This window comes from Tachypleus tridentatus, chromosome 6, assembly GCF_004210375.1.
Source record: "Tachypleus tridentatus isolate NWPU-2018 chromosome 6, ASM421037v1, whole genome shotgun sequence".
Taxonomy (NCBI): domain Eukaryota; kingdom Metazoa; phylum Arthropoda; class Merostomata; order Xiphosura; family Limulidae; genus Tachypleus; species Tachypleus tridentatus.
The window spans coordinates 82,329,082-82,792,733 of NC_134830.1; the positions used below are offsets into that span (position 1 = coordinate 82,329,082).

General features: G+C 32.3%; 2 protein-coding genes across 4 annotated transcripts; both read right to left on the reverse strand.

Annotated features, from left to right (window-relative positions):
- Positions 1 to 18,774: 18,774 nt before the first annotated feature.
- LOC143252922 (uncharacterized) lies at positions 18,775 to 164,565 on the reverse strand. Of its 3 annotated transcripts, XM_076505791.1 has the most exons (9): positions 164,227 to 164,565; positions 147,919 to 148,138; positions 117,523 to 117,596; positions 103,113 to 103,321; positions 97,964 to 98,068; positions 93,444 to 93,591; positions 80,964 to 81,079; positions 38,743 to 38,813; positions 18,775 to 18,820 (listed from the first exon to the last, which is right to left on the reverse strand). In XM_076505791.1, the coding sequence occupies exons 1-9, from the start codon at positions 164,441 to 164,443 to the stop codon at positions 18,790 to 18,792; spliced, it is 1,191 nt and encodes a 396-aa protein (XP_076361906.1). In that variant the 5' UTR covers positions 164,444 to 164,565; the 3' UTR covers positions 18,775 to 18,789. The 3 variants fall into 3 exon arrangements, with proteins under 3 accessions (XP_076361906.1, XP_076361908.1, XP_076361907.1); XM_076505793.1 differs by lacking the exon at positions 38,743 to 38,813 and having other exon boundaries at positions 18,788 to 18,820; XM_076505792.1 differs by lacking the exons at positions 18,775 to 18,820; positions 38,743 to 38,813 and adding an exon at positions 56,084 to 56,152.
- Positions 164,566 to 180,377: 15,812 nt separating this feature from the next.
- Positions 180,378 to 430,274, reverse strand: LOC143251652 (rap guanine nucleotide exchange factor 4-like). The gene is made up of 29 exons (XM_076502913.1): positions 430,195 to 430,274; positions 377,727 to 377,851; positions 374,944 to 374,970; positions 334,554 to 334,680; positions 331,418 to 331,560; positions 323,184 to 323,272; positions 283,662 to 283,808; positions 270,608 to 270,668; positions 270,013 to 270,134; positions 252,930 to 253,170; positions 242,008 to 242,191; positions 239,679 to 239,824; positions 234,855 to 234,931; positions 230,762 to 230,829; positions 228,615 to 228,693; positions 227,172 to 227,281; positions 225,997 to 226,082; positions 225,620 to 225,672; positions 212,723 to 212,872; positions 207,316 to 207,413; positions 206,200 to 206,336; positions 194,660 to 194,806; positions 194,134 to 194,231; positions 192,347 to 192,472; positions 191,492 to 191,670; positions 186,258 to 186,552; positions 184,586 to 184,640; positions 182,949 to 183,003; positions 180,378 to 181,274 (listed from the first exon to the last, which is right to left on the reverse strand). Exons 4-29 carry the CDS (start codon positions 334,586 to 334,588, stop codon positions 181,199 to 181,201), a joined length of 3,057 nt encoding a protein of 1,018 aa, XP_076359028.1. The 5' UTR covers positions 334,589 to 334,680; positions 374,944 to 374,970; positions 377,727 to 377,851; positions 430,195 to 430,274; the 3' UTR covers positions 180,378 to 181,198.
- Between the last annotated feature and the right edge of the window lie 33,378 nt (positions 430,275 to 463,652).

The window sequence follows — 463,652 nt, forward strand, 5'->3', positions numbered from 1 at the left end:
CGTATTTTCTATCTGACGTACCGTTTTAACAAGTCAATACTTCCATAAGTTTCAATTTCGCATATTTATTGTTTTTAATAGGATGTTACAATTTTTTCATATATTTTTACGAATATATTTAAATTGCGTTTTGCCTCTTTACGTCTTCACTTAGCTCTTTTTTTCTTCCTGTTGTGGAAGACATGAATCAAATCTTAAAGATATAGACAAAGTTCTTTATGAACACTTATATATACTATATATATATATATATATGTATATTGTAACTTGTTTTCTTGTTGAATACCATATTCACCTACTTGCATGTTAATACATTTGTTTCCGGAATATCTCAAAATGACATACAATCCGTTATTTACAACTTGGTTATTGCCTGTTATAATTTAATATTTAGACTTTCAGTAGTCTAGGAAAAGCTAATCTTTGAAGATTATTTTCAAAACCTTTTGCGAAGAAAAGTATGATTTAATTTTCTATTAGGGAAAACGTCCCTAAACATTGTGTGCTACTCATTTTTTCTATAACACATATTTCAGGGAACCATATACTCTCAGCAAGACGTGTTAACGTGTTATTAGAATTATCATTCATTTTTCCTATTAGCTACAAAATTACATTTAAACATCTCAAATATTTCGACTTTTCAGCATTAAAGTTTTCTATAATATTTCTCACTCAAACCCTGTAAATGAAAGCATCCTAAATAAAATTTATATTTGTCTCGCGATTTTATTCACAAAACTGACCTGTCTAAATACAGGATTTACAATAGTTTTCACGAATACGTAAATGGCTTGTGTATTTACTTTTTTCGTAGTTAAGCACAAAGCTACACAATGAGCTATCTGTGCTCTGCTCGCCACGGGTAGCAAAACCAAATTTCTACCTTTGTAATTCCGTAAACATATTGCTGTGCCATTGTGGAATTCTTTTGCATAGCACAAGTAAAAGCTTAAACTACTCTTAGTTTACCGTAAAATAAATATTTTTCACATGCACTGTCAACAACTTTATTACATTGACAATTTATTGCGTTGATACATATTACTAGGAAAATCAAACAGATACATATATATGTAACCCTTTTCTGGCACATTCTCTGCTTTTGCCAATAAGCTGTTCTTCTCACATCTTGGATTAGCAATAATCTGAATACTATCACATATATAGCAAACTAACTGTGAAGAGTGTAATCTTTCGATTAGTCTCTGTAGCATCATAACATTATAAATTCCACTTGCAATATGTTAATATTAGCTGTAGAGTAGAACCATCTTGTGGTTAACAATTTGTGCATTTTATTCTGTAATACATTATTTTGCGAACTTATATTATCATACCTAAAAGCTGTCTTGTTGATCTAAAACTAATGAGTTTGTAAGCACCGTTAGCAACACATTGCACATGTGTTAAGCTCAGTTTCACTTGAATTTAACTGACATATACAGATTAATTTCATCGTGGTTATTGTGCCAGTGTTTCAATCAACTGTATGGTACCTATTCATATATTTGATTTAATATGATAATAAGTGTATTCTTTTACTTTTCATTACGGTAAGTAAGAGCAAAGAAACATTTTTTAATAGTTTGATATCGAATTAACGTAAAACTTCTTGAAATAATTTATACAGAATTGTCTACAATTTCCAACAAAAGGATTTCAGTCGAGTTTTCCTGTAGTTATCACAACACTACTGAATGTTAATACAATCTCAGTTATGGTACCTTTCCAAACCTTATATTTTCCAGATATTTTGGTAAGTTATTCCTACCAGGAAACTACTACTACGAATAACGAGGTTTGGTCGCACTACTGTTTTTCTAATATGTGCCGATAGGAACAAATATATTATTCTGTTTCAAACTTTTTTCTTTGATCATACTAAGGCAATTCAACAAAAGAATGGACGGAATTTATCACCTGATTATGGAAGACAAGAAAGTTTTCAAAGGAACTTAAGGAAAACAACAAAACATATAAACATTATTAATTGAAAATTTATCACATTTGCAGTTTTCACTCAACTTGTAGATTTTAACTGCATTTAAAGCTCTTTGTAGTTTTGAATTAATTATGCTTAGGAAATGCAGCAGTATTATATATACACAAAATATTATATTTTTAACTACTATTTTTATACTACATCATACAATGCAATTTTTTTTCAAAATATAGTTATAGATCAAATTAAGCTATATTTCTTTGAGATCCCAATACTTTTCAATAAATTTATTCAGATTATATGATGATGAAAAAATAAAAAAATAACTACAGCCTCAGAGAATATATTTCCATGCACTATGAATGATGTACACCAGAATATTCTCAACTATCAATAACTTGAAAACAAGATTTTTCTTTGAGTATTTTTATGTTATAAGATTTTCAAGAATGTATGTTAAAAGATTTAATACTAAATATGTAACTACTCAGATAACTGTAAATATATCAAAAAATATTAAAATCATTAGTAGAAATTTACCTTTGCCTGAAATTTTCAATGATATGAAATACTACGTAGAAGTTCAACTCAGATTACATGAAATTATTTTACCAATACATTTATATAACGTATAAATCAAAATGAACTCCAATAGAGCATAAAAAATACAGAGTATAGACATTGAAGCTATCAGCTGTGAATTAAAATTATGTATTAGTCAGTTTATAACAGTCGTTTGAATGAAATAAAATGAAATGTTAGTTAGATTGTGAAGATTTCTAAGCGTAAGATCAAATATTTTAAATATATATATATAATAACCATCATTTTAAGCTATATACAAAACACACCACATATTTTTATTATTATTTTTGCAGCAATATAATTACTATAACCAGCTTGTTAGGCTAAATTATATTTTTAGTTTAACATGTCACTAGTTAAGGCTATTCTACACCCTTGTGCAAATTAATTGAAACAAGACGAAAATTACGATTTTTTCAATTTTTTTTTGCGTTTTATTTCTAAGAATCCAAAAATTACTCACAAATTAATACATGATATGACTGCCTATTTTTCAGAAGATCATTAATACGCTTTGGCATCGAGTCCACGAGTTGAGTGCAATCTTTACTAATTTTTGGATCGCGGTACCACACCTCAATTATGGCCTCAATTAGCTTATCTTTCGTAGTACAGTCTTTTTTCCAAAGTCTTTCTTTACAAATCGCCCAAAGATTTTTAATAGGATTTAAGTCCGGAGAGTTTCCAGGCCATTCCAACACCTTTATTCACGTTGTAGTCATAAAATTCTTCACAAGTTTCGATGTGTGGCACGGAGACAGATCTTGCTGAAAAATGCCAGATTTATATGGAAATCTCTTTTTCAATTCTGGAATGACTCTTCTCTGCAAAACTTTGATGTACTGTGGTCCTCGCATCATACCTTCTACGATATGTAAGCCTCCAACACCATAGTAGCTGAAACAACCCCAAAACATCTTCTTCGAGGGATGTTTTACGAACTGATTGATGTGAGATTCTCGAAGTTTCTCATCTGGAGATCTGCAAACACGCAGACTTCTTTGACCCTGTACGAAGAAATAAGTCTCGTCACTGAATAGCACCTTCTTCATTGTTCTTGCGTCAAGTTCTTGTATTTCAGACCCCATTGATACCGTTTTTTTTCATTGAGTTGGTAAGAAGTTGTTTTTTTGAATGGTCTCCTTGCCCTTCTAACGCAATTTTGAATGACGTAATATTCCTCAAAATTTCGTCATATATCCCAAAAATAGATCTACCGTACTGTAAAACACAGCTAATGACGCCATCTGTGTGAAAATATGATTATTAATGAAAATTAGCCGGTCCAGGAAGCCTACACCGGCCGCCATGCTGAAAATATTGTAAAATGATCATTTGTTTCAAGGAATTAATTTGCACAAGGAAATTTAGCGTTGGAAATTACCACGGTCCCTCTGGGGTCAGTGACTTGAAAGGAAAAATAAACTTGCAAACGCAACTCAGATAGTAAATTTGTTATCTTTAAGATTTAGTTAATCAGAAATTTTTTGATCGAACTTGTACAAGTAAGGAAAAAAGTTTCACAAAGAAGTTAAATACAGGGGCGGGTAATACCACTCCTTTAAAAAACAACAAGAAATTAGGGGTGGTATTTGAATCATTCCTACATAATAGCATAGTCACACGGTTTCTTTCTTGTGAGATAATTATTTGTAACTAACGATTAATATGTATTGTTAATGGTTTAACCTGAAAATGTCTTGTATAGGAATGACATGTTATGTAATAATCTTTTTTTGGTGGTTTTTACCATATATTTGTTCGCTTTGATAAAGCTGAGTGACCTGTCATAAAAATAATAATTTCGATTTTCAATGGAAACTGGTGAAATGAAGAGCAAATTATTAAAAATGAGGAAAGAAATTAGTAATTTAATTTATTATAATAGATAAAACAACTAGTAAGAAAGTATAAAATTGTGGTTATGGATTAAGAATAAATCTTGTAAAAAAAGGTCACGTGATATGGAAAAAGTATTAACCAGAAGCATTCTTAATGAATCAAAATAAAACAGTTTGAGAAAGAATGAAATATATATATATATAATAAGTATTAGGCATTCGTATTCAAGTACAAAAGTAATTTTTAACAGAAATCTCAATTACTTCGTATTATGAACATGAAAACGTTACATAAATTCTGATATGAAACAGTTTTGTTATCTTTGAATTTCTCGCAAAGCTACACGAGGGATATCGTCGCTAGCCGTCTCTAATTTAACATTCTAAGACGAAAGGGAAGAGAGCTAGTCATCAACACCCACCGCCAACGCTTGGGCTACTCTTTTACCAACGAATAGTAAGATCGACCATACATTATAACGTCCCCACAGGGATTCGCATCTGCAATCCTCAGATTACGGGTCAAACGCCTTAACCAACCTGGCCATGCCGGGCCGATAAAGTCTTGCTATTATCATTTTATTATAGAAATCCTTTTGGAGTTTATATTTTTTTGTGTTTCAACAACTCTCATAAAGAATGCAACGAATCTTTACGACATTTATTAAAAATGAAGGAGATAATCAAACAACATGTTTTGTAAAGTTTATATTTTGGAAAACAACAGTTTTTATTCTTTTTAAACTTAATTATAAACTAGCAAATCAATCAGAACTCGAAGTAGAATTATGGTATGATGACTAATTTTTATACATGAAACAGCAAAGATACAGTAAAGCTTAATGATCTAATTACACGTTTCTCATTGCGAAAGAATATTTTCAGGATAAAACAGTATCGTCATCAGGTATATAAGAAAATACTAAATAAAGGTTAAAATGTACTTCGCTTTGATTTCAGCTCATGCTAGAGAAAATGAATTACATTATTTAAATATAAATTGAAACTCACTATTAATTTACAAATAAATGATAATTATTTATAAAAATATTAGAATACTGAAGTTAAACTAGATTATCCGTATGTTCAATTTATTTTTAATAATAATATTTTTGAAATTTTTGAAATATGTGTTCAATAATCACACACAAGCACTTATAGAATAACACGTTAAGTTTGCAAGTTTATTAGTACTAACTAATTTTAATATTTTTCCAAATAATATATCTGTGTCTACTGAGGTAATTTACCTGTTATTTTTTGTGCATATATCTGTAAATAACTTTAGCATGTTTGATAAAAAGTAAACGAGGCCAGGTTTAATAGAGTAAACAGGTTATTTGCGTGCTTTATTATTCATTTTTGACTTGGAAATAAAAAAAAGATCATCTCATGATTCTAATACAGTGTGGCAAAAAGTCCAATGGAAATTTTAAGCAGGAGAAAGTGTGCATGGAAAAAAAAATAACTCCAAATCAGAAATAAATAGAGGTTAGAAAGTTTGTAATATCCAATATTGATTTTGCGGTGCAACAACTGACAGATGACATGAACCATGCGTCAAAACCAATCCTTTCAACAAGAACAATACGAATAGTACAACAACAAAAAACGCATATATATATTTGGTAACCAGGGTAAAGATCAAGATGTTGCTACGTGTTTCTTGTTCTCGAATTGATGTCGATACACGCTATTTCGTACAGATGGGAGAGTCAAATATTACAACATTTTCGTAAAATTGTGGAAGCTTCGTGAGCTGTTTCCACTGTTCAAGGAGATGAAATAATAGAGTAGGGTCAAAATTAATGGGATAGTCTGAGATAATTAGTATTTCTGAATGGTCTCATGATATTCTGTTGTTATCTGAGCTTCTTCAGAATTCAACTCTGTTTTTATCCTCCTGGTAATTGGTACTTGCAAGGTGACGATATCCCAATCAATCGTACTAATGTTATTCATTATTGGTTTGAAGAGTTCCACCCTTTACCCTGACCAACACAATTCACAAAAAAGGAACACGTACGATCACAAAAATATATAGTTCTTATAGTGTTCACAAATCTAAACATGGTCAGAATTTTAAAATATATATGAATATTCTTCCGTATTATGATTTACCTGGAACAAGCATTAAATTTATTATATTATGTATTACGATTTCAAATGGAATGAAACTGATTCAAATTTCAATTTGAAATGAAGTTAATTAAATGTCGAAATATATCAAATTTATGACATTTGTCAACAATATTAATACACATAGTTTTCTTTTCTAATACATATATGTTGTAATACACAAAGAGTAATACAATTTATAACAACTGTTATTGGAAATAGTTATTAAAAATAGTGATTTATACACTAAGTTTTACAAACTTGCAAAAAACAACTGAGTCTTCTATCTAATCCTGAACTTCTTTGATATGTTATTGAAAGATCACGATGAGCGAATTAATTTCGATTTGACATAAGTGCAATTCACTTCACAGAATGCTCACTATCTGTTCATTGATCACATATGAGTTTTTCACACCTGAAATTATACAATGACTTTTCAGAAGTACTAACATCTAAACTTAGCCTGCTGGAGTTAAACGATTTGTTGTGTTCAAAATCTATAAATGTTTCTGGTCAAATATCTATAGTTTTCTGATTAATAGTGTTAATCATAGTTATAACTTCCAAAGCTTACAGTATTTCAACTGTAGCAAACCATCAATATAAACTGTCTCTCTGCATTGGTTACCTTTTATGAGCTCGAGGGGAGAATTTCTACTAAGGCTCAACAATATTGAAAATCACTATGTTATGTATTATAACGTATTAGTTTATTATCTTACATATTACGATTTGGATTTAGAAGTTAATTGAATTATCATAAAAATGCCATCTATGTTTTCTAGTATACTACTTGTAGCAAACTAACAATACATATCTGCCTGTCTCTCTACGCGTCAATTTATAAACTTTTAAACAAATTTCTCGAAAGTTCAGTTGGAAACAGTATTTGAAGACATGCTATATTTTTTTGTAAAACACATTGTTGATTCTTAGACTCGAGAATCTTTTACAAATTTAGTGAATTGGTGAACATTTCGCAATACGCATTCAACAGTATAAGTTATGTACATTTTAAATTATATATTAAACTGAAACAAAGATAAATATTTTATAATAAATCCGTTACACCCCTTCCTTAGACAATTGGTGTTAGACAATTTTTAACTGAGATATTATGTACGGGTATACATTTATAACAATATATTAAATACAATACACTGTCAAAGAATTATACAACTTCAACAACCATCACAGTATATAACAATCAATATAAATAATCTTATGATAATAAAGTTATATAAAAACGTAAAAGTATTTAAACACAAATGTTATCTCATTAACTGAATACAGCCAATAATCACACGACTGAGATGTTTTCTTAAAACTGGGATAGAAATGTATCTCAGAGCGGCTGATATTAACAGTTTTACTGATAAGGAGGGACAACGTTTAGACCTTCCTAGGTAATCTTAAAGTTAACAAAGAGAAAGTGTGCAACTAACAACTGTCGGGCATATGTCTTAGGGACGAGAGTATGAACGGGTATGGGATTGTAGGAGGCGTTGTAGTGAGATATTAGGCTATTAACTAGTGTAGTAGTAAAGTTCTTCCCTTATATTGGCTTATTTAACCCACATTTAAATGTTAGGCTGTTAATTAGTATAGATACAAAGGTATTCCTTTATTTTGGTTTAATTAAACTAAAACACCCCATACAATCTGTCTATACTATCGTCTCTAAAACATACACCTGGCCACGGTCAGTTGCAAACTTTCTCTTTGTTAACCTGAAGATGACTTAGGAAGGTCGAAACATTGTTCTCTACTTATCAGTAACAGTGTTAATACCCATACTAGCTGTTCTGAGATATATTTTTATTTCAAGTGGGTTTCTCGTTGTCAAGAAAAATCTGGGATAAGTTTCAAAGGAGCAGCAGGAATTTTCTAGTTAGGTTTTCCAATTAATTGAAAACATTACAAATTTTACAAAACTGAAAAACATCTTGCTTAATTTTTGGCCGAAAGAAATGTCTCGTAATTTTATCACATGTCTTGTTGACAGCTAAATGACCTCCCATGGGGAGTTCATGACGACTTTCAGTATTTCATGATGATATATTTTTGAAACTACAATTTGATAAACTGTATCAAATTGTACAGTTGATATATCAAATATATATATTTGATATTTATATTATTATAAATATAATAATATTATGTACGAGTTCAAGTATATACTTATTCAAGTATAAGTATATACTTGAGAGTATAAGAGTATATACTTATACTCTCCTGTATAAATGTTCTCTGAGGTTGGAACATTTAGTGATCTCCATTTTCTAATAAGCACGCCATTTTGAAAAAAAAATAACAATTTAGAACTTGACTATTTAAATAGTGAAGACATATGTGGCTACTTTTTTGCTCGGCGATCATTTTACTTTTAGCAAACCGAACTTCATCAATCAGACGAGATCCGCCACGCCCATCATTGTCACTTTCCTGAAGAATTGCTGACAGAACAATTATTCACAATATCTCCGTCAGATTAAAATATGTCTCAGACAAATCCATTATATTTTTCTATGAATATTCATATACTCTTTGTTTTTGTCTTAGTTTCTAAACATAAGCTTGAATCACATCACACAAAAGAGCACATTGGGATTCTTCTCAAGGAAAATATCATTCTTAGGTAAAACAGTTTTCGGTTTGCTAATCGTTTTGGGTTCAGAAACAGCTTTTCCACAGCTAAATAGTTTCCCAACAATAATGATACACTCTTAAATACAAATTAGCTTTTACTCCAACCACACTAGTCCCGAGAATGGATCTGATACTAAATAAATATCAAGAAGGGGAACATTAACAAAGTCACCCTGAGCAATAACAGTCTCACCAGTGGCAGAATTCGAATCTAAAGGCAATATACCTTCTAAAAACAATGACTGAGTCGCCCTAGTATCACGTAGACTAAGTATGGGTATGGTATTAGCAGTTATTTGTCAAAGACACGGAATCAACAGGTATAAAAGGTTTCATTTTCTCCCTAACTACATCAGCCATTTTATCAGTGGCCAAATAAACAACATCAGGTGATCTGGTGAAACTTGATGAACTTGCAATCTATTTTTCTTTTTCAATCACAAACAATCAGACATAATATAACAGCCATTGAACTTTAATCGCAGATCTTCCAGTGGCGTAGCGATATGTCTTCGGACATACAATGCTAAAGCCTGGGTTTCGATATTCATGGTGGGCAGAGCACAGATAGTCCATAATGTACCTTTGTGCTTAATTCGAAATAACAACTGTCAGAAGGTTTCAAACTAGAGTAGCTGGATTTTGTATAATAATCCTTAGCTATAGTGAATTGAACAGGGACAGGTTTTTACTAAGATAGAAGAAAGTTCTTTTTATGAAAAGTGGTTTTATGTGTCAAAGTATAATCATTGGAAAGAGCAGCTGCTTTCTGTAGCGTTTAAACTTTCTTTTCATAGATAAACAACGCTTAAATTACTCAATTATACATAGTTGTATTAGTTTGTCAAAACTGTTACCAATATCCGTAGATTTACATCATCAATCAAAATAAACCTCTTTTTCGTGGGTGAATTGAATATATTGTCGGCTATGTTGTTGCAATAACCTCGAAACTATGGACGATACGTTTCTGGTACTATCTTGTATGTCTTGTGAATAGCTGCTTTAACCTTATCATAATTTGTGCAATCTTTTAGAGGGAAAACATCACAAGTTACTTTGCTTTACAAGTAAAAACACTGTAATAATTATGACCACTTTCTCGTGGGTCATTCCATGGTTTCAGCAACTTTCTGAAAATGTTGAAAATATTTATCAGTTTCATCATCATTAAATGATGGTACTTTAATATATCGATTTAGCTCAAAATTGTCATTTTGCCTTGATCGATCGGAGCTGAGACTAATTTCCATTTCTTTCTCGTCTTTAATACGAGCTTGCTCGTGTTTGAGACGTTTAATTACTCCTTTGGCTTTGATACAGGCTTGGTCTTTTGGGGCTTCTATACGGGTTTTTTTTTCTCGGCTTTGATACAAACTTATTGAAGCCCAATTTGTATAAATTTAATTGAGATTCAAATTTGAATTTAGAACAAATTTTGTCTCTAATTACCTCTCAGGCACGAGACCCCAAATTATTATGTTACATATTATAATTTATTTTTGTCAACAAGATCTACACAGTTTTCTTTCTTTAGCTTATATTACTATTACAATTTAGATTACAGAGGGAAGGCAGCTAGTCATCACCACCCACCAACGAATAGTGGGATTGATCGTCACTTTATAACGCTCCCACGGCTGAAAGGGCGAGCATGTTTGGCGCGACAGGGATGCGAACCCGCGACCCTCAGATTACGAGTCGCACGCCTTAACACGCTTGGCCATGCCGGGCCACTTTCTTTCTTAACTCAAACATATTTTAATATACAAACGGCAATACAAAACAATAATAAGGATTATAACAAGTAATGAATTATGTACGAAAGTTTTATAAACAAACAATAATGAGTATTCTATTTGGTCTGGAACTGAATATTTTATCGACGGTTCATGATGAGCGAATTACTTTCGAGTTGATAAGAGTACAGCACACTTATTGGGTAACTATTCTTTCACACGAGTGTTGTTTTTTTCTGTTACGTTAGTCAATGTTTTCGAAGAAACAATGACATTCGGTTTGCAATGTTCAAAATCTAGAAATGTTCCTGGTCAAATTCCGTAAATTTCCGTTGAATAAGCGTTTATCAAAGTTATAGCACCGAGGTTTATAATACATTCACTAGAGCAAATTAAAATATATATACGTGTGTCTCTTGGCACGCCGATTTATATGTTTTACGGTAAAGTTCTTGAGAACTTAGTTGGCAACAACATTTGGAGACTAGTGTTTTCGTAAAGGCCTGGCATGGCCTGGTGGTTAAGGTGTTCGACTCGTAACTGAGGGCCGCACCAAACATGCTTGCCCTTTCAGCAGTAAGATCCTTATAATGTGACATTCATTTCCACTTTTCATTGGAAAAGAGTAGTTGACGGTGGGTGGTGATGACTAGCTGCTAACCCTTTAGTCTTACACTACTAGATTAAGGACAGCTAGCAGAGATATCCATCATGTAGTTGTGCGCCAAAATTCAAAACAAAGTTTTCGTAAAACATATATTGTTTATTCTTACACTCTACCAATTTAGTGAATAAGCGAGAGTTTCATAATAAACATTTAATGATATAACTTCCATACATTTCTAAATACACATTTATCTGAAACAAATATCGTAATTAAATAAATACACAACATATAAGAAAACTTGATTAAAACTGTAACACTCAAACAAAATCTGGCCAAATAGTTAGGGCGTTCGACTCCTAATCTGAGGGTCGCGGGTTCTCATCTCCGTCGCACTAAACATGCTCACCCTTTCAGCCGTAAGGCGTTATAATATGACAGCCAATCCCATCATTTGTTGGTAAAATAGTAGCCTAAGATTTGGTGGTGGGTGGTGATTAATAGTTAGGATTCATAAAGTATTGTTAGAAAACTTAAATTTGATTAAAGATTTGTTAACCGTATAAAATACAATTGGCTGGTATTTTTCAAACTTTATGAGAAAATATTCATGAATGAAATATTAGATTTTACTACAAAAATTTGAATTTGTAATTAAGGTAGAAAATGAAATTTATGTATAATCACTAAATATCAAATTAACAAGATTAAAATATCACTAGTTCATTTACCATATAAAACTAAACTTTCTGTAGCAAAACAAAGAGTTGCCCTGTTCATAGAAAACGATAATATTGCTCAAATGCATTTTAAATTAAATTGAGGCATTATTCAATATGATTTGTTTTTATTGTTTATGATTATAATATCCCTTTCTTAAAAGTTAATAGGTTTTAGGATAGTGTGAAAGTAAATTCTATATAATGAAATGTTTATCTAAGAGAAAAAGAGCATTTAATACAGCAGTTCATGTGCATTTGCCTTTTTTTATAAGTGTATTGATATTTATGTGCGATAAATTAAATTTTTCTCAGAATAAAGATACGGATTTTTTTGCGTGTTTTAAGATCATTGCGTGAATCAAATATAGATTAACTTATATAAACAAACTAGTAATCATCAAAATATTTGCTGTTATTAAGTGTGTTAATGTTCTATAATTTAACATCTTTATAATTTTGTGACGAAAATCTGTTATTTGCGGTAAGTTCTATAATTTAACATCTTTATAATTTTGTGACGAAAATCTGTTAGCGGTAAGTGTAAATACACGATATAAAAGTATAACAGCTAGTACTTAATTAGATAAGGCGAACAATTAATTTAGATCAACAAGGATATGTGTTTAGTTAAAAACAAAATTCAAGGAGTGAAACATTAAATGTGAAAACATAGTACACTTTACAATTCTAGAGTAGACGCTATTAAATAAACAAGTCAGAGGAAGATCTATAAAGTTCAAGACAGGCGTTAAGGTAAAATATTGCGCACCACATCATGAAAGGTGTTCAGAGAGGATGAATCAATGTAATCTTAAAATAAAATTCTAAACCTAAAGAGCAAACCGGAAGTTGATTATCTTAGATTGTAGACACGTTAAAAATATATGTAGTATACTGAGAAAGGTACGTGTAATTATAAAAAAATAAGGAGAAACAAGAACTTTGGCAACAACATTTGAAGAATTAACAATACACCCTAACGTTATGCAAAAATAATTGACCTGGAAGTATGTGTTGCAGAAATAATATTGGTTCTAATTGCAATAACACCATTCCTGACTACGAGAAACTGAACTTTATAAATAGTAGGGTAGAAATCAGCCCAAAGAAGTCAACCAAGTCAGGTCCAGTCAATGCCTTGTAAAAGAATTCCGCACTAGCTGAAATCACGAACTTTCGCTGTTTATGCTTTATGTAAGTCGAATTGACTTCTCTGTCTAGTTTATATTGGAAGAACTGCTGAAAAGTAATTTATAGATATTATACGTGTAAGTGCGAATTTTGTGTTGTGAAAGAACACATGTTTTATGTTCTGTAAACTCCACAGTCGCGAATTTTATTCCTTACGTAAACTTTCTCGACTTAGTGACTTTTCGCTTTAGCTGTGACTGCCTAAGTTATCCTGTAAATTAATAAATTTATTTGTAATAAGTGGAAGTCAAACTCAACGACATCTGTTACATTACAATATATATCTGCCATATAAAAACGATGTTTTCTAACCTATTGACTTCGATTCGTTGCTTAAACATTGGTATCAAACAATTAAAAAGAACGAGTTTATCATTTAGTATGTGAACATTTACCAAATATAATAACTTGTCTGTATTTTGTAGTTTAGATACTCACTCTTGATGTGGAGAACAGCAAGAGGTAGGAGAGCTCCTTTACTAAAGTTACCAATGACTGTATGCCATCCTAACGATTATCCATCATTTGCGTTTTCTAGTTGCACAATATGTAACAGTATCATTCTCTACGATTGTCGATGAAGACCTTTTGTGATTACAGCTTACCAACGAGTTGAACATAGTATAGTTTCAATATACATATACCTGTGGATTATTCAGAATCGCTACAAAAGACTGCAAATAATGTTATTCCAGTAGGTATTCTTTTTTAAAAAAGTAGATAGAAGAAAGAACGAGAAAGAAAGATCATCCAACACGTTGTTGTCAGTAAGAATGGTCTGGCAGATAACTCTTCAGGTTAAAACACTTTTACACGAAATTTGTCATTAACATAACTAGAATTTAAAGTAACTTAACATTTACCATACAGTACCTTATAAAACATTGACATTTCGACAGTAAAGTATTCAGTGAATACACAATGGCCTATCTGCGCTCTGCCCACCACTGGTATAGAAACCCGATGTCTAAAGTTCATGAAAGTGTAACAACAACTATTTCTTTCAAATAGGTTATTAGAAATAGTTTTCATTATAAATAATATATATATATATTGATGATCCTGAATTTCAGACACCTCCTCCCTCATCAAAAACTCCTTGAAGAAGACCACGACTGAAAGAAAAGATCAGAAAGTTACCACCACTACCACCCATACCTACAACATTTCAGTGAAAATCTCAAACGCATAGCCAAAAAATTCAACATAAAAGTCTGGTTGAAATCCTATAGTACTTTAAGGTCCATTCTGGTAAAAAAACAAACAGCGACCTACCAAACAGAATCTCAAAAACGTCATCTATGTAATTTCGTGTTCCTGCAACGAAACATACATTGGAGAAACGGGAAGAAAACTCTCGACAAGAATAGAAGAACATAAAGATAGTACAAGTCTCATGAAAACACAAAATTCAGCCATTGCAGAGCACGCCATGTTAAATGGACATAGAATAAACCGGGACACAAACAAATTCTGGAAGGCAAGAAAAATCAAAGGATTATTTTTTATTATCACTATTAAACCTTCACTAAACAATGATTCCAAATTAAAGGTGAGTAGCCTGTGACTGTTATTGGTTAAATCTACAGAAAATCTTTCTTCCGATAAGAAATACCCTTACTTGTAAGGCAACTGTTAACGAAATCGTTTCAGATTAAGGAATAGGGTTGTTGACACTACGTCCCTTTCCTTTTTTTATTACTTTTAGTTTCTTCTATTCACTAAAAACGTGTTTGAATAAGTATGAAACGTTTCAGGTCATACTTTCTAAACGTAACAATAAAACTTTGCTGAACCATCCTACCCCCTCAAAAAAATTGTTTTTTTCTGGTGTTATTTACTACAGAGCTTTGCTTTCATTAAATTATTTGATATTTTTATGACTGGTAAAAACGAGAATATATAACTTGCAACTGTTAAATATAACAAATAATGAAAACTAAAGAATAAAATTAAAAATTAGAAAGTAACAAACTTTACTACAGTTCGTTTAGTAAAATTATTATTTATTTTTTTTTTTTATTTCGTAAGAGAAAGGACTAATTATCCGAGTATTCGACAGTAAACGTATTGTATTGAGACGAGTGTAAAATTAACGGATAATTTTAGTGTAAGTATATTGCTCTCACGACATCATAGATAAAAAAAGAGAGTGTTTCTCTTATAAGCATTATTTTTTTTCGCATTGTTTTTTGTTTGCATTCGAAATAAATCATTTGTATATTAACAGACAATCATCTTCATAATGATTTTCATCCAAGCGTAAAGTAGCTTAAAACACAATTTCTTTATTACTAGTAAATATTGATATATATATACAGCGAAGACACGTGAAATCAGAGGATCTTTAAGTGTTTTTATCACTTCAGTTTAATCAATATCAAAGATTCATAATACAGCAACACACTTTATTATTCGAGATTTATTGTACCTCAAAATTGTGAATTCTAGCTTTCTTTTCAATGTTTCCAAAATCATTAATTTCATCATTCTTTGCTAAAATTGTAAGGTAGTTATGAGCATATATAACAGTACATATATATGTGTGTGTGTGTTTGCGTGACTATTGTTACTTTTTGTTTTCACTTAGAAATACAAACGGAAATATTACTGAAAAAACTGTTTAGTTATATTTTGTCCACTGAAATTATAATTAATTTTAAGATTGTTTATAATTATAGTTTTTATTTTTGATTGACTGATTATTTAAAATTAATTACAAAGCTACACAATGAGCTATCTGTGCTTTGCCCACCACTGGTATAGAAGCCCGATTTCTAGCAGTGTGAGTCCGTAGATATACTGGTGTACTACTGGGGGAGCAGTTTTCATTACAAAATCTGCTTAAACTTTACAAATAAGCAACAACATTTTGATCTCACTAATAGATTTCATATCAATTTTTATGCTTATTTAGATTATTGTTTTAAGAAATAAATGTATAATACCATAGGAACTATGACAAAAACTAGAAGACATTAACCACGTTCTCGAATTTAACTTTGCTCTTGAAAATGCTTGAAAACAGTTTTTTTTATATGACACAATAAACTGGATGTACAAGTTGAGTAAATTATAGTTGACGACCGTGCATCTTAACAACAGCCTCGTAGTTTAGTTTATATTGCAAAAAGCTCATTCGTAAGGCTATAATGTATGAAGCCCATGCGTCCTCCCTAGAATTTTATGAACATTATTTATGTACCCGGAAAATGTTTTCTAAATCCACGTTCCAACAGTCCAGTAGTACAAAAGTCTAAAAGCGCGGAATCTGAAGATTTGATCAATATTTCTTCTAATCGAATAACATAATGTCGTGCTTCATTCTTCGTCTGCTTTAGATACGTGACAATTGAACAAATATGTGGTCGAAACACCTTGTGTACTTGTGACCTGTTTCATTTTTCTAGGTAAGATCTTTCTTGATCATGTTTCGTACTGTTGCCTGGGGCATGATATGCACTTTGCTAGTACTACTTTGTCAAAATCCATAAAATGCAATTCATATCAAAATTAATTATAATAAAAACAAATAAGATACAAAACTACACAGAAACTAAAACAATTTAACTAAATAACAAACATTTAATAATTAAGAAATCAATAACAATGTGAAGTAAATGTAGTTTGAATTATTAAATCTTTAATTGTTCATTTTTACTTTTATGCACTCTTGGAGAGAAGAATTTTTCATTTTTTATATTATATTTCATGTTAAAACTTCAGTTTGTCATTTGGCAGAGAACTGAAACTGATTAAATAAAAATTTAATAGGGCTAAGATAGAGACGGCTAGTGAAGATAGCCCTCGTGTAACTTTGCGCGAAATTCAAAAACGAACTTTTGCTTTATATTTTAAAAAAACATGTATATGGTGAGTACCGCATATTATACTCACTGTTAATCTGACTTAATGATCTATATATTGACGGATTTTCTTAAAACAAGTTTAACAATTGTTTAATACTTTGCTAAACTCTTTCCACATACCTTAATAATTAACCCGAACAGTTTTCTCTTAACGTTTTGCCAAAGAACATGTTTAGTTCAAGTTAGTTTGTTAGTGAATTCTTACAATTTAACATCAATTTTTGTTTTTGCTTAATTACATAATGTGATTATAGTAACAATAGTTTTTCACATAAGAAATGATATAAATAAACTAATTTTCTCAATTTACATACAAAACTCTCAAAACAAAATTTGAGCATAACGTATGGAATACAATTTTAGCCATGAGCACTGTATGAATCTTTTTTATATACATTTTTATCTTCAAAAGTTATTATATCCTGCCTATTAAAGATGAATCGTCTAATTTGTATTGATAATGAACCATGTTAATCAAAAAGTGTGACTGAGTCTGATTTAAGTAATAATTGTTTCATTCATTAAATTATACAATTTTTTTATAGAATTAATTTCAATGATGGCTTATTGGTGAGGTATAGGACTTACATGAGAGCAAATGTATGTTGCATGAGTTCATAACAGTGTAGTTATACGAGGTCTATTACAGTAAATAGTCTTCTTTCTTTTGGATGAACTTCAGAAAGCCATTTTTGTCTGTTATTTCAATTAAACAACTTGCGATAGGAGTTGAAAAGCGTCCTACATTGTTTATAGAATGGAAGATACCCTTAAATGGGTCGATTGTCCCTTGGGGTTATGTCACACCTCCGGGGAAGAACAGCAGTTGTAAAGACGTGTGATGAATCACAGACAAATTTTGGATTTTGTAAGTTATGTTTGTCTTCAATATGGCTAGCAGTTTCGAATGCAATCCTTCGACCAGCAGTTTATACAGTAACTTTTGGTTTAGTGATGATGAATTGTTGCTGTATAGAGCTACGCTTATTTAGTGTTTCAGGACAGTGATGAAGAGTGAATGGATTTGCGCAAATAATGTTTGTTTTTTAACTTCGCGCAAAGCTACACGAGGGCTATTTATCGCTTATGGATGAATCAAGAGTGCACAGATATCGTTCATCATGACTGTAAAGTATTTGGTTTAGAATAAGTCTTCTTTAGTCCTTTTGATATTTTATATACTTTCTTGTTTCCGTTGCAACATTCTTCTATTCATTTTGAGTTATACGTAATCTCAGAGTGAGTTATTTCCTTGATGATTATTACATACATCCTTTACAATAGCTAGAAACCTGAATAGAAGAAAAGTATGAGTAATTCCTAAATTACTTTTAGATACACTGACTTTGAACAGGTAAGCTAAATAAATTACAAAAACACAGTAAATTTAAGATATGTCAAAAACAGAAAATTATTTTAAACATACACAACGTGCGAAAATAATATAACACAAAATTAAAACATGATATTCTTGTTTTCACAAAAGAAAATGTTTTGGGAGTTCTCTACATCTGGCCAGTTTTCTATGTTTGGTACTTAGAAACTCTCTGAGTACTGAAAATAGAAAAAAAAAAAAAGACAAAATGAGAAAGACATGAATCAGATCAGAACAATGTTATACACAACTTTAACTCAAGAGTAAAGTTCTCAATGTGTTACTTAACACTAAAGGATTATAAACCAGCTTGAAATATGAATGATCTATCCAGAAAGAATTAATAGATCGAGCAAGATAAACCTTTACCAAACCATAATTGTGTCACATAACTTTTATCTAAGCAAGAAGATTAAGAAGTAATTATAAGACAAGTCATCCGATGGTACAGTGGTAAGTTTACAGACATACAACTCTAAAATCCTAGGTTCAACTCGGAGCGTTAATAAATCCATTTTCTAAAAAAAACAAAAAACTATCCAACTACACCCAAAAATGCTTTCAAATCATTTATCTGAATAAAAATATATTATTTAGTACTTACAGAAAGTTACAGTTAGCAATTATTTCACTTATTTGATTACACATTGCTGAAATGACATTTATAATTTGAGAATCGCTTGGGAAATCATGTTATAGTGCTTGTACTTGAACGCTGCACCTTTGGGCTTTACTGTGCCGTTTGTTTCACAAAATATTGAAAAGAATGATTTCTTACATATGATTCCAATCTCGTCTTTTAGAATATAACAATATTATCAAGTCTATTGTTTTATGTTTTGCTGTCAATTCAATAATATATATCTGTGACGGATTTATTCTATCAAAACTTTTACATGTTCTACAGTAATTCATCTACGCTGAATCCGAAAACGATATCGATTTTTCTCCACCATGTACAGATTTTTCACAAAACGAAAAAGTGGCTTTAGATAAGTGAATCATCTTTATTAAAATCGGATCACATATTGTGTTGTTTAAAATGTTGACAACCACTGGCTATAGATTTCTCTAAACCAATCTAGACGTGAGAGTCTTATCCATCGTTCTGGAACCCAAACATAACAAACATATTAATAAAAAATATCCGTTGTGATAAACAAAATAATAATATGAATTAAGCAAGAGTGTTTTTAAAAATATATTAGTTTCGAAATCTGAGCAGCTGAATTATTGAAAATCCGTTATTAAAACCAAAATAAATTTTATAGTTTCCATTCATAGAACTTTGTGACTTGACACTGAAACTTCTGTTATAACAAGATGCTGTGAAATAATACTAAGCAAATATATAACCACACATTTTGACAAAGTTTTCATGGACTCTCTACTGTGCATTTAAGTTGATCAATGACAAAACCCATTGGAAATGCATCAGTGGATTTGGTTTCTTTGTTATCTTATAAAAACAAGCTGATTTTGAGGAGTAGTTTAAAGTTTGTAAACCGTTTAGTTTTCATTAAATTGCAGTCTATTTCGTAATATTGCCAATCGTATCATAAAACATTCCCAGTTTAATCATAATATATTTGTTGGTCACAGATTATTACTTAGCGTATTGTCTAGGATCTGATCATTATAAATAATATAGTTTGAATATTATATTTGATTAACTATGGTCTTTATTAAATATAAGTGTCTTGTTCTAATCAGTGTAAGTAGGTTTCTTGAATCAGAATTTAATAGCAATTACCATGTCAAAATCTGTTAAATGTAATGCAATTACCTTCTTATTAATCATTTAGCACTGTGTACATATACAAAATGTCACTATGCATGTACATTCACTTACATTTTTTGTATAACGCTAATAGTTTAAAATATCTCTTCATATGCCTACAACAAAAGTTTACAGTTGTGGCATTGGGAATCCGTAGTGATCCTAAACATGCATTACCATATACTGAATTCTTTGAAAATCAAGCTACGTATATACAAAAAATATTTATATCCGTTTAACATAACTATTTGTAGAACGATAGCAAGAATTCTAAGATAAATTTATATTAGAGTTGGATGCACAACTAATGATCATTTTCGTGATTGTTGAAACCAAAGGCCTATTGGTTGTTTTACTGGTTCGCATCCCGTTATACCCAAAAATGAAAGTAGTAAACTCGCTTTCCTCATTTTCAGTAGTAGGTGTATTATAATAGTAGAAGTAAATCCACTTTAAATCTAAAAAGATTAGCCTAAGATTAAGTGTAGGCTGTGTTACTGTATAAACAAATAAGATATCATTCAACTAATTTTTCGGAATTCACAAGTAATAGTGATAAAATTGCGAACTTTATAGTATTATATTTTGACAACATCAAAACAGTTTATTATATCGTTTTTAACATTTTCGTAAAAAACCTATAAAGGGGCTATCAGCGCACAATTAAATTTTGAATTGAGAGAAAAAGATGGCATACCAATTGCACCTTACGCCAAATCTCTTAAATAAAACAAAATTTCCATGACAAAATATTAGAGTAATTATTGTAAGAAAGGAAAGTGAATCCGAGAGATCATGCTTTGCGTCTCACTGCCGCAACAACGTACTTTGCAGTTTCTGTTCATGAGTGCAGTAAAGCATCGACAGTCAAATCCCAATGTAGTAACTGTTGACATGAATGCCGTGGGTAGCTGTCTGTAGGTTCAACATTGGGACACATATCTTCAGGTAGGTTTACTGTAGCTTTAAATTAGAACAGCTATCTCCAGAGAGGCTTTGTGTAGCATTGCGTTAAAATTCTAAACAAACAAAGTTATATTTCTTGAGTGTTGAAACTCAATAATGATGTCGTACCCATAATATCACGGCAAGAAACTGCTGTCTTAAATGGGAGCTTTTTATTTAGACGTTCGTATTGTTAACGAAATCTTGTGACGTACCCAGATTTACTTCTATATAATCTGATCAAAAAATTCCACATGTGCAAGTCAAGCTATAACAAAAGGACTAACGACATGAGAGTGTGATATCCAAAAACTTCAACTTTTAGTAAGCAATAAAACTTGTAAATATGTAATATAAAAAGTGGATAAATTAAACATAAAAAACTGTGGCAAATCTGTTTTTTTACAATGATATAATAATATGTTTCAATTACAGCAATAAACAAGGGCAAATTAAAAGTAGATAAGTGGAGTTCCTGTGCCATCTAAGGGTAAATGAATTTCAAATATGCAAAGTGAAAATAACTTTTCCTTTATCTGCCTTTCCATCAGTATATAGGGTTTCTTCGCCTTTAAAACACGACTCAAAGATGCTCAAAATGATTACAAAATGCTTAAGAAGGATATCGTCAAATCTCAAATTCAATTATACGAGTTTTCTAGTCATTTTCACAATTTTTCGTTCCCTTATAAACAATGAAATATCTTTTATATGCTTTAAAAACATATTTCTCAGTTAAATTTTTTAATAAATCTCTCAGGTTAATATATCTCATCCATTAACACAACTATAAGTATTTCGCCAAATTGAGTTCATTTAGAAGGCATATTGTCGAAAATATTTCGAATTTGTAAGTGTACATCACTGTAAATATCATCTGGAGGCTATACAGATAGCACTATCTTGTCATTTTCTCAGCTGTAGCAAACAAATTTTTGTTGGGTTGAAATTAAATTATGAAACTTTCCTCCATTTTTAACTTAAAATAAATACATTACTGTAGTGTTCCAAATCCTACAACAATTTTCAAATACAGATCTTCATTGAGCAACGTGTTTATTTACCTGAAATCAGAATAAGTCATCCATTTAATAAAAACAAAAATATTATAACTTAATGCACATCATAAACTTTCTGGATCACTGATACTAAAATTTAATTTTTGTCAGAATGTATTCTATAAGTGAATTATTTACCAAATTTTTTACCTTGTATGGTCAGTTGGTTAGAGCGCTTGACTAGCAATCTGAAGGTCGCCTGTTTGAATCTCAGTCTCACCAAACATGCTCGCCCTTTCAGGCGAGGGACGTTATTATGTGATTGTCAATCTCACCATTAATTAGTGAAAAAGTATCCCAAGAGATGGTGGTGGGTGTAGATGATAATAACATATTAATAACTGGTGCAATCAACTCCCAAGTGATTTCTGTCTGATTTATCATATACTTTTATTTGATTAATTATGCAAATTATGATTACGATTGTGGTCTGTTGTGGTAATCATCTATTTCATTTTACCAGTCACTTTGTTTCCAATGTATTGATAATCATGTTCTCCAATTTTCACTTTCATAGTTGCGACGTTTCCAAGTAATGAAACTGCTAAATGACTGAAAGACTACTTTAAAGTGCATAAACACTAAAATATACTTGCCTTAAACTATAGTAAAGATTACACAATCACTATTCTCATGGTAAATCGAAAACAACACTTACTACGGCTTTAGTAAAACAATATTTTACAGTTATTCCATCAACTTGATTATAAAGCTCTATTCAATGAACAAAATGTAATTTTGTTATTAAATTACAAAAATTAATACGCTTGGGTGTAATGTGATTGTACGTTTCAAGTTCTATAGTTAATTTGAAAATGACTAAAATATGTATGCTATGTGTATCGAAAGGGACACAAATGTTCACATTTTGTTTTTTGCCTGTGAATTACGGTAGTACTAGAAGCTAAGAATGTTATTAGTTTAAAATTATATTCGAAATTTCAAAAGGAGAAAAGTGCCACACATTCGTTTTTTTAATGAGCTGTTTTACGGTAAATTATATCAGTTTTGTTTCAAAATGTAAATTTACATAGTGCAATAAGATAGTGTTTTAAAGAGATAAAGATACGGAGTTAAACAGATTCAGAATATTATTTATTATTTTATCTTCTACGTCTTTACAGTCCATACTCTGCCATATAATTTGTCAGCATAGTTTTGCTTGTGTGGAAGAAAAAGATTGCAGTTAAAAAAAAAAAATTTAATTGATTAAATTGAACGTCATAGGACTTGCTTTTCCCTTAATATAAAGCCAGCATATAAGTGAGCGACTATTAATAACCTTGCCAGGCCCTGAGAGAATAGGAATTCCCCAGAAGGAGCATCAGCTACTGTCGAAATAAACATGTCAGTACTTACATCTCCCTGGGGGATTATAGCTTCTTCCTATTCAAGCTAACTGGTGAGAGTACACTTGCATATAACCACGTTGTTCATTACGAGCGCACGTTCACAATGGCTTTATAATCTCTTTTCCATCTAGTTGAAATACCTTCGTATTCAACTGTTAAAGGGGTTTCAATAGTCTCAGACTGTTCCCTCTGGGATGGATTCACATGTTTCAGCTAATTGAGATTTATAAAGGAAGCTTCTAGAATGAATCCATTCAATCTACAGCTTTGACACATGTCGCAATACCTCCAGGAATACTTGCAAAAAATTAAAAATAAACTTGAAAAGCTTATCTCTGAACTGTTTCAGTTATTTATCATGCACAAACAGACATGAATTTACAAGAACTGCCTACGTATCCTTTACTAATACATTTATTAAAGCTACAAATGGCGACCTCGAGGGATATGAAGCAAAGGATGAATTTCTTGTTACCTCTTTACTTTGTAAGACTTTTCATGCGTCATATCTGGCGGCTTTAATATGTGCAATACAGATATGTAACTATGAGAGCAGGATTTAGATAGAAACAGTTAAGAAAGAACCTTACAATGAATGTTTTATTCCAAAATTTTATATTTTGTGCTCTAGCTATGAGAAGTTTTAAATTGCGTTGCAGAAATAAAATATATAAATTCAGTGGATGAAGTACTTTGTGAAAGCAAGATTGTTTTTTGTTTTGAAATTTCACGCAAAGGTACACGAAGGCTATCTGCGCTAGCCGTCGTGTAGTTTAGCAGTGTAAAACTAGAGTGAAAGCAGCTAGTCATCATCACTAACATCAACTCTTGGGCTACTCTTTCACCAATGAATGGTGGATTGACCGTAACCTTATATTGTTTCCAGGGCTAAAATGGCGAGCGTGTTTGGTTTATTTCAAGTTTGGGATTCGAGAGAAGTGAAAAACAATTTAGGTATGACAACACAACATACGTTACTTTTACGAAGTTATATTGCTAAAATCTGGGGTTCGATTCCCCACAGTAAATGACCAAGTGTGGTTTTTCTCTCGAAGAGTGTGTGTGTTTTTTATTATAGCAAAGCCACGTTGGGCTATCTGTTGAGGTCACGTAGTGGAATCGAATCCCTGATCTTAGCGTTGTAAATCTAGCGGGAGACTTCTCTCAGAGAATCCATTCACAAGTACTTCGGTTTGAGAGCGGTAAACTTAGAGACTTTCAACGTTAAAATGTGGAGTTAGATCCACTTGGTAAACACAGCAGGTAGTTCAATGTGGCTGTGCTCTGAAACGAACAAAGAAAATTACAAACGAGGCATAACAAAAATTATAAAGTATAAATTTCAAACTAAATAAAAGTTTCAAATTCGAAAAAAACAATATGAAAATGAGTTAAATATTTTAAGTAAGAAAACTTAATAAATTTTAAAAGTCCTTTTAATTTGCCTCTGAAAAGAAATATATACCTTTTGAAAGCACTCTAGTTATTGGGTTTTGATCAATTTATATCAAGAATTCTTGAACCTACGTGTTTTTTTGAGATCACGAATGTTTTAAAACAATGATAATCTATAAAAGAACTATTCATCTTGATTAAATGTCTTTACTACTAGAAAATAATTATATATATGTATTTCTAATTAGACTATAGAGTAACTGATAATGATTTATTAATTAAATAACAAAATTTCATGCTCAAGTTTTATCAAACTTTTTTAAACTCTAAGAATACATCAGAGGTAAGCATTCTCTGGAGGGATAGCGGTAAGATTACGGACTTACAATGTTATAATCCGAGATTCATTTTCCCTCATGAACAGAGTGCAAATAGCGAATTGTAAAGTTCTGCACGAAGAAGACAACAACATCAATCAGAGGTAAAGTGTTTATGATAAAAATGAATATAATGGCTTGAATACTTTATTTTACTATTAACTGTATTTATTGAGTTAAACTTCATAAGTATGCTATTTTTATTTATTTTGTATACATGTGTGTATTTTGTTGTAGCAAAGCAACATCGTGCTATCTGCTGAATCCATCGAGGGGAATCGAACTCCTTATTTTGGCGTTGTAAATCCTTAGACTTAACGCTCTACCAACGGGGGGCTTGCATAAGTGTATCATTTGGTTTTGAATTAGTGTACAACAAAGTAAACACACTAAGAGCAAGTGAAAAAAATGGCTTCAGCTATTTTCAACTTACAAAGACAAGTCTAGTGGCCTTTAAATAGAACTGTAAAAAGACTTTAGCTTTCAAACAAACCGGTACCATCATAATATTTGTCAAAAGAGTTAAAATTAATGTTGTATAGGTGTGGAGTTCATGAATCCACGTGATGCCATGTTGTGGAACTAGTACGATTAGCATACACGTTAATTTATCAAAAGTGTGGATTTCCAAGTATCAAAATTCTATATTTCAAGATTTATAGAATATAGAATTGCGATTTTAGAGTCTAACCATATGTTTTGGAGGTCACTGAACCCAATGCAAATGTTTCCAAAGCAGACAGATGAATGTTACCTCAGTATACAATGTAACAGATCAAGCTTAAACAGCATGAGAAGTTTTGTCAGATACACACGTTATGTCGTAATGTTTGATTTGCATACAGTCATCCAAGTATTAGCACCTCCTCCCTATAAATGTCATCCAACATACATCTCGATAAAGAACTGCTCACTAGATAAACTTGTTAACAAATTTGATTCACAGATCATATCCAGATTCATTTGATATTTTACAAGTATGTATAGGCAATCTTAAAGCAACAAATTGGAATAAGTTGTATTTATGTATCACATTCAATGGAGAGTTTCTATATCTTCAACTTGGAAATAGTATCTGATGAAATCAAAAAACTTTTACATTGAGCACATAGTTGAAAGATAAGCAAGCACTGTATTTTATTGGTGAAGAGGATAACAAGGTTGAGCACGTCACAAAAGATAATAGTTGGAAGTAGAGACCTTGAGAGCAAATCAAAGGTAAATTGACACTAGGATTTTGTTACATGCTAAAGCTGCTGTATAAAAACAAACAAAGCACATTGTTACAGGAATCGCTGAATTTGATACTTTTGTATAACAGATGTACTGTCAGTGTGTATCAAATATGTTTTCTCAAACAAAAGCATATCAGTCTTATTCGGTAAAGTAACATAATATATGAAATGGAAATCTTGAGAAAAACAGTACAAAATCTTATTGTCACTTTACTTTCTAAATGTTTGTTACACTGTTACCACATGTCGAGTGCAAAATTGACAGTTGCTGTCAAACAGTATGCTGTTTGATGGTGTACAAAGTACAAAGGTTTTAGCATCTAATCAGCCTGCAAAAATAACTGAAAAGAAAACCTCGAATAAAATTTGCTTGGGCTCTTTGCGGGAAGGTAGAATGCAAGTATTTGAAAGCATTAGATATGAATGAGCAAAAATAATGTACTTCCCGCTTAGCTACTTCCAACAGAAGATAACTCTGTGTTACCATGACAAGAGTGTGAAAGATTTCTAATTTTAAATTTTGTTCTATTTCCTTTAAAGTTCATTTAACATTTAACTATTAGCTTTTTGTCAAATATTCATATAATGTTTGAAAAAGCGTTTTAATAAACTCACAAATTTTAGAAAGACAATTTTTTGTATAAAATTTACCCTTCGCTAAACATTTTCAAGCTATCTTATTTATATTTTTATATATTTAACCTTTGAATAACTTTTAAAAGCATTTTACTTAATTGTATTACTAGTCAGTCCAAGTATCCTGAAATAATAAACTATGTTTTATGCAAGTTAAAGGCAACCTGCCAGTTCCTACACATTTAATATGACGAGTCCAGTAATTTCAGTATAACTCCTGTTACTGTATGTCATTTGTTACTACTGATCCAAAGAATAACATCGTCAAAATGTAATGAGATATTACTGTTAGTATTACACTATAGTTCACGAAGCAGACAGCCTATAAAGAGGGAATTATTATTAATTCTTGAGCGACATAAATGGAAGGAATAAAATGTTCTGATATTCCATTTTCTAATTTTCCATCTTTCAAATAATCAAAATATATTTAATTAATATTAGGTGATTTAAGATAATACTATACATTGTGAAAGCTTATCTTCACCTAAAAAAGTAACAATTTATCATTATTTTTGAGGTAATTTAACAAAATAATGAACTGTAGACATATTTTTCTTAAAACACACTCAAAATTCAAGAGTTTATCGTTTTCAAAAAGAGAAAAAGAAAGACAATTTTATATTATTAAAATCAAATAAAAAAACTTTTCAAAAATGAGCTAAACGTGGGAATGAATAATATCAGTAACTGAAAAACAGTGCAGCCAGTATAGTAGGAATAGCATTCAAACAATCCCTACATAATAGTACAGACACGTAAATCTTGTAGAATGTCACCAGACAAAAGTAGGATAAAGTAATCTCAATTGCTATATCATAATTCTATTATTACATTTCTATATCTTAATATAATTGCCATCCCAAATGTATTGTTCACATTGTTATTGAAAGATTTACTTCATTTTTCAAATGACTTCATTTTATACTTCTTTGTTTGTTTTTTAATACAGTGTTTCAATATACGCAGTAAAGTTGTATTTACTATTTATAACCAAGTTGTAAATACAACGAGGCTCCAAGTAATATATATATATATATATATGTATTCTATTATTGGCTAGTAATTTCTGTTTCACCCTGTACTTAAGCTTTTTGAAAGAATACAAAATTTCTATAATGATAACATAGTTTACACTAAAATGAAGATTTTATTATTATTACTACTACGTAGAAAAAATACTTATAAAAGCAGGTACTTTGTTTGAAACTATGACACCTCGTTGAATTTGTTCGACAACATTGTTTTGGTTGTTTTTGAGATGTCTTGTATTGAAAAAAAAGCAGAAGAAGGAAGAACATGAAAATTGAACTTTTTGCTACAATATTTTCAAACATTCCCAGAACTTTTGACTCAGTCATTATATAGACTTTATTATAAAAGGGGACACTGTACAGTATTGTAAATTTCTAATGAAATATTGTGGAGATATTTAAAATAACTTTTTTAATGAACAATACAAGTCATCCCTACATAAAAGGTGCTGCTGTCTTACTTATTACCTTCTCAAGCTATGTCAATGAAACTAAAGATAATAATAGGTTTGTAATTAGAACTTGATGAAATTAGATCCAAGTTTGTTGCTCGTTTTTCATTTTTTGAATGAAGAAAAACAAACTTATTGAATAAGGGAATATAAATAATGTACGTTTTTGAATAAGAGAACGTGAACAAGGAATCAATTCGTTTTTAAGCTTCTCAAAAGTGAAAAACTAACTGGTTATTTTTTAAAAAATAAAATTACATGGACAATGTAGATTAATTGTTTATTCTTCAGCTACAAACTAATGAAAATCAAATCAAGAATTATGTTGTTTTCCAGTGCTTTTCGAATAGCAAAAACAAACTGGTTCCTATTCAGTTTTCAGACACACAGTGGGCTCCATGAGGTCTGACTATTGCGCAAAATCAAATTCCGGATTTTAGCTTTGAAGTCTGTAAACTTGCCGCTAACCTACCAGAGAAGAAACCTGAAATATGTTACTTAAAATAGTATTAACGCATCGATTGTTTTGTAATAACTGTTTATTTATACTTAGGATTACTTGTTTTCTCAAACGTAATTCGCTAAACAGTCGCTAAAAGTATCGATTTTTAATTGTTGATCAATAATAGCGATAGCATTTAAGCAGTAACTTTTATATATTTTGTGTGTTGTTACGTGAAACTAACTTCATAATTTTCTCCCAGACTTGTACGATTATCTTTATTTTGACCAAACCTTTGTTAAATACACATAATTTTTCATTCTCCTCAATAAATTTTCCACTTTTAAAGCTTAAATTGTGTTTAGTTTCAATATTTGAATTTATACTTTCACATATTATTGTTTGTGTTTTATTTTTTCCTTAATAACTTTTTTATTTCTCTTTTCTAGAATTCAATTATTTGTTCCGTTACCTCTCAACTTAAGAATAATTTCATTTCCACTGGTTTGGGTGTGGGTGTGTATTTTTCTTACAACAAAGCTACATAAGACTTTCTGCTGTGTTTACCAAAGAGAACCGAACTCTTGATTTTAGCGTTGTAAATCCATAGACTTACCGCTGTCACAGAGGGGAAACAGCGGTTTGGATAGCCAGAATTAATTTATAACATTATCCTTCTTTATTATTTATTGATTATCTAGCTGTGTTTCGAAACGTATTAGTATTATATTTTGAAATGTATTACTATCAGCTATATAAAAATGAAATCTATTTTCGTTGTGATACTTGTCTTCAAATAATAATTCATTTCTATAATGATATAAAGTTTACCAGACTAGATTCTATTTACTTACATAAAACGAAATTACTAAATAATGAACCACTTGCGTTTGATAGGTCAATAATATGAAATTCATTCATACGAATGTGAGTGTAGTTATGATCATTTCTCAGACCAAAGTTTAATAGTTTTTAATAACTTCGAAAATATTTCATTTATGATGTTATATTTTCTACATTAGAAAAAATTGTGCTTGCTATTAAATTATTACTAATTACTACTTCCATGAATAATTACTTCTTTAAAAATATAATTAAATCAAATAGGCTTTAAGTAAGTAAATTGTAGACAAGAAAAGTCTGTATTATACTGTCCATATTATAGACTAGTAAATTTAATACGTTTTACCTGAATCTTTTATTAACACGTATTAACAGCAGATTAAGTTAATATTTAGAGATAAAATGTTAACAGATTATCAGACGTGCTCGAAGATGAAATATCAAACTTCTGACCATTTATTGAAGCTTACAGAAAAGTATATAAACGATTTAAGTCATAAGCGCTACAAAGATGACGTATTATCGCGAATCGAAAACGTTGATCAAGATTCATTCCGTTTACAATTAAAATATTTTATATGAAGTTATATACAATTAAAAATAAAGCTGATTAACTTAGTGTAAAGACAAAGAAGAGACAAAATAATATAATTGGTTCTTAAGCGTTAAGTTTAATAATAACAATGTTAACAACAGGTTACTGGCATTTGGTATTGAGTGTTTATTAGCTGGTTGGACATGTAGGATTGGTTAATTGAAAAAGGTAGTTTTTGGCATGGACGATTTACAGTTAAATCGGGTAGTGGCTGGCTTGTTTGCCAAGGCGATTAGCTCAGCTGTAAAGGAAGTTTTAAACGAGGACCAGAAAGTAGTGAGGGACAGAAAAACTAAATACAAAAAAGAATAAAAGAGATAAAAGATTAGCAAAGGAGATGAATATAGAGTAATTATAAAGATAAGCTTAATTGTTACTGTTGTAATTCTAGAAGTATAAGATATAAAACGAAAATTAAAACGAAAATGATCCTGATGATAAAAGGTCCTTTGGAATACTAGGTTACAAGCTATTTAATAGAGATGGAGTATTAAAGATGGAGAGGAGTAGCTTTATATTGTAAAATAAGTTACATCGTGTTGAAATTGAGGATACCAAAGATAATAGCAAGGAGATTGATTTAATTTGGGTTTCTATTGCATATAAATGGATTGCATAGTGAATATAAAGAGAAAAAACTTCAGTGAGAATTTGTTCCAAACTGCTAAATGATGTTGATGAAAGTAGTGAGAAACTTTACAATGAAGTCAAAAATTTTATTCTCAGACACATGAGGAAAAAGTTATTGGAAACTGCTCAAAACGGCCTTCTTCACCTATTTGTCAGGGAATCTGTTAGAAATAATGGTATTTTATATTAATTTGTTAACTTCAAATATAGAGATTATCGAGAGAGTGGGCACTGGGGAACATTTGGATGCAAGGTAGTTTCGATGTTATGCTATATAAAGATATAAGAAACAATGATATTTTAGTTACAAAATTCAAAAAAGTCAATTTTAAAAAGGTGAGCAATAAGAATTTGTTTTGAATTGCGCAGCTGAGATATTTGGATACACTGATTAGATGTGGACATTTTTTAAAGATTCAAGGTAAACATATTCCTTATAGAAAGAAAAGGATAGTTGCAGGTAAAACAAAGAGTTAGTTCACAAAGAATTTAGCAGATAAAATTAAAAAAAAAGCATCATAAACTAAAAAAATAAATTAACTGGTATGACAGAAGATTTGGAATATTATAGAAGATCAAAAAAGTTGGTGAAGCAGAAAACTGGGTCATCAAAAATGATGTATGAAAAAAGGTGGGCTGAAAATATAAAAATGAACAGTGAGAATTTGTTTGAATATATTAAAACTAAGCAAAATTTTAAAATGGGGTAGGATTCTTGAGGAATCATAAAGGTAAGCAGTATTTGATGATTATGAGATGACTGGGTTTTTAAATTTTGTTTTTCTTTGGTTTTTACTAATAAAGATGTAATCAATATCCCACATCTTGAAAGCTAATAAGTGGAAAAAGGGATACAAAAGATGACTGAATTAGTTCTCAGAGAGTTAAAAACTGAGAAGTTTAAAAAATAATAAGTGTCCTGGGACAGATCATATTTCCCCAAGAGTTTTGAAGGGAGTTAAAGATTGGATACGTGACTCATTTGCTACTGTTTCCGGAATAGTCCTTGAATAATAAGCAGGCATCATACTGTTAAAAGTTAGCTAATGCAACTTCTCTTTCCAAGGGAATTGATAAAAATTGTCCCAATGATCATAGATTCATTAGTATTATATTAGTTGCGAGAAAGACTGTAGAAACAGTATTTCTGAATTGAAAACACAAATTGTGAAATGCGATTCAATAGATCGCAGCAGCTAAGCACTCTTTCCTGTGTGTCTAAGGTGAGTAGTTTTAGAATTAGTTTTTGACTATTTATGACAGCTTTTGTAGTAAACTTTGCATAGGGGAGTTAGAAATAGTCAAACCTATAAAAAAGATCAGTAAGACGCGCTAACATATGTTTCGTTTTACAAGATTTTCGAATCACCTACTCCAATGAAATATTTAACAATTTTTGAAGTTATGGGTGTTCTAAAGATAGAAGTTTGGTACAGCTGTTAAAAAAGTCACACACTTTGGTGCCTTTTTAAAAATATGTGAGATTCCTACAATAATCTTTAATTCTTTCAAATTAAATATGATATGAATACAGCCGTACAGTTATAGAGCTCTAGCGTTAGCTGACTTTCACGTTGAAAACCTGTTTCGTATATACAAATAAAGTAACATGTCACAAATGTATATGGGGTGGAATTCTAATTAATAGCTAATCAGTGTAATTTATCAACATTTTATTAAATGGTTCGATTATACATGTTCTTCGGGAGATAAGCGCATAGCTGTCTAATGTTTTCTGCACAGAGCAAAGAAGTTCCTGTTTTTGTTTTGTTTTTACTCCTGAAACAAGAGTATTATGTTTATATAAGTATTATTGAATAACCTCTGAGAATAAAATCTCAATAAGATAATTTAACTAGTTTTATTTATATTGATCTGTAAAAAATATTTTTACTGATGTATAGTTTATTATAGTAATTTATTTGGAGTTTTTAAATCTAGATATAATCATAGTACAATTAATAAAGCAAATTAACAAGTAAATTAAAATCATATGATGTGCATTAATTCATTTCATCGTTTAGATACCATCGCTCTTAACGTTATTTTATGTCAAAATCCCAATAACTGTTATAAGCATCGACGAGTTTGGAAAATGCTAATGTTAAATATAGAACAGTAACTATAACCACAGAGAAAGTCAAATGGCTACACTTGGTTATAATATTTTAACGTTGTTTCATTTGAAGATGTGTCCTTCAAATGAACTTTACTCCAGTAATTTTATCAAAGACGAGTTAATTAAAATATAAGCTAATGTTATTGATTCAAGTAAGTGATCAATACCAAAGATTAGAAATCTCAACAAATTTATTTTTTATAAATAAATTGATATTTATTATTTCGGTTTGTTTACAGATTGACTCTTTTATCGTAAAATATACAGCATTCAAAACTGGAAGTTATTTTAATATTCTCTTTATGTTATTAAAATTAATATTAGATACAATATCCATCGAAGGATAAAATTCTGTTGATTTTTATCTTATTCTTACAGTTTATGACAATAAAGTAAGAATAAGAAATAAAAGATAGACAGCTTAGCAACATATATGTAATATTTCAAGCCAAAAATGTTTCAAATAGTATCTTTCCGAAAAGATTTTAATCCTTAATGTGATGTAAGGAATTTCTATTTGTCCTTAACGTTCTATTTATATAGAGTTGAGTATTTAGTTCTGTTATACCTTTTGGTCTGGCTATCAGAATAATTTACAAAAGAATTATTGTATTGGAAGGACTTTAATTTATTTATAGATATTACTTCTAAGTAAATAAAGTAAATCAGTTTCAAAACTTTATAGTTTATTGCCGTGTAGGTCGACAAACATTATTTATGTTATGTTGTTAATGAAAGTTTATGTAATTTAGTCGTTCTAAAGTGTTTTAAACTTAAATTGTATTTAATTTGACCATACGTTGTACAAATAACCAATACTTTCTACCAATCTTTCAAAACACTAAATTAATAAAAAATCTCTAAGAGTTTAATTAAGTCAGTGTTTGGTGAGAAAAAGAGCTTTCAGTGCCTGGAGCCGTAAAAAAGATTTATTTTATTCATTAGATAAATTGCAAAATTTCCAATTCTTTAAGGTTTTTATGTGATAATTTTATGCTTTGAAATTAGGATATTCTCATTCTTTGTGCTTGACATTTTCCCTGCACTTTAATTTGCCTTTTTGTGGCATTTTTAAGTTACTTATTCTTCTAACTTCCTAAATCATTTTCTTTTCCTGCTGCACATAATTTTCAGTCCTCCGGTTGAACAGCGGTATGTCTGTCGACATCTAACACTAGAATCCAAGTTTTAATACCCATGGTATGGACAGATAGTCCATTGTATTATTTGAGCGTAACTTCAAAAGAAAACAAATATAATTTTCAAGTCGGAATGATTAGTTTAGTTCGATATAAGTGCAAATTTATTTGTAACTAGATTTAAAATTTAAAGCCATAATGCAAAACATTTTCAAATACTAGATGTAGTGATTCCCTAAGAGCAAAACAATTAGCGTTTAGATATCTGAATGTGATGTTTAACTATTGTAAGGGATCCTTGTTTCATGGCAACTAAGTTAACATGATTGTGATTATTCGCTAAAAATAAGAAATTGAATTATGCAATTTGAATTACTAACAAATTCTGTTTTGATTTTTTGTCCTCATTCGAACACATATCAGTCAAGCACCTATGATTTTTCTCGAATTGTAATTCCTGAACATGTAATTATGTTCACTGGGTTCACTGAAGTAGGACATCACAATTTGAACTTATTTTTAAAGCCTGTTAACAATTATACAAATTTATCTTCTTCTTAATTACATTCTTGATATTTATACCGCAAACACTGGTTTTACAGATATTAACATTATTGAATTATTGTTATTTTAAGAAACCTGGAGCTTACATTGTACTTGTTACCCTATCTTTAATCGGTTTGTGAAAAGTTTTCCCCCAAAAAATCAAACTATTTGTTGAAATAAAATAGTATTACAGTTTATAAAATAAAAAGCCGAAATATATTGTATTATATAACATTAGGAATAATGGAAGTGAATTTACGGAATAACTTATTGATTCAGTACTTGAATGTTAAGTGATCTAACAGCTGAAGAAGTTTGTTAAAATCTTACAACAACCAGAATTTTTTAAGAACCATAATAATGATCCATTAAGCCAGTAAACTCAGATGACCACCTCAGATTACATATTTAATAAAACTATTTCTGGAAAGTTCTAGGAAAAATCACTAAGTTTAAAGAGAACGCTCAAATAGCTTTTGCCTGAGGAAAGAAATGGTAAAGTAAGCAAAAGTTCTTCGAATCTAATTTTCGTAATGATTCTATATATGATATTAATATCTCTTTGGCCCTAATCTTATCTCAAATACTTTACAAAATCAATGTAGAGTTTTAATAATTATAACATAATTATTATGAAATTTTTTTTATCTATTTACCATCATCTTAGACTGTAAAGAACATATTTACTAAGAATTTTAATAAGTATCTGGATTGTACTAAATATTTTTTCCTTAATACAATAATAATTATATGAACTTGAGATACCTTTTACACTTACTCTTTCAAATTGTAAATTATTAAATATATCGGCTTTATTACACGTGATAAAACCATATATATATATATATATAATTTAAATGTGATTTGTTCGAGAACTAATAGCTACATAATAGTGAAAATGAGTGTCTTGTTTTTATATAGGAAACATATACAGGTGTTTCTTCTCATATTTCTACTTAATAGCTTCAAATATTATTTAAATAAACTGCTTGCTAAATATTACATGGATTGTTATATAAACAAATAAGATGATTTGTAATATCAGTCAACACATTAATTAAATCATAACGAATAAGAGCATTACTAGGTAACTATAGCTATGGATTAAAAGCTAAAAGATAAATACATTTTATTATGTAATTTTGTTTCCATCGCTTAAAATTCTATATTAGATAGTTTCCTGCAATTAATTGGTGAAATTTGACTAATTATTTACAATGTTTCTTGTTTATATTCTACGTGAGATAGATATTTTCTTAGGCTAGTACAAACTGTTAGCTTGTGATCGCTTCAGTCCCATTTATATTTATGTATTAATTCAAAAATACAGTAACAAATACTTTCACAGCAAGCAAATTCTGATTTTTAAGAGCTAACGTCCTTATATTTTTGAGCTAATAATACAGCTCAGTAGTTTTCTCACTAAACATTAAAATGCTGTGTTGTTTATACGTAAAACATGTCTTCATACATTCCCCTTTACTTCAAACTTTAATAGCGTTGCCTCTATCGTTTATTATAAAAATTTAATTTAGCTTCTTTGTGTTTTTATATGATTAAGCTCACGAAAAGTGCAAATGAAATATTATTGTACAAGGTTTCTTACTGGAAACCCGCACTGAGTCAGTAAACAGACATATCATAACATACATTTAAAAAAAAAGTAATTTACCTCTAAATAAACCATTACATTGAAAGTACACATTAGAAACCGACGTAGCATTTATAGTTAATTGAATTATAAAATAACAGCATGGAATTTCAATATCAAAAATCAATCACTAAATAAGCATACTTCAGTAGAAACTAGAAAATTTTACACAGGTATTAATTTCCTATGTTTGCTTTGGAATGTTTCTTTTTCGTCACTGATTAAATGTTTAAGTACTTTATGAAAAAAGTTTAACAGACTAACAAGGACATTTTTTTTCAGAATGTTACGTTGGAGATGACAATGGGGATACACACGTTTTAAGGTAAGTTTCAATTTCATTTATGTTTTTATTTATTTATTTATGCTGGTTTATCTCGTCTTATTTTTATTTACTTTGCTGCTTGCGATTTGTAATGGACTGAGGCTTATAAGTAATATTTGCTATCTGCACTGGTTTAGTGATTTGTTTATTTATAATTCACTTACCTTAAGCTTGTGCTTTTTATCATTATAAAAAAGTAAATTTATTATTTTATAACTAACTGCACTTCTTTTAGTAAAGAAGATTTCTATGATCACTGAAGTTATGCACAAATGATAAAAACTTATGTAATTATAAAGAACACTTTTCATAGTATCAGTTCTATTTCATTTTGAAAAAGCGTGAGAATGCTATCATAAAAAGATGTTTTATTATCGTTTGATAAATTGTCTTTATTATGCATTAAAATGAAATTATATATAATGTTTTTGCACGAATATATCAACATTTAATTATTTCCGATATGCAATATTTTGTGATACAGAGACTTCTAAACTACTACTAAAACTGTATTAAACTATAAAGATAGGGAAAAAGTTTTTGTTTACCATGTTTTAAACTATTTTATATGGTTAGGTTAATGCAGTTTGCATGAATTCCAAATTATCATGTTTGTGTGGCGAATTTACATAGATGCATATTATTAAGCTCATATATATATAAGTATTTGTAAAATAAAAATAACAAATTTCCAATATTATATAAATACGGAGATCTGAAATGCACAAGTATTTTATAATCGAATGTGTACCATTATTAGTAGAAATAATTAGACAACAACCACAAGCTCCAAAACAGTCTTAAAGAATTGAAATCTAGAAATCCGCAACTAAAGAAGTAAAATAATGAAATAATGTCCAAATATATTATTACTAATACTTTGTAAGGATTTTGCAGTAATTTAAATGATGTAGAAAAAATATATAAAATGACAAAGCTAACTAATGCATGATATATGCTTTTTTTGCTAAGAAACATGATAATATTCTTACAAGTGTTATTCTCAAAACAACGCAAATGGCGTGGAAGTATGTTAAATAAAATGCTCATAAGAATCCTCATGATGAAATAAAAGGGCAGTGTGTGATAAAAATAAAGGTACTTAGATATGCTGTAGTTTTTAAACGACCAAGATTCATGTAGAACTATGATGTTTTGGGGTTTATAAAAAACTCATTTAGCACAAGTTTTGTGGTTAATTACAACAGTACAAAATCAGCTGATCCTCGAAAAGTGCGGGAAGTTAGGTCCAGCGGTTATTTTGATCTGCTTATATATATATATATATATAAGTTTATTTCTTTGTTTCTGGTGGACATCGTGAACTATTTCAATAAGGTATGATATCGAAAGGCTGAAATGCCTACTGTCTCTTTGCATACGTGCTTCTCGGTATAACTTTCGTTGGTTAATACTGGTATTTCTTAATCCTATACAGGCTATGTGCATTTAATCACCACATAACTCACGCCACTTGTTACTTAAGCTACAAATCAATAATAAACTTAAAACACCAAACAACCAAAGAACTGTATTTCAGTACTTACAAGTTTAATTGTTTCTCAACTTGTTTGAGTGATGGGTGCCAGGGATAGCCACCTTGATTTCTTTTTACTGCCTGACATGTTAAAAGTAAATCATTTTAAAAGACAGAGAAGTAGTCTGAAATGAATTGTGACAAATACTAAAGTGAAGTATAAAATATAATAGTTACGCTGAATATTATACGAACAAAATAACAACTAATAAAATGTTTTATCCTTTGTGTACTTTCTCGTAATGTGGCTAATATCAAATAAATTAAAAAGTTTTAATTAAGTTTCTGGTAAAATATTGTTTGAAACTTTTAACAAATGTTTTAAATATCATTGTTGTCTATTTATTCTAGGTCCTCTTTTACAAGGACATGTTGATTATTATATAATAGGTACTCACCATTTGTTTCTGTGTGTAAGAAGCTCATGTAAGCATCATGTTTAATGCTATTCTAAAATACTCAATATTCGTCATTGGGATATGTTTAATATAAAGTAGTGCAACTTTGGTTATTTACATAAGGTTTCTTAAACTCCTTGCGCAATTAAATTCAGGTATCTGTGGATTACAAAAGTTTATTTTACTTTTATATACCTTACATATATATATATTAATTATAAAATAATACCCAAATGCGCACCCTTAGGGTCCACGTAGTATGGGTACAAAATTTCAGGCTTCTTTGTTCGTATTATTATAGAGCATGTCTGTATGTCGATCTGTGATTTCTTTGAGAAGCAACTAGTAATGTGATATCAAATATAAATGCAAAATATTTAACTCAATAATAAATATATCTTGTAATAAATAATACTTAATTTAATGTACTTTTATTACAGATTATTTTTCTAGAAAATAAAAATGTTTAAAATGTTCTTGACTTTTCTTCCATGCTAAAATAGGCTTTGAATACATACACTGGTATAACATTTCGAGTGAAGCCAGGTACTTTTGCTAGCATCTGAATAATAAATATTTTACCTAATAAATTTGAAAGAGTTAAGAAATTACTCAAATAAAAAACATTATGCTCTTGTGTAGATTTTTTTACATTCAAATGCAACCCAGTGGCTCAATGGTAAGGTTCAGTTTCAAGCATTTAGAATGAAAGTAAGGAAAACTTTCTCTTAAAAAAAGGTTGGAAGATTTGTCCACCTAAAAATACACAATACACAATAAATAATATTTCCGTAAATACAACACTCAGAATAGATAAAAGTTGTAATAACGCCACCTGAATTCAATCTTAAATACTATGTTGGAGTTAGCTAGAAAAAGAGAGATCTTTTTCAGGCTACCACACCAATTCTAAGAGAATTGCGAAGAAGAGTAATAGAATTAAGATACAACAAAGATACATCAGTGAATATAAGTAAGATAATTATTATGAATACGATGAACAAAGTTGACGGTTAGGTGTGTGTCTTACAACAAATGATCACAACACACAACGTATAAGATAAAATTTGGTATAAATATTAGTGTAAAAGTATAGAATGACCTCAACTAAGATATGTGACTTGTAGTGGATACTTTTAAGACATGAAGAAATATATATTTGAATTTGCTCTAACGTAAAACATATACATTGATGAAAATCCAGAACAGAGAAGCTATATAAAAAAAATTAGAATAAATTTTCTTACACCTCCGGTTTTATGTGCAAACTTTCTTAAGTTAGAAACTCGATAATATTTTCTCATTAGAAGATTTTGTACAATGAATGTTGGAAAGGCTCTTTATAACCACAGACTCTTCATGTGTTTCTCATTTATTAGTACTCTAATGTCATGATGTACCATATCAATAATATGAGGCTATTTTGTCCTTCAAAGCTTTACTTGAACAGGAACTTCAAGTGAAGTAAAAAATAAACATTTTAAATCCAGCTTTTATCTTTTAGAAATTCTTCGATTCTCCACTTAAACTCTCATAAAAGATGGCATCCACTACTACTGAATGAAACTAATACTATTATTCATAAACTGTTATAAAAATGAAACTTTTTAAAATGGGACTTAGATTGCCTTTTCCAAATCTTAAATTTATTTCCTCTTATTCTGTTGTTTTAGGATAAAGCTTGAACTCACTGGCATTTATTCAATCAGCCTTCAGCATTATCTTGTGAACTTTAATAACTTCTACTGTTTCAATTCTCAAAAAAATACCTTCGTACCTCTTAATCTATTCCCATAAGACAATTGTTCCATGCTTGAAATCATCCTCATAGCCTTCTTTTCAACTCTTACCATTAGGTCAGTTTTCATTTTTTTTCAATAAGGATACCAAAAGTGTACACAGTATTCCAAATTAAACTTAATTATTGAGTCGTATAAAGAGATAATTACCTTTTTCGACTTTTTTATCAATTCAGCTCAAGGTATACCATCCAGTTATATTAATTTTTCTCCTAACAACAGATCACTGTTTTGAAAGCGTGAGTAATTTATCTATTGCTAAATCATTTTCTTTAGTAACGTTATTGAGTGGGTAACTATTTAAATTAAACATGTGATACCAGCTATGATAACGTAAATGCATTACCTAGTATTTGTTTAACTTAAATTTTATTTACCAAATATATGCCAAACATCCTTAACACATGGATTCTTTTTGCAATATATACCTCGTAATTTTCATTTTGCGCTTTAAACTCCATTTTCTTATTTTCGCGTGAAAAACAATAATATAGAGTAATTGGCAGCTGTCATACAACAGATTTTATTATGTATTTTGCACTTTATGATTAAAATATACGAATATTTCTTGCTGAGTATTAAGTAACCATGATATGACTAATGTGGATAAGTACGTTATAGAGAGAAACGAATTTGAAGACTCACTAAATCCCTATGTCACCATGTCTGGTCAGGCACCATTTGACGATTGTGCATTATGACAACAGCTATACAGTTTCAATTGTAAAGTTTTCCTATATCCAAAGTAGATCCATACTCCATGTTGCTTTCCATAATCTTCCTAATCTAGAAAGTGAGCAACGAGTTTTTAGCGATCATTCTATTAGTCCAATTACTCAGAAAATCACAGATACTGTCTGCGATAGCTTAATCGCTATAACTTTGTATGGAACACCATAAATGGTCGTTTCATTCTATAAATGCCTGAAGAATGCAATGATTGGATAAATGTGTTATGCAAACATCTTTTGTGATTTGTGCAGCTTTTTCTAGTAGAAGGTAATTTTCGATAAAGTTGAGTACTGATGACTGGGGAACATAGATGACTTTTGCCACCGACTTTTGTGTTCCTGAATTCTCATTGTCATGTTATGTTACACTTTGCTTCACACAAATGTACCAACTTGATTCTATTATTCAGTTGCCAATGTCATTAGTCCCTCAGAAGCGCATCAGTAAGATTACGTACTTACAATGCTAGAAACCGGTTTCTGATCCCCTTGGAATGCACAGCACAGATAACCCCTTGTGTAGCTTTGTACTTAATTTCAAACAAACCAATGTCATTAAATGCAAGGAACATCCTTGTCTTGGAAATGTCTAATTTTGGCACACCCTCATGATATTAATGTATAGTTATTTTTCGTTTGAAATGGCTGTTACTTAATCTTTCCAAATTTGATCAATTTTCAGTAGAATCACACTACCTGTCAAACGCCAAACAATATCCAAATGTCATTCTTTTTTATGACGTTCCACCCCGACTTTATATCAGCTGTGATTTGAACATCAAAAATTTGAAATCATATAGGTTCAGCTCTTTGTGAAAACCTACATTTATAAGTTTCAATCAATTACGAACACATATAGCAATCAGCTTGTGTTGGGCGTATAACTAAATGAAATGTCTTATAAATTTACCTAAAGAAGTCCAAAAAACATTCGTGTATCCTATCAGATCTTTAAAACATAACATGTTTTGCACTTACTGACGTAATAATAATTACTAAACGAATTAAATGATGTTACCATTCTTATAGCTCGGAATCATTAAGCCTTTATACAACTGTATCTTATCAGTAGGAAAATATTAGTTATGCTGTGCCAGTTTTAAATGCGTGAGATATTTCGGACAAATAGAATTTAATAATAAAACATCATAACGCGTCACACAGTGACTAATTATATAATTGCAGTATATTATATAGTGATGTCACATTACTTTTATTATAATTTTTTTTTATTATCCATTGAAGATATCATTCTTCGTTAGCTTTGACATTCTACGTCATTAAACTTGAAAACAAAGTAAGAAGATCTGATTATCTTTATCTTACAATATCTTAAAAATAGAGTCCAGAGAATTCATTGTAAAGAAATGAGCATTCTGATGAGTTATCGGACGGTGTTTATGACGGTAATATTTAAACCTGCAACTATAAGAATGCCTGTAATGCATTATAAATTTCATTTGTAAAATGTTTAACTATCTCTGGCTATGTTGATATAAATTGCTATTTATTTATTGTTTGTGGTTTTATACACGACACTCTAGATAAAAGCTATGAAGATAATAAGTATTCAAATATACTACACAAAACTCAGTATAAAACATTTCAAGAAAAGCGACATATTCAAGGGTCTTAAATTTATTTTGATTAACTGACACAAGTTGTTGATTATTCCTTTAAAATCGTTCCACATAATGTATATATACATACAGGAAGGGGGAAGCCGGATCACTAAATATCACCCATTGAAAATTCAATGTCAAGAAAAGGTGAATAAATAATTTTACTTGAGATGTTTAAATAATTCTGGAAGGATGAATTATATAAGGCTCATTCACGGATTTTCAGCTCATAAAATATTTAAATAATGTTTTATTACGTTATCTTTTGATGAATTGAATATTAAAGTTTGATAATTACAATATTATTACAAGGATGTAACGTATGAACAGTGTTATATACTCCATCAAATTAAATAACTTATAATTCATATTTTGCTAAATAGGACTCTGTATCAAGTGCCTTTTATCAATGTTTAAATATTTCAGATAGCAATGCAATAATCTGGGGCGATTAAACTAATTTGCATAGGGCATATTTCAATCATCTTCACTTGACAATAAAAATTTGCAGATCTCAATTTAAATAACACAAATATAATGGTTTCAAAATTGTTACTTAACTAAAAATTATAAAATAGCATTTGTGTTAGGCATTTTATGTCACTTTCAAGCAGTACGTGTAATTTACCTAATTTGGACGTAATTATTTAGGATAAGTTTATTATATGAAAACACTGAATATTTGCACTCAAGGAAGATGCTAACCAGATAGAAACCCTTAGCTACATAGCTTGCGCTTTTATCACAAATATTTTCTATCCTTTGTTTGCATATACCCACCCTTTAGCAACCATGAACATATCTAAGCTTGACAGATAACTAACTATAGCAGTCAAAATACTTCAGGCAGAGATCAAGATAGTAAAAGGAGTATGAATTAGGTCTAAATATATTCGTTCTAAAAATGATTTATTGTTAGCAGACATTTCAGTCGAACTGCAAAAATATGAGATGAAAAAGATAAACAAAAGGCAAAACACTTTAAGTGAACGGATAGTACAAAGCGCGGTGATAAAACTCGACTGAACCATAGTAAACGCTTATTTACAACAGTCTATTGGCCAATTAATACAACAAATATCCAATAAGCAGAAAAAAAATCTTCTACGTTATATACTTAGATGTTTTTAGTAAAAAAGAATAAATTACATGTATTTACATTAGCATGGACACAAAACTTTTTACTGTTCCACTCATCAGTGTTCATTTTCATTTCACATGTTTCCACAGGTTTAATTTAATGAAACATTAACTTCGTTGATATACATCGTATTGTGAAGGGAAGAAGGGTGCAGCTCATTTAAACTACCGAATCATCCCATTCCAGCCAAAAACTGAAAATAACTTTTAATATTTTTTCTAGGGTATTGCGTGATTGGCATATATAAAAACCGACACGCCGAGAGACAGGGAGAATATTATTGGACAGCTAAAACAAGTATGTTATGGGTCTAGGAAGCTATGCCTATGATTAACGTCTATTAATCGAAAAACTGTACAATTTGACAGGAACGTTATAGATTTCGAACATTTCAAATTGTTCAACATCAGATAATTACTTTGGATGTTGTGATTTCTACCAATATATTAAATATTTTATTTAGTAAGACATGGACTTCTAACTGGTGTAGGGCTGGTCAAGAAAAACGTCGTTAGCTCGAGCAAGGTGCAACAATATCAACTCTGAATTAATTTGCTTGGCATTGAGCGAGATCGTCGATAAAATATTTATCGGGTATAAGACTCTGTGCTGTCTGTAAATTTGTAAGCTGTTGTACATAAACCATCATTTGTAATAACTATCAGTAATAACTGTTATTATAAATTGTATTGTATTTTATGTTTGCATATTAAAAGGTATTTGTGCTAAAAAAAGAAAATTGTTTGTATTAACCTTGTTGGCAAATAACTTTAATTCATTAGTTATTAATATTTAATTAACTACTAAGCTCAAATTCAAAATTCCGGTTAACTGAAATACTAACATGTTAACAAAAGCAATATAATGAATCGTAGATCCGTCTGAAATAAAATAACAATACGTAACAAAGGTAAAAACAAAGTCAATTTAGAGCATCTGTACAGTTTTATCGCTTGCACCAATATTAATAAGAAACGATATGTTGTCGATATTCTGCGAGGGATAGAGAAATTACGATCTATTTAATTCCATTTTTCCTGGTTCAGCTAAAGAAATATATTAAAGAAAGAAGAATTTAACACCCAATACAAAGAAAAACAAATGGCTGATAAAGATTTTTTGTGGTAAGTTAAATGAGTAAGAATATTGACCTGACTCAAGATATGAAAAACAACACATCTCATTGAAGTAGAGATTGAGTAATCATCACAATAATAAAAGTTGTCATAAGGAAAACAAAAACTCAAGGTAATTTTCAAAATGATCTGGCATGGTTAGGTGATTTAAGCACTTGACTCGTAATCTGAGGATCATCCCAAACTTACTCGACCTTTTAGCCCTAAAAGCGTTATAATATCACGCTCAATCCCACTATTCGTTGGTAAAAGAACAGTCCAAGAGGTAACGGTGGATGATGATAACTAACTGCCTACTCTAGTCTTACACTGCTAAATTATGGACGGTTAGCGCTAATAGTCCTCGTGTAAATTTGGGCAAAATTAAAAACAAACAAACTTCTGAAAACAAAATACAAATTTAAATGTATATTGGAAAGCAAAACATCAAAAGCAAGATCATTTTGATAGTATATTAAAGATTTCATCTGTAATAGTGGCGGCCAAAAAGTGAAGAAAACTTTTGAAAGCTCTGATGAAGGAATACATTTTACTTCTGATTATAAAATAAATGTCAAGAAACAAATCGTATTTTTATAAGAAATGTGGGTGAAATGCGAGATATTCAATAAAACACCAAATTATATTTTTCATTAAAGAATACAACAATCCTAACTTCTAATACACTTTCAGAGTTGCCGGACAATTACCTGAACTTCCTGTCACGTTATTTAACTGTTTTTAATCCGATGCAGTAATAAATCATAGTCCTGAATTAATTAAATTTTATTTCAGATGTTGTGGTCAACCTGAAAATACTTATTAACATTATTATTGTAGTTTCCGGGGAAAACATATATATATATATCTTTGGAATATTGTGAGTGCTTGTGGTTCTGTACGACAACAAAGAGATATGACTGTGATGATTCTGAAATTCTATTTACAGTTATTTATTAACCACAAACAGCCGATCAACTGGAATTTCAACAATAAAATTGATCGTCTAAATATTGCAAGCATATTGCCGAAACATATATTCATAAACCCAAAACAAATGATATGTTGTTTTGAATTAAGCACAAAGCTACACATTGGGCTATGTGTGCTCTGCCCACCACGGATATCGAAATCCTATTTTTAGCGTTTTAAGTCCGCAGACATACCGCTGAGCCACTGGGGGCAAAACAAATAACTAGCATAAAAAATTGTACAATGAAGTGAATAACTCGATTCCGTACTACAATCTAAAGAAGAAAAATCCTAGAAAAAGGTTTTATGCATGAACTTATTTTAAAAAACTGTCATTGATGTTTTAATTTTCCGGCCCAAGGATAAGATTAAAGAAAAATTAATTAAATATTATGAGCCTCCAACTGAATAAACTTAACAGCAGTACCCAGTCATTTCATTTGTATTACATAAATCATAAAGACTCTTTAGATTTTGATCTACCAACTAAATGGAACTTAACCTAAAATATAAAGAATAAGTTGTTAAAATTAATTTTTGGTTCAGATATACATTAAGCATAATAAAATTACAATATATATTCAGATAGGAATACAAAATTTTACAGTGCATACATGAAGCTCAATACATTGCAATAACGTCACATTCTTTATTGTGATTAGAATAGAAGGCAATGCTTATAATAGAGAGTTTAAATAGATAATAATTGGTTATCATCTAGAAATACAATACATCCGGTCAAACAACAAGATTATTACGAATGAGTCGGTAACTGAATTTCAATACTGGCTGTGCAAAAAAGCAATCGAAAACCAACCTTATGTCCACCTGATTTCTGTTCAAGAAGTAAATTTGTACAATTTATTATTTGAGCTGATTATTTGCTATTTTAAAATAGCAAATGTATGTATGTTTTTCTGCAATTATTATTTATAAAGCATAATTTAATATTGAATAGTTAAATTGTAAACTATTTACAAATCAAATCATAATTCCTAAATACCCCATTGTTGTAAGATACATTTCTAATGTTATAATTTAAATGCCTGTTTGCCTGAGGGAACTTTTCATGACGTAAAAATGACTTAAGGTCTAAAAATGTTTTAAAAGTTAAGACCTCTTTAGAATATAGAAGCTTTTTGTATTAGTTACAAAACAGCTTTATGTATAAACGCCAGATTCAATGAATTATTCATTTCACTTGATGAGATAGTCAGTTCATTATCAATTATTGGTTTAAACAGAGAGAGTTATTGTGTCTATTTGTTTGTCATTGAATTAGTTAGTCAGTCTATTTGTTATCGATCGACTACAGAGATAATTTTGCTAGTAAGTGTATTTGTGAGTTATGTGTATATTAGTTTTAGAATTTTGATTCAAGCGTGGTTTGACAAACTGGGTGTGCCAGTTAGCGTAGCCTGTAGCAAAGGTTATCAAAGAAATACATTAATTTGTTATCATTATACAAGCTTAACTTAGCATTATTTTAAACAAATAATCCTAAAGACTGGATCAACAATAGAACAGTGGTGTCGAGAGTGGGATTATTTTGTTGAAAATAAAATAGAATTTTCATCTAAATTCAATGTCTCAACAACACAGTCACCAAGCAAGATCAAATATTCTATGGAGATGATGAAACTGTGGAAAGTAAATCAAGTGGAAAAAAGTTAAGCATTAAAAATTAAAAAAGGTAAAAGAATAACAAAATAAACAAAAAAGAAAGAAGGTAAAAGTATAAGAATGATGCCAATAATTAAAATATGATAAAAAAGAAAGAAACAGAAAACATTAAGAGATGGTTAGTAAATTTTTAAAAGGCGAATAAAAATTTATAGATACTTGAAAGAATTACTTTAAGAAAAAGACAGAATATTCTAAGAATGAGACATAAAATAAAACGATAAAGAAAAAGAAGGAATAATTCAAGAGAGAAACTGAAAGAAAGGGATACCTTATTCAAAGATTAATTAAGAAAAAATGATTGAATAAAGTATTTATGTTGTACGAAGTAAATTATAGTAACATGACTGAAAAATTACAAAAAGACTGTAATGGCAATTTTTAAAAGTACGAAAATATATCTTCATGGTGAAAAAAAATTATAACAACCAGATCAATGAAATAGAAAAAAGGCGTCAGTCAGTAGTATAATAAACCATCTAGAAAATAAATTATTAGCTTTGAAGATCAAGCAAGTATATCTCTTTCTGTAGCTACCCAAGAACCTAAATAATCATTTAATAAAAAATATGGAATAGGAGACGCTATTTTGGCTATACCTATTACCACTAATATTGTTTTATTTGTAACTACTAGATTTTCCTATACTGCTCTAGCCATTTCAATATCAAATCCAGTCCTAGAATTTCATTGGACAATTCAACAACATCATTCAATCAAGAAAATAAACCAACAGAATGTTATGAATACGTGCTTTGCAAATATATTAAGATCAGTTCAAAATAAATTAAATAGTAAAGAACATGTCATTCATCATGCTGCCCATTTAGAAGGACCATATCAAGGATATTAAGCAAACTTCCAGTTTTAAACTATAAGAAGTGTTAAGCATATGTAACTTTTTATCTAATAGGTCCAGATAGACAGACGAGAAGGAAGTATCCAACCAAAGCTCAAGAACAGAGTAGAAAGGAAAGGAAATAAAGATGTTAGATTTTCTTTCCATTTTTATTCCTTTTTCTTTTCCATATATTTAAGTCAAATATATGGAAAAGCTGAAAAGGCTTTCCCAATTATCTTACCCACATATATACATTCATTTTATAATGTCATTAGAAACTGGAATGTGTACGTTAGGCCGAAGTAAAGTAGGTGAACATCTTTAGAAAAATCTCTGCAGAATTTAAGTATATTAAGGTCGTTTAAACAATTTAAGATACTTTCTATAGACTATAGTATCACCAACTAAAAAAATTATGCAATATCAACACCTCCTAATGATATTCTAAAAGAAATAAAATAATGAGTTCAATAATTAGTTACACAAAATGGAAGAAATAAATCAAAATATAATAGGTGTTTTGAAAGAATATGTTGCCAGAAATTGCAGAAAAAAAAAAGATAGTAGAGAATAAAATCTTCTCCTAATAATGTTATATAAAAAATAGTTTTAAATAAAGGAAACAGTGAGAAGGGTGGGAAATTTCCTTCACAACTGAAAATAGAATATAGACAGAGTTGAACAGCAAATGGTTATAAAATGTCAACAAAGTAATGTTGATAGTTATTCTTACTCTACAAAGCTACTATAAACCTCATAATGTATGAGTAACTGACATCAAGGAGAAGTAACTATTGGGAATTAGCATCATCCTGAGACAAAGATGTAAGGCTAGTTAGACTAGCTTCAAATAGCCTCACAGTTTGTTATTCGAACATTTGAGTTGTTTTGAGAATAAAATGGTTAACTTAGATTACTATGTTTAGTTTGTGCAATTTCAGTTATTTCAGACCCTAAGTTTGATCAGTATGCTCATTCAAGAAAGACCCTTATGACATGCCTTTAAAACTAGTATACGGAAATTTTAAATAATGATAAGTATTTTCACCTTGAGGCCCGGCATGGCCAAGCGCGTAAGGGGTGCGACTCGTAATCCGAGGGTCGCGGGTTCGGGCCCGCGTCGCGCCAAACATGCTCGCCCTCCCAGCCGTGGGGGCGTTATAATGTTACAGTCAATCCCATTATTCGTTGGTAAAAGAGTAGCCCAAGAGTTGGCGGTGGGGGGTGATGACTAGCTGCCTTCCCTCTAGTTTAATACTGCTAAATTAGGGACGCCTCGGTGCAGTGGGCTAACAACTTACTCACTTAAATAACTGTTGAAGAATCCGCAAGCGATTGCGGCCCTATGTTCCTTGATGGAATCTAGTGGTGAATGAATTCTCACCTTAACTATTTCGGTAGTGAACAAAAATCAGTGAAACATTTCCATAGTATTGAAAGTTATATGATGTAAAGGCATGAGAAAAGTAGTCCCATAAAATGAAAAAAAAATCCTCTGGTGCTAAATACATGCAAACAGTACTGTACTAAAATCATAAATATGTAATTGGTTGGGGAATTAAAATGTTCACGATATAATATCTTCTGTAGGTTATTCAATGAAATAAAAAATGTGATTACTTTGAGGCCCAGGACCCTTCAGCAAGAGACATGCAATAATTCATACACCGACAGGTGAGAATCTACAAACACAATAATCAGTATATAAATCTCCCCACATGCGATAAGCAATTCTACCCGACATAAACTAGGAAGTTATTCGTATGGTAACGTGGCCAATAGGGTATGGATTCACCAAGATAAGAACTGTAGTCATACTTCATGTTCACACACCTCAAGTAGCTGGAGAAAGAAACAGATACTCATGCTTCTCTATTAAGTTACTGAACACAGTGACTATATATTTTAGAGTGGTTTGGCTGTTGAAACGGGTATTGAGAAACCATTGGCCTTCTCAAGTAGATGGATTATGGAAGCCTGCAACGAAGAGGGACATACCTTGGACATGAAAGTCTTATAACGGAGCCTTTTCAATGAAAACTAAGTTGCAATGCTATTGTCAAAATGCACGGTTATCAGATATAGCCTTCCGGCTGTGGTGACTTAACCTGTAACAATATGGTACATATCCAATTATTTAATTTTCTTGTGAGAAATGAGGAGTGTTTCTGGCATTGTGATCTAATACCGTTTTCATTTCGTATAAAAAATTCAGTTTAGTTGTTTCATAGCCTATTTTAAAATAATTATTCTAGTTAACAAAGAAACTAATATATGTAAATACAAGAAACCAATAAGGAGATAGGTAACATTTCTGTCTTTTTTTTTATTGGACAATTCCTATTTTACCGTTCCAAACACTAAAGTAGTGAAATTGTTTCTGGCACAGTTTGTACTTGAAAACAAAATTGCAAGAATTTACGTAGAGTATATTACAAACACATAAAGACTATAGACATGGAAAACTCAGAATCTCTATGTTATTTGTTTATATAAAGCTGCTTTGATATAAAACACCCACAAAGATGCGTCTCCATTAGGTATATACATTTTATTATTCAACATAAATAGGCCTGGCATGGCCAAGCGCGTATCGTGTGAAAGTGGGTTTTCTCGGGGCACTCCCGTTTCCCCCCACATCAAATTCTTCAGGCATTGGATTTCTAGATCCCAGCCTAGGCAACTTTTTGCCAGACCCAGAATCGGGCCGTTTGATTTGATCTGAATTTGAATGAATTACATTCATGTTCACATCTGCCCAACTTTTTCATTTCGGGACAGGTCCCGGCCTTTCTTTCCACTGCTGCCTTTGCCTCCACCCAAAAGAACATTTAGTGAGACATTCTCCACCCAAAAAGTCAAGAATAATAACGATAATTAATTTATTAAAATAATAATAAAAAAAACCAAAAAAAAAAACACCACTTAATCTTAATAACAATCCACAAAAGGGGACGAAGAGGAACTACAAAGTTCCTGAACACCCCAGTTGGAGAGAAAACTCTTCTGATTTCTCTCTCTCTAAACTGAACCCCTGCCACGTTAGTTTAGTTTTAGTTTAGTTTAGCGCGTAAGGCGTGCGACTCGTAATCCGAGGGTCGCGGGTTCGCGCATGCGTCGCGCCAAAACATGCTCGCCCTCCCAGCCGTGGGGGCGTTATAATGTTACGGTCAATCCCACTATTCGTTGGTAACAGAGTAGCCCAAGAGTTGGCGGTGGGTGGTGATGACTAGCTGCCTTCCCTCTAGTCTTACACTGCTAAATTATGGACGGCTAGCACAGATAGCCCTCGAGTTGCTTTGTGCGAAATTCCAAAACAAACAAACTCTTTCAACAAAAATATATGTTAATACAAGCATGCAATACTAAATAAATACATATTTTTATTAATGTGAGTTAATTACTTCGTTTTTAGACTAATTATTGTTTGTTTGTTTTACCTCATATCTTCCTAATGAGCCATCTGTGTTCTGTCCTCTACCTGGAATCGAACTCTAGATTTTAGCAATAGTCCGGATGTTTCAAGTCAGCTTAAACTGACCTTTGAATACATTAAAGCTCGACAAACTATGGCCTATGAACTTTTCACAATTATTCTTTATACATAATCTCTGATTTTATGTATTATTTTGATTGATTTCCAGTTGATTTTATGATGAAGATTCCTTATATATAGTATTATTTGTTTAACAGTTTTTTAATTTTAGATCCCTTTTTATGTTCTGCAAGTCTTGTATCTAAATTTTGTTTTTCCCTCTTCACCAAAATAAAATTTTACGCAGACTTGGCAGGGAACAACCATACATATACACACTGCTCGTTGTATTGAAATATACACTTGTTTAAAAATAAGAAGTTTCGGTATATTATCATAACTTAATTTTCAAAATCTTGAATAATTATTGTGGATTGTCCATCATTAATAGTGCTAACATTAAAGTGTTTGTTTAGCGAAAATTTATGTATATCTAATTTTGATGAGGTGTTAATGTGTGTATATTATATATACTGTCTCTGTAGATATGAAATTTTGAAAGCTCAATAAAATAAACAATAGTACAAATAATGTCCTCTTTGTTTAATTGTTGTTTTTTGTGTGTTTTATTTGTAATATTCGAGTGATGTGTATTTATAAAAAAAGTGACGAAATATTTGTGTTTGTTTGTTTCAAAATTTTCTTGCAAACCAACACAAGGGTTCTTGCCCATAGCAGTCCTAATCTTGATCCGATACACAAGAAGGGGAAGAGAGGGGGAACAACCACTACAAACTCTTGAGTCAATTTGATCCGATCGAATAGTGGGATTTAACCGTCATTATTATTTTATACCGATGTGCAGAGCAGCAAAAAACCATGAATCTTTAGATTCACAGTCCAGATATGCCCTATAAATCACGTCTATCCCGGAACACTTATGACTTCGTTACTTCCATATAATTAATATTGACTAATGTAAAAGTTTAATTATGCTCGTTATGAAACTTTATAAATTACCTATGGTAAAAGCTGTTGGGATATTCCCAACGTGTTTTGGGTGCTATTACCACAAGCTTTCATCCGTTATGACTATAAACAATTAACCAGGGAGGAAAATATATTAAATAATTAAAAATTCTTTATTTTTAATAGTGCTGATTTAAATCGCTTATTAGCAATAATAATAACAGATAATTACTGAGTTACTTATTTATTCCTATATTATCCCAAATATACTATTTTTGCCAAACTAATGAAACAAATCTGAAGGATAACTAGAAAATGTTCAAACTAAATGGAATAAAGAAGAGTGACCAAAGCTGAGCAATTTATTTATTTTTTGCTCAGAACCTAAATTTACCTTCCATGTATTCAAATAACTTCGTCGAAACTGAATCTTGAGGCGAGTAATTCGTTTGCATAAATATTAACTAATTCACATCCTTCTTCAATGATCTGCGATTTCTCTACGTCCATTCTTTAATGATGTTCTTGTTATTTGAAAAACAAAATAGTCAATGTACCGCATGAAAATGTTTAACTTAGGAATCTGACGTACGTATCCAGGTGCTTGGTTTACCTCTGTTTTTATTAACTGCGCTACTGCTTCTAAGTATTTTTACGAGTATGCTGGTTCAGATATTTACATGTGAATATATCTCTGAGTACATATATACATATGTTCACTGTATTCCGTACATTCACTGACGTGATAAAAATCAGTTTGTACATTCTGCATTTATCAATGCACTTTAACATCCTTTATACGTTTTACGAGTCTTGTATCTAAAAGCGGTATTATAATTAACGAAATAATAAGGCGTGGATATTGTGCACCAATTTTCCCAAAGTTGTAAGAACAAAAGTGTGTTAATGTTTTTCCGTAGAGTAGACAATTTAATTTTGTTCAGAGAAATACTTTCTGCCTCAACAGCATAAACAAACAATTGAAAAGCAATTCACCCCACCATAATAGCATAAACAAACAACTGAAGGGAACAGTTATTAGAACACTTTTCGCATTAATAAAATTTGATATAAAGAGAAAATGATGCTTAATAATGTATGAGTTATCTTAAACGAAAGTTCTCAGTTTTATAAGTGTGGTTGGAATAAACCAGCAATCATTATCTTTATTTGTTATTAACCATAAAACTACACAGTGGGATATCTGCACCAAACATTTCTAACGAAGACTTAGCGTTGAGTCATTAAGTTATTATTGTTTGTTAAACTTTACCGTACCTACTACTATTAATAAATAAACTTATAATGTTATTCTAAGACATAACGCTTTTAAAAACTTTGGTGAGCTTTTAATATGTTGTACAAAATGGCTGCTGAAGTTTATTTACCTTTGCCTTTTATTTATACCAGTTGAAACAAAGTGCTAGCGAATTTTCAGGACGGATAAATACTAAATACTATTATAACATGTTCGTCTTCTTGTACATCAAGATAAATTATTATGAATTACATCTATTGTTACAGATTTGTATATGTGTTCCACTTAGTCATTTTTGTAACCTCATAACAATATTAAAACATATAATTCATTTCGTTCTGTTTACGCATTAAAACAATTATGTTTCATACGCGTGACGTTATTACATCTTGTAGTTAAACTTAAAGCAATTTTTAAAAAGCAAAATAGTAAATGTTGGCAATAAGGTATATCGATTTCATTACTGTAAAATTAATTTTCAAAATTCACGTTTCACTTTTAGGAAATATAAATGATATACGATGTGTAGTAGTATAAAAAGTACACTATTTAATACTTGTCGCATACGCTACTTTTTTATAACGAGCAACTTTTGTAATAAACAGCTGAGAATAGTACAGAGTTATCGTGTCACTTGTTTTACGAACGAGATTTGTTAAATCGCAGTGATGTTTGTTTACTCTTACGCTATCAAATTGAAATTGCTAACATTCGTGTGCAGCTCACTTGGATAAATCTATATGACGAAGTTCAAAGTAAATTTCGTGAACCTTATTGTGTTATTTTTTTACAAACTACTTTAAGTGATGCTATTCTGTAATGCAAGCACACAAAACTTTTCATTAGAATATGATGCAAGAAACTTTTCCAACGTGAGAGTAACTCAAAGGAATTTTGAAACGGAGTAATGCTCGAAGATCAAATTCAAGCATCTTAAGAAATCCCTACAAATAGTGACTGAAATGTACTGGGTTAGGCTAAGCAAGTAATTAAATAAATAAAAAAAACGTCTCGAATCTTAAATTAATTTACTTATGACAAAACAATTACTATTGAAATAAATACTTTAATAATTTGTTTACAAAGCCGTTTCTTGCCCTATGCTTGTAACTAAAAATCTAATAGTTGAGTAATACATACTTTGACGCCTGACAAAATGCTGTTCAAAGTCACAGTGTAACAAACACTCAACATGCAGTGCAGTATACAGATATCACTTGTCAACTAAGAATAAAAAGTAAAGATAAATATTGTAAGAGGAATACACAGAAATATGTTGTTCTGTATGACTCAATATTTTTATACAGAACATAGTTACATTACAGAGAAAAAATCAAATTCAACCGAATTCGTTCTAAAAATCTATAATATACCTCTATCCAAATACAACAGCGATGAAAATGTCATGGTTTCCAACTAAAGAGGAAAAAACAAAAGAAAGAGAATAATTGTTACGTTTCCTAACTCTTAGTTGTCATCAGTTTTTATTCTGCCTGAGAAGTTAGGAAACATTTTCAATGAACTCTGTAACTTTATCTATTGAAAATAAAAACAAACGAAATTCATTTTAAAGGAAATTTCCACATTTCAAATTCTACACATACAAAAATATACTTGATGTTAATGTATCTTTCACAGTCGTTATATTTCTGGGCTACTTTATATCATACCTCATATTAATGAAGCAAGAGTTCTTATGAAAAGGCAAGCTTGCTTTGAGTATTGAAGGTGCCCTGAACCAGTTTTTCAAATTTTATAAAGAATTCAAATCTTGAATTATTTTGATTTTACAGAATTTTGATAAATAGGTAAAGATGTAGTGTATATATATTATTCACTAAATAACGTACGGTAGTTCTAAAATCAAAATTAAACAATTAACTCGAAGATTTATTTGTTCGTTTGTTTGTCGTTAAGCGCAAATCTGCACAAAGAACTATCTGTTCTATGTCCACCACGAGTATTCTAGTGTTACAAGTCTTCAGAATTGCTGCCGAGCTATTAAGGGACATAATCCTAAGAAGTGGGAAAAACACAAACTGTTAAAACCTATGTTTCGAAAAATATATTATTATCCTACTATTAGGCCTCTGGCAACAAAGTAGACATCTGAAGGTTTGTAATGCTAGAAAACAAAGTTACATCACCCATGGTGAGTAATTTGATTAACTATTTGTGTCAAACACAAATAAATCTACCATCAGAAATATATAAAGCTTTTTTAATTTTTTTATTCCGAAGTTTAATGAACCGATCGAAACTAGAACACAGGGTGAAATATTTCACGACGTAATATATCGCCTATTCTTTGCTTGAAGCTTCTTGAATTTTTGCTGTTACTTAACTTTGGTCAACAGGTCGATAGATGTATTTGAGAAATGCTTGCTTACTAATTTTACGGTTTTAAGCCTTTCTTATAATGTCAGTAGTGCCACTTGACAGTTTAGCACACTTGTCTAAAGCCATGAATTTTAATTAGGGACTTGTAATTAAATACAAACTAAAGAATTTTTGTAATACCAAAAGTATTTGGAAACATATTAACTCAATGACTATAAGTGTATTATTGTTATCGGAATATATGAAAATTAAAATAAAGTTTTGAACTTCAGCAGAAAATATAAAATTTTATTCCGCCAAAGGAATTTACTATTAACAAAAAACAGAACAAATGCTGTGTTTTCAACTGCTCTCGCTGTTAAGATAAATACGTTAGTTTATATTTAATCTTCTGGAAATTCGAATAATTTCTTACATAATCTGTAAGATTAAAATAATTAATTATATGTTTAACTTTTCACCGAAGTGACCGTATTCAAGGTCGTTTAGCTAAACATTTACCACTTAACTATTTTTCTTTCACGGTATTTTTAGAGTTTATCACTCTGTGTTGCATTTATTATTTGTATTTCCTGATTACCTGGTATTTTGTGGAAGAATAGCATATGAAGAACAAAGACTAAAACACATTGTTTTCAATGCTCAAACAAAGTATTTAAGTTACTACATGAAAAATCTCTTTCTGAAAAAGGTTGTACTAAAAGAAAACCATTGTCTCAAAAAACTCTTTGTTCTTTTTAACAATTTCAACAGACAAAAGTTTCTGTCCATGATTAGATATGTAAAATAATTCTCCACACTCTCCAACCTAAAATAATTAATTTCTCAAGGAATCGACATATATGTCTTATCTTTTTTAGCGTTTCCAACACATCTTGTTGTAAATATTACCAATGGTAATACTTTTTTTTTCGAAAAATTGTTCGAAAGTAAATTAGCTTGATGACTTCATTATACTCTGTGGAAGTTCTGTATTTTGTTCAAAGTACATATCTCCTTGAAGAGTCACATTGAAATTTTAATGGCATTGGATGCCAGAACAAATAGTTTAAACCGATACTTTCGAATAATGCTTTAACGAACGTAAGAAACTCTTAGCAGTGTTCAACCCTTTTATTCGTTATTCATTTTAGTATGACCTTAAAAATATTCAATAAACACTTAAAATGAACATAATATATAAACAAAAGTGTACCAGTTCCGTCATATGTTACAAACTCTGGTGAAATATTTAGTAATTTTGACGTCAAAATAATATTTATTTTGTTTTTCATAGTGTCGATCTTTTTAATTTGCCGACTAAATGCCAATAATTGTAAAGTAAAAAAAAAACTATTTTCATCTTTTATCGTTAAAAATATATGTACTGACTATTTTTATGAAAACCGTCAAAAAATTTGCGATAAAAACATTGTTTGAAAACTATACTTTCAGGAGTAATTTTTTAATATCTCATCGTAATGGAGAGCTTACTAACATGAAAACGAGTTTGATTAGTAAGTTCGACATATTATTCCTCAATAACATTGTTTTTTGTGTGTAGGTCTTATTGTAAAAATGCCAAATACTGAGCATTTATAATATAACATTCATTTATAAAATGTACACTAAGATCCCGCCATTTTACATCAGCGTCGTATCCTTGAAGCTGAACTCTAGAAAGAATTTCAGTTTTTTAAATTACTTAAGGGTGTCAATTCTTCTTTCAGAAAGCTTGTCCGTGAATGCTTCCATTTAAATGCAGTGTTAGTGTGTTAAAAATACCAACTATAATGGTCAGTAAAGTTGTAAATTCGCGCTGGATAATAAAATTGCGAATATTTAGAGGAAAAGCTGGAAAAAATGATGTTATATATCAAAATTAATTTTGATGATAAAATTCGACATCCAGTCTTAGTATATCTAACACGAAATACATCTCTGTTAAAATATAGGTTCTTTAACATCCTTATATTCATAAAACATGTGACAGCTCTATAACTATTAACTATAGTCTATGACATTACTTTGTCATAATTAGATATTTACCCTTCTTTGTTCCGTATATAAATGTAAACACAAAAACATCAATCCTGAATTCTTTAAAACGTTATTCAAAAATTAAATGAATAATACAAAAATAGTTATAGCAATATAAGACAAACAATATAAAGAGTATCACAAAAATTTCCATGAACTTCCTTAACCTGGCTTTAATCATAGTTTCCTCAAACATAATTAAAATACTTCAAACATCACGAATGACATATGCATCACAATTTTAATTTTATCTTATGATAAGAAAAACACCAAAAAATTGAAACTAATTACATTTACTTTTTTCTAGTTGCATTGTTATGATACGCGTATTTGGATAAATATTAGTAACAATGAGTTGGATTAGTTCAAATTTTAGGGTAGAATAATCACTCATTCGAATTACGGTACTAAATTAATGTATAAGGATCTTCGCACGATGTTACTTCGACAACCGATTAACATTTTAACTTAATATTTGGAATATATATTTATATACATGTAATATATGAAGAATAAATATTCTCACATGTTCGATATATTTATGAAACATTATGCTCACAACTGGTTACTCATATTCACGGTGAGTAACGTGCTGATACAATGGAAGAGTAAATGATGTTTTAACGTTGAACATAAGACAACCGCTAAAAATTAATATAATTCCCAACAAAATAATAGTTTTAAATCAAACTAAATTTTGATTTTATCAGCCTGGTGAACCAGCTAATTTTCGCACAATCCATTGGAATACAATTTTACTTACATTTTCATTTTTAATTATACTGGAGTTTGGTTAAAGTTAAACTTTGGTCTTAAAGTCTTTATGAATAAAGTATACAATCCGAAGCGACCTATGATAATTATCTGTCTGTTTAGTATCATTTTAGAAATTATTTGATTATAATGAATACCCATCTAAAGATTTTTTTTTTTAATTTTCTGCATTTGAAAAAGAAAACTCTTTGGCCAATCTTTCTCTTTATGTACAAATGAAAAGATATGGCTCGAAGATTGTTCAGAAACATTCAAATGTATTTTGTTTTGAAGATAAGTAGACGGTACCTTTATGATTTTTAATTAAGAAACCCAAGTGAAAAGAAAATTATTGATTACTGAAATAAGCTGTATAAAGGTAGTTAATGCACAGTTGACGAAGAAAGTAGCTCGATTTGTCGTCTGTGATTGCGGAAGATTCGTTGAAGTTCCCTAAGTTTTTTTAAGGAAACGCTTTTGGATCTTTACTCACATGTGAAGAGTTTTGTTTCAAAATAGTTCAAAAACCGTTCAGCCAATATTATATTCTGTATATTTTGAAAATATATAACTAGAGAATGTAATAATATAAGATGTTTTTCTTAAAAAAAAAAAAAAAACGTTTTCAGCTTTACTTTGTTAATAATGTGTTCAATAAATGTTAAAGGAAGTCAACATTCACATTTATCTAGTGTCAAATGTTCCACAGTGTCATGAAACCCTTTAATTACTATATCTAGCAGTTTGTACAAAATCGATTAAAAATAAAATTAAAAGACTTTTCAAAAAATGTATCCGTAAATTAGGGTAATAATTGGGTCATAAAAATAGTTTAAAAGAAATTTTATATTAAAAATACTATCCTGTCTCCTAAAACGTTCCCACATCACATAGAAATGTCAATATCCTTACTGCAAAAGAGGTTGTATGTGTTCAGCTATTAGAACACTTGAAACAAGCATTAAATGAAGATGGGAAAAGAACGGTCGACATAAAGTAATCTTCAAAAGCACGCATGAAATCCTGGTATTCCATCACACAGCAACCAGTTTTTAAATTATCGACTCAGATAACTGTGAGAGGATTAAAGCCACTATATATCTAGACCTTAATATCGAAGCTAAAGTTGAGACTGGAGCTTATGTTAACAAATTTGATTAAAATTGTTTTCAATTAATTTGCGAGAAAATTAATTCATTTATCTAGTTAATAAAACCAAAGCTTTATCTGAATTAATCCACCATTCTCTTATGTCTTTATTATTAAGCATATTATGTCCATGAAAACTTCTGGTACATGTATAGAAAAGAAAATATTCATCTGTTGCTAATTTATTACGAAGTATTTTAATGGCAGTTTTAAACTACACTTCATTTTATCAATTATATTTAAAGAATTAAATGTAGGTTGAATAAACAGTTGAGCTAAAGCCCATAATCCGTTTTTTATAGTCATGAATATAAGACTTCAACCTTCATTTTGTCTTAAGAACTGTAATTACAGTAAAGAAGTTAAAAACAACATAATCTAAAGTATTGAACTCCTTTACTTACTGTTTATTTCATATGAACAAATCTGAGTTTGTTGACGCTTGGCTTTTGAATGATGGATCATTGTGCTGACCAAAAAAAAAGTATTACGGCACGCGATTGTTTTAGCTAGTTCGATTTGTTTAGAATTTCTTTTCCCAACGAATAATGGGATTGACCGTCACATTATAACGCCTCCACGCCTGAAAGGGCGAGCATGTTTGGTGTGAGAGGGATTCAACATCCTCTACCCTCAGATTACGAGTCGAGTGCCTTAACCACCTGGCCACGCCAGGCCAGCTAGTTTGGAATTACCGGTTCATAACAGTTAAGCAAGCCATGAGTACCTTATCTATTATGGCATTCTACATAACTTTACACTGCTTACATTGCTAATATCATAGAGAAAAAGAAGTATTGATTTTAATATCATTATGTTTTATGCACTATCTTACGTCTTGTTCAACAGTAGTTTGAAACAAATAAGATCCCAACTATATTTAAACAACTCAGAGAACCTGACATCAATCCATTCGTTGAAGTTATTGACAAACACCACACCAACATTATTTATAAAATACAATGTGATAACTGCCACGAATTTTACATATATATTTATATTAAAGTGTTTTCAACTTAATATCAGTTGCCCAAGTTTAAACTTCTAGATCTATTTTTGTTTCGATCGGTTTTATTACTTCTGAAGCAATTAACATTATATACCGTACAGTACTGAATTATATAACGATCATCAGTGTTTTCATTAACGACCACAGTCGTAGACGGGGATAGTAAAATATTCATAAAACTGGAAAATATCAAGTCGCTTTCATAAAGTTATAACAATATTTCTCTTCGGATGTTATAATAGCAATTTTTGTTCTCAGTCTTTCTATCGGTTTTCGTCTGTGATGAAGGATATAAAAACGCTTCCAGTTGTAAGTTTTTTTTTATTTTTGAATTTCGCGCAAAGCTACACGGAGGCTATCTGCGCTAGCCGTTCCTAATTTAACACTGTAAGACTAGAGGAAAGCCAGCTAGTAATAACCACCCACCGCCAACTCTTGGGCTACGCTTTTATCAACGAATAGTGGGATTGACCGTCACATTATAACGCCCCCACGGCTGAAAAGGCGAGCATGTTTGGTGCGACGGGGATTCGAATCCGCGACCCACAGATTACGAGATTACGAAAAGTAGCATCCTAAAAGTAACCTGAAACATAATGGATCAGAAGATTTGAGAAATAGATGTTCCGAAAATATATTTTTTATTTATAAAAAAAAGCATATTAATTTTGCTTTATGAAAACGTGTGGCTTTTTTTTACTGCAACGTAACCTGTTAAGTATTGTAACATATCTTTCTGTGAAAATAAAAAGTGCATATAGCATTCTTCTGGTAGCCCTCTTTTGGTTGATATTTGTGTATAATTAAAAAAGTGTTTGATTGTGTATTATTAGAGTCATTACAGAATTATCTTACACCACAAGGACCATAAAACATCGACAGAGCCTTTCCTTATGGATTTTGCTATACATATAGGTTTTGTATAAGATAACGACAGGTTACTTTTATAATCCACTAGAAACTTTTCGAAACTCCCTGCATTTATTTTCGGGGTTCGATTCCACTCGGTGGACTCAGCAGATAGCCCGATGTGGTTTTACTATAAGAAAACATACACATATACACACATGCATTTATTTTCCTTTGGCAGATGTGTCTGAATTTTGTTAAAACTTATGCATGTAATTTGTATCCTGTTATACCTTCGGATACTAAAACAATAAATTATTGTTGAAATGCTTAAGTTGACAAGAAAACTTAAAACTTGGCTCAAACGTAATAATAAGATAAAAGACACCTACTGCGAAATAAAAGATTGTTCTTTATTAGTATGAAGGAAAAAAAGCATTAAAAATGTATTAACAAACTGGGCATGACGTTTATGTCAGAAAATTAGTTCATATCTACAATCTAATCTACACAATATTTAATGTTTCTATCATTTCTGTGATAACTTTCAAGATGCTATACATTTAATTGTAACAAGGGTTATGCACCTCAAATATCTATATATCTATATATTATGTCTTATACTGTAATTTATTATAATGATTTCAACTGCTTATTCCCTGTTGAAATTATGATACATCCAAACATAGCAAAATCTTAAAAATTCTGTGTAATGATTGTTTTCAACTAGAAGCTACATAATATATTACATTGATAGGTAAATTTATATTAATAGTGTATATGATTAAAATGTTTGAGATACAGATATCAAATTTAATAAATCTCTATTTTTAACACAGATATTATTACAATTATCTTTTTTTATCTCGTTCACTGTGTACTATATCGTAATTATTAATAACAATCAAAGATAATAAAATAGTGCATTGTGATTATGATAGATCCAATTTTTGTCTTTGTAAGTTTTGAGTTTTCAATTATTTTCACGGATAAATAACCATTTATACCTTAAATGATAGACAATGAGTTTTAGTAATGAGAGTACACTGCACCAAGAATAAAGAAGTGTGTTTTCAAATAGGAAACACTAAATTCATTGAATTAATCTGAATGCTTTGTTAACACACACATAATAGTGTCATGATAAAGATTAGCGTCAGTGGAGAACTAAGATTAACGTGCAATTAACAAATAAGAGGAAATACAAATATTTTGACAATAAAGGTAGAACAAAACGACCTTTACACTCCAGATGATTATAAGAGAGAATTATGACAACCGAGGTTTCTCCTTCGTGGCTTCTTCTGGACTAATGCATAAAACTGTTTGATATTACACTATTCGTTAACCAATTCATTAACTAAGTTTCATATACAAATTCAGTATTCAAATTTTAAATATATTTATTAGTTTTTGAAAAACTTCGACAATAATAACTGTTAAATAAGATGTTGTGTATTGTTGCAAGGCAATAATGTCACAATCCTAGAGATGGAAAATAAGATAGAACTTAATTGTTTAAAAATAAAACAAAATATAAAATTAATGATATTTAATGAAAAATAATAATTGTTGATAATAAGTAGCAAAAATATAGAAATTTATGAAAATTAATGTTTATGCTAAATTTAAGTAATTTATTGACAATTGTTTCATGTATGTCATTAATGCAAATCAAAAAGATGTTGTTGTTTTGATTAAGTACAAAGCTACACAATGGGCTATCTGTGCTCTGCCCACCACGGGTATCGAAACCCGGTTTTTAGCTTTGTAAGTCCGCAGACATACCGCTGAGCCACTGGGAAGCGAAATCAAAAAGAGCAATGGTCATAAGACCAAGCCATGAATACGAGGGCTTGAACGTACATCATTTTCAACATTAACCCAATTTAAGTGAACTCTATTTATAACAACCTTCTGCTCTCTTCCATCAAGCCACTCTTCTATACAACTAGCTAACTTGTCCGCCACTATAGAGATAAGTTTCTTTATAACTTTTTATGTGGCACTTTATCAAATGCTTTCTGAAAATTCAGATTTATCATTAATTAAACTTCCCAATTTTATCTTAACACTCTCAGAATTTGTATAGATCTTTTATTCAACTTTGTTTTCATTTATCAATCGTTTAAGATGAGGGATAATACTTAAGGCTTCATTAGTAAAAACTGAAGAAAAAGCACAATGTATTATCAGATACGAGCCCTCCTTTGTCATCCCTCAAGGGACCTATCCCTATCCTAACATTTTGTTTACCCTAACGTACTTTTAAAAATCCTTATTGTTAATTTTTGTATCTTCAGCAATTTTAGTTTATTTGTTTGGGGGGAGGGTGTTGATGATCTCAAGCCAATGGATTGTTTAGTTATTTTTTCTTGTTGTATATGTTGACGGACTTCAAAGAGCAAGTATTTTAAAAATGTTGATATTTTGGTCGTGATGGTTAAAATATTTTTCTGAATTATAATTATAGATGTTTCAGGTGTTTTCATGTGTTCGTTCTGAGAAAATTCCACCTTTTTCCTTCAATTTATAGTTGCCCACAAATAAAAACGAGTAATGCAATAAAGTGAGCATTTGGATGTAATGGTAAATCATTTTCTGACTGTATAAATTGTGTTGAATATAAGTATTGAAGTATCGATGTCTATTTAATGAAATGTGTTGTACAGTGAACGCGCACCACTTTGAAGATGAGTAATTTCTCGGGTATAAAGGCTTTTTGTGGGTGTGTCAATACAAAATTATTGGTTTATCATTAAATGTTTCATTATGCGTTTTATGTTTCAAAAGTAGCTCAATTTATTTAATTATATTCGAAACATGGATGTTTTACAGACGATAAATCAAAATCAGCGGAACTCATTTTTGTGACCATTGTTTTGTGTCTTTCATTGTAACGTAATATCATGTTTGATCTCTGTAGCATCTTTGCGAGCTGAATTTATTTTATTTAGTAATCACTTCACTGAATGATTTGAAACGTTGCTTGTGTTCAGAAAATGACGTATAACAGTTCTGAATAAAGTTCATAAAATTAAAGAATTTGTCTGTGTTCGAAACTGACATTAAGATTACGTTGTCAGTGTATTCTTGGTATAAAACAGTCATAGGGCTATTACAAATTTGGAGCGTTTTGTGCTTTATGTAGCCTACAAGCAAGTCGATGAATAGTGATTTAATCTTGAGATTTACGGCTACATCCTTGATCTGTTTGTAAAATGAAATATTGATAAAAAAAATTATTTAATGTGAAAACTAGTTCGTCAAGTCCTATCAGAGTATGAAATATTAAATGAAGTTTCTAATTTTCTTGGGCACTTTTTTCCTGTTTAAGTGCTCTTTTCTTTTGTATCAAATGAGCTGAAGTAAGAGTACATGTATGTATATATATATATTATGTATTCAAACATTTCAACAATGAATTAATTTGCAGTGAATCGTAATTTAATTAAGACGATTAAAAATTTAATGAAACGACATTTTATTTTGGATTAAACATAATCCAGTTTCAGAAATTTTTCTCTGAAAATAATGAACTTATGTTAGCTATAGAATAAGGGCACCTTAAACCAGAACAGAAAGACCACGGCAGTAACTCACAATACATTTAGTATTCAAACGTTTCGGGCTATTCATGTCCCATGATCATCAATTTGTAATTACATCAAAAGTTGTATTACTTTATAATTAACTGTGATAGATTACATTCAGTAGATATTTCGAGAAATGAAAAGCAATTAAAGAAATAGAACAGAGTATAAGCAACAGAAAAACAATTACCTAAAACAGAGATCAACATTTATAATAGTGATAGCTGATGTGATCTCTGGTTATCGTTAAGATTAGGACGTTCACTAAATGACAGCAAACTTCTTGTTGCCATAATTCTGGAATTCATTTATAAAGACATCATTGTTGTACTACTTTATGTAGACTTGTATTGGAGAATGAGATAAATGTATTAGTTTCTGCCCAGTTCTGTAAGATATTCCAATATGCTTAGACACGTATTTTTAATTGACGATGTGTCTTATCTATATAGGTGGCCGTGTAGTCACTACGAGTATACTGATAAACAATCCAAGAATATAGAGGAGCATGGAATATATCTTTCTGATGAACATACAACAAATACAATAGAATGAGTTGTAAACGATGCATAACTCTGTTAATATGTATTCATCCAATTCAGTTCATCATGATTAAAAACACTAATACATTAAAATGAATAAAAGGTTTACTGCAGGGTTAAAAAACTTTGCAGAGGAATTCATAATAATTATTTAAAACCCAGGAGCTTAGCGCTTAGTGTTATGGACTTACAACATTAAAATCTGGGATTCGATTATTTGACATTATTTGGTCACAAATGATGCGATTGATATTTTCAGTTAGTGCTATTAAACGTCAGGGACAATAAAATGCTGTTCTTATCTTCTATCTGTTTTGTGCTACCTAAACTTCTACCATTCCGGTCTCTACAGATATATTACGAGCAACACGTACTTTATTAATCTACAGATGAGAAGCATGTGACTTACTGATAAAAATGTAAATTCATTTTATTACCAGAATGATTACACGAAGCTAATAAGATTTGTTAAAAATGGACATCATCATTAAGTACTCTATTACCTAATAGTAGAAACAATGATGAAATAAAACGGCGGCCAAAAATGTCCGTTCAAAGCTACCTTATAAATTTCTGAATGTTAACAGTGTCTGCTTCACAGTATTGGCTGAACAGGGCTAAAAATTATTGTACTTAAAAGTCGCCTAAATCGTTATATATGTGTTTATAGAGAGAATAAAAATTTCTCTATTTTAGCGAAGTTTCACCTTATATTAGTAAGTGACATTTTTAGATAATCGTACGAAAAAATAGACGAATCTTATCACTCTAAATCTTTCACAGAACTCTTCCATCTGGAGTCACAGTAATTCCTGTGGAAATAGTATACTACATAGTGTTCGGAAAGTCACTGTGCACTTATATATTTATTAACAGACATGTTTCAATATAGAATACAGAAGGTAAGTATGAATGACAATTATAAACAATGTTGAAAGTGACCCCCGTTAACATCAATACAGGCTTGGATCTTTCTTATTTTGTTTCTAAACACCGCTATCGGTTGCTGGCTTGATATAGACTGAATAGACATATGATTACAAACTGCACAGTGACTTTTCGAACACCCTATAGTATATATATATACATAAAATGGAGAATGCACCACTTTGGGCATATAATTAGATTTGAAGGTAGGTTGGTAGAGATCCTGATGAGTATTAAAATGAAGTCGGGTATAATCGCGCCCCACGCTTGGTATTTCTGGTGCACGAAAATATAGGTAATAAAAAGGAAAGTAACAGGTATAATAAAAATATTTGTTTAACAAGAAGTAATATATAAAGGTTTAATGTTAGAAGCAAGTCAAACTATGAAAACTCAGTTACTTGTTAATTTTTTATAGCAAAGCCACATCGAGCTATCTGTTGTGCCTATCAAAGGGAATCGAACCCCTGATTTTAGCGTTTTAAATCTGTAGACTTACCGCTGTCCTAGCGAGAGACTTGAGTTTCTTAAAACATTTTATCCCAACTTTAGCGGCGGCTAACATAATTACAGTGCTTTGTCAAAATACGGATTTTTTTTTTTACATTTTAAGAAAATTAGTTTTATAATTTTAACATTATTGTTTTAATACTTTTCATAACTTTAAAACTTTCTATATTACCATAGCTAACTGGTTACATATATAATAATCCCTACGTGTCTTTATAAAATGTATTTTTTATTATACTTGTTTAATAAATATACAAGACCTATAAAGAAGAATGAACCATAATGGTGTAATTATTTATCTATCACCATACGGGCTAGCATATAATATCGGATTTGTTAATAAATCTGTAACTTTTCTTTTATAACAGCTTCACAAATAATTAACACTGAAAATATACTCAAATACGCATAGAGAAAGTAAAACATATTAAAAGAAATATCTTATATCCATAGTTATATATTTTTTATCTAACTCTGTTATGGATCATTTTAATTTTTTTCTGTGATCCACCCTGTTTTAAGCATACCACTTTCTTAAAGTTCTTGTTGATTCTACAGTTGATACATTGAGATTTACTGGTTAGACGTTAGTTAAAATAGCTAAATTAACTTGAAATAAATTAAGTTGATATAGCAAAAGTTATTTAAGTTTTAACTTGAAATAAAAAGGGACTATTCATTTTTCTCTTAGAAATACAGATCTTTTTAAGCAGCAAGCTCACAGGAGATGATTTTTATATAACCAATACAAGTAAACAACATGACAAGGAAAATAAAACAAAGCCATTATTAAATTATTTGCCAAACAAAACAAAAGATTCAAAAGTGAAGAATTACTTTGCTATATAAAAGAAATTGCATAGATACAAAGCATCGTATAAAACTAATTAATAATTTGTATTTTAATGCTTGGTGCAAACTTAAAACAGCTTCAATGCAAACAAACATAACTGAACTTTGAATGAATTAAATTATAAACAATAACACCACTCTTCATACATCTATAGAAGGTGTTGCTTACGCAACAGTACAATCTTGAACTGATGATTTTATCCACAGATGGAAAAGTATGAAATAGCTCTCACTTAGAGCACAATATATTATTTAAGCTTACTCTTAAAACACACAACATCTACGCTATTAAACGGGTGAAATTTGCAACTAATAAAACTAAGTGTGAACTTTTGTGAGATACCTGAATTATCGTTTTCTCTGTTCTTGTGAATTTATCGATAAATGCTTGTAACAGTTCATGAACAATCACATTGGCATGAGAAAAGGCACATTCAAATAAATTCACAAAAAACAATGAAGCATGTCATTTTAGAATACAGAAATTTAGTCACTTAACTCTTTGTTAACTGTAGTTATGATAAATTATACTCGCACGTGTTGCAGTTAGCGTGGATGAAGCTATTTCGCTGCATAAATACGCACTTATTTTGATAACGCTTTTATAGTTTCCAGGCCTTGTTTGGTGCTTATATCACTCAAAGTAATGGGCATCCTTCTCTGAGAACATTCGAAATCAGTTTCTAGGATGAACAATTGAAGAATACCGCCTATTGCAACAAAACAAATACGAACAAATATACATAATTCCCAGGAGAAATCTAATCAATGTTTGGAAAATTAGAAACAAACACCTACATTACACTTGATTAACAGTGAAGCTCCTTGATAATATCTAAAGTAATAATTTTGTCTCTAAATTAGGTACTTATGAATAAATTAGTTACAATTTATAGAGTTTTAAAAATACATACCTTATTTTCAAAGCTTTCATATACTATTTTTATAGTGTGATGCCAATATCTTACCGAGTAATCATTTCAATTTCAATCATTTTTCTAATTGATCTCAAGTATTATTTGTTTGCTTGTTTTAAAGCAAAGCTAAGTAATTAGTTATCTGTGCTCCATCTACTGTGGGAAATCGATCCAAGATTTTTTTGTTACAAGTCCGGGGAATCATCTCAGGTAGGCACACATACACAAACAGTAAATTATCTGCAAATGGTAGAGTTACTATAGCAAATAATAATAATCTAAAACAGTTGAAAAAGAAAGACCTTTTAAGTGAAATAATAAGTTGGAGCAAATATTTCAAATCTGAAATAAAACAGCAACAAAAAAGCAGTAAATCATAACCAATCGAAGGCTATGACTGATCGGCATGATAACATTTCTCACACAAAAAAATATGTAACATCTAACATATTTCTTATCGCATTATAATGTTTTCTACAGATGCGTTTAACCTATATATTTTTGCTTTTTTCTAACTCATCTACACCTTAAATAGAAGTGGACTTGCAACATTTTTCTATCATAAAATGTATGATAAAGTATTACGATATAGTAAACAGTGAAGAGAGTAAACATGAAGTCGTTCGTTTGTTGTTGAATTAAGTTGAAACATAATAAATAGTACTTCATTTTATCTATCATAACGTCATTCATACATATCCATTTACAAGTAACTTATATTCTTATGTTACAAAATATCTTTAAAAATTACAAGAACATTGTTTTCTCATAAAATTATCTGCACGTGATATTCACATTGGTCAGGATGGCGATGGCGATGGCTTATTATGTAAGGTTACATACTCCTATAAACGGAATATCAAAAAACTTTAATGTAAGTTCTGATATTTATGGTTAGTAGTTTAGCGGAAAATTTAAGGGATTATACCGCTAAGGATTAGGTTTTGATATGTATGATGGGCACAGAACCTATAACCAATTGTGTGGTTTTATACTTAAAAACAAATTCTTTGTTGTTCACATATGACGGGACTGAGTAATACATGAAAAAAAGAGCTAAATAACTTTTAAATTAATCAAATGGTATTTTAAGAGATTTAAAAAAACGTATCGTAATTGGCAGTATTAATTCATAAGATTGAATTGTTTATAACTGTGTGTAACTTTGATTCGAAGTTCATAAAAAATATGTACAATATTTACTTTTATCGAAACTTCTATCGTATAAACTTAATGATAGCACAAATAACTATACCTTTCTACAGTTTTCATCTTTTACGGTTTAACAACATTACAGTAAAACATAGAAATTAATCTCAAAGGTATTCTATATTCATATTATTAACAGGCAGTTTAAAATTCACCAAACTCTTTGCATATTAGTATTCAAGAAATAACAAGGTTAAAATAGAAGGCATTCATCTGATGCTATAAGTTAATTCCTTGTGGGGGTCTTAACTGTCAACTTTTATGAAAATAAAAATAAAATAAAAACGAGAATATAGGGTTGATATATTTTACTATGAACCACATGGGAAACTACTTCTTGCTACCAGATGTTGGATTATGAATAATGTTGTTTTGTTCGAGTGTGAAAGACACGACGAAAATTTTACATTAGAATTATAGTTTTGTTTTTTTCTGCCTGATAACTTTAATCCTCAGCAACGACATATTCTCTCAACCCTGGCTAGAACAATATCAGAAAATCGAAACTTCGACAATCATATGCAGCAGAAGTTTCATATTGATATTTAACATTGTTGACTAATTTTAAAAACAAAAACTGCGTGCCACTTAATAAATTGTTTATGTATTTCATATAAAACGACATACATGCACATTAGTAACACAAAAAAGAACAACACCATTTTATCAAAAACTGAATAGATTTGCAATAGGTTTCAATAAAGAAGCGAGCCTAGCATGGCATGGTGGTGAAGACGCTCGACTCGTATTCTGAGGGTTGCGGATTCGAATCCCCGTCATATCAAACATGCACAGCTGTGGGGACGTTATAATGTAACAGTCAGTGTCATTATTCGTTGGTAAAAGAGTAGCTCAAAAGTTGGCGGTGGGTGGTGATGACTAGCCTTCCCTCTAGTTTTACACTGCTAAATTAGGAACGACTAGCGCAGATAGCCTTCATGTAGTTTTGCGCAAAATTCAAAAACAATAAAAAACATTTTTAACCTGTAAAAGTGAAACAAAAGCCTTTTTGGGAAAAAGATTACTTTTAATGGGAAGTAACAATTACTTTTAAGACGTAGAATGTTTGTTTGTGTTTATGATACTGATACTTACAATATCCTAAATACCTAGTTCTCCGGTGGGACAACGATAAGTTTACAAACATACAACACTAAAATTCGTGGTTTGATTCTCCGTTGGACATAGCATATAACCCAATGAGGCTTTGGTCTAAAATAATCAATCTTTCAGTCATTTGGAAAAGATTCATTTCGCTAGACATCGTTTACTTTATTTTTTCAGCATGAAAAAGGTTCAGTTGTTAAAGGTGTCGGAACAATGCACAACGATCGCACATTCAGATCTATTTAAATCACTATTAATATACACATCATGCTTCACGTTAATGTGTATGTTAGAAACCAAACATAATCTATAAATACAAAAATACAACCATAAAAACTTATTATATTTACACGCACATGTCAAATACGTTAAAATCTGACTATTCAAGAAAATCTAAAGGAAGGCCAAGAGCTGGATGAAGTGGTGGTTAAGGTTGAGAAAATGGATTCTAATGGGGGGTATTTGGATGTGTGCTGTCTCTGAAGATTACTGCCTTCTTACATGAATCAAAAGAAATGTCTCCCATATTATTGATGTTTTTAGTCGTAACGTCCTCAATCATGTTAAAGTCAATAACACAATTTATCTATTACATTTAAATAAAGAATAATGCACCTTATTTTTTTGTCTAAAGACTGTACTTTTTAGAAACAATTTAAAGTAGAGACAATACACGCTTAAGGGACAACAATAGAAGCATGCTAACGATTTGGAGCTCAAAATGAATAGTTTATTGTTTTCCTACAATTGTCTTTCCGAAGTTCCTTTAAGTTGAAACCGTTCACAGTAAACATAAACTAATCGAAGTCTGTCGGATTCATCTTTCAGAGATAAATTATATTTAAAGATAAAAGTATACGCTTTTATTAATGTCAGCAGTATGTTTATACAAAAGGTAGACAACAGAGGGCGTTTTGATGGCTTTCGTGCAAATTTTGATATTTGCCTGAAAAATAAAAACTATACTGTGTGTTAAATGAACTACAATCTTCTTTCTGAAAAGTAAAACATTGTTTTAACTTATTGTGATACATATATTAATGTTCTGTACTAAAACTAAATAGCTTAATAAAATAATACAGTTTCTGTTTACACTTGTATTTCCACTACTAGTTCTAAGGCTTTACGGACATGACAAGTACGTATAGTGTATGTCTTCTCAGAGTTCTCAACATTAGCGTTAATTTTTCACAGGTAATTAAAAAACGTTACACAGTTATTACAAGCTATTTATAGTGTATAACATTTTGGCTCATTTATTGCAGTTATTTTTACGCTGAAGAAATTGTATTTTAATTGTTATAGATAAGTTAAAATAGTACTGAGTTGAAATTTTGTAGAATAGACGGCAACTGCCTGTTGTGGAGACACAAGTATATAGGACGACGTTTCGGAAGTCTTCCGCCTTTAGTCTTCAGGCAGTTGCCACCATTCTACAAAGTTTCATCATGAATACACTACCTAAACAATCTATCAAAGAACAGCACTGAGTTATTTGTAGAAATAACACAAAATAGTCTCCTAAAATATTTTGTGTATCTAGCCGAATTGAAAGTTACAGCAAGTTATTTGGCGTATGCGTAGTTTTATTAAGCAAAACACTATGAATATTTTATACTCGTGTTATAGTATAAGGTATTAAAATAATTTCACCAACAGTTACCCATCTAAAGATAAAATGAAACAAACTAAAATACATAGGCATAAATAGTATATCTGGATATACATATATTATTATTGATATTATAATACTCGTAGAATTATAACATTTGAAGAAAATGACGATATACACTCATAGAAATATTTTTCTTGGTCTAAAATGTTTCGAGTGTTTTTTTACACATGGTATATATATATATAAAGAGGAGACGGCTAGAATCTTTTTGTTTACAAAACTACGTTTTAAATCCCAATAGAATCATTTTAGTTTCTTAGTAAGACATAAGGAGAACAATAGAGCCAGGCTTTTATTTTAATGGTACAGTTGATAGAGGTTTATCTATATATATTGCCACATAAAGTTTCCATGAGTAGTGTGAATAGAAGTCCCGATGATTTTACGTACTTTCAGTTTCACTAGAATTACAAATGAAAAATAGAATAATATTTGCGTTTACTTAAGAGATTCCATAAGCGTGTGGATCGGTCCTTGCAGAGACGTATTATACGTAGTTTTTATGTATAGAAGTATATTTTGAAGTACCTTAACTGAAGAGCCAGTCCTCATTCATTTGTATTTTTAAAAATTGAATATTGGATTAACAACTCTTTAATGTTACAGATTTCTACATGACATTTATTTAATTTTATCTGAAGTAGCTTGATAATATTAAAGTAGCGTATAGAATTCACAGGTAGATTGATAAACACAAATAATATATTATGGATTTGAAAATAACAGTGGCTCTGGATCTAAGAAACAATGTGTATACAAGTTTAACTTCAAAACAAAACATGTTATTTATTGAACAATCCATAATAAACATATCTCAACTTAACTTGTTCGCAAAGAAGAAAGAGAATTAAACTTTTCTGTAATTATTTATGCTAAATAGAAAGTTGACTAGACAAAGAGAGTGAACTATTATATATTTATTTAGATATAGTAATGTTTCCCACAGTCATCATATCAAGCAAAATTTCTGAACATTTGTACAGCTTTAGCTACTAGAGATCATGCTAGCATAGGCCTAAAGAATTCTCCAATGACGAAAGACCAGAAAAAGAAATTTTAAATGTTTATGAATGAAGAAGTTTACCTTTCAAAACTATAAAGAAAAGAAATGCCTGGTATGTTTCACAGGCTATATTTCTCCTTTCTATAAACCTTCGGGTTACGGTGGTGACACCTAATTTAAACTTAGAAATATATCTGATGAAAACAAAATTAAACACAACAAAGCAGCTTTGCTTGTTTGTTTTTGTTTTTTTTGGAATTTCGCACAAAGCTACTCGAGGGCTATCTGTGCTAGCCGTCCCTAATTTAGCAGTGTAAGACTAGAGGGAAGGCAGCTAGTCATCACCACCCACCGCCAACTCTTGGGCTACTCTTTTACCAACGAATAGTGGGATTGACCGTCACATTATACACCCCCACGGCTGGGAGGGCGAGCATGTTTAGCGCGACGCGGGCGCGAACTCGCGACCCTCGGATTACGAGTCGCACGCCTTACGCGCTTGGCCATGCCAGGCCAAGTAGCTTCGCATCGATGGTGTTCAACACTTGCTTTTACGCGATACTAGATGTGTGTGTGTGTGTGTGTGTGTGTGTGTGTGTATGTATATATATATATATGTTAAAGAGAGCTACTACATACCAATTTTGGTGGCATCACATTGTCTATAAAACACCAAACAATGTCAAAATGTAGTTATGACACATTCTCTTCCACCAAGACTATATCAGCTGTGACTATCATTCAACTTGCACATTTGCAAGCTTAAAATTTTTTAACATAAAGTACTCAACTCTCTGTAATAAAAAAAAAACAGTTCTGAATTCACAAGTCTTGATATTTGTATGTTAGGAATGCAAAGTACTCTTTTAACTAGAATATTCAAAGAAGCGAATAAACCATTTAAAACAGATTTAATGCGTTAGAACAAAAATTTCACTCCGATAATATTTCACTAATATATGCACTTAATTATATTGAATAGGTCTCTTTGTATATATTGCTAAGATAATGAAACATTAGTTTTACAATAAAAAAAAAAGCATTACAAAAATACAAATTTTTGGTTATAGAAGGTCAAAAAATAAAACAATTTTACAAAAATGAATAGTGTAAGATTGAAGACAGATAGTGAAAGCAACCTTCGATTTTACAAACATTGATATCTATACATGGTTACTTTTTCAAAAATAACTTTCAGATAAAGCAAAAGATACGTAGAACAATATTTAATTTTCTAAACTTGCCACTTTCATGTGAAAATTATATGTTGAAAAAAGTAATTTGTTTCACTATTAAATAAACTGCCAAAAAGTAAAGGGGCAAGGGTTAATTTGCGCTTGCACTGGGTTTTTATCCCTAGTTAATTTAGTGAAATGTCGTGATATATCATGTTCTGTTTAAAATTTTCATTTTAACAGTTCATTACACATTTATTTTAAGAGAATGGGTAAAACAACTTTAGTTTTACGAAAATAATAACCATAACTTATAGGATCACCAGGATATAATTACACACATACGACAGTAGATTGTTTATGAGGCCCGGCATGGCCAGGTGAGTTAAGGCATTCGACTCGTAATCTGAGGGTCCCGGGTTCGAATCCCAGTCGCACCAAACATGCTTGCATTTTCAGTTGTGGGGGCGTTAAAAGGAACAGCCAATCCCACTATTCGTAGTCCAAGAGTTGGCGGTGAGTGGTGATGACTAGCTGTCTTTCCTCTAGTCTTACACTGCTAAATTAGTGACGGCTAGCACAGATAGCCCTCGAGTAGCTTTGTGCAAAATTCAAAAAATAAACAAAGATTGTTTATGGTCACATGCATGTTTTATTTGATATCTTTGGATTTTATTATTTTCTTGTGAAACTAGTGGGTCTCTTGGGTTATCCTGGATTTCTATTATGGCTCATGCTTTATCTTTTATTGTTTCATGCTTATTCATTGTCTAAATTGGAATTCATTTTGTCACTCTAGTCTGGAAGTTTTGTATAAGCTGTACTATCTGGTGGAATGTGCTAAATGACAAGGGTGATGTCACTCTTGCTGTCAGGGACTCTGAGTGATATGATGTTTTTATCTTCAATGATTAAGATAGTTTTGTTGAAGTAATGAACACCAAAATGAATGTCAATGCTCCAGCATTAGATACAACAGCAGTGGTCATATCTTAAGATCTTGGCTTGGTCTTCGTGAGTGTTTTGCTTTATTTCAGTTTCAAGAAAGTCCTGATATGGTTGAAAGATTTAGTGGTCTCACAAGAGGTGCACTTAGATATCATGGTGGTGGTTCTGGCTTTTTCATAACCTCTGATAGCACACTTAAGGAAATCAATAATTTGGTCTTATAAAAATAGGTTTGAGCATTACTGCTCATCTTGTTTTCTCACAAGTCAGAAGTTCAGTTAGTTGAATATTGTAAGTGGATAGATAAAAATAAACACTACACTGTGAAAATTGGTTTTTAAAACGGTGTTAAAATATATGTTGTCAAGTTTATTTATGTAGCCACAAGGTTTTATTTTGTAAAGTGAGTTTGTTTCTTTAAATTTGTTAACAGCTTCTACAGTTACCGCAGTAGGGTACTAGTTAATGAATGTAAAACATTCAGTTAAGTACGTAACTTCATCGATATTTTCTGTGGCGAGTATATTATATGCTAAATTTAGAAGGCTTATAAAAGAGTGCCTGGCTTTTAGAAAACCAGTTTATGTAATTTCTGCTGTATGCGATTTTTCTACGAGTTTAAGTGGTGAAACCTTGAGAAATTTGTTTGATGTTAACGTTTAAAACCATCATTGTGTAGTTGGTTTCATTTTCCACTGTGAAATGCGTGTATTTATGTAGATGTGTTGGAGACATTTTGTTTGTTCATCTTTAGAAGTAACGCTGTAAAATGCAGGCTTGTATATGGAAGTGGCCATGGCATGCTGTTCTAATAGATGTAAGAAAAAAGTGGCCAAAGTACATGACAATGTATTTTCCATAGCAAGTCTGTGTAAAAGAAAAAAGTGCAAATTTTTGTACTGAAAGCAAATAAATCTGGCTTATTGTAACAGTTCAGTTAGGTGTTTCTGTTGATTCTCTATTATGAAATAATTTCTGCAGTAAGTTGTATTGCTTCACAAGTGGTTTGAGGAAATAAGTTTACGGCATCAAAACTGGACATAATGATGTTACTGTTCAACCTATATAAGTGTTGTAATTGAGTACCTATTTTGGAAACAAGGTTCTAAAATCCAGTTTACATATTTACTAAGGTTTTAGTTTAAAGAGTTATAAGAAAATATAATTGAGCATAAAGTTATTGGCTTTTTATAGACTTTTGGTGTTCTAGGTTGGTTTGTATGTAACAAATTATGAACTTTAAAGATGGTAATCTTTCTTTTAATAGTATTTTCAGTAATTTAAATTTTTTTTTTTATGTTGGGTTAAGGTCAGTATTTGAGCAAACTTAGAAGTATCATTCAACATATTTATCTTTAAAGAATCGTGTTATGAAAATTGTATAAGAGCCCATCTCACCTGAAAAACACAAAATACAGTAACAGATGTCCAGCATTTTACACAGGTGAAACAAGATGCGACTTTAAGATCTGGTCAAAAGAACACCATAAACCCCCTTTCCAAACCCATGAACATGTGTAATAGTTTTTCTGAGCAAAACATCACAGCACTAAAACACAAGACTGATATGAATAAAGCTCCTCTAATTTTTTTCTGTTAATAAAAATCAGACAATCCCACAATTCACAAATACTCAGAAACATCTATCACAATATATGTACTTTTGAGCATTAATTTATCACACATTCATGAGCTTATGCAAATATTTTGCACAAAATATTCAACAGTTTTTGTCGTTTTCATATATAGAAAGATATATATACACACACACACACACACACACACACACATTCATCTTTGTTTTTTTTAACCATAAATAAATAAACTGTAAAATTCATGCAGATTAATACTTACATGAATAAGTAACTACAATCAATTCTAGCATTTACATAGACTGTAGAATTTTGAATGCTAATTTAAACACTAAAATGTTCTTTACTGTAAAAACTTGTGTACTTGGATAATGATAGCACTAGGAAAAGGCCAAACTTGTTCTAAAAACAAATCTTACTTACTCTAAAAGCTGTAAATTGGAATGAAATATACTTTATCAATAAGTGAACTCAAAACAAAACTATTAATAAATATGTTTACCTATAACAAGTGTAATTCAAACCCAAAACTAAAGTTACCTGCTATACTACTAACAGGAAATAAGCAAATGCATTTACAATGCTACAAAGTTTTACAACATAAGTAACAGTTACAAGACTTCCTTTCTGCTCAAGACTAACAACCAAACCAGCACAACTATTAGAAACAAAGGAAAATTTCCCATCAAAGTTAGCATCTGATACAGAATAGCTTTTATGCATAGACACAAACTTTTTTTTTTCTTAATTCTAGACGGCATGAACAAAAAGCCAATAAATGACAAGTATAGCTCATAGAGTGACTATACAGAAAACAAATATTTGAAATTATCTTATGAAGTACTCTTACTATAAAAGCAAAATTTTATCACAAGTACATTAAAATCGTGCATTAATCAATAAAGTTTGCATATGATGTGACGTTTAATACACACTTTACATCCTTCTGAATCAAGCTACTGCAAGCATCATACATCCTGGACAATGTTTCTTTAACCTCTCAATATTTTACACAGTGACATGCCTTTCATTCAGATTATTCATTTTGTACTGTTGAAAATGAAAAGTACAAGAAATTTTAGTTTGCCTAACTAAATTTAGTTTTCTCCCAAATGTAGATTGATTTTAATAATTTTAATACATTATTAAAATGTTTTTCATGAACTGTATCAAACTGTCCTATGGAACTGAAGTATCCTGCATTTCTTAGCCCCTATGCATCTTTGGATATTCAAAAGCTGTAATAACATAGCACTGAATTAAATTAATAGTCAATCCATTAATCTTTCACTACTGAGTGGATTCTACAATGTATTATATCCTAACTTGGTGCAGTGATAAAAAAGTAATGAGGTTTCCTGAACCAAAGTAAAATATCAGACAGAAAACTTTTGATAATGCTCAGCTTTTACAATCACAGTTATTTTGCCCAAATCCAAATGTTGATAAACACTGGGTTTCTTCCACATAAAATAAACTCAGTACACTGAAATCCACAAAGCATCAGCTCCATAAATTTTGGGAACTGTTATTTAGGTGTATACAAGTTTATTTCTTAATTAAAACATGATAGCTGTGGTTTATACATATAGATGATTGTGCAAGAAATATTTTTATTTAGTAATTCAAATCAAATGATCTAGATACGACATCTTTGAAGGATGACTACTTATTTGAGTCTCACAATTTTATGCCCTAGAACTAGCTATTTTTGTCTAACTTTTATCATACACAGGTGGCACGAGTTATTACGAAATATTACATATATACTTGCAACTTCTTTCCATGATTTTATAAAAAATATGTTACTGTTGATTTCCTTTCATACCCATCCATACTGACTTGGATGTAATAAACAATATACAATTGGTTTCTCAATAAAGCTAATGCATAATATTTTCTACAACTTTAAAAAGAAATAGAGAAAAACAACAAAAGATAAACACGTATGATAAAACACTACAGTACTTTCACATAAATAAGACCACAACAATGCAGAACCCAAGTTCACAAACATGGCAGTGATAAAGATAATAATGTAAACAAAACAGTCATTACCATATGATTTTCTAAATGAAATGCAATTGACAAAGTGTAAGTTTTCTTCATGATTTCTTTTGCTGTCAGCATTGAATTGGAGACTGTCAACTTCTCTCTTGGAGGCAAAATTATTCCTATGCAATGAAGATGTATAGTATATTAGTTGAAGATGTCAAGTAAACAGTAGAATAAACAGAAAAATACTTCATTAAAATACAATAATTTATTTTTTTGTGTAAGTAACAGAAAGTTTAAGACACTTAAATCTTTTGGTTTGCCTTTTTTAATTAATTAAATCTTGATGGTTGCAGAAGAATAGAAACTTATTTTTTATAAGACATAAAATATCCAAGAAAATTAACATGATTTCAGCTTATACTGGATGAAAGTGGACAAAATACTTAAGAAACACACAATAATCTATAAAACATCTAAGTTCAATCTATTAAAATATCAAATTTTTTTTACAACAAAAAATTTTAACATGCTTAGACAGAGTTGTTTCAGTATGTTTTGTTTGTTGTTAAGTACAATGCTACATAGTGGGCTATCTGTGCTCTTCTCATTAAGAGTACTTGCATAACAGCCTCTCAGCAACAAAGGTGGTGGTGTTCAGGAAAAGAGCATTTTTTATTTTTCCATGGAACTAGTATGATTTATTTTTTTATAAATGTCGTAAGAAATATAGTCATTGTGCAAGGAATTGTTTATAATAGTTTCATTAATTTAAGTTGTAGGATTATCCAGTTTTGTCAATTTTACAGATTATCAGAATAAATAATACTTCTGAGAGGTGAAACTTAAATCAAACTTTTTGGATTACTGTTGCAAACTGAATGTGATTAATATGATTCATCTAGTTCTTTTATATATAAATATAATATAAAATGTCAAAGAACAACCAAAATAACTTATAATTTATTTCAAAATAGAATGTATTTTTGAAAGTTAAACAGCTTGGAAAAAGTTTCACAAGAAATCCATTTTACTATAACACTATTAGCAGAATTTAAATAATAAAAAAAGATGATGTAAACATCCCTATGTTTCTAAATTAAAAAAAAAAAAAAATTTCTAGCACTATGTTTAAGAGCACATAGAAAATATATTGTACAAGTAAGAAAACCCTACTTTAATATACTAGAAAGTGCTGTTTCAATTTTATAGTAGTTTTATTAAAAGAAAACAATTTCACATAAACTTTGATATGAAGTGGCCTATACAAAAAAGGTTAAAGAGGACAAACTATCAATATTAATTGAAGAAAAATAATTAAGAACTTAATAAAGAGTAACTTACAACAATACTTATACATTGTTACTTATTAAATACAGTAAAATATAGCTGGAGCACTAATCTGTATGTTCTTAATAACACTGTACTAAAAATTCAAATTTCTTAAGAATAGTTCTGAAGCTTCCCAATTCTCAATCGAAAGCAGAAAATTTTATTTTTCTGAAAGCTATCCCTAGTGTTGAGTTACATGTACATGGGATGACAAAGAGAAAAGTATTATGCAAACAAATATCTACATCTTCATCTATTTCCTAGTATAAATATGCATTTGAAAGCTATACAACATCAGTTGTATATGTTTTAAATATATCAAATCAATTTACATCAGTAGTTGCCTTGGTCATTAAATGTTTTTTAATCATAGAATTATACAGAAACATTTAAGCTATCTATAGTTTTTCAAACTTTTAATGGTAACTTCTTTAAATATTTCATTGATATCAAAATTATTTTTCTTTCTGCAACTAGATGAATAAAGCATTATGTTTAAGAAATGAGTATTACAGCTGCAATCTAATGAAAACAAATCTATAAAATGGTTTTAACAAACCCTAAGATCCTATTTATGTTAAATTAATATTACTTCACACCTGCATGTAATACGGTACTGACTGTAAGCTATGAAAATATTATCAAGCAAGTTCATGCAACATTAGCTATCCCTTGTTTAATTCAGTGATGTACACAGAAAGTTACAATGATAAACATCACTAAAAATAACATATACATCAGGTATGGCTTTCTACAACTCAAAAGTTAACTTTTTACAGGTATGTTTATTATATCTGTGGAGTTAAAAAACAGTAAATACTAGCAACAACATCATGAACTATGTCAGCATAGTTGGCAATAGAATGGAGTGTAGTTGGACTGTTTTCATGTAGCATTTGTGGAATTTAACGTAACTCACTGATACACGTAAGCTAACAATAAACAAACAAAAATCTTCTCTTTGGGATACATAAAACGGTCTTATATTAATGTTCTCGAGATATAAAACACTTCCTTTCTTACATGCTGAGAAAAGAGACGTTTATCCTTACTGTACATAAATTGATCTGAATATTATCATCATTCTTATCATCATTTTTGTCTTCAACATTACAAACAGTTCCAATCTACACGGATCTAAAATTTTATTTACAACTATGACTGGTTTCATCATTATTTCTGATTCATGTCACTTTATAGCACATAATCCATGCTTAATGGATTTTGATCAAGCTATTTTCAAAAGTCATTGGCTATCATATGTGACTCAAAATAAATACATTTATTTATTAAACTTTGATATATGTATTTTAGTATTTACTGATGTAAACATATTTCATAACTTTCTATTTATATTATATAAAAAAATCAGGTTTCATTTGAGAGCTTCTCTTTCCTGCTGTATGCTTTTGTTGTGATAACTTTAAATCCATGGAATGCATGTAAAAATGTAAAAGGATTAAAAAATAAACCTCTGATTAGAATATTCATTCTCTACCATATGACACTTAACACATAATATTAAACTCTTCTAAACAAGAAAAAAATTTAAAAGTGCTTTATCTTACCTAGTAAAAAAAAATAAATTAAATCACATTCTCTTTCTCTTTGAAACTGGACATTCTACTCCTGATATGTGCTTGAAGATGGGTATTAACAAGGAAATTACACACACACACACAAAGTCAAATAATCCTTTCATAAAAGTCAAAGCACATGTGTCACAAAATTTTAGTGTTACATTCAAAATATAAATAAACTACTTTATTATCAATGTATACAAATACACTGGGAATCAAAACATAGTTAACAAATTAAAATTTAATACAAGTTTTAAGTTCTTAGTTTTATAAGATATATTTTAGAAAAAAACATTTATTGCATCCTCTATTGTGAGAATTTTACCACTTGTGTTCAAAATCTTCCCTCTTCTATAATTTATTTCCTACACCTCCATGAAGAAAATAATGTAATTACTTATTGTAATACAGATATTATCCAGGCAAAGAATACATTTTTATTGCCTTCAATCTTATTTGTTTATGGAGCCATAAACCACAAAATCAGACCCACTTGCCAAGCTCGTATCTTATATCCTTTTCTCACAAATTAGCAACTGTTCTTTTGACATTTTTTACTATTTTATTTATAACTAACAGAAATACAGTTTTAATGAATCAAATGAACCATTATGTTATGTTGTTTTTTGTAGGAGGAACTATCTATTTCACCCTCAGTTCAAAACTTTATTCTCACTAGAAACCCATCAACAAGTTTAGCTGAATTTTTAAAAGCTTTTATCACATGATTAGAAAGTCAGAAAAAGCTATGATAGTTATATGATACTGGCTTGTTCTTGCATACATAATTTAATAAGATAAAAATTAATTAATGAAGTATTACCATTCATATAAGAAAATAGGCTTAAGTTTTATCAATAGGTGAGAGAAAAAGCTAACTCCCAGTGTCATGACATAAAGGACTGTTTAGTGTATATATCAATAATTAGTTTAGTATTAACAATGAGTATTCCATGATTGTTTAGTTTTTTATTATAAGAGAGTTAAAAGTAGATGATTTAGTTATAAATGTAAATCATATGAGATGAATGGGAAACAGCAAGCAGAGAAAGACAATAGCTGAAGAAAGTAAAGTCACTGTCATGGAAAAGTTTAGAGTGAACTCAACTTTTGTTGAAGTGGTTTTTTGTTTGTTTAGAATTAAGCACAAACCTGTTAAAGTGTTTTTAAAGTAACTAAATCAGCCTATACAATAGCAACTGGAAAATGACAATTGTAAGGACTCCCATACTTCATCATGGAGAAATGATGGGAGAATACATGTTGGAAAGTCTTAAGGAATGATGCTCCAGAAACAGTGTAATAGGTAAACTACATTTTCTATTTTAAAAAGGGAACTAACCCTGATTTATTCAAGCCTGGGGTCAGAAAGGATGAAAAAAAAATTATTTTATGCTTTACTCAGGACAGTATAGGAGTGGAGGTCCAGTACGGTATACTATGTATGGTACTGAATAATGGTGTACCACTTGGAGAAAGCCAGGTTGGTCTTGTGGAACATTCCTCCTCAGAGCTTTTTGTTACTGGGTATTTTATATATTAATTGACTGATAATTAATGCAGATTTGTAAAAAAAACATAACTTTCCAGGCAATACTTGTCACTGAATGAGATCCAAATGAGAGATGTGGAAACCAAGGCTGACCAAGCCAATGTGGTATCACAATAAAAACTAAATAGGACAAGAAGTAAATCAATGCAAGAAAGTTGGAAAACAGATGAATAAGAGGAAACATTTCAAAATGAAGACCCATCAAATCCTGGCTGAAAGCATCTACATCCAAATCCAGAGTGTGAGGTACAGGAAACCAGAAAGATGGGAGCTGAGCATTCCAGTGTGTAGCAAAAGTATCTATCTGAGACATTCTGAGACAAGAGCTCTATTGGGACAGGATAACTGGTCAAGTCACTAAGTTCATTATGGAGCAGAACATGACAAGCAAGGAGAATGATCTGATATTTGCATGTCCACTTATTTTGAAATGTATGAGATTGTGGAATTGTCCAACTGAAACATTACTGCCTTCCCTTGCAACAATTTGAGACCCTAAGTCATAGCTCATTGAAGTGCTACAAGTTCTAATAGATTAATTTGAAGAGAAGTTTCCTCTTCTGTACAAAGGCCTTTGAATTTCATATTCTCTATAAAAGTGTTCCAAATATATCTTTGGATGTGGGAGTGGAAGAGAGATACCAACTGTTGTGTTGTCCCTGTATAACCATCAACCAAGGTCACACAAACTGAAAGATGACAAGATCACTGGACAATCTAGCACATATGTGCAAATGTTCCACTGACCCCATTATGCCACTGAAGGGTTCACATGAAAGCCCAGTCTAAATCGATGAATGATTTCAAGGATATCTACTTTCTCAAAAGAGATACAACTGCACATGATGACGAAGGAAACAACTGTATTTGAAGAAGTATCCAATCCATCACCTGAAGATGTAAAGGCACAAGTTGGGCCCAACTTAGTCTGGAATTAAAAACACTTAATTGGAAAAGTTACTGTATGGAAGTAAAAATAGACATCTCCTTTTTGATAAGAAACCTCGAGTTAACATCTTCTAACAATAGTTTAAGGATATAGTTCAGTCAAGTGGCAGGAAGGAGGGATAAGAAGCTAATCATCCAAGTAATGATGAGTGTGAATGTCCAATGAGTAAAAATGACAAAATGTATCTACACATCTGTCAAAAAATGTATGAAGAAGATACAAGGCCAAATAGTTTTGATATTTTATGGCACAAAGCAACTATGCCATCTGCAATAAGCAACAGATTAAAAAATAAAAAAAAACATTAAAAGTATTATAAAGTGCAAAAGGAAATTAAGATAAAACAGAAACAGCAGTCCAATATCACATAAAAACTTAAACAGAATTAAAAAGACCAATGGCCTTTAAAAAATTAATATTTGTAAGGTGGACAGTGTCACCATTGCTAATGACACTGTTCAACATAAGAGGTAAACCCATGGTAAAAACATGTTTAAAATTACGATGACACTCACAGTCATAAGGAGAGCATGAAAATAAAGTGTGGGCTATTGTGACCTCAGTGTCACGCAAACCATACATTGGTGCATCAGTTCCACGTAAAAGAAAATGATGAGTTAAAAAACTGTGACCAATGCGTAGCCTAGTTTGGACAACTACCTCCTTCTGATCCTTATGGAAACAAGATAGCCAAAATCCAATATGTTTTATCTGGAAAGCTTGTTATCACATTGCTCGCTTCAGGTCGACTGCCAACTGGTGCAGAGACAAGCCTTGAATACAGGACTGTAGTACATGTATGGAACAGGCACAACAGTGATAATGCCAGAGCCGACACATTTAGTCGCAGTGTCAGCAAACCTGTTCCCGCAAATACAAACATGGCCTGATATCCAGAGGAAACTGAATAGAATTAGATGTTAAATAGAAATGGGCCAGTCAATTATAAATATCATTAATAACAGAGTGAGAATTAACATAAAACAATTCCAGAGCCAGTATAAATAGTGCAATTTGAGTACTGCTTAGCTTTTATGTGATCCAGGGAAAGAGATATAGCGTACAATTCAGCAGCAAACGCAAAAGCTCTAGAGAGGATTCTGTTCACAACCACCAAAAAATAAAAAACCATGGCAGAGTCCCCACAGTCACCTGATTTCAAACCATCTGTACAAATAGGAATGGAAGGATGGTTAGAAAGATCTTTAGCAAATTGCAAACAATCGGGAGTGTCTGCTTTTCTAAGATGACTTAAAGATACGTCACATTTGGGGACTAAGAAGTCATGGTTGGATGGCTGACTAGTGGGTGCAGCATTGTTATCCAAGGACAGACCCAATTCATCCAACTGCATTTGGATAAGAAGGCCAAAAGGAGCAATGGCAGGTCATCTGTTTTGAAAAAGTAAGACCTACCAAGAAAGGAAAACAAAACCCAGGTGGGATGCTTTGGTAATGAATGAAGTTTTGAAGCATATAGTAAAGACAATTGCAAATGGCAGAGGTGCAAAAAAGGTTCATGAGACTCTGTGTATAAGCTCTGAACTGGGGAAGTGATGAAAGCCCTTGTGCCAAGCTGAAGTCCCTGATAATGAACGGGGTCTCCAGCATCTTTAAGGCCGAGGTCCTGGCAGAGTCACAGACCAGTGATCCATAGTCTAGTCTCAATCATATAAGAGCACGCTATATCTTTAGCACAGAACATCCATCCACTCCCCAAATGATGGAAGAGAGGACAGGGAGGATGTTCAGTGTTCTTGTACATTTGACCCATAGCTGCTTAATGTGTGGTATAAAAGTCAGGTTACACTCAAATATAAGCCCCAAGAACTATGTCTCAGGAGCCACAGGCAGCACATCTTCACCAATACAGAGTTCAGGATCAGGGTGAACATCCCGTTAGGAGCAAAATTGCATACAAATGGTTTCAGAGAGAGAAGTTACAGCCATTTGCTGTGGTCCACTTCAGTAAATGACTGAGGGCAGTCTGTAGTTGCCATTCAATATACTTCATGTTCAACAACTGACATGAGATGTGAAAGTTGTCAACATAGAGCCCGTTTACAACAGTAAGAGGGAGTTGTTCAATGATGACATTAATATTTATACTGAAAAGTGTGATACTCAAAACATGGCATCTTGTAGTTGCCATTCAATACACATCATGTTTGATGACTGATTGAGATGTGAAAGTTGTCAACATAGAACCCGTTTACAACAGTAAGAGGGAGTTGTTCAATGATGACATTAATATTTATACTGAAAAGTGTGATACTCAAAACATGGCCTTGAGGGACTCCAAGTGCTTGTAAAAAAGAACAGGAAAGTATAGAACCCACACGAACTTGGAATCTCCTATCCAAAAAAATTTTTAATAAAAATGTGAAAATGGCTATGTAACCCACATAAGTGGAGGTCTCGCAAAATGCCATACTTCCATGTTGTATCATAAGCCTTCTCAACGTAAAAAATATTGATACAAGAGTTGTCATTTGAGAAATGCTTCTCTGTTTGACATTTCAAGTCGAATGAGGTGGTCCATGGTGGAGTGTTGTCATTAGAACTCATACTGGGTGGGCGTGAGAAGGTTGTTCGATTCAAGGAACCAAATAAGATGAGCTTTAACCATCCTCTCTATGGTCTTACAGAGACAGCTCATCAAAGCAATTGAACAGTAGTTTGAAGGAATCTTAGTATCCTTCCCAGGCTTAGATAAAGATAGGACAATAGTCTGGTGCCAGGCATCAGGAAAAAAATTCTCCTGCTAGATCCAGTTAAAAACAATTAGAAGAATAGCAATAGAAGCAGGAGATAGATGGCACAGCATTTCAGAGTGTACATCATCAGGTCCAACTGATGTACTGCCAGACCGATGAAGGGCCAGTTTGAGTTCCACAAGCGTAAAGGGATGACTATAGTCATAGAGAAAATAAACTCAAAATGAATCAGGTGATTGTTCTGCTCAAGTATTTATGGCTAAGAAGGTAGAGGAAGAAGCAGAAGTGCTAGATACCTGGCATAAGCTTTCACCTGGAGCATCACCGATGCTTCAGGTATCAGCTTCTTCTTGGCCATTAGACAGCAAGACTAAAAGGGGGACAGAATTATATTGCCCACTGACCTTTCAAATCTTGTTTCATATGTCTTTGGAACTGGTGATAGAAGATATGCTGGTTGCAAACTTAATCAAAGAGTCCTTCTGGCTTTGACGGCTTACCCAATGAGCATGTGCATAGGCCTGCTGGAAATTGATACTGTGCGAAAGTGTGGGATACCTACGAAAAGTATCCCAGGCCCATTTTTGAGCCTTCCATGCCATGTGGCAGGCAGGATTCCACCATGGATGAGAATATTGAAGAAAATGTGTTAAGGTTTTAGGAATACATTGAGCAGCTGCCTGTATAACACAGTCAGTTACTGCTGCCACACAGTCATCTATTGATGGTTTACAGACAATAGCAGAATCAAGTTCTGCGAGAGCAGTGAAAGAGGGCTTGTTTGATTGATCCAGTTTCCACTGGGGCACACGGGTCAGATGGCATCGACCACAGCCAGTCTCTCTCAAAATTATAGGAAAATTATCACTGCCTTGTGGGTTATTGTCAACCCTCCATGAAAAGTGGGAGAATAGTGAAGGGGGAGCAAAGTGAGAGATCAATAGCAGTAAAGGACATACTAGGTGTATGAAAATAAGTGTAAGAATCACTTTTGGAAAGAGAAAGGTTGTGATCAGAGAGCATATGCTCCACAGAGCAACCCCTTACATCAATGTCAGCACTTCCCCAAAGGGGATGATGTCCTTTACAGGATGGTAGGAAGCAATCAGAGCTTTGATATCATCCAACTTAGAACGTAAACCTCAACATTTCCATTGTATCAAGGTGGCCATTTTTATTTGTGTGTAGGGAAATTGGTTGGAGAGCCCTTCTGTTTACACCCACATCTTTTATATTTATTATCTTTATTCAAGAGATGTCTGTTGACCTCCATGGATCCTGTCCTGGGTCAGCTGAGCAGGTCTTTGTTATTGGAAAAGGATTCCAACAACTGAGGATGTGAACAAATGATCGTTTTGCATCTTGGGGTGAGAGAAGATGTACCCTAGGAAATGCCTGTACCCAGAACAAAAGGAAGAGGATATTGGGATTTGCTGGAATGTATGTTAAGGACAGAGATGGGTGTTGAAGTTGATTCATAAACTTTAACAATTGAGGTCAAAAGACTTTTTTCATTTGGTTTGAGAATGATTCTTTTGGAGGCACAGAGAGATCCATTTGCACTCCCACTGTAGTGGTAAAACAAAGTGCAGCACAATACGTCTGAGATAAAGTGGTAGACATCAACTTTTGAGCCTCAGGATGAGTAATGTTTTGAATCATTTTCAAATGCTACACCTCTTTTACTTCCAACCATTTAGGGCAAGAATGAAAGTAGGATGGGTGACAGCCATTGCAAATGATGCAATGAGGATCCATTTTTACACTCACAGGTATCATGGTCCTTGTCACCACCACTAGCATGTCTTTGATTACTCAAAGATGTAATGTCTTTGAGTGATGGAACCGTTGACACTGTAAACATCTGAGAGGGTTTGAAATGTATGGCCATACCTTGCAATTTAGATAACTTGCCTTGATGGTGGCAGGTAAACGCAGTGAAGTAAATATCAGAATGAGGACAGTGGTCTGCATCATAATTCCATCTTTGTGAGTGTAGATATGCCTGCCTTACTGCAGTAACTCCTTGGGCAGAGAAGCCAGCAAGAATCTTTGATTTGGGAATGTTCCTCAAATCCCTCTCAAAAATAATTCCTCTTGACAAATTTAAAGTAGCATGAGGTATAACCTCAACAGGTATATCCCCAATTGCCCTTGAATGCAAGAGGAGTTCAGTGTGTTCAGATGTGGATGTTTCCACCAACATTTCACCAGAGTGAAGCTTCTTTACTGACTCTGAAGAGCCAGCAAGTCCCTCTAGTCTCTTCTGAATGAAAAAAGGGGACATCTGCCCTAAAAGTTTATCAGAATCTTCAAGACATGGTCGTTTACCTATGGACTTTTTTTTCACTATTTTATTTAAGTTTTTATTTGGAGAATCCATAATTAAAAAAGAATACTTTGGCACCCACTGACCTCACCCACAACCGAGCCCCATAAGAAAACGCACTACAATGCCAAACAAGGACACTGGAACAATGCTAACATTTCGTGAGCACTATACCCACACACTAACATCAGATACAATGTCCACAACACCTGTTGAGAACATCGAAAACTGGTACTTGGTTGACCTTAGCCCAAGTGGACCAACAAACTGACCTTATGGGGGCCACCCTAAGATTGTTTGTCTACCGGAATTTAAAACTATAGCAGTGTATTAAAATTGGAACCCTCAATCACCATGATCCTCTCCTCCCCTTTATGGGTTGCCACACACAGCAAACACATGGGTGAATGTTTAGATCCCAGAGAAACAACAGAACTTTCCATGGGAGGTCCCTTCACCACATACAGGAATGAACACCAAGGGGGTTTTAGAGCGAAAAGGTAAAATATTTCATTAAAAAATCTGATTTTTTTGTATACAAAATATTTGCAATATTTTAGTAAAGTCAATCAAATTTTGTGAAGGTACACATACTATATCAGAAATTATATTGCAAATACTTAACTTTTGAAAATGTATAAACAAACTCATGCATATTATACCAAGCCTATAGTGAAAGGGTTAACTTTTTAAAGTACTCTTATATTACATAGCAAAAAATAGAACATACATTAGTTACTGTACTTTTTATTTTCACCTATTTGACTGGCTGAAATCTCCCTGTGAACCAGCAAAAGCATATAGACTGGCAGTTGGGAACCACGTTAAATAATACTTGCTCGAAGATTAATATGCAAACCCCAAATGCACTTTTAAATTTCAAATACAACTGCATAATCTGATATACTGCGATAAATTGTTTTTATATAACTTAACTTTTTTTAAAGCAGTGAACGTGTTGCTCGTGTTCTGTACTACCACATGCTTGAAAAGTGTGAACAGTTCTTTTCTTTATTAGAAGCATCTAAATCAATAATCCTCCTGTTGTGTGCAAACCACTGGTAGTGCATGGAGTTAATGTCAGTGGTACATGAAAATATTACCTTTCAAAATGAGTATCTGCACCACATATTCTTTGACTGTGTCAAAATATAACCATAGCCTTCCCACTAATAGATGAGTGTTAAAATTTTAAAATTTCTGTTATTACATTTTTTAACATGGCCATGGGTTTAAACAGAAAGAAATGTGCAAGCTTTCAAAACTTGAAAACCACTATTCTAAGTTACTGAATCTAAAACCTATACATAGTGACAGAGTATAAAGATATTTTAAGTACTAAAGAATGACTCAGTAACACATGCAGTTTGGGACATGAATTTCAAACATTCACAAATTAATTTGTGCTTAATTCTACTCAAATGTTTCATATATTTCTATAAATTTAAAACACTGGATGCATGCTTTTTATTCATACTCATCAGATACTATCAGAATTTGCTCAGAAATAACTCAAACTGAGCTGATACTCAGTTTTTATCATTTGCCTTATACTCCTTTTAATAAATAATCTAAACAGTCAAGAATTATTGGAACATAGTTTTATATTAACAGAGAAATTTTCAATGAGTCAAACTAAACCTACTGAGAGTTGGTATCAAATGTAATCTATTGTAGATGTACAAGCCATATTATTTCATGAAACATGAATAAAATAAAAAATTCAGCATATATTTGAATTATTACATTTTTCAATTTCTAAAACTATTTTTTAACCAGACTTTTGTTATAAATGTTTTCTTGGATAACATAGCCAGTGATTATGCTGTGAGTGAAATTGTACTTATAAAGTGCTCTAAAGGAAGACCAAAATATAGCACATTCTGGAGGTTTTTCATGGTTCTAAATTAGTGTTTTAACAAAGTGTTTAAAAACTCACATTTAACTCTAAAGAAAGACCAAAATATAGTACATTCTGGAGGTTTTTCATGGTTTTAAATTAGTGTTTTAACAGAGTTAAAAACGCAATGGCTATTTCTCTAGCAATAGCTAAAATTACTTTACATTACTACTGTGAAGACTTACCATTATGATCATCTAGTTCTCCAGTGAAATATACTTGGTATAATGGCTGTTCCAAATCTAAAGCCTCATTTCCCGGCATGCTTATGGGTACTGTAAATTGACACCACAAGTGATCCTTATATAATTCTTGTACTTTTTCTTCCAGAATCTATAACACCAGCATTCAAACTTTAGTTACCACATGACACATAAACACAATAGCTGTTGTGTGTAGGTAAACTTTATTAAAGCTTTACTTCTCAAAGATGATAGCCAATAGTATTGAAAATAAATTATTATATGCACTGTTTTAATTTCAATATAATATGAATATTGATCTCCACAGTGCAGAGTATTAGATTTCACAAACATTATGTACACAAGAATAAAACAATGATAGTTTTGTTTGGATTTTTTTTACTCATTTATACTGACCTCAGGTAACTCATGTTTGTTATAAAAAGATAATTTCCACATCTCTCTTTAATAATATTACACACATTACTTTCAATCAAGGTATACTGAATTTTCACAGAATAACATGGCATTTATCAAGCTATCCTTCACATCCATCATACATTTAACTGGTAATATAACAGTATGAAATTAATGTTATTAAAATAATTTCTATTGGTGATGTATTCAAGTGCAATTTAGGTTTCAATTTTTTAACCCTAGACTCATGAGCAAAGGTGAATGTGTGCATACCATGACATTTTACACTAACATTCAAAATCTGATTTAAAAACTTCATTATAAATCTAAGTCAATAAGCTTGGAACAGAAATATAATCAATATATAAAATTTTATTATTATTATTATTATTATTATAAGCATTTGAATTTCTTAATTTCAAAAGAAAATGTTTGAATAAACATAGAATTTTTTTAGGGAGAATTAATATAGCATTACACAGTTAAAACAATATGGGAAAAATAAACAATCCATATAAATTATATTTCTTTATTCATTTATAAATAATGCTTGATAGTTTTTTGGATTTTCATGTAAGTTTCTGAGATTCAAACATAAGATGCCTATTGATTATTGTTGGTTCTTTTTATGTGACTCTCATTCTGGCATATACACACACACACACACACATTTTTTCTGGTTTTGTAACTTCTCTCTTTTGTTCAAAATCTATTTTATTTTTAAATGTAATGAATGGTTCAACTGCATAAGCTTCAATGTGAAGGAAGTGAGCAAGAGCATACAGGTAAGAGACAATGAATATTGTTTTTCATTTAAACAGGCAGAAAATGAGTATTATAACATAACATAACTGAAAAACATGAATGTTTCACTTCAGAGTAAAATGCAGTATTTGAAAGAAGAAATTGCAGTGAAGTAAAGGACCTTGAAGACCATAATAAAAGTCCTAACTATGAGGACAAAACTAACATTTACTCCTCACACATCTCTGGAAATCCACAGATTTAAGAAATATCCATTTTTTATAAGAAAAAACAAAAACTGGAGAAAACGTATTTTATCATTTAATATGTAAAGAAAATTAGACCAAAAAAAGAAACCAGTACAGACTTTAAACCTATAATACCATAAAAGGTGGCAGTTCAAAAACAATTGGGCAGAACATAATTTTAGAAATCACAAACACTGCCTTATAAAAATATATTGAACTATATCAAAGTTACTTTGTTCGTTTTTTCTTCAATGGTTGAGCTCTGTTGTACTCTTGGTTATAGGATGTGTAGGTTGAGATTTATATCTTCTAAAGATAATGTTACTAATAATAGAATAATCTTTTAAATATCTTAACAGAATTGGATTAGAATTTGGTTGGTAAAATTAGAAAAATGTTTTGATGATTGATGAATGTAGTAACAAAATGTTTAATATGGAATATGACCAAGCACATAATTTTATGGTAGATTATAACCAAAATTTGGATTTTATTCTTAATTTATTTACCAGAATCTTCAGATGAAAAGGGATTGACATCACATACATCATAAATAACTAATTTGACTTACTGATGGCAGTGGCTGCTACTGTTGAGGATGTTGCACATACACTAACTTGAAAGTCCATACATTGGAGTAATCACTGATAAACCCACTGACATTTCAACTTATTGTCTTAGCTAACCCAAAGTTTTAAATTTATCTTAGGAATAGGCTGAAATCACTTATGTCAAAGATACTTATAATAGTAATAGAAAAAATGCCAACTACTTTATGAGAATAGGAATTGAGTTAAGCTTCTTTAGTAATATATTAACCAAAGTATATGCATTAGAAATTGGCAATGATAAGAGAAAACAATGACGTGAAAGTATACTTCAGAAATGCAAAATCTTATCTGGTAAACTGTGGTGGTCACTACTGTGCATTATGCATCTTTCTACAAGTTGGGTCATACAGAGATTTCTTATGCACTGGGTATAGTTCTTAAGATAGTTCTTTTCTTAGCCACAAAAAAACTTCTAGATTGTCAGAAACTTTCTATGGATCCATATTTCCTGTAAATCTAAAGCAATTACACCAAGTGAAATGATTAAGTATGAACATGTTGAAGACTTGCAATGTGCATGGGATTGCATTTGTTTAATCTTCCAATGATTAATCTTATGGTTAATCAGGAGGAAATCCATCACTTGCAGTTAAGTCTTTTTATGCAAGTGGCCACTGTAGTATCTTCTATCAGCTATACCATGTTATACATGATTTGTTGCATTTCAGCTAAGTAAAATACATAAAGCTAGAGGCATTGTTATGTCTTATACACAGCCATCAGTTGACTTAACCATTTAATAACTTTAAACAAATGAAATATGAGCCATAAGATAAATTAATATATGTATTGGCAGCTGTTACTGCCAAAGTGAATACAAAAATGTTTTAATTAGAGATAATGTTACTCAAGCAAAAATGAATTCAATCTGCAAAACCTTAAATGATTCCTTCTTATGAAATACATGTTTTAGCTGCAACAGACAAAACTGTGAATCCAAGAAAGCTGCCAGTTAGAGCAAATGACTTCAGAAGTGATAGATAAAATTGGTTAAACTTAATAATCAATTATTATTACAGATCTAACAAGCAGGGATTTACATCATTTATGTATGCAGGTGCCCCAATAACCGAATGGAAGGACTGTAATGTAACAATGTATAGGAACAAATCAGCTGGTTTCCTGATTTCTGCAAAGTGTGAGAAACAGGCAAAGTGTTAGGGTATTGTGGAACAGCACCCAGATCTAGTGAAACTTACCATGTTTCCATTACTTATTACAGTTACCACTATGGAGTGTCAAAATAGAATTAACATAAAAATTAAAGCAAGAATTAAAAATATAACTTTAGAGAGACACAGATGGTTAGCACATAATAAAAATATCAATTTCTAGTTTGAAAATTATTAACTTTTTCTCTTGTCATACAAGAATGGAAAGACAACAAAAAGAGAATTCTAGATTATTACTGAATACACTAGTTTTGCAAAACTTTGTCATGTTTTGTATTTGTATGAGTGTAATAATAGATGTAATTTTTTTAATCATGATATGTTCTGAAGTTAACTGCTTTTTATCATAAGAAATACTTAATTTTTAAATAATATAGCAATTATTAATCAAGTGTGAAGTCAGTAAATAAGAAATATATTAAAAAAAGTTAATAAGCCTACTAACAACTTCTTCACAACTCAACCAGTAAATTAAATATTTTTTGAAACCATAAACAAAACCTTGCACTTAGAAAAGTATTGGTTTAACTAATCCTTTCATCTGGGTCAGTTCCATAACATGGAGATTTCTTAATCTTTGCAGATTAAGTCAAATTAGTTAATCAACATTGAACCTGTTCAAACATAATGAGTAACTGGTGTTAAAAATATTTCTGACCACAACATTTTTACTGGTTGTTTACCTGATAAAGAAACATTCCAAAGATACAATACACAGACAATTATAAATATGACAACAGTATCAGTTAGCAGCAATAGTTTACTCACTGTGAAAGACAATTATCACCTTAACACAAAGAAAGCATTTTACTATCAACTAAGCCCACATTCTTCTGCAGTTCCATTAATCAATGTAGCCAAACTGGTAAATAGCAAGTTTACTAGTTAAAGCATCTCATCTCAACCACAAGCAGGAAGGTCACATTTATGGTTCCACTTTCAGTGGTATTGCGTTTTTTGTCTGAAGTAAATATGAAGTGTTTTGATAAAATATTAACAGCTATGATGCCATTAAGTTCATAATACTATATTAATAGTAAGAAAAGTACAACTGTAATTTCACAAGCTTTCCAACAGCTTCCATGAAATTACAGTATGTATGCAAATAACACATTCTGTTTAAACTTAAACCAACACACACTATAAACAAATATGTCTGATAATATCAAAATATGCTAACTTTGCATGATCTGTCAACAAATTCACAAATTTTATACCATAAACATTGCATACATTGTTTATATATGCATAATTATTACACAGATTATCATCATTAAATTCTTGAATTACACACATTAAGAATCTGTGAATTTGAATACATTTATACTTACTCCACTTTTCTCAACAGGTTTTTGCTCTAAAGTATTGACCACGAAGAGTGAAGTGTCAGTTAAGTTATTCGACTGGAAACAGGCCAACACTGTCAGCTTACTTAGCTAAGAAGAAATAATAAACAAAAATCAACATTATGCTAAAGGATTATACTGAAATAGTATTACATGAAAGTAGATTATATACACATACAGAATCTTAAAGAAGGTTCTGTTTTTAAAAACCATATTTGTCACATCTAAAAATGTGTTACTAGACAATTAAAAACATCAAAATTATAAAATAAATTTACAAAATATGATCACATACTGAATTTAAAAACAAAAGACAATATATAGTAACTGCTGAAGAATCTCGTGTGTCCTAGAAATCAATGTGACAAACGCAAAAGGAACTATTACACTTTCATTAGCTGAATCTTCACAATAAATTATGCAAGATTCATGGAAATACTTACTGATTTCACAAGTTAGATTTTTGAGACTGTGAAAAAATCCTTTATATGATTTACAACCTCCAAAAATTAAGGTAAGCTAAAATAATCAGAGAATATTTAAGATTTGGAGTAAAAATAACACAGGAAATGCAAAACAGAGATGGCAAAGGATTAAGGTGAACAAAATATAACATACAGTACATTACAAACATATATTAATAAACATGTATGAAGATCACATGTAAGTGACAAGCATTCAAATTTTGAAAATCTAATATCTCAAAAGTCCTAAGTTTCTATACTGTAGTTTTAAATGACAGGAGAGCTATGGTTATGTTTAAGGAAGAATGTTTGAATTCATTTTCAGAACTTGTTGATTATCAAGTTATACAACTTTGAAAACTAGTTTGTGATTGATGTCATTAAAGCAGTAATCTTCTTCAATGACTCGTGATTATAAATGATTAATTTAAAATTCAGCTGGTGCCAGACAATGTGAAAGTCTAATAATTATTTTACATGTTTAAAATATACCTAAATCAAAAATTAAGTCTATGATATAGAAGTTAAAACAGTAATTGCACTTTTTTCAAACTTCAAAAACAACTAATTTTTGTGTGTATGTACCACAATAAGCAATGAATTAAGGTTGCAAAACAAAAATATAAAATGAAGCAAACAACACATATCCCACATATACAATTTTTAAAATATTTCCTCTGAAAAGTATTATTGCTTATATAAAACAAAAAAGTACTGAAACGAGAGAGAGAAATGCATTTTTTTTTTCAGGATAAGATAAAATTAAGCCAAAACACAAAGATCTTTGTAAATTCAGTTTTACTGAGGGATTTTGCTCAGATATTTCAAATTAAATGTCTAAACATGTTATTTGCACTACATTTGATCTTCAGAAGCTAAATTGAGATTCTCACATGTATTAATTTAAGGGTATTTGCTTCCTTTGGTTAAACAAATTTATTTACATTTATAAATAACTAGATTTATGATATCTTGAGAGGAAGTCTATTGAGTATTGTAGATGCTATTAATTCTTTCTACCAAATGTTTTTTTTATTATTAACACTCTAACTTAAACCATCTAAGCTCTGGCACAACTTTATAGTTACATAATTCTTATATCCAGGTAAATTTACTCCTTTCACAAAAAGATCACTGGATCAATTTTTATCAATGATTATGATAATGATACAATAAGAATAATGCAAAACAAAATAAAAATTTGGGAATATTTATTTTATGAGAAAATGCCTAAGCTTATGTAAATATTTTTTTAAATCACTGTATCAAGTAATACCCATGTTTAAACCTACTATGCATGTGCATACATAAAAAACTATGCATTTTTGCATCTGTTTTACAAGGCTTTATAATATGTTAATTTATACATGTGGATAAAGATAACTTAGTATTTATTTTTTAATATAGCATAAAATACTTTTTGCCAAACAAAAGTGGCTAAATACTAGTACACAACAGATAATATCAGTATTACACACAAGTCTTCTCTAATTTTTTCTTCTTCTCCTCTGTTATCACTTTATTTTCATAAGAGAAAATTTTCCAAAAATATATTACAAAATACACCTACAGATACTCTGATCACTGTATTCTTATACATTAACTTTAGAGAGCAGCAAAAAGTTAATACAATCAAGTAATCATATTACATAAGTAGAAAGATGTAAATGTTTCAGGTGGTCTGCTTTCAAATCTCTAATGGAACTCTGAATATTTATGCGAGACAGAATTAAGCAACTACTTAGTATAAGTAGAAATGACATGTTACTGTAAAGGTCAAAGATGAGAATATTTATTGATGAAATGTGGAAAGACACAACCAACCACTTTTTTGTGTACTATTCTTCTGAAAAGTAGTAGCACAGCCACTATTATAACAAAACTGACATGGATATATGAACAATTAATGAGAAAGCCACATCCTTCTTAAAGTAAGCCTGAGCATGTATAAAAAAAATAGACTAAGTTAAAATAGGAGAAGAAAATCAAACTCATACATGTTTGACTTCAATTGTAACCAATAATAGAAATATTTTAAACCAGTCAATCATGATGCTTATTTCACATATGAACATTCAAGTAGTAAATATTGTGTTCTTCAACCTTATCTTGAAGAAACTCTTGACCTTTGAAATTTGAGAACTTAAATCATTATTTTCATTAGAAAAGAATAGAGGCAGATTGTGGTAAAAATCAGCTAATAAATGAACTTATGAAGTATTGTTAACATAAAAGGGTGACAAGTGCATATCCAGAGTCAAAATCTTGTGGATGCTCACTTCAAACTGATAACAATAAAGAGTATTAAATGTTTCAGAAAGAGTTATAAAATAATATTCAAATATTTAAATATCATTGTGCTTTACTTTGGAGAAAGAGTCAATCTTTTGAATTATATAAAATAACCAAGGTTGCTCCACATCAGACACTGAGCTTTGATACATAATATATAAAAAATAAACTTGATACTTAAATAAAATTAATTATGACCTCTTTTTTAAGGAAGCAGATACACGGTTTATATTGTATAAATCTACACAAAAGTTACTTCTGAAAAACTGATATAGCCCATAAACATTGTCTTAAAAGTTACCATATTTATTTGAACCACAAAATCCAGAGACACTCAGTAAAATATTACTAGCTGATCTAAATAAGCCCAAAATGATGTTATGAATTAGACTTAGTAAGACTAAACAGACATACTACAGTGATCAAGAATTTAAGATTTTTCAATGTTCTCCATTTTCCCACTTATCTATATGGCCATTTCTGAACCAAAATACTTCAAACTAAAAGCAACTCAAAACATTTTCAATAATGCGTCAAAGGAATAGTTTGAGAGGTATAATAAAAAAAAAATGTTGAAACTTAAACATTAGTGTCTAGTTCTTTGGAAAAATAATTATTTTATGAGGTATGTACTTGTGGAATGATTTTTATAATAATGTGTGCGTGCGTGCGCGCGCGCACATGCTATCAGTTTAAACAAACTTGTGCTGGGTACGGATGAGAATGGTACATGTAATTTAATTTGGATTACTGATTTAGTGAATAGAAAGGTGACCTCAGTGGGCTGCATGGTTATCTATTTTCTGTTGTTTTGAGTGTCCTGAATATTTTTTTTTCTCTTATGGTTAAATAAATTGTTAAAATACTTTTCTGATATATAAGAGCAGTACTGGAATTGTGGGATAAAGACAAGATTTTGAGGTGATCACTATTTTATATGTAAATCAAGAAAAAAAACATGCCATATTACTTCACATGTAATACACACTTTTTCACCTTTTTTTATAAACTGAAAATTAGAATGAGTTTTAAATTCGAGATATTTTTCACTCCTCAAAAGTCGAGAAAACATCATTTTCCTTGAACAACAAAAATGTTTGAAAAAATCCTGTATTAACGAGCACATTGAATTATTTTGAAATGCCAAATTTGCTGATATAAGTGTCTCTAGCAGCAGTTGGATATCACTGTCCTCAGTCTTTGTCTGACTTTCCTATTGTTCACATGCTATTTTATTGTTTTTTATCTTTACTGCATTTTGTACTCATGGAGAGGTGTTTTACTATGATGTCAAATTTAAAAGAAAAGTTATTTTGTGCACCAAACAGATTGGGAATCATGCAGCTGGTAAAAAATATACAGCAAGTGAGGTAAATGTACGTTGTTGGCATGGTACGAAAACCAAGTTGTCTTCTTGCAAGAAAAGTACAAAGTCATTTTCTGGGCTAAGAAAAGAAAGACATCCTGAAATTGATGCTGCCATTTTAACGTATTTCACTTATATACGCTAGTATTTATGTACACACAAACACTGTTAATTCTCACATTTGAGAATCTTATATAGCCTTAGAGAAAAGGTAGGAGTTTTGCAATACAGATTTAACAATATGTTATATAAATTTGTAAATATAAATTTAACTTCAATAAACACCATTAGCTATAAATATAGTTATGTGATAATTTATATTTAGCTATGTAACTGAAATTCATTGTGTAATATTACTATACAATTTTTTTATATTAAACAGCTGTAATAAAAATAAATAAAAAATGTACTTTAAAAATGGGGCTTTATTTAAACCAAATTCTCTGCACAGCCCTTTTTCCAGTCACACTGTGCTTTTCTTATAAAAAAAAAATTTTACTTTTAATCACCAGAAATGGTTTTCTCTACAAATCAATTTCTTCAGTCTTTGATATCTCAACATAATCCAAATGATGTACCGATATATAAAATAGTTCATTTTGTGTAGAAGATAGCTTTGTGTGTTTATTATAAATAAAATATAATTAGCACTTTGTTTCACCAATATAAATGTTCTTGCATCCACAGGTTACTTTGTAAATCACATTCTCCTAATATCTTGTGGATATCTGCATTTTAACATTCATGAAAAATGAGCAAAATATTCAAGGTGATTTACAAATAGTGTTTATATTATACCTTTCTAATAAGCAATGGAGTTTCTTGAAAGCCATTATTTCCAATTACTAACAATTTTAAATTTATTTCATACTTTCCATTACATACAAATGAGAAAAAATACATTAAAATCAGCATGAAGTGCACATAATATTATATCAAATTGCCATTTATATGCTTCTGAACAAAGTAAATATTTTCATTTCACAGGTACTGCATACATACATACACATACCTCTTCCTTGTCAGCTGTAAAACCTACTGCAAGATAGCCTTTGTCTGTTTTGGGAAGGATGCCTCCCATTGCAATTCCTATACTTTTTTGTTGAGACAGTGCCATGAAAGTTAGAACATAGTCATAAGATTGAGATATGTGAGCCTTTGCTTCTTTTTTACCCATACAAATACAACTCTTCTTTTTTCCACAACCTTGCAGACTCAAAGCTAAATAATAATAAAAATACTTTTCATACAGAAATTTTATATCAGCCAAAACATAATAACCAAAACATGAAAGCATAAAAAGGATCAAACAAAGTTTCTGCTAAATTATAAATACTTGTATTTAAACTAAATGGATAATTTTAATTATAGATACATATAGAGAAAGGTGTGTGGAATAATGAAATATTAATAGTAACAGCAGTATCATAATGATATGAGAATGATACAATATTCTTTACTATAGAGGTGTTACATATATTTCATATCTCAATGCAAAAATGTAAGAAAGCAAAAGAGAATAAAATAAAATTCTCTGTAAAATATTGCAATGTACTATGACACTGTAGTTAAAACATTATGTCACAACATTACAGCACAACTTAAAATGATTGGAAAGATCTTCATCTTCTGCAAGTAAACATTTTCTTACACTGAAAATGCATTTCCAGTAAGTAGTTATCTGATCGTGGTTTGCTATCTAAATATTACTAAAGACAGTGCACCAGTCTTTTATACTCCTTCATTTTATACCCATTTCAGAGCATGTGCTCATTATGTGACAACCCTCCACCAATCATACAGCGTCATCTTTTCTACAATCTTGGCACAATTCTCATTTCTGAGAAATGGCAGGTATAAACTAGAAACACCAACATGCACTGCAAGCCAAAATCTTAAGGCCAATGAACAAAAAGAAAAAAATATGCATTTTGCATTCTTAGACTCAACCACTTATTTGAGTTGAGCTTCAAAAGATGAAAATAAGAAAAGGGAAAATGAAAATAAAAAACTCTTTTAGCATTTAATAGGGAAAATGTGAACACTGTGAAATTAGCCTAAATACTATCTGGTCAAAAGTTTAAGACCATACTGAAATGAAGGATTAATCAGTAAACACGTAACAAAATTTAGTCATTTGTGTTCAAGCATTAACTTGGTCAACATCTCCTACTGACATCTCCTGTGTTACATTGGGTAAAAACATGGCAAAGGCTAAAAAGTTGACAGAGTTTGAACGTGGCAGAATTGTACAGCTGCAAAAGAAAGGTCTCTCTCAACGTGCCATCACTGGTGAGATTGGGCATAGTAAAAGTGCTGTTGCAAATTTCTTAAAAAATCCTGAGGGATGTGGAACGAGAATTTCAAGTGGCCAGCCCAAGAAAATTTCACTGGTGTTGAGCAGGAGGATTCAACGGGTTGTCCAGCAAAACACCAGCCATTCGTCGAACCAGATTAAGGCCATAAGGATGCAGAATGCAGCTCAAGAACAATAAGATGGCATCTATGAGAGAAAGACTTTAAAAACCATAAACGTCTTCAAACGTCTTCTTCCATACCACAAAACAGCTTGGTTAAACTTTGCTGAGAAGCACCAAACATGGGAAGTAGAAAAGTGGAAGGTTTTGTTCTCCGATTAGAAAAAATTTAACCTGGATGGTCCAGATGGCTTCCAATATTACTGGCACGATAAGGATATCCCACCAGAGACATTTTCTATGCGACACAGTGGAGGAGGTTCCATTATGATCTGGGGTGCTTTCTCCTTCCATGGAACAATGGAGCTTCAGGTTATACAGGAGCATCAAAAAGCAGCTGGCTACATTGGCATGTTGGAGAGAGCATTCTTATTGAATGAAGGCCTTCCCTTGTGTGGAAATGATTGGATCTTTCAACAGTACAACATTGCAACCCACAATGCCTGCAGAACAAAGGACTTTTTCATGGCGAATAATGTGATTCTTTTAGACCATCCAGCATGTTCACCCGAACTGAACCCCACTGAAAATGTTTGGCGGTGGATGGCAAGGGAAGTCTATAGAAATGGTTGCCAATTCCAAACAGTGCATGATCTTCATAAAGCCATCTTCACCCCTTGGAATAAAATTCAAACCAGCCTTCTGCAAATGCTTATATCAACCATGCTAAAGTGAATGCTTAAAGTTATTTGCAATGATGGTCGTGGAACTTACTACTGAGGCCAGTTTAGAACTTCTTTTTGGTATGGTCTTAAATTTTTGACCAGATAGTATTTAGGCTAATTTCAGAGTGTTCACATTTTCCCTATGAAATGCTAAAAAAAGTTTATTTTCATTTTCCCTTTTCTTATTTTCATCTTTTGAATAAGATTTTGGCCAGAAGTTTATTAGTAGAGAAAATGTATTGGAAGTGGATGAGCAGAAATATTTTCAGTATAAGAAAATGTTAAATTTCAAAATGGCACTAATTCTATTACCCCAAAGCTAGAATCACAGATTGTAAAGGTAGATGGGACAGTGAAGGTAAGGTGCAACAGCATTAAATCAAGGAGAGAGCAACCACCTTGAAAAAACAGGTTTGCCATTATAAGAAAAGAAGGCACACCTGTGGAGTACAGTACTTCTTCTGGAACAGATATGCTCTTCACCGAGCAACAAACACAGTAATACGTATAAGCAGGAATGTAATGGACAGGCACCATAGCCTAAAGAAAGAGATATACAGTACCATTCTGTGGAGAAATGCTGTATAACTATGACATGGAACAGTACAGCATGGACAAAAAGACAGTCTTGTGTATAACTGACAATGGGCCCACATAAATATGTGCCAAGGATTGTCTTGGGGCACACCAGAGCATGTTGAGTGCTGTCCAACTGAGAAAACATCCAGTGGAAATGCCTTGTCTAGGATATTGTGAGCAACAAGTGTGATCCTTCCCATCAAAAAACTAGGGAAAATACCTTGAGTGAGTAGTTTGACCAAAAATTATCACATTGTTAAGAATCAGCCCAATATCAGCTGATCAATGGACAGTACATATTTCATCCATGTATGTAGTAAGCATCAGCATCAGACATAGCATTGGTTAATCATAGTAAATTTCTGATAAGGTAATATATATGGTTAGGGCTTAAAGAATATAAATTAACTACTAATATGCCAAATGCAGTCTGCATTGGCAAAAACATCTGGGGAATGCACCTTGGGGTATGTTAGATTATGTCAAGTTCAGTTCAACTCTGCAAAGAGATCCAGTGATACTGCCTTGCATAAGTTTGTAAAATCACCAAATGTGGTATACTCAAGCTAAAACATCCAGGGGAAATGCCTTGAAGATATAATATTATGGGCAAGTGTGGTCCACCCTGGCATATACATCCAAGAAATGTGAGGATATGTTGGACTATGCAACATTTGGTACTTCCAGGCAAAAACAACAACAAAATCAGAGTAGAAGAACCTTGCATAAGATACAGAGATCACCAAGTTCCCAGCATGTCTCCTTGCTGTTGTTATTCTGTAAACATCATTGCCTTGAACACGTTTTCTTATACTTCATCATTTTCTGTTTATTATTACAATTACTTATATGAGGCATCCAAATATCTAACCATGTCTTAGATCAAACATCAAGTTTTTGACCAAATTACATGCCTTCATGAAAATATTAATGTCTTATGTGTATCTGCTGAAATTAAATGGCTTTTAATGTTTAAAATCTATAAATATTCCTGTTCAGTACATCTGATGTTCCCAATGAATAAGCATTAATCATAGTTACAGCTTCCAGTATAGCAACTGCAGCAAACCAATAACATATACTCTATCTGGTTGCATTTGTAGGTGTGGAGAGAGTTTTTAGAAATTTCAACCTCCAAAACAATACTGATGTTACACTAGTGTTTATAAATACACACACATGCACATTGTTGATCCTTGCACTCGAAAATCTTCTAAAACTCTAGTATATAGGTGGGAATTTTGCAATACAGATTCAACAGTATAAGTTACAAACATTTCTAAATATAAATTTAAAACAAACATTGATGTTAAAATGGATATAAATAGTATTCTGTCATAGGGAGCAGTAGAGAAGAGCTAAAATCTCTATGTGCTTTACTTGTCAAGTTCATGAGTGACAGTCTTTTATACATAAAACAGTGATGAAATACATGTGGAAATGCCACCAGATAAGCAGCTGGTGGTCTTACAAAACACCATCTCAAGAGTGAGCATTATACAAGTACAGAGATTTAATACAAATATAATAATAAACACTAGTGACCAGGCAACACAGTGGGATCTTGAAATATGATGTATATCAGGAGTTATAAACAGTAACATGTTGACTAACCACAGTCAAAGGCAAACACAGATGTGTAGAGATGCTACAGAAGGAAGACCCAGCCAGGTTGTGTAGACAATGTACAACAAATATACTAGCCTGAAAGAAATCCTCTGAAGGATGGAAGTTTTAAGGATGCAGCTACAAAGATAGTTATATGATGTATTTGGGTGAGAAAAAACACTATGTACATGGCAACTTGCAACGAAAATGTCAGAATATGACAGTCATATGAGTTGACAAACCCAACCACAAAGCACAACTAGCCCTGCAAGTAAAGATGAAACACAAAAGAGTGAACAATTTAATAAAACACATTCAGAGCTAAAGAAAGACCAATTGGCTGCACTTCAAAATGGTAGACAGAACTCTTGTGGACAAACTAAAGAAAACAACATGACAAGGGGCAGTTGGAATTTGAAGGTGGGCATCCATCACATGAAATTTGGTTATCTAAAGTCCCAGCAAAAAATCTTACTAAAGTGACAGGTAGGACTCCATAGTGAAGCAAGGTATTTGATAAATCCTTTGTATAGGAGGTCTTGAACAGACTCTGCAAGATGACTGGATGAGGTATGATTGAGATGAAAGAAAGAGATCTGGGAAGTAGATAGAGAGCAAGCAGAACTGAAGGCAAAACCTTTAGGTAGAATCTATAGAACCAACAAAACTATCAAGAAGTGTAGAACTGAACATATTTGTACTAACAAATCTTAAACATTTAAAACATAGAAATAACATAAAAATAACAAACATGAAAACTATGAGATTTGACCAAAACATAAAACAATAAGCAACATCTAAAGTGAACCACCAAAAAAACTCAAAATAAAAGACCTTTAAATATTGAATAAACAAGTCCACACAAGGAACATACCTACAAGTTAAAAGGACACAAAAGTAAAGCCTACCCTGAAGAAAATGAGAATAAAATGGTACCCAATTAACAATAACAAATCTTGACTCAAATCTAATCCCACTAGCAGCAGAGAAAAAAAGAACTCACAAACTAAATAACAAATACTAAAAAAAAAAAGTAAAAATAATAAATCAACATACCCATAAAATTAGCCATAAGAATGATTACTCAAACAATAACAATAGTGCAAAACCATTAAATAGACCAAAAATTAAACAAAGGAATAGTCAAACTCTTAAAGCAAACTTAAATTAATGTTACTTAGATGGTAGAATAATTATAAAAATCTAACTTATCAAATCCTATACAAACAAGACATGAAAGACTTAAATTACAAAGTGCAGAATTTAGGTCCATTCACACAAGCACACACAAACTTGCTAAACAAAGGTATACATAATAAATGTGAAAAATTATACTGAAAAACTTATCACAGATCTCCTGTGTAAAAAACAAACACCTAATCAAGAAGATTGCATGGAGGCATGGTAATAGGTGTAAAGTGCCCTAAAAAGAAATTTTCACAATGTTGTTATATCTTCCTCATAATATAATCATAATGTGAAAGGAAAAAATTGTCTGCTAAACATAAGACAAAGTCCCTGCAAACTAAATCCTGTGCTTCCTCAACCTTGACATCTGGGAAACTTGTGTCAGAACCATTTCTACTAACATATGAATTACAATATCTGCCATGTTAAATTTCTATTTCATATAAACAAGTTAGAATTCAGAAAACAGAATTACTTCCAAAACAAATGAGTAGAAACAATGGAAATGAAACACAAGAAGTCAAAGTATAAAGTTAAAACTAATACATTTGTAATAAAGAAACATCAAACTTTTGTAGACACATGGACAATGAGTTAAAATACATCTACATACTACAATGCCAGTCAAAAAAGTTAGGATTGTGCTAGAATAGTAGAGAGAGCTAAACTCATCTGAACAGTTCACATAGTAAATTTATCAGAGAGTAGTCATGTTCTAATGAAGGATTATAAAAGACTAGCCTGCTGTTAGTGAGAATTTTTTTAGCAATGGTTCAAGGGCAAACCAGCTTTGGTTGAGTATAGGCAGTACCATTTCAGAGGTTCTTTTATTTGTGTGCATTGTTTGAAGTTGATAAACTGTATCTTGTAAATAAGCTGAGTTATTGAAATATTTTGCCATTGCCTACTGTAAATAATAAAAGCCATCTAAGCCTACTTGCATTTTACATAAGTAAATTTCTGTAATTTTCAAAAAACATACCTTAAACTTCAGGCAATACTTTGGAGTCAATATGATCCCATACAAGTTAATTCTGTATATTAAAATAACTACAGTAGCATTCTAGAGTCAACAAAAGTTCTTTCACAAACAAAAAGAGGCTAAAGAAATTATGACAAAAAAATCAAGTATTTATTTGTGGTTTCTTTTTAAGTTTTCTAAACTTTCCATTAGATTCCTTTTTCTCCCTTAAAGGAGTTCTGACTACACACTCAGCATTTAAAAAAAATAGAAATTACTGAGTAAACCACTTTATTTACTCTATATTGATAGAATTGACTGATTTAGTGTTTTATAACATGAAGCAGCCAGGATATCTGTGCCAAACATCCGGTAAAAAAGTAAAAATAAATTAAATGTAGTAAAATACAGAAAAAGAAATGAAGGTAAAACAAAACAGCATTGAAAAACAGAAAAAGTATAAAACCAATGTTGACACCTAGTCTACAATGTTAAGAGAGAAAGAGTAAGAGAAGTTGTAAAGGACTTTCTCTAGCAAAATGGTAATGATCATAATGATCATAACCCGCCAGAAAGACTAACAGGTAAGTACAAAAACCACCATCAGTCATTTGAAGTTGGCCTTTCCAGTCCTGGTTCCAGGTTATGTGTCATAACAGCCATTATCAAAAGGTAAAATAATAAAAGTTATAAAAGACATATAGCAAAATTGTAATAATGATTAGCCAAATGTCCGGTTAAAAGGTAAAAGTAAAGTAAATGTAGTAAAATTCGTAAAAGGATTGACTGATTGATTGATTTAGTGTTTTATGGCACAAAGCAGCTAGGCTATCTGCGCCAAACGTCCGGTAAAAAGGTAAAAATAAATGTAGTAAAATACAGAAAAGGAAATGAAGGTAAAACAAAACATCACTGAAAAACATAAAAAGCATAAAACCAATGTTGACACCTAGTTTACAATGGTAAGAGAGAAAGCAGAGTAAAAGAAGTTGTAAAGTACTTACTCTAGCAAAATGGTAATGATCATAACCCGCCAGGAAGACTAACAGGTAAGTACAAGAACCACCGTCAATCACCTGAAGTTGGCCTTTCCAGTCCTGGTTCTGGGTTCTGTCATAGCAGCCATTATCAAAATGTAAAATAATAGAAGTTTTAAAAGACATATAGTAAAATCATAATAATGAGTAGCCAAATGTCCAGTAAAAAGGTAAAAGTAAAGTAAATGTAGTAAAATTTGTAAAAGTAAACAAAGATAAAAACAAAACAGCAATTAAAAACAGAAAATTGCATAAAACCGATGTTGACATCCAATCTACAAAGTTGCACAGAACTTCTGTAGCAGAATGGTAACAATCATAACCCGCCAGGAAGACTAACAGGCAAATACCAGAACCACCGTTAGTCACCTGAAGTTGGTCTTTCCAGTCCTGGTTCCGGGTTATGTGTCATTATGGCCAGAACCAAAGGGTAAAGTAATAAAAGTGACTAACAGGTAGTTCAAACAGCAGCGTCAGTCACCTGAAGTTGGCCTTTCCAGTCCTGGTGTCGACTTATTTAATTGTCTGGCCATTTTCCAATTTCAAATTGAAATAGAGAGATTAAGACTCTGAAAAGGAAACCACAATTAAAAAGGTGTAATGAATAAATATCCAACACTTAAATGAGATTAAAAAGATTAATGGCCATTAAAAAACTAAAAACTTTATCAAGGTGGACAGTGTCACCATCACCAAAAACAATGTCAAATGTAACAGACAAACCCTGGGAAAAAACATGTTTAAAACAGTGCCGTCGTTGAGAATCGTAACGATGGCAAGAAAGTAAAATGTGGCTGATAGTGATTTGAGTGTTACACAAACTACACACTGGTGCATCAGTTCCAAATTAAAGAAAATGATGAGTTAAAAAACTGTGACCAATGTGTCGTCTAGTTAGAACAACTTCCTCCTTCCGAACCTTACAGGAGCTAGATGGCCAAAGCCCAATATAGGGTTTTATTTGAAAAAGCTTGTTGTTGCATTGCTCACTCAAAGTGGACTGCCAGCTGGGATGGAGCTGAGCCTTGAATACAAGACCATAGTCCATGTAAGGAACAGGCACAGTGGTGATAGAGCTGTAGCAGATAGATTTAGCTGCCGTGTCTGCAAGCTCATTCCCGCGAATACCAACATGGCCTGGTATCCAGAAAAACTGGATAGAAGTAGCAGTTAATGAGAAATGGGCCAGTCAGTTTTGAATATCTGCGAGAACAGGGTGTGAGCCAACATGTAGAGATTCCAGGGTCAGTATAGAACTAAGCGAATCAGTATAAACAGTGCAGTTGGAGTACTGCTCAGCTTCAATATGATCTAGGGCAAGAGATATGGCATATAGTTTAGCAGTGAACACAAAAGCTGTAGAGGGAATTCTGCACGCAACCACCGAACTGCAGCAAACCGTAGCAGAGCCCACTGAATTACCTGATTTGGAACCATCTGTATAAATGGGAACGGAATGATTGTTTGAAAGATGTTCATTAAATAAATGATGGTACTTCCAATCTGGAGTTTCTGCCTTTTTCAGATGACTGAAAGAAAAGTCACATTTGGGGGCTGTAATAAGCCATGGTGGGACGGGCTGTAGAATCTGCAATGTTATCCAAGGAGAGAGACCCAAGTCATCCAATTGCGCCTGGATGCAAAGGCCAAACGGAGCAATGGCAGATCGTCTGTTCTGAAAAAGCACAGCCCACTGAGGAAGGAAAACACATACCCAGGTGGGATGCTTTGGTAAGGAACGAAGTTTTGAAGAATATAGTAAAGATAGTTGCAAATGGCAAAGGTGCAGAGAAGGTTCATGAGATTCAATGTATAAGCTTTGAACTGGAGAGGTGCGGAAAGCCCCAGTGCAGAGTCAAAGTCCTTGGTGATGAATGGGGTCTAGCATCTTTAAGACCGAGGATCTGGCAGAGCCATAGACCATTGATCCATAGTCGAGTTTTAATCAAATAAGAGCACGATATACCTTTAACATAGAACATCGATCTGCTCCCCAACTGGTAGTAGAGAGTACACAAAGGATGTTCAGTGCTCTTGTGCATTTGACTCGTAGCTGCTTTAAGTGTGGTATAAAGGTCAGCATACGGTCAAAGATAAGTCCCAAGAACTTGGTCTCAGGGACCACTAGCAGCAAAACTTCACCAATACAAAGTTCAATATCAGGGTGAATACCCCGTTGGCGGCAAAAGTTTATGCAAACGGTTTTAGAGAGAGAGAAATTAAAGCCGTTCGCCATAGTCCACTTCAGTACACAATTGAGGGCAGTTTGTAGTTGCCACTCAATATATCTCATGTTCGACGGCTGACATGAGATGTGAAAGTCGTCGACATACAGCCCATTCGCAATAGTGAGAGGGAGTTGTTCAGTGATGGCATTCATCTTCATACTGAAAAGTGTGACACTCAAAACACAGCCCTGAGGGACTCCAGGTTCCTGTACAAAAGAATGGGAAAGTGTCGAACCCACACAAACTTGGATTCTCCTGTCCATTAAAAATTTTTTAATAAACATGGGTAAATGGCCATGTAACCTATATGTATGGAGGTCTCGCAAAACGCCATACCTCAATGTTGTGTCATAAGCCTTCTCAATATCAAAGAATATTGATACAAGATATTGGCATTTGAGAAAGGCTTCTCTGATTGATGTTTCAAGTCAAATTAGGTGGTACGTGGTGGAGTGTTGTCGTCAGAACCCACATTGGGTGGGCGAGAGGAGGTTGTTTGATTCGAGGAACCAAACAAGACGAGCATTAAACATCCTTTCTAAAGTCTTACAGAGACAGCTTGTCAAAGCAATTGGACAGTAGTTTGAAGGAATCTTGAGATCTTTCCCTAGCTTAGAGAAAGGTAAAATAATAGCCTGGCATCAGGAAAAACATTCTCCTGCCAGATCCAGTTAAAGACAATTAGAAGGACATCAAGAGAAGCAGGAGATAGATGATGCAGCATGTCATAGTGTATATCATCAGGTCCAACAGATGTACTGCCACACCGATGAAGGGCCATTTTCAATTCCACCAGTGTAAAGGGACAATTATAGTCAAAGAGACAGCCAGTTCGAAAGGAAAGAGGTGAACACTCTGCCCGAGTCTTGATGGCCAAGAAGGTGGAGGAACAAGCAGAAGTGCTAGATACCTGGCAAAAGCTTTCACCCAGAGTATCAGTGATGCTCAGGACATCAGCTATCTCCTGACCATCAGAGAGTAACATCGAGAGGGGGACAGAATTATAGTGCCCACTGACCTTTCGAATCCTATCCCATATGACCTTGTAACTGGTGGTAGAAGATATGCTAGTTGTGAACTTAATCCAAGATTCCTTCCGGCTTTGATGTCTTACCCACCTACTATGTGCACAGGCCTGTTTGGAAAGCGACGCGGTTCGAAAGTGTGGGATATCTACGAAAAGTATCCCAGACCTGTTTTTTGATCCTTCCGTGCTAAGTGGCAAGCAGGATTCCACCACAGATGAGGATATCATGGAAAACGTGTCAAGGTTTTAGGAATACACTGAGCAGCTGCTTGTATAATACAGCCAGTTACCGCTGCCACACAGTCGTCTATTGATGGCTGATTCATGATAGCAGGATCAAGTTCTGCAAGAGCAGTGAAAGTGGACTAGTCTGCCTGATCCAGCTTCCACTGGGGAACGTGGGTAGGGTGGCATCGACCACAGCCAGTCTCTCTCAAAAGTATAGGAAAATGATCACTGCCTAGTGAATAATTGTCAACCCTCCATGAAAAATGGGAGAATAATGAAGGGGAGCAAACTGAGAGATCAATAGCGGTAAAAGACTGACTAGGTGCATGAAAATAAGTGGAACAACCAGTATTGAAAAGAGAAAGATTGTGATCAGAGAGCATACGCTCTACAGAGCAACCCCTCCCATCAATAACAGCACTTCCCCAGAGGGGATGATGTCCACTAAAGTCCCCCAGGAGTAGAAAGGGGGACTGCAACTGCTCAACGAGAGTATCAAGGTCTGATTGATCATATGTCTCTCCAGGGTATAGGTAGTTAGAACAAACAATGATGGTATGACCCAAGAAAACACGGATGGCTATGGCCTCCAAGGGAGTATTGAGTGACAAAGACAGGGTGGGCACATGCTGATAAACAAATAGTGCCACCCCTCCATGTACTCATCCATCACACAGCCTGTCATTTCTGTGCAGAGAAAACTGCCGAAAGGTGACTGTATCAGCAGGTTTTAGAAGTGTTTCTTGTAAGGAAAGACATACAGGATGGTAGGAAACAATCAGTGTTTTGATATCATCCAGATTAGAACTTAAACCTCGACAGTTCCATTGTATCAAGGTGGCCATTTTTTATAACGGGTAGGCAAAGTGGCTGGAGAATCCCTTTGTTTACGACCACGTCTTTTTTCCTTATTGTCCTTATTCAGAGGAGGTCTATCGATCTTCATGGATCCTGCCCTGGGTTGATTTGGCAGGTCTTTGTTCTTGGAAGAGGATTCTAGTGACTGAGGATGCAAATGAATGATTGTTTTGCATCTCGTGGTTGGAGAAAACAATGTATCAGAATGAATTGCCTGTATTTGAAACCGAAGGATGTGGATCTTGAGGTTTCTTGGAATGTATGGGAGGAACAGAGATGGGTGTGGAGTCGATTCGTCAACCTTTTTCACCATGGAGGTCAAAAGGCTTTTCATTTGTTTTGAAAATGATTCTCTTGGAGGCACAGAGAGATCTGTCTGCACTCCCACTGTAGTTATGGAATGAAGTGCAGCAGCATTTGTCCGAGATAGAGTGGCAGACAGCAATTTCCAAGCGTCAAGATAACTAATGTTATGAGTCGTTTTCAAATGCTGCACCTCTTTCCTCCAACCATCTTGGGCAAGAACAAAAGTTGGAAAGGTGAGAACCATTGCAGTTGACACAATGTGGATCCGTGTCACACTCATAGGCATCATGGCCCTTGCCTCCATAAGGAGCACATGTCAGGGAACCACGACATGACACTTTTGAGTGGCTGAACCTCTGACATTGGAAACATTGGAGAGGGTTTGGAATGTACGGCCGTACCCTGCAAATTAGATAACCTGCCTTGATGGTGGCAGGTGCACGTGGTGATGTAAATGTCGAAACAAGGTTATTTGTCAGCAGTGTAACTCCATCTTTACAAGTGGAGATGCTCCTCACTGCAGAAACTCCGAGTGGAGAAACCAGCGAAAATCTCTGACTTGGAGACGTTCTTCAAATCCCTCTCAACAATAACTCCTCGTGATGAATTCAAGGTAGCATGAGGGGTAACTTCAATAGGTATATCCCCAATTGCCCTTGAATTCAAGAGGAGTTCACTGTGTTGGGTTCTGGATGTTTCAACCAATATGTCTCCAGATCAAAGCTTCTTTACTGACTTTGGAGAGCCAGCAAGACCCTCTTGTCTCTTCTGAATAAAAAAGGGGGACATTTTTGCTGAAGGTTTTTCTAAAAGAGAATGTAATATAAGAAAATGAGGTACGTGTGTTATAGATGTTGAAGATTGCTGCTCAGAGTCTTCAAGACGTGTTCATTTACCTATTGACTGTTTTTTCACTATTTTATTTAAATTTTTTGAAGGAGGATCCATAGGAGAAAAGGAAAATTTCGGTACCCACTGACCCCACCCACCATGGAGCCCTACAAGGGGACTTACTACAATGTCATGCAAGGACATTACAGCAACGCCAGGGTTTCGTGAACACCAGCATCAGACACAATGTCCACAACACCGTTTAGACTTCCAACACTGGTACTTGGTTGACTCTAGCCCAAGTGAACCAGCCGACAGACCCAAGGGGGGACACACAAAGGCCAACCGTCTACAGGAATTCAAGGCCAAAGTGGTGTGTTAGGGTGGGACCCTTCAACCACCGGGATCCTCTCCTCCCCTTCACAGGTTGCCATGCACAGCACACACGTGGGTGGATGTTTAGATCCCAGAGGAGGTAAACTGAAAGAACAGAACCTTTTCTGGAAGGTCCCTTCACCACATACAGGAATCGACATCAAGAGACTATACTGAGAGAAACTGTCTACAGTCAGCTCTGTTCAATGATAGTTGAACATTGACTATATCTATTTTCAAATCTCATTTTCAGTCATTTTTTAGAGTTCAGATCATATGGGGTGGCATAATAAATAGATGGAAATGAAGGATGAAATAATATATTCCCACAACATAGCAAATCACGAGAGAAAGAAGAAATTAATTTTAATAGTTTTAAGGAATATTAATTTCTCAGAAAATACAAACTTGTATTTTGAGATAGGCAGAAAACATTTTTAAAATTGACAAATGAACTGCTTACAGGCAAGACACGTCACGGAGAAACAAACATGGTATTTAAATTTTTTCCGTAGCAAATTACACTAAAATGAATATTATAAAATATTTTAGGGTAAAAGACTATTGAAATACAATTAGAATTATTAGTTATACTTAAAGTTTAAAGTATGATATGCAGGTGGTCATGATAAGATCAAATTATCAAATAAAAAATTGCATAAAACAGTTTTATTAAACAAAGATTCATTTTTTTATTTTTATATAATTTTATCTGATAAATAAATAATGATAAATACTTCAACAAAATTTATGAGATATTTTTTTAAAATGATTACAAAATGGAAAAACATATCAGCATTGGAAATGTCCAGTTGCTTCAAAGTCTGCATTTTTTAAATAAAAACCACAACTTTGCAATAAATTCAGGAACAAAGTCTGATAAACCCAACAAATATAAATTTCAACATGGTAAGTAATCACAGTAAACAAATTTTCTTTCTAAACTAAAAACTTGCAACTTTCATAATAATAAATCTATTAAACCTTGAATTATTTAAATCATTACTGAAATTCATATACAAAAAAAACAACAAAAGCACAGTTTAATACTCACGAAATTGAGAGACTAATCTAAGAGATTTGGTTTTAACTTTTTCCCATATTTCTGTAGAAGAGATGAAAGTAGCTCTGAAAACAAAAGAAAAGAACAATTACAATATCTGCTATGATATGTATACTTTTAAAAATAGATTTAAAGCCAGAATTTATAATATGTTCAAATATACACTAATAACTAATCTTTCTGTTCTTGATAAACACATTTTCAGAAGTCAAATATATTATTGTATCTATAAGTTATCAATGCAGGTTATAAGAAATAATTACTCTATTTGACTCTTCCATTCCGAGATAGGTGAAATCCATCCAGTTCATAATCACAAAAGTATTCATGAGAATAATTATGCCATGATTTTTGATAATGTATACAAATCTTTACAAAATTGTTCAGGTTATTATTAAACACTACAAGACTTTCATACATGAAATAACAGATTTTTATATTAAGCATTAAAATTTCTTAAAAATTCTTGTAACTTTTTTTTCTTTCAGAATATTGGCTATCCAATATACAAAGTAATTCTGATTTTAAAATTAAAATTACTTTTATGCATTAGAACATTTTCAAACTTCATACACAAAATCTTTGTAACCTACAGATAATTAAATTTATTTTTAGAAAAACATTACACTTTATCTGTTATTTTTATTGCTGTATCTCTTTATAGATTAATTTCAATTTGACCAACTTTATAACCTCAATAAAAAAACTACAAAATAAATATAAATTATGCTCTCAATAAAAAAACTATAAAATAAATATAAATTATGCTTTCTTTCACACTAAATTACTAGAGATTATAGCACAAAAATTCAAATGTTTAGTCAAAATAACTTAAATTTAACTGTGATTGAAATTTATTAATCAAGAACTTCAGATATTTGACCAGAAACGTTTATAAATGTCGAAAATTACAAACTATTGAACTTTAGTGGATTCATACTGGACATTAGTATTTTTATAAAGGTATTATATAACTACAGCAGTGAAAATTCTACTATATTGTTAGTTTTGACATTAATTCATTGTATACCAATTTACTCTTCAATAACATAATTGAGCGAAGTGTCAATTTAATTTTTCAAAATGTTAATGTCGTAACAAGTATAACCAAAACCTGTATTTATACAACTATTAGAATTTGTCATCAAAGAGTTAATTTTTTTTAATTGTATGTCATTACAAACAACTTGATGGGGTATCTATGGGTTCAAGTATTGCATCATATTTTACTAATTTATTTTTAAATTATTATCAAGAAAAATAGTTAAGTTACCTGGTAAAAGTTAAACCTTAATACAAAAGAAGATATGTTGACACATTTTTTTAATAGTTTTCAAAAATAAATCTAACACTTTAGAATTTCAAAATTACTTGAATAATCAACATAAAAATATTAGATTTACAGTTGAGGGACAAACACATAACAGTACCTTTTTTAGACACTAAGATTGTGACTTAAGTTGAAGTTTTGACACAAAATGCTACATAAAACCATCTTTCACAGGTCAATATTTTCATTGTGACACTTTTTACCTTTAGAATTTAAAAAGAACCTAAGTAGCAACTTAATTCATCAAGCTTATAACATACTTAGTTCCATTTCTCCTTTTTATAACAATATATAAAACATTAAGTTTATTTAAAAAAACAATATTTTTCCTATAAAATTAATTGATACTATTTTAAAGAATAATTTAAAAGCTTTGTACATTCATAAAACTAGTAAACAAGTTGAAAATAAAGAAATAGTTTGCTGTATTTTAACATTTACTGGCAACCATTCAAAGGAATTACAGAAAAAGATTAAATCAGTTTTGAATAATAACATTTACCCCCACAATAAAGTTTAAAATTGTATTTAAACCACTGTTTCATTTAAGTACTTATTTTAAATAGGATCCCAATCATGCATTGCTCCTATGTCATATATAAATTTACATGTTCAGAGCGTAACTTTGGTTAAGTGAGCTTTACAATATGTCGTTTGAGCTCGTGCATTGTAGAGCATGAGCAGAATACTGTATATAATCAGTTATCCATCTTCGTAACTGCTTACAAATGTTCTTTCTAAGTACTCTGACAGCTTGGGGAGTGCATGTAGCAAAGAGATGCTATGCTCTAAGTAAAGTATGTGTATTTACGTGTCCTGAATGAAACATTAATTAAACAGCTTCCCCTTTTCTCTTTAGTTCTTTCAATATCAACATTAGCCCTTGTGTGATTCATCCATACATTAACTCAAACTGTGTTTGCTTGTGGGACTTCTCAGTAAACAAATGATACTGCCTGCAGTAACTGTACAAGTCATGTGGTTGATAGTGGCACATCTTCAACATGCTCTTTAAATACTCTACTGAATCTCTCACAAATTTCAATAAACCTGAAGTTGTACAGATTGGTAATAAGATGCCTAGTCTAGATAAGTCTGAACACCTCTTGCTCAGTTCTGAGGTAAATAGAGTTCCTCTGTCACTTAGAACTTTTTAGAAAGCATACTCTGTATAACACTTCCAAGACGGCTTCTGCTACTCTCTCTATTTTAAGCAATGCTATGAATTCTGGGTAACGTGTCATATAGTTGACTACTGTCAGCACATAAAGGTTGACTTTGTTAGATACAGGTGCTAGTGGTCTCCTTATGTCCACAGCTACTTTACTAAATAGATATTCTATGAAAGGTATCTCGCCCAGTAGCTCCTTGACCACCTTCCCTCTAGGTATTGTCTTTTGGGAGATGTCACATGATGTGCAAAATTGGTCTCATCTCACATGACCCTCAGCCAATGGAAATTAGTAGTGATTCTGTCTGCTATCTTCTTTATTCATAGGTGTCCTTCCACGATCAACTCATGAGCTAGCTTCATCAATTAAGTTCAGTATTCTGTTAGCACTAGGGTTTGTTCAATTTCCCCAGTAAAACTGCCTTGGTAGAGCCAGTACAGCACTCCACTTTGATTTTTTCTCCTTGGCATCATCCCAAATTTTCTGCAGTAAAGGGTCTTTTTTCTGTGCTTCTTTCAGTTCCTGTACATTTGCATTCATAATATAATTTTTCAAGACTTCAAGAAAGTTAATGTCTTTCTTGCTCTTCTTTTCTTGAGCACTTGTGGTGACTGCAAATGCCTCATCAATCTTCCTGCTGTCTGGTTCCTCCAAATTTCTACTGTCTAATATGTTGCTGATCACCAAGTCATAGATGGGTGCCTTCACACAAATGGCTTCAAGGTCCCCCCCACAGTTTGGAATATTCACCTGTATTACACAAAGATGTACATTGCCTGTTATCTGATTCTCAGATACTATACTGGTTATCACTTATGCACTGTTGCACCTAGTATCTTGTAGGACTTTCACATTCTTGTCCCTGACACAGCCTAAACCTTCTGGCATGTCATGGTTTGACACTTATCAATGTTTGTCACATGGTTCAATCACTACTGGCACTGTTGATCCATTTGCTAATTTGCACTGAAATATATCATTTATGCACTGTTCATTTATGGTTATAGCATTTCCTTCTTGTAGTGATTCTGACAAGATGTCTACATTTTGTTCTCCTGGCAGTGGCATCTATGTTGACAGTCATTCTTTTCTTGTTTCTTGCCATGTTCATCACTGTGGGTAACTCCACTTGTTTTATGTGAAAATTTCTATGGCTGTTTGTTGGAGAAAGACTTGCACCCATTTGCAATGTGCTCCATTTCATAAAAAGCACAGAATCTCATTACCCTTTTGTCTCTTAACCTCTTGTCAACTTTGGTGACAACCTGTTTCTGGTAAGCCAGCCCTAGTTTCAACTTTAATAGTTATTCTTGATCTTCTCACTTCATACTCCCTCCATGTGCTTCCATATACTCTTCTGCCAGTTTGTTCACTTCATCCATGTCTTTTGGTACTACCTCCTTTAGAAACAATGACATGTTAGTTAAGCACATGATCATAAACTATTCACATATGAGATCTGCCAGTCATTCAAAACTATTCTCACACTAGATAATGTCAAAACATCTTTTTAAATATCATCATAGGCATGCCATAAACTTGTACACAGTTTCTCTAGTGTCAGAGTTAACTTCTCTTAATTTCCAATAAAAAAATTATTTCTATGTTAATAGCACTTCATACATAATAATACATTATTATGTATTTTGTTCAACTTTGGAATCTTTTGTTTGATGAAAGTAGTCTCTTTTAGTGAAGGGCAATTCATCTTAAAATTTTACAGATTGAGAGGGTTTGATTACCATCCTCTGTTATTATTATTTTTAAATACGTGGCTAGATGACATTTAATACTATTAGTATAATTCACTCATAGTTAACACAATACATACACATAATGACTGAAGAACCAGTACTTGGTGTTTAATTTTCCTTACCTAAATAACATTTTTTGAAAAATACCTTCCACACAGTAAGATATATTTCCTGTACAGAGAATTGCATGTTGTTAGTCTTTATAGAACTCCCATTTTGGCTCATGACTTTCCTTGTAAATTCATTATTAAATAATTATTTTATTATGCAACAAAAACTCTCCATGGATAGGAAAACAAAACAAATTCCCTCTGCAGCTGCAGGAGGAGGATATGAAAACTATTAGTGCTTGTTCTTCTCAATTCTGTTGTCAACACTTAGACTTACAGCAGCTGGAAGATGACTGAACAAAATTCATACCACAGTGTGCATAATGTTGGTGTTTTCACCTCAACTCTACTGTCTGAATCTCAAGCTAACACTAGCTGCAGGAGGATAGCATGAAAACCATGATATAAAGTATATATTATAAAGAGTGGATGATTTATTAGTAAGTGCTCACTCAAACAAGACAGAAATGACTACAAGAAAATGACCAATTTTACTGAACAGTTGCAGCCTACAGGATGAGAGTAGTCTTGCAATCTGCTAAACTCAACTCTACTGATCAGATACAGAGTGCAGGAAGAGAGCACAATATTGTATGAAGTAATTCTGACATGCTGTTTGTACAATTATGAGGGTTGACCTGTGATAAATTGGCAGTTTTGTCATAGTCCCACTTCCCACTGATTGGCACCCTTAGTTCTAGCCTCAGTGGTTACGTTCCAACCAGTGAGGATTCATCATAGTCCATTGTCCCAATGGCTAGGAGCTGGTAACTGTCTTCCACATACAACACAAAGAAAGAAAAATTAATGCTGTAGAAATCTGGGGTAAATATTTGGATCCTTACCAGTTCTGTTTGAGCTGAAAAGACCTTTTTAATGGAGACAGTCCAATGGATAATCACAAACCTATTTTGAAAAGCCAAAAAATGAAAACCAGAAAAGCATGCAGAGTACACCCTACAGTACAAAGATATCAGAATACACCATAAGGATATCTTAAGTTGTCTTATGGAATACCCCATCTCAACATTTGGCATGTATAAAACTAGTACAAATAGTAAAATAACCTTCTATTATTCTGGCTCAATGCAGGATTTTGGAAAACAAATGTACTCCAGGAGACACACCAGCCACCTAACAAGATTCTGTAAGCAAATTCTATAAATCAAAGGGAAGCATACCTATCCAAAGATAGTAGGTAGACTAAGATAGTGAATGCTGACAATGACCTTCAGGAGACAAAACTGGCCAGACAGCAGAGAAAGTGAGCAACATAGTTATATGTGTGATGAGAGAATGAGAGAAGTGATGAATGTGATTGGATGAAATATAAACCATATGCTAGCAACAATCCCCAGCTTTGTAGAATAGTGTAGTAAAGGGAAGAAACATTCCCAATGGCAGAACAATTAGGCAACAGATGGGCTATCAAGAAAAGCTATCCTTTCCCTCAAACATCAGAAGACTACTCAAATAGAATGATGCATAGAATGGGAAAGAAAAGATTACCAGATAGGAATGCATGGTTAAATGGGCAATAGACTGGACTAATAGAAATATTAAATTGGTAAGACAAATTACCATGATGTAATAAAGATGGGTGATGTTGAAGTGTGTTTAAGTTGGAAAGGAAAAGGTTAGATTGTCAGTTAGCACAGAAGATGAATCCAAAGCAAGGCCAGACAGAAGGGTACCACTAAAGGAAGTGATAAAGAGCCAAAAAATGTGGATGAAAATTATGACAAACATAAAACTAGATATGACAACAACAGCTGAAGCTGATGGATAGATCATAGTTGGTCAGAAGAGAACAAGCATAAATGTGGGAGGGTTGGTTAAGCAATGATGAGTAGAGTTTCAAAGAGAACATTCCCAAAGGAAATGAACAGAGAAGAGACCATCTGTATGCAGAACACAGTTCAGCTAAGAGAGGCCATTTGCAACCTGTTTCATACTACCTGTTACATAGCAGGCAAGGAAATAAAGATAATTGGCTCAAAAGGGAAGGCCCAGGGTTTGAAAGCATGGAGCTTTAGATCAGATTCATCCATAGCGGTTAATTTTGGAGTTAATTTCCAAAAAGTTGATATGTAGAGAATACTCCTCTGGAGACCACATCATAGAGAAAGTGGCATTGAGAAGTGCCCCAATAACAGAAAAAAGATATTTCTGGAAAGATGCAAGTTGAACAGAGGTTGATAGATAAGACAAAGTGATAGAGATAGAAGTAAATAGGAACTCAGAGGCTCAAGAAATGGTCAGAAGATGCAGTACATGTCCCACCAATGCATCAGAGTCCACTGAAGGGAATGCATGTGTACATAACCAAGAAGAATCAGGGCTCCTAACGAAACAAGAGTTCTCAAATGCCTAACAAAATTGTGTTTGATACCAAAATGTTTATGAAGTGAATACACAGGGGAGCTGTTTGATCTCAGCCATCGCAGGAGATAAAATAGTCTTGAAAAGTTATATCAGTCAGCCAAAGCAAGGGACCTCCTGAAGAAGAGTGGGGGTAGCAATCACTAATTCCTGTTGAGACAGGGCCAAGAGAAGCCAGACAACTGCATGATAATGGAAAAAAGGCCCAGGAGATGTAAGCACTGTACAAAAAAATGCCTGAACTAACTATAAACATACAGATTTACAGCTAGGCCAAAGGAAAAAGCACAAAACTGAAAGACATGATCTCTAAGTACAGACATGTGGATTGATGGGACATAGGACAAATGAGAATGTGGGTAAAGGCACTGAAATAAGTAGCTTAGTTAAATACAACCTGCAAGAAAGAGTCCTATGCAAGATATGAAAATCAACCATTAGGAATTAAAGAATAAATCTTTTGGAGACAAGCTGATGACACAGAGGCAAACTCTTGACTTTCTGGAAATGATAAAAAGACGAAAGGTTGGGAGGGTGATAGGTTCTATAGCTCATGCCACCTGCAGAGGACAACAATTCCAATATATGTAGAAGATACTGACAATAGGAAAGAATACAATGACAAAGGTGTGGAATATGAAAGAGAAGAGAGAAACAAATGTGAAAGAACATGCAGAATCCCAGGATCACTGGAGAAGGAGGAACACTAAAAGGCAAATGGGAGAAACAGCCACCTATGAAACCATAGCCCAGGATCAGTTCTGTAGAAGAGTTATCATTCACAACTGCAATGGCTAGCCATACAAAAGGAAAGAGATGATGAACAAAAGTGAAAGAACAATTAAGAAAAGAGTATTGTGTATTCTATGTCCACTGAGAGGAACTAAACCCCTGATTTTAGAATTGTAAATCTGAAGACTTGCCACTGTCTCAGTGGAGAACAGGAAAAGATTAGCTTGACATGACTCCTAAGCATGGGTGGTAGACAGAAATACTTGTGAATCAGTGAATTAAAAAATCCAAAATAAAAAACAATAGAAGAATACAGACAAGTAGCTATGCCCAAAATTCCAAGAAGTCAAAAACATCTTCAAATAATAGATCTGTATGCAAATTGTCAAAACATAGGTCCTGAATAGAGGAGGAAGGAATAAGGATACTCAGCTGATGAAACATAGATAACAAAGAAGCAAGATAATAATAGAGATAGGAGAGGAATAAACAGAAACCAGTGTCAAAAACCAGGTGTTTTCACCAAAACCAAAGCCTTAGTGAGGAGGTGAAAGGATGGGATATAACAAATAAGTAGTGTAAATATAGATAACAAGAACAACTGGTTAAAAGAAATGAAGAGAAAATAAAAAAAGCACCCCAAGCAGAAAAAGAAGTAAGAGAGTGAGGATCAAGAGATATAAAAGAATTATTACCAAAGACCATAGCAAAGGAGTCACAAAGACAAGTAGGACTAAAAATAGATGTGACAGAAGGAAGGCACAGGATATAAAACAACAAAGGAGATATTAAAATATGTAGGTAAAAATATAAGAAAATCTCATGTTCATATACATGGCAAACAGAAAATGAACAAGTACCTATTCCTAAATCAAAGTCAAAACTAAAGGCCAGAGGTGAAAAAGCTGATGAAAATCATCTAAATGCAAGGCAGGTTCCGTGAATGGTTAAAAACAATTGTGTAGGGATCTAAACAGGAGATAAAATAGCTAGAGGGGAAAACAATTACCTGATGCATGAAAACAGGGATTTCATTAGTTAACTTACTAATACAGGGTGTTCGGAAAGTCACTGTGCAGTTTTGTAATCATATTTTATTATATTTCAGATTTTGATCCCAATATGGTTTTAACAACTGAAGAACATGTATGGCTCGTCGAACACGTATTCCAAGAAGGTGGTAGATACACAGATATAGTGCAACAGCGATTTGCTGAAAAATTCCAAGATACACTTGTTCCACATTGCAATGCAGTTCATAACCTTGTTGATAGGTTTTGGGAAACAGGATCAGTGGAAGATGCCAAATGCTGTGGAAGGCAAGCAAAGCTATTGGAGGAGAAACTGTTGGATATTCCTGACAGTGTGATGCAGAATCCATCAAAATCATTACGAAAGTTAGCTCAACAGCATGATATTGGTCTTGGAACTGCTCATAAGGCTGTCAAGAAAGAAATTAAAGCTCATCCCTTACAAAATAATGGCAGTACAAGAACTGGAAGCAACTGATAATGAAAAATGAATATGCTATTGCAGATGGTTTAACAGATTTAACAAAGAGAATACAGCTAATGTGTTGGATGTGACCTTTTTTACTGGCGAAGCATGGTACCATCTCTCGGGTTATGTTAATTCACAAAATTCAAGATTGTGGTCATCCAATAATCCTCACAGTTTGCACAAAATACCCCTACAAGATTTCAAGGTGGGTGTGTGGATTGTGATTTCCAGATGTCGAATTGTTGGTCCTATTTTCCTTATGAACACAATAAACAGCGAGCGCTATTGTTCAGAGATTCTTCACACCTTCATCGGTCAAGTGATAAGTGATGAAATAAATTACTCATGGTTTTAACAGGATGCTGCTACTGCCCACACATCTCCCAAATCTATGCAGTTATTAAAGGAATGTTTTGGAGACAGCATTATTTCCAAAGACGTGTGGTTGCCACGCTCAGCAGATCTTAATCCATCAGACTTTTATCTATGGGGAGCAGCAAAATCTGCAGTGTATGAAGATCATCCACGCATTCTGGATGACTTAAAAGCAGCAATAACAGCATTCATTCAGTTTATTTCAAGCCAGCAACTGATAGCGGTGTTTAGAAACAAAATAAGAAGGATCCAAGCCTGTATTGATGCCAACGGGGGTCACTTTCAACATTGTTTATAATTGTCATTGATATTTACCTCCTGTTTTCTATATTGAAACATGTCTGTTAATAAATATATATAAATGTGACTTTCTGAACACCCTGTATATGGCTTTATTACAGCTAAGTTAATCACAATGTCAAAAGCACCTTACCATAGAATTAAATCCAAAACCTGTAACATAGATATGTGCTTCAGTAAGAGAGCTAAAGAGATAAGAACTTAAGGTCTCTCATGAACATTGAGTCAGTTGTAGAAAATGTCTGAAAATAAATGTTTAGGCCTTGAGACTTTTATATATCTGTGTGCATTTGTATCATGTTGTTGAAAGTAGTTTAGAACTGAAATGTGTTGGTTAGAAAAAATTACAAAGACATGGGACAAAAATGCAACAGGGACAAAAACAATACAACACTAAAGAAACAGATATGTGATTAAAATGACTGGAAACTCATAAAAAAGAAACATAGATTAGATATAAGATTGAGAACTTGTTCAAAAAAATGGAGGTGACATTTTGGCTTCTACACTGAGGCCTTTTTCAGAAATGTAAGAACTCATGTAATGTTTTATAAAGGTAAGTAAGATCATGTGAAAAAATTCTTGCAATGTGGATTGAGCAGGTATGCTGATTGGCAGATGTTGTCAGTGTTTATGTGGTATCATATCTGTAGAACTAGTTGAGGATGGTTATATGCACAGGATACTGATACTGATGTGTAAACTATTATCTATAAATTTTATGTTGGTGTAGTTTCATGTACATAGTTTTTTTACTCTTCTTTCTTTCCAGGCAAGTAATGTGAAACTTCAGATTTGGAAACACAATGTCCATGACACATTTGTAAGTTGGTCTTGGAGTATTACTGCTTGAAAATTTCCTCCATTTAAATTCACCATGCAATTACAAGGTCATTTCTGGCTGAATACTCATTCAATGACATTTTCACCAACAGTGTTTACAGGAAACCCACATACACTAATAGTTACCTACATAGTTTACACCTTTCCAAAGCACTCAGGTTTTTATTATTTCTAGTTAAACTAAACAATATGTTCAAACACAAACACCCAAAAGGTGTTAAATATAGAACTGTATATACATTTGACAAAGCCAGAAAGATGCAAGATGAAGGTCATGTTGAAAAAGAACTAATATTTCTAAAGAAAGTTTTCAGGAACAATGAATATCATTCCAGTTTTATATTTATCACTGCCATGAATAACAATATTCACAAGACCAAATCCAAAACAAATTAGTTATTTTCCTATCTTACAATTCATTTACACAAAAAAATTTAAAAGGATTTTATGGAAAGTTGTTGTTGAAACTAATTTTAAAGCAGCAAAGTGTCTACATTCTTAGTAAGATGAAACAACCAATAAGTCTAAACAAAAAAAGCTTTTATCTTCAAATTACCACGTTTGTGCAGTAACATTTATACTGGAGAAGTAGGTTAGATGATATAACAAAGATTAAAAGAATAGTTACACTAAAACAATCAGATAAACATGAAGATGCACCTTAAGCTGGGATAATCATCAAATTTTAGACAAAGCTCTCCACTGGAAAAAAAAAAAAGTAAAACTAATTTTTACATCAAACTATCAACCTGAGACTGACAGATTGAACAGTTTGCAAATGAGCAATCAGCTGTTCTCAATAAATTCTACACATAATATAAAAATGTAATAATCCTACTGACAACACTTAAAAATCACTGTTCCACTCAGAATGAGCTTTGTCACATACCAATGCTTATCTTTATAAGACAATACACAAGCATTTAGAATGACCTTTAGAAGGCTTAAGTATACAGAAGCTAAAACTTCGTCCCCTCTGAACAAGCAGTTGCAGTCCATTAATGTTCTCAAAGTTAAATTTTTCTTAAATCAAAAATCTATTTTCAATAATACTTCTCCTTTCACAATAGTTATCATTTGCCTGCCAGTGTGTTCTTCCTTTACCATCTAAGCACTGATCTGAATTTTTCACACTTGCAGTCTTTTATTCCTTGTATAATTGTCCTTGGTGATATCTTTCATGTGATGCTCTCCACCTATATCAGAGCACCCTCCATCCTGGTACTGAAAATAAGCACCTCAAACAGATAATATGCTCATTTTTTAGAAGCTAACACATTTCACAGTCTCTAACATTGGCTCTTAGAATGGAAAAAGAGCAGGAAAATATGAATGAAATATTACTGGAAATATATTTTCAATTTAAGAAAAATGATAACTTCCAAAACATACTTAACAACTCTCATACTACAGTTAGAATCTCACATTGATAGGTAATGGGGCCAGTGAAAGCACTTTCTATACAGAAAGTGTCTGCATAGGTATGTGTGTGCCAAAAGAAGATTAGCATTCTAGGTGGAGAATTACTCTATGTCCAAGACAGGAATGTTCTTCATCCAGAACTTAATGTATTGTGTATGGAATTTTACATTATATGTCATCACTATTGGCCAGAGCTTTCAGATAACTGTGGTCCCACTGTTTGAGGTTGAAATTATAGGGCTATGGTCCATATGTCCCATGATAGTGGTGGCTAGAGCAATTGGACCACAATATATTTGTGAATGGATCACAACCTGTAACTATAGCATGATGCATTCTGAGTTGCCAAAATCAGAACAAGAAGGTAAGCAACATAAAAATGGACAAACCTTCTTCTCAACCTGAAAAAGTCCAAAAACCAACACTTCAATCTCAGAATGATGGGATCGTATATGTCGTATTTGATATGAGTAAACAGAACTCATCTGATCTGGAATTATGAACATCCATTTTCACTACCCAACCAAACACACAAGGTAAATTCTTCTTGTTTCTTAAATTACAGGGAGATGTAAAAGAAATTGTGCTCTTCCATGATCAATGCCCTAAACCAATAATGATTGAAACATTAAAAACAGTGATTAAATGAATCAGTGATAAGGGTTTTTTCCTTCCCTAGCTGCCAGTGTCTTATAAAAATAAAAATAAAAAACTGATCTGAAAACAAGATAGAATGATAAAGCATCTTGTGCACAATCAATGCAAGTCACTCTGACTGGTAACATGTGTAGGGAATCAGCAACAAAATATAAAACCTTCAGGGAAAGGCAATACATAGTACATGAGGCTAAATTCTCAAAGGGGTCTTCAGAAGGAATGTGTAATGCCAACTTAATATAGCAGTTAGATAACTGAAGTAGTCATTCAGGACAAAAAATCCAAAATGACATGAAGAAATTGGAGAGTACTTAAGACTCAAAGAATTTTTTATTCTAAGTATCAAAGTGTTGTCAGTAAGGCTGCCTTATATGCAGTAATTATGGAAGATGCAAAATCTTTGTCAAAGATTTGTCTTTTTGTTTTTGAATTTCGCACAAAGCTACTCGAGGGCTATCTGTGTTAGCCGTCCCTAATTTAGCAGTGTAAGACTCGAGGGAAGACAGCTAGTCATCACCACCCACCGCCAACTCGTAGACTACTCTTATACCAATGAATAGTGGGATTGACCGTAACATTATAATGCCCCCACAGCTGAAAGGGCAAGCATGTTTGGCGTGACGGGGATATGAACCCGCAACCCTCAGATTAAGAGTCGCACGCCTTAACACGCTTGGCCATGCCAAGCCTCCTTTGTCAAAGAGCCAGATCTAGAAACAAGTGATGATTGGCACATCTGATCATAGTGAGTTTAACCTCCTTTTAATACACCATTGCTAATATGTGTGCCATTCCATTGATAAATATCCACTGCAGGATTAAACAAAGACTGAGACAAATATATGGCAACCATAGAAATTAAACTTCAATGCTGTTTGATACCAGAAGTTTGAGTTTCTGGATAGGTGAGTGTACAGTATCAATCATGGCTGCCTCTGTAAAGATAGTCAAAGAAGAAGTGGAAAATGTGCACACTCATGAAGATACCATAGAAGCAGAAAATAGGATTTAGCTGTAAATCCAATCCTATCAACAAAATCCAAAAATGAGTTGGAATGAACCATAGCTAGTACATTTTGTAACATACAAATCAGTGGGAAGGGCTAGAGTTATAATCCTATCCCACCTTGATGCATCTATTGCCAAAACCAAAACGTGAGGTACCAGAGACCAAACAATTCTTAATGTTTCAAAATGAGAGACAATCTAAAGGAAAAACTTCATAATGCATCTTCTATTTTTAAGAGAATATGTTTGGATTGAGAATTTGATCTACCACCAAGGTTGTGCAAGGTAGTCCACCAAATGCTGCATTTCTAGGTATTTCAAATGCTTCAAGTTTGAGCAATTGCATGCATTATAGAGAGTGATACATGCTTATAGAGGGATAAAAAAGACTATATGACAATGACTGACCAAGAAGAGAAAATTGTTGAGAAACATTTGTGTTACTATTTCCCAAACAATGCTATTAAGATCATGAGAAAGGTCATGAATGCCCCATTAGAAATGGGAAATTAGATTATCTACAGACTAGCACCACTACAGAAGTAAGGCAGCTACACCAAATACAATTTTAACACAAATATGTTATTTAACTGAACAGCAAGATGAGTCTCTTCAAGCATTTGGGCAGAAGTTGCAAGAACTGAGAAACAGATTGCACAGAGATTACAGGCACCAAAATAAAGTAATGATGCAAGGCATAATAAAATCTGATTATGAGCAAGTTTTATTTATTAGTGCAGTTCAGCCAAGTAAATACCTTAGAAGCAACATTACTAGATTTAATCAAGGTAGCTACTTAGGAAGAGCTAAGAGAAACACAGATATACAAGCTTCAACATTCTGTAGCAAGCATAGTAAGTAAGAGTGAACTGAAGAAGTAAACTGGCCAGGCCAGCAAAATAAACAAGAGAGCTTTCAATGTTTCAAGTGTGGCAAGGTTGGCCACTTCAGTATGAATTATTTCTCTAGATATCACAGACAGATATTTTGAGAAATGGTTCATGTAATAGATGAACAGGCAATTATAATGAATTTGTTAAGTCAGACACTTGAGTTACATGACCAAGAGATCAGGAAATTATCTAGAGTGCTAGTAAATATTACTAATGCCTTGACACATACTAGGTACTTCATAAGATAGGAACCAAAATGTTAGTTTTCAATTCCATGATTCAGAATAATTTACAACAGTTATTGTTCATGTTTGAAAATAGTAGGACTGAATTAACTAAGTTAGTTCAAGCATTGTACATATCTGCTGGTAGGAAGTTGAATTCATACGTTATACCTCCAACTGAGCTAGAAAAAGTATTAGACAAAATTGAGAGAAAATTATCTCCACACTTACAGTTTGTAATCCCTATGCATAGTGAAGAGGCTGATGTAAAGACAGTTGCAGTGAGGGATACACTAAGAATGTTTATAGAGATATCTTTGAAAGCAGGAGATATAATGTTTAAGTTGTATAGTATCATACCCTTAACATTAAACCATTCTATCAGCATATGTATTTAGAAATGGCAGAGGAAGATATACTGAGATGTATAGAAGGTCCTATTAGAGAATGCAATCCTAATTCATTGATCTATTCAGTGCCTATTATGATTTGTAATTATGTAATGTTTGCAAGAATTAAGGATAGGATAGCTGAACTATGTAAGAAGAGAGTAATAATCTCTAAGACATTTTACTCCTATTAAACAAAGACCCCAGGAACTTGGCTGTTTAATGTAAAAGATGAACTCACCTTTTTGGTGGTATATCCTAAGTTAAACATATATCAATTTCATTACCAGACTGAAGTAGTTAGATTCTAGAATAGCAGATACCTCAGATTGGCTAGAAATAGTTCTGTTTGTGTCAAGGGATTGGGTTACCATGTAGTTTTAGAAGTAAAACTAAGTATATAGGAATCCCGCTAAATATAAGAATATCCGATTGGTAAGAACTGTTTAACTATCAAAGAGTCACAGTTAATCAGAGTATAAAATATAGGTTCAGATTTTAAGAGACTGGCAGGCATATTAGAGCAAATTTGAGGCTTGTTCCACATGAGAACAGGGTTAAGTATCAAATAATTTCAACAGCAATGTAGACCATTTAAGAGCTTCAGCAGAATAAACTGGATAAGTGAAAGCTGAATAATTCAGTGGTGATATTATGCTTGGTAGCAGTACTAGTAAGTGTTACACACAGTAAATGAGAAATTGACCTTCATGAAGTTTTGGAAGTTAGATGGCCTGTGTAAATTCAAAGAGAAAACCAGGCAACACCAGAAGGATATCTCAGAGACCACTGAAGTGGTAAAATTATGTGAAGGTGACATCTAATTAGTTAGAAGATTGATTACTTATAGACTGATGACAAAATTCAAACTAGTTTGAGCAAATGGTGAGGCTAGCTGATTATAAAGTGAACATTATAAAACAAAATTATTATGAAAAATTAATAGGACTAGAAAAATAATCCAACAAAAAGTTTGAGAAATCAGAGATGACTAGAGTGAGAATTAGTAAGAAGGTGATGATAAGTTTGAGAACCAAATGCTCGTACAATATGATTAGTTCGGTTATGAAGTGACACCAACAGACAAGACTTAACATCAATAGAGGACAGATAGAAAGAGAGCCAAAACTATGACACTGCAATAATGACGGATACACTATTCAATTTATGGAAAACAACTCGAGAGCAAATGTGTTAGACAACAAACTGAAGTATGTGTGAGATAGTTAAGTGCATGAGATAATAAAGTGCACATTAAAAGTAAAGTGCAAGAGTGATTTACAATGTCTTCAGTTCACAATGAGAAATCCAAATGATTCCAAACCTGGTCATGACATATTAGGTCAATGATAATAAGTTTGGATGCCCTATATATAGATAGTTAATTTAAGATACAGCCATAATATGCAACTACCATATACAACCCTCTGAACACTGGGCCAAACGGAAAGCCTGTGTGTTTTATCATTAAATAATGATGAAGCAGTATTTTTTTTTCCTGTTATGAGTTCTAAAGACAAGAAAACTAAAAGAAGATAGAGTGATTAGAATATCTGAAAAAAATGAAGAGAGAACACATTAACTGATTCTAATATGATCGTCTTCAATTTGATGTAATAACAGTAGTAATGAACTCATAATAATCCAGTTACAAGATATTAATTTTTTATGGTTTTATATGAGGCAGCCATGTAAGTAGATATGATATAATGAGAAAAAGCATGACACTGATCTCTATGACTTATTTTTAGATATTATAGAATATATTAACTGTTGTTAGATCACACGAGTGAAGTATACATGATTGATGTTTTTAGTAGAAATGAACGGAGTATATATATATGTTAAAAATCAATTTAAGTATGAAAATAGTTTAAAAGCAAATGAGTAAATGTAGTAGTTTGTTACTCCACCAAAGGTTTACCAAGAGAGAGCAGTGAAGCATTTGCAGCATTTCTTGGCTTTTTTAAATGCTTCAAGTATTGAGTAATTTATGTAATATGGAGAAGAGTGATATTTGCTCACAAAGGTTACATAACGATACTTGACTGAAAAGAGATGTGCTGGGAAATGTCAGTGTCTGTACTATTTTCCAATGATGCTATTGCGGTTATGAGTAAGGTCATGAATGCTTCATTAGAGAAGGGAAATTAGATTGTTACCTACAGACTAGCACTACTGCAGTAGTGAAAAAGCTATAACAAATGTTTACATTACAATATTCAAAACTTGCCAAGAAAGGAATAAGTATACATGTCAAAAAATGTGTGTAAGGATACATGTGAGAAGGCTGCATACAACCTTATCTTTATCTGCAATCAGTGAACAAATGGTTTTCATTCTGTTTTCAAGAACTATAAAATGATCAAGGCAAAATAACCAATTAAGTTTCAGATCTATTGTGGGGATTTGTGTACACTATTTAAAAGAATGTAGGAATAACAATGGTTTAGTATAAAAGCCTTGTTTGAGGCTCAAAAATACATTCAGAAATCAAATAGTCAAAGAAATCTAAAGCTAAACAATCAAGAAGTCAAAAGTCAAGTCAGAAGACTCACCAGCCATTGTTGCAGTTAATACAGAATGAAGGTTCACCCAGATGAAAGATGACTACCCTAGTGATAGAGCTACCTAGAGTTTCTTGCCTAAGTTCTCTGCAAGTAATACATTGCCACCTTCCATAGCACTAAATATTACAGCTAACAAGTGCTCAACTGAATTTAGTAATGCCACTGGAAATATGATTTAGGAATATCAACAGTTATGTTAGTTTAATTCAAGTTGTTCTACAAACTGATTGTAACAAAGAATGTTATGAAAAGTACATTAAGTGGTTCACTGTTTTAAATCTTGGTCTTAAAGTCCGATCCTTTACTTTAACTGTAAACTTCCTCGAGTTAGTGCTTGTGTGCTCTATCCACTGTAATCCTCACTTAATATAAATAAATTGTAACTGGTAGTAATAGTCAAAACTCCAATGGCTAGCCTCCCAGCCTGCCCATAACAGTCATCGCACATGGAACATGGCAAGCTAGTAGGGTGAGATGATAGTAGTAGTCTCAAGAAAGAAAATCCATGGTTAAAGAACAAAGAGTCCTGAACCAAGTTCCCTCTTGATGAAAAATGCTAGACACCACCATGGAAGTGTCAGAGTGAAGCCTATTTTCCCCTTAGTAAGACCAGACCATAAACACTGCCTTTTGAACACCAAGAAGGTATAAAACATTGTGTAGGGAAGTCTCATCATCTCTGTGTACACCCTAGAGTTCCTGACAGTTGAGATATTAACCCATTCCTGAAGCAAGGTATCTGTGAAGAAACAGATTTATAGATAAGGTACTGGCAGAAGAACCCATATTTTAGTATTGTACCAACCTAACCAACCCTCAAGATAAAATACAGTGATACTGAATATGGAACTAGGGATTATACTGAATTGTTGTTCATGATCCACTAGTTGCATAAAAACCACTGAAGGGACCTCGTGTACTTATCCAAAAGGAATAAAGGATTCAAGTGATGCACACATTCCCAAAAGAGAAAGAACCATCTACACAGTGTTTATGAAGGTACAGGGTGTTCAGAAAGTCACTGTGCACTTATATATTTATTAACAGACATGTTACAATATAGAATACAGGAGGTAAATATGAATGACAGTTATAAACAATGATGAAAGTGACCCCCATTGGCATCCATACAGGCTTGGATCCTTCTTATTTTGTTTCTAAATACCTCTATCAGTTGCTGGCTTGAAATAGACCAGTTTAATGCTGTTATCGCTGCTCTCAAAACTGCAGTGACTTTCCGAACACCCTGTAGAATCAAAGTGTTATATGCCAAATGACAAGATTGGGCCATTCATGTAATAGTATATGCAGAATCCTTTGACACAAAAAATGTAAGGAGAATGCATAAGAAATGTTCATGAGTTTAAAAAGAATTTCAAGTATCCATACATCTCATTGGTCTTCTTTCAATAGCCACATGAATTTACAATTATTTTTTATCATGAAGTTAAAAGATAAAACTGTCATTTTTTAGTTCAAACAATTCTTGTAAAAGAAGAAAAGACCAAAAGATAGAAAAACAATTTAACTGTTATGAATGTACACAGGAGCAGGAAACTAAACTTGTTATTAACTAGGGTTCCAGATGTCATCATTTTGTGGTCACACGAAGCACTTGCTCTTATGGGAATGGCTGAATAAGTTCACATTTTATCTCTTGTAATGACAGTAATGGGTTCTGCCTGATTATTATCTGATGCTAATTTTACATCTCTAAGGTTTCATGTATTAATTTCATCACTACATTAAGAAAGTTGTTTCTATTAAATCTCAAACAACGCCACTGTTTGGAAATAATAAATTTTCCTGATCCATTACATATATTGCTGATAGCAAATAATTCTGCACATGTACTATAAATATTGCAAAATGATGAAAAAATATTTTTAAAGTTCAAGTGGGGTTTTCTATAAAATAATATTATAAATAATATTTTTCTTCTTTGGTTCATGTGACTGGAATTCCCTTTCCTTCAGAGTAAAGTGTCGAATAAACTTTACAACACAACAAAAATTCTCTCTTGTTTAAATGGGCAACAGCAAGGACTCCAAAAGGATGTGTTTCAAACACTGAGAACAAATAATGCACATGTTATTTGCTGTTCAAAGCTTTATCTGCTTTCATAAACACAAGATTATGTACAGGAATTCTTTTAATGTGCTTTGCTAAATTAACATAGGTTTATGTCAAAAATACTGGAAAACTGTTTGAAAATATACACACAAATGCCCAATTTCTCATTAGGAATATCCTCTAATGGAGAGCCTAGTATCAAGATGTTGGTCAATGGGGCTATTATTTCATGATCCAACAGTTGGTGTTTTGTACCCTGTATAAGATATGTTTTCAGATGAAACAAAAGCAATTCTGGTTATTAAGCATTTTGTTACCAAGGGACCAGTTGTCCGAATTATCAATCTAAGTTTGCAACACTGTTGGGCATCTCAAAGATGGGAACACAATAATGTTTACTGCTCTAGTTATTGACTCCTTTGAATTTATTATAATGTTAATTGTAAAGTAAGACTTTATACAGTAGAGAGTTTTGATTCTAAGAATCGAGATGAGTGAATGCAATATATAATTTCAACTTTAAAGTTTGAAACACAAACTTAGGAGTATTAGAAAATTCTACAACCTTTCTATATTCTGTCAAATTAATAGAGAGAGAATGTGTCACATATTTTCTCCTTTCTGTTTTTTAATACAACAGCAGACAGTTTTTATATATTTATTACAAACTAAATTTAATGACAGAATAAATACAGCAGCAGTAAAAGGCTTCAAAAATTACTTAAGTAAAATGAAATTTAAAAACAATTATGATATCAATTTCTCTTAGTGCAACATTATTATAGTATTTCTTCATTCTTTTTTAAATCTCATTACAAAATCTTATAGCTTACCCTTCAAAAACTATTTCTGACCAAGAAAAGGAGAAACATATTATGCAAATCATAACTTTTTTTTGTATCCAATGTATATTTCAGGGAAGGCACAAGTTTGCTAAAAAGGTCTATCTCACAGCTGTATGTCAAAATCACATCAGATAATTCCACTTCATAAAGACGTGTGTGTGATTTTAAATTACTTTGACAATCCAAGCATTATATGTTCCAGAAAAAGAAATGGGTGTACTTACAATAGTTCAAGGTTACTTAAGCAGCAACTTCAATAGATTTTATGACCTAGTTACCATTTATTATGTCCTAACAAAAAAACCAAAAAATATATACAAATTTCTCATGAAACCGAGGTTAGTTGGTTACATAACATGGACATTTATTACACATATCATAAACAAGTAGCTGGAAACAACCAGTATAACAATCTCATTAACAACAAATATGTTTATACACCATTAACTTCATGTTAACAAATCTAACTGAACACTGTGCAAACAGTTTGACTTACACTCCTGAAAATAGGCTTAAAGATGAACAAATTTACAGTTTTAGCTGGATTAGTTTCAATTGTGGTTCAAAAATGAATGACAGAATATGGCACTTCACTACAGTATACGATACAGAAAAAGGCAAATGAGATATTTCTACTATGACCAATATTCCTACAGAGCCCCTATAATGTATAATAACTGAAATGTGACTGGATACTACAAAATACTAGTCCATTAAAACACAAGACAGAAGACTAAAGGTCAGTTTTATATTACTGTAAACCTAACATGAGTGTATGTGCACGGTGACAATGCATAACTGGAGGATTAATATAATAATAATAAAATGTGTGTGTGTGTGTGTGTGTGTGTGTGTGTGTGTGTGTGTGTGTAAACATGTAGCATTATGAGACTCAAGCTACTTAGACTAAACATTTGTATTTTCTTGTTATATGTAGTCATTGTAGATTGAAAAAAGTATAATTTATTTTATGATGGCTACAAGGTTGGTCAAGTGACAGACCCCACAAAGGAAGAGTAAGAAAATAACATACAAAGTCTAACTGAAAACAAATGTATTTAGGTGTTAGAGATTAGGCAAATAATATTTGAAACTTTTGGGATGAAGAAAAGTTTTAGTTGTATCACAAAATCACTTTGTACTCAAATTAGAAATGAAACAGATTTATTTTCATTAACAAATTTTTAGTAAAAATATTCATTAAAAACTCTTATTTTTGTTTACAAAATGCTTGTAATTCCTAACTAAAGGTTTTCCAAATTTTGTGAAAATACACGTGCTGTATAAAAAGTTATAGTGCAAACACTTGATGTGCAAATGTATAGATGAACTAGCGTATGTTATACTGAGCCCATAGCAATAGGCTCTTGATATAGATATATATCAAGCACCATATGTTTCTGATATATGCAAGTTGGATTTCCAGACCAACATAGAAAATCAAGGCAGTGTAAATTTATTTACTTTCATAGCAATAAGTGCATTCTAACAATCATGTGGTATCAACAACCATTACCTGAACTACCTGTCTTTTATCCCATCTGAGTTAGTTTTGTTGAATGGAGAGAAAGAAGATAAGCAAAATGATGCAAATTAGTGACATGTTGTGAAACTGCAGTGTTTCATTCCCAATGAAACAAAGTGCTCACTCTGCCATCAAAATCCTAGAAAGTTTGATTTAGGACTCAAAAAATGAGAAAATATTTCCAGACTTCCAAGAGTTCAGAACCACTCTAGATTCAAGTTTAATTTAGCACAGTCCTATGCATAAATAAAATGGGAAAAAATACTAGGTGTCTTGATGAAATTTTCAGTTACCATGATGACCTGGTGCCCAGGATTTGCCAAGGCCTGATGTATAGTAATACTAAACTTAGAATTTTGGATAGACTGTAAATTTATACCCCTCCTATATGTTGTAACTGTTACAAAACACCATGTACATGCATTTCCAAATTAGAATAATTACTTTCTAACAATCTGTTGTACAAATCAAAAAAGCAAATGTTACAGGTATGTGAACGTTGTGTGTAAATGTAGCTATATACGTATTCACATTTCAGTGGATATTTTACATTGCAATCTAGCACTCAGCAATTGGTTTAATATGCTTATTGATTAAATGTCAGGATCATTAGTCAATCATATTTAGCTAATCACAGATACTAATGAAATGGTTTTTAAAAAGGCAAAAACAAAAAACAATAAAAAGGGATTTGGTAACTGGTGGATAGAGAGCACATTGTGTGGAAAAAAATAAATTTTACATCCACCATTGTTAGAACAAGAGAAACATGTCCAGTTTATAACAACCATTCCAAGTCCCTTCAGGTCTTATAACATCCTATGATATAGTTGATAATGACCTCCTTAAATGTTGAATTTCAGAAATTTGTGAACTAACAAAATTTCTACAATTCCAGTTTCCAAATAATTTCTAGTTTTATTCATCATTTTGGCTGATTTACAAATTGAACCCTTTACTGATATAATATTCTCAGGGAATTTAGAATGGCCATTAAACTGTTTGTGTTTCTTTTGCAAAGAAAAGTTAGAGTGAAGAAAATGTGTGAAGGTGTCAAAACTTGTTTCCATGTAAACTTCAAACTTTCACAATAATGGATGTAAAGCTATTAAATATCACTTCAGATGGTGTTGGGTATTTACTTGATACCTATTTTGTAGCTTTATGCTTAAAAGCAACGAGCTTAATGGCAATATTTTGATTGTATGGTTAACTGGAATAATAGAACACAATACTACCTGGAAACCTTATTAATGATTAACTGATTATTTTCACGAGTTGCAACACAATTCAATTAAATTTAACAAAGTTAATAGAAAATACAAAGTCATAATGGCAACATTTTGTTTACTGAATAGTTGGAATAACTTTAAAATACTCAAAAACACTAAATTTGATTGGACAGTTATTTTTGTGACATTAATAAATTTAATCATAACTTTGATTACTAGATAGTTGGAATAACTGGAAACTATTTCATTATTTTCTTGCCATTCATCAATTTAATTGATTTAACTAATTACTTTAAATGATGCTAATCAATATTATTATGCTCATAGGAAATCAGTTATAACAATCAACCTTGATAATTATCAGGTTTACATTATACTTTAGCATTCTGTTAAATTTGTCTAAATAGCTAGAATCAGGTTGAAACTTTGTAGAATGGACGGCAACTGACTGTTGTAGAGACACAAGTATAGAAGACAAAGTTTCAAAAGTTTTCTGCCTTTTCTCATCAAGGATACTATGCTAAGTTTTTGACATTACAGATCTATTTACCAATGTTACAACCTCAAAAACCCTTCACATCACCAGTAAACAACTGCTGAATGACAACTCTCTACCACACAGAACAGATATGAAAATAGATGCCATAATGGAACTCACAACCACTTGTCTACAATCAACCTATATCCAATACAATGAGGAATTCGACGAACAAACAAATAGTCTAGCTATGGGATCACCACTCTCTTCAATCCTAGAAGACATTTTCATGGAAGATTTTGAACAAAGAGCCCTTTCATCCACACTGATAAAACCAAGTTTCTACAGATGTTACGTCGATGACACCTTCGTTATTTGGTCCCATTGTCATGAAATCTTACGAGCCTTCTTAGAACATCTCAATTCCATAGACAAAATAATCCACTTCACTATGGAAATAGAGGAACAAAACAGTTTATCATTTCTTGACATACTCATCAGCAAACAAGCAAGACAAACCACAACTGTATACAGAAAACCCACCCACACGGACAGATAAAACATGGTAAAATCCAATGTCTAAACAAGAGAACAGAAATCATTTGCAATAAGACATCCATCAAAGCAGAATGCCAAAAGATCACAGAGCGTTTTAAACAGAATGGTTAAACCTCCTCCTCCTCCTCCATCAAAAACTCCTTAAAGAAGACCATGGCAGAAAGAAAAAATCAGAAAGTTATCACCATTACCACTACTTACCTACCATACCTACAACATTTTAGTGAAAAACTTAAATGCATAGCCAAAACATTCAACATAGAAGTCTAGTGGAGATCCTTCAATACCTTAAAGTCCATTCTGGTAAAATCAAACAGCGACCCACCTAAGAGAATCTCAAAAACGTCATCTATGAAACTCCATGTTTCTGCAATGGTACATGCATTGGAGAAACAGGAAGAAAACTCACGACAAGAAGAAAAGAACATAAAGATAGTAGAAGACTCATGACAACACAAAAAATCAGACAAGAAGAAAATAACATAAAGATAGTAGAAGACTCATGACAACACAAAATTCAGCCATTGCAGAGTACGCCACACCAACTGGACACAGAATAAACTGGGAAAAAACTAGAATCATCAACACAGACAAACTCTGGAAGACAAAAAAATATCAAAGAATTATTTTATATTAACACTATTAAACCATAACTTAACAGAGATTCTGGATTATAGGTGAGTAGCCTGTGGCTGCCATTGGTTGAATCTACAGGAAATCTCTCCTCCAATCAGAAACAGTGATAAGCCAACCAATCACAACATGCTCTCCACAATCTGCCAGGACACTATAAAAGACAGTCAGCAACTACACACACATTGGGGGGGTCGGAGTTTCAAGGTCGCCGTCAAGCAGAGCAGACGTGCAAGTCAAGAGCTGCGAGACAAGTACATTGAAGACTAAGTATCCGGTGAAGTGCACAAAGTTTTACTCAAAAAGCCCTTAGTCCTTATCAGGACTAGTAAAACAATATGAAGCGAAGGAAGATAGCAACAAGATCCAACGGAAAAGCCCTTTCGAAAGAAAGAGATTATGGAGATGCTGAACAAAGCAATCGAAGGACCAGCCTTTGAATCACCGAGTAGTTCCACTGAGAGTTCCGAAAGTGAACACTCAGGAGCTGAAGAATCACCAAGACCAGAATTTCAGGAAACAAACGAGACATCAAACAAGAGGAGGCTGAAGAAGAAGAAAAAAAAAGAACATGGTAAGTATAGTTTCTCACTATTCTATTAACCCCAACCTTAACGACGCTACTAATAGTACTAAAAATCAAAGTACTAGTAACATAACCCATGTTAACGACGACAAAGCCACTTGCTCTAACGAAAATAACTTGAATACTAACAACACCACCATTGCCACTAATTCTAAGAACACCATCACTGTCACACAAACACACAATTCTCCTAACTACAGAATCCAAACTCTGTTCATCGAAGGAGTAAACAACACAACACGCATTCCACAGATTGTCAAACAACTGAGGGCCTATTACCCGGGCATTCAGTTTAAAGACATCAAACGTCTTCCTAACGGAAGAGTCATGCTTAAATGTTCCGAACCGCAAGAGTTTGCGCATATTTTGGCCCACTGGCCCAAGGATGCCTTCGGTGTTCAAGCTACTATCACTACTCCAAAAACCAACACACCAAAACTAACAGTCATAATCAGAGGTGTCGATTTCGACATTGAAGATCATGAAATCACTGACGAACTATCAACTCAAAGCTTTGACATTGCATCATCAAACAGAATTATCTCATTCAGAACGAAACAAAAAACGCTACTGATCAAGGTAACCGTTAACAAAAAAGACGATCAGGAAAAATTATTAAAAAACGGTTGCTTTTTATTTTTCAAAAGACACACGACCGAACCGGAAAAAATACACCAAAAAGCAATTATCCAATGTTACAAATGTCAATGGTTCGGACACACAAAAACTAATTGTATGGCCAAGGACAGATGTGTTAGATGTGGCGGATCTCACGAGGTCGCTCAGTGTCCTAACGAGCGTAACCAAGTTAGATGCGCTAACTGTCAGGGCCCTCACGCAGCCAGTTACAAAGGCTGCCCCAAATACACCCAAATATGCAACAGATTCCTTTTCAAAACCACGAACAACAATAATCAAACCCACGGCTACCAAAACAACACCAAACAACCTTTACTACCAACTCCAACCGACTCGCAAATCAAACACGCCAACCTCAACCAACACGCATTTACGCTGGACGTAACACGCCCCAAAACAACACAAGCATTTAACCCAACAGATTTCACCACAAACTTGCTAGCAATGTTGATAGAATTGAGTGATCTCCCCTCATTCGAATCGAGGCACGAATCACTCAAGGCTGTTTGCAGCCTTGCAAGTCATTATTTTAACCTTCCTCACCTCAAACCACACCATCTTTCACTCAAAATTCACGCAAGGTAAATAAAACAACACAATGATACAACACATTAAAATCTTACACATCAACTGCCAAGGAAATCTCAAAGACAAAAGGATAGAAATATACAACATAAACAAACATATAAACGCCAACATAATCATCGTTTCAGAAACACTTTGCACAGAGAAACAAAACACCACAATCCCCGGATTCATCTCACACAGCATACCTCACTCAGAAAACAACAGAGGTATAATAACTTACTTTAGTACAAAAATATCGCATCTAATCTCGATAGAAGATTCATTTAAATCTGACATTAATGAGACCATTTTCTGTAATATACACTTTAACAACCGCTAACTATTCGATTCTAGCCATATATTGCTCACCAACCAAAGATATCGATATTAATTTCCTTCAAAAATGTGTTAATCGTAAACCTAAACCAATTATTATTGGAGATTTTAATTCACCGCACACAGAATTAAGGGGTAACAGAGATACACGCAGAGGATCGTGCATAAAAATTTTTATCTCTAGCAATAAAATGCACTTAATTAATAACTATACACCTACACACTTCTCAGCCGCTAACGGCTCATACAATGTACTCGATTTCATCATCGCACCCAAGGACATGGTTAACAGAATATCTAACTTTAAAGTGCATGATGAAATCACCAGTGACCACTTCTCCATGTCATGTATGATTCACCCGCGCCACCCTGCTGTGGCGTACGTGACTCCTTCCGCATACACCTACACTGAAACAGACTGGCTCACTTTTAATGCCTCTCTGGACTCATACCTACCCCATCCAATCGAACATGTAAATAACAAAACATAACTAGACAACTATGTTGATCAAATTACAGAAGCCATAAAGAAAGCCATAAAAAACACAATTCCTAAATCAAAAAGAAAACAATCACTTATTCAATGGACTCTAACACCAGAAATTCACGCACTAATAATCAAACGCAGACAATTAAGACGAACACACTACATCACACGCGATCCACACATTAAAACAGAAATCAATAGAACAAATACAAAAATTAAACAAGAAATTAAAAAAGTCAGAGAAAACAATTGGCATAACTTCTGCAAAAACTTAGAAAAAACCAAGAACAATCCAAAAGAATTCTGGAAAAAATTCAAGAGTATTGCTTCAGACAAAAACACAAATCGCATGCTACAACACATCACACACAACAATAAAATCGCAAGGACGGACGAAGAGAAAGCTGACTTATTAGCTGACTATTACAAATCCGCTTTTAGCGATTTAAACTCAGTAGATTTCGACACACAACACCAACACCATGTCAACAACTACATAAATACAAACCAAGCTTCATTCTCACCAGGATTTCCCGGAGAGACACTAGAAGCATACTCAAATTCAATCAATAGAAAAATAACCATATCCGAACTAAAGATTAATATCAAAAACTTGAAGAACACTTCCCCCGGACATGACCAAATACCAAATATTATTCTCAAAAAAGTTCCACTCTCCTACTACAACACCTCACAAACATCATGAACATTTCACTAGCGACCGGTATTACCCTGACACGTGGAAAAAAGCCATCATAACAACGATCCCCAAGAAACAAACTAACAGAACAAATCCAGATAATTTCCGCCCCATCAGTCTGTTAAGCTGTCTTGGCAAACTGATGGAGAGAATTATCTCCAACAGTCTCCTCCATTTTTGCGAATCAAACAACATCCTTCCAGAATCTCAAAATGCCTCCAGAAAAAATAGACAAACAACAGATCACCTCACACCACTCACGAATCAATCTACAAAGCTTACAACAACAATCAAGTAACCATCGGGTATTCCTAGATGTCAAAAAAGCATTCGACAGTGTTTGGCACAACGCCATCATATACAAACTAAATCACCTACAAATAAATCCTACGATAGTCAAATGGATTTCAAATTTTTTAACCAATAGAACAGCACAAGTAAAAGTCAATAAAACCATATCCAAATTATTTAATATAACGGCAGGAGTGCCCCAAGGATCAGTCCTCTCTCCACTTCTATACATAATTTTCGTCAGTGACATACCTTTTCCAAATCTAACATACACACACAATTCACAATACGCAGATGAAATCGCAATCTGGAGCACTTTCAGAAACCCAGTAATAGCCATGTCTCGCGTACAAGAATCACTAAACAACGTCTCAACATGGAGCAACAAGTGGAGGGTCGTGTTAAATCCGACAAAAACACAAGCAATCACCTTCTATAGAAAACTAAAGAAGCAAAGAAAAAATCTAGAAAAATAAAACTATCACTTGGAAACACAACCATTAACATGAGCAAAAACATCACATTCCTTGGCGTCACTTTCGACACAAAACTAACATGGAAAAACACATAAACAATATACACTCATCAATCAGAAAAAGGATTTCATATCTAAAGACTATAACTGGTAAACAATAGAAATGCGACCGAACACCATTATACAAATATATAAGGCTTACATCCGTCCACTAATAGAGTAATGGATGTCAAGTAACATACAATATGTCAAACAACACACTCCAAAAAATCCAAGTGCAACAAAACAAAATATTAAAATCTGCATTCAGTTTACCATCTTTTACGCCAACAAATTATCTACACCAAATTAGTAATTTACGAACTATAAGAGACAGAATAACAGAACTTTCTCTCAAATATTATCTAAAAGCAGAAAATAGAAACAAACTAACGGCATCACTACACAAATTATCAAGTGCACCAACGAAATACATATCACCTTACAACATATTTCAAGAATCACAATCCACTCAACAAAGAATCTAAATAAATAAAATCTATGTTATTAACATGAATTCCTTTTTTTCAGGTACAGAGCACACGACAGGCAAAACTTTCGGCGCCTGTCGTGTGAAAGTGAGTTTTCTCGGGGCACTCCTGTTTCCCCCTACATCAAATTCTTCAGGCATTGGATTTCTAGATCCCAGCCTAGGCAACCTTTTTGCCAGATCCAGAATCAGGCCGTTTGATTTGATCTGAATTTGAATGAATTACATTCATGTTCACATCTGCCCAACTTTTTCCTTTCGGGACAGGTCCCGGCCTTTCTTTCCACTGCTGCCTTTGCCTCCACCCAAAAGAACATTTAGTGAGACATTCTCCACCCAAAAAGTCAAGAATAATAACGATAATTAATTTATTAAAATAATAATAATAAAAAAAAACCACCACTTAATCTTGATAACAATCCACGAAAGGGGACGAAGAGGAACTACAAAGTTCCTGAACACCCCAGTTGGAGAGAGAACTCTTCTGATTTCTCTCTCTCTAAACTGAACCCCTGCCACGTTAGTTTAGTTTAGCACACACACTGACTTGAAGACAAAAGGTGAAAAAACTTTCAAACATTGTCTTCTACACTTGTATCTCCACAACAGACAGTTGTGGATCAATACAAAAAGTTACTGCATCTGGTACTACAAATAACAATGAAATATTGCATAAAAGTATCTATTAACTCATAACTTCTTATTCATTAATACTGACAAAAATGTTTAACAATAATAATAAATCATTTCTTAGAGAATAGCTTGTACTTACATAAACTGTACATCTGTCAAATCTGCTTCCCAGGTTTCCCAAACAAATGATAGGTTAGTTTTAGGATTCATGTCCACATGAGTTACAGAAGAATTTCTCTCTTCATCACACATTAAAGGTTGCATACTGCTTGGCCATTTTATGAACTGCCCAACTCGCTTATTACCATTTACTTCTCTACACTGAAGTATCAAGCCTTCTGGTGACTGCTCAATTTTAACTGTAAAAGTAAATAAAACAAACACCTTCATGTCAATGCATACATAAAATACAACTACAAACAACTGACTATCACTTTTCTGAATAGCTCTAATATGAAAGCATGAATTGTTTATTCATTTCATTTACATGTGTAAAATAAAATATTACAGCATATCAAAATTTTCTGTTTATTTATCAAATTGTTTTTAATTTTTTTCACACTTATAGAGATGAGAGTGACCAGATTTCCATACCAAATAATCCCTACGATATAGATTTTGCCTATAAGGTCAAAAAGGTTTGTCAAACTTAAAATAATTTAACTTTTATTTAATTTACTTTTAAGTTTATTTAGCTTTTCTACAATGACACTGCTTATGAGATTATTCCAATTACTTTTTTACTTCATCTAATTTATCGTAAAATAAGCCACTTAGATTTCTTTAGGAATTCAAAATATTTTCAAACATACAACTTTTAGATTTTAGCATTACTTGGAAACCTTTCCAACATAATTTTTATGAAGAATGAATGAAAAGAGTCCTTTTCATTAAATAATCATAATATTTAGAACATGATTACATAAGGCATGTTTTAATAATTAGCACTGCACTAATTGTTTCAACATTCAAACTGGAACATATCTGTTTTTCACACCAAATGTAGCTGAAGAGAGTTTGATTTATTACGATGAGCAAGTCAAATTAGGCCCATTATAACTATGATTTGATGTGACTGACAGTCTGAAGTATTTTCATAAAACCAAGGCATGTGTCCTAAGAACTTTTCTTAGTATCAAAAAATGGTACTATCCTGACAAAATCAAGGTGTTTGTGGTCACCCTAACAGAAATTAAACTCTCAATTCTTTCTACCACTGAGCAAATACTTAAATTTCTGAAAAATAATGTAAAAAAAGACTTTACACTTGATTGACCTATACTTATGCAACATTCATTGTCAAATAAGGACTGAAAATTTAGTGTATTAACCACTTACAGGGATTACTGCATAAAATGCAGTATTCGTGCAGTGATGTAACACTAGGTTTTATGTTATGTGTTAGCAGCATAATACATACAATAAAGCACATTCAAGGTAATATTAACTGCAGTTATAAATAATAAATGGCACTTACTGAAATAGGATTTTAGACTAGTTAATTAACTCATAACACAATTAGAATAACGATTTAAAACATTATTATAACATTGTTATTTTACTTTCTTTGGCTTTTATACAAAAAAAGAAGCAAGACTGGGTGAGAAAATCTTAATTTGCCCTTTGGAAATTCAATAATAACTTTAAACACTGAAAATGCTAATATCTGGAGTGCATCTCATTACAGTGAAGACAACGTAGCTTTGTGCTAAAACAAATAAATTTAAATACACTTAGAGAATTTTAGATGATCATCTTACAGGTGTTACTACTGTGACTGATTAGATTTATTCTATTTACTAAATACATCAAATTGAGAACAACAAAATTAACAAAAAAACAACTATAGATATTTCAACTCTTTCTCCCCAAGTATCCTTTACGATACATGACAAAGTTGGAGTGTATTACGTTCAAAATTTTGTTAAACTAATCTTACCTAACAATCCATATTTTAAGTTAACATAACGTTTAGGAACAACAAGCAGATTTTGCTAGTTTACTTATGAACATAAATGTACATTTCTAGATGTTCCTAATCAAACCAACATTATTGTTCATAATGTTGATATACGTGATGCTTACCCTATGAAGCAACATTCTGTCATGCATCTCCAATAAAGGCTGATAAAACATGTGAAGAAATATATGGTGGAAAATGACATTACAGAATCCAGTAAAAATGACTGGTCTTCACTTTGTGTACTGGTTCCTAAATCTCATGGTTTGGTTAAATTCTGTACAGGTTTTCAGAGTGTATACACTTTGACAAAAAGAGATTCCTATCCAATTCCAAGAATGGGCGATTGTATTCATAAGATTGGAGAAGTCAGATATATCACAAGTTGTGATCTGCTGAGGGAATCCTAAGCTATTACTCTAACTGACAGAGCAAAAGAAATTTCTGCTTTTGTTTATCCTGATGGATTACACCATTACCATGTTATTCTCTCTGGGATGAAAATTCTCAGGCAACTTTTAAGCGAATGGTAAAACAATGTCTTAACCACTTGTCAAATGTTGGAATTTATGTTGATAATATTGTTGATAATTTAAAGTAACACTTGAGAAGAACACTTAAGTGCATTTCACAGTGTTTTTGAGAAGCTTAAAAAAGCCACTCTCTATGTAAATTTGGGAGAATGTGACTTATCTGAAGCCAAAGTTGTTTATTTCAGTCATGTAGTGGGTCATGGACAAATTTCTCCGATTCAAGCCAAAGTTGATTGCATTGTAAATTTTCCAACCCTAACAAACAAGAAAAGTTTGAGATTTTTAGCAATGGCTGGTTATCACAGGAAGTTTTTTAAAAAAATTGTTGATATCACTAATAAAATTAACAAATCTATTAAAGAAAAATCAAAAGTTCAAGTGGTCTGAAACATGCCAATCTGCTTTTGAACAAGTCAAATCTTTATTGTTCACTTACCCTGTATCAATGGCACCAAACTTTGACAAGACTTTTGCATTAGCTTTTGATGCCAGTGATTGTGCTGCTGGTCCCATTTTATTATAATCATATAACAGGTTATTGAACACCCTGTTTTTATTTTTCTAAAAAGTTTAATAGTCATCAAAGAAACTAGTCAACTGTGGAAAAAACAGCATTGGCTTTAGTGTTAGTTTTACAACATTTCAATGTTTGTGTATCTGCATCACAACAACCAATTATTATTTACACTTATCACAATCCATTGACATTTTTTAACGAAAAGAAGGACCAAAGCAGGAGTCTTCTTAATTACAGTTTAACATTACAAGAATATGATTTGAAAATAATCCATATCAAAAGTGGCTGATAACATTCACATACTATATAATTTTATGATCATAAGGTTATTTGCATTGATTTTATTGTATAGTCATGACTGTTGAAACTGTATAATTATTTGACAGTGTATTATATTTAATGTATTGTTTGCAATGTATGTGTGTGTATGTGTTTATATATATATAGACACACACACACAAATATATATACAACTGTTTCACCACCTCTCCTATTTTGTAGCCCTCCATTTCCCACTTATACTCCCCTTCACATCTGGATCATCATCTACGACTGGTGCATTTTGTTATATGTCTAGTACTGACTCCTTTTGTGGTGGTCTTTGTCCATACTGTGGAATCACTTTTGCTTCCCTTGAACTTTCTCCTGTTACTCCTTACTGGCTAATAATGTTTATTTAACTAAATACATAACATAACTGTCTTTATCTGCTTGCCATCCTTTTGCTGAAGATTATCCAAGTCAATATATGGACAACTCCCAATACTTTCATTGAGCATTACTTGCACAACCTAGCTGTGTCTTCCTCAATTGAGGATCACCTTCTGCTTGTGGTGATGCTCCATACATTTGCTATCAATGTAATTTATGCCTATTCTCCCATCATTTCAAAAGTCAATGTTAAAGTTTTCCTGAGTGCACAGTTTTTCAAAGGAGAGACAAACAAATGCTTGGACATAAACCATAATTTTCAATGTATGCAAAATGAATATATGAAAAATCATAGAAGTAAACAGTTGTTCAAAGAAATGAAGTATCCCTAAATGAAATTCACAAATAATGTGCAATAAACATGTCTATCAGTTTATTAATCATATAGATTTCTACTTTTGCTTCTCAAACAACTGTTCTGAATTTTATGTGAACTACTATACACATGAAAAAAAAGTATTTATGTCTCTTAAAGCCTACATTAGTTGTTAAGTTCTTCATTAATGAAGGAGATTCTATGGTTCAGCATCTGGTTGGTTAGTTTGGTATTTTATGGCATGAAGCAACTGGGCTATCTCTTAATGATGAGAAACCCACATGAAATAAAAATATCTTAGAATAGTTAGTAGAGGTATTATCACTTTCATTGATAATCAGAGAACGTTTTTACCTTCCTAGAAGATCTAGGAATGTTGAAATGTTGTTTTCTCATTACCAATAAAAGTGTTAATACCCATACCAGCTGTTCTGAAAGATATTTTTAACTAGGCTAGGTTATCTGCACCAAACATCTGATAAAAAGTTAAAAGTAAAATTATCAAAATTCATAAAAGAAAATTAAGGTAAAACAAGGCAAAGTTTAATTCTTGATTGAAAAACAGAAACAGCATTAAATCCAATTTTTACATTAGTCTACAAAGGTAAGAGAAAATCTACAGTAATACAAGTTGTAGAGGACTTTATGTAGCATAATTATAATTATCACAACTCGCCAGGAAGACCAACAGCTTCAAAACCCAACGTTAGTAACCTGAAGTTGGCCATTCCAGTCTTGGTTTCAAGTTATTTGACATTATGGTTATTTTCAGAAAGTAAAGTAATACAAGTTTTAAAAGACTTGTAGAAAAACTTTTAATTATTATACCTCACTCGGATGACTAAAAGGTAGTTCAAACAGCAGTGTTAGTCATCTAAAGTTGACCTTTCCAGTCCTGGGTTTGAGTTATTTGATGTTTTGGCCATTTTCCAATTTCAATTAGAACTAGATGTATTTTAATTCTTGAAATGGAATCACATTAAAAAAGTTATAATGTGCAAATTAAAAAACTTAAATAGCATTAAAAAATTAATGGCCTTTTAAAAAACTAAAAACATTTCTAAGATGGACAATGTCACCATTGCAAATAACACTATCTAATGCTATGGATAAACATTGGGACAAAACATATTTAAAATGGTGCCATCATTGAGAGTCATTACAAAGGCAAGAGAGTAAAATGTGGCTTATGACCTGAATGTTACACAAACAACACATTGGTACATCAGTCCCAGATAAAAGAAAACAATGAGATAAAAATTGTGACCAATATGTAGTCTAGTTAGAACAATTTCCTCTTACCGATGCTCAAGGAAGCAAGATGGCCAAATTCCAATAGAGGGTTTTATTTGGAAAAGTTGGTTTTCACATTGCTTACTCAAACTCAACTGCCAACTAGCACAGAGCCAAGCCTTCAATTCAGGAACATAGTCCATGTATGGAACAGGCACAGCAGTGAGAGTGCCAGAGCAGACACATTTAGCTGCGGTGTTGACAAGCCCATTCCTGCAAATACCAACATAGCTTAGTATCCAGAAAAGCTGGATAAAAGTAGATGTTAAAGAGAAATGGGCCAGTTGGTTTACAATATTGGCAAGAACAGGGTGAGAACTATTATGAAGAGATTCCAGGGCCAGTAAAGAACTAAGGCAAGCAGTAAAAATAGTGCAATTTGAGTACTGCTTAGCTTTATGTGATCTATGGCCAGAGAAATGGCATACAGTTCACAAACAAACACAAACTGTACAGGAAATTCTGCATGCACCACCAAACCACAACTAACCATGGCAGAGCCCACACAGTCACATGATTTGAAATCATCTGTACAAATACAATTGGAAGAATAGTTCGAAAAATCTTCAGCAAATCACAAACAGTATTTTCCAATTGGGAGTGTATGGTTTACTCAGATGACTTAAAGATATGTCACATTTGGGGACTGTAATAAGCCATGGTGGTATGGGCTGACAAGTGGATACAACAATGTTATCCAAGGACAGACCCATTTCATCCAAATGTGCCTGAATATGAAGGCCAAAAGGAACAATGGCAGATCATATGTTCTAAAAAGCATAGCCCACTGAGAAGAAAAACACTTTGCCAAGGCCTGGCAAAGCCATAGACCAGTGACCCATAACAGTTTTCATTAAATAAGAGCACGATATATCTTTAACATAGAAACATTGATCTATTCCCTAAGTCGTAGCAGAGAGGACATGGATGTTCAGTGCTCTTGTGCATTTGACTCAGCTGCTTGATGTGTGGTATAAAGGTCAAAGATAAGCCCCAAGACCTTTATCTCAGAGACCACAGGTAGCTTAATTTCACCAATACGGAGTTTAGGATCAGGGTGAATACCCTCATTGGTGGAAAACGTGCATGAAAACAGTTTTAGAGAGAGAGAAGCTAAAACTGTTTGCTGTGATCCTCTTCAGTAAATGATTGAGGACAGTCTGTAGCTGCCACTCAATATACCTCATGTTTCATGACTGACACGAGATGTGAAAGTCGTCAACAGAGAATCCATTTACAATAGTAAAAGGGAGTTGTTCAGTGATGGCGTTAATCTTACACTGAAAAGTGTGACATTCAAAACACGTCCCTAAGAAACTCAAAATTCCTGCAGAAAAAAACGGGAAAGTGTTGAACTCACATGAACTTGGAATCACCTGCCATTATAAAATTTTTAATAAAAATGAGCAAAGGGCTATGTAACCCACATAAGTGTAGGTCTTGCAAAATGCCACACCTCTATGAAGTATCATAAGCCTTCTCAATGTCAAAGAATATTGATACAAGATGATGTTGTTTGAGAAAGACTTCTCTGTTTAACATTTCAAGTCAAATCAGTTGGTCCATGGTGGAGTGTTTTTGTCAGAACCTACACTGTGTGGGTGAGAGGAGGTTGTTTGATTTGAGGAACCAAACAAGCCGAGTATTAACAGTCCTCTCTAAGGTCTTACAGAGACAACTCATCAAAGCATTGGAGAGTAATTTGAAGGAATCTTGGGATCCTTCCCAGGCTTAGAGAAAGGAAGGACAAAAACCTGGTGCCAGGCATCAGAAAAAACATTATCTTACTAGATCTGATAAAACAAAAGCAGGAGATAGATGGTGTAGCATCTCCTGGTGTGTATCATCAGGTCCAACTGATGTACTGCCAGACCGATGAAGGGCCAGATTGAGTTCCACCAGTGTAAAGGAGCAATAATAAACAGAGACAATCAGCCTGAATGGAAAGAGATGATTGTTCTGCCTGAGTATTGATGGCTATAAAGGTAGAGGATGAAGCAGAAGTGCTGGATACCCAGCAAAATCTCTCACCAAGAGTATTGATGATGTTCTGGGCATCAGCTACTCCTGGCCATCAGAAAGCAAGATCAAAAGGGAGACAGAACTATACTGCCTTTTGAATCTTGTCCCACATGACTTTGGAACTGGTGGTAGAAAAAATGCTGGTTGTGAATTTAATTCAAGATTCCTTCTGGCTTTGATGTCTTACCCACTGAGCATGTGCACAGGCCTGCTGGAAATAATATGGTGCAAAAGTGTGAGATACCTACAAAAAGTATCCAAGACTTGTTTTTGAGCCTTCCGTGCCATGTGGCAGGGAGGGTTCCACCATGGACAAGGATATTGCAGAAAATAAGGTGCATGAAAATAAGTATAAGAACAGTATTGAAAAGAGAAAGGTTGTGATCTGAGAGCATACACTCCACAAAGCAACCCCCTCCATCAATATGAGAACTTCCTCAAAGAGGATTTTGTCCATTAAAGTCCCCCAGGATTAAAAAGGGAGAAACTGTTCCAGGAAAGCATCAAAATCTGATTGATCATAGGTCTCTTCAGGAGACAGGTAGAGAGAATAAACAGTGATTGTACAACTCACAGTAATACGGACAGGTAAGGCTTATGAGGATGTGTCGAGTGGCAAAAACAGGGTGGGCAGATGCTGATCAACTAACAATGCCACCCTTGATGCATTTGTCCATCACACAACCTGTTATTTCTGTACAAAGAAAACTGTTGAAAGGTGACTGTATTGGCAGGTTTCAGAAATATTTCCTGTAAGGAAAGACATACAGGACAGTAGGAAGCAATCAGTGCTTTGATGCCATCCAGATTACAATTTAAACATTGATAGTTCCAATGTATCAGAGTAGCCTTCATGGATCCTGCCCTAGGTCGATTGTGCAGGTCTCTGTCATTGAAAGAAGCTGCCAGTGACTGAGGGCATAAATGAATGATCATTTTGCATCTTTGGGCAGAAGAAGTTGTATCCAATTAAATGTTTGTACCATGAACACAAGAAAGTTGATCTAGGGGTTTGCTGGAAGGAATGAATGTTAGGGATAGAGAGGGGTGTTAACATTGATTCATCAACTTTCTTAACAATGGAGGTCAAAAGACTTTTCTTATGGTTTAAGAATGATTCTTTTGGAGGCGTGGAGAGATACACCTGCACTTCCACTGTAGTAGTAGAATAAAGTGCAGCAGCATATGTCTAAGCTAAAGTGATGGACAGTAACTTTCAAACCTCAGTATTAGTAATGTTTTAATCATTTTCAAATGCTGCACCTCTTTTTTGTCCAACTACTTAGGGCAAGAATGAAAGTAGGATGGGTGAGAGTCATTACAATTAATGCAATGAAGGACTGTTTCACCCTCACAGGCATCATGGTCCTTGCTACTGCAACAAGTACACATGAAGGAACCACAACATGATGTCTTTGAGTGACCAACTGCTGACATTGGAAACATCTGAGATGGTTTAAAATGTATGGCCTTACCTTTCAATCAAAGTAACCTGCCTTGATAGTGGTCATTGGACACAGTGATGTAAATGTCAAAATAAGAATGTTGGTCAGGATCATAATTTCATCTTTGCAAGTGGAGATGCACCTCACTGCAGAAACTCCTTGGGTGGAAAAACCAGTGAGGATCTCTGACTCTTGGATGTTCTCCAAATCCCTCTCAACAATAACTCCTCATGATGAATTCAATGTAGCATGTGGAGTAACCTCAATGGGTATATCCCCAATCACCTTCAAATGCATGAGGGGTCCATGTGTTGAGATGTGGATGTTTCCACCAACATGTCACCAGAACAAAGCTTATTAACTGACTTTGGAGAGCCACAAGTCCCTCTAGTCCGTTTTTATTCATTATTGGAGGATCTATAATTAAAAAAAGAATATTTCAGTACCCACTGACTCTACCCACCATGAAGCACTTCAAGGAGATGCACTACAATGCCAAACTAGGACACTGCAGTAATGCCAGGGTTTTGTGAGCACTATACCCAAATACCATCATCAGATGCAATGTGCACAACACCTGTTGAGAACATCCAAAACTGGCACTTGGTTGACCCTAGCCCAAGTGGCTAGCCAACTGACCCTAGGAGGGCCACATCAAGGCTACCTGTCTACAAGAATTCAAGGCCAATGTGGTGTCTCAGGGTTGGACCCCTCAGCCACCAAGATCCTCTCTTCCCTTTCATGAGTCACCATGCACAGCAAACATGTGGGTGGATGTTTAGATCCCAGAGGAGATAAACTAAAAGAACAGAACCTTCTCTGGAAGGTCCCCTCACCATGTACAGGCATTCACACCAAGGTGGGTATTAGGTAGAAGTGGAAAAGGATTTGGAAGTCTTGACAAGCAACTCAGGGAGTGTTCCTTAAAAGGATGAGGAATGAAGAGAAAGCTCTTCTCGTGGGAGAGGAGAAGTCAGTCATCAAAATAGGAATAGAATTAAGAATGCAGACTGTGCATATAGCAATTGAAGGCCATCATTGAGAGTTGTAACAACAGCAAGAAAGTAAATGTGGCTTATTGTGACCTCAGTGTTACACAGACACCACATTGGTGCATCAGTCCCAGATAAAAGAAAATGACAAGTTAAAAAACTGTGACCAATCCAGTGTCTAGTGAGAACAACTTCCTCTTTCCGATGCTCAAGGAAGCAAGACAGCTGAAGTCCAATATAGAGTTTTATTTGGAAAAGCTTGTTTTCCTGTTGCTCACTCCAAGTTGACTACCAGATATCATGGAGCCAAGTCTTGAATACAGGACCATAGTCCATGTAGCAAACAGGCACAGCAGTGATAGTGTCAGATCAGAAAGCTTTAGCTGCAAGCTCGTTCCCCCCGAATACCAACGTGGCCCGGTATCCAGAAAAACTGGATAGAAGAAGATGTTAAAGAGAAATATGCCAGCTGTAGAGGGGATTCTGTGCACAACCACTGAACCACAATAAACCTTGGCAGGGCCCACACAGTCACCTGATTTCGAACAATCTGTGTAAATAGGAATGGAAGGAGGTTTTGAAAAATGTTCAGTAAATAACATAGTATTTCCAATCAGGTGTGTCTGCTTTTCTCAGATGACATAAAGATAGGTCACATTTGGAGATTGTAAGAAGCCATAGTAAGATGGGCAGACAAGTGGATACAGCAATGTTATCCAAGGACAGACACGATTCATCCAACTGTGCCTGGATAGAAGGCCAAAAGGAGCAATGGCAGATTGACTGTTCTGAAAAGTATGGCCCACTGAGGAAGGAAAACACAACCCCAGGTAGGATACTTTGGTAAGGAATGAAGTTTCAAAGCATATAGTAAAGACAGTTGCAAACAGCAAAGAAGATTCATGAGACTATGTATAAGCTCTTAACTGGGGAAATGCAGAAAGCCCCAGAGCAGAGCCGAAGTCCTTGATGGGGTCCAGCATCTTTAAAGCCGAGGTTCTGACAGAGCCATAGACCAATGACCCATAGTCGGTTTCAATCGAATAAGAGCACGTTATATCTTTAGAATAGAACATCGATCCACTCCCCAAGTGTTGAAAGAGAGGACCCAGAGGATGTTCAGTGCTCTTGTACATTTGACACATAGCTGCTTGATGTGTGTAATAAAGGTCAGCTTATAGTCAAAGAAAAGCTCCAAGAACTTTGTCTCAGGGACCACAGGCAGCACAACTTTACCAATACAAAGTTCAGGATTAGGATGAATACCCCCTGTTGGCAGCAAAAGTGTATGCAAACAGTTTTAAAGAGAGAAGCTAAAACCATTTGCTGTGGTCCTCTTCAGTAAATGATTGAGGGCAGTCTGTAGCTGCTGCACAATATACCTCATGTCAATGACTGACATGAGATGTGAAAGTTGTCGATATAGGGCCCCTTTGCAATAGTGAGAGTGTTGTTCAGTGATGGCATTAATCTTTATACAGAATTGTGTGACACTCAAAATACAGCCCAAGTGACTCCAAGTTCCTGTAAAAAAGAAGGTGAAAGTGTGAACCCACAAGAATTGGAATCTCTTGTCCATTAAAACATTTTTAATAAAAATGGGTAAATGGCTATGTAACCCATATATATGGAGGTCTCACAAAATCCTATAGCTCCATGTTGTATCATAAGCTTTCTCAATGTCAAAGAATATTGATATAAGATGTTGTCATTTGAGAAAGGCTTCTCTGTGGCACGTTTCAAGTCAAATCATGTGGTCCACTGTGGAGCCCTGTCATCGAAACTGACACTGGGTGGGCGAGGGAAGGTTGTTTGATTTGAGGAACCAAACAAGCCAAGTATTAACAATCCTCTCTAAGGTCTTACAGAGACAACTCATAAAAGCATTGGAGAGTAATTTGAAGGAATCTTGGGATCCTTCCCAGGCTTAAAGAAAGATAGAACATTGCCTAACACCAAGCATCAGGATAAACATTCTCCTTCCATACAAGTCAAAAAACAATCAAAAGAATAGCAAGAGAAGCAGGAGATAGAAGGTGCAGAATTTCATAGTGTACAACATCAGGTCCAACTGATGTACTGCAAGACCAGTGAAGGGTCAGTTTGAGTTCCACCAGTATAAAGGGACAATTATAGTCATAGAGACAATCAGCCCAATAAGAAAGAGGTGATCACTCTGCCCGAGTCTTGATGGCTAAGAAGGTAGAGGAAGAAGCACAAGTGCTAGATACCCTGCAAAAGCTTTCACCTAGAGTATCGGCAATGCTCCTGGTATCATCTACTTCCTGGCCATCAGAGAGCAAGATTGAGAAGGGGACAAAATTATATTGCCCACTGACCTTTTGAATCTTGTCCCATATGACTTTGGAACTGGCGGTAGAAGATATGCTATAGTGAACTTGATCCAAGAATCCTTCTGGCTTTGACATCTTATCCACCAAGCATGTGCATGGGCCTGCTGAAAAGTGATGCAGTTCAAGAGTGTTTGATATCTACAGAAAACATTCCAGGCCCATTTTTGAGCCTTCCATTCCATGTGGCAGGCAGGATTCCACCATGAACAAAGATATCATGGAAAACTGGTTGAGGTTTCAGGAATGCATTGAGCTGCTGCCTGTATAATACAGTCAGTTACTGCTGCCACACAGTCATCTTTGCAAGTGGAAATACACCTCACTGCAAAAACTCTGAATTGCGAAACCAGCGAGAATCTCTGACTCAGGAATGTTCTTCAAATCCCACGAGTTCCTTCTGAATGAAAAAGGAAGACATTTGCCCTAAAATTTGTCTGAAATAGAACATATGATAAGCAAATGAGGTACAACAGGTGTTACAGATGTTGAAGATTGCTGCTCAGAATCTTCAAGGTGCAGTCATTTACCTATGGACTGTTTTTTCATTATTTCATTTAAGTTTTTATTTGGAGAATCCATAATAAAAAAACAAAATTTTGGTGCCCACTGACTCCACCCACCATGAAGCCCTATGAGGGGACGTACTACAATGACAAACAAGGACACTGCAGCAACACCAGGGTTTTGTGAGCACTATACTCAAACACCAGCAGCAGATATAATATCCACAACACTTGCTGAGAACATCCAATACTGGTACTTGGTTTACCCTAGCCCAAGTGGACGAGCAGACTAACCCAAGGAAAACCACCCCAAGGTCGTCTAGAGGGATTCAAGGTCAAAGTGGTTTGTTAGGGTTGGACCCTTCAAACACCAGGATCCTCTTCACAGGTCGGATTGCCACACATTGCAAATGTGGGTGGAAGATTAGATCCCAGAGGAGGTAAACTCAAAAAACAGAACATTCCCTGGGAGGTCCCCTCACAATGTACAGGAATCCACACCGAGGGGAGCATTAATGTTTCAGGTTAATTCCAAAACTATGACAAAATGCTCACAGTAAGCATATTGCTTAAATCCTTTCTACAAGTATGGTAAGTGACTGATAGCACCAGCAGCCAACATTATATTTCTTCTTGAACTACTCACTAGAGGGAAAGAAATAGGATGGCAGTATTTACTGTCAAACATTTTTCACACATTATGGTTTAAAGATCACCAAACTCATTCACTGATTGGACAGTCAACTGATTAGGAAATACGACCAATCCCTCAGTTCTAAATTTGTTATTTTCCATGATATTTATATCCTTAATGAATCAACTAGGTTTAATATTTCCTAATAAGCTTTTCTTTCTATCTTGAATTAAAACAACTTATTTTTACATTTGCACAAATATGTCTGTTTTACCTTTTTAACTCATTATTCATATTCATTAACGATAAATCTTGTCTTTCAGAATTAAGATTGCTGAAAATTTGGCAAAACATGAAACCTAATTACACAACCATCATTCCTTCTCTGATATTTCCCAATACAACTCTTGTAATCATATCCATTCATGTTAAAAATAAATATAAAATACCATCTTTATTGTTAGTTTCTTAACCATTTGGTATAAAACCCCATCCAAAATTATTACCCTTATTACATGAGTCAATACCATCCCTATTAGCGTTTCTAAAATTTGTCACCTATGATCACTGAATAAAGATCCATTTTAGTAAGCAGCTGTTTAATGATGCCATTGAAATAAATAAATTGATAGGATAACTGGGATAATTAGAAATTGAGAAAAAAGAAAAACCCAACAGATTGAAGGAAATATAAGTTAAATATAAATATAAATTATAGTTACTATAAGCAACAAAATAGATAAATTCAAATGCTCTTGTCAAATTAGAAAACTTTGATGTTACCAAATTTAGAAAAACTGCTTATGATACTGTTGATCAGAGAGGTAATGATAAATCATATAACTGGGTTCAGAATTTATGCTAGAAAAATAAACTGTTAATTAGTGTTGCAGTTTTGCTAGCAAGATTTAGAATGTGCTAGGAAAAAGACTGCTATTACACACTATTATTTATAGACGCTTACTACTGAATTCCTATACGAGATAAATGTACATATATTTCAATCACTTATGCTGCAAGACTGAGTGCTGAACATCATTACAATTGTGATTAACAAGACTGTTTCACTAGTCAGTATCTTGCCAGTTTTGTGATCCCTAATTGAGGTGTAAGACATATCAAACTAAGTGTTAGGAAATGGAGAAGTTAAATCACAGCTTCCATATGTTTGATTACCAAGATAATCAGCTAGTCAGACTCCCACCAGTGCAGTTTTATCCAAAGCTTCATTAGAAATACTATCCATAAGTGGTTGCTTATTAGAGGTAATAAAAAAATATATAAATCACAAAACTTGTAGGTATTTTTTTGTATATTCTTCTAAACTGTTTATACCTTACACAAATGTAAGGCCTCTCAGTAAGTATTATCTTCCAACACTTCACCAGCTCTTCACATTTAAATCATAACTTTTTTTTTTTTTTTAGTATAGGGTGGCTTCCAGCAGAAAACTGTCACTCTAGGCTCTTATGGCATAGATACACCAGTTTCAAAACAAAATATGAAAAGTAAAATTCACTTGAATTATGTGTATATTAATTCATTAGTGTAAGCACAAAGATTTAAAATGAACTAGCATATCATTCAGTTTTCTTCAGAAAGATAAAGGTAGTCAAACATGATATAAGGTCTCTTATTTTTACTTCCATAAAGGATGACTAGGCACATGATGATTGGAAAGTTGTTAATGTTATTTTTATAATCTTAAAGAAGATAACAAAAGCCATGGAAATTACAGAGCAGAATTTGAGAGGCTTTGCATAACTATTTCAATAAAATGTGATATGAAAAGAAATTCAACATGTATTCACCAAAGAGAAATGTCTCCTACATGTAGGTAGTCTGTTATCTTTAAACTTGTACATATAATTTAAGGGTGTTACTTGTAACCTACAAATGGAAAGTATATCATTTTCATGCATTTAGATTTACTAAATGTTTTCAGTAAGAAGCTGCAAATGAAACTACCACTGATAATTACCAAAGTGAGGATTTGGAAAAGACTTAAGTTTGCAAGATTGCAGGTTGGTTCCATAGAGAAACCCAGACTTATTCATAGTATCATGTCAAATTGTACCTTTGTTATAAATGGAGTGTCAAATTGATCACTGGACTGTACTTTAAAATTTTTTTATTGTTGTTTTTTAATCAATGCTGTTGACAGACATAATTGTAGTTACACTTGCACTTAAACTCTTGGGCACTTCTACTGAAGCTGGTCAGGTATGCACTACAAAACAAACGTCAAGTAATGAACAAATTTGACAAATCATCTTTAATAGGCTAAGTAGCAAAAAAACATGTTTAGCATTCCTGTCCACTTCCTTTTTCATTGCCACCTCCCCACTTCCCCCCTCCTTTTTAAATTATTATTTGGAATCATACAAAGAAACAAATAACTCCTGAATAAAAAATTAAATAAGCATTGATGATTCATTATGCCCTTTTTCTTTATTTGTCATAAATTCTGTTTTAATTCAATTAATAAAAATGAAACAAAGTAGACTTCTGTTTAACACAGACCCTTTTAAAACAAGCAACAACCATGGAAAAAAAAAATGCAAATTTTGTTTCAAAGAGTGCATTAAAAAAGGACTTGTCTTTTTCAATAATTCTAGATGCTAATATCTTCTTTTTTTATTTAGTCTTACAAATTACTATTGAGAAAGGAAGAATATAAGGTTATTTTATAGAAATTTACGAGATTATCTGGACTAATATTATAAGGTTGAGGAATAATTCATGAGCATTTTTAAATAATTTCATTCAAGCATTACAAGACTATACAATACTTCAATGCATGAACACATTACACCCAAAACATTTATTATGATACTTTATTTCATGTAATACCTAGGTATATAGTATGCATTATTTTAAACGAAATTGCAAGAAATTAAATGCGAAAAGCAGATGGTGTCGAAAATGCTCGATTTTGTCCACTTGACATTCGATTTAATGAGCTGAAAATGAAAGCAAAAATTAAAAACATATGAAAATCAAACACACCATCTATTAGAGCAAAAAATTATCTACCAAATGACATGAAATATTTTGCGAAAGCGTTTCATTTATGAATATATTTTGTTAACTTGAAAAAACGCTCACGAATTATTCCTCAACCCAATATATGATTAGTACTAGTGTTGAATATACTTTATTCTTACCAGTTACTGGCTCTCCTCTTCTGTACTCCAGTCCACTTGCCACAACTATTTTGTAAGGGCTTGCCCAGTTAGCTAGTTTTAGCTCATTAGGCATAGTTGGAATCATATTTTCACATTCTTCTTTCACAAATCCATTACTGAGTTTTAAAGACTCAATGGTTAAATTAAAAAGCATGCAAAATATATATAAACAATAAACCAAGTTAATTGCTCTCATGTTGATACCAAGAACTGAAAAGGCCACTTGCACCACAATACCGTAATTTGTATAATATGACACACATTGACAACACGCTTAACCTTAACAGCAGCAGCACCATCCATGACTTTGACAAGTACACTTAATTAGTGAAAAAAATAGCAAAAAATTTCAAGCATTTAACATAGAAAATCAAAATTGACAAAAAGACTCATAGTCAAATTTTTCAAAATCATTCTGATTTATTTCCAAACTTTTTCAAGCATCTTACAAAAATATCCGTTAATCAATTTCGGTAATTCCTTTTTTATTTCCTGCTATTCCACAGCATTTCTTTACTTTATTCAGCTTAAGCTGAAATGTATTGTGCAAAAGCTAACAAATCAACATAACTTTACTTCACAGAATATAACACAGGGCCGTAGATCCTGGGGGGATGGGGGATACATACCCTTCATTTTAACAAATCAACATAACTTTACTTCACAGAATATAACACAGGGCCGTAGATCCTGGGGGGATAGGGGATACATACCCTTCATTTTAGGTGGGGGGTATGGTGTAAACAATCATCCCCTCTACAAATTGGTCTGTTCAATTATTTTATTGCATCACAGGCCCACAAATTGTGTTTGTTCTTGTGATTCTCGTATTCTTACTAATTGAATTACATAATTAGGCCTAGATGTAGAATTTTTCAGAAGCCGAAATGTACATCTTTAATATAGACGTGCTTCTAAGCTTTTCGATCTAAGCGATAGTTCGTAAGTATCAGTCAGTAGGCCTAAGTATACATGCAAGGCCTGCAAGCACTATCACAGAATCTACCTACGTCTTGTACGTAGTGTAAGATTAAGTAAAATGTTCATCGAAAATATTACCCCCAAGCGTAAACTCCTGTGATCTAGATCTGGCAGGCCATTTCTAGCTTGTAGCTGCATCAATTTTGTGTATATATTGTGCGGTTTTCCAACGCCATTTGCTCTTACGCATGTCTGGCCGGTTTTGTTGTCGAACGCTTTACTCTCCTAAGCTGCCGAAATCGCTGACCATAGTGTACGTTTAGTGTACAGTGAACGACAGGTTCGAGCTGCTCGGAACCAGACGCGCTCCACATCACCCTCCTCCGCTCCCTTTAGTCTGAGCCTCGATTTTACAACAGGGCTCATTAGACCTCTGTTTGTGGCTAGTGGAGTATACCTTCATATCCACCGATTTTTGCAATTGGAAAAAGGCAAAATAAAAATTCAACGAACACCAATCCTCCTCTCAGCACAGATTCGCTATATCTCCAGAAGGTTCACTTGATGTATCTCCAGTGACTGTCCAGCTGCATGATGGAAAACGAAGCAGCAGGAAGAATGCAAAATAAGTCTACCCAAAATGTTCAGAAGTTTATGTTTCTTACTGCGTCAAGGTTTAGCATTATGTGGACATATTGATACGTAGGGGAACTTCCTGCAGTTAATGAAGCTCCTGGAAGAGGAAGATCCTGAGTTGACGGCCTACTTGTCAAAGAAAACCACATTCACATCACCCCAGGCTCAGAATGAAAAAATGGAGATGTTCAGCCATCAAATACTGAGGAACATTGCACACGAAGTGCAGCAAAATAAAATATTTGCGTTAATGGTTGATGGCACTCAAGATGTTACAGGTGCCGAACATGAAGCAATATGTGTACGATACGTAGATGAGAACCTTGACGTCCATGAGACATTTCTTGGTTTGTACAGTGTTTCCAATACAACTGGTGAAACAATATCCTCGACTATGCTTGATGTACTGACTAGACTCAATTTACTACTGTCAGGATTAAGAACACAAACTTATGATGGAGCCGCTAACCTAAGTGGTGCATACAGTGGATGCCAGATTAAAATAAAAGAGAAGCAATCGTCAGTTTTATTTTTTTTCACTGCGGAGCGCATAAGGCTAATTTAATAAAACAACATGCAGTTGAAGCTTGTGAATGTGTTCGAGATTCTCTCCAGTTGGTACATGAACTTGGTGTCTTACTTCAGAGGTCAGGCAAAGACAATTTTTGAAAATATTGTATCGTAAGACAGCCACAATGGTCCAGTTAAATACGTCTGCCCACTGTGTCCAAAACGCTGGTTGTGCCGCCTATCTGCAATTACATGTGCTAATGATCACTACAGTGACATTGTTGATTCTTTGTCTGAATAAAAAATCAGATGTAGCAGTAAAAGCACGAGGTCTGCTGAACAGATTTAACAAAGAAAAAACAGTTTTAGGATTATTGATGGCTCAGCATCCATTAGCTGCATTAGAGAAACTAAACCGTGCATTTCAAGCAAAATCAGCGACAGCATCTGGCATGATTAAAGCATCTGCAATGATAGTTGAGCAATTGCGGGTATTGCAAACAGAGAAAAGTTACAACAAGATTTTTGATGAAGCTGAGAAAAAGGTAACTTCCCTAGATCTGGTACCTATTGAACTACCATGTATTCGCAGACCCCCAAGAAGGATCACAGATGATTGCTCAGCACACCATTCTGCAACAGCTAGAGATTACTACAGAAGCCAATATTTTGAATTTGTGGACACAGTCACAGAACATCTGGCCACGAGATTCAATGCAAACAACAATGACTTGAGGTAATATCTGGCATTTGAGGACATGATCACATCTGGCAAGATTTACAACTCGGTTACAAACTTCTATCCAGAAATCTCTGCACAACGGCTAAAGTTTCAGTTGCCCATGTTCAAAGGAACAACAAAAACAGTATCTCTGAACGGTGCGAAGGATGCTTGCTGTAAAATGCATGAAACAAGCCGGAAAATGTTTAGTGAAATGTGTCTTCTCATGAAAATTTTGCTTGTATGTCCAGTATCTAGCTGCGAATATGAAGGCAGCTTTTCTTCATTAAGACGGTTGAAGACGTGGTTAAGGTCAACTATGTCTTAGTGCCGCCTTAACCATGTAGCAGTTTGTCACACTCACAAAGATGAGGTCAACAAAATAAATATAGAAGAGTTTATGAAAAAATTAATAAACAGATCATCACAAAGGAGGTCTACGTTTGGGAACATGTAGACTAGAGGACTAAATGAATCTTACTTCAATGAAAAGTATGAATAATTATGTGCTACATTGTATTGATGTGTAATTTTCAAGAGTTCGCAAAAACATTTTAATTATTTTTATTAAAGAACATGAACAGTAGATATAAACTTATCAAGGGTAATTACTAATTTTATTAATATTTGAAAATGTAATTCATGCAATAAAAGTTATTAGTAAACTTGGCAAGTATAATGGCCATCTTTTATACTGTGCAGTGTGCAGGAATAAATTCATGTGGCAGTTAATTTGTGACACATTTGTCTTTATTCTATTAGCATTTTGAAAACTGTTCAAAACACCTCACTTATACAAACCTACATGGAAACCTTGAAGTATCGTGGCAACAAGATTACTCTGTAACTGCATGTTTTCAGCTTTCAGGTTTACATAATCAGAGGTTACCAATTTGCTAATTGAAGAGTCCACACAGGTGGTTGCAAAAATCATCCCTCCCATCGGGTGTAAAAAATCTACGCCCCTGATATAACATATTAGAATTTACAGATATATAAAGTTATATACAGTAGTAAAAGAACAACGTTCACTTCAGTTTTTTTTCCTAGCCGAAATGCCGTTCTCAAACTATTTCCAACCCTAGAAGAAGAAATCATTGACCCTTTCACCCAGTTTGTAGGCAAGTTATCAAAGTACAATCAAAGAAAATATTGCAAACATTGTGAGCATTTATCATAAAGCTCAAAAACGTTTGGTCAGAGTTTATAATTCTCACCTTTTACACATAATCTGTTGTCATTATATTGTTAGCAACTACCTTGAAAATCGAGGAAACAAAATCAATAGTATTGTCGGGACTTTTCAGTATGGACCACAAAATTCCAAAGTATATCTATTAAAATTTTTATTTCAAAGCTTTTCGGATCTATTCACTATGTTTATTTTACTGTTAGCGGATAAACTAGAAACCTTTCGAAAAAAAACACAAGAAATCGCAACTCATGACATCAGAATTTTCCTGGTTTCAAAAACACATATATGCAAAAACGGCTTTTTTGGGTTGAGAACATTTTTTACGCAGAGGAGCGAACAATGTTTCGACCTTCTTCGGTCATCGTCAGATTCACAAAGAAAGAAAGAGGTAACTGATCGGAAGCTGGCCACATGTTTGAAACGGGTTGTGTAACTGAGTGTGGGAATGTAGAGGGCGTGCTTAGACGTTTGAATATATAAACAAATAGCCTTAGCATGGGCAACCCAGTATCACCAGTTCTAGCCATTATTTTTATGACACAAGTGAGATACAAGCAATTAACACAGCATTACATCCACCACTATACTGGTACAGATATGTAGATGACACGGTTGCGGGATTCACATCTACAGAACACACATTGAATTTTTTTCAATCACATTAACGCTATACATCCGAACATCAACTTCACATGTGAACAAAAAGAAAGCAATCAAATATCATTTCTTAACCTCAAAATTACAAGAACCGATACACAATTTAAAACAGAAATCCACCGAAAAATCACCCATACTGGACTATACATTCCTTGGGACTCAGCACATGAAACAAAACAAAAACTCAACACACTAAGAAACCAAATAAACACAGCCATAAAACTATGCTCACCAGATAAAATTAACGATGAATTAGACAAAATAAAACAATACTTCATCAACATCAATAAGTTTCTTCCACAAACTGTAGAAAACATTATACGCACACACCTAGACAGAAAGCAAAATCAGCCAACAAAAATAAATATATCTCACGAATCAAAAAAATCACGAAACCATATATTCCCGACATCAACAGAAAAATAACCAACATTTGGCAAAAACTGGTATAAGTATGACATTCCAGTTAATACCAAATTTATTCAAAAACCAGGCACAAAACTTAGGTGTATACTAAGTAAAAACTACACTGACAAACACCACACCAACATGGTGTACCATGCCAGGTCAATATGAATATGGAAACTCGATTCAACGAACAGACAAAGTCACCTTCACACGTTTTCGAACACTAAAAGTGAAATAAACACAACATAACCATAGAAAATACTAAATAAAGAAACAAACATAAACAAACGCAAAATTAAAGCCTTACTTATACAACAACTCAAGCCCAAAATAAACCAATACAAAGGAACACCTTTATACCTATATTAAAATAATATAATAAACAATAATAGTAAAATAAATTATATAAAATTGTATATTCGAACATCTAAGCACACCCTCTACGTTCCGACACTCAGTTACATAACCTCTTTCAAACATGTGGTCATCTTCCGATCAGTTACCTCTTTCTTTTTTTATGAACCTGACGATAACCGAAGAAGATTGAAACGTTGTTCGCTCCTCTGCATAAAAATTTTTCTTAACCCAAACGAGCCGTTTTTACATATATATTTTTCTCTGCAAGTGGGTTTTCTCGACATCACTTCAAAAACACAGTTGTGTGGAGTTTATCGCTTCTTTATAGTACAGTAATTGTAACAGGCATTGCCTAGAGGTATTATATAAAATAGATAAAAAATATTTACGATGCGTCTGTGTACAAAATATGTTCTAATCCAATAAACTCGTTAAGTATTTGAATGTTAGTCACCTAGTGAGCTGTAGTCGGAATTTGGAGATATAGACGGTGTATAAGAGCTTATGAACATCATGTTTTCTATTCAACCATACTTACACAAAAACTAATAAATACTCAGTTTCCAGTATAGAAATTACGCTCATTTTGTTTCAGCTAATATTTCTAACTTAGCCTTCTTATTAATCACATAGAAGCCTTTCGAGAAAGGGGTATTACTATAGTCTAAGCAGACAAGTTAATTCGTTTCAGCATATGGTTTTTCAGAGGCAAGAAAGGAACAAAGGTGAAAAGGCCTTAGAATCATAGAACGTCATTAAGAAAACAAAATTTCGTTAATAATACTGAGAGATAACAACAAGATTGTTTCAGTCATTTGCGGTTAATATTTAACCAGTATCATAAACAATATGGAACAATGGCGATTCACACTACCATCTTTCAATTAACCAAATGGATTACGGCCAGGCACTCACAATTCATTTCAAACACAATTTCTGAGCTCTGTAGCTTCAAAATAAAAGAGGGCCGGGCATGGCCAGGTGGTAAGGCACTCGACTTGTAATCCGAGGGCTGTAGGTTCGAATCCCCGTCACATCAAACATGCTCACCCTTTTAGTCATGAGAGTTTTATAATGTAACGGTCAATCCCACAATTTGTTGGTAAAAGAGTAGCCCAAGAGTTAGCGATAGGTGATGATGACTAGCTGCCTTCCCTATAGTCTTAAACTGCTAAATTAGGGACAGCTAGTGTAGACAGCCCTCGAGTAGCTATGCGCAAAATTCAAAACAAACCAAAGCAATCAAAGTAAAAGAGGGGCCAGAAGAGATAAATCCATGCTTTGGAGAAAAGGAAATATATTACCATTTTCAAAAAGAACCACAGCATATAAAGATTTCTGAATCCTTCAAGTGAGTGCTCAAAAATCATGGCGTACAGTTCTTGTAAATATGAACAAGGCTTTAGAAGTAATGAACCTTATCATTACGGAAACAAGGTTTAGTTTGTTAATAAACCATGTGACAAATCTTATGTTCTTTAACTTTACAGCCCTCTGATTGAAAACTGAAAACCAAACGACTATGTATACTTACGTGTCATCATTCAGCAACTGATACACAAGCAAGAGTAGCCAAGTTCAAGGAACTCACTATGGGCCAAGCACAGAGTTCTTTTAATAAGCTATCCTGAAGTTCAAAAGATCAAAGTTGATAAATACTTCCAACATTTTGAGGTTTCCCAAACCACGGAATGTCCCATCGGAAAATAGTCATTATTATTACAAATTTTTTAACTGGTAAAGAACAAAAAGCTTATGCTGCTCTCTCTCCAGATGATTTTATTGATTACGATAAGGTTAAAATAGCTATTTTCAAACTATACGAGTTAGTACCAGAGACTACAGTTTCGAAGTTATCACATGCAATACAACGAAACTTATATGTAATTTGCTCAAAAAAGAGGTTTATTTTGATCGATGTTGTAATTCTATGCATATTGGCAACAGTTTCAACAATCTAAGACAACTACGTTTAATTGAGGAACTTAAATGCTGTACAAGTGACAACCTAAAAAAAAAGTTACAATACTACAGGAGGCAGCTATTGTTTTGAATGATTACCCTTTATTACATAAAACAACTTTTCATTAAAAAAATTTCTGGCAGCTGAAAAAAAACTTGTACTTGTTTTATCCACTAAAGTTGAAGATTTCTCTAAACAATTCAACAGCTCTTGTTTGAAATCTAATGACAGTCAGGATAAAACTTCATTAAAATCATCAAGGTTTATCTGCCATTTCTGTAAAAATTCTGGTCACGTTATGCCCTATTGTTAGTGTTTAAAAAAGAGAAAAGAAAAGAAGGCAGTACCAAGTGCATTCGTGTCCACACATGGACGTAGTTTCACCATATCACCCGAAGTTGTTGATTCAGCTACTGATAAAAGGGCTGATGTAGTCAGAGATGAATTTATGTCCTTTATATCTATAGGTTCTGTGTCTTTGGCAAATGAGACTGCTAATTCTATTCCCATACATATTTTACGTGATACTGGGGAGACTCAGTCATTGATGTTAGCGAGTATATTGTCTTTAGATTCGATTTCTGCCACAGTTAATGCTCAGGCTGTTGAGGGTAGCTTTGTAAAATACAGAAACACTGGTAATTAAAATAATGAAAATAACTGAAACAAACATTAGCATGACAAAAACCATAGTAAATATATTTATAAATAAATAGTTGTCTAAAGTATTTAAGGTTGGTTCATAACGATTTCATCACCGTAGTTAACTGCATCACTCTGATTTTTAGTGATGAAAAGGAAAATGCATTTATATTTAAAACTGACACAGATTTAACTAATTTTTTTACTGTTCGTTGTAGACTGATATCAAAAATTAAGATATGTTTTTAACTTGTAAAAACGTATGAACTCTAATCAGTTATATCTTGCTCAGCCACCACTCGTGTATGTACAAATAAAATTCGATGCATTCTTTAATAAAATATTAAATATTATACATTTCACACGTTGATGTAGTTTTTGTAAGTCTAAGTAGATATTATAAATATTAAAAGTAACAAGTACGATTCAAACGATCATAGTAAAACTTGTTTGATTGTTTGTTTTTGTGAAATTTGCACAAAGTTACTCGAGGGCTATCTGTGCTAGCCGTCCCTAATTTAGCAGTCAAAGACTAGAGGGAGGCAGCTAGTCATCACCATCCACCGCCAATTCTTGGGCTACTCTTTTACCAACGAATAGTGGTATTGACCGTCACATTATAACGCCCCCACGGCTGAAAGGGCGAGCATGTTTAGCGTGAGGGGGCAGAGTAAAACTAACTATTATTTTGAAAAATACTCAAAGCCAAATTTTCCAGATATTTATAGACTGATCCTGTCTGAACCTTTATTCGTTTTCTGCATGTCATATGTCAACATATTTTAATATTACTAAGCGGTAAACATAGAATGTTTTTGTTGTAATGTATGATGAACTCAGCAAAATACAAGAAATCATCATTAAGTTTTTCATTTAAGAATTATGAAAAGTATTAAATGCTAAAGTAATATACTTCACTTAATATATAAGGCAATGCTAAATTTTATTTAAAAGAGAAAATAAATGTTACCTTAATATTGTTTCAAAATGTACATATGTTTTGAAAAAAAAAAAAATTCTGATTGTGGAAAGTTAATTAAAAATTAGAACATGAGATTAGAAGCTTGTTGATATTTAAAAAAAATAGACTATTTGTTAAAGACTGATATGTTTGTAATTGTAAAAAATAATCAATGTTAATTAGAAACAACAAAATATTTGAATATGTAATTCGTTATATAATCTTATACATTTTACATGCCTGTAAAATGTTGTAGTTTTAAATCTAAATATATATAATAAAGATTAAATGTAGAACTGAATCAATCAAAGTCAAATTATCTTTCATTTTGACAAATATTCTAAATGATATTTGTAGGTTAAACCTCTTTGAACTTTAGGTCAATTACAGTGTGTTGAATCTTACTGAGCAGTGAGTGTAAACTGGTTTTGTTATAAACTGTTGTTGTAACACAAAAAAATTACACTATAGTTTAAAAATAAGGTTATTTCATATTATTGATTTATTTATTAAATTTGTTTGTTATAGTGTACATAAAATTGTTTTCTCTGTTACGTAACATTTGCATAACCCACGTAGCATATTATATATTAATTATGTCACATTCAGGCGGCATCTTTGATCTCTATTCACTTGGAGATTTACTAATAAGACAATATGCTTTTACATACAACAAGCTGGATAACTAGTTGAGAAATACAGTTGGATTTTGGTGTACTCAATTGTGAAATGTGTTTGTTTGTTTTTGAATTTCGCGCAAAGCTACTCTAGGGCTATCTGCGCTAGCCGTCCCTAATTTAGCAGTGTAATACAAGAGGGAAGGCAACTAGTCATCACCACCCACCGCCAACTCTTGGGCTACTCTTTTAACAACGAATAGTGGTATTGACCGTCACGTTATAACGCCACCACGGCCGAAAGGGCGAGCATGTTTGATGCGAATCCGCGACCCTCAAATTACGAGTCTCACGCCTTAACCCACCTGGTCATGCCGGGACTGTGAAGTGTGAAGAATGGTATTTTAAAAACTTAAATTATCTATATTATATCAAATGTAATTTATTTTTTGTTATGAATTGAGGTAATCATTGTTCCCATCTTCTTTGTTACAGAGTGAATAATTAAGTGTGTTAGCTGACTGATATGTGAAATTCATAAGAAATGTTTTTGTTTGTATAACCATCTTTTTTTCATGTATATAAAAAATAATCAAATGTGAGACAAGATACTAACGTCAGCGTCTTTTCTCCAAAATCTTAATAGTACCAAAATGTGCAATCAGTATAATCAAGTTTTAAAAATAAAACTTTATGTATAGCTGATAATTTCATCTTCTTCCAAGCTTTGGTGACAGATAAGCCGACTTGGTTAATTAGCAGTTAATTAGTGTTATTTAACAAACTTATTCTGGGTAACTGAGATACTGACATGGAAGTGGGAGAAATGCTAGGAGTTTTGTATTAAATTTATTTAAAAACCTCTGAGGAAGTAAAATTAAAAGACGGAACCTTTTTAGGGAGGTCTCCTTACCACGTATGAGCATCTTTTTTTGGTTTGTTAGATTGATGTTTGCTAGTAAGAACAAAGCTACACTATGTGCTGTCTGTGTAATGTCCACCATGAATATTAAGATATTTTTTTTTTACTGTTTAGCCACTGGAGACCATTTCGGGGTAAAATATAAAATTATTATAATTCTTTCAAGAGATTTTGTAGCATTATATACCTCAACCTTTGAAAGTTTTGCGGAAATTATTTGAAACCCCAAGATAAAATACAACAGCTTTAAGATAATGCAAAAATCGTAGCTTGCTTTGTTTCTATTTTGCAACTAAGAAAATATATATATTAGATATTATCTTTCAAGGTTACTTGGTAAGTCTAAAAAAGTGAAATATCAGACCATCTACTGTAAAAATATAGGAGGTTTTGGACACAGGTCTTCTTATGTAATAAGCATAAGACTCAAAACTTGTGGTTTATATGACCTTTTTTTTCTCTGTCTTATTCTATTCAATGTATAGATGTTTCCTCTCAAAGGATTTATATTTATTGTGTATGGAATTTGGAAACTAAAAATGATAAATTAGTCAGATTGTCGTTGTCAAGTGTCTATATAATGTGATTCACCATTTCTAAAAAAAAATCATGACAAATAGATAGGCAAAGCAGGACATGAGAAATTATTTTAAAAGTATAAGAAATGCAGTAGGAATAAAAGGCCTAACATGTTATAAGAGCTTTCAAGAAACAATAAAAACGTTTCAGGTCAAGGAGTCAGAGTGTTTACTGAGTCAAGTAAAAGCAAAACTTAGAGTGAAAACAGTTAAACTCTATAATAACGCTATTATGAGCCAATACATCATGATTTATGACTATTATCGTTATAAAGCTTTTACAACTTACAAAAAGAACACTTCTTTTTCTGGATATTGAGACAATTAAACAACATTGTACTTATTAGATACATTAGCAGGAAACATCTAGATGTGAATTACACCACAACAAATTTGACCTCAGACAGTTATAACTTATAGTCAGAACTAGTACAACAAAAAAGTGACTGTGTGTGATCTCATACACTGGTAAAGTATTTAGTTTTATTTACAGTAGTTTTAGCTTGTTGAACTTTTGTTTCCACTTTTTTTGTTTAAGTAATGAAAATAGTTCCCTAATATGACCGACGTGCCATTCTTGAAAATTATGAACGCGAATATATTTCCTCATATTATAGAAACTAAGTTAATTTTGTTATGTTGTTAGTTTGTGTTCATTTATATACAGATATGAATTCCCATTTATATGAAAAAAACTAGTCAATAAGATTTTTTCTCTGTTTTATGGCGAAATAAGCATGTCAGTTTATATCTTTTTGGTCACTTTGATTATACATGCTGTGTACACAAATTCATATAACTTCTGTTTTTGCTGACTTTCTACTTTACTATTATTTTCCCTAGATGATAGTACTACGTCATTGCTTTTTTATTATCAAGATATTATCCCAGCTTGCACAAATAACAAAAACAACAGTAACTAATATGATAAGTAGCTGTACTTTCAGTGTTAAAACAATCTATATAACAATGACTGAATTTGGGTTCTGAGGAAAACCTTTGTTGTTATTGCTAATTTTAGTGGTTATAATTTTTGTTGGTTAGAGTGGGACCTTCGCAAGCAAATAAAAATACTATAATAATTTTAAAAGTTATAATATATTTCAAACATTAGTAACAAACTAAATAAGTTAGTTATATATATTTTCCAAGTAAGAAAAATATAATAGCTTTTTAACTATACATCACTGAGAAATCTGACATGTTTAGTAAAAAAGAATAAAAAAATTATTTAAACTTATTCAAAGTTGTTTTATCTTCACTATTTATAAGCTTAGAGGATGGAAGTTTATCTTTGTGGTTATTCTTCCTTCATAATCGACATAGAATAAGTCACATCACAACTGTCATCAAATTACAGTTTTATTCAGCAACCATAATATTATATTTACTTTTACATACACAACAAAATGCTTGAATTTTCAGTGAGAAAAAAATGCCAGAATTGATAGCAAAATTAGGAGACCGACTTTCTCTTTACCAGTTTTGAATTGGTCATTTTGCAAAGAATTTGATAGTAGCCAAACTATATTGAAACTAATAGTGAGAGGTTTGCTTATACATTTTGCTTATGGCTGACCTTACTCTTAGTGGCACTAAGAGTTATGAAGAAAAGGTTAGCATGACGCAATAACACATATAAAATACGAAAGTCTATGAACAAAAATACCTGTATAACGTGCATGGATGAATAACAAGATGTGAAATTATATTTACAGAATGGAAGACTGGGTCTTGTAGCATTCCGAGGAACTATGTCCAAGGTTTCCAAGGTGCTAAATGTCGGGTACTATGTTTGTATCTTGAGATGGCATACTCTTTACAAACAATTACTTACCACATGAAATTATGTTTATACTTTCAAACACTAGTAACACACATCGCTGCTTAGATTGACGAATTAAGTAATAATATGTACATAGTAATTACCTTTAACTTGTTCCAATAAATTGAAACTAAGATATCAATTGATTGCTAATATTTCCCATACGAAGTATCTCGTAACGATGACTTAAAAGCAATATATATGAAAAACGAAAAGTTTTTTGTGTGAAATATAATAATAAATTACTCAAGAAAATGCATTAAGGCTTCTTTGTAACGATCACACAAGTTTAACATGCATTTCTGAAACCCGAAACTGTTAATTAAACAACCATTATATTAATAGAACTAGATTTCATCATTTAACATATTTTGTTATATGAGTAATTATTTTTCAAAGAAAATATTGGTACTAAATCACACTTCTCAGAATATCAATGGAGTATGCAGTAATGCAAAGATCCCAGTGTTGAATCTATACCGATTAGTTTTTTTTTAGAACACGATAAATGGTTGATTGGAAGTGAATTAAAAAGGTGTTTTAAGAAAGAACTGATTCAAAGACAATTTTTCTGTTAGCAATATTCAGTTTGGATATGTAAAATTAGCATCAGTTTTAGTATGAAACAATAAATGCAACTATGCTGTCAAAAACACAGTTAAACTTACTAAACATTTGCATGCATTCCAGTATTATTTTTTGTCTTATTACGACCGTATGGTAGTATAAACATTCTTTATATAAAAAGACAAAACGAATCAAATATTGACTTTAAAGACTGCTCAGTGCAACAGCAATATTTAAAATATAAAAAAAACATCTGATTAACACTATAATAATAATTATTATTAATGTAATGTTAATGAAAACGTAGTATTATAAAGCTTAAAATTATCCAAACAAAGGCCAGTAATTTCTGTTACTTTCATGACCTTAGTTATATCAGATATAATAACACTGAAAGTTTGCATTTTTCCTAAATGATGCTATATAACGTTCATATAATATTTTGATTCATCCTGTTTTTGTTTTTAAAAATTAGAACATTCAAGGAAAACAGATTACTCTGCCGGCGATATTTTGTAAAAATGTTTGGGTATTTGTCTGGTTATCATAATAATTTGTGTAGACAATAAACGTTTAGCAAAAAAATATATGTTTAAAAAGACACTTTGCCTTTTTCATACACCAAATAATCTTGGAAATCAGTTACATATACCAAATTCGGTTTTCATATGTTTAAAATATCCCATTCTAATTCATCTTCTCCTAAGTAATAGTAAACTACCTTACAAACTCCTCTAGAATATAACGCCATTTAATCTCAAAGTGAAATAGCAACAGTGACTGGTCAGTAATATTTGATACAATTAAGGAAAACTACTTAATGTTATTTCCAATGAGCATAGATGTAGAACAAAATACAGAAATTCACATAAAAAGAGGAATATAAACACACGGACGGACATCATTGGCAATAGTCAAATTAATACATAACTTTAGTATCTGTTAAAATATCTCTTTACTAAACCGATATATTTTGTGAAAGTAAGTTGGTTATATATATATTTCACATATGCTGTACAGTTTCTACTGTACTCATTAGAAACAAAATACTTTAAATAATTTTAAAAAAATATTGTTAAAATAGTTTAATTTATAAAAGTTAAGCAATACGTATTTATGAAACGAAATACAATAACCCACAGAATAATTTCAAGGGCTATACTAAATATGAAACTATTAAAATAACCTAAACATTCCAATAATAATCACGATTTTTCCTTGTTTTTGATAAAGCTATTACATTATTCATAATTGCATTACTTGAAACTGCTGGGCATCACAGTTTAATAAATACATAATTTAAGTGTTGCTTTATAATCTTGAACCATTTTTAAATTTTTGCTACATTATTTTTAACCAACTTACCGGAGCCATCTTTAAAATGAAGAATAAACCTAACTTTTAACAATGATAATAATCAATTACCATCAAAAACGTTATTTGACACTATAAAGCAAAACTGAGGGAAGTCTTTTTCAATAATGAATTATTATTTAAAAAGTAAAGATGCAGTGCAAGGTTGATAGTTTAATAATGGCGTTACCCTATATTTAAAATACTTTCTTAAACCTCAAAATTCTTGGATTACAAGTAGTTTCAATGGCTAAATTACTGGCATTTGATATATTGGTCTTAACATTTTATTGCATGTCTGAATATAAATTAATTACATGGAAGTGATGTAACATTACCCAGTAAGTAAAGAACGTTGACGATTAAAGGACAACAATGGTAGTTAACAAACTTCAGACCTCTGAACGTCTTTGTTTGTTGAAATGCAAAACTCTTAATAGTATTAACATCATGAAAGTGATCCATAACAAAATTATAGTAACTTTTCCTACGTACAAAGAGGAAAATAACACGTAGAAATAAAGCAATAATGCTAACATAATATCTTTTTATTCTCTTCTGAAGTATTTTAGAAAATATGAAGCAACATAAAAACAAATCAGAAACTATGTTTGTTATTTTGTGGCAACGAAAAACATGTTTATAGCAAAAAAATAAAATAATAAAGTGCACAATGCTGGCGAACAGCGTTGACTCTTATACCATAATTTAAAGGGGAGTAATGAACGGTTTAGAAAGCGCTGCGTTTATTACACTAAATAGGGAGTAGCGAACGGCTTACAGTCTGAGTCCAGTGTCATAATTTAAAGGAGAATAGTAAACAGTTTACGGAGTGTTGAGTTTAGTATCATAACTTAACGGACAGTAGCGAACAAACTTATGGAATATTGAGTTTAGTACCATAAACTAAAGTGCACTAAGAATATTTTTCCCAACATTTATTATTATGTTATATAAATTAAAGTGAATAAACATTTTACTTTCTCCAGAAACTGATCTAAATATGGTGTGGTTACTGGCATATAATTTAACCTGTATTTAGCATATTAAGTCTCTTATTAGAACTGAATAGTCGTATATTTCAAGTATATTACCTTTGTCTCTGATTGCATCATTAAGATTTGTTGCATATTTATTATTAACCATTTAACGTATAAGAGCAAATCTTTGAACAGCAACATCTCCCTTTTCATTATTATAGAAAATCACTTAAATTAAATTGAAAGTGTTTATTTTTTAATAAAGTTTATACAGGATGTAAAAAAAACCGTAAAATTGAGACCGATTGACCAAAAATTGTTACAAGTTTAATACAGACTAAATAAAAAGCTAATATAAAATTTAAAATACCAGTATAATGACACGTGAAGGATAATTGTTTAAATTTTTTGAAGATTAATTATTTCAACTATATTTAATCTCCACATTCCAATTGATATCACGTATACAACTGATTTACTTTTGCATATGATGTTAGATTTATAACATAAAATTGAAAAAAAAAATACAAATGAAAAGCTATCTACATTTTTTTATTGTTTTATGGACTAAATTCTGGGAAATGTACATGTTTCTTCAAATTAAGTATTACTATGTAGGAAGTACGACATGTCTCACTTGATTGTCATTTAGAGAAAAAGAAAAATCATAAAAGAGTTGTGAACAGTTGTCTACGATGATTTTTCAGTGCCTAGTCGTACATTTCGTTGAAGAAAAACACGACAATTGTTTTATATATGCATGTATATATGTTTTATATATATTTTGATAGATATTCAGTAAAGGATAGGATTTGATTCATTAGTTACACTATACATTATTTTCACTTATACGTATAACAAGCGATCTGATACAAAACATGTCAAACAAGTACAACACTTATTTTGACATAACTTTATACAAAATTTACCTCGCGATATACACAAACAACGCACAAATATATAGAGAATATATGTATATATCGAAATAGGGTGATGATTTAATCATCATATTTTAATCTCATTATGTTAGATTAACATACAAATAAATACAATTTATCCTTCTCTTTCTTTATCAAAATATTTTCAATGGTGAGCATTATCTATTCCATCTGTCTACTATCTTCAGTATGCTATAACTTTAGCAGGCTCGTCTGGGTTCCAGGGAGTTTGAAAGTTGAGTCAAACGGCGCTGATTGTCAATAACTTTTATATTTCTAAAATATAAAAGATAGAGTATAGTTATACAGTTTATTCAACATAAAATGAAATTCACGTGTTTTTAATAGTTTTTACTCGGTTTAACAGAAGACTAACAATATTAACCGTGTTTCTCAGCTGAAATAATTACACTAAAACTGATGTTTATATACAGAATAAGTATGCTATCATATTTCTCAATATTGCTATCTTTTTGATATATTTAGGTTTCCTAATACCCACTTTCGCTTTCACAGTTTTAACTAATTACCAAATATGTTACAATTTATTATGCGACTACCTGCGTTATGTACTATAAGGATCATTTATTAGGACCCAAGACACGCATGTTATGTAATAGAATTTATGTTTTGCAGAAATATTCGTATCAAAGTCTGTTTACTTGACCGGCTACGTTCGACAAAATCCTTTGCCACAGCCAGTAAACATAACTTGAAAGAAAGGACAAACGGATAAGTTTGTAAAGTACAAAAGGTGTCAGATTTTTTCGTTGTTGGTTGCTTCCTTTCATATTTAGGGCTTAATTGGCCAATATTCATCCGTACTATGTGACAAATGTAATGCAAACTGTTAAATGAGAAACGAAAAATTTTCTCAAAATATCTATTTCAGATGTAAGTAAGATAATATTAACTTCCGATTAGAAGTTTTTTAGTTTTCAAGATTAGAATACATTGTTCTTTTCAGTTGGGTACTTCCATTGTTAATAAAATTTTATGCTGTAAACTCACAGCTATCTCACGCGATTTGGCCAACTTGAGAATTTTTTGTTTCTAGTTTACATATTAAAATAACAATAAAAGCTAATCTCCATAACAAAAATATAGAAATAAAATTAGATATGTTTAACATCCAAAACAATAATGTTAATCACAATAAAGTTAAAGCAAGAACAGAATAAAACGACTTCACTGGCTTATACTGCACACTATGAATGAACGAAACCAGTGAGTCATATTTTCCTGTCTTATGATTGATGGTAGTATTAAGATATAGTGCCATTTAACTTTCCTGTAGTTGTTCTAAGGTATGAGCTACTGAAGAATTGTTAATAGATTGGTAACAATTTTCATAACTAAAATTGAAAGTCTGATTTATTTAGAAGGGTGAACAGCTTTCTATGTATACTTTGAACATTGCTCTTATCGTGTCTATTCAGTTGAGGAAGAGACTTATTCTAAAACAATAATTAAATGATCTACTGCTTTCATACTGTCCAAAATAAACTTGAAGAGTATGATAATGACTTCATTTACTCTCATTGGTCAGTATATTGATCAAAGCTCTAGTTACGTAATAAACTCGAGTGTCACATTTACCACTGTAGACCTCTACCAAATTCTATAAACAACTGTATAGAAAACTTCTTTAAAAATGATTTGAAATAAAAAAATCTGGTATATTGAGCAATTTATGCTACATTCGAGTCCACGTTAATCATTGCGGCAAAGACTGTAACAACCCGATTTTATTTGTTTGTACTATTATTGAACACATTCAACCTCTCTTATTTACCTTAAGCTAAAAGTAACTAAACTTTTATCTGATTCACATTTTTAATGAGGTTTGTGTTATAAGATGCATAAAACATGTTTTCGGATTTACTGAGTGTAAAATATAATTTAAAACATGTCTAAAGTGCATCAAAATTTCTTAAATTTAGTCGTTACCTAATGTATTCTCTTACTTCCTGCTGGACTTTACTCATTGGTGGTGCCTCCAAGACTAGAAAGTAGAGAAATATACATCTCTATTAAATGTTACATTTAGCAGTAAATTTGTAGCGGAGATAATATACGCTTTTAAGTTCTAATAAATATATTTTTTAAACTGAGGTACATATAAATGTATTTTGTTACATCATGTAAAAGAAATCCTACTGATTCAGAGATGCAAGATAAAGACATAAAGCTTACGAAACAATGGCTCGGCCTTTCGACATCAGTTATCAGGTTATTCATTTGTATGTAACAGTTTTGCTGTTGAACTGACAAAGCAGGCATAGAGTCTTAAGCTATGACAACTAAAAGATGGTATTTTATTCTAAGAATTTGTGTTTCAAGTATGTGATTCGTATTGCTGCTTTATCCAGTGATTTTTCTAAAACTTCTAAATAGCTAAATAATCAAATTTTCTTTTTTGAACTTGAGCTAACATTTCAATCTCTTCTTAATCAGATATGTAGTTTAGGGTAAAGTGTAATTTATTTAATGTTTGTGAACATCTTTTGCAACGCTGCATATATAAACGTATTTTTGTTTATTGATTAGAATTTTTAAATCTCTTTGATTCGTCATTATATGCCTTCAGTCTCCCAGCAAGAGGCTCAATATAAAGTTTTCACTTAATCATTAAAAGGGAAGTTTATGCTTCGGTGTAACTAATTTTTAAAGTATAAATTGATCGGTATGCAGTTCTTATATTTTATGAGTTTCTTTTTATTCTTTTTGTGGGAAACATTTTCAGAAACAACAAAGGAGCAGAATAGGTTTTATAAAATCGCTGCATGTTTGAGCGCAGTATTAAGTATGAAATCCTATCACAATTTTTTCTATATATTTAAATGTATAATACCTTTTACTTTCGTGTCAATCAAGAGAACAAACAGCAGAATGTATTATACAATTTACAATTACAACACTGCCATTTTATGCTTAGTTTCGAAGAGTAAATAGGAAATAAAATATCGGTTAACGTTCACGATATTTAGAAAAAAATTAATTATCCTTCAGATTACCGCTCAGATTTTTACACTGTTTACTGCCATTTAGGACTAAATCTTGCATAATTTTAGGTACTTTACATGCTGCTTTTTATAATAGTGAGCGTACAGAACTTATAAAATAATTTGAGTAAAATCACTCAATAAATAAATTGGACATTTAGCAAAAGTAATAGAATTGAATGCACGTTGATGGTATATTATTAAAAAAAACTCGAAGAAACAAATTAATCATCATACAAGCAATTAGTTGCACACACATAAATATTTTACAAAATGTATTTGCCACAAATGATTCCAGAACATTCTGAAAAGTTTCATAAAAGAATTACATATAAAAAGTACAATAAAAAACCATATTTTGATAGTAAAAATTATACACATGCAAATAATTTCAAATTAAATTTTACAAGGTTTAAATCTATACATACGTATTTTAATATTGTAGAAGAATAGAAAATTAGATGTTTTCACTCAAAGCATTGGAGCTAATAAAGTGGATAAAATAAACAAATTTTAAGCTATAGTGCCCGAATACAGGTAATTATTATTACAAACCAGGAAATAAAATACAAACTATCTTACCTAAGGCTTGACTTCTGCAGTACCGCAATGTTCGTAACGTCTGTGCAATCATGTGCTAAACAAATAATAAAGTGTTTTAAAGTGTTCAATAACTTACATATATAATAAAAGGTTATAATACTCCTAATAAAAAAGTTTTAGCAGATAACTTTCACTAGCAATATCTAAGTGCTATCCAAATAGCAACTATGATCTAGATTTAAAAAAAAAAGCATCATTTACATAAATATTGAGTTGATTAGATCCTTATACACTTAAATCCTAAAAATATTAAGCGCATAAACAGCGAGAAGTTCTAAACCTCATATTACCAGCAACAACATGAAAGTTGAACGTAAACGAGTTTACGAAAGTTTTAATCCAAGTATTTACCTTAATCTTTTTAATCTTAATATTAATGTAATTAATATTTTGCTGATCTTTAGCGAGAAGTTATATAGAAGATAGGATTTCAATGAAAAATATGATACTCATTCAAAGGTTTCACGACTGGCAATAAAATAAGTTGCAATGAACTGCAAATTAGATGACTTACTTCAAATGTTCAGATTACTTCTAAAAGTAGACTAAATAGGCTTATCAGAGAGAAAACGTGATCATCACTCCTTCATTTGCTCCCATCCATACTGACTTAAAAAATAGCACTCTATCTCACAACAAGTTACATTTTGCCTTTTTACAAACTTTAATATCAACACCACTTGGTGTGTATTAGGAATAAACAATACAGCAAAAGTAAACAATAATGTACTTCTGAATAACATGGGAAAGTTTTCAGAATGTAATTTTACTGGAGTGGATTTATAGTTCTTGGAAGAAACCTGGTTTGAAAGCAAGCCCCTTTACATAATGCTAATGAACATAAGTAAATGTTTTTAATTGTTTATAACGTAAGAGGACTATCCACCGTATTGATATTTTAAAATGTCTTTTCTCACTTTCAAAGTTAGAATATGAACACAATTTCAACGTAATAACGCTAGGAGCCCCAAGGGAGCAAGAAATGCAAAAGCCTTTGTCAGGTTCAGTTTGAATGACCTTGAACATACTCTTATAACCCTTTACTCCTATTAGACCTTCAGGACACGTTGTAGAATCAACTTGGAAGGAGAGCTTCATCATACAGAAACCACCCCTGAGATGCTGGTGGCTTCAAAACTGTGGGAAGAGTTCCCGGGCAAACAAACACATTGACATATACACAATATGAATTAATATAGGATTGCTACCATCAGAAAAAAACAAACATACGTAAACTTACTTCCCTTCAAACAGCTAAAACTTTACATTAAAAAGAAAAAGTGCATCAAAAATACTACACTTTTAGAATAAATATCTAGTAGCTCACACACTAAATAAAAAGAACAATAATGACGCTAAAATGTTCTAAACAAGAGATATTTGTTTACTTAATAAAGAAATGAAAACTCTCCTGCTCTATTTTACTGGAGAGGAGCTAACAATTTCCATATCGAAGATATAACACCAAATAAACCGCACTTTCATAGACAGGAGTTAAAAAATTACATACCGAAGATATAACACCATATAAGCTATACTCTCCTGGCGAAGAGCTAACAATTTACATATCGAGCGAATAATTTCTGATCGTACCCTATGCAGCGAATCATCAGTCAATGGATTAAAGCGAGCACCTAGAAAGAATATTTACCATTTTTTCGAAATTAACGAGTCCTTCTAAGTATGTTTTGTTTCCTTCGTGTGAAAAGGACATGTCCTTAAGAAGCAAGGGCATGAAAGGTATTATAGGTGGCGCCATCTTAGCAACAAAGATCCTATAGCGTCTATTATTTCGCGACGGATCAATCAGTGCTTCAAAATCTGCGTACATTTTCCTGAGCTTCCCTGGTAGCCTCTCCCAAGTGAGTGACATTCGGTTTACTGCGACGTTACTCAGTCCCATAACGATCGCGTAAAAGGCGTTGAGATTTTGGTAACCTCGACAGCTGTAACACGTAAAATATATATAAATACGTCTATAAACAGTTCATAAATATATATTCAATTTGGTTTCTAACCAATTACATTATCCACCATACCGCTTTATTTGATTTAGATTTTTTTGAGTCTCTGTAGTAAGATTTTTTTTATATAACTGTTTGAGTGTATGTTTCAACTGTGATTATAACTCTAAACAGAAAGAAACTAAAGGTTTCTTATTTATTTTGGAAATTTTGTTTTAAGCTAGAAATAATATACTTCATCATATTAGTGCCTTGTCTAAATATGCGTCTTCTATTTATAAATAATTTTACAATTTTCACAACGTAATTTGTAGCTTATTAGTAGCTTATTAAATATTTGTGTTTTATGTGTTTTAATATAACGCGTTTTTTTGTAATTGTATTTTTTGTTAAAGCTCTGTGTTGAACATTTCTTAGATTTCCTCTCATGAAGTTGAAACCCATCTTTTTAGCCTATGAAGTGTTACTTAACAATCAGAACATTTTATAAGTATTTACTTTAATTTCTTAGACTAATAATGTCATTGATTATGCAGACGATAGTACAATAAACCTGAAAATAATGTAAACAAGTTTCAAAATTAAAATACAGAGTTTTAAAGTAAGGCTAAATGAATACAGTTATGTTTACAGAACATTATTAAGGTAAGGCTGAACGAATATAGTTATGTTTACAGAACATTATTAAGGTAAGGCTGAATGAATACAGTTATGTTTACAGAACATTATTAAAGTAAGGCTGAATGAATACAGTTATATTTACAGAATATTATTAAAGTAAGGCTGAATGAATACAGTTATGTTTACAGAACATTATTAAAGTAAGGCTGAATGAATACAGTTATGTTTACAGAACATTATTAAAGTAAGGCTGAATGAATACAGTTATGTTTACAGAACATTATTAAGGTTAATCAGGTAGATAACTTTGAATATTTCATAGCATTCAGTTTGAGATTTTCTACAAATTGCAGAATACAGTGTCTACATAAGTATTAATGATAAATGAGCATAAGAACTCACAAAGCATTTCATGTTGCGTGAGTGCATCATTTAAACATCGATACAAGATGCCGTCTTAAAAATATTGAAAATAAAAGATAAGTACAGAGTTTGGCAGTTACATTTGATCAGAAAATTAGTGTCTAAGAGAAACAAAAATATATTAGTGAGACTGGTAAAAGGGGAAAGAACACAAAAATATGTATATAAGAAAAATCCGAATCAGCGCTTGGATGTAAATAGCAGCTCAAGAAATTTTCCTAAGTAATTAATATAATTTCTGGTATGTGAAAGAAGAACATTCATTACTTCTTGTTCAGGTTGCGCAACATAAATACATTTATTTTTTCGAAGTACTTAGCTAGTCCTAAAATAAAATTACTTCAATCAGTTATGATCTCGCATGAAGCAACATTTCAATAAATATGTTCTATATTGGGCTCGGAGGCTGAAGCTAGATTCACTACTCGATTATGAAAAGAAAGAGCAATGTTTTTCATGTAGCTTCCCGCACAATGCGATTTTTCTTAAAGTATGCGTTTATTGTAAAGATGTTAAGAAATTTTGATGTAGTAAATGTACAAAGCATATGTAGGTAAACTTCTCTTCCCATTCACATTCCTTGTGTAGTACAACCCATGAACAATTAAGGTAACTGGAGATTTCTTGGTTGAAAGGCCAACTGTAATCAACCACTACATATCAAGATGACTTGGCCCGTGGTCATGAGCATGAGGTAGTATCCAACATCAACACCAACACCATTGGTTGCTGATAATTTCTGCTACTGGTAGTGGTGGGTCACCTTTCTCTTGTAATTTGAGGATGATTGATAAAAACAGCTGTCTCTTTCCATGTTCTAAGATTTCGTTTACAACTGCACTAGTATCATCAAAATATAGAATTACTTTCTTATTAGCAATTACACCTGCAAGTATTATTAGCTGTTCTCAGTCATACAGGTAAACTTCTGGATGCCGAATCTTACTGCACAAGGATCATCATTCAAATCCTCATATATTTCCTTTAACAATGCAAGTTTCTGATATATTGTTCTCGGAGAACAGTTTCTGCATTACATTCTTTGTGGCGGGGCATGGCCAGGTGGGTTAAGGAGTTCGCGGGTTCGAATTCCTGTCGTACCAAACATGCTCACCCTTTCAGCCGTGGGGGCGTTATAATGTTACGGTCAATTCCAATATTCGTTGGTAAAAGAGTAGCCCAAGAGTTGGCGGTGGGTGGTGATGACTAGCTGCCTTCCCTCTAGCCTTACACTGCTAAATTAAGGATGGCTAGCGCAGATAGCTCTTATGTAGCTTTGCATAAAATAAAAAACAAAAAAACAAATTCATTTTTCGCCCAAATCTTAAAATACTGCCAACCTTATATGAAAGTTCAGTAATTTCAGCTGAGAACAGGGAATGTGCATTTGATGGGCCAATCTAAATGATTTCAGCAGTTACTAGTCTACGATCCATCTTTCTTGTCGGTCTGCTTTTAGTGAATCCTACCTCATGCTTGATAACAGTATACGGACTTACAGTTGATAAATTAGCTTTCACTGACTTTCCTGTTCTGGCTATTTCTTTATTTTCAAAACATGTAAACTGTTTTTCCAGTAAAGAAAGAGCAATGTTTTTGTTTCTTTTCATGCAGCCTCCCGCACAATGCGATTTGTCTTGAAGTATAAAGAGTGCAATGGATTCTCTGCAGCAAGTTTATGCACAAAGAAATTAATCCATTTACTTGCAAACCTTATATTTACTATTTTATAAACTTTTATTGGACAAATCTTTCACTTCCTAATATTAATTTTAAATTAAAATTAATGCATTGTTTTGAAAAGAATATGTTGATGGGACATCTCCAGTATTAACATTTTCGCTATATAAGCCTTTTCCATGCATTTATTATTTGTAACATTGTTTCTGATTAATGTATCTGCCTTCTATTCCAAGATAAGAAGGTAAGTTTACTGATATTGTTTAATTATTTAAACACTGGTATCCACGCAGACTGATTATTTGTAAATGGTTGTGCGACAACATTACAGGATGAAATACCAAGACCGAATTTGTCTCCCGCTGTCTAAGCGGTAAGTCTACGAGATTTACAATGCTTAAACCAGGGGGTTCGATTTCCCTTGGTGAACTTAGCGGATATAATCAAACCTAGTGATAAAATAAAGTTGAAAACCCAAAAATTTCCATTCTGTTATCAGCGCAAAGCAAGCACAGACATTTTGTTTAAAAGCATCACGGTCAGTTAAAACTATTCTGGTAAGACTTTTTTTTAATTTCAAGAAAGTAGGTTACAAACATTATCAGCATTTTCCTCCTATTTATAAAAATGATATAAAATAAACTTTATAAAATTACACTTAAACGTACTTTAACAGCGTTGAGTGGACTATCATTAAACATTGCTTATTCTAATCGACCAAATGACGTTCCATATCTTTAATCGAGAAAACTATTTGCTGATTAATGAATTCATCCTGTGGTCATAGTAGTATAACGTTACAAAGAAATATCAAATGAAAAAAGAAACTGATTCGTTGTTCATTTTTCTTTATCCAAAAACTGGTAACAACTAGTTCGTTTTTTGTTTTCCAAAAGCCATAAGAACAACAGAATAGTTCCTTCTTTATGTTATATTTAAAAACTAGAAAATGAAAGAGTAACCACTTCGTTTTTCATTATTCAAACAAAAAACGGACAGCGAAACACATATTGGTTCTTTGTACTTTCTAGTTTATCAACTAAGCATTTCGTTTTTCGTTAAGTAAAAGACAAGAGAAACGAGGAACAGAAACATACAGGTTTGTTGTTCATTTTCCTTTGCTAAAAAATTGAAAAACAAAAAAAAGAAGAACCAGTTACTTTCTCATTTTTGAAGCCGAAAAACAAACTTATTCTTGTTCATGTCCTTTTATTCAAAACCAGAAGAATGGCAAATAAAACACTTTGTTTTTCGTTATATAAAAATCGAAAAAGAACAATGAAAAATAGGTGATTACATGTTCATGCTTCCTTACTCAAAATCTTGAAATCTAACTTCAGATAGTTGCCGTAACTTTTGGCTTAAGTTGATAGTAAACAAGTTGTAATTGTCATTGTCACCCTCCTAAAAATAACAAACTATAAAAATAAAGCCTACTATAAAGAATTGCAAAATTGTAATTAATACAATAGATCTCCATATAAGTTGACGTGGTAATCTGCAAAGTAATGAATGTGATGTTTCACAAAAATGGAATGAATGTTAAAGTTAATGTTATTAAAGGAAATAATATCATGGACACCTAATCTTAAAATCAAACATTATTAACAGATTTCACTTGATGCAAGTTTTCAGCCCAAATATTACATTTATAAATTTATATGTTTCCTTGGTGTGAAATAATATGTGTAGAAACACATACTCATAATGTGTAATGTCTTCATGGCATACAACTCGTACGCAGTAGTTGAAATGCAATGCATAACTTATGATAGGACTTTTTAATAATATTGGTGTATATAGTTTTTTCAATTATTTAAAAGTACAATTATTATGGAATGCAGGCAGGCGTGTGACTAAGTTTATATTAAAAAGAGGAGTATTAGATGAATTTTGTTTATTAATAATAATAAGTATACAATTAACAGATCTAAAGAGATATATTTACGCTTGGAATTGGGTAATTCAATTTATTTTGATTTTGTTTACAGTTAAACACTTACAAAACTTAATACTTTTCAAAGTGACTTTATTATTCTTGAAATTCATGCTAATTCTTTCCAACTGAATTTTCACAATTTTATTGTTTTTACGGGCAGATTGAAATAAAATTTATTCTATCACATTTAACATACTCAATCAAAAACTTAAAATCTAAGGCATTCGTTCTTGTTAAGACTGTTTTACAGAAACTTACTATGCAGCCACTTTTATGAACTTCCGTAAAAGTTGGACTCGTCTGCTCAGAGAAGACGCTAGACAAAGCTCTGTCACTACCCAAAACTGGAGTACGTTGAACCTTCCCAAAAAAACATCCAAGTTTGACATAGATTTCCTGAACTGATGTCGTCCAAAAACCTGATAGATCAGTTCATACTGAAAACAAACAAACAGTGTTTTATCTACCTTCATATGATTTTCAATTGAGTTATAATTATTTTCAACCTCTCCTTCTTTAAAGTAATGAAAATAGAGCTCGAACTTAACGCACATTTCTTGAACTAATGCCTCTTAAAAATATTAGACCATAATAAAAGCTGGTGTGCTTTAATTTACATTAAGATAATTTTAAGATCGGGCTATCATTACTTTTAACGACTTCCCAATCAACATTTCGGGCAAACGACTTCCACGTTTGGTTGAAATGTTAACAATTTAAGTGCTTTTCACACACAATCGTTCTAGCCATTTCTTTGATTTTAACAAATATTATCATTGATTTAATTCCACTTCTTTGTACAAAAATATGGTGTTATCAAAGTAGAATAATTATAAGTATTTTAAGGTAAAGAGTGAAATTTCAGTAATAAAAATTAATTTGTAAGTTTGTACGTCATCACAAAATCTTATTGTTAATTCAGATCAGTACTTACAGTTAAATAAACGTAGTGTTAATGAAGAGTTGAATTTCATTAATAATTAATATTAGTTTTTTTTATGAGCATTTATCATTGTATAAAAACAGAGGAATGACTATATTTGAATATTATAAGTTTTCTGAAAAATTTGTCTTTATGAGGAGATTACTAAAGACAGAAAATGTGCAAATAACCTCGTGAATCGCATTAAATAGCTCCCAGTCATATAGAGACATCTGATGGGCTAGGTCATGACTACTGAACATTTCTAGTACATCACCCGTTCCTTCTTTTGGTCCTTCTTGTTCTGGAAGAGGTCTCTAAAACATTTTGTCACTTTAAAGATTTGTACTTCTCATACATAATATTTTTTATCCTTTGTATGATTTATTTATCTGCAAGATTTATCAATATCTCCAGAATTTTAAATACACCTATACTTTTCAGCAAATAGTTAAATATAATTTAATAATATAATAAAAAAATCATTTACGTGGTAAAATATTGCTGTAAGCTGCAAATAACTATCCTTTTTGAACTCAATAATTTTGTAAAATATATTGTGGTTGTTTATAAACTGTTTGCCTATATGAAGTAAAAGCAATAACATTGTAAAGGATTCATAATTCATCATATAATGAATATTATTACAGAACTGAGAAAAACAAGACCGCTGCATTTTTCAAAATACTAAATTTATTACGTTCACGGTTTCACCAGAAGAGGCATCATTATTTACAGACTGAAATGTTTTATAGCAGAGTTTATATACTATAACATATTTACTGTTATATATTTATTTTAATATCGATGTTTGTTTTAGTTAAACATATATTTAGAAACGCATATAGCTTATACTGTTAAATGTGTATAGCGAAATTCACACCCATTCACTAAATTTGTAGAAGATTCTCGAGGGTAAGAAACAACAAATACCATAATTATACTGAAATACCAGAATTGTTGCCTTAGCTGAAATTTCTAGAAACTCTCCTCTCAAGCTTATAAATGAACGCGACACGTAAAGAGACAGTTTATATAGTTAGTTTGCTACAGTTAGTAGAAGGTAAACATCAGAAGATATAACTGTGATAAACGCTTATTAATCGGGAAACTATATATACTTAACCAGGATTGTTTAAAGATTTTGAATGTTACAAAACAATCAACTTCAGTGAATTCACATCGAACATCAACAATTTTATGAAAACATTACCTAACTTCAATGGTGAAAAATCAGCTTGTAAAGCTTAAGACCAGCCAAAAATAAAGGTTAACGTTTAAAGTACTTAACTTACCTGTTTGGTGAACTGAACTGATATCAAATCGAAACTAATTCACTCATAGTAAACCGTTGATAAAACATTCAGTTCCAGACTAGATAGAAGACTCAGTATCGTTCATAAGTTTGTAAAACTATTGTAAATAAATTATTCGTAAAAACTATTTGTGATAACCGTTATTATAAATTGCATTACCTTTTGTATACTAAAATATATTTGTGGTAAGAAAGAAAATAGTGTGTATCAATCTTGTTGGCAAATACTAATAATTTTGACCTGGTGATGATTAATAGTTGCTAGATGCACAGTTATGAAAATACATAATTCCTGATTATCTTTACTTTTCCAAAAAAACTAAGAATGATATGAATTTCTTTGCCTCTTTTTACCAAGTCCATGTGAAGTGAATAAACAGCTTCCAAATGGCAATAAAATAATAATAATAATACTTGAGCAGTTAAGAGAAATTATTCTAGTTTAATATTAGTGATTCAAAAAGATATTGTGTAAATTTACGCATAAAGTGAATTAAGTAAATATATAATATTAAATCACTTATAAACTGACCATGATAGACTTATATGATTTCTAAAATCTAAAAAGAACTACTTTGCCTCAGAAGCATCTTCTAAATCAGTCTAAAAATTCTAAATGTTGATAAAAATCTGATTATAAATATGATAATATATTACACTTACAAGAGCATTCACTTGGTCCACATTTGAAAGGAAAATTCTTCCATTAATAGTAAGCCCTGTTGGAACACTGACTTCAGAATCTTTAAATGGATATATTTCTGAAATAACAAAGTACATACTAAATATACGCAATATTACGTAACGTTACTGAACGATTTAGCTTAGTCTTAACGTGGTAGTATTTGTATAACAGTGTACATATGTTTTATCTCAAATATTTTTTCTCTCACAATTTTAGAAAAGTGAAATCCAATATGTAGAAATTTCCTTATCCTAAACAATAACCTTATAAATAATTTATAATATTCTTTTATGTTATATTTTTTAAAAAATATTGTTTTCTATATGAGAAGCATATTAGTTCTTACACTTTACATATCCTACTAAGAGAAACCAGTTAACTAGTTTTAAGTTTTCCAATATTTGGTGAACAAAGCTGAGCTTTGACTTTTTTAATAATTGACTTAAAGATCATTTCTACGATTTAGTAACTGAAAGACAAATATGTGTTTTAAACACACATTACCTCCTACCGATCTGATTTCAGCTAATACCAAATTATCCTTCAGCCCAAGCTTCTCGGCAGCGATTCGTTTGATAGTTTCAGCTGTAGTTACGACTGAGGTCTTTAAAGTTGTGTAAGTATGGTCACTACAGTATACTCTAAATATAACTGAAAAATGTACGAAAGTCATTTAAAGTACATGAAATTAAATATATATATATATATCGAAAGCTTAACAATGCAGTGATTGGAAAAAAATAAACGCTGATTCGTCATATACGAGTATAGTGCAGGACACGTACGGCATTTGAATGTCAGAGTACTATATACAGGAAAGATTAACTCGTAAATGTTGATTGCATAAGCATTCAATGCGGGATGAGGGGCTGGCGCGGTAACTCTTTTGGCATGTAATAAATACGGACTTCCAGGCAAAATTAGGAGCACAAAATATGGACATCATTTGGAAAACTCGTTACCCGTTCGGACAAACTTTGTACAAACACCCTCATTTGAAAAATCTCTCGTACACCTATGGTTTCTTACTAGGTTTTATGAGAAACAACTGAAAGACATTTTACTGTTAAACATCTTATTTAGAGAGTGCAATAATATGCTTAATACAAAAGATTTATGACAATATTATGGAATTCATTTTGCACGTTATCATTCTGTAGACAACTTCTGACACCATTTTATTACGATGGAGCTATACTTACATTCCACTTTCCCTTCAACTTTTAAAAGTTGTCCTTATTTCTACGAGGATATTTTCTTTTTCTTTTGTTACTCTTCTGTCTTTTATATTTATTTTTCAAAAACCATGCCAAACACAGTCTCTTTTTTTTCTTGACTTCAACACCTGATCTGATAATAGTGTTTCAAAATCATAAGGGGTTGTGCTGCCTCCATAATGCTAAATAAGAAAGACAGCCGCTTCTTTCAATTATTTTCTAACTTCTTACAGTGCTGTAAGTAGTTATCCGGATTTTTTTATCGCAAGCCACCAGACAGCTAGCTACACACGTACTGACATCAGGCTATACGGGAGAGGAGGGGTGGAAACGAGGTTGACATAGTGCTTCGAATTGAAGCCTGAGGGTGCGTTACGATGCGAAAGTTGTTAAGAGAGCGTGTTTCTAGGGGCATGTTGCTAGAATGATATGACAAGTGAAAGTTCTTCAATCAGTCCGTTGCTGGGAGCATTTTAGGGTGTCATGGCATGAGTGAGTTATGTGCTGTCAGAAGGTAGGTGTTATCAACTTTATATTAGTAATCAAAATTTTAAAATTAACAATTTAATCTAACTTACATAATGTTCCTTTCACAGTTATTAGTATTGATAACTGTCTATTACAACTACAGAATTGCATTAGATTTAATTACATGACATAATATTTGCTGTTCCTAGAGCTGAATATTGTTACTATCAAGTGTTGCTATATTCGGATGCTGTCACAAGTCTGGTGGCGTTTGTCTAGATGTGTGTGGTTTACAAAGGTGAACGGTGTTACTATATTTCTATAGGATCGAATACAGATTTCAACCCGTTTCAACTTATGTTTATAGTTTTCATTTATACATTACTTGCATTTATACAAAATAATAGTGTTATTAGCAGATCTAATGCACTGCTGAAATATTTCCATGACACATAATATTTCGTTTTTATTCTGTTTTATAATTTAGTAAAAAAAATTAGCATACTCTTTATAGTTTTTACTTTTATATTTAATCTTACTCTTTACATTTTCTGATGTTTTGTATGTAAACAACTTATCATTAATTGACTTCCATAATTAACTCGTATTCACAAAAAACCCTTATTTAAATCTCATGTTTAGCTTTATAAGTTTATCATTAAAGTTTATTGTTACTGTTTGTAGATATATTATTCTTACCTTCCTAGAGAAAAATTTTCACTAATCTTGTTACATGATGAGTTAGACATAAAACTTTTAAAACACGTCAGTACAGATATAAACGAGCTCTCTTTTGCAATAGATATTAAGAACACAATACAAGGTCTGATAGTCACACCTTCAGTGTATTACTTATGCATACCAGCTGATGGCAAGTTTAGAAAACTTTCACCTCTTTGTGTCTGCCTTAGGCTAAAACAATTAATGCTTTTTTTCTTATAAAACTGAAAGAAAATTCAAAAATTCTAGTTCCAAATCTTTCAGAACTTTACTTTATGTACACTATAAATCAGTTTCAAATCAGTGTTCTGGGATTTACTTATATAAAATGTCCATTTTGTTATAGATCAGTATGCTATAATTAATATATGTAAAAAAAAACTAATTTGAAAAGTATAATAAATACTTAATTAAAATTCAAGTACATTAATATACTACTTACATAAGCATTATCTCCATATTACTATTTGCTGATTTCAGTGTGTAAGAATTTATATAGTTTATAAGCAATGGTGAACAATTCTTATACTTTAACTGTATTTTGAAATGAAGTTATTTTACTGATTATTTTGCCCCGACATAAAGCAATTGGTAAAAAGTTCAAATAGTGGCAGTCATAAATATAGCATAATATTTTTTTTCAAAATGAAAAATAGTTTGACTATGATTGATTCCGTTTTACTTTTAATATTTATGATATCTTATTAAGAACCAAGTGATTAGTGTTTTTGGTGAAATGAACCACACCATTCGGTGTTTGTTACATATACACTTCACATTAGTTACTATAATAACTAATATTCACTTTTACAAACTGTTAAATATAATTAGTTAGACTGAGATTATAATACACAATACATTTAATAATGAACTACACATTCATACATTATACTTTAAGTACTGAAATTGTCTCCCGCTAGTACAGCGGTATGTCTCCGGATTTACAACGCTAAAATCAGGGGTTCGATTACCCTCGGTGAACTCAGCAGATAACCCGATATGGCTTTGTTATAAGAAAAACAAACAAATTATTGAAATTTCTTTACCAAACGTGTAAATTATTAAAGAATGAAGTTTTTGTGTGCGTTAATTTTTTCATTAGAGTTTATTACAATTACACACATAACATACTAAATTTCTAAAATATCTTAAGGGAAATAAATAACCATGTTAGTTATACGAAAACACACTCTTTTACATCTGTGCCTTTTTGCCTAGTAGTTCATTTTGCGACAATTAAAAATAATAAACGAAAAACTTATTTTGTATCCCTACAATTTCTATTAAAAGTTCACAAAACATTCAAACTAGCTCATAAACGTAATTGCAAATTCAAAAAACATTGAAAGTAGCTCATAAACCCATATGATCTCAAACAAGATTATCACGTTGTCACATATACACATAACAATAATTAAAAGTGATGTTTATTGTAAATATAAAAAGTTTTCATCAATGGACTTATATGCTAAAAAGTTGTCGTGTGTCCGAATTGTTTGCACGTCTATACGAGGAAAACTTCTATTATCTTGGTATTTTTATACAACTGAGATACTCATTCCCTCACTTTGATCAGTAGAAATAATGCTGTAGTGACAAAACGCATACCATCAAAAACATCAATGATGATAAACTATGGCAAAAGTGTTGTGATTTAGTTGTGGTGTATTTTGTACAGTGTCTAAAATATAGAAACTTTGATAATCCTTCCCTCATATTTCATTTATAGTAACATACTTGAGGTGTGTTGTGATGTGAAACTAAGACGTTTTCCTAAATCATGTATAACTTAAAGTTTTGCTCACAAAAAGTTCAGTATGCTTGCTAAATATGTGATTTTACTTACATATCTTAACAATATAACGTAGGGTTATAATAAAACATAAGTTTTTCCATACCAGATAGAGATTTGTTAGAAACTACTATTCATGGTGTGTAATTTAATCATAATAAACCAACCTCGACTTTTATTTATAAACTAAGATGTTTTTGTAATTAATCTATTTTGAAGTTTTGTTAACATATGTGTAATACGTAAGTCCGAGATTAAAGATAGTACATTAGTCTAAGTTGAGAAGTGAATTTCATACGAGAAAATTACTAAACTCTGATTTGTAACTGATTATTTTGATACATTTGGTACGTAACAACTTCAAAATACATGTGAAGTAATATAACTATTTTGAAATAGTCGTAGATTAATTATTTTATTTATAACTAAAGGTTTGCTTCCCAGTAGCACAGCAGTATATCTGCAGACAATGCTAGAGACCAGGTTTCGATACCCGTGGTGAGTACAGCACAGTTAGACCATTGTGTATCTTTGTGTTTAACTTCAAACAAACAAACAAACTAGAGGTTCTTTTGCGGTTGTGATTGTCAATTCTAAATTGTGAATGAGTTTATCAACACTATCTGGAAACAACTAAATCTTCCTGCGCAAATAAATAAGGTATACTTAAATCCCGTATAATTTGCATGTTTATGTGATCTAAGTAAATATTATAAATTAGAAATGAACCGATCTTTAATTTTGAAAATTATTCCAAGCCTAATGACGAGTCTGACCATATGCTGTTACACTATTTAATAATTCTACATTAACTAAACAGTGTTAATCATTATAATTTATTCAGGATGAGTCTCCAATTTATTATGTTACATACGTTATGTATTACGATTTTAAATAATCGTAATTTTTTATTTTCATTGAGAAGTGAATTCAATGTCAATATGTATCAACTTTATAGTATTTGCCAACAAGATTGATTCACACAATTTTCTTTCTTAACACAAATATATTTTAATATATAAACAACAATAAAATGTGTAAAACGGTTATAACAAATAGTTATGATAAATAATGATTTATATACAAAACTTTTACAAAATTACAAACAATACTGAGTCTTCTATGTGTTCTGAAACTGAACATTTTATTAATGGTTCACGATGAGCGAATTAATTCTGTGTTAATACACAGATACACTTTACTTCACGAGAATGCTATTCATCACACGTGAGTGGTCTTTTTTCGATGAAAATATCTAATGTCCTTGTAGAATTAATAACAACAAAAGTTAATTCACTAAAATGTTCGAAATCTATAAACATTCCTAGTCATATATTTGTTGTTCTTTGATTAATAGGCATTTGTCACTATTATAGCTTCCGATACTTATAGTATACTGACTGCAGCGACCCAACAATGTTAAATTGCCTCTTGGTGCATCAATCTATAAACTATCAGAGTGAGGTTCTCTAGAATTAACAGTAAATATTTACAAAAGCACTGACGTATCTTCGAATATTGTTTTTAACCGAACTTTCGGTTTACAAAATGTGAAATAAAAGATATAGATTTTGTTTGTCTTTTAGAAATATGCAAAATAAGGGACAGATTTCTAGTTTGTCTGCCTGTTTTGTAGAAACGAAAGAAATACTCGTTTTTCTTAACCAGCTTATCAGTCAAAATACATTATTATTTATTAACATTACATCATTCATTAAAATATCTAAGATTAGATGTGACATTTCCAATCGTTTTTATAAAGTAGGGTATTGAAATAACAGGTGACTAATGAATAAGGGTCAAAGCACTGGTCACCCTTTAGTCTCCTCTTTGAAAGTTATTTTGTTATGGATATATATGTGTTTGTGTGTGTGTAAATTAATAAACAGAGTTAGACAGTGCTATGGGTTACCAATACATTCATGCGATCAGCATCTCCAAACAAATCATTTTGGGGTGTGTCATATTTGCTTTGTTTATTGAGATATATTTTAGTTACAAATTTATATGGTTAAACATTAAGATGTTCCACACTTACTATATCACGGGGTATTACCCAGAATAGACATAATAAGCTCTAGATGAGGATTTGGACAGAAGATGATGAAAATGAAGAATATTTTTCTTCTAAAGAAAACTGTTTTGTTTAAATGTATGGAAATTTAAAGGTCTTTTTTTAGGACCGTTACTTTATGTGAAAAGGGAAAACTTTTATTGTACATATCGCCTCTACTGATGAAGAGCTTCTCACTATTTATATTCACAATGAACATTGCTGTTAATTATTGTCATGTGTAACCACATGATAATCTTTGATAGAATTTAGAGATCGTTTAGGTCTATAAGTGAGTTTCAATGTTTTGTGAGTTCGAGATTGCGTTCATGAGCTAGTTACAATGTTTTGTGAACTTTAATAGACATTGTAAAAATAAACTAACTGTAGAATTTACGTTACCAAAAATTTTAATCACTTGGTTCTTGGACTAGCTAGCCAGTTATTGTGAAATAGGTTTGGTAATACTAATCTTATGGTTTTTCTAATTTTGTATATTTTCTTAACCAAGATGGTCAGTGCCTTTGAATATCAAATACTTTGAACTGTTATCTAGATAGCTCCAAAGTGCTTACTTTGAACTGTTATCTAGATGGCTCCAAAGTGCTTACTTTGAACTGTTATCTAGATAGCTCCAAAGAGCTTATTTGAACTGTTATTTAGATAGCTCCAAAGTGCTTACAGTCTTAGTACAATTAAATTTAAATGTACATAATATCGCGAAAGATGCAAAATGAAATGTGTAATATTCTTTTTAATGTAACTAATGAGCAGAGGTCATTGACTGAAATATCTCACAGCCCTAAAGACGGCTGATATGGGTAGTAAAACTTTAATTAGAGTAAAGTACAGAACAACATTTTGACCTTCTTAGTCATCTTCGGGTTAACAAAAAAGTTTGCAACTGACTGTTTCTAGGCGCATGTTTTAGGGACGAGAATGTAGAGATGTTGCTGTTAGATTCAGGTTATTAACTGGTATAGGTAAAAACGTATTCCTTTGTATTGGTTCAATTTTGGTTTCAGTTCTGGTATACGTAGGGCTTATTTGATTTTGCGTTTGTTTGTATTTGTTTCCCTACTTAGTATGTCGTTGTATCCTGTTAATAAATGTTAGTTGTGTTGTGCTTATTTGATTTGCAATGTTCAAAAACATACGAAGGCGTTTTCTTGTTCTTTGAATCCGATTTTCATTTTCTGCATGTCTCTCTGATATAAAAGTTGTTGCATTGTATTTTATGTTGGTGAGATGTTTGTCATTGTAGTTTTTATATAGTACGGATTTTAGTTTTTTTGTCTGTTTTTTAAATCAGTTTAGTGTTTACTAGAATGTTATGTTTTGTTGTAAGGTTTTTTTTCCAAATGTTGGTTATTTTGTCGTTAATATCGGGAATAATAGTAATAATAAGTTTCAGAGTTTGCTTTTTCTTTGAAGTTATTATTGTTTGTTGTTGGTCTTGGTGTGTGTGCAAATTTTTCAACGATTTGTGAAGGAAATTTGTTGGTGTTAATAAAGTGCTGTTTCAGTTGATTTCATCATTAATTTTATTTGTTTGTTTTGGAATTTCGCACAAAGCTACTCGAGGGCTATCTGTGCTAGCCGTCCCTAATTTAGCAGTGTAAGACTAGAGGGAAGGCAGCTAGTCATCACCACCCACCGCCAACTCTTGGGCTACTCTTTTACCAACGAAAAGTGGGATTGACCGTCACATTATAACGCCCCCACGGCTGGGAGGGCGAGCATGTGTAGCGCGACGCAGGCGCGAACCCGCGACCCTCGGATTACGAGTCGCGCGCCTTACGCGCTTTGCATGCCGGGCCCATTAATTTTATCCGGTGAGCATTGTTTTGTGGCTGTGGTTATTTGGTTTCTTAAAAAAGTCATCATGAATGACTTGCTATTAGTGTGTTAATGTCTGATACATTGAAAGTTCTGGTATTTTAAATAACAGTTTTCATAATATGTGTGTGTATATGTTGATGACGACAATATCTCCAAGCTTTACATTTGTTTATGTGTTGTCACAAATAACTTTCTATATCGTATTATGAGCTTAGAAATTACATGTTGAAATTTGTGCGTGTTTCATATCGGCACTGTGCTAGTTCTGGTACTTTAAATAATAACAGTCAGTAAATCATTTATTTATTTGTGTGGCGATGGTTTGTTAAATATGATTTATGAAACAGTGTCCTACAGAACATTGAATAAAAAGTTATTTCATACTTTCAAAAGTGTTTTGTGCATATAGAGGTGTTAATGGCTATATAGAAAGTGGACGAAGTAAGTCAGTCATTTATTATTTTTATTATATATAATGAAAGTCAACATAATTAAATCTGAACTTTGATGACTTACACCGTCACAGTTTATTTGTTTAAACCCTACGGTAATATCAGTGATTAAGTATATGTGAAAGTCTGTCTTTGTAACACATGTGTAAAATATTCTGTCACAACTTAGTATAAGTATTACTGTATAATAAAGGCTGTATTGCCGATGTAATTTGTTGTATAAAATATAATTTTACATCATTGTAGGATAATGTCTTTTTAGGGTAATTTAAACATGTTGTCTTGTATTGTATTCGTGAGATGGAATTGGATATAGTTCTTTTAGGACAGGAAATGTAATAAATTAGTACTGAAAATATAATCACTTGATTGAGTAGGTTTTCATTATCGTACTGTATTTGTAGGATTAATTAATTAATGATGAGAACATTTTTTTTGGAAAAGAAAAAAAGAAATGTCCATTTTATGGGATTTTTTCTTTAAAAACGTGAGATAAAACAACACGTGTAAATTATTTTGTTGCATAAAGTCAAATTAGTAAAGGTGTTATTGCATTATAAACGTTTTATTGACAATGTAAGTTGTTGTTTAAAGTTAAATTAGTAAAAGTATAAATTTTGATTATTGTATGACATTGCCCCTTTTAGAGTGAATGTGTGGATTTTGTTAAAGCACAGTCATATCGGGCGAGCTACTGTGTCTACTGAGGTGAAGTGGAACCCCTGATTTTAGTATTGTGAATCCGTAGACTTACCGCTCTATAATCGGGGGACTTTTTGAGTGATTTGAACCTATAGTCAGTACTGTACGAATGGTAAAAATATACATAAATATGATCATATTACGTTAAATAATAAATTATTACATTGAAACACTTCGTTGATGATTAAAATAGTAAGTTTTAATTAATATATCGTCCTCTTAGGAAAGAAAATTTAATTAACTGATGCATTAGGGTCAACTGCTTGTTTTAGGATGAATTCATTATAAATGATTTAATTAATTAATTATAGTTGATTTAATGAACTAGTGTTAAGCGTCAATTTTATGATGATTTCATTCTCGGCATTTGAGACATGCATTCTACGAGTTATGACACGTTTTCTACTTCATGGTAGTTGGTTATTAACTATTAATTAATTAACTAATGAATTAGCATTCACTTTCCTTTTTGGGATTAACTAATTAATTATTTTTAAGGTGATTTAATTAATTAAATTCTTGTTGAAATACGCATTGCATGAGTTATTGTAGCCTGTCATAGTGGACTAGAAAGAAGTTCTTTAATTTGTGACGTAATCATCCTTCATGGTATAGAACTAATTTCGGCCATCCATAAGTTAGTTATAATCTCTGGTGACGCTGTATTGAACTATAACATCATGGCCAGCTGCCATGGAAACCAAGCTAGTCGTCTCTGACGAGTCCTTTGGTGGTCAAATTCGTAACTATGATCTTGTCATCTTTGATTACATCACCCACTCTCCTTTGGTCATGATAGTTCCACTCTTACTACCCAAGTGATTATTTTTCGACTATTTCAAAACAGATATTTCCTCATGTGGACTTTGAAACTGTTTCGCGTAAGCTGAAATATCTTTTTATTTAAAAATTATAATTATATAAACAGTCAGTTACAAATAAGTTTTCTGTGGTTCTTTTACATAAAAATATTTTTTTCATTATAACCGCTTGTAAATAAAGCCTCAAAGTTAAGTATCACACATACTAAAACAAGTGTTAACAAAATTTCAAGATTTATTGATATAATATTTATGAAAACATTTTCGTAAATACATGTCTAGATAAGTCTTTTATGATAAATTACACACTAAATGTTAGTTTCTGACATCTAATACAAGTCTCCATTTATAATTCTAAGCTACAGCCCAACATAGTAATAACTACAATATACGCTTGTTTTAGCATGTCAGTAGTTAAATGAATAAATCAACATAAACAAAACAAAAGATACACTAGAAGAGGTTTTTTATTGTTATTCTAGTTGTTTTACGGGGCTTAGTCTTTCTTAAAATCGTCGAAAGTAATGGTAGAAAGTTTATTGTTTTTCAAGTAATGGTCGTTGACATGGACGTGACAAACGATCAAAAACCAAAGCATTTCTCACAGAATTTAAGCCTTTGGTGCAATTTCTTGAAGTTTTCCTTTGTTCTATTATACATAGAGATATGTGTGTAAAATTTGCGCGAAATTCAAAATAAACCAAATTAAACAATAAACAAAACTAATAGAACATTTTTGTAGACGATCACACGATTGTACACTGTGAAAATATCCACCACAAAGAATACACTCGTGAGCTATCAGCGCTAGCCGTCGCTAATTTAGCAATGTAAGAGTAGAGAGAAGGCAGCTAGTCATCACCACCCACCATCAACTATTGGGCTACTGTTTTACCAACGAACAGTGGAATTGACCGAACATTATAACGCCCCCACGGGTGAAAGGGCTAGCATGTTTGGTGTGACGGGGATTCAAACCTGCGACCCTCAAATTACGAGTCGAGTGCTTTAACCACCTGGCCATGCTGGGCTCCTTTGTTTATAGAGATGTGTTTTACTTACATATTCATTTGACTGAAAATTTAAATATTCCACAATTATTGCTACAATAAGCTCTTGAAGTTACTCAAAATAACCATAAGATGTTTTAAATGAGGATTCGTCCTGAAGACAGTGAAAAAAATGATCTTCTTTAAATGAGTAAAATTTAAAGATCCTTTTCAGGACCATCACATCCTGAGAAGAAGAATGTTATAATTGCACATACCATTTCTAATGATAAAAAAATCTCACTTCCAATATTTATAATAAATATTAGAATTAATTTGTTGTCTCATCTTTCAAGTTTTATATATCTTCCTCGGAAAAACTAATTTTGTAAATACTATTGGTATACTTGAAGTTTCAAGTATGTCTAGATAAGACAATATCTCGTACATGTTTTAGTAATTTTCTTAATGTTCATTTGTTTTTCTTTCAAGTATATCGAAAACGTTAAGCTAGACATATAACTGTCTAACCTTTGACAAAACGAATAATAAAATTTGGTGTTCTTTGTGTAAGTGTAAAATATAAAACAACACACGTTACTGTAACATTATTTTAAAACCTATTTTAAAATGTCTCGTGACAAATTTTAAGTTTATTTACATATAATGTTACACAAATGAACGTATAAACTTTAACTGCCCCCAGTGACATAGTAGTATGTCTGCGGACTTAGAATGCTAAAAACCGGGTTTCGATACCCGTAGAGGGCAGAGCACAGATAGCCCATTGTGAAGCTTTGTGTGTAACTTCAAACAAACGAATAAACTATAACTGAAATAGTAATATGAGCATAATGTATGAAAGTTGTGTGAGAGCTAATACAGTTATTTATAAACTAGAATGTTTAAATTATATTAATTTAAATAAAATTTATTTATTAAAATTAAATTAAATTAATATAAAATTAAATTTATAACGTAAACTCACTTTCGTCTCTAGACTTGATTGGCAGACTTTCCTCCTCGTTCTCTTCAGCAGATCCACTGGATGTTAGACTTTCTATTTGACCGCTGTTTGAAATCTTCCACCGCTGAGGTGCAGTACTTGCTAATTCTTCCTGAAATCTTTCAAAAAAGTTGCGCCCGAGATATTAATATATTAACATGTATATTCTTAGTTACTAAAATAGTTCTTAATGTGATATGAAAAACAACATTTTCTAAATACAATAAAAGTGACAAATCACTAAAGATATTTTCAAGAGAAACGTAGTGACTTTAAAGTAGTAATTAAAAACAAAATTTAAAATAGATATATTTAGTTGTTTGATTATGAATACGATTATTTTTCTAAAAGTTGCAATTCTCTCTCGAAGAATTCAAGAGCCTTTCAGTGGTTCAGCATCCAATCTCAAGGTTCAAGAGGTTAAAACCCAGATGTCGATATTCATCTACTTAACAACAAACAGACAAAAGAGTTCAACAAACAATCTATGCAGAATTTTGTTTAAAAAGGACAGATCGGGAAGTACAAAAACAACTTTTTGTCATACCTCTCAGGCGAATTATTTGTACATTTCATTGTTACGAATTTTCGTATAGAACTACATAATGGTTACCTGCGTTAGCCATCGCTAATTTGAAACTGAATATAGAAAATGTAAAAGTAAATGAAAAGTAACTAGTTAAGAGCACTTACCGCCAACTTTTATGATAGTTTAATCGAATATTTGACCTTCGTTCTTATAATGCATCCAAAGTGCGTAGCGCGATATTGAAGCAAGAGTCTGGTTACACTAATCACTATGCCACTTCCAATTCCCAACGAAGTTAAAAATTCTTAATAAAATAAAACTCTTCACATGTAAAATCGCAATATTTTTTATGTTGATTAGCTTTGTCTTCGACATAAACATTTCTGTTTTCTTAAAACCGAAACTTTTCTAACGAACTATTTTCTTTATTTTAGTGCGTGAATACAGTAATGAGTTTAATTCTAGCAAAATGTATTAGATTCACATCATTTTATAAAGAAATAAGGTAAATCAAAATTAAAGATGATAAAAATATCAGCTGTAAAAAGTTAAAAGTAGTTTTTCCTAACCTTTGTTTGGCATCGATCATTTTAGTCAGTAGTTTAACTTCCATTTTAAGATGTCCGTGGTAAAATTCGCAGTCTTGAAGCAGTAACGCTTGCAAATCCTAGATAAATTGAAAATGTACATATTTAATGAGTATTTTCTGTATTAAAACACGCACAGTGTGGAGCATATGCTGTTTCACACAGTATATAATTTTACAGATTTGCAATTAGTAAAGTAAGATAGTACTAGGAGGATATTGGATAAACTTCCTTTTGACAAAACTAAAGTTATTTACATAATTGCGTGTCTTATTTCAGTTATTAAACAAGATAATGAAAAAATAATGTAGGTTTCAATTTACTAATTTACGACAAAATCTCATTGACAAAATTTTAGCATCTGTTATTTTCGATAAAACTTTTATTTTATGGTTAACATCAACTTCATTTACGCATTATTAGGATTAGACAACTCAGAAATATTTACGACATTTTAGAGAATAATTTGTAAGTTAAACTGTCAGCATCAGATATCTTTATTATTTTACAAACTTTATACAGAATATATCATGTCATCCCATAAGTAATGTCCGAAAATTTGATACAGAATGTGCATCATAATTTCTGTCTTTGTAGAAGGCTTTAATGACTAAAATATGTATTAGGATGTGTATAAAAATGTTCAGACAAATAAAAGAAACTAACTCAACTCCATTTTTTTAATTCATTAATCAAATAAACCCTCATGAATATGGATGTGTCTGAGGAGCACATTAGGCATATAATGCTTTATGAGTTTAAAAAAAGGCAATAGTGCAGCAGAAATTACACAAAACATTGAAGGTGTTTATAGTGCTGAGTTTCTCAATAAAGAGAAACGTCGAAGGTGGTTTCAGAAGTTCAGATCAGGTGACTACAGCTTAAGTGATGTGCCACGTTCAGGTCGTCCTGTTGAGTTTAATGATAACTTGCTGCTGGCTGCACTTGATGAAATTTGTGCTGTAACAGTTGAAGAACTAGCACAGAAGCTTAATTCAACCTAATCAACAGTTCAACGTCATTTGCAAATGTTAATTGAGAAAAAGGTCAATCGTGTTCTTCAGCTAGCTCAGTTGAAGTCAGTATCAGCCATCAGAAGAAAAGTTAGATTTCAATACAACAAGGAGCGCCCTCCAGAAATTAAGTTCAAAACTGGATGAAAAAAATAAGGAGATTGGTTTAATTAATGATAACCCACGAACTGGAAGACCGACTATAAACAGTGATACTGTGTTGTTTGTAGTGCTAGCGTTTACATAACTGGTGTATTTAAAAGACAGAGAAACCAAAATATTTTTGGCAACATGAAAGAAATTCTCCTAAAGTGAATGACTGGTGTGGTCTAGGAAAATCACGCATAGTTCTCTATTCTTTTTTGAATGAACTGTTGTGAATGGTGAGGCTTTTTTGGATATGGTACAGAAGTAACATTCTTACAATTAAATATGCTTAATCTTGAATAAATTCCCTTTTTTTTCCTTATATCTTATATAAAAGCGAGTGTTTCAAAAATTCAAACTGAACAAAGACTTTATGGACTCCTGTATAAATAATATGGTACCATGAAACAACAGTAAATAAAATCCTTAGCACTGTTACCACTGAAACCTTTTTATCAAAGATGAAATTATTTGTTTATTTTTTGAATTTCGCACAAAGCTACTCGAGGGCTATCTGTGTCAACCGTCCCTAATTTAGCAGTGTAAGACTAGAGGGAAGGCAGCTAGTCAACACCACCCATCGCCAACTCTTGAGCTACTCTTTTACCAACGTATAGTGGGATTGATCGTAACATTATAATGCCCCCACGGCTGAAAGGGCGAATATGTTTGATGCGAACGTGATTCGAACCCGCGATCCTCAGATTACGAGTCGAACTCCTTAACCCACTTGACCATGTCGGGCCGGGTGAAAGTGATAAAATACACTTTTTTTTCTTTATTTTCAGCAAGGATGTACTTTAAATTATAAAACATAATCTGCGGAATCATTACAACGTGATTTATGTCTGATGTGTTTTAGAGGTAAAAGAAATTAACAAAACAATTCCTTTAAACATCATGTTGTTTTTATTTTAGTAATTAATTTCTATAACTATTTGCAATACATTAATAGTATAAAGATTTGCTTGCAGTGAAATCTGTAAAATGTATTAGTAAATGGTCAACGAACACGAAAATATCCTCAGAAATGTATGTGTTTATGAACAATCCTATTACACGAAGCTAAGCGTTCTTTAACGTTCGAACTGTGGACTTCGTGGTGTCCACTGTTTTGAATTTTGCAGCAAATTAGCAGTAGTACAAAAAGTCAAACGTGGAGAAGCAAGTCTTCGTTAAAAAGCACTCTGTAACACATTTTATGAACATAAAGTGTAATAAGCTTGAAAATTATGTGATAAAAATTCCTTGAAACATTGGGTTGACCAACATATCTAATGTTTCTATTTACTTTATTTTATTTCGTCTGTGTTTTTTAATTTGCTTCCAGCGTTAAGAAAATAAAATTTTATAGTTTATTCTTAATGTTTCAGACACAAGTTTATATATAGTCACAGCTAATGTCACTAACAGCTTTGGTTTCAAATAGTCTTTATTTTTAACAGTCTATAATTACAGGTATCAAATATTATTTCTGACTGGAACTTACATGTTTTTGAATATGTAAGGTGAGGACTAACAATTGCATAAATAAAGGTGTGATTGTTCTTGGAAATTTCAGTTGTTATTAATTCTTACATGATTAAACACAAGAAAATATGTTTGTACATGAAACGTAACTACTGCCTTAGATAACAATGTCTGAGTGGTCAGGCCATTGCTGCAACTGAACAATATAACGCACGATGCGTGAACAGCAAACTACTCTTTATGCAAAGCGTGGCATTTCTAGGAGGGTATGGAGTCATTTATCCCCAAATATTGTTTGAGTTTATGCCATGAGATTGACCATTGAGCCATTTTAACTATAAATACAGCTTACACACAATGTAATGTATTGAATTAAAAAAATCAAGTATAAATAGATAAGTTGTAGCTATAAATGGCATAAAAAAGTGATCAGACCCTCGAACCCCTAATATTAATCCGACAATGTGATATCGAGTGAAGTTAAACGAACTTGTGTTTGTGTGTGCAAACTCATAATAGCGCCACAGTTTTTCTGAAATTTGTCAAGAGAGATAAATTTGCGGAATTGATAAGATTTGTTAAGATTCATAAAGAAATAAGTGCGTGTGCATTGAAGAAACATTTATAGATTTCAATAATATTCGTGGGGAAACTGCATACTGTATCAGTGAGGAAATTTTGAATAAGTTATAGAATGATGATTTGGATCTCACTATGATGCGCGTTCAATCATATGGTAACAGTAAAAATATGAGCGGACGTAACAAGTGGTCCCAGTCAAGAATGTTAAAAGTGCCAAAATACGCTCATTATGTACAATTTTGTGAACACTATTTAAAATTATCGATTATTTATGCTTTTGAAAGAAAACAGTAAAAACGTTTACTCGTATTTCAACAAAGTCGATTTGTTTATACTTATCAGGATGAACACCTAGGTGGGATGAAATAACTAAAAAAATGGAAATTTCAGTTAAACAGCTTTGCTCGACATGCTGGAGCTCTAAAGCTAATGCTTTGGGAGCTATTAGACACCAACTCAAAGACATTTTAGAAGTCTTGAATGAACTTAGTAAAAATGATGCAGCTGTAGAAAGTCACATCTCTAAAATTAATTTGGAATTCATTTTTACTCAATTGTCTGTGACTTATGATTGCAACAAATTGACAAGACAACAAAGATGCTGCAGTATAAAAACTGTAACCTTCAGAAGACGCTGACACTTTTGTTAGACTTAGAATCTAAGATCGTAAACATTGAGAAAAATATGGACAAACATTTTCAAACAGCTAAAATAATTTGTCAAGATTTAAATATTTCAATAAAGGTAAACAGAAAACATAAATCATGTAAGGAGTCATTGTGTGTGTGAGTTTTTCATATAGCAAAGTCACATCGGGCTATCTGCCGAGTCCACCACGGGGAATCGATCACCTACTTTTAGCGTTGCAAATCGTTTTTTTTTTACTTACAAACCACTTAATGAGGCCTCATAAACACATATATTACATACAAAACAAATACGACAATCAAATACACAATTATATACAATTGAATGCACCGAATACTATTGGTAATTATTCATATCAAAGGACACACAATAATGTAACGTTGTGAAAAGGACGAACAAATTTAGAATAAAATTGACAAAAAGAATTTACATCATTACGAATAATATACCTGGAATAATCAAAACATATTTTCTTTCTTAACTTACCTTTATAAAATGACAACATATTTAAAGGAAAGTTAAAACTTTGTCTACTTTAAATAGTAGATTTACCGCTGTACCAGCGGAGGACTAAGGAATCATTAATGAATGAAAATACAAAATGTTGTACCGACTTCAAATGTGAACTAAAGGACAGATTTATTGTAATCAACGAAATTTACAAAAAAAAAAAATCAGAATTTTATCTGAGAAGTCATTACTGAATTCAAATGATGACGAAATTATGACGTCATGTAAGTTCACATGTGAATCTTATTCCAATTATGTTGATTTCATAGAGCTACATTTTGAGTTAAGGTTATTAGAAAAGTATTTTATAAAATTTGACATCAAAGAAGATATGTACCAAATAATTTGTTAAAAGTAATCAAAGAGTTGTTTTCCAATATTGACATTGTATTGAGAATATTCTTTACGTTTTCTGTTGAAATTGCTTCGTCAGAACGAAGCTTTAGTAAATTAAAAATTATTAATTGTCGACGAGCATTAACAGGATAGCAACGACACAATTCCTTTGTAATTATTTCCACAGAATATGAAACAGCGAAATTATTAAATTATGATAAATTAATTGACATGTTCTTAGAACAGAAAACAAATAAAATTTAGTTGTTTTTATTTCTGTATTTACGTAATCTTTACTCTATAAATAGTAAATTGTTTGTATTTTTTGTTTATATAGAATAGATAAAATTATTTGAGAATATTATTATTATTTTCTTACTTTTTAAAATTTTCGTAAAGGGCGCTAAAGGTGTGGTTTGCCTGAGACGCAAAAAATTCTCACTACGGCCCTGCTAAGAAACAGTCCGATAACAAGTATTTAGAAATATCAACGACTCTGTTTTGTATGTGTGATAAATTATAATCATCAGGTATTCTAGTAATATATGAAAAGAAAGTATCAACCAACATACATGAAACATTATCACCGTTCTTATATATCTATAATGCTATTATAAAAAGTAAATTTCATTTAAATTTAAGTAGCATGTACTCTAGTAAAAATGGGGCAGCCTTTACTTACGTCTAAAAAGCTGCAGATAATTGGATCTTCAAAGAAAGCGTCACGTACAACAATGGCCCAAGTGTGAACGAATTGTACTACTCGTCGTTTGTTGGCAACAATAAACTCTTTCTCATGACGGGAGTTGGACACATCTAATTTATAAGTTGACTAGTTAAGACTATAATATTATGAGTCACGAAAAATTGTATAAAATTCTAAAATAAGGAAAAATCTTAGTTTCTAAAACTCTGTAACTTTATTTTTTATATGATTATATATCACACAAGTAAAAATTATGAATAATTAAACAGCTTAGTCTGTGAGAATACTGAGACATTAATGCTCATATCTTTAACATTTCACTCATCACTTTTTCTACATTTCGTTAGGGAAACAGAACGACTACGATTTTGTGGCAGCTGCGTAAATTAAAGCATAATTTAAATAATTTTACGGCATTTTTCTTGCCTAAGTACATATTGATGTGTTAAGAATTCTAGTGTTACAGTATTTACTAGACTCCAAAGCTACATCAAGTTTCTCGGGAAGCATTCATTATGTAAAAACGCATGGTTTGAATTTCAGAAATAACGGTTCCTAATTTACGAATAAAAGACTAGAGGGAAGGCAGCTAGTTATTACCACTCGCCGCTAACTATCGCTCAACTCTTTTACCGACAAAAACCGTTACAATATAAAATGCAGCCACATGCCTGAGTATGTTTAATGTGACGGAATGTCGAACACGAGACATCGTAACCATCTAGCTATGCTAGCCCTTAAACATTTATGATAGATTTTTATAGTAGTACTTTCAAAGTAATCCTCAAAAGAAAAAAAAAAATGATGCACACACGTATTATTAACGGCGGGTTTTATCAGTTATACTTGTCATTCCAATCTGAACATTAAGTAATTATTATTTGTTTATATATTCTAAAAACGTATTTAAGCAACAAATCAGAGGTACAGTTTCTAGATTCTAAAGTAATTGTACGCTTTTACATCTATACATTAAAAACATAAGAACTAATCATGTAGGAGCATCATTTGGAAAGTCGTTTTGATTGTTATATTGAATTCGAATTGACGTGTACTCTATTTTCCGTAACAATGTAGAGTTTTCAAAGTAGTATACTGTAAACTGATTCATTTTAGACAACAAATAGCCTTATTCCGTCCTACTTTTCATCTCCAATCACTAAATAATTTCAAACGTAAATTTGATTTGTAAGATATCTTGAAAGTATATGACATTGTTACAGATATTTGCTTATTTTCAATATTTTGTGACTTAACTAAAAAGATGTATAGAGCGTGCGTTTTTTATATTACTTCAGCTGTGAATATACAAAAATAAGACAAAAAAATAAACAATAAGAATACCCGCAATTGTTCCTATAATATTATTAGTACTGACAGTTTTAACTAGAAACATATAAGATATACAGCTGTCTGCAATATTTGATAAACGATAAGTATATTACATACAAACATAGCTATACGTAAAGTACTATAAATCTAACGTGTGATCTTGGTTAAAGTTCTAAGGTTAAGATAAATATATCTGAGAGTGTACAACATGTAGTATTTCTCCATAAAGTATAGGAGCAGGATAAGGCAGTTTACTGTCGGTTCGGAATAATAGCCGGTAGAAGTAAAATCTGAAGTTATGAGAATTAAAATTACATATTAAATATTTTCAGGTACCTAATTTATGTTTCTGTTTCAAATCGATTTGAAAAACCAGAAAGCGGCATAGGAGAAGGAAGTCCATCACTTGTTGTTTATTATTAAGCACAAAGATATACAAAGAGCTATCCGTGCTTCGTCCATCACGTTAACGAAACCCGGTTTTTGCAATATAAGTCCATATACATACCACTTTACTACCGGGGGGGGGGAATTCCAGCACTTAACAGCATGAATAAGATACGTCAAATAACAGGTGCCTCCATTTATTGAATAAATCTGAGATACAACTTCCAAAAATATAATATGAATGAATATATTTACATGCCTATTGGCGTGAATCAAAAAAAAAATTATATCTATATATAATTTTATGTATTTAATAGCTTGAAATAACGTATCCAACAGTTAAAATAAAATGTCTTTAAGAATCAACATTTTCGTGAACCAGGTATTACCTTGTACAGAAATATATCACAATCTATTGTACAAATAGGAGCACGTGCTTACTTTAATCCTCATTCTTCCAAAAGGAAAATAAATCTGTTCAACTGTCAAATGAATGAGACAATCAATCAGCTATACAAATGCGTACTCTTGTGATAAGTTAGTCCAACAGCAAGGACTTTCATTGTTAAGGAAACGTATAAAATGCAGATTGGTTATTTGTATCAGTCATTTCAAATTATCCAGGCTTACAGTGCGAAAACTGTTAGAGGTTGATGTTCTGAATGGTTGCAAGTCTGTTTAAGCATATACACAAATCGTCATTTCTCACAAAATACAAGGTAAAAATACTTTAAGTTTATAGGTAAAAGCACCTGATAGGAGTTAGGGGCCACATGACAGACATTTAGGCACACTCTATTTGTTAACCTGAATAAGACTTAAGAAGATCGAAGTGTTGTTTTGTACTTTATTTTAATTAAAATATTAATACCCATACCAGCCATCTGTAGAGTAGAATACTGAACTGTGAAATGTAACACATGCTAAACATACGTGGTGTACTTAAAGCTTGAAGTATCTCCTGTAACAAGTACATAGAGCTACCTACAGGAAGTAATAAATAATGTTAAATCTTCGGTAAAATCTAAAAAGGAAACACAATAAAAATCTGCAGAAAGTAGAATGTTCAGTAAAAATAGTGCTACTTACAAATTAAACTACAACAGCCATTAATATGTCAAAGAAAATAATAACAAAAAATTAATGACGCAATATCATATTGTACATGGAGCTTTTGTATGCATAATATTAACTATCTATATTAATAAATTAAACTAACGAATGATAAAACCATGGTGTTCAATACTAAAGTTAAGACTATTACTATAAACACTATTTCAAGAATTATCATAATAATAACCATACACAAAGGTTCCTCACTATAAATCCACAGAAATAATACAGAGTGTAATATACAAAGTATTTAAAAAAAATAAATAGTCAAAACTTGATAAAAAATTCTTATTTTTATTTTCAACAACTAGTATACAAGAACTTATATATTTTGTTCTCTTTCTATTACCAGTTTCTGCATTTTCTATTCATAGTGCTTACTAAGTAATAGAAACATTCATAACCATTTTTCCTGTGTCGTCTGTTAATGTTACACCCATAATGATATTGTTCTCTTTTAATTTCACTGTATCGTTCAAGAAATCTATAGCTGATATACGGTTATTATATCTTGGTAACGTTGAAAAATGCAATACACTGAATTCAAAAAAAAAAAAAATTAATGTGTAATGTAATGTTTCTCGATCTTTTTAACTAATAATATTTTATACATAACAATGATTTATTTATGTTGAATTTTATTACAAAACTTTCATATCCCTTTACAATGAATCTTTCCCTCTATTTCCTAATGCATCCTCATTTAAGTGATGATATTTAATGCAATAAATTCTGTGAATATTGTATTAGTTTTTAAATCTATTAGTTTCTTAGTAGCGTTACTCAGTTTATGGCATGAATATGTACAGTTGATCGTCTTTTAAACCTTTCTTATGCCACACTTGTCTCTAATAAATTAAAACCATCACAAATATCAGTATTTTTACAGGCACACAGAAATAACAATTTCGTAATTTAATTGTAAGTGTGAAGAAAATTTCAACACATAACTCCTTTTACGCTCTGAAGGACCCTTACTACACTTGGTAAATTCATGTAAATATTGGATTGCTGCATATCTAGCAAGTATTTTAATAAAAATTTTGTTTTGTTAGTTCATGAAGTGTTTTATTTTAGCAGATGCATATAAGATTAATATCATAGCCAAATTTGAAGTTCAGGCCAATTTTCAAAAGATAAATCTTCAATAATATTATAAGAGTGAACTTTGGGAGAATATCAATTATTTATGCAATGATTGATACGAATATCATATAACGTAAGATAAAAATCTTTGTTTTAAAAGTAAATTCTACCATATGATTTAAAAAATTAAAATTAATAGTAAGTTTGAAAGGTATAATCAATCATGTAATTACATACAACATAAAATTTAAAATGACGTAATGCATTAAGGTTCTATGCAGCTGGTTTTATACATTTCACCATAAAGCGGTATTATGAAATTTTGTTTAAGGAACATTGGTGGCAGATGAGAAAGTGGCTGGTCTTTGGTGCATCTCTAAGGGATTAAGTGAGTAGAATATTACAAGTCATTCAAACTGAATATTACTGACGAAAAATCAGCTGATAAATAAATGTAGGAAAGTAGTCATAACACATAGCAGAAACTTAAAAAAAAGAGATATATTAAGGAAAGAGGGACACGAAATTATTCTTCTAATCTTGAACTTAATGAAAATGCAGGAACAGGAAGTGCTTTTCATAAAGGTTAGTACAGTAACGACTCAGAACTTGTCAAGAAACAATTAGAAATGAAATATTTGGAAGCTAAGATAATATTTGAAAAAGAAGCTAAAAATGTTTGAAAACAGAAGCTGGGAAGAAAATGTTAGGGCCAGAGTTAAAAGAATGAGTGAATGCTACTGATTACTACTATACATTTCATTTAATGTATATTTGTTTTAGTTAAATATATATTTAGAAATCTATATAACGTATACTTTTTAATGTTTATTATCTAAATTTGTAGATTATCAAGTGTAAGAATCAATAATGTACTACGTGTTTATGCAAATACTAGTGATCGCCAGTAATGTCGTTTTAACTGAAGTTTATAGAACCTTGCCCAACTCTTATAAACCAATGCGACCCTGGTAAGACAGTGTATATTACTGGTTTGCTACTATTAAAAAATATAAACCTCGGAAGCTACAACTGTGATTAACGCGTATTCATCGGGAAAATATAGATTTCGAACATAACAGACCATTTAGCATTAGCAGATTAACATCAGACGTTTGGATTTTTACGAAGACATTTTTTAACTTCAGCTTTGTTATCACGCAGGTGTTATCACCGAAAATACAGTTAGTTTTCCGTTAAGTGAATTGTAACGATATCAATTCAAAATTAATTTATTCGTCATGAAACCTCGATGGGATATCAAGGAAGTTCTGTATCAAATAGAAAATTCATATTGTTTGTAATACTTTTGTACATAAATCGTTATTGGCCTTTACTATTTGTAATAACCGTTATTCTAAATTGTAGTGTTGTTTGCACATTAAAATATATTTGAGTTAAGAAAGAAAACTGTGAGTATTAGTCTCGTTGGCAAATATAATAAATTTGATACATCTTCACTTTTAATTAACTTTTAAATCAAATTAGAATTTTACTTGGTTTTAGACTATCTGAAATCATAATACATAACTTAATAAATAGGATGGTCATCTGAGATAAATTATAATACGTAACGTAACAATGCAGGATACCATACACGAAAAAAAAGACAAACTACTGCAACAACTTCTTTGGCACTACGTACATAGCTGTCTTTGCTATCATGAAAGGCAACCAGCACTTCATTCACACCTGTTTTTGCCTCTATAGGAGTGGATGAAACATAGGGTATGGTAGAGAAGGACAAACTCCATGATTCACAAATGAAAACAGTGGTACATATATGTTAATTTAATAGATTAATGTATGAGAGTCAGTTTCTTATCAGCAATTTGTTATTTTCTCATGTTAGCTTCACATAGTAATTACTTATCAATTATGATTTGGAAAGAAGTATACACTTCCCATTGTACTAACAAAATAATTTTACTGTACAAATTTATTAAGCTATACGTAAACCAAAGTATCTGATAAGTGTGTAATTAATATAACGATTGTAAATTCTAGACATTTTAGTGCGAAAAAATTATCTCAATCAGTTGAATAAAGTCTACTTATACTTGATATACAGCTTAATCTTTAAATGATAAACAACATCTTCAAAATAAAATATTAGAAACATTAATGACTAACTAAATGTCTTTGAAAGCTAATGAGAAGTATAGCGTTTTAATGATGCGGAAAATACATCTGCCCAAACCAGGCCGGTAAGTACATATATATGTGTGTATATTATTAGTATTTTGTTTAATACTATAGATACACTAAGCATTAATAATTAGTATTTTTATTCCTTTTCAGTATTTGAAATCAGAAGTTTTTATAACATGTAAATAAATGCCCAACTAATTAAATTATTTTCAACAGTGCATAATTTCACTTTTAATTTCATACCATTTCATGTAATTTTCAGTAAATTCTAGAGGATTTCAACATACGTTCAAGTATTTCATAATTATTACACTATTAAATATTCTTGCAGCAATAATTATCTGTTGTACCGTGCAATTTGAAATATATATTTAGAACTCTTTTGAGGTTTAGTTTTTGGGTGACAACAAATCAAATTCTGCTGCAAAACGTTAAATCGAGTATCTTATGAAAACTATTTGTCTTCAGTTTTTCAGGGCAAAATGGTAAGAATGCTTTTGGAAAGTCTCGCATTTTCGATGTTTTATTTGCTTATTTTCAATTTCGCGCCCAGCTAAAAGAGGGCTATCTGCGTTAGCCTTCCATAATTTAGAAGTTTAAGAAAAGATGGAAGACACATAAACATCATCATCTACCGCCACTTCTTGGGCTGTTCTTTTCGCAACAAAACGGAATTGAAAGTCAAGCTGTAATGTCCCAAAGGGCGAATATCTTTGGTGGGACAGGGATTCGGACCTGCGATGCACAAATTACGAGTCGAACGCCATAACAATTTGGCCAGGCCGGGCCTCACAATGGAATTAATGAAATTTATATAATTACGTATGTAGAATGTATAGAATCGGCCAGTTGGTTAAGGCACTCAACTCGTAATAATCTGAGGGTCGCGGGTTTGAATTCCTGTCAAACAAAACATGCTCGCCCTTTCAGCCGTGGAAATGTCATAAAGTGTACGGTCAATCCCACTATTTGTTGGTAAAAGAGTAGTCCAAGAGTTGGCGATGGGTGGGGATGACTAGTTGCCTTCCCTCTCGTCTTACACTGCTAAATTAGGGACGACTAGCACATATAGCTCTCGTGTAGCTTTGCGCGAAATTCAAAACAAACAAACTATATAGAACTATATATATATTGATGTTATAGCATCACATATACAATAATTGTTTTATTTTTCAAACACAAATAATTGAAGAAAAGATAACTAAACCTATAAGTAAGTAATTATTAAATATAATTATTTCGTAATATATGATACAGTGTGAAGAAATTAGTTAAACCAAGGCTTCATTGTGGTCGCAAATGAGTAAGCCTGGCTGAAGCCTGATTGGCACCAAATGCCGAATCTATCAGATTATCCCAAAAGTAATGTCGTTTTTATGGGGTAAAATAAATTAAATATGTATTTTTTGACTAAATGAAGTTATTCTCAAAGTCATATAACTTATATGGAATGACTTGATAGTATTAAGTGTAAGCCAGTTCGTTTCTTTACTAGTTTTTGCGTGGCCCGGCATGGCCAGGTGGGTTAAGGCGTGCTACTCGTAATCTGAGGGGCGTGGGTTCGCATTCCCGTCGCGCCAAACATGGTCGCCCTTTCAGCCGTGGGGGCGTTATAATGTAACGCTCAATACCACTATTCGTTGGTAAAAGAGTAGCCCAAGAGTTAGCGGTGGGTGGTGATGACTAGTGGCCTTCCTTCTAGTCTTACACTACTAAATTAGGGACGGCTAGAGCAGATAGCCCTCGAGTAGCTTTGCGCGAAATTGAAAAACAAACAAACTAGTTTTTGTTTTATTTATTTTAGAAGTCCCAATTATCATGGAGGTGTCAGAGGAGTACATAAGGCATATAATGTTTCATTAGTTTAGAAAAGGAAAATGTGCTACTGAAGGTATGCGAAACATTCAAGTGTGTACGACAATGACATTCTGAATGTGAGGAAATGTCAAAAATGGTTCGATAAGTTTAGAGCTGATGACTGCAGTTTGACAGATGCGGTTTGCAATGGGGGCCCTATTGAGTTCGATAATGACGTGCTTCTAACAACACTTGAGGAGGATTGTGCTGTAACTGTTGAAGAATTAGCTCAGGAATTCAGTTCATCTATTCCGTCCATCAACATTTGCAACAACTTAGTAGAGTTTAAAAGTTGAGAAAATGGGTACCACATGAGTTGTTACCTGATAATTTGAGAGAACGAGTAGACATCTGTACATCCCTTCACTCTTTTAAACTTTAAGCTTCATTTATGAACCACCTAATGACTGGAGATGAGAAATGGGTACTCTATCAAAATTTTAAGTAGCTTCGACAGTGGGTTAGTGCAGGAAAACCAGCTATTCTATAGACAAAAGTGAATCTGCATCCTAGGAAAGTTTTGCTTACTATTTGGTGGGATAAAGGTGGTGTAATATATTTCGAGTTGTTGCAACCAAAGCAGACAATCACTGCTGAGAGATACTGTCAGCAACTAGATCGACTGAACTCTGTACTAAAAAGAAAAATGCCTGCTATGGTGAATTTGACAATGCATGTCGTCACACCGCTGGGATCACTTCCCGAAAAATTGAAAAGCTTGCTCTAAGAAACTTCCCCATCCCACTTATTTTCCTGATCTTGTTCCTTCAGATTACCATTTCTCAGAAGCTTGCAATATTACCTGAATGAGAAAAGTTTATTTCTATAGATGAGTTTAAAATATCCTTTGTACCTTTTCTTGTCTCAAAACCACCTGGTATTTATAAGCGTGATATTGCAAAATCTTTTGAGACGTTGAGAGACTGTTATTGAAAGTGATGGAAAATATATAATTGATTAAAGTTGTTATTTTAATTCTTTTTTTTTTTCTCCTTTTAAATCTTAGTGTAACAAACAACATTACTTACGGGATGGTCTGATACATGGGATCATGTATAGCAGACTACTTGGCCTTATTGGCCATTTGAGAATCCTCGCTTTATTGCAGATCTTACAAGCAGATGTGATATGTTAAGGTATTTAAAGGATTAACTTCTGAGTAACAGCAGGAAGTTTGTATACGAGAATTAGTGAATGTATTTGAGGATAAGTGAGGGAAGATCTTGAAATGCAAATAACCTTAATTTTGCAATAAAGTAACTCAAAAGGAAAGTGCTAAAGCACTATCGCTGATTTTCACCTGTTACCTAAAATGAAGAATATTATAAATGAAGTAAATAACGCACCGTACATTAGTAACATTGATTAATTGAAAACTTACTTCCAAGACGGGTTAGAGTGAGGAAGTTAAACAGAAAACATACTTTTTTTAGACTTTATAAATTGTTTAGTTTAATTTAAATCTTGAGGGAACAATGATTCTTCAAAAACATTTTGAAGGTTAATTTATAACGTCAAAAAAATAATAATTAATTTAATGATCACCTAAGAAGAAAGTACTAAGCAACTTGAATAAAGCAGATTTAACAGTACAAACCAGCTAAACACGAGGGAACACTACATATAGTATTTAGGTACGTGTGTTCGATAGGTAGAAGCTATTAAATATGGGGAGAGCCTTACGACAAAAAAGGAGCTACATCTTTTACTGGTATGGTACGGTGTTATAGGAAGTTTATTTTCAGGTGTGTCTGGAAATAGCAGTCCCACTAATAGCATTAATCCATACTTCATGACCAAAAATGAGAGTGCTTTTAAGAAATTAAGAGAGTTGTTGTGCAAAAAAAAAATTCTACATAGTTATAAAGAGACATTAGCAACCACTGGGAGAACTGAAGTGTTCGATATAGCTGTAGGGGTAGTATCTAATCAAATATGTGATGTGTACGAGACAGCTTTGTAGCTAGTTCTTAGTCACACAGATGACGTATGCAAAACAACTGTAACCTAGTAAAATAGGTAATGTGTCCGATACAGATATCAGACTAGTGTTCAGTTAAATAGTTGAGAGTGGTATGTAGCATCCAGAGGTGCATTTAAACTAAAAAGTACTAGCATACAAAACAGCTGTAGTACCATCCAAAAAGAGTGCCTTAGCAGTCGTTTGGGGCTCGGCGAATTAAGATCCTTTTTCTCAGGTGAAGCATTTGTCCTAGAAATGATCATAAAATCCTTTAGTCTGATTGTGCAGCGACAAGAATGAAAACGAAAAATTTGTTTGATGGAATAACATTAGTTTAATTTAACAGTGCGTTATAGACAAGAGAGTGGTCATCAAAATGCAGATGCTCTGTCCTGGTTAAATTATTAAAGCCTGTGACCACACTCTTATTGAAAGTTATATACATTGTACACACATAGATGACTTAAGATCCATCCAATTAAGGTTAAAAACTAATGTTGTAAGTGAATGTCTGGTTATGAAGATGAATGTAAGAATAAGAATTTGTGAACTTATTAGTTCAAACCGTAAGTAGTATGGTGAAACAGGAAAACTGGGTATTTTCCCATTAATAGTGTATGATTATAAACATACATGTATACGCCCGTGAACTTTCTTTCAATATTATACTGGTAGGTATAGAAGAGAAGGGAAGTTTATAAAGTAAATATAAAATAACATAACTTTTTAGAACAACATAGGTCCATCATGGTTGTCCTATCCTTTAAACTGAACTAAAATATCTGACGATACAGTGACAAAATTGTAATTATTGTGTACTTGAAAGATGGCGAAGATAATTACAGAAGTGCATGAGGTGGTATGAAATCTGCGGATACGTAGACTAACATGTATATTTGTTGTTGTTTTATTATTGAAACGTGTAAGTTATTATGAGATATTTCCAAAGCAAAATTAAGCTGTAAGATGAGACGGGCCAACTAGTGACACAGCGGACTTACAACGCTAAAAACCGAATTTTAGTACTCGTGGTGGGCAGAGAGAGCACAGATAGCCCATTGTATAGCTTTGTGCCTAATTGCAAAGCTAGAACCAAAGAATTTAAAATGGTAACATGCGTCTTGTGTATTAAATAAATATAATGAAATATGTAAGTCAGCTAGCACATTAGTGTACGTTATGGAAAAAAAAATATATATATACGGTATTTATATATAAATTAAAATATACTAAATAACGTAATACATGTATACTTCAGAAGACAGTGAAATATCTAGTTTTTAAATAAGAAACATAAGATGCCATGATAATATACAGTGCATACGTTCAATCAAATAACTGAAATATTAAAAGTGAAAGAAAGGAAAGTTATATAACACGAAATTATATAATACGTGAAATATAAAGGTATAGAAGTGTGAGGATAAGTTATTAATAATAAAAAAGTTTCGAAATGAGTTCAACTCATGCAACCAGAATTTGCAACTTTCTTGCTCATAATATCATAATAAATATTTTAATTTGTTTTATTTTTAACTGTCAAGCCAAGTTTTTACATGCATAGCATTCCATATAAAAATACTTTTCACATTTATATATGTATTTCTTGTTCGCCGTTTAAATTTTGTGTGCTTCTGTCTCGCCTACAGGAAACAATAAACTTGTTCAACATCAAAGAACTGTATAGACGATTTAAATTTTCTTAATAGTTTTCATTATTTCTGCAGAAATAAGCTTGATCACAAAAACCAGTGATATGTGTCTTATATTGTCTGTAAATTTCAGTATATCTGTGCTATTGTATTGTTATGATGGTCTACTCTAATACAGTGTTAAATATAACCGAATAAATTATGACTCATATAAGTCATTTTGTTATTTAAAATTCAGTTATCTTGGTCATGCAATGATATTTTCTTTCTCACACGTTCCCCGATGGACAGTGGTAAGTTCATCACTTTAAAATCCAGGGTTCGGTATTACGTAAGTAATATTTCGTAAACAAACAAGAATTACTAGTTATAGTACATAACTTAAGTACATTGTAATAAGAAATCATTTTTCAATTTTTTTATCTTACCACTTCATAAAGAATCGAGTATAATTTGTTTTCTTTATAACAGTAAAATCATTATGAATAATATGAAATATTATACCTTTGCTTGAAATTAGTGATATAAAGAAATTATACATATCATGCTGCCTAAAACGTATAAAACGTATTTACTTCTAAGTTGTTTACAAGTTATTGGACATGATTCTTCTATTATAATTTAACAGCACTCTTATTTGCAAATTTAGTTATTTATAGGATATTCCTCAATGTTTTTATGCAATTTCCAAATAAGCTTGAAAACCGGTTGTTCATAGAGGTAAGAATTTGTATAATAACAGATTCAACATATATAACTTAAAGAAGCTTAATGTTTACATGATACAATGTGACTAACAATTAAAGCAACATATGCTGTGTAAGCATAGATGTTGCACGAAATGGAAGTTGCACGTTGCTTTCCATGAAAGACTTCGACAGATGTGCCATAGAAAAGCATAGTGATAAAATTATTTTTAACACCTACATAATAATGAAGTGCTCAATGCTTATTTCATAGTTCTCACCTTAAGGGAAAATGTCTTATTTGGTTATTCTGCTTTTCCCAAAATATTCCTTAAAATTGAAGTTTTCACCAACCACTGGCAATAACCACTTAGTGTGAAACATCATATATATTGTTACCTTGTCGACTGGCAATAACCACTTAGTGTGAAACATCATATATATTGTTACCTTGTCCACTGGCAATAACCACTTAGTGTGAAACATCATATATATTGTTACCTTGTCCACTGGCAATAACCACTTAGTGTGAAACATCATATATATTGTTACCTTGTCCATTATCACCGATATCTCCCCATTATCTAATCAAAGGATATTGTTTCATTAGTTCTGGACACAGCTGGTGGCTGGGCATGAATATCACGTGTGTTAAAATGAAATCTTCCAGAAATGTGTCTTTTGAATACGTTAACGGACCTTGAAGAAATGAAAAAATGAAATATATGAAAACGCTTAATAAGTTTAATTAACCGTAGTATCGTCATTATACTTAATAGCTGTCTTAATAGAATAAAATAAATATAAATAATTCCTAGTTTACGTTTTTCTTTTATAGAAAATTTATTTTCTTGTCTCTAGACAATATATGCTTAACATTTTGTTTGTTTTATATAATTAACTCAAGACCAATTTGATATGTATAGATAAATAAGACAGATTTCTTAATGTTTACATTTCAGATACACGAAGAAAATTTCCACTGTGTCTAAATGCTTAAGAAAAATATAACTATGTACTTACCTGTGCCATCTTCAACTCTAACGTCTATTCTTGTTTCAAGTAAGTGTTCAAGCATCTTCTGTGGTGTTCCTGCCATTACAGTGTACCTAAAGTATCAATAACATTATAAATGGAAAGAATGGTGACATATACACATATCTGTCATAGCAAGCAATCATTAAATACTGCTAGTAAAGTAAGTTTACTACAGAAAAACTTCTTATTACTTTATTATTGAAGTAAGTCTACTTTTCTATAAACAGCAAACAAGGTAAACTCAGCATTGCTTTCTAATACTCTAATGTGTCTATAAACACCTTTTAGTTCGTGCACAGCTGTCTACAGAAACGAAGTGCAACTCTTTACAAAATACCTTACTCTCCACATAAAACATAATACATTAACATGTAAAGTAAATATACTTTCTATTTCTAGAGCAAAAATACTGTCAATCATTAACTACGAAACAGCACAAAAGATCTACAAGCATATTTCTTTAAAGTCTTTTAAGTTAAATATGGTAAATTAGACGACAGAAAAAATGTTAACTTTGTTCTAATAAGTTGTAAGTTTCCTTACAATTAATTAGATAAATGTGAGAAACATTAAACTTTTCAGTTTTGTAATGAAAACATTCAACTCACATTAAGTAAGAAAACGTAAAGTATGACCTCTTGAGATTATCCAGTTATACCAGTATCCTTCAACCAAGAGGGTCAAAGGTAAGAAATTCCTCTCAGTTGAAATTTATACAAAATATTATATGTTAATGAAATAAATTAATAAATTACTTTTATTGAAATTTTAGTATATAAGAAAGATATATAAGATCAACTGTAAACTGTAACTTTCACATCACATTTTCAACATTCGCAGTAAATTTCATTATTTTACTTAATTCAAGTACAGTACATTTCTGTTCATTTTTATGTTACTAAGGGCATTCTGCTTACTTTGTATGATTTTAATACGTTGCCTGCCATGTGATAAATTAAGTTCAAATAAAACTAAACATTCAAAAAATGCCAAAGAGCAGTTACAATGTCTCAAACATGTGTCAAAAGAGAAAGTTGACTTTTAAAACATAAATGTATATGACCCTCCGGTGTGCCATGCGGTCCGTAACTAAAAGTCAGTGGAATACATGGCAGATAACATGTTAAACTAATATTTATGTTTCACATCTTTATGCTTACTTGTAGTGAGAGGAACCCCCCTCGGCACCTTTTGGATCAGAGAGTATTTTCTGAAGCTGCAACACATCCTGTCCGTGTTCTTTTAATCTCACTGTGTTTGCTTCAGCGTCCTGAAATCAAATGAGTAAAATAAAATTTTGTTATTATTCAAAATTGAAAACTTATTATTCGGGTCTTCTGTGTCTTAAAATTGAATTAGAGAAAGACTAATTAATTAATCCATATGTTGTATTCTAACTAATATACATTAAATAGCTACGGGGACTTAAAAACATTTTAAAATGTTTATAATGTATTATAAAATGTATATAAAATAAACATATTTAGTACTTTTTTCACCATCAAAGTAACATTATCTGTAAATTTTATTTTCTACTTTATGTTCATTGTTAAGTAAAATGCCTTAAACATATTTGCTTAGAGCAGCACTATAGTTACTACTCTAAATTATAGAAAATGTCAAATATCAAGGATTCTGAAAGGCTTATTCCTTAAATATAAACCATTATGTATTGTTAAATAGTATTTCGCTAGATTATACAGTGAAAAACAAACAAAATAGTAGAAATTACATAACATTAAAGACTGAGGTAACAGTAACCATCAAAAACAGGGTAACGCCACGACAAATTTTTTTTACATTTTATGATATTAATCTTAGTTTCCATTACGTTATACAACGACCTACTTTTTAACATAATCCTAAAACATTAATTTATGTCATAATACAGAACTTTGTTGTTAACTACCAAAAAGTAACAGAAACAAAATGTAATCAGATGCTGTATGCCGCGCTTGCAGTTAACGAGCAAATTGCGTGACGTAACATACAATAAGAACAGGCAAAATGAGAAACTAAAAAGATAAATGCGCATAAGTTTAGCATTTCCTACGATGGTTCTTATCATATAGCGTACTTACTATTACTCTGAACGTTAATTACTGCACTATTGCATGATACTTCTACAGACTTTATGACACTACTTCTTTTAACAAAATTAGCATTTTTCCATATAGTCTTTCAAGAGGTATTACCAACGACTTTGCATAACATTAAGTCACACGATACTTATTTAGCAATGTACTAATATAATGAATGACCAAAAATATGAGGATGTTTTCGACAAATTAACTGTAAAACTAACTCATCTGATATATGTCACTCAGACGAGAGGTGAACTCAACATCAAAGTTAAACACAACACAGAAACCCTCACTTAGAGTCCTATTCATACTAGGTACTTCTACGAAATTATTTAAGGTTTATTATGTTTAAGGTATCACATTCAATGAAAAAGCATATTAAAGCTAAACACAAGAAACAATTTAGTATTTAATTTTTAGCTTGACCCTAGAATAAATTATGTTTTTCAAGCTACAAAGTTATCTATTCAAGCAGTAAGTGAAATGTTGTTAAAGGCTATAAGAATATTTTCCAGTTACCCTGAGAATTCTATTGAAGTCATTCTTGTCTACTCGGAGAAAATGACAGTTGTCTTCCCTCGTCACTATAGTTGCTGCTCTAAATTATAGAAAATGTCAAATATCACAAGGATTCTGATACGCTTATTTCTTAAAAATAATCTATCGTGTGTTGTTGAAAAGCTTTAAAGCCATACAAATAGCGAAAGCTTTAATGTTAGCAATCTTATGTACTTTTTAATTACATTCTTCGGTAATTTATCTAGATTTTTCAACTATTATATATGAGATAATTATATAATACAATCAGATACTCTATTTTCTAAAGAGTTAAGATCTCAGCCATTTGCCTTAACACTATTGTGTTTCTACTCACTATCCTACTGAACTTCTTAATATTTATAAATTTCACAAATTCACTCTTGTGCGTTGGATCTCAACAGATAATCTACAAACAACTTCCAGAAACATCTTTGATTAATACAACCAAGTATTAATTAAATCTTCCATTTATTGGATTTTGTATTAAATAATTTATTTTGTTAGCTACGCTACCTGAGTGTTTTATACAATCTTCCAAACAAACCACATAGTCGATGTATTTGACAAGGGAATCCAAGTATATCTTAGAGTGCCTGATAAACTTCAGATTCTCTAAGGCAACTGAATAAAAAACTTGTATAAAGTCGTTTGCTTTATTAGCGACGCTTTCTCAGTTGTTAAAAGTAAAATTTTGTAATTTACGAAACATGAAGATATCAGGTGAGGAAGAAGGCGTATACAAAAGAAGAAATACCAAACATTATTAAAAATATGTGAGCCTAATATTCTTATATATATATATATATAAATCATGTCATCTTTACTTTCTAACACCAGAATACTAGAAATAAATGATATTTTACCAAATTGTTGATTTTATTTAATCAGACACTCGACGTTCCGCTTTACAGTTTCTTCAGGAGTGTGACATTAAATCACAAACCCTAACTGCTAGCACAAAGCTACATTCAGTACCATCTGTCACACGAACGTGACTTTTGTTTAAACAATTTAAAAGTCAATAATCACATTTTTTAAAAACGGGATAGCAGTAAAAATGAAGTTATAATCTATTAATTGCTCTGTAGGGAAGAATACAATAAATAGAAACGGCTTCCACTATTGCAATAATACATAAACTCAACTGAGATTTCTACTCCAACTGCCAGTGTAAAGTTGATATGATGAGCTGTATCTTGAGTTATTCCTACTTTCTACTTCGACTCGTGACCTTTCAACTTCATCCTGTAAGGCACTTCTGCGGTCAGTGACCGCCAATTAATTAATCACGTGAAACACTGTTGAAGAATATTAAGAAATGGGTGCTGAAATTGAGCAACAGAAAGCAATTCTTCTACCTTTTCTTACAACGTTACACTGGCCAGTCGGAAAGGGTATACCATATTTTAAGTGTATAAATATAGAGTTATTAAAGTTAAAACAAAACCTTCGGTGGGTAGACAATAAATTTTGTAATAATAGATTATGTTATAATAAATTATGTGAAGGTTATTTCTTTTGTTATTTATCACATATGAGCCCGCACATTTTTTTAAAGTTTATAACCCGGACAAAAGATGGGTACATCAGTTTGTAATCAATAAGCTATCACCTGCTCACAAAATTCTTGCACAATGAATCATATCAAAAGTTAACAAGTTTATTATTTTCAAGCATCCTCGATACTCATCTATGTAAAATAAAATGACTAACTTTGGGTTAATAATAACATTAATTAATACTTCAGTAAGCACTCTAATTAACATAAACGGTCCTAATTTCAGGTTTTTGAGTCTGCCTATTTCAACCTTTACTTTAACCATGTTCTAAACACTTGCACCAGAAATACTGTTATCAAAGTAATAACAGTTTAATTGGTTGATACAATACTAACCTTATTACTAAGTATTATCCCATGCATTAGAAAATTAACATGGTTCTACCCTCAAGTTAACAGCTCTTTCATTCATCAGGTATACCTGCTATGACTAATATCTGCTATTTCCAACATTAGCTACAGCTTTCGACATTACCCAACCACAAGTCAGAAGTATTATTCCTGAACAAATAGAGTCAGGTTTTGTTTTGAGAATAAACATAATTATAATACTAGAAAATAACAATACCTTGGAGCGTCATTTACTAAGGCAAGTTTTCCAAAGTCGTCACCTTCGTGCAAAGTACAAACGACTCCCTTGAAACATAAAGATATACATATATATGTGTACGTATGCGTTATGCTCATAATGTTACAGGAAATATTAAATTCCTTGAAATACTTATTAGAATGAGTACTAACAATAGTTGTTAGTAAAGAATAACATAACAAAATTGATTTCATTTTTTCAAGCTTCTCTGAATCTTCTTAAGTGAAATATAATTGAGAATTTAACCGCATTAAATATTTATTGTAAGAAAAACTCATAAAGATTATGAAAAATATATAAAGAAATATTACTTTGTTTATAACGACACAGGAATTACCAATGTATTCCAGTAATTAGTTGGAACATTCATTTAGAATAAATACGATATTACAGTAAATTTAGTTGCTACTATGGAACACACGCATAGTTTTTACCTCAAAAGCAATTGTACAATAAACCTCTTTAATTCATTTGTTAATATTTTTTTCAAATATTCTACCATTTACCTTGCTTAGTGGGTCATATGTTTAATACATTTTTCCTTTACCATGAAGACATGGTACTACTTTCTGTAATCACATCCCTAATAACACTACATAACACTGATAACACTAGATTGTATGTGTTATTTCTTAATTGCTTATATTGTAAAAGTACAGAATATGGCCATAATTCTCTTTAAACTTTGCTTTTATAACCTGAATAATGAAATTTAGAAATTAACCTATTTTCTATGTATAAACGGGCAAATTTGCACATTTTCATTTACATAAGGTCTGAATAAAACAACATATAAATCGAGATTTACATGTATTTATACTAAAGTTATACAAAAATGAACAAACATGTTTAGAAGTGAGTAATTTTTCGAGATTTGCGACTGTAATGTAAATCAGGCCTGGCATGACCAAGCGTGTTAAGGCGTGCGACTCGTAATCCGAGGGTCGCGAGTTCGCATCCCCGTTGCGCCAAACATGCTCGCCCTTTCAGCCGTGGGGGCGTTATAACGTGACGGTCAATCTCACTATTCGTTGGTAAAAGAGTAGCCCAAGAGTTGGCGGTGGGTGGTGATGAATAGCTGCCTTCCCTCTAGTTTTACACTACTAAATTATGGACGGCTCGGTGCAGTGGGCTAACAACCTACTCACTTAAATACCTGTTGAAGAATCCGCAAGCGATTGCGGCCCTATGTTCCTTGATTGAATCTAACGGTGATAACTAACTAAACTAACTGATGTAAATCACTTTCACGTATAAGCCCCCCAAGTATAATCTCCCGTCATGTTTGCATTATACGCTCCTTGGTAGCGGCGTTCGAAGTCCAGTATACCTTAATCCGTGATGACGAGAAAACCCACTTGTAGAGACAAATATATATGTCAAAATGGCTGGTATGGATTCAGAAAATTTTATGTAGAGGAGCAAACAACGTTTCCACCTTCTTCAGTCATCGTTAGGTTCACAAAGAAAGAAAGAGGTAACTGACTGATACCTGACCACATGTTTGAAGGGGTTGTGTAATGAGTGTAGGAATGTAGAGGGCGTGCTTAGATGTTTGATTATATTTTTAATATAGATAAAAAAGTGTTCCTTTGTATTGATTTATTTGGGCTTGAGTTGTTGTATCAGTAAGACTTCTTTAATTTTACGTTTGTTAATGTTTGTTTCTTTATTTAGTATTTGGGTGTTTTTTATAGTTATGTTGTGTTTATTTGATTTGCAGTGTTCGAAAACGTGTGAAAGTGACTTTTTGTGTTCTTTTAATCTGGTTTCCATTTTTCTACTTGTTTCACCAATATAGAAGTCTTGGCAGTCATCACATTGTATTTTATAAATAATGTTGGTGTGGTGTTTGTCAGTGTAGTTTTTACATAGTATAGACCTTAGTTTTGTACCTGGTTTTTGAATAAATTTAGTATTAACTGGAATGTCATATTTTGTTACTAGTTTTTGCCAAATGTTGGTTATTTTTCTGCTGATGTCGGGAATATATGTTATGCAGCAGTATATGGTTTAGTGATTTTTTAATTCGTAGGATATATTTACTTTTGTTAGTTGATTTTGCTTTTTGTCTAGGTGTGTGCGTATAATGTTTTCTACGGTTTGTGGAGGAAACTTATTGATGTTGATGAAGTATTGTTTTATTTTGTCTAATTCGTCGTTAATTTTATCTGGTGAGCAATGTTTTATGGCTGTGTTTATTTGGTTTCTTAATGTGTTGAGTTTTTGTTTTGTTTCATGTACTGAGCCCCAAGGATGTCTAGTCCAGTGTGGTGATTTTTCGGTGGATTTCTATTTTAACTTGTGTATCGGTTCTTGTAATTTTGAGGTTAAGTAATGATATTTGATTGCTTTCTTCCTGTTCACATGTGAAGTTAATGTTGGGATAATGTGATTGAAAAAAATTAAATGTGTGTTCTGTAGATGGTGAGCCCCTGTATACATATTACTATGGAAAGTTCTAGAAAATTCTAAAAGGTTCTTGAAAATTCTCTTAAGTTTTACAAGATTCTAGAACGTTCTTCAAAATTCTTGTAAATTTGAGAAAATTCTTTATCAGCTACTCAGCACTGAATCTACCTGGAATAATTTGGAAAATGGGCATATTTAAAAATTTCGTTACCCAGGTCACAAAAGCAAAATTTGAAGAGAAAAATAGGTCTTTTCCGTTTGTTTAAGGCACAAGCAATTGGAAAATAACACTTTCTGCCCAACAACAAAAAAAGTAAACATTTTGTTACATTGTGTAATCTCTCATATTGGCCCTGTACCCTGCTAAATAATTTACTCCCACATTTAGCCAGAATCAGATTTGAATTTCTGAAGGAGGCTTTATCATTTTTCTAGCAGTTCTTTTGAATTACACTTGAAACAAGTCACTCACCACCAGCTTGTTCCAATATGCCACGATTAAATCAAAATAATCTGGTCTGTTTTGAATTTCACGCAAAGCTACACGAAGGTTATCTGCGCTAGCCGTCCCTAATTTAGTAGTGTAAGACTAGAGAGAAGGCAGCTAGTCTTCATCACTCACTCCCAAATCTTTGGTTACTCGTTTATCAACGAATAGCGGGATTGATCGCACATTATAACGCCAACACTGCTGAAAGGGAGAGCATGTTTGATGTGATGAGGAATCGTACTCACGACCCTCTGATTAAGAGTCAAGCGCTGTAACCAACTGGCCATGCCATGTTCACATCAAAAAGAAAATAACACTTAGAACAATGGAAAGAGATCGCGTTGTTTCAGCTCTATCCAACAGTCATTGCGTTAATTTACTAACTGGGCAATGAGATTCTCCTCCAATTCCAGTTCTGAGTTAGCTATTCGAAACAATTGCGCGAGGTTGGAATTACGCAGTTGAGTCCTTTAAAAGTGGAAAATTAGCCTTACCTAGAACCAGGTCTCTGTTAACCTTAGCTGAATCAGGCTTATACTTTAGAGGCATTCCTTATACTGAAATTCTGTTTCTCAAAAATAGTCCCCTGGAATATGACATTCTGACAGCGGTTAGTCGAGATGATAATTTAGAATTAAACAAATGGCCTGAACTTATAAATTAAAAAGTAAAACTGAAAACAGTAATCCAAATGTGAAATACAAAATTACAACTTAACTTAGTAAGCATAAAGCACTTGCTCAAATTAGAAACTTAATACTGGCTAGAAGTAAAACACAAAATATAAAGCATAAGTTATAAATTTTAATCTGAAATGGGTATGTAAAGTTTATATTCTCTAGATATTCGCGAAAAGCTACATAAGGGATTTCGGTAGCCATCGTGGGCAAAGCACAGATAGCCTTTTGTGTAGTTTTTTGCTTAATTTCAAAAACAACAAACAAAATCAAAATAATTTCAAATGTTAAGAACAAGGAGTGTAGAAAATGAGATCAAAAGGTAAATTTGAGTATCGAATATTATTTAACCTTAGTATATCTGCAAGTTTATTAATACTGAATGATTTAAAACTAGCGTTGTTCTCTAGACAATTCTGTTCTATTGATATATGCACTGATACGTGGGATATAACACAATCAAAAAACAGTTTGAGTTCCAGGGAGTACATACTTTTCCATAAATAACGACGTCCACGCTTCCTCTGAGAATGATATACCATGATGTACCTTCATCACCTTGGTTAAACACTATCAAAATTGAAATATATTTATACATTTTTTACATTTTAAACAAATGATGCAAAATACCAAAGAAAAATAAACTTATCCTCAGTAAACACTGCTGCATTTAATTACTACATTATTTATTTTCTGCAATATCTCAAAGTAGTTCAAAAAGCACAACTTTTAACAATTTATTTTTAATATAGCTGTAAAATCAATATTCATGAGCACCTCTGTTACTTATATAAATGAAATAAACTCGGACTAATTTAAATAAAGTTTATTTTATCAACCAAGCTACTCACAAATATTGGTTTATTATGGAACAGAAATTATTTATGTACTATAAATGTCTTGTGAAGAAATATGTGAAATAAATTTATTGTTATAACAGTTTATTTGAATTTATGATGTACAACGTAAAGTTCATTTTCTCGTGTTGTAAATGATTGCTGAGTTTAGCAAAGAAATTAAACAATAGTAGTGAGATTACTGAAATTATTTGCATTCTTTATACTGTTAATTGTTGTTTTTGTCAGTTATCAAACCATTCAATATTTCAATGCTAGCCATTCAGTTGTCAAAGCACTAGTGCGTTTCCCCGTAGTAAAAATTGATCTTGAAATGTAATTTCTGTAGAGAAAAGTTTATGGACATCTGTAATCAATTATGATGAATTCTATATAAACTGTTAAGTTTTGAATCTGGTCCATAACATTTTGAAACCAGTGAAACATATTGTAAAAGAATAAATTACACATTATTCATTCTAATTAAACAACATATAAATTATTCGCTTTAATTTTAGTCATTACAATTTGTATTAAAGATTCTTCACCTTATGGCCCAACTTTCTCTGAAAATTCACTTCTTGTATGAGCAAGACTGTAATAACACTATTCTCTAATACTGATGTAAACAAAGAAAATCTATTATCTGACATTACTAAATTTGTAAATGAAGTTATGTAGTATCCATTACTATTATACTTATAAGCTGGATAATATAATATTAGAAAGTACTATATTTGTACGTATAGCAACCCTCGGCGGGCTCAGCAGATAGCCCGATGTGGCTTTGCTATATGAAATCACACACACATACTATAGCAAATAACTACTTAATAAACACAGTATTACTATGCTTATAAGCACATGAACATAGTATTCAACGTACTTCACTTTCAAACAAGGTAACATTGTAATCAATGATAATATTATGTTAATAGAAAAGAATTGTTTAGAGATCAAAGTTAGTTTTAAATCATCTACAATAAAAGTAATACAGTATTAGATACTATTTTGCATGTGAGCACTGTAAAAACACTAAACAACAGCTAGGTATAGATGTAAATATTTTAATCATCTGGTTGAAATTCACTGTTTAATCAAATAGTAGGAATCTTTCACCGTAATTACTTCATCTGAAGTTTAGTTGAGGACAAAGTTTGAAGAGTAAAGTGATCTCAAGTTACATTGTTTTTTATATTACACAAATATTTAAATTGTAGTTAAGATAAGTGTAAGAAATAGAACTCGTAAATTAAACAAAATAAGGGTTAGAGCTACAAAAATAGTAGAGGAAAAATGCAGACACTTCTGATGCATTATGTGATGAGAAAATTTTCTGCTGTACGTGTTTTTTCCTATGAGTTTAGCGGTGAAACTTTGAGATGTTCGTGTGATATTAACGTTAAAAGCTTTATCGTGTACTTGGTTTTATTTTCTACTGTAAAATGCGTGTCTTTATGTAGATTATGTGTTAGAGACATTTTGTTTGTTTATCTTTGGAAGTAAAGCTGCAAAAAATGTTATCTACATATCTAAGCCAAAATAGAAGCTTCGATATGGAAGTGGCCATGGTATGCTGTTCTATGAGATATAAGAAGAGAGTGGCGAAAGTACCTGAAAATGGATTCCCATTCGTGTAACTGAAGGAAGTACCAAATTTTGCATTGAAAGCAGATATATGTGGCTAGTTGTGAAATAATTTCTGCAGTGAGCTGTAAGTTTTTTATAACAAGGGTTTTGAAGAAATATGTTTACAACATCAAAGCTGGAGATAATAATATTACTGTCTAAACTATGTAAGTGTTGTGGAAGGTGTTATTTTTTTAATTAAATGTTTATTTTGGAACCTAAAGCTATAAAACCCAGTTAAAGTATTTACCAAGGTTGTATTTTAGAGAGTTATAAGAAGACATACTTGGGTGTAAGTTTATTTGGTTTTATGTATTTTGGGTAAACTGTAAAGTTTTTGTGTTCTAGGTTGGCTTTTATGCAAAAAATATAAAGTTTAAAGGTAATATTTTAAAATAGCATTTTGAGCATTTTTCTCAATTTTTTATTATATGTTGGGTTAAGGTTAGTACTTGACTGAATAAACTTATACGTATAATTCAATATATTTACCATTTAATTCTTAAAATGGCAATCGAGTTTCCTTTATTGATTCTTTGAATGACAATGTTCATCGTTGCTCCTAATACGTTTTAATACTTTTCTTTCTGCTGATATTAAATTTTTTATGGGCTTCATTTTATACAGTATTTTTGAAGTTTTTGTTTTACTAAATTCGTTTAGGAAGCTTTTAAATGGGCATACCTTTGGTTTGCTAGGGAAATTGCTCATTAAATTATTTTTGGTTTTTGGAATGTTGAATGTTTCTGACCTCTATTCTTTGTCTTGAGATGAATTAGACGCAGATCTTTCACGTGTTTTTTGACATGGAACTACTTCCTTCTGAGGTCTTCATGGCTGGTTTTTAAATATAACACTAGGATGTTATTACGTAGTTTACATCTTTAATTAAGGCTGCGGTTTCAGATTCACGAAGTTCATGAGGAGGTGTAGTTCATTCTTGCAAATAATTTTTAGATATCTGTGTTTTACTTTTATTGAATGTTTTAAGTGTTTTATCTGAGTTTTTTCTATGATAATTTTGAATTTTAGATTACGCTGAGGGTTTACTTTTTACTTCAAAAGATTAGTGTTAATTTTCCTGTTATGGAAATAAACCAAGTGAAATTGAAGAATTTGATGTTAAGTTTAACCTTTCTAAAAATTTGAAAAAAAGACAAGTAGAAAAAAGAATTTTCACAAAGCTTATAGAGCAGGCCTTAATTTTAAAAGGATAGAGAGCATCCAAAGTCAATTTTTGAGTCACTTTTATTTGACTAAATATTAAAATTTGAGAATAACTCTTAAAGTTTACTTTTCTACCCCAAAATGCAAAACGTGTTTTGCGGTAACGAGATACAAACCACGAATCCCCGGATTCACAGTTTAACCATTTTAACACTTGAGACGTTTGCTTGCTAAATTAATTAATTTTAAGAGGTCATTTTATTATGTTCAGCAATTCTTTAAGAAGATGTGTTTGCTAAATATCATAGTTTTGGAGGGTATCAGAATAGATATCATAGAGATATCAAATATTTTACGCAATATTAAATTTATATTACTAGGTCTTTTGAAATAGTCAGCCTTTTCTTGCTTATGAAGGAAAGTTACAAGTCTCAAGAGCGTTCATTTCTTTTTCGGAAGAAGCATGTGATTTTATTTCATCATATGAAAAACTTTTAGTCGCTTTTGTATTATGCTGTCTTTACATCAAATATAATTTGATTTAAACAGTTTATAAATTTTTCATTTCAACTTTTCCAATGAAGGCCCAAATTTCGTTTGATTTTGTTAATTTTGAATATAAACTTTGTTTGAATGTTATAAATAATAAGATGTTGTAACTTAGACTTTTAATGACAATAATAAATTATGGTACATTAATACCCATGTTACACTCAAAATCTTTAAATAAATATATTCATTTACGTGTAACTTAAATCCTTTCATAAAGGGAGAAGCGAATCACAGAACCTTAGTATAGAGTGATAAGATGTGAGAATAAGAGCTCGTAAGTCTGGACTTGTCTTATATTCTTGCGTATTTGAATTTGGCACAGACGTTTCACAGACTTGTGGTTTCGCTAATCGCGTGTAGAATTTTTAATATTCTAGTGCTGCTGAAAATATTAATAAGTTAAGACATTACTTACATTGACAATGTCATATGTATATATTAGAAACTTTCTTAAATAATTACGGAAAAATATTTTTTTCTGGAAGTGTAATTTGGATAACATACGAATACAACATTTTTAAGTATAAGAAATGTTGTAAAGTCATTCAATCAATTATAAGTTGGCAAACAATCATATTTGATAAACCGTTTAATAAGGGTTAACGTGGAAACACCATTATGTTACATAGTAAGTTGACAACATCACTTCGTGCTTTCATCAAATCGGCTGTGAAGAATTAAATATGAGATATGTCATTGTATGAAATGTTTTATAGAATGTGTCACATGTGCAAACTAAATTTCTTTTTCTGCCGCAAAATAATACTTACCATTTCGGCATGTCATCAATTAAATAACACTTTGACTACTTGACACATTCAATTAAACTGTTTTATTATTGCCATTAATATAGCTAAGAGGTGTAATTCAAAGGATAAATTGATTCAAAAAGTAATAAAATTTTACTGAAATTCTCCAGGGAACATTGGGTTTCAACAAAGATTTATTGGATATTTTAACTTTTATTTGCAGGTACATGATATAGTTCAGTTAAGATATATCTCTAGATTGCATACTTTTAATTGGAATACCTTATTACATAGGTGAAACGTACAGTTAACAGTAAATCAATAAATATTAAGAAAACTTCACCGTGTTAGACATGCATATATACCTTTAAATAACATACTTACAAACGGTTCCTGCTCTCAGATGTGTTTCAAATAATAATACACCAGCTAATTCTCTCTTTATACTGTTTGACAAGTGTGATAAAGCTTTGATATGGAACAGTTCTTCATAAATTATTTCTATGTCATCTCCTGTTCGGTCTTCTGGACTACATGAGATGGAATTTATATTGAAAATTAACATTAATATGCGTACTACCCCTAATTTATATAAATGCGCTTACGTGTTTTAGCTACCGGAATAGAAATAACGAAATAAAACATAGCTCAGAATGAATATTAGAAAGTAGTCTTTCTGTGGAATTGGTTAAAATGTTTAAGATCTCTTTATCGAGTAGATTTTACAAAACTTACATAATAAAATAGAAATATATCTATTTGCATAAATTGTCTTATATTCTTTTTAACAAAAAAACTTACAAATTTATTTAACTCAGGTATAATCACAGGTATAATTATAGCTTAGACTTTATTTTAAATGTGCCAATGAACTCAATGAGATCATAACTAGATGATGTAAGTTGAATTATAGCTCAATCATCTTTAAAACACTTATACAAAATGTTACATGTTATACTTAAATGCCATATTTACGATAGAATATTATATTTTTAACATCATAAGCTACCCTTGTTATTATATATTGATTATTTATAATGGAATGTTTCACTTTATCTATTATTGTTGTTACTAAAATTACTTTTAGATATCTATTTATCTTCCGTTGCGCAGATTCGGAACAAAATCTGAAATACAGTTTAATTCAGACACCTTAAGAAGTTACAAATATTACAGTTGCAAAAACACGCTAGTTAATAAACTCACAAATAATACATAAAATAATATACTTTACTAAAACAAACGTATATCAATTCTGATGACTAGCACAAAATGCCTGCACTTTCTTGTGGGATTCGGTATTCTCCTCATGGTTCACAGAAGTCTCAAGTTACTGATAAATGTCTTTCTTTACCTCCAGTTATCTTAATAGCTATTCTAAGGATAGAGTCCGTACCCAAAATGACCCTTGTTAGAACACACGCCTGTGAAACCCGAGTCCGTTAAGTGTAGTTATAAACACAATTTTAAAAATTGAGCCCTCAGGAACACAAAGTGTAACAACAGGTTCGAGTTCGTAACCTGAAAACGTATATCATGTCTGGCAAATCTTTCAAATACATTTTACACAATCCTTATGGGGGATTAAGCCATAAGCATAAGGCTATCTCGAGTCCGCCTATCGAGTTTGGTCCCACTTGCTTCAAACAGGGTGGGGTATTCGTGACCAAACAAACTCACAAGCACAGAACTTAGATTAATATAGAATGCTTGATTCTAACTAAAATTAGTTTACATGAATTTAATAACAGTTATTGGCCCCAGAGCTATGAAGTAAAGAAATTACTATAAAGAAGCAAACTGCCGAACAAGTAATGATGAAGTTGCGATAAATGTCGATTTCCACATATTCTAATTGTTATGTAGCTAACACACTACTATGCGCATCAGTAATACAAGTAATAAAGTATACCAAATTTTCGGCTGAAATGGTGTAACGATCGTTTATCTTTCTTCATTGTAGCTGGATGTTTCACGTAAGAATAGAAATACTAAAAAAGGAGAAGACTGAATTTAGTTTACCGCATAGCTCTATCACTGTTACTGCCTGTTCAAAGCGACCTTGTTTATTGGAGCCAAATTACTTTATCATAGTCTATGCCTACTCATTACCGGTCATTATATTTTTAATCCATTAATACTTTTCTTAGTCTATAGCCCTTTGGTGAGATGTTGTTTGCTATAATTTACTTAAAACTTTGTTGTTTGTTGATCGTTCGAGGTTATTTTGCCAGCCATATGCGGAATGATAATAGAAGCTGAAAGATTAAGAGATACTTGATATACGTTTATATATTGCTTTGTTGTTTTAAGTGATAACAGCGTCAGATATCCGAACTTGATAAATATCCAGCTGAATACTTGTTAAGTTTGTTTTTGGATTTATGTAAGTTACCTTAAAATTAATAATAATTTAAAACATGATCTAAAAATACACAATATTTTATAATTAGTCGAATCATGAAGATATTATGAAGAAATCTGTTTTCCGTTCTTTTGAATTTCTAAATTGGAAAACACGTTGCATATTGTTAGATTTTAGTTTGAAGATCAATTTCTCTTACAAGATGAAAACCAATAGATGTCAACGAAAAACTATACTACATAATATATAATACAAAATTTAAACATGATTATGCTCATACAGCAAACTAATCAAAACATTTTAACCTTCTCCGTTTATTATGTATATTGAAAAAACAAACTGACATACGGTTTGCGCACAATACTTCTTAGGATAGCTTCAGGCGACAATTGGAGTAGTACTGTTAGAGATTCCTGGATTTCTTTCTCTGCTAAATGACGATCATCCTGAGAAGGTGTTGTGCCAAATCCATCTTGATCTTCTCGAAACCGATAGAACAGATGTTTATCTTTAAATTGGTATTCCTGTGAAACTAAATAATTCATTTGAGATATTAAACAATAAAGATAATTACAGAGTAGTATTATTTAAATGTACTAAATAGTTCATATTTAAATAGTACTATTTAAGTGACGAAAACTAGCTGTGTATATAAAGCAATATTCCTTAGGAATTATAATCTAATTTAGAAATTTCATTAAATATATACTTACAAATTCGTTTAGTATGACCTCATTTGATTTTCTCTGTGTATATTCATGTTAATTTGTTTTAATTAACACGTTACAAACAACAAATTAAGAGCTGAGTACAAGAAATGTCAAATCCTCTTTTCGTAAAAACTGCACCAGATGTAAGCATATAGTCTGAGAAAGAACAAATCAAAGGTGTTTTGTTTGTTTTGTTCTGAAGCAGATATATACTTTTCAAAATAAGAAACGCAAAAGGGATATTTTTTTATTTTAAAGAGAAATATATGTAATAACGTTACAAGCTCAGAGTATGTGATGTTACACGTGTTAAGGCACTGATTGTCAGACCAAAATGACAATAAAAGTTGTGCACTTTGAAAACGGAGGAAAACATCGGATTTTTCGCCAAAACGCATGCGTGTCCAATACATTTGTTTGAGAGATCTGCATATTCTGCAAGTGCAACATGTGCAAAATCCCTATAAAAGTGATGGGTTCTCGGTTTCCATAGCTCAGTGTTAAGCCACCGACACGCAATACAGTTACGCCAAGACTGACTGAAGCACAACGCAACAACGCCATTGGTCGCATGGAAGCAGGCGAATCTCAATCAGATGTTGCCAGAGCTGTGAATGTCCACCCAAGCACCATCACAAGGCTATGGAATTGTCACCAATAACATGGATCAACTCGTGACCGTCCACGATCTGGCAGACCTCGTGTGACCACGCCCGCACAAGATCGCTACATCCGGTTAGGTCACCTTTGAGATAGGACCACCACTGCGACGTCTACTGCCTCAACCATACCAGGGCTGCGTAGGATTTCCGATCAGACCGTACGAAACCGTCTACGAGATGCAGGAATCCGATCTCGACGTCCAGTCAGAGGCATCATCCTCACCCAGCAACATCGTCAAGCACGGCTGCAGTGGACTCGGGCACATCGGGTATGGCCTCATCGACGATGGAGGCATGTTTGGTTCAGCGATGAGTCACGTTTTATGCTTCGTAGGCAGAATGGAAAGACCCGTGTTTACCGTCGCCCAGGTGAACGTTTTGCAGCAAACTGTGTGCAGGTTGTTGACAGATTTGATGATGGCATCGTCATGATGTGGGCTGCCATCGCCTACATTGTCAGAACAGACCTTTTGCACATGCGAGGGAATCTTACGGCTCAACGATACGTCGACGAGATTCTTAAGCCCCATGTGCAACCCATCATGGTGAACGTCAACGACGTTTTTCAACATGACAACGCCCGTCCTCACACAGCCCAACTCACCACTGTCTTCTTGAGACACCACAACATCAACGTTCTTCCCTGGCCCTCCAGATCACCAGATTTAAATCCCATCGAACATCTTTGGGACGAGTTGGACCGAGGTCTGCGACGGCGACAATCTCAACCACAGACTCTACCTCAGCTTGCAGCAGCTTTGCAGGCTGAATGGACAGCCATTCTACAGGATGTGATTCGTCATCTCATCGCTTCCATGGGCAGATGCCAAGCAGTTATTGATGCTCACAGGGGGCATACTCGTTATTGACGTTGAGTGACGTTAAACTTCACCTAGTGAGCGTGGACTTCGCCTTTGCAGACTTTGGATGTTCAGCAGTGAATGTGCAAAGTTTCTCACATGTCATACAGAACTATCCGGAATAAACTTGTTAACAATTTGTCGCATATTTTGCCTTTTGCGTTTCTTTTTTTTTTGAAGAGTATATAAGTGCTATACCTATATATAAAACCTTATTTTACAAACTTCATCACGTATGCCAACATGTATTTCAAAACATCTACTACACGCGACTTCAGAACGTATTCACAACAACTTGCTATTATTTAAAACACCTGCAATTCATCTATTGTGTCGAAACAGGCATTTGCATCCTACGTCTTTGAAAAACTCGTTTCTCTGTTTGCCACACAATTACTAATGTATATTTTGAAGATATATACACTTAAAGCGTACATATGAGCTATCTCAGTGTAGTATGAGGAAACTGCTACAATGTGTTATACTCTCCAAATACCATTTCATGTGAGTGTATATATTAAGTAAATATGTTCAACAAATTACAGCACTATAATTTTATACAGAAACTTTGGGCTGAATACTTCATTCGCTTTTCAAATAATAGAATAACTATCAAAACATTGTTTAAGCATACCTTTACCTAAATACACTTAGAAACATAACATTCAAATTTAATTTCCAAAGCACATGATAATACTATAATATTTTCGAATATTTAAGAACTTTCTTGATCTCGGACGAATATTTTTCTCACTATATACAATAAAGGGAATCAATGTGTAAAGTTAATATGTAATTATTTTTATCGAATAATTGCTTAAAAGTATTAACCTCGTGTATGTTTCTGCATGCTGTTTCATCAACCTTTTTTTTGGTAATGGATTATTTAATTTCTGAAATGCATATTGGAGGATAAAATGCATCTTAATATTAAAAATAAACAGGCTTATAACACTAAAGTTACTGATTTTTATTAATTTGACACTCAACATTTCGCTTCGTAGCTTCTTCTGAGATAAAAAAATGATCTGAAACTACGCTTATCTCACGATATATCTTGTGACGAGAACCAAGACGGTCTATCTTTGTGTAAAGAGGTTCTTCCCATAACGTACGTATGATGACAAATATTACATGTTAGTAGGTAAACAACACTGGAACTAGGCATCCATCTTTAGGTTTTAAACATTGTTCTTTATTTTAATTAGAGTTTTAATACCCATATCAGCCATCTTGAGAATACGCGATGGCTTTATTACTCTGTAGGGTAGTGTATTAAGATTTCGAAAGCTCTTTTCTGAGAGTTGACATTGATTGTTCTGTAACTCTTATAAATAGTGTAAGTTTCTGGACTTATGGTTTTTATTTTTATTTTTATACATATTTTTGTCATTTAGATATACAAGGAATATTATTTATTTCTTGGTTTTTCTGTTTCTTTTTTTCGTGTTAAAGAATGTGTGATATTAATATATTCTCTCCATATTTATTAAAAATCTATTCTATGCGAAAACATAGCTATTTGTTATTTAAAATATAAGTAATTTAAGGTTTGAACATTATTATTTTCAGTAACAAGCTTTGCTACGTGTAAAATCAAACGCATGTTGCAGAATCATACCCTATAAAATCGTTTTAAATTTCTGATATAAACAACCGAAGCTTTGAAGTTGTAAAGTGAAACATACTATGTCTGTTTAAATAATAATAGAAAACTTCATAGGAGTGTTATAAGATCGTTCACTTATATAGTGTTGTTTTAGTGTTCCGTTGACCTAAAGAGTCAAGTAATAGTAGTTATTCTGTAGCAACAAAAAATTAAAAGAAAGAACAGACTAGCTAGACTCCAAATAGGACAGTTGTTAATGCTCTAACATGGTGGTACAAACTCCTGGAATGAGTTATTTTTGATGGTATTACTTTTCTGTTTCTTAACAAGCATAAAGCTAAAGAATGGGTTTTGTTTAATGTGCCCACCTTAAGTATCAAAACACGATTTTTGGTGTTATAAGTGCTCAGACTTACCTCTAAACTACAAGAATTTCAGCAGTAGAGGAGGCAGGCACTTTGGAAATATTTAAGAGTTAATATCTATGACTTCCTGACCAAATATATGGTGGGTCTAAATTTTTTATTTTCTCAAGGGAAGATACGTAAGGACAGTATTGAAGGACCAAACTAATAAGTCATAAATGAGATAAAAACATATAAAATTCCTTTAAAATCAATAGAGCAAAGCTGGAAGCTCATAATCAGTGCTATACTTTGAAATTAAATTAGTTCTGTATATTATCTGTATGAAGGGAGGATCGGCAGCTTAAGTTGATATTTTTTCAGGAGGGCCTTTTCATTGTACTTCTCAAATCAGAAGCGAGATAAATAAAAGTTTTCTTTTTCTGAACGCCTGTAGCTCTTTAAGTTTAAACATCTACCAAGGATAGAGAGGCAGATAGTAATAAACCAACTCTATGCTCCTGATATTATAGTATTTTAGAAATTTTGTATAAGAAAGAGGAGTGTCTAGCGTTAACGTTTAATTTACCTTTCATATATAATAAATACTTGAATTGACTAGTACTTAACTAAACTTCATAATTACAGAATTAAGCAAACAAACACTATTATACGTTTCAAAAACATTTAATTTGTTGCGACAAATCAAGAGAGTGATAAAAGAAATATTTGTGGAAGGTATAACTGTCTTTGTTTTCCTCGATTCTGTTATTTTTCTTATTTAAAATTAAATTAAATTAAAGAAAGAAAAAACGTTACACTTATTGAAAGGATCATGGGTACAAGTTATAATGTGGGATAAAATATGTACCCCAAGTATTGGAGGTAACTGCGGAAGTAGGATCCACATTGCGGTGGGGATGCATCGTCTATCAGTCTTAATCTCCATTCCCCGGTCTCACGTAAAGTGTGTGTGTGTGTTTTTCGTATAGCAAAGCCACAAAGGGCTATCTGCTCAGCCCACCGAGGGGAATCGAACCCCTGATTTTAGCGTTGTAAATCCGGAGACATACCGCTGTACTAGCGGAGGGCCTCACGTAAAGAAATAAAATATAGTAAAAGTATAGCAATAAAAATAATAGATATAGAAATTGAAATTAAGAGAAAAAGATGTGGATGTTCAAGCTTATATTACCCTTCACTGGTTGCAGACAGTTGTGGGAAGGTGACTGCTCTCCAAAATAAAGAATCAAAATTAATTTAAAAATAAGAATAAGAAAAATAAGGTACTACCATTTAGGGATAACTAAATTAAATAAACTTACCTCTCAAAGATAGCATGCAAATCCTCATTGTAGTAGAAAGATACTAATTGATTGTCCAGTAAATATATTAGACTAGTATGAAAGGGGCCCATCTAGTTATCTAAACTAACTAGCGTATCTCCCAACCACTATCCATTAAGTCTACTGTAACTAGCATGCTCTAAACAAGAATAGATTCTTGGAACTTTCTTCAAAATTACGTCTGTGGTATTTTAAGATGAAAGTTATATCCTTGAAAAGTATACAAGAGATTCGACCGCAACATACTGCAAAGTAATTTCGAATTTCTCTGAAACTAATTTTATGCAAGGAAAGAGACTGGGCAAAAATATAAATACACGGCAAAATCAATCTTTACTCAGTAACACAAGACAATAACGTTACCTATGTGAAATATATTTTATGGCAAATCCACTTTGGGTTATCTGTAACGTCAGTCACAGGATCGAACGCCGGATAGATAGTGGTGTTGCAAGCCCGTACATTTACCATTGTTACATTGAGGAACCCTACGTAACTCGTTATTCCCATCATAAAATCATATTAGCTGTTACCTTGATGTATAATCTGACTTACCACTGAGGGATATTGTTGTCTACTTTCATACAAAAAGTACATCCTTTCGCACATCTTTCTCACTGGCATATGTTATTTCAAGGAAGCGACACACGTAGCTAAAGTGAAATTAATTTAATGTCTTTCTTCACTACATTTTATGTGAAAACTACATGCATTTAAAACAAAAGAAAAAATGGCAAAATTCTTCATCAGTAAAAGGGAGAAGAAAATATGATATACCACAAGGTTGGGTAAACACTTTGCAGAGAAAGCTCTAAAATATTTAAAGAAAAATTACATTAGTTTTAATTTTTTCCTTTTCCAGATAGAAGGACCACTTCTATTTTATGTTATGAGTAAATTTTGTACACACAAGACACTAGCCGAATTCCTCTTATTGCAGTAAGCAACTAATATTTCTATGATATTTTGTCATATGAAAATAAACAGAAGTAAAGCTATTTTACTTTTCATTATAATGAAGCATAAGCAGAAGTAAAGCTATCTTACTTTTCATTATAATGAAGCATAAGCAGAAGTAAAGCTATCTTACTTTTCATTATAATGAAGCATAAGCAGAAGTAAAGCTATCTTACTTTTCATTATAATGAAGCATAAGCAGAAGTAAAACTATCTTACTTTTCATTATAATGAAGCATAAACAAAGCAACAATTTAAAAACAGTATTTTGCTGGACGCAGTAAGCACAACATGATATTCAGTTAGAGGTTCTTATATAGAAAAACAAAGTTTTGCAAAATGATATGTCTTGTGGATAATATTATCCTTATTTTAAGACAAAAATAGTAAATTAGAGAAATTGTTATTTTCCCTAAACTAGGCTTAACAGATTGAATTATTTAAAATTCCAGTTTAATCTTCTTAGGCCTATGTTTGAGACACCAACTTAATTTTCTTAAAAGTATGAAAAATCCAAATGAAGATTCAGCTTCCTTTTACAAATAAAAGGAATCCGCAATATTTTAAACACGTCTCATATTTTAAAAAAATAGCCTCACGTGTGAACAGCTGATTGTTTATTTGTTTTATAATTTCGCGGACAGCTACACGAAAGCTAATGCGTTAGCTGTCCCTACTTTAGCAGCATGACACTAGAGGAAAGGCAGCTAGTCATCACAAACCAACTGCCAGCTCTTGAATTATTATTTTACTAACGAATAATGGATGGCCTAGCGCGTTAAGGCGTGCGCTTCGTAATCTGAGGGTCGCGGGTTCGCGCCCGAGTCGCGCTAAACATGCTCGCCCTCCCAGCCGTGGGGACGTTATAATTTGACGGTCAATCCCACTATTCGTTGGTAAAAGAGTAGCCCAAGAGTTGGCGGTGGGTGGTGATGACTAGCTGCCTTCCCTCTAGTCTTACACTGCTAAATTAGGGACGGCTAGCACAGATAGCCCTCGAGTAGCTTTGTGCGAAATTCCAAAACAAACAAACAAACGAATAATGGAACTGACCGTAACTTTATAACGCTCCCACGGCCGAAAGGGTGAGCATTTTTAGTGCGACGGTGATCTGTACTCACGACCCTCAGTTTACGAGTCGAGCGCCCTAACCACCTGGCCATACCGGGCCACAGCTGATTGTTTCCGTTAAAGTTCGGCCCCCAGTGGCACAGCGGTATGTCTGCGGATTCGCCCCGCTAAAAATCTGGTTTTGATACATGTTGTGGGCAGATAGCTCATTGTTTAGTTTCGTGCTTAATTCCAACAAAACAAATAAAACAAACCGTTAAAGTTCTTTATGATCAAAGTAGAAACAGTCTTGATCTACATTTTCCATTTTCATGTGATTATACTCATAATTTTAGAAGATCTCTCAACTTGAGAGTGGATCTTTTTTACTGGAAACTGAATCTCTAACATTCCTAAGCTTTAACTGATTGTAGTTAATTTTGTACTCTATTCTATTTATTACTTGAGATTCTTACCCGATATTAGATGATGTGTAATGTCAGACATGACATGTGGCTATTGATATAAACACATTCAAATTTGAATATTAACGATACAAACTAAACTGATGCATCTTTCCACCTAAGTCATTCTTTCATAAATTAGTGTTTCAATTGTGAGAACATTTCTTATAATATAAAGGGATGCAAATACAACTTATTATTTTTCTTAGATTATTTAAATACGACTTCGTAGTATGTAATTTATTTTGAGACTTCCGAGGAAGATTCATGAAATCCATTACATCAGCATTGTGTATTGATCGTAAGTTATATCAAAATTATAAATCGATATTAAAACAAAATTGTTAACCGCTTAAAAATAGTTTACTAGAATAATTAAAGTACGAAAGTAGATGGTTAAGAAGTGGCCTATCAAAACCATATTGTAGCTCATTAACTATTTTGTTGGTTAGGCATATAGAAGCCACTTATTGATTTAGTATTGAAAGAAAACTTCTTGGAATACCTAATAATCAAAATCTCTTTTTATTCAACGTTACTTTGAGATTTGTAGTGACAAGAAATAAGTTAGTTGCTCTTCCTATCAGATAGAAACAAATACGTAGAATGATTAAAATAATTTATTATAAAGTAAAAAAGATCTATAGCGATCTTAAAAACAAGAAAAATACCAGAATATCACTGTTGCAAGTAGCTTAGTTCATTCCATCCTCCATAAATTGATGAATGAAATAAGAAACTGCTCCAAAATAATGCATATATATTTTAACTTTCTGTGCAATATTGCTATAAAGTTTCAATAAAATCCAATAAATATTGTTCGTGAAATTTTGTCCAAAAGATCCTTGTCCTATTTTCAGGCCCCTTGAGAAGATGGAGAGACGAGAAATATTTTCACTGAGCCTATTAGAGCAACGAATAATGTCTATGGAATGTTTCAAATCAGTTTAGAAAGCGTAAGCTAACATTTAACCACAACCTTAATCACATATGCATGAAGGTGGCATAATCTAAAAAAAACATTCGTGAAAAGGACATATACCAATTCTTCACTGTGGCCTATGATGTCTCGTGGCAGCTCTGCTTTTTTTTAGGACCGAAGAATGGACGCAACAATGAACAAAGCGAAATCTTAAAGTATCTGGACTATGCTCGCTATGTAAACACAAAAAAGAAAAACATAGACATAAATTTCAGTTGTCCGTTTAGCACTAGTTATTTTATGCCTTTCCTAACAAGGTTTATAAAGCAAGGTTAAAAACAGGCCAATGGAAACTAATGGTCTCCTTTTGCTTCTTTTTACAGCAGATGTAATTTACCTCAGAAGAGATTTTGGTATGTTTCTTGATTTCAGCTTCTTAGATGAAAAAAAGAAATTTTCCTTAGTAAAATTACGAAATTTTTGAGGATAAGATATATCTTGATGATATAAATAAATGAATATTTCAAATATCATTCTTAAATTTTCAAATCTAATAAATATATTGTATTTCAAAACGTTAATTATCTGAATTTTACCTCTGGTAATAAATATTAGTTATCTCAGTAGCTGAATAGTTTATGCACACATACACCTAAAAAACAATTCGTAATTCATTGTAAAATATTCCTAATATATTACAGTGTTTCAGTTGTTTATTTGTTATTACTTTTTATTCCTATCTGTTAAGTAATATTTTTTCCCAGTTCATTGGTCTGCGGTCTGAAAGATATAAGTGGCATATCATTATTTAGGTAAATTGAAATATTTTTGCTTACTATTTGTCAAGATAATAAACAGAATATTCAAGATACTATGGAGAAGCTCTACAGAATCATACTAATAATACTTAAGTTTGACATACATTAAAATTTTTGTCCTTAATCATTACTAAAATATGAACATTCGTAACAACAATTACAACGTTTTACCTAACTACTAGACACCAACTAGATAATAATTAAGATTTTTACGTCCCTGATAACTGTTACCAAACACTGAAAATGATCTGACAACAAATAATTTGTTTTTACATTTAATTTAATCAACTCTGGGACCGTTTTTATAATATATAGGAAAATTTACATTCCTTCTCATACCATGCCTAAATGTCGAATAGTCCTAAAGTCAATTAAGAGATTTTTCTAATCTTATCATTACCAAATTGTGAATAATTTGAGATGGCAACATTATTTTTACTATCCAAACATACATAGTTAAAATGCGTTAAATTATTAATAAATATCATTTAATATAATATAAAGCAGAAATAAATAGGTTACTAAGTCGAAAAATATTTGAGCGTGAAAAAAAAAGATTTTAATATTATGCTCAATAATATTTCTGAACTTCTGGCTATGAAACATTATGTGTTGTATCAACTGTTTGTGTGTTTAAGTATAAATTATTAAAGTTCAATAAATGTCTTCACTATTTCTCTGTAGCATACACATGACTATTTTCATGCAATTTTACAATAAAGTTATTTTTTGAAAAGCTAAATGTTATGTGGCATACCTTTAACGCTGCTACAAGATGACAGCATTCTTAAAGGATAACTACATTAGTGTTTAGTAGCTTATAGAGTTCCCACTACATAAAGTAGAACTAAAATCTATAATAATTAAACAATCAGAATTATATAAGAACATAGATTAAAGACTTAATACTGAGAATTATTATCGTAAAATTCAAAGCACAGTTTCTTACCACACGAAATATGAAATCGAATCTTCGTACATCTTAAATGATACGATTAACAGTAAAAGAAAAGTAAGTTAAATTGAAAGCTATGCAAACAAATGAGTACTGTTGTTTTTATATAATAAATTTTGTATTGAAAATATTATACCGGTTACACATCTACATTTCGTAGTTAACGTATGTTTAATTAGATTAAAAGTTCCGATAATACTGCTCACAAGTTATAATGTTAATATATCTCTTTATTATCTAAAAATAGATATGTAACTGTCTTGATTTTATTGTATTGGTTTCAAAACTTCGAAGTTAAATGCTAAAAATCAAACAGGTCCAGAACTACAGAATTACATAATATATGTTTGCCATGTGCATAAAGTATGTATTGTATAAATCTGAGTTTATGAAATTGAAGAACCTCATCAAAGTGTATAGCAACTGAAAAACATAAATATGTTATTTTGTATATGACATCATATAGCGTCTTTAACAAATAAAACAACACAGTAGCCACGCACACACATACAAAAATGGTTGCAGAACGTTTTGTTGGTAACCTTATAATGTTAATTATGACATTTTCCTTACCGTGTGAAATCACTCCTTCCTCTAACAGCGCCTGCCACATACCAATAGCCTGAGCTCGAGAGTGAATACGCACAGCACCTCCTATCGCTTGCTGCAGGAGCCAGTCCACCATTTCAGTGCCGACAAGACATCTACGTATCGTTTTTGTATGATACTTCCTGTCACGAATAAGATGAGGTGCATGGTTGAGAATCATTGTGCGGAACACCTTTCCCACTCTTCTCAATTGTGCAGAAGGTTCCTAGAGAAATAGTAAAAAAGAATTCAAATACTGTAGACAATATTTATAATTTTCAAAGAGGATTTCGCAAAATATAAAAAAATGTTGTTTAGTCATATTGATGATGAATTTTAAATTATTGGAAAAAATATATTTTATTACAATATACTGTTTTTCACTGCAGATTTCCTCCGGATTTACAATGCATTAGTATACTTACAAAGTTTTTTCGAACTGTCTGCGCCATATGTTCAAACAACATGTACAATATGCTCAACAGTACAACTTCATTGTGTGAGACTGTCTTGGTTTATAGTTTTGTAATATCAACATATTGTTTTACCAGCCAGCAAGGATATATGTATTTGTTAAATGTCCAAATTATTAACACAGTGTAGGAATTAAAGCCAAAGTAGCAAATGAGACAATATACAATGTAAGCTTTGACAATTTTTTTCTCGTGAAAGGACACGATAAATAAGTGATCAAACATAGCTGTATGGTGGAGCATTATTTTTACAGGTAAGTGAATGTAGTATTAAAATATATAACATTTGACAAGCATTCCTACACTTACAAGTACCATTATTATGATCTAGTAAGATATGAAAGCCAATTTGTGATGCAGCTAATGCTTCCCAATACTCTATGGAAGTGGGATACTTTGGAATTTATTTTAATGTACGGACAGAAGAGAGACAAAAAGTAAATAGACGTGTTTTGTCTGACCACAATATTGTAAATATATTAAGCAATTATTTAAATACTGATCTGCTCAAAGAAACATTGAACCAATACTTGAAGAAAACTCTGATCACATTTTTGTAGATACATTGAGGGATAAACTTAACACCACTTTGCTCACAGGAACATTGAGCAACTATTTCAGGAAAGCTCATCAGAAACATATGTTCCTGTTAGAAAAAAACACACACCTAATACAAATGTTCGTCTGTGAAAAAGACAATATGTACATATTGGTTATTACACAGACCCACGATTTTAAACATCATAAAATTTATTTTGGTTTATATAACGAATTTTCTACAATTCAGCTACTCAAATTTAGATAATAATATTTCATTTTTTTCTATCACATAAGGATATTTTTTTATAAATCAGGAAGAAAACTCTTACTTAGATCAAATTACTATTTCGTTTACCACAATGAACAATTATTATTACTATGTTTTTAGCAAAAATATAAATAAACTGAAGAAATTGGAAGAACATTGATATCAAATTAATATGCATCTTCATTCATTCTCAATTTTTATGTGAAATCTACGTCTTTTAGTCTTAAAACAACATATTGTGGTCTTTCTTTAAGGTATTGCGTCTGGAGTACCTTGTTTCAATGACCACCATTAATGAGCTATCTTGCTGTTGTTTTACCTTCCCTGATACCTCCTCTCCATTACTCTGACATCTTGATGGAGCCTTTCTCCTTGTTTCAGGTTGAAAACAATCCCCATCATCATTTCTATTGACATCAGTTTCAGAATCAGATGAGACAGTACCAAGAGTCTCTGGTGGAGTAGGTATAGGTACATCAGGTCTTACAGCAGACTGAAGGTTCGGATAAGAAATTACTTTTTATTTCGAGTGTTGTAGCTTGCACGTTGTATGAGCAAAAATAACAGTCATCTCCATGGTTTCTAGGTTCATTCCAGACTGGTGTAATTTCAAAAGGTAAAAACTTTTCTCATTTATTATTCCAAAATTCGTGAAATACGCTTTTTTTGGCGAATTCTGTAATATTTTTGTCCATTTTTCTTTACATCAAATTTACCACTAATATTGCAAAATATGTTTTGGTAATTTACACAAATTCTAAGTTGACATAGTAATGAATAAATAACATTGAAAAGAGAAAATAATGTTGAAGTCCACACACAAACAAATACTATTCAGAAATGACACCTGTGGCTTATTAACCGTTTACTAGCGGTGTGTGTGGGTTCAAGAACAATCGATAAGACTTTCATGTCACGATTGGAATAGAGAAATCTATATACAATGACTGTCAATATTTTAAACATAACAAAATGAGACTCGATTTCAATGAAAATAATTCACTTGTGTAAAAGTACATATGACGTTTTGTGAAAAAATTGTACATGATAGAGAAAAATGGATATAATTCTCAGATTTAATGCATAAGAATTACTGATTAATGTAGAACGTGTAAAAATTAAGACAATAAAACATTGTAGGCCTGTGAATTATCAATTATTTCACTGAGTGAGCTTAAGCACAGTTCATTGCTGCATTAGCTGAGCAATGAATAACTTAGTTTGGAACACCTGAAGAGGCTCATCTGGTTTAAGGAATCAAATATAAAACCCTGTTGTTGACAAGGGTTTGGTGTGACAAAAAATTTATGCTTCACTATATTATTGTCAGATGATTTAAATAAATGGGTAGTAAAGACTACCAAGTGTATTTTTACTATGCTTGTGGACTCAACGTGACTGATTAGAATGAGCACCTGGCATTACTTTTGTCCTGACGGGCTATTTTATGACTAAGCAACAGACAACTAGTTGTTCTCCAAATCCATTTATATTTAAATGATAAATACATCTCTCACTGGATTTTAGGACGTTCTTTCACCCAGTGCAAATATACTGTAATGCCCACAATTATATATGGAGTGACTTTATTTAACAGTTGTTTAATCAGTTGAATTTGCATACCAACATATGATTCAAAAGACAATATGCCAAGAGATATTTTATGACAAAACTTTAAAGAACAAAACTTTAAACCCGATGACGGAAGTATAGGCCTGAATAAACACTTGTATATGTAAATAATTCGGTTGTAGTAAAACTAGTCTATATCTTATATATTGATAAGTAAATTATGTGAATTATGTCTAATATCAATGTCCCATGATACACATAAACACATTAACGAAACAAAAACCGTCAATAATTAGCTTCAGGAGAAGTGGTTATGTTACTAATAAAATATAAGTGTGTTTATTAATAAGAATAATACAGTTGTGTGATCACGAATTAGGTGATAAGAAGCAAGACTCCCGCAATACATATCTTCTGGAAGTCCATGAAGAATTAGATGAAGAGATACTAATGGATACGCAGTTTGACACTGATGATTGGCTGAGGTGCCGACATCCTCATCCTTATTGTTGTTAGGATGGTCATTAGCCAGCTACCTGACATACTAGTGACTGAAAATAATTAATATACCTTGTTTTCATGGTGGTTCACGGTAACGTGTCTCCAGGGTATTGTGTAATATCCGCTTGGTTAAACCAAAGCTAGGAGATTCATATAATTATTTAAATGAAAGGATATCGTGAACCTTTCTTTCTCAGCTACAAAAGAATATTTAGTAGTAAGTTATTGGTTTTATCGTTTTGATAATCATTTAATTTACCCAACAAGTCGTAGTAGCATTTCAATCATCAGGTCATGCAGTATTTGTTAGGCTAACACTGATGTGATTGTGGTGCAAGTTCCCAGAACATACATTTCTCCTACAACAGACTATATATGTGTGTGTATATTTCCTAACTGACAATACAAAACGTGATATAGATAGACGATCATAGTAAGATCACACACTTCTACTATTTATTTCTATGATTAATTTTATTTTCATAATATCATTGAAAATGTAATTGTCTGAGGAAATGTTTTTACTCAATACCATTTGTGAACGAATTGGTTGCTACTTATACACTTTATGTTGACTATCTTTATTTATATTCATAAAACATAATTCATGTATTAGTCATTAAAAAGACAACTCTGAATTTATTGTAAACAGGTAAGTCACAAAACCTGCTTGGTTAGAAGTTTTGGTCAGAGCTTTTAATGCTGTAAGGTTGATTTTACTTAATAATTTGAGGGCTGGTTTGTAGTTTGGCTTCTATTTCTCCAAAAGAAATAGTACCCCGCCCTTCAAATCTGACATTTGTAGAAAAAATTCATATTTTTGTAAGAATTTTTGTACTCACTGACTGATAAACTTCTTACTTTATTGATAGAGGCTGGTATATCCAAAATAGTTTGGGTAATTCAGCTGTAAACCAATATTTCATGGAAGATATATGGATTAGAAATCCACTAGTAATGATAACTAGAATTCTAAATATAAGATGTGGCAAGGAAATTAAATCCTATAGGTTAACGATTTTTGTTGGTTTTTTTTTGTAAAAATAAAATATCATATTTTAATTGACTCTGAAATTTAAAATTACATTGTTCATTGACATTCTAGCTTATCAGAAGTTACGATGAGAGGTAAATTTCATAACTATTTTTCAAACAAAAGGCCAATAATTGTAATTACGTCACTACGCGATTGATGAATCCGCGTCAGAACAAAATAGATACACTTAATGAAAAAATATTATATCCAACTAAAACAATACATTAAAACAACAACAGTTTCGAAGTTAAAATTTATTCACTAAAAACGTCTTATTCGTTTAATTTCTAAACAAAACATTTTTTTAATCGGCAATTTTGTCAGGGGTTCAATTCACCTTTGGGACACAGCATATATCCTGATGAAGCTTTGCTATAAGAAAAAACCACATACATTATAAGTGTCGTAGTATGTTTGAAAAAGCTTTGACAGTTCAGAAACACCACTGAGTTTATTCAGAGTACACAGAAATCAACCCAAAGTCAAATTGAACCCCTGACTGTAGAGTTGTAGATTCGCTAACTTGGCCTTGTATCTTGATTACACGTGTAGTTTTAAATAGTCGCTGTTTCTCTATCTCTATTGTGTTGTTGTAATGTCACTGCCTCTGTCTCACCTTCGAGAAGTCACAGTCTAGTAGTCTGAGCACCCAGTACTAACTTAACGTTTCCTCTTTTAAATAGCTATATGGAAAACTGAGGTCGAGTTCTCCTGGAGATGGTAAATAAGGCACTCGTCTGGTAATCTGCAGATCACAGATTCGAATTCCTGTCAACGAATATGCTCGACCTGTAGATCTTGGGGCGTTACAATGTGACTGTCAATCCCATTATTTGTTAGTAAAATAACACCCCAAAAGTTGGGGGTGGGTGATGTTGACTAAAGTACTTTCTTCTTAGGCTACTACTGCTAAATTAGGGACGATTAGTATAGATATCTCTTGAGTGGTAGCTAGGCGCAAAATTCAAAGCAAACCACATCAATCTTCTGATGATGTAGATTTAGTCCAATCTGCAATAACAGCGATAAAGTAAGAAAGCTCACTAGAAAAAACAAAATAATCCTGCGCTTAACAGTCCAAGAATAATGTGAGGTTAAGACACTTCTACTTGAAGTGCAAAAAAGACCACCAAAATATTTTCAGTAAAACAGCGCATAATGGACTTGAAGTCTAAACACTATGCAACAAACAATAGATATATACTGTACTTCTTTTTACTGGATGCCTTTAGACGTTTTAATGCAGAATTGTCATAGAAACAGCACTGAACAATCTATATTGATTTTGTAATTCCTTTCTACAGATGCCTACAAACATTTCAATTACTACATCCCTTCGGATACGTCATTGGGCTGTTAAGTTAAATTGTGAGCTACAAAAAACAGACGAAATATTCTTGTAATTGACAAATAGTACACCATACATTGTGGCCTTGCACTAGATTCATTATCTATGCAAAATCAAATGAAGATATTTTGAATGTGTAGGATATGTAGGAATTGCTGCCGAAAAAAAGTTAGTAACAAAATCACTCACATATATGACAGCATTATTAAAAAATAGTTTCAGATGTCCTGCGGCTTAATTTTTAGTGGACAAGGTTTTTTCCAATTTCCAAATCATTTTCTAAGACTTGACTTGAGAAAGCGTGATTATATATATAAGTGAGGGTATAGTATGGAATTTGTGATGGAGCATTTTTATCCTAAAAACTACATACACTGAAATGTTAAAATAACGAACACATGTTTGAAAATAGTTTCAATCACCCTCTGATAAAATGTGTTACGTTGATTTTAGACACTTGCCGTAATATTACATTAGCACAGAATACATTTTTTTGACAATAAAGAGATTGAATATCCAATTCTTCTAATTAAATGGGATTACATTTAAAATTTCATGAAATAAAAGAAAATTAAACTTTAATTTCATTTGGTGTCCAGATTAGGTGAGAGAATAAAAAGAGTTAAAGGTCTAAAGAGGCCTTCAGTTCTAAAATATCAGACATGATTTAATTTTTGTGTAAAATATAGCATTCAGAAATTCAAGAATGTGAAAAACAGTAAAATAAATGAGAATTATTGACAGGTTTTCAATTATGAAACTTTGTAGAATGGACGGAAACTACCTGTTGTGGAGACCCAAGTGCAGAGGACGACGTTTCGAAAGTCATCCGTCTTTCGTCTTCAAGTCAGTTTGTGTGCATAACGCAAACGTACTTGGCAGGGGTTTAGTTTAGAAAGAAAGAACTCTAAGTAATTAATGACGGGGGTTGAGAAAGGGGGTCGAGACATTTGCGGCACAAGGAAAGCAGGCCAGGCCGGAGCCCATAGTCCAAAAAGCCGACGAAACATCAACTCAAACGGCACGATTCAAGACCAGGCAGGAATACTGCCTTGGCTGGGATCTAAAGATCTAATGCATGAGATTTGGATGTGGGGGGAAACGGGAGTATCCCGAGAAAACTCACTTTCACAGGACAGGCGCCAAATGTTTTACCTGTCCTGTGCCTCAGTGCGTGTAGTAGTAATTCTGGATAAATATTTGGGTTAACTTATTATTCCGTTCTCCGAAGGGGGAACGAAAAATAACCAGGGGCAGTCAGAAACTGTTGTTTTTCTTCACCCCACACGAGGCAAGAATAAATTAGTCACCTGATCTCGAAAATCTTAGTTAACTGAATTAGAGTGGCACTTTGATTGTTAATCTAGAGTGATAGTCACAAATGACCTTGTGGAGTGTGTGTGTGTGTGTAGGTGCTGACGGTCTTTTATAGTGTTCTAGTGGATTCTGGAGAGCGTGTTGTGATTGGTTGGATTATCACTGCCTCTGAATGGAGAGATTTTCTGTAGGTTCAACCAATGGCAGCAACAAGTTACTCAACTCTATTCCGGAATCTCTGTTAAGTAAAGGTTTAATAGTGTTAATATAAAATGATTCTTTGATTTTTCTTGTCTTCCAGAATTTCTTTGTGTCGATGATTTTAGTTTTCTCCCAGTTTGTTCTGTGTCCCGTTAACGTGACGTGTTCTGCAATGGCTGAATTTTGTGTTTTCATGAGACTTGTGCTGTCTTTATGTTCTTTTATTCTTGTCGCGAGTTTTCTTTCCAGTTGAGTAACCTTTTGCTGGCATTGGTTGAATCTACAGGAAATCTCTCCAATCAGAAACAGTGCTAATCCAATCAATCACAACACGGTCTCCACAATCCACCAGGACACTATAAAAGACCATCAGCACCTTCATTGACTTGAATAGTGTAATTGATCGTAACATTATAACGCCCCCACGGCTAAAAAAACAACATATTTCAGCAATTACAAATCACACAAAAAAGTATATAAAGAACTAACCTCACGTATATATTATGTATTTCTTTTTCAGGTCTCGGGCACAGGACAGGTAAATCTTTTGGCGCTTGTCCTGTGAAGGTGGGTTTTCTCGTGGCACTTCCGTTTCCCCCCACAGCCAAATCTTAGGCATTGGATATTTAGATCCAAGCGAAGGTAACTTTATTGCCATGCCCTGAACCTGGTCGTTTGGCGTTTATGTTCGTGTTCATATTTACTTTGACATCTGCTTTTCGTGGTCTGGTCTGGCTGGTTTCTCTGGTGCTACCTTTGCCTCGCTCATCAATATTATGACCATCGTTTCTCCTGCACCCAAAAATAGAGTCAAAATAAAAGAAAAACAAAAACCTAATTTCAATAATCCTTCACGAAAGGGGACGAAGAGGAACCACAACGTTCCTGATCACTCCTGTTGGAGAGAGAATTCTTCATGCGTAATAGTCACAATACGTATTCATTCCACATAATGAGTACCGTGTTTTAGTGTTTATTTTTCGTTCTTAGTTTCAGAGAAAAAGTAAGGGAAAATGTCTGGGCGAGGCAAAGATGGCAAAGTGAAGGCCAAGGCTAAATCCCGTTCAAGCAGAGCTGTGCTCCAGTTTCCAGTCAGGCGTATACATCGTCTCCTTCGAAAGATTTTTCTCCCTCTAAACTAAACCCCTGCCACGTTAGTTTGCGTATTTTTTTCTTGCGTAATAGTCAAAAAACAAAAACCAAAATCACAAGAAGAAACAAAGCATCTCAGACCAGCGAAGAACAACTCACCGAAGAAGAACAGCCAGTTGTTTCACCACCAAGGCTACGTTTTTCACTATCTCCAATGAGCTTCACGTGTGAAAACAAGTTCATGAAGAAATGACTACCCGATCTACAAGACCGTAGCTAGCAGTTTTCATGTATACCACCGTCACAGTCCATCAGTTTTTCTTTTTATTCCTACGTTTCTTCCCAGCTACTTTCGGGTACGGTCTGGGTAAATTTCTCGGCGCCTCGGCCGTGAAAGTGGGTTTTCTCGGGGTACTCCCGTTTTTCCCCACAGCAAAATTTTTGGCATTGGATCTGTAGGTCCCAGCCATATTCTTACCTGATCCTGAAAAGAGCCGTTTGTTTATTCAGTTATAGTTTTAGTTTATCGAGTTATAGTTAATTTTAAATCAACTCGTCAGCCGCCATCGTATTCCGACTATGGGTCAAGGTCTGGCTCACTTCCCTTATACCGCCCTCGTCCAGTTCTCCCGTCTTTCGTATTACTCTCAAATACCTCATTCCACCTTTAAAATGTTAAAATAAAAGTAAAGGAAAAAAATCATGAAAATTTTAATAATTCTTCACGTGAGGGGACGAAGAGGAACTACAAAGTTCCTGACCACCCTTGTTAGGGAGAGAATTCATCAGACTTCTCTCTCTCTAAACTAAACCCCTGCCACATTCGTTTGCGTTTGCACTGACTTGAATGCTTGTCCTGTGAAAGTGGGTTTTCTCAGGGCACTCCCACATCCAAATATCAGGCGTTGGATCTTTAGTTCCCAGCCAAGGCAAAATTATGTCTGGCCCTAAATCGGGCCATTTTAAGTTGATATCTCATCGGTTTTTTGGACTACGGGCTCTAGTCTGGCTTACTTCTCTTGTGCCGCCTTTGTCTCGTTCCCCCTTTCTCACCTGTCTTTTTTATAATGCCTCACTGCACTTCATCAACTTAAACAAGTCAAAGCAAAATACAGGTAAATTCCCATGCAAAGTTAAACGATATTTCATGAGAGGGGACGAAGAGGAACCACAACGTTCCTGACCACCCCTATTGGAGAGATAATTCTTCAGACTTCTCTCTCTCTAAAGAACCCCTGCCAAGTTCGTTTGCGGTTTGCACTGACTTGTAGGGGACTCCCAGTTTAGACACCAAACTAGCAAGATGTGTTGTTTACCTCTGCTAATATGATGTTTTCATTGCCTGGACCTACCGCGCCAGTCTCGCCACCGGTCCCGCCGGTAATCGTTGACGGTCTACCGCTACATCTCACGCCGTTACAAATCACCACTTTTATCGACCAGACTAAGCCTGGTGCTACCATATACACTACAAGAACCCGAATACCACGACGAGGCGGAATTATCCTCTAGCCTTCTACACCAGCAGGTTTATCATATCTATGCAAGTCTTGGAATACAGAAATCAAAGTCAGTTGTTCACGCAACAAGAGCCCCGCCAACCTGTTCTCTGTTTTGCTCAAAGAAGTTGATACCTCTATTCATCCCACAGAAATCAAACATGTCCTAGAAACCCAAAGCAAGATCGAGACATACGCCGTGCACAGAATTTTCTCCAAAAATTCCAATCAACCTGCCATATTCATCATGACAGTTACTACTTGGAAGCATAGTGCCGACTACGTTATACGCAACGGATGTTATTACCGTATATTCCATTTCAGTGCCGAGCGTCCTCTCCGTCGCTCATTCAAGCCAAAAATACCCAAACCCCCCAGTCAACCACAAAATACTCCACCAACTAACGGCTCACCAGGACTAGTCATTGATCCACCACTGCTCAAGAAACAATCAACCAGCAAGAGTACCCAAACTGACTCCAACAGTAAAATATCACAGAATAGTCAGACTACAACTCTGGATATCAATACGTGTGACGCCTCAGCTTCCACTGAATATTTCTGCGCGATAAGTGAAGAAACACAAACCAATATCGCCAGTAACCACCAAGCTATCCAGACTGAACAAGACAAAAAGCGACTCACCAGAGCCTCCAGTAGACATCCGCAAGAAACCCAGCCAACTCTACCAGTTCCATCATCCACACATTCTCCCAGATAACTGAGACCATTATCTAACAAAGATTGATGACAGTAACACCAAGCAAGTTTACTAACGATGATCCTCTTGAATCTAATCTCATCGCCTCTCTACACGAGCCAAGCCTCTTCTAACACTAATCTGCGTTGTTAGATATATGTATCTAAGCTATTTTATGTTGACATTTGTTAATCCTTGTTTCTTTTTCCTTATAGATTGCTTCCGGGCAAGGTCAGAGCAATATTATTCGGCGCCATGGCCGTGAAAGTGAGTTTTCTCGGGGTACTGCCGTTTCCCCCCCCCCAACAGCAAAATTTCAGTTTCATTGGATCTATAGTTCCTAGCCCTGAAAAGAGGCCCGTCTTTAAGTATCTACATTTTCAGAAACTATGGTCACGTGTATTTACAGCTTTTTCCGCTGTGACCACAACTACACTAGTAGATATCTTCTAGAGCAGGGGTGTGCAACAGGCGGCCCGCGGGCCACAACCCGGCCCGCCAAGCCATTTAGTGTGGCCCTAGTTGTTGTAATCTAACCATGTGGCCTGATCTGTAATCCAACGCAAATGGAATATTTTTAAAAGCATCGATCCTACGGGATTCCCAGGCTTCGACTCGACAAACTTCTAAAATTATCTTTGCTAGAGAGGAGCAGGCCGAATTCGATTGGTCGGCCTCCTTAGGGCATGAATAGGTGACGTGCACTAGCACTATTGTCTACGGCTCAACGTCATGTCCTGAACCTCGCCTTCGCCCGCTGGCGACAATTTTCCCTAACCTCTGCTGTCCGTCATTCATTATTGGTGAAAATTTTATTACCTTTTACAGTTACTACAAAAGATTGAAGGTAAATTGATTATTATTTAGCATATTGTTGTGACTTTACTGAATTTATTAAAATTTTTGCTTTCAGATGCATCTGATTCTATGTACAGTGTGACCTCGTTATTCGCGGGGTTACGTTCTTTACCCTCCGCGAATAGCGAAAACCGCGAATATTGGACGCAGTTTTAAAACGTATATGTATGCGATTATATACTATATGAAATGCTTCCCAAACACTAATGATACTTATACTCATTGATGCAGTAATAATGTAGCAATATTGCATACTGTTATGTATTTCACTAAATTGTACCGTGCGTTACCGGGCTGTGCTTTGCCGTTTGCGTTGTTGGGGAAGCTGAGGCAGTCAGCCAATAGCAGTCAATCTTGTTTGGTGAAGACGACAATTGATAAAACGGCTTGATTGAGTAAATACAACAGAAATCTCCTCGAAAAGCCCTTTCAGTCTCTGTGACCTACAAAACGCAGTTCGCGCATAACCCGCGAATGGCGAACCGCGAATAGGCGAGGTCACACTGTATTTTGCTATTCTCAATTAATTTAAGTACCGGAAGGCTATGATCGGGATGCCAATTTAGAAACATGTGTTTCTGTCCATAAGAGGTTCCATGTGTAAATAAATTCTATGTTTTTTCTACTTTGCTATTTTCGTGAGAATAATTTTTGTTTTGATTTCAGGGCTAGTAAAATGTCAGCAGTTAAGAAACGAAAAATTGATGATGAGGAAGGTTATTCAACAGTGAATGGTGCACAAAATATCTTGTTGTCCCACATAATCAAGGTGTTGTCTGCCTCGTCTGTCAAACTACAATTGCAGTCATGAAAGAGTACAATATTAAGCGACATTACGCAACTAAGCACTCCTCCCAGTTTGATGAAATTGTTGGTCAGGCACGAAAGGACAAAATTGAACATTTAAAACATCCATTGAAAAGCAACAAGGTGTTTTACCACTTTCAAGAAAAATTCAGAACTGGTGACAAAACTGAGTTTTAAGCTTTGTGAATGTATGGCAGAAAAGGAAAGCCTTTCAGTGATGGAGAATTTATTAAAATTGTTTAACAATATTCACAGAATATGCATATCCAGAGAAAAATATTTGGTGGAGCAAACTAGCCTTTCCCGCTTTACTGTCTCACGCAGGACAAAAGATCTTTCAGAGGACATCAAAGAAACTTTGAAGAGAGATTGAATTCGTGTGAAGCTTTCAGTCTGGCTTTGGATGAAAGCACTGATATCAATGACACATCCCAACTTGTCATTTTCATCAGAGCTGTTACTGCAGGCTTTGATGTTTTCGAAGAGTTTTTAGATATGGCAAGCCTTTCCTCCACAACCACAGGACAGGATATTTGTGAACAAGTGCTTAAGGTTGTAGAAAAGTTTGAACTGAATCCTTATAAATTATGTGGTGTTACAACAGATGGTGCTCCTTCCATGACAGGTAGAACAAATGGATTCACCAAGAAATTTCTAACTGCAATTGGAGCACAAGACGTAGTTGTAAGCCATTGCATTATTCACCAAGAGAGCTTGTGCACCAAAGTTCTGGATTTTGCAGAAGTCATGAAAAATGTCGTCCAATGCGTAAATTATATTCGAACACGAGGATTAAATCATCGACAATTTAAAACTTTTTTAGATGAGCTGGACAGAGTATTCAGATGTTTTGTACTTCTCTGCTGTACGTTGGCTTAGTAGAGCTGCTACTTTGAAGAGATTCTGGAATATGCGAGAGGAGATTAAGTTCTTCATGGAGAGCAAACGTCAGAATGTGGACTTCTTGAGCAATGAGAACTGGCTGAATGACTTAGCATTCCTCACAGACATTACACAGCATCTGTCTGATTTAAACTTAAAACTACAAGGGAAAAGTCAACTTGTGAATAAGTTGTTTGAGCATATTTGTGCTTTTGAGAAGAAATTGGAACTTTTCCAGGTTCAGTTGAGAAGAGCCATATTGACCCATTTTACATGTCTTGCAACCAGGAAACTGGAATTTCCTAATCTGGATTGCACCAAATATGGAACCAGTGTACAAAAGCTGCGTGATGAGTTTGCAAACAGATTTCCAGATTTCAGACAAACTGAAATTAGATTGAAATTGTTCGCTCAACCTTTTGATTTGGCAGTGGAAGACAGTCCTGATGATTGCCAAATGGAACTCATTGAACTGCAGGCTGACATGGACACTAAAGGAAATTCTCTGAAAACAGTTTGCTAGACTTTTACAAACTCTGTGTACGTGAAAAGTTTCCCAATTTGTCCCGTCATGCACAAAGAATTGCCTCCCTTTTGGTAGCACCTACTGCTGTGAGCAATTTTTCTCCAAAATGAAGCTCATCAAAACCAAATGTAGAAGTCAGCTGACTGATGAACATTTGACCAGTCAGTTAAGAGTGGCAACCACTTCTGTCAAAGCTGATATTGACAAGCTCTGCAAGGACTCTAAATTTCAAGTGTCGCACTAAAATGATCACTCATGCAAAATATAAAATATTATTGCTTGCATTTTGAGAATTTTTTTTAATTTATTGTGCATGTACACGAATAAGCTTGTTTTTAAGTGGCCCGCTTGATTGATGAAGTTGGTTATATGGCCCACCGACGAAAAATGTTGCACACCCCTGTTCTAGAGAATGTGTGCTGCAGCTTGTCTGACTCTTCAGTCGCTTTCCGGTTCACCGAGTCCTTTTTGCAGCTTCGACCGACGCACCTCAAAGAGATAATACACCCATCAACGATAACCAAGGTAATTTACTACCACCACTCTAGTTTAGTTAATACGTGTTAGTCCAATTCAGTTATTAAATTTCTAATTATGTGCTAAATTAACTCCAGCAGCGTATGTGGTGAAGAAAAACAAGAGTTTATGACCGTCCTGGGTTATTTTCCGTCTCCCTTCGGGGAACTAAATGATAATTTAACCCAAATACCAACCAAATAATAACTAACTTGAAGACAAAAGGCGGAAGACTTTCGAAACGTCGTCCTCTACACTTGTGTCTCTACAACAAGCAGTTGCTATCCATTCTACAAAGTTTCATCATAAATACTCTGCTTAAACAATCTAACAAAGAATGTTTTCAGTGTGCTGAATTATAAAAACGTTTCGCTGAATGTTTTGAAAATCTAATTAAACTATTATAGAAGAGGTATTGTGATGGGATTTTAAAAGAAAGTACCTCTCACTTCAAAAACTTGATGTGTGCATGTAAGTGGGGGAATTCGATGCTATTTTTTCCCTATGCGAATGCAAGTTATCAGTGTTGTAGAAACTGTTGTGCTTAAGTGTTCTCCCTTCACATTTGAATATATTATACCATATATTTTCCTCACTTTGCATTGAGCTTTTTAAAGCACACAATCCAGGGAAATAGAAAACAACCCCCGTCTCATTAGACTTAAAATGTACTCTACGGAAATTGTTTTGTTCTTATATCAGTGTTGTGCCACTGTTGTTGTAGTTGCTTGATATTTTGTTTTAAAATTTTGTTCACCAGAACTAATCTTTGTCGATGTGACAAAATATTATGAAATACATTTGTTGCTGATTTCTTTTTAATACCAACTAGCATAAAATTAATAGAGTACCAGAAAGAACGTTTTAAATTAACTTTCTGAGAAACCTTTATTTACAAGATACACAAGAACTTAATTTTTGCTGACTAAAGACATGTTACTCACTAATCACTCCTACATTGCATTTAAGAACTTGTTTCAAGTATGCCGAGATGTGATCTTCCTGGCCTTTCTGATTCTGTTTTTATATAGTTTTGGAAGTAAGTTTGAAAAAGAAAAGATGAATATCAAATATATCGGTAAGATAACTGTCCGTTGTTCAGAATTTGTTTTTAGGAGCTAGTATTTAACTTAAATATACGTATCAGTCATGAATTTGTGAAGTTGTGCATGTGTGTCACATATGATGCGAAAAATTGTTTATAGATTTGTAGAACCAAGGCTTCCGATATACTGGAAAGAAAACATTCTGAAAACAGCAAGTAAATTTTTTTTCGAGTAAAACGTTCTATAAGCTAATTATATTTTAAAATGTTTAGCTCGTGAATATTTACAATGCAAAAAGACGCTTTAGGGGTTTACGCTTTGTATAACAAGAATTTTGATGTGATGCTTTCATTTCAGTTTTGTATTTTGTTAATTGTCTGAGACTAGACGAAAGTGTCCCATTGATTTAACATTTGCATTAAATATGGGGCTATAAACGTTTTAAATTCGATTTATCATATTCTTTTAGCATTATAAAATTCTTCATAGCCATGCTACTAATTTAGAATTTTCATAATGAACGATAAAATGTTTGAATTTGAACAAAGCACATGTTCTAAATGTCACTCAAATAGCACTCAAACTTAGCTTCCCGTGTTCTTTAAGCAGTTTTAATAAATTATTTTATAACGTTTACACAGAATTATCATAGTATTACTGAAATGTAGGATCTAAACAGGATAAAACATATTAATAAATTTATGTTCAAACAATCTTACCACAAAAAAGTTTTACATCAATGTTTTCACAAAATATAATAAAATTTTCACAATAAAATGTTTTTCATGAATTGTTTACCATCAGTTGTTCTCAGAAATAAGATTATGTGATAAAACGTTCTTCGCGAACATTGAAATAAAATGACCATTATAAAATTTTAACAAAATTCTTATCATTGTAATAAAACAATCTCACACATCGTTTTGTAAACCATTCTAGAACTAAAGACAAAATTAACAAAAGTGGCCAAAGAATATCCTCTCAAAAAACATTCTTAATAAACGAATAATATACTTAAAATAAAAAGTGCCTTAAATTAAAAACAAATTACTGAAACCAATTCACTTTAAACTAAAAATAACTAAAATGTAGATTTGAATATTATGGAAAAGATATTTTGAAGTGTATATAACACTGGAGTAAATCATGTATAATAAAAAAAAACGTAAATACGCGTCTATATTTTTCGATATTCATACAGTAAAGCTCAGTGCAATGTCTACAATCAAATATAGTGTAAACCCTGTATGGTCAAATAATAGTCATGTCTCTCTATTCTTCCTACATATATTTTTTGCAGTTTGTATAAAATTGAAGGAGAGATCCTGAATAAAATGCAGAAGTAATTAAGTGAAAATATAAAAGGATGAGTAACGTTGATATTAAAGACAAACAAGAAATGACAAACGTCAATTAGTTAGTAATGTTTACATTATTTACAACATTTATTCTATTTTAACAAACTGGTTGATCCAGGATTTCTGTTATTGTTAAAAAACTTACAATGCTGCCTATGAAATTAGAAAAGTTCAGTGTGTCATTCCTTTTCAGACAAAATAGAGTTAAGTAGCTTATGAAGTTCTTTATCGTCTTTAGAATTAACTTAAGATTAAGATCAGTAAAGATCATTGGACAGTCGTAAACTTACAATAGTACATTCTTCCTTGATAAATATTGATAACTGGCAATAGTCATAGACTCTTTTCTTAAGAATGTAAATAACAGACACTTTCAAGAGACATTTTTCATAAAGTTTAAAGCAACTCAAACCTTAGTTTTTTTACCTATTCGCTTGTCTCTTCTTTCTAAATATTACACACGTAAAAATATGATTATTTATTATTCAGTAACGTATTACTGTATCAAGTCGCGTAATATTTACTCACCTGTGTGATAGGTAAAGCAGGATTTTGTGCTTCTGGGGAGGAGGGTTCTGTATTTTTACTAGCTGGTGGGAGGTTAAGGTGTGTTCCGTTTCTAGGTTTCTTATCCGTTTGTTTCGGAGAATCTATAATCCATAAAACAGACAATTGGTTTTATAAAACACTGAAATTAAATATTAATCGTATCTATTATACTTATTAATAAATATCCTTCTACTTATACGCACAAAATCAGTTGTCACCATCGTATTACTAATTAAAATATTTAATCCAATTTTTAACAGGTATGTATCTTTGTGATGAAAGAAAGAACTTATGATGAAAGAACTAGAAAAAACTTTAAAAAACCTCTGAATTTTAACAAACGAATTAATTCAAAATGTACTCTTAAACAAGTTAATGATTTTCGCTTACATGGAGGCATCTGCATTTTAATGCTGGAGTATATCTTCGAGATTTTCCTTTAGCAATATTGTTTGTTGCATTTCAATGTATCAATTCACTAAAGACACTGATATATATGTCTTACCAAGTAAAATAAAACTGCTGTGAAGTAATCAATATAATAAGTAAACTTTGGGTGTAATTTACATCTAACCTGTTAGAGAGCGAATGGTATTCAGTGGTGACACAATATCTTCCATCAGTTGAGGATTTCGCTGTAAAAAGCAAATTAACATTAATACATTTAGTCAAGAACTTAAACCATATATATCTGAGCAGGTAATATTAACAGCTACTGACCCTACAATTTAAAACAAAACATCACTTAAAACATAATTAATCTAGTTCTATGCTTGTTTTTCTATATTTGCAGGAAGCTACTCGTAGCTATCTGAGATAAAATGCCTTAATTTTGAATTGATACACTGATTTGAAGGGAGACAACTAGTTAACTACACAAAACGCCAACTAAATGAATAACAGAACGTTGCTGTTATCTGTATAACACACCGATAATATCAAAGTGTGGAGCATGAATGTTTTTTTTTTATTAATCAGGTGACATCAGCGATAAACCAAAGATCCACAATCCGGCACGCTTACTTCTCGCTTAGTGCAAGTTCATTTCTTCATAACAACTTTATAAGAAGCACATTATTGCTATATACACAAAAAAAGAAACATTTAATCTTTATAATTCATCATCACCCAAGCACTCTCGTTATTAAAAATATTTCCGGCTACTTTCACAGTCATATCTTACAGATTTCGACTCTGCAAAACTAACAGATTTAGATTGGTCTTAACTACACACACACACATATATATATAGAAAAATGGCTTTATCAAAAGGAGCATTAACAAAGATAATCATAATATTTAACAGTATTTTAAACTAAGTAACCAATAATATTAATGGAGCTAACTTTCAAGAAAAATGCAGCAAATAAGGAGCAATACAGATAGATATTTTTCGAAGTAGAAAATGAAGAATGGGATACAAATGAAGAACACTCGTTTCAGCACACACAGTTACTTCAGTTATAGCACCTAATGCCTGCAAGACAACTAAAATAACTATTTTTTTGTTCTTGTTGTAGTATCAGTTGTACATATTATCATATCAAGTAGCCAACAACTAACGAAAACATACATAATATTCTTGAAATTTCTCTATTTGTACTTAAATGTGAATTTTGCACTGTACAAAGCCATGGTAAGAACAATGGTTAATTTTTAAATCGCCAAGAATCGTTAAAGAAGTGAAAATATTAACAATCAATATTTTTTTAAAACTCAACACACTATGAGTGGTATCTCATACTATCAGTAAAAAACTCATATAAAAGAATAAGATATAGACATAATATAATTATCATTTTACAAGGTTCCCCAGTAAATAAATGACAAATTTATGGAATTACAACACTCGAAATCGAAGTTCAATTCTCACATTGGATAGAGAGAATACAGCCCATTGTGTAGCTTTGCTATTGAAACCAACAACGCTGTGTATGTTCTGGTAAAGAACTGTTTTTGTCATTTAAACGAAGTAAGCATTTCTATTAGCATCTGTTGGTAAACGAGTTTTTATTAAATAAGTGTGTAACTTTACCACAAAATTGTAGTTTAAAACATATTGTGATGATTATAAAAATAACTAAAAATAGTAGATATTCAATAAAATTGTCAACATTCAAGTTTATGATTTAAAACATGTTACGTGATCATAGCAGCTATCACTTTCACACATTATTAAAGTTATTCGGTAAAGAACAAAAGATACATAAAACTGAAGAAGCATTATTAAATAAACATATACAAGCAACATAATTATTTGTAAAAGAATATTGTATTTTTTCTCATCACGTTTTACTTCTGTGTAACCAATTCCAATGGCAACATTCATTCTATTATCTTTATCTTTATTGACGAAGATTCGATGAAGAATTAAAAGCTTTGGTGTACGATTTATTTTCAGTTGCTTTGGTGATTAATTTTTTCCTAGACGATTAGAGACATGATCGGGTTACGTCTTTAAATATATCAACTTACATGTTACTTATTGTTATAATTCTTCAACAACTTTATATTTACGGCCTTAATTCATCTCACACCTGCAGTTTAAAGTTTGATAAAGGAACACCTAAAAATAGGAGTGGAAGTTAATACAAATTTCATTTTCCACCACCTGTAAAGTATGCAGGTGGATAAAAATCATAAAAAGGTTTTTCAAAATTTTTATTAAAGCATAACCCTCTGTACACTACTGCTGAAAATCAACACAAACGTCTCTTGAATACCTTAGTTTAGCAAAAATAACATATAAGTTATACTTAAGCTAAAATAAGTTCAGAAAACACACAGTAACATAGTCAATTAAAATACATTAACCTAATAATCAGAGTGAAGATGGATACTTTTGTTAGTATTAAATAAATCAAAGAAACAGGTGTGATTATATTTGACAAACGTATGGATGCTCAGTGGTGGTTTTAAATCAATAAAAACATTGATTTTGGTTGTTGAATTCATATTAGCTTATAGCTACTTTTAAAATAGAATGCTATTAAGAATGTAAAGGTTTTGCTTAAGGTAAGCCATTAATGTTAGGGAATATTGTTTGTAAAATAACGTATACATCTGCCAACCTTTTAAAATAATTATGAAACAATTCTCAATAAAATAAAGAGTATTCTCTTTCAGACACTTGTATTCAAGTTGCCTTTTTTGGTAAATGTGGACTGTTTCAATTAGTGTACACTGGGTCAAGTTATCTTAAGTATAGCAGTTGTTAAATAAATAATCCAGTTCATAATTCAGTATGGAAAAGTATCGAATGAGAATTGAAAGTGAAGAGCTGGACATTTCTACAAAATCTGATATAAGAACATTAATACATGACATTTATCGTCTATCACCTCTGAAAAATGTTTTTTTTTATTTTTATGTACACCTTTATGGAATATTAGAATGTTTTTACTGGACTGTTATGTTAAATACAACATCGGAGTGTAAATATCTGCAGACATTTAACCATGCAATTTTGGTAGGAAGAATACCAATGATTACACATGGTATTTTACTGACCACATGTTTCGTTTCTAAACAGTTGACAAATAACAGTAAAACACTGTAGTATAATACAGTATTCTTATATTAACAGTGCTTTCACATGCCAGGGACCCAAAATTTTGCAAAATCTAATTTTTCAAGTAATTCCGGACTGTTTATTGACTAACACATTTACCAAAATCTGATTGGACAAAAAACAGACGATTGCCGCACTCTTTGAGAAAATTGGATCCACTGTTGGCCACAAAATATACTAACGCACTATCGAAATTCAATGAGTAAGTGTACTGATAATGTATTAGTAAAGCAACTGTAACAGAGAAAATAAGAAAATGGCTAGTAAATGTAAAACGCGTTGAGCAGTACTTGTAAGAAATGCCCTTGATGTCAGCTTGAATGCAACGTTTAGACTCAGAGGTCAAAATGGCAGGTAGGAAACACCCACAGAGCAAATTAAACGCACGAAGAAAGATAAAAAAAGGAAAAATTGATTACGCTACTCCAGTGGAGAGTATTTGTTTGTCTTTGAATTTCGCGCAAAGTTACACGAGGGCTATCTGTGCTAGCTGTCTAAAAAATTTCAGTGTAAGAGGGAAGGCAGCTAGCGATTACCACTCACCGCGAACATGTTTGGTGTGATGGGAATTCGAACCAACGGCTCGCAGATTGCAAGTCTAGCGCCCTAACCATGTGGCCATTTATAGTACTGTGTACTATGGGTGTTAAAAACGTGTGATACCGTCACTAAATTTTCAATTTTGTTTTTCGTAAAACTTTGCGTTGAATTTTTATTTCAACCTGATAATGCCAAAAGTAAAGTTTTAACTTATTCAGGAATGATGTTATATACTAAAGTCTACCACACAGCCCAAATCCTGGCTGCCTGGCCCCTGGAAATACAATTAAAAATGAATTCGCAAATCGTGTCTTATTTAACTACTTTTATTCTGTTATTCATATTCTATCAATAGTTGACAGTTAACAGATTGACTAAAGCTGTTATCATTCTGCCTATCAATATAGTCTCCTTTCAAAATTTTACAAAATCCACATTAATATCAATCAACTTATTTCAAAATGCATAATAACTCGGTATGCACATCATAAATTGCACATCGCTCATTAAGCAAGCTGTACACATCTATAGAAAATTTAAAGATTTAAAGGTAAATTGCTTATACTTCATAAATTTTCTTGCACGTGTTTACATTAATATGCATAAAGTTACAATTTGAAAACTACTTTGATATAACTATATAAAAACATTTCAAAAATCACACGCTCCATTTTAACTAACACCCATAGGCAACTGATATAATTGCCCTAAATGATTCAACATGTTCCAAAGAAACCTTTTATCAGTATTCTCATAAATAATTAGTCCATTCAATACTTTAGTATCAAACACTGACATCGTCATCGCTGCTTTCCATGGTAAAATACATTGCTAAAAGGTATACAAACATAAATAGAGAGATCCTTAATTTAGCAGTCCCATAGCAAAGAAGCTATGTAATTAGGAATGACTAATTCTTGATTCATTAGTTTGGAATTACACACAAAGCTATACAATGGGCTATCTGTACTCTGCCCACCACTGGTATCGAAACTCGGTTTAAAGTAGTTTAATTCCAAATACATACAACTGCGCCACTGAAGGAGGGTGCAATTCTTGATTCACCCAGTATTTTAAACACTAATGAAACATTCCATTTACATCGATTTCTATCATGAGGGGACAAACTGTTTTCCACAAGACTTTTCATCAATTCATTTGTAATTTAATTTTTCTTAAGAAGGAAAAACATATTTCAGCGAAACTAGTTTTTCTGTGCAAACAATTAGATACTCACTTAAGGTATTTTTTGTATATAACAGTACCATTTCAGCATTTATCATACTGCTTTGCATAAATAGCAAATCTCAAGTTTTTTTTTTTTGTTACCATAACGTAAAAAGATTTAATAAAATACACTTACTTCCAAAATATCAATTTTGATCGCTTTCTATTGATTACATACGTTTGTTCAGAGGAACGTTTTTTTATTTCTTAGGCCTAAGAACAGCTAAAATTGTAATTGATGGCTACTTTTTTTACCTTCTCTGTTTTAATTTCAAATTTCCAGATTATGCTTTTCACTCAAGAGAAATCACTGATCGGGAATGTATATAATTTTAGTCCAAATTAAAACCTTTATAAACGATCTTCAAAATGCTGTACTTGTTAATTGCTTAATGTTTTGATGTAGAAAGAAAAACGCTGGATAGAAATAAATAATTTTTGTGGTTTTCACATCACAACAAAGTGCAATTCTGAACTAATTTTGCTGAAATACTCTATCAGTGAAGTTAAGTAGTACATAGATTCACTCTGGAGATTGAACTAATTATTATCAGTATCTTTTACGACACAGCATAAAAAGTATATTCAACTAAAAAACAAAATTTGGTATATATAGTTATGCTTAAAAGGCAAAAGATATGATAAAAGTTATTTTTATATATTTTTTCTTTTGTTATTTTAGTAATATTTTTACTTATGTCGACCAGCACGTTTTTTTTCTTGAACGTTCACTTGTTTTCAGTGTTTCTTTTACCACAACAGTTAACCGAAGTCAAGGATAATAAAAAATTACTGAATTTCTTTTATTTGTGATGTATAGACTACATGTACAATTACTTTAATTATAAATAGAAAAATCAATAATGATGTAGAAACGTGCTTAACTCTGTACCACAACTAAGCTAAATTTTCTGATTACGAGTCGAGTGCCTTAACCACCTGGCTATGGCTAGTCAAGAAAAGTGAAATATAAACATTAGATGAAGTAAAATTTGAAGAATAACAAAGTTCTCCGAATCAGTAATTCTAGAAGTTGAAGAAAAGAGAATTCACAAAATTATAAAATGTCAAATACAACTTTACCACAATTTGAATCTAAATTGGTATCAAAACTATCGAAGGACCAAAAACATGTAGGTTTAATTACAATGAGTATAAGCTGCTTAATTCTTATATCAACAAGAATTTGTAATACTATTTGAATTAATTAATATACCTGATTATTTGGAAAAAAATCGAAAAACAAGAATATTTAATAAATCTGTAGGTTGTAAAAAAGGTAAAGCAAACACTAAAATAATAACGTTATAAGAAAAAATAAACATTTAGAAAGTTGTTTGTTTGTTGTGAAGAACAAAGCCACATAATGGGCTATCTGTGCTATGTCCACTACAAATATTAAAACCCCGTTTTTAACGTTATGCGGTCACTAATTTACCGCCGAGTTATACAGAAAGAAACGAATTGTTCATAAAATTCAAATAGAAATGTACCAGTGATATGAAATTATATATCAAAATAATAAAAGTATTGAGAAGTAATCTAAAGTTACAAAAATAAAATAAGTGATAAAGGGTTAATTAATAAATTAGAAAACTAACTGATAAGTTGATAGCAGGATATATTTGTTTAAAATGATATAACCAATTTGTTGATTTGTTAGGCAAATTACTTAAAGAAGGCTAGATGACTAATAACGAATCTGGAGAATATTAAAACAGATATTAACACATAATGAATGAGATATATGAGAATAGGTGATGACTGAAAAGGAAAATTTGAAAACAGCGTACAAAAACTGTTTCACCTAAAATAGAAAATTATAAATAGCTTAATCATCAAACGTTTTTTTTAAAAAAACTAAATTAAACATATAAATGAAGGAAAGAGTACTACAAAATCAAAACGATAATTAATATAAAATGAAAGCTTTTTAGCATTTTTGCTCCAATATTATTATCAAGTGGTTGATTGGGCGCGAAAAATACAATAGATAAAGTTATTGGATCTGGATCTTCTAAAGTATGTGGTTGTAAAAAAGTGAAAAGGAGTTATCAGAATTGGGAAATACATTATTGAATAATGAAGATATAGAAAAAAATAATGAAAAATGGAAAGGTTTATAGAGGCATTTGCCCTATTGATCTATCAGCTAAAAAGATAAATTCATTTGAAAGTAGATCTGTTAATTTAGACAAAATATAATTTTATGGAATATTCCATTCCTTTCAAAATACATGAAATACATAATGTAAAAGTTTCTAAAGATAAAAAATCAAAATACATTAACCAATATTTGAAATCAAGTGAAGGGAAATTACACACAATTTAAACTTTCTATAAAAACGTGTGTCGGTGAAATGTGAACATTATTTATAAAATATATAAAAGAAAGAAATGTCAGTCGTAGTCCTATTGAAGTGGTATATATATTTACACAAACATCGGCTGATTTCAATGAGCGTTATATTCTAATATGAGAAAAAAACTGATAGTTTCAGATTGTAAAGATATTGAGCATTCAGAGGATTTTACGTTAAAATTTAAAAATCTGATCAGTGCTACTTATGGAAATTAATCTTTAGCATTAAAATTCATGTAACGTGGGTATTATGGAATAAAATTAATATAAATATTAATAACATTACTTTAAACATTACAATAGAAATGATTAGAAAGAGAAAAATTGAAAGTAGTAATTGTGCTTTAAGGAAGATAAATAGACTTTTAGTTAAATTAAATAAAATAGATGATCCTCCTATAGAAACTGCCATTCAGTTTGTGACTTAAAGGTTTATAATTACATTAGTTACAAATTATCAGATTCACTTTCTTGAAAGGAATTTGTAAGAAATGTAAAGATTAGATCACAAAAATTCTATCATCAACTCCAAGGAGGTAAATATATTTTACTAATATTTTAAACAAAATCAAAGATAAAGAAACTAAATAAAAAGCAAAATATATTATTTCAGATAATTTTTAAAAAGTAAATACAGTATCATACTAAGAAAAAAATAATAATATCTAGCATTTTAGATAAAAAATCTAATATGATTTGAACGATTCCCCTTGTTGGACATAGTAGACTGCCCGATATGGATTAACTATAAGTAAAACACCAATATAGGAATGACAGTGATTATTATGCTGAAAATAAATAATAAAAATATCCTAAGGATGCAAATGATGGTAATAATAATGGCTTTTAAAAGATATCTAAAACTCTTGAATTATTTTTTCACTTTTAGGAACTGATTATGTTTGTTGTAGCTTTTCTCTTCAAAAGCTCCAGCATCTCCCTTTGAGATCTGGCCATTAGTCACTCTTGTTTTAGAAAAATCCCATATGCTACAGTACAATGAAACATGTACAAAACATTTTTTTCAGTGTTGTTGCAAGTACGATTTGTTTCAATTAAATGTAAAACAACCACAGGTTCGCTACTTTTCATGTAACCTTTAACGAGAATACAATAATTTTGATTATGCATAACATTCTACATTTCTATCTTACATAATCTTATTCAAACATAATAATTTCGCCTCTTATAAAGTAAAGTGTAAGGAACATCAGTTGAAACTGAGAGATGTGAGAAATCAACTGGCCTATGATCAGTTTCTTAGAAATTAGGGCATTACAATGCTCCGACTCAAAAGTCATTGGAGTGAATAGCTGCCTTTCTACGTTCCGCCGTTTCTGTCATGAGACGTCATAATCCGATATATGAAAACCAGGTGTTCAGCATTGCTTTGGGAACGGAATTTAAAATACACAAGTTTAACATTAACAGCAACAAAAACGTAGCTGTTACCAGGAGAGGGAAGAGAAGAAATGAGCATGCTACCAAAAGAGAACCTTATTTCCAAATCTATTTGTTATTGATTATATATATACACTGCTGGCAAAATCTTAAGGCCAATGAACATAAAGAAAAAATATACACTTTGCGTTGTTAGACTTAACCACGTATTTGAGTAGAGCTTCGAAAGATGAAAATAAGAAAAGAGAAAATAAAAAAAAAAACTTTTAGCATTTAATAGGGAAAATGTAAACACTTTGAAATTAGCCTAAATACTAGTTGGTCAAAAGTTTAAAACTATACCAAAAAAGAAGTCCTAAACAAGGTAGAAAATGCCCGACAAGAGGTCTCAGTAGTGTGTTGCACGACCATCATTGCGAATAACTTCAAACATTCGCTTTGGCATGGTCGATATAAGCGTTTGCAGAAGACTGGCTGGAATGTTATTCCAAGAGGTTAAGATGGCTTCACGAAGATCATGCACTGTTTGGAATTGACGTCCATTTCTATAGACTTCCCTTGCCATCCACTCCCAAATATTTTCAATGGGGTACAGTTCGCGCGAACACGCTGGATGGTCCAAAAGTATCACGTTATTCGTCATGAAAAAAATCCTGTGTCGTGTAGAAAATGTCTCCAGTGGGATATCCTTATCGTGCCAGTAAAGTTTCACTGAGCTGTTTCGTAGTGTGAAAGGAGGCGTGACCTTTGAAGATGTTTACAGTTTTTAAAACCTTTCTCTCGTAGATGCCGTGTTATTGTTTTTGAGCTGCATTCTGCGTCCGTAAGAGCCTTAATCTGATTCAATGATCGGCTAGTGTCTTGCTGGACAACCCGTCGAATCCTCCTGTTCAGCGCCGGCGAAATTTTCTTAGGCCGACCACTTGAAATTCTCGTTCCATATCCCTCAGGATCTTTAAAGAAATTTGCAACAGCAAGTTCACTACGCCCAATCTCATCAGCGATAGCACGTTGAGAGAGACCTTTTTTTCTGCAGCTGGATAATTCTGCTACGTTCAAACTCTGTCAACGTTTTAGCCTTTGCCATGTTTTTACCCAATGTAACATAAGATGTCAGTGGGAGATGTTGACCAAGCTAATGCTTGAACACAAATGACTAAATTTCGTTACGTGTTTACCGATTAACGCTTCGTTTCAGTATGGTCTTAAACTTTTGACTAGCTAGTATTTAGGCTAATTTCATAGTGTTCACATTTTCTCAATTAAATGCTATTATGTTTATTTTCTCTTTTCTTATTTTCATCTCTCGAAGGTATACTCAAATAAGTGGTTGAGGCTAACAACGCAAAATGTATATTTTTTCTTTATGTTCACTGGTCTTAAGATTTTGGCCAGCAGTGTATATGTGAATTTGTTTATAATTAAGCACAAAGATACACCATGAATTATCTGTGCTCTGTTCCACAAGTAGTTGGTATCGAAACCCAGTTTCTAGCAGTGTATGTACCCAAGTATTCTGCTGTGCAACTGGGTGTGGGGGCAGTAATAAACAGCATTTCACGTTTACATTGGTTGATGAACATAAGAGAAAGCGAAATGTGAAAATAGCGCAATCACAGGATCATCTTTCAAAGTTACTATTTTATTCAACTCTAAAATATGTTATACTGAATAAATAATTTATCACTATGTGGTCGTTGATTATGTCTAGATCACATAACTAACATAATAGCCTTTGGACATCCCGTTCTAATGATGGTCTAAGCATTTAGCACATCATATGAGTTAAACACTATATCTGTCAAGTCTACCTTTTTTTTTTTTTCATTTTTCTTCCCTTTAAAAGCTTATTTACCTTTAGCTTGTTCTCTTTATAACGCACTCCTTTCTCTTTCTAATTAATGTCAATTATCCTCTCTTTCAGTTTATTTTTATATTAACAAAAAGTTGATTACCCATCATTCGGTTTGAAATGCAAACGATTGATCATTCAGTACGGTCAACACTAACAGCAAGCGCAGTCTCATATCAATATTTATTCTTAAAATCAGAGTGCTGATAAAAATGACCACTCAACGAAATAACACTTTTAAATAAAAAAAACAGGTGATACGAGGAAAAAGTGGTTAATAGTATGAATATATAAACTGGTCCAATTTTTGTTTCATTATTTAAACCTTTTTCGAACACAGTAATGTCTGTCTAAAGCTATAAAATAAATGTTTAAAAAATAATAAAAGTCCTTATGCGTTTTAAAAAATCGATTTTGCACAAAGTATATTATTGTAATTATGATAATTAAATTCTTATAATAGGAAAATTATTGTATTATAGAGAGGTTAGAAATTATCTAATATTTCATTACTCCATTCTTCCTTGCTTTCTTTTATAACTTTTTTATAATTACCAAAATCTGAGGGTTGCGGGTTCGAATTCCTGTCGCACCAAACATACTCGCTCTTTCAGCCGTGGGGGCGTTTTAATGTTCCGACCAATCTCCTATTCATTGGTAAAAGAGTAGCCCAAGAGTTGGCGGTGAATGGTGATGTCTAGCTGCCTTCTCTCTAGTCTTACACTGCTAAATTAGGGACGGATAGCACAGATAGCCTTCGTGTAGCTTTGCGCGAAATTTAAAAACATACAAACAAACAATTTAATTTGTTATAGGCGATGTTAACCAGTTGCCTTTCCCCATATCTATCAATTTAAAATTAGAAATGACTACCGCAAATGTATTCAATAGCTTTTTCAAAATTCAACAGACAAACTTTTTTGTTTTGTTTCACGTTTATTCTGTTATAAGTGATATCAGTAGATTACCAGTAAATTTCATGTATTAGCATTCGAATTGAAGAATAACAGTTTATTCGCAGTAAACATCAGTATAATATATTGAAAGCTATATATAGATAATGGAAATACACGTTGCACTGTAGTGTAGACTTATATTATTTCAACAATTGAAATTAGCAAGAAAACTGTCTTTAAAGTTAACTTTTCAATAAAAAAATAATATATCAAATTAATCATCAATGATACAATAACGTTAGATTAACAGCCACCATTTGTACAATTTGTTTACGTCTTAGACTACTGCTTTTATACAACCAATGTCTTGGTAGAAATGATGTAGAAAACCATTTATAATTATAAAACACGTTAGCATTCAATTTTCTGCATTTCTCAGTATGTCTTATTATGTTCCAGTTTCTTATTTTTATTTGTTGTAACTTCATCGATCATTTCTACTTAGACTTTTAATGTAATGATTTTCTTGCAAAAGAAAGACGGAAGCATTATTGGAAAACATCGCAAAGCAGTCATAAGATAGTGTTGCACTGTTTATGATTGAACTTTCACAAACTAGCTTACATTTTCACGAAACTTTGTGCACACGAACAACATGTATAACCGCATACTTCTCACGCTATTTTATAATTATTACGTTTAAATAATGAGAAATTCTTTCCTGCAACTGTTTGTGTTATACAGTAATCTTACTAAATTTATACTGTTAATACTATCTTTTAATATAAAATATGTTATGTAATACTATATCAGCATAGATAACTGACTTCATAGATGCAAGTACAACTTATGTATAAAATAAAGTTAAGGACCACAAAATAAAGAGAGAAAACCTTTTACCTCCTTTTAAAAACTCTTATTTGTAGATTACTATTTAAAAGTTGTATTATAGTTTCCATCAGGTAATACTGCTTGTTTTGTAAGTTTTAAAATAACTGTCCTTTTAACCTTCTGCAAAACGCGCGTTCTAGTGTTTGATCCAATATATCTCTGTTTGTACCACGGGTACACAAGCTTATATATCACGACAGATTTTTTGTTTTCGTTTAGCACAGTACTATTAAAATAAGAGAGATAATTCCCTAGAAAGCAATTTTACGAAAGATATGCCCAGATTTAAAAAAAGCGTTCTAACAAGTCTTTGGTATTTGTTCTTCACAAGTGAAATTGTTGATATGAATGAGTCTTGCAAACAGTAATATCCTGTTAAGAGTATCATGGAAATGAATGACAGCAGTATTGCTATTTCTCCTCAGAACGTCTACTATGTCTACAAAAAGAAACCCATTGAACTAAAACATGTAATTTTAAATCATCCAGAAACGTAATTTGCTAATGGCTCTCATACATTAAGTTAACACAAGCTTTTTCTGTTACGTTGAATGTATAAAACGCCACAAACAATAATATAAAACCTACACAAAAAGTGTTACTAAAGACGAAGCTTTTCGTTCAAGGAAAAAAAAAAAAAACATGACTAAAGTTCTATTAGTTTTACTAGATTATACCAGCATCCCATAATTCCTGATTTAGAGAGAAAAACACAACTAAAGTTCTATTAATTTTAATTGATTATACCAAACTCCCATAACTCCTGGTTTAGAGAAAAACACAACTAAAGCTGTATTAGTTTTACTAGATTATGCCAGCCTCCCATAATTCCTGGTTTAGAGAAGAAACACAACTGAAGTTCTTATAGTTTTACTAGTTTATACCAACCTCCCATAATTCCTGGAAGTCTTGTTGCTCGATTCGCAAAAGTTCGCAATGTTCACTAGTTACAACAGTGGCCGTGTGGGGGCTGTTATTTAGCACGCCATCTCCAAAAGCTGTTCCAGCCCCCAAGGTGCACAGTGTCACGGTATCCTGTAGTGAATATTAAAGAAAAATAACATTCAGTTGTAACTAATTTAAATTGACAAATATATAATTTCTAACATTTCATTGAGTTCAGAACTGCTTGTCTCATAACAAGACATATACTTAGACATTATCATAATATAGGTATAAAAGAAAGATTGATAAATATATATATTATTTATGGTTAGGCACTAGAAAAACTCTCAAAACTGGTCAAAGCGCAGCCTTTTCTCCTTTTAATTATGGAGTTCTCTCACAGCATATTTGTTAATGCGTAGTCCAGACGCCCAGAAAACGTATCCGTCCCGATTATCTAACTACCGAACCAAAATGGAAAACAAATTATGTACGTTAACTACTGTATTCTCAGAATAATTTGAAATTACTTAGAATATTGAAATTAAGAGAAATTATTTTAATGACAGTAATCAAAAATAAAAGCTATAAACGCTTAATTAAATAAGCTAAATGTCTCTTACGGTTTTAACTTAATAAAATATTTTTCAATTTAATATATATAACACAACATTTGTAATACTTTTACAGACAGAAAACTAAAATATTATGCGTCACAGTAATCATGCCTGTTGTTTCATACTGTTTTTAGTCCACTTCATATTCAACAGTCGAAGTTAATATTCTCTTACTTTCTTCACATTTTTACAAGTGAAGATGTAGTGATAGTGCATTTATTGATTAAGATATTGTTTTCTTCCCGGGATTAAAAAAAATGCGCGGAAAAACCTAGTAGTAGGCACAACAACACATTCAATTAGACAATTGTTGGTAATACTGCTTGTTTTGTAAGTTTTAAAATAACTGTCCTTTTAGTCTTCTGCAGAACGCGCGTTCTAGTGTTTGATCCAATGTGTCCCTGTTTGCACCAAAGGTACACAAGCTCATATATCATAACAGAGGCATGGAATAAAAATTATCTTTAAAGTGAAGAGCCCTTCTATCCTAAATTATATATGGTTTAGAAACGTTTTACCTGACCGTGTGCATCCAGTTGTTTTATAATTTTCTTCTTTAATGTAAGAAATAATGCCTAAAGTAACAGCTTTCTCCGGAACATGTAACTTAATAATAGATGAGATAATGAATTTTACAGTAATGATATGAATTATTCTACTTTCAGTCAAAAACAACATCTTCTAAGTCTTTGTTTAATGTTCTCAATTCATGATTTCAAACGATTCTACTTTATTGAATATTAAAGATTCTTTGTAATAGGGTTTTAACCAAATGCACTAAAAATTAAATAACGCTCATTGAAGTGGGATTGTGATTTATTGTTGTTTTTTATTATTACGTACATAGCTACACAAAAAACTATTTGTGTTTTTCTCACTACGGGTATAGAAAGCCAGTTTCTAGTACTATAAATCTCCAGACATACCAATGGAACACTGAGGAGCAGTTGATTATCTACTTTAATAGTAAGTATACCCTGGTTATTTAAGATAAACGTCTAAGAAGAAGAGTTTCTCGTTATGTTGGTTATCAACAGTAACCTTCACACGGAGATGGTTACCATTTAAAAGCAGAAAAATTCATTATACCATAAACGTGTCATCTTGGAATATCTTTACCAACTAAAAGTGAGATTGTCGTTATGTTGGTTATCAACAGTAACCTTCATACGGAGATGATTACCATTTAAAAGTAGTAAAATTCATTATACCATAAACGTGTCATCTTGGGATATCTTTACCAACTAAAAATGAGATTGACCTTCACATTATAACACCATAAAGGGTGAAAGATCGAACAGGTTATATCATGGAATTCCATCTCAAGACTCTCAACTTTGAAGTGGAGCACCTTAACCACCAGCCCATGCCAGGACTTTATTTTCGTGGAAGCACAAAAAAAAGATTAGCATGTCAGGAATAAGGCTGAAACCCATAGCTACTCCGAAAATTTTTTGGAAAATCGAAAAGTGTTTTAACGACATCTTCATTTATACCCTATACAATTTAAATCCCAGTAACAATAATTTTAAACAATTATATAAAGTTTTCTCTGATTTAAATATAACAATTTTTACTTTATACATATCTAAGAGTAAAATTTACTTCACCGTCTTTGGCCATTTGGGAGAGTCGTAGCATGATATTACTTTAAGAAACAGTTTTGTTTTTGTATAGTTATTCTAATCTAGATAGTGTTAGCTATGGTGATCAAAGCTTAACAGTAACAGCAATTTGCAATTATAAAAAATGGAAAATTTTATGTTGATTATTTTAATGTAAATTAAAAACATTTACAATACTTAAGTTGTATTATGAATTTTGAATGCGTTTCGTCCATATAGTAACTATTAACTAAATAACATTTATAGAGTTTTAGTAATATATCTTATGGTTCAATTAAATTTCATATTTATGATTAGACGTTCTATAATCAACATTATTTGATCTTAATCACTGGCTTTGTAATCTTGTATTGTTGTTTATTTTATACTTTATACAGATCGAACTGGTATAAGGCTTTCAATACGCAATCTTTCGTCGTTAGAAAAACCTTATTGAAATATATAATTTCCAAATTCATAATGACATCACGAATTTTTATAATACTATTTTTGGCAGATTTATGATGTGAAAAAGCAAAAATTTAGTTTTATTCAAGGTCATTACTTGATTCAAGCTGTTAATACTCCAAAACTTGCCACTACAGATGATTGTTACAGTAGAAATATAACAACTATTACCAATAAGATTGTTTTAAGTATGTTTCTTTGGCTTCTTCAAACATATAAGCGTAATGAATTTCAATGATGTAATGCACGATCTAGAAAAAAGTAGAGACAGAAATAACTGTTCTTAGGGAAAATCACGTACCAAATAATTTCCAAAGCTTATCTTGAAGTATTTGTTGCTCATTATTTGTTAACAAAGGAGTTATATATTACTAATTAAATAGATCTCATATGTTGCCAACAGCAGATCTCTGCCAAAGAATGGTTAAACTGAGAAAACAAAGTGATTTTAAGATATTACGAATTCTCCCAGAAAGGTCCTGAAAATTAATAATTTTTTTTAAAATTAAAAACATGTTTACATTAGTTTCTGCTGTTCTATAAAAGGTGAGTTGTGGAATTGTTGTGTTTAATGAAATATTATTCACACTTTTTTGAAATAACTTTGAAGCAAAAGCAAAAATTATTATTCATTGCATGATAAAGTGTTGCTTTACACATCAGAATATAGAAAGTACCTTATGATACATAGTCTAGACATCAAATTCTCAAGCACATTTCACGAATGTTTTTCAGGTTTTGTTAAAAATTGTAAGAGTTTATTGTTGATCACTAAACCAAAATGAACAATTAAAAAGCCATTAAAATATAATTGTTTCAATTAATAGCGAATGTTATGGCAGCGAAGATATAGAAATGAATACCTTATAACGATTTTAAGTATACAGATCGTCAACCCACGTTATAACTATACCAGTGATAACATTGTAGTGGAACATAAAGAATCAATTTATATCATTTACCGTTCCAAAGAAAAATAGACCAGTTTTCGGGAAAAGTACGTAAGTTCTTTTCGATGCAAAATAGTCATATCCTCATATCAGGAATATTGTTCTAACCGTGGATTAATCAGTTAATGACAGTGGGACTATCGAGACAACAAATCGTACCTCAACTGTGGTAAGTAAAGTGAGCCATTTTGAAACAGGTGAGAACCCACAAACGCAGTGGTCAGATAGATCATGACCAGATTGGTAGCATGGACTCTGATGAAGATATTTCCATACCTCTGTAGTATAATAAAAATAGTATTGTACGAAAGTGTTAGGACAAGAAAATATATTGTAATTCGTTCCATTATATGGGGCTAATTTTTCCATGTCATTACAGAACGTGAATTTCAACAGAAGTGTAATAATTCACTGATCCCCATTGGCAATTGATGAGGCAGGGTGAGAATACAGGGTGGGAATTTAGAATTTATGTGCTCGTACCAAGGGCATGTATAAGGGTTTTGTTTGAATGAGTATACCGATCAAATTCAGTGTCTGAAACAACTGTCATGTTATATAGAAAAGAGCTAGCAAGAAGTCAGCATATAGTACCAATATTAGCTAGAAGAAATTAATTTAACAGTACTTATTACGTATTATAATTTATCTTCGTCGACCCTTCAATTTATTAAGTTATGTGTTACGATTTCAAGTGGCCTGAAAATTAGCTAAATCGCAATTTAGAATTAGAATTTAATTAAATGTCGATATATATTAAATAATGATTTTCGCAAACCAGAAAGAATACTGTGTGTCAACACAAATGTATTTTGATCTATAAATAACAATAGAGTTTATTATTATAGTCTCTCAGTGCGTCCGTTTATAAATGTTAAGTCAAGATTCTGGAAATTTCAGTTGGCCCCACAGTATGCTTGTGATTTCACAAAGCATATATATAGTGATTTTTGCACTTGACAGTATTTTACAAATTTAGGATATAGATGGGAATTTCGCAATACATATTTAACAGTATAAGTTACATGCAATTTAACTCACACAAACATCGATATTAAAATAAGTATGTAATAGTAAATCCATAACAAATCTCTCCTTATAGAATTAAAATTGGAGCTAGATTATAGCTATATCATTTTAAACTAAGTTTATATATATATAAACACACACACAGGTATTGATAACAATACAATGAATATAATACACCGTCGAAAAATTATACAGCTTTAATAATCATGAAAATATATAACACAATCAATACAAATAAACTTATGATCATAAAACTAAACAGCTCGTGAAAGTGCATAAGCACAGATTTTATCAACTCCTTTGACATGGATTATCTTCAAATCACACTCTTGTAATATTAAACTGTAATTTCACAATCTTCTGTTTTTACCTTCATTTGGTTCATAAACGTCAATGAATTATAATCAGTGTAAATGACAATAGGTTGTTTTGATGCAGATATATACACACATTATAAAATTAACAACATCTCTATCGTCTGATGTTATCAAAATATTACCAGCACTACAATCGCTGCCATCAATAGCTAATGTGAGAGGCTTATCAATCATTCTTGTTATCAAGACAGTAAGTACATGTCATATTTTTTCAAGGTAGAATGGAATCTCTGAAGAACACCTGGCAATTAATGGTGATATAGCCTATATTTGATCATTAAAATGAGCTGATAAACAATTTGTTGAAACAATCTCCCATATAATTTTATCTCTGATGAGGCTGAATTTATTTAGTCAAGTCAATAAAAGTAAAGAAGTTAACAAAGCCTTAATTTTTTTGCTAAAATCTTTCTTAAAGAGATAGTTTCAGAGAACTGAGTGAATACACACATGATAGTCAACAAATACTGGTTCCCTGATCGTGAAGGCCCAACACAATCAATAATTACATGACTGAAGGGTTCTCCCAAAATCGGGATAGATTTCAAAGGAAAAACAGGAATTTTCTTGATAGGTGTTACAACTAATTGACAGGTATGACAAGTTTTACAAAACTGAGAAACATCTTGCCTAACTTGTGGCCAAAAGAAATGTTTCATAATTTTGTCACTTGTCTTTTTGATGCCTAAAAGACCTCCCTAGGGAATTCATAGGCAACTTTTTTATATGCTTTTGAAACAACCATCTGATAAACTATAGCCTAGTCTTCTGAAATTGACACATTTGTTTATCTCCATTTTATCATGAGCACACATTTTTGAAAAATAGCTGTTTGAAACGTTCTTCACTACATTATTTTGGAGTGCATATTCAAATGTCAAGAGATCTGCGAATCCTTTTCTTGCTCAAGGATGAGTTTACTTCTAGCAAACGGCACTTCAACAGGTGAATCAGATTCATCAGTCCATTGTTGTAACTCCATGAAGAATCGCCAGTAGAACAGTTATCACAAGAACCCAGTCGGATCAAAAAAAAATTATTTGAGGCAAATCTATAACATAGTCCTCTAAACACGTGTCTATCAGTTGTTTTTCGCTTAATTTCTTAACCTGAGCTCGTGTCTCACTACACGAAGAAAACACATCCGGTTTCGTCTCAAAAATAACATTATTCTTAGATGAAACAGTCATTTGCCTTGCTAATTATTTTGGTTTCGATCACAACCTTTCTCTCAGCAAAATTGTTTCCCAACGATAATGATACAATTTGCTATTTAGGTCTTACTCCAACCACAACTGGTCCCAAAACTACGTCTGATGCTAAAGAAATGTTATGAAAGGGAATATTAGTAAAGCCACTCGCAATACTCGGAGCAATGACAAACTCACTAGTGACAGCATTTTAATCTAAAGACAGACAGTATACTTCAAATTACAATTAATCACTCCAGTATCGCATATAATAGGTATGGGTATAGGATTAGCAATGTTATCGGTCAAAGACAAAAAACCAACAGACACATATCTAAATTCCTCCCTGTCTGCATCAACCTTTCTATTGGTAGCCAACTCAACAGCATCGAATGATCGGGTGAAACTATGTCCATATGTGGACAAGAATGCACTGGGTGTTGCCTTTTCCTCCTTTTCATACACCAAAAATCAGACATAACATGACTAAGTTTTTACACAAATGGCAGACAGATTTTTGATGATTTTTCCTAACTTTCAGGAACTTTCGAACCAGAGAAGCTGGATTTATTAGAATAATCTTCAAATCTAATGGATCGATCAGATACAGATTTGTGCTGAGATAGCAGGAATTTGTTTTTATGAAAAGTAGTTTTATGGATTAAAATGTAATCATCGTAAGGAGCTGCTGCTTCCTGCAGTGTCTCAACTTTCTTTTGATCGAAGTACGTTTTGAGATCGTCACTTGCATTGCGTTTACATATTCCAATTAAACAAAAATGTCCGTTGAAACTATTGGAAATATACATAGAATTACACCATCAATTAAAATATATTTCTTTTTTTTGACAAATTCCATACAAGTTTGTTTGTCTTGTTTGCAATAAACTTCCGGTACTATTTCGTATGCTTTTAGGAAGCCCGCTTTAACTTTATCATCATCTGTACAATCGTATAGAGAGAGGCTGGCATAATTTTCTTGTGTTTTATCAGTTAAAACTATGTAATAATAATAATTCTTTTTCAGTTGATCATTCCATGGTGTGTACAACCTTCTCAAAATGTTGAAATGTTGGAAGTATTTATTAACTTCATTTTCATTAAACAGTGGTATTTTGACATATGTGTTCAGATCTACGGTATTAAAAAGACTCGACGAGAATGAAATATTTGGTCATGTAGCATTTAAAATCCTTTACTTCTATCTCCAAATATTGTTAAGAGACTTAAATTTGCTAAAAAGTATAAAATTTTACTATTTATGGTTGGAAAATGGTATTATGGATGGATGAATCTCAGTTTGAAATAATTAGTTCGAAGCGTAGGTTATACAACCAGTAGAACCATGATTAAACATGTTGCAACAATGCCTTAAAGACTGTTTGCAGCTAAAAAGGAGACAAAACATTACCTCTTTGCTGAACTCAAGCATTTCTACTGGCCCAAGGGTCGCGAGTTTGAATCTCCGTCGCACCAAACATGCTCGCCCTTTCAGTCGTGAGGGCATCACAATGTGATAGTCAATCCCACTATTCATTGGTAGAAGAGTAGGCCAAGAGTTGGCAGTAGGTGGTGATGACTAGTTGCCTTCCCTATAGTCATACGCTGCAAAATTAGGGACGGCTAGCGCAGATAGCCCTAGTGTAGCTTTGCGCTAAATTTAAAACAAACAAACAAACATTTCCACTGAGTGTCTGTTGTACTAAATGTGAAGATTAAGACAATTCTGATATTTCACCTGTGATTTCCAAGGAAAATGGAAAGTAACGCTGATATCTATTTTTTTTTAATTTGTTCTAACACTTTTGCACAGCTGAGTTATACACAATAAGCCATCCTAGGTTAATTCTTCTAGAAGTTAGCAGACGGTCATAAAGTAAAGACAACAAAAATGGCTAAAATGTCTTAACCTGAAAATGGTTCTCATGTGTGAATAATTATGATTTATATTAAAAGAAAGAAAAGAGGTTCATTCTGTTCAACGGGCACAGAACAGATAATCCCTTGTGCAGATTTACACTTAACAAATAAGGAACAATTGGACACTATAATAATTTTAAAGATTTAAACATTTTATATAGATAAATCATAACGCTGAATTACTCTAATTTCTCAAAACTGTACCTCAAAATGGTGTCAAATAAGAACACATCCTAAAAATACTGCAGAGCGGTTGATGGTAATAACTATAATTAGTTGTTGTAATGACAGAGCGAGAACATACAAGTATGACAATTAGCATTTTCATAATTTAGCTGTATAGCATGGACAGACAAAAACTGAAGATGCCAAAGTCAGTTAGGAAATGATTGAAATGTATAGTATACAAAAGAAATAGGTCTTGCACTATTGACGTAGCTATAAAAAATGTATCAATCTTTTTCGGTTATTCCTGTTGCTCTTAAGGTACTTATAAGATTGTTAACTATTATGAAAAACTTAAAACCAAACTTTAAAAACGATCCGCTATAAAAATACGATTTTAATAAACGTACAATGTGAAAAAACAAAACACAAATAGCCTTCGTAGTTTTCTTTCGACGTTAATATTTTCTGTGCTGCATGAATCTTTACGATATATTACTTGATAATTTTCAACGCCCATACAGAAGAAATAACATAATACAAAATATGTTTTATACAACTGTAATTCCAAATGTAGAAGAATATTGAAAAACATAATTAGAAACCTTTAAGTGATCTGAAACTATGAGTTATCCGAGCATCTTTCTTCGATATAAAACAACAAAAACCAAACTGTAAACATACTTAGAACTTAAACAGCTCTTAAATAACAAGACAGATTGCAAAGATGAAAGAAATAAGGGTATATCAAAGAAGAATGAAGTCTGAGATTCGAATTAAAAATACTGATATATATGGGGACACAGATGAATCGGTAGATACAGGCCTGGTAAATAGTGAAAACACCAAATTTCTTCAATTTGTGAATAGCAACTACACGATAAAAAGGTACCAACAACGAGAGCCTCAGACCCAGTTTTGTAACAACCAAATGAGTCTTAAAGTGCCAAAATGTATGCTCCAGTCACTTAAAAAATAACTCTTTGACTATAGAAGATGGAAAAATAAATTTGATAAAGTACCCATACAAGAATCTTTTTTTACATCTGATAATAATATAAATACCTCTCAACAGTATAATTGAAATCATTTCAATTTATTCCTTCCATTTAAGATTTCTTTAGATAAACACTCCAAGAACCTTTGAGAAGTCAACTTTGAGAAGTGACATGCTATTAAAAGTCATATTCTCACTTATCGGTTCACTAGGTATAATCATGCGTTTAAATCAAGCTTTAATAGACGTCAACATTTTGTTCTCCTTTCTAAAACAATCAACAAGATGGTTGACTCAATAATAATAGTCATATCTCCAGCATATAAATAACAAAAGAAATTGAAAATACTGAAAGTAAATCGTTCACATAAGTATTAAACAATAGGGGATCAAGAACTGAGTCATGAGAAATGCACAGTGAAGACTGCTGAGAAGATACTTAGTTCCATTAACTGTGGTATAGCTTTGCCTATTATTTTAAGAATATTATAGAATACTGTATATATTGCCATGTAATTCTTATTAAGCACATTTATACAGTAATACTTAACGATTTAACCTGGCATGGCCAGGTGGGTTAAGGCGTTCGACTCGTAATCTGAGGGTCGCGTATTCGAATCCACGTCCCATCAAACATGCTCGCCCTTACAGCAGTGGGAGCGTTATAATGTGACGGTCTATCCCACTATTTGTTGATAAAAGAGTAGTCTAAGAGTTGGCAGTGGGTGGTGATGACTAGCTGCCTTCCCCCAGTCTTACACTGCTAAATTGGGGATAGCTAGCGCAGATAGCTCTTGTGTAGCTTTGCGCAAAATTTAACAAACAAACAAATAAAAACTTAATGACTTACACTGTCAAATTTAATTTCATTATCTAGCTCACAAACCAGAACAGATCTCTTTGCTTCATAAGCCTTAACAACCTTTGTATTGATTGCCAAGATACTTGTAGGTAGACTGCTGTTTGCTAAAACAAAATTGTGAATTTTTTGGAACCTTGTTGGTTTAAAAAAACTCAATGATACGAAGAAATGCAGACAGGATAGAAAAAGGTCGATAATTGTTTACTTGATCAAGAAAACTATTTTTGTAGATGGTAATAATTTTGCGAGTTTAAAATCATTTGGAAATTTACCAGTAACATATACATTATTTACAATTTTAGTAGTTGAGATAAGGGGATCACTGGTGGGGTTTACAGCTGAAAGAAAAAAAACACCATCGCGTGCGGCAGAAGAGTCACTTTGTAATGCCTTTATGGCTGCACGAATTTCAGTCGTGGTTACAGCGAAAAGACAAAGACACTGAAACTACTGGCTGATGACCATATTTGAGGTTACTAAGAGTGACAACTAATCTTAAGAAATAATCTGTAGAAGTATCAACAATGATAGTGGGATAAAAAAAATAGGACCCTATCCGTTATAAATACGTGTAATCTTTTGTGTATTTTTTACGGGGCTCGGCATGGCCAAGCGTGTTAAGGCGTGCGACTCGTAATCTGAGGGTCGCGGGTTCGCATCCCTATCGCGCCAAACATGCTCGCCCTTTCAGCTGTGAGGGCATTATAATGTGCGGTTAATCCCACTATTTGTTGGTAAAAGAGTAGCCCAAGAGGTGGCGGTGGGTGGTAATGACTAACTGCCTTCCCTCTAGTCTTACACTGTTAAATTAAGGACGGCTCGCACAGAGAGGCCTCGAGTCGCTTTGTGCGAAATTAAAAAAAAAACATTTTTCACGGTCCTACCCATTTATTTATTAAACGCTTCCATGTGCGATGAGTGTCTATAGTTAAAACTTTATGAAAATTCCAAGTCTCATTTTCAGAAACTTGACCTTCAACAGGCGCTTTGAACTCCAAATATTTATTATAAATCAATAGATTACTAATTTGTTTTAAGCGACGATACAGTTGTTATATACGCCTAATGATACGTAATAGCGAAAAGGTCATGCGCGATAGATATCTAGCACTATCGAATTTAATAATTTTAGTAAAAGGAAAACATAATTTATATAGTTTATAATATTGCTCGACAAAAGAGGAAATATATGAATTAACATAACATTCTTCGTGTATTACAGAGTACCAATAAAAATCATGTAAAGTGTGAGTGAAACTCTTAAGAGTGTCAGCATTTATCAATCTTTATTGGAAAATAATAACAGAGACAACGACAAATAAAGATAGTGCATAATGATCTGAAATGTCATAAAATATAACATAAGAAACAACATCACTGAAATTTGTGTAAATATTATAAATTGTGGACACAGCTGTACCAACAACACTAATAGGTTAATAAACAGCTGGTTTAGCATTCACAATAAAAAAATGAGAAACTAAATCAAATTATTTAATTCAAAAACACAGTTTATCTGTATTTATTTTGGTAAATCAGAGAAAAAACATTAAAATCTTCCCCCAAAAGACATCAAATTATCAAAATTTATATTGTACACTAGTATAGTAAATCCAGTGTGTCCAAAAAATTACACCAGTTTCCAGAGGTTGAGCGATAAATACAGTAAAAAGTATAAAATTATTCAATAGTAAAACTACGTAATTCGTTAAGATCAGTTACAGTAACATAATTAAAATTAAACTTATATTTTAAGCAGAACGAGAATAAATAACAATTCCACCTAAAGTGCCCAGAAGGTAAGCTGATAAAATCGATATTACTATTAAACAATGAAAATGGAGGCTTTTTATCACAGCACCATGATTCAAGAAATATTAAGACACTAGGTACTTAACCACAAAAAAAAATAAACTGAGTTAATATATAATCTTATGTCAAAAATTCTGACATTCAAACATACCAAATTAAACATATTTATTCATTGTCAATCTTATTCATAGACTCTTCTTTACTTTATTTTCAAGTTACTCTAGGTTAGAAAAAAGATTTAACGATTAAAAGCAAAAGCCTGAGAGAAAAATATTTAGCTGCAATTGATGATGACCAATCAAGCTTTACTCAAAAGGGTGTTGACGTAGTCGTTCTCTTCTGAATTAACTTTCATGTTTTTTTGAAATTGAAGGTTTTTTAAGTGTTCTCATATCTGGCTCAGTTCTGTTTAGTGCATATCGACCGATATATAATAATTTCATATCAGTATTTTAATAAATATTCATTGCCATCCGTTTAAACACCAAGAGTGGAAATATACCGTTGATGTGCTTGTTTTCTTCTGTTTTGTACCATGACAAATTCTCCTTCAGGGTCCTTTTGAACTACGTTGTAAACAGTAGAGTGTACATGACTGGGTAAGACTGGTATTATCTTCAACAATAGTTTTATAAATGTTTTTAAGTACTTTATCATCTCTGTTAATTTAAATAACCAGCTGATGTATTGATTTAACAGCAGCATTAATTTCTAAACTAAACTGTCGAAGAACTAGCTTCCAAAACACGGTTTTCCATTGATACTGAAACAACTACATTTCAACCAACTATGGCTTGAATTTCTATACTTCATTATAACACAGTTTAATTGCCACCTCTAATTGAGTATTTTCTTTTAAAACAAGTTCCAAGTTAGTTTCCATTTTCTTGGTAAATTCTTCCAGAAAAAATAGACAATTACTATGTTTATCTATTAAGGTATGCACAATATTTAGTAAGTCACTTACTTGACCTCAATCTTGTATATCAGCCTGAAAATTTATTTCATCAATTCCTTCAGAATTCATGTCCATTACAGTCACCATACTGGAGAAAGGTATACGGCGAATAATCTTATACTTTTTACATTTCCATTTCTGATTTAGATCACACATAACAATAAAATCCTCAGAACTGATATTCAGACACATAATATAATATTTTAGCCGGCATACATAACACGATAAAACGACATTTTCTATCATGTAGGACTTGCCTACTTCAACTAGGAGGAGCATATTTCATACATCTTTCAACCTGTCGCCATTTCTATATTTAATTTTCTTGAGAAGCATGAAAACACACTGTTCGAAGAAAGAACTCAGATGGAAAGTAAAGGTATTTCTTTCTTGAGAACGGACTACCTTCTCTTCTTTGCTTGAGAATTTAATATAATGTTATGATTTTGTTCTAAAGTATGGCAAAAATAAAAAAGTGATTTTTAAGATAATTCTACAATGCTGTAATAGGCATTGGTATTAATTGGACGATAATTAGCTAAAGAAGATATTCCATTGTTATTTTATACATGACCTAAAATACAATAAAAAATGTACTTTATTAGCAGAATACAATAAAAGTAGATAATTTACTAGTTACCAATGAAAACCTTTATTTACGTTTGAGTTTCGTCGTATGTATTTTAAGAAGTCAAAGTTATCCCGATAAAAAAACTAGTTTAGGTACTCCAAACGGTTGATACTGTTTAAAAAGGAAATATTTTATTCCTTAGAGCTGTCAAATGCTACCATATTCCATCTATGTAATGACAGAATTAAAAGCTTAAGATATAGTTACATATTGAAGCAAAACTAGCATAAAAATGTATAAAAACTAAAACTTCACACATATGATAAAAAGTTAATAATTAAACAGATCATCCGTTATTCATGTTGATAGATCTAAAATTTATAGGGCCTACGTGCACGTTCATGAAGAAACTATTTCTCCCTTACTGGGCGATGACGAGAAACCCACCTGAATTAAAAATGTATCTAAAGACGGATTGTATGGTTATCAAAACTTTATTAAAATATAGTAGAGAACAACGTTTCGACCTACTTATATCATCTTCATGCTAACATTCTTCAGGTTTTATTGTTCTCTACTGTATTTCAATAAAAGTTTTAATACCAATACCAGCAGTCTTGAGATACATTTTGTCTCTTACTTATTAGACATTGTCAATATGAGGAGTATGACGTTTAAATTTATGCCAAACATGGTCAATCTCATTAATATCTATGGATATTAATCTTAATATTAACTTTAATCTTAATTGTCATTCTGATACTGTAGAACTTATACAGAGATGTGATGGCGCTGTTATTTATAAGCCACGCAAAGGTATACTGACTTAATGTATTTTCTTGCAAGTTTGTTTATGTTACTAAGGTAACTGTCTTTAAAGTAAATGCTATAAACTTTGTTGTTTTGCGCTCGTGAATACAAATATATATGTATGATATATACGAATACGTGTTAAACGTCGTTTACTTTTGCAGTTGTATAAACATAAAAATACCACGGTGCAATTATCCGATAAGATTTGTTTGTTTTTGAATTTCGCACAAAGCTACTCGAGGGCTATCTGTGCTAGCCGTCCCTAATTTAGAAGTGTAAGACTAGAGGGAAGGCAGCTAGTCATCACCACCCATCGCCAACTCTTGGGCTACTCTTTAACCAAAGAATAGTGGGATTGATCGTCACATTATAACGCTCCTACGGCTGAAAGTGTGAGCATGTTTGGCGCGAGGGGGATGCGAACCCGCGACCCTCAGATTACGAGTCGCACACCTTAACACGCTTGGCCACGTCGGGCCAGTCCGATAAGAATATTAAGCTTCCATACTCACATGCGCAAAAGGACTGACTGACATGCATCGTTATTCAGCTTCACAGATTTCATTTTCATAATATCACACTTGTCCTTCAATAACCATACGTATAGACATGATATTTGAAAAACAAAAGAACAAAAATGTTTTTTCCTCTCTTTGACAAAGTTCACTTATAGAAGAAAAAAATGAGAAAATATTGGTACAAATAACTTTTGAATAATCATATTCAAAAACTGCAATTATGATTTGTGTGTTTTATTATAACAAAACCACATCGGGCTATCTATAGAGTCCACTGACGGGAATCGAACTGCTGATTTTAGCATTATAAATCCATAAGCTTACCGCTGTACTAGATGGGAATCAATCATGATTTATTTGATCACATTTGTTAAACAAACGAGGTTTCACTTTTCATCAGATGCCCGGTATGGCCAGGTGCATTTAGGCGTTCGAGTCGTAATCCGAGGGTCGCGAGTTCGAACCCCCGTCGCACCAAACATACTTTCCTTTTCGGGGGCGTTATAATGTGACGGTCAATCCCAGTATTCGTTGGTAAAAGAGTAGCCCAAGAGTTGGCGGTGGATGGTGATGACTAGCTGCCTTCCCTCTAGTCTTACACTGCTAAATTAGGGACGACTAGCGCAGATAGCCCTCGTGTAGCTTTGCGCGAAATTAAAGAACAAACCTTTCATCAGTTTAGGCACGTTAATCATGGTTATAAAAGATTTACTTCGTTATTGCGTTGAACAGAAAACAACCTGGCCTCTTTTGAAGTACAATGGCAAGAAAGAAAACTCTAAAGATTCGCTCTAATTGTAAGACTACAATGAGAATTTGATGAAACACACCGAAATCAAACACATTTCTCTAGCGTGCTTTTTGATATTTTATGATGTTTTAAACTGTTATTTTCAGCGCAATGCAGTGTGTGTATAATTTTTATTGAAATACTAAGTGTATGAGAAAGGTATAAAAGTGAAATTATGAGGAAGTAGAAAAGCACTCATAGAGAGAATCCCCGTCCCTCAAAGCTATTACTTTTGCATTAACCACTTTATAATATACACCAAAGGATTCCTCATCTTCAAACTTGTAGGTATAAGTGCTAAAATCATATTTCTATTTAATTTATTTTCGAGTTTTGAGAGTTTTCAAAATTTTAATTTGCTATCATTACAACAAGTGTTTGAATTTCAATATGACCTTGAACTTTGGCTAACGTTAACAACATTCATTAAAAGTTAATAAACTGGCCAATGGAAGGATTTTCAAATTTCATACGAAATGAAATCAAATTATTAGTTTTTCAAAATATATAATTACGTTTTAGTGCGAACGTGATATATGTACTCCAGTCGCCAAGACTATTCATACACTTAGACAAAAGCGTGAAAACAATTTCTCGCCGTCGTAGGCAATAATTGTTTTAGTTTAAATGCGACTTCAGTAATGTAAAGTATACTTGCCAACTTCATTTCACAATAATAATTTATTTACTAGTTACATGTATAAAAATTTTACAAGTTCATAATCTGAACACATGTTTATAAGCTAAATAACAAATAAATAGCTGTACCATCAGACAAATTCCAAGAACAATCTTTTTTTTAGCGGAAGCTGATTATGAAATCAAGCTTATTCATTATCTCATCGGACCAACACTAGTTTTTCTGTGTAAATTATGAGGAATAACCTCTTATTTATCAAGCAAAATTCAAAAACTTAACGGCTTCCTGCCAACATATTTTATGTTCTATTTTTCTTGTGAATGACATTTAATTTAAGCATATATAATGATAGGTAGAGTCTTTCAATAACTTATGAACGTTTAAAATTTTTATTAAGGTAATGACGTGTTTGTTGAACTACTGCAAAAGATACATCAGAAAGAAGAAACGTATTTCTACAACTTTTCTGAACCTTGTTTCATCGGAATAAATATTTTAATATTTTTCTTGCTTATCATTGAATTCATTAAAAACTCCATGTCGTCATATAAGCAAACTTTTTAGTGTACGAGTGTACCTAACTTATAAAAGTAACTTATTTATTATTCATAAAAAACTAATGTGTAAGCATAGACCGCGAATTCTTAATATGAAAAAAGCAGTTTTTATCAGTGTTATTTTCTTAGTGCAAAGCTACACAATGGGCTATGTGCCCTCTGTCCACCGCTGGGTGAAACGAACCTTAAATTTTTTATGGATTTTTGTTTGTTTAAAATTAATCACAAAGCTACACAATGGGCTATATGTGCTCTGACCACCAGCTGTATCGAAACCCGGTTTCTAGCGTTGGAAGTCCATAAACTTACCACTGTGCCACTGGGGGCTTTTTTTTGGAAGAGGCTATGATTTAGTAAGTAAGAAATATAGCTTAATTTTATTGGTGTAGAAGTACTGAAATATTTACATTTCATTATGAACAATAGTTTCCTGTGTTAAACGTGTATAACCATAGGTCAAGTATTTTCGTTAATCTTCATTAGTTACATTTATAAAACGTCTCCACATAATCTAAGTTCACACTTCTACTATTATGCATAAGAAATCATCTTCTTAATTTGAAATAAATTAAATATGGATTTAAAAAACATAATTAACATGCGAAAATCTTTCACTGATAAAAAGTAGGATGATAATTTAACAATTTAACAATATCCAGTAAATCAGTTTATCCATACTGGTTATTAAGAACATATTTTTCAAGTCAAGACGTATTTGTCTTTTATTCCATAGATCTCATACTCCACACGTACATGGAATAAAAATACCAACAAATATGGATGTTCGATCGAATAAACACTTTGATAATAATAAAACAGAACTATTCCTAACCGGAAACTAAAATTAGCAATACTATGTTTTTCTGTTTTCAAAAACTTGAAGATTTAAAAGTATGTAAACAAACGAGATACACAAGTGCAGATTATTTTCTAGGCTCTAATAATAAAGTAATTTATATGAAACATAAAACTGTATTAATAAAAAACTTAAAATACAAAATTAGATTATGATTTATCATTTGTCATAATATTTTGTATTATATATATTTTATAAAAACAGTGAATTACTGTTAAATTTTTTAGTGTTTGGGATATCTAAAGAATTGGTTACTTCTAGTCATACTGATATTGTCACAATTACCTCGAACACTACAAGTTATAAGTAAATAAAATAAATTTACGTACAACCGTAGATTGGTTTGAGGTACGTGTATAAAATTATGTAGCTAAAAATGAGTTAATAACAAATGATTTAGACCAAAAGACATCACAAGTCCAAAATATTTAGCACATTAATAATTTAGAACTGAGTAATGATTTGATTCTTAAGTATGATTTTTTTGTATTTTTTCTTAAAATTAGTGAAGTAAAATCTGCTTCTAGCAATGTTATTTACATTTCTCAGAATTTCAAAATGACAACAAATGTACGAGTTCGATAGATAGAATTGAATTAAAAATACGATTAAGAAGATACACTGAAATCAATGAATATCTCTAACATATGACAAGTTAATGTTTCTAAAATATCTATAAACAGCATTAATTTCTATATGAACAATTCAGTTTCTAAATACAACGAACATGTTTGATTCATTATCCAGTCAACACTGATTTTGTTTAAATAAATCATTTGAAGGGATATCATTTTCGTATGGTTATCCAAAGGAGTTTTGGATATCAGTTTTATTTATAGGTTTTAATAACACTAAGAAATCCCTTTCCGTGATAAAAATCGTTACTTTACACTAAAACATATGATAATTATTAATCAATTTAGCTTTCTTTTTTGAAGCAATGCTTTGTAATTACAATAAAGTAAAATGTTATTAAACTTATTTCATTATTCGAAACTCTTGCTTTAAATGCTCGTAAAAATATTGTTTTCACGGCGGGATTCAAGGCGGGATTTTGCTTGTTTGTTAATCATAAACAACACAATTGGTTAATCTGCCAACACCAGCTATCGAAACCCCATTTTAAGCTTTCAAGCATAATAGTGAACCCTCATAGAATAAAAGATAGCTGTGAAAGAACTCATAACGGAATGAGATCAAGATGTATACAAAAAATATGAAATTAATGAGAATAATGATGAAAAACAAGCTAATTATGTAGATCGAAACAAAACAAAAACGTATCATAGAAATTAATCAATCCATTTCTCTATAGCAAACTAAATGTAAATACTTAATGTCATAAATCAATATAGCAGAAAACTAAATATATCATAATTAAGGTTTATTGGGTGCCATCCTGTTGATAATATTAATACGACCTACAAATAATTATGAAGTTCGACTCATACACATCGTAATTCAAGTTTTAAAATCAAAGGTTACAACGTTTAGTTGGTTGTTAAGAAGGTACTAACTCGTGACGGTAGCTATCTATCTAAAACTAAATTATTCGCTTTCTTTAGTTATGTGGGTTGGGTGGGGCTTAGTAATCAGCATGCGACCCGTTGTTGCCAAAAAAAAAAAAAAAAGAAACTGAGTAACGGGCAATATTTGGTCAGATAGCATTAGTCGTACAATGTGTTGGGATACTATTGATCAGTTACATAACATATCTTTTCAAGAACATTCTTAAGCTAACAATATTCTTTATTCATATGTTACTGTAAGTCGGTTAGTGAAGATAATAACATAGCTGAAAAGATAGATAAAAGTCTCAGACTTCCTGAATTTAAGAGATAGTACTATAAGTGTTTTACCTAATAATTTAGTAGTTTCAAAATATAAAACTATCTTGTAATCGTTACTCTTTTAAGATAATGATGAATAAATACCTGCGTATTGAATATCAGCATAAATTTATCATTTATGTCATATTTTTGTTTCTGATGAATTTATATATATATACTTATATAAACAAAAACAAGCCGAAACAAAAATAAAAATTCGCTGCACCAGCTGAAGCATCCCCAGAGTACAGGCTATAATGTGGGATATAAAATGTACCCTAGGTATCGGAGGTGACTGGAGAATAGGACCCACATTACGGTGGATATACACTATCTATCATATTAACCTCCATTCTCCATTCTCACATAAGGAAATGAAATAAAGAAATATAAATATAAATTAAAATAAAAGAAGAGAAATTATGCAAGCGAAATATAGATGCTCAAGCTCGCAACGTCCCACATCTATATCGCCCTTCTCTGCCTGCAGCCAGTTGTGGAAAGATGACTGCTCTTCAAAGTAAAGAAGAAGAAAAATTATGGTGGTAAGGCACTAACTAGTAGTCCAGTAGACGAATTATACTAGTATGAAGGGTTTAACTAGTTATTTAAAGTAACTAATATAACTTCCAACCACAACCCATTAAGTCTAATGCAACTATCATGCTCTAAACAAACTTTTATATACGATAAAGCGTTTATTTCATAGTGTTCATATTTTCTCTATTAAATCCTAAAAAAAGTGTTTTTATTTTTATTTTCCCTTTTCTTATTTTCATCTTTCAAAGCTCTACTCAAATAAGTGGTTGAGTCTAACAACGCAAAATGCATATTTTTTCTTTATGTTCATTGGCCTTAAGATTTTGGCCAGCAGTGTATATGTATATCATCCTGTAAAATCAATAAATAAATAAATGCTATTTAGCTATGAAACATTGTTAACATGTGTGAGATTATACACATGCAAAAACAAAGTATTTGTAAATCTATCCTGAGACATACATAATGCAAAAAAGACAATACTATTGCATTAATAATACTATCACTAGTTTAAATTATATAGAAAAAGTAATAGTTAAGGTCAACAGAATTTGTTTCAAACAAGAGAAATACATGTGACGTTTATAATAAAACCATGTGTTATGTTGATAGCCATAAATGATGTTTGATTCTTTGTAAAGTTTTCTTTATTCTGTTGCTGGAAGTCGATATTATTCCTTATAGAAGAACACTTTTTCTTTTACTTTATAATACATTAACATTTAAAGTTTGAGTCAAGAATGCATAATTTCTTAGAAAATGAACCAACGTCGTAAGTAGTTGATTTATAAAACTTGTATTATGATGTGTGTGGTTTCAACTTTTTATTCGTACATTAAAGAAACTATAAAGGCTTTGAGTACTGATGTTGAAAAACGTCTACAGAATTGGTCGGCATCTCCTAAAGTAGTCTCTTCAGTGCAGTGTGACAAATCATTAAAAGTAACATGAAAATTTTCCAAATGTTATTTTGGCAGTGTTGGCAGCTGTTCAAAGTGTGTTATTATTAATTGCAATATCTTCAGTCACTGATTTTCGAACAGTATAAGATAAAATGTTTCTCCATTCATGAACACAGTAAGATAAAATTTCTGGTGAGTTCTCGAGAAAACATTTTTTATTTACTTTTTAATTATCAACACATATTGCTTGCACACGTTCTTTAATAGCATAATTAAGTTCTTAATTTGTTGGACTAGTATTATGAAAAAAGGTTTTTCGTGTTTCAAAACTAGTTATTAAAAAATAAGAATAACACAAGCTATAACTGTATTATTAAAACGTAAGTAATGATAACATTCACCGTTTAATACAAAATTAGTTTGATATATTTTTGTATGTCTCAAATGCCACGCTAATATAAACCTCAATAAATTGCTGAGATAATATACCGTTTAATATATTTCAAATTCATTTTGTAAATATTATTTAGAAAGTTATATTATTTATTAACATTTACAAATCAATAATTAGTCACTAATACATTTCTTTAAATACTAGGTTCTAGTTACTAACTAGTCAAGAAATATTACTAAGGAGCAAACACAGTTCTTCGGTGGATTATTGGTAATATTCTAGGTTTACAACGCTAAAAACCGGGTTCGATTCATTGTGGTGTATAGAGTGCAACAAAGCTACCATACCAATGATTTACATGTATATCTAAATCTTATCTAAAGTACTTTTATAGAACACGTTTTGTGCCCTAATATCCTCAAATTGATTAGGATATCTTACAAGACCGTTATAAACATAGTTTTGCTTAAACGTTTTGCAATAAGAAAAGGATTGAAAAGCTAGTACACGTCAAGAATTTTTAAAACAAACACTCCATGTATAACTCCACTGAAGTGTGATCACATGTACGTGTAAAGTTGGACACTATAAACTACTAAGTTGAAGTTTATTGTAGTAAATATTTCTACAGTACTGAAATATGAGACTTTAAATTGGTTACTGCTTGAAAGTAAAATGAAAGTTTACTCTTGAATCCAAACGTAAACCAAGCTACAACTATATTTTTATAGCCCAGTTATCTTTCTCGTCAAATTTTAGTATAACAATATATATTTCAGGAGAGTATTTTTTTCAAAATAAAATTTCTATCCCTTTAAACAATGGAACAAATAATGTGTGGAAAACGTTAATTAAGATAATTTATATTTATCGTAAAGCTATGAAGGCTATATGTCGTTCTTCTTAATTTTGAACTAGTAACGAAAGGGAAGGTAACCAAACATAAGCACCACTAGCGATAAGAGATTTATTGTTTTTTTTAATACACACGCGTAACTTAAAATGTGTGGAATATTTTATAGCATTACATGAACTTGTACTAATCTTTCTAACTTTGGAAACTAAATCTCTACCTAGGGTTAATACACGTCGATATGTACCCCAAAGATAAATATTTTTTCATTGACAAGTTATATTTTTATTTATTTTTATATAATTATTACATTATCATTCTCTGACATAAAAATGGTAAACTTTTCGATGTTTTGCAATCGAATAATTTTTATGAATAAAAAGTTGCATGAGGTCCGTGCAGACCCAAAGTAATATACAGATTTGAAGCTCTGTGTCTTCATCAGGCATTGTGTGTATGGACTCACAGAGGTTATCCATTGTGATAAACAATGATAATGTATTTACATCTTTCCTGAAGTGAAGTAATGCGCACATCCCACTTCAGAGACGTCTCCAGAATCCCCGTGCAATGGAGAAAGGCATCATATCTGCCTTTGTAGATCTAGGATTGCTTCACACAAGACTACATGCTGGTCAAGGTGTTCCAGCAACAAAAAAAGAAAAAAACGATGTACTTTGCCCAAGAATCGCGGACAGGAATGTCTGTCAAACCTGTACAGCAGGTGGAAACCATGTCTGCGCTGATCACTCCACACCCAGTGTACGGTGTTATGAGTGTTTGTAAAATAAGAAACTCTTTATGTTCGCTCAGAATAAGTTATGCTTACATATTGTCCAAAATTTGGCATTAGTTTAGCTCTGAAACAAAGTTTGATGTAGTTCAACCTCCTTGGGTCCATTTGGGCCCCACGCACATTTTCGTATAATTTGGTGTTTTTTGTTACATATTCGAGAAATCTGTTTTTCATTCAGTATTTTATTAGTTTTTAATTGTGAGATGCCAATTAGAGAAGAAGTGGTCCTATATTATCGAAACATATCAAAGATGACAATTTTTTGTCCAAATATGATAAAATGGATATAAGTAAATTTTATATTTTTAATAATAAATCATTTTTTATATACTTATGGTACTCAGTCTTTCTTGCAGTTTATCTGCACAATGCTATGAGAAGCCAATATGCTAACTTCAAATCTAAATCACAGATTCAACATTATGATCATTAAATATATGCGGGGATCGTATGAATCCCGGATGTATTTAAAGGTGGGTATTTTAACGTGTACTGATTGAGGTTAACCAAGAAAACATTTTTTTTCTTACAGAACAGAAATGGCGTTTTTTTGCAGCTACTGTACATAAATAAAATTAGAAAAAGTTACGTACCCGTTGTCATGGTATTCTTATTTATCTTTTCTTAATTCTATAAATAGTTTTATTGTTGAATAAATTTCATATTCTAAACTAACATTGTTATACTTATATGGTACATATCTTCAAATAGATATATATTACTTCTCAATAGCATAATGCTTTTATAAAGCATCGTTTAAACACCTTTTGCGCATGTATGTAATTTTGACACTAGTGTTTTAATTCTTCAGAAACTGGATTTTATGACATTTTGGTAAGTTTCTTATTGTACAGTCAGTTGCTAGGTTATTAATTCGTAACTGTTAAACACGCATATCAACGTATATTCTTTTGTTGTAATAATTGTACATGGAAGTTCTTTTGGTATATATTAACTTTTCCATCACCACTCAGTATAAAAATTTATATCCAATGGCGATAGATATTTTCATATAACTGGTTCTTGAGAGCTTCCACATTTGTAAAAAATTGTGCAATGGTTACTAAATAAATATTTGTAGTTGTCAGCTAGCCAGTATATGAGCTGAATCTATTTTATCAATAATAGTTTTAGTGTGGTTAAGATATATACATTCTCTAATTGTTATTTTATTTAAAAAATACAGCTTTTGCACTGAAGAAATAAAAGTACACATTTTTGCAACAGGTGGCATTTCTTCAAACCAGTTTATTGATTGGAAGCCTTATAGTATGTTGATTGACACTGATCATGCAACATTTCTATCACTGCTGAAATAATTTTCAAGTACACAGGTCTTTTTTGATAAACAAAATAGTTAATTCTCTAATGATATTGAAAAGCGAATTTATTAATTTATGTATGGCATTTCTTCAAACACGCAAATAACTGTTCAATTTTATTTGTCAATTATTCTTATCTATCGGTGAGCTTGTAAAACTTTTGGTTGTGAAATAAAATGCTTTCCCTACTTTTAATAGTACTGTAATTTGCATCGGTGAGCTTGTAAAACTTTTGGTTGTGAAATAAAATGCTTTTACCATATTTACCATATTTAACCATAAATAACTCGCCCAATGATAAAAATTATTACAACAATACTAATATGCTGGCATATGTATTAAAAATACCAACTGGTTAACACGTTAGCTGCATTCAAAGGGAAAAAATATATAGAAATTATAAACGCCAAAATTCGAGGACAAATGAAACATATATACTCCACACAATGCCAGCATACCCAATTCTGACACCAGAAAAATTTGAGGAAACGTATAAGATTAAAATATGTCTATATTACTGTTTGGTACATGCAAAAAGATATTTTCATGCCAAATCCCATGTACGTTAAGTGACATACACGTAAATAGTTCACGATAATCTTAAATTTTACTTACTCACTGAAAAATTAAGCAAAGGACGGAAATTCAAAAATTGTTTATATCTTTGTTTGGAATTTGCAAAGAGTATCTTTATACTAAACTTCATGTAAATTGGTCTAAAAAATGATAAATAACTGACTAAACTCCCAAAATTATGGGTCTATTTCATTTTTTGACCTCTAAAATGTCTAAAATGGAATATATCCTACATTTTTGCAAGTATATGTATGGGACCAGCTAAAAAAGTACCTTCGTACCAAACTCTATGTTACTTGACCAAAATACTTTGGAGTAATTGCCAAAAAATCCTAAAATTATGCTATCTGTGGCATTTTGACGCCCCTATAATTTCTAAAAAACTTGCAAGGCCACACCCTTTTTGTTTGTCAGTGTGTGAGACCTGTAGAAAAGTATCTTTGTTCCACATCCCATATAAATTAATCAAAATATGGCTGAATAACTGACCAAAGATCTCCATAGTATGCTTTTTATCAGCTCTGACCTCTAAACAAACCCAAAATGGGTATAGCCACTCTTTTTGTACGTCCTTGTACTTAACGCATGAAAATTTATATTTGCACCAACTTTTCTCATAAATAGTGTAAATATGATTGCACAGGAACCACAACATTCATTTTCAAGATGGCTTGGCATTTTACCCTGAAAAAGATCTCTAAAAAACATAAAATAAATTTAAAAGTTTTCTGGGCATATTGGATTAAGGTATAATCCAATCAGGTTTCAAGTTAATCCACATAAAGATGAAGAAATGACGGTCTATAAGTATTTAGAAAAAAGGAAGAAGAAATAATAGAAAAAGATATATGATGATTTTTTAAACATTTTAGTAAAGTTTTAGATTAATATTTACTTCAGTCAAGACAAAAGTTAATCTCTTGAGTTAATTTAGTATTATTCAAATCATGGCCTTGTTCTTGGACAAGATAGATTATCGCAGTTACATCTGTATTATAGTTTTGCATGTCTGCTATACTCTGATTCTACCTTTTGTTTGTAACTTTGTTTCTCCAATGTGTTAGAATTAAGATTTATAAGAGTTGTTGTAAACAGCGCTTTTACTCTGCATTTGACTTGGGGTGGTTTAGTGTTTACTAATGCGATTGTGCTAGTATTGTGTTGTGGCTACTGAATACTGTTCTCCCTTTGTGCTGCTTTCATATCTTCTATATGTTTTCACTAATATTCCCCTATGTCAACGATCTCACAGTGTTACAGAAATATACATTAAAAAATAAGAAATATAAAATAAATCATGTATATTTATAGGGAAAATAAGTACTCTCGCTTACTGAAACCATGAACAAAAACTGTGATAATTATATGATAAAAATCTAGTAAAAAACAAGAAACTGAAGAATTTATGGCATGTAAATGAAAAAACAAGCTATGTGACAGAGCATAAATGTTTATTTAATTTTAGTCGTTTTTATGAAAGTTGCTAAACCAACAAACTTCTAACACTGTAATATAGAGGGTCAGTTAATAGAGATACACACACACATCTATGAATATAATTGAAGATTATTTAGCATAAAATAAAAACACCATAAACCATGATTTTAATTAAATAAGATATTTCTATGCACAGTGAAGGATTGTTATTTACCACAAAAAATGTTTTACATTATCATATAAGGTGTGATTAATGTGTTTCTTACGTATCTACGTGTATCTTACCTTTTATTATAAAGCAAATAGATTCAAGATAGGATGGAGCAGAAAATCAATTTATTTTCTAGTTCACCAACTGCATTTTTAGATTAAGAAATTATTTAAATTCAGTATTCATTTGTTTTTTGCGCAGTATGGTTTAAAAACAATGGTTATTAAAATATAAAACACTAACATATGACATTCAACTTTTCTACACATCTGTAACTGTTACATTAATTTAGATTATGGTAAGCAAGTAATAATTTTCACGCAGAAGTTAAACAAGACTAAAGCTGAATGGAAGTTTCTGTCGGTTTATTTACCTATTTATTGTACTAATTTATCTGAATAGTGAAAAAAGGTGAGCTTATGATAGATATTTATTATAATTCAATCAACGCTCACTTCTAAGTTTTAAAAGTAAATCATCTCATAAGGAATGCATTTCATTTTAACTAAGCTGTTTATCAAGGTGGCATGAAGCCCAGAAGTCCTGAATTTTGTGTTACAGTGCTTGAAAACAAATCTCTTTTCATTACAATCGAAAAGACTGTTTAAACCAATTGCTTGATTCACAGCCTAAACAAGGTGGAAAAAGAATTTATTCAAATGAGTAACTACATAAGAGCAAGAATTAAGAGATTTAGTAAACATGTATTTAGAACTTAAATACGAAAATAATGAGTAAAGATGGAAATATTTGTTATTAAGGCACTCGACTCTTAATCCGAGGGTCGCTGGTTCAAATCCCGGTCGCACCAAACATGCTCGCCCTTTCAACCGTGGGGGCACTATAATGTGACAGTTAATCCCACTTTCGTTGGTAAAAGAGTAGTCCAAGAGTTGGCGGTGGGTAGTGATGACTAGCTGCCTTCCTTCTAGTCTTACACTGCTAAATTAGGGACGGCCAGCGCAGATAGCCCTTGAGTAGCTTTGAGCAAAATTAGAAAATAAACAAACAAACAGGGCCATTTATTAAAACTAATGAGGTCACCATGCTACTTCTTGTTTGCTAACATTGTTATCTAAGTCCGTAAACTAAACTCCCTATCAGCTCAAAACTGGAAACTTATCTCTATAACTGATCTCTTCCAAACCTAACCTCCTTAAATGATCACTCCTCTGAACTAACTCCTCTGCTAAGCCACTTCTAAAATATTATGTAATTATTCAGTCACATCTGGTCATCTTTAAGAATTACCTACGTTATTTGGCAACTTTTCTCTCTTCTTTACGTTATCAGTTCTAAATTTTAACCTCCTTACTTCTCTAATTCATAAAGTCACTACATAGCCATTCCTGGAAGCTAAGTTTCTTAGCTAAAATCCTCAAGTGACTACCTCCTAAAACTGAAACGCGGTATTTGGTTATTTTTTTATCACACGTAAACACGTCTAGGAGAGACTAATACACAACAAACAAAAATTGAAATATACTTCAGTATAGATGTAGTTTTAAATGTGTCATCAAATAGTTCCACCTTTGTTATGCAGATTTAACCTAACAATATATAGTTTGCTAATATTACTATCTTACTTTCGGAATATACATGAAAGTAGAAGTATCAACTGATTTTAAAGTATATATTTTAAAATTAAGAACCAGAAAGATACTCAATAATATTCAAACATTTGTAAAAAAAGAACTATTTAACTGTAAAAACGGCTGGTTTGGGTTGAGAAGTATAATCTCCCGTCTTGTTTTCATTATACGCTCCTTGGTAGCGGCGTTCAAAGTCCAGTATATCTTCATCCGTGATGACGAGAAAACCCATTTGTAGAGACAAATATATATGTAAAAATGGCTGATATGGATTCATAAAATTTTATGTGGAGAAGCAAACACCGTTTCGACCTTCTTCGGTCATTGTCAGCTTCACAAAGAAAGAAATTGTTACTGACCGATAGCTGACCACATGTTTGAAGGGGGTTGTATAACTGAGTGTAGGAATGTAGAAAGCGTGCTTAGATGTTTGATTATATTTAATAATATAGGTATAAAGGTGTTCCTTTGTATTGGTTTATTTTGGGCTTGAGTTGTTGTATTATACCTATATTAATAAATATAATCAAACATCTAAGCATGCCCTCTACATTCCTACACTCAGTTACACAACCCCCTTCAAACATTTGGTCAGCTATCGGTCAGTTACCTCTTTCTTTCTTTGTGAACCTGACGATGACCGAAGAAGGTCGAAACGTTGTTCGCTCCTCTACATAAAAAATCTTCTCAACCCAAACCAGCCGTTTTTACATATATTTTTCTCCACAAGTGTGTTTTCTCGTCATCACTGAAAACTATATCACTCTTTAATAGATTCCACATATCCGACATTTCAACTATGGTAACCAAGCACGTGATCAAATGAAATTGGTCTTCAATTATTTTGCTTTTTTAAAATTACTTTTGGGCTTTTAATTTTCGAATTATTCACACTAACAAACATCAATTTAATACCAAATATTTCAAATACTTGCATTTGTTGACTATACAGAGAAGACACTGACAAAATCAAAGAAATCAGTTCTTTAGATTAGGTTATTAGGTATGTCATTATGAATAACAATGACAAAAAATCATTTGTATTCACGAACGCTTCGAAGCTTTTTATAAATAGAAATGTTTTCTTGTCATCATCCGTCTTTACCTTTGTTGTGTACTTCGTTTTTCCAAGCATTAATCCACCCATACCTCAAAACTGGAATATCAAAGTGACCAAGACAATTTTGTGAAGCAACTTTCTAATGGTAAATAGTAAACCAAGCTTGAAAAGGTACTTTCATGAAGCTTTCTTTCTAAATTATCTATGAGTTAGTCCCAACGCTAGCATCCATTGATATGTTTTTAATACTATTATTTCAAGAGTGGTTTAATAATAAATAAAAATACACTACGTTTTCTTGTAGTTGTTATTTAATTAAGACGAAAACGAATGTGAGGATGCACAAGAATGCTGAATTCTCCAATATGACAATGCAGATGTTGCAATAAGAGTTATGAAACTATATCATTCATTAATACCAACTAAATGAGTTTAACAACAAGATGAAATTAACGGTAAGTTCTGAGTAAGATCGGTAATTAATGTTTACATGTCCATAATACGTAAATACAGTTCTTGCCCTCGTATACTAATATACTTTGCATTTATAAAACAAACCTGAAGTGCGTAATAAAATATTACTGCCGCGCCAACAGCAAATTTACTGAGATTATACGTTTCACCATTTAAACTATAATCATTTATAAGCAAAAGAGCTGTATTAAATACGTCATAACATGAATATTTTTAGTAGAAATAAATGAAGTAAGAAGCCCTTTAATTTGCTATTAAAATGTTAATTTACCAGTTCTATGTGAGAAATCCTAAATATAATCATAATTATTTATAATCGAGAAAAGTTAATGTGGTATGCCACGATACAAATATTTTTTATAGAAATAACTGAATTATTCAACATTTCGGTTTATTATTGGAACTTTAGCTGTAATGTTGTTGTATGAGAAATCTTGAAAATTACTCATCACATCTAAACAAGAAAACTCAGTTCGGCATCTCACAATATAAATATTTTAATACAAATAAATTAAGTAACGATCCCTTTAATCGGTAATTAAAATGTTAACTATTACGTCTTTCTGTGAGTGACCCTAAAATATTTCCAGCTGATCACATAAAGAAAAATAATTATAAAGCTTAATCCTCCTTTTGGTGTTTCTTCGATCTACCTAATCTGCAAAGAAATTCTGTTCATCTTAAGTAGTATATTTTCCATGTCCATTTTATGCCTGGCCATCAGTTTGAAGAATTTGGTAATTGGAAGGTGAGGTGAGAATACAACCAGAATATCGAGATTATATATTTTCCTAAACTTCATGTTAATTTTCAAATGTATGAAAGATAAAGAATTTTCAACCAGCTTATAAAGAGGCACACCCATGTCTACGGGTGTGTCACCATAAGCATCTGTGTATATGCGTTTTTACGCTCTAACTATAATATCAATTATTTCTTATCAAATGTCTCAGAATTAAAGTTTATATCCAGTGTTCAAGGTATTTTTCATAATTCTTTATCGTAATAACAGTCAAGCAACTTAACCTTTAATGAACACCCATCAACAGTAAAAAATATAGGATTCTTTGTATGCTAACAACTTTAAAATTATTTGTTTGATTATTTCTTGTTAAGTACAATGCCACACGCTGTGCTATTTGTGCTATGCATACCAAATAAAAATTACCGAAATCCCTGATAAGGAAAAAGTGTTGAGTTATATAAAAAGCGTTTTTATCGTTAAAGGAAAACAAACATAAAGTTAGTATCGCTGCTTCTTAACTTATGACTTTCTTTATACAGCAATCTTAGGAGCAAAAACAGTTTAAATGAATATCTATATTATTACTTGATTTTTTTCTGTCGATTATATATGTTTCAAACTAAAGTATTATTATTCCGACTCCAATGCACAGATATACATCTACAAGATATAATCTTCATTATATATATATATATAATAAATGAAGAGGAAAAGATTTCGATTAATTTCAGTTTACTTCAAGAGTAACTAATATATTTAATGTTAGTACTTCAACGGTAAGTAAGCAACCTTACTACGCTAAAAACCGGGTTTTAATGTCCGTGATTGGCAAAACAGAGGTAACTTCTTATGTAGCTTTATGCTTAACAACAAAACAATTATTGCTGATTCGTTTTCGCTTTGTAAAAACAAATATATTTTATCTAGAATTGATTATTCACTTAAGGCCGCATTGCTAAGATCATATGGAGCACAAGGCCATGCCAAGTAAACATTAAGAGAAAAAAATCTTTATGACATTCCAAATTTAAACCCTGTGGAAAGTCTTTACAGATTTGTACTTATGACACCAGAATTATCATAACAGATTACTAACTAAACAAGCTATTTCAAGAATTGAAGGAATCCAACAGATATATCATAGTCCTCTGCGAAAAAAACAAAACGAAAAAGAAGAATATAAAGGCAAAGGAAGATATTAAGGAACTAGTTTTCTAATTCATCTAAAAATAAAATACTGTATTAAATAATTTCAAAAATATTCAGAGTCGTCTCTCTTAACTTAAATCTTCAAAGAGAAGAAACCATGACAGTTCTTCAGCTCTATCACCAATACAAGATCACGATGACAACAAAGTAGAGTTAATACACGAAGAAAAACACTAAAAGACTACAAACAATAAAGACAGAATGTCTTAGTAATTAAATACTTCAACACTATAATCTAAATAAAAGAAACAGGAGTGCTATTTACATGCAAGGACCCATTTCACACGGAATAAAAATAAACGAAGGAGGTAATAGAATGCTAAAATTTCCCACAAAATGAAAACAATTAGGCACTGAGGAGTAAACAAATGAATATAAATGAAATAAATGAAGAATTCAATAACAATAATTTGTAAGAGGTACCAACACTAACTGACAATATAAAAAAGCATTTCACACTAACAAAAAACAAAAAATTGACAAGAATATGTTTGTTTTTGAATTTCATGCACCGCTACACGACGGGTATCTGCATTATCCATCCATAATTTAGCAGTGTGAGACTAAAGGGAAAGCAGTTAGTCAGCACTACCTACCGCCGACTTTATGGCTACTCTTATCAACTAATTGTAGAATTTTGCGCAAAATAATAATGCCCCCACAGCTGATGTGAAGGGTATTCGAATCAGCCACCCTCAGATAATGAGTCAAGTGTCTTAACCACCTGGACATGTCGGCCCTTGGAGAAGAGAAAGAAAAAAGAACTCGGAAGGTAAGAAATAATTGGATAAAGTGGAGTACATTGAATTAATTAAGACAGTTCGAAAAAAATGAAATTAAGACAAAGGAAGAAAATAAAATAAAAAAGGGTGTAACAGAGGGAGGCCATAACCCTAAAAAATATATAAACTCGAGATAAAACCAAAAATAAGATAAATGAAGAACAAGAAGGGAGACATAACAAGTGGCAAAATGGAAATTTGGGGTATATGTGCAGAAATTTGTAAAGAACTATATGGTTCAACAAACCAAAAAGAAATACAGGTCTAGATAACACAGATGTACAACCAAATAGCACTGAATGATGGGAAATTCCATGAAGCAGCTGAAAAAAAGCTTGGCATCTGTATTAACAATATTTGTCAATGAGACTGAAAGTAAAGATAATTTCAAAATATAAAAGAAACCCAAGTTCTTTTTCCTTCATATGAAAAAAAAAAGACTCTGGAAATTATATGGCAATTAGACATCTATCACATCAGTATAAAGTTTATACGAGAATGCTACAGAACATAATGGGAACATGTTTGATGGAAAGCAAGCAGAAAATAAAAAGGTTCAAGAAAAGAATGCTCAACGTTAAACCATCAACAACTAGTAACTCAAATAACTGAACAGACAAATGAGCACAACTTCTCTCTTTTGACATCATGAAACATTCAGCGATATTTATGGCTTTACGAAACATCGGACTAAATTATATATACTAGAGGGTTATTGTTGTTTGTAACTAAGAACAAGTTTGTTTGAATTTCGCACAAAGCTACTCGAGGGCTATCTGTGCTAGCCGTCCCTAATTTAGCAGTGTAAGACTAGAGAGAAGTTAGCTAGTCATCACCACCCACCGCCAACTCTTGGGCTACTCTTTTACCAACGAATAGTGGGATTGACCGAAAAATTATAACGCCCCCACGGATGGAAGGGCGAGTATGTTTGGCGCGACGGGGATGCAAACTCGCGACCCTCAGATGACGAGTCGCACGCCTTAACGCGCTTGGCCATGACAGGCCGTAACTAAGAACAAAGCTACACAATGTGCTATTTATGCTTTGTCCACCACCGGTATTGAAATTCGGATGCTGACATTGTAAATCCGCAGACATACAGTTGTACCACTAGGAGCTAATATACTAGAACACATATATACTAATTAAACAGTCTGAAAACACCTTGGAAATGAAATATCATCATAAATCAAGGTAACACGAGGTGTTTGACAGAGAAACCGGATATAACTTCAGCTTTTTGCTGTCACATCAGAAGAAATATTCAAAAATATATAATTGGAAAATGGCGAAACTAACAAACTGAGAGATATTATCCAATCTGAAGTTTTAAGATGATGATGTAAGAAGTCAATGAAAAGTGAACTAAATAAACTCTTCTTTAAAAGTAAGAATAATTAGGATAAAATGCTCAAGTGTAAATAAAATACATGAACAAGCTTTAACTTCAGCTATAATATCACTATAGTGTGTGCGTTTAGCAAAACCGCATCGGGCTATCTGTTGAGTCCAACGAGGGGAATCGAATCGCAGATTTTTGCGTTGTAAATCCGTAGACTTACCGCTGTACTAGCGAGGGACAACCTCACTATAGAGAAACAACTTACTGAAAGAATCAACCAATACAAATGTTTGTGTCAAAACGCAAAAAAATGAAAGATACGATCAAAAAGGAGATGCTTGTAAGATTAAAATCAGATGAAGTTTTTGTGGGAGATAAAGAGAAATATTTCTAGATAGAAACTGTCAATATCATTTAAAAGAAGAGAATTTGATCAGTGCATTATGTCAACGGTGATACGCGACTATCAGTCCTGGTAAACCATGAAACAAGTAAGAAAGAAATTAAGAATCACACAGAGTTATATAAAGAAAAGTACTTAGCATTAGATAAACAGACGAATATATATCAAACAAAACAGTCGAGGAATAAAACAATAAACTTGATGAGAGCAAACGTAAATGGACAGTACTAACAGTACGGCAAACATGAGTGAGTAAAAGATCAAGAGGAAGACAAAGAATACGTTGAAGAGGTGGCATCATAAGACACGTACTCGTACGATCGATATGAAAGAAAAACTAAGGACAAGATGAAACGGAAAGATTTGACAGCGGGCTACATCCTGCAGTGGATAAATGAAGCTCAGATTAAAAGTTAGAGGTGAAAGCAAAAGAAATAAGCATAACTGCTTTCAAATGACATAAAATTGCAAATACTTGTTTAGAAAAAAAATCAGAATTTATTAAATAAACGTGTTTTTTATCATATTCATTGAAATAAATAAAAACCTTATAACCCGAGCTTTTTTCGAAAACTGGACTTTTCTTCATCAGGAGCAAACTGGTAAATGTGGTGTAATCGAATGAGTGATATACATAAAGAAAACTTATTGACATCATGAAGGTCATCCGGTATTTCAGGGAATTTGTATTTCTCTACGTTGTAAGTGTCTCATTTCTGGCACAATTTAACCGGTACCAAGAATGCAAATAAAAAGGTGTTAGGAATATTTCACTTTAGAATGGCTAAATATACGTATATTTTAAACTATACTCGAGTGTTTAAATAAAATAAAGATGGCACTTGGAGACTCATTGAAAATATATATCATACTAATCAACTTATAAAAAGAGGTATCAGAATTATCTTTAATAAATAATTGTTCTAGAATATTCAGCTTTCATAACTTTGAATCCATTTTCAATACCGACGAGAGCAACATCATTAATGGAATCATTTGATTGAACGTACTGTTGAAAAACAGGGAGATCTTTTTCAGTCTTAATAGAAGATTTATGGTTGTTGAAAAGTTCTCTTTGAGTTTGTCCTAATACCTAAACTTTTTAGACCTGCAGCGTTTCACACCAGAAAGAAAAAAACATTAAGGAGCCTTAGTTAAAAAGAAAAATACACTAAAAATAGAAATAATCGGATACCAGCCCCACATAAAGTTTACTTCAAGCTTGTATAATATAAATGTATTAAAAATATCAATATTTAAAGAAAAAAATTACTTATACTTACTTCTTCAACAGTTTCTGCTTTCAAAATTTATATCAGTAAAAGTACAGTTAATTTAATAATTTATTAGTGAATAGGCTGGGGTTGCTTTTTTAAGAAAATAGTTCAATATTAGGAGTTATGGTAGTTACCTGTAAGCGCAAATAATCTTCCGTCTTTAGCCTGTTTCTAAATTTGGTCTTTGTAGCTGTATGCAGTGAAAATGTTTGTTCACAAAGATATGTTGTTGGAAAACGCATCAAAATTTTCAAAGCTCTGTTACTCATTTCAGGTTATTCCATGGCCATTTCAATCCAAAATTGTGTAATTTCTTCCTGCTGAAATTTTGTTTTTAGGGTGTAATCAGTTGAAATTTCTATACGCTGTTCTTTCTCTTTCAAAGGAAAATTGTTGATATTTGCAGAGTCAAAGTGATTTTGAATCCACAGGAATGTTTATAAATGAGGAGGGAACTACTCCCCAATAGTTGTACATAAATCAGGTATGTGCTGCGAGACTGAAATTTTTGCATCTTCACTTAAAGAAATTTCATTCGTAAGTAAAAAACACTGAGATTTTCGAAGCAATCAAGTTCTTCCGTAAGTATACATTCATCTCAAAGCTTTAGCTTACGTTTAAGTGCTTCCATTTTACTCAGAGTAAACTGAGGATCCTCGCACTGAGTGGTCTTGATTTTATAAAATTAATTATTTTCATTACATAACTCAATACCTCTTTTAAGTCTTCTGGCAATAATTTCATTACAAGTACATGACGGTGATGACATCAGTGGATACTCTTGATGTCCGGGTTTTTCTTTTTTATGCGTGCCACTGCACCTGAAAATTCTCCAATGATAGCTGTAGCCTCATCAGTACAACTACTTAAGCAAAGCTGCCATTGGTTCTCATGTTCTTCCATAAATAAATCGATCAGTTTAAATATTTATTCGTCTATTGTTTGAGTAAGCAAAGGTTAACAAATTAGCATGTCTTCTTCGAAACTAGCTTTATGAATATAGCGAACAAACACAAGCATCATCGCATAACCTGCAACATCTGTTTATTCATCCATCTGAAGCGAAAAAAGTTGGACTCGCTTTTACTTGCCTTATTAACTCCGTTAAGCAATTTGCTGACATATCCTTGATTCTTCAAGAAACCAAGTTGTCAGAAAGGGGTACGATGTTAATGTTTCTAAGAAATTTCTCATCAGTCGTGCATTCTACCAAATCTGTTGCATATGGTTTTATCAAATCTTTTGTAATTGTATGAGCTTCATCCGCTTTTGCAATACGGTAATTAACACGATATGCAGCAATAGGAGCACCTTTGTTGTCCTGATAGACAAACAAACGAAATGTAGCTTTCCTTGCATTTAATTACAAACACTTTCTTTTGAAATATTCGAAAGTTGGATTTTTTAATTGGGAGTGTTTGGTTTCTAGATGCCGTTTTAACTTTGCTGTATGCAAACCACTGTTACTCAACACTGTTCAACATTCAACACACAACCCACTTGGTCTATCTTCATTACCTGTCCATGTAAAACCATATTCAATAAAACTTTCATCATACTTTCTTTTCTTTCTTGTTTCGGTACTTCTTGCACCATTCTGCGTTGGAGTGCTTGCACACGACGATAAAGTCGTGTTAGGCCTAGGCCTAGGAAGATTTTTTACTCGTATCAGATTTATTACCGATATTTATCCAATTATCCATTATAAGGACGACAACAAATTATTAATTTGTCTGAAAACATATTCTTATACCTGTGGCACTTCAAAAGTATTTTCACTGACACAAAATTGCTTTTTAATGAAAACTCATTCAAGCACTTGAGTTTTATCATCATACAGTGACATACTGACCTGAGCTCAGTGTTGCCATAACGAAGTCAGAAATAAAGATTTGTGGAAAAAAGGCTTGGCCACTAGAAAATTTTTTTTTCTAAGAGAAAAGGGTATCTTTTATTTTACAATCTTGTTCTGTTTTTAACAGAAATTTTAAAGCCAAATAAGAAAATATTAAGCCAGATCTGACATGCATCTAAATCTCAAAAAAAAAGAAAAAAAAAAAAGAGATAAAACATGACGTCATGCGAGCATATGACGTTATAAAGCTCAAAACTAAAACGAATATAACCTAACCTAACAATTACCAATTATAATTGTCATAAATATAAATATACTTCATCTAAGTATACTTTTAAATTGAAACAATTGATACTGCGTCTAATTGCATCACAATGTTTCAAATTTGGGCAAGTTTTAGCTGTGACGTCATGTTTATTTTATTTCATTTCGTTCGGGATTTAGCCACTAATCTAGTTCTGGCTTTTAAAAGACAGTTGGCATTACTAAGCAGAGATGACCGATGTTTCATACGAAAATTAATAGGCTATCTTGCACCTCCAATGACGCATGCGATCTTGAGATGGTGCAATATCTACTAGCAACCAGTATTGTTAATTGGGATTGTATTAACACTTTCACCGCGAGAACTTTCCTTAAGCTAAATAAAATCGTCTGGCGTTAGGCAGAATAAAATATTAAATGGCTAAATGCGCGATAAACGTGTTATATTAAAGATATATTTTACTTTTTTGATTCTAATTCAATTTTATAGTTTTAGAGGATTTCTTTAAGCTTATCAGTTACGATTTTAATAAATTGAGTTGTAGGATCATGTGGGAGTATTTCTTTTATTAAAATTAGTGTTACCTAGTTGCCGGTTATCTTCCGTGGTACAGTCATCTTTGTTAAGAATAACGATAATTTCACCCTTTTCTGCTGCCTTTATTATAATATTGTTGTTTGATTTAAAATTGTTTAAAGTACTTCTTTCTTTTTGGTTGACGTTGTTACGATATTGCATGGAAGATTTTAAAGTCTGTATTATATCATCTCCTACAGCTTTAATGTAACTCTCTAAATATGGTTGTTTGTTTGGTGAAGGCGACCATAAAGACTTTTCTTTAAAGTTCGGTGTTAGTTAGTTAGTTATCACCATTAGATTCCATCTAGGAACATAGGGCCGCAATCGCTTGCGGATTCTTCAACAAGTATTTAAGTGAGCAGGTTGTTAGCCCACTGCACCGAGCCGTCCATAATTTAGCAGTGTAAGACTAGAGGGGAGGCAGCTAGTCATCACCACCCACCGCCAACTCTTGGGCTACTCTTTTACCAACGAATAGTGGGATTGACCGACACTTATAACGCCCCCACGGCTGGGAGGACGAGCATGTTTGGCGCGACGCGGGCGCGAACCCGCGACCCTCGGATTACAGTTCGCACGCCTTACGCACTAGGCCATGCCAGGCCCCAAAGTTCGGTGTACGTTATAAAAAATTCGCAAAGTCTTAATTTTCTAGAGCATTCATGAAGGTCAGAGAAAAGTTCAGGTTCAATAACATAGTTGTTATTTGGGCAGAAATTAAGAGCTTTACAAAGAAGACTAAGTTTTATTTTTGAGAGAGTTATGTCTCAAAGACAAACAACGTTAGAGATATGTTGGAAGTGTTCATTGTTATCTGTATCTCTTATAAATTCCCTGCTATTTTCAATAGAGTTTTTTAGACTTGAAAACCACCCTCCAGTGGCACAGTAGTATTATCTGTGGACTCACACCACTAAAAACGAAATTTCGATACCCGTGGTAGGTAGAGCACCGATACCTCTTTGTGTAACTTTGTGCTTAATTTTGAATAATCGATCAATCGAGAAGCCGTATGCGTATTAGAGCATGAAGTGTTTTTAAACTTTTTTTTATGCCATTGATTGTGATATAAAGAAATTTTAATTGATAGACTGCTTAATGTTATGATAGTTTCTTTATAACAAAAAAGAGTGCTGTTGGAAGCGCTTTTTTAATATGTATTATTAATAAGAAACTGATTTTTATTATTTCTTTAGAAGAAATGTTAGTTTTCTTTGTAGAATTTTGTAGTCCCTTTCCTATATTATTTTTTATGATGTAATTCGTTCCAACACAAATGAGACGTAGTAATGTATAAACAATTATTATCCTTGGAAAACTATTTTACCTTTCCATAATAAGCAATAATTTCCTATATTAACTAACAATAAATACGAAACACTAACTTGATATCTAATGGATTGCTTTGTTTGAACTTCAAGTGATCCAGCCAATACAAGATACCAGTTAGATCCTTGATCTCCTTCACGAAATACTGAAATGAAAATCAATAAAAAAGTTTCTGATGAAACTACTGTTTTATTATGTTTGAGTTAACATAGTTATATCCAAAGTGCTATCAAACAATACTTTTGAACAATAGAACAGAGAGAGGCGTACAAAAATATTTTGTTATTCAATTAATTATGTGGTCACATAATACACAAATGTCATTAACTCAAAGATTCATGTGCATTACAGAGTCATGAATGATCACCTTCAGGTAACAAATGTAATTAGTTAATTCATTTTCTGTATTTCATAGGGTATGGTGTATAGTGTTTTTTTTATAATATCAGTTAGACCTACCTGACAATAATATCTAGATAATTACGTAATACCAAGGCGATTTAACTACATCGAGGATTAAAGTACCCGAATCTTAGTTATTTATTAAATTATATTGTAAATCTACTGCAGCTTTGCCTGAATTTGGCTGATATTAACTACACAAAATAGCCAGACTTTTCGTGCTGTTATTTTAGTTATCTGCCCTTACAATTATGAATTTTTGTATTTTTCTCCGATTGGTATGACTCTGATAACTAATTCTTTACGTTAAGGATGTATTTGTTTCTCTGTGGATAACGAAAAATACGATATGTTTTACGTGAAGAAATAAGACCTAAAATGATAAAATATATGGGTTTTCAAATCCACAACTTTATATAGTTAAGCAACCACTTACTTTATGCAATCAGTTACCAGAAAACAGTTACACGGTGAAGAGACAATGTTATTCGTTATTAAAGAGGACGCTGAGACGACTATTAAATTTGGTATTCCAGTCATAAAATTGTCCAAACCTTGTATGAATAGCGTAATCACAAAATTGGTAACAGAGTTAGGCCAGAATATATAACTGATTTCGATTTATGTTAGTGCCTACGTTTGTTTCTGCATAGTTTTCTTTTTTACATGCTACATATGTTCTTGACACTGTATTGTGCAAGTCCCGTCTGCTCTCGGAATTAGAAGATTCTTGAAAGTGAGAATGAAGAAAATTTGCTTTAAGAAATTGCCATAAAATATTGTCAAAACATTAAGAAACTCGTGTGATTCTCATATAAAAACCTAAACGCCGAAAGATAAAAAAATCTTTCATTTACGTATATGTTGTTGGGACATTTCTCTGTATTTTATTTTGGTCGACGCTGTTACAATATTACACTGATATAATTTTCATGCTGTTTTAACTTTACAAGTTAGTAACAAATATAAAGATATTTAATATGAATACCTTAGTGTCACCTTTCTTGAGTCATTTGTTACTTATTTTAATATGACGTTAAATACGTCAAACATGTCACATGTATATTACAAAATTTGAAGGCTTCCAAACAGTATCTTATAGATCCTTCATAATTTTGCTTGGAACATTTTTCCTTCTGATTTATCAATAACAATATTCTACAAGGTTTCGTCAATAACACTGAACTTAAACAATTTATCATACGCTGAAACTTTTAATTTACTTTATTCTCAGATTATCAGTTCAGTTTCCTTGTTGCCATTGTGAACAATAGATATCTTTCACGTGTATTTCATATTATGCATCCGAAGTGGATCAGCTTTGAGTCTTAACAACTTCTAACGCTAAATATCAGGTTTTGACACTCGTAGTAGGCACAGAAGTAACAGAACAATGTGTAGATTGATTTTTAAAAACAAAATAAATAAATAAATTAACTTGTACTTATTATTATATCCAATAGCTACAACCAATGATTCAAGTACAAGTACACTTTTATAACCTTGGAAAGTTTTTTCTCAACTACAATATTTTGTGTTTCTTTCTGTTCTTTCAACATTCCTGTCACCTTTACCCAATTATTTTTAATTAATCTTTAGTTAGTTCAATGTTGTCTTTCTGTTTGAAAAATATAGTTCCAAATTACACTATGTAATACAATTTTTAATTTTTCTTGTTCCTGGGCAGAAAATGTTACTTCCCAATTCCTTATGCATAAAGGAAATGGAGAACACCTATTTTTCTCTTCAAACTTTGCTTTTGTGACCTGGGTAATGAATGAAATTTTAAATTTATCCATTTTCCACAACATTACAGGAAGATTTAGTGCTGAGTAGCTGATAGAGAATTTTTCTCGAAATTACAAGAATTTCCAAGAACTTTTTAAAATGTCCTCATTGAAAGTTCATCTAAAAGCCTCAAATCTGTGCTACTTCATAACGGGAATAACTATCCGTCTCTTTCCTGGCTCATTTGGTGCACCTCAAAGAGGAATACAACAGCGTCAAGACCTTGCTACAAGCCTTGAAGCATGATGAGTATGGCTGGGAGATTATTGAAGACTTCAAAATGGTAGCATTGCTGATGGATCTCCAAGGAGGCTTTACCAAGTTTCCCTGTTATCTTTGCTTTTGAAACAGCATGAACACCGCAGCGCACTACAACAGGAAGCACTGGCCACAAGGGACCGAGTTTTCTGTGGGGAGGCACAATGTCAAGTGTGAGCCACTAGCAGACCTCCAGAAGGTGTTGTTTCCACCATTACACATAAAATTTGGTCTTATGCAACAATTTATCACAGTTCTTATTAAAGATTCTGGAGCATTCAAGTACCTTCGAAACTTCTTCCCTAAGCTGTTTGAGGCAAAGGTCAAAGCTGGTGTCTTCGTTGGACCACAAATAAAGAGGATCCTGAAGTGGACAGAATTCTCCAACAAGCTCAGTAGGAAGGGAAACAAGCTTGAGGCAGTTTCGTTGCAGTGGTTCAGGGCTTCTTGAACAATCACAAGGCCGAAAATTATGTGGAACTGGTTGAGGCTCTAGTGAAGAACTACGGCAAAATGGGCTGCAAGATATCCCTGAAAGTCCATATTCTTGACACTCATCTTGATAAATTCAAGGAAAACATGGGAGCGTACTTAGAGGAGCAAGGCGAGCGCTTCCACCAAGATATACTGGACTTTGAACGCCGCTACCAAGGAGCATATAACGAAAACATGGTGGGAGATTATATATGGGGGCTGATACGTGAAAGTGATTTACATTACAGTCACCAATCTCGAAGAACTACTCGCTTCTAAATATTTTTGTATAACTTTATTGTAAATACATGCAAATCTTGATTCATATACTGTTTTATTCAGACCTTATGTAAATGAAAATGTGCAAATTTGTCCGTTTTTACCTAGAAAGTAGGTTAATTTCTAAATTTCATTATCCAGGTTACAAAAGCAAAGTTTAAAGGAATAATGGCCATTTTCTGTACTTTTACAACGTAAGCAATTAAGAAATAACACATACTATCCAGGTACAAAATTTGTATTACATAGTGTTATCTATGCCTACCTTTCTGACAGATGTCCTTGGTATGTCCTAGTTTGTGCATAGTTCAGTGTATTGATATAAAATAACCTATCTTTGAGTTGATTTCGTACTGGAAACAGATAATGCAACAATAAGAAATAATGTTTCAGGAAATGATTATTTTTATCGCACTGTCGTATTCTGAACCTAAATATTATAACTTGTAAGAATTCTTTCCTCCTGACCTGAATAGCAAAGTTAGGAAAGCATGTTTTACTACCTGATGGAATAAGAAATTAACAAATACTGAATGCCATTATCTCAATAAGCATCAGTACCTAAATTGTCTTAATCTGTAAATTTTGATTTTAACTGATAAACATGTCTTTTCACTTTTCTGACTTAAAATTGTATAGGGTTATTTTGGTCCTCTTTAATCACCAGAAGATCACTTGTTTCATTTATCAATAGGCCTTTCAAACTAGCATTCTTAGTTAAATGCCAATTCATCTGTCAAACTTTCGATTAAAGCCTGCCGTGAAACCTAAGACTTCTTGTGTCTTTAGCCAATAATATCTTAATTATAAATTGACCTAAGATCATTTAGATCATTCATGTTTACTAATCTGTGATTTGTGTAAAATTTGAAAGTTTTAGTCATAACATATATTAAAATTATAAGCTGTTTCAAATACGTGTGATGATTAGTATTTTATGCTTCTGGTTAAATATATGCTGAATATTGTTTACACTCTCTTCCTAGAATAAGGGATGGTTTAGTGGTCATTGTGCCACATTATGAATCCGGAAATTTATGGTTTACGTTCCATTGCCGCACAAAATGCACTTTGCATTTTCCTTTCGGGCCGTAAATTTATAATAAAACAGGAAGTTTAGTCCTACTTTTCATTTTGATCGTCTTCCTTTCATCTACTCTGTAAATTCAAAATTAGGGAGGCCCGGCATGGCCAAGCGTGTTAAGGCGTGCGACTCGTAATCCGAGGGTCGCGGGTTCGCGCCAGCGTCGCGTCAAACATGCTCGCCCTTCCAGCCGTGGTGACGTTATAATGTGACGATCAATCCCACTATTCGTTGATAAAAGAGTAGCCCAAGAGTTGGCGGTAGGTGGTGACGACTAGCTGCCTTCCCTCTAGTCTTACACTGCTAAATTAGGGACGGCTAGCACAGATAGCCCTCGAGTAGCTTTGTGCGAAAACAAACAAACAAACAAAAAATTAAATTAGGGACATCTAGCGTAGCTATGCAAAAATATCTGAAACAAATAAAGAAATAAATCCTCTTTACGTTAGAATGACGACTCACGCTGAAGCTTCTCAGCCTACTACTGCTGTAAGAACTTTGATGCAATAATTTGAGATCCATACAGAAGCCGTGCGTTCAGACTAAATAGTTTTGACAGGTTGTAATTGTGTGTTATTATGCCTCGTGATAGAGAGCTGTGGCTCACACGTAATTTCAATCATCAGGCATGCACATAAGAATAAATGAGTTTCAAATACACTTCTGCCATCACCAACTATTTTTCAGCAGTACTGTTATTTTCTATGATATGGTAGGCATCTAATTGCCACAGATCACAAATAACACCTTCCTATATTAAATTTTAATTTAATATAATATATTAAATTATATATTCTGTAATATAAAAATACAGCTTATGTCCATATCACAAACATAGATATTCAAATGAATTATCCGGTCTTTAATAGGAGGACTAAGACTATAGTAGTACATGTAAATTAGTAAATTTTAGCTCTCCGTCCTTTTCTCAATCACTTGTATTATTTTTAGTCAGAACAGTAATGGTGATACAACAGTGATAAAACACCGAACAACAGTCTTTCCAAGTGGTTGGTTAGTTCCATATTCTTAGGGCTCTACCTCCTTAAATAAATAATTATGCAATGTCTCAAAATATGTAACCTTGGAATAACTTTTTCTCAACTATCGTGTATGCATTTTTGCATTTTTTCATTCCAAAACACCTGCATGAGTTTTCAGATGTTTCTGAAATATTCACGACATTATTAATGTATTTCGAAACTTCCCACAACGGGTTCCTCTGAATAATAGCTCCCATATTCTCTGGAAAATAATGTTATGAAAGGTGTTGTACAGAAAATCAGTAACAAGAGGCCTGGTCCATGTCTCGTAAGTTGTGATACAGTACAACATTTAGAGTGAATAATCGTTACTTTACACTCAGAACGTCCAGGAATTCATTCACCATTGAAAGAAGGTAGACAACCAAATTATGTCTTCCAAACGTTTTACAGGCGGTCATTATAGACAATGGATATGCGGTCCCCGACCTAATTCATGGGACATTTTACTGCTAACATGCTTTTCAATCGTTTATTATTGAAATAACTTATAGGATTAACATATTTTTTCTGATTTTTCTTCCAAGTTCGAAAAGTGCATTCCTTTGTTTTTCTACCTGACTACAACTTGAATCTTCCTACCTTCCCAGAATCATTGAAAATTTCTGTAACCCTATGATTGGAAAATCATAATATTCTAATATTGGCTAGCAGTATTAGCACGTAATTATGTACCACGTTCAAGCCAGTTTCATGAATTGAATCGACTAGACTATATTACTGTGTTTCTGATTGATTCTATAAAAACATTTCCAACGTAGCTCTAATCTGCACTCTCTAGATCTATTTTAATACGTCTTCGCTATTTATAGTAAGTATGTCAGAACGTAACTTGAAATAGTTATTGTCGCAGTCAGTAAGATTACTGTCATTCGTTTCATAGTGAGGCCTTGTTCTGCCAGCTAAACGTATTTCAAGATGTTTTTGTTAAATTATATACTTTAAACTTTGTTTGTTCCATAGGATTCCAGATTCTCTTTAATTTGACTTAGTTGCTATTTTGACGGCTCTCCGCAACTAGATTGTTTGTTTGTTTGTTTTTTAATTTCGCGCAAACCTACACGAGGGCTATCTGCGTTAGCTGTCTCTAATTTTCAGTGTAAGATTAGAGGAAAAGCAGCTAGTTATCACCATCAACCGCCAACTCTTGGGTTACTCTTTTAGCAACGAGTAGTGAAACTGACAGTCACATTATAACCCTTACACGGCTGAAGAGGCGAGCTTATTTGATGTGACAGGGATTCAAACTTACGACCCTCTTACTTCGGGTCGAGCTTCCTAACCGCCTGACCAGGCTGGGCCATAACTGGATAGAGTGTGTCCATAATCATTAGAGCGAATTCTTCATGAGTGGATAGCACATCCCACTTTAAGTGGATCTCAGGATTATTAAGTTACTTTTTGGGCTTCTGTTTTTCTTTATTTAATGCTTTAAATTAATTTCAATTTAAATATCTTTATTTCTTCAGAAGGGCGAGCTAACTTAAAAAGGAAATATATGTTATAGAATAACTTATCTTGTATTTTGTTTTCTTACCGAGTAATTAAAAACGTATCTAGCTAGTGAGTTAACTGTTGACATTACATTTTTCATTTTATAAAACAATAAAAACTGGAGATTAATTAAAAATAATATTTATAAATGTCAGAAGTTTTTCAAGTTACAGACCTACGAGTATGAATCCACGATTATTTTGAAATTGTATCAGTTAGTAAACGTATCTTAATATTCCAGTAGGAACGCGGGTAACCTAATTCGAGAGCAAGAATAAAGAAAGTTTAAAAACATCGGGTATTCAGATTTATGAACCAACTATAAAAGGCCATCCTGTGTTTTCTGTATCTATTCAGATGATCACATATGCTAATTCGTTTTGTGTTTTTAAATTTCCATTGAAATAAAATCATGGGTTCAATTCCTCTCCGTGGACACAGCAGATAGCCTGATTTGGCTTTACTATAAGAAAACACGCGCGCGTTTAGTTAGCGGTTATTTGAGCAAAAGAAGAACAGTAAGAATATAATATAATAAGAGCAAAACTTTGGCGAAATGTTATATTTCTGACAAGTATTTGTTTTATATAACTTTAAAATGTAATGTCTTCATCGTGGAGATTTGTAAATCACCATTATTTGTACATGTTAATTATTTCGTGTCATTTTGTTAGTCTTCTGGTGTGTTCCAAAGGTAATGCCTCCAAGTGACACAGTGGTATGTCTGCGGACTCACACTGTAAGAAACCGTCTTTCTATACCCGAAGTAGGCAGAGCACAAAAGGCACAAAACTATACAATGAACTTAATTCGTGATGACGAGAAACTCACTTAAAGTGAAAATGTCTTTCAAGACGGCTGATATGGGTATTACAGTGAAGTAGAGAACAACGTTTCGATCTTTGTTAACCTGAAAATGATCTGAGAAGGTCAAAACTTTGTTTTCTACTTCATTGAAATACCCATACTAGCGGTCTTGAGATACAGTTTTGTGCTTAATTCCAAATAAGTAATCAATCAACCAAAATCAATAATTATGCTATAAAATATTCTAACAACTAATAAAAATTTTAAGTCAATTTGTTTCAACAAGAATTTCGGAATATTCTTTTGTTTGCATCAATAGTAAAAAAAAAAGGCATATGCTAGATAAAACATTGAAAGTTTGAAATGCTGGAAGTTCAGATTATTTGTCCAACTCATGGTATTGGTGATATGTATCTAAATATTCGTAAATAAATGTATCAGTGTAACCTCATGAAAACAATTAAATATCTCGAAGCAAAACAATTCAAGAAACGTGGACATATTTTTCGCATGTAAGCCTTAAAGTATCTACTTATTATTTCAATGTGTTTGAAACTAATACTAGCTAGGTTTTAAAATATATTATTTTATATTATATATAAATTACTACATTTATATTTTATTGCTTGTTTTGCAACATTTCGCAATTCTTAATTCTTACGTGTGATTCCTTTGTCCAGATCCTCATAGTAACCATAGTAACACAGAGACTGTAACAATGAAGGGTGGAGTTGCTGGAAGGCTTGAAAGTTACGCAGTCGGCCATAAATAACATCTACATCTTCTTCTGTTCGGTCTATAGGTCTACAGAAAAAATGATATGACAGTATGTTACTGAAAACTATTTTATATATGTATTAAAATAGGTTATATACTTTAATTATTCATTAATTTATATTTTTGTGCATATATACATCATATCCTCGATTTATGAGCATGACTTATGATCGAACTCAAATTTATTTATATTTTTCTAATCACTTTACTAATACTAAAGTTTAAAGATTAATTTGCTTTTTCATGTAATGCACAATAAAATTGCTTTAATTAACTATCAGCTCTTTAGCTAGAATATTAAACATATTTATATTACAAGTAATATTTAACTCGATCCTGAAAGCAAAAACTTAAATCAACAATAAACAATAGTTTGTTTTAAAGGAGATAGCAGATACGAAATAAATTTTCCACTTGAGAAAGATATACAATCGCCTTTAAAAATATTATTTTCGCACAAAATTAGTTATATTTTTCAGAATGACATTTATCCATTGAAAAGTATTCAATGTCGTGAAATAAAATATAATATACCAAATAAAAATAAGCCACTATAGCTAATCTCACCCTCTCATCAGATAACCTATCTCATTCAGAACAAATTGTTTGAGTTTTTCTCACTTTTATCTCAGGTTTAGATGCTGTATCTAATTAGGATCAGATGTTTCGTTTTTTCTTAAGGAAGCTTATGTCTCACATAGTACATCCATCCCCATATATAACACAAGTTTCATAAAGTCGTCGACAATTCAAACGTCGAATCCAATCAGCCGCTGATTTCACTGTTGAGTATTGATTGTCACATTAAATACAGCAGTTCCTATCTTCTAATCTTACGATACCTTTAGTATTCCCTTCTGAATTTATTGGATGTTCACACCTTTCTGTTGGCAGTAGAAATCTTATTTTTCATTTTGTAGGCATCATCTCTGTTTTGCCGTTTACTATGATTAACTTGTTTTTTATCCCTGAAATTTCAATAATAAAAGCATATACTTCCTCATTGATCAACTTTTCATAAGAAAGAATGACATAGTACAAATCTGGCCTAGCATGACCAGATGGTTAAGACACTTGACTCGTAATCTAAGGATCCCGTGTTTCTAATCCTCGCTCTTTCAGCCTTGGGAGCATTATAAAGTGATGGTCAATCATCTATTCGTTGGTAAAAGAGTACCGCAAGAGTTAGTGGTGGGTGGTGATGACTAGCTGCCTTCCCTCTTGTCTTCACTGCTAAATTTGGGACGGCTAGCTTAGATATCCCTGGTGCAGGTTAGCGCGAAATTCAAAACAAACCAAACCAGTAGAAATCTTGTCTAATATTTCTTTTTTTTTTTGCTTCTTTGATTTGTTCACTTCTGTATGCATGAGGTAAAGTGTGAGTGCGTTCAGCAGTATAGAAAAACATCTTAAACTGTATAACGTTTTGGAATCAGTAAAATGTGATTGGTTGATTTTGTTGTTTGGTGAAGATGAAATGGAGTAAAATATTGTAAATTTGTATGCATTGATTACTTTCTAAACAAAAAACCAATTGTATGAAGCATCTTACTCTCATGCGTACAGAAAGTGGTGAAAAGATGCTTCACTCTGTCATGTGACTGCAAGATTGTCATCGGCAGCGATGGCATAAGTCACCTATTGAAGACAGTCACTACTTTAATATAAATAGCATTCTCGCTGAAGATGTACTATTATCTTCACGATAACTTGAATATTTAAACCATGTTTAGTCTTTGTGAAACTTAATATTTTTAATAAGAAGAATTATTACGGAACCTTATAAAAGTAGAAGTCTCAAATCAGCTTTTTGTCACGTTTCTTGCACTTTACTGGCTGAGTGCTCGTGTTGGCTAGTGGTTTGGATTGGAAGTTAAAGACATTGGGCATCTCATGTGATTTGCTTGAGTTAATTTATTTACTCGTGAAATGTTAAATGTTATCTTTCACAAAAGCTGTTAATTTCGTTTATGTTAATTAAAAAATTTCATAAATGATCAATTTCATTAGCTTAGCAAATTAGTCATATTAATAGAGAACAGAAAACAAAAATTATAACTACGAGGGCTGTCATTAAATAAAGGTTTTCTTTCCCATACGTTGGAGAACAATAAACTGTCTGACATCCAGTCTTGTAATAGATAAATGTGTATCTGGTGAACTATCTTCTGCTTAAACATGAAATAAAAACCATATAACCCAAGCGCTTTCGAAAGGTGGATTTTTCTTCTTCAGGGGTAAACTGCTTAAACATGATATTGTCAGGTTTCATTCTACTTGTCTTATGAGAAGCTCGGGTGAACATTTATCCTCATTCCTCTGCATGATCTAGCTATATTACCTTGTGACTTGCAGCTTTTTCAATGGTCAAAGACTGTTTACATAGGCAATACATTTATGCAGAATTAGTGATCTTAAAACACTTTTTCACAATAGGATGCGTAATGGCATAACAGCAACTTACTAAGCTGACAACATAGAGTTCACGGAATGTATCGTAATGACAATGAAGTCTTTTAAAAATAGTTGTATCAATGCCATTGCTATGCAGATATTTGTTTAACTTGGTATGATTAGCGTAGTTGGAATAAAACTCGAATCTTTCTTAACACCCTTCATAACTCAATATACGTATCCCAAAAATGCCGTGTATTTTGCATAATAATTTATAAACTAAACGAAATTAATAATAGGCATAATTACACAACTGTATTTACTTTCGCCATTTATTTATTTAATATTTTATTGTGCTTCTACTCAAAATATCCCTATATCCTGATTTTTTTATCATCATTAATAATGTTGAGTAATGTAATTTTAAAACGCTTTCCAGATATAAGCTTCATTAATTAACATAAAAATTCACATTACGTAAGGCTACAGGCCATTTTTCGCTGAAATCTCTGGTACTAGATATATTTTGAGTTTTATTGTTTATCGGATTTCAACTATGGTGACTAAACGTTAAATACATGGATATTTCATTGTCTTCTACTAGTAAAAATGTTTACAATTCATACCTTTTGTCCATTGAATTCACCCATTCAGACACCATTTTGTAAACTTTTACTAAACCATCTTTTCACAAGATGTTAGCACAAGCTTTCATATTTTCTTCCATTTTGTCTAAGCAGTCTCTCTAATTTCCTGCATAAAAAAAATTTTTTGTCAAAACAAAAAGAGCAGAATAACTTTTGTTACACTTCCATAATCAGCGCTTAGAATGGTGACCAATACTTTTCCAACTGAAAATATATATTTTATATTTATCTAATTGTGATATATATATATATATATATGGATACATTTTAAATATTTTTCCCTAGTTGATTTAACTTTATATTTATTACATTGTTCTTAGTGTTAAACAGAACGAAATCCCATATCTTTTCTTTTAAACGATGTTAAAACAAGAAGAAATATTATTACAATAATGTTGATACCCTTATGAAAAAGGATCCATCATCGCGAACTGTAAAGTCTGAGGCTTATAACGCTAAAATTTAGGGTTTTATTGCTGCGGTTGGCATTGTGTAATAATCCCCCTAGAAAATGTAGTCGTGGGATTTTAATGCATGAATGATATACGATCTTGTGATCGTAAAGTAATTTTTAATATCAGAAAAAAAGTTAACAAAAAAACAAAACACTAACTTTTTATTATAGCTGTACATTTTTTATACAATTTATTAACTCTTACTCTGTAAAAATTAAGAAAAGGTACAATAATGTGCCTTGTGGCTCAAAATTTCTAAAATAGAACGATCGTCGGTCTATGGAGAGTTATTTACTTTGAAAGTGCTAAATGTATTTTGCAAACAAGCTTTGAAAGTACTTTTGGCATTCTTAAACATAACGTTTGAGGGATTTTTAAACAAAAAACTATTTTAAACTTTTCCAAAGTTTATTAGAATCTTTGTGACACAACCAGTAAAAGTCGTTTATTGAAAATGAAAGTTAGGAACAACAAAACTTTGAAGCTTTCAAATTTAAATATGACACTACATCTTTAACAATGGCTTTTTACTTTAAGGTTTCTAGAATAAAATGTATTATATATTTCCATATTCATATTTATAACTGTATTTGTTACAACATATAAGAAAAGTTGTTTTCTTTTCGCAAATACAAAACCGGGTTAAGTGGAACTGATATGATAACCGAAACACTAAAAAACGATATAGTATTGTATGTAACAATACTTATAATTATGATGGGCTCAGTAAATAGCCCGATGTGGCTTGCTAAAAGGAAAACACACACAAACACAAACACACCCTTATAATTACTTCTTAAATACAATATTATACGCTGTCTTACCTGCTGTTCTTAGGTTTGGTATGTTTTTAATACAACAAGCTATATAAGGCTTGAATGGTTTCTATGTTACAGAAAATATTTCATTCAAATGTATGTTCTTTTTCCAATATTTATGCTAAATGCCTTTTATACCGAAGCTTTCCTTTCCATCATAATGTATAAAGCTTTTATACCGAAGCTTTCCTTTCCATCATAATGTATGTCTCTGTCTTCTAAGTCATTAGCTTAGAATGAATGAAAAGATGTTTCTTCAGTTTCTGACACAATAAAATACATTTAGCTTTAAATGGTGCTTACTCTCATTTTTATAAGACTGGTATCATTTCACCTGTGTACAATTCAGTAGAAGTTATTGCTTTAGCGAAGAGTAATAAAATACACCAGTTTTACCAAATTGCTTTGAACGAGTATTTTCAAAGATTTTGTCGCCGCTTATTATATCTATATCCGAACGACCACGATAACAAAAATAATCGGGTCAGGTATTCCATAATTGTTTCTGTCGATGTGCAAGAGTCTTACATATCAATACACACAACATGGAAGTCCTATAAGTGAAGTTAATGTCGTAATGAAGTTTTTAAAGAAGCACACTTACATTTAAAAAGAGTTGCATGCTAAGGGTTGATAATATGCCCTTCTTTCGTAGTTGTCGAAAATGTTTGATTGAGCGACAATATAATAAAGAACCTAAACACTTTCTATAGCCATGAATATATTTTTAGCTATTAAAACGGTTGTAATCCATTACGTAATGAGTCTACTTAAATATCAATTTAAACCTCCAACAACATAAACAAAGTTCATGTTTGTAAGTTTGTCTGAAATTAAGAACAAAGTTACACAATGGGCTTTCTGTGCTCTGCCCATCATGGGTAACAAAACCCGGTTTCTAATGTTGTAACATCGCAGACACACTACTGTTACACTGGTAGGCACAAACAAAGGTGTCAGAACTATTGAGTTTTAATTATATCAATGAGAATGGACTTAATCTGTGTTTAAAAGGCATGACAGTGTAAAACTTGATATGGTATTATATTGTCGTTAAATGTGTACTGATGTAGCTGAAAATATCAAATAAATTGTAGTATAGTTAAACATCGTACAATAATAATTATGAAAGTTCGAGAAATAGATTGTAAATCGCACTTTACACTCTAGATAAAGGTACCGTTTTAATTTATACTGCTACATACATTAGTAGAGAATGTATACCAGTGTGGAATATAAACTTGTAATATATATTTTCAAAGCTTAGTAAATAACCACCCAGATACTACACAATTGCTGAAAGTTGTACATAGCTGTACGATAGGCGATCTGTGCTCTACTTAGCACGAATATTTTACTTTATAAATCGGCCCACCTACCACTAAATGTGCAAACATTTTTAACTGTTGGTAAATTTTCTCAACGTTCTCTCCTCATTTTGTATTTTAGTTTTGTTACGATAGGTTTGAAATGGATTAGCAACAAAATACAAAATTTCATACATACTCTTATATTTTTATAAATATATAACAGTTACTACCCAGGAAAAAAAAGATTCACTGACATCTAAAAAAGCCATTTTTCAACCTGTCGCAATTGTTTATGATATCTTATTTCATTATTCACTTCACTAGTTGCATTAAGTATTAAAAAACAAACAAGCATGCATCCAGTTCGAGTACATTGTTCCATAACCAATCGTCCACAGTTTCACAAACATTTATCTCACTTTAAAACTGAATAAAAAGGGTTTTCACTTGAAGGCATTTTTTATATTACGTAATAATGCACGTTTGAAAGAATATCCAAAAAAGTACGTTCTACTTAAACTATCAATAGAAAGAAAAGAAAAAAATAACATTTCCTAATATTGTAATAAACATTTTTTTCATTTGTGATCATATTAAGAACAGCGAATATAACTTAATTTATTTTTGAACTATCATCCACTGTACCAGCGGTAAGCAGTCCAGCTTATAACGCTTAAATCCGGAGTCCTATGCCCCGCGGTGAACAGAGTGCAATTTGCTCATTATGTAGCTTTCAGATAAAAAAAAAAACAACAAAACATATTTTAGGTAAAATTTTAAAGTAGCGGAAAATTTAGTTCGTACACCTAATAGTTTTAATTATTCTAAATCTGTTGTTTGTGTTATTTCGAGAACTATATGTATTCCTTTTGAAATATCACATTGCTCTGTATATACACACTCACAATTGAAGCATCACGTAATAAAACAATCTTTTTATTTGTTTTTTATGTTGGTAATTGATGTTAATGTTGTTAACGCGTATATACGTTTCAATCTCGTCATAGTGTAAGAGCTAAACATACCACTTTTCTCGAAATGAAATGACAAATGCAGTTAAAACAACATAATATTAACTAAACATTACAAAAAATATCTCAAAAATGTATCAAAAGTATCCTTAATTTTATGCTAAATTGGTCTTTCATATTATGCTATCATAAGAAGGCTTGATTTTTTAAAGAAAACACAATTAAACGAGAAAGAAATCCAGCTACTATTTGCCAAACAGTATTTGAAGAAATACAACAAGCTATTTCAGAACAATATTCAAACCAATTATTAAAAGAGCTTATATAGAAGAAAATTAGCTGAAATACATAACCAACTTTCTATAAACTTTAAACATTCAAGTAATGGAGATTGATAAAAATATAGACCCTTCTCGTTGATTCTTATGAAACAACTCTCTATTAACAAAATGCGTACATTACTTTCATTTTTCAAACGACAGTCTAAAAACGATTTTATCGAAACACCCCGTGTTATGGAAGTAAATCTGCTAAGCTAATGAAAAAAGTGCTTCAAAGTCTCATATTTTAAAATCAATTCGTTTTGTTTTTTATGTAGAAGTGTAATAGAGAGTTGTGAACGCTTTTTCGACTTTAAATAGTGTAGGACATCTGGATTGACTTTATGTTTTACATGGGCCAGGCGTGACTTAGTGATAACCGTGTCGAAATACAAATCTAAGAGTATATGGATCTCGTCTCTCTCACAAAAATGTATGGGCCCTAGATGGGATATAACGGTAAAATTAAAATGCCACTATTCTGTTATACAAATGACCTTGTGGATAGGGCGCTTGACTCGCAATTTGCAGGTCATGAGTTCAAATTCTATCATCGAACATACTCGTCCTATCAACTGTGAGGGCGTTATAACATGATGATCAATTTCATTTTTCGTTGGTAAATGAGTAGTCCAAGAGTTAGCTGTTGATTGTTTTGACTAATCTATCACTTCCAAGGGAAGACTAACACAGATAGCCTAAGAGCAGTTTTGAGTGAAATTCCAAACACAAGCTGTAAGACAATAGAAATCTAAGAGTTGGCGATTGGTGATGTTTACCAGTTACTTTTCTTCTAATCTATCAGTTAAAAAAACTAAATACGAGTATATATAGCTTTGTACGAAACTTTTGGAACAAATAAGTAAACCAAGTTCTTTTAGCTAGTAAACATTTAATACCTACTTTGTTATACATTGCAGGTAATGACAGATTATTGAAATGCACTGTTTGGAATTTCATCCTTCAGTCAACTGACACAAAAATATTTTTGAATCCAAGAGATTCACTTCTGGGGTCACGTACACGATAAACAGGAATTATACTATCTGCTGTAGTGTCACCTTTTATTCCCGGTTTTTATTTTTTAACTGGTTTAGCCAAAGTTTGAAAGATAGATTTAGCACAAGCAGCCAAACATTTCTTTTTTTTTCATGGCTGCTTATCTATGACGCTTACTGGACAGTGGCCCGGCATGGCCGAGCGTGTTAAGGCGTGCGACTTGTAATCTGAGAGTCGTTCGCATCCCCGTCGCGCCAAACATGCTCGCCCTCCCAGCCGTGGGGGCGTTATAATGTACGGTCAATCCCACTATTCGTTGTTAAAAGAGTAGCCCAAGAGTTGGCGGTGGGTGGTGATGACTAGCTGCCTTCCCTCTAGTCTTACACTGCTAAATTAGGGACGGCTAGCACAGATAGCCCTCGAGTAGCTTTGTGCGAAATTCCAAAACAAACAAACAAACAAACTTACTGGACAGCAAATGTGCTTACCCCTGTTGGCTTCAACTTACAGACTTTGGCAAAGAACATATCAATAAAATATATTTCATAAGGCTTTTTTTCTTAAATTCGATTGACCAATATTAAGTAATATTATACACCTTAATTTTAAGATGTTAAGCCAAGTTACAATGATGGTGTGAATTGTATGCAAAGTATTTAATGATAAATAAATAACGTGTTGCTTATAAACTGATACATTTCTCGTTGTTGCTTTATACTTTGTTTTAAAAGCTTATGAAATAACTTATACTGCTAAGACAGTCCACCCAACCTGAAAAGTGTGATCAGTCTAACCTTAGCAGCAGGTTTGGTAGAAAACAACTGCTCTACTACTGCTTGAACAGGTTAATATATAAAACAAATCAGGTATTTATAAACAAACAATATGATCGCAAAAGATAAGAAAGTTAACTCGCATAAATTTACCCTGTTTTAAATCATGAGCAACACTTTATTTCTTCCCAATATTTGACACATAACCCGAATTTTCTTACCGCGTTGCTTTTCCTTTAGTTCACCAAATCGACGAAAATTGTTTGTCAAGAGATAACATGATCATTCACCTTTACACAGTGAAGTAAAAGTTATCAACAGATACAAGGAATACAAATTTCACAATAATGTTCATTTCTTTTGTACATTCAGGTAATGCTGAAGCATCATTGGTTTATAATGCTCGCAAGAATGTAAAAAACTGTCCAAATGTAGAACGCAAAATATGTTGTTGGTCCAGCTACACTCTACAAAAGGTCGGGTTGCAATATGCCCTAATTCTGATGCTTGTCCTTGTAAACGCAATGTAATATTTTGAAGTTAAAGCATTTGCAAAGTGTAATATACATGGTCATTTTTATTTCAGTAAGTGTAGTTAATCCTGTATATCAAACATTTACCCAAGTCTTAAAAGTATATTTTATGATTGACAAACGTAATGAACTGTATGCCAATTTCATAAAGTTCGCTAATAAATATTCAGTGTAATACAAATTATTTTAATTATACAAGTGACTGAATATAATATCTCTTCTGGTATAATCTTCAACTGTTAGGATATTTCAGGATTTCATATTGTTTCTCACTAGCTTCTTAAAGCACTTGCTATTAACTATAGTCGCTTATTTGGTGCCTATAAAATGAACACGTCTTAAACTACGTGGTTAAACAGACGGCTTTGGTAAACGCTAGCAAACTAGCTGCTAGATGGCAAGGATCAACCTTTATTATGTTTGTAAAGATTGAGGGTGAAATATCTCTGCGATATAGGGTCTTTGAGCTTACTTTTTCAGGGTCCTTGAACCTCGAACTATTTCATCCTGCTACTGGTGACCAATATATTACACCACACACACGATTCTATAAACTATTACAGTTTGTAAATATATACTATTCTTCGAAAATGATGAAATTTTATCACATTTAAATATTACACTAATACAAAAACCGTTGTTTGCATTTCATTTTTTGAAGTTCGGTTTTTGAACTTAATTTACATGTTGTCGTTTAAAGAAAATTCTCCGATTTCTTTCTATTCATTTTGTAATTGTATATTTAAATATATGTTAAATCGCTTAGGAATATCTACACAAAAATCCCTAATTTTATATATATATATTTATTCTCTGTTTCTGAACGTTTTTATGTAAATTTTCACAGGAATATTTATTCAAAACTTTACTTATAGCATAAGCTGTGTCGTATATATTTAATTAATTCTCCCTACATGCGTTTAGCAGTTGCCTTTAATGATTCGTCACCCATCACGTATATTCTTTGTATTCTGGTTGCACCTAGTTTGAATGTGTGTTATTTCATTTTTTGAAATTATTCGGAGTGTTGCCATGTTAACGCTATTGCGTCTATCCTCTTGTGGAAGAAATAAGTATTCATCAGCAGCAAGGTAAGTTATATTTGGTGAAGTATAGACTGTATTCCATAGCTCTCAATCCACCCCCATTTTTCACCAGCGCTAGCAACCGAGATAAGTTTGGCTTTTCTAATAACTTCTTTTTCCTACATGTATTTATTTAATGTCACGAATTGTTTAAATTGATTGTTTTATAATTAATGACTTTGAATCACAATCTGTAGAGAATCAGATAGCAAAATAAATAAGCTTTGCCTAGTATGCCTTTTATTAAATATATGTACATAGTTTCACTACAATGAGTTCAAAGCTTTATATAAATTATATGACCTTAACCATTAAACTACTAAAATTTTAAGTCATAACGTAACAGGCAAGATGAAGTTTAAAACTAACGACTGTTAAAATGGTTGAGCTTAACGAACCTTGTACGACTCATATCGATTTCTTGTACATTATCATGCTACTACAATTTCGGAACAACATTACATTATATGTTTTAAGATAACTTGTTATAATCTGTAAAATAAACGATTAGTTTACTTTTAGTTGTTTACCGCTATACATTAATAAGTAGTGGTTTGATGATATGGACAAAAATTTGGAATTTACTACGTGGAATGTGGCACGTTTTTTTAATAAACGGACAAGTAAAAGTGCAAGTTGCTGTTCATGCGAATAATAAAAATATTTTTGTTCATTGTATAGTATGCATATTGCAAATTCATAGAACTTCTAGAGCCTATCAAATGCATATCTACAGTTTTTTGGTGTTTTTTTAATAACATGCCTGGGTACTGTATCTCATGTTTACTCTCTTCTACCACAAACTATTTACTAAATAACCAATATAGGATAAAATTAATAATTCATAAGCCTGAACAGAAAATACTATATTGAATGGCACTTTGCTAAAGCTCATGCTTGTTCACTTTAGCCTTCTCAACCATAAAATTAAGGTAGGATGACATAAATACTCAGAAGAGCATTTTGAAAAATAATAAACATTAAGAATATGTTCAGAAGAAAAATAACACGTTGTCATAAAATGCTTACAACAAACTAAAAATAACAACGTAGGACAAAATAAGTACTGGTAGAAATGTTGTGAAGTTTTAACAGTCGTTGGGAAGAGTCTTAAAACGAATTTCTCATAGAACAGAAAAAGTGTCTTCATTGTTGTTGTATGTTTTCCTTAAGTTCTCTCTATAAAAAACATAAATAATAAATATTGTGATAGGAAGTTGTTTTTTAAGAAGTATTTATTAAAAGTGAGTGAAACTATTGATGAAATGTAACGTTACCTATTTATTGACATAGAAATCTATAGACACAATTAGCTGGCTAAAATTGCCTATAAAGTGACTAATGAGAATTAAAATTCCTGAAAATATTTTATCCAACAATGGCAAAGGAGATAGAATATCACAATAATATTATTCATAAAGAAATATTAATACATATAATGAATAGTAAATCAATCATTTATATATATCTAATGGTAAAATCACATTATAGTATTATTCTTATGTGTAACGTAAGCAGAGATGTTTAATTGAAAAAGAAGGTAACCAGAAAACGATGAATGAAGAATTAATATTTATGGTGTTGTGATCGTTTGTTAACAAGAAAACCTTTGTACGTTTCAAAAACAATATAGATAATGTGAGCATCGTTTATGTGACAAACTCCAGATCAACACCAAAAACGATCATCAGCTTGCAAAGTAAGAAAAACTAGAAAATGTGTCACATCGCCACAATAAAAATAGTGGTAAGAATAACATGCAGGCCATCAGTCAGTAAAATGAGATTATTCCCTCACATAAACAATGTCTATCTTTTCATCTACGTTAAGGATAACCATGTAGAACTATAAACAGAAAATCTAAGATAACTTCTCAGGCAATACGAACTGGGTTAAAAAGAAACAAGATATACGAAATAATATTTGTATAATAACAAGAAGGTAAATGCTCACATAACGATATATTTTTATATTTTTCCAAAATGAATTCTACTTTTTATGTTATTTCTTCCTTTCTTGGTCTCTATTTTTTTTTTTACTTGAAGCTTCTCTATTGACAGACATAAAAAGAAAAGAAGCAAGTGAAAACAACATTTTTGGCTGGTAATGCGATCTGAATTATTTGAAGACACCAGTCTCAATAGTAAAACCTCTAGTTATGGAAGAGAATTAGTGTAAAATAAGTTTTATAAAAGAGCACACTTAAAATCTTAGCTTAAAAGTAGTTTTCACGTATCATATAAAGGATATAGTGTTACAAGTCTATACTTTGGTGGTTTTTGTATTTATTTGTGTATTTTGTGATTTTACTTTCTTCCATATCATATTACTTAGAGAGATTTTGATGAAGCAGGCATCAAAAACAGACAAATAATATGTATTTAATGCCCTGAAAGAGAGGATTATTTCAAGATACACAAATTCCAAATACATGAACCAGTAACAATCTTTAAATCTAGACAGAATACTCTTTATAAAAGCGGAAGAACTGTGATAAAGTATTCAGCAACATACAAAAGCTACCGATATCATACTGATTAGCAACAATCTCTGATGTATTGACTATTCTACGTATATTCTTTGGGGTTATACAAACATCTTTAACAAGTTCCAAACTGATGTCTTAATAAGGTGGGTTCTAATTGCTGATTGGGTGTAAGTAGCTACCCCAAGACTCTGGAGACTATGATGCTGCCTCACTCTCAGTGGGAGGGAGGAGTGCAGATAATGATGTCATAGATCCACAAAGTGAAACCAGAAGGCTCGTTACTAGTGACAAATTGCTAGGCTGCCATGACACACTTGACAGGCGGAAGTTGTCATGCCATCATAACACTTGACGAGGGAATCTGTCTGCTGCCAGAGATCTTAGTGCTAGGAGATTCATGTGCTATCATAGTTCAAGTGTTACACAGCAAAGAACATGTTGCTAAAATAATAATTCTGCGAAGTGGAGGAAATCTTAGCTTTAAAGTATATAGTGGTTATTATATAATTCAGAATAGTGGCGGATGCTCTTATAAAGGTTCTACAGGTGAACAGTGTTACTGAGGTTGTATAGGTGGATGGTGTTACTAAGGTTCTATAGGCCAATAGTATTACCAAGGTGCTATATGAAAATTCTGTTTCTGTAAGCAAATAGTGTTAATATACTACTATAAGATTGAATACAGATTTTAACGTGTCTCAACTTATGTTTATGATTTTATTTATATATTTAATTTTATTTATTACATACATTTTACTAAGTATTTCAGTTGGTGTACAGTGTTACTATGCTTCCATAGGACTGCATAAAGATTAACATGTCTCAGCGTATATTTGTAGTTTCAATTTATAAATTTAACTGTATTACGTATATTTTATAAAGGTAAATGGTCTTAGTAGGTGGACTGTGTTAGTTAGGTTCTACAGAATGTAGTACCTCTATGACAGATAGTGTTTCTACAAATGGATAGCTGAATTGAATGGTGATCTCATCTTAGGGTGCCTCAATATGTTTCAACATGTGATTATATCATCAATGTTTAGATTTGATTATGTTTATTTGTTTGTTTGTTTGCATAATTGCCTAAGAAACATTCTGGATGTATAAGAAAGTTTTATTTTTGTTTCAAAATCCATGAATTTCATAGCTCCAATACTGGGTAAATATAGTTAAGTCAGGGTAGTGGCCAGTAGGAGATTTGATGTGGTTCGTTTCGAATTTCGCACGAAGCTAAACGAAAGCTATCTGCGCTAACCGTTGCTAATTTAGCAGTTTAAGATTAGTGAGAAAATTAGCTAGTCATAATCTCTTTTACCAATGAATAGTGGAACAGATCATCACATTATAACAGCCCCAAGGCTGAAGGTAAGTCGAAAAAGCTTGACCCTTGTGTTTACTTCAGGCTAAGGCAGTAATGGTTTTGTTTCTATATAACTGACAAACAACCAGAGGTTCTATCTCAGTATCTTTTGAAACTTCACTTTATGTACGCTATAACATCTAAAACTTATTAGTTCACCAAGACGTCATATACGTGTTGTTGCAAGTGAAAATAGTTTATAACTGATAAAAAAAAAAAGAGTTGAAATAATCTTAGAAGACCTTTAACTATAAATTAAGAGATTATTCTTGCATATCATATAAATCCAATACATTTACTCTTGATCAATACAGAATATACTTTACAACAACATTGTAAAACCACAGGCTTGACAAGCATACTGAAACTACGTAAATAAACAAATATGGGACTGAGTGCAAAACATGTAAGATTTTAGTTGTATGCTCAGAAAAAAACATTGTATTGACTTTTTCAAAACTGATATGTCCGTCACATAGATTTTGAAACAATGTTTATGTAACATGTGTCATGCAGTTTTAATATAAAAACTATAGAAGTGATGATTTAGTGAAGTGTTTGTATATAAAGCAGTAGGTAACAGTGAAAGTATGTAAAGTAAATTATACTCTGTAAAAAAATTTTTACTTTTTCTTGTTCCTGGGCAGAAATTGTTATTTCCCAATTGCTTATGCCTAAAGTAAATGGAAAAAATCTATTTCTCTCTTCAAACTTTGCTTTTGTGACCTGGGTAATGAAATTTTCAAATTTATCAATTTTCCAGAACATTTCAGGTAGATTCAGTGCTGAGTAACTGATAGAGAATTTTCTCGAACTTACAAGAATTTCCAAGAGCTTTTTAAAATGTTGTGGAACTTCACTCGTCAAGAAGAGCTCTGCTTCTGCCACAATGTATCCGGTCTGTGCAAGACAATTAGAATTGCCTGTAACCCGAACGAGTGGCGCCTCCTCATTTTCAAACCTCAAATCTGTTCTACTCCATAACGGGAATAAGTATCCGTCTCTTGCCCTGGCTCATTCGGTGCACCTCAAAGAGGAATACAACAGCGTCAATACCTTGCTACAAGCCTTGAAGTGTGATGAGTATTGCTGGGAGGTTATTGGAGACTTCAAAATGGTGGCATTCTTGATGGCAATCAAGAAATAACACATAGTATCCAGGAATTTGTGTTACTTAGTGTTATTTGTTATATTTAATTCAAGGTTTTATTAGTAAATTTTAGGCCATATAATTAGATCTAGGCCCGACATGACCGGGTGGTCAGGTTACTTGACTCGCAATCTGAAGATCGCGGGTGCGAATAAACGGTAGCTCGACCGTTGCTCTGAGCACCTGTCAGGCATGGTTTTCAAGTAATTTCTGAAAGACATGGAGTGACATTAGCCCGTTTATGACTAGAATAACATGATATTTTAATCTTTCAAATTAACTCTTGGAGGCCAAAGGATGTCACCTCCAAGTGGGAGGATATGGGTAGAGATGATTATGTAAGAGATCCCCGAAAAAGCGAAATCAGGGGGTACTCGAGGGCTATCTGTGCCAGCCGTCCCTAATTTAGTAGTGTAAGACTAGATGGAAGGCAGCTAGTCATCATCACCCACCGCCAACTTTTGGGCTACTCTTTTACCAACGAATAGTGGGATTGACCGTCACATTATAATGCCCCGACGGCTTAAAGGGCGAGCATGTTTGGCGCGAGGGGGATGCGAACCCGCGACCCTCAGATTACGAGTCGCACGCCTTAACACGCTTGGCCATGCCGGGCCTGGTGGCATATTGCTAGAAATAATAATTCCACGAAATAATACCACAGGATGCAATGCTAAGAGTGGATACTGTTACCAAGTTTCTACAAGTAGCTAATTTTATTAAGATTTTATAAGCGAATGGTGTTACTAAGATTCTATACGCAGATAGTGTTACTAGCCATATTATGTTACTAGGTTAGCATTATACCAGATAATGTTTCTCTAGACAAAGAGTGTTATTAAACTTCCACAGTAATGCATATAAATTTCAACACTTCTAAACATATGTATAGATATTTTTTTATAAATATATACGTTTAATTTTGTTGTATTATTTTGACAACTTACAAATTAGATCATTTTTCATATATATATTATTAAATCTAATAACTGTTTATATCATGATTTCTTTTATAGAAAGATGGGAAAGTGATATGGGGAAATTCTGGATATGTTCTGTCAGCAATCTCTTTGACTCAAAGATTCAAATGAAGGTGCATCGGTTTATACCTCTCTCTTTCAGCAAACCTCCATCGGTCACAATTAAAATTCATTTTAATACTTCCGCAGAGATAATTTTTAATGACTGTTTTTTCATGTTCTGTCTGCCCTTTAAGGATACTTGATTGTTTTATCTATCATACTATCATGTTCTCCATAGTTTTAAATGTTTTATATATTGTCAATAGGGAGTTTTTATGTTTGGCAACTAACAAACATGCTCGTAATAAATGGAATTTTGTTGATTATTTCATTACAAGAATGGGTAAAATTTTATACTATCGCAAATCCAATTGAACTGTAATCCAACTATTGTAATCTCAAAGTCCTTCCCCCATGAAAATGAAATAAGTGGTGACAAAAGAATCTCGTTTATAAACTCAGTTTATTTTATGACAAACGTTTACAAGTAGATCAAATCATAATCCTTATTATGACCAGTTCATAGCTTCTGGGCCAAAAATTGAAAATAGATCCATATTATTTCTCAGGTTAGAATTAAATAATCGTTTGACTTTAAAGGCAAAATGCATTTTAAATAACGTAGTCACGTGTCTTGTGTTTACAGAATTTTATATCGGACTAGTAATACTAACATTGTCTTTGAACGTCCTCTATTTAGTAAAGATAATGCCACAACCATTACATATCAGTTAAAAGAATATTGAACACTAATCACAGGAAATATTTAAAAGTAATAAACGCAGACAACACCGAAAATTAATTATGCATGTAAATACATTCTGATATATGAAGTTTTAACTATGATAAATGTTGTTTTCTCCATCAATATCTATACAATGTGTTATCTGTACTGTGTCTACCCCTGAGAATCGAACCATGGATCTTAGCATTGCAATTCCGCTGACCCACCATGGGATATGATAAACGATCTTCACAGCATAAATTATTATATTTTTTGTATAAAATTCAAGTTAATTATCTTTGGTTGCTTCTTAATTATATAAGGATTTTGTTTGTTTGTTGTTAAGTGCAAAGATATACCATGAGCTGTATGCGTTTTACTCATCGTGTGTATCAAAACCAGATTTACAATGGTATAAACCCTCACACTTTCCGCTGTGCCACCATAAGACATTTACGTAAGAGTCGCTGTTTGCATTTTTTAAAATTTAGTAAAGGAGAGTTGATACTCAAGTAAATCCTACAAAGGAATGGCATGGCTCTAGAATAACAATTTGATGGATCAGGATTTTCGAACCCCTTCAAGAATATTCTCGACCTCTGAACTATAAGAGTATTTTAATGATTAATTCCACTGTTCAAACTGTAAAGAGAGACCAACTGTTAAAGATGGTATTCATTACCTGTCTTCCCTGTAGTTTATGTCTTCAAAATTAGTGAGACAACTAGCATTAATAGCTCTTCAATATCCTTATTCGAAATTCAAGAAATAAACAAATAATCATACAAAATCTTACCCTATCTCATCTACAGAATACCAGTTAGATATATACAGCTGTAGTACTAACATCTTTCAGTAAAATATCACTTTTTATCGATGAAAGTTACTAAACTGTTTATAGATTTTAAGAACTTTTAAATTTTGTAATTGGAACTTTTAATGTGGACTCGATAAAGAAACAAAAGTTTATCTCCTTAATTATTAGGAATAAATTAATTGAACTTAGGACATTTCATAATTAGCACTGAAATAAATTATGGCATTAAAGTTCCTAACATTAAACAACTTTTCATAACTGTAATTTTAAAATGTTATCTTCATTTGATTAACATTTACTTAACAAGAAAGAATATTTAAAAGTTGCTAACAAAGCTTAACCAAACAGGAAGTTCTACTGGACGATGAATTTTGCCAAAGAAATATAAATTTTGTGATTCGTTTTAGATGTAGAAAAGATTCCAGATCAATACCTACAATACATATATCTAAGTTAGCCTGTCCTTAATCAATTTGTAATTCTCCTAAATACTCCTACATGTTAAGAAAACATACATCCGAGAAAGAATTCAACAATAATTTTTACGAAATATAATTCTTCAATTATCACAAAATCAAAAAAAGTGTTTTTACGAAATATATTTCTTCAATTATCACAAAATCAAAAAAGAAAAACAAAAGAAAAGTAACTAACTGTAATAAGCCATGAATACTTACGATACAGTTGTAATAATATCTTAATGATCACTTGCTTGTGTTTATAAAAAAAAATTTATTTGTTCTAAATCGTTAACTAGCTGTTTTTATACATGTAAAATGTTTTGCTCAGATTCTCATACATAATAATGACAAGAAAATGACAATGTCTTTATATTAGTAATTATGTCACTTTCAATCCATACTTATTTCAAAAATTTAGATAAATTCAGAACTAAAATTTCACATTTTGTCAGTAATTACGATTTATTAGTTTCTTCATTTTCGAATTTCGCACAAAGCTATTCCATGTTGACGGGTGCTAGCCGTCCCTGATTTTGACCTTCACATTATAGCGCCTCCATGGTTGAAATTCCAAGGTTATTTGGCAACGGGAATCGATCCCATGAATCCCAAATTGCAAACGAGGTTGTGTTAAACTCAAAACGTTCAAATAATTATATTTGATCCGCTAACCGTTAATAATTTTCTTTGTTTTTCTTTTGTGACTATTTCTAACTTATATCAGTATATGCTTATGAAGTATTGAGCAGTACAGCTTACCAAAAACCTCAATATATTATGTTGTTATTTTAAAGTTATAATGAACAGATAACTCACTTCAAAACACTTCAAATGATTTATGCTAAGAGAAGCAGTTGAACTCGAAGTACTGCGTTTCCAAGCCATCATTAAACTTCCTTTAGATTTAGATATGCTATTTTGTAACACTGTGGTAAACTAGACTTAATTTGATTACTAAAATAAATGCAGGAAGCTAACCCTACTTGTGTTTTAAACTATTGACTATACTAAAATTACATAAGACATTGATTACAACTAAAATTTACTCACAACTTACTAAACCTCTATTAGAATACAGTATGTACTTGACTAACTTGAGTTTCTAAACTCTCTTCGAACAATATACAATACTTATAAGCATAGTTTGTTACGAAGAGCAGTGTGAATGTGTCTGAGAATTCAAAACAAAAATGTATATCACATCAGAATATTGAAGCAATAATATCAAACCTACGATAAAATAATAAAGCTAAAACTTTAAAAGAAATTAAAGAGGCATCGGAAAAGCATTGGCTAAACGAAGATTTGAAAAACAGTAAAAAAACAACAACAACATTACAATGATTACCATTATAAATTTTGTTGTATAATGTTGAACCGAGTTGAACGCTAAAATTCGGTTTCGGTTCTTTACGATGGACAAAGCCAATTGTTTTAATTTGCACTAAAAATACAAAAACAAAACAATTATAAATAAAGGAAAGTTGAAGTAATTAATATTATACTCACATGTATTTAGTAAACAACATGCGCACGTGTAGCTAATTAAAGAAAACTAAGATCATTTGATTTCAAAAACTTGTCAAACTTCATTCTAATAAGTTTACTGAAAAATTCGGGAGAATAAATAGCATACATATTGAAAACAGTAGAAAAGGTCACACTCATAACTTCCAAGAACTTTAGTAAAATATAATAAAAGAATCTGATATACTTTGTATTTTTCATGAAAACACGATCAAATGTAAAACTTATTTGTGCTGAAGAAGACAGGAAAGATATGTAGCAAACAGCGACATGAAAAAGAAATGGTAGTTTCAAGCTGAAAAAATTATAATCAGTGAAGACCTGATATCTCCTTACTACAATCACAAAAACTAAACACGAAAATCTTATAAAACAATTTACAAAAGTTTTAAATCCCTAACTAAAATAGACACAATAAAACAGTGGAAAACACTTGTAGCGTTCAGTTACGGATAATACTTCAGCTAAACTCTAAGAGCAAAGTTCAAATGGTATAAATAAATAATAAATTTATGCATTTCACTGAGGAAAAAATATTTCTTTAAAGTTTCTGTTTGTAAAAACATACCAGAAAAGTACACCAATGAAGGTAAACGTAAAATAATAAGTGTAAAATTAGACGTTATCAACAGAGACTATTAAATTTATTTCGTAAATAAAGAAAACAACTGGATTAATCCAAAACGCTAGGGATGAAAAAGTTTCAGCCATTGATAATAGATTGCAGAGAACCAGAAGGCTCTAGTGATAGATGCTTTGATGTATTGTGACTAGTTTGAGACTGAATCAAATTCAAAATGTAACATCATCTTGCACAATACACATATAATGTTAGTGGATAGAATACTATAGGATAATGAAAATTCGTGACTAGAGTAAATGAGATGTTATAAAAATAAACGTATGATAAGCCATATAATCAGACATAACAGCGCATTATGACCAATGACTTACGATAATAATTAAACAAAGCGCACAATACAAACTGAAACCTGGAATTCAGCACCGATTAAAGAAGGTATAAGTAGTGAAAAAACAGGAAATGATGGAACGAAAACCCGTCCAAATATTGTGCTTCTAAACGTAGCAAAATGTCTCTGCGAAAATCTCGTGGTGTATCGAAAGGGGACAAAAAGGGTGCTTAAGGCCACTATGAACTATACAAATGATATGTCAGCATTTTTGTAGCTTTATTTCGATCACTTTTGGTTTACTATAAGGGTAGAAAAAGTTGAAATAAAACAATATTTTCAACAAATAAATATTATAAAAATCTCATTGTCATGGTACTTTATTGTGCATACTGATTTCGTCAGTTCGTACTTCAAAGATATAATCCATCGTAAGAAAGATTTTAATAACACTTAACATATATTTTCTTGATAATTTATAAGTTTTTGTATATTTTAATTTTGTCAAATAATATTCTAGCCCTCACCCGTGTAAGAAAAGTCATAAAAGATCTTTTTTAAGAAAATAATATGACCACACTTTTCTAAAGAAAACTTTGAATAACATTCAAATAACAATCAAAGGAGTTTTGTTACTTCAGGAAATCGGTGAGTTCATCTAAAACAACATATTGAACTCTTAATGAGATGTATCTTGATACTGTATAGTCCGTTGATTATTTCTGCTATCTTACGTCTGGTTACCTGCTCATTGTAATAAATAATAAATAAAATTTTTGTAATTGTATCACAATGAAGATAACTGAAGATTCCCAGATAAAACAAAAGTAATATGAAAATTATACGGATTAGACTGAGATCTGGTAAACTCGCATTCCAGAATAATCTATATATTTGGTTATTTTATCAAACTGAAAATATATTATTAGTGAAAATTATAATAATATATGTGTAAATTATGATAAAATATGATATCTTATAATCAGAAAGCGCTTTCAAAGGTGGGCATTTCTTCTTCAGTCCATCAAAGAAGAAAATCTACCTTTCAAATGTACTCAGTTTATAGGTATTGATTTCTAAAACCCAGGTGTTTTCCTTATATTATGAATGTGTAAATTATTAATATACCATGAACTGGTTCTAGTGTTTAACGCACATGTAAAAATAAGCACTTACACTTTCAAGAAAGCTCAAAATAGAAATTAGAGTTACCTTAAAGATTTCTTAAAGAATGTTTTGGGACTAAATTTTCAACGAAATATTTTGCATTACGCCCTTCAAGGTGATTCCTGTACGTGGTGAGGGGATCTTCCAGAGAAGGTGCTGTTCTTAGTTTATTTTCTTTGTGATCTGAACAATTACCCACGTGTTTACCGAGCGGGGTGACCCTTGAAGCAGAGGAGATGATCTTAGTGGTTGAAAGGTCCGACCACAACACACAATCTTGGTCTAGAATTCCTGTACACGTGCAGCTTTGGGGTTGCCCCCCAAGGTCAATCGGCCGACCAGTATTGGACTTTCTCAACGGGTTTGTGGACATTGTGTTCAATGCTAGTGTTTGGGTATAGTACTCATGAATCCCTGACTTTACTGCACTGTCCTTGTGTGGCATTGTAGTACGTCCTCTCATGGGGCTCCATGGTGAGTACGATCAGCATGCACTGAATATTTCTTCTTTTGTTATGGATCTCCCAAATCCAAATAAAATAAAATTATAAAACGAGCTATTTGGGAAAAGATCACGTCTTAAAGACTCTGAAAAGAAGTTTTCACTTACTTCTATGCCTGTACATCATTTTCTCATAGTACATTATTTGTCAGCTAAATAAATCTTTATGGCAAATGTCTCCCTTTTTTATTCAGAAGGGAATAAAGAGAACTGCAGGTTCCCTTAAGTGACTCAAGAAACTAGGTTGTTGAGTCTTCTTGGTGGAAACATCCCCACAAATTATATTGAACTCCTTTTTCACTTGAAAGCCATTAAGGTTACACTCCATGTTACTTTGGATACTTCATGAGGAGTTATTGTTGAGAGAGATTTGAAGAGAACCTCCTGGATTCAGAGATCCTCGCTGACTTCCCCACCAAAGGAGTTTCTGCAGTGAGGCATACTTTCATTTGCAAGGATGAAATTATGCTGCCTACCAATGTTCTAGCTTTGACATACACGTCACCATGGCTACCTACCACTATCAAGAACACTCTACTGTTAGGTATGAGCATATATTTCCAACTCTCTATCACTTTGATAAAGCGGAAGAGTCGATGTTTTCAGCTGAATATAAATTATATTAATGATTCAATTGATTCTTATCGTCATGCGTGTCTCTCTTTATGGGGAACGTTTCTGAAACCTGCCAGTATAGTTATTTTTCATCAGTTTTCTTTGTATAGAAGTGGCAAGTTGTGTGATGGACGAGTGCATGAAGGGATGACACTGCTAGTCAACCAGCATGTGCCCTTCCTGTCTTTGTCACCCAATACACCCTTGGAGGCTGCAGTTATCAGTCTTTTTTTAGGTCGTACCATCACTATTTATTCTCTGTACCTGTCTTCTGGAGAGGCTTATGATCATTCAGACCTTGATACCCTCATTAACTGTCTCCATTTTTATTCCTGTGAAATTCTAATGGACATAATCCCCGCTGGAGTAGTGCTGTTATTCATGAGTCATTTCATAGAGCATATGTTCTTAGATCACAACTTTCTCTCTTTAATACTGGTTTTTATGCTTATTTTTATCCAACTAATCAGTTTATTACTACTATTGATTTCTTTGTGCTCCCCTTCACTTTTCTCTTACTTTTTGACTGTTGACAGTGATCCACGGGACAGTGATAATTTTTTATTACTTTGAGAAAGACTGGCCGTGGTTGATGCCACCTGATCTGCATGTCTCGATGAAAGCTGGACCAAGCCAACTGGTCCTCTTTTACCTGCTCTCTTAGAACTTGATCCTGCTGTGTCTGTAAGCCATTGCTAGACGATTGCGTTGCAGCAGTGTCTGACTGTATTGTTCAGGCATCTGCCCAGTGTGTTTCTAAAACCTCGACACGTTTTCCACGGTATTCTTGTCTATGGTGAAATTCTGCCTGCCACCTGGCACAGAAGCTCAAACATAAGCTTGGAATACCTTTTGTGGGCATTTCAAACTTTTAAACTGCATCAATGTTTCAGCAAGCCAGTGCACATACTTGGTAGGTAAGACGTCAAAGCCAGAAAGAATCTTGGATTAAGTACACAACTAGCATCTCTTCTATCACTCGTTCCAAAGTCATGTGAGAAAACATTCGGAAGGTCAGTAGGCAGTATGCTTACATTCCCTTTTGATCTTGCTCACTGGTAGGCAGGAAATTGCTGATGCCCAAAGCATCACCGATACTCACACCAAAATATTTTTTCATGTATCTAGCACTTTTGCTTCCTTCCCTTACCTTCTTGATCATCAAGATTCGAGCAGAGCAATTGCTTATTTCCTCATCTCTATGACTATAATCGCCCATTTACACTGGTGGAACTCAGTTTGGTAGTACATCAGTCAGACTTGATGATATTCACTAGAAACAACTATACCATCTCTCTCCTGCCTCTCTTGCTATTTGTCTGGTTGTTTGTAACAACATTTAGTATGAGAATGCTTTTTCTAATACTTGGTGCCAGTCAATTGTCTTCCCTTTTTCTAAGCTCGAGAAAGATCAAGATTTCTTCAAAATACCATCCAATTACTTTGACAAGCTGTTTCTGTAAGATCTTAGAAAGGATGGTTAATATTCATCTTGTTTGGTTCCTCGAATCAAACAACCTCACACAGTGTGGGTGCCAATGAAAGCGCTCTATCATGGATCACCTGATTCTACTTAAAGCAATAATCAGGGAAGCCTTTCTCAAGTGAAAATATCTTGTTTGTTTGTAGTTTTTACCTTGAAAATATTATACCACTACGTGAAGGTATGAAATTTTGTGAGACCTGTATTCATACGGGTTACATGGTCATTTGCCACTATTTCTTTTGGCCTTTGTATCCAGAAACAGTTGGCTGAAATTGGTCTATCTTTGGATGCTGCTGCTGTGTACAATGGTAATCCTATTCCACCGTAGCTTATCCACAAGTGTGACCTTTAAATCATGTCAAGAAGACTGATTCTTCGAATTGGAAGTTCCGTCTTGAATTTGCAAAACATCTTTCGAATCATCATTCCATTCGAATTTTATGAATAGTTTGAAATCAGGTGACTGTGGGCTCAGCCATGATTTGTTGTGGTTCGACAGTTGCACGGTTTCTTTGTTTACTACCGAATTGCACGGCATTTTTCTTACCCTGGATCATATAGAAGCATTTACACGAACTGTACAATTTATACCGACTCGCTTAGCTCTCTACTGGCTCTGGAATCGCTTCTCGTTAGTTCTTACCTGTTTTCATCGATATTCAAAGGCGACTGGCCAATTTTTTTATAATATACTTCTATTCATTTTTTCTGGATACGAGGCCACGTCGGTATTTGCGAAACCAAGCTAACTGACACTGCAATTAAATATGTCTGCTTTGGTGCTATCACTGCTGTTCTATACATGGATTACAGCCCTGTATTCAAGGCTTGGTTTCTTGCCAGTTGACAGTTAACTTGAAGTTAACAAGGTGATAACAAGCTTTCACAGATGAAAACATCTGTTATTCTTTGGCTCTCTGTTCTCGTAAAGATCAGAAAGAGAAAGTTTTCCTGGCTAGGCTATGCATTGGTTACACCTTAACTAATTGTTTTCTTTTACTTTTACCTTTTATAACGATTTTACTTTCATGTTGTTTTTTTCTTGTTTGGCATTGTGCCAATAAACGCCAACCAACTTGTTTTGCGTTTCGGGTGAGTTATTGATTTATTAAAAAGCAGAAGTTTCCATCTTAATGTTATTTAAGTTTCCTTAATTGAAACTGGGGATAGCGTGCTTTAATCATAAGTTATTGGTAATACTTTGTGATAAATCGTGGATTTTTTGGGTGAGCCGATAAAATATCTTACTCAACGATAGCCCAATACTTGAATATGATTAAATTTACTTTCAAGAATTTTTCCAGCAAACTTAAAATTGAATGTCAGTCAAAGTGCATGCGCTGTACTTTTTTAAATAAGTTAAGTTATGCGTTTAAATTCTTAAACATAAAAAAATTATTAACCTGAGTTTGATGCTACAATTCCCAAGTTGTACAACAAGAAATTGTATTACTTAAAATCAACTTAATAACGACTGATACAGTGGCATTTAATTTTAATAGAACGATTTATGCATACTTTCAGAAACATAAGTTACAAAATATTTGCTAGTACTGTTAGGATTTCGTGCAAAGCTGTACAAATGTTGTTTGCTGTTAGCTGTCTCTAATTTGGAATTCACAGAAAAAACGAAGACAAACTGTTAACAACACCAACCGCAAATCTGACAGTGAGGTTTGACCGTCTCTCTCATAGTGAATGCACATACTACTCCAAATTGCTAAGAGCATTTACGTTGCAATGAGTTAGAAACTATGAATCTTCAGATGGAAATATTAACCACTCATCACGCAGATCCCTAAAAGACAACAGAACAGTATATATACTATGAACATTGTTCAAATTTTTTTTTCTCTACACTTTGTGTAAACTTTGTTTTAATATATGGTAGTTAGTTTCAGTCTTTTTATCCTTTAAATTAAAATCAGAAATATATTTTCCTTTCCGTGGTTTTGTACTGGATTCTCATCTATTCGTAACTTATATTGTGCTTAGTAATTTTACACAAATTATTTCATTTTTATCCTTCCCATTACTTTGTAGATTGGATCTACCATACATTAAACCAAAGTATGTTTCTATTTTAAATCCTTTGTCATATGAAAGAAGAAATATTATAAGAAGTTCAGAGTTCAACTCTACATACCTGTTTTTATGGTTCTTTTTCTGAGCATAAATTTAAATATTTTGATGAGCTTCCAAACTGAGATATTTTGATGGCTAAATTAATATCATGACTGCAATTTCTTAAGCTGGAACAGCATTAAGGAAACGAAAAAATGTAACATGTTATAGTTTATATTGGTATAATACTGGTTTTGTGTGTAAACCAATAGGCACTGTTTACTATTTGTTGAAATTACTTTCTTTGATTGAAAAATGAAGTAAGGAGTAACTTTCCTTATTCAGAATAACATTTTTTTCATATATGTAAAGTGACCTGAATTGTAATAACTAACATTAAAAGTATGTAGTCTGATACCGAGAAACATAAACAACAGCTGATGAAAATGTTTTTGAAAATAAAATATATATGATTTACTATTAAACAAACACCTGATTTTTTATTCTTTATATTTTACCCATTCATTCCCATTTAACCAATATAAAGAAAGAAAAAATAACATGTTCACAATATATTACCATAACTCAAAAATCATTGGCATACTAATTATTAGCAATATCTTAGGCAGTATAGATTTTCTACATGTGTTGTGAAGAAGGGAAGTCAACTTAAGTTAATTGAATTATTTATGTGTGTCAAGCAGAATATTTTAAATAATTAGTTCCCATATGCTTATACTGTGTTTGTTATATGATTATCTCTATACTACAAAAATAATTTATGGTAAATTGAATAAATCATCATGAACCTGTTTTTCATGTTATTAAATTCTTGAAATCAAGAAGAAAGGCATGTTGTTCACAACTCACACAGTTTCTTAAAAATTGAAACTTATTCTGTATCGTAAGCTTCAGTGTATTGACTTAGACTTACAAAGTATAAACTTTCAAAAATATATATATGTTAGTTTACAATAAACATCCAAAACAGCTCTTACTTTCGAGCTAGATTATAAAAACACAACACACCTAAAACAACTTTCATTCCTCGGCGAGGTTATAGCAAATACACCCACGATGCATGGTCTATAGTTCTACCAGGACCTCGGCTTTGAAGATGCTAGACTCCAATCACTATCTGGGGCTTCAGCTCTACTTGGGGGCTTTACACCACGTTCCACGAATCTTATTTACGGTAATAAATGCTTTATTATTGAGTAAATTTGCGATTAGTAACATAGAAGGTATTGTATGATTGGACAAACATGTATGAGTTGTTATTGTGGTATGTACAACTTGTTTTAAGGATTTTTTAAAAGTGTTTGCTTTGGTATGATAGTTTTTGAAGCAGATCAACGCTTTGCTCAGACAGTTTCTCTGTACTAGATATAGATTTATGCCTCGTCACATAGCAAAAGCTATAGGACGTCAAATGTTGGACCGTATAAACATGGCATGAAGCAAAAGAACGTTGCTAGAACAGTATAGTAACTCAGTATACTGTATTCAGAATACTAAAACGTTGTCGAACTATAGGGAACATTATTTCAACAAATTATAATAGAAAGGTTTAAAAAATGACAATGTTTTTATCATGTTAATACATCAAGGCTTACGACATTAAATTCACTTCAGGATATCCAGATGAACAATGAATAGGAGACTCACCAAACAGTTATTCTCCAAGAAAGGTTATCTGCGAACCAGTAATAACTAGAATTCACCGCTGTGTCACTGTGTTACGAAGGCAAGAAAGCATGCCAGCTTAAAGCTAGTACACTTTTCAGATGAGTCCTGTTTCCATCTTATTAAAGCTAATGGTAGGATTTATGTTCATAGTTAACCTAGATAAAATATAAGGGAAAATTGTCTTTCCCATAGGAAGTGATGTTGTACATGTTTGGACAGATATTCACATCCTCCGAGGAAACGTTAATGTCGTCTCTTATCGGCATCGTATTAGAAACGATATTTCTGCCATATGCTAGGGAAAGGTTTCACAATAACTTTGTGTTCCAACATGACAATGCCTCTGCATGTGTTTTATGTTCTTAAAGATAAATATAATTAAAACACATTTGATTAATTTTGAAATGTTTAAAAATAAAATTATAAATTTTTCAATGTTTTGCTCCATTTGTATTATTTTATGAGGAACAGTTAAATTTTAGTTATTTCATTTACTTACATATGGAATAAGTACATTGATACAATTCGAGTTTTTGATCAAATTTCATCCTTCTTAGCTTGTCCGTACTCTATGATTATGCTCATTACTAAGAAAATTAGCAAAGCGGTAAGTATTTTATTTTGGTATATAATAAAGGAAAAATTTTAGTTTATGTTAGTATTGCAACTTCATAGTTTGAAATTCGTAGAAAACTTATTTAAATTTTAAAAAAGTGAGTCTCTTAAGGTAACCAAATGCCTTGTCATCTAATTAGTGATGCGCATGAATGGATTAACGAGATTCCCACTGTCCCTATCCAATATCTAGCGAAACCACAGCCAAGGGAACGGGTTTGGAGAAATCAGGATTTTGATTTATTAATACTTTTTTTTCTTTTATCATTCAAGAACCGGCATGGCCAAGTGACTAAAGCACTGGACCCATAATATGAGGATCGCAGGTTCAAACATGCTTGCCCTTTCAGATATAAGGGAGTTATGATGTGACTATTCGTTGGTAAAGAGAGTAGTCTACGAGTGGTGATGACTAAGTGCTTTTCCTCTAGTCTTACAAGGTTAAAGTAGGAACGGTTAGAACAAATAGCCCTCGTGTAGCTCTTCGCAAAATTCAAAACAAACCAAACAAATATTAACATTATCTTAGAAACATCTACCTTTAACTGAATTACAGTGCAATCTTTTTTGTTTTCGTTATTTCATTTACAATTTTATTTGTTCTCTTAAACAAGTTTTATGTTCACAGAAAGGAAATATGATATGTGTTTCTAATAAACAAGCAACAAAAAATTCTGTTTTAAAAAACAACTCAAAAAACATGTATTAATCTGTTAATTTTTAATTCTGTCATTTCAATAACGTAGTTACTGATCTCTTATGGAATCTTTTTGACATAGTGCTCTTAACTTGTAATAAAAATTTCACATTATGTCTATTTTTGTTGTTGGTTTTCTGCTTGTTTGGTTTGAATTTTGCGCAAAGCAACTCAAAGGCTATGCACTCCAATAACAGGTATCCCTGACTGAATTTTCAGATTGTATTTAAAGAAGTAAATGTTTCTAGAAAATCGCAAGGGTTTTGTCATTTACTACAGATATTCGAACAAAAATAAGATTATAATGCATACTAAGCACGCAAATCTGAAGACACGTATTGCAGCAGTGATACGCAAAGCAGCCCGGCATGGTAAAGCGCGTAAGGCGTGCGACTCATAATCCGAGGGTCGCGGGTTCGCGCCCGAGTCACGCCAAACATGCTCGCCCTCCCAGCCGTGGGGGCGTTATAATGTGACGGTTAATCCCACTATTCGTTGGTAAAAGAGTAGCCCAAGAGTTGGCGGTGGGTGGTGATGACTAGCTGCCTTCCCTCTACTCTTACACTACTAAATTAGGGACGGCTCGGTGCAGTGGGCTAACAACCTACTCACTTAAATACCTGTTGAAAAATCCGCAAGCGATTGCGGCCCTATGTTCCTTGATGGAATCTAATGGTAAATGAATGATACGCAAAGCAAAGATATTCCAGGCAGAAATCATTACATCACTAAACCCTTTTTAGTTACAAAATAATCAAAATATGACAATAGTATCAACTTTTATAATCAACATTTTTTATGAAGATGTGTTTTATCTCTATAATGGCACTAAATTGAGCGACTTTCTTATGAAAATATATCTGTTTATTTTTATAGGATAAAAATTAAAATACTTTGAAAATTTTTCCTTATAGTTACATTAAATAGCTTATATACAACTCAGTATCATGATTAGAAATTTCACTTTAAATACATCTTTATCTTCAGAGAAATCTCACTTTAACTTTTGACACATTTATCTAGTAACAATACATTCATCTCATCCATTTACAGAATGCATCACTATTCTAGAACAAAATCTCAGTCTTATTTACTTCTTGGTTAATACTTCGGTTGATCTGTCTTCCAAACCAATTGTTGATTTTATAATTTTGATGGAATAATTTAGCATAAGTATAAACAAGGAACATTAGACTGAAATATAACATAAAACTTTGGTTATTCAACTCTTTGTTCATGAAATGTGTTTAAAAATATTTTAAACAATAAATATTCTTAATTGCCAAATGATATAATAATTATTATTACTTATTTATGCATATGAAGGATTCGTAATTCTAAACTATAATAAAATAGCTTTTGTTATTTATTATGAGTCAAAGATAGACTGAAACTTTTAGTGTTTAAGTTTAAAAATGTAATTCAAATTTTGAAATTTATTCAAAAGATGAGCAGTGTGAGCTATTTCTTGTTGATCATTCATTTCAGATATTTTAACAATCACCAAAACGACTCAGTGAACACCAAAGTATAGATCAACAGTTTTATAACATTACGCTCTTATTCGTTCTTTTATAATACTGTTTTATTGAAAACTGATAATTTTGGTCACAGTCTTCTTAATGTCACCCATAATACAATTTCATGTTCCTATTCTTGTTAAACATTGTCAATTTCCGATTAGTGATTTCTATGAAAAAGAGTTTCAAGTACAGTCTACTACAGCTTTTAACGACTAACGAAATCAATTACCACATTCCCCGAATCGTCATTTATCCTCACTGAAACTTTGTTCGTTTGAACTGAATCAATTATTACGGTAGCGCAATTCTTATGCTATGGCGGTACCAGTTATGACTTTCTTTTTTAATATATAGCATAAATTACATTCCAAGATAAAAGCACAGAATGATAACACCAGTAGTTACAAGTGCCGAGTTAAACCATCCGAAGACTTAGGTTAATTGTATCAATATGTTCATTTCAGTAGTAAATACCATTACGAACTAACTTTAATACTTACATTTCTATCATCACTTGTTTTGAAACAGCATGCTTAGAAGAGAAAGGGTGATATACACAACATTACGAAATGTTTATACAAATACTGTTAAAACATAATATCTTATACATTTAACCTGTATTTTGAATATGTAAAACAAAATTAATCACTAAATTAAAATTTGCCGATTAGAGTTTCCCTTATAATATATTAACACATTCACTTATTTGAAAACCTATCCTCTGATAACAAATACTCTCTTTCCAGCAATTCCTTTTAAACAATATTTATCAAAGAATCTAAGTAATCATAGTATATTATTTATTTAACAAAAACTTTGTAATAAAGATAAACGAAAAGAAAAAAGACAAATATGTTTGAAAGTAAGACCACTTCAGGTTTTCAAGTTCTTAATTAACTAATCATAGTCTCCAACATTCATAATTTCTATTCCCAATAAATAATTTATAAACCAAGTTAGTAATTATTTCTATTTTTAGCAGAAAGACCAGTTACACACCATGTTCAGTACGTTTCTTTTTTTAGTACTCGAGTTTTAATTTCGAATTCAAACTTCTCATTTTTGAACGTAGATGACAAATTCTCTATATTCAACAATAACTCATCCACGCTTACGCACGACAACTCTGAAATCTGAAATTCAATTCCTCTCTATAGACGGAGTGCAACTAATCAAATGCGTGACTTTGCTCTAAAACAAACAAAATCCACATTATCAAAAAACAGAAATATCCCAGTGTGTAACTAAAACACAACACATCGCAGTATAAACAATGGGCTGAACTTTCATTTTAAAAATTACTGTTCTAAATTTTATTCTTTGATTTTATTAATTTTGAAAGAGCGTTTGAGACCAAAATAATCAATTAGTTCACAGCAAGTAACATAAGTCATGTACTGACCAGCTAACAACTAAAGCAAATCGTGCAGTATGAACACCCATTCATCAGGGTAATTATTGCAGAAAAGATACATTTTTTAACTCTCGCATTGGCCTCGCAATCTGAGGGTCGCCGATTCGAATCCTCGTTACACCAAACATGCTCGCCCTTTCGGCCGTGGGGGCTCTCTAATATGCCGGTCAATCCCGTTGGTAAAAGACTAACTCAAGAGCTGGCAGTAGGTGGTGATTACTTGCTGCCTTCCCTCTTCTTTCACACTACTAAATTAGAAACGGCTGGCTCAGATTGCCCCCGAGTAGTGGATTAACTTAAGACGTTAGCATTTCTACGAAGATATTGTACAATTATGGCTGTGAAGAACTCACGTGTGATCAATAAAAATCTAACTAGCTACACGTTAAGTGAAATGTTCCGATATTAACTCGTAATTAATAAACTTATTGTGAACCGTCGACAAGATATCTCGTTTCATATCACATAGAAGACTCAATAGTGCTTGTAATTCTGTATGTAAATCATTATTTGTAATATCTATTTGCAATAACAGCTATAAATTTTATTTTGTGTATGTTAAAATATATTTGTGTTAAGGAAGAAAACTGTTTATCCATTTTGTTGGCAAATATCATAAATTTAGTAAACTTCTATATTTAATTAATGTCTAAATCTATAATTACAATTTAACTCAGTTTAAGTTTCTTTCAAATTGTAATATGTAACATAATAAATTGCTGGTTCTTCCAAGTTATATCGAAATACGTGACAATATAGAAGATCGAACTTTCGACTAAATATGAAGTAATGTCATGGTTGTTATAAGTATTGAAATATTATTGTTCGTTTGTTTCTGAACATAGCTAAGTCCTCTTACAGCATTAAGAACAGCTTTATATCTACTTTTGTTTAACAGAAATAAGCAGTAAAAATTTTATTCGATGAAGAGCCAAAACCCAGAGCAAAACTACAAAAAATGAAAAGCACTTGCCTCCCTTTTTATTGCAATTGTAACAAACGACAACATGAACAAAGAGAGGCAAAGTTTTCCCAAATTTTTCATGTTTAACTTATCCATTTTTACACTGGATCTTTAATTTTGCTTCTCAGTGTCACAGCGGTATGTATGCAGACTTGTACTACTAGAAACCAGGTCAAGATACTCGTGGTGGGCAGAGCGCAGATAACACTTTGTGTAGCTTTGTGCTACATAACAAACAATGACAAATATAGCAAAACTACATCTGGCTATCTGCTCAGCCCACCGAGGGGAATAACCCCTGATTTTAGCATTGTAAATCCGGAGACATACCGCTGTACCAGCGGGGGACCTAGATACATGGATGGTGACTGTTATTTGTTCACTCAAGACAAAATTAGTATGTGAAAAGTATCTCAGTATATTTTTTTCTTTTTGGTTTTTGTTACTTTCTGGATTTTTTGGATTTTTTCCTACTTTTAAGGTTTCCTTTGTTACATCAAGCTACTAATGAGGCTAGATTAGCTACTGACACGTGTTGAGTGCCGTACATGAGATCTACTGACAGCATACCTTTACATCCAAACATTAATAAATCTGGAAAATTGCCAGCATACAGTTACTCTGTTACACAGCGCATCATTTTATAACACAGGTGACCATTTCAGTCAGTTCCATTTACATCACAATCTTAGAAAAACTATACTTTACAGTCTGTATAAGCAACTCTGTTAAATCATGTGACTTCAATTTTTTTCACTTGTGGCATAATAACTGCATTAAACAAATGTTAGTGCTCAGCTTGCGAATAATATAGCGTTCCACGCAACATCCTTTAATTGTGACAGCACATGATGAATTGCGCTTCCGCCAATATTCAGAATGGATGAAGCATATCCTCTCAGATAAACTAAGATCATAGTTGCTACTGTTGCAAAAAAAAAAGTCCAAAAACATCTGTTCTATAATGCAAAGATTAAAAGGTTTCAGACTTTTTTCTTGTTCATAGATTCGGGCTGGTCTATCATTGTTTCATTTTAATAGGAAAATATGGACATTTTCTTATATCCAGAAACTTCTACATTTATCTGGCTTCAGTTTTAGACCTGCTTACCAAAAACACTTAAGTAATAGCCTGTGTTTTCAACAGCAGCCTGAAACTTGTGACCAAACATCAATAAATCATTTATATAAATCAAATGAAGCGCATTGTCACTAAAAACCAGGTAGCACAAGTTCTATCAGGTTTTAAAAAACAGCTGATGCAGTATAGGAGTTAAAAGTATGACAAACTCAATGTTTTTCGAGTGCTAAAAACAGTTCTTGCTCAAGCTCAAAAGGCCCTAAGCACTAAAACATTTATCTATGTATGACAACAGAAATGCATCAACATGCATTGTACACTTATCTACCTGAAGTCTGCACACAACTTCACTGTTTTTTCTTCTTATAAATATTTACAATTTCATTGGGAAAGCTCATCAGCAACTAGCTAGGTTTTCTCCGAGATACTAGCAATCAAGTATTTTTGTTGACTTATTACGGCTGAAAATACCATAACAATATTACTACTTTCAGTTGCTTCTTATACATGCACAATTCCAAGAGCTATTCCAGCAATTAATTCCATAACCATGATATATATTGGTCCTGGATAGAAACCTCACTAAATATAGGCAAACATATAGCCAAAGAAGAACCCAGAATACAAATACACATTGTGCAAGAAAACATGTATGTATAGTGGGGCTTTAGAAAGAAAAGTATATTTTTTCGGGGTGCTGTTTGATCCATATCATTAGCTATTGGTACAATTTGAGATTTATTTATAGTACACAGCAAAACACCACTTATGTTTTATGCAACAATATAATCTACATACACTCAGACAGTCAGCTACTATTTGCATATTTTGATTGACATTAAGTTTTCACCACTAGTAACCAAGTTGTACTAGCAGATAGTTTCTGTACGATATTAAAAACACAAAATGCCAATAGAACTGCTATCACAATTCTCACACATTTAGTAATGACTCCAACTCGGATACAGAATGAGGATTCATCTATTACTATAAGTTAATAAATATTTGTTAATAAAAAATATGTACTTAATGACAAAATGGTAATTTACATAACAGATAGTGAAGCACCGCGAAATGAAGTAGAGTTCTAGCAGTACAAGTATTTTCTAAAACCTGCTTTATGTTGGTGTGCCTTCGTAGGCACATACCAATCCATGCTAGGCCCTGTAAAAGTCTCACAAGAACTACACCTGACGAAAAAGCAAATTGCTGGTTTCTCCAAATCAGAAGTCAGATCTGATCTGGTACTCACTAACTGAGGTGCATCTAACATTGTTTACAGCTTGTTGTTTCTGTTGATGATCCTACGAATTACTTAATGTACTAGACAGGCATATATGTTTCTTTGAAGGAATAAAAATGTATGCCACTAATAATCAAATTGTGCTTAGTTATGAAAAAATACTTCTTTTCTGTAAGAAAAGATTATTTTACATTCCCGTCATCAGCCCAGTTAAACTGGCAGGTCCAAAATATTACTGGCACTGAGCTGACAGTCATGTAGGCCGAACCAAATTACCACGCTGCGGCTGAGACAATGGGACCATCTGTTATAGTTTTCAAAAGATGGAGTAATAGTATTCAGGTGGATATCTGCAGTGGAGCGACTACGGTGGCCACTGCAAGTTTCTTATGCCCAAGCAGGTTAAGTTAAAAATAGATATTTGTCTTATTGCCATAATACAACTCTGGTCAGAATTTTACACACCACTATGAAATCTCTACCATACCTTATCGACTAGAAAATCTTCTCATCTTGCGTTGCCACTATAGTTGGATGCTCTTTAAAATGTAAGTGTCATATATTTATTTCCGAACATTGAACTCTTCTTGAAATATTGCTGAATTTTCTACTAGGTCAGCTTACTAATGCAAATCTGTCAAACTGATTCTCATATGCAGAATAAATCGGATTACATTTACTTTATTACATCTAATGTCTGATAAACTATCTGACAACATTTGATTCTGGATTCAGAAATTCCACACAATTACCGATTAGCACCATTTAAATCTTCCTTTACTACATTCCTAAATGATGAAAATGTATCATGACTTATTTTATGTTTTTGCTTCCTTTTCGCTGTAACAAGAATAACTATCCATCTTGCATGTAATTCTCCATGAATGCCTATGAAGTTAATATCAATACAGGCATTGACTATTTTCTAACGATTGGAATTTCTGCATTACGCTGAATATTAAACCGCTCTTGCTCACTCACGCAGTGTGTTGCCATGGCAATGTTTCTTTGCCTGAGGCCACTGAAATACAATGGTACTTATCAACGTCATTTCTCATCTCATCAAAAGCTGGTTGTGTCTTATTTTAGGTATATTACTTACGGTACCTTATAGTAATTACACTACAATTGTCAGCTTTCTTAAGCTCATACCTAACCATTTATAAAAGATGTATCCAGCATTTGGTTTGTAAAGCATTGGATGCCAACATATGTGGGTCAATTTATCAAATGCACCACAAGGTCTTGACATAGCGATAGACAGTGACCTTTCCACCATTATTCCAAGCGGAACTGATCTGCATAAAAATGAGTGACATTAATGTACCCTGATATATTAGGCCCCGATTCATTCATCTGATTGGTAGGTAAAATGTAAAACTCTGGAATGCCTAGCAAAGTGTCAATAAATATTTAGATTTAAGTAACGGATATCAAATATATCCTGATAAGAAAATGATATCAGTTCAGCTATCATTTTTCTTTACGCTACATATTCTACCAGTCATTTCTCAGAGAATTCCTTATTAAAGCAGAGAAAAATAAAAGTATTTCAAAGTAACTGAACACACACACATACATCAGTTACTTCTTTTGCAATAACTAGATCCTGGACATGACATCAAACTTTGGCTTGATTGAAACTGTAGCAGTTTTAGGGATTATCCCGAAATTTGATTTCCACAACAAGAGATTTGAGGACCTAATATTTTAAAGAATAAATGAGTGGTATGTTGGGGCAGGATAAAAGAGATAATACACGTAATTTAAACTGAAATAAAAATAAATCACTTTATGTAGAGACGAAAATAAAAATAAAAATGTCTGAATGTTAAGCGAAAGTCGACTGCATTATGTTATGAAATCAACAAAAATAAGACACTACAGTTAACTACAGCTAGATTAAAGACAGCGTTAATTAAAAAAGGAAAAACAACAGAAAGACAAAACATGCATAAAAAGCAGAATAATTGTAACAAAGGTATTGTAAAGGAAATTATCCACGTTTTCACTGTCCGTGCAACATACTTATTGAGGTGTTACTCTTGACTTGGACCAACGCTTATCATTCTTGTTGGATTTTCTTTCTTTCTTCTTCTTAAATAGTGTTTTTGTACAGCACATTTTTTAAAATTATATTTATGACATGTGCCAAGATAAGCTTTCTTTGATCAAATATTGAAAGCAACCGGGAAACAAAATTATTGAACCCACCCACTGGCGCAGCAGTATGTCTGCAGATATACAACACTGGAAATCACGTTTCTAAACTATTGTAGGCAGAGTACAGATGGTGTTTGTGTTTCATTGCAAACAGTTTTTTTTGTTTTTGAATTTCGCACAAAGCTCCTCGAGGGCTATCTGTGCTAGCCGTCCCTAATTTAGCAGTGTAAGACGAGAGGGAAGGCAGCTAGTCGTCACCACCCACCGCCAACTCTTGGGCTACTCTTTTACCAACGAATAGTGGAATTGACCATCACATTATAACGCTCCACAGCTGAAAGGGTGAGCATGTTTGGCGCGATGGGGATGAGAACCCGCGACCCTCAGATTACGAGTCGCACGCCTTAACGCGCTTGGCCATGCCGGGCCTCATTGCAAACAACTAAACGTTTAAAAATTGTTCTCTTAAGATTAAATTCGTACGTAACATTAGCTTGTTGTTGTAAAATGACAAAATTTGTTTTCATAAATTAATATAGTGGGACTTAAAATTTCACTTAACGTAGAAGAGCTTTCTTCGCGAAATACGTGTTACAGATAGCAATGCCTACAAATTATATCACAGTAAACCGAGTCTGTTTGTTTTTAAGCCAATACGAAAAAGAAGATAAGTGTTGCAATAAGAGATATCTCAAATAAATAACCACGAAATAATAGATATATCAAACCCTCTAGTTTAGTAAATACCTTCTCAGTAATTCAAAACCTTTAAAGTTGCCGTAAGCATCATTTTAATTGCTTGGATATTACCAGTAAATAGAATTATATAAATAAATTATCATAAAATATTATGATGCGATTAAGAAGATGTAACGTTAAGTTTGTGAATACGAAATTTAAATTATCGCTTGTCAATGTTTAACAACTTTTCCTGGAATTAATTTCTCATAAACTTTTTGTTTGTTTGTTTTTTTGGAATTTCGCACAAAGCTACTCGAGGGCTATTTGTGCTAGCCGTCCCTAATTTAGCAGTGTAAGACTAGAGGGAAGGCAGCTAGTCATCACCACCCACCGCCAACTCTTGGGCTACTCTTTTACCAACGAATAGTGGGATTAACCGTCAATTATACGCCCCCACGGCTGGGAGGGCAAGCATGTTTAGCGCGACTCGGGCGCGAACCCGCGAATTACGAGTCGCACGCCTTACGCGCTTGGCCATGCCAGGCCTCTCATAAACTTCTAAACCATATACGTAATCACAAAATATCATTTGTGTAGGGGTGAAAGCATTAAGCCGTTTTTCCAACAAGTTCACTTTAACTCTTCTGTGTAGAAATTGATCATACATAGAGTCTCACAAAATTAATAAGCAATTTGTGTGTTGGTGAAAAACACCCAGGACACAAATATAAGTACAAAAAAAAAAAAAAAAAAGAAGAAACTGTAAAACAAATTATCTTTAAGGTCCGAAGTTATTGAGATTGTATACGTAAACTTTGTTTCCAAGCAAAAAGTTCTTGCGTAATTTTTCTTTTCTTAGCCTAGTTACATAAGAAACCAGATATTAAATAGGAAAAAAAAAGCACAACAACTTTGTAACATACGGAAATAATATTAAAATTGGTAAAAATACCTATAACATACACATGTATGTTCATATACATATTTTATGACACAATTTGTAATGGGATTGCACTTTCTTTCTTGCTCATTTTATTAAGTAAAACTAAATAAAAAACAAATCACTGATGCGCAAACTGTTCTATTTTAAGTAGAAACAATGCAACTTTGTCGATTAAATTTGTAAAGGTAACAGAGTTTCTCTACATAAAAATTTAATTACTTTCAAATTACTCAAACCTTTCGCTCATGCAGTATTAAGGTTATATCAAGAAAATGATTTGGATTGTTTTTTTGGTTTAACTTCTGAGAATGCTGACAGATTTCAATTGCCAATGTTTGAGTTTTCTACATTAAAATAATTTTGAATATACAAATCAGCAAGCCACATAACAAACAAACACGATATGAAGACGTGATATTGGCGTTTAGTATTAATGTGATGCTACTAAAAAATGTATCGCTTTTGGGAAAAGTGTGTAACCGCACTTCCAATGCAAAATATTCACACACTAAGTTTATTATAATTTGTTCCAATGGGAAGTTTAATTTTCTAATAGATGTATGCTTCATATATCTAAAAGCTTTAGAAACAAAGGAATATTGATCCGTTTTGTAGCTCCAGAACCATGCACAAAGAAACCTGCGACTGTTCGTATTCCAGTCCCTGTAAACAAGGCGCGGCATTTCGTTACAGTTGAAAGTCCACGAACATAAAAGTTAGTGATTAAAACTATTCACATGCCTCAGGCAACAGCAACTGAATAATCAAAAAGTATCTTGATTGGAACACAGCACAAATCATGTGTTCCATCGTCTATTGTTCAACCATGGTATGTCTCAAGCAGTTGGAGAATGAACTGACACTTATGATACTCCATTCGAAAATATGTACCAGTCAGCTCGTTGGACACAGCAACAATTGATTTCTGAACAAGTAGACTGATAAAACTGGTAATGGAAAACTCGTCCTTGTAGATTAGAAAGCTTATGGAAAGCACTCATAAAGGAATGGTGTGCTTTGTATATGAATATTAAAAATTAGTCATTTCCAATGGAAACTTCTGCACAAAACTATGGTCTAGGTACATTGTCTTCATATAGAACACGACCGGGCGTAGTATCAATGGCTGATACGTGATGAGACTAGAAGAAATCATTTATAACATACTTAACCTTCATTGACATTAAACATGTGCTGATAATGGATGTTGACTATTTATTAGATGACCATTCATTTAATTGCCATGTATCAATATAATATGAATTATTTTTTTTAAATAACGATTATTCAAAGAACATTTAATTTTAACGTAACTGAATATTAAAACAAAGATTATAAATAAAGATTATTCAAAGAACATTTATTTCAACGTAACTGAATATTAAAACAGTTTTCCCATACTCCATCCTGCCATGAAAAGGTTTTGAAGTTTGAGTTAAGATGTGGTAGAAAATGTACATTTATTTCGCTTAACTCTTTTGATTACGTTTTATTTTTTATTATTCAGGAACCCCCGCAACTTTTGCTTATGTGATTGTATTAAATTGAATAATAAAGTAAGAATTATTTCCTACATTTTATAATTAGGGCTTTCTTTTTAACACTGCTTTAACTGAATAGGCACCCAAAATTTCGCATAACTTAATTTTAAGTCTTTCAGGATCGTGTGTTTATTGGCTGACACTTTAATCAAAAGCTGATTGGACAGAAAGTAGACGATTGCCGAACCTTTTGTGAAAACCGAATCCACAAATATCGGCATTCAATAAGTCGACTGATCTTATATTAACAAAGCAAGGTTGATACAGGAAAAGAAATTGGCTTGTAAGTACAAAGTGAGTATGTGCGATACTTGTGGGAAATGCTCTCAATGTCAGTGTATATAAAACGATCCAAACCCAGAAGTAAAAATGACGCAAAAAGCAGGTGGGAAACAGCCGCAGAGCAAATTAAAGGCACGTAGAAAGGAGAAAAGAAGGATAGATTACGCTATTCTATTAGAGAAGGATGAAGATGAAATGTCTAGCGATACTTCTGAGGGTCCAAGAACTCAAGTGTGAAGCAAGATGTTCAAGGTGTTGTTATAGTATTCCAACAAGGTGTAGGAACAATGTATATTCAATTTAGCAGTTCTTTGGTATCTAATCCACAGTGATAAACCTTCTAAATGAAGAAGCTTAAGGTAAGGCAAAGTTTTAGTGTTCTTAACAAGAAAAATCGATTGTTTACGTTCTTCATAACTGTATTATATGCACCATGTTATTCACAGGCAATCCAGATGATTTCATGAACGTGACTGAAAACGACATTTAAGAAATGGTAAAAATTATTTTCATATACCAACGATGCACAACAGACTCTGCCATAGAAATGTATTTAGAAAAAACTTATGCTTGTACTGCTATATTAATCGATGACATTCAAAAAAGTTGAAGAGTTGAGAACAAGTTTTTCAAACAACTAGATAACACTTTAGTCAACTGAAGTATGGGTTTCATGTAGAAACTACAATACAATCCGAAGGTCAAGGGTTCGAATCTCTGTCACACCAAACATGCTCGTCCTTTCAGCCGTGGAGAAGTTATATTGTGACGATTAATCTCATTATTCTTTGTTCAAAGAATAGTCCAAGAGTTAGCAGTGGGTGGTAATGACTAGCTGCCTTCCCTCTAGTCTTATACTAAATTAGGGATGGCTAGCGCAGATAGCTCTCCTGTAGCTTTGCGCGAAATTCAAAACAAACCAAACCAAACCCACAGTACGAGGCCGGGCATGGCCAAGCGCGTAAGGCGTGCGACTCGCAATCCGAGGGTCGCGGGTTCGTGCCCGCGTCGCACTAAACATGCTCGCCCTCCCAGCCATGGGGGTGTATAATGTGACGGTCAATCCCACTATTCGTTGGTAAAAGAGTAGCCCAAGAGTTGGCGGTGGGTGGTGATGACTAGCTGCCTTCCCTCTAGTCTTACACTGCTAAATTAGGGACGGCTAGCACAGTTTATTATACAGTTTACTACTGTATAATATAGGAGTCAAAAACTTACTAAGGTATATAGTAATAAACTTAGCAGATGTACGTGTAGTGTTAACTTATCCGCTCGGCTTCTTGGCTAAGATCAAGCATAGTTTGTGTTCTTAGCTATTTGAACTAAAACTTTCAACTTGAAAACGAGAAAAATAGAATTTTAGCTCATTCCAAAATAACACTATATATTAAAGTCGGCCATATAGCCCAAATCCTGAACACGGAAGCATTGTTAGAAATATAATTAGAAGTGACCAAATCGATAAAATTGCAACAGTAGTTTCATAGACCACAAAACACTAGATTTTAAGTCAAAATTATTATTTCTTACGTTAGTAATAAATTAAATGAATGATAACACAACTAGAAGAAATCATTTATAAAATAAGCTATAATCCTTTATAATGAATATAATAGAAAGGCGATTACCATATACTTGTGCAATTTATTTTTTAAACTACATTCTACGTATTAATTAATGTTTCGCATGAAATTCACTTAAGAACTGATTAGATGCAGTAACACTAAATTTAAGAAAGAAAACTAAGGTTACAGAAAGTTGTCTTTGCAACCGCAGTCTTTTGTGTTGCGCTAAATAAATGGTTATTTGCTATATATCAGTATAATTACTGATTAAAATGAAAGTTTACCACTAAACCTGGTTTGAACTAACACAGAAAAGGCAAATTCTTGAAGAAATGTATAGAAATTTCACTACTTTCTATTATTAATGTTAGTCAATTTTAAATATTTTCGGAAATCAAAACAGTACTTACTTATGCCCCTTCTGAAATTCTTGATTTCTGAAATAAAAAAAATATTGTTCATACTCAAAATTTAAAAGATTTAAGAAACATTGACATTTAAAATAAGTAAAAAATAAATTTTGATTTAAGAAACATTGACATTTAAAATAAGTAAAAAATAAATTTATTATGACAATAAATATTTATTACTCGAATGACCAATTATGATATACTATGCGGATCGGCAAATCCTCAATCATGTATGTAGAAATTGCAAACACAGCTCTTGCAAATAATGCATATAAATACTTTATGAAGTGCTTCTCAGCAGGGAAGATGGTTTACACAGTGGTAATAAAATCAGAATTAAAGTAAATGGTAGGGTGAATGAATATTATTAATTATACAACAAGTTGAAGAGCAAAAGTCATCAGTTGACATTTATTCTAGTTCTAGTGTCAGTACGGCTGGTATGGGTATTATAACCTTTATTAAATAAAGTAGAAACAACGTTTCGACTTTTTTAGATTCATCTACGCGTTAACTTGTTAAATTAATATGCTCTGTGAAAAACCGACACAAAACTAAGTAAAACAATACTGAAGATCTTTTTTTAATTCTTCAAACAAATTCACGTTGAAGAAATTTTTCAATCTGAATACATTTTTGGTTACAGATAAGCTAGCTGATAGAAAAGTAAATATCCAGCAAGTTGATATCACTGACACATTTTAACAGTAAACGTCACGTTATATAATCTAGATAGCACTATTGTGAATAAAGTAACAGAATGTTGATCCCCCTGCTACTGACATCATAATGCTGCTAAGGATAGTGTCACAAAATAAACTGAAGTATGTTTGGTGAATTCTAGGGTAAGCTGCTCCAGGTTGTACTTCTAAGTGATAAGTGCATGCAGTTGTGAATAAAAAGAAGAAAGGTCAAGAAAACTCTATACATTAAATTAAAGAGAAGAACTAGTCAACCATGTTCAGGTTCAGAAAATTAAATATAAAAAAGTTTTTTCTGGACTAGAGAACATTTTTCTTGTGTGTTTTGAAGTGATGTTTTTGTTTTAGATATACAATGGGCTATCTACAGTCTCTTTAGTCTATCTACAGCGAGAATAGAACCCCGGATTTCAGCGTTTGAAATCAGTAAACTTACCACCGACGCACCATGATTGCAATTAGCTTCTCTATTTTCTATTTCCAGCTCCTGACAATGTAGCTGTAAAGCAAATAAATCATTGCATGAAGAAGAGAACCTTAGCAGTCGAAAAATATCACGAAAGGTTAGATCTCGTTCTTATACAGTATTTCAGACCATTAGAAGAAACGAAGAAACATTATCAGCTGTGGATCACTCCAGATTTGGACACCAAAAAAAAATTTTTTTGTCAAGAAATTAATCTGTCTAGAAACTTCCTATCAAACCTAAGACTAACTTCTCTAACATTGCCTCGTGAGAGGAAAGAGAGTTGTCTTGTGGATCCGACGTTGAAAACAGTGTGATGTAATTTAGGAAAATACAAAACACATTTCCCATGGAAAAGCATCGTTAAACAAGGTTGTTATAAACCAAAGTTCAAGATAATTGAACTTTTGATCAAATTGAGTTAATATCTCTGAAATGATTAATCTAATTTTTGTATTTCACCATAAATGTTTCCGTAAAACTTCGTTAGAAAAAAGATGTCAGTTTGCACGTTAGTAACGTTTAAACATTCCACACATGAGATGCTATTGGGCTTCATTTGGTTCGAAAAGTGATGTCGCTTACATTATGTTACTTGAACCAAGAATGCCTCCACCAATGAGAGAATTGTTTTCAGATAATGAATATTTATTCTAGGATAATCACATTCCATGCCATTAGGCAAAAATCTTTAACAAGAATCATGTATTGAGAACAGACCGATTAGCGTAACTACTTAGTTTAAACACAACAATGAGTTTGTAACTAAGAGAGAAACGTTATGTTAGTAGGTTCCATCTGAAAAATAAGCGTGAATTAATTAATTCAGTAATTGCGAGAAGTCTTGCAAAAGCTGTTGTTAGTGTACAAAAGATGAGACATCTTTACAGTCCCTGTTTATATTAAATTTTCATGAAACTATGTGTTTTGACTCGTAACTGATATCAACTTCACGAATGATTTTTTGCATAAACATTTTTCGGAAAAATTGACTATATTTTTGTAAATAAAATTTTATGAGAAGTCAAAAATAATGGAAATAAGTGACTTATGACAGCCACTGTAGTTTTCGTATTCGTTTAAAAGAAATAGTTACTCGTTGAATTATTTAAATTTAAATAATGAGCGTGAATGACAAACATAACTTTGAGGAAAATATGAACACTTATTGCGTGAGCCACTTTATTGCTTAGATTTCCAAATTCTTTTGTTTTAATACGTGAAATTAAATTAATCCAATTAAGACTTCAAATAATTTTTATGTGTGTCATTGCAAAGCACTAGTTATTTCAACAGAAATATCTCTGGAGACGTTCCTAGAAACGTCAGGTTGTTTGTGAAGAATTTATTGTTAGGATAAGAAAACAGAAAAAAGTCGATTCTTTGAGTCTCATATCCATAAAGCAAAAAAAAAAAAGAGAAGCATACTGCAGTTATGCCCCAAAGAACTATGAGAATATTAAAGTAACTTTTTGTAATAGTGGGTGTGGGTGTTTTTCGTATAGCAAAGCCACAAGGGGCTATCTGCTCAGCCCACCGATTTTGTAATAGAAGTTATAAAATTGTTAATATTATAGTGAATGAATTTTAAAATGATCTCAAAGCAAAACGCTTACCATAAATTAACCTTTACAATTAGTAGCCCTCCACTAGTACAGCGGTAAGTCTATGGATTTACAACATTAATAGCAGCGGTTTGATTCCCCGCGGTGCGCTCAGCAGATAGGCCGATGTGGTTTGGCTGTAAAAAAAAACACTTATTATTAGTGGTAATTTATTTGGAACTAAATGAAAAAAATAACATCCGCACCAACCTTCATTTTAACACAATTGTAGAACTTAATTTCATTCATACAATGGTTTTAGCCTGTCTTGTAAGTTAGCATAATTCACTGCAGAACATTTCTTAGGTTGAAGGGGCTAGAATAAAATTGATTTTGTAGCAGTGCCATGACTTTTTAGATGCGTGTAAGAAATCTCGTAAACATCACGGGCATGTCTATATTTCCTTTGTATGGTTCACCTTTTAGTGAAGGCCTTTTCTTTCGCTATAATTAGAAATATTAAATGATGTCTTTCCATTTCTTTGTGTAAATGGAAAACTGGCAAACTTACGAATAAGGCCCGGCATGGCCAGGTGGTTAAGGCACTCGACTCGTAATCGGAGAGTCTCAGGTTTGGATCCCCGTCACAAACAGGTTTGCATTTTTAGCCGTGGAGGCGTTATAATGTGACGGTCAATCCAAATATTAGCTGGTAAAAGAGTATCCCAAGAGTTGGCGATGGATGGTGATGTACTAGTTGCCTTCCCTCTAATATTGTACTGCTAAATTAGGGACGGCTAGCGCAACTAGCTCTCAAGACGCTTTGCGTGAAATTCAAGACAAACCAAAACGTAGGAATAACGATGTGCTAGTAACCCTAACTAGAGAAATAAATAAAACCAGATTTACAAAACTGAAGAAAAAATAGAATTCGAAACTTAAATCACTTGCAATATTATAGCCTAGAAATATTTTTGTTGAAAAACGGATTATACTTCTATTACCTAGTATCATTATTTTCATTTCATGGTACTTGCTTTGATTTTATTCCCTTTAAAACAAACAAGATGTATTGTGTTGCGAAGTTAAATCATTAAGCTTCACTCTTTCGTAATAAACATAAGTATGTAAGATAATACAAGCACTTGGCAGATTGGACATAAAACTTGCAGCTTGAAAAAATCCCTAATTAAATATATTTTGTGTTATTTATGGAATATGTTAATACATTTACTTTTTAGATCAGAGTATAATTTCATATTAAAAACATACATTATCATAACCTTCTGTATAAGTATAATAATAAAACACGATTAATCTTTTTTAATCATTTAAATCAAATAATTCATTTATCTATAAACACAGAACTTTGTCAGGATAGGTAACACATCCAGGTAACACTCCTGATGAAAAAAGGACTAATGCTCAGTACCTTGGAAGAGACTGGGCCTCACCAAGTATAACCCCATAGATAGTCATGCTCCTTAAACATAGAAATGGTGGTGAAAATAGAGATGAAGTTGGGTCCCCTGTTTCCGTACCTTTCTCTCCATGTAACAGGGAAGAAGAGTCAATTATTACGGTAAAAACAACTAATAAGGTTAGTTACCCAAATACATCAGGAAGGCAGTATAAAATGGAGAACCAGAGGTCAGACCCTAAGAATGTATGAGCTGTACATTTTCATTCATGTGTTTCATTTCTTGTATCATATTGTCAATTTTTCCAACTTGGTGTATAGCTCGCACCTTTTCACCCTGTCCCTATGGTGATCATGTATTAGTTTACTTAAGAGGAGAGAAACACATCAATGACATAGGAATTTTGACGAAGAAGACAAAATTGGCCATACTGGCCAATATCGGAACGAGTTATTATGTCAAAATTAAATTGTTAATATCAATATCATACAGATATAGACCAACAAGTGACCACTTTGTTGAGAAAGTGGAAACATTCTTTGATGAAGTGAATCAAGCTATGGAATATGTAAAGTGCAGAGAAGTTGTGTCAAGTTGGGAATGAAGATCATCTAGACATTGTGAAAAAATACGCTTCGGTAGCAGAAATGACAGAAGACAATCATGGTAGTTTTCTAAAGAGCGTAACATGATGACTAACCACATGGTTCCAACATCCAAAACGTAGAATGTACACTTGGAAAAATTCCCGGAGATATATGCAGGAAACAAACGAATTTCTTTGTGATAAATCAGAAATTTATAAAAAGCATGAAACAAGTTCGTACTTATCAAGAAACTGGTGTGGGCTTTGATCATAATCAGTCATAGTCAAAATGAAGAATAAATTGAAAACGTTAGCGAAGCGAGGTGTAAATGGCGAGCTAGACAAAGTACTGATAATGAAATAACTGCACACAAAAGGTATAGTGTGGTCTTAAAGAAAATTGTTCTAAAGAAGCAAATGTGAAGAGAAAATCATGGATGACAGATTAAATACTGCACATGATGGAAGTCATAAATATACGTAAAACAGAACGGTAGAAATTACTAGATAAAGAAATCACTAACAAGTTTAAAGAGATCAGGGAATATGAAGAGATGAAAGTTCTGAACAAAGAGCTCAAAAAATTGCATGAAAAGATAAAAGTATTGACTAACATGAGAAGATCCAAAAGTGGAAACAACTATGTATGTAATAAAAATGGAAAGATGTTGTTTGTTCCAGAAGAAATTACTAACAGATGAGTCAAGTATGTGAATGAACTCTATTACGAAGAGAGAGGATAGCCACTTAAAACTAAGAACCAAGAATGAAGGGCTATTATGAAGCTAGAAGTAGAAAATGCAATTTAGAATATAAAAAGTGGCAAACCAAGTGGAAATGTTAAAACACTTGATGATGCAGGACTAAAGAAAGTTGCAGAGTTGTGTAACCTTGTTTATGAGTCTGGTTACATTCCATTTAAAATGAATGATTCGATATTTGTTAGGATACCAAATAAAGCAAAAGTCACAACCTGTTCAGATTACAAAACACTAAGTGATGAGTAGCATACTGAAGGTCACATTTAAAATACTACAGATAAATTGATGAACAATTGAAGAAGAAATAGATGAGGTGTAAAGTGTATTTATAACAGGAAAAGGAAAAAGGGAAGGAATCTTTAATTTAGGAACAATAAACAGAAAGGTACTTGGACAGTGGGAAAGATGTATATGTGCACTTCATTGATTATGAAAAAGTATTGACAGGTTCGAGCATGAAAAATCGATAGAATGCTTTAAAAGCCTAGATGTAGGCGGCAAAGATATGCAGTTGATATGAAACCTGGATTGAAACCAGAAAGAAAACAAAGACCAAAGAGATATTATCACCGGATATACGAATTAATAGGAGTAGGCCAGGGATGTATTCTCTCCCAATGTCTATATAATTTATATAAAAAACAACTTTCGCAGCATTGCGAATAGTAAGAGTATTATGATTGGTAGCATGGTGGTAAACAATTTAAAATATGTTGATGTTATTGTACTGATGGGTGAAGCAGAACAAGACTCACAACGTATTTTGAATGATGTAAATAATACAAGGAAGAAATGTAGAATTAAAATTAATTCTCAGAACTCAATGAGTATGCTGATGAGTAGACATGATAATTAACCAGAAATTCATATAAAAATGTAAGAAAAAGACATAAGAATTAGAAAACTTTATATGCTTGGATCACACCATAATAGGTGATGGAAAATGTGAAGTTGAAATAGTGAAGTGAACCGAGGTGGCAATAGGTGCCTATTGTTGTATGAAACACGTTTGAGATCAAAGAGCTTAAGTGTAAAGGCAAGGAAGAGAATCATAAAGTGCTATACGTAGTAAATTCTGTTATGTGATTGTGAAATATGGACCTTGACACAAGCATTGGTTAACAAACTGAAATCATTTGAGATGTGAGTGCACAAAAAGATGAAAATATCCTGGGAAAACAAAGTAACAAATGAAAAAGTTTTCAGATGGTAAATGTAAAAATATGTTGTGCCAACCATCATGAAGAGGAAAACAAGCATATTTTGGCCATATTATGAGACGAAAAAACATCCAGCAAGTACTACTAGAAGGTCAAATAAATGGTAACCGATAATGGAGAAGATCAAGAACAGAGTGTATATGGATAATTAATATTAGAGTGGTCTGAAGTAGCAAAATATGAAGACCTGGTGAAAAAATCACAGAAAAGACAGAAGGATTGTCCCAGTCAACCTCCCTGACGAAGACGACACGTGATGATGAAGGTGAAATAGGGTATTTTTCATTTTTGCTACTACCACGAAAACTTTGAAAAACTTTCCTGTTATGATTTTTTCATATAAAATTATTTCCGTTAAACCAGTTTTGAAAGGTTTTTACGAGCTTATTTCTTATATTTGATATGTATGTATATAAAGAATCAATGTTGCAATTTATCAGGATTATAATAAATGACAGTTATTTATTTAGAACACACTTCATTAAGTTTTTAAGGGACGTAATATAATTTAGAGAAAATGTTTATTTTTTTTTGTGAATTGATTCTATATATAAAAGGCAAATTTTATTTTTACAATTCCTTAATATTATAGATACCATAGATTATGGTGTAAAATGTTATGAAAGCTTAAGGTTAATTTATCTGAACACACAGATGTATTTTAACTCTTTCCTACAGTCCGTGTTCTTCATACTGCTAAAGTCTCCGTCGTAAAGCAGATGTTTTTTCATAAAATGTCCAGGTACGAGGACAACAGATTCTCAGTATCCGTTTCAATAGTCCAATCGCTGTATATATCTTGGTATAAGATAATGTTGATATTGGTTTCGTTCTCTATTTGCATAAAGTAGGTGACTCGTGATGACGAGAAAACCACTTGGAGCAAAAATATATCTCAAGACGGCTGGTATAGGCATTAAAACTTTTATTAAAGTAAGGTAGAGAACAACCTTTCGACCTTTTTAGGTCATATTAAGGTTTCACAAAAAACGTTTGCAACTGACCCTTGCCGGGCACCTGTCTTAGATACGGGAGCGTAAAGGTAAATATGTAAATTATTACGTATCATTTCCTAAATGAAGCAACTTTTTGTAGCATCACACTAACTACATGTATGAACAAAAACGTGTCAAAATGTAGTTATGATATAGTCTGTGTCACCAAGATTTTATACTGACTGTGGCTGTCACATGTCTTTGCCATTTCCGTATTCAAAATCATTTCTATATAACGTATTCAACTTTCCATATATACGAAATTTCAAAATAAAAGCCTACTATAAGTGAGATTTCTTTTGAAAAACTCCCAATAATTAGAAACGTTTTTAATCTACTGAATAACTTGCTGTCGCAATGGATTAAATGCAAGATCGATCGATCTCTATAGAATATCCATTGTTTTATTTTTATTATATTATATAAAGATTTACTATAAGTTTATCTTTAAGAACTTAAATGAAAGGACACTGAACCAAATTTGGTAATTAAACGACAAGTTTTACTCCATAGTATAATTAATAGTATCTAATGCATCGTAGGAATTATTAGTCTTATGCATCTGAATAACGAAGTAAGATACTTCCGTTTCTTATTTATGCATTATTTCGTGTCACTTAAATGTTATACTGTGTTCTTATTCTTATGTATTCTCATGGAATAGTCCTTAAGCCTTGTACTGCAACGTAAATAATGTATTTAGTGAGTGGAACCATGCGATAGAATACGTAGTTAATCTACACGGGCACTTCAATTAACTACTCCCCAATATTCACTTTACTCTTGTCACTTCAAACAACGTCCACATTTCCTGTTTTGGACACTGCTACTATTAAAAGATGGAAAATTCACACATCTCTAAACACAAAAAGTTATAAGAACCAACAATTCTACATAAAAAAAAAAAGAGTTATTATTGCTCAACTACTTATTATACACAGAATTCACTAAGACACAAAAACACTATGTAAAAAAGACTAAGTGTAAACAAATACTTCTATGAAACGATTACCCAAATACATACGTGACAAATATTTAACTATTGTAAGAAAAAGCAAGAAAGATATAGTGAAGAAACATAGTCGACCTACAAGAAAGCCATAGGGTGTTAACAGTCTCCCGCAGCATAAGTAATTTATACATAAAGCAAGTATGACTTTAAAACAGCTTTTTATTCGATCCACTTTCATGTCCATTACACAGTGTAAAAACTTCTCTGACAAGAAAGTATTTAACAAGGAATATCATATTCCAATTAAAATGCATAAAAGTCTCTACGTTGGAGAAATTGGTCTGTCTTTCCATAAACATATTAAAGAAAACACTTGGGACGTAAACAAAGCGGGAGGAAGAAAAATAGCAGTAACTGAACATTATATTTTGTTCAATATTCAACATTATATTTTGTTCAATATTCAACGACAACCGGCGATTTCTTAAACAGAAAAATTAAAGAACCACTTCTTTTGAAAAACGTATAAAGTCACTATAAACCAACAATTACCAGATATAATAAATCCCGTCTCTTAAATCTCACTTCTTTTCTCGCAGATAATTTAAACAGGCCTGACATGACCTGATGCTTAGGAAGTTTGACTCGCAATGTGTAGGTGCAGAATCGAATCTCCATCTTCGAACATGCTCGTCCTTTCAACCATGTGGGCATCATTATGTGGCGTTCAATCCCACTAGTCGTTGATGAAAGAGTAACCTAAGAGTTAATGGGTTTTTACTAATCACCTTCCATCTAGCCCTTTTCTGCTAAATTAGGGACGGATATCTGAAAAGGAGATGGGCGCCACTAAGTGAAACATACCTATAATGTCCCAAAGGTTTTAAGTGGCCTCAGTAATTCACGTGTCATGAGTTTTTTTTTATAATAGGAATAATCACATGGATGATATTCACTTGTGTGTGGTTTAATTCTTAGAATACAACGGTCTTAAATATGAGTGACAAACCTCATTACAAAAACTTAATGCTCCTGATTAAAGCATACAGTCGAATGGATGAACAAATCAGAAAAACAGCTTAAGATTCTCTGGAGTTTACTAACGTTTGATTTATTTATAGTTATATTTATTTATAATTACGCTACTGCTCTTCAATTAATAAGAATTACATAAAAATGTAAATACAAATGTAGCATCATCATCATCACCATATAATCTTTACTAACAGCAAATATTGAATCATTATCATAGTTTGACATTGCTAGGTATACCACATGCAAATAAATTGTATATAAATTAGAGTGAAAGCGCCTCCTTACCTGTCTGATGAACAGTGAAGGTAGTTCATGAAGTCTTAATTGTCTAGTCCTAGGTGTAAATGTATATTTTTCAAGAGTGTAACTATTAATGGTATAAAATAAAGGTAAACTTATCTTTTCGAGATATTTTATTTAAGACAGAAATTCTTATAACTTACTGTTTTTATACATAAACACATTAGGAGTAGAAAGACTGATTATAGTCACATTAAAATATACGTTTCAACTAAATAAGTGTGCAATTGATAATAACCCTGTTTAAATGTTACAGTAGGTTACTCTTCTAGAAGATGACATAACTGGTGTAAAATAACGTTATCGAATTCTTACTCTATATCTGATGTGTTTTGACATAAAGGGTGGCCTGTAATTAATGAAATTTAACGATTTTTTTCTAGTTTTGAATGTTGCAACAGCAGTGAAAATCATTTTGACTGTACCAGTTACTGTGACGAGAAAAGAAAGTACTTTCTCAAAGCTGAAAGTGAAATTTCGTATGACTCAGGAGTAGCTGACTTAAGTATAAAGAGTAAACATGTATCTGATTAGATGTGAAAATCTTTTAAATAGAATTTGCTCAAGAAAAAAGTGAAACATAACTCTAATTTTTGGTAAAATAGGTTTCATTGTGCAATAGGGTGAACTGTTCTCCAGTACAACAGCAGTGAGCAAGCAAAAATTATTCAGTTCTTTAGTGATTAGACAGACGAGGACTATTTCACTGAAAACAATTTCAATCAACAGGTGAGACAATGACTTTATATATTTTTTTTATTTCAGGGGAAAGAAAAGTTTGGTTTCATAGTGAACGAGAATAAATAAATATGAAAAGGAGTTAAAATATTTTGTTCGAGTAACAGTTATTAATTTTGGTTAAAAGTCAAAAACGAGGCAATTAAAATAGGATAAACCTAACTCTGCGTTGAGTAGCAGGTGAGAAGGTTGAAAAACAACAAACGGAAAACATATATAAAAATAAAACTATGTGTCTAAGAGGTTTATTGGTACCTCATTAAATCGTCTGTCACATGAGAAAAACTTCGCCTTCACTAATAAACGTAATTCCCTATCACCAAATTTAGAGGGGTGGGGCCGTCATTTAATGTTATACCATTGTTAATATATTGATAAAATATATAATTAAAGACAAAATTAACATTATTCAGACAATTATTCCGAAATATTTAAACGGTTTAAACTGAATATTTCATTCTATCTTAAAAGTAGTGTAACTAAGTCTGAATTCAGAAACATTCATCATTTAAAACACAAGTAAGCACTGATACTATATCAAATAACAATAACATTTCTTATAAAGTAGCCGCATTTGTGTTGTTTTGTTATACAGGAGCAAAACTCTTTCTTGTCATTATTAAAGACAAAGAATATTAGCAGGTAAAGTAGAGCCCTGATACAAAGTTGAACAAATGAAAGACACAACTGGAGAATGCCTAGTTTATGCATTTTTGGTAATCCATAAAAATCTTGCAGTAACACATTTAAGATTAAGTAGTTTATTTCATTATATTTTAATGCAGTAAGATCTTAAATGTTTTGTTTTAGTCTTCATATTGTTGTATTTAATTGTTTTTTATTTGTTTTGGCAGAATTGCTTTATTAATTCGTTTTGCATTAATTAAGCGGTCTTTGTATAATATAATATTTTTATTACATTAAGAAATTTTTATGGTGAAAAATATTCAAAAAGTAAGCGATAGTTAAATAATCTGAAGATTGGACTGTTGTATGAAAAATGTTACAGTAAAAGAAGTAAATCTTTGGAGTATAATGAAATGGTAAGAAACTTTGATGTATACTGTACTATGATAAAAAGATAAATGGTCAACCTATTTTTGAAAAATTTTACTCAAAGTCAGATAGCTTTTCTTAACAGAGGTCTTGATTTTGTGTAAATCATGTTACAACTGCTGAAATCTGCGTTTTAGTAGAAACCACAGGAAAAACGCAAGAAGTGGAAAGTATTAAAAGAGGTATTGAAGAGGCTAATGAGATGTAAATTTAAATTAAAATCCATTTATTTATTTAGGTGGGTATTTTCTTCAGTCTTAAAATTTGTACAAATAAACAGCACAAAAGCATGTGAACGTTTCTGACTAAAAATAGTTTATTTTTTGTTCACAATTAAGTACAAAGCTACAGAATGAACTATCTGCGCAACTAAAAAAGTAGAAGAAATGAGAAAAAAGAAAGCTGGATATGCAAAATTGAATTAGTTGAAAGAAAACCTTATAACTTATAACATTAAGTATCGTGAGGCAAAAATAAGTGTAATAAAATGTGACGTATTTACTATCCTATTCTATTTTAATATTGATGTTTGTTAAAATATATTAAGAAATGTTCATAAGTTATACTGTTAAATGTGTATTGCGAAATTCCTGCCTATCTATTTAAGTTGTAAAAAATTCTCGAGTGCATAAATGAACAACATATATTTAACTTAAACACTGGTGTGTCACTTATATTGTTGCATAATTTGAAATAAAGAAACGCTTCTCACTCATAATATAATGAACTCGACGTTAACATAACGTTAAATATAACATATATAACTATAATAGCCACAAGCAGTGAAACGAAAATGCTATAAAATCATACAGAATTAATAAATATTTAACAACGTAAGCATTATTTCATTATTGTTAAACACAATGCTACATAAATTGTTGTCTGTGCTGATCCCATCACAAGTATCAAATCTCTATTTTTAGCATTAGAAACCTTGAAAATTGCCATTGAGGGGGAAAAAATACAATCTAAGAATACAATTATACGTATATATTGTCTTACAAATAATTTATTGATTTTATATAGTTTGAAAGAAATACGTTTCTATGCTTATTAAAACATTTTCGTTAAACAATAAAGTGATATTTCACCCTATTTGGTTCTAACATTAGGAGACAATTTTAAAATACTTTGGGAAAAGTGAGATTATGTTCAGAGAAAATATCATATAAGGAGCGCGCGCGCGCGCGTGTGTTTTATTCTAGTTTTGGTCTTCGATTTCAGATGTAATTTTTCTTTTCATATTAACTTCAGTACACCCATTTTTATCCTTGTCTGATAATGGGGATATTGCTTGAGGTCATGTATCTGTGAGCATAACAGTCTTTTAAAAATTTTACCTAGTCATGTTTAATTTAGCACAAAAGTTTAGTGTCTGAGAAAAAAAAAGATGAATGGTTAATGTAGCTTAAAAGTCAAAACTATACTGAAGACGAAACACTTTCCTTATAATGGTAAAATATTTTGCTCCTGAAAAAACTAATACCTAGATATGTGTTTCTCAGGGTGAGAAACCGTTTGAATGTATATTTTAGGTGGGTTTTTGTGAAATTCAAAACCATTGCTGGGCAAGGGTTAAATTTTATGTGTGCCTTTGTAGCTATAATTGGTATGTCTTATTTTTTTTGTTTTGCAGTTACATGTTCTGTCAAAAATAACACCAAAAAGTTTAATAGAATCACTGGATTAATATATTCATCGCCAAAACGAATTCTTGTATTTTTGAAAGAAATTGTTTACAAAAGTAGTTTAGAATTAATTATACCTATAAATTACAGAAAAATTCATTAAAACTAATGAATATATGGCTAGAGATAACTGGGTATAAAATATCTAGTACAATAAGTCGTTAGCATATTTTTTAACTTTAATAGCATAAGTATTTTTGCAGGAACAGGAGATGTGATTATGTATAGCATAAATAAAAGACTAAAAGCAACGCCTTAATTAAAATTTTTTCGACTTCAAATAAAACTATCGTCAATGTAGTCGGACTAAAAGTAAAGTAAAACAAGTTACTCTAAATATCAGTCCTATATACTGTTTCAGAAGTAAAATATATTAGCTCGCTTGTCTAAGAATACCTACAACTAAAGCATATCGGAAAAGACGAAAAGGTATCTCTGCTCTGGTACCAAGCCTTAATGATACCTTTTCGTCGTCACCTATCTGCTTGTATAACCATAACTATCAGTCCTCGGGTGTTAGTATGGTAAGTATTTTTAATTCAGCTTAATTTTACAGTGTGTACAATTTTGTTATTATAAAACAAACCGTTTACAAGCGAGAATGATCTTTCAAGGTTTAAAAATTCACAAAACAGCTAAAAGAGACAGAAAAAATATCAGATAAAAAACGTTTCACCACTTTAAAGTAGCATCATCAGGTGCTTAGCATAACTAAACACGAAAATTAAATACACCCATTGGTAATGTCAAAAACATAATCTTGAACTTGGCAGAAGTATAAACCTACTCTTTGTGTTTTATATAATTTTGCATTCCTTCTATAAAACAGTTTCTTTTATTTTACCTTTATTAATATGAAGCTCTTGAGAACATAATTTGAACAACTTTATTTTCTTTACAATATTCTGTATCCTTAAAATGTTGATAGATATGACAGAGTGTGCTTATGTTCTGCTATTGTAGTACTTTAATTCTTACTAGTCTCCCTTATATAGAGGTTATTACAATCCTTACGTTCTACACTGTAAACTACTTTTTCTCAACTATATACATAGTTGATTTAACTGTATCTTAGGATTTTATTCAACTTGTACACTGGTAAAAAATATTTACCTACAATTGGAAGTTTATAAAACCTTTCTACAGGGTATTCGGAAAGTCACTGTGCAATTTTGTAATCATATTTTATTCAGTCTATTTCGAGCGAGCAACTGATGGCGGTGTTTAGAAACAAAATAAGAAGGATCCAGACCTGTATTGATGCCAACGAGGATCACTTTCAACATTGTTTATAATTGTCATTCATATTTACCTCCTGTATTCTACATTGAAACATATCTGTTAATAAATATATAAGTGCACAGTGACTTTCCGAACACCCTGTATTTCTTTCCACAGTCTTTAAGTCGTATTTAATAATCTAAGGAATTACAAAACAAACAAAATCATCAATGATTTTTCTACCAATCTATCAATTTTTAAGAATTTTCTAACCACACTGGTAGAATAATCATTCCTGTTCACCAGTAAATTTTCACACAAAACATTTCCTTATACAGCTATACTTTTGAACAGCTGCTATTTTTGTTATTGCCAATAACGTTTTGTGATCCGAAATTTTTAAACCTGTGAAGAGCTGACCACCAAGTTAAATAAATATCAGCATGCGTTTCCTTTCAAAATATTTTCGTTGTAAAAGCATTAACGCTACTAACCATGAAAAAAAGACAGATAACTCAAATCATTTCATAGGTAACATTAAAGCTAAGCTGTAATGAATTTAAAAAATACTAGAAACTTATCTCTTTGTCCAGAAATACAGCAAATGTATCAATTGCCTGGCAAAAAAGCGTAACCATAGATTAACTGCACTTTTAAAGCTTTACAATCAAGCATGTTCATAAAGATGTTAGTCTAAACATGTGTCAACGGAATTCCCATACTTATTTTTTCAACTTGATTTTAAAATTCCTCATTAGATTGAAATAAAGTTTGTGTTGTTCTAAAGACTGAAGTTTCAGTTGTTTTCTGAACTTTGTATTCTGAAATTTTGTAGTATGTGGGATACCTTCAGCATCTATATCTATACATGTATTGAGCTTTTAAAGTTCGAAATGGATAGTTTTGTTTTCCGATTTTTACTGCATCCAAAGTTATTGTAATTGCTTAGTCATTACTGTGACATACTAGTTTTTAGTAATTTGAATCAAAACAAATTCAATGATCGTATCATGAACAACCAAGTTACAAATTGTAGTATTCAAAATAATAATCATATGTGGAAGTTAGAAACAAACTAAATAAAAAATGTAGGTTTAAAATATTTAGTTAGGTTTGTTTCTTGTTAAGCACAAAACTACTCAAGGGGTTATATGTGCTCTGTCCATCACGAGTATCGAAACCCAGTTGTCGTAAGCCTGCAGACTTACTGCTGAGCTACTAGGAGCGTAGTAAAACGACTTATCTGAAACATTCTTGTGAAGACTAATAAGAAGGAATGCATTTGTATAAAGTTAGAAAAGAAAATGTGGGAAAATTAACGAGAAAAAAAGGAATTTACCGACTCTTTCCTATATTTCTTTTACCAACGCGAACTCAATAACAAATATTGACCATTTAAACTAGAAGTATGCTTACAAACCAATACACTACTCAAAGTTATTAATGTCGAATCCATTATCATATAGCAGATCACTGCCATTGTTAAATAAAGCTAAAACTAATATTCATAATTAGATATCAATAACTTTAACAAATTTTATAGAAAACATAATTTAAAGAAGTGTAAGAAATGAACTAAATAAATATTGTGAAAGACATAATGTTATTAATAAGATTTCTTCTCTTAATGCATTCGAATCCCGGATTTTAGCATTGTAAGTCTGTAATTTAACACTGATCTATCGCTGTCCAACAAAACTTATCAGATAACCAACCATCCAGTCACAACGGCTGAAATAATAGTTAATGGATTTAATCATAAGAAAGATATAGCTGGTGTTGTTTTTTTTTATATTGGAAAAGCCCATGGTCGGGCTTGACGTAACATATTGACTACCAGTTAACTAGTGTTTGTATCAAAATGTATGGCAATTAAAACCCTAACTCAGAGTATGTTCTACAGTAATTTCATTTTGCTCAAAATACAGAGTTAAGAAAGGACTTATAATGAAGCCCAAAACTTCATCGTCTCATAAAGAAGGATAACAGCTTAATGTTCCCAGAAACCTGAGTTAAACGAGCCATAGTTTTATTCGTGAAACAATTTTGTTGTACAATACGTTTAAAAATAAATAGTATTGAAATGTTCACGTGCACAATAAATAAAAAACTTTCATAATATGGGTGTCGCCAAAAGTATGTGAACACCCGACCATCACACTCAAATGTGCTTGTTAAACATCTCATTCCAAAACTATAAGTGTTAATATGGAGTTAGTCCTTCCTTTTGCTGGTTTAATAACCTCCACTCTTCTGGGAAGGTTTTTCACTACACTTTGGAATATGGCTGCTGGGATTCGTTCCTATTCAGCAACAAAAGTATTAGTATGGTCGGTCACTGATGTCGGGCGAGAAGGCCTGGCTCGCAGTCGGCATTCCACCTCATCCCAAAGGTGTTGGATGTTGAGGTCAGGGCTCTATGCAGGCCAGTCAAGATCTTACACATAAATCTCGGCAAATCAAGTCTTTATGGATCTCTTTGTGCACAGGAGTATTGTCACGCTGAAACAAAACAGGGCTTCCCCAAATTGTTGCCATAAAGTTGGAATCACAAAATTCTCTAGAATGGCATTTTATGCAGTAGCATTAAGATTTTCTTTCATTAAAACTAAAGAGCCTAGCTCAAACAATGAAAAACAGCTTCAGACCATTGTTTCTTTTCCACAAAACGTTACAGATAGCACTAGGCATTCAGAAACATAGCGTACTTCTGGCATCCGCCAAATCCAGATTCGTCCGTCAGACTACCAGATAGTGAAGCGTGAGTCGTCACTCCAGAGAACGCGTTTCCACTGCTCCATGTAAGGTATAGTGATCTTAGGCTTGTGTGTGGCTGTTCGGCCATGGAAACACATTTCGTGAAGCTCCCGAACAGTTCTTGTTCTGACGTTGATTCGAGAGGCAGTTTGGAACTCGGTAGTGAGTGTTGCAACTGTGGACAGATGATGTTCACACGCAATGCGCTTTAATACTTGGTAGTCCCGTTTTGTGAGCTTGTGTGGCCTGCTGCTTCAAGACTAAGCTGTTGTTGATCTTAAACGTTTCCACTTTACAATAACAGCACTTACAGTTGAGCGGTGCAGCTCTAGCAAGGCAGAAATTTGACGAATTGACCTGCTGAAAAGATGGCATCCTGTGACAGTGCTACGTTAAAAGTCACTGAGCTCTCCAATTCGACTCATTCTTCTGCCAGTGCTTGTCTATGGATATTATATGGCTGTGTGCTTGATTTTATGCACCTATGAGCAATGATTTTGGTGAAACAGCCGAACCCATTAATTAGAAAGGGCGTCCACGTACTTTTGGCCATGAAGTTTAAGTGCCCCAATAAACTACACATATGTATCTTGCTCTGTGCTTTGGAGCCATGAGAACATAAATGTTGGTGAAAGCCAAGTATTTGATCTCACAAGAAAACCCAAAATGTTGAATTCCAGGATTCCCTCTAATCTATCCCATCATAATCAGAAACAGCTGCTTTGCACGAAAAGCACCCGAGTGGCTTTGCACGAAATTCAAAGAAACACTGTCAAGTAACGCATACCGTATTTTCCCACAAGAGAAAGTATTTAAGGAGTCGTATTTTGAAAGAAAACATTTTGAAGTTTCCTGTTGTCTTCAGATTAATGTTTTGAAAATGACTTGCGTTTCTCGTTATTGAGGTTATTTTTCCTGTACTAATTCGTATTTATAAACAATTAAGATAATTCACACGATAAAATTGTATTTTATATATATAACTAAGCAGCATAAGTGTGTATTTAACTTGCTATGCTAACTGAATTAAATAGTCTTGGCTAATATTATTGCCAACAGAGCAGTAAACACTTCTGTCAGAAATCTGTAGAAAAAATTGTAATTCACAATTTCATTTCTCATAACAAAAAAAACCTTATCACATCATACACAATTACAACATATAACAAACTATTATTAAAACTAACGTCTGTAACATTATATCAGTTTATCTTAACCGTTTAGTACTTGGTTGATCCACCTCGTATTTTAATAACTTCCACAAGGCGACGTGACATGCTGTGATTGATGTGATCTACAATGATTTTATTCCAAGTTATCACTAGAAGGCGCAACAACTTAGCTATAATAGCTAAGTTACGGCGTTGTCTTCCTGAAACACAAAGTTATTGCCAAACCTTGTCTAGTATATGGAAGAAATGTCGTTTTCTTGCGGTGTCTTTAAAAGGCGACATTATAGTTTCCTCGAAAGATATAAAAAACAGTTTTCCATATTTATAATAGCTGCCCAAATACGTAATTCACCACCACCTGCGGGAAAAGCAGTCTTCTCTTCTTCCCTCATCTGTCTTCCAGGCAAACAACAAGCATGACAAGTACCATCAGCTTTAAAAAGTGGCGGAAACCAAACTCATCCGGAAAGATAACATGTCACAAATATCCTAACTGTCTTGCCTAAATAATACGGTAATGGTGGCGAATTTTGGTAAATATGTTTATAAATAGCCCCTCTTGAAATATAATCTTGTTTGGTCAGCCTACTTTTCACTGTTCTTCTGGGTAGATTGAAATGATTGTTTTCATTTTATTTTTATCGTAAGGTGTTGCAAGTTTAACTTTGACGTGTCAACCTAATTAAAACACGGTCATGTCTGGCAGTAGTTTTCGGAGTTTACTTGAAAGAAGAGTTTCCTATAGTAAGACGATATTAAGATTTTTTATACAGTAAACTTGGGGTACAGTAGTTCTGGCAATGTCCGTTTGTTTCATACTATTTCTGAACAGTAGAACAATTTGATGCTCTATTACTTCTGGTGAGTGATGGGCCGTGACTGTATACCAAATATAGAGAATATTCCTGAACAAAATACTGACCTGTTTTGATAAATACAAAACACATTTGTTTTGACTAACAAATGCTCAAAATAACTTATACAAACCAGAATAACAATATGTACATGTTTCTTCAATCATATGCTACCTTTTTCGTTACTACCCAGTAACTCCATGCGTGTATACAATAACATCAGTATAAAACAGTATACAAACTCTCTAGTTAAGAACGTACTTAAGACAGTATTTTGATGTTTTTCTGGAGTTCAGAATTTTTCTTGTGATGTTTCTAACAATAAAAAAGTTGTAAGGTATGTAAGCAGATATTTCCCTAACATTGTTTTCCAGCCTAGTAATTATGACTAATTAAGCAATACAAAGCTCCTGCACTGAATTTCTACATAAGAATAAAACATCATGTCAAAATCCAAAATTTATAGCACCGTTTCTACGAATCACGAATATAGAAAATGTTGTCCATGTTATCCCCCTTTTCTTACATATCTCTGAAATCACATGACAACGAATTCAAAATTCCGAACATTTAAACTGCTCAAAAGACTTTTAGACGCCAGCATTCATATAAATTAAAAGATCGTAGAAAATCCTATGAGGTCTGAGATTGACCTCGCTATCATTTCCTTAACAATACAATGTTAAGCAGTAGTGAGTAATCCTGGTCATTACACTGATCAGGTTCAACAATAGAAGACGTAGTTTCAAGAGCAACAATGGACATGTAGATCATTCTTAAAGTGTGTGGTTAACCATCTGCGACTCAGAACAATGTGAATAATGAAGAAGCACTATACAGTCGTACCTCAAAGTTTACTCAAGTGCAAGTAAAAAATATATATGCAATAGAATGCGAATCGCATTATGTATGTTACATTCACCAAAAGATGGAAAAAATTCCAAATAAAAATTGTCCAAAATATTAATTCAACGTCTTGATATTATAATATAATATTAAGAAAAAAATATTAGCATAGAGTTTTAAAAACCTGAAAATTTGAATTATTAAATAGCTCTGATCAAGTATTTTTATTCCAGAATTTTGTTATGCTTGTTTTCGTGCAGTCATACAAAGATGAAAGGAAGCGAGTTAGAGTGAAAATCATAAGACATTGTTATAAATCGTCTGCTTTAGCTAAAACAATAAAAATTGAACATTTGTCAAGGACGAATTAGTGTAATTCTTTCCTTCAACCACGAATTTGTAAATTGAAGTCATTGAAAAAGTTACATATACAAGTTCAGAAAGTTTTTTTCAATGAGTTGATGTTTTTGTTTCTAGGAAAATAATGAAATCTGACAAGAGAACCGAGTACTTATTCTGTGTTAAAATATTTATTTCCAAAGAACTGTGGAACGGAGAATATTTTATATGTTTAAGGACTTCATTAATCAACCCAGCATGACCTTAAAACTTTCATGGTCGACTGTACTCCCAAAGAACAGTATTAAAAAGATTGTCTTTTCCTGGTTAGAGAAAACTTGATGTAATGAAACATTATTTCAAGTCTAATCCGATCTTGGTAGATTGGACGTTTGAAGTAAAATGCATTAAAGGGATGCCAAGCAAAACCCTGAAAGAGTACTATCCACACTGTTTGACGGAATAAAGACGACTTTTATTTAATCTTCTGTACACACAAAGTCAAAGCCTTCTGCTTTAGCTATATCAAAGTGAGTCATTCTAATGAAAACGAAAACGAAACGGAAAAATTATAAATCTGTCAGCTAAAAATTACTATTTTAGAGATTATACCTGAACACTTTAATGTAATGTTATAAAACAAAGTTTAAGAAAGTACTTTAATTGAATAACTATACTGCACAATTTGTGTAGTTATTCAATTAAAGTACTTTTCAGTATTTCCAGCAAATTCACGATAGTTATGTCTGCCTCTAAGGTATGTAATTATGGTTACTTGAAACCTAAACATACGTTGAAAAATTTTGAAATAGTATTTTAATGAAGCTAAATAGTAAAATAAGTAAAAGTTACAAGGTAGAAATGCGTTAAAAACATCAAATCCAAACCTCTGACTAATTATATTAGTTTGTTATAACTCAAAAACAAGTCAAAACAAAAACCGCTCCATTAACTGAAAAGATCCCATGGTATAAGCTATAATGTGGAATAAGAAATACAGAGTAGCAATATATATAGAATTACAAATAGAAATTAGGAGAGCGAGATGTGAGTGCTCAAGCCCAATGCGTTCCATTGTAGACAGTGGTGGAAAGGTGACTGCTCTCCCAAGTAAAAAAATATTTGAAATACAATAATAATAATAACCAGGTACTACCATTTGGGGGTAAGTAAGATGAAAACTTACCTTTGGTGTTAGCTTTCCAGCCCCCAATATAGTAGAAAGACACTAATTGACATCATAACAAATGAACTACACACCAGTATGAAGTGTCTCATCAAACAAACTAATACAGCTCCTAACTGGCTCCTAACCGCCACCCATTCAACCAGTCTACTGTGACTATAATGCTCTAAACAAGCCTTTTTATACGACAAGATGTGCATCCGTATAAAATAGTTCCAAGCTATTAAATGACCTTATTCTTAACTAAAAATAGTTATTTGAAATTTTAAGTAAAATTTCTTTAATTTTTATTTCTTTATATTTATTTAATACGTTACTGTATTTGTTACAGAATAATTTTATTTAAAGTTTTTCACTAAATCAATTAATTATTAATTTTTGTATAGTGTTTCAATATTACTAATAAAATGTTGTAATTTATTAGAAATTTTACAATATCCGAATAATTGCAAAGTTATAATGCTTATAACATAATGGTATGGTACATTACTATTAAAACAGGATAAACCATAAATTCGAAAGGCAAATTATTTTCTTTTATCGAAAATGTTGGATAATTAAAGTTGATAGCATTATTTATTTCATGATTATTTATACTGATTAAATAATTTACATATATCTGTTAGAGAAGTAAAAAGTAAGGATTTGTGTAGTTTTCAATACATATATTCTCATAATAGTAAAGATATAACTTTTCTCTACAAGTTGAACAGTTAGCTCCCATTGGAACTCCTATTACTTGTTTAAAAACCTGTTTATTGAAAAATATATAATTATTATAAATTTAGAAATTTAATATATATTTTATGTTTTTGATGCTAATGTTTTTTCCAGTTTTATAAAAGGATAACAGAACGTTTCTATTAACGAATTGAAAACAAAGTTTAAATATATATATGTGGTCAGACTATAGAACTTCAATGTACATAATGTGTGTATTGAAAATATATATATTATTGCAGCATTGTTTTAGATATTTCAGTCGTTTTATTTGAATAATCTTGAGTTACTGCTAGTGCAGTAAGTGTGATGACTTTACACGTCTATTCCATGTATATTACATAAATATATAGACAAATTGTTTTGGTTTGTTTGTTTTGGAATTTCGCACAAACCTACTCGAGGGCTATCTGTGCTAGCCGTCCCTAATTTAGCAGTGTAAGACTAGAGGGAAGGCAGCTAGTCATCACCACCCACCGCCAACTCTTTTACCAAAGAATAGTGGGATTGACCGTCACATTATACGCCCCCACGGCTGGGAGGGCGAGCATGTTTACGCCCCCATGGCTGGGAGGGCGAGCATGTTTAGCGCGACGCGGGCGCGAACCCGCGACCCTCAGATTACGAGTCGCACGCCTTACGCATTTGGCCATCATTAGTATAAAAGAAAAGAAAATTGAAAATTAGAAAAATGCTTAATTTAAATTAAGAGTTAGTTTAAATACGAGAGTAGGTACAGATAACTATACAAAACTGTTTCCTTGTATATAGAAGTTGTTTTTTGCTTCTGAGTATAAACAATCCACTAAGTATTATAACACGTATAGCACCAACTAAACGTATCTTCCAAACTTGCTAAGGGCTACTTCTTTCTTCTTATATACTGAAACCTCAGACGAGCTACTGCAAGCTAATTTTTTGTGGTCTGTGGCTCTTTGGTGTGCTCGGACAACTGCTCTTGCTCTGTTGCTAACTTACACTGTATCATCTATTATGATACGCTGTGCATCTGACGCAGTTATTTTACACTGTCATCAACATTGAATATTTGATGAAGGTGACTCTGGTGTTTCAATGAGGTGATATTCTTATGTTTGCCCCTGGATTGTAGTTAATCTCATAGATAGTCTGACTAATATTCCACATGATCAGGTAGGAGCCATTCCAATCTCATTTATGATAAGTGTCTGTCTGGTCACTATTGGTTACTAAAACCTTACTCAGCCAGCCAGCTGATTCTTTTACTTCATCTTCTGCAGTTGTTGTTTGTATACAATATCCTTGCCAGGCATAGTCGTAATTACGTAAAATTGATTTGTAGAGTCAATTCAGGTGCTTTAAAAGGTAAAGATAATTTTGTACCAATAACTGTATATCTGTAACAGCTACTGTATTTCTTTATCTCGTCTTCTTCTTCTGCACATCACCATGATGAGTCTGATTGATAGTTTACAGCCTACTACGCTGTTTGTGATTTCTCTTATTTATGCATTTCTTTTCCAAGCTACTAAAGCAGTTGTTCCCATAAACATTTTAACGTTCTAAGAATACTTGGTTGAAGTCAGTGGAGTAATTTATCTATATAAGAAGTCAATTTTTTCATATGAACATTTTAACATAACGTATTTAATTAGTAAGTGTATTTTACGACCATGTGAGAATAAGGAGAACTTGCACAAACTTTTCTATTAAATAGTATTTTGAATAACAATGTGCAGTTGTACTGACACAACTCATAACTTAACTGCTGTTAGATATTTATAATGCTTCTGTCATCAATATCTGAATTTATCAAACAGAAAATGGTGAAATAGGTAAGTAAAATGGTTGGTGCATCTTGGAAATCGCTACGTCTCATCGCAGTATTCTATTTAATTCAGCACAAATTGCTGAATAATCGGTGTAAGAGAACAACCATCCAATGGTAATTTGCCCAAATAAACTCAATGACTACATAAACAATAAATTAATCTAAAAATTAGAAAACGTCAGAAGCATCACGTTGTCACGTTGTGACAGCTAATAAAATTTCAAAGTTATGTTGAAATTTATGGCAAATAGTTGTTATTCAATAGCTTTAGCGTATTGTATTTAAACTTTATACGTAGTTTGGAATGTCGACAAACAGCTGTTTTGTTTTTTCTGTTCTTAACCATAAATAAAAACTTTTACATGTTGTTGGTTTTTAATTAAGCACAAAGTAACACAATGGGCTATCTGTGTTCTGCCACCATGGGCATCGAAACCCGCTTTTTAGCGATGTGAGTCCGCAGACTTTCCGCTGTGCCACTCGAAAGCAACTTTTACATAAAAGATGAAGATTTTCAACCAAAAATAAATTGTAATTTTTTAATATCACATAATTATAATTGTATATATACAGACAAGATAATTAAACACAAAGCTATACAGTAGATTGTTAAAATCTAGTTTCTAGTGTTTAACTCCGTAGACATACAGGTGTGTCACTGTAAGGGACTAAAGTTTAGTAAAAACACGTGAGGCTTATTCCGTTTGTGGATATCCTGATCACTGACACTGAGGGAAATCATGTTGAAAAGGTGAATAAAGAATGTTACAAACATCATATCTATATAAGCGTAATAGTGTTGTCTGTTTTATGCCCGTGTAACTATTTCGCAAGATGTCGATGGATATTCACCAAAGTTAGCATGGATGTTCATTTGTACAGTGGAAAAACACATACACATTTTTTGTTTTACAGGTTTTGTGGGACATGTTTTTGCGTTTCTACCACTACTTCGCCCCTGTAAATAGTTTTCATTAAATTTGGTATAAAGGTTCAGTAGATCCATGGAAAAATTCAGGAAAATTTTAAGTTTTGCATTTTGTGGTTTTTGTGGGCGTTTGCATGTTTTTACCCCTATTTCGTACTCTGTGCATGGATCTTTACAAAATTTGGTATAGAGGTTTATAAGGCTCATAAAAAGTACATTTAAAATTTTCAGTTTGGTAAATTTTATGGGTGTTTTTTACAATTACATATAAAGGAAGCAACGTTTGATGTCATTAGATTTCCTTTTCTCGATCATGAATTTACACTTCTGCCCAGAGTGCGAGTACTCTAGCTAGTATCTAAATAACTTAATAATACGAACAATTTTTAAAATATGGAGGGTTTTCTTTATTTAAAATTGCTATATTTTAAAATAAAAATTTCTGAAAACAATGTCTGCAATTAGTAATTACAAGTCAGCGCCTTTCCATTAATTAATGATTTTGATGAAATATAATCAAAATTTAGTCAGTCCTTAGGATTTTGTATTTGATCTGAATATAAAATATTTTAGCATAAAAAGTATTTTATTTTTCTACTACCGTTACACGCTGATTTGGAATCAATTTATGAAACCATTCTTTTAAGAGGGCCCTAAAAAGCGAAAGTCAAATTGAAGTAGAGTTCTCAGAATCTTGTTTTTTATGTAAGTCTCAAAAACTTAAGTTCTTAGAAGTAATATAATTGGAATCGAATTATTTCGAGACTAGGACAATGAAAAAATGCTCCTACAAGACTCCATTGCTGGAATTAGGAAATCCTGAGCTTAGGCCAGCGCGGAAACATATATAGCGTGTAATCATGATTGTAACCGTCTAGTACCATAAATTATATTTATTCTAACAAAATATTTCCTTCTACAAGATTTAATGTTTATTTGAATAAAGCATTGCTTTGTACAGAGGTTTTATTATTCTGATAACGCGTTGACTTGTAGGGCGAGTTCTATAAGCTTTGTAACACAAATATGTATATTATAAAAGTATATTATAAATAAGGTCGAAAATTACACATTAATTATTGAATACCATATCTGTCAAGCAGCTAAAAACTGATTTGTACAAGTGCGATAGCTTCTGTTACAGAAGATGAAAAGTGTATAACAGAGATAAGTATAATTTTTATTTTTGAACTACAAACAAAATCGCTAAATTGTCACCTTCTTGTCAGACTGCTTTGTGATGTTTGTATTAAACAACAAGAAAATATTTTGGATGCGTTTTTTTTAAGTTTATAGTTTTATGTCTGACGCTAAACATAATTAATTTGACCCTGAGGAAAAATAACTAAGACATTGTCGCTACATATACATGTATAACGAATGCTAGAATGAATACAGAATGAGAAATTATTATTTTGCCTTTCGTTCATTACTTTCTCTGAAACCAGTGCTTAGAGTGTTATAAGAATCTCATACATATATGCCGTCCAAAAGACAAAAGCAAACTGATTCTACTTTTACTGTGATATCTTTATAATGATATATAATGTTCGACTGGTATATCATGATATGTAGAACTGAGAACACATTTTTCTATTTACATTTATAAGCGTTACATTCATGATGTTTTTCTTTTTACTTTAAAGATATAAAATGTGAATAAATGATGACTTTATTTATTCAAAATGTTTTGCTTTAAAACACATACTTAAAAAACGACTGTCTATACGCAAATAAATTATGTTGACCAATACACAGTATACATTTTTTTACTACAGAAATTGCTTCAGACGGCTTGGTTTATTTTGAATTTCGCGCAAAGCCACACGAGGGTTATTTGCGCTAGCCGTCCCTAATTTTGTAGTGTAAGACTAGAGGGAAGGCAGCTTGCCCTTTTAACCCTGGGGGCGTTATAAAATAACGATCATTCCATTCGTTGATAAAAGAGTAGCCCAAAAGTTGGCGAAGGGTGGCGATGACTGGCTGACTTCCCTCTAGTCTTAAACTATACTAAATTAGGGACAGTCAACACAAATAGTTCTAGTGTAGCACGAAATTAAAAAAAAACAATTCATTTTTGATAGCAGTTCAAAGTATAAATACCTTATTCCCGAGTACTTAAAATTTACAAAATGACATCAGAAACTAGCTCCAAAATATACTAAACTATCTAAGAAATCTCCAAGCCAAAACTCTATAGAGGTCATGCTATGACTTTTTAGTTTTTCACATGTAAAAATACTTTTCAGGACTATCTAAGCCCTCTGTATAAAGGTTATCAACGACAATTAAAACGGAAATAAATCATCTTTTATAGATGTTTGAACAATAAGTTTAAAACATTATTTTATTGAAAATAACATTATTTTTTCCAGACAAGTGTTTTTATGGTTTTATATCAGACTATTTCATAAGAACTCTCGAGCTAAACATTATCTCGATATTTTAAATTCCAGTTTCTCGAAACTTTCTTCATGTACTTCGATATTTTCGATTCATAATATTTAATGAGAAAAAAAAAAATTTGAAAAGAAAATATGGTCAAAAACTAGCAGTTGTTTCAAAATGTCCATTAAGTTTTCTCATATTTTAGACAGAACTCAATTTCGGAAATAAACAAGAACTTATATTTATATATTCAGCTGAGAATAGTTTCCAGATCTTCCTTCTCATTTAGTAACATACTTAAAATTAAAAACCTTATGCTTACATTTTGTGTGGCCTCTTTCAATAAAATGAAGGCTTATAATGCTAAAAATCAGGTTTCGATACCTGTGGTGGCAAAACGCATATAGCCTGTTGGGTAGATTTGTGTTTGGCAACAAACTATTTTGTGTTATATTTTATCTCGGACGAGTCTCCAATTTATTATGTTTCGTACATACATCTTACTATTTGAAATGGCTGGAAATTTTAGTTTTAATTCAGAAGTAGTTGAATTTCGATATGTATTATGGTATTTGCCATCAAGATTGATACGCACAATTTTCTTTCTTAACACGAATATATTTTAACATACAAACGAAAATACAATTTATAATAATGTTTATTACATATAGTTATTACAAATAATCCTTTATATTAAAAAAATGTTACAAACTCACAAACAATATCCAGTTTTCTATCTTTTCTGAAACTGAATATTTTATCGAGATCCAGGTCCACGAGGCACAAATTATTTTTATGTCCATACACAGATATACTTCACTTGGCAGGAATCCTACTTTGCTCATCTTCACACGTTTTCCTGCTGAAGTTATGCGATGGCATCATAAACATGCTAACGACTGCATTCAATTCTCTGAAGTTGAACGGTTTATAATGTTCAAAATCTATAAACATTCCTGGTCAAACATCTGTAGTTTTCCAATTAATAAGCATTTGTCACAATTATAGCTTCCGAGACTAATAATATATTGATCGTAGCGGCCAAACAATATTCTATTACTGTCAAGGTGCGTCAATTTGTAAACTTTTAGGCGAGGTTCTAGAAAGTTCAACTGGCAACAATACTAGTATTTTACATACATCGTACGTTGTTGATTCTTATGCTCGAGTATCTTCTACAAATTTAGAGAACAGGTAGGACTTGCGCAATACACATTTAACAATATACGTCACATGCATTTAATTGAAACAGACGTCGATGTTAAAATAAAGCTCCTATATGTGTGTATGAAACAATAAGCCAAGGAACATACAGTAGTTGCAAGTAGAATCGTTCAAATCTTCTGAATTATTGTGCTTCTTCCAAAAGCTATTCTTCGACTCAAAAACTACAAGTTTTCTGATCCAAATTTGGACAATATTTTTTTTCTAATATTCATTTGCATTTGTAATATCTATGATATTTTCCACATGTTGCTGAATAAGGACCTTGCACAACTTTCTTATTGTAAATCCACATTTGACAGCCATGATTGATCAATGGTCTCTTGCTGTAAGATAGTGGAGCAAAGCCAAATGAATTAAAATATCTTCCTTTTCAATTCTGGCCAAACTAGATATAGACACAGTAACATTCAGGTTTATGACTTTGATCCAAGTTGACTGTGTACTATTGTTTTTTTGTTTTTTGCATAGTTAGGTAGTGGAGTGCTATCAAACACACCTTTAAGTTCACACACAATATTGTAAGAGTAAATAATGAATTTGTTTCCCATCTATACTGATTGCCATGAAACTTATATAGTAATATTTGAAATTGTAAGCGTTTTTATTCCAAGATTGTTAAATACCACATTATCAACATCTTCATAACACTATGTTTAGGTACTAGATCTAAAAATGTATTATCAATACATTCCATTAAGTTTCCCTAGGGTCACAGTGGCAAAGCAGTATGTTTGTGGACTCACACCGCTATAAACAAGGTTTCGATATCAGTGATGAGCAGAGCACAAATTTCTGATTGGCAACTCTGCGCTTAATTCCAGCAAACGAACAAAATGTTTTCCTAACGAATTGAAAATAGGTCTCACTCTCCATATATACTTCACAGAATATTGAGCAGTTTCTTTCTGAAAGCTTTTTTGCATGTCATAGAATGACCAAAGGATAAGTTATAGTTTTCTAACGTAGATATAAACATACTGTAGAACAACTTTGAAATGTGATTCATCACTGGACATAATACAAAATTCATCTTTACTTTGTACGAATGGTAGTTTTAAAGTAACATAATTCGGCAAGATATTCGAATGTAAATGGACAATCAATTCAACAGTTCGACTGCCTCAGGTATATATATATATCAATCTTTGATTTCATCATCATTTCCATTGCTAAAGTAGAGATAGTCAAAACTACTCATTATGTTCTTTTATCACACAGATATAGTCATACGACTTCTCTTGGCTTCTCTATTATAATTCATGAGGTCTAATTGGCATAGAGATTATGAGACTAAGAAATGAGTTTGTAATTCAAGTGTACTCAGCTTAAGAAAACAGAAAATGAAGAAACAGACTGACAGCACCAGAATTATCTTCATCTTTTTTATACGCATACTATCACTTTTAACATTCTTTGCCTTCGTACGTAGATATGGTTGTTCTAGATCTATGTATTTATCTCCTAATCCTGATATAGAAAATTTGATGGGCCTGCTGTCTCACAGTGATGAGAAAGGATGATATTCTGTCCACTGACCCTCTTCAATTACCTTTTGTGTAGAAAGAAGATAAAATAAATCTAGCTCTGACTAAGTACGCTGACATGACTCTTCCTGAGGTTGAAGGAACGTAATTACTCATCAAAAATGTTAGGGCTCTGTCTCTTAGTTTAATTGATTCTCAATGCCATTCCTTTGTGTCTCTTACTTTTATTATATAGAGCAATCTATGTGATATCTTCAGTCGATACCTAAGCATCTTCTTTTGCACATTGTTTTTTGACATCAGCAAAAGGTTTCCCTTTTATAACAGTAAATGCTATCTTTATACGTAAATTTATTCCCTGAACTTATGCTCCCCTTTTCGAAAAATATATGACTGATTAAAATAAGCCGCTCAAGACATTTCCATTGTCTAACTGTACAATATTGTAATCCATTTCCCACCTGATAATTATATGTGTCGTAAACCACTGGGTTATTATAGTAAGGTACTGTCATGACGATGGAAGGGAAGCATAATGATGTATCTCCCGTGTTCAAACGCCATCCCTTACATATAAATCTCAATAGTTCGAAATTTATTTTTAGATTCAAATCTGGAAACATTTTAGTGATCATATCTCCATCCGAAATTTAGCTTGAACAATTTGTAACAGTAGCACGTGCATGCTATTGATAATATTAGGTTTCACAATATCTTGGTAACCATAGTGTGATTAAAACTTTATTAATATAAGTATAAAGGTGTTCTTTGTATTGGTTTATTTTGGGCTTGAGTTGTTGTATAAGTAAGAGGCCCGGCATGGCCTAGCGCGTAAGGCGTGCGACTCGTAATCCGAGGGTCGCGGGTTCGCGCCCCCGTCGCGCTAAACATGCTCGCCCTCCCAGCCGTGGGGGTGTATAATGTGACGGTCAATCCCACTATTCGTTGGTAAAAGAGTAGCCCAAGAGTTGGCGGTGGGTGGTGATGACTAGCTGCCTTCCCTCTAGTCTTACACTGCTAAATTAGGGACGGCTAGCACAGATAGCCCTCGAGTAGCTTTGTGCGAAATTCAAAAACAAACAATGTGTAAGTAAGGCTTCTTTAATTTTGCATTTCTTTACGTTTGTTTCTTTATTTAGAATTTGGGTGTTTTCTATGGTTATGTTGTGATTATTTGATTTGCAGTGTTCAAAAACGTGTGAAGGTGACATTTTGTATTCTGTGAATTTGGTTTCCATTTTTCTACTTGTTTTTCCAAAATAAAAGTCGTGGCAGCTATCACATTGTATTTTATAAATAATGTTGGTTTTGTGTTTGTCAATGTAGTTTTTACATAGTAGAGACCTTAGTTTTGTGCCTGGTTTTGAATAAATTTGGTATTAACTGGAATGTCATATTTTGTTGCCAGTTTTTGCCAAATGTCGGTTACTTTTCTGCTGATGTCGAGAATATGTGATATGCAGCAGTATATGGTTTCGTTTTTTTTTTAATTCGTGGGATATATTTACTTTTGTTAGTTGATTTTGCATTTTGTCAAAGTGTGTTCGCATAATGTTTTCTACGGTTTGTGGAGGAAACTTATTGATGTTGATGTAGGGCTATAGTGGGTTATGATATTATACAATTATTCCTAAATCCGAGTAGTACAAATAATGGTCCGGCATGGCCAGGTGAGTTAAGACATTCGACTCGCAATCTGAGGGTCGCGGGTTCGAATCCCCGTCGCACCAAACATGCTCGCCCTTTCAGACGTGGGGACGTTATAATGTGACATTCAATCGCATTATTCTTTGGTAAAAGAGTAGCCCAAGAATTGGCGGTGGGTGGTAATGACTAACTGCCTTTCTTCTAGTCTAACACTGCAAAATTAGGGACGGGTAGCGCAGATAAGCCTCGTGTAGCTTTGCAAGAAATTCAAAAAACAAACAAACAAAACAAACAGTACATATAATACAAGATCAAATAATATATAGAATCTCTCTTTTACATTGACTAGTTTTCTGTTGAATGAATAGTAGTCGAATACAGGACAAGTGTTAGATTTAAGAGCTAACTCTTCTAATTAGTTTACTGTTCTAATTAAATATTCAGGCTCTTTATAATGACTCGATCTAATATAAATTATTCTGTTGGTACCATCAGAACTAAGAAAGAAAATGGTCTATCTTGTATCATCAAGTACATTATGCTAACTATGTGGATGCTATTGTTCAATCAAGACCACTTTCCACAAGCTTTTAAGGTTCAGAAAATGTGTAATAAAATTTGTCAGAGTATTGTTGGCAAAATAGTTCATAGAACTATTGCTGGGTAATGTTATGTATAATTGATTCACGTCGAATAATGGATCATTAAATTATTCATAACATGTCACGATGGCAGCTAATTCAGACTGGCTTAAGGGATACAACTATTAAACTTATCAGGTAACCCTTTCCTTTTGAGAAACTACTGTTTTATTACCTCTTCCTCATTTACGTAATATTTCTTGTTAAGCATATTTGAAGAACTTATTAATTCGTTGTAATTTAAATTCCTAAAATGTTTTATCTAATTCTTCACAGAGATGATCTTGAAGGTTATACACTGGGGTCTCTCTCTTATCTTTTGTAAATTGCAAATATTTTGTCTGTACACCTGGGCCCATATATTTTCTTAAATTTGCATTTAAGTTTACTAATTCGAACTTGACTAACCACTTGTAATCGAAATTTTACTTCTGTGTGTGGTTTGTAAAACATTTTCCACCTCACAGTCTGATTAGTGTGATTAACGTCTATAAATCTCATTTAATAGTGTGGTGATACGACTAATTATAAGCACTGACTAAAATTTTGATCATCAAATGTACTTGAATATTCCATAATAAGTAAATGGGCATCAAATTTTAGTTTTAAGAGTATGTTTAAAACATTCAACTATAGGGGTTTTGATTCATTATGGACAGTAAAGAAATGAATGTCTTGTTCCTCGAAACAGCTTTGAAATAGTCTATTAGTAAAATCTGTTCGCGCATTGGTTTGATGGTTGCAGTGTTTGTAACTTTCTTTTAATATCTGTTCGTAAGCCTTTACGAGAGTAACATCATTTTTATTTTTGAATAGAACAGCCATACATTTTTCGAAAACACATCAATACACGTCAGCAAATACTTAAACGGTATATAATGACTTAAGTAAAATAATTAAACCAAATCAGCGTGCTAGTGTTCATCAATACAAGAAAGGATCACTCTGCTTTTTGAAAATCTATATCTTACATATTTAGATAACGTATATATATATATCTTGGTACTGTAACAACCCCATGAGCTGATTTTGACTGAAGATTAACCTATATCGCACTTGTACATTGCTATAATTAGCAAGATGTGAAGTATTGTAATAAATATATTGTAGAGTTGTATCCATATTATTTGCTACGTATCGTGAATTTGAATCAATTATTTCTCTTTGGTTTTCCGTTTGTAACAGTAGTTAGAATTTGACCTTATCAGCAGGCAAAGGTAAACCTTAAATAACTGATTATAGTAACAGGATTCGGTGTCTGACAACAGCCCACGACGTCAATGGAAAAACAAGTGATGATATAATTAAATGTTTGTTCATTAAAATTAAGCACGTTTGGATACAATTTATTTGAGTTTTTATTAATACGATCCTTATGCTCATACAGGATCATCTGCTTACATTTCAAACTATTTCCTGTGGGATATTTTATATGGGAATTTTTTTCAAATTTAATCCACCTAGTAGGTATAAAATTTTCTTTGTGTCCTTAATATGTCACTAATTAGATCGATTATATTACTGTTTGGAACAGATATTTCATCAGTCACTACTTTTTCTCAGTCAATCCATGTTACATATCCACTTAAATGTATTAAATTTAATAGTATGTCAGCTTTATAGTTATGTTTTAGAAGTATTCTGTCAATGATATCTAAACTTTCTTATGTTCACGATTACATTTTAGTTTTTTTTTAGGCTCCATGGCTTGTAATAATTCATCCTTCATATAACATTATCACAATGTACGGACATTTTTCACTCGAGCACGCACACTAGAATCTCATCTCCTGGAAATAAACAAATTCTTAAACATTCATGTAATTGGTGATACTGAGAATTTCTTAGTGAGTGGCAATGGTTACTGTAAGATATCTGGTTCACCTGATGAAATTTCTGTTTCTAGAAGTAAACAGATCGATGAGCAAGAAGAGGATCCACAGACCTCTTCACTATTTAAATACGCACTCCCAGATAATGAAGTAAAAAACGGTACAAATAGTTATTTTTTTCTAAATATGGTGTGCTTATGAGAAATTGGAGACCACCAGATGTGCTAGCTCCAGAAGAGTGGGCTGCAGTTTATCATATCGTTGCTCCGAAAACGATATGAAAAGTTTATCATATCTTCAAATCTTGAAAGCTACCCATGAACTTCCCATGGAAAGTCATTTATATGTCAACAAGACATGTGGGAAAATTATGAGACATTTATTTTGCCAAAAATTAAGAAAAATGTTTTCAGTTTTGTAAAACCTGTTGTACCTGTCAAATGGTCGGAAAACCTAACCGAAAAACTCCTGCTGTTCCTTTTAAACCTATCCTAGCTTTTAAAGCTCAGTCGTGTAGCTGTTGATTGTGTTGAGTCTTTACCAAAAAGATAACTTTTCTATTCATGCACATTCGCGCTCTATCTAATTTTATAATCATAAAGTTATTTGCACTGGTTTTGTTATTTGCTGTCATAATTACTGAATTTGTATAATTCTCTGATAATATATTATATTTAATGTACTCTTTGCAAAGTACATATAATATCTTAGTTTAATATTGTCTAACTCCAATTTTTATTTCTCTAAAGAGACAGATTTATCGTATTTACTCTTATATATATTTATTTTAATATTGATGTTTGTTTTAGTGAAACATATATTAAGAAGTACATGTAGTTTCTACTGTCAAATGTTAATTGCGAAATTCCTGCCTATTCCCTAAACCAGTAAAAGATTCTAGAGTGTAAGAATCAACAACTGTGGCCAGCTCGAGTTCAAGAATCAACTTTTTCCATCATTTATTTTTATCGCAAATTATGTATTCAGCAACTGCACTGCCTCACGTCATCGCTAATGTCGCGAGCTTCATCACTGCCACAGACTCTACCAATTTTGTAACGTCAGTCTGGTTTAGATGTTTGTTGTTTTGCATGCGCTTGTAAATATACTTTTATTGTGCAGCTTTCAAGTGTTTAGATATATTTTGTTTTTAATCCCATAATATGGATAAGAAGAAATTCGAAAACAGAATAATCCAGATGATGATGAACCTCAGAAAATAGACAATTAAATTGATTCTGGCATTACTACCGAAAAGAGAATGGCGCGTGAGTGGGAAAACGTGAAACGAGAATTTAATGAAAGCTGGAATTTGAAATTTGCAGTGGTTAAAGCAAATAATAAGCCAGTGTGTCTTTGTGTAACAATGTTTATAGGAATAATAAAGTATACAATCTTAAGCAAAGCTTTAACAATTTAATATAAATTTTCCAGTTGATAGTAAAAATCGTATGAATGAAATCAGCCGTCTGAAAGCACAACTTCATGAATAAAAGGAAGGCCTAAAAAGATTTTTATCATCAACAGAACTAGTTACGTTAGCTACCTATAAAATATCTTGGATTCTAGTTCAAAAAAAGAAATAATTTTCCGATGTTGAACTGGTAAAATAAATATTAAGTGTGGTCGTTGAAACTCTGTTGGAGTATTATGATTTAAAATTAAAAGATGACATTCTTCAAGAGATAAATAATTTCCAATTAAGTCGAAGAACAATTGTCCTCAGAATTTTAGAGTTAGCAAAAGACATAGAAATTCAGTTGATTGAACAACTAAAAGACTGTTTGTATTTTCTTTAGCACTAGATGAGTCAACAGATGTTAGTGACACTGCACAGTTGATACTTTGGGTTCGGTATGCAACTTCAGATCTTCAAATGAGGAAAAAAATTCTTGACCTTTATTGAAATTTATTGAAATGTCAAAAAAATAAATCTGGATTTTTAAAGAAACTAGTTTCTGTCACAGCAAACGTTGCTCCCACCATGACTTGGGCGAAATTAGAAAATTTAATTGAAAATGATGTGAAGTCCACGCTGCAATTTGTCCGTTGTATTTTGCATCAGGAAACTCTATGTGCTCAGATGTCTAAAACTGATGAATTGAAAAATTTGACGAACATTGTTGTAAAAATTGTGAATTATGTTAGAAGTGGGAGTTCTCTCATCCATCGACAGTTTGTTGAGTCTTTGAAGAAAAGCAATGACTGTACTTTTGATGATCTTACTTATTTTGCAAATGTAAGATGGTTAAGTAGAGGAAATGTCTTGGAACGATTTACTTCCTTATTTCCTCAAATAAAAGAGTATCTTGTTGAACAACGTAAGATTGAAAATTTGTCATGGCAGTGTGATTTGTAATTTCTGTGGTACATGATGGCTCACTTGAATAATTTGAATACGAAGCTTCAAGAAAGAGGTAAAATAATAAGCGAGTAATTATAGTCTATTCGAGAATTTCAATTAAAGTTAAACCTCCTTGCGGAACAATTACAAAAGAATGATTTTACACATTTTGCAAAGTTAAATAGTTTTCTAGAAAATAATAAGGACTATGATGTCTCTGATACTAAAAATGATCTCTGTGTAAGCTGGATAAAAAAATCTATCTCAAAAGTTTGAATCAATTTCTCCGAATTTAAAAATTTGAAATTGATATTTGAATTTTTGAATGAGCCATTTCAATTTGACTTTGGAAATTTCAGTAAGAAAACTGCATATTTTTTGGCTTTGGATAAGTGTGGATTTGAAGACGAAATGCTTGCCCTGCAAAGTGTAGAACACATTAAACAAAAATGTTCTATCAGAGAGATGTGGCTCACTATTCTGATAAATGAGAATCTTCCAACTTCAAAGATAGGAATTTCAAAATTATTTTCCATGTTTGGATCCAAATTGGTGTGTGAGTCAAGATTTTCTAAGCTAGTTTTTCTAGACACAGATCTCAGCTTACTGACATAAGTTTAGAGGCAGAGCTAAAATTCTCATTGAGCATAATATTAAGTCAAGTTTCAAGAAACCTGTTGATGAAAATTCTCGTCAATTTTATTTTGAAGGTTGGTTGAAGTGCAATTATTTTAATTAAACTAACATCTTTCTTTTTTTTTATAATAGTGCGGCCAACGTTGTTTCATTAGCTACAGTTGTGGTCACTATGAAAAATAAGTTGTCCACCCCTGCACTAGAGACTGCCATTATTGTTGCCAACTTAAATTTTGAGAAATCGCTTAATGGTTATAAAAATTAGCCATCGCAACACGAGGAAGGAGAGAATATATTGTTGTTTTGTTACACTTGTTATACTATAAACCTCGGAAGCAATAACAATGAATAACGCATATCGTTCGGGAAACTAAAGATATTTGTCCAGGAACGTTTGTAGATTTCGAACATTATAAACTTTTTAACCTCAGTGAACTAGCTTCACACGTTATTAATTTTACGAAAATATTACATATTGTCGTCGGTTAAAATCTCGCAAACCAAATAGAAGATTAATTTTGTAAAACTTTTATATATAAATCATTATTTATAACAACTTTTTTCTTATTCCTCTTACTATAAAATCTATTATAACTTATATATTAAAACATATGTGTGCTAAGAAAGAAAATTATGTGTATCGATTCTGTAAGCAAATATCATAAATTTGATACAAATAGATATTTAATTAATTCCTAAATCCACATTACACTTTAACTTAGTTCAGGCTGTTTTAAATTGTAATATGTAACATAATAAGTTGGAAGATAGTCCGAGTTAAATTATAATGTATAATAATTGTTAATTAATCTGGTGAAATATTGCTATTCGATAATTTCAGCATTTGCTCAGGAATAAAAGAAATGCACAGAAAAATAGGTGACGTAAAAACCAGTTTCTGTTAGTATTGTATAATAATGACAAATGTAACTAATTTAATGGAAAATAGATTTTAGCTGGAAGTGAAAATAGTGAGCGACAATTTCAGTATGAATGGTCTAGTCTAATAAAGTAAAAAATTCGTTGCTATTGTAAGACATGAATATATACTTGTTGAAAGATATTCTAAGTAACAGTAAACACCTGTACCTAATTACTGTATAAACATATAATACAGTACAAATATTATTCCAAAGACATACTCCAATCAACATTAAGCAACTACTTTATAAAATTCCTTGGGACTTGTGTAATGTTCAATGCTTTAAAAAAATACTCATGAATATTTTATACACAATTCTAAAAATAACACAATTCCCAGTTTCAAAAGTACAATAAAATACCAATAACTTACTACACAAGATTAAATACTAGATAATTTTGCTAATTACCTAAGTATCATTGATGTTATTATGAAATTCAGATGAATGGTTGTTTACATGTTTAGATGTTTTACTGAGTAAAAAGTAAAGATAAATTGAAAACTACCATTCATCGCAAACTTGTTTTTGTAACTATTAGTCACATCAAAAATCTTGTTACACTTAAACTCAAGTACTACTGTTTTTACTCTTGTGTAGATAGGATATTAAAATTATGTTATAAGCAGGATAATCTTAACAATGAGTAATTATTATTATAAAACAAAGCTGTAGAAAGATGTTTTAATCCTGCTGTTATTGACAGAGCTGTTAAGAAACGAGAAAATTGGACAAAAATATTAAATTAAAACAATTTACTAAAAAACAGTAAATAATGAAAAGGTTAAAAAAGGAATAATTTTCCGGTATACAAACTGATAAACAAAAATTAACTAGATTTTTAATATGGTTAAAGATAAGATTGATTTAATGGAAAACTTTGGTATCTATAACGTATAATGTGAATGTAAAACACTTTACATAAAACAAAATAGAAGAAATTTAAAAATCCGAATTATTGAACACAAAAGAAATGTTAAAAACAATAATATTTCTATTTTACCTTTAACAGAACACATCACTGAAGCTAAACATACATTAATACGAAAAAACTGCTCTTTTAGTACAACCAGCAAATTTAATTAGCATGAGTATACTTGAATCTACTGAGATAATTAGATATAAAAATGTAAATTTAAATTATATAATAAAAATGATGGACTTGATGGAAATTTTGTCAGTAGGTGGTATGAAATTCTTTAATATGCAAAATGGTAATTGTATAAATAAGGGTTATATTTTGCGAAACATTACACTCCTGGGGCCTGGCATGGCCAAGCGCGTAAGACGTGCGATTTGTAATCCGCGGGTTCGCGCTCGCGTCACGCTAAACATGCCGTGGGGGGCGTTATAATGTTACGGGCAATCCCACTATTCGTTCGTAAAAGAGTAGCCCAAGAGTTGGCGGTGGGTGGTGATGACTAGCTGCCTTCCCTCTAGTCTTACACTGCTAAATTAGGGACGGCTAGCATAGATAGCCCTCGAGTAGCTTTGTGCGAAATTCCAAAAAAAAAACAAAAAAAACAAACAAACAATTACACTCCTGAGAATGACGCATTGATATACGTCAAAATAGGTAGAGTATATGAGACTGTTTTCAAGCTTCATCGTTTCTTAGAATTGATTTTAATCTTGTATAGTAAGTTACTGGTATTTTATTGTACTTTTAATACTGTTTTAGTTTAGAATTGTATATTAAATAATCGTGAATTTTTAAACATTAAACAACTACACCTAGTTGAGAACAACTTCAGCAATGTATATCTGCTAAACAAAGAGATATGCTTAGTAGCTGTTGAGGCAGCTATAGTAACGGTTAATAGTTAAAGGGCATCTAGCAGCAGTAGAACTAAAACTAGTATATTTTATTCATTAGAAACGTTAAATGTATTCAACAAGCTATGTTCATATCTTGGTTTTAATGTTAAAATTGTTTTCGTGAATGAAACGGCTAATAACGACCTAATGCAACTTTTTAATTGTTCTTTTGTTTTCGACCAATAATATTTTTGTAAATCGTTTTCGTTGATTTTATCAACAACACGTATTTTCATAAAAATTATCAGCGCCTCGTTCAAACTGTGCAATATGAAAATGTTATTCACAATATGAAACAACTATGAGAACGAAAATATAAATATTTGTTTTTAATTACAAGACGAAATTCCTTTAATAAATGTAAAACAAGTTGGTCCTCGAACTAAATTGCACAGGGAAACATCCAGTTGCCAAATAACAAATCAGACAATCAATAAATCTAGAAGAAAGATGAGAGAAATTGCTGAGAAAACATGCTAAACAAGTTGGGTATTCTTACACTTTCATTTTGATTTAAGACAGAAATAATGTCTTCTTTTTTTCGTCAAGGATACATAGTGAAAATATGGGGTTTCTAAATGTGAGAGAAATGAATACTGCAATATATAACTGCACATTTTAAAAGGCATGGTTAACGAAAAACAATATATATAAATATCCTAAAATGATTACAATTATGATTATGAACATTAATTCTCTATCTGCGGTGTGTCTAATTCCCGAAAAACACAGTTTTTGTTTGCTTTTGTTTCAGATTTCTTGCACAAACCTACAACAACTATCTGCACATAGTCGTCCCTATCTTGCATTGATAAACTAAAGGGAAAGCTTTTAGTCAACAGCACCGCTGGCAGGTCTTGGAATATTCTAATATTGAGATTTATAGCATATGCACAGACCTAAAGTGTATTTTTGCAGCAAAACACGTGAACCACAAACCCTTGGATTTAGAGCGCGGTCACGCTAACTACTAGACCACATCGATCTCTAAGAAAAATGAAAATACTAATTGTCTTTAAACCCTACATCAGAAAAACCACCGAAACATGGAAAATTGTCTTGTTTAGATTTTTATACAGGCTTTGTCAACCTACAATGAAAATAAGAATTATTCCCAATATTCAGCCACAAAGTCTGAATCCATTAACGTATTGTTGCTTATTCATTGCCTATCATACTGTTTAAGTATTAAATACCTAGTCTTATAGCAACTAAAAGACAAAACTCTTAACAACGACATAAACGATGAATATGTGTCTGTAATGTAATTGTAACGAAAGTGTAACTTACGCTAGAAGGTCACAGTTTCAACAGTACATCTCTTAATTTTAAGTATTTTTTTAATACTGTAATTCTAAGCGCTTACCTTGATGAAAGATGTAACAAGGAATACTAAAGTTAAGAAAACTGTTGATCTCGAAATGATTTACGTATTTTCATAGGAAAGTATTATATAACTGACCTGCGCCCAGTCAGTGAAACAAAATGTTAAATTTCAAACATGTTATGTTTTGTTCGTTGTTACAGCGCACGCTGCTGTATTTGTGTTTACACAAAACAAGATCTTTGCTTAACTCAATAGTACTGTTTTAACAAAGTCTCTCACCCAGAGTAAGAAAATATTAATACTTTTGTAACTAGTAGGACGTCCTGTGAATCTAAAACAACCTTATAATTAGGTACATGATTGTGTAGGGCGTGATCCAGATATCATTTGCTGTTACGATTTTTTTGTTTTTTAACAGAGTAATCATTAAGAGCTTCTATTCTACCTGAATGGACTGCCTGCACGCTGTGGTTAACTATTTCGTCATTCTTGATGACGAGAAACCCACTTTAAATAAAAATGTATCTCAGAACGCCTGTTATGGATATTAACACTTTTATTGATAAAAAGAGAACAACGTTTCAATCTTCCTTTCTTAATCTGAAGATGACCTAGAAAGGTCGAAACGTTGTTATCTCCTTATCAATAAGTGTTAATACCCATAAGAGCTGTTCTGAGATACATTTACTTTGTCATTATTTTAATAATCCAAATCCTTGTAATATTCTTTCACTTCACTCAGAAAAAAAAAAAGGCTTCGTATTCTCAGTTTCTTGCATGATCTTGAATCATTCTCTTTTACTCTCATTCCTACTTTAGCACAAGTCATCACATATTTACCACTATTGTAAAGTAGAAGTACATGTCTTTCGGCGCCTGAAGGCATCTGGTGATAATATCTATGTTTGCTACATTTTTAATACTTCGGACGTTTCAGTACGTTGTTTTGTCAAATTAGCTTTTATTCTGCCCTCATTTTCATCTTGAAAAGAACAAATACTCAGAAATTGTAATGCGTTGTTTCAGCACTTCCTCGGAGGTTTTAGTAAACGTTCAGAAATGGTGAGTGTTCAATAAACAATGAAATACAACAATGTCTTGGCCACTGTCTGAATTAAAGTAAAAAAAAAATCTAACTCTACAACAAAATTTAAAAAAGCATAACATCTTCAAATGTTATCAAATTGTATATCTGGATTCCGCACGGAATAATGTAAATTTTCAAAGAAGACTAAATGATAAATCTGATTTTTATAAAGTCTTCTACTATTTTTACTACTGTTCATTCCTATATAGTTTGTTGAAAAGATTCGATATGCTATGTAAGCACAAGACAAAAATTTCCGAAACTTAATATAAAGAAATTGATCATTGTGCATTATATAATTACTACAACATCATGCATATCCTCATTTCAAGTACCTGATGTAGAAGTAATTATCACACAACGGTTTAACTTATCAATGCCCTAATACATAACTCAATTAGTATAAATATTTTCACTGTATAAAGGAATTTACTTTCAAACCAGAAAAAATTTAATAAAATGAACTGAAAATGTATTCATCGCTACCAAAAGCAAGTTAAGCAGTCAGTCAAAAAATCGAACAGCGATTACTCGTCTCTGTAAATTAATTTCAATTCTGCCAAAAGTGTAGCAAGTAGCTCGTACATATAATATGATTATAGTTGTTGTAAATGGTAAGAAATATGTATTAAATAAACGTCTATTATTAAACTGCTCAAAAAATTAAAGGAACAAGTACGTTTTCTTATATGATTTATCTCAGTGTTCCATATGTGAAAATATTTTTATATTTTTAGGTAATTTACCTCATTTCAATTCCATCTGTATCCATTTTTAATGTGTGATAAAAGATAAAGCATGGAGAAATATTTTTTTAAAAAAATGACCAATATCACCAAAACTGATATCCCATATAAAACAATACTTTAAAGAGTTTACATGCGTTTATTCAAGAAATGTTTGAAACAGTGACCTCCACAGGCTGTGACACACTTCTGACACCGATTTGGTAGATTTTGAATCAGTCTATCGATGTTTTCTTGGGGTATGGCAGCCCACTCGTCTGCCAGGGCTTGTCAGAGTTCTGTACGTTCTGAGGAGGGTGCTGGCGTTCACTGATACGCCTCGACAACAATAACGTTTAATTGGAGTTAAATCTGGAGATCTGGCGGGCACTCAAAAGTCTCTATTTCTTCCTCATCAAGGAAGTCCATACACAGTCTGACGACGTGGGCTCACGCGTTAACCTGCATGAGAATGAAGCCATCGCAGACAGCAGCGGCAAAAGGCCTCACAATGGATTCCAAAATTTTGTTTCTATATCGTCGTGCGTTCAAAGCACCCCTGTCGAGTATGAGTAAGTCCGTGCGGCCATCCACGCATCACATGCTTGTACAGACCATTACAGAACCTCCTCTATAAGCATCGAGTTGCAGAATGTTAAAGGCGGAAAATCGCTCTCCTCGGCGTCTCCACACTCTCGCATGTCCATCATTACCAGACACAGTGAATCTGCTCTCGTCTGTCCACAGCATGATAGCCCATTAACGAAGTTCCCAGTCCAGGTGCTGACAAGCAAACTCCAACCTGGCTGCACGGTTACGCGCTGTCACAATAACGCCTCTTGCAGTCCGTCTGGCTCTAAGGCGTCCTTCGTGCAGACGACTCCGAATTGTTTGGGTTCACACATGGGTTCCAGTGGAATGCTAAAAGTCATTTCGCAGTGACCGAACCGTAGCTAACCTGTCCTGCAGAGTGGTAGTCACGATGTAATGGTCCTCTCTGGCTGTTGTGCAGCGATGACGGCCTTGACCTGGTCTGCCATAAGAGTTTGTTTCCTGGTAGGGTCATCAAAGTCGAATGATGACGCTTGGTGACATACAGACGCGCTGTGCCACCCTCCTTTGGGTCTGGCCATCCTCCAGCATCTGGACCACCCTGGCCACCTCGTTTTCTGTCAGATGGCGCCTAACTGCTTGGGTACATAAGATGAAGGTACACATTGACAAAACAAGTCGCAGAAGATCCATGTTGGTGTTTGTTTCGAGAATTAATGAGGAATACATAGTTTCACGTAACAGCCTTATATATAGTTTGTATTTTTGTTTTTGAATTTCACGCAAAGCTACTCGAGGGATATCTGCGCTAGCCGTCCCTAACTTAGCATTGTAAGCTAGTAATCACCACCCACCGCCAACTGTTGGGCTACACTTTTACCAACGAATAGTGGGATTAACCGTAAAATTATAACGCCCCCACGGCTGAAAAGGCGAGCATGTTTGGTGCGACGGGGATGCGAACCCGAGATCCTCAGATTACGAGTCGCACGACTTAACCCACCTGGCCATGCCGGGTCTCTTATTTAAGGCACCTTGATTTGTATTCTCCTTGAGTGAGGTAAGTTTCGTTTGAGTTTCTTCAAACTTCACTCCAAATGGATATGTTTTTCATACATAAATTTAGTTATGACAAAAATATACTGAAATATGTACTTGTTCCTTTAATTTTTTAAGCAGTATAACATAACAGAGTCAGCTGACTCTCATTAGAAAATAAATTATTTAAAAAAAGGAGAAATACTGCAATAACCCAATTTTCTCGATAACTTAGTAACATTTTAAGAAAAAATTATGGGAATAATAAATAAATTATATTAGCATAACTTAATCTCTTGGTCCAAAACTGAATAAACTTCACCATTTACTGTTTAAGTCTATAAATTTTCAATATGCAATATGTTTAATGTACTTATTGACGATAATACCTAGTTAACCAGTAATTTAAAATCTTGTTTCATATAGCAACAAAACAACCTATCGAATGTTTCAAGTTATTGAATTAAAAAGTATTAAGTAGTATAAAAAGTTTATCATAAAAAACTAATTTTGGACTGTGATTAAAGGTGTAAAACCTTCTAAAGCATATATACGTTTATTTAGCTATTTGTCGAAACGTAGTACAGCAGCAATTAAGTTTGCACTAACCAGTCAAGCCGACTCAAAAATTTTATATGTATGTTTGTCAAAAACTAAGCTCAAACTGTGATATACAAATCAACATCTAATATTGTCGACTGCAAGCTTTCCCTCTTTTAATACAAATGTAAAAACTCGAAGCACTGAATATCTGAATCACGTTAGAAAAAAGTGATAGTGGTATATTTCAAAAATGACCAGTGCTTTTAACGTTTATTGTTATTATTTTTTTTTATTCTTACTACTAAGTTACGTATAAATGGTTCACTAGCATTTGTTACAACCACAACTGACATGAAATGTTAATTTATGTTGTTTTCCTGCACCATAGTTGAAAATATAGAAGTAATGAAGCACAGTCGTTTACAGCTTTAAGAATAAACAAGTTGAACTATTTTTTCATTCAGCTTGAAATGTACTAAACTTTTTATCTCTGAAATCAGGAAATTCATGGATATTATTTGTATTCGAGTATTTAATAAATTCCACAAATTTGTTTTTCATTGTAAATTTCATGAATTAAGTGGTAATGTCAAATGACTAAGCAAGAAACTGTAAACTGTTAGATTTGTGTTAAATTTAATCAAGGTAACTGATTTTCTTGGAAGAGCTACAAGTAAATAAACTTTTATATGTAAAACAATATTAATTTCTCAGATAATATGCAAAATCAATTACTTTAAAACATGAGGATAAAATTGTTTTTTTAAGCATTAGTTACTTACTGGAAGTTTTGTAATAAAAATATATGATTAAGTTTCAAACCTAATTTTGTTCCTATGTTTTGTTTACCTTCGCAAATTTCAGTACATGCATTTGAAACTTGATTTGAAATTGAAAGGAAAAATATATTTATATTAACTAGTGCAGTAGTTTTGAACTTTATTTTAGGTATTTTTCTTTATTGCCTAATTGTAAGAATAATGATAACGGTTGAATACTCGTTTCAATATTGTAACCTTGAAATTTTTATCTTACATGAAAACAACATTGCAAATTGTGGCTTTAAAGATGGTGATGAAATGAATTGGTAAAAATAGTGTTTCAAATCTAACAGAGTTGGAGCATGAAATCTATTCTAAAAACATTTTATAGTTAAGCAAACAGAAAATAATTCTAGAGTAATGTGAAAACTACAGTTATTACTGAGGTGCTACTTTCAAGAATGGTGTGTTTTATATGTTTATAGTAAAGTCGATTGATACTGGTATTAAAAACTTATTTAAAACGCAAAACAAGTAATAACGTTTCGACATCTTTACGTCATCATGAGATTACGAACGATAATCTTAATAATGATCTTCACCTGATGACGATCTAAGGAAGTCAAATGTTTTAAATAAAAAAATTGAATAACTATATCAACCTTCCCTAATATACATATATATTTACTTCAGTCAAAAATCGTATGTTTTTATCCTTCTGAAATATTTTAAGTAAATGAAGGAATTATGAAACAAAGTAGAAAATATTTTAACATGTGGGATTATTCCACGGGCATTAGCAACATTTGTCCATCTATCTTACACAATAGTAAACAATATAATAGAAAAGGACTTTAGTCAGGAAATGAAACTAACGTAAGACTTCTTTCAAAGCACATCTTTCTTTTAACTGATGCATACCATAAACAGCTATAGAACGAAAGAGACATTAATATTATTTCACACGATGGCATACCAGTCAAGACGCTGAATGCAGCTTCTATGGATTTCAATCAGATTGTTGAAACAGGACCGAGGAAAATGTCTTCATACACAAGATACATGGAACGTATGTTGGGAGGAGAAGTGTGATTGGGACGTAACAACTTTACAAAGGAGTTTTTACTATTAAAATTCCGCTATGAATTAGATGCACAATCGTTAAATAAAGCAAAATCTAACATGGCCACATAAAATTTAATGACGCGGTAATATTCCAAAATGTTTTTAATATAACATACTCAACCTCCTTATTATGCGTTATTGACTTTTTTACACTCCTAACTCGTGGTAGTATCTATTGTTAAAATTAATGCTAAGTTTCTTTCTTAATAAAAACATTTTGAATTTTTCTCATAGCTTTATATAAACATGTTACATTTGTCTAATAATTTCGTAGATACATTTTGGCTCTTTCTCTGTATTTAACACTTAATAATAACTTTTAACAACTACACAATCAAGAAGCGACCTCGACACACATATATTTACTTTTTCTGATTAACCACATTATCCTCTCTTTATTTCTTGACTAATTCGGAGGGTTTACGACTTCAGTTCTTTATTGTTGTCTATTATTCGCTATCTACACCAACTTTCCTAATTGAAGCTTCTCTTCCACCCCTCCCAATCTATTTTCTAAAACCACTCAATTATGTGAGCATCTGCCTGCTTTTAACTATTCTTCCCTTAGTTTTCTTGTCAGGATCTCTGCCATTCTTCCTGTATGTCGAAAGTAGTGCAATTTCTTTGTTTCTACATAGAGTCAGCAGTTGTCTTTTTATCCTTACATATTCAAATACATCCTTATTAACTTTTCTTTCTGAGTAACAGATACTCATTTCTCCATCTATAACCTCCCATTTCAAGTATTTCCAACTGTTATTTTGTTTCACCAAAAAAAGGCTCTACCTTTCGATTCTGTAAAGTAAGCCTGACCACACATCTTAATAGTCTATTCTATAATTCTAGTTTCATATCGTCTCTGAGAAATTATATGAGATTGAATAATGCTGTTTTTAATATTCCTATTATCTCTTTTCCACTCTTGCTATCACTATTCATATTGTGCCTAAACATAAACTTCTCTATTTGTTATACCTCTTTACTTTCTATTTTGATGCTTATTCTGAAAATTTCTTTTAGTTTTACCATTTTCTCAGTTTTGTTAACATTTATCTGATTTCATAGTATTTCTCTTTATCGCTTTCAAGTAACCATAGCATATCTTTCTCAGATTTACCCATAAATCACCAGCATATCTGTTATGCAATCAATTACTCTGCATATAATTATATAATGCTGGGAACAGAACACCCCATTTTCATATGCAACTCTTAACCATAAACCAACTTTTTAGTTCTATAAATTAGAATTATTACTTCTTTGGGATTCATATACCTACTTAATGCACTTTAAGCTGCTGCAGCATTTTCATTAACTTCTCATGGTTACTCTGTTAAAAAAGGCATTTTCAAAGTTGAAGAGGCATACGTAAATATTTCTCTGCATACTTATGGCTCTTGCATATAACTTCCTAAAGTCAAATATGCCCATCTGCATAACACGATATTTTCTAAAACCATAATATTGGCTTCAAGAATAAGTTTCAACTTTATGTTTGATTCTATTTGAATTTAGAGGTGAATTTTCAAGCTGATAATTCTGCATTAGGCACACTTTAAATACCTAGGTTTCTTAAGGACGACAAAAACATTTTAAAGTATGTTGGCATTGTCCGTCTTTCATAAATTATGTTACAAATTGCAGTCATGTATTTAATTCACAATATGTCCAGTTCTTTCAAACTTCGATTGGTATTTCTTCAATGCCATAAGCTTCTTCTTTTTCTTTTAAATTTCAAATAACTTCTTCTACCTACCTTTTTAAAATTGCTGAACCATTGTTGATTGGTTCTACTACTACTATGGGTAGTATCTTTTCCTTATCATTATACAATTTTTAACATACTTTGTAAACCTCTCAGCTATGTTTTTAATTTCTAAAACTATATCTGATCATTATTACTTTTGGTAAAGTTGCTGGAAGAGAATAGCTTTTCTATTAAAGTAGTTTATTTATTCGTGCATTTCCGCATCTTTAATGTTGCTTTACATTCATTAATTTTTACACATTTTTTCTTTTTTATTTTCTTTACTATAATTCTGTCCACTCTTTCGACAACTACCTTCTTTCATCCATCTTTTCAAAAAATGTTTTTACTTTCTTCTTCTCTTGATTTTCTCTCCTACTTCTGTAACTCTCGTCTTTGAACTTAAACCACTGCTCCTCAGCGGTCTTGTTTGAAAGATCTCTTTTATTAATATTTCAAATTAATTTTAGCCTCTGTCGCTAAGTCTTTGAGGGGATTTCTAATATGTCGTTCTAAGTTCAGTTTTGCTTTTTACGAGACCACTTTATTCAGACAAACATGAGGTAATTGGAAAATGTTCATAAAATGGAAACCTGATAAGTCAGTCACAGATACGACTGAAAACTCGGGTATTTGGGCAAGTGATGTTGCATATAACTTTTGCAAGAGTTCTGTTTTCACCATAATGTTAGCAGTTTCATGATTTTAGTAACTGCTGCATGGTATAATATTTCACCACGACTATTGCATATAATCATGAAAGCAGTAAAGCTCTTCATTGAATAAGTATGTTATGTATGTCTTACCCACTACTACTTATTATTATTATATTATAGGGTGTACTCACCAGATAGTCTGATGTGGCTTTGCTATAAGAAAACACACACATACGTTATATTATATTTTTTTATTATTGACGTACACAACTATATGTGTGAATATAGTAAACATAAAAATGTATTTTGCTACACATAGAAAAGGACAGAAAGAGAGAGAAGAGGAATATAAGGAAGTGAAGAGAACAAATTAAAACAAACTAAGCACATTTACTGTTTATACATCCAGTCAGGTTAAACTTATGTCCATTAACATATTTCATTGTATACTTTATTTTGTGAATTTAAATATTCATCTTTTCCTGTTATAAATCATAACATCTGAGCCAAATCCAAAAAACCTAAGACCTCATCTTCGTAAATGATGTCTCCATTATCTTTGTTTCGCTTCGTATTATTATTTTTGCCAACAACATTTTTTCGTTTAAATCAGTTAATTTCTGCTAAGTTTAGTTTGTTTTTTTATAAGAAGTAAATTATTTTATTTATACATGTAGTTTGAATATCATAAACTTAACAATAACATCCAATAAATATCCCCAGTGACACAGTGATATGTTTGCGGACTCCCACTGTGATGGGCAGAGTACAGATAGACCATTGTGTAGCTTTGTGTTTAATTCTAAACAAACATTCAATAAATAAAGATTTAATTCATCAAATTATTTTGTTTTTGCTTAATGTACTTGCTAAATATAATGCCAACGTGCCAGATGCATTGACATAGAATACATTTTTTGCAGCTTTTAAACCGACATAATTTAACAGAAAAACACTTTCAAAAATTAAAGGTACAACTAAAAGAATTATAAAAAAATACCAGTTGTCTACTTTGTTTTTTAGTATTGTAAACTTCCTGTAAAAAACCTTTGTTTAGCCATAAAGGAATATCAGGTAGATTCGGAACCTATTTTTGGTGTAAAGACACAAGTCCTATGATTAGTTCTAAGATTGCTGCAGTTGCCTCATGAATTTATATTTGACTGACAATTATAATACTTTCCTTCAGCGTAAACGGTAACTTCTTTATTGCTCAAATTTTTGTCTTCTAAATTTCAAATTTCCTCTACACAAACAATCGGGAAGGATATTTACTGGAAATTAAACACTAGGTTTAAGTTATTTTCAAAGCTAAACTTAGTTAGTAGTTTCAAATGAATGCTATCAATGAGTTGTCTAAAAAACATTTAACAGAGAAGGAAGCTCACCCGAGAAACAGCTCGTGGTTCGTTTTACTTTCAAGGAATTCTAGATTGTTAGCAAAGATATAGATAATGTAATTTAATTTGGGCAGAAAAAATCAAAATAATCAATAAATGCATTATTTAAAGGCAAGACTCTTGGAATTACCTAAAAATGATAACTGGAACAAGTTTTTATTTGCTTTGCGAATTACACAATGTAAAAATTATATGATGACAAAATATTTCTAAAACATTTCTGAGTTAAAATATTATTAGTAGCACTTAAATTTAAAAATCTAATATTCTGGTGTGCATTTAACACCTGAAAGGAGATGGTCAGTTTGAATAGGTTTAGTGGCTAGTAACTTTCTATCACTCTCTATCTTCCTCTTATTCCTCTTCCTTTTTAATTACCATTGTCCTTCTTTTATACCTAGAAAAGTGCGTACTCCAGTGTAGCAGCATGGCACATGTAGTTGTCTGTGGCGATAATAAGTGTAGAAACACAAGTACTGGAAACAATGTATAATATCCAGGAATGTGCAAAATGTTTTGGACAAGAGGATATTTTGTCACTCATTCCATTTTATGGGGTTAGTTCTTACATGCTATTACAGAATGTTAATTTTAACACTACGGTAATGTTTCACTTATCAGTGTTGACAACTGAATGTAACAGGGTGATAATACTCATCATCCTTTATAATTATAACATATTTGTACCAAAGGCATGTCATAAGGGCTCTGCTTGATTGAATATATTGATCAAATTTAAGGTCTGAAATAACTGTTACAGTACCCCACGCAGTGTCTTGAGTATATAGAAAGAAGCTAGCAAGAAGCAAATATATGGCTCTAGTATAGGCTAGAATAAATCATTTCAACATCACTCCACAAATAAACCTTGATCAAAAGCATTGACAAATGTCAGTAGAGCATAAAAGCTTTACGTGATGTTGGTTGGACAATCTGACAGATTGCTGCAGACTGTCAAGCACCACCTAGTTCGTAATACCGAGACAGGTAAATTAGAAAATAGGAAAGGAAAATTAAAAAAAAAAACTAAGCTCAATGATACTGATGTTAAATGGCTTCGTTTGTGCAGCCTTTTGCACAAAAGAAATACTACCACAAATCTCAAACATGAGATAAACGGCCATATATCAAATGACAGGAAATTGTCCACGTGTACGTATCAAGAAAATTCAACTAGAATGGAACATTTGTTCGTGTTGCAGTCATAAAACTTTACTTCGATTTCCAAATAATGTCAAGAGACTAAAATTTGCTAGAAAATACAAAACTCTACTATTGTTTGTTTCTTTGGAAAAAATTGCAAAGTTATACAATGGATATCAAAACTCGGTTTTTAGCAGTGTGAAACCGCAGACATACCGCTGTGCTAGCGAGAAGAGGGGAAGCTCTTGACTATTGATGATTGGAAAAGGGTTTAATGGACGGAAGAGTCCACGTTTGAAATATTTTATTCAAAGGTGTTGGTTGTACGTCCGGAGGAAGGTAGGTAAAAGATAGTTAGCTCAAAGCATAGCACCTAGCGTTGTAAAGGCAATGCAATGGCTTGGAGGTGTTTTAATGCTGATACTAATTCGTCATGATATATTTACCCAGTGATTTGCGTATTATTGGTTAAGGATTGTAGTACCAAGACGATAAGTAACCAATCACTCATCCAACCTATTCAAAAAATACTTAGCTAAGAAAGAAGCTGCTGGAATCATTCAAATGATTCAGTGACCTCCCCAGTTGAGCAGATATGAGATCTGATAAATCTAAGGTTACTTCCAAAGAAACTTTATGGGAGTATATTACAGACATTTGGAGTAAAATCCCAAAGGACGCTTCGGTTAAACATATTGCAATAATGCCTGAAACACTTTCTGCAATTGTTAGAAAAAGGGGGACACACAAAATATTAACTCTTTGCCGAACTCAAGCATTTTCAATGAAATTATGTTGTATTAAACATGAAAATTAATAAAACTTTGATGCTTCACTTGTTATTTATATTCCCCTATTTTTTGAAAGTAGTCTGAAATCTAACTTTGGACTTTGTCCTAACTCTTTTGCACAGAACTGTATATATTGAAAGAAAAGCTTTATTATTCTTGTCACTAGATTCAACAGTTTTGATGAATAACGATATTATGTCATCATTTCAAAGTCATATTAAAATGATAGTGAAAACAGTAACTTTTGCTAAAATCATATGCTACATTACTGCGTCAGGATCTATGTGTTTACACTGTTTCTCTGACTGATTAATTATTGTTTCATTTTAGAAAATTGTTATAATTACCTGATATTTCTCCTTTTCAGATTTACTTTCACGTAATGCAAGTATAGCCCTCTAGTGGCAGTTACAACGCTAAAAACCGGGTTTCGATACCCGTAGTGGGCAGAGCGCGGATAGCCCCTTGTGTAGTTTTGTGCTCAATTAAAAATAACAACAACTAAAAAAACAATATAATCACGGTATTCTACTCTTGGTATTACCATTCAGTATTATCATGATAATAATTTGACTTTGTTACCTAATTGTTCATAAAGTAAGAATTTCCAAATTCTTTCAAGCATGACAAAAAAATTCCTAACTGTCAAAGTATTCATTACTCATGATGTTCTTTACATATTTCTCAGACAACTACATCATAATGTGTCTCCTGATGGCTCAAAAGGCAGAACTTACAAGCCATCTTCAGTAATGTTTAAGTGACGCATTCTAATTTAGTCCAAAATTCCACTTAATATTTGAAACAAAATGACAAATGGTCATCCTAGTCGCTCTAACCTAATGATTTCTAGGTTGTAAGGGTAAAAAAAATTATCAAATAATTCAGAAAATAAGGATCATCAAGCCATTTCAGTGTTCAACAACGCTCTTCTAACTGATTTACCATTTATTCCTTTTCAATCATAATGTAATGTAATGTTGCCACAAGTCTGTATGTTGAACAGTTCAGCTGTGTTCCTCGTGTAGTTCCACTAAAATACTACACTGCAGCATCTTTCAGATTAACTGATAAGAGATTATCGCATCTCTCTTCTTTATCACAATCTAACGTTTATTTTCCACCTCGATACTTTTTTCAGTAAATTAATAAAAACTGCATATGAGACAGTTTCAATTTATCCATTCCCTCAAACTAAGTCATGTGCAGAGAAAATGGATAAATTGAAACTGTCTCATATGCAATTTTTATGAATTTACTGAATCAAAAGATTTATATCACAGAAATTAGAACTATTATCACAAGTACCAAAAGAAGACCATACATCCTTTAACTTTTTTTGCAGCAATTATAATTTTTATTATAGATATCATAACATGGATCAAGAATTCGTATAATTCATAATTCATATGACCCGTATCGTGGCTTACAGTATCAATTTAAATTGCAAAGTACGACATCATTTTAATGACTCTAGTAACTATATAAGATCCTTAGATTTATATCTGGTATTTTAATTAATTTTAGCTAAACCAAATTATGTGATAGATGATGATAAAAAATTGTCTGTGTGGAATATGGGCCTTATCGATAAATCGTATGTTAAGAAAAGAATAACACATGGTTTTGTCAAACTCCATTACATATTAACACATATGTCAAAAAAATAATGAAAAACAAACATATATGAAAGGAAGTTTAAAACATTATAGTTTTAAGAGGTTGCCAATGCGTTTAACATAACTTGTTTATACACCATTTTCTAGCTTTCTACTTTGACATGCACATAAAGTGAAATCTTAGCAGCGGGCTAAGTTAACACCATTAGATCAGATTGTACACCTCTCCAAATTCCTGTAACCAGGAGTTTACCTATGTTAAATATCAACATAATCGTTGAAAATAAAATGCTGGTTTCTTTTAAGAGATTGTAACTGTGAATTTGAAAAGCAAACAAAGAATTAAAAGTAACTTAATTTCTTATAGTTATAAATCTGATTTTCTATACTGTAAATGTTAACAAGTTTGAATAAGGCTCTAGATTTAAATTGTTGGTTTCAACATTAATAAACAAAAAGTAAGTTAAATTAGTAAATATTTACTTAATACAATTTAGTACGCACCTTTCTTAGATGTCTATCTTTTCAGGTAATACACTCTCAGCCCTAGACTCGAGGCAGGTATAAACATTGAGCACCACACGATCGACTGCTTGCTGGCTGGCGGGCTTGAAACGTTTCATGCTCTTCGAACCACACGTGACGCCAGGACATATGCCATGTCACGTGATCATTACTGGCAGTAATGGCAGCATAGGAGACATGTATCGATTCTTTGTGGCTCAACATCAAGCCTGTCTATCTTCAGAAGGACAGACCATGTTTATCATAACGCTAACGACAATAACTGCTGAGGTTAGAAATCTTTTCCCTAACGATTTGTGTTAAATTGCCCAAATATATTAGTTTTTTTTTTTACTTAAATCTTTTAACGTTGTTTGGAGATATAGCAACTGTGCACTTTGGAATTTAGTAATGTGTTCCTGTAACTTATGCGAACTTGAACTGAACGATTACTTATTACCTCCATTTTATGATGCAAACGATAATAATCCGACTAAAAACAAATATACAAGATGCAACATACGCAATGCAGAATTTACACAACAAACCAATAAATACTCATAGCTTTACCTAACCGATAATAAGTGTCTGATACTGTGACAGCCAAGTAAACCTAAGAACACTGACTGAAAGAGCAGCATTCCAAAACTATTGAGGATACAGCTAGTAAACACTAATCCATAAAATCAAAGTTTTAAAGTAATTTAAGAAGGGATTACTATATTATGCATATGTCAAGCAATAAATGAAATCCTGACAGTGATTGTGTGTAGTCGTGTTTGAAATTTAAAATGTTCTGCTGCTTTTTTACTACAAAAACCTCAAGTTTTCAAATATACTACGTGGTTTATTTGTTTTTCAAGTTCCTGCAATATGAAAACAATATGCATAACTTCTAAATGTTTTGGAAAAAAGAGCAATTTGTATATCCTATCCAAAGCGTGATCCAATATAAGTGAATAGAAACCATGACATTAAATACACAATACCCAATACCAATAGGCAATACCCAATACTTCGTGTAATCTTTTTCAGCACAAAACTACGTAGTTTGCTATTAGAGCTCTATTCATTACGAGAAATTGAGCCTCTATTTTATCTTATAAATTGGTACGCTTATTGCTAAGCCATCAGGAGAATTCAGTATGATCTGAGAAAAAGCGATTTTTAAAAATAAAACACTACAAAATGTACAGCACTTTATTTATTTTGTCTTAGCAAATTTCGAAGTTTCTGTATAATAATACATATAATATTTATTTAATGTAAGAATAATCACTTGATTCATAAAATCATTGTCAGGTGACAAAATTTCCTTCATTGCTTGAAATATGATAGAACGTTGGCACCATTTACGTTATTTTAGAATCTCTTGTTTTTTACTGGTTGCATCTCCGATAGAGAACGACTCAATTACCATTTTTAACCTTGACATATTTATAAAACTATACCTTCTGTTAGTTTATCATGCTTTTTCCTAAACTCCCCAAACAAACCTCTCGCTAGTCCAGCGGTAAGTGTCCGGAGTTGTAATACTAAAATCAGCGGTTCGATTCCCCGTGGTAGGTTCAACAGATCATCTGGTGTGGCTTTACTATAAGAAAAACGTAAAAAAAAAACAAAGTTAATTTTACAACTGTATTCATAACACTAACATTCTCTTCATTATAGTTATTATGAAAAATTAGTAATTCACTATTATCAATAAAACCGCACGGAAAACAAGAAATTATTTTGCACACATTGTTTGGACCAATCACTTACAGTCATGTGAAATAGTTAGGACACCCTATGAAAACCTGTGTATTTGTGTACCATTTTTGGATATATAGATATTTAATCTCAATTTCAACAATGCTGAGAAATTATAGGAATATAACTGAACAGTTAAAACTGAAGAAAAGACTTTTCAAGATCTTCTGTAAATGTAATTCTTCAAAAATGCGTATTCTACCTGAGGAAAAAGTTAGGACACCCCCACATTTCTTCCCATTTAAAATGGATTAACTCACACACAGGTGTATCACACCAGGTGCACATGATTAGAAGGTCGTTACTCAGCATTGTGAATGAGGCTTGCCCTATTTAAAACTCAGACATTTAGTTTGGTGTGCTCCTGACTGTTGTAGAGAGAGTGAGCGCCATGGTGAGAGCAAAAGAGCTGTCTAAGGCCTTCAGAAAGAAAATTGTAGCAGCTTATGGGTTTAGTAAAGGATTTTAAAAGATCCCAAAAGATTTTGAAATCAGCCATTTTACTATCCGGAAAATAGTCAACAAGTGGAGGGCTTTCAAAACCCCTTAGTAACAAATTAATAAAAGCTTCTTGGATATTAATAATTGGACTTATTGATTTGATTGTCTATCAGATGTAAGTCTATCCATTACAAGCTGAAAAAATGTCTAAACTTTCTCTTTAATAGCAATATCAAACTCACTTTTCCCTTGTATTCTTACTTGTGAGTTGTTACACAGATCAGATGATGCATCTCCAATGATGTTTTTTTTATATTAATATTTAGCGAAAGAGCCAATATAGACTTTTGAGAGCAAAGAGGAGGAGTACTTGTAAACAACTGATAACTTTGTTAATTTATAAGTTTTACTTTTATACGAACAAAATGTAATAAGTGCTATAAATACTACTGAAAACAATTTTCAGTGTAATCTTCGAAAACTTTTTTTTTCACAAATTGCAGAAACGATCCTTCACCAAAATAACACGGAACTGAGATGAAAGTGTTTTCATTTGGCAGAAAGAACTACGTAATTTTCTTTATTTAAAAGGTTAGTAAGACTTTTTCATATATTTTTTACCACAATGTCAAAAAAGTAAATTTTGAAGCACGTATCAAATGATGGGAAATTCTTGTTAAAACAAAGGTAAGCTGTTAGTGAAATCTGAATTAAATTTCTTTGGTTGTATTTATGATAAAAGCTTTGAAAACTATTATACAAGTTATTTAAAATCCCTGGAACCAATGTTTGACTTAAAAAGTAATGCTATGGGATAGTGGTTGCCTCTCTTCCAAGGTTTTGAGACTTAGCACATGATCCATTTATCAAATACAAAGGTACACGTATTACGAGCCCCATTAAAAGCTACTTATGTGTAAAGTCGGTTTCACGTATTTCGTCATCGACTTCCTTGAGCGATAATTTGTAGCATTCAGCCAAACTCGAAGTATTCGTCAAAATGCTTATCCTTTTATATCTGATCTTTTGGGAGTTTCTTTGCCAAGTTGCGCTGAAGTTGTTTAAGTCGGTTCTTCCCAAAAACTTGTCACACCAGACAAACAGACAGAAACTATGCTTTGTATAGACTTACGTATACAGAAAAGTACCAAATGTTTATTCCAGATATCACTTGTCAAGCCAATTATAGTTGTACCTATTGATAAATGCAGTGTATTAGTGATTTGTCTACATGTTTTAAAATAACAAATCAGTAATTATTCATCACGTATTCTTAAATAATATTCTTATACGGATATAGCCACGTGATGGCGCTGTTGTAGATATATGATTTAGAAGTGTATTGGAACTCTTTCAAGAAAAAAGTGTGAAAACTCAGCTGCTACTATTTCCACACGGGAAATATAGCAAGCATTCTACAAAGAAATCCATTCAAAATTTAACACAGATGTGCGTTGGATCATTGAAACAATAAAAAGTTGTATAAAATAATGAAAGATAATGAACATTGGATTTATTTATTCTTTCGTTATTTGTGACTGCTACTGTAGATTGTAATTTCCGAAAGTTTTGCACAAAAAAATTTATGACAAAAGTAGTGGAGCCCTGTACACATATAGGGTCAATAATATGGTTTCTTCTACTTGAACGGTAAAAGAGACATACTCACAAGACCGGCTTCCATACAAAAAGTTGTCCGGATGCTGTGACAGTCACTGATTGCACTTCTGACGAATCAAACAATGGTTGAAGATGCAAGGAAAAGCTATATGTACATTGAATGCGAAATACGAATTTTTATGAATGCGTTATGGGCAAGATAAAGAATAACTTTTAAATTTTTACCCCTTATGAGGTAAGGTGAACGCAGAATATATGAATAAAAAATCCAATAAATGGGCAAAATGCATATCTTATACATCCTTCTCCTTTATCAGCTACTTTAAGGTAAACACTTACTATTTTACTTTCGGTTTACTTTCTTTGTGTTTTGTTTGAATTTCGCACAATGCTACTCGCGGGCTATCTGTGCTAGCCGTCCCTAATTAAACAGTGTAAGACTAGAGGGAAGGCATCTAGTCATCACCACCCACCGCCAACTCTTGGGCTACTCTTTTACCAATGAATAATGGGATTGACCGTCATATTATAACGCCCCCACGGCTGAAAGGGCGAGCATGTTTGGTGCGACCGGGACCCTCGGATTACGAGTCGAACGCCTTAACACGCTTGGCCATGCCGGGCCACAGTTTTACTTTATCTTCATAAGAATATGATTCGTCTGTTGTTCTAATGTATTTTAATCATCTTACACGACGGTAGCTATAAAAATACATATTTTTGTTCAATGCATGTATTATGTGTATATTTCGTTGTTGATGATTTTATTACAGTTATTTGCTATAGATTTCATTTGTGTTGCATACTACAAACATATATATAACATTCGCTTAATGTAGAAGTGAAATATAAATCCATAAATTTAGTGCAAAATATTTTTGTGCGTACATAAGTTTTATGTTGTCACGAAACGTATCTCAGTGAAACTGAAAGCTTTAGATCTCACATTATTATGCACAAATACCGTGTGAATAACCCCACACTTAACCACTTTAAGCAAGTAAGCATCGTCATTAATATAGTAAACGTATTTATGATGACATAACTTAATCTTTTCTCATTTTCTTTTCGTCCTAGACATCTAATGATAAATAACAATGATCTTTTTATGGGACTGTTATCATTAAATGCTTTACAGATTCTTTAAATAGCTGAAAATATATTAAAACATAAATAATCTTAATCATTCTTTTGCAATATCAAATTCCAATAAAACTACTCTCAATGAATGTAAGTACCACTGTATGAAGTAGGTCGTCTAATGTATACAAGGTGTAATGTTAGTTTTTGATTTCTTCTTTCAATTACCACTGTTGTTTTTTGCGACTTATGTAAAATATATTCTTTAAACATTTGATTGGTAAGTTATACCTTTCATTTTAAATTATTTTTCAATGTATCAAGAACCTTTTCATTTGTAAACAATCTTTAATATTCAGAAGTTTTATTTCTATTTGGTAAGTTTACATATAGTACTGTATGTTTTAGTTATTGTGCAGTAAACCGGTTCACTCTTAACAAAATTAGTTACATACTAAAACACTTATTTCTTTCAGAAATATATCAGCACTTTATTGTTGCACTTTAACTTTATTGTTTCCAGTATTTGCTTATTTAAAATTAATATGTTTAATAATGGTTGGCTTATGAACCAATACAGAATTTGAAACGTGTCATTACAGGCAACAATTCTTTTACGTGGATTACCAAAAGATGATATTAAATGAGCGGTTTTCTCCACCTTATTGATAAAAAAACATTTTGATGAAAACATACATCATGACTATAAACACCAATACACATTTCATACCCTCAGATCACTGTCGATTACCACATAAAAATTCTCATTCGACCATTGCATACGGTAGTGGCTATTTGCAATAAAATCTTCCAATGTGTTACATTTTTGACACCATTTTATTACTACTACCAGCTTATGAACTGCAATGTTGCACAATATTGATACAGTTAGATAAATAGCAAAATATTTTATCTGTTCGAGGTAAGTGCTGTTTAAAATGAAAAACCGGAGTATCTATAAGTTTACATTCTTAAGTGTTTACTCATAACAGTAACTAACTTTGTGATTTTCAAATCCAGTAACAGATAAAAGAAGAGTTTTAAAAATATTAAGAAACGCAACTAATTTTCTACGTTGTTATTGTTTATATAAACACAATACAACATGATTAACAATACTGTGACTTAATTATCTGTACACGATTGTGTGATAATGGTATTCTTAAAGAAATGTTGCAGATTTTGTTTTTAATTATCATGATGTTTTCTTTTATTACGTCATTCTCTTAAATTTATTGAAAGATTAACTTCCCAAAGTAGGTATTGATATGTATTGACACATTTCTGTCGAAAAGTTTAAAATAATTCAGTAAGATAGTAAAAAAATGAATGAAGAAGAAAATGTTGTATTTGAAACTTTGCTACATCTTTAGCTGTTACCCAGTTTTAACGTGCCTGTTTGGGGCGAAAGGGATTTGAACCCGTGGAATTCTTTAACCTCCTCACCATGCCGGGCCCGTTCAGATATAAAAACTAAATTAGATTTTAATGACTGCTGAACACAAATATGTTTAGAACCATTTAACAAATTAAATTAAGTTTCTAAATTTAATGCTACCGAAGATTTTCTACACAACTTTCTCAAGTCTAGTAGAAATTAAAGAGAGAAAAAAGAGAGCGACAGAAACAAAAGAACAAGATGATGTTGGAATGTATAAAAAGATTTATCTCAAGCTTTACAGGTGTAACATAGATTTTACTTTAATTATAAACTGTAAAAATACATAAACATAAAAGTAAAACATTATTCATTATAAAACTGCTCATGTCTCTTTGGATATCTAATCATTTTGACGATGAATACTACCCTCCTTCATCAAAAGAGCTGTAATTTACTACAGTCACATAAATTCATTACACAGTTTTCACTTGTTAAATTGGAAAATGAACACAACTAAGCAGAAGTATTGTTTAGTTTGTTTTTGAATTTCGCACAAAGCTACTCGAGGGCTATCTGTGCTAGCCGTCCCTAATTTAGCAGTGTAAGACAAGAGGGAAGGCAGCTAGTCATCACCTGTTACGCTCAAGTAGGTAAACGGTCAAGTCAGCGGCCGCCATAGGTTTTAAGAATAGTTATCACTTGTTTCAAAATACTGACCAGAAAGAGAAAGCAACCGGCCAGGAGCACCCTCCGCCACAAGGGCTTTATCTGGCTCTTTGAATCTCTCAACAAGATTTATTAGCACTTTTCCAACATATCAGTGTTGAAAATGTGGAACATTTTCTGCGGTAATATCTCTCGAACTCTAGTTCTAACCATATACAGAAATCTATTAGTTTCTCTTAACTATAAAAACAGTAGAATGAAATTATTTTCAACAATTTTGATAAATGTTGTTCTACTCACGAACAAAAAATTATCTTCTTGATGTTCATCACTTTTTAATGTATACTCCATGAGAAAATTTCCTAAGATATAGCCTCCACTAAAGGTGCACAATATAAAAACTTATTTTCACTTTTAGAAAGAACATTATTACTGTTATTATTCACAATAAGATTAAACCTACTGATTCTCTGACATCTTACATGGAACATTTTAAAAAAATATACTTAATATAATTACTAGTAGTAATTTAGAAACATTCAACTGTAAATCAAATTTCCAATTTCATTTTTTTTAATTATTCAATGGCGCATTTGATTTCGTTAGAGTGAATGGAAAACAGAGAAAAGGCTATTTGGGCTCTTGGTGGGTGAACATCTGACATTAATTTGAGTATTCCATGGCACACAAAGGTAAGATAGGTCTGCAGGCGTTGACGGTTGGAGGAGAATTCCCCCTCGGCCACGGATCCGTGTTCTGGAAGGATCGCGGGAAGCGCCAGGTTTAGTCTGCGCGATAAACGTAGCTATTTGTAGAGGCGAAAGGTGGGGTGGCAGGCTGTTGATGATTACGGACGGGACAGGTGGCGAGATTGGCACGGCAGGACCGGGTAATGAAAACGTCATGCTAGCAAAGAAGTGGGAGAACACATGTCTTACTTGCTCAGGGACTAAGCTAGGAAGCGTGACGTGTGTGTGTAATTTAATTTAATTTTTTAAATTTAAGACTTGGTAGTAGTTTTGGTTTTAAAGACCTTTGGGGAGATCCCTAAGGCAAACCAGGAGCGCTCATAAACTTTTGTTTCTCTTCAGCCCCGCACAAGTATGAGGGTAAAAGACCTCTCGATGAGTAAAGTGGATGCTTGGATAGTTTATGTCCAGGACTATTTCTGAAGATCGACTTGAGGTTAGTTGGTTGTAGCCGTGAAAGAGACCAATGAAGTCGGAGGAGAAAAGGAGGGACGAGCTATGCTGTGAATGGGTAAATGAGTGTCAGGAGCAAAGGAAAGGCAAAATGGGGCAGGAAAACATAATGTGTGTGTGTAATTTAATTTTAATTTAAGACTTGATAGTAGTTTTGGTTTTAAAGACCTTTGGAGAGACCCCTAAGGCAAACCCGGGGCGCTCAGAAACTTTTGTTTCTCTTCAGCCCCTCACGTGTATAAGGTGGGTCGTGTCGTGAAAAAAGGAAAAACGAATTGATTGGTGTAAGACAGAATATAACTATAAAATATGAAAGTTGAAATTTGAGGAGCGAGAGAGCTGGACTTGATTGCATTGAACGGAAATAACCATGATCACGAGCAGGGAGACCAAGGCTGCAGCAGGTCACACATTCTTTAGGGAACCGGTGACAAAGAGGGGGACATAGGTAGAGAGAGAGAGAGAAGAAGAAAAAAAAAACGTGAGAGAGAGGAAGAGAGATTGAGGGAGAAAGAAAGAGAGTAATACGGGGGGAGAGAAAGAGAAGGGAGGAGTGGAGAGAGAAAGGAGTAGAGACATAAGGTCCTTTCAGGGCCTTGGTGCCTGGGATCTATAAATTCAATGGCGAGAAATTAGATGTGAGGGAAACCGGAGTACTCGGAGAAAACCACTTTCACTGGATGGTCGCCGAAAAAAAATATCCACCCAGTGCCCAACCTAGAATGTAAAAAACATTAATGACATATAAATGGGTAACACTGTGTTGTCTGTTCTAACATTAATGGTTAGTATTGGTCACTGTGGTTAGTGGTCCAGTTTAATGGTGAAGTATACTTTGTCCAGGTATGAGGGGTACCTGCCATTCGGAATAAATGGCGAGTTTGGAGGTTTTTATCAAAAGCTTTAGTATAATAGCGTTTGGTAAGTTTGATGAATCGATCTTTAATTGGTAAAAGTCGAGTTAAGGAGTTGAGGTACGTTGCGGAAGTGTAGTTGGAGAGGCGGTAAGCAATTTTAATGATGTGGTTTTGCAGGTTTTGTAATATTGAGTACTTCCTTCCCGTCATGTTACATGTGGCTGCATTACCATATTCAAACAGGGATCTAATGAATGCTTTATATATTGCGAGAATGGTTTTGGGAGAACAGTCTTTGTTGTGGCCGCTAATACGTTTTAGAAAGAAGATTCTAGTACTTGCTCGGGTAGCAACTTTCTAGAAGTGTGATGTCCAGGAGAGGTTATGAGTTAAGGGAAGGCCTAGAAAGGTTATAGGCTTTGTGAAAATGATGTCAGTTTTATTGAGGTTAAGTTTAATATTTTTGAATTTTTTTCCTGAATTTGTTAACTTTTCTGTAGAAGACAATGGCTTGTGACTTTGAGGGGTTTAAGACAACGCGCCATTTATTGCACCATTGAGATACTGCGTCAAGGGTTGCTTGAACTCGTGAGGCTGCAGTATGGAGGTTGCACGAGGTGCTCCAAATAGCGATATCATCCGCATATTGGGAGATGAGGGTTGAGTTAAGTGAGGGAAAAGGTATGTCATTGACATATATGTTGTAAAGTATTGGGCTGAGTCCATACTCAGAGGCATTAATTTGGAGAAGTGTGAGAGGGAGTAATCACACTGACTTGTGTTCTAATGTTGAGTTAAGTGAGGGAAAAGGTATGTCATTGACATATATGTTGTAAAGTGAGTACAGAACCTTGGGGCATGCCTGTGTTTAAGCTGAATGGGTGTGTGACGGAATTATTTATCTTAACACTTGCTTTACGGTTGGTGAGGAAGCTGGATATCCAACCAACGAGATTATGAGGGATGCCGATGGTTAAAATTTTATGCGTAGGCCATCATGCCAGACAGAGTCAAATGCTTTTTGGACATCTGAAACGGTAGCGACGGATGTTTATTTCCGGTTAAATCCTTTAAATATTGATTCGATGAGGCGAGCGAGATGGTCAGTGGTTCAACTTTATAAGTAGGTGCTGACGGTCTTTTAAAAGTGTCCTGGTTGATTGTGGAGAGCGTGTTTGTGATTGGTTGGATTATTAATGTTTCTGATTGGAGGAGAGATTTCCTGTAGATTCAACCAATGGCAACCACAGGTTACTCACCTCTAATCCGAAATCTCTGTTAAGTGAAGGTTTAATAGTGTTAATATAAAATAATTCTTTGATTTTTATTACCTTCCAGAATTTGTCTGTGTCGATGTTTTTAGTTTTCTCCCAGTTTATTCTGTGTCTAGTTAACATGGTGTGCTCTGCAATGGCTGAATTTTGTGTTTTCATGAGTCTTGTACTATCTTTATGTTCTTTTATTCTTGTCGTGAGTTTTCTTTCCGTACCTCCAATATATGTATTGTTGCAGGAACATGAAATTTCATAAATAACGTTTTAGAGATTTTCTTTGGTAGGTCATTATTTGTTTTTTACCAGAATGGAGCTTAAGGTATTGTAAGATTTCCACAGAAAAAAAACGTCTCATAATTTTGTAACAAGTCTTATTCATACATAGGTAACCTCTATGGGCGCATTTAATATTTCTGAACAATATGATTTGGGAAAACTATTTGGTAAACTATAGCCTAGTCCCTTGAAGCAAGCACATCTGGATTCCAGACATGGATTCCATTTCTTCATAACCAGGACATTTTTGAAAAAGTAACCATTTGGAACTTACTTCAGTTCATCTTTTGAAAATGTATATTTAAATAGTGTAGAAATCTATGTATCTTTTTCTTCCTCGAAGATTCAGTTTACTCTTATCAAACGGAACTTCACCAGGTGAACTAAATCTCTCACGTCCGTCATTGTCTCTCACCAAGGAACATTGACAAAGTCACCTTCAATACCCTGAGCATTAACAGACTTATCAGTGATAAAACTTTAATCTAGAATCAATACAACTTCTAAAAACAATGACTGATTTGTCCCAGTATCAAGTAAAATATGTATGGAGTTAGAAGTGTCATTTGTCAAAGACACAGAATGAACAGGCACAAAATGTCTAAATTCCTCCCTAACTGCATCAGCCTTTATATCAGTACCCGAATCAACAATATCAGGTGAACTAGTGAAACTACATCGATATGTGGACAAGAAAGTTTTATTTTTTTATTTTTCAAATGCCAACATTCTGGCATAACATGACCAAGCATTTCACAAAAATGACAAACAGTTTTTAATGATTTTTGAGGAATTGTTATCCCATCTGTAATGATATTTCGAACTAAATAAGCTGGATTTTTTAAAATAAGCCTAAACTTTATTGGAGCAAAGAGATACAGATTTTTCTCAAAATGGTAGAAAATGTTTAGGAAAAATATATTATCTAAAAAATAATGATTAGCTATGTTGATCAATAACAATTACTCAAACTGGCATTTGATTCTATCATGTAAATGGTTTTAGTTTTGTTTTAAAATTTTATTCTAATTAAATAATTGACTTGTGTCTATTAAATGTATTGGTGGAGATAACCCTCAAGTTTTGACATTGCTCCTTCTCTATGATAACAAAGATTGTTTTAATGGGAATTGATGAAACTTGCTGATGGTTAAAATTCAGTGATACCTAATAAACTATCGTACTTAAGATATTAAAATAGTAAAATGCTTGCTCTTTCTACTATACTTTTAGCTAGTAGCTTTTTTATGTTATTGTTTAACTGAACATAAAGATACGAGCTTCATATGTTTATCACCTTGTTCAAAATACTGTTGATTTTCTACTTTCTTCCAAATTAAAAACATCTATACATATTAACTAAATAATTGGATGTAATAGTATGTTTGTTTGATATTATACATTATTTACTTTATTAACTCTGCTATGTAAGCTGTATAAGAACAGAAACAAAAACAACATACTTATCGTAGTTACATTAACGCATGTAGTATGCTTAACAGTTTACTTTCTGCTGAGCTTTCTGACATTAGGGTTATTTTCATTATACAGAAATAAAACGTCACTTAAATGAACACAAATTTTTATATGCGTTACCTGCAGTGAAAAGCGTGGGCATAATGAATTACCTTCCCAAGTTTTCTCTGGAAGATTAAAACCCAACTGGGTTTCAGAGCTTACCAACCACCACTGTCAAAGCTATTTGAAAAGTAAGCCTATGTAACATAAAAACTTCAGTACATCTAAATACACACATACAGTACTATGCAAAAACGTATTATGAGTGAAGAATATTTTGTCATTCTTTCCATTTTATGAGATTAATTCTTCCATGCTATTACAGAATGTTAATTTAACGTCATGGTAATGCTTCACTGACCCCTGTTGAGCCAATGTGAGAATACTTATTATTCCTTAGAATTCTCATATGTTTGTACCAAAAGCATGTCAAAAGAGTTCTGTTTGAATGAACATACTGATCAAACTTATGGGTATAAATTAATCGTTATGGTACGCCATGCATTGTATTAAGTATACAGAAAAAAAAATCTAATAAGAAGTTCGCATATGGTACTGGTATATGCAAGGATAAATCATTTTAACCACACTCCACAAATAAACCTTGACCAAAATAGTGTTACCAATATATATTAAGTTTCGTTGTCATTCCACGGCCCATAAAGCGTAGAAAATTGTCTGTAGAGCATAAAGTTCACACAAAATTTTTACGTAATGATAATTAGAATGTCCGGCAAATTGATTATTTGAAATGCTTTCCAAACACTGTCAAGTATACACCAGATAGTGAGACCGAGACAGGTAAATTTGAAAATATGAAAGTAAAAAGTAAAACACCTAAATGATATTGGTGTTTAGAAGGAAGACTGCTATTGATCTCTAGCATGAGGTAAACGACCAGGTACCAAATGAGAGAAAAATTTCCAGATCTACATCATCAGAATACTCACCGAGAAAGGAATATTTAGGTGTTTATCAGATTAAAAAGTTTTACTTCGGTCTCAAAGTATTGTCAAGATATTGAGATTTGCTAAAAAATACTAAAATTCGACTGTTAATTATTTAAAAGGGCGTTATAATTAATCGAGATTTCAAATATTTAGTTCAAAGTATAGGTTGTACGTCTGGTGGAAGAAAGATGAAAGATACTCATCTGGATGCATTGCACCTACCATGAAGCACGGGAGAGATAGTGTGACGGTTTCTGCTGAGGTGATGGGGATATTTGTAAAATAAATAAAATAATGGACGGGCGCAATTACCATCAGATACTGATCCGTCATAGTATACTCAGTTATGTACGTATTATTGGTAAAGAAATGTAATGACCCCAAACACTCAACCCACCTATGCAGAGATTACATAGCTAACAAAGAAACTCCTGAAGTCAATCAAAATATACAATGGCCTCAAAGAGCCCTGATCTCAACCCATTTGAACAAATGAAGGATTCGATAGACGAAAAACCCTAATAAATTATTAGTTATTATTTCAAAAGTTATTTCAAAAGAAACTTCATAGGCGTGTGTCAGTGATCTTTGGAGCAAACTCCCGAAGGTCACAATTATTAAATGTGTTGATCGAATGCCTGAAAGACTGTCTGCAGTTATTAAAGCAAAATAGGGATACACAAGATATTAGCTCAAGCACATCCAAGTTTTTGTTACACTGAATATGAATATTAATAGAATTTTGAAGTGTCACCTTTGATTTACCTTCCATTGTTTTTTGAATTAAGTTGAAATGTAATCTTTACTTTGTCTTGACACTGCACAGTACTGTATAATACGATATTATTTCATATTACATAGTTTTGTAGTATCCAACATTTGTTGCCAGTTTTGTTGCATTTATACACATTCTTAGATATAGAGCTATACTGCAGTCAGATATAACATAACCAGGCGTTACTTAGTAGTTAGTGTTCTTTCGTCTCCGTAATATGTGACGAAGAGAGTCAAAAATGTCGTCTCCAAAACCATTCATAAAACAAGACCAGTCCATATGAAACTGTTTAAATACGCTTAGTCTGTTTGTGGACCTCAGTCTTTACGGAAGAGAAATGGCCATAATCTCAACCACTATTTCTTATGATAGACAAAAGTATAATGGATTTACCATTTTAATTTGTTTTAGAGCATATATTTGTTTCCGTTTAGTTTTCGTTTTTGCATGTGATTTATATTGTTGACTGCGTATTGTGCAAGTCCTACCTATTCTCGAAATTTGTAGAAGGTTTTTGAAAGTAAAAATCAACAATGCACTAGATGTGCATGGAATATTAATGATGAACAGTGTTGTTGCCAAGTTAAATTTCGAGAAACTTGTGTGATTTGTATGAAAGCAACACGCCAAGACAAGAAATTACTATTATTGTTGTTCAGCTACAGTCAGGGTGTCATAGGTCTAGGAAGCTGTAATTGTGATTAGTGCCTATTAATAAAAAAACTACGGACTTTACCAAGAATGTTTATAAATTTCGAACATTATAAACGTTCAACTTCAATGAATTACTTGGACGTAGTTATTTTTATAAGGACATTAAATATCACCTCCGGTAAAAGTCAGCGGTGTGAGGATAATCAAGCCTAGTTAGCTTTAGCAAGGTGCAAAAATATCAACTCAGAATTATTTTGACCGTCGTGGACCTGGATTGTTAATAAAATATTTAGCTCTAGCGTGGATATAAGAATCAGTATTGTCTGTAAGTTTGTAACACTATTGTGTATAAACCATCTTTGTAATAATTATTAGTAATAACCGTTAATGTTAATTGTATTACATTTTTAATACTTTATTTCATCATACCCTCAAGTACATGAACTTAAATGTTAAACATTGTTTATTACTTAATTTTGATATCTGCTGTGTATACTTAGTTGCTCAAGTTACAGATCATACGACATCAATGGGCTCAGCATAGCCAGATGGTTAGAGCTCTGGACTCGTAATAGGAGGGTCGCGGGTTTCAACCCCAGTTCCAGGAAACATACTCGACCCCTCGGACGTCGGGGTATTATAACGTGGAAGTCAATCCCACTATTAGTTGGTAAAAGAGTAGCTCAAATAGCTGCCTTTCCTCTATTCTTACACTGCTAACTTAGGAACGGCTAGCGCAGATAGCCCTCGTGTAGCTTTGCTCAAAATACAAAACGAACAAATACAACGTCACATACATTTTCATTTTTTGTGAGGTAAGAGTAAACCTTACAGCGTATGTTTTAGTCTCTACTTTTACTGTTAAAATTGAAATCAAAAGCCAGTCATGTTTATACCATAATGATTTATTAAATTTGTAATAACTTTACAAATTTAAAAAACATGTCTCCATCATAATACTTTATTTAATTTGTACTACTACTTTTACGTAGTTGTTATCCATTTCTCATGGAAAACTTGTAGTATCGGTTCTATTTGATGAGCTTACAAAATAAGCAACCATTTGGCCAGATTCACTACACTCTACGTTATAAAACCGTCGCTTTCAATGAGCTTGGGACCAAAATAGCGCAAAAGAATAAAGTAGCCATTGCACGTGCTTTACGAATATATCGATTTTCAAATCAACGCTTAAAAAATGAAAGTAAAAAAGTTAATGAAACAGGCATGACCTAAGGCTTGTAATAGCGTCTGTAAGGAAATGTTAGGCTGGTTTTATATCTACTTGTCTAAGAATAAAATATTCGAAAAAGTCACAAATGTTCTTTGTGTCGAAAATTTTAGTAAAGCTGGTATATCTATTTTAGTATTTCTAATGGCATATTCAAAATATTTGTGTTGTTTTTACTGTACTTTTGGATTTTAAAATTAAGATGTGCAGCTGAAAAAGTGAATAGTTACTGTTTATTCGTTGTTAAATGCAAGGCTACACAAAGAATTATCTGAGCTCTGCCGGCCACGGGTATCGATTTCTTTGTTTTTGAAATTTTGCACACATGAGGACTACCTGCGCAAGCTGTCCCAAATTTAGCATTGTTAAACTAGAGGAAGGTCGTCTAGTCATCATCACCCATCGCCAACTCTTGGGCTACTCTTTTACCAACTAATAGTGGGACTGACCATCACACTATAACGCCTCTACGACTGCAAAAACGAACATCTTTGTTAGGAGGGGGATTTGATCCCACAACCCTCAAAGTGCGAGTCGAACGCCAGGTTTCTAATAGTATAAGTCGGCGAACATACCGCTGTGTCATTAGAGAGCCGAAAATGAGTAGAAACGTAGTCTAATCTATTAGGAATTTTCTTTTCTGAATACAAAGCACATAGCAACCAACTGTAAAAACAGTTCTACAGCCATTAAAAACTCTTATATAGCTTTAATTGATTATTTACATAAGTTCCGAGTGAATAACTTTCACAAGATGTCACTTTTAATCCAAAAATGAATTTTAAAAAACATATTTTACTTTGTATTTTAGATTGTTCAATACAACTGCAAAATTTCAGGTTTTATGTTTTTGTTATTTAGAAAATAATTCTGCAAACAACTGGAAATAACAAATTACTAACCAAGATTGTTTATTTAACATTTCGAAAACATCAAAGCACGAATAAACAAGTTTTGTTCTTTGCTTTAGTTTACGATCATGTTGCATAACTGTAGAAGGAATATAGTTTTTACAAGGTAGGTGTTATATTCCAGCATATCACATTCTGTCCATCTTTCAGAATTTTAACTTTTTTTCATAATTTATATGGAGAGGGCTTAACTTCTGACAACAGTGAAATATATATTGCGCATATCAATTGAAGTTAGAACATGTATGTAATTTGCATTAATTCCTGAGGAATGGTCTTGTGAAATGACTCTGTAAAATGCCATAAGTAAATGTTTCTTTTTCATATTGGACATCATCTATGTTTTGGGAACAAAAAACCAACCGTCATTTATTTTACTTAATATGTGAAACATTTTGTGAGCTATCCTAAGTAATATATGTAGATTATCATAGATATAAATTTGAATTTACGTTATTTTAGGCATGCGCAAGCAGCGCCAATGATATTTATTGAAATTTCAAACCCCGACAGTCGAAATTACAATAACAAGACGATTTTACTTCCCATCTTATGGCTCTAATAGCTGCTTTTAATCTCAATAAGACGTTTGTATAATTTTGTTACTTGATTTTAGCAGATTTGTCAAGCCAAGATGATCTAAACTTGATTTTAACTTAAATATTAGTTAAAAAATCATTTACAAAACACATATATCTGACTTAGCATACGAAGTTCAAATTGTATTTTAGCTTAGAAGGAAATCTTAGGACTAAAATTTGTTTGTTTCTTGAGTGTTTATAATGTGTTACAGAAACGTACAGATCTCGAATGAGGTTAAGGTACTTGACGCACAATCTGAGTGTCAGAATTCGAATCCACGTCCCCATGTTCTCACTTTTAGCTGTGAGGGCATTACAATGTAGCAATGAATCTTATTATTCGTTTGTAAAAAGTTAGCCTAAAAGTTGGCAATGGGTGGTGATGGTTTGTTGCCTTTTCTCTGATATTTCTCTGCTAAACAAGGAACAGTTAGCCCTCGTGTATCTTTTCAAGAAATTCAAGTCAAACGTACCAAATATTGTAACCAATGATCAAGAGGTGACTCATCATTTCCTTTTCTGGAAGAAAAGAGAAAACTTATTTATGTATCTACACCTCTAAACATTCGAGGTTCTTAATGGAATTTATGGAAATAATTAAAGAAATTTATGATATAAACACAATTCATTCGGATTTGTTTGCGAATTTGTGGCAAATGTATACAAGCGTTTGATATATATATATATATATATGTAATATATATATACAACATAAAGTTTAAAAGAACAAATACAAAACATTAAAAATAATTTTATCAAGGATACATTACATATACTATACTAAATCTAAAAGTCAATAAATTAACTCTTTTAAATATTCCTTTGTCCTATTCATACCAGGTTATGATAGAAAGTTCATGTTCTTGGCTTCTTCCTTCACCCATGTACTAGGTGTTTATGGATATTAGCTCATTTTCTCCAAAAGTCTCTACAGATTATTATAATTAAACTCTTGAAATGCAGGAAAAAACTTGCAGCAAATCTTTGATAGTCAGAGTATTCATGATGAAATTTTGTATAATGGACAGCAACTGCCTGTTGTGGAGACACAAGTGTAGAGGATGACGTTTCGAAGGCAAATGGCGGAAGACTTTCAAAACGTCGTCCATTCTACAAAGTTTCGTCATTGCTGCAAATCCTTTAACTTTTATTGCAACTTAACTCATGTACATAACCAGTTTCTTGCTGCAAAGAAAAATAAGGAATTACTCATGATAGTACACATTTATCATCTTGGTGAAACACAGTCTGAGCTATATCAGTAGTATTAATATTCTGTAATCAGTAAAGAATCTCTTGGATGAAATGGTAATATCCTGCCGTTAAGACCAAATATAATTTTCCACAGTGGGATTCACCTTTGAATGTTGACATAACAAAGTCATATTACTAAATTACACAAAGATCATTTTATTTTACATAAAAATCATATATTACTGGTATAGTATGTAACGGTTTTATTATTATTTTACTATCTATGTTTGTTTCAGTTTAATATATATTTATAACTGTATATAACTTATATTTTAAATGTGTATTACTCAAGTACCGTCTGTTTTCTAAATGTGTGGAAGATTATTGAGTGTAAAAATCAACAATATATGTTTTTTACAAAAGCACTAGCGTACCTTCGAATACTGTTTTGAAGTAATCTTTCGAGAATGTCGCCTTAAAGTTTCTAAACTGACACGCCAACAAACAGTTATATAATAGTGTTGTTCAGCTACAGTCAATATACTATAAGCCTCTGAAACTATAAATATCATTAACGCTTATTATTTGGAAAACTACAGAATTCGACCAGTAACGTTTATAAATTTCAAACATTATAAGCCATTCAGCTTTAGAGAATCAGTTTCAGGGTTTATTATTTCTACGAAGACATTAGATATCTTCCTCGGTAAAAAAACTCACATGTGAAGAAACGAGTTAAGTAGTATTTCCGCCAAGTGAAGTGTATCAACGTAAAGGTAATTTGGGCCTCGTGAACCATCGACAAAACATTCAGTTCCAGAGCAGATAGAAGACTGAATACTGTTTGTAAGTTTGTAAAAATATTTAATATAAATCGTTATGTGTAATAACCGTTATTATACATTGTATTGTTGTTTCCATATTAAGATATATTTGTGCTAAGAAAAAAACTGTGTGTATTAATCTTGTTGGTAAATATATATTTACTAAAGCCTGTAACGTAACAGTTGAGGTTCTGTTCTGGGTTGGGCACAGCACAAATAGTCGATTATTTGGCTTTCCGCTTAAAAGCAAACTTGTTCTTGAAAAGTAAATATATGAAAAAGTTGTTAATATGTGTCCATAATTTCTCGTTTGTTTGTGTAGAAAGAAAACAGGATCATACAAAATTTCAGGCACTAATATTTTTCTTTGTAAAATTATTTACTTTTTTTTTTCCTATAGAAACTTTACGACAAGAATGCAACAATACTATGTGCGATTGTAAAGTGTATATTAAGAAATGGTTTCATTATCAAAATTAATATAGTTACATATACGCTAACAATCAAAGTATAAAAAATTTATGTATATTTAAAAGTATCAAGTTTACGAAGCTGTGTTCAGAACATTTCCAATTTTGAGTTTCTTCGTAATATAATAACAATGAAGCCATGAAATCTATTTCTATCTATTAACTCTTTACACTTATAACATCAGACTCTGCCTAGTATGGTTTTTCAAAAATGGCTTTTATGTTTTATGTTAGTTAGTTGACTATTTTTAGTTATCTATATATATGTTTGTGTGTGTGTATGTGTGCATACATACACTACATGGCCAGAAGTATATGGACACCCCTTCTAATTAGTGGGTTCGGCTATTTTAGCCACACCCACTGCTAACAGATGCATAAAATCAAGCATACAATCATGCAATATCCATAAACAAACATTGACAGAAGAATGGGTCGAACTGAAGAGCTCAGTGACTTTCAAATGTGACACTGTCATAGGATGTCACCTTTCCAACAAGTCAGTTCGTCAAATTTCTACCCTGCTTGAGCTGCACCGCTCAATTGTAAGTGCTGTTATTGTGGAGTGAAAACGTCTAGGAGCAACAACAGCTCAGTCACGAAGCAGCAGGCCACACAAGCTCACAGAACGGGACTGCCAAGTATTAAAGCTCATTGCGTGTGAACATCATCAGTCCACAGTTGCAACATTCACTACCGAATTCCAAACTGTCTCTGAAAGCAACCTCAGCACAAAATCTTTTCGTCTGAAACTTCATGAAATGAATTTCCACGGCCGAGCAGCCACACATAAGTCTAAGATTACCATGGACAATGCTGTTGCAGGGAGTTCCTTTTCCATAGATACTAGTCCAAATGTGGTACATTTTATCATTCGGACGCTGTACTTTGTATGCCCTAAGTTTTATTTGTATGTCTTTTACGTGTAACGCTTTTTTGTTTGTTTTTTCGAGTTACTGGAATATTTTATCGTATAACATATAGAAATACTTCATTAAACAATATCTACTAGTTATAGATCAGTACTTACAGATACTTAAGAATTGTTCGGGGACTACGTAGAGTATTCAAATGAAATATTTTCTCGCATGTATCGTTCACTATGTTGAAAGGTGATATACATTAAACACTGAAATTCAGACACGTAGGTGAATAAAATGCATCTCATAATATACAAACAACACTTATGATTTACAATAGACAGGCCATCTAACCATTGAAAATTGTTGATTCCAATAAAATAGTAAAACAAAGAAAGGGGAACAATGTACAAATTAGTCATCTAACCATTTAACCATCTAAAGCCTTTCTTTGGTAGTTACATGCTATAATTGCTATGAGGTCTTCTAAACTATGAAACTGAAAGCTTTAAGAAAAATTCAGTGAGATCAAACATCTCTTAAATAAATACGCCTTTAGCACATAGCAATACAACTATCCAAAAAACTGTTAGTTTGTTTTTATCTGAAAGGTTTGTTTGTTTTGTTTTCGAATTTCGCGCAAAGCTACACGAGGGCTATCTGCACTAGCCGTTTTTAATTTTGTAGTGTAAGACTAAAGGGAAAGCAGCTAGTCATCACCACTTACCGCCAACTCTTGGGCTACTCTTTTACCAACGAATAATGGGATTGACCGTCATATTATAACGCCACCACGGCTTAAAGGCGAGCATGTTTGGTGCGACCGGGACCCTCGGATTAGAAGTGGAACGCCTCAACCCACCTGGCAATGCCGGGTCATATCTAGTAGGTTTAACAAGAGATAAAATATTTTATATTAAAATTATGAGGTTTCTTTCTCTACATTCAAATCTTTCACCAAGTAATCCTTCCTAATTTTTTAAGACCATACAACTTCCATTTTATAATTTATTTCAGACATGTTTACGACTGTAAGTGTAAATCTTCTTGAATTTATTTGCTCATACCATATTGCTATTAACAAGCGCATAAGTGTAAGGACAATAACAACACTAAGGTTAGCATAAATTTATTATCTAATATTTAACATAGATACTTATAATTATGCAGTTTATCCACAAATTTCGCATAAAAATTTTTAAACCTTTGAAATAAAAAACTGATCAGTAGTACTAGAAGTTTGACTGAGCATTTTTAATTGTTGAAAATGTGTTAAGAATGTAGGTTGACTGTAACAGAGTTTTCTTTAAAGCTTGGCAATGTAGCGAAAAAACATCTGGAGTTTAACTTTTATGTCATTTCCTATTTCATTACATATATTTATATCAATATTGGTTTTATGACGTTCAATAAATTGATGATGAGCTGTTGTAAAAGTGTACGTTATTTAAAACATACTGAAAATATTTTAAGCTTTTAAAATCATTATTTCATGTGCTGGACGTGGCCCTGCATGGCCAGGTGGGTTAAGGCATTCGACTCCTAATCTGAGGGTCACGGGTTTGAATTCCTGTCACACCAAACGTGCTCACCCTTTCAGCCGTGGAGGCCTTATAATTTGACGATCAATCCCACTATTCATTGGTAAAAGAGTAACCCAAGAATTGGTAGTGAGTGGTGATGACTAGCTGCCCTCTCCATAGTCTTGCACTGCTAAATTAGGGACTGCTAGCGCAGATAGTCCTTGTGTAGTTTTGCGCGGAATTCAAAACAAACCAAACAATGTACTGGACCCATCATATAAGTATCTTTTCCAAACTTCGTGTTTGAAATTAATATTCAGGAAATACTGATTCTAGGAATTCCATTTGAGAGCGTACATAATGGAAACGGTTACTATACTATCACTGTGAATTGTAAATATTGTTTTCTTCAGAATGACGGTACCAATTTCTCAAATAAGATTCTTAAATTCTTAACAAGGTATAGAAAATTTTCTTACTTAACATAAAAGTATAGATTTAGCTTTAAAGCTGTGAGATAATGTATGAAACAACAAGCATGGCGACGTAACATTGCCACAAGATTTAGAATAAATAAAATAGTGCACTCATAGTGAGAAAGCTTTCTCTACTCGGCTTGAATGGGCCGATTCTACCCACCTTTTGTATTATTTTTTAATTCAGTTGTAAAAATAAACAAATGGGTAATATAATTTTCAACTGAAGAAGAACCTCCTACAAAGTGTGTAGGTTTTGCAAATAAATATCGTACTTTTATAGTTTATATTTGTATGAATTTGCATCTTTCAAAGTTTGAAAACATTTCGTTGTGATTTATATATATATATTTGAGATACAAGTAAAAATGCTTACTTTTGTTGTAAATTTTAATTACTGATTATTTCTCTTCCTACATGCTTTGAAACTTTTCTATACACATTTTATTCTACGAAACTATAAATGTTATAATTTTTTTATTGGAAAAACACCACTGTGTTTATGATCATTGGCGTACAATAAAAATAACTTTTTTCCATATTAAAATTATGACTTTTTAGGCAGACTTTTCTAATTGTTAAATAGGAGGTTTTGTTTACTATATGTAAAAGGTGTTTAATACATTTATATTTCACATTTCTTTTCACGCATTTCCTTTTTTTTTTTACTTTTTCTAACACTTACTTATCTCGCTTGATACACTGAGTTTAATTTTTCGGGTGCACGTGACGTCATATTACCATAACTTTTTCTCCCGCGCCATCTTGAAAGACAAGACAACTTGACAATTGCTAACAATGCTGTGCATTTGTTGTGTTTTCAATTGTTAATTGATCAATTTATTCGACAGAAAAACATCCTTTTGTAGCATTTCACAAATTAATTTATATTTTTTGTTCTCAACAATCTTATTCTGAATCCTTTCAACCTGTTTTCTTGGATGAGATCACAAATAACTCATGAAGAGATCCTTCAAAAACAGCGTAACGTTAAGTCTCTTAGATAGAACAGTAATATTAATTACGATTAATGTAAAGTGCATTTTAGATTCACTCTCTTCTTTTTGAGTGTTCTACATTCAAACGAAAGAGTTATTTCTTTTCGCTAACATAAAGTCGAAAACTTCTTTCTTGACGTCTTGACTGCTAAATTAGGGACGGCTAACGCAGATAGTCCTCGTGTAGCTTTGTACGAAATTCAAAGCAAACAAACCAGTACGAACGTACGTAACGTAATAAATTGGAGACTCGCCCGAAATAAAAATTATAATACACAACATGGACAATACTGTTATTTCCTTCCATGTCTGAACCATTACACCTTCAAGAATTAGACTAGGTATAGATTTTGACAAGTTATATTTAAACGAAAAATACATGAGTTCTAGATCGAAAAAACAAGAAAGTAACAGCTTAACAAACAATTTTTTTACGTACCATCAAATATTGAAAACTTCATGAATGTACATTTAACATTCTGCACTGTTATTTAAAGTACATGAATAATAATTTTGTTTTACTGGCTATTAAGCTCACTGACGGAAAATATGTTAAGGTATAGTGAGCGTAAATTGATTGTAAAGTACATTCTGTAATATTAGACAGTAGTCATGATCGATTTATGAAATTTAAGATACAGTATCTTTTATCCTAAAAAATAACAATTAAAATATTTTGCGAATAACTTTATATGTTGTTATCACAGCTATTTTACGGATTTTCTTTATTCTTAAATTCTTCAAACATAGAATACATGCACTTTATCTTTGAAAACTTTTGGATAAAGTCCAATATGTTTATAGTATCCCAGAATGTTTCAATGATAGGACCTGGTAAATTTATCTGTGTTACTCTTTTATTGAGCATAGATTGAACAATAAATTTATTCACTCTTGTCCATGCAAATCTCAAATACAATCACACATTCATTATGATTCCACATGTTATATGAGGGATAAGTTTGATTAAGATCATCGATTTCACATATATTTCTTCAGTACTTGTAACCTTGGGTACACTTGTTCACTGTGTATATTTATAAGAGTTGATTTCTTCTGATTATTCATTTAATTTTCATTATGAAATATAGTGTTAAAGTAAGAGTTAAAGTAGGTCAAAGTGAGAGACATACGCACATAAATTCTGCTTTTCTGAATTTCATAAAGCAAAGAGAGCCTTATCAGGTGTCATATCAATATTATGCTTTGCATATAGGTAGGTAAACAAACTAGAGGGAATATTATTAATACACATGACTCGAATTACACGATTTTATCCCTTCTAGAAGAAATTCTTTTCCAGTTTTCCTCTATGCGATACAATGATGTTGGGATCCACTGATTACATTCCTCTCATTATGTTGAAGAAAAATTGATACTTTCATTGCTTAGATATAGTTTTCTTTTTCCAAAGTCTTTGAACTCTTAAGTATGAATATTCAAATTACTCTCGTAAGTTGATAAAGTGATGTGACGATCATTCACAATAGGGTAGACATGAGATGTATCAGGTGATTCTTTATGTTGTGTAATAGTAGAAGAACCGAACTGTGGTTTGTTATTGTTGTTTTTCTGGTTCGCCTTCATTGCTGGACTTGTTCTTTTTAGCTATTTCATTTATGTGAACAGTATTTCTTATCTTTCTAACAGACTGCAATACAATATAGTATATAATCATTAAACTACACGAACGTTATTTATTAATATATATATAAACATAATAGTCTATGTCCGTCCAAGTGATTAGTTCGTATGGTTTAAATGGATCTTCACCAAATGTGGTATGGAGATTCAGTGGGTGCATGGAGAGATACACACAAATTTTCAGTTTTGTATTTTGCTGATTTATGGGCGTTTTTATCACTACCTCACCTACTGAGGATAGATCTTTACCAAATTTGGTATGAAGGTTTGTTGGATCCATGCAGAGATACATGCAAACGTACGGTTTCACGATTTGTATTTTGCTTTTTTGTAGACGGTTTGTGCAGTTACATATAAGGGAACCAAGTTTTCATGTTATAAAATAACTTGTCATTAATCATGAATTTACATAACTTCCCAGACACGGGTACTACAGCTGGTTACTAAATAAAATACAGAAGTACAATGTACATCATATTTGCTTCTTATTATTTAAAAACCAACAGGCGATAATTAAGAAATAGGTAAAAAGAGTTTGTTTCAAAATAGAAGAATAGTTTCTAGTCAATAAAACAAGTCACTCTTTGAATGATTTATTTCGTGTTAGTTGTGAAGTTTATTTTTTATGGTAGTGTAGTGCAGTTAGAGTCATTTGTAAACGTGGCCTACAACTATGTCATTGAAAGCAGCTTCTAATAATGATAAAAAATAAACTAATTTGTTATTGTTTACCTTAAGTGCACTTTGAATTATTTTCATCAGTTAATATAAGGAACCAGTTTATGAAGGAACAACGTTACAACAGTATATCAATGTAATTTGAATCAATGTTATTGAAAATCTCAACTAAAAGAAGTATACTTTGTTCATTTTTACTTCTACCATCATTGTTCTTGAAAAAGTTTTCAGACGATTATTTTTGAAGCAATCACTTCTTTAAAATCTGAAAATAAAAAATTGTACATAATAAATATATACTGTATTTCTCATAGAAATGTAAGCCAAATTAATTTTAATTGAAAAGAATTAGATCTCAACTTTTCAACAGCCATTTCAACCTGGAATTGTAGCTTATTACCTCTGGCTGTGCCGAACAATTTTGAGGCGTGCAATTTTCTACACTAAATTAAAAACTCATCAACTGCTCTTTAAAAAAAAAACTATTGAACATATTATAATTAAAGGTCATAATAATACGAAATAAATTGCAACACCCTATTCTTCCATTGTAGAATTGAAGTTTTCAATGAACAGTAGGTATTATTTGTAAGGAGTGCAAGGTAATTTTAGTACTTTTTATTTTAAACACAAAAGTGCTTTTGACCATATGGAAAAAATACATATAATTATATGATAAAGTAGGTGTTTAAGTGTTTGTGTAATAATATTTTACCAAGATGTTTTAGACAAGCTCAATCAATAGAAAAGTAAGAAAAATAAATTTCAAAGTCCATCTCCCATCACTTTCACTCTTAGTTTCATATATAATAACCATATTTCAAAAAACATCTAGCTTATATTTTTCACATTTGTGACACCATCCTTTTTTCCGACATCAGTAAAAAATGGCTTTAATATTACATAAATTAAAATTTTATTCGTACATTGTTTATTTATGCCCCTGGTGGCTCAGTGGCTAGCCAGAAACATTTTCACGCTAAACAGCAAACAAAAGTTGTTTAAACTAATCGACAGTTTGCAGGCATTAATTACTTTTTTTTTCTCATCCATTTATTAAGATCAAGTTGAAGATGCACCACCTTAACGTAATATAATCACAGAAGTATTAACTTAGTCATAATCATTTGTTTATCGAATAAAATGTTATACTTGTAATAAGGACAACTTCTAAGACGGAGTATCACTCTTACTTTTATATTTAATCCTTTTGGTAAACTGTCTTTAACAAAATGTTTTTGAAGTGGATTTATAACAAAAATGTGTTGCATGATTTATAATTATGGCTGTAAGTTACAAATAACTGAACTCTACAATGCATAATATTTGCGTTTTCACATTTTTTGGTTTTACAATTTTTACGGAAGTTTTTACATCTAAAGGAAGCATTTTTTCGTGTTTTAAGATAACCTTTCATTAACCATGAATATATATAGCTTCCGTCCAGAGACGGCTACTTCAGATAGTTGTTAAATAAAATACATAACTACTCTGTACATGACATTTGCTTTTTGATATTTAAAAACCAATAGAAACGTATATATGCATATATATTTTAACGAAAATAAGTACATTTTAATAAATAATGGTAAAATAAATAAAACAGCAAATCTAAACATAACAATAAAGATCCCAAGGTAAAAGCTACTGTGTGGTATTATAAAATGTACCCTAGGTTTTTGGAAGTGACTCCAGAAGTAGGACCCACATTTCAGTGGGGATACATCATCTATCAGTCTTAACCTCCATTCGTCAGTTTCACATGAGAAATAAAGAGTAGCAATAGATATAGAAATAAAAATAGAAATTAGGAGAGCGAGATGTGGGTGTCAAGTCCACAACTTCTCACATCTATATTATCCTTTACTGCCTGCAGACAGTTATGGGAAGATGACTGCTTTCCCAAGTAAAAAAATAATTGAAATAAAGAAACAATAATAATAAGGAAAAATTGTACTATCATTTCAAAGTAAGTGAAATGGAAACTTACCTCTTATATTAGATTCTAACCCCCAATATGATAAAAAGGCATTATATGATGGTACAGCTAACGAACTATACCAGCATGAAGCGTCTCATCCAGCTGTCCAAACAAACTACTATCGCTCCCAACCATCACCCATTCACAAAGTCTACCGTGACTATTACGCTTTAAACAAAACTTTATGTGCGACAAGGGTATCTACGGTACATTTTAGATTCCACACTATAGCTTGTATCCTAGGGTCTTTTCAGTTGATGTTGCGTTTTTTCTTTAATTTATTTTTGTTTCGGCTTGTTTTTTGAGTTAAAATAAAACAATATATGCATGTATTTATAGATAGATGGATAGATAACTAAAAGTAGTCAACTAACTAACATAAAAATAAAAGCCATTGTTGAAAACCCATACCAAGCAGAGTTTGGTGTTATAAGAATAAATAGATAATAGATAGAAATAGATTTCAGGTCTTAATTCGTATTATATTACAAAAAAAAATTCAAAATTGGAAATGTTATAAACACAGCTTTTAAATAGACATAAATTTATTGTGCTTTGATTTCTTAACTTGTATTTAACTGTATTAATTTTGATAATCAAACCTCAATTGTATACTTTACAATCACACATAGTATCGTTGATTTCTTGTCGTAAAGTGTTTAAAAGAAAAAAAATGTAAATAATTTTACAAAGAAAAATATTAGTGATTGTAATTTTGTATGATTCTGTTTTCTTTATACACAAACAAACGAGAAACTATGGACACATATTAACAACTTTTTCATATATTTACTTTTCAAGAACAAGTTTGCTTTTAAGCAAAAAGCCAAATAACAGACTATCTGTGCTGTGCCCAACCTAGTACAAAACCTCAACTGTTACGTTACAGGCGTCAGTCTTATCGCTAAACTACCTGGGGTTCATCAATAATTACAAAATAATATCACATTCGTTATCAAAACATAATATAGTTCATTTGGCTATGATAAATGATGAAAATATCAAATTGTTAAGGATAAATACAAATTTCATGCTAACCTTTATCTTACTATTTCTGAAATTTGAGATAGCTTCAAAAACACTTTCGGTTATTTGGTCTGATGTGGCTTTGCAATAAGAAAACACACAGTTATCTAGAATTTTTACAATTAAAATATATCTAAAGAATCTGATAAAAGTCGATGAAGACAGCAAATATTTATTTATCATGATTGTGAAAGTCCTATACTTGTATTAAGTATATGGTACTCTTGAGGTTTCAAGTATGATTTTTTCTTGTCGAATATAATATTTTATATTATTATTTTGGTAAAACACTTGTTAGAGAACACATTCCTCAAGTCAAACTATAAGGTATGGGTTTGATATTTCTTCTGTATAAATTCACCCGAGTTTGGAACAATCTTTCAAATAATCTTAGTATAGTTGAGGAATCTCTCAGTGTTTAGTTATTTTATTTAACTGCTACTACTCAATATACGCTTGCAAAATTTGCAAAACGTAATTTTATTTTTGCTAAAAATATTACCTTTCAGTAATTGTTTATGGTATCAAAAGGGTCGTATGTTTCATCACTCTTTTTTCCATCTTTGCTTCCAAAAATCTTGTATTTTGCCTTCATGTAATATTTAAGTACTATACTTAAGTGTAGCCCCCGCTTGTACAGAGATATGTCTCCGGATTTACAACGCTAAAATCAGGGGTTCGATTTTTCTCGGTGGGCTCAGCATATAGGCCGAGGTGGCTTTGCTATAAGAAAACACACATGCTTGAGTGTACTAAAAAAAAAAAAAAGCGCTCAGAAATAAGTTATCATAACACAAGAAGCGTGTTAAATATTAGAAATATAAATTCGACTAGTGATGCTGTGGCAGTTTCAAGAATCGATTTTCAGGTTTCTCCTATATTGCAGAGTCCCTCCAAACGATACTAAAGTCAGTAAAAGTTTACATCCACCTCTAACAATAATAACCACATAAAATGTATTTTATACTTTCTCTTGATAAGAATAATTCTGCCTGTTTGAGGCTGTGATACAGTACATTTTTCAGTATTTAGTTATCTTGGTATATTGGATTTTTCTCCGTTATAAACATATATGACTGTGTGTGTTTTGATGAGAGGGGCATAAAGTACTACAGACTAAAATGAGGATCGCTGTAATTTGTTAGGGACTCGTTGTGTGTCACGCTGGCTTAAGGAAACACAAACGTGTCGAAGGCAGTGGGGCGAAGGTACAGACGATGATGTCATAAACAACAAAATCATTACATCATTGTTCCACGAAGTGTCACCAGAGACTGCTTTCCTAGGACAGACTAAGACAGAAAGAGCTTTGCTAGGCATGATGCTATAGCTCTACGAAGAGAAACCAGAAGGTGCTAGTGTCTTAGAGGAGAGATGTATTATAGTTTGATACCAGTGGACCTGCTACAATAGGCGGATAATGTTACTAATTCTCTATAGGCTGACGGTATTTCTAAGATATCTAAAAACGTTACCAGAATTATTTATATTGACGGTGTGATTAACGATTGTAACACTGTGTAAGGCTGGTATAATTGGTATACTAGGCATATTTTGCATACCTTACAATGAATAATGCTACCAGAAAGATTCATATATGCATTGTGTTACAAAGGGCAATGTAATATTAAATGTTTAGATCTGATTATGACACTTCTTACTCACAAAGGTTTACTGTATTTCTATGGGCTGAAGTTGATATTATTAGATTCGGCATGGGCAGGTGGTTAGGGCACTCGACTCATAATGCGGAAGTCGCGTGTTCGAATCCCCGTCACTCTGGAACAGTAAAGCTTTGCTCGAAATTCAAAGAAACAAACAAATCTACGTACTATAAAACTCGGAATCTACAATTGTAATCCATGCTTACTAATAAAAGAACTACAGAAACGTCTATGTATTTCGAACATTATGAACTGTTCAATTTCAGTATCTTCCGACGTCAGTATTTCTACAAGGACATTAGATATTAACGTCGGTAAAAACTTAGGTGCTTCAAGCAAGCTAGCTGTTAAAAGATGTTTATATGTCTATCAACAAAGAATTAATCTGCTCTCCGTGAACGTTGATAAAAGATTCAACCAGATATAAGACTCAATATCTTTTGTAACACTCTTGTATATAAACTATCATTTGTAATATGTATTAGTAATAATCGTTGTTCCACATTGTACTGCTGTTTCTATATTAAAATATATTTGTGTTAAGAAAGAAAATTGTGTGTATCAATCTTGTTTTCAAATAACATAAATTTGATACTTATTAACATTTAATTAACTTCTAAATTAAAATTTTTGACTATTTGGAATATCGATACGTAGTATACGTAACATAATAAATCGAAGACTTTCGAGATTAATAATAATTTTTAACATAATAAATTGGGGGCTTGTCCGGGATAAATTATAATACTTAACACTAGCACATTAAAAAGCTTGAAATACACTTACAAGTTTGTGGTTATAGGGACCACAAATTAAGACCCTTCCTCTTAAGGAAAGTACTTGTTGTGAAAATGCACCATAATATTTTAATTTGGTTGCAAAGAGAGGATAATGTAAAAGAAAACTGTTGCTATGAAATCTGTTACGACAGAAATTTAATTTCACAGTACATTATAGACTTATGAATAGCCATCAAAATGCATATAACCTTTCGCACTTGAGTTAATAAGGTAAACCGGTTACTTTCCTCTGATTAAATGTAATGTATATTGTATACAAATATGGGATTTAAGATCATCTAGGTAGGGTTAAAACTGGTATTGTATGTAATGGCTAATTATACAAATGAAAGGAAGAGTAAGGATTTATAAACTTATTAGTTCGAAATATAAACAGTAAAGGTAAAATAAAGTTACTTTTCCACCTAAATATATATATATATATCTGAACTGTAATTTGATATATTTATAAATAAGACTGTGAGGGTTGAAACAATATTAGAAAGAATAGGACAGTGCACCCAAATTTAAGAGTCTGGGATAATGTAATGATTAGAGAAAAACAGAAAGGTTATTTATTTATGTATATCTATAAAGTATTTGACATTTTGATACTACCTGATTAATTTTTGTTCTTTTCTTTCATTATTAAATGATTTATTTTTGTATGTATTTAAATATTAAATATTTCATTTTTACTGCCCTGTTGCATTTTTACTAAAGGGTTTATTTTTTATATCATATTGGGTTAGTTATTCCCCACCTCCAAAGGAGACCAAAGATTTTTGTTAAAATGTTTTGTTGTATTTGACTTGTACCTTTTTGTCTAAAGCTCTTCCCTTTCTTACGTATCTGTATTGTTATCGAAGTGGTTTACTGGTGCAAGGACAAATAATTAACATCTTTTGACTCACACGTGAGTAAATTTAAATTAGGTTTTGTATTCTGAAATTATCAATAACAGCGTTGGCATTAATTTAAAAGGGAGAAATGTGGTGCAGGATGGTATCATATGTTTGCTGCCTCCTTAGTAAATGTGTAAAAGTTTCAATGTTTTTGTTTACTTCTAATTTTGATTTGAATGTCGATTATGTAAACAATTTAGGATCTTATTCTACCCGTGCATGAAAATTTTTCATTATCATTGATCACTGAATATGTTTTATTGCAGGAAGTATAGTTATATATAGTTATAAGATGATTTGTGATGCCCAATTATAAACAACTGTTTTTTTTTCTCAATGAATTAAGTAATGCTTTAGGAGCATAACCACCTTTGTACTTAAAGCAAGAATTCTTGATGACAAGAAACCCACTTGAAATAAAAATGTTTCTCAGAACGGCTGGTATGGGTATTAACACGTTTATTGATAAGGAGAAAACAGTGTTTAAACCTTTTTAAATCATCTTCACGTTCTTAACCTGTGATACATTTAGAGCAAGAATGATCTTGGGTCACGTGAGTGACGTGTGAGTCTTGTGCAACTTGACTTTGTTTGGTGTTATGTGTATATGAAGGATATATTTTCTTTTATAACCAAGACATCAAGTTTTGAGATTTAGCTTATTTGTAATATTAAAGCCTTACTTTTAGGTATTTTCTCGGCTTTATTTTAAATTCAGGGTAGTCGCACACTGTCTTGATGAGAGAGAGAGAAAACCAATGAAGTTCACTGTTGCTCTCTCACACACAGAGAACATTTCCTGTGTTTAAATTCAGCTTTAATTTGTGTTTATAATGAAGACTGTTAAACAGTGACTTTTTTGTATCATCTCTTTTGTGTATCAGGAAAGATAACCCTTTATCTCACACAGTAGAGCATTTGGAGAATCTCCTGTTACTGAGGATCCTTCTAGTCTCCTCTTCGAACATTCCCTCTATCTAGAAATACCACAATGGAGAATTTTTGATTTAGAAGTATTCTCCCACAGTAACACAAGGCAGGAGTGAAGATAAGATTTACTAAAGAATTTATCTACAAAAACAGTGGCAAAACCATTTTATTCGTTTGAATTTACGTTAGTTTAAAGGGACCTACAAACCATAGTTCATTTTAATACGTCTTGTATGGAGATTAACAGAACCAGATTAAGAATTTTAGAAACAACTTAATAAATGAATGGAGGTTAACAGAACTGGATTAAGAATTGTAGAAACCTTGGCCACAGAGG

Bases quoted from the DNA above. Each gene is read 5' to 3' on its own strand.
- LOC143252922 (XM_076505791.1), bottom strand. From the start codon at position 164,443: ATGAGAGCAATTAACTTGGTTTATTGTTTATATATATTTTGCATGCTT. The intron at 103,322-117,522 runs GTGAGTATTAAA...ATTATTATTTAG, and splicing joins TAGATTAGTCTCTCAATTTC to CTTTGAGTCTGCAAGGTTGT. The intron at 98,069-103,112 runs GTATGTGTATGT...ATTTCTTCTTAG, and splicing joins TTACAGCTGACAAGGAAGAG to CTAAGTAAGCTGACAGTGTT.
- LOC143251652 (XM_076502913.1), bottom strand. From the start codon at position 334,588: ATGGTGTCTGAATGGGTGAATTCAATGGACAAAAG. The intron at 270,135-270,607 runs GTTAGATGTAAA...TATGGATTATAG, and splicing joins TACCATTCGCTCTCTAACAG to ATTCTCCGAAACAAACGGAT. The intron at 212,873-225,619 runs GTGATATTCATG...AGTCTTAACTAG, and splicing joins AAGATTTCATTTTAACACAC to TCAACTTATAAATTAGATGT.